The sequence below is a fragment of the Mobula hypostoma genome, chromosome 3 (assembly GCF_963921235.1).
Source record: "Mobula hypostoma chromosome 3, sMobHyp1.1, whole genome shotgun sequence".
NCBI lineage: Eukaryota > Metazoa > Chordata > Chondrichthyes > Myliobatiformes > Myliobatidae > Mobula > Mobula hypostoma.
This window is the reverse complement of record NC_086099.1, coordinates 193,210,380-193,787,095: the sequence shown is the minus strand read 5'-3', so window position 1 is coordinate 193,787,095 and position 576,716 is coordinate 193,210,380. Positions and strand designations below refer to the sequence as shown.

The following is a 576,716-nucleotide window of genomic DNA, read 5'->3' as shown; positions in this document are numbered from 1 at the left end:
TTCCTCCTTTGATACTCAGCACGCCGACTGATTAAGGCAAGTACGCCAGACACCTTCTTACCAGCCTATCTTCTTTCAAAGAGCAATGAACATGAAGCCTTCGATCCCTCTACGCACCAGTGCTTCTAAGCATCCTTCCATTAACTGTATCCTTTCATCTTACATTTACCCTCCCAAAGTGCAACACTTCTCACCAATATCTAGATTAAATTCCATCAGCTATTTCTCAGCGGGGTTGGTAGATTTGTAGCACGCCCTTCGTGTGTACTGTAGGCAAGTGGTTGAAAGTGACACATGGGAGAATAAATAACTGCCATAGGGTACCCACTTATGGTATTTTTGTTGTTCCTTTGTGCACCTTGTGATGCATCGGGCGGCATTTCTGCTGTTTCCATAGCATTGGACTGTTTTGTACGAGGTTGAGTTGCTAGCTCGACGCTCAAGTCTCAACCCAGCATAGATGGAAACCATGCAAGGAGCTGGCTGGATTCAAACTTGGGACCATTCATCTCAAAGTCTGGTGCTGATGCCACTACACCACTGGCCAGCTTACCCACGTATGTGGTCAGTATCAACCTGGCTGTGCAGAAGGGCCTACATCTCTTTAAGAATCCATGAAAAGCAAATGATCTTAGTACCGGTAATTTCGATGTTGAAATATATTACAACTGCCAAAGAACTTAAAAAAAAATAAAGGATCTAGTGCTTCTAAGTAAGAACTGGAATTTAATTGTAAACAAGGTAGGAGAGCAGGAACCCGATTGGATGAGTACTAACCAATCAGGAGGGACGGACTATGGGGCTATATATACTATTGGACTGGACATGCCCGGGCATCATCTCTGAAGAAGATGGCAGAGTTTGTCATCGAAATGTTGGTCATAATCGACACTTGTTGGTTATAATCAACATGCTGGAAGCCTGAGAAAAGTTAATGTGCCAAAGAATTTGTTCAACATATTTGAAGAAATTAGCAAATTTCAGAGAAGTTGTGTCAATTTACTTTTGAATTCTGTGGACATTAGAGCACAGTATATGAAGTTATGGTAACTGTTCCATTTGTTGGTCTAAACATTCTGAGAGAGACATCAAAAAGCACCATTTGAAGTCTTTTTCAGCCTAGAAGATTCTATTGCTTTTCGTAGAATTAATCTTTGCATTGTACATGGGCAAATTTGGAAAAAGGTCTTTAATTTTCTCAAAGGATATTAATTGAGAATGTTCCTTCTTGGTGGAGCTTTGAGATGTGTGAGGATTATTCTGAATGTGACGCTGGTGTGATAGGAGGGAGATGTTGAACCATAAGGCTGGATTATGGAAAGTCAGAGGGCAGTGGATGATGGGAGATCAGAAGCATCAGGGCAAGTGTGTGTTGATGTCCACTCTCCTGTCTCTGTTGAAGCTAAAGGTGGATGGGGTGTTGTCACGTGTGACGTTAAAGCTTAAATCTCTGAATCCACAATCCAATCCACCTCCATCCTGTCCACTTCTGGTTCTAACAGAGGTAGAGAGAGGCAGCAACAAAGTGCGTGGTAGGAGGTAGACATTAGAATGAGACAGTAGGTCTCGCACTTAATCACTATTTTAAATCTAACCATGGCCAGTTTGAGCTTTCCAGTCGTTAGGAAATCCAGAGGCTACGGTTGAGTCAGAAGTACTTGAGGTGACTCCCTTTTCCTTTCCCTGCCAGACCCAGTTTAGCTGCTTCACCCTCCTGTCTGCCAATCAGACCTCCCACCATTGCCCCAGTCTTCCCAGTCTCCCCAGTCTCTTTCCCACCAACCTCCATCCTCTGATCTTTCTGACACCTGCCTCCCTCCTCTCCTTCCCTGACCCCAGTTGATGTCAGAGGTTTCCCGACCAACAGATCAGTCTGACAACAGATGTAAAACATGCACTGAATTGCTGTCATTAAACAACAAATTTCTATCTTTTGAGTCAGTGATCATAAATCTGATACTAATTCTACTTTTAAATTTGGCAGGAACTGTGGTAACTCCCTCTACTAGATTTAGCAAACACAAGCTCCCTTCCCCCCAATCCATTTCCAATCCTTCTCCAGATTAATATGTACAGCACAGAAAGAAACCCTTTCCCTCTCTATATCTGCTGCCTATTCATTTAGTCCCACTCCCCTGCTTTTCCTCCATAGCCCTGTACACGATTCTCCAGGTTTTTTTCTGATTCTCTTTTGCATGTTAGCATCAAATATGGCCTCCCCCATCCCCCAGGTAATGCATTAAACATCAAAGCAGCCCACTGTACCAAATTCTGTTCCTTCGTGTTTCTTCTGGATTTTTTCCCAATCAACTTGCCCCTCTGCCCACCAGCAATTGTTGCTCCTGCAAAACAAAAATGCTTACTCGTGATTTTGAATATTTCTATAAAATCACTTTTTACCCTTCTCCATTCTAATAAGAATAGCCCAGGCTCTCCACAAAACCAAAGGCCCTCGCCAAGAACTCCCATTGTAGAGTTAGTCATCTCCACACCCTCTGAAGACCTCGAAATTCACTCTGAAGTACGGTATCCAGGATGGAACACGTTACTCCAGCTGAGACCCGATTACTTATAAAGGTTTCCTGTTGCTGTCTTTCTCTATCAGTAAGACCAAACATCCCATGTGCCTTTGCAACAGCGATTCAACTACCCTGTCACAGTTATAGATTGTGTACATAACTCCAATCTGTATTTCCAACTCCATTTAGTTTGAATTGCCTTTTCTCATTCTCTGCTCATTTTATATCACCTCACTCTTCTGTCAGATGTAGCTTTGTGATGAATAATTTGTGTTCCTTTCTTCACCTCTGAAGATTTCTTTAGCAGCCTCCCTTCTGTGGATGGGGCGGCGGGAGACAGTTACTGCAGAGTGACCTGCTGCTTTAGCTACTTTGGTGCTAATTAGCACTTCAGTATTCTACAAAAAAAATCTATCAAGCTCAGCATAAAAACCTGCAAAATTAAATTGATCTTTGAATCCACAGGTCAGCAGTGGTCCTGTCACTGTTTAAAAGGAAAAATTTCAGTGTCAGGCTTGACTAATGCAAAAAAGCACTGAAGATTCCAAAGGCTGAAGACTGGCATATTTAATGATGTGTAAAGTATAGAAACTGGGAACGACGAGAGGGAGGAGGTACGTGCTTCTGTACTCCGGAAGCACGTACTCTGATGGAGCTTAAAAGGATGTTGTTATTGTTCACTCCAACTTTGATGCTGATTCTTGACAAAAATCACATTTCAGGTGATTTATTTTAAGAAATACATACAAAGTATTTTTAGTTTATGAAGTAAGGGTGGTAATTTTATTTACTTTCCTTTTGCCTTGGATATTGGGATTAGAGGTGCAGGCCTTGAAACCTAATGACGCCTAGCTGGTTTTCTAGGTAACACAAAGTCCGAGGAAAAACAGCAACAAATTGTATCGACACGGTACCTTCAACATAGAAAATATTCTCACAGAAGGGCTTTCAAGCAAAGTTTCTGACCAAGATAAGTAAGGAATTATGCGTTCAGTTGACCAAAACTGAGTTGAAGACATGGTTTTTAAAAAGCAAACAATGTAAAGAAAGAAAACAGAGGTGTGGGGAGAGAATTCCAGGACTATGGCCTTGGAAGTTGAAAGTGTAGCTGTTTAATGATGGAGCAACTAAATTAGTGAAGAAGCATAGAAAACTCTTGGGATTATAAGATTGAAAGTGATTGTTGAAAATGGTTCAGGATGGAGCCGGTGGAAAGGGTTGTTTCTGCTGGTAAAGAATGGCATTAAATCATCAGAAAGATGTGACATAGGATTGGAAGATGTTGAATCCTTGAGTTAAGAAACTTCAAGGGTAAAAGGACCCTGGTGGCAGTTATACCCACAGGCCTCCAAACAGTAGCTGGGATGTGGACTACTGATTACAATGGGAAATAGAAAAGGCCTATCAAAAGGGCAATGTCATGATAGTCATGGGAGATTTTAACATGCAGGTAGATTGGGAAAATCAGGATAGTAAAGGATTTCAAGAGAGTGAATTTGTTGAATGCCTATGGCTTCATGGCCCATCTGGCTTTTTAGAGCAGATTGTCATTGAGACTACTAGGGGATCAGCTATACTTAATTGGGTGTTATGTAATGATCCAGAGGTGGTTAGGGAGCTTAAGGTAAAGGAACCCTTAGGAGACAGTGATCACAATATGATTGAAAGTTGATAGGGAGAAAGTAAAGACATAGCAGTATTTCATTGGAGTAAATGAAATTACAGTGGTATGAGAGAGGAGTTGGCCAAAGCGAATTGGAAGGAGATGCTGGCAGGGATGACAGCAGAGCAGCAATGGCATGAGTTTCTGGGCAAAATGAGGAAAGTGCAGGATAGATATGTTACAAAAACAAAGAAATAATCAAATGCCAAAATAGTACAACTATGGCTGACAATGGAAGTCAAAGCTAATGGAAAAGCAAAAGAGAGGACAAACAACAAAGCAAAACTTAGTGGAAAGACAAAGGATTGGGAAGCTTTTAAAAACCTACAGAAAGCAACTATAAGAATCATTGGGGGGAATGATGAAATATGAAAGCAAGCTAACAAACAATGTCAAAAAAAACTTATTCAAGTACATAAAAAATAAAAGAGAGTTGAGAGTGGATATAGGATCGCTAGAAAATGAGGCTGGAGAAATAATAGAAGGGGACAAGGAGATGGCAGATGAACTAAATGAGTATTTTGCATTAGTCTTCACTGTGGAAGACACTAACAGTGTGCCAAATGTTGAAGGAGGTGAAGGAAGAGAAGTGAGTGCAGTTACTATTACAAGGGAGAAGGTGCTCAAAAAACTGAAAGACTTAAAGGTACTTAAGTCACTCAGACCAGATGAACTGTACCCGAGGGTTCTGAAAGCTAGTAGTAGAGATTGTGGAAGCATTAGTAATGATCTTTCAAGAATCATTGGACTCTGGCATGGATCTGGAGGACTGGAAAATTGCAAATCTCACTCCAATCTTTAGGAAAGGAGGGAGGCAACAGAAAGGAAACTATATACCAGTTAGCCTGACCTCAGTGGTTGGGGAGATGTTGGAGTCAATTGTTAAGGATGATGTTATGGAGTACTTGGTTACATGGGACGTCAGCATAGTTTCCTTAAGGGAAAATCGTGCCTGATGAACCTGTTGGAATTTTTTGAGGAGATTACAAGTAGGATAGATAAAGGCGTTGTATTGGATGTTGTATACTTGGATTTTCAGAAGCTTTTGAGAAAGTGCCACACATGAGGCTGCTTACCAAGTTAAGAGCCCGTGGTATTACAGGAAAGTTACTAGCATGGTTAGAACATTGGCTAATTTGTAGGAGGCAGCGAGTGGGAATAAAAGGATCCTTTTCTGGTTGGCTGCCAGTAACCAGTGGGGTTCTGCAGGGGTCAGTGTTGGGACTGCTTCTTTTTATGTTGTATATCAATGATTTAGATGATGGAATGGACAGCTTTGTTGCCAAGTTTGCAGATGACACAAAAATTGGAGGAGGGGCAGGCGGTTTTGAGGAAACAGGAAGGCTGCAGAATGACTTAGACAAATTAGGAGAATGGGCAAGAAAGTGGCAAATGAAACACAATGTTGGAAAATGCATAGTCATGCACTTTAGTAGTAGAAATGAATGTATAGATGATTTTCTAAACAGGGAGAAAATCCAAAAATCTGAAATGCAAAGTGACTTGGGAGTCCTTGTGCAGAACATCCTAAAGGTTAGAGTTGGTGGTAAGGAAGGCAAATGCAATGTTAGGCATTCATTTCAAGAGGTCTGAGATATAGGAGCAGGGATGTGATGCTGAGGCTTTATAAGGTACAGGCTTCATCATCACCTTGAGTATTGTGAATAGCTTTCGACTCCATAATCTAAAAAAAGATGTGTTAGCTTTGGAGAAGGTTCAGACGAGGTTTACAAGGATGATTCCGGGAATGAAAGAGTTATCATACGAGGAACGTTTGATAGCTCTGGGTCTGTACTCACTGGAATTTAGAAGGATGAGGGAGGATCTAGTTTAACCTCTCAAATGTTAAAAGGCCTGAACAGAGTAGATGTGGAAAGGATGTTTCCCATGGTGGGGAAGTCTAGGGCAAGTGGGCACAGCCTCAGGATGGAGGGGCATCCACTTAAAACAGAGATACGGAGATTATTTCTTTAGCCAGAGGGTGGTGAATTTATGGAATTTGTTACCACAGGCAGCTGAGGAGGCCAGGTCATCAGGTGCATTTAAGGCGGAGATTGATAGGTTCTTGATTGTCCACGGCATCAAAGGTTAAGGGGAAAAGGCCGGAGAGTGGGACTGACGAGGGGAAAAATGAGGATCAGCCGTGATTGAATGGCGGAGCAGACTCGATGGGTGAATTGGCCTAATTTTGCTCCCCTGTTTTAAGGTCTTATGGAAACAAAGATGAGAAATTGAACATGATTATAGTTAACGGCAAAGCAGTATTGCTCAGCAAATGTGAATAATAGGTGAACAGGACTTGGGGTGAATTGAGATCTGGATAGAAGTGTTTTGGAAGTTGTCAGGTTTACTGACTGAGGAGTTGGAATTATCCGGTGTAGGGACAATCAAGGCAAGGAGAAGCTTTTAGCAGTAGATAGGCTTCAAGAAAGGGAGAAACAGGTAAATTTAGTGCATGTAATGTGAATCTTATTTGGAACAAATTCATCCTCAGTCTGACTCAGTCTCAGAGGAAAAGAGGAAACCAGTAACTTAATCAGAATTTCTAGTCAGAACACTCTAATAAATAACTGGCTCTAATAAATATCATGCACACCAATTACAAATTGGAAAAGCCACGCCCACATTTGGGATCAGGCTGCTCAGTGCGTAGAAACATTACTAGGTGTTAAAATTGTTAATTAAAATAATTCTATTTTCTAATACCAACATCTCTCACCCAATGTGATCATGAAAGCACAGTTGCACAGCAGTGAGCCCTACTGGCTCGCAGCTCCATGGGCATGGGATTGGTTCTGATCTCAGGTGCTGTTTCTGCACGTTCTCCCTATTCCCCTGACTGCTCCTCTTTCCACCTGTTTCCCAAAGAAGGGCTGCTAGACTCATTGTTTATGGTTAAAACTACTTAGCTTAAATAAGTTACAGAAAGGAAGGAGAAAAATTGATGGACACGTGAGAGAGGAGTTGTATGGGCGCAAGGGAGTGGGGAAGCGGACTATAAACACAAAAGATTTTGCAGATTTTGGAAATCTAGAGCAACACATACAAACTGCTGGAGGAGCTCAGCAGGTCAGGCAGCATAAACAGTCAATTTTTCGGGTCAGGACCCTTCATCAGGATTGGAAAGGAGCGGGAGAAAGCTCATCACTGAACACAACCTATGGACTCACTTTCAAGGACTTTACAACTCATTGTCTTAGTATTATTTATTTATTTGTTATTATTTGATTTTTATTTGTATTTGTACAGTTTGTCTTCTTTTGCACATTAGTTGCTTGTCAGTCCGTGTTTGTGTGTAGTTTTTTCATTGATTCTATTGCATTTCTTTGTTTTATTATGAATGCCTGTAAGAAAATGAAGCTCAGGGTAGTATATAGTGACATATATATACTGTACATCACTGTCTGGTATGGAGGGGCTACTGCACAGAACCAAAAGGAGCTGCAGAAGGTTGTAAATCTAGTCAGTTCCACCTTGGGCACTAGCCTAAAAAGTACCCAGGACATCTTTAGGGAGCTTTCTCTCAGAAAGGCAGCGTCCATTATTAAGGACCTCCAGCACCCAGGGCATGCCCTTTTCTCACTGTTATCATCAGGTAGGAGGTACAGAAGCCTGAAGGCACACACTCAGCGATTCAGGAACAGCTTCTTCCCCTCTGCCATCTGATTCCTAAAAGGACATTGAAGCTTCGGACCCTACCTCACTTTTTTTAATATACAGTATTTCTGTTTTTGCACGTTTTTTAATCTATTCAATATAAGTATATGATTTACTTGTTTATTTATTATTATTATGTTTTTTTTTTCTCTCTGCTAGATTATGTATTGCATTGAACTGCTGCTGCTAAGTTAACAAATTTCACATCACATGCCGGTGATAGTAAACCTGATTCTGAAGAAGATAACCTTTAGGAGAGGACACTGGACATAGGAGAAAGGGAAGGAGGAGAGTACCAGAGGGAGGTGATGGGCAGGTGAGGAGAGGCGAAGAGTTAAGAGGGGAGTCAAAGTGGTAAAGGAAAAAAAGAGAAGGGGGATAGGGGAGAAATTATCATGTTTGAAAAATTGCTGTTCATGCCATCAAGGTAGGAGCTACTCAGATAGAATATGAGGTGTTGTTCTTCCAACCTGAGAGTGGCCTCATCATGGCAGTAGAAGAGTCCCTGGACCAATATGTCAGAATGGGAATGGGAAGTAGAATTAAAATGGGTGTCAACAGGAAATCCTGCCTGTTGTGGCAGATGGAGCAAATGTGCTTGGCAAAGTGGTCCCCCAATCTACGTTAGGTCTCACCGATACACAGGAGGCCACACTGGGAGCACTGGATACAGTAGATGACACCAACAGACTTACAGGTGAAGTGCTGCCTCATCTGTAAAGACTGGGGCCCAGAATCATGGTGAGGTACAAGGTGAAGGGGCAGGTGTAGCACTTGTCTTACTTGCAGGGGTAAGTGTTAGGAGGGAGATCAGTGGGCAGGGACAAATGGACAAAGGAATCACAGAGGGAGCAATCCCTGCAGAAAGCGCAGAGTGAGAGGAGGGGAAGATGTCTTTAGTGGCAGGATCCCGTGAAAGTCGGCAAAAATTGAGGAAGGGGACTGATGGGATTGCTTTGCTGGGAGTTGGCATGGTATCAATGGGGTGAATGGCCTGCTTTAGTCCCACAATATATAAATAAATGAATTCAACAAGAGCACCGTAGTGCTGGCTAGCAGGAAGTATCTGTACTATTTAAGGGACTCAGCTAGAGAGAGTGGTGAGTCTGTTGTTTGAAAATGGCAGCTGTTTTACAGCTGCTTTTTTTTCTGTTTTCTGACTTTGTAAATCTAATTCAGCCCAGAGAGGAGTGGGTGATGTTGACACTGCACTGCTTTTGGCTGCCTTCCCTTCCGCCTGATGTGTCATGGTAATACATGGACTGGAGAAGTAATAGGGGAACAGGACAGCAACAGCGCTAGGAGGAAGGAGCCAGTCTCCCACCCTGCCTCCTGTCTTCTCCTGTACACAAGTTTCATGGTAGAAGAGACCCCCCCACCTGAACTTTGTCCCCAGCTTCAAACCCAAGCTCAGAGTTTAGCATGAGTTTTACTGCCTGTGGCTGTCATGTATCACGACCCTGACAGGAACCTTCTGGGGTGCAGTAGGCCACGTCAAAGGCATCTCACACCCAGTCTGACACCGAGGTTGCCTGTACCAGGAGGAAGAAAGGATCTTCCCCGTGGACAGAACTACAGCATGAATAGTTTGCCGAGTTGCCAGTCACTCTCCCTACATAGTCTTTATGCTGCCATTATTAATTATAAGCTGGAGGCCTGATGTCTGCTAGTCTAAGAGTCCAAGGCCAAGGACTGGAGGCCCAGAGGTGGCCTGTCCTGGGCTGGATGCCTGTCTGTGTTTGTGAGTGGGTGGTAGGGTGGGAAAGGGACTGGCCTTTCTGTTGTTGTTTTGTTGTTATTGTTGCTTGTGTTGTTCTGCTGAACAGTGTGGGTATGCCATGTTGGCGCTGGAACGTGTGGTGACACTTGCCCCAGCACACCTGCGTTGGTTGTTAATGCAAACCAGCTGAATCTGAATCTTACTGATCAAAGGGTTCCCTGACACAATCAGGCTAACGTTCTCCACCATCTGTATTTGCCAGGTTCCGGGCTGGCCATAAGGCACCAAGGAGAATCTGTTTCCAACTGACTCATCACTCACGACACTGGACACCGAGGCAGAGCAGGCCCATCAGAAATGTGGCTGAATAGGCAACTTGGCATGCTCGTCTGGATTGTTCTGCACGTGCTCTGTCACCTCTGAGTAAGTATCTCTATTTTTCCTTAAGATCTGTTTACTCCAGGATGGACGAACCCTCCCAACTAGTGAAAACCCCCGGTGGGGAATCACGAGGATAGGCAGAGAAGGAATTGTATTGGCCATCAGGAGCAAAGACATTAGCTTCTCATCCGGAGTAGTTCACCTGAACAATCTCTGCCACGCCCAAAACACCCACAAGCCAGAATCCCTTCCACCTGCAGCTGAACTACAACCATCAGGTTGTTTTCTCTGGCATTATTACACTATGACTATGAGTAACAATACCTGGAACCAAACGTACATTTCTCCAAGAACTTAGAGTTAAGAGGAGTTAATTATAAATTACTCTTTTATACCACAGATCTGGAAGAAAGGAACTTCTTCCTTTGGGCATGAATAACGGGCTGGATCTAAGCCAATGCCTGCACTATCTGTTCATTTGCATCTTCCTTTCCCAGATGCAGAGAGACGGCTAAGAAATCTTCCCAAAGCAGGATTACTAATGGATTTAAATCATGTAAAAAAAATTAAGATTTCAATAAGTAAAAGAAAATAATTAAAAGTTTGTTAAGCACTAACAAATAACTGAAAACACCAAAGTAAATTAGCTTACAGACTGACCTTTTACACCAGGTTGACCACCCTGTTTAAATGAAAGAGGTTTCTCCGTGTAAAGCAGCTGTTCATGAGAGATGTTCCTCAGCATGTCAGTGCCGCAACACTGAGTTCAATGGCTCATCACAGACTTTTATTTTAACTCGTAGAGCTGATGTAGAATATCTAATAGCCCAGTAACTCCCTACAGACCTGTCCACTCTTGGTCTGCCCATGTTCGAAGGATCTTTGTGCCAGAGACTAAATGATCAGTTTGAAAGCAAAACTGCCTATATATAGAGGTTTCCTAATTTCAAATGGTTTGAACATAACAGCTTGTTAGAGGCTGTCACCTCTTAACCCTGGCATTTATCCCCAGTTTGATTATTAAAAGATAAAAATTCAGAAAAATCTCTATGCTGTTTAATCTATTGGAAATTGTTTTATCACCAATTCAGTGCAAGCTCCAAGCATTGTAATGAGGTGCTAAAAGTAATTTCCATTTCAATTATGTAACCAGAAGAACTGTTGCATTTCCTATGTTATAACAGCAGCCACACTTCAAAAAGTACTTCATTGCCTGTAAGTTGCTTTGGGATGTCCCCGGGTTATGAAAGTCACTATAAAAATGCAATCTTTCTTCCAGATGGAAGATTAGAAGACATCATGTGCCACAATAGGAACCAAGTTCTTTTTCCCCTTAAAATGGCATTCTTATCAAATCTATTGCTGCCTGTTCATGATAGCTCTAGTGCACTCATACTGGGACGTGCCTAATGAAAGTCTATCACAGTTTACAGTGCCAGCCCACATTGTTGCTTTGTCAATAACAATGCTCACTTTCCCCAGTAAACCACTGAAAGTCAATGTGACTCTCTGATTCAAAAACCTGGATGCTCAGATTTTAAATTAGCTCAAAAAAGGTCTAAAGACACACATCTACCCATCTGGATTTCCTTTCCCTTGTCCTACTCTTCCCAACCCCCCACCCCCACTGATTCCATCTGCCCATCTTTTCTCCCTTATCTGGTTCCATCTGTTACCTTCCTGCCCCTGTCTCTAAATTTGCTCTACCTGGCTCTATCTACATAATTTATTTTTCCTTTTGTTTCAACCTATCATTCAACAGCCTATGATTTTACACTCCTCCACCTTCCTCTTCCACGTCTGACCACCAGTCCCACCTCACCTGGTTCCACCCATCACCCACCAGCCTCTGTTTTAGTCCTGCCTCTCTCTACACTGAGGCAGGGACTTCATCCACAACTTCGTCTATTCCTTTGCCACTTTAGTTGCTGCTTGACCTGCTGAACTCCTCCAGCAGTTTGTATTTTGCCTCCAGATACCAGCATCTGCAGTCTCTTGTTAAAGATTTAAACATGTAATTCCCAAAGAAACCTATCAGTTTAATCGGTTCCCCAACTGAGGCACACAGATCTGGAACATACCAGGTTTAAACCAAGTCCCTAAGTCAATGAGGCCTAGCCAATCATAAAGCAGTTGTAGTGGACCTTAAGGGATGACTAGTTTTACTCATGGTTTATTCTTTCATTTATACACCATCAGTATTCACTTAAACAAAGACATCCAATGCTTTTGATAAATAAACAATATAAAGGTACCAGATACAAGGGAGGTATTTATATTGGTATCGGTTTATTATTGTCTCACATACCAAGACAGTGAAAAGCTTGTCTTGCTTACTGTTGTACAGATTAAATCATTACACAGTGCTTTGAGCTAAAATAGGGTAAAAAAAACTTAAATGCCAGTGAAAAAGTGCAATGCAGGTAAACGATAAACTGCAAGATCATAATGAGGTAGATGGTGAGGCCAAGGGTCCATCCGATAACAGTGTCGTTCAGCCTGGTGGCATGTGCTTTCAGGCTTTTGTATCTTCTGCTTGATGGGAGAAGGGAGAAGAAAGATGCCCAATGGGTTAGGCCCTTGTTTATGTTGGCTGATTTACTGAGAGGCAGCAGGAAGCACAGTTAGGGGGGTGGGGGCTGGTTGCTGTGATGTGGCCACAACCCTCTGCAGTTTCATTCAGAGTAGCAGCCATCCCACGTTGTTATACATCCAGACAGAATGATTTCCGTGGTGCATTGATAAAAACTGGTGAGAGTTGACGGCGACATGTCAAACTTCTTTAACCTCCTGAGGAAGTAGAGGCGTTGTTTTTCTTGGCCAGGGATACCAACGTGGTTGGCACAGGGCAGTTGGCAGGGTGATGTTTACATCAAGGAACTGGAAGCTCTCAACCCTCTCAAGCTTGACAATGTTGATGTAGACAGCAGCTTGTGCACACCCCCCTCCCACCCCCAAACTTCTGAATTCAATGGTCAGCTCTTTTGTTTTGCTGACATTGAGGGAAAGTTTGTTGTCATGACACCATGCCACCAAGCTCTCTATCTTCGTCCTGTACTCCATAAATATCTGAACTCGGTTCCTGGCCTGACTGCCTGCTTGCTCTTGAAGTCGTATCATTTTTTCTAATTGGATTCTCCAGCAGCTGTTAGCTGGATACAATCCCATTAAGGCTCCTTTTCATTTATTTCTGCTGTTTACAAAAATGATATCTTGACTGCATTAAATTTATCATTATCAAAATAACCACAGAAGAATCTAGCCTCCCATCAATTCCATCTACTGACATTGAGAGAGATGCAGTCGTCCATTTTCTTTTGCTTTAGTGCAAATTCAAACGAAGTGATAGTACGCAAAAAGATTCATGTGAGAAACCTGTGGAATGTTTGACTCCAATAACATTCAAGTCTATTGCCAATATTAGCTTGAAGCCAGTATCATTTATATGTCTTTTAAATTTATTCTTTCTAGAATGGAAGGTGGGCTTAAGGCTTTAGTCTTGAGGTTTGGTTGAGAGAGAAAACAAATGATAATTTTATTGCTTCGTGTGCAGAAGAGAATGCTGGAGAGTAAGAAGGCAAAAGAGAATATAAATGTTGGAATCCGGAACAAAAAGCACAATGTTGGAATAACTCAGTGGCTAAACTCTGCGGTGGCTAAATGTGTGATCGGGACAAGACCCTGCATCAGGACTAAATGTGTGATCGGGACAAGACCCTGCATCAGGACTAAATGTGTAATCGGGACAAGACCCTGCATCAGGACTAAATGTGTGATCGGGACAAGACCCTGCATCAGGACTAAATGTGTGATCGGGACAAGACCCTGCATCAGGACTAAATGTGTGATCGGGACAAGACCCTGCATCAGGACTAAATGTGTGATCGGGACAAGACCCTGCATCAGGACTAAATGTGTAATCGGGACAAGACCCTGCATCAGGACTAAGGATCATAGAGCCATAAAAACAATATAGCACAGATCAGGACCCTCAGCTCAACCAGTCAATGCAAGTCACAGTTCCCACCTGGCTCGTCCCAACGTTCTACTTTTTGCTCATGTCCCTCTAAGCTCTGCTCGTCCATACTCCATGCTTATCCAAATACCGTTTCAATGATAATATCATACTTGTCTCAACCGTTGCTCTGGCAGCTCATTCCATGTGCTCATCACCCTCTGCATGAATGGCCATGTAGATAGATAAAGCAGAAAAAAAGTGTTCAGCTTGCTGGCCTTCATCAGCCAGAGCATCATGTTGCAGTTATACAGTACAAGTCATTGATGAGGCTGCTCTTTGAGTATTCTGTACAGCACTGGTCACCCTATCATATGAAAGATATTGCCAAGTTGGAGAAGGTATAGAAAAGATTTACGAGGATGCTACCTGGACTAGAGGGCCTGTGTTATATGGAGAGGTTGGTCACACTGGACCTTTATTTCTTGGAGTGCAGGAGAATGAGGGGTAACCTCACAGAGGTGCATGAAATCATGAGGTGTATCAATAAGGTAGATGGTCATAGTCTTCTCCCCAGGGTCGGGGAGTCCAAAACTTGAGGGCACACATGCAAGATAAGAGGAGAGAGAATTAAAAAAGACCTGAGAGGCAACCGGAGGTAGTGAGTACCTGGAATGAGCTGTCAGAGGAAGAGTTCAAGATGGTACAATTGCAATGTTTAAGAGGAATTTGGAGAGGTACACGGAGAGGCAGAGCTTGCATGGTCATATGCCAAATACAGGCTTCTGAGAGTAGGGAGGATTGTAGTGATCGGCATGGGCCAGATGGGCTGAAAAGCTTGTTTCCATTCTATATGACTCTAAGAAGTGGAGCAAGGACAGACACAACACTGTGAGAGTGGGTAGGAGAGTTAAATTGACATGCAACCAGAAACTCAAGATGACCATTGTGAAGAGAACACACATGCTCTGCAAAATAGTCACCTGGTGTGTACTTGGCTTCACCAGTGTTGAGAAGACCAATCTGCCCTCTCCCTTCCTTTCATGAAACCCTTTCCCCTTCAACCATTTCCTCTTCCTTTCCCCTTCAACCATTTCCTCTTCCTTTCCCCTTCAACCATTTCCTCTTCCTTTCCCCTTCAACTATTTCCTCTTCCTTTGCCCTGTACTCCTCCCGAGATGCCAGGCTCCCCCACACTTTAGCTGCTAGTTGCTTGCTCTTCCATCAAGGGAGGTTGACCCCAACACCAATTACTCACCCTCTTCAGGGCTGCTCCCTGCAACCTCCCAGAAAACTCTTGGAGGAATCTTCAGCTGTCACATTGTCTGAATGCCCTCTGGGCAGTCGGATGAGTTCCAGCATAGAATTTCCCTGCTAGTTTAGATGGTTTATGAAATTGGATCAGAGGCAGCAAAGGACAACCCTAAGGGTCTTGAGCCACTGTAGATGCTGAGTAATGATGGTTGTCAAGGGAAAATACTTTGTTACTACAGAATTAGTGAAAAAACAATCACAACCAGCATGGCCTGTTCAGTCTGTCCTTTCTGTGTTCTCTTGCAGTTTTTTACAATACAACTTCTACACATGAACGTAGAACATAGACATTAGAGGCCAGTACAGGTCCTTTGGTCCATGATCTTTTAACCTACTCTAAAATTAATCTTAGAACCTTTCTTAAACCCTTCCCTCCTACATAGCCCTCCATTTTGCTATCATCTATGTGCCTATCTAAGTTTCTGAGATGTCCCTAATGTATCTGCCTCTACTACCATGCCTGGTAGGATATTCCACACACACACCACTCCGTGGAAAAAAAAACTTACCTCGGACCTCTCCCCATGCTTTCTGCCAATCGCCTTAAAATGATGCCCCCTCATATTGACCATTTCCACTCTAGGAAAAGGTCTCTGGCTATCAGAATCAGGTGCATATGTCGTGAAATTTGTTGTTGAAATTTGCAGCAGCAATACATTCCAATACATAATTTAAAAAACTGTAAATTACAATGAGAAATATTAAGTTGAACAAGAAAATAGTGAGATTGTGCACATGGGTTCATTGCCATTCACAAATCTGATGGCTGAGGGGAAGAAGCTGTTCCTGAGATGTTGAGTGTGTCTTCAGGCTCCTGTACCTGCACCTTGATGGTAGCAATGAAACGAGGGCAGGTCCTGTGTGACGGGGGCCACTGCGCAGGATCAGAAAGAGCTGCAGAATGATGGATGTCGCCTTTCTGAAGGATCGCTTTTTGAAGCTGTTCTCAATGCTGGGGAGGCAGCTGGCTGAATTTACAACTTTCTGCAGCTTTTTCCAATCCTGTGCATTGGCCCCTCCACACCAGACAGTGATGCAACCAGTTAGAATGCTCTTCACAGTACATCTGTAGAAATTTGCGAGTCTTGGGTGACATACCAAATCTCCTTAAACTCCTAATTAAATATAGTCGCTGTCGTGCCTTTTGCAATTGTAACAATATATTGGACCCAGGCTAGATTGTCAGAGATGTTAACATCCGTGAACTTGAAACTGCTCACCTGTTCACTGCTGATCCTTTGATGAAGACTGGTGTGTATACCCTTGTCTGGTGTGTGTACCCCTCCCTGAAGTCCACAATCAATTCCTTGGACTTACTGACCTTGAGTACAAGGTTGTCTTTGTGACACCACTCAACCAGCTGGTCTAACTCATTCCTGTACGTTCCTCATCAACATCTGAAATTCTGTCAACAATAGATGTATCATCAGCAAAATAATATATGGTGATTCCGCTTGCCTAGCCACACATTGTGGGTGTAGAGAGAGTAGACCATGGGCTAAGCATACATCCTTGAGATGCGCCAGTGTTGCTAGTCAGCAAGGAGGAGGTGTTATTTCCGATTGCACTGACTGTGGTCTACCGATGAGGAAATCAAGGATCCAGTTGCAGAGGGAGGTACAGTGGCCCAAGTTTGGAGGTTGTTGATTAGAACTGAGTGTATGATAGTGTTCAATATTGAGCTGTAATCAATAAACAGCAGCCTGACATAGGTATTGATATTTTTCAGCTGAGTGGAGAGCCAGTGAGACCTATTGAAGCAATAGGCAAATTGCAGTGGTCCAGATCCAAGTTTAGGCAAGAGTTAATTCTGGCTATGACCAAACTCCCAGAGCTCTTCTTCACAGTAGATATGAGTGCCACTGGGCCACAGTAATTGAGACAGCTCACCCTGCACTTCCTGGGCACTAATATGATTGCCATCCTTTTGAAGCAGACAGGAACCTCCAACTACAGTAGTGAGAGATTTGAAGATGTTCTTGAACACTTCTACCAGTTGGTTAGTGCAGGTTTTCCATCAGGTACACCATCATGCCTTGTGAGGGTCCACTCGATCTATGCCTCTTATCATCTTGTACACCTCCATCGAGTCACCTCTCATCCTCCTTTTCTTCAAACAGAAAAGCCCCAACTCATTCAGCCTTTCTTCTTAAGACATCCCCCTCTAGTCTAGGCATCATCTTGGTAAATTTCCTCTCACCCTCTCTAAAGTATCCACATCCTTCCTATAATGAGGCGACCAGAACTACCCACAATATTCCAAGTATGGTCTAACACCTCTCAACCTCCTTCACTCCAAAGAGCAAAGCCCTGGCTTGCCCAATCTACATATTATTCCAGTACTATTAATACCAACTTAATGTATACTGCAGGAACATTTATGTATTTTTTCTTTCTGTAGACATCCCATGCACCTCCGTCATCTATAGTTAAACTAGATAGCCAGTGGAGAAAGCGGTGGATGAGTAAAGTCAGGTTTTCAAGGATGGACTTCAGGGTGGTAAAGGATCTAGGGACTATTACGACTGTCTCAGGCCACATCAGCTAACAATGAGGGAAATGTTGGGAGAGGAACGGAGACAGTAGGGTGGGGAGAGAGGGTGCACGACACCAGATTCAGAGGGGCAGGGAGCGTGGAAGGTTTGGGATTCAACGCTGCAAACTTGGGGTTCCCAAGTTGGGGTCCACTGACCCCTCGGTTAACTGCAGGGCTCCATGGCCTAAAAAAGGTTGGGAACCCCTGGTCTAGATCAATACAAGATCAAAACAGTGAATGGTGAGTGGGATAGAATAAGAGGTTCAAAATCAAAATTGAGTTTATTGTCATGTGCACAAATACATGAATGCACATGTACACAACATCATATAAACAGCACTCACAAGAAAAATATAAATTAATCATAAATTATAAAATAAACATAAATTGATGAAGGAAATAGTGCTTTCTCAGAGTATATGACAAATAACCAGGGTTATAACCGATACCTGTACCCGGCTGGAAGCCTGAGAAGAGTTTTTTCTAAACACAAATTATGTGCAATTTTTACAAGAAAACACAATTAGAACAAAACTGTTAATGGAAAGTGGTCGAAGTGTTCATAGTGTTGCTAAACTGTAGTGATTAGGGTTGCTGGTTGGTTCTAGAAACAAATGGCTGAAGGGAAGTAGCTATTCTTGAACCTGGTGGTGTGGGACTTCAGGCTACTGTAACCTTCTGCCAAATGGTAGCTGTGGAAAAGGTAGCATGGCCCAAATAGTGGTGATCCTTGATGATGAGTGTTGCCTTGCTGAGGCAGTGCCTCCTGTGGATTCTACCAATGGTAGGGAAGCATGTGCCCATGATGTATTGGGCATAGTTTATGACCATTTCTGCAGCCTTCTCCCGCCATTCTACTGCAACATCTTAAACAGCCTGCCATTTGAAAAATGTAATAAAAGCCCCGTGCTGTGCTGGAGGCATCAGATTAGGAAGTCCTGCACTATCCCTGCCTATTACCCATTATTTGTCATTCTCAATTACGAAATATAAATGAGAAGGGATTGCAATTAATCAATAATATTCTATGCTTGATCAGTTTAGAGTCAATCCCTAAAGGCCTTCAGTTTTGTATTAAATATCCCACATTAGCAGAATGTTCAATTTAAAATATGAAGTGCGTATATTAAGGCAGAGTACAGCAGTGTAATTGAATAGGAGGTTCAGCTAATTTAGCATTAGTAGTAATCCTAATATAGCTTTTCAAAATCCTAACACACGGCCAATTAGGCCATATTTGTACTGGGAAACACTTACATCTCCAATGTTGGATAACAATTTTCTGCAATTAACATTTGCACTGTTATTATTGCCAACGACAGAAAAAATGCCAGCTAATGAGTGGAAACTTTAGAATGCATTTTCAGCTGGGAATAACATAAATCGTCTTCTAATGTAAACAACACGATAACAGATCTAATAGAGCCTGGCAGCCCCAGTGGATTTTCATTGAGAGGTGATTGATGTGAAAAAGGCTGGAACTGCAGTGATCCTGCATCAGTCACAGTTCTCCACTGGCTCTGCATCTGACCCTGTTAGCACAGACTGACTCAGATCATTTGTCTGAGCGGCACAGAGGGATTTCAGAACAGCTGTGAATCACTCCATTGCACTGACTGTACTGTGTGTACTTCTTCTCAGTGGCAGACACATAGAATACACAAATTAGGGCTGCCATGCGAAGAGAAAGTGAACCTGCTGCTCTAACAACTAAATTATTTAGAATCCCTTCTGTGATTGCATATGCGGAGTGACCTTAAAACAATTCTTACAATCTAAATAAAGACAATAAAATACAGTTTAACTATTTCACATGTGATGATGTTGGAAAATTTAGTAATTATAAAGCTCTATGAATCTTACAGCTACCAGAACATCTATACAGTATGCTACTAAAAACTGAGACAAAAGGTAATTTGAGTGCCCATGCTAAGCAATTCCATACATTCCTGAATGTGCATGCTGTGAAGGTCCCCAAGAAATTAGTTTATGCAGAAAGAGGAAAGCATTCAATTTCACACAAGCATTCCTTTCACATGTACACTTAACCACCTTTAGTGTCTTTTCTTAATAAATTATAACATTCCCAAAACAAGTTTGTTAACCAAAACCAAATTGTGTTAGCAAATCCATTCTAGCACATAAGGTCTGCAGGACACCAGCATTAGGTTAGGGATTCCACGCGCCATTAATACTGGCATTTGACCAGGAACCAGCACAGCACATACTCTCATCCAGTTTTTTAATGCTGTATTCTGCTCAAACAGTATGATTGTTAAATTGTTATCAGCTTCCATATGTTGAATGAAAAAATGTAATATAATTAGGAATTTTTCTTTTCAACCAAGGTTTTAATCTTGTATTCTTGTATTTAGAAAGTACAATTTTTAAAAATTCTACACATTGTGTGTGTGTGTGTGTGATCTCTATGATTGGAGGAGCATTCGCTCCGTCCACTACAAAAAAGTGGGATTTTCCGGTGGCCACCCATTTCAATTCTCCTTCCCATTTCCATTCCAACATTCAGTCATGGCCTCCTCTACTGTCAGAATGAGGCGATACGCAGGCTGGAGGAGCAACACCTTATATTCTGTCTGGGTACCCTCCAACCTGATGGCATAAGCACTGATTTATCGAATTTCTGGAAATTGCCCCCCCCCCCACCACTAATCCCCTTTCTTATTTTCCTCTCACACCTTCTCTTCTTACCTGCACATCACCTACGTCTGGTGCTCATCCCCCTTCCCTTTCTTCCATGGTCTTCAGTCCTCTCCTATCAGATTCCCCTTCTCCAGCCCTTTAACTTCCACAAATCAGCTTTGTAGCTCTTCTCTTCACCCCCTCCCCTCTTAAGGTTTCACCTATCACTTGCCACGTTGTATTTCTTCCTCCCCTTCCCCACCACCTTATTCTGATTTCTCTGCTTCCTTTACAGACCTGATGAAGGATCTCGGCACAAAACGTCGACTGCTTACTCTTTTCCATAGCTGCTGCTGAGGTCCTCCAGAATTTTGTGTGTGGGTTGCTCTATGATTTTGGATTGACTCAATAACCAGTGGAAAAGGATAGAAATCCCGACATGAAAATTTTTTAAAAACTGAGGGAAAATCTGAGGAGAAAACACTGGAAAACTCCATTAAGGAGCTACATCATTTCACCCCCTCAGAGAAATTACTACCTTTATTCCACTCACGGCCCTCCGCCACCTTTGCTACCCAGATTAACTTGTCTCTCCTCAGTTCTGATGAAGGGTCTCAGACATGAAAAGTCATGCTACCTGACCTACTGACGTTTCCTAGCACTTTCAGTGTTTATTTTTTTTAAATCCTGAAGTAGGGATAAAAAAAATTAACAAAGTAACAGTAGTAGTGATGAAATTTTGGTTTTGAGAGACTGGAGATGAGTCCTCAGCGGACTTCCCGCGAATGTTATTTTATTCATATATTTTAGTATTTTGAGGTTGGCTGTACAGAACACAATTTCCAAATCTACCCATCAAACATTACTTAGAAACATACTGAAGTGTGAAAGAACAGTAACAGATTTCAAGGAAATGTAAATGGACTGGTGGAATAGGAAGAGGGGTGGCAAATGAAATTTAATTTTTGGAAGCCCAGTTTACATTCTGGTAGTAGAATGGAAATAGGACGTATAAACTTTTGGAACAATTCCACAGAGCGCATACACACACACACACACACACACACACACACACACACACACACAAAAAACACACACCATCGTGGGCACGTGGCCAAGTGGTTAAGGCATTGGACTAGCGATCTGAAGGTCGTGAGTTCGAGCCCCAGCTGAGGCAGCGTGTTGTGTCCTTGAGCAAGGCACTTAATCACACAGTGCTCTGCGACAACACTGGTGCCAAGCTGTGTGGGTCCTAATGCCCTTCCCTTGGACAACATTGGTGTCATGGAGAGGGGAGACTTGCAGCATGGGCAACTGCTGGTCTTCCATACAACCTTGCCCAGGCCTGCGCCCTGGAGAGTGAAGACTTTCCAGGCGCAGATCCATGGTCTCGCAAGACTAACGGATGCCTTTACTTACACACACATTACAAATGTTGGGGTAGGCTGAGAATATTTTTAAGGACCTAAAGGGATCATAAGCTTCATGAGTAATACATTGAGTACAAGAGAGGGAAGTGATAATGAATCTTCACCCCACAGCGTGGCTGGTTCTGGAGGTTTCACTAGGAAAAATATAAAATGCTTTAGAAAGGGCATGGAAGAGGTTCTCTGAAATTCTCAGGATTAGGACTGCTGTTATGTGGATAATAAGAAAAAACAGAGGATGCATTCCTTGGAAAAGAAGTTCTGAGATAAGTAAGATCATGGTGTATAGAGGGGGAAGTTCTGACTGCTGGCAGAGCTGTCTTTCTGTACTATGAAGTTCTATATTATCAAAATCCTAGAGTTTCAATTCTTTCTACCTTTATAAATTTGGAATTAGATAGAGTTTTACAAATTTTCACTTGATTATTCTTAGCTCCTCTATTAACCTGGTTACCAGACACAAATGGAATTTAAAAAAATAATAGCCCAAAAGGCAATTTGATCTCCTCCTTCCAAAATAACAACCCTACTTTATTCTAGACCCAATAACACCTCATGGCAAGCTGTTTCAGTTCTCGATCATTCTTTGCATAAAATTAAATACTCTAAGGTTCTCTGCACCCTGACAAAGAAGTTTGCTCTTTCTGTATCTATAAAACACTGAAGAAAATAAACTTTTGTAACACATTTTGTGACTTTAGAATATTCACTTTAAAGCCAGGAATTGCTCTGTTGTAATCACTGGAATACCGGAATTTCCATAGCCTATTTGCATCTCTAGACACCCTCAACAGCCATTGAATACAGCCCAGAAAAATTGTTTATGGTGTTGGTTGAGGAGAAAAATTGGCTCTGCATCTTCTTCAAAACAATGCCTCAGGATTGGTTGCAATCTTCTGAGAGGGTAACAGGCCTTCAGTTTAATGGCCCAGATTTTGCTGGCATTCCACCAAACAGTGGGATTTTTTTTTTCTCAGCATAAATGCTGTAACTCTCATGATTCCCACACAGGCATAGATGGCCCAAACTTACTGGCTCCACTCCACTGGCTATGTCCCAGCACTTACATTAGGGAATCTGGATTCAAAACTAGAGCTGGCCAAGTATTCATACATCCATTCCTTGTGTGGATTGTGGGTCTGTGAGGAAGAAAGGAAATAAAGTAGATTCCAATTTTCAAATTACTGATTCTTTGTTGGACATTTTTAGTTATTTTAAAGACTACTTAGCTGAAGTACATTTATTTTACTTTTAAATAGCTGCAAGTTCTTAAAGCAACACACACGAAATGCTGGGGCAGCTCAGCCAGTCAGGCAGCATCTATGAAGAGGAAAAAACAGTTGATGTTTCAGGCCAAGACCCTTCATCAGGACTGGAAAAAAATGGGTGAAGAAGCTAGAATAAGAAGGTGGCTGATGGAAAGAAGTACAGGCTGGCAGATGATTAGATAAGTGGTAAGTTTTAAAATATAATTTACTCAATTTTTGATCATTATAAAATGATCCTTAAACATAGGTACTTGATAGCTGGCAAAGCTGGAGGCAGGGTTTTGTTTGGAGTAAAGTCCTTGCAACATTTGTGGGTGGTGTTTGCTCCTCCGGGGTCATCGCATTGGGTCAGTGATATTTCCGTTCAAATTCCAGCCAAGGTAAGACTGATGGAACAAAGAACAAGAGCATTATGCGCAGGCAATGGTGCTGACCTGGGAAATCAGTCTCCGTGCTTCATCAGAAAGATGTGACCCAGAAAGCATGCCCTCAGTACCGCACTTGTGTATTGGCCGGCATTTCATGCTGAATTCCCGTAAGTGAACTAAAATTACACTGGCTCAGAAAAATGAGGACATTTCGGGGAATGTTGTCGGGTAAGGCAAGCATTTATTGCCTATCCCAGAATGGACTTGAACTACATGCCTTACTACCTCAGAGGGCTATTAAGAATGAAGCGTATTGCTGTAGTTTGGAGACCAGATCATAATGGTAGATGTCCTTCCCAGAAGAATGTCTGCAAATTGAGCAGATTTGTACAGCAATCATAGTTTGATAGCTGCAATTGCTGTTGCCAACTTTTTATTGCAGGTTATGTAATTAACTGAATTTAAATTTCCCTAATCCAATGATGAGATTTGAACACCTATCTCCTTAACATTATTCAGGAGATGACAAGATTACAATTATTAAGCCATGGTTAACAACAATTCTCAAAAGTTTCTGTTGAGGATGACTGTGCTTAAAGCTAAAATGCCTTGACAAATCATTGCCCTGAACTCATCTGTCTAACACGGAGATCATTACTTTTTCCTCTTCAATGTTGCCTCAAGGCCCAAAAGCCTCCTTACATCCACAATGAATAGAACTGTACTTAACTCTGGTCTATCCACAGCAGTATACAACATTAGTATGACCTTGGGAGTATTGGAAATAATTGATCTAACAATGAAACCTTTCAAGTGATTTCAAGGTGAAGATGACAGGTTAATTAGTATCCTTGCATGCTCTTTGGCAAGTTCTATTCTACCTTTGGAGTATGTAGGTGTTCCATTTCTTTTACATTAAACAAAATAGTGAGACGGGTAGATTGAGGGAGTAGGCATACCTGTCAAATATTAAATTACATCCCCAACATTTACACCATCTGTACTTATATTGGCATTTACATTGTCACTTACACAATTGCCAATGCTAACTGCTTGTTATCACCAGTTACAAAGGTAATAAATGGATGTTTCTCTGGTTGGCAGTCAGTGGTGAGTGGAGTGCCACAGGGGCTGCTGGGCCCACAACTATTCATTATTGATTTAGAAGAGGAGACCGAGTGTAGCATTTTAAAATTTGTTGATGACACTAAATTGAGTGGGGAAGCAACTGTGCTGAGAATATGGGGAGTCTGGAGTCAGACAGGGATAGATTAAATGAGTGGGTAAGTGTTTGGCAGATGGAGTACAATGTTGGTAAATATGAGGTCCTCCGCTTTGGAAGGAAAGTATTTAAATATATTTAAGTATTTAAATGGTGAAAGGTTGCAGAGGGTCTTGGCAATACTTTGTGCATGAATCACAAAAGGTTGGTTTGCAGGTGCACAGGTTATCAAGAAGGCAAGTGAAATGCTGGCCTTCATTGCTAGAGGAATTGAACTTAAGTGTAGGGGGGGGGGGTTGGTTTATGTTTCAGCTGGTGAAGCCACACCTGGATTTCTGGTCTACTTGAGAATGGGTATACTGGCCTTGGAGGCAGTGCAGAAGAAGTTTACAGACTGATTCTGGAGGTGAAGTGGTTAACTTACGAGGAGAGACCTACAGTGCCTACCACTTTGAATGGAAGAATATAACTACAGCTGTAAAGATCCCTGCTGTACCCAGTACCCTGATATCTCCGTCTCAGAGGCTGATATTGGACTGTCTTTCAGGAGGGTGAAAGGCAGAATGTCCCGATGGAGTACCTGGTAAGGCTCTGAAAACCTTACCAACCAAATGGCAGGAGTATTCAAAGACATTTTCAACCTCTCAATGCTATGGTCGAAAGTTCCCACCTGCTTCAAAAGGGCAACATTTACACCAGTGCCTAAGAAGAGTAGTGCGAGCTGCCTTGATGTCTATCATTCAGTAACACTCACATCTACAGTGATGAAATGCTTTGAGAGGTTGGTCGTGTCTAGAATCAACTCCTGCCTCAGCAAGGACCAGGGTGTGCTGTAATTTGCCTATCGCCACAGTAGGTCTATGGCAGACACAATTTCAATGGCTCTTCACACGGCCTTGGATCACCTGGACAATACACCTATGTCAGCATGTTGTTCGCTGGCTATAGCTCAGCATTCAACACTATCATTCCCATAGTCCTGATCGATAAGCTAGAGAACCCAGGCCACTGTACCTCCCTCTGCAATTGGATCCTCGACTTCCTAACTGGAAGACAACAATCTGTGCGGTGATTGGTAATAATATCTCCTCCTCACTGACGACCAACACTAGCTCACCTCAGGGATGTGTGTTTAGCCCACTGCTCTACTCTCTATACCCATAACTGTGCGGCTAGGTATAGTTCAAATGCTGTCTATAAATATGCTGATGACACAACCATTGTTGGTAGAATCTCAGATGGAGACAAGAGGGCGTACAGGAGCGAGATATACCAGCTAGATGAGTGGTGTCGCAGCAACAACCTTGCACTCAGTGTCAGCAAGACCAAAAGCTGATTGTGGACTTCATGAAAGGTAAGACGAGGGAATATGAACAAATCCTCACAGAGGGATCAGAAGTGGAGAGAGAGGGAGCAATTTCAAGTTTCTGGGTGTCAAGCTCTCTGAGGATCTAACCTGGCCCCAACATATTGATGCAGCTATAAATAAGGCAAGATTGTGGCTATACTTCATTAGGAGTTTGGAGAGATTTGGTTTGTCACCTAAAACACTTAAAAATTTCTACAGATGTACCATGGAGAGCTTTCTGACAAGTTGCATCACTGTCTGGTATAGGGGGTTGTGGGGTGAGGGAATTACAGCACAGGTTCGAAAGAAGCTACAGGAAGTTGTTAAATTAGTCATCTCCATCTTGGGTACTAGCCTCCGTAGTATCCAAGACATCTTCAAGGAGCGGTGCTTCAGAAAGGTGGTGTCCATTATTAAGGACCTCTATTACCCAGGACATGCCCTCTTCTTGTTGTTACCATCAGGAAGGAGGTACAGAAGCCTGAAGGCACAAGCTCAGAGATTCAAGTATGGCTTCTTCCCTTCTGCCATCCAATTCCTAAATGGACATTGAACCCATGAACACTATGTCACTTTTTAAAATGTATTATTTGTTTTTGCACTTTTTAATAGTCATAGTCATACTTTATTGATCCCGAGGGAAATTGGTTTTTGTTACAATTGCACCATAAATAATTAAATAGTAATATATAAATTATGCCAGGAAATTGGCTCAGGGTGTCTGACCCTCCAAGGGAGGAGCTGAAAAGTTTGATGGCCACAGGCAGGAATGACTTCCTATGACGCTCTGTGTTGCATCTCGGTGGAATGAGTCTCTGGCTGAGTGTACTCTGTGCCCAACCAGTACATTATGTAGTGGATGGGAGACATTGTCCAAGATGGCATTCGACTTGGACAGCATCCTCTTTTCAGACACCACCGTCAGAGAGGTGTTAATTTAACTATTTAGTATGCATATATACTTACTGTAATTGACATCTTTTCCTACATTATTGTGTATTGCTGCTGCTGAGTGAACAAGTTTCACGACACATGCCAGTGATATTAAATCTAATTCTGATTCTGAGATTGAGTACTTTCTGGAATTCAGAAGAATGAAAGGGGATTTTATAGAAATGTATACAATTATGAAATGGATAGATAGATAAAGGCACAAAAGTTGTTTCTACCGGCAAGTGATACTAGAACTATGGACATAGCCACAAGATTGGTTTGAATAGATTTAGGACAGAGATGAGAAGAAACGTTTTTTTCCAGAGAGTAGTGTGAATCTGTGAAATTTTCTGCCCATTAAATATATTTAAGGCACAGACAGATGTTTGCATAGAAGGGGAATTAAGGTTTATGGGGGGAAAAGCAGGTGGGTGGAACGGAATCCATGGCCAGATCTGATTTAATGGTGGAGGGCAGCCCAGATGACCTGCTCCTATTTCTGAAAGGCACTGCCTAAAGTATTAAGAGTGCTGGCTTTCTCCAGTGTTTTAGTAAGTGCTTACTCAATGTATATCAATTTAAAAGCCCAGACTTTTGACAGTTTTAATCAGCTGTTTGCACTGTTAACAATTACAGAAAGGACTGCAGCTTGAAATTTCCACTTTTCAACTCCTGCAGTTGAAGGAAAGTTAATTGAAACTGCCTGAAGTTTCCATCAGCTGTTTGCCCTGTTAACAATTAGATGCAAGTTCCACATGTTGCAGTTAATTAGTTCCCCAGCAATCAGAAAGTAGAGAGTTTGACAGCTTCAGGAATTATTTCATTGTGTGCTTCACTGTCCACTGCATATGGTAGGCACATCATATTAATGCAAACATGCATCTTTCAAAAGTTGGGCTCAATAAAACTAGGTAGGAAGCTGAACAAGAAAATGTTGTATTAGAAAAAGACACTACATAGTGCAGTGAACAACAACCCAGGAGCTGAGGCTGAAAGTAAAAGTGCCAATTGAAAAGCTGTCGTAATTTTGAGTTTTATGTAAATTGAAATACCGAGTACAAGAGTGAAATAAATAATAATGAATTCCTGCAGAAGACTGGTTCATCTGGGATTGGAGCAAGTTTCAGTTTAGATGACATAGAGTATGTACAACCTAAACACAATGAAGCTTGAAATTAAAAATCAGCCCCACAAACTCGTTGCTTGATTCAGCATGAAGTCACATGTATTAATAATTCTCCATTAAAAGATTTGGCGTAGCTTTGTCATGCTAAATATGCTTTGTAAATGGAAGTAGCTTTTATTGTTGGAAACTATGGATGTAAAGAGAGAGGTGGAAAACAGAGGATATTTCTATTGTAACAAAGAAGGTGAGAGAATATTTAGTTAAAATTCTGCAATTTGAAATAGCAAGAATAGAGAAAGACTACATGCACAGGTTGGGATGCCAATAGATGTAGGTTTTTAACTTGGTCATGGAGAATGAAGAGTTTTTGGCAGGTATTATCATAATATAGATAATTGATACAGAGAATACTTGAGCTTGTGAAAATGTTATAAATATCTAAAGTGGAATAAGATAAAAGACTAGGTAGAGATAATGGGGTAGAGAAGTATTTTGAGTTGCTCCAGAAAAGAGGCAGCATGGCACTATCAGTATCAAGAATCAGATTTAATATCATCAGCATATGTTGTGAAATTTGTTAACTTTACAGCAGCAATGCAAGGAAATACTTGATAAATAAATAGAGGGAGAAAACTGAGTTACATTAAGTATGTATATTAAGTTATATAATAATTAAGTTAAGTAAGTAGTGGAAAGTAACAGAAATAAAAAGAAGTGGTGAGGTAGTGTTCATGGGTTCAATGTCCATTTAGAAATCGGATTGGAGAGGGGAAGAAGCTGTTCCTGAATACTGAGTGTGTGCCTTCAGGCTTCTGGAAATCCTTCCCAATGGTGACAGTGTGAAGAGGGCATGTCCTGAATGGTGGGGATCCTTAATTATGGGTACTGCCTTCCTAAGACACGACTGCTTGAAATTGTCTTGGATACTATGGAGACTGGTACCCATGATAGAACTGACTAATTTTACAGGTTTCTGCAGCTTATTACAATCCTGTGCAATAGCCACCCCCTACCCCATACCAGACACTGATGCAGCCAGTCAGAATGCTCTTCACGGTACACTTGTAGAAGTCATCGAATATTTTAGTTGACAAACCAAATCTCTTCAAACTCCGAATGAAATATAGCAGCTGTTTTGCCTTCTTTATAACTGCATCAATATGTTGCATCCAGGTTAGGTCCTCAGAGATATTGACACCCAGGAAATTGAAATTTTTCTCTTCTTTTCTCTCCCTCTCCCTCTCCCCCCTCCCCCTCCCTCTCTCCCTCCCTCCTTCTGATCCCTCTATGAGGATTGGTTCGTGTTCCCTCGTCTTATCCTTCCTGAAATCCACAATCAGCTCTTTGGTCTTGCTGACGTTGAATGCAAGGTTGTTACTGTAACACCACATCACTAGCTGGTTTATCTCACTCTGTACGCCCTTTTGTCACCATCTGAAATTGTGCCAACAATTATCAGCAAGTTTATAGATGGTGTTTGAGCTATGTCTAGCCACACAGTCATGGGTGTACTGAGAGTAGAGCAGTGGGCTAAGCACACATTCCTGTGGAGCAGCAGTGTTAACTGTCGGCAAGGTGGAGATGGTATTTCCAATCTGAACAGATTGTGGTCTTCTGGTTGGAAGTCGAGGGTCTAGTTACAGAGGGAGGTACGGAGATCTAGGTTTTTAATCAGGACTGTAGGAATAACAGTGTTAAATGCTGAGCTAAAGTCAATAAATAGCATTCAGACATAGGTACTTGCATTGTCCAGGTGATCCAAGGCTGTGTGGAGAGCCATTGAGATTGCATCTGCTGTAGACCTAATGTGGCAATAGGCAAATTGCATTGGGTCCAGGTCCTTCCTGAGACAGGAGTTGATTGTAACCACGACCAGGCTCTCAAAGCATTTCATCACCGTAGATGTGAGTGCTACTGGATGATGGTCATTAAGGCAGCTCACACCCCTCTTCTTGGGCACTGGTATAATTGTTGCTCTTTTGAAGTAGGTGGGAACTTCTAACAGTAGCAGTGAGATATCGCAAATGCTTTGAATACTGCTGCCAGTTGGTTGGCACAGGTTTCAGAGCCTTACCAGGTACTCCATTGGGCCCTGCTGCTTTGTAAGGGTTCACCCTGTTGAAAGACAGTCTGATATTGGCCTCCAAGACAGAGATCATCAATTGCTGCAGGGATCCTCTTAGCTGTGGTTTTATTTTCCCTTTCAAAGCAGGCATAAAAGGCATTGAGCTCATCTGGTAGTAAAGCATTGCTACCATTCATACTACTGGGTTTTGCTTTGTAGGAAGTAATGGCCTGCAAACCCTGCCAGAATTGATGTGCATCCGATGTTGCTTTCAGCCTCCCTTGGAATTGATTTTTCACTCTTGAAATAGCCCTCTGCAAGTCATACCTAGTTTCCTTGTACAAACCTGGATCACCAGACTTAAATACCACAGATCTAGCCCCCGGCAGACTACCAACCTCCTGGTTCATCCATGGCCTTTGGTTTGGGAATGTACAGTAAGTTTTTGTAGGCACACACAGGCTTTAATGAAGTTGGTGGCAGCTGTTGCGCATTCATCCCTGAACATTGTCCAGTCAACTGATTGAAAGCAGTCCTGTAAGCACATTTGTGCCTCCCTTGTCCATATCTTCTTGGTCCTCACTACTGGTGCTGCAGTCTTCAGTCTCTGCCTATACTCAGGGAGTAGAAGTACAGCCAGGTGATCAGACTTACTAAGATGTGGGATTTGAATTTAGTGTAACAGTGGTCAAGTGTGTTATTTCCTCTGGTGCTACAGGTGATTTGTTGATACTAATTATTTAGTGACTTTATCAAGTTGGCCTGGTTAAAATCCCCAAAATAATGGGGAAGGCATTTGCTGTTTCATGTGCTGTTTCATGCCTGGTGATTACATCGTTCAGTTCATCTAGAGCCTGTGTCGCATTAGCCTGGGATGGAATGCACACCAATACCAAAAAGATCGCGAAAATCTCTTGCGGCAGGTAAAACAGCTGGCACTTGATTGCAAGGTATTCCAGGTTTGGTGAGCAATATTTGGACGCCACCTACACATTAGTACACCACAAGTTGTTCAGGAGGCATAAACCTCCATCTCTGCTTTTGTGAGACTCGATCGACCTATCTTGATGGTGTATTGTGAACCCGTTTATTTGAGTTGCTGTGTCTGGCACAGAAGGAGTTAATCAAGATTCCACAAAACAAAGAACGCACACATTCCAAATGTCCCCCTAATAAAGCACCCTAGCTCTGAGATTGTCAATTTTATTTACCAGAGATGGTATGTTTGCCAGCAAGATGGCTGGTAGTGTTTGAAAACCTCGTTTTATAAATGTACCTCAAACCAGCACGTCACCCCTCTTTCGCTGGTGGCTTCTTGAACGGGCAGTGTGCCGGGCACAGTCTGGTCTATTTCCATCAGTTTTAAGCAACGATAGGTTGTTCAATCGCCTTATAACTTCACTGACTGTACACATCATAGATGCACTTATAGTTCTCAGCTATAGGAGGCTAAAATGAGAATATTTGATGTTTTCCAATCATAAACAAGAGAAAATATGCAGATACTGGAAATCCAAGCAACACACATAAAATGCTGGAGGAACTCAGTAGGCCAGGCAACAGGCTGCATCAACGTCTGGTATGGGGGCCTACTGCACAGGATCAAAAGAAGCTATAGAAACTAGGCAGCTCCATCTTGGGTACGAGCCTCCGTAGTGTCCAAGATCATCTCATAAAGGAGACGTTCATCATTAAGGACATTTGAATAGCAGTAACAGGATCGGTCTGAGTCAGCATGGATTTACGAAGAGGAAATCATGCTTGAATAATCTTCTGGAATTTTTTGAAGATGTAACTGTGAAAATGGACAAGGGAAAGCCAGTGGATGTAATGTACCTGGACTTTCAGAAAGCCTTTGATAAAGTTAGATTAGGAGATTAGTGGGCAAAATTGGAGCACATGATATTGGGGGTAGGGTACTGACATGGATAGAAAATTGGTTGACAGACAGGAAACAAAGAGTAGGGATTAACAGGTCCCTTTCAGAATGGCAGGCAGTGACTGGTGGTGTACCGCAAGGCTCGGTGCTGGGACCACAGCTATTTACAATATACTTTAATGATTTAGATGAAGTGATTAAAAGTAACATTAGTAAATTTGCAGATGACTCAAAGCTGGGTGGCAGTGTGAAATGTGAGGAGGATGTTATGAGAATGCAGGGTGACTTGGACAGGGTGGGTGAGTGGGCAGATGCATGGCAGATGCAGTTTAATGTGGATAAATGTGAGGTTATCCACTTTGGTGGTAAGAACAGGAAGGCAGATTATTATCTAAATGGAGTCAAGTTAGGAAAAGGGGAAGTACAATGAGATCTAGGTGTTCTTGTACATCAGTCACTGAAAGCAAGCATGCAAGTACAGCAGGCAGTGAAGAAAGTTAATGGCATGCTGACCTTCATAACAAGGGGAATTGAGCATAGGAGCAAAGAGGTCCTTCTGCAGTTGTACAGGGCCCTGGTGAGACCACACTTGAAGTATTGTGTGCAGTTTTGGTCTCCAAATTTGAGGAAGGACATTCTTGCTATTGAAGGAGTGCAGCGTAGGTTCACAAAGTTAATTCCTGGGATGGCGGGACTGTCATATGTTGAAAGATTGGAGCGACTGGGATTGTATACACTGGAATTTAGAAGGATGAGAGGGGATCTGATTGAAACATGTAAGATTATTAAGGGATTGGACACGCTAGAGGCAGGAAACATGTTCCCGATGTTGGGGGAGTTCAGAACCAGAGGCCACAGTTTAAGAATAAGGGGTAGGCCATTTAGAACCGAGTCGAGGAAAAATTTTTTCACCCAGAGAGTTGTGGATCTGTGGAATGCTCTGCCTCAGAAGGCAGTGGAGGCCAGTTCTCTGGACACTTTCAAGAAAGAGTTAGATAGAGCTCTTAAAGATAATGGAGTCAAGGGATATGGGGAGAAGGCAGGAACAGGGTACTGATTGTGGATGATCAGCCATGATCACAGTGAATGGTGGTGCTGGCTCAAAGGGCCAAATGGCCTACTCCTGCACCTATTGTCTGTTGACTCCCATCACCCAGGTCATGCCCTCTTCTCATTGTTACCATCAGGAAGAAGGTACAGAAGGCTGAAGGCACACACTCAGCGATTTAGGGACAGTTTCTTCCCCTCTGCAATCTGATTCCTAAATGGACATTGAACCATTGAATACCACCTCACTTTTATTATTTTTGTACTATATTTTATTTAACTATCTAACATGCATACAGTGCCTATAAAAATATTCACCAACCCCCACCCCATAACTTTTCATGTTTTATAACATTGAATCACAGCGGATTTAATTTGGATTTTTTTTGCCACTGATCAACAAAAAAAAACTCTTTTGTGTCAAAGTGAAAACAGATCTCTACAAAGTGATCTATATTAATTACAAACAAAATTATTGATTGCATAAGTATTCACCTCCTTCAAGTCAGTATTTAGTAAATGCATCTTTGGCAGCAATTACACCCTTGAGTCTGTGTGGATAGGTCTCTACCAGCTTTGCACATCTGGACACTGTCATTTTTCCCCATTCTTCTTCACAAAACTGCTCAAGCTCTGTCAGATTGCATGCAGATTATGAGGGAGCAGCCCTTCTCAAATCCAGCCACAAACTCTCAATTGGATTGAGGTCTGAACTGGGCCACTCCAGGACATTAGTTTCATTGTTCTTAAGCCATTCCTGTGTAGCTATGGCTTTATATCTGGGTCATTGTCTTGCTGGAAAACATATCTTCTCCCAAGTTACAGTTCTCTTGCAGACTGCATTAAGTTTTCCTCTAGTATTTCTCTGTACTTTGCTACATTCATTTTACCCTCTACCTTCACAAGCCTTCCACAGCCTGCTGCAGTGAAGCATCCCCCCAGCATGATGCAGCCACCACCACGCCTCACGTGGTAGGGATGGTGTGTTTTTCATGATATGCGGTGTTTGGCTTATGCCAAACGTAGGATTTAGTCTGATGGCCAAGAAGCTCAGTTTTGGTTTCATCAGACCACAGAACCTTCTTCCAGCTGATTTCAGAGTCTCCCACATACCTCTGGCAAACTCTAACTGAGATTTCATGGAGTCTTTTTCAACAGTAGTTTTTGCTAGAATACTGGCTCACCAGCAGTTGGAGCTTCCAGATACAGGTGTATTTTTACTACAGTCAATTGAAACACATTGACTGCACACAAGGTGATCGCCATTTAACTAATCATCTGACTTCTCAAACCAATCGGCTGCACCAGTGATGATTTGGTGTGTCATATTGAAGGGGGTGAATACTTATGCAATCAATTATTTTGTGTTTTATATTTGTAATTAATTTGTAGAGATCTGTTTTCATTTTGACAAGAAAGAGTCTTTTCTGTTGATCAGTGTCAAAAAACCCAAATCAAATCCACTGTGATTCAATATTACAAAACAATAAAACATGAAAACTTCTAAGAGGGATGAATACTTTTTATAGGCACTGTATATACTTACTGTAATTGACTTACTTATTTCCTCGATTATCATGTGCTGCATTTTGCTGCTGCTGCTAAGTTAACACATTTCATGATATATGCTGGTGATATTGAACCAGATTCTGATTCTATTAAAATTGGCATTTCTCCAATTTAGAATTTCGTCCGAGGTCCAGACCTATCCTTCTCCATAATTACCTTGAAACTAATAGCATTATCATTATTAGATGCAAAGTATTCCCCTACACAAACTGCTGTCAACCTGCCCTGTCTCATTCCCTAGAAGGAGATCCAGTATCACACTCAGTCTTATTGGGACCTTTATGTAATGATTATGGAAACTTTTCTGAACACATTTGACAAACTCTATTCCACCCAGCCCTTTTACTATATGGGAGTCAAAGACAAAATATGGAAAGTTAAGACTTTATTAACTTTGCCTCCAACTTTCACCCTGCCCTCAAGTTTACCTGGTCCATTTCCGACACCTCCCTCCCCTTTCTAGATCTTTCTGTCTCTGTCTCTGGAGACAGCTTATCCACTGATGTCTACTATAAGCCTACTGACTCTCACAGCTATCTGGACTATTCCTCTTCTCACCCTGTCTCTTGCAAAAACGTCATCCCCTTCTCGCAATTCCTCCATCTCCGCCGCATCTGCTCTCAGGATGAGGCTTTTCATTCCAGGACAAGGGGAAAAAGTCTTCATTTTTTAAAGAAAGGGGCTTCCCTTCCTCCACTATCAACTCTGCTCTTAAACACATCTCCCCCATTTCACATACATCTGCTCTCACTCCATCCTCCTGCCACTCCACTAGGAATAGGGTTCCCCTGGTCCTCACCTACCACCCCACCAGCCTCCGGGTCCAACATATTATTCTCCACAACTTCCGCCACCTCCAACGGGATCCCACCACTAAGCACATCTTTCCCTCCCCACCTCTCTCTGCATTCCGCAGGGATCGCTCCCTACACAACTCCCTTGTCCATTCGTCCCCCCCATTCCTCCCCACTGATCTCCCTCCTGGCACTTATCCGTGTAAGCGGAACAAGTGCTACACATGCCCTTACACTTCCTCCCTTACCACCATTCAGGGCCCCAAACAGTCCTTCCAGGTGAGGCAACACTTCACCTGTGAGTCGATTGGGGTGATATACTGTGTCCGGTGCTCCCGATGTGGCCTTTTATATATTGGCGAGACCCGACGCAGACTGGGAGACCGCTTTGCTGAACATCTACGCTCTGTCCGCCAGAGAAAGCAGGATCTCCCAGTGGCCACACATTTTAATTCCACATCCCATTCCCATTCTGACATGTCTATCCACGGCCTCCTCTACTGTAAAGATGAAGCCACACTCAGGTTGAAGGAACAACACCTTATATTCCGTCTGGGTAGCCTCCAACCTGATGGCATGAACATCGACTTCTCTAACTTCCGCTAAGGCCCCACCTCCCCCTCGTACCCCATCTTTTTATGCACACATTCTTTCTCTCACTCTCTTTTTTCTCCCTCTGTCCCTCTGAATATACCTCTTGCCCATCCTCTGGGTCCCCCCCCCCCGTCTTTCTTCCCGGACCTCCTGTCCCATGATCCTCTCGTATCCCCTTTTGCCTATCACCTGTCCAGCTCTTGGCTCCATCCCTCCCCCTCCTGTCTTCTCCTATCATTTTGGATCTCTCCCTCCCCCTCCAACTTTCAAATCCCTTACTCACTCTTCCTTCAGTTAGTCCTGACGAAGGGTCTCGGCCTGAAACGTCGACTGCACCTCTTCCTACAGATGCTGCCTGGCCTGCTGCGTTCACCAGCAACTTTGATGTGTGTTGCTTATAGGGAAAGTTAAAATCACCTACTATTGCAACTTCATGTTTCTTGCAACAGTCCGCAGTCTCTCTACAAATTTGCTCCTCTTAATTCCTACTGATGGTTGGGTAGAGTACAAGCCCATTAGTCATCCCTTTCTTATTACTCAATTCCACCCCTACAGCCTCAGTAGAAGAGCTCTCTAGCCTGTCCTGTCTGAGCACTGCCATGACATTTCCTTGACTAGTAATTTCAATCCTTCCCGCTCTATCACATCTAAAATATTAGAGCTCCAGACACTGAGCAGCCAATCCTACCCCTGCTGTAACCAAGTCTCACTAATGGCCACTGTCGTAATATATGCTGATCCATGCCCTAGGCTTACTCGCCTCTACTACAATACTCATTGCATTGTAATATACACAACTCAGAACAATAGTCTCACCATACTCAACCTTTCAGCTCCTGATTTTGTACGTAGGCTCAACACCATCTTTCCCTACAACCACTCCACTATTTGCTATGGCACTCTGGTTCCCATCTCCCTGCAACTCCAGTTTAAACCAACTCTCCCTCACCCCACCCCACACCCCAGTGAGGCACCAGTAAACCTTCCCACACAGATTTTTGTCCCGCTCCAGTTCAGATGCAAATTGTCCCATTTTTACAGATTCCTCCTTCCCTGGAAGAGAGCCCAATGATCCAAAAAAATCTGAAGCCATCCCTCCTGCACCTTTTCCTTAGCCACATATTAAACTGTATGGTCTTCCTACTTCTTACCTCACTAGTATATGGCACGAATCACAATCCTGAGATCACAACTTTGGGGGTCCTGTCCTTTAACCTACACCCAACTCCCTCAACTCTCTTTTCAGGACCTTGTACCCATGTCATATGAACTGATGTGGATCACAACCGTTGGCTACTCACTCCTCCCACTTAAGAATGCTATACATTCGATACAAGCTGAGAAGCAGGATCACAAGATTGGGGATTATTTGGGATTACTGCCTGTGCCACGCAACAGTGAGTATAGGAACAGGGTGAGGTGGAGGATAAATGCGTGGCTGAGGGATTGGAGCATAGGGCAGGGATTCAGATTTCTGGATCATTGGGACCTCTTTTGGGGTAGGCGTGACCTTAACAAAAAGGATGGGTTGCACTTGAATCCCAGGGGGACCAATATCCTGGCGGGGAGGTTTGCTAAGGCAATTAGGGAGAATTTAAAATAGAATTGCTGGGGGGTGGGAACTGAATTAAAGAGGAAGGGGTGGTTGGCTCACAAATAGAGAAAGCTTGTAGGCAGTGTGAGAGGGAGGATAGGCAGATGATAGAGAAGGGATGCGCTCAGACTGATGGTTTGTGATGTGTCTATTTTAATGCAAGAAGTATCATAAACAAAGCAGATTAATACTTGGAGCTATGATGTTGTGGCCATTACAGAGACTTGGATGGCTCAGGGGCAGGATTGGCTACCTAGAGTTCTAGGCTTTAGATGTTTCAGAAAGGACAGGGAGGGAGGCAAAAGAGGTGATCAGAGATAGTGTCACGGCTGCAAGAAAGGAGGAAGTCATGGAGGGATTGTCTACTGAGTCTCTGTTGGTGGAAGTTAGAAACAGGAAGGGGTCAATTACTCTACTGGGTGTTTTTTATAGACCACCCAATAGTAACAGGGACATTCAGCAGCAGATAGGAAGACAGATTCTGGAATGGTGCAGTGATAACAGGGTCATCATGATGGGGGAATTTTAATTTCCCCAATATTGATCAGCATCTCCCTAGAGCAAGGGGTTTAGATGGGGTGGAGTTTGTTAGGTGTATTCAGGAAGGTTTCCTGACACAATATGTAGATAAGCCTACAAGAGGAGAGGCTGTACTTGATCTGGTATTGGAAAATGAACCTGGTCAGGTGTCAGGTCTCTCAGTGAGAGAGCATTTTGGAGATAGTGATCACAATTCTATCTCCTTTACCATAGCAATGGAGTGGGATAGGAACAGATAAGTTAGGGAAGTGTTTAATTGGAGTAAGGGGAAATATGAAGCTCTCAGGCAGGAACTTGGAAGCATAAATTAGGAACAGCTGTTCTCAGGGAACTGTACGGCAGAAATGTGGCAAATGTTCAGGGAATATTTGTGTGGCATTCTGCACAGGTATGTTCCAATCAGACAGGGAAAGGATGGTAAGGGATACAGGACGGTAAGGTACAGAAGAAAAGCTTACAAAAGGTTAAAAAAAAACTAGGTAATGATATAGATCTAGAAAATTATAAGGCTAGCAGGAAGGAGCTTAAGAATGAAATTAGGAGAGCCAGAAGGGGCCACGAGAAGGCCTTAATGCAGGATTAAGAAAAACCGCAAGGCATTCTACAAGTATGTGAAGAGCAAGAGGATAAGATGAGAGAGAATAGGACCAATCAAGAGTGACAGTGGAAAAATGTGAAGTAGCGAAGGTACTTAATGAATACTTTGCTTCAGTATTCACTACGGAAAAGGACCTTGGCGATCGTAGGGATGACTTACAGCGGACTGAATAGCTTGAGCATATAGATGTTAAGAAAGAGGATGCGCTGGAGCTTTTGGAAAGCATTAAATTGGATAAGTCACTGAGACCAGGTGAGATATACCCCAGGCTACTGTGGGAAGTATGGGAGGAGATTGCCTAGCTTCTGGCAATGATCTTTGCATCATCGACAGGGGTGGGAGAGGTTCCAGAGAATTGGAGGGTTGCAGACGTTGTTCTCTTATTCAAGAAAGGGAATAGAGATAGCCCAGGAAAATATAGACCAGTGAGTCTTACTTCAGTGGTTGGGTAGGTAAGTTGATGGAAAAGATCCTGAGAAGAGGGATTTCTGAACATTTGGAGAGGCATAATATGATTAGGAATATTCCGCATGGCTTTGCCAAAGGCAGGTCCTGCCTTACAAGCCTGATTGAAATTTTTGAGGATGTGACTAAACACATTGATGAAAGTAGAGCTGTAGATGTAGTGTATATGGATTTCAGCAAGGCATTTGATAAGGTATCCCATACAAAGCTTATTGAGAACATAGAATAGTACAGCACAGTACAGGCCCTTCGGCCCACAATGTTGTGCCGACCCTCAAACCCTGCCTCCCATATAACCCCCCACCTTAAATTCCTCCATATACCTGTCTAGTAGTCTCTTAAACTTCACTAGTGTATCTGCCTCCACCACTGACTCAGGCAGTGCATTCCACACACCAACCACTCTCTGAGTAAAAAACCTTCCTCGAATATCCTCCTTGAACTTCCCACCCCTTACTTTAAAGCCTAGTCCTCTTGCATTGAGCAGTGGTGCCCTGGGGAAGAGGCGCTGGCTATCCACTCGATATATTCCTCTTATTATCTTGTACACCTTTATCATGTCTCTGCTCATCCCCCTTCTCTCCAAAGAGTAAAGCCCCTAGCTCCCTTAATCTCTGATCATAATGCATACTCTCTAAACCAAGCAGCATCCTGGTAAATCTCCTCAGTACCCTTTCCAATGCTTCCACATCCTTCCTATAGTAAGACAACCAGAACTGGACACAGTACTCCAAGTGTTACCTAACCAGAGTTTTATAGAGCTGCATCATTACATCGCAACTCTTAAACTCTATCCCTCGACTTATGAAGGCCAACACCCCATAAGCTTTCTTAACTACCCTATCCACCTGTGAGGCAACTTTCAGGGATCTGTGGACATGTACCCCCAGATCTCTCTGCTCCTCCACACTTCCAAGTATCCTGCCATTTACTTTGTACTCTGCCTTGGAGTTTGTCCTTCCAAAGTGTACCACCTCACACTTCTCCGGGTTGAACTCCATCTGCCACTTCTCAGCCCACTTCTGCATCCTCTCAATGTCTCTCTGCAACCTTTGACAACCCTCTACACTATCTACAACACCACCAACCTTTATGTCATCTGCAAACTTGCCAACCCACCCTTCTACCCCCACATCCAGGTCGTTAATAAAAATCACGAAAAGTAGAGGTCCCAGAACAGATCCTTGTGGGACACCACTAGTCACAATCCTCCAATATGAATGTACTCCCTCCACCACCACCCTCTACCTTCTGCAGGCAAGCCAATTCTGAATCCACCTGGCCAAACTTCCCTGGATCCCATGCCTTCTGACTTTCTGAATAAGCCTACCATGTGGAACCTTGTCAAATGCCTTACTAAAATCCATATAGATCACATCCACTGCACTACCCTCATCTATATGCCTGGCCACCTCCTCAAAGAACTCTATCAGGCTTGTTAGACACGATCTGCCCTTCACAAAGCCATGCTGACTGTCCCTGATCAGACCATGATTCTCTAAATGCCCAGAGATCCTATCTCTAAGAATCTTTTCCAACAGCTTTCCCACCACAGACATAAGGCTCACTGGTCTATAATTACCCGGACTATCCCTACTACCTTTTTTGAACAAAGGGACAACATTCGCCTCCCTCCAGTCCTCCGGAACCATTCCCGTGGACAACGAGGACATAAAAGATCCTGGCCAGAGGCTCAGCAATCTCTTCACTTGCCTCATGGAGCAGCCTGGGGAATATTTCGTCAGGCCCCGGGGACTTATCCATCCTAATGTATTTTAACAACTCCAACACCTCCTCTCCCTTAATATCAACATGCTCCAGAACATCAACCTCACTCATATTGTCCTCACCATCATGTTCCCTCTCATTGGTGAATACCGAAGAGAAGTATTCATTGAGGACCTCGTTCACTTCCACAGCCTCCAGGCACATGTTCCCACCTTTATCTCTAATCGGTCCTACCTTCACTCCTGTCATCCTTTGTTTCTTCACGTAATTGAAGAATGCCTTAGGGTTTTCCTTTACCCTACTCGCCAAGGCCTTCTCATGCCCCCTTCTTGCTCTTCTCAGCCTCTTCTTAAGCTCCTTTCTTACTTCCTTATATTCCTCAATAGACCCATCTGATCCTTGCTTCCTAAACCTCATGTATGCTGCCTTTTTCCACCTCACTTGTCACCCATGGTTCCTTCACCTTACCATTCTTTATCTTCCTCACCGGGACAAATTTATCCCTAACATCCTGCAAGAGATCTCTAAACATCGACCACATGTCCATAGAACATTTCCCTGCAAAAACATCATCCCAATTCACACCCGCAAGTTCTAGCCTTATAGCCTCATAATTTGCCCTTCCCCAATTAAAAATTTTCCTGTCCTCTCTGATTCTATCCTTTTCCATGATAATGCTAAAGGCCAGGGAGCGATGGTCACTGTCCCCCAGATGCTCACCCACTGAGAGATCTGTGACCTGACCTCGTTCGTTACCTAATACTAGATCTAGTATGGCATTCCCCTAGTCGGCCTGTCAACATACTGTGACAGGAATCCATCCTGGACACACTCAACAAACTCTGCCCCATCTAAACCCTTAGAACTAATCAGGTGCCAATCAATATTAGGGAAGTTAAAGTCACCCATGATAACAACCCTGTTATTTTTGCACCTTTCCAAAATCTGCCTCCCAATCTGCTCCTCTGTATCTCTGCTGCTACCAGAGAAAGTAAGGAGGCATGAGATCTAAGGGAACCTTGCTTTGTGGATCCAGAACTGGCTTGCCCACAGAAGGCAAAGAGTGGTTGTAGACGGATCATATTCTGCATGGAGGTTGGTGACCAGTGGAGTGCCTCAGGGATCTGTTCTGGGACCCCCTCTCTTAATGATTTTTATAAATAACCTGGATGAGGAAGTGGAGGTTTGTAGTTAGTAAATTTGCTGATGACACAAACGTTGGGGGTGTTGTGGATAGTGTGGAGGGACGTTGAGGATGCAAAACTGGGCTGAGAAGTGGCAGATGGAGTTCAATCCAGATAAGTGTGAGGTGGCTCTTTTTGGTAGGTTAAATGTGATGGCAGAATATAGTATTAATGGTAAGACTCTTGGCAGTGTGGGGGATCAGAGGGATCTTGGGGTCTGAGTCCATAGGACACTCAAAGCTGCTGTGCAGGTTAACCCTGTGGTTAAGAAGGCATACGGTGCATTGGCCTTCATTAACCGTGGGGTTGGGTTCAAGATGCTGAGAGGTAATGTTACAGCTATATAGGACTCTGGTCAAACCCCACTTGGTGTACTGTGCTCAGTTCTGGTCACTTCACTACAGGAAGGATGTGCAAACCATAGAAAGGGTGCAGAGGAGATTTACAAGGATGTTGCCTGGATTGGCAGGCATGCCTTATGAGAATAGGTTGGGTGAACTTGGCCTTTTCTCCTTGGAGCGACAGAGGATCAGAGGTGACCAGATAGAGGTGTATAAGATGATGAGAGGCATTGATCGTGTGGATAGTCAGAGATGTTTCCCCAGGGCTGAAATGGCTAACACAGAGGCGGATACGATAGGGTCTTTTAAGAGACTCCTGGATAAGTACATGGAGCTTAGAAAAATAGAGGGCAATGGGTAACCAGAGGTAATTTCTAAAGTAAATAAATACATTAGGCACAGCATTGTGGGCCAAAGGGAATGCACTGTACTGTAGGTTTTTTGTTTTTATGTTTCTAAGATGTCCCTGACCCTGGCACTTGGGAGGCAATATACTATTTGGGAATCTCATTCTCACCCACAGAACCTCCTGTCTGTTGCCCTAACCAATGAATCCCCTATCAATATAGTTGCCTTCCTCTCCCCCCTTCTGTTCTAAGCCACTGTCACTCAGCACTGGAGACCTGATCGATGTAGCTTTCCTGTGCTAGGCCATTCCCTCCCACCCCCCAAGCAGTACATCTGTTATTGAGGGTAACCACCGCGGGGGTACTCTGTACTGACTGACTATCCCTTTTCCCCCTCTTGATGTTAAAAGTTCATTCCGTTTTGACTCCTTAACACAATCTGAAAGAAGCTGCAAAGTCATCAGGAACACTGGAGATCTCCCTGCCTTCCCACATCCCACAAGTAGAGCATTCTACTATCCTATTTGACATTTCCACTGCTCTAACTGTGCAATAAGAAAGAAAGAAAATTAAATGAAAATATGATCTACCTGCCTCTCCTAGCTGAAGCCTCTATGAACCAAAGCCTCAACTCCCCACTCTAACACTAGCTGCTCTCAGTGGCCACTCCACTTAAACCTAACTTTTTTTTTGGCCCTTGTCAAGTGAATAATCATGCACAATCCAATTTCTTGGGAACTGTGGTGCGCATAATTTCCCAACCTCCCCCACTCATGTCTTTTGAAATCTATCGCTACGCACAGTCCAACTTCTCATCGGGAACTGAGGTGCGCAGAATGTCTAAACAGATGGAGCACGATTCATGTTTTTGTTGAGACCTAACAACATGAGTTAGTCTAACTGTTAGAATCTGTAACGCTTTACTTGGAAAGATCACTTTTATCTTTTTTTTTTAACACTCATAAAACTCCATGTCAGTAATAAATGTCAACCATGCAGAATTTACATTTTTCCGAATGCTGCAAGCAGCTTGTAAAACACGCATTATAGACTATCAATTAATCCCAGTTGGCTGTGAAGTCATGTTGGTCAGTGGCCTGAAAGTGGTTAAAAGCCAAAATCCTAGTGGGCAGACAGAAATGAGACCTGAAATAAAATGTGCATGGATTATGTAGAAGAAAATAATAATTCTTTGGTAAAATCTTTGAGCCAGATCCTGAACTTTTGCAGAGTTTCCATTTGAGGTTACCAAAGAAGTCACTTATTGGATTTCAGACAGCTTAAGATTTTAAATAACTAAGTGATTTTACTGAATGATAGTAAAAACAGAAATTGCACTCCAAAAACAGAATAAAAAACCAAAGGAATGAGTCCCTACTTGTGAAAATATTTATCCAAAATGTTTCAAATTTTCAGTGATTTTTGCAGACAGAAAATATGTGCCATCACTTGTACAAAGCCTAAGCTAAAATGTATGTCATCCAGTTCAAGCAGGGTCCACTTTAAAAATAATCTGGCTTTTCAGTCAGATGCTTCTTGGTCTAAAAAAAGCTATCAATACAGATCACGTGCATCTCATATCTCGTCACATGGAGTTGCTTTCTTTGCATACAACTGAATGTGTTCATAAAATGTCTTTGGAGCAGCTTGTTGAGAACACTTGCTGATACCTTCCAATAATAGCACTAAGTCTGTCAATGTGATGAAAATGTTTCCCATTGTGTTAAGAAACCTAATCCTCAAATGAAACTTTTACAGACCAGGGTTCTTACAAATATTTAATTTTCAAATTAGTTATTACTGGAAAGGCCTATTATTTTCTCTAACATTTTCAGTTCCTTGAGGTACAATGACCGCAAACCATACTGGTGGAGCTTCACAAGTTTTATTTCGTGCGCATCTGATATTCACACACCAAAGTTCAAGTGGAGGATAAATTTCCAGAAGGAAGCGTGACTTACTTCCTTATCTCCCTTACTGATTCTGAGGCCAATAGATGTGTTTCTTACTGCCATTCGGCTGAGATCAGTATCAACCTAATGCTCCACATGGCTGTTATACCACAGTTCCAGGGACCTGGGCTTAATTTTAGCTTCTGCTACCATCTGGGTGGAGTTCTTCTGTAACCTTACTGGTTTCATCCCACATCCCAAAGAGATGCTGGTAGCCAACTGGCCTCTTTCTGTAGGTTAACAGCAAAAGGTGAGTTAGAGGATATGCAGACGAAGTGGTTAGGGTACAGGGAGATCAGGAATGCGAGTACACCCCAGGAACTAGTGTAGACACAATGGTCCAAATGAACTTCTCGTCTGCCATTATAAGATTTAAAAGAAAGGTTAGCTTTGTCATATGCAGATAAAAAAAACATAGTGCTAGTAGCTTTCCTCTATAATAGCACAGGTTTGTCAAAGGCCTTCTGAAAATCCAAGTAAGCTCCACCACTGAGATGACTGGATAATGATTTACCCCTGCTCACAGTTGAGTGCAGATATAAAAAACAGAGCAGCAACAGATGGCTTTGAAATGTGCTTTTATATGCTATATACCATGTAACATTAATAAGACCTCGCACCTGCATTTTAGTCAGTGATATTCATAGACTTTCTCAGAAGGGATTTAAAACTTCTCCATAGTGCAATAGGAAGGGTAACAATGCTACTTTATGAATTAAAAATAGAAACTACAAGAACTACTCAGCAGGTCAGGCAGCATTTGTAGAAAGATAAAAAGAATCAACATCTAATCCCTTCATCTTTTCACAGACACCGCCTGGCCCACTGCACATTCCTGGCATTTTTTGTTTTTGTTTCAGATTTCCAGCAGCTGCAGATTTTTTTGATATGCATATTCTACTTCACACACGTTCTTTTCGTAGATTTAGGAGTCTCCAATATCATCAAGGAATGATGTGGACATATTGGAGTGAATGAAGGAGAGATTTTATGGTGTTGCCAAGAATTGGAAAGTTTTAACTTGGCATTCTCTGGAACAAAGGATAATGAGAGAAGAAGTATCAAAAATCAGACAGGGATCATAGCTTTAAACTAATTATTGTTAGATGAACAATACACAGGATAAAGACAAACACAGGAATTGTTTACTTCTGGAAATCTCCCTTATATTAAAAGGTGAACTGCTCATCACATTTAAAAAGTGCCTGGATGTGCACTTGGAAGAGTGATGACCTCCAGCATGACATGTCAAGTGCTGGAATATGGGATTTGGCTGGCAGCTCTTTTCTGATAGGCACAAATAAAATGTATAAGGCTGCATCCTTCTGTATCTTGCTGATAGCACATAGACATCAGTTCAGTGAAGAAACTAAATAGCCTTGGACTAAAAATATTACAAAAGAAATTTTTAAAATCATATCAAATTCATGACCAACTTCCACCTAGTCTGCAATACAACCAATTTATTATTAAATTAGCTGTAAATTTGCTACATTCGGACGAAAGTTAAGTAGCTTGGCTGGCAATAGCAAAATTCTCTTAATGCAAAAACCTTAGGGACAGCAAAGACAGTGATAAATTTGAGATAAATTGAATATAATCTTTCTCCACTGAACCTTTGTCACCTGCCACTTTTCAGAAAATGAATGACCCAGATTTTTTGATCAAATGGCAATAGATTTGCTGTCATTACGCCTTAAACCTGACAGGAGCTTCTGAGTTATGGGCCTTTGGATTTAATACTGAAGTATATAAATTGCAGTCAATGATTCCCTGTTTCTCTAGTGGAACTGTTTTTGCAGCCTTCTCCACAAAGAAACTACAGTTTCAGACATTCATTAACTTAGCCTCATCCTAAAAAGGTTCTGCTTCTAAGCACAAGGTGTGTGGTGCAAATTTCAAAATCTATATCTAACTAGTTATTGCTTTGTGAACTTTCTGGCCCAAAAATCTAAACATAAATTTTGGAATTGTACATTTTTGAAATTCATATTTCAAAAATAACAGAGCTTATAAATGTATGCACTTATGAAAATATTAAATTTCAGCTTTTACCCCATTTCCAGGTGTATATTACAACCTCAATTTCACCGTGCATAAAATGATTTAAAATACAAGTTAACTTTTGGATTTTTCTTCCCTGGTTTGATGTCTGAGAATTCTTCAGTATTACCAATCAACCAGCCACTTCTGGTGGACCTCAGTCATAACCACACCACCCCTCTAGAACTACAAACAACAGAAATGTGGAATATCAGTTCAAACACAATTCCACAGCTTTCACAGGAGCTGGCAGCCAAATGACAAAGTTAAGTGATTCCTGTGCTATTGACTACATTGAAGTACTGAAAGTAATGCCTCCTACAGGAAATCCCTCACAAAACTCTGAGCAAATGTAATTTTTTCCCCCAAGTGCAAAGTAAGAGTTTGAGTTGTCAATGACCTTTCTTTCCATCAGTTCTGGTTTTAATAACCCCCACTTCTCTCCTCTACTGCTGATCTCACTGCTAATTAATATAGTATTTTGCTTCCATACTTGGTATTAGTTCACAAAATAAAGTAAGACCTTGCACTCACATGTGGGAAACAGGTCCATTTATTATGAGGAAAATAAAGCAGTTTGTAAAGGATCATTTTTGTACATTTGTACAAAAGGAAAATAAATTACAGCATTTATATTGCACAGACTGACCTTTGCTTTATGCCAGTAATATTCAGGAACTTCAAGACTGATAGCCTCATCTTGTAACACATTTTTATTCTTCTCACATAAACAGGTACAAAACTTCTAAAAATGTTGCTAGTCTGATGTGACAACCATGTGAATAACAGTGATGGTAACCAGATCCAGATGCTGAAGGAGATTCACCAACTTTTACAAAGCTATTAAATATTTTTAAATTGATTTGGATAAAACACTGTAGAATACAAGATTTAGAGCTAAGAGGGGACAAAGACGGAATAAATACTCATTAAACATAATGATAACAGCAGAAGTCAAACAGGTATCAGCAACTCAAGAAATATGTCATGAGGATGGAGATAATGAATCATTAATACAAATGGCTTCAGCTCTGCAGAAGGAGAATGAAGGAAAAATGTACACTTTAGAGAAATGAGCATAAGACATAATTAATGGAAATACCACAAAATTAGTTGGCCAGGTAAAAGAGAAACTGGAGTAATATCATTAAAATGTGGTTGGATGCCTTCCTATATATATTAAAAAAAGGCCCAACAAGAGGAGATAATGTCAGATTTGATTATGGGAACAAACAGACTCACTTTCAAGGACTCCTAACAACTTATATTCTCAGTATTATTTTTATATGCAGTTTATCTTCTTTTGCATATTGGCATTTGTCAGTCTCTCTCTGTTCATGTGTAATTTTTCATAAAATTATATTATATTTCTTTTTCCCCCCCTGTAAATGCCTGCAAGAAAATGAGTCCTGAGATAATATAAAGTAACATAGCTGTCTTTGATAATAAATTTACTTTGAAATTTGAAATAGGCTAAATCTAATTAGAATACCTTTGTACAGTGACCAGTACAGAATGGCCCGGAAATTAATTAGCACTACTAAAACAATAATCATTATTACACAACATACCAGCTGAAAGTGAGCTGCTGCCAAGTGTCAGTGTCCAAAGGCTTTAAGTGCTCCTAACTGCTCATTACACATTTCCATATTTAAGGCAAGATGGAAGGTGGTCAGGGGTTTGGATGCTGTTGGAGATTGATAATTGTCTGGAAGAAAGCGTGGATACAGGTGGAGGCTCTCAATATCAAAGTCAGGGTTGCAAGATCTAGGACTGCAAATTTAGGTCCGGGTGGGGGACGGAAGTAGTAATGACAGTATAAAAGATTAAAGGGGAGTTAGACTAGTTCCAAGTTTCCAGTGCTGGGCTGGGGCTTGCTTGAGGAAACCCTCTTAAAACAGTGCTGATTTTTCCATGCAAACTTGATTGTTTTAAGAGTGCAAAATGATGGCTGTGCCTCAGAATAACATGATCCAATTTCCTTAAGTTACACAAGGAATGTTATCCTATGTACGACTGGTGCAGAAATTGCATCAGGTTTTCAAGGGTCTATTCAAATTTCTGAACTGTTACAATAGCATTCCACTGCATAAATGATTTTTATATATACTGGGATAAAGTGTTATGTCTGAATTTCCAGGCCAATGTGCTCAGGATAATAAGTTGCAAATTACAGAAAACTGAATCAGGATGAGAAAAAAAAACTTGTGAAAATAACATTGATAAATAATAATATATAGACTAGCAATGCAAAACATTTATATTGGCATTCAAAGCCCAGAAACAACAAACAAATGAGGCTGTAATGAGACATTTACAACTCAAAGCACTGGAGAATAACAGGGTCAGAAGTGTCATTTACAAATTAAATGGACAACTAAGATTAAAAACAGATCAAAATAACAGTGGAACTGGTTAAATACATTATTTAGAAATTAGTGAAAAGTGGATAAGGAAACATGACATGAGGAGTAGATGGGATAAAATCCTGAGAAGTGATAATATAAAGATAGAGGTGTTAAATAGTTATTTTGCTTCCATATTTACAAAGGAGTTTTCGGGTGGACAAGGCATCAAAACACCTGATTATTTTAAATGTACTTGGACCACCTTTGAAGGAGAAAGCTGAGTAAACTAATCTAATTCTTTAGTTACAACTCCTGGTTTAGATTGCATTTGTACATTTGAAAATAATCTAGAGACAGAAGAGGCACTATTATAAATCTTTAGAAAATATCTACATTAAGATTTTATATCTATTTTTTAAAGGGACATACATCATCAACAGGAAGAAAATTGGGTCACTTCTGAACAAGAATTATGGAGAAAAAAGTCAAAATGAGATCATTTACAGTGGAAAAATAATTAATGATTCTAAAGAGATTCACCTCTTTCTGAAACCCAAGTTACATGCCACTTTGAAATTAAGAAACTTAAGGTGGAAGAGCAAACTGCAAGTAAACAAATCACTAAAATGCTTTATTGGTAAGGCCACAAAAGTAACCAACACTTGTTTACCTCGATTAGTTTATACAGGGTGCAATGTTCAGCTCCAGTCATCCTAATATTCAAAGGATATTTTCAGGATCTGAAAATAATTAAAAGGATCACAACAAAAAAGATAAAATTCATCAAGTAGTTATCAACAGACTAAGCCTTTTTTTCTCTCGAAGGCTGAGGAAAAAACAGGCAGAGGTATTTTTAAATGATGAAAAGTTTTGATGAAGTAGATTGAGTTTATTTTAGATTGTAAGGTCAACAACAAAGGAAAGGGGAGTTTGGAAGAAACATTTTCTCCCAAAAAGTGCTGTGACTGTTGAACTTGTGAATCCAAGTGGTACATTGGCAAATAGCATTTGATAGAGGAGTCTGAACAGAATTTATCTTATAGATTAGATGAAGTTTCAAAGGAGAATGAGCGGAGCACAAACAGCAGTATATGCAGGATTAAAGCATTTAATCTGTTTGTTACATTTTTATGTAATTTAGCATCAATCATATTCAAGACAGATTATTTCCATCTCACTCACATGCTAATTTCTTCATGTTGCTGATTTATTTTTATCAACCGAGTCTGATGGTTGGTATTTGCAACCACTGCCAATAACAAATGGAAATAGTTTTCCAAATCACCAGGATTCTGATCACTTGAGCAGTCTGAGGCTGCACATTTATCAGTGCCACTTGGCCTTTGTTGAATTCTCCTTTTCTGCACCATTGTCACCTACCAATGCCAACCCACAAACAATGAGCAACTTAATACCTCAATTTTCAATTAAACGTTGTGTAAATTGTTTGCATTTAGATATATAGTATATTCCCTAACTTTGAGCATGCATTATTGACATGGTTGAAAAAGGAGAAAAATCACATCAACTGAAAAAGACTTCCTGAATTTTAGATCATTTGAGCATCTTTAATGATAATTGATTTTCTTTTAAGTTGTATAAACAGCATTTCTTTCATGATAAATATGGCTGGGATCATCCAAGTGAAACTTACTGCATTCTATAAAATTTCAAAAATGTCCCAGTACAATGTTCTAAATATACAAATTCTAGCTTAGCCAAAAGGGTACACTTATTCCACAATGCTCTTCTGTTTATTTTGAGACTGTGGTGGTTTACTATACTTCTTAAATGTTCGACTCAACCAGTCACATAAAGATCAAGCAAAGATGCATCATCCAGACAAAAGTGCTCAACTCCTCTCGCCCACATACCTTGTGCTCCTCTAAATGTGCTTACCACATTGCTTTTACTCTGCTGCTTTTTGTTTTAAATCATTTTTGGGATGTTGTCAAAGGTGAATAGATGATGCTGCCCATCCACAAGGCTTTGCTGATAGAAGGTGACCTTCTACTTTACATTAAAATCATTCTGCTTTTCCACTGACCATCCATACATTTGATACATATCCGTTTATTGATCAAAATTAGAAAGGGTTTGGGTATTTTAACACCAATGTATAACTAATTTAATTGTATTTTTAATACAAAGGCATTTTGTTCTATCAGTGAATTTTCCATTCATTTCTTTTACCTTGTTCCTTTTGTTGTGTCTTCCTGACCCTCCTTTATCAACAACTTTATTTTTTTCAAGTGCTAACCACTCCAAGTTCAGAATGTTTTGCTTTTATTTTAGAGGAGAAAAATCTATGTTTATATCTCAAGGTTCCAAATTGTGAGAGCAAATTTAAGTATTTGGGCATATTCTTACTGGAAAGGAGACTTCAATTTTCCAACAAATGTTCTCAGTATTAAAAGCACACCAAAAAAATTAATGCACACAATTATTTATGCTGTAAATATACTAAGAAACAATTCAAACAGTGTAATTTAAAAAGCCTAAAACTACTGCGTACAAAACAACTAGAGGGAATCAAAAGACTAATGAGCCAGTTTCTTGAAAAGATGTAGGATAAAATTTATTAGCAGCAAATTAAACATCTCTATTGGGTAAAAAGCCATTTTGAGTTCCCCAAACTCTTAAGAGTGTAAAAGTTTACTGTAATCACACTTTAAAACACACCATACTATTCTCTACAATGTTTGATGGTGCTTCAAACTGATTCATTGCCATTGGCTCCATCCACCAATCCCACAAAGTATCTCAGAGTGAATCAAACTGTTTGCAGACAGACACAAGCAATTCCAAGCTTTGTAACATTACTTGTTTCGATTACGTCTTAGCTCATCTGATAAAATCCTCACATTACCCTTTAACAACCATCTTAACACATTCCTGGCTGGCTTTCATCACTCCACTAACTTGACCATTCAAAACATTGCTGGTCATGTGACATCTTGCACCAACCCATTCATCCCTACATGACAAATAGCTCGCTTAAAATAAAAATTTACCCTTGTTTTCAAATGCTTTTCTTTCTTTTAAATCCCCTCCTCGCTCAGTAATCTCATACTCTCCAACCTTCCAACAAGTTTTTGCTGTTTGCTCTTTAGAAGCCATAAATTTAACAATTCCAATATTGCCAAATGGATCTTCAGCTCTGGAATTCTTTCTCTACGTCTTTTTTTTTTCTCTTTCCTCCTCTCAGCCTTTGGCCATCAGTTTAAATTTCACCCTGTATGAAGTGTTTGAAACAGACTGCTGTGAAGCAGCTTGGTTATTTTTGGTGTATGAATGCACCAGATAAATAGTAATACAGCAGTTGTTGCAAGTTGACAAAACTTTTTTTTTAAGTGATTGGGGTGCCTTTATACTAAAGCAGAGAAGTTATGAAAAAATGCATACAAAAATACCAGTGAGCAGACCTCAGCTGGGAGAACTATGTTCAGCTATTGGAAGTGGTCTCCGGGAAAGGAAGACTTAGCTAGTGGGCAAAGGAGTTTTACTAGAATGCTATCTTGCCCCTCGGAATTCAGAAATCTGAATCTTATTCACCTTACAATAGGGTTTAAACTAAAACATTTTTAAAAGTTGCAGGAGATGATTTTGACAATATTTGTTTTGATATGGTAGATTAATGAAGAATTCTTATTGAATAGATAGAATGAAGTTGTTTCTCCCATTGTCAGCAGAATCAATAATCAAAAGGTCATACAAGTTAAGCTAATTGCCAAGAGAATCAGGTGAACTGTCCACCTTCACTCCCCCCCGCCAAAAAAAAGTGGATTATGAAAGACATGACCTAACTTCCAAAATGGAAGTAGATAAACTCTTGAAAATAAACTGGATTATAGATAAGAGCAATAGTATTACTCTTTCTAAGAGCTGGTCCAATAGTGAAAATTTGTTTAAAAGACCTGCAAATACAAAAATATTTGATATATACCAGCGGGTCAAGTAGCCTCTGTGAAAAGACAAACAAGTATCATGTTTCAAAACTGAAGAAGGGGCTAACCTGAAATGAGAATGCTCTTTCTATAGACGCTAACTGACTTGCAGATTGTTTCCAGTATATATTTTTTCTTATCTCAGCCCTATTGGATAAAATTTCTTCCTTCTATGCTAAAAGATTTTAAGAGTTTAGGAACAGCACAAGATCTCCAAAGGTATCTTCAGAAGAAAAACAAAGCCTTTCAGACACTTGGCTAATGTTTCACTATTTGAAGACTTTTAAGCATTCTTTCCATTTGGCCAATTTCAAATATCATGCTTCATATAGTGAATCTATTACTGTTTATTCTTTCAATGTTGAGATAACATTTGCTGTCTTTCAGTCTTCAGGAAGAACTGCTGTATACAATACTTCATTTACACCCTTCAGTCTTTTACAACTTTGTTTACTCTCACTGCGTTTTTTTCATTTCAAAATGCTACTTTATATTGACAGTAAATTTCCAGCCACTTCTCTGTATATCATACCAGCTCATCTTGAAATCTTCCACAGACCTACCTACTATTCCTCAACAATGAGATTTCACACCAATTGCACGAGTCTAAAACGTGCATGTATGCCAAAAATATATTTGATTCTCAGAATACACTACTAAACCTTTGCCAATTTCTTTCTACAGCAAAGATGTTGACATTTGATTATGTTTGAGCAGGCAAAAGTTATGAAATATCTCAAATATTGCTGAGTGCAGAGCAAGGCCCCAAATTCCTGGAGACTTTCAGATGCCCTATTCAGAAAAGGAAAAGAAAGAAAAAGGAAATTGATTACTTATTCTACGAGCTAGAGAAGACAAAGGCTTCCATGTATAAATCAGGCTAATAGATACGAGCAAAATAGCAATGCATTGCAGGCAAATCTAATCTAACATTCAACTGGACACTAGAACATTTACTGATCAAAATATTGTTAACAAATGGTTAGGGAATTTTGAATATCGATTCTAATGAGAACCAAGATGAATCTATTGAATATGTAATTTCTTAGTCATTTTAAACATTGCATGTACTTCAGCTTTTTTTCTACACAATTGCAAATTAGCTATTAATCTGGGAAATGCACAAAATATGATGTAAATAGTACCTCTGGAACAAAAACTAAAACACAACAGTGAAGTCACAAATTCAGACAGTTTGTTGATGCATTTTATTGTGAGATGGGTAGTCTGGTATAAAACTAGAAAATGACTATCATGTAACTAGGCAATTAAAAATAACTTCTGGCTTGTATCAGATGTAGAGGAATTCTAAAATAAATTGGCACAAAGCAAAAAATGTTATGTTGTTCCCAACACTGCGCATGACTTTGTGATTTGGCTGAGGATAGTAATAGAGTTCCACGGTTACACAGTAATCGCAAATAAAACTGCAAAAAATACCATGTTGTATATCATTATACTTGAAATTCAATAGCCCAATGTATTAAAAGTGAGGCAGGGCAAATAACTGGATTCCGAATGTAAAATTCATACATTCTCATTTGAAACTCTAGTTCTACAGTCCAAGGCAAGTAATACTGTTACATAACACTGTTAAACAAAATTTGATTGCAAGAGAACCAATTGTATTTCTGCTTTGAATTCTTATCAACCTTCCAAATCATTTTTCTTACTAAAATATATTATTGTATTAATACAAACTACAGTATTATACACTACATTGTGTAATAAATAACAATAAAGAAATATAAAAATAAGACACATAAATATAAAAGTTTTCTAAAACTAAAAGGTACATGTGTCAGTAAGTAGGGAAGTAGGGTATTAATACTGCCAGGTTCAAGGGCATACAGTACAAAATTTGCACAAACATAGGAAACTAAAATGTTATTATAATTTGAATTAAAATAATACTGAAATAAAATCAGCTAACACTGTTAATAACTTGCACCAAAGCAAAGGGCTGGTTAGAGCCACATTTCCATAATACTGATTTATAAATGGCACTTGCAGCACACAGGTCTTGCATAAGGCCAGGGGATACAAAGCTCCATACCATAATCCTCACTTACCTAAGTATCACTAGTCACTAAAACACCAACTTCTGTTCTCTCCAACAATTATACTGTTAGTTCTTACTTTGAAGACTTGGCAACAGACTGCTATACATCTAACTACAAGTCTTACCACATCCTTCTCAATTTTATTTTTCTAGTAGCTGCTTTAAGGCTAACATTATGCTTCAAATGAATTTACACTCTAAAATAAGGTCAACTAATGTCATCAATTACTACCTTCTAGTGTGATACTGATAAAGGTAGACAATAATACTTAGGAGTATGTTAGATACAAGTATAAAGGGAATTCTGTAGTGCAGAAATTTTCACATCCTTTTAAACCAATGAAATGTTGAAAGTCAGCAATGGAATAGAGAGTTGTAGTACTATAAATCTACTATTGATACTTTCATTTGTAATAGAAATTTTCATAGAAATCTCTCCCAGCTGTACAGTGTTGAAGTTAATGGGATACATGAATGGCAAAATGAAGAGCAACACAGGTAAACAGGTAATGCAGAATGACTGGTAGCAAATTCTTTTAAAACCTGTTGGTTTGCCTTTTGAATCAAGACAGTCAGTTTATGCAATTCCTTACTTGCAATTTTTTTTTGCATTTTTTATACAAACATCATTCCTAATATCTTAAACAGTTCACATGGTAAATTGTTAATTGTTGAAGTTCAGGCACACCGGGATTTCTACACAGTAGTGAAGAGAAAACATAGCAATATAGAGTGTGTTTCTGGAATTTTTTTTTAAAAACATGGTACAACACTAATTGCAGGACATTTCTTCTCCAATTTAAGTTCCTGATCAAGTATTCATTACATTTTCTCTGGTGAATTAGCTTCCAAAACTTGCAGATTATTTACTGTATTTTCCTGCTCCACATCACTCATCAGATCTGTTCTATTTGCTTCTTCAGCTTCCTCTTCTGATTCCTCTCTCATTTCCTCTCCACAATTATCTTGCATTTCATCACTTTCTTTCTCTTCCTCCTCCTTTTCACTTTCATCTTCTCTTGCAGTGCTGTCCTTGTCATCTGAGTCCACGTGGGAAGGAGAGGTCCTGATGTCTGTATACTCACTGTTGTTCAGTGAGTCAGGCCCAGTCTCCTCTTGCTCTGTTCCTTCACGTTCTTCAGCTTCGCGCTTACAGTACGAGTAGCGATGGTTCATGTGCTGTGAGTAGGAGCCTGAATGTGAGAAACGCTTGCCACATTTATCACACTGATAAGGTTTCTCTCCAGAGTGCAGTCGCATGTGTTCAATCAAATGGTGTTTGTGTTTGAAAGCTTTCTTGCAAATCCCGCATTGATGAGGTCGCTTACCTGGCCAAATGAAGATATTAGAAATAAGCAGTTTGCTTAAAAGAAAACAAATGTTGTTGCCCTCACAAGGTTTAATCCCATTAACAGTTAAAGTGCTTTGAGTATATTAATTTAGGTAATAAAAATATAATCCCACAAATCCTTCTGCATGTTTTGCCTTTGTCATTCCCATTTTACTTTCACTTGAAACAATCTTTCAAAATCAAAATCCGTATATTTAAATGCATCTTAAAATGGCAATTTTTCTCCTTTCAACCATTGTAATCTTGAACCATACTTTGAAGTTGAATATCTTGTGTTTCTTAAGTAAAGAAATAAACATATAACAATAAGCAGATGCAGCTCAGGTGGGGTTCAATAATACATCAGGGCATGCTGGTGTAGTGGCTGAGGTAATGGACAAGTATCCAAAGTATTCTTTTTGTTCTTTCTTTAATCAAGACAAGTTTAAGGGCTCCTATTGCTGCAGAAAAACATAGCTGTATAGGAATTTAGACTCAAGTAGGTTAAATAAATCTGGGATAAGAAGCTTCGACCAGCAATTAAAACCCATCTAGTTCACTATTACCCTTGTGCACCATTAGTTAACCAATACATGATGCACAACCTGAGGTCATGAGAATGCTGCCAAATCATTCTTTTGCCAAGTTCACCTGCAGAGCTCATGACTGTGTTTGTTCTTTGCAAGTTTTATTTTCCCCCACAAATTAATATAAAAACACTAACAATGTTGAATACATTCCAATAAATTCACTTCATGTGCTATTAATACAAGAATGTAAAAATTTGAGGGGTACAAACACAAAGTCATCCTAAATGTATGATCTATATAGAGACAAATTCAATAATCGCTTTGATTTATAGTAAGCAAAGATGTTCCACTAATGTCAAAAAGGCAGAGGCATTTATACACTTGTGGAACATAACTCTTACCCCTACCTGGCGCTTACATTTAACCATCACTGACAACTTTGACCACAGCACAAGCCCCAATCATTTACCAGACATTAGTCCCCTACCATTTCTAACTATCCTCCATCCCAGCTCTCAAGTAGCACTCAATGTCCATATAGCCGTCTCTGGAGATAGCAGCAAAGGATTCATGACTGATATATTCATTTGTGCTTGACTGCAGGTCTCAAGGCAGCACACCCATATGGGTGGACTTGGATTACTAGGCCAAAACCTACTTTCCTGGATTGAAATACTTATGGTACAACATGCTGCACAATATATATTCTTTCTTACCTGTGTGTTCATACTTGTGTCTTAGGAGAGAGCTACTCTTTTGAAATATTTTATCACACAGATCACAGGCATACATTCCATTTTCTGTCTTTTTTATTTTCTTACGTGGCGGCGTAGAGTCTGAATCGTTCTGATCATCAGTATTGGGCGCATTTCCAGAATTCATCTCTTGGCTTTCCTCCTTCAGGAACACAACCAGTTTTCAGACAACAATCACATGTAATACTGATTCAGTGATACCCTCCACAATTTTTAAAATGTAGTTCTGATTTCACAATGAAGAAAGAGATCATAAAAAGACCTAAAAATTCTTCTACATACAGAAAGCTGTTGTCACAATGGATCAAATCCTGCACAAGAATACACAGAAAGCTAATCTCTTCCAGTGAACAGGGAAGTTGGTATCCATTATGGGAATAACCTTGTTCCTTTAAATGAAAGGGAGGGTTCAAGCATCACTCGAGGGATGGAGAAGCTGGAGCACAGTGTCAACTCTGTACGTTAATGCAAGTGCATTCAGCTGTGGATTAGCAGTTGCACTTTGACCAGGGATCAATGGGAAAAGGGGTTGCCCAAAGGAGACAAGGGGTGTGTGAGAAACAGGAGGATAGAGATTGAGGTGGTTTTGAAGAGCAAATTTCAAAAGGGGATTTAAATGCATGAAGATCCAGTCATCATTCTGCATGGCCCCAGAGTTAGTTTCCTTTAATTTGCAAGGAAGTAGGCCTACACTTGCTTTGAAAACATCTTTTGAAAATAACTTAAAATATGTTAAACTTCACTTGGTACTATGTGTTACATAAGCATTGCATTTATATTGAGGGCTTAGAAGAAATTTGACATTGTCTGCCTGCTATGCAATGAGCAAGCTGTTGTGTATTTAATAATATTCAACTGTATATCCCAAAGAATATTTTACTAGCATTAATATTCAGGGTGAAGTCTTATACTAAACAGCAAGCATAAAAAGCAGATAGATTTGAAAAACAATAAAACTGATTAATAAAAAAAAATCAGCATACTTACTAGATGATTTCCGTTGGCTTGAGTTAATTTCTGTTGCTGTTCAGCACCATTTGAATTAGCTGTCTTATACGTGTAGGCCACCTGTGGAATGAAGCTTGCCTGTTTTATTGTAGCTATAGGTCTGAGGCATGGAACACTGTTTTGATTCGAAATGGCAACAATTGTAGGAAGTTTCGTGGTGACTGCAGGAATTGCAATATTTATAGGTTTGGCACTTGTTGAGTTTTCTTCGTTAGTATTGTCATTTTCTTTTTGTTCTTTCTTTAAACAAGACAAGTTTAAGGGCTCCTCTTGGACATAATGAACACTGCTGTGGTAAACACTGGTTATAGTGGGTCTTTCAAGCCCTTCTTTTTGCTGCCTTGGAAGAGATAGGTCAAGAGGTTCTAGCTGTAAATCCTCCTGATTGCTATCTGGCGTGTTCAGGTAGCTCTGTGAATTTCTAGAAGATGCAGAAGAAAGATTCAGTGGTGATGGGGAAGGAGTATTACTCCTTGAAGGTTCTGCTGTTGCATTAAGTGGTACATTCGTGATTTGAGATTCAGTCAGCTTATCATTGGCTTCTACATTTGCAGAGTTCCCTTGTACATCACCAGGTGATGAATCTGGATGACTGATGAACAGCTTTGGTTTGATCTCCTCATTGTTTGGCGAGGGAGAAGAGGGACAAGATGGCTGGACTGGAATCTGACTAGTCTGCATTTTCTCAAACCATTTTTTTACCTTTTCTAATGGTAGGTTTACAGCAACTGAAATCTTTGCCAATTCCTCAGATGTCGGTTGTGCATTCAACGCATAATATGCTTTCAGAAGTGACAATAGATTCTTCAATGGCTCTTGATCTGAAGAGATATTCTCTTCTGTTGATACAGAAGCTCCAGGGAGGTTTTCAGGGACCTTAATACTGCTTTCTCCTGAAAGAGCTTCAGTTTTTAATTGATAGTGCTTTAGCTCATGAAGTGCATTTAGCCCACCAGGGCATTCATTACAAAGAAGGCAAGTGTTACTAACCCCTTCTGCACTTGTCTCCGTTTTCTCAGATTTAACTGTGAGGTCTTCTGGTGGCTTTTCATTTGTACAACTGTCTGTTCGATTAGGAACTTCCTTTTTTAAATTTTGTGGCACGGCTTGGAGCTGACTTGGCTCTAAGCTATAGTTGATAATGATTTTGGTTGTTCCATCCTGATCAATCAAGGGAAGACTAATTGATGAAATGAGGGAATGACTGTTTTGTTGTACAGATCCAGAAGAGACCGTTCCTGGTTCTTTGGAAGGGAGAGTAACATGATTGTTTTCTAATACTGCAACTTTAAGAACATTCTGAATGTCACTTAAATTTATGCTAATAGGAGAGACCAGGCCTACAGTTGGCAATACAACAGCCTGAACCACACTTTGAGGAGAAGTTGTAACTTGCACTGGGGTATTGCCAGTAAATCCTCCATTTTGGAAAGAGCTTGCACAGTTGATACCAGAGGTCACGACCATAGTTTTGTATTCATAATCCACAGGCTCAGTTTTGATTTGGTTTATGGCAGGCTGTTCCTGTAAAGGTTTATTGTTTTCTAGCTTGTGACGAAGTTGTGTTCTAGCAGGGCTATTGGTTGAAGGAGAAAGGGACGGAGAAGTGCCTTGAGGTGTCTTGATTCCTGAACGTGCTCTACCATTAAGTGATATAAGCCCAATGCACTTCTTACTACTGATGTGTGAGCTGTAAGAGCCTGAGTGGGAAAATCGTTTCTTGCAGTTAGAGCATTCATATGGCTTCTCTCCTAAAGAACAGAAAGGGAGAAAGTTAACACAATTCAGATAACATTTTGTTGAAACTGAATTGTACTGGTGTAATAAATGTCTTCAAATGCCTATAAGCAATTATCTAGTCTTGAGTTCTCCAAAAATCCACAATAATGGGACGAGAAGATGTAGATTATAAATTAAATCATTCATTATGTCAGTGCTAAAAAGATTTAAGAAAGCATTTAATTTAAACACATCAGTAAAAATGTAACTCAAGATTGTATTAAAAGGACTCAGAAGATGTTGAGAGTGTGAAATGAGCTGCTAGCAGAAGTGATGGATATGGGTTTGATTTCAAAACTTAAGAGAAATTTAGAAAGGTACATAGATGGAGGGCTACGGTCTGGATGCAGTTTGTCATGGACTGAGAGGCCGAAGGGCCTGTTTCTGCACTGTGGTGTTCCAAGAATCTATGACTCAGTGCATCAACAAAGAGGGGAAAGTCCAAGAGAACAATAATTCAAAACAAAACTACATACAAGATTCCAATTTAGGAAGCAATTTAGAGCACACTTGCTTATTTTCCTATAAGAAACTTACTTATAATCCATTTACTAAAACAATAATATACATCTCCAATTATTTCTATTAGATCCTGCAGACTGGGCTATTATTGGACAACGAAAAGATGTTGGAATAATAAAAACAAAATATTGACATGGAAGGGAGAGAATAGAATGAGTGCATGGCATGAATCAGATTTGAATTCAAAAAAATAAGTAGATTATTTAATGAATATTAAGTGGAAATGTAGGTGTTCTACATTTGTTCCTGTAGTAACTCCTACTTTGAAAAAGGCACACTCAACAACTTCATGCCAAAGTAACAACTTTATCTCGAACTTAATGTCCGTTATGTATATACAGAGGCCTTTTTTACAACCCGTACAGCATGGCAGGGTACTATTTACAAAAGCACACCGGAAGTAAAAAGAACGGAAGTAAACCCCCCCACCCCCATTATCCTAATTAGTATTAACTTCTAATAGTGCTCACGTTACAACACTTCTTCCCCTTTAAAATCCAACATCCCCAAATGTAAAAAAATTAGGAAATAATAACAGTGGTGTCATTAACTTGCGTACCCCTGAAAACTTATACTAGTATCTCAGCAACAGTTTACCAACACAAAACATCTGGAAAACATGACAGATTCAACATTCAATCTAACAAAAAAAGAACTGTCCCATCGAAGATTCAGTCTGTCAAGAGGTTTACGAGTGCGCTGTGATACTACCCCCGGTGAGCCAGCAGGCACCGCTGGTGAGGGTGTTTTGGGTGGATCTGGATTTGGGGACTTAAGAGGGGTCTGTGTGAGAATGTCCATCTGCCTCAGGGGATCCCGACCCTTCTGCCAGCATCTCGCCCTCTGGCAAAGTCACTGGTGGACATGCTTCCACCGTAATCTGTCTCACAAATGGAAATTCCATGGAACTGTCTGCCTCTGAGCTGGTATCATGACACAGGCGCACATGGTCCTGATGTCTGCGGAAAACACGCCCATCAGTCAGCTTAACAACATAAGAGACAGGACCACTCTGCTTAAGAATAACCCCAGGCAGCCATTGCTGATTGTTTCTCACATAGACATTGTCATCCGGTTTTAACTGTCTCTCTCGCGCATGTTGATCATGTCCCTCCTTCTGCTTTTCCTGTTTTCTCTTCACTTTCGCCTTCATGTCCGGGTGCAGCAGGTCCAATCTTGACTTGGGCCTACACCCCATCAGCATCTCTGCTGGAGTGCGGGCAGTCGTAGTCTGTGGTGTGAGGCGGTATTTAAACAGGAAACATGAAAGCCACATGCTAAGAGAGTCCCCTGTCATCTGCTTCAGGCCTTCCTTCACTGTCTGAACAGCTGACTCAGCCAAACCACTGGAGGCTGGGTGGAAAGGGGCCGTCTGAATGTGATGAATGCCATTCTGCTGCATGAACTCATTCAACAGTTCACTGGTGAACGTCGGGCCATTATCAGTGACCAGAGTGTCAGGCAACCTGTGGACTGCAAACACTTGCCTGAGTTTGTCTATGGTTGAGGGGACTGTGATGTTGCTCATCATGTGAGCTTTGATCTATTTAGAATGCGCATCTACCATTACAAGAAACATCTGCCCCATAAAAGGGCCAGCAAAGTCCAAATGTAGCCCAGACCAGGGGTGGTCTGGCCACTCCCATGGATGCAAAGGAGCCGGTGGTGGCATATTCTGACAAGTCTGACATCGCATGCATGATTTTACCTTGTTCTCCAGATCCTGATCCATTCTTGGCCACTAAAGATAGGATCTTGCAAGGCTTTTCATTCGAGACACTCCTGGGTGTGTCTCTTGAATTTCCTCCACAATCTGTGAATGGCCAGGGGGAGGCACGATGACCCTTGCCCCCCCCAGAAAATGCAGCCATCCTGCAGACTGAGTTCTGTCTTGCGTTTGGCATGAGGCCTCAGTTCCTCTCCTTCCACGACTCTGGGCCAACCTTGTAAAAGAAAAGTCTTGACTTGGGACAGGACTGGGTCCCTCTCTGTCCACTGCCTGATCTGGGTCACCTTTACAGGTGTCTCTGACAGCCTCTCCAATGAAAACACAGTCTCTGGAGGCACATATGTAGCAACAGGTGTCTCAGGTAAAGGTAGTCGACTCAGTACATCAGCATTTGCATTATCCCCACCCACTCTGTACACTAGGCTGACAACGTAAAAGCCCAATGCTGCATCTTGGCTGAGGCTAGCGGTGGGATGCATCTAATCTCACTGAACAGGCTCATCAGTGGTTTATGGTCCATATAAATTGTAAATACGTGCCCATAAAGGTACTGATGAAAGCGTTTGACCACAAAAACAATGGCCAGACCTTCTTTGTCTAGCTGTGAATATCCCTTCTCAGCAGCTGTCAGGGTACGTGAAGCTAAACCAATAGGCTTCTCTGAACGGTCCTCCATGACATGTGAGAGAACTCCCCTGACTCCATAGGGCGAGGCATCGCATGCCAGGGTGATCTCCTTGTCTGGGTCATAGTGAACAAGCAGCTTCACTGAGTGGAGGAGTTCTTTCACTTCCTTGAAAGCTTTCTCCTGCTCTTCACCCCACTGCCACTTAGTGTCATTGCGAAGCAGCTTATACAGTGGGGTCAAAACCCTTGAGAGGTCAGGAAGAAACTTGCCATAATAATTCACCATGCCCAAAAATGATCTGAGTTCCATGATGGTCTTAGGGCTTGGGGCCTTCTTAATAGCTCTTTGTCTTCCACAAGGCAAAGCCCCTCAGCTGTGATCTTGTGTCCCAGGTAAGTCACACTTGATGCCAGGAACACACATTTTCCGCGTTTCAACCGCAGCCCTGCATCTGAAAGCCTCTTCAGCACTCGTTCTAAGTTAGCCAGATGCTCCACCTCTGTAGCCCCGTGATCAAAATATCATCAAGGTACACTGCTACGTGCGGAATCCCCTGCAGCGAAGTGTCCACTGTCCTTTGGAAAATGGCAGGGCTAGACACCCCTCCAAACACCAGGCAACTGTACTTGAAAAATCCCTTGTGCATATTAATTGTGATGTACTCCTTTAATCCTCGTCGAGCAGCAGCTGTTGGTAGGCATGGCTCATGTCCAGCTTTGAGAACAGCTTACCCCCTGACAGGGTCGCAAACAGGTCACCACCCATGGCTATAGATACTCCTCCAGCCTAGAGACCTGATTCACCGTAAGCTTATGATCCCCACATATCCTCACTGTTTTGTCTGCCTTCAATACTGGAACAATGGGAGCCGCTCACCTTGAAAACTGGACGGGCTCAATAATGCCCAGCTTCTGTAAACGTTCCAGCTCCTCAACTTTGCCTTTCATGGCATAGGGCACTGACCTGGGCTTAAAAAAAAAACGTGGCCTTAGCTATCACTGGCCTGGCTTCAGCCTTCTGACCCCCGGCTGAAATGTCCACATATAACACCCCTAAATGAGGTATGGGCTGCCCCGTATAGGTCCTAAGTTTGAGCTTTGACGGCCTATTGGGAGGCAGGTTGGACCCCCATGTCCTCCTGTAGGTCTCCTCACTAATGACCGATGCAGTAGCCCCTGAATCAATCTCAAACTTAATGTCCTTTCCCCTGATGATGACTGTGGCATAATGTGGTTCTCCTCTGTTTCCACTGTTCTAGGCACACACTCCCTCTTCATCTGCTGCTTCTAGATGCTGTGTGGCTGCCTGAGCCTGTTGGGCTTTCTCCTGCCCAGGCTTAATCTTACCCTTTGAACTTCTGCACTTTTTAGCTAAATGTCCCTTTTTGCTACAAGCATGGCAGACAGTGTCTTTGAACTTGCAATTATTTGCATAGTGCGTCCCTCCACACCGGAAACATTCCACCCACTTTGCCTGTTTACCAGTCTCCCTGTCTCCCTCCTGACTTGGTGCACTGCCACCGACTGCGACCCCCAATGTCCTTTCTGGATATCCTTGACATTATTAGCAGCCATCTCCATGCCTTGGGCAATCTCTAAGGCTTTCTTGAAAGTCAACGGTGGGGTTTCCCCTAACAGGCGGCGTTGTACGTCATTATTAATGCCGCATACCAATCTATCACGGAACATGTCTTCCAACGCTGCTCCGAACAGCTGCCGAAGCTCAGCCACAGACTGACCTGACTTCCTGAAAGGGCTGTGAAACTTACACCGTTGGACTATCACAGAAGGTTTCGGATTGTAGTGGTTCCCCATGAGCTTGACCAGTTCATCATATGGAATATCCCCCTGGTTTCCACGGTGCGGCTAAATTCCTTATTAGCTTGTAAGTCTTTGCCCCACACACACTCAGGAGAATAGAGCCGCTTCTTAGCCTCCTCAGTAATTCCATTAGCACAGAAAAAGTGTCCCAACCTTTCCTCATACTCTGGCCAGTCCTCTGTTAACTCCACAAATTCAACGACAGTCCCAAACGTAGCCATCTGACCGTGAGGCTGCTAATCGGCGCTGCTGCTCCCGTTCGAAAAACATGCCGATAGGGTCACAAAACTCAGTTTACCTCGTCACCAAAAATACGTAGTAATTTCTACTTTGAAAAAGGCACACTCGACAACTTCGTGCCAAAGAAACAACTTTATCTCGAACTTAATGTCCGTTATGTATATACAGAGGCATTTTCACAACCCGTACAGCATGGCAGGGACACTATATACAAAAGCACACCGGAAGTAAAACCCCCCATTATCCTAATTAGTATGAACTTACTTTTAATAATGCTCACGTTACAACAGTTCCAAGCAAAAAGAGTTTCAATGTAGTATAAACTGGTTTAATGTGGACTCCAAATTCAAGTGGATAAAAGAACAAATTTGTAGGCAAATTGTCAGGTGCAAAAACGAAATGAAGAGCAAATGGAGGAGTACCCCAATATGATCATGTAAAATGTCAGGTATAAATGGCACAGTATTCCAAATTTCACAGAGCCTTTTTTGCCATATGTTGCAAGCCTAACAATTTTCTTTTGGGGGAGGGGGGGTGAAATTCGGAATTTATGTAACCAGGTGACCGCTGAATATCATTTTTTATTGTTAAAGTGCACTGACATATCCACCATGGCAATGCTAAAATAGCTGCCTGTGCCTTTAAGAGAAGACAGTGAGATCATTATGCACACGTGGAGTTGCAAAATTCTAGGAAGGACAAATGCTAGTCGTATGGTGAGGAAAGATTTTAATGAGTAAGGTGTCGGCGCTGGATAGCGTGCTTGTGCAAAGTTCCTTATCAGCCTAATAGCGAGTGAGGAGGACTCATTTCAGGGTCTAGCCTATAGGTGTTTGGAAGTCAAACGTGTGCCAAACGAGTAATTCTCTTAGATAAGATTAGATGTATTCATTCATATTTTTGTTGTGAATAAAGTACAGGTCCACAATCCCTTATCCGAAATCCTTGGGGTTGCATTTCGGAATTCAGAATTTTTCGGATTTCAGACCCCCATCCTACCAATACCAAAAAACACGTATGCTCAAGTCCCTTATTTCACCTGTCTCAGTGCAGTGCGGTGGACTTTAAGACCCAGCAGCGCACCAAACCTACGCACATCCTCCCGTATACTTCAAATCATCTCTAGATTACTTATAATACCTAATACAATGTAAATGCTATGTAAATAATTGTTATACTGTATTGTTTAAGGAATAATGACAAGAAATTTTTTTTCCAACAAAAACATTCAATAAAACATAAAAATATACAGCTTCAAACGAACCGAATCAAACACATGGTAAATGACTTATTGGAATAAATGTAGAACGTCACTGTCACTATAAAACTTCAGTAACTTGTCTTTCTGTTTATTTAAATCATATACAGTGGTAGTTCCGACACTATTGTCTTCAGTAAAACAACGCACAGACACACCACGATCAAGCTTCTGCAATAACTCCACTTTCTGCATTATTGATAGAAAAGATTCCTTCTCTTTTTCTCATTGTTACCCATAGGGGTATCTGCAGCTCTTTTTGACATTTTCACAGTGAAATTAAACACAAAGTCAACAGTGAACACAAAATATCAGCGAACAGCAAATGCACATGTAACCAGTACGAGCGCTGAGCCACAACTGACCTCTGGCGGCCTCTGCTAGTGCTGCCACGTCACACCTGTCGGCGAAAAAAACTTTGGTTTTCGGAGCTTTTTGGATTTCAGAATTTCGGATAAAGGAATGTGCACCTGTACGAGGTTGGTGGAATTCTAATGTTGTTTGTATTGCTTTTTTTTAAAGAATTGCCACTACTGTATTGGTTTTGTGCATTGTTTTATTTATTTTCATGTTGCATACATAACAAGGGTGTGGATCAAAATTAAGCTGAGATTTTAACAGTAGGAACTATGTTTATTTTTAAATTAATTTTGTCATTTTTATTTTGATCTTCTCTTTCTGCATTAAATCTAATACAGATAGAGGAATTAAAGACCCAAAAAAATGTTTGTTGTCCCATGTGTGCAATTTTCCCCAGGCTACAAAATTTATATGTAGGAAATGAAGCTCGGCAGGTGGAAGAAAGTGGAGTTTCAAAGTGAGATCATTTTTGTAGCAATGACAATAGTTCAGATAGATTTAACAAAGTTACGGGGAAAAAAACACAAATGTAAACAGAAATAAAAGCACAAAACTGGAGAAAAACAAATTTTATTTCACAATGCTGACAAGCAAAGGTGGATTAGAACAGTTGCCTAGAGGCTTCAGAACAAGCCAATGGGAAGCTTACAAAAAAGGAGATTCAAGCAAGTTCAGGGCAAATACTGTACATTCCCCACACAAACAGAAAATGAAGTGGAAATCCAAAACCCCCAGAAGACAAAATACAAATAATGCAAGATAAGGGGAAAAAAAAGGTAAACTGCCATCCTCTGCCACCAAACTCATAGTTCTCTTACTCCACACCGCACGTTTCTACCTCCTACCCAAGATCCACAAACCTAACTATCCAGACAGGCCCATTGTCTCTGCCTGATTCTGCTCCATTGTATCTCACTTGGTTCAGTCCCTTCTTATGACACTTGACATGCTCTTGAGCTCAACAACTTTCAATTCCCTGATTCCAACCACATTACTTTCAACAAAAGACCCAAATAGTTCTCTTCCACTAGCACCCTCCTCTGTCTGACAGAATTGGTCCTCACCCTCACAAATTTCTCCTTTTTTTCCCCCTGAGCTCTCTCTCATTTTCTCCAAATTCAAGAACGCCCACCTGAACCTCAGCTATGCCTGCCTTTTTGTTGGCTACCTAGAGCAGTCCATGGTAATGCTCCCTAACTCTTCCTGCATTATACTGACAACTGCATTTGTGTTGCTTCACGCACCCATGCTGAGCCTGTCAATTTCATCAATTTTGCCTCCAACTTCCTCCTTGCCCTTCAGAATTACTTAGTTAATTTCAAACACTTCTCTCCCCTTTCTCAATCTCTGTCTCCATCTATCTATCAACATCTTTAATAAACCTACCGATTCCCATGGCTATCTTATCTTAACTATACCTCTTTCCACCCTGTCTCCTGTAAAAATGCAATTCCTTTTCCTCAGTTCCTTCGTTTCAACCTCAGGGTGATGCTTTCCTGTTCCCGTTTCAACTTGTCAATCCATGGCTTCCTCTTTTTCCATGAAGAGGCTCACCCTCGGTGGAGGAGCAACATCTCATATTCCATCTAGGTAGCTTCTGTTTGATGGCATGAATATCAATTTCTTCTGGTAATTCTTTCCCCTCTCCCTTCCCTCTTCCTCTTATCCCCACTCTTGTCTCTTTCTCATTTTTCTCGCCTGCCTATCGCTCTTTGGTGCCCCTCCTTCTTCTCTTTCATTCATGATCCACTCTCCTCTCCTATCAGATTTCTTCTTCTCTGAACCTTTACTTTTCCCACCCACCTGGCTTCATCTATCACCCTCTAGCTAGTCCTCCTTCTCCTCCATCCATCTTTTTATTCTGGCATCTACCCCTCTTCCTTTCCAGTCCTGATGAAGCCCCTCAGCCCAAAAAGTCGAATATTTATTCATTTCCATAGATGTTGCCTGACTTGCTGAGTTCCTCCAACATTTTGTGTGCGTTGCTCTGGATTTTCAGCATCTGCTGAACCTCGTGTTTAAAAAAAAGAAAGCTTTTGTAAAATGGAAAAACCTCAATACTCCAAGAAAACTGAGATGAGTGTAGAAAGTGAAGTTAGGAAAGTAAAAGGAAGTATATAAAAATTGTGATATCCTACAGAAAATAAATGTAAATTAATATTTTCTTGACCAGAGCGGACTAAAAATATTCCCTCTCATTTTTAAGTAATTGGTTGAAGGATTAAGGGGAGATTAGGAAAAAATATTTTCACCTCGAAGGGGGTTAGGTTGTGAAAGTGTCAATCTGATTGAATGGTGATGTAGAAACCCTTGCCACATTTAAAAAGTACTTGGATATGCACTTGAAACAGCACACCTATAGGATGCAGAGTTAATAATAACAGATAATCACTTGTATTTCTCATTTCCACTTTTTTGTGCATCAGGAAATTGTATCTAGCTTTTCAGCTTCTCCTCTCCACTAATCGTTGTCACCTTAAATTCACTTTGTGCTATCAGATGGATTCTTTTGTTCTCAATTCTCCTCCACCCTTTCTCTGCATCTAAAAACCTGTACTTTGGAACCTCAGTCAGTAATGATAGATCATTAAACTGAAACAGAGCATCTATGAATGCATATTGGAATGCATATGTTGCATGAAATGGACAGGGAGGGACTTCTGTGAAGAATAAACATGCACAGAAGAGTTACGCCAAAAAGTTTACTTCTGTACAGTCCATTCTAAACAGTTGCACACACAGGTACATTAAACTTTGACCGGAATGTGAAGAGGTACCTTTTCCACTAGTACTCTCAGCTGAAGTCGAAATTCTATCATAGAGTCTGAACCAATTGATTTTTAGCCTTTTAATCCAAAGTTATAGCCAATTGTAAAAGGAGTAAGACAGAAAAGAAAAATAATGCTGTAAGTTAGCTAAGCTTACATTAAGGGCAGAGCTGTAATCTGAGAGAAAATAGATAACAAAACAAGCAGTGGTGGATTGAGCTCTAAATGTCAATATATCAAAACTGGCAGTCTCAAAGAATGAAGGTTTAAACGCAGTAATATTTTCTTATCTATTTTCTTTCTCTCACCACAAATCCTAACAGATTCCAAAAACTTTCTAAGATCACCATTAAATAGCATGACCATAAAAGCAAAGGAAACGCCAGGCCTACTTCATTGACTATAGGTAGTGACTACACTCTCAAGAAGGATTAATGTAAATTAAAGATTTCAAATGGTTCTGGGTGGTGGTGTGGAGATACGTCTCTACCAAAGTAGGTGCAAGGCACTCCTTCCCTCCACTAGCCTGCAAGTCACCCTTGGGCAAGGTGTGGCATCTGTTTAGCACCCCCCCCCCCCGTCTCCAATCAGGGTCACATGAAGCCATGGGAGCAGGTGGTAGATGGTTGTACGAGCAACTGGTGTGTATCACAAATCCTAGTTAAGTGACCACTGCCGTCAGACAGACAATCTCTAAAGAGTATTGATAATGGCTGGGGTTACCCGTCCTATAAAGACACTGTCTAGAAGGTGGCAATGGCAAACCAATTCTATAGAAAACCTTGCCGAGGACAATCATGGTTATGGAAAGACCATGATCACCTATGTCATATGACACAGCGCATAATGAACTGACAATATGGTTATAATAAAAGAACAGACACCATCAGATCTTCAAATTTTATGATAAAGCACAGATAATGGAAAAATTAAATGTATTCTATTCAGTTACTTATGCCTTTAATAAGTGACATCCTGAATGATGCATCAGTACCATAAATATGCTCATTTGAAAAATATTCGGTATTGGAGGCTCTTATTCAAGGTTTAGAAAGTTCAACCAATTCCTAAAATTAGCATCTAACATCTTTTTAATCAATAACCAAATATTCTAAATCTATTGCAGTTATTTATAAAGTTGAATCTGGAGCTGTGCCAACAATCAAAATGAAAAAAGGCTTCTGGAATTACAAAACAATAAATTTTATAACTGAAGAATGTCTTTTGTCAGGGTAAGAGAAAAGGGGGAGAAAATGCACGCAAGAATTGTATACTCTCATGTATGCTCCTCACCCCAGCTGAACTCTAACCCACTTGATGACAAAAGAAGGTGACAATAATAGGTAAAACATCCAAATCGCAAAAACTTTAGAACACCAATCCAATCCAATCCAAGTAGACAATGCTTTTATAGATTATGTTTACCATTTGGATCATTCCAACTTTTGTGTTCTAGATAATTTACATCTGTATTTATCCTCCGTTGATTTCAGAAAGAAAATTCAATGAGGAAATAAATATTTCTGAAGGAAGTTGACTATCACCCTGTGATATAAGGGAGCACAAAAAACACAATGGAAGATGGGAAATGTGCTTGTAATTGTTGGATTAAGTACTTTCCACAACAAGACACCTCTTTTACCACCTATATACAGCAACAACACAAAAAATGAACTTACCACTGTGGATGCGTAAGTGCTCCTTTAAATGATGCTTGTACTTAAATGCTTTTCCACATTCAGTGCACTTGAATTTCCTGTTTCCACCCGTCTGTGTTACAACATGGCGCTTTAAAACAAATAAGCCTTTATTAGTGTATCTTGCATGTTCCAGAAAGATTAGATAGCCAACAGATAAACAGCAGATTTGCCAAAAATGCCTTTTACATGTTTTAGACAAGGTAAAAGTTGATCACAAAAATTAATCATCTTTCACATGCCTTAAGCTGTGAAAAACGTCCTGTAAGATTATAAAGTACTGAAATTTTTCTACTGGCAGGGCCAGCAGCTAGGAGAAGCAGCAGTAGTAACCATTTATAATGTCACAGTTCAGGCAAATGTGTGAGGTTTTCATAACCTACCAGCAACATACAGAAGGCAAACTCTAGTGACCACTTTGGAGCAGATGTCTTGAGGTGGAAGTGTTGCTGGTGAGGTCAAAGTGCAGGCTTTGGTGAGCATCTGTTCAAAAATTTAGAGCCCATGGGATCCAGGACAAGTTTTCAAACTGAACCCAAAATTGGCTTGCAAATGGTAAACAGAGAGTGGTGGTAAAGGGTTCTTTTTGTGATTGCATGCCTGTGACTAATGGGGCCTCACAAGGGTCAAGTTTTTAAGTGGATGACTTAAATATTGATTTAGAAGGCAAGATTAATTAAGTTTCTGGATGTCTCAAAGATTGGCAAAACTGATGACAACGTGGAAAGTAGTGTTATACTGCAGGGATATTAATGTTTTGGTGAAAAGGGCTGAAAAGTGAGAGACAGAGTTAATCCAGACAAATGCAAGGAAGTACATTTTGTATGAATGAGATTAGAACATCTAACATGAATGGTAGAGCCTTAGGGACTTGAGGAACAGAGAGACCTGACTAAGAAAATATGGTAAGGAAAACATTTGGGATACAGGCCTTCATTAGCTGAAGTATTAACTATAGAAGTAGTGAGGTTATGCCTCACCTTTAGAAATCCTTCGTCAGACCTCACTTGGAGAGCTGTGAAAGTTTTGATCACCAAGATATGGGAGATGATGCAGAAGGGATTGATCATGATGTTGCATTAGATAGAGCAGTTCAGTTCTGAGGAGAGATTGCAGAAGTTAGGTCTGTTCTTCCCGGAGGTTGAATGGGAACATTATTGATGTATATACTGCATTATGAGGGGTATATTGGGTAGACTGCAGGAAAATTTGTCCCATATCAGAGGCTGATGAAACTAGAAGCTATGGATGAGCACAAGGTGGAAGAGATTTGGACAGGATGCGAGGGGAACATTCTTCACCAAGTGACAAGTACCTGTAATGCATTGCCAGAGAGTGTTTGAACCTGGGTTGCTGACATCATGTCCTGCCTACGTGAGCACTTGAATAAGGTAGAAAAGGAGTATTGTCCAAATTTTGGAAGATGGGATTAAAATAAACAGTGCTCACTGGTCAACACTGATGAGTCTGGTTGAGCGATCTAATTCCACGGTGTATGGTTTAACTGAATTTTTCAGCAACACAAGTTAGAAATTCATTAGGTCTGGTGAAAGAATTGAAATGAGAAACAGTTTGGTTACTGAATCAGCTACGATTTATTTCTGCTTCACACTGAATTACTGCAAGTAAGTAAGGGAACGTGGTGACAGCTGACACTATATTGCATGACTTGCCAGCAGGATCTTAATGAGTACATCTATACTGTACATACAAATGCTAATGTGTGAATTTGAACAGATGCAACTACTTGCAGTTTTAAAATATTATTCCAAGTTTAAGTAATAATAGAGGAACTTGAAGGAAGTATGTTTTAATTATCTTGTAAAAAAAAACACCATGAATGATAAATTTTAAATCTATCAACCAGGCATGAGTTGGGGTGAAGTGAAAACAAAATTCATCTAAATTTTCACAAACAAGAGAAAATCTGCAGATTCTAGCAATCCAAGCAACACACAGAAAATGCTGGAGGAACACAGCAGGTCAGGCAGCATCTATGGAAAAGAGTACAGGTGACACTTCAGGCCGAAACCCTTCAGCAGGACTGTAGAAAAAAAAGATGAGTCAAGAGTTAAAAGGTGGGGGGGGGGGAGAGAAACACAAGGTAATAGGTGCAACCGGGAGGAGGAAGGGTGAAGTAAAGAGCTGGGAAGTTGATTGGTGAAAGAGATACAGGACTGGAGAAGGGGGGGAATCTAATAGGAGAGGACAAAAGGCCATGGAAGAAAGAAAAAGAGTGAAGAGCACCAGCTGGAGGCAATGGGCAGGCAAGGAGATAAGGTGAATCTTTTCAATGATTTCAAGTTCCCTGGCCCCAAGCATCTTATTTTCATCATGGATATCCAGTCCCTATACACCTCCATCCCCACAAAGAAGGCTTCAAAGCTCTCAGTTTCTTTCTGGACACCAGAGCCAATCAGTTCCCCTTTTATCACCACTCTCCTCTGTCTAGCGGAACTTGTCCTCACTCAATAATTTCTCCTTTGGTTCCTCCCACTTCCTTCAACCAAAAGGTGGAGCTATAGGTACTTGCATGGGTCCCAGCTATGCCTGCCTTTTGGTCAGCTACATGAAATATTCTATGTTCCAAGCCCACAATGGTGTCACTCCTCTCACTTTTCCTATTCTATATCGATGACCGCATTGGTGCTGCTTCCTGCACCCACGCGAATCTCATCAACTTTGCCTCCAGCTTCCACCCTGCCTTCAAATTTACCTGGTCCATTTCTGACACCTTCCCCTTTTCTCAATATCTCTGTCTCCATCTCTGGAGCCAGCTTATCCACTGGTCTATTATAAACCCACTGACTCTCACAGCTACCTCGACTATACCTCTTCCGACCCTGTCACTTGTAAAAATGCCATCCGTCTCCACTGCATCTGCTCTCAGGATGCGGCTTTTCATTCTAGAACAAAGGAGATGTCATCCTCCTTCAAAGAAAGGAGCTTCCCTTCCTCCATCGTCAAATCTGCCCTCAATCGCATCTCTTCCATTTTGCATGTGATGTGTCTGCCCCTACCCCATTCTCCCACCACCCCACCAGGGATAGGGTTTCTCTTGTCCTCACCTACCACCCCACCAGCCTCTGCATCCAGCACATAGTTCTCCGTTACTTCCACCATCTCCAACTGGATCCCACCACCAAGCACATCTTCCCCCCTACTTTCCAGTGATCGCTCCCTGGTCCATTCATCCCTCCCCACTGATCTTCCTCCTGGCACTTATCCTTGCAATCAGAACAAATGCTACACCTCCTCCCTCAATACCATTCAGGGCCCCAAACAGTCCTTCCAGGTGAGGCAACAGTTCACCTGTGAGTCTGTTGGGAGTCATCTATTGTATCCGGTGCTCCCGGCATGGCCTCTTGTACATTGGTGAGGTCCGAAGTAGATTGGAAGACCACTTCGCCAAGCACCTACGCTCCGTCCGCCAGAAAAAGCGGGATCTCCTAGAAGCCACCCATTTTAATTCCACTTCCCACTCTTATTCCAACATGTCCATCCATGGCCTCCTCTACTTTCGCAATGAGGCCACACTCAATTTGGAGAAGCAAAAACTTGATTCCATCTGGGTAGCCTCCATCCTGATGGCATGAACATCAATTTCTTGAACTTCCAGTAATGCCCCTCCCTTCTCTATTCCCCATCCCCTTTTCCTTCTCTCACCTTATCTCCTTGCCTGCCCATTGCTTCCCTGTGGTGCTCCTCCCCCTTTTCTAGCCCTGTATCTCTTTCCTCTACCACCTTGTGTTTCTTCCTCCCTTCCCCCCCACCTTTTAACTCTGACTCCTCATCTTTTTCTCTCCTGTCCTGCTGAAGGGTCTCAACCTAAAACGCCAACTGTACTCTTTTCCATAGATGCTACCAGGCCTGCTGAGCTCCTCGAGCATTTTGTGTGTCATCTAACCTTTGTTCCTACCCAGACTTCAAAGCCATATTCTTCTTGTCAATTCCCCCTGTACTCTTCCTTCATCTTTTACACAATTTCCTCCAGCCACGCCATTCCAGTTCACTCCTTCCCCCAATATGCATTGTTTCCATTTTTCACTTCCATCACTTGAAATCAGTACTTCAGCCTCCAGGAACAACCCATGGCAGTCTCTCCCAAAATAATTCGATCTTACTACTATCTCTCCTTCTTCAAATATCTCCTGAAAACTACATGGTGATGCTGTCATCTTAATTCATTTTAACTCATTTCTACCTCCTTTGTCAGGACTTCTCTCTTGTAAAGTAGTCAGATGCCTGATATAATATATAGTGTATAAATGGTGGTTATTTTTATCTTCTTTTCCACTGAGATCCACCATTTTCCAACTCTCCAATCTGTAGGAGCTGCTCAGCTGGCATCAGGTATAAACATCATTAAGCATTTCCGAAGGGAAACCCAGAGATCAAATTCCCCTGACCTGGTGGATTCTCTGAAGAGTTGTTCACTGATGTAATTGTCAACAAATGAACAGCTTCCACAGGATTGGTACACCCAAAAAGCACATCTCAAGAGAGGAAGAACACTACTTATTAAAATGATGGTCATCTGACACACGCCTAGTGCTTTAACTACTTTGTTCTTCTTTAAGGCAATACTGATAGAAGAAATATTTTCACAAGTACTTGTCTATATTTGCTGTTTCCTTTACCCGGTTAAGAAGATGCAAAATGTGGAGAAGTAATCTCCTCTTTGAAGGTTATACAAAGATAGTAACCAATGTTATGCAAAAATCCCTCAATGCAAATTTTTATATAACATCATAAAAAACCTGAAACACGATTAAGATTAATTGCCTTTAGGTATTGAATATTTCTATTCTGTATTCCACTGCATAGCGCTAAGTCAGTCAACAATTTGTTTTACTGCTGTATTATGAAGAAGACAATGTTTTAGTACGAAATGATTTTGTTATTACCAAAATTACACAGGAATTATTGTTCTTCAGTAACAACTTGCCGGTTAGATTTTTCCCAATAATTTCCCAATGTAGATTAGTAAGTCAAAGATAATGGCTAAACAGACAAGTTGAGGCAGTATCACTTTGGATGGACTGAAAAGGTTTAGAGAGGGTAGAAGATTGAAAACAGAACAGCGAAGCCAGCTAGGAAAAAATCTTTGAGGCCACAAGTATCAAAAATGTTGATGTGGGTTTTAAAACATTGTATGATTAAGAGAAAAATGGAGGCAAGGGTCGTGCCCATGATGGAGCTGACTGAGTGTACAACCCTCTGCAGTCTTTTGTGACCCTGTGTATTGTTCAAATTAATTGTCATTCAACTATACACATGTATGCAGCTAAACGAAACAGCATTTTTCCCAGGCCAAAGTACAAAACACATAAGTTACACATAGCACATACAGTCACGATAGCCCATCAAGTCCACAAATCAATTCCTTGGCCTTTTTGCAACACTACTCAAACAGATGATCAATGTCGCATCTAAAAATCTGCTCATTGCCATCTGAAATTTTACCAATAAGTAATATCATATCCAACTATAGATGGTACTTGAAGTGTGCTTAGCTACAGTCATGAGTGCAGAGAGTAAAACAGTGGACTAAACCTGAGGTGCACCTGTGTTCAGTCAGAAAGGAGGAAATGTTATTACCTATCTACAATGACTGTCTCCCAATAAGGAAGAGGAGGATCAAGTTGCAACAGGAGATACAGAGACACAGGTTTTGAAACTTTGTTCCTATTAGGACTGAGGGAATAATTTCTTCTTAAGAAGAAAACTTTCATACAAAAGGACATCCTGAGACCGGGATCTCTGGGGTTCTAGTCCCTCCTGCAGGTAGAAGAAACATCCCCCCTGCATCCAGCCTATCAGTTAAATTGTATTTTTTTTTCCTCTTTACCTGATCTCGTCCTGACTTGTGTGAAGCCATGTGACGATCCAGTTGTGTTCTGTAGGCAAAAGTGTAGCGACAAAGGGAACAGCTGAAGTTGTCATCATTTTTTTCATGGCGATACTTAATGTGATCTTTTAGCGACGTCAAACGCTTGTACCCTCTATCACAATATGGGCATGTGAGCAGCTGAGCAAAAGCATCAGGAGTCCCTAGAAGTTGGAAATAGTAGACATCAAAACACACAACATAAACCTATTTCTAAAAGAGAGCCTACTAATGCTAGACATTGATCCAATTACATACTTCCATACTACGAGGGGTGATTGATAAGTTCGTGGCTCAAAGTAGAAGAAGTCAATTTTAGAAAACCTAGCACATTTATTTTTCAACATCATTCCCTCCTACATGTACACACTTAGTCCAGCAGTCGTGAAGCATACGGATCTTGGACCTCCAGAAAGTGTCCACAGCAGGGGTGATTGGTAAGTTCGTGGCCTACGGTAGAAGATGAGTTATACAGCTCTCATTACATGCACATGCAGTTCAACTCTGAGTGATTATGCAGAAAGTTTGAAGTTAATAACTCCTCTCCTTCTACCTTATGCCACAAGCTTATCAATCACCCCGATGAGTTATGCCCCACGACCGCTGGACTAAGTGTGTAAATGTAGGAGGGGACTATGTTGAAAAATAAATGTACTAGGTTTTCTAAAATTGACTCCTTCTACCTTAGGCCATGAACTTATCAAACACCCCTCGTAATTAATATCGGTAAGGAAAAAATTGGCTAACCCTTTACAAGTTTCTTGCTCCAGTGGCAGCATAAATTTAAAAAATACTATAGTCACCCACATCAAACATGATTAATACCCAATCTTTCCTCACCATTTCAAGTTAAAAGAAATTGAAAGTTATGTTGTAAAGCAGCACAATGCTACTTTTACGCCTACATCTAAGGGCTGAGAATCAAAGACAGCTTTTCAGTTGTTACCTAGGGAAATGTCTCTTCTTGGCAGAGGTAGAAAAACATCATAGAATATTGTTGAAAAATATTTAAAAATTTTATAAATCTCAATAATCATTTTGCTGATACCCTTGAAATGTTTTGCATGTAGAAATCTATTTATAGTAGTTGCATTCAATCATGCAGCAACAGTATTTGTACATAAATGAATCTATTCCATTTACTCATTCCATTTAGCCAATGATGATTAGCTATTTATGTACAAGTTTCACTTTTGCTGTTAGATAACTTCCATAATTACAAATGTTTTCACACACCAATTTCCTGTAATATCGTTAATGTGGGTTTGTAGGTTAATGTGTAATGTGCAGGGCAGTTCATCCATATTGCTGAGCAAAGAATTCAAAGAGTAATTACTCAGTAGCAGAAAAATGGGGTTTTACCAGTGTAATTGTGTTGTGGTTATTGGGATGGATTTGTGCTGGGCAGAAATCTATTCTTTTTAATCTGATTGACTATCAACAGCAGTATTTGGACAAAATAATTTGTTTAAAAATTAGACAAATGAGGAAATAAGATGAAACACAAGAACCAAAGCACAAGATGACACCTTGAACAAGATACAAAGGCTTCCACGTTACCCACAGAATGCTCTATGGGGTTGCTCAATAAAAGAAGTGGAATGACAGGTACAGCTTTTGTCCTTTGCAATTCTACTGCTGTTTATTTCAGTGATAACCTAAATGTACTTAATGGCTCCTGAGTGCACATTGCTACAACGTTAATCATTTCAATCGCAAAATTAGTATTTAATTTGTACATTCATCACGAGAGGGATCGCTTTCTGAAATGTCCACTGCTTATTCCCCTCCAGATGCTGCCTGACCTGCTGAGCTCCAGTATTGTGTGTGTGTTTCTCTGGATTTCCAGCTTCTGCAGTATTTCTGGTGTTTATGCTCAAGACATGAGTTAGTTAAATCTCAAAAGGGTGACTAAAGAAGGATGGCTAAAGAGGGATAAACCTTCAATTAAGCAGCCAGCATTGGGCATTGCAATAGTAATTTAGGAAGTAAACATTCTATTTTGCTTGTTTACAAATAATTTTTAACACCAAGAGTGAAACAACATTGTCAAAATGTTCCTCCACAAAGCAACTGGAATTAAATGTTTGAGTTACTTTAATGGAAAAAAATGGAAGAACATACATAACAATTCTCACAACACGCTGGAGGAACTCAGCAGGTCGGGCAGCATCCGGGGAAAAGATCGGTCGACGTTTCGGGCCGGAACCCTTCGTCAGGACTGTAGGGGGAAGGGGCAGAGGCCCTATAAAGAAGGTGGGGGGAGGGTGGTAAGGAGAAGGCTGGTGGGTTCCAGGTGAAAAACCAGTAAGGGGAAAGATAAAGGGGTGGGGGAAGGGAGGCAGAGAGGTGATAGGCAGGAAAGGTGAAGAAGGAATAGGGGAAAACACAATGGGTAGTGGAAGGAGGCGGAACCAAGAGGGAGGTGATAGGCAGCTGGGGGAGGGGGCAGAGTGACATAGGGATAGAGGAAGAGAGGGGGAGGGAATTACTGGAAGTTGGAGAATTCTATGTTCATACCAAGGGGCTGAAGACTACCTAGCCAGTATATGAGGTGTTGCTCCTCCAACCTGAGTTTAGCCTCATCATGGCAGTAGAGGAGGCCATGTATGGACATATCTGAATGGGAGTGGGAAGCAGAGTTGAAGTGGGTGGTTTTTAAAAAAAACTGAAGTAGAAACTTAACCATTGGCTGAATATCTCTTTCTTTCAATTTGTTAAAGAAATTCACGGGTCTCAGTTGTGATGAGATGGATAAAATATTTGTTCTGAAAAGTAAGTCAAAATACATTTGGCACACAAATAGATTGATAAGGTCTTTCTTTTTAAAAAATATTGCATCAGAAAATATAATATACGAAGTCCTATATCCAAAATAATTTCAAAATACTTTAAACAAGAAAGTAATTATAGCAGGGAAAATTACACCAATATTAAGATGGTGCTTGAAAATGAACTGTAGATAATGGAAATGAAAAGCCCTTTGAAAGAAAGCAGTGAGGCACCAGCCAGAGTACTTAGAGAAACACTTCCAGTGAGCAGTGCTAAGCCTGCAATCAAAGTGAAGAGATTTGCACAGAAGGCTAGAAATCACAGCTCTAGGCAGGAAAAATTAACTGTATATTGGGTTGAAAGATTTAATTAGTTCAGTTATCATTTGTGTAACTGCTGCATCCTGGATGTCAGATTATTGAGATTAAATTTTAATTATTTTACTTTTAATTTTTGGTGTAATCTCGACTACTACATAGCAATGCAAGTTTTGTATATTTTATCCAACAGAAGATATATGTAAACCATCCATTGTACCAAACACAAAGATAAAATAAACTAAGAAATATTAAATGAAAACAAAAGATGGAAATTCTAAGTCGATCAGGCAGTACCTGTGAAAAGAGAAACAGTTAACATTTCAGGCCCAGAACCCTTCACCAAAATTCCCAGAATTTTCTATTTCAGTTTCAGGTTTCTTGCATCAGTTTTATTTTTAAATTTTCCGTAGCAAATGTTTTTTTAATAAATGGTTTTGAATAGTAAAAAAATTGCATGTTATAAGGCTGATAATTCATAAATTACCATTTTCTTCTTGTCCACTAGCTTCTGGTGTGGCTCTTCTATGTTGCTCCTCTGGGGCTTCTGGGAAAATGACAGCTGTGTCTTTTTGCTGAAGGTATTCTTGAACTTTTGGATCATGGGTCTGTTCATCTTCTGCTGTTGAATCATGAAAGCAGTTCTCTCCATCAGAATCACAGCCTTCTTCATTAGCTGTCAACAATGTTATACTAAGTCACTCAACAATACATCTCCAAAACAAAATGCATCACATACTGCACATTCTACATGTGCAATAACATTCATTTTTATATTTTAAAATAAATCATGCAAGACAGATTACTACCACTGTACAGCTTTAATTTAATCATGTTAAAATGAGACTGTTCAGAAAATTTCAGTTTCCAATCTTACTCAAGAGGTAAATATGACACAAATACTTAAATAATGCTGAGGATACGGTCCATTGTTGAGGGTGCCATTTTACAGACAGCAATTAAATGCATAATCTTGAGAAAGATCCCACAAATCATGAAGACAAATTTTGCTAGATGCTACAGGTAATCTACCAAAAGAAACAACTTGCACAATTTTGGATTAAAATAATGTTGCCACACGTGCTGCAGCACAAATCGCTAATCTAAGTGAGTTCACAAAGACTCTGCCTGCAGGAATTGAAGTACACTGCAATAATTTTAAATACCCGTCTCCTTTGATCCCACTGGGAACGTGTGGGTTCCTGACATGCCTTTAAAATCACCAACAGTTTCAGGGTCAAATGCAAAAGACTGTGTTCTGAAGAAGCTAACTGATGACAAAAACCAAGGTACTTAGCCAAATGCAAGATCTCCATAAAGTTTGCAAGAAAAGGATTACAAGACACAGTCTTCCAGTTTCAAAAGAAAATTTTAAATTTAGGAACCAAAAGCAGCAAATAAAAAAGGTACGCGAACAACAGCTTTGAACTCCAGGCCGGGTCTTTATATGCTGCTGTTGTGACTCCCGTCTCCCCTTCTCCCACCAATACTCTGCAATCCTGTCTCCTTCAGATCCCACCGTCAGCTCCTGGGTACTCAGAGGCTCCATCTTCCTCTCAACCCCAACCCTCTCCTCTCCATTGACACCCCCAGCCTCCCCCCTCCCGCCTCTGATCCCAGCTCTCAAGATTCCAGCCTTGAACTCCAGGCCGGGTCTTTATGTGCTGCTGTTGTGACTCCCGTCTCCCCTTCCCCCACCACCACTCTGCAGCCCCGTCTTCCTCAGATCCCACCGTCAACTCCTGGGCCCTCAGAGGCTTCATCTTCCTCTCACCCCAACCCTCCCCTCTCCATTGACACAGCCAGCCTCCCCCCTCCCCCCCTCTCCCCTCTGATCCCAGCTCTCATCCGTGCCGGGTCTTTACTATCCCCTCCGACCTTCAACTGTCGGAGGCAGAACGCTCTGTTCTCAGTAAGGGCCTCACGTTTGTCCCCCTTCGCCCACACCTCAGCGAGTTCCGTGTTCGCCATGATGCGGAACTTTTCTTCCGCCGTCTCCGTCTCCGAGCCTACTTCTTCGGCAAGGACTCTTCCACCCCCACCAATGACCCCTTCTCCCGTCTTCAACCCTCCTCTTCTTCATGGACACCCCGCTCTGGTCTTCTGCCTGCTCTGGATCTCTTTATTGCTAACTGCCGACAGGACATCAACCGTCTCAACTTCACCGCACCTTGTCCCCATTCCAACCTCACTCCTTCAGAACGCTCTGCTCTCCACTCCCTCCGCACTAATCCTAACCTTATTATTAAACCCACCGATAAGGGGGGTGCTGTTGTAGTCTGGCATACTGACCTCTACCTTGCCGAGGCACAGCGACAACTCGCGTATACCTCCTCTTATTTACCCTTCGATCGTGACCCCACTAAGGAGCACCAGGCCATTGTCTCCCACACCATCACCGACTTTATCCGCTCAGGGGATCTCCCATCCACTGCTACCAACCTTATAGTTCCCACACCCCGCACTTCCTGGTCCTACCTCCTACCCAAGATCCACAAACCTGCCTGTCCTGGCCGACCTATTGTCTCAGCTTGCTCCTGCCCCACCAAACTCATTTCTGCATACCTCGACACTGTTTTATCACCCCTTGTTCAATCCCTTCTGACCTATGTTCGTGACACTTCTCACGCTCTTAAACTTTTCGATGATTTTAAGTTCCCTGGCCCCCACCGCTTTATTTTCACCATGGATGTCCAGTCCTTATATACTTCCATCCCCCATCAGGAAGGTCTTAAAGCTCTACGCTTCTTTTTGGATTCCAGACCTAATCAGTTCCCCTCTACCACCACTCTGCTCCGTCTAGCGGAATTAGTCCTTACTCTTAATAATTTCTCCTTTGGCTCCTCCCACTTCCTCCAAACTAAAGGTGTAGCTATGGGCACCCGTATGGGTCCTAGCTATGCCTGCCTTTTTGTTGGGTTTGTAGAACAATCTATGTTCCGTGCCTATTCTGGTATCTGTCCCCCACTTTTCCTTCGCTACATCGATGACTGCATTGGCGCTGCTTCGTGCACGCATGCAGAACTCGTTGACTTTACTAACTTTGCCTCCAACTTTCATCCTACCCTCAAGTTTACCTGGTCCATTTCCGACACCTCCCTCCCCTTTCTAGATCTTTCTGTCTCTGTCAACAGCTTATCCACTGATGTCTACTATAAGCCTACTGACTCTCACAGCTATCTGGACTATTCCTCTTCTCACCCTGTCTCTTGCAAAAATGCCATCCCCTTCTCGCAATTCCGCCGCATCTGCTCTCAGGATGAGGCTTTTCATTCTAGGACGAGGGAGATGTCTTCCTTTTTTAAAGAAAGGGGCTTCCCTTCCTCCACTATCAACTCTGCTCGTAAACGCATCTCCCCCATTTCACATACATCTGCTCTCACTCCATCCTCCCGCCACCCCACTAGGAAGAGGGTTCCCCTGGTCCTCACCTACCACCCCACCGGCCTCCGGGTCCAACATATTCTCTGTAACTTCCGCCACCTCCAACGGGATCCCACCACTAAGCACATCTTTCCCTCCCCCCCCTGCGTTCCGCAGGGATTGCTCCCCACACAACTCCCTTGTCCATTCGTCCCCCCCATCCCTCCCCACTGATCTCCCTCCTGGCACTTATCCGTGTAAGCGGAACAAGTGCTACACATGCAGTTATAATGGGTGACTTCAGTCTACATGTAGACTGGGTGAACCAAATTGGTAAAGGTGCTGAGGAAGAGGATTTCTTGGAATGTATGCGGGATGGTTTTTTGAACCAACATGTCGAGGAACCAACTAGAGAGCAGGCTATTCTGGACTGGGTTTTGAGCAATGAGGAAGGGTTAATTAGCGATCTTGTCGTGAGAGGCTCCTTGGGTAAGAGTGACCATAATATGGTGGAATTCTTCATTAAGATGGAGAGTGACATAGTTAATTCAGAAACAAAGGTTCTGAACTTAAAGAGGGGTAACTTTGAAGGTATGAGACGTGAATTAGCTAAGATAGACTGGCAAATGACACTTAAAGGATTGACGGTGGATATGCAATGGCAAGCATTTAAAGGTTGCATGGATGAACTACAACAATTGTTCATCCCAGTTTGGCAAAAGAATAAATCAAGGAAGGTAGTACACCCGTGGCTGACAAGAGAAATTAGGGATAGTATCAATTCCAAAGAAGAAGCATACAAATTAGCCAGAGAAAGTGGCTCACCTGAGGACTGGGAGAAATTCAGAGTTCAGCAGAGGAGGACAAAGGGCTTAATTAGGAAGGGGAAAAAAGATTTTGAGAGAAAACTGGCAGGGAACATAAAAACGGACTGTAAAAGTTTTTATAGATATGTAAAAAGGAAAAGACTAGTAAAGACAAATGTAGGTCCCCTGCAGACAGAAACAGGTGAATTGATTATGGGGAGCAAGGACATGGCAAACCAATTGAATAGTTAATTTGGTTCTGTCTTCACTAAGGAGGACATAAATAATCTTCCAGAAATAGTAAGGGACAGAGGGTCCAGTGGGATGGAGGAACTGAGCGAAATACGTGTTAGTAGGGAAGTGGTGTTAGGTAAATTGAAGGGATTGAAGGCAGATAAATCCCCAGGGCCAGATGGTCTGCATCCTAGAGTGCTTAAGGAAGTAGCCCAAGAAATAGTGGATGCATTAGTGATAATTTTTCAAAACTCGTTAGATTCTGGACTAGTTCCTGAGGATTGGAGGGTGGCTAATGTAACCCCACTTTTTAAAAAAGGAGGGAGAGAGAAACCGGGGAATTATAGACCGGTTAGCCTAACGTCGGTGGTGGGGAAACTGCTGGAGTCAGTTATCAAGGATATGATAACAGCACATTTGGAAAGCGGTGAAATGATCGGACAAAGTCAGCATGGATTTCTGAAAGGAAAATCAACCTGACGAATCTCATAGAATTTTTTGAGGATGTAACTAGTAGAGTGGATAGGGGAGAACCAGTGGATGTGGTATATTTGGATTTTCAAAAGGCTTTTGACAAGGTCCCACACAGGAGATTAGTGTGCAAACTTAAAGCACACGGTATTGGGGGTAAGGTATTGGTGTGGGTGGAGAATTGGTTAGCAGACAGGAAGCAAAGAGTGGGAATAAATGGGACCTTTTCAGAATGGCAGGCGACGACTAGTGGGGTACCGCAAGGCTCAGTGCTGGGACCCCAGTTGTTTACAATATATATTAACGACTTGGATGAGGGAATTAAATGCAGCATCTCCAAGTTTGCGGATGACACGAAGCTGGGTGGCAGTGTTAGCAGTGAGGAGGATGCTGAGAGGATGCAGGGTGACTTGGATAGGTTGGGTGAGTGGGCAAATTCATGGCAGATGCAATTTAATGTGGATAAGTGTGAAGTTATCCACTTTGGTGGCAAAAATAGGAAAACAGATTATTATCTGAATGGTGGCCGATTAGGAAAAGGGGAGGTGCAACGAGACCTGGGTGTCGTTATACACCAGTCATTGAAAGTGGGCATGCAGGTACAGCAAGCGGTGAAAAAGGCGAATGGTATGCTGGCATTTATAGTGAGAGGATTCGAGTACAGGAGCAGGGACGTACTACTGCAGTTGTACAAGGCCTTGGTGAGACCACACCTGGAGTATTGTGTGCAGTTTTGGTCCCCTAATCTGAGGAAAGACATCTTTGCCATAGAGGGAGTACAAAGAAGGTTCACCAGATTGATTCCTGGGATGGCAGGACTTTCATATGAAGAAAGACTGGATGAATTGGGCTTGTACTCGTTGGAATTTAGAAGATTGAGGGGGGATCTGATTGAAACGTATAAGATCCTAAAGGGATTGGACAGGCTAGATGCAGGAAGATTGTTCCCGATGTTGGGGAAGTCCAGAACGAGGGGTCACAGTTTGAGGATAGAGGGGAAGCCTTTTAGGACTGAGATTAGGAAAAACTTCCTCACACAGAGAGTGGTGAATCTGTGGAATTCTCTGCCACAGGAAACTGTTGAGGTCAGTTCATTGGCTATATTTAAGAGGGAGTTAGATATGGCCCTTGTGGCTACGGGGGTCAGGGGGTATGGAGGGAAGGCTGGGGCGGGGTTCTGAGTTGGATGATCAGCCATGATCATAATAAATGGCGGTGCAGGTTCGAAGGGCCAAATGGCCTACTCCTGCACCTATTTTCTATGTTTCTATGCCCTTACACTTCCTCCCTTACCACCATTCAGGGCCCCAAACAGTCCTTCCAGGTGAGGCAACACTTCACCTGTGAGTCGATTGGGGTGATATACTGCGTCCGGTGCTCCCGATGTGGCCTTTTATATATTGGCGAGACCCGACGCAGACTGGGAGACCGCTTTGCTGAACATCTACGCTCTGTCCGCCAGAGAAAGCAGGATCTCCCAGTGGCCACACATTTTAATTCCACATCCCATTCCCATTCTGACATGTCTATCCACGGCCTCCTCTACTGTAAAGATGAAGCCACACTCAGGTTGGAGGAACAACACCTTATATTCCGTCTGGGTAGCCTCGAACCTGATGGCATGAACATCGACTTCTCTAACTTCCGCTAAGGCCCCACCTCCCCCTCGTACCCCATCTGTTACTTATTTTTATGAACACATTCTTTCTCTCACTCTCCTTTTTCTCCCTCTGTCCCTCTGAATATACCTCTTGCCCATCCTCTGGGACCCCCCCCCCCACTTGTCTTTCTTCCCGGACCTCCTGTCCTATGATCCTCTTGTATCCCTTTTGCCAATCACCTGTCCAGCTCTTGGCTCCATCCCTCCCCCTCCTGTCTTCTCCTATCATTTTGGATCTCCCCCTCCCCCTCCAACTTTCAAATCCCTTACTCACTCTTCCTTCAGTTAGTCCTGACGAAGGGTCTCGGCCTGAAACATCGACTGCACCTCTTCCTACAGATGCTGCCTGGCCTGCTGCGTTCACCAGCCACTTTGATGTGTGTTGGTTAAATAAAAAAGATAAATACTTTCCTCTCAACTCAGTCACATTGACAGCACAATATGCTCTGTGTTCTCATATTGGTTTCTTCAAAGCAAAGACTTGAGGTAGTAGGTTAATTGATAACCGTAAATTGACCATAGTATGAAGGTGCATGGTAGCATTTGAAAGGAGTTGAATGCAATGAGACAAAACAAAATGGGATTAGTGTAGTTGAGTATTTCTTGATTGGCGCAACTTCAATGAGCTGAATGGTCTGTTTCCATAATGGTCTATGGATTTAAAAAAATACTCTGTACTACTCCAGTCCACTATTCCATCTCCACCAAATCCCACCAGCTGCTTTTTTTTTTAAACAGCATTTTCCTAAACCACTGAAAGTTTAAAAAAAAATTCTACTCCTGTAGTCAATAATCAGCTCCTTTGTTTTGCTGACATGGAGTGTCAGCCAGATTTTCAATCTCCCTCTTATATGCTGATTTGTCACCACCTTTGATTAAGGAGATACAGTGCAGTACTTGTTTCATTTTTTAAACTTTAGTCTTTCCCTTTGGCCACCCTCTCTATGCCTCCTTCAGACAAAAGAGGTTCTGCTGAAGGAATTTGAACAGCTAGGGACCAAATTAAAATGCAGAACCAAAAAAGTAATAATCTCTGGATTGTATCCTGAGCCATGCATATATTAACAAAGGGCTAATAAAATCAGTGCTAAATGCATAGCTCAAAGATTACAGTGGAAGAAGTAGGTTTGAATTTGTATAACATTGGAAATGGTATTGGGGAAAGAGGAAGCTTCAGGCTCTGCCAAACCAAGCTGACACCAGGGCCCTGGTGAATTACATAAATGGGGCTGTGGACATGACTTTAAACTAAATAGGTTCAACAGCTTGGAAAAGTATGGATTGAGTAAAAGGGAAGAAGAGTGCAGGTGAGGTTACTGAAGTCTCCAGAGTAACAAATAAGACAAAGTTCAGAGAGGGCTAAGAACTTAACTTCAGGCAACATAGAGACAAAATTAAGAAGGTGTTACATTTGAATGCATGGTACAGAAAATAAGGTAGATGAGCTCATAATGCAGATAGAAATTGGCAGATGTGACGTTGTGGGCGTCACAGAGCCATGACTTAAATGGGAGATATAAACAGCATATAAAAAGAGTAGTGTTACAAAGGACATGGGGGCTTTTAATATGCAAGCTGATTGGGAAATTCAGTTTGGCATTGGACCCTGAGAGAAAGAATTTGCAGAATGCTATGGGATGGCTTCTTAGATCAGCTTGTAGGACAGCCCACTTAGGAAATGGCCAGTTATGGATTCGGTGTTGTGCAATGAATCAGATTTGTTTGGTGGGGGGGGCTAAGGTAAAAGAACCTTTAGGAGGCAGTAATCATAATAGAATTGATTCTTGAAAGGGAGAAGCTGAAATTGTTTGCATTAGTATCACAGCTGAGTAAAAACTATAAAGGCATGAGAGAGGTAAAGGCCAAAAATTAGTGAGAAGCTGGAAGGCAATTAAAAAAGCCTTCTTGGGAAAGATATGAAGCTAAGATAGCCAATAATATAAAAGTATTTTTTCAGATATATAAAAAGCACCAGAGAAGTAAGAGTGGACATCAGGCTGCTGGAAAATGACACTGGGGACGTAGTAATATGGGACAAAGCAATGTTGGAAAACCAGGTATTTTGCAAAATTCTCAACAGTGGAAGACTTTAGCAGCATGTCAGAAATTTGAGAGAATAAGGGGGCAGAAGTGAGTGTAGTCATCATTACTAAGGGGATGGTGCTTGGGAAGATGAAATGTATGAAGATGAAAAGTTACCTGGACCAGATGGACTGCAGCTCAGGGTTCTCAAAAATGTAGCTAAAGAGATTGTGAAGGATTGGAAAATACCAAATGTCTCTCTAATCTCTAAGAGGGGAGACAGGCAAAAAAATGGAAAACTATAGGCCAGTTAGCCTGACTTCAATGGTTGGTAAGAGATTAGAGTCCTTTACTAAGGATGAGATTCCAGGGCTTTTGGAGGTACACAACTTAATAGGCCAAAGTCAGCATGGTTTCCATAAGGGGAAATCTTGCCCAACAAGTCTGTTGGAATTCTTCAATGAAATAACAAGCAAGATAGACAAAGGTCAATCAGTGGATGTTGTTTCAGAAGACCTTTGACATGCTGCTACCCATGAAGCTGCTGAACAACGTAAGAGCCCATGATCTTACAAGAAAGATAATACCCCAGCATGAATAGAAGATTGGCTGACAGAGATGGGAATGAAGCGGGCCTTTTCTGGTTGACTGTGGATGACTCTTGATATGTTCCTTAGGGGTCAATGCTAGTTCCTTTACTTTTCACAGTATATGTTAATTATCTGGATGATGGAACTGATGTTAGGTAGATGGGAAGGTAGTATTGAGGAACCAGGGTATCTACAGAAGAACTTGGACAAGTTAAGGGAATGGGTATAGAAGGGGCAAGTGGAACACAGCACAGGAGAGTGCAATATCTTGCAATTCGTTACAAGGAATAAAGGTGTAAATTATTTTCTAAACAGGGAGAAAATTCATAAATTGGAGATACAAAGGGACTTAGGAATGCAGGATTCCCTGAAGGTTAATTTTGTCGTTTGCGTCTGTATTAACGAAGGCAAATACAATGTTAGCATTCATTTAGAGAGAATTAGAACATAAAGCTGAGGCTTTAGAAGCCATTGGTAAGACCGCACTTGGGAGTACCAGGAGAGGTTTTAGGCCCCTTATCTAAGAAAGAACGTGCTGGCACTGGAGACTGTCTAGAAGAGGTTTACAAGAATAATTCTGGAAATAAAAGGGTTAACATACGAGGAACATTTGAGGATGTTTTCAATAGTGGGAGGGACTAGGACCAGAGGTCACAGCATCAGAATAGGAAGTACATCTCTTTAGAACTGGGATGAGGAGGAATCTCTTTAACCAGAGGGTGCTGAATCTGTGTAATTTATTGCCACTGACAGCTCTGGAGGCAAATTATTGAATATATTTAAAGTGAAAGTTGACAGTCTATTGGTTAGTAAGGACGTGAAAGGTTATGGGGAGAAGGCATGAAAATGTGGTTGAGAGGGAAACTAAATATGCCACGACTGAACGGCAGAGCAGTCTCAAAAGGCTGAATGGCCCAATTCTGCTACTATGTCTTGTGGTTTTATGGTCTCACCCTTCCCTGCAACGCAAACTTAACTTAACTTCAAACTTTTCCCTCTTCTTACTAAAGCCTTCAAACTGAAACATAATGTCCATTTCTCTTCACTGAAGTTCTTTGACTATTGAGGATTTCTCAATTGTCTGCTTTTACTTCAAAATGCATGAAATAGTTATGTCTTGAGAATGGAATCCCAGAGACTTTTTGAATGCTGTTAATGGTAGGAAACTGTGTCACATGTGCAGCTGCCTGGAATGATCCTTGATCTACAGAGTTGAAGAATGCCTGAGACTTTAACCTTCACAATGACAGCAGTTCATACATATGTGCATGCCTTGAAATCTTCCTGCAGAATGTCACATATCTCAGTGAAGACAGCCTTGGTAAAGTTGAACCTGTGAAGGCATTGCTTTTCAAGTGGTTATGACAGGATTTTATCTCTGCAAATGTTATGGCGATAAGCACTTTACAATGTATACATCTGTGCCTCATCCCTTGACATCCCAGACCTTCCCATCCCAGATCTGCAACAACTGGCTTGAATATTTTTTTTAAACTCACTGTCAAAGTGACAAACAGTTCTGCACATAGAAACTGTGACTTTGGCCAGCAAAAGTGGAAAACGGTATTAACAACTAAAGGCTGATTTATACTTCTACGTCAAATCGATGCCATAGGTACGGCGTAGCCGCAAACCCTACACAAAGCCTACGCGGATCCCTGCACCATAGCCTGACGTGCACCTCTCCCAAAATGTAACTATGCGTCGCAGTAACGCAGACCGCAACAACTGTGATTGGTCCACTTGGTAGCATCGCATTTCCTCCTACGCTGCAATAGCTTCCCATTGGGCGACTGAAGGGTGGGGAAGGTACTCTGGCTGCAATGCTTTCCATAAAGCTTTACAGACCTCCGAAATTGTGGAGGACACGTTTCGCTTTTACGAAAAAAGACACTCGCTTTAAACTTGTTTACCCTGAGAAGGACTACCATGACCGTGAAGCCCTGCACAGGCAGATGTGTGTGCAAGCACGATGTGCCCGAATTGCAGAGCAACGCAGACGCACCAACGCACAAGTATAAATGCCCACAACGCACGTAGGCCACTTACGTAGGTTACGGCGTCCATTTGACGCAGAAGTATGAATCAGCCTTAATATTGCTAGTTGCTGGGAATACTTTTGGATACATTGCAAGGATTATTCCAAGACATGCAACTTAATCTGGTTTTACTTAAAGATGGCCTTTTCTTAAAACTGCAAATGTAAACCAATGAAATAGAATATTAAGTTCTTTGTATATTAATATTTTTATTATTAAAATTGGGATACTCAAAGATGGTGGTCAGATGTATTTGTATAAAAATTATTTATGGTAAGCATATTTATAGCTACATGGGGGGAGGGGTAGAAACAGCACCAGGTTTCCCTCAAATTTATCAAAGAATAATTTTAATCCAAAGGAAATGGTCTTAAAACTCTGCCCAAATGCAATGATTCATGCAAGATTTTACATTTGGGATTATGCAAGTGAATGAAATATTGAACAATTTCTCCAGTAAACTAGTGCAAATTTAACTCAAAGTTCCCCTTAAATTACGCACTGCGACAAAACAAAATCTCTATCCTATTTCATAAACCTCAACACAGATGCCTGTATGAAAAGGAAAGGATAATCAATTTTCTCACTCCATGCAGAAAGCACTCAACAGACACTTTAAATGAAATTTGAACACAAAGAGCCATTGGATGTAATGTAAGAAATTGCTTTGTTTTCTCTGGCAGAATATAGTATATCAGAGCACTTTTCCTAATCTGTCAGTTTTAATCGTTGCTTGCAAAATGGAACTGTATAATTAAAGGCTTAAGCGTAGCAAGGATATGAGGTAAGAGTAAAGAAAGGTTGTGATCTTTGAACTAAGTGGATTCCTCCGTGAATAATCCGGGCTCCACAGTCTCTTAATATACAGTGGTATGCAAAAGTTTGGACACCCCAGTCAAAGTCTCTGTTACTGTGAATAGCTAAGCAAGTAAAAGATGAACTGATTTCCAAAAGGCATAAAGGTAAAGATGACACATTTCTTTACTATTTTAAGCAAGATTACTTTTTTTTTAAATTTCCATCTCTTACAGTTTCAAAATAACAAAAAAGGAAAGGGGCCCAAAGCAAAAGTTTGGGCACTCTGCATGGTCAGTACTTTGTAACACCCCCTTTGGCAAGTATCACAGCTTGTAAGCGCTTTCTGTAGCCAGCTAAGAGTCTTTCAATTCTTGTTTGGGGGATTTTCGCCCATTCTTCCTTGCAAAAGGCTTCTAGTTCTGTGAGATTCTTGGGCCGTCTTGCATGCACTGCTCTATGGAGGTCTATCCACAGATTCCTGATGATGTTTAGGTCGGGGGGACTGTGAGGGCCATGGCAAAACCTTCAGCTTGCGCCTCTTGAGGTAGTCCATTGTGAATTTTGAGGGATGTTTAGGATCATTATCCTGTTGTAGAAGCCATCCTCTTTTCATCTTCAGCTTTTTTTTAATATAAACAGACAGTGTGATGTTTGCTTCCAGAATTTGCTGGTATTTAATTGAATTCGTTCTTCCCTCTACCAGTGAAATGTTCCCCATGCCACTGGCTGCAACACAAACCCAAAGCATTATCGATCCACCCCACTGCTTAACAGTTGGAGAGGTGTTCTTTTCATGAAATTCTGCACCCTTTTTTCTCCAAACATACCTTTCCTCATTGTGGCCAAAAAGTTCCATTTTAACTTCATCAGTCCACAGGACTTGTTTCCAAAATGCATCAGGCTTGTTTAGATATTCCTTTGCAAACTTCTGACGCGGAATTTTATGGTGAGGATGCAGGAAAGGTTTTCTCCTGATGGCTCTTCCATGAAGGTCATATTTGTGCAGGTGTCGCTGCACAGTAGAACAGTGCACCACCACTCCAGAGTCTGCTAAGTCTTCCTGAAGGTCTTTTGCAGTCAAACAGGGGTTTTGATTTGCCTTTCTAGCAATCCTACCAGCATTTCTCTTGGAAAGTTTTCTTGGTCTTCCAGACCTCAACCTGACCTCCACCATTCCTGTTAACTGCCATTTCTTAATTACATGACGAACTGAGGAAACGACACCTGAAAACACTTTGCTATCTTCTTATAACCTTCTCCTGCTTTGTGGGCATCATTTATTTTAATTTTCAGAGTGCTAGGCTGCTACTTAGAGGACCCCATGGCTGCTGATTGTTGGGACAAAGTTTGATGAGTCAGGGGATTTATAAAGCTTTGAAATTTGCATCACCTGGCCTTTCCTAACGATGACTGTGAACAAGCCATAGCCCTAACAAGCTAATTAAGGTCTGAGACCTTGGTAAAAGTTATCTCAGAGCTCAAATCTCTTGGGGTACCCAAACTTTTGCATGGTGCTCCTTTCCTTTTTTTACTCTAAAATTGTACAAAACAAAAATAATACACTAATCTTGCTTAAAATGTTGAAAAGAATGTTTCATCTTTAACTTTATGACTCTTGGAGATCAGTTCATCTTCTACTCACTTAACTATTCACAGTAATAGAAATTTTGACTGGGGTGCCCAAACTTTTGCATGCCACTGTACGATTATTTTGTGTCCTAAAGCTAATCACCATTGGAGAACTATTTTATAATCTGAAATTATTCTGCATTTATTTTCTCTTCCCACATTCAAAGTGTGAACAGTTCACTAACTTAATCCAAAAATGGATTCACAATTGCAGCAAAAAGCATGAAGTATACAAGAGTTCATTTTAATCACCCAACGCAAATCTTTTTCTTTATCCTCCATCTTTGCATATGTGGCACTGAACAGCAAGCAAGATCCTGTACAACAACATGCACATCAGATTAATTATTTAGCCCATATAAAGATTTGGTCTGTACCTGTGCAACCATCACTCAGCATCTGGGCTTCAGGCCCCAGGCTGCCTGTATTTTCTTTCCTTCCTGAAAAGCAAGAATAAAGTAATCTCAAAGTCTATTTAAATAAAACTAAGTGAATTAATTACTCAGTAAATGCCTGTCAAAATAAATAAGCAGAGCCAAGATGAAATGAATAAGCTTCCCACAACTTCTTGGGTAGTGCGCCTAGATATTACATTTATATGTTCAAATCATTTGCTTTTAATTTGATTGTGCAGCTGCAGAAGTAATACTAAATTACATCAGCTTTTAAGATCAGACACTCTTCCTTGTGATTACCAAGTCATAAAGTTACTTAACTCCATTGGCACAATGAAGCACAGAAACAATGAACCAGGTTGCATTTGTCAGCCGCCAAACTTTAAGCTTGTTTTTTACTTAAAGTGAGTCCCTAGGTGCAATGATCTTATGGTAGTTCAGCTTTCAACACTCATCAGTGAGATTTTGAGAATGTAGCTAATGTGATTGATGAGTGTAGAGCTGTGCATGTTGGATTTGGGACTGAATCGTGATATGTTCCTTAGGGGTGGAACTTCTTCATCAACTCAGAGGGTGGTAAACCTTTCAAATTCTCTACCCCAGGGGGCTGTGAAGGCCATTGCTTTGAATGAAAACAACAATTGATACATTTCTGGAATTCAAGAAGTCTAGCAATACAGGAGAAGTGGCCACCATGATGAGCTGACCTTGCTGAATGCCTAACTACCTAAATTTTCATAAGGTGTTTGGCAAGGTCCAACATGGAAGATTGATTCATGGAAGATTCAGAATTGGCTTGCCCATAAAAGATAGAGGATAGTGAATAGGCCTTAACTTAACACTACCACGGCTAAATGATGGTCTACAGGGATCCATACTGCAGCCTCTAGTGTTTGTGAAATACTAGTTTGAGATGCGCAGAGCAAATGCCTTTTTTGCCACCTTATCAGCCACTTTCAAGGAGCACTTGGACCCCAAGACCCCTTCTTGTCCAGAGCAGTTTCTTCCCATGGAATTCAGAACAGCCAGTGTACTTACAATTAGCAGATTTCTCAACATAAGTGCCTGAAAAAATGTAGAAATTTACACTTCCCATTGGACTCCAGGGACTGGCCAAAGAATTTATTTTGCCTGAATTGTGGATTCTTTTTCATTCCCTACTACACTTGCGTGCAACATGAATAGACAAGGCCATTCAATGAAAACTGTTGAGATCCAGTTTGAATAATTCAAGTTAAGACAATTTATCTCCTTAAATATTACAAAAAAATTCACAAATTTTAGTGCAGGTTTCTAATTGTTTGTTTATTCTGTTTTTGCCTTCTCTACTTCACCACCCTTACAATAAATACAGATATGACACATTAAAAACATGATGAACTAAACTTAAGTAAGCTAAGAGATGTACATAGCTATTTGTAATTTGCATTGAACTGCTGCTGCTAAGTTAACAAATTTCACATCACATGCCAGTGATAATAAACCTGATTCTGATTCCATAACGTTTGCCTATGAGGCCAATGACCCAATTTAGAAACCCACTTCCTATGAGGAAGGCCGATCTGAAACCATTTCATTCTAGTTCTTCTTTCTGCCTTTTGTGTCTGTAGGAATAAAAACATGGAAGTAAACAACGTTTTACTGTGGTGCTGGGTGCTGATTTATATTCTGCTATTATTTCGAAAAATAGTTTTCAGGATAATACATACAAAATGCTGAAGCAACTTAGTAGGTCAGGCTGCATCTATGTAAAGTACTGATGAAGGGTCTTGGCCTGAAACATCAACTTTTCCATTGACACTATCTGACCTGCAGAGTTCCTCCAGCATTTTGCATGTGTTACTATGAATTTCCAGTATCTGCAAAATCCCTTGTGTTTATGTCCTCATGATATTTATTACCTACTCATAGTTACCCTCAATGAGTGGACAAATGAGCTTACAAACTGTTCCAGCCCAAGTTAACATAAGATCATATGGTTTCTCTGCCATCCATCAAGTATTCTACAACATTTTTCCCATCGTTGGCTTCTCTTCATATCCAGAAATCAATACAAAACAATAACCTCCACAGCTCCTAGGGGTAGAGAAATTCCATCTTCTGAGTGAAGTTTTTTGCCAACTCAGTTCTAAATGGCTTGTACCTTATTCTGAATGTGGAACATCCTCCCTGCATCTAAACTGTTACAACCTTTAATGATTTTTTTTAATGTTTTAATGACATTCAACAGCAATACTGAGATGTGATTTTACAGAACAGATTGATGAACTCAGGACAGTCAGTGGACACTGTCAATGTGGAATCTAGTAATACCTTTGACAAGGTCCTTCTGGGTAGGCTTGTCCAGAAGGTTAAATCACATTGGTCCAGGTTGAAGTAGGTAACTGGATACAAAATTGACTTGCTGGTAGTGGAGGGTTGTTTAACAGATTGGAGGCTTGTGACCAGTGGTGTGACACAGGAATCAGTGCTGGGTCCCATGTTGTATGCAGATTAAATGGTTAGTAAAGTTTGCAGATAACACCAAAATTGATGTGAACAGTAAAGAGGGTATCTAAGATTACAGCAGGACCTAGATTACTGGGAAAGTGGCCCAAGGAATAACAGGTTGAATTTAATTCAAATGGTTGTTGCATTTCAGGAACTTAAACGGGAGCAGAACTTGCACAGTAAATGGTAGGGCCCTAGAGTGTGTTGTAGAACGGAGAAACTAGGGATACAAGTATATAGTTCCCTGCAAGTGGTGACATGGATAAACAGGGTAGTAAAGGTGGCCTTTGGCATGCTTACCTTCATTAGTCAAGACATTGATTACAAGAATTTGGATGTCATGATAAAACTGTAAAGGCTCTGCTGAGATCACACTCAAACTATTTTGTGCAGTGCTGGTCACCTAGCTATAAGAAGGATGTCATTAAGCCTAAAAGATTCACAAGGATGTTACCATGAATATTTTTCTCTGGAGCATAGGAGGCTGAGGTATAGAGGTATATAAGATCTTAGGGATATTAATAAGATCAATGATTACAGCTTTACTCCAAGGTTAGGGGAGTCTAAAACTAGAGGGCAAAGATTCAAAGTGAGAGGAGAGAAATTTAAAAGAAAGGTGCAATTTCCCCCCACACACAGTCATTGTTATAGAACACTACAGCACAGAAACAAGCTCTTTGGCCCATCTAGTTGAAGCCAAACCATTAACCTGCCTAGAGCCATCAACCTGCACCTGGACCATAACCCTTCATACCCCTCCAATCCACGTACCTATCAAAATATTTCTTCAATGCTGAAATTGAACCTACATCTGCCACTTCTGCTGTCAGCTTGTTCAACACTCTCACCATCCTGAGTGAAGTTTCCTCCCATGTTCCTCTTAAACATTTCTCCTTTCACTCTTAACCCATGACCTTTAGTTCTAGTCTCATCCAACCTTAGTGGAAAAAGCCTGCTTGCATTTACCCTAAGTTAACAAATCTCATGTCACATGCCAGTGATAATAAATCTGATTCTGATTCTGTATCCCTCAAAATGTACTATCAAATTTCACCTCATTCTTATTTGCTCCAGGGATTAAAGTGCTAACTTTATTTATTTATTAATAAAGGGGAAACTATCGCCTGAGTGTGGTGGGTATATGGTATGAGCTGCCAGAGAAAGAGTAGATGCAGGTGGAATAACAAAATTTAAAAGGTATTTATTTGGTCAGGAGATGGATAGGAAAGTTTTAGAGGAGTATGGGCTAAACATACGCAAATGGATCTAGATACGGTAGGAAGCTAGGCCAACATGGACAAGTTGTACCAAAGGCCAAATTTCCAAGCTGTATAACTATGACCCTCTCCCCTTGTTCTGTCTCTGGAGGCCCTGTTCGTTTTGTAAAAACAACATTTCTTGTTCTTAAGCACCTTTTTCCTTTTCTTATAGCACTTTCTGCGTGGGTTAATTCACATTTCGACATCCATCTCCATCCACTCTTTATTTGCCCTTGAAACAGCAATATCTATGAGTCTTAAGCTTTCTTAATATTGGTAAACAATTCATGTATTTGAAGGAAGTATTATGTTTATCGTTCATCACTGTCGTCCACAGCAATAACTATAGAATGATGCATGTGTGTATTACTTTGTTTAATGCTCATTGTGAGAATAATCAAAAATATTAGTATATTCAGGTGCCCGATGATTCTCTGTTGAATGAAATACATGTTTTACATAACTTTTTGCAGTTTCACAAAACCCTGTAGAAAGCTTCCGGCTCAGGTGATTTTTGAGAAGGTGTTTAACTCCCTGCCTAGCTTTGTATGCAACGCACTACGAGGGCAGTAGACCACTATTTAATCTTACCTGTAGAGTATACAGTCTATATCTTTTTAATCTCATCTCTTAGGGAAAACTCACCATCCTCAGAATCAGTCTCATAAACCTTTGCTGCAATCCCTCTAAGGGAAGTACATCTTTTGCTAGATAAGGGGACCAAAACTGCACACAATAGTCCAGGGGCCATCTCACCAAGGCCCTATAGAATCGCAATACATGTCTTTATTACAAAAAAAAACATTATGAAGGTCAACATATATTCCTTTATTGCCTGCTGAGCCTGCACATTGACCTTCAGTGACTTGTGTACAAGCACACACAAATCCCTTTGAATATCAACATTATCCAAACCTGGACGTTTATCAAATGCTCTGATTTTATTAGCATATTCTTAGTGTAATTCAGAGGCTTTCATTAGAGAACAGAACAAGTGGAAAGTTATCATAACTTTGAAACAGTTTCATGAACAATGTTTCTGATGCCACTATTTTCAAATTTATTAAATGTTCATTTTTTTCAAAATTGCAATAGTGTTTTAAATATCCAGTTTAATATAAATATATGCCTTGGAGCTACCAGTTCAATACAACCAAAGTATTTTCAACTGCATTCAAGCAAATAAAAGTATATTTTTGAATTAGGACATACAGCATACAGCAGTGGTCCCCAACCACCGGGCTGCGAGCATGTGCTACCGGGCTGCGCGGAAACGATATGAGTCAGCCGCACCTTTCCTCATTCCCTGTCACGCACTGTTGAACTTGAACACCACCCACCCACCCCAGGTCGGCTGGTCCGCAAGAATATCATCAATATTAAACTGGTCCACGGTGTGCAAAAGGTTGGGGGCCCCTGGCACATAGCTCTCACTCCAGAGCAAGTCAAAATGTGACCACTCTGAGGCCCAAGACCATGCTTCAGAACAACTTGATTTTGCTTTTCTTTGTTGTATTCACATCAGCAACCTTGATCATTTCCAATATTCAAAAGTATTTTTGAAAAGCCAAAACTAGAAGTACTTGGAATTTTTCAAGACATCGCAGTAGGAACACTTACAGTGCCAACATTGCTGAAATACAACTTAGAAATGACACATACAAAGTTTCCACAAAAGTTGTTAAAAGTAATATTATAACATATATATAAAATCCTCAGTTGTCCATCAAAATCCGATGACGACGTCCACTCCTTTGACGGTGAGATCTTTGATGACTATACAGTCCTATCCTATCCTGGACCCCACAAGCTCTACTGCAGGTGGGACATGTATATGTGGTAGTGGTAACACTCACAACACGCTGGAGGAACTCAACTGGTCGGGCAGCATCCATGGAAACTATCAGTCTACGTTTCGGGCCGGAACCCTTCATCAGGACGGAAGGAAGGAAGGGGCAGGGGCCCTATAAAAAAGGTAGGGGGAGGGTGGGAAGGAGAAGGCTGGAAGGTTCCAGGTGAAAAACCAGTAAGGGGTGGGGGAGGGCAAGCAGGGAGCTGATAGGAAGGAAAGGTGAAGAAGGAATAGGGGAAAACATAATGGGTAGTAGAAGGAGGCGGAACCATAAGGGAGGTAGTAGGCAGCTGGGGGAGAGGGCAGAGTGAAACTGGGATAGGGGAAGGGGCGGGGGGGGGGGGAAGGGAATTACCGGAAGTTGGAGAATTCAATTTTCATACAAAGGGACTGGAGACTACCTAGACGGTATGTGAGGTGTTGCTCCTCCAACCTGAGTTTAGCCTCATCATGGCAGTAGAGGAGGCCATGTATGGACATATCCGAATGGGAATGTGAAGCAGAGTTGCAAGTGGGTGGGAACCAGGAAATCCTGTCTGTTGTGGCGGACGAAGCGGAGGTGCTCAATGAAGCGGTCCCCCAATCTGCGTTGGGTATCACCGATGTAGAGGAGGCCGCACCAGGAGCACCGGATGCAAAAGATGATCCCAATGGACTCACAAGTGAAGTGTTGCCTCACCTGGAAGAACTGTTTGGGGCCCTGAATGGTAGTGGTGGCAACCATGGCTGCATTTCTCATGGCTCTCTTCTGTTGTCTTCTGGTTGTTCTTTCCATCTCCAGAATATGAACCCCGTCCCTACACAGCTGTCGCCAAGTGGTATGGTCAGCAGCAACCTCCCCCAGGTCCTCGGGTCTGATCTTGCACTTCCTTAAAGCATTCTTCATGTGATTTTTATAGCGCTTCTTCAGCCTTCCAGCTGAGCACATGCGTGCACGTCTGCGTGTGAGAGAGTGAGTGTGCGAGAGAAAGAGAGAGCGCGAGCGTGAGAGAGCGCGTGAGAGACGGAGAGCGAGCGCGCACGAGGGAGGGAGGGTGCCAGAGGGAGGGAGAGAGAGTGAGTGAGTTAGTGTGTAAGTAAGTCTAGGCCAAAACATTTCTCACCAGCACTTGAGTGAGATTCTGTGCATTTATGCATTCCAAAAATACACTGTAGTTCCTGAGTTACAACATTGCCTCTTTTGATCCCAGGCTATATTCCTTATATCAGCTTACACAAAAAGAAACAACTGATTCAGGTTTAATCAAATTGATAAATACATGGACATACACAAAATCTAGCTGAATTGTGAGTGTGATATATAAAAACTTGAAGTTAATTTGTGTTGACATTGTTGAACTTTGTCAAATTATAAGACGGCAGCTAACTTGTAGAACAAGTTCCTTTTTAAATACGACAAAAGATTGCTAAATTAAAAGCATTTTCATTATATACTTCTCGGCTAATCCCTCAATTTTTTGAGAATTTTCCCCTTAAGCCTCAACTCACGGTCACATGTTTATATTATCATTCTGCTGCAGGGTCCCTGGTGTAGCTTTGAAAAATCAGAATAACGTACAAAGCTGATGGATGTATACAGTATCAGGAATTGTTAAAAGCATATAACTGAATAGAGAGACTATACAGTATTCCAACTATAATTTATGTCAAGACTGCAGAGCATGGAAATCAAGTGGAAGTAATAATTAATTCCACTAAAAGGCCCAAGGATTCTGGTGACAACTTCAATGCCAGCTTAAAAGGCTGTCATGAGAACCCTCGTGATTACTGCTCTGGAAACCTGTGTTCACAATGCCTTGAGAATAGAGCATCATTTTCACTTGCCATCCTTGCAACAGTTTGTAGATTTTTAGTAAATGATCTTTGCATCAGCATTTGGTTTCAACCCAGGCAAGACTGCTAGATTCCAAAATACCACAAAGAACAAACCTTATTAAAAGAAAAGAACATTATTCTTCCAAAGTTTAAAAATACTCACCCTCTTCATTTCTCCACTCCGCACTCTCGTTTTCTTCATCTGTATCATCTTTTCTTGGCAATACTGAACACTTTGTTGGCAAATCATCCTCCAGTGCATTTGCATCACAATCTGCAGCATCAGTCACACTCTCATCTTCCACAATATGCAATTTATCTTCATCATCCGTGTCGGAACTTGCTTCAACAACATTATTATAATTGGTAACTGCAAAATAAATAAAACAATTGTTCAACTTTTGACTTGTCAGACATCCCAAAATGTACTAATGGTTATCCTGTGTTTAAACATTCCTGAAGAAGTGGTAGAGGCAGGCACTCAATACTGACAGTTTGTAATACTTAAGTGGACATTTGAAACCAATGCTGCATATGGGTATGGGCCAAGTACTGGCAAATGGAGTTAGCATGATCAGCAAAGAAATATTGAGCCAAAGGGCCTATTTTGATTATGTATAACTACAGTTTTAAAAACAGAAAATGCTCCCAAAGCTCAACAAGTCAGGCAACATCTGTGGAGAGAGAAACAGAGCTGAAGTCAGCTGAACACTGACTGTCAGAATTGTTGAAGCATTTCCTTGCAACAGAAAGAATAAATTGTTACTAAAATTTGAATTCAAGTTTTACTGCTGGTACTAATCGGGTTGCATTCCTAAAATATTCATTTTATTCAATAAGAGTACTATAGATATTCTGAAGTATTATAAGTGTAGGTGGCACAAATGAGAAAGATTCTAATCTGGCTGAGCTCACAAACTGACATTGTTTAATAAAAAAAATGTTGATGGACTGCTGGTTTGGAAATGGAAAAATAAGAGAACGATAAAGCATAGTTAAATCAGAAAGCAACTGCATGTAGCAAAAGCCTACAGTTCTAACAATAATTTCAGAACTACATAACTATTTTGAGACTTCACATAGAAATAGCACTTCAAATCATTATGAACAAATTGCCATGTCAAGAAACAAATGCACCAAAAGAAATGCTGATAAGAGAAACCTGAATGCGATAGAAGAGACCTTCTGATCATTGGTAAGTAGTTTGAGCTGGCTGATCTCACACTATTTGGGTTGATGGTCCTCTACCAATGTCAAGCCTGGCAAAATCTCCCAACTGGCAGTAGGTCCTCTGCTGCCTGCAAAGTTGCGATGCATGGCTGGCACGGCCATCTTAAAGAACTCAGCTGCATACTGCGGTCCCTGGTTATTGGGGGAGGACAAATTGAGAGATTGGCAGGTAATTGCAGGTGGATGCTACTGGTCATTGAAAGAGCTTCCAATTGAGAAAAAATATTACATGTATAAAGGCAACACTGTTGCCGTGCTTTAGAAAAGTATGTCCTATTGGTTACAGTGAAAGATACTTGGAATTAATAGAGTCAGAAGCTGTAATATACACTGAACTGCAGATTAAGAGTCCCATAGAGCATATGAAAAGCTGCAAATGCTTTTAGGCTCTATTAATGGAATAAATATTAAAAAGGATTAGTAAAGAGAAAAGAGCATCAACTTTACAAAAAGAATTGTAAATGAAGAAGGAAGCTCGAAAGAATGCAATTTCTAGACAAGTTAAGAGTGCCCTATTGAGCCAGAATCTTAACTTTAATGGTCAACTTAAAACATTTAGAAATAATAATAAACAGATAGAAGAGTGTGGTTCTAAAATCAAGTCTTTTAGTAACAATAAGATTCATTCCACATTTACATGTGTGTGAGGCTGAGCCAACTGAACAAGCACTCAAGGTGATTTCTGAGGACTTGCTCCCCTTTGAAATATGCACTCTGCGAGGAAACAAACCTGGGTGCATTTTACAAATTAGCGAAATCATGTAAATAATATTAAAATTAATGTTTTAAGCACTTCTCAAAGCAAATAGTAAATAATTCACCATTTGCCTCCTGATCTCCGAGCATGGATTCCCATTTCAAACTAATGGAGGTCACTAATTATTTATCAGATCTTCCTGGATCGGATCTGCCAGTATAGGATAACAAGCTAGAACTTTGCTATTGAACTCTGTCAAAGCAGAGTAACAGATCCAATAATGCAAAGTCAAGAGATTCGCTGGATTTGCAACTCCGCATCCTATTCTCACAGCAGCTCGGCACAAGTCCAAGTCCAGGACTTAAGGCGGGGCTGGGGCACAGTGGCTGACTGAATACCAGCAGATCTTTTGGAACAGGCAGTGATGTTTGTTAATATGAAATATCCTCATTGTTGGGTTTGAAGGCAAATGTTAAATCATGGGCCAGGTTAAATGTCAAATACATAATCCGGGCATCACGAGATTTTAAATGAACTTCAGCTAGACAGTGATTAATACACACAAGAGATTCTGCAGATGCTGTAAATCCAACACACACACACACACACACACACACACACACACACAAAATGCTGGATGAACTCAGCAGGTCAGGCAGCATCTATGGGGATGAATAAATAGTTAGTGTTTCAGGCCGAGACCCGTTATGGGGTCTGGAAAGGAATAGGGAAGGTCAATACATTATCTATATTTATATAGCAATTTTTTTACCGACAATACCTGCTTCAATGCTACACATTTGAAAGTGGTGGTTTATTTGAGCAAAATGCAATTAAAGAGGTCCAATTAGTCCCACTGCACCGCTATAAATTCAACTGGGCACTTCTGATTGGAAATTGAGTTTAAAATGTTGCTGGAAGGAATTAGCTCATCCAAAACATGTTGGTTAATTTCATTTACGCACAGCCAGGTTTTTGCTGCACTTAACTACTTGGACTGCAGCTGCACAAAATTGTAGAGTTTTGATAAATGATTACCAACGTGACTACTATAACCTCCGCCAATTCCTTCAGCACCCTGGGATGCATCCCATCAGGACCAGGGGACTTATCTACCTTCAGGCCCTCTAGTTTGCTCATCACTATCTCTTTAGTGACAGTGATTTTATCAGCCATGATCTTATTAAATGGCAGGGCAGGCTCGATGGACCAGATGGTCTACTCCTGCTCCTGTTCCTTATGTTCTTAAGTCCCAAACCTGGCACCAGGTACTCAACTCAGACAAGTCTCTTTAAAATTATTTACCAACTACTCTTCTTCAGCCCCTTCAAAATCAACACTGTCCTCTCCCACCACAAATCATCTAATCTTACCCCAGTGGGCTTCCCATGATCACTGAAGTAACACTTCATAAAACGATTACACTCTCACCTAACGATGAGGATGGCCTAGAGAGAGATGGTGAAAGAGCTTGAGGCCTGATGCCAAGCAAATAACCTCTTTCTCAGTGTCAACAAGACAAACAAGATGGTTTCAGGAGAACTCGCACCCCTTTTTTTTTACATCAGTGGCACAGCAGTGGAAACTGCAAGCAGTTTCAAACTCCTAGGACTGCACATCTTGCACAACCTCTCATGGTTCCAGAACATATCCTACATAATCAAGAAAGCTTATCAATGCCTCTACTTTCCAAGGAGTCAGAAAAGGACAGGACTGTGCACATCAATACTCACGACCTTTTATAGCTGTGCCCTAGAGAGCATCCTAATAGGCTGCATCACTGCATGATCATGGGAACTGCACTGCAGTAGACAGAAAGGCTCTACAATGGGTAGCCAAAACTGTCCAACCCATCACCAGAACCAACCATACCACCAAGGATATATATATCAAAAGGCGCCAGAGAAGAACTAGTAACATCATGAAGGATCCTGCTCATGGACTTCTTGCCCCACTCCCGTTAAGGAGGACGATATGTAGCATCCACCAGACCACCACACTCAAAAACAGTAAATGTTACTTCTGCACCCAGACAGAAGTTTTGTAATTCAAATACTATTGCATTATGTAAGTGTTGTTTCTTTTCATTTGACAACACAACATTTTCCCCAAGCAGTCAAGCCAACCAAACATCTCCACCCATTAACCCACCACTCCACCACTGCTTTATCATTTCCTGTCAGTCACCTTAAGTTAACACTCCTGTGCCTAGCATCATTTTATGGACATACAATCAACTCATATAAACTATCACAAATATTTATATTTACTGTGTTATTACTATTGTGTACTTTGTCTTATTGTGTGTTTTTTGTGTTGCATCAAAACTGGAGTAGCAAATAATTTGTGCTTCTTTATGCTTGAGTACTGGAAATGGGTATGACTCTAAACTGCAACTGGTGATGAGGCTCTAATTGGGGACTTTCAGAGCTTTGGGGAAAGTGGAGTTACCCCTTAAGTCATTCATTGCTCCCAGGGCTGCCCTGACCCAGAACAGTAGCATCTGCAAGGGCTCCTGCTCAGGATATGAGCGAAGGCCAACGGCAGATCCGGCAGGTTCAGTAATTGAACTTATGACGGAGAAGGCAGATGAGCTACGACCTCAAATGTCAACGGCTATAGTACAGACAGATGAACATTTGGGAAGAGAAATAGCAATTTCTTTAGTTCACCCAACAGTAGGCAATAGCAAACTACCGTTGCTACTTGCTAAGAAAACCATGGTCAAACTCACAAAATGTATCACACAACAACAGTGTCAAGAGGATCTTCAAGACAACTCTGAAGATGTTTCGCTCGGTAGGGTTGATTCTGACCAGCAGGGGATCCCCGACCGTCATCAAGCTACTGCTCATAAAATCCAAGTAACACAAAAGAAAATTATTGTAAGAACCCTATATCAATTAGACAATGTGATAAATGAAATGTAAAGACTAAAGATTAGCATCACGGGAATTAGCGAAGTTCATTGGATAGGTGCTGGAACATGTCAGATTAGAAATAAAACACTAGTTTATTCTTGTGAAACATCCCATACTAATGGAGTAGGAATTCTTATGGATGAAAACATGGCAAAAAGTGTTTTAGGACATTGGGCAATATCAGAAAGAGTGCTCCTTGTTAGATTCAGAGGACAACCATTTGATTTAGCAATTATACAGGTATATGCACCAATAACAGATGGAACAAATGAGGATATAGATAAATTCTATGAACAGCTTGAACAAGCAAAGAATGAATGCAAATCTCAAGATATTGTTATTGTCATGGGAGATCTAAATGCTAAAGTAGGACAAGGTGCTGATGGAAATACCATAGGAAAATTTGGACTAGGGGAAAGAAATGAAAGAGGTGAGAAATGGGTAGAATGATGCAAGATGAATATCAGGTCATTATGAATACCTACTTTAAAAACCATCTAAGACGCTTGTGGACCTGGAAAAGTCCAGGTGATAACATTAGAAATCAAATTGGCTTTATTACTATAAACCAAAGATTTAGAAACTCAGTGACCCAATGCAAAACATATCCAGGTGCAGAATGTAATAGTGACCATAACCCATAACCCCATAGTATGTCATGTAAAAGTAAAACTTAAAAAAACTAAAGCAAAAACCTGAACAATCCCTTGACTACTTGCAATTAATTAAAGAAGAAAACTCAAGACAAAAATTTACAATTGAAGTAAGGAATAGATTTCAAAGTCTAGCAATAGAATCTGTTGAAGATAATAGTAATCATGTAGAAATGAAATTTAACTCTCTAAAGATACCTTGGTAGAATCAGCAAAGACAGTGATTCCTAAAAAAGAAAAAAAGCACAAAGAATAAATGGATGACTAATGGAAGAAAGGAGATGGAAGAAAGGAGATGGAAGAAAGCAAATCCTACAGAATATGTCCTTAGATAAAAAAGTTAAAAGCTTATGTCAAAAATCCAAAGAAGAATGGTTAAACCAGGATTGTTAGCAAATAGAAAGAATCCCTATTACTAATCCAAAAAGGTTACATCAACAAATCAAGAATATCACTGGTAAAAAGCTCCTCTGTTCTTCAGGTGGATGTTTGAAAGCAAAGGACGGTACCATTATCATGGAAAAAGATGAGATTATGAACAGATGGACTGAGTATATTCAGGAATTGTTTGAAGACGATCGAGGCGAAAAACCAGAAATTAATAAAAACATTGAAGGTCCAAGTATTTTAAAATCTGAAGTTCATAATGCAATAAATAAGATGAAAAAAGGAAAGGCAGCAGGTCCTGATGAATTAGTAATAGAACAAATTATCGCCCTTGAAGATTATGGAATTGAAAAACTTACTGATTTAATCAATGACATTTATGAGACTGGAATAATACCAGAAGAGAAGGAAAATAATCAGTATTTATCACTCTTCCTAAGAAACCTGGAGCAATAGAATGTGAATTACATAGGACCATAAGTTTAATGAGTTGTATCACCAAGATACTTGTAAGAATTTTGATGACAAGAGCTAAAAGTAAGATACAAGCTGAAAGAGGCAAAGAACAATGTGGTTTTGTGAAAGACAAAAAGGTACAAGAAACACAATATTGATGTTAAGGATACTGTCAGAACGAGCTATTCAAGTGCAAAAAGATTTGTTTGTTTTATCGACTACAGAAAAGCATTTGATAAAGTGAAGCACAATAAGTTATTTGAAATATTACAGAAAACTCTAGATCTAGATTCGAAAGACCTCCGCCTAATCAGAAATCTGTACTGGGAACAAACTGCCGCTGTAAGAATAGATGGAGAAATGAGTCAGTTTACGAAAATCAAGAGAGGCATTAGACAAGGGTATGTTTTCTCCCTTGATTTATTTAATGAGTACAGTGAAACAATATTACAAAAAATAAGAGACATCTTGGGAATCAAAGTTGGCAGTGAAAACATCAATAATTTCAGATATGCAGATGACACTGTGTTAATTGCAAGTACGGAGGAAGAACTACAAAACAATTGATATAATTGTTGAAAAAAGTGCAAAAATGGGTCTATCTATCAATTGCAAAAAGACAGAATGTATGGTGATATCCAAAAAGAAGGAGAATCCTATCTGCAGGCTGAGAATAATCGGGGAAGACATAAAACAGGTACAGAACTTCTGCTACTTAGGAAGCTGGGTGACATCAGATGGCAGGTGCGACTTCGACATCAAGAGAAGAATAGGGATGGCAAAAGACACCTTTACGAGAATGAAGAGTATACTGACCAATACTAATCTAGGCATGACAACTCGCCTCAGAGTACTGAAATGTTACATTTATCCAGTTATGTTATATGGCTCAGAATGTTGGACAATATCTAATAACATGAGGAAACGAATTGTAGCAGCAGAGATATGGTTTTTGAGGAGGATGCAAAGAATATCATGGACGAAACAAATATCCAACGAGGATGTCATGAACAGAGCAAACACAAAAAGAGAAATAATGTATGAGATCATGAAATGGCAACGTAACTTCATTGGACATGTGATTAGCAAAGAGGAGTTAGAATTCACGATAATTATGGGAAAGATTGAAGGGAAGAAAGCAAGAGGAAGACAAAGACAAATGATGATAGAGACAGTAGCCAGAGAACTGGAAATGAATACCAATGAGTTGATCCACTTGACCCGAAACAGGAGTGTGTGGGCCACGGCAGTCAAAGCTCAAACTGGGCACGGCACCTGATGATGATGATGATGATGATGATGATGATGACAACGACTGCAAAATGACAGTAACAATCTTGAATCTTCAGTCCCCAGCCAAGTGTAAGACACAACAATCCTTAAACAATATCTCCTAATTCACTGAATACCTTTTAACCCCAATCTCTACTACCACTGCAGTTTGCCAGTCTTCCTATCCTTTCCCCAGTCCTCTTTCCTGTAGCTGCCACCAGACCAAAACCTAGAACGGCTTAATTTCTCTGTGCTCTCTTCATTGTTGAAGCAAATAAAAGAGAAAATCTTTCAAGACCAGATGCCATGAACCTTTCTGTATTCCCAATAACTGGACACTAGCAAAATTGATGCTACCTGTTGTACAACAAACACCTCAACACTCTACTGAATGCAGAGGATATCCTAAGCAAATACAATTGATAATTTTAATGGCTTAAGCTTAACACATCAAACCAAAACACAATGTTAACTGAAACTTTTCACTGAATTCAATGAAATGTGCACATTACAGGTAAGTGCATGTGTATCATTTCCTGATACTCTTCATTAATATTCACAATTTCTAAAGTTGATGTAATCCTGCACCCAGACAGCAGTTTTGTAATTTAAATATTATTGCATTATGTAAGTGTTGCTTCTTTTCGTTTGACAACACAATGTTTTCCTTCAAATGACATCAAGATATGCACTGCTAATGGATGCAGAACTAAATGTGAAAACAGGATACTGTTTTGAAAGTTTAAAATCAAAGAACCTTAAAAAAATCTATTTAAATACTAGAAGCACAGCAGTTAATTAATGCCTAATTAAGTGCTTTGCCCTTGCATGTTAAACAGAATCGTTTAAGGCTTATTTATTGACTGTAAGATTGTAGCAAGTGCTTTCTCTTGTTCATTTCTTGCAAAAGTGCATTCCCACAAATTGTTTTATCTTCAGCCTTGATGTAAAAGAATTTAAACACAATATTTTGAAGGGAAATAAAGAAAATTGTGCCATGGCTCCAGCTGAACAAAAATAACTCACCCAGACTTCTTGGATTTTGTGGTTGTCAAACCTCGCAACTACAGTATATCCAACTTCGGACTGTGAAGTTACAACAACTTCCCACATTTAGAAATGAATCTGCCTGATTGGGATATACAAATGCATCCTTTATTTTGGGGGAGATTTAGGTAATAACAGGAAGAACCCAAAGTAAAGAGAAGTTAATTTTTTTTTAATCTTATAGGTTTTACTTTGAACTTTTTTGTCAATATGTGTTTTTTTTTGAGTAGTTTTTGAATATTTGCAAAAGCTTTAAATTATTTCAGAACGTGAATAGTTCAGCCAAACTGGTGGTGCATGCCCTGGTTTTATGCAGCCTGAACTTCTGGTTGCTCCCTTGCACTTTCATGCAGTGCCATTAATTGCTTGAGGATGTCATTTTCTGACAAGATTACATACCCAACTATTTCAAATCATTCACCAACAGACAAGGAAGATCATCGCCACAGATAAACTTCCAACCTGCGATTCATACTCAAGTGAAAGTCTTCAGCTTTTTTAAAAATCAAAACTCTCCATTCACAGGACACAGATCTCGCCGACAGTGCCAACACTGACTTAATCGCTAAATGACTGAACTGAATCAGTTAAGAGTCATAGGCCAAGGTGGGAAAGGATGGGAGGGTTTCTTTCTCAGAACGGCATTACTGAGCCAGATAAGTTTTTAAATAACAAGCTAGTCACTTCATGTATTTCTTTACTGAATCTACTGTTCTTTAAATTCCAGCTTTATTTTGATGACTGCTGTAGAGAGCTTGAGTTACAAGCAGAGCCTAAATAGATAAGGTCTGTTTTCCTTGGAGCAAAGGTAGCTAGGAGATGACATGATTGAGGCATACTAAATTAAATAGGCATAGATGGGTAAATAGCCATAGTATATTTACTCAATGTAAGGGTTCCTAATACTTGAGGGCAAATCTTGAATCTTGAATCTTGAGGGCAAATTCTTCACACAGAATAGTTGGTCATGTGAGCTGCTTGAGGTGGTGGTGGTGGTGGCAAGAACATAACATTTAAGAGACATCTGGACAGATACCTAACAGAACAAGGAGGACTATGGAATTAATACAGATAAGTGTAATACGAGGTGTTGCTTCTCAAACTAGTGACCTTGTTCCATCTCGGTAGCCTCCAACCTGATGGCATGAATATCGATTTCTCTAACAGTAATTTTTCATCTCCCCTTCCTTTTTCCATTCCTCACCCTGGCTCCCCTCGTACCTATTCTCTTCTCCTCACCTGCCTATCACCTCCCCCCCAGCCCTTCCTCCTTCCCTTTCTCCAACGGTCAGATTCCTACTGCTCCAGCCCTTTAACCTTTTCCACCTATCATCTCCCAGCTTCATCCCCTCTCCTAACCCTCTTCACTTCTAGCTTCACCTTCCAGTTTGTAATCCTTCCACTTCCTTCACCCTTCTTTCCAGTCCTGATGAAGGGTCAACTGTTTTTTCATTTCCATAGATGCTGCCTGAACTGCTGAGTGCCTCCAGCATTTGTATGTATTACTTTGGATTTCCAGCATCTGCAGAATCTTGCGGTTCTCTGTTTGGCACGGTGCTATTTGAATTTATGCCTCCAGATTAACAGACCCAGAGCTCTGACTGCTGGCCCAAATAACTTATTCATTACATTACTGAAACAGTTTTTGTTTCTGTAATTGCTCTTAAACTTGCATATAAATATGCCCTCAAACAATGAAGCATCTTGTACAGAATAGAGCAATGGCGAACTCATCATTAAATTTACAGTCAGATTTTCACAGGTTCATTAACATAATATAAAGATTAAATAGCTTGACAATCATCTTTTAAAAAACACTCAGACCACACCTGGTTTTGTAATAGAGTCAAAGAACACTACATCACAGAAACAGGCCCTTCAGTTTGTCTGGTCTGTGCAGAATCATTTAATCTGCTTAATCCCATTGACACGCATCTAGACTGTAGCCCTCCATACCCCTCCCATCCATGTACCTATCTAAATTTCTCTTAAATGTTAAAGCGAACCCACATCTACCACTTGCCCTGGCAACTCATTCCACACTCTCACCAGTGAAGAAGTTTCCTCTCATGTTCCCCTTAAATATTTCAACTTTTAACCTTAACCCATGACCTTCAGTTGTAGTCTCACCCAACCTCAGTGGAAAAGCCTGCTTGCACTTACCCCATCTATAGACCTCATAATTTTGTATACCTCTATCAAATCCGCCCTCAATCTTACGCCTTCTAAGAAATAAAGCCCTAACCTAATCAACTTTTCCCTATAACTCATGCCCTCCAGTCCTGGCAACATACTAGATTTTCTCTGCACTCTTTCAATCTTATCTACAATCTTTCCTGCAGGTAGGTAACCACATTGCCTCACCAAAATCCTTAATAATTTCAACATAACATCTCAACACAGTGTTTTATGAAGGCCAATGTATCAAGGATTTCTTTATGACATTATCTAGCTGTGATACTACCTTCAAGGACTTACGGATCTGTATTCTCAGATACATCACACTCCTCATTGCCTACCACTCAACTTGGTCTGTCCTCCCAAAGTGCAACATCTCACACCTGCCATCTGCTATTTTTCAGCCTATTTTTCCCAGCAGGTCAAAATCCCAATGCAAGCTTTGATACATTTCCTCACTTTTCACTAGACTCCCATCGTGGTGTCACCCTCAAATTTGCTGATCCAGTTAACCACATATTCATCCATATTGTTGATATAGATGACAAACAACAACAGACCCAGCACCACTCCTTGCAGCGCACCACTAGACACAGGCTTCCAGTCAGAGAAGCAACCATCTACTACCATTCTCTGGCTTCTCCGACAAAGCCAATGTCTAATCCAGTTTAGTACCTCATCTTGAATACCAAGCAACTGAACCTTCATGACCAACTTCCCATGTGAGAACTTGTCAAGGGCCTTGCTAAAGTTCATGTAGGCAACATCCACTGCCTTGCCTTCATTAATTTTACTGGTAACTTCCTCAAAAAAATAGTAAGATTGGTTAGACACCAACTGCCATGCACAAAGCCATGATGACGATCCCTTTTCAGTCCCTGTCTATTCAAATATGGTCCCTTAGAATGCCTTGCAATAACTTGCCCATTTCTGATGTCAGCCTCACCAGCCTATAATTTCCAATCTTATTTTTAGAACTTTTCTGAAACACAGAACATTAGCTATCCTCGAATCCTCAACACCTCACCTGTGACCAAGGACATTTTAAATTATCTCTGATAGGGCCCCTGCAATTTCTGCACTAGCCTCCCACAGGGTCCAAGGGAACACCTTGTCAGGCTCTAAGAACTGCCAAGAGCTATTCAACTCTACACATCTTGGTAAAGACAAGAATCAATAGAAAGTGTACAGAGGAGATTTATAAAGTGGTTGTCAGGATCAGAACACTTTGGCTATAAGCAACGGTTATATTCTTCAGAACACAGAAGGCAAAGGAAAGATATAAAATGATGAGAGTCCAGTTACAAGATCACAGAATCAAACATCAGGGGATGGGGGAGGGAGAAAAAGAGAATAATGAGGAAAAGTATAATCCTATAGGATGGCAGAGGCTGAAACCCTTACCAAATTTAAAATGTACTAAACATATACTTAAAAGAGTTGTGATGTGAAGAGCCATGGACCTCGTGTGGATAGCATATTTAGGAGAGTGGTTATCTTTCAACCAGTATCGACATAGTGGATTAAAATAGCAGTCCACAGAAATTTCACTGAAAATATACTGTCAGCATAGAGAAATGAGAAAAAGAAAACTAACTCTCCACTTGTGCAAAACAGGATTATGGTTAGTAATTAAGTAAAAGAACTAATGGATCAATTCAAAATGTTATGGAAAGCAACTTAAAATACTACCACAAACTAAATATGGGGCAATGCTACTTCCCAATATTTCTAAAGGATGGGAGAAGAGAAACTTTACTAGTACAATATTGGGGAAAAAAATGTGGATTTAAAGAAGAGTTCATTTTTAAAAAAATATTGAATAAACTACCTACAACCATATTACGATCATCTAAGTTCAGCTCAATTAAACAGTTAGTGAACTGTATTACTATCCAACTAGCTTCAAGTAGACAGTATTTATTTCAACCTTGAAACTGGGAATCATAAATGGTAACAAGACAGCATTTGCTGCACTTGAGAAATTTCCTGATTAATGACTATAGGTTACACAGATGCACATACTTAGTACAATTGTACAGGACCTTTTCCCTGACTTAGAAAACAGTGACTATAATGTTTATTGGCAAGTCACCAAAATGTTTCAAAGGACTTGACAACAATCAGTCATCTTTAAAGAAATACTTCCAGTATTTTAAAGTACTGATGTCCCAAGCGTCAAATAGATTGCGAAGTTACCTCACTTCTTGTAATTTCTTTGTACTAGTACACAAAACAAATTTTACATCTATTAGCTTTTAAACAAGAATAAAGATACATTAGGGAGGGGGAGGGGGAGGAGGAGGTTAGAAGGAAATGTGAGCATGGCACTAATAGGATTGCTCCTCTGGAAGCCAGTATTTGAGGGTCAGCAACTTTAAATTCCTCAGTGGTGTTATTTCAGAGGATGTATCCTGGGCCCAGCACATAAGGAATTAGGAAGAAAGCACGGCAGCACCTCTACTTCTTTAGAAGTTTGTGAAGATTCAGCATGACATCTAAAACTTTGACAAACCTCTATGGATGTGTAATTGAGAGTATATTGACTGGCTGCATCACAGCCTGGTATGGAAACACCAATGCCCTTGAACGGAAAATTCTACAGAAAGTAGTGGATATTGCCCAGTCTATTACAGTTAACGCTCTCCCCAACACTGAACACAGCTACACGAAATATTGTCACAGCAAAGCAGCATCCAACATCAGCTACTACATAGGTCATGCTCCCTTCTCGCTGCTGTCATCAGGAAGATGGTACAGGTGCCTCACACTACCAAGTTCAGGAACAGTTATTACTCTCAACCATCAGGCTCTTGAGCCAGAGGATAAGTTCTCTCAACTTATCTTGCGCCATTACTGAACCTATGGACTCCATTTCAAGGATTCATCATTTCATGTTCTTGATATTTATTGCTTATTTGTTCATTATTATTGTTTGTATCCCTTTTTTTAAAACTTGCAGAGTCTGCTGTCTTTTGCACATGGCTGAATGCCCAAATTGATGTGGACTTTCATTGACTCTGTTAGTTATTATTCGATTGTATATTTATTATGCCTGCAAGAAAATGAATCTCAGGGACATACATGTACATTAATAAATGTACTTTACTTTACAGACCCAAGGAGCTAAATGGTTCCTTTCTATGGGTGTTTTAAGTATAGGATATGTTAGATAAATTCATTCAGGAAAAAAAAAGGAAAAACACTGGGAGTCAGTTAAGAAGGCATGGAGCGTGGCAAGAGCCAGCAGAATGTGGAAAAGTAGATTACAAAGATACAAAATGAATTAGATGTGATGGATTTTGGAAAGAGGGGGACAAGCATGTTGTTTTTCGGAGCACAGGTTTAAGTTATTCCAAAATGACAGTCAACCTCTCAATATCTTTAAATGTAATTTTCATTATTTTTGAGCTGAAATGCATCTTAAAGTGTTTATTCAGGATTAAAGAACAAATGTCTGTAACAAACTGACATAATAGATTAGATTAGATTGCAAATAACATGCTTTCCAGCTCCCCAAAAACTCAAGAATGTGTTAGATTGCTCTTCACTTTGTAGGATAGATGCAACATCACTCTAAGCAGGGGTTCCCAATCTGGGGTTCACAGCCCCCTCACTTAATGGTATTGGTCCATGGCATAAAAAAGATTCAGAACCCCTGCTCTAAAGGTTAAAGCCCATTTATAACAAGGAGCTACAATTCATTAAAAATGGATGCACAGTGCAGGATAATCCATGGTATACACAGTTTTAACTTGTCATGGTTACTTAACCTGTACTTCCTAAATCCACAGCCACAAGAGCAGGTGCAAGAGAATTCCACCAATACCAAGCTCCTCTCCAATTCTCTCCAAGCCATTCTGACCTGCACATATATTATATATTGTTGCTTTATTATCAAGTCAAAATCCGGGAAAAAGTCACCATTATCAAAACATCTTTATAAAGATTGCAATGGATAAGAAATACGTTTTGGCACATCCTTCTCCAGCCACTGGGGATGGACAGAAAAAAATTATTTTAGTAAAAAGAAAAATAATACAAATACATTGCGATCTAAGATAACCAGAGCAAGGACATGATAAAAAAGAATCAAAAAAAGAATCAATGCTCATGAGATTTCAAAAAAACCCTCAATTTAATCCACCTTGAAGCACATAATAGTGTAGGGACATGATTGAAGTAGGTGGTAAAGCAAAGTGCAGGGAGTTCATATGGAGCATAATCATTAGTATAAATTATTTTGACAGAACATGCAATTTCTAGGTATATAAACGTAGGTTTTGCATGCACATGCAAAAAGGTCTGGCTTTTTTGAGCAATAAGCTATTTCCAATAAATAAACAAATCAGAGAATGCTGGAGATATGGAATTGGTCAGGTTTGGAAAGGAGAAAAAGTTGATGTTCATAAACTTCAATTACATGCAAGTTTTGATGAAAGATCTCAAACAAAAAGGCAAATACTTTTGCTCCACATATGCTGGTAGATCTGCTGACTATCTCTAACAATGTCTATTTTATTTCAGGTTTTCAACACATGCATTTTTTTTAACGTAAAGCACTTGGAATGGTGAAGACTCTTGAGTGAATTAATGCTCCCAAACCTCATGGAAGATTTCTCTACATTTTCTTAACTAAAGAATTGACAGACTATCTGCTGCTGGAGAGCAGAATGGCAGTGGCTGTAACATTTTAGGAAGTACATAATGGCATTCAAAATGAACATGAAAACAGAAAAAATAGATAACATTTCAATTTGTTTGGAAATAACATTACCACCAAGCATATTAGTTACTTTACTGGCAAAGACAACAGGATCTAAAGATGAAAAACTACACACTGGAAAAGATCACCATTGCGTTCTGGACTTGCAGACTAGCAGTACCAAAGATGAAAAAAGATCATTACAATGATTTCTATATTATTAACAGAAAAGTCTTGAAAGAGCACAGTGCTAATTTTTTTTTAAGTGTTGGGATTGGGATTTAAAGGAAAAGGTCTTTACAATTAACACATTGATGAAGGAAGAGCAGCAGATGTAGTGTATATGGACTTCAGCAAGGCATTTGATAAGGCACTCCATGCAAAGCTTATTGAGAAAGTAAGGAGGCATGGGATGCAAGGGGACATTGCTTTGTGGATCCAGAACTGGCTTGCCCACAGAAGGCAAAGAGTGGTTGTAGATGGGTCATATTCTGCATGGAGGTCGGTCACCAGTGGTGTGCCTCAGGAATCTGTTCTGGGACCCTTACTCTTCGTGACTTTTATAAATGACCTGGATGAGGAAGTGGAGGGATGGTTTAGTAAGTTTGCTAATGACACAAAGGCTGGAGGTGCTGTGGACAGTATGGAGGGCTGTCAGAAATTACAGCGGGACATTGATAGGATGCAAAACTGGGCTGAGAAGTGGCAGATGGAGTTCAACCCAGATAAGTGTGAAGTGGTTCATTTTGGTAGGTCAAATATGATGGCAGAATATAGTATTAATGGTAAGACTCTTGGCAGTGTGGAGGATCAGAGGGATCTTGGGGTGCGAGTCCATAGGACACTCAAAGCAGCTGTACAGGTTGACTCTGTGGTTAAGAAGGCGTATGGTGTATTGGCCTTCATCAATTGTGGAATTGAATTTAGGAGCCAAGAGATAATGGTGCAGCTATATAGGACCCTGGTCAGACCCCAATTGGAGTACTGTGTTCAGTTCTGGTCGCCTCACTACAAGAAGGATGTGGAAGCCATAGAAAGGGTGCAGAGGAGATTTACAAGGATGTTGCCTGGATTGGGGAGTATGCCTTATGAGAATGGGTTGAGTGAGCATGGCCTTTTCTCATTGGAGCGACGGAGGATGAGAGGTGACCTGATAGAGGTGTATAAAATGATGAGAGGCATTGATCATGTGGATAGTCAGAGGCTTTTCCCCCAGAGTTGAAATGGTTGCCACAAGAGGACACAGGTTTAGGGAGCTGGGGAGTAGTTACAGAGGAGATGTCAGGAGTAAGTTTTTTTACTCAGAGAGGTGAGTGCATGGAATGGGCTACCGGCAATGGCGGTGGAGGTGGATACGATAGGGTCTTTTAAGAGACTTTTAGATAGGTACATGGAGCTTAGTAAAATAGAGGGCTAAAGGTAAGCCTAGTAATTTCTAAGGTAGGGACATGTTTGGCACAACTCTGTGGGCCGAAGGGCCTATATTGTGCTGCAGGTTTTCTATGTTTCTAATTAGGCAAATATTCCAGGTAATTAGAGATCAAACCAAGTTTTGTGTTATTCAGAAAAACAGCAAAAGATTCAGTGATAATATTGTGCAAGTTGAATTTATTTCAGTATGGAAGAATTTCTTTAAAAAGACAACAGAAGTTAAATTCAGGCGACTCTTGTCAAGACGGTCTAAGTTGGGCATTGTGAAACCAACCATTGAGAAATGAGAACTATTACTGAAGATTATACAACAGAGATAAAATACATTAATTGAGACGAGAGTAAATGGTAAAAACATTTACCATTTAATGGAAAAATAGAGGGTTATGGGTAAGCCTAGTAATCTCTAAGGTAGGGACATGTTTAGCACAATTTTGTGGGCCGAAGGGCCTATATAGTGCTGTAGGTTTTCTATGTTTCTATTACAATTAAAATAAAGAGATATTTATTATAACATTATTTGCAATATTTGGAGGGTAGCAAAGTCAACGAACCACAACTGATCTAAAAAACTCGTAAAAATTATGTTTCCCAGTTATAACGCACAATATTAGACTACAAGACATAGGAGCAGAATTAGGCCATTTGGCCAATTGAGTCCACTCCACCACACATTCATGGCTGATTTATTAACCTTCTCAACCTCATTCTTGTGCCTTTTACCCATAACCTTTGACACCCTTACTAATCAAGAAGCTATGAACCTCCACAGCCATCTGCAGCAATGAACGCCAGAGATTCATCACCCTCTTGCTAAATAAATTCCTCATCTCTGTTCTAAAGGGATGTCCCCCTATTCTGAGGCTGTGCTCTCTGACCTTACGCTCTCCTACTATTGGAAACATCCTCCGTACATCCATTCTATCTAGACCTTTCAGTATTCGGTAGGGTTCAGTAAGATCCTCCCTGATTTTTCTAAACACCAGCGAGTACAGGCCCAGAGCCATTAAATGCTTCCCATACATTAACCCTTCCAATCATGGGATAATTCTCTTGAACCTTCTCTGGACCTTATCCAATGACAGCACATCCTTTCTGAGACAGCGTCCAAAACTGCTCACAGTACTCAAATGTTTTCCGACCAAATGCCTTAAAAAGCCTCTTCCGAAGTAAAGACTGACAGCAAAATACTTATTCAGTTAATATCATTTCTTTGTCCCACATTACTATCTCTCCAGTTTCATTTTCCAGCAGTTGGATGTCCACTCTTGCATCTCTTTTGTTCTTTATACATCTGAGAAAACTTTTGGTACACTTTATCTACTATTGGCTAGCTTCACTTTATATTTCATCTTTTTTTCCTGTAGTGTTTTAAATGCCTTCTGTTGGTTTAAAAAAGTTACCCTAGCTTCTAGATCCCCACTTATTTTTGCAAAATTGTAGGCTCTCTTTTGCCTGGGCCAGTTGCCTCAAGCTGCTTCTTCTTTGGGATTAACTGATCCTGTATCTTACGAGTTATACTCAGAAACTCCAGCCATCGCTGCTCTACTGTCATTCCTGCTAGTGTCTTCTTCTAATGAGCCTTGGCCAGCAACTTTCTTATGCCTCTAAGAGTTCTCTTTACTCCACTGTAATACTGATACACCCGATTTCAGCTTCTGCTTCGCAAACTGCAGGGGTGAATTCTATTATATTTATGATCACTGTCTCCTAAGGGTTCCTTTACCATAAGCTCCCTAATTTTGCTGCAGCAATGACATTATTTGCACCTGCAAATGCAAAATCTCCTGTAAATGCACATATAGGTAATTTATAAATCAGAGCCACACATAAGCACATTACTTGATCAAAATGCCATCCAGACTACACAGTTATGGCCTTGGAAAAGATCAATAACACTAGTTCAGATACTGAAACAGAATCTGGTTTAGCTTTCTTTTCGTACAACCCTAAATGCGATTAAAATAGTTAGATTTCTCCATTAGCTGAAAACAAACCATAAATATCCACTAAAACTCTCCCAGGTGGTAAATCAGCAGCATCATATTCATGTTGCTAAATGTACAGTCTGATTTCTGTTTAACCTTATGAAATTCTGGATGGGCAAAAATGAAGAGTTAATAAGTATTCCTCTGTATGTGGATATATAACACCAAGTCAGTACTTCAGCATTTTATATAACTTAAATACTATTTATGTCATTTCAGTATCATTGACAAGGAATACGTCTAAAACTGATCTTTTAGTTCAAGTCCTGAAGAAGGATATCAGCACGAAACATCAACTGTTTCTTCATTTCCATAGATCCTACCTGACCTGTTGAGTTCCTCCAACATTTTGTGCATGCTGCTTTTACTTAAAAGATCCCTCTGAAATCCTTTGAAGGATAGATGCAATTTAATGCCGACAAAATATACATTTACAAAATTCAGCTGGAAAGCTCTCTCTGCAGGAGTAATGGAATTACTCAACTCAGTATTGGACTTCTATGCCTAGAACTTAGAAATATCAGTCAAAAAAGTTAAAAAGCCTGAAAATAAATAAAGTGTGCTACATCAAAGCTAATTACAATTCACCTGATCAACTTCAAAAATAACAACAAATGTCTGAGCAGATGAATGAGTAATGAAAATAGTGGAACTGCATTCCCAGGGCTGAAATCGTTTACACGAGAGGGCACAGTTTTAAGGTACTTGGAAGCAGGTACAGAGGAGATGTCAGGGGCAAGTTTGTTCGTTTTTTTTTAAAAACGCAGAGGGTGGTGAGTGCATGGAATGGGCTGCCGGCGACGGTGGTGGAGGCAGATACGAATAGGTGTTTTAAGGGACTCCTGGAGAGGTACATGGAGCTTAGAAAAATAGAGGGCTATGAGTAACCCTAGGTAATATCTAAAATAAGTACATGCTTGGCACAGCATTATGGGCCAAAGGACCTGTATTGTGCTGTAGGTTTTTTATGTTTCTATGTCAGTCCACACACAAAAGAAACAAAGGATCTTTATGCAATACATTAACGTTTAGATTTCAGACACAACTGTGAGGCAACACATTTCTAAAGTAATATTTTATGTCAGCATAAGATGTTGGTAAGCAAAAATCATAGCAAATTTTGATGAAATCATTAAGTCATCTAAGTAGTTAAGGATTTACATGAAATTCATTTAATGAATAATCCACAATGACATTTCAGTGTCAAATTCAGAAATAATGAATGTAAAAAGTAAAAACAAGCCATTGAATGTAGACACTGATCCAAGTTAAGAAACAATACAATTTCTTCCACTATCAAAGCAAATTTATGGATATGATTAGATTACACATACGTATATGATCTTGCAGTGCTGCTCAGTGCTGTCTGTATATATGCTGAAGACCAAAATACTTGAACCCACTTGCTCATAACATCATAGAAATACCATAAGACCATAAGACAAAGGAGCAGAAGTAGGCCATTCGGCCCATCGAGTCTGCTCCGCCATTTTATCATGAGCTGATCCATTTTATCCTATTTAGTCCCACTGCCCCGCCTTCTCACCATAACCTTTGATGCCCTGGCTACTCAGATACCTATCAATCTCTGCCTTAAATACACCCAATGACTTGGCCTCCACTGCTGCCCGTGGCAACAAATTCCATAGATTCACCACCCTCTGACTAAAAAAATTTCTTCACATTTCTGTTCTGAAAGGGCGCCCTTCAATCCTGAAGTCATGCCCTCTCGTACTAGACTCCCCCATCATGGGAAACAACTTTGCCACATCCACTCTGTTCATGCCTTTTAACATTCGAAATGTTTCCATGAGGTCTCCCCTCATTCTTCTAAACTCCAAGGAATACAGTCCAAGAGCGGACAAACGTTCCTCATATGTTAACGCTCTCATTCCCGGAATCATTCTAGTGAATCTTCTCTGTACCCTCTCCAACGTCAGCACATCCTTTCTTAAATAAGGAGACCAAAACTGCCCACAGTACTCCAAGTGAGGTCTCACCAGCGCCTTATAGAGCCTCAACATCACATCCCTGTTCCTATACTCTATTCCTCTAGAAATGAATGCCAACATTGCATTCGCCTTCTTCACTACTGACTCAACCTGGAGGTTAACTTTAAGGGAATCCTGTACGAGGACTCCCAAGTCCTTTCACCATATGGGCTACAACAGTTCAAGGAGGAAGCTAGCAACCATCTTATCAGGTGAGGCAAGTGGGATGGGCAATGATTGCCATTCTTACCAGACAAGATTCAAATGGAAAAACCAAAACTGATCAAAGGATCAATTTTCAATTGCAAGTATTTCAATACTATATTTTAGGCCAGTAATAATACGACAGCTAATTAAACTTTTTCATTGGAATGTTAATCTAAAGAGAAAACTATAATTAAACTTTTCAGTCAATTGTTAATTAGCAGTTTACACCCAACTTAATAGCAACCATTTCATCATGACTGAATGACATAATAAATTCTTATCATTCAAGTGAAAATTAATGTTATCACTCTGGCAGGAAGCGATCGTTACAGAGAGCTGAAAATAGGGGGGAATGAAAGATGGCTTGGTGGTAGGATCCCAATGGAGATGGTGGAAGTTACAGAGAATTATGTGCAGACACAGAAGTTGGTGGAGTGCTAGGTGAGGACAAAAGGAACCCTAACCCTGGTGGGGAGACAGGTGGATGGGATGAGGGCAGACATGCATGAATCAGAAACAAGAGTCAGAATCAGGTTTATTATCACCAGCATGTGACGTGAAATTTGTCAACTTAGCAGCAGCAGTTCAATGCAATACATAATCTAGCAGAGAGAAATAATAATAACAAATAAACAAGTAAATCAATTGCATATATTGAATAGATTTTAAAAATGTGCAAAAACAGAAATACTGTATATTAAAAAAAAAGTGAGGTAGTGTCCAAAGATTCAATGTCCATTTAGGAATTGGATGACAGAGGGGAAGAAGCTGTTTCTAAACCGCTGAGTGTATGCCTTTAGGCTTCTGTACCTCCTACTTGATGGTAAAAGTGAGAAAAGGGCACGCCCTGGGTACTGGAGGTCCTCAATAATGGACGCTGCCTTTCTGAGACACTGCTCCCTAAAGATGTCCTGGGTACATTGTAGGCGAGTACCCAAGATGGAGCTGACTAGATTTACAATCTTCTGCAGCTTCTTTTGGTCCTGTGCAGTAGCCCTCCATACCAGACAGTGATGCAGCCTGTCAGAATGCTCTCCATGGTATAACTATAGAAGTTTTTGAGTGTATTTGTTGACATGCTAAATCTCTTCAAACTCCTAATAAAATATAGCAGCTGTCTTGCCTTCTTTATAACTACATCGATATGTTGGGACCAGGTTAGATCCTCAGAGATCGCGACACTCAGGAATTTGAAGCTGCTCACTCTCTCCACTTCTGATCCCTCAGAGGATTGGTATGTGTTCCTTCGCCTTACCCTTCCTGAAGTCCATGAAATGGAAGAGCTACAGGTGAGGGCAGCTTTGAAGGTGGAGGAAGGGAAGCCCCTTTCTTTGAAGGAGAACACTTCCTTAGTTCTGGAATGAGAAGCCTCATCCTGACAGTAGAAGTGACAGAGAAAGAGGAACTGAAAGAATGGGGTGGCATTTTGAGGAATTGAGAGAAGTAGATGGCTCCCTACGCAACTCCCTTGTCCATTCATCCCTCCCCACCAATCACCTTCTTGGTACTTATCCTTGCAAGTAGAACAAGTGCAACACCTGCCCCTATACCTCCTCCCTCACTACCATTGAGGGCCCCAAATAGTCCTTCCAGGTGGGACGACACTTCACCTGTGAGTCTGTTGAGGTCACCTTCTGTATCCGGTGCTCCCAGTGTGGCCTCCTTTATAATCGGTGAGACACAATGTAGATTGAGAATTCACTTTGCTGAATACGTATGTTCCATGCACCAGAAAAAGCGGGATCTCCCAGTGGCCACACATTTTAATTCTACTTCCCATTCCGATATGTCAGTCCATGGCCTTCTCTACTGCTGTGATGAGGCCACACTCAAGTTGGAGGAGCAACACCTTATATTCCATCTAGGTAGCCTCCAACCTGAAGGCATGAATTTCGATTTCTCAAACTTCAGGTAATTCTACCCCCACCCCCACCATTCCCCATTCCCATTGCCCTCTCTCAACTTACCCCCTTACCTGTCCATCAGCTCCCTCTGGTGCTCCTCCCCCTTCCATTTTTTCCATGGCCTCTGTCCTCTTATCAGATTCTCCCTTCTCTAGCCCTTTATCTCTCTCACCAATTGACTTCCCAGCTCTTTACTTCAACTGTCCCCCTCTCCCGGTTCCATCTATCACCTACTACCTTGTACTTCTTCCTCCCCTCCCCCCCACCTTCTTACTCTGACTTCTCATCTTTTTTTCTCCAGCCCTGATGAAGGTCTCAGCCTAAAATATCGACTGTTTACTCTTTTCCATAGATACTGCCTGGCCTGCTGAGTTCCTCCAGCATTTTGTGTGTTGCTTGGATTTCCACCTTCTGCAGATTTTCTCTTGTTTAAGAAGAGGGATTTGAAAGGGTGAACAAAAGGGAGATATCCTGGGTCAACTCAGAGTGGAAAAGGGACATAGGGATTAGGTTATCTGAAATTAGAACATTTAATGTTCATACTATTGGGCTGTACGCTTCTCGGCTTTCCACTAGCTTACGTTTGGGTTGACTGTGGCATATGAAAATGCAGAGAACAGACATGGGATTAACACGCAACCGAAATCTCAAGATGGTCATTTAACTTTTTTGGGTGGACATACTGGAAAGGGAATGTTACATTTGAAGAGGTGACAAAGACAAAGAACTTTGGAACAAACTTCATTGCAAGGTCATAAATTTTTTAAAAAGCACTGCAATTCCCACAACAAAAGTGCTTTTTGAAAAAAAATTTTCATCCTATTTGCTACACTATCATTAACATAACACAGCTCTTAAATTCCACACACCTTCAACTTTCTGTCTCGACCACAGAAATTTTAATTCAAGCAATGGAGCAGGAAGAAATGTGATGAAATAGAGGCACTCTATGAACCTTGTTCTATTTAACAAGGTAAACTGATGCATTACTTACAACTGCACCTTCACAAATATACCTGCAGGAAGCTTTGTTTGGCTTTCAGAAATATGACTGAAGTCTGCTACATTTAAACATTAATTTTCCAAGCTAATTCTAAAAAAAAAATTGCCATAATAAGGATTCAGTTCTTTCACCATTTCAACATGAAATGCAAGTTAGAAACATCAAGAAACTACACTGAAGTTTCATTATATGATTCAAAGACTTTTCTTCATTCATAAAAGATTTCAAAACAAAGTTATTTCTCCAACTATCAAAATTCTAGCTAAAATTAAGTACCATTTTAATATACCTGCTCCAAATGGCTTAACATTTATCTGCGTGCAGATCTATTATGTCCAATTTTGATATCTCCGTATTTTAAAACTGAATAGTTGTAGTAGAAGCCATGGCTGAAAATCAGTATTGACAAGGAACTACTTTACAGCATCAATTCCAAAATGTATTTCCAAAGCACAGTTTAAAATCTCATTAATCTGCTATCCAGCTATTCAGAACTTCTAATGTTTCATAAAAGCAAGATGGTGCCGGTCACCAATGGCAAAATCTTGCAGACAGCTTACAAAAGTACTGAAAGCTCTTCTTCACTACAGACTAGACAACTCATCTAGTGAGGTTTTATGAGTAGAGCTGAGGAATAAGAAAGGTATGACCACATTTATGGGGCTATATTATAAACCACCCAACAGTCCAAGGGAATTAGAGGAACAAAATTTGTAGAGATCGCAGATTGTTGTGAGAAATACAAGATTGGTATAGTATACAGATACTAACTTTCCACATATTGACTGGGACTCCCATACTGTAAATGGGATAGTTTCTCAAATGTGTTCAAGGAAGTTTCCTTATCAGTACATAGAAGTCCAAACAAGAGAGTGGACAATACTTGATCTCCAATTAGGAATGAGAGAGGATAGGTGACAGAAGTTTGTGAAAGGGAACACTTTGCACCTAATGATCATAATGCCATTAGTTTCAAAGTTAATATGGAAAAAAGATAGGTCTGGTCTGCAGGTTGAGATTCTAAATTGGAGAAAGGGCAATTTTGATAGTATCAGAAAGGATCAGGCAAGTATGGACTGGGACTGGCTGTTTTCTGGCAAAGGTGGTAAGTGGGAGTCCTTCAAGTGAAATTTTTGAGAGTACAAAGCTTGCATGTACCTGACAGAATAAAAGGTAAAGATAAAAGGCAAGGCAAGGGCCCCAGCAATTATTTAAATCATCCTTAGTGACAATCGAGGTCTGGAGGATAGCTAATGTTGTTCCGCTGTTTTAAGAAAGGTTCTAAAATTAAACCAGCAAATTATAGGCTAGTGAGCCTGACGTCAGTAGTGGGAAGTTATTGGAAAGTATTTTAAGGGACTGGATATATGAGTATTTAGATAGACATGGACTGATTAAGGATAGTCAGCATGGATTTGTGCATTGTGGGTTGTGTCTAAACAATCTTAAGAGAGTTTCTTGAGGAAGTTGCCAGGGAAGTTGATGAAGGCAAGGCAGTGGATGTTGTCTATATAGACTTTAGCAAAGCATTTGACGGGGTCCTGCACGGGAGGTTGATCAAGAAGGTTCAATTGTTAAGCATTCAAGATGAGATAATGAACTGGATTAGACATTGGCTTTGTCGGAGAAGCCAGAGAGTGGTAGTAGATGTTTGCCTCTTTGACTGGAGGCCTGTGACTGACTAGTGGAGTGCCACAGAGATCGGAGTGGGATCCATTGTTGTTTGTCACCTATATCAATGACCTGGTTAACTGGATCAGAAAATCTGCAAATGACACCAAGATTGGGGATGTGGTTAACAGTGAGGAAGGCTATCAGAGCTTGCAGCGGGATCTGGACCAGATGGAGAAACAAGCTGAAAAACGGCAAATGGAATTTAGTGCAGACAAGTGTGAGGTATTGTACTTCAGTACGAGCAACCAAGGTAGGTCTTACACAGCAAACAGTAGGGCAACAAGAAGTGCGATGGAACAAAGGGATCTGAGAATACAGGTCCACAATTCATTGAAAACGGTGGCACGGGTAGATAGGGTTGTAAAGAAAGCTTTACAATGGCCTTCATAAATCAAAGCATTGAGTACAGGAGATGGGATGTTATGTTGAAGTTACATAACAGGCTGGTGAGGCCCAAGTTGGAGTATTGTGTGCAGAGTTGGTCACTTACCTACAGGAAAGATGTAAATAAGGTTGAAAGAATGCAGAGAAAATTTACAAGGATGTTGCCTGGACTGAAGGACCAAGTTATACAAAACCATGAGGGGTATAGATAGAGTAAATGCAACTGGGTTTTTCCACTGAGGTCATGGGTTTATGGTGAAAAATTTAAGAGAACATGAGGAGAAACTTCTTCATTCAGAGGGTAATGAGAGTGCGGACTGAGTTGACAGCACAACTGCTGCATGCATGTTTAATTTCAATATTTAAGAAAAGTTTGGAGAGGTACGTGGACGGCAGGGGTATTGGAAGGCTTAGGTCCAGGTGAAGGGTGATGGGACTTGGCAGTTTAAATGGTTCAGCATGGACTAAGTGGGTCAAAGGGCCTTTTTCTTTTCTATGACTCTATATACTTCTTCTGAACTAGGATAGATTGCAGCCTGTAATTTCCCATTTTAAGAATGTGTTTTTGGGCCGGTAAAACGATCTGGCACTTCTGCAATCTCCTGGGGGATTTAGCGCATAGTACAGCTATGGCTGTCGCTGGGGATGTACACTGTGTCGATACTCCATTATTCTGTGCTTGGCCCTATTATTCTGTGCTGATTAAAGTACTGAGCAAGATTAAAATTGACAAGGATGAGAACAGAAAATGAACTTGTGTTCAGCGGCTTCTGCCTGCCTTTGACTGGCTTCCCCTTTCACTTCTGCCAGCGGAAGATGCAGGAGGCTTAGATCCTGCACTGCAAGGTTTGATCGCCTGGGCGGCTCGTGGCTGTGAACTCACTTTCAGCTGTGGCTTAATATTTAATGTCAGTGCTGAATATGCTTTATTATTTGCACGATTTGATCAAAATCTGCAGCCATCGCCGCAGTACTGACTCAGTGGCTGTGGCCATGACCACCAGCTCTGGACTGGTTTTACTCACCTCAGTGGCTCATAAGAACATAAAAAAATCGGAGGAGTAGACCAACTGGCCTGTTGAGCCTGCTCCACCGTTCAATAAGATCATGGCTAATCTAACCATGGACTCATCTCCACCTACCTGCCTTTTTCCCATAACCATTAATTCCCCTACTTAGCAAAAATCTATTCAACCTTGTCTTAAATACAATTACTAAGGTAGCCTCCACTGCTTCATTGGGCAGAGAATTCCACAGATTCACCATTCTTTGGGAAAAGCAGTTCCTCCTCATCTCCATCCCAAAACTACTCCCCTGAATCTTGAGACAATGCCCCCTAGTTCTAGTCTCACCTACCAGTGGAAACAATCTCTCCTCGCAGTCTAACCCCATCATCTCTGGAATCAGCCTGGTGAACCTCCTCTGCACCGCTTTCAAAGCCAGTACATCTTTCTTCAAGCAGCCCAGACCTGCACAAAGTACTCCAAATACGGCCTCACCAATACCCTGTACAGCTGCAGCATAAGCTCCCTGCTCTTAAATCCAATCCCTCTAGCAATGAAGATCAACAATCCAATTGTCTTCATGATAGCCTGCTACACCTGGAAACCAACCTTTTCTGATTCAAGTCCTTCTGCACAGCAACACACTGCAATCTTTTACCATTTAGATAATATTCTGATCTTCCATTTTCCCTTCCAAATTGGATGACTTTGCATTTACCAACATAGTCCACCATCTGCTCATGACTGTGGACTCACTTTCGATGACTCTGCGGTTTAAGGTTTAATGATTTGTTCGCCTTTTGCTGTTCATGCAAGTTGTTCTCTTTTTTCCCACACGTCTGATGGTCTTGTTGTGTGGGGGTTTTCTATGGTATTTCTTTGCTTTGTAGTTGTCTGCAGCAAGACAAACCTCAAGTTCAATACTGTATACATACTTCGATAATAAATGTACTTTGAACTTTGAGAGACAACTTTCATGCTTCCTCTCATTTTAATTCCACATCCCATTCCCATTCTGACATGTCTATCCACGGCCTCCTCTACTGTAAAGATGAAGCCACACTCAGGTTGGAGGAACAACACCTTATATTCCATCTGGGTAGCCTCCAACCTGATGGCATGAACATCGACTTCTCTAACTTCCGCTAAGGCGCCACCTCCCCCTCGTACCCCATCTGTTACTTATTTTTATGCACACATTCTTTCTCTCACTCTCCTTTTTCTCCCTCTGTCCCTCTGAATATACCTCTTGCCCATCCTCTGGGTCCCCCCCCACCTTGTCTTTCTTCCCGGACCTCCTGTCCTATGATCCTCTCGTATCCCCTTTTGCCTATCACCTGTCCAGCTCTTGGCTCTATCCCTCCCGCTCCTGTCTTCTCCTATCATTTTGGATCTCCCCCTCCCCCTCCAACTTTCAAATCCCTTACTCACTCTTCCTTCAGTTAGTTCTGACGAAGGGTCTCGGCCTGAAACGTCAACTGCACCTCTTCCTACAGATGCTGCCTGGCCTGCTACGTTCACCAGCAACTTTGATGTGTGTTGCTTGAATTTCCAGCATCTGCAGAATTCCTGTTGTTTACCCTACAGCAAGTTGTTTTAAAAAAGCATCATGCGTGCTGGATTAAAGGTCTTTTACAGTTTTCTTTTTTTACAGGAGCCATGTACCTGTTGTCTATCTGCATTCTATTGTGTTGCACATTTATTATGGTAGCTAGTCACGTGAATGGGACATGGTAAAAGTAAAGGGAATAAGTTATGTATTCATACTTGTTTGTGCAGTTTAGAGCTGGGGATCACTGGGTGCCATATCTTTTGTTAACCACTTAATTACAATTGAAATCGCTTAACTTTACTTCGCTTAAGTTTAATTTTGTTAGTTTTAGTTTCATCACTTCAAGATTGTTTGTTTTGCTATTTGCTAAAGGATTGAATACATTTCTTCAACTTCTCTGAACATTGTTACTGGATTCAAAGGACAGATCATACAGGGTAACTCCCCATGCTTGATCTCTAGCAGTGGCATTGGTTTGTTTGAGTTGCCCACTCTGTCTGTACTTGTACAACTTATTCAACTTTTAAGATGATTTTACAGAAGTTAAACTGTTATCAGGCACTTTAAGTGATATACAGCTTTTTTTTTCTTCCTATTGGTTAGAAATCAGAACACAAATAAGTTGGTTAACAAGTTGACCACATGAAGCTCCTAGTGTGGTCATAGTTTATCATTGTGGAACAATGAACCACAGCTGGTTTGCTATATAGGAATTAAAATTCAACAGTTATGATTATAGATAAACTACAAATAGGTCCCTGAATAAAGTTAGTAGCAGATTCTGCATCCACTGTGGATTTTACAGGAACTGTTCTAATTCATTTGGTTGTTGCTTTCAGAACGACAAAAGGAACGTACGAGTGAAATGAAGTTCTACAATGCAAACTTATTTTAAATTAGTTCTCAATTCAGATGACTAACAGAACTGTAGAGCTCAAAAACAGCAAACTTAAATACAAGGAAAGGAAAGGTACGTCGCATCTGGAGTTTCTCCAGTTAGCAGATGACTTCCCTCCATACCTTTCTGACGTAGTGGGGAACTGCATACGAGGCAAGTTACAGCAGTGGTTTGCCATTGCCTTCTGCCGGGTGAGTTTCCAAAGTGATCACCAGTTCGTAACCCAGCACGGATGGAAAGCGTGCAGGGGAACCGGCTGGAACTGGATTCGAACTCGAGACCTTTTGTCCCGAAGTTGGATGCTGATGCCACTACACGCCAGCCAGATTTGTTTAAAAACAGTTCTCTTTATGTCTTTAAAAACGCAAACAACAGGAATTCTGCAGATGCTGGAAATTCAAGCAACACACATAAAAGTTGCTGGTGAACGCAGCAGGCCAGGCAGCATCCCTAGGAAGAGGTGCTGCCTGGCCTGCTGCGTTCACCAGCAACTTTTATGTGTGTTGCTCTTTATGTCTTTACCAGATTTCTTTACCAAACAAGTTTACAGGGCTTTTTTTTCCCCTGCTGTTACATCAGCCATTAGTTGTGCAAGGGAAATTCAATATCAAACAAGTGCCATATCAAGCACACTTGTACTTGACTTTCAATCAAGATGGCGCCTGTATACAACTCTCCTTTGGTCATCATCTTCTGGATCAATCATGAAACCATAAATTTCACTTCTTTTATGTCTTTTACATTTGTTTTTCATCTTCGGATGTGATTCTGGAATATGCAGTTTGGAGATCATTTGGGTGTTCCAGGACTCTGCAGTCTCCAAGAGGAATCCAGGAGGCAGAGGCAGAGTGCACGAACCTCTTGGCAGGCAAGCTGCAGGATGGGGTGCAAGCGATGTTTGACTCCATTTTGGAGATTGTTTGGGTGTTCCAGTGCTCTGCAGTCTCAGAGGATTCTGGGAGACAAGAGGGAGCATGTTTGTTATTATTTTATTAAGTTTTTAAGTTATTAAGTTTTTATTTGTTTTTTTTGTATGGGGAGGGGGGATTTGTGGGTTGTTGATCGTGATGCCTTTCTCTTCTTTCTTGGTTTCATGGCTACCCAACAGAAGGAGGATTTTAGAGTTGTATATTTTGATAATAAATGAACATCTGAACCTTTGATTTTCTTATTCTTCATCATGACAGAATTTGGATCAGGAAATTAATATATATTGGTGTGCTTCAATATGATGAGACCACTATGTATTACTTTATACTTCTTGTATCCTGACATCATATACAATTTTAATGCAATTTTGCTTTACAATACCACACTTTAAAACATATTTTCAATGCAGGTAACAATCTCATTCTGTATAAATGTGTTTATATATCACCAAAAGGAGTAAATAACTCTCCTTTCATTATGACCTGTATGTGATTAGATTGATAAAAATAACTTCTCACATTTATATAAACCAGGTGTTATTTCCAATATTTTATCATTTGATGTCCTACTAGTTAAGTGATAAATGTTTAACTGGTACAGCGGGGTAGAAAACATGCTTAAAGCTCTGCAGTCTACTGTAACCTTATAAACTGTATGCTGTATGTTTATAAATACTGCATTACTCCAAACTATAGTTTACTTAACAGCAAAATAGTTACGCTGTATTTGGAAATGAATGCTGTGTCCCAGCTGTAAGGCTTTGACGAGCCACAAATATTCTTTTTAGTCTAGCTTCATGCAGGGTGCAAACAACGGAAGAACAGTAAACCAGTTTTACTTGAGTAAAATGTAGGTGATAAAACTCTTAAAAAGTCTCCACTGAGACTTTAAAGACAGTTTAACAACTTAAACTCAACTCTAATACTTCGTTATCTCCACTGCAATCACATATGCTTACACTTCTCATTGTCCAAACTGAAGTCAACCAATGGAGCACAAATTTGATTAAACCAACCCATCTCATTGTCTGTAATGGCTCAATTACCATCTGGATAAACAGGAGTTTCTGCTGGGCAGCCAATTTCAACTTTTAGTAATGTTTTTCATATCACATATTTCTCAACACTGGGAAAACAGTTTCACACCAAAACTCACTCAAGGAAATCTGCTGATGCTGGAATTTCAACACACACAAAACGTTGGTGAACGCAGCAGGTCAGGCAGCATCTATAGGAAGGGCCGAGGCCCCTCGTCAGGACTAACTGAAAGAAGAGATAGTAAGAGTTTTGAAAGTGGGAGGGGGAGGGGGAGATCCGAAATGATAGGAGAAGACAGGAGGGGGAGGGATGGAGCTAAGAGCTGGAAAGTTGATTGGCAAAAGGGATACGAGGCTGGAGAAGGGAGAGGATCATGGGACGGGAGGCCTAGGGAGAAGAAAGGTGGGGGGGAGCCCAGAGGATGGGCAAGGAGTATAGTGAAAGGTACAGAGGAAGAAAAAAAGGAGAGAGAGAGAGGGAAAAAAAGTACTAAATAAATATCGATGGGGGTACGAAGGGAAGGTGGGGCATTAACGAAAGTTAGAGAAGTCAATGTTCATGCCATCAGGTTGAAGGCTACCCAGACGGAATATAAGGTGTTGTTCCTCCAACCTGAGTGTGGCTTCATCTTGACAGTAGAGGAGGCCGTGGACAGGCATAGCAGAATGGGAATGGAACATGGAATTAAAATGTGTGGACAGTAGAGGAGGCCGTGGACCAGCCTCCGGGTCCAACATATAATTTTCCGTAACTTCCGCCACCTCCAACTGGGTCCCACCACTAAGCACATCTTTCCCTCCCCCCCACCCCGCTTTCCGCAGGGATCGCTCCCTATGCGACTCCCTTGTCCATTCGTTTCCTCCCCCCCATCCCTTCCCACCGATCTCCCTCCTGGCACTTATCCTTGTAAGTGGAACAAGTGCTACACATGCCCTTACACTTCCTCCCTCACCACCATTCAGGGCCCCAGACAGTCCTTCCAGGTGAGGAGACACTTCACCTGTGAGTCGGCTGGGGTGTTATACTGCGTCCGGTGCTCCCGATGCGGCCTTGTATATATTGGCGAGACCCGACGCAGGCTGGGAGACCGTTTTGCTGAACACCTACACTCTGTCCACCAGAGAAAGCAGGATCTCCCAGTGGCCACACATTTTAATTCCACGTTCTATTCCCATTCTGATATGTCTATCCACGGCCTCCTCTACTGTCAAGATGAAGCCACACTCAGGTTGGAGGAACAACACCTTATATTCCGTCTGGGTAGCCTCCAACCTCATGGCATGAACGTTGATTTCTCTAACTTCCGTTAATGCCCCACCTCCCCTTCGTACCCAATCCGTTATTTATTATTAATTTTTTTCTCTCTCTCCTTTTTCTCCCTCTGTCCCTCTCACTATACTACTTGCCCATCCTCTGGGCTTCCCCCCTCCCCCTTTCTTTCTCCCTTGGCCTCCCATCCCATGATCCTCTCCCTTCTCCAGCCTCATATCCCTTTTGCCAATCAACTTTCCAGCTCTTAGCTCCATCCCTCCCCCTCCTGTCTTCTCCTATCATTTTGGATCTCTCCCTGCCCCTCTCAAATCTCTTACTATATTTCTTCTTTCAGTTAGTCCTGACGAAGGGTCTTGGCCCGAAACGTTGACTGGACCTCTTCCTATAGATGCTGCCTGGCCTGCTGCATTCACCAGCATTTTGTGTGTATCACACCAAAACTTCTGCATGCTAACCAACAGTTATAAAATACCTGCAGTATCCTTCATCATTTTATAAAAACCATCAACAATTTCTTAACCTATCTACCAAATCTGCCATATCCTTAAATTACCAATCTCTTCTACACCCAAGTCCTCTTGTCATCTCAGTGAAGGTTACTTCTTACCATAAACATTAAAGAACTTCAATGGCAAGGTTTCCAGAAGAGAAATTAATATTCAAGTTTCTCTAGTCTTACTTTCTCTGCTTTCTTGTGGTGGTCTCCAGATTTCACTACCACACAGAAGTTTGATCAGTTTTTCTGTTTTACAACCAACTGTGCAAAGAACTTAAAATCCCAAACATGCAACTGCTTTACAAAAAATTCCACAAATTAGACCATTTAACTAAAGTGGCTGATCCACTGACAAAAAGAATAAATTGCCTTGACTACTAAATTGCAATCTCAAATAAATCAAAAAGTCCTGATGTTCTCTTCTTGAAAACACCATAAGCCAAATTACGTAAAGGGCTCTTACAATAGATATTATGAATTATTTGCATGTAAACTCTTAAAATGGAACATTTCTGGGAATTCAAATGTATTATTCAAGAGATACCTTTCTGTTGCATCTTTGAAGAATTCTAAGTATAGTTATTTAAAATATTCATGGAAATAAATTGATGTGACAAAAAAGAATAGATTGAATACAATCCCCAAAAGACCAAATAAATTAAAAACACAAGCAGGACAATAGCCTAATATTAATACATGTAGGGTTTAGAAGTAATATAAATGCAAATTAATCTCAAGATATTAAAATAGTAAATATAAACATAACTATGTAGCATTACTGAGGCTAGAATCTTGGTCTACAATTTTAAGTTAGTTTACACAATTTTCAAGATGCTAAAATGTTTTATTACTTCATTTTTAAATATAAATTGTATATCTTCTTAAAATATCGGTCATGAAATGGGAAAGAAAAATATTTTAAACCATGATCTAGGTGGTCTAGCAATTTATTGGCTGAAAATAGGCAACATAACTTACTAAGCACCTGACAGCTAGCTGTGGAATTTCAAACGTCTGTATTAAGGAAAACACATTTGAAACTAATTATATTCTTCATCAGGTGCTTCCACTGCCTATTGACAAAAGCAAACTATTTTCATTATCTGATGCATATTAATAAAATTCATTTGACAGTTCATAGTGAAGGTTTCCAGTTAAAACCGGCAAGGAAAACTAAGTAGAGGGTTCACATAAAGTTCAGTTAACATATGGGAAAAGCCTTCAGAGGCAGCAGAGTACAAGTCATACATAACTTCCCCCAATGACCATTTTAATTTACTTCATGGGGAGAAAGGAAGCATTTAGGAGGTGATTGTGATGGCAACATAAAACTTGCCAATTATAAATATTAATTTAGGACGAAAAACAGTTACAAGAATGATAACATTGTGGTTAAGCCACTGGTAATCCAGGTATCTAGACTAAAGATTAGGAGACAGAAGTTGAAATCCCACCATGGCAGCTGTGGAATTTAAACTCGGTTAATCAAATAATCTGGAATTAAAGAGCTAGTATTAGTAATGGTGACCGCAAAACTACCAGACTGTTGTCAAAACCTATATGGTTCACTAATGTCTGCTGTCATTAATTACCAGTCTGTCTGTCTGTGCCTCCAGATCCACAGCAATGTTGTTGCTTCTTAAAAATGCCTTCTGACATTTCCTCATAAACCAGTTTTACCAAACATCTTCAAGAAGTACATGACAAAGCATCCAGCAAAATTCCAAGTTTAGAGACGATGAAGGCATACTCAACTTCGTTGACCTTTTCACAATATAGGGTAAATGTGATTAAATTAGATCAGCTGTTTGACAAACTAGTAAGGCTGATCCACAGACATTAACAGACTACGTATGAGCTTCACTAATCTGTACAACAGCCTATTGAATTTTGTTACATTTAGTGTAAAATGACAATTTGTCCACAGGATTCTGCTTTTCAATACCTCTGACCCATCTATCAGAATTCTTGGTAACATCCTATCCCACCAGCAAAGGGATGGAGCCAAGAGGGGCCCCAAGGGCCAAATATTGAAGGATTCATAGCATCAAAATAAAACTAGGCAAGTTAATTTAAAGTATTCTTCAGATGAAGAAAGCTATCATGTTGAACAGAAAGCTGAAGTATTGAATGGGAATATACCAAAATTAACCAGCACTTCTTTAGAGAACCACCAGCCAACTTCAATCAGTTTAGGGGATTGAAGTGCAGAAGCCACAAACAGCTGGGAGTCACATACCAGCACATCAGCCTCCTGCCCTGCCACGGCCCTCTACATGGAGACTATGAGTGGATCACAATTGCGTCATGTTGAGGATGCACTTGTGAAGTCCCTTAACTGTGCACCAATCATGGGTAGCACAACCCCATTGACTGTTGAAAAGTTAAATGTAGTAGCGTTTTTTATTAGAAAATTTTACTTAATATTCTTGTTTTTGATGAATTTTCATCATGAAAATATACTTTAATTTGTTTAAAATTTTTAACTATTTATTTCTATTTCAACAATTCTTTAAACACTTTATAAAGGCCTTTAACAGAAGCAAGCTGTCGTGAGGCCAAAAGAGCAGTATATGAGAAAGCCTCGTACTAATAGATCTGGCTATGAAAACTGTCCACGGAAAATTGAGGTTTTAAGGCAGAAAAATATTAAGTGAAGAGAGCAAGGTTTAAATGAATTTATCAAGACCATTAGTAATTCAGCATGTTTAGTCCTAAAGAACAGAGATGTTATACTGGACCTGTGAGAAAAGTAACACAAGAACAAGTTCTCCAGAGGACATCCAGAACACTACTTAGTCCTAAGTACTAAGTTTGCTGACCTACATTAGCTTGCAGTTAACAAGATATTAATTGAGAAAATTTCCATCCTGGTTTTCCAAATCATTCCACAGCTTCATTCACATTCTAATCTCTGTACCTCCTCCAGCCTGTAACCCTCCAAGTTAACTGCACTTCTCCATTTCCATCCTCATGCTCCCTCTGAAATTTAAATTGCTACCTTACAAAGACTTCGGCTGCTCTTAGCTCCAGAACTTCTTCCCTGAGATCACTCTAAAATATTTGAATTACCCTTAAAACTTCTATCCTTAGTCAAGCCTTATATCACACACCTTAACAAAATTACAATGTCCAGTATGACTTTTTGTTTGATAATGATCTTGAAATGTCTGAGAATGCTTTTGTTATATTGATCCTGGAATATTAATAGAAGTTAGTTTTCTCTACAAGACAATTATCACCTGCATATCTGTTACGGATGTAGATATGCATGAACTACAGTTGAAATGAGTCCTGCAATATAGAGTGGTCGTGTTCTTAGAAAACCATCTATGTGGTGATTTTCCATAACGCAGACCCTCTTTTTCCATTGAATACATTATAAGTGCAGATATTATCCAATGAGTTGTTTTTCTCACAAATTAACCCACTTCAATGACAAACTGTCTCATTGCAGTTATTTAACAGAGAATTCAGATGCTGTGATCTTGAGAAAAAACTACTGGAGGAACTCAATGGGTAAAGCGGCATCCATTCAGAATAAGACCCTGCATCAGTCTAGCGAAATTAAAGTCAACATGAATCAACAAGAAAATTTCCATTCTTTGGAGTCTTACCTAGATATGGGAAGCCAACAAGCTCAGATGCAGGACACTGAGCTAGAGGCTCCTCAGACCTTAGCTCCATTATCTTTTAAACAAGATATTCTACAGATGCTGGAAATCCAGAGAAACAAACATAAAATGCTGAAGAAATTCAGCAAGTCAGGCACCATCAATGGAAATTCCATAAATGCTGTGTGACCTGCTGAGCTCCTCCAGGTTTTTATGTGCTAGCCCAATACCTTTACGTTTTTGTATGTTTCTCTCAGCTACGGGGTCAGAAGAGGGAAAGTTTATTAATGACCAGTGAAACTGACAGCTCCTTAATAATAGACCATAAAACAGAGGAGCATAATTAGGCCACTCAGCCCATCAGGTCTGCTCCACAATTCCATCATGGTTGATTTATTATCCCTCTCAACCCCATTCTCCTGCCTTTCCCCATCACCTTTGATACCCAGACCCTATCAACTTCAGCTTTAAACATATTCATTGACTTGGCAAGCCATATGGCAATGAATTCCACAGATTCAACATTCACTGGCTAGAGAAATTCCTTCTCATCTCTGTTCTAAATGGACATCCCTCTATTCTGAGGCTGTGCCCTCTGGTCCTAGAATCACCCACAACAGGAAACATCCTCTCCACATATGTGCTGTCTAGGCCTTTCAATATTTCAATATTCCCCCTCCTGTCTTCTCCTATCATTTTGCATCTCCCCCTCCCCCTCCAGCTTTCAAATCCCTTACTCACTCTTCCTTCAGTTAGTCCTGACGAAGGGTCTCGGCCTGAAACGTCGACTGCGCCTCTTCCTATAGATGCTGCCTGGCCTGCTGCGTTCACCAGCAACTTTGATGTATGTTGCTTGAATTTCCAGCATCTGCAGAATTCCTGTTGTTTGCCTTTCAATATTTGACAGGTTTCAATGAGATTCCCCCCTCCTTCTGCTAAACTCAGGCGAGTACAGGCACAGTGCCATGAAACACTCCTCATACATAAACCCTTTCATTCTTGGAACCATTCTCATGAATGTCCTCTGGATCCTCTCCAATGCCAGCACCTGTTTTCTTAGATAAAGAGGCCCAAAACCACTCATAATACTCCAAACGAAGTCTGACCAATCTCTTATAAAGCCTCAGCATATCCTTGCTCTTTTATTCTAGTCCTCTCGAAATGAATGCTGACATTGCAGTTGCCTTCCTTACGACCGACTCAATCTCCGAGTTAACCATTAGGGATTCCCGCTCAAGCACTCCCAAATCCCTTCAGACCGCCGATCTTTGAATATTCTCCATTTAGAAAACAGTCTACACCTTTACTCCTTCGACCAAAGTGCATGACCATATTCGCCCTACACTATATTCCATCTGCCACTTCTTTACCCATTCTTCCAATATGTCCAAGTTCTTCTGCAGACTCCATGCTTCACCTACCTCTGTATCGCTTGCAAGCTTGGCCAAAAGGTATCAATTTCATCATCCAAATCATTGACATATAATGTAAAAAGCAGTCCCAATACTGACCCCTGTGGAATGCCTCTAATCACCAGCACCCAACCAGAATAGGCCCCCTATATTCTGACAGAACTCCAACAGATTTGTCGGGCAAGATTTTACCTTAAGAAACCATGCTAACTTTGGCCTGTGTTATCATGGGCCTCCAAGTACCATAAAACCTCATCCTTAATTATGGACTCCAACATCTTACCAACCACTTTAGTCAGGCTAACTGGCCTATATTTTTCTTTCTTCTGCCTCCCTCCCTTCTTGAAAAGCAGAGTGACATTTGCAGTTTTCCAGTCTTCTGGAACCATTTCAGAATTTAGTGATTCTTGAAAGATAATTACTAATACCTCCATAATCTCTTCAGCTACCTCTTTCAGAACCCTGGGGTGTATTTCATCTGGTCCAGGTGCCTTATCTACCTTCAGACGTCACAGCTTCCCAATCACCTTCTCCTTAGTAATTAACAACTACACACACTACTGCCTATCTGTTGACTCTCTCAAATTTCTGACATCCTGTTAGTGTCTTCCGCAGTGAAGACAGATGCACTATACTCAAGTTCATTCACTATTTTCCAGCAGTTCAATATCCACTCTCACTTCTCCTTATATATCTGGAAACATTTTTGGTTTCCACTTTTGATATTTTTGGCTAGCTTGCCTTTATATTTTATCTTTTCTCTCCTAATGATTTTTTTAAGTTGCCTTGTTTTTTTTAAAAGCTTCTCAATCCTCTAACTTCCCTCTAATTGTTGCTATATTATATGCCCTCTTTTGCTCTTACACTGTCTTTGACTTCCCTTGTCAGCCACTGTTGCCTCATTCACCCTTGAGAATACTTCAACATTAGGATGTACCTATCCTGCACCTTCTGAATTACCCCCAGAAACTGCAAGAACTGCCTTTCTGCCATCATTCCTGTTAGTGTCCCATTCCAAATAAATTTGGCCAGCTCCTCTTTCATGCCTCAAACTCCTTTTACTCCAGTGTAATACTAATATCTCTGATGTTAGCTTCTCTCTCAAACTGCAGGGTGAATTCTATCATATTATGATCACTACCTCTCAAGGGTTCCTTTACCTTAATCTTCCAAAACAAATGTGGCTCACTACACAACACCAAATCCAGAATTGCCTTCTCCCTTGCGAGGTCAACCACAAGCTGCTCATAGGCATTCTACAAATTTCCTCTCTCAGGATTCAGTACCAATCTGATTTTCCAAATCTACCCACTTTATGAAATCTCCCATGACTATTGTAAAATTGCCCTTGTTACATGCCGTTTTAATTACCTACTGGAATTTATATCCCACATCCTAGCTACTGTTCGGAGCCTGTATTTAACTTCCATCAGAGTCTTTTTACCCTTGCATTGTCTTAACTCTACCCACCCAGGAATCTACATCTTCCAATCCTATATCATCTCTTTCTAAGGATTTGATTTCATTTTTTTAACTAACAAAGCCATCCCACTTCCTCTGCTTACTGGCCTGCCTTTTAATACAAGGTGTATCCTTGGGTGATCTATGTTCTATGATCTTCTTTAAGCTGTCTCAGTGATGACCATGTCATACCTGTCAAACTCTAACTGCGCTACAAGATCCTCTACCTTATTGCAAATACTGTGTGCATTCAAATATAACACCTTCAGTCCTATATTCAGCACCCGTTTTGATTTTGCCCCCATGATACAGTTCAACTCATCCCACCTACTGCAATTTTGCCTTCATCTGCCCGCCCTTTCTCAGTCTCACTACACATGCATCTACTTGTATACCAATTGCCCCCTCCTCAGCCCTATCACTCTAGTTCCCATTCCCCTGACAACCTAGTTTAAACCCTCTCCAACAAACTTTTCCTGCAAGGATAACGAAGCAATCTACACTCACAAGCAGCAAAACCTGGATTAGCTTCAGGCTTAGAATGATACGTGTAATTAAAATCTGTCATGCAGACACAAAACAAAAATCATTTTCAACAACTGAGAGCAACAATCTCTCCAATACTATGCCTATGGTTATCCTTGGGGGTTCACCACTGACCAGAAATCCAAATCAACCACTTGAACGTTGTTGTTGCAAAAGGGGGTATTCTGTTGCAACGAATTCATTTCTTGACTCTCCAATTTTTCCCTACTGTCTTGAAGTCAGGAGTACAATGAAATACTCCCACTCGCTTAAGTACAATTCCAACACATTCAGTTTCCTTGAATAGCATTCAACTCATCAACAACCTATCATGGCAGCAAGGTACAACAGTCGTTGCACAACAAATTGGCTTAATGGCAAATAGTGTAAACACGAAAGATTCTTTTGCTATATTGGAGGATAGTAGACTATACCATTTCCCACTGTTTCATTTGACATATATACTGTGCAAAAGTCTAAGGCACATGTATATAGCTAGGGAGCCTAAGACTTTTGCAAAGTACTGTAGTAAATTTATGCAAACAACAGGAATTCTGCAGATGCTGGAAATTCAAGCAAAACAGTGAGATGGAGGAACTGAGCGAAATACATGTTAGTAGGGAAGTGGTGTTAGGTAAATTGAAGGGATTGAAGGCAGATAAATCCCCAGGGCCAGATGGTCTGCATCCCAGAGTGCTTAAGGAAGTGGCCCAAGAAATAGTGGATGCATTAGTGATAATTTTTCAAAACTCGTTAGATTCTGGACTAGTTCCTGAGGATTGGAGGGTGGCTAATGTAACCCCACTTTTTAAAAAAGGAGGGAGAGAGAAACCGGGGAATTATAGGCCGGTTAGCCTAACGTCGGTGGTGGGGAAACTGCTGGAGTCAGTTATCAAGGATGTGATAACAGCACATTTGGAAAGCGGTGAAATGATCGGACAAAGTCAGCATGGATTTGTGAAAGGAAAATCATGTCTGACGAATCTCATAGAATTTTTTGAGGATGTAACTAGTAGAGTGGATAGGGGAGAACCAGTGGATGTGGTATATTTGGATTTTCAAAAGGCTTTTGACAAGGTCCCACATAGGAGATTAGTGTGCAAACTTAAAGCACACGGTATTGGGGGTAAGGTATTGGTGTGGGTGGAGAATTGGTTAGCAGACAGGAAGCAAAGAGTGGGAATAAACGGGACCTTTTCAGAATGGCAGGCGGTGACTAGTGGGGTACCGCAAGGCTCAGTGCTGGGACCCCAGTTGTTTACAATATATATTAATGACTTGGATGAGGGAATTAAATGCAGCATCTCCAAGTTTGCGGATGACACGAAGCTGGGTGGCAGTGTTAGCAGTGAGGAGGATGCTAAGAGGATGCAGGGTGACTTGGATAGGTTGGGTGAGTGGGCAAACTCATGGCAGATGCAATTTAATGTGGATAAATGTGAAGTTATCCACTTTGGTGGCAAAAATAGGAAAACAGATTATTATCTGAATGGTGGCCGATTAGGAAAAGGGGAGGTGCAACGAGACCTGGGTGTCATTATACACCAGTCATTGAAAGTGGGCATGCAGGTACAGCAGGCGGTGAAAAAGGCGAACGGTATGCTGGCATTTATAGCGAGAGGATTCGAGTACAGGAGCAGGGAGGTACTACTGCAGTTGTACAAGGCCTTGGTGAGACCACACCTGGAGTATTGTGTGCAGTTTTGGTCCCCTAATCTGAGGAAAGACATCTTTGCCATAGAGGGAGTACAAAGAAGGTTCACCAGATTGATTCCTGGGATGGCAGGTCTTTCATATGAAGAAAGACTGGATGAACTGGGCTTGTACTCGTTGGAATTTAGAAGATTGAGGGGGGATCTGATTGAAACGTATAAGATCCTAAAGGGATTGGACAGGCTAGATGCAGGAAGATTGTTCCCGATGTTGGGGAGGTCTAGAACGAGGGGTCACAGTTTGAGGATAGAGGGGAAGCCTTTTAGGACCGAGGTTAGGAAAAACTTCTTCACACAGAGAGTGGTGAATCTGTGGAATTCTCTGCCACAGCAAACTGTTGAGGCCAGTTCATTAGCTATGTTTAAAAGGAAGTTAGATATGGCCCTTGTGGCTACAGGGGTCAGGGGGTATGGAGGGAAGGCTGGGTTCTGAGTTGGATGATCAGCCATGATCATAATAAATGGCGGTGCAGGCTCGAAGGGCCGAATGGCCTACTCCTGCACCTATTTTCTATGTTTCTATGTTTCTAAACACATCAAAGTTGCTGGATTGCATTGTACTGCTGCAGCAAAAAAAACAAATTTCATGAAATATGTGAATGATGACTAACCTGATGTTAATATGGGTCCCTACTGCGGACAGAGTGGGAAGGAGGAAGCAAGAGGAAAATCATGGCTGGGAAAAGGGGAAGAGAGAGCAGAGGGAACAGGAAGCACTAGAGAGACATTCTATAATGATTAATAAACTAATTACTTGGAATCAAATGATGTTGCCTGGTGTCTCAGGGCTGGATGTGCCAGAACCCATGCCACACCCATCACTGTCACTCCTCCTCTGCTATCTGTCCCACACCTCTCCTTTGGTGGTCCACCCTCCTCACTATTCCCAACATCCTGTGCTCCCGCCAGATTTAGAAACTCGGTCTCCACTCCACATTGACAAATGTAGTACTGTACAGAAGTCTCTGGCACCCTAGCTATACTAAGACTTTTGCCTATGCCCAAGACTTTTGCACAGTACTGTACATTAATTTTGTACATACATTGGCAAAGGAGAAGATAATTCACAACACATCAGGGTCTATGTCAACTCCCTAAGGAACAAACACAATTGGCCCAATTCCCATCCTAATCTCCCATACCTTTGTAGCTTAATCTCTCTCACACATGCTCTTCTAAATCCTTTTGCAATTGCCCTACATGAACGGATAATTGACAGGATGAGCAAGAAACTGGAGCAGAGAAAATGTGCAATCTGTACATACTGCAGCTGAGGTTAGGAGCTACCCCTTCATGCTCAATGAAACAGCAGCATTAACAACATTACCACGATGTGCCAGTTAAAATTTCCAGATGACACAGCACTGAAAGTGTGATGAACTCTGAGAACTGTCTGAAGTGGCGGATGGAATCTAAGACATAGAAGTATAGAGTGATATACTTTAGTGTAAAGAACAAAGAGACAATCTATAGTATTGTGCAAAAGTCTTAGACACCCTAGATTTTCCCCTTGGTTTCAGATGGTATGGCCTCCACAGAGCCCCGATCTCAACAGCATTGAGGCTGTCTGGGATTACCTGGAGAAACAGAAGCAAAACAGCCAAAGTCTGCAGAAGGACTGTGCAAGTTCTCCAGGAAGCTTGGAACAACCTACCAGCTGATTTCTTTATAACATCACACAACAATATACCCAAGAGAACTGATGCAGTTTTAAAAGGCAAAGGGTAGTCACACCAAATATTGATTTGATTTAGTTTTTTTTTTAAAAGTTCACTGCTCTTTATAGTAATATTTTTGATATTCAGAAACTTCTCATTTCATTATTTTTGAAAGCTTCTTCGTTTAACAGATCTATTTTTACATGTGCCCGAGACTATTGCACAGTACTGTACTTGTAAATAGAACATTAATGGAAGTCAAATTCTGATAGAACATATAAACAGTAGGGACCTTACAAATGATGACATACTGGCAAACCTTGGGGTGCAAGTCCACACTGTCTACAGGTGGTAGGATAGTGAAAGTGGCAGTTAGTATATTTATATTCATAGACTCGGGCATTAAGTATAGATTGGGTTATGTTGCATTTGTACAAAATATTGGTGAGACTGCAATTTGAACACTATGCACAGTTTGGGCTGCTATGATGCTATTACAGCTTGGAGTGTTGGAAGTTCAGAGTTCAACTCCAAAATCCTCTGTAAGGAAGTTTGTATGTTCTTCCCATGTGCGTATGGATTTCCTCCAGTTTGCTCTGGTTTCCTCCCACAATCCAAGTAGTACCTTAGTGGGTAAATTGGTCACAGTAAATTGTCATGTTATCAGGCTAGGTTAAACAGGTGGGTTGCTGGGTGGCACAGCTCATTGGGCCAGAAGGGTCAGTTCCACACTGCATCCCTAAATGACATTTCAGGAAGGATGTGCTAGCAACAGAGAAAGCCGAAGAGATTTAACAGGATATAGCCTGGAATGTCATTATAAGGACAAGCTGAATTTATTCTTACTGGAACATAGGAGACCAAGAGACCAAGAGGTGACCTTATCCCAGTTTATGAGGGGAATTTGATAGGATTGATGGTTAGAATCTTTTTCCTAGTACAGCTGCATCTAGAACAAGAGGGCACACTTTAAAGTGAGAAAGTGAAGCTTTTTCACCCAGGTGGTGGTTGATACTTGAATTGAGCTGCTTGATGAGATGGTAGAAATAGACACAATTGCAACATTTCATTGAAGAAAGTGGTGGTAGAGGCATAACCAAATACAATGTACATTTGAATAGCAGTTAGATATGAAAAACAAACAGTGATATGCCAGCAAACAGGATTAGCGTAGATCGCCATCATGGTCGGCTTTCATGAGCTATACCATTCTACAAGTTTCTAAATGGTACGTAGGAATGGGATCTTGGCTCTATACCCATATTTAACTTCTAAGGTCAGAAAGTGATTAATGCAACATATTTGGACCCTGAGAATTCATACATAGATACACAGGAACACTGGTTAGGCCACATGAGATACTATTTAATATGGCTCACAAAGAATCTGAAGAGAATACAGTAAGATTTGAGGTAATTATACTTGAGTTAAGACTTTCTGCTTCAAGATTAAGCTGGGAAAGCTTGATGCATCCTCTGGAGAGTAAATAAAGTTTTGATAGAGGTGTTCAAGTTCATGATTAGCTTAGACAACGTAAACAGTAATTCTTTTTAGTGTATGGTCAAGGACTGGGGTCACATTTAAAAATTCTGGGCAAAAGGTACAATGGGAAATGTGAAAGCTACTGACAAGAGGTAAGCGACTAATGTTTTCTGTAAACCTATCAGTGCAAAATCATTATTTTCCAGGAAAATTACAACTCCATCAAAATACGCAAGTCTTAAGCTTTATGTATCTGTGCCCACACATTTAATTTTCCAGCCAGGGGCTTCCCCAGTGGCACAGCCACTGCACGTTATTCAGTCATTCTATTCGGGTACGGCAAGGTGTGTGGGCTGTGGAAACCACAACTTTATATCATATTTTCCTCCCCTCAGCTTTTAATTATTTCAGAGCATTTTTGTTACCTGATCACTCAATGATTTGGCTACATTCAATTTGCTTTCAGAAAGAGTGCAGTAATCCTCAATCATAAAGTATTTTTGTGGACATCAGCTGGACTCATAAATACAAAAACTGATATAGTTCTCGAGTTTCTGTTCATCATAGAGCTTGTATTTCAGTTTAGATATAAAGCCCAGAAAGTTACTGAAGCATTTCCGAATAATATTCATAACCAAGCACTGAAGAATTTCTTAAGAATATTATTACGTGATTTTGATTGAGTAAATCTAAATACATCAGTGTCTGACACAAATCCAAAGACCAATAAGCCAACATGTGGCCCAGTTCCCACACATATGCCCTCATCTTCAACACCTACAGCTGTGAGCAATTTCTTCTCAGCTTCAAATTCTCACAAATTTCAGCACATCATTCACTGCTACCTTCTACCACTCCAACATGACCCCACTCAAAAATAGTCTTCCTCCTTTCTTACTTTTTTTTCCATATTTTGTAGTCCACTCTACCAAGAAAGTAATAATGATAGATTAAGTGTCTAATTTGAAAAGCTGGCAAGCCTTTTAACACTGACATTCTCTTATTCCACCATCTTTTTAGGTTTCCTCTTCCACATTCATTATAATTTACAAACACTATAATTTGTATTTGAACATTATGACATGACTGTATTTAACATCCATTAATATATGCCTCATGGCAATGGCGATCTGTGTTGCAGTGATGCTTTCACAATTAATACATTCCATCTTCTCATTCTGCCTAGAAATGCTAACCAAGGAAATTTCCTCCACTTCTTCAGCAGGATACCCTGGCAATTTTGTACACTAACCCCATAACCTTCCATTCCCTTAATATCTGAAAGACTTGGCAACAAGTCTTCACAGTCCTCTGCTGTGAATTCCAAAGATTCAGCACTCTCTGGATGTAGAAATTGCTTCATCACAGTGCTGAAGAGCTAACCTCTTATTTTGAGGAAGACATCACACACAGATAATACCACCCTTTTCAATCACAAGAATCAACCTGGTAAAATTTTGTTGTACTCCTGTCACAAAATTATCCAAAGGGAGAAACACAAATATTCCAGGTGCTATCTCATCTGGATCTTGTATATCCAGTGAATAGTCATCCCTCCTGTAACCGAATGTAGTGGAATAAAAATTGTTTGCAACAAATGCAAGACAACTTTCAGTTAACAGCCAGGAGCTTATGAAACCAACTCCTTCCAATCACTCACCATGTTCCTATCTAAAATTCTTCCAAACATTGTAAATATACGCACATCTACACTAACTCCGTAAGACAGTTCCATATACCAACAAGCCTCTGTATGAAAAACCACACTTCTCAAGTTTCCTTTAAATATTTCTCCCCTCATCGTAAATCTATGCTCTCTAGTTTTAGGCTTCACAACCCTGGGAAAGATTATGACCATTCTCCTTAATCATGTCCCTCATGATTTTGTGGAGCTCTCTAAGGTCAGCCCTCTTGTGCTCCAGGGAAAGTAGCTGTAACCTTTCCAGTCTCTCCTTACAGTTCAAGCCCTCCAGTCTTGGTAACAGCCTTGTGAATATTTTCTGTACCACTTCCAGCCCAATGACATTGTTCTGATGCCTGTGCATTTTGCACTTGCGCCCCCCCCCCACCCCCCAGCTCTGGCCACAGCTAATGCGAGAAAGACTCCAGCTAGGGTCAACCCATGTAAAGCTGCAGGACCTGATGATGTACCTTTTCAGGTGCTAAGGGACTGTGCAGCCCAGTTAACGGAGGTTCTAACAGGTATCTTCAACATTTCCTGGAACAATCCACTATCCTCTGAGGAATCAAGACGGCCAATATAATCCCAGTGCCCAAGAGGATGACAGTAACCTGTTTTAATAACTACCATCCAGGGGCAATGACCTCAACAATAATGAAGTAGTTTGAGCAACTGGTTATGGATCATATTAAATACCATCTTCCTGCTACATTGGAACCTTTTCAGTTTGCTTATCGCTCAATTTAGTCCACTGATGTTGCCATAACCTCTGCACTCCACTCTGTCCTGTTCCACCTTGAAAACGGTGCCTCATATGCCAGGATCCTGTTTATCGACTACAGCTGTGTTTAAAATGATCATCCCTCAGAAGCTGGAGGGTAAACTGTCCTCACTGTGTCTCAACATATCTCTCTGAAACTGTATCCTAGACTTCTTGACTTCAGTTTGTATTGGCAGAAACATCTCTAACTGCATCACACTGAGCACCAACACTCCCCACCAGTAGCATTATATTGTTTATTTTTAAAGTTGTGCCTTAAATGCACATTATTACTTGTTAATTTACTAGTAATAACATTACTTTGTGTTAGGTATGTGAGTTATATGTACTGTGTTATGCATCTTGGACCGGAGGAACATTGTTTTATTTGGCGATATACCTATGTACAGCTGAATGACAATAAACTGAACTTGATAGCTAGGTGACCAGAAACGCACATAATATTCCAGATGGTGATCTCACCAACGACTTGTATGATTGGAACATTCTTACACTCAGTGCCCTGAATGACGAAGGAAAGCATGCTAACCAGCACTTTCACCACCCTATCAACCTCTATTACCACTTTTGGGGAAGCATACATTTGTAACCCTTAGGTGTCTGTTCTTATAACTCTCTCCAGGGCCCTGCCACTTATTGTGCAGTGCTGTGATACTCAATATCCAACAATAATTTTGACTCAATTACCTGAAATGTATGACCCCTTATTTCAAGCAGCAATTCAAAAGTTCAAAGTAAATTTCTTTTCAAAGTACATAAGTATATGTCACCATATACAACCCTGAGATTCATTTTCTTGCAGGCATTCATTGCAAATACAAATAAACAAAAAACAATAATAATAAATAAGCAAGCAATGAATATCAAGATCATGAAATTAAGAATCCTCAAAAGTGAGTCCATAGGTTATGGGAACACTTCAGATTTGGTGTGATTCAAGTTGAATGGTTAGCCCTCTATTTCAAGAGCCTGATGGTTGAGGGGTATAACTGCTGCTGAACCTGGTGGTGTGGGTCCTGTGGTACCTGTACCTCTTTCTTGATGGCAGCAGCAAGAAGAGTGCATGGCCTGGATGGTGGGGTCCTTGATAATGGATGCTGCTTTCCTGGGACAGCGCTCCTTGTAGATATGCTGAACGGTGGGAAGGGTTTTACCCATGATGGACTGGGTCATATCCACTACTTTTAGTAGACTTTTCCTTTCAAGCGGATTGGTGCTTTCTTAACAAGCGGTGGTTAATGTACTAACCACCGCACATCTATAGAAGTTTTAAATGACATGTCGAATCTATGCAAACTTCTAAGAAAGTAGAGGTGCTGCCGTGCTTTCTTCGTAATGGCACTTAGGTGCTGGATCCATGACAGAACCTCAGAAATAACAGCACCAATGAATTTAGAGTTGCTGAGCCTCTCCACCTCTGAACCCCAATGAGGACTGGTTCATGGACCTTCACTTTCTTCCTCCTGGAGTCAATAATCAGCTCTTTGGGTAACAGAGGAACTGAAACAGATAGACATTAGGAAGGAAACGGTGATGAGTAGACTGGTGGGACTGAAGGCTAACAAATCCCCAGGTCCAGATGGTCTGCATCCTGGGGTACTAAAGGAGGTGGCTCTGAAAATTGATGCATTGGTGATCATTTTCCAATGTTCCTTAGATTCAGGATCAGTTCCTGAGGATTGGCGAATGGCTAATGTTATCCCACTTTTTAAGAAAGGAGGGAGGGAGAAAACAGAGAACTATCGCCCTGTTAGCCTAACATTAGTAGTGGGGAAGATGCTAGAGTCCATTATTAAAGATGAAATAGCTGCATATCTTGATAGCAGTGATAAGATTGGGCCGAGCCAGCATGGATTTACCAAGGGCAAATTATGCTTGACTATTCCATTGGAGTTTTTCGAGGATGTAACCAGGAAGATAGACGCGGGAGATCCAGTGGATGTGGTGTACCTTGACTTTCAGAAGGCATTCGATAAGGTACCACATAGGAGATTGGTGGGTAAAATCAGAGCTCATGGCATTGGGGGGAGGATATTGACATGGATAGAAAACTGGGTGGCAGATAGAAAGCAAAGGGTAGCAGTGAATGGGTATTTCTCGGAATGGCAGGTGGTGACTAGTAGGGTGCCACAGGGCTCGGTATTGGGACCACAGCTGTTTACGATTTACATCAATGATTTAGAGGAAGGCATTGTGAATAACATCAGCAAGTTTGCTGATGATACTAAGCTGGGTGGCAGTGTGACATGTGATGAGGATGTTAGAAGAATTCGAGGTGACTTGGATAGGCTGGGTGAGTGGGCAGAAACTTGGCAGATGGCGTTTAACGTGAATAAGTGTGAGGTTATTCACTTTGGGAGCAAGAACAGGAAGGCAGATTATTATCTGAACGGTGTGGAGTTAGGTAAGGGAGAAATACAAAGAGATCTAGGAGTACTTGTTCATCAGTCTCTGAAGGTGAATGAGCAAGTGCAGCAGGCAGTGAAGAAGGCTAATGGAATGTTGGCCTTTATTACAAAGGGAATTGAGTACAAGAGCAAGGAAATCCTTTTGCATTTGTACAGGGCCCTGGTGAGACCACACCTGGAGTATTGTGTGCAGTTTTGGTCTCCAGGGTTAAGGAAGGACATCCTGGCTGTGGAGGAGGTGCAGCGTAGGTTCGCTAAGTTAATTCCTGGGATGTCCAGACTGTCTTACGCAGAGAGGTTAGAGAGATTGGGCTTGTACACGCTGGAATTAAGGAGATTGAGGGGGTATCTGATTGAGACATATAAGATTATTAAGGGATTGGACAAGATAGAGGCAGGAAATATGTTCCAGATGCTGGGAGAGTCCAGTACCAGAGGGCATGGTTTAAGAATAAGGGGTAGGTCATTTAGGACAGAGTTGAGGAGGAACTTCTTCTCCCAGAGAGTTGTGGAGGTGTGGAACGCGCTGCCTCAGAAGGCAGTGGAGGCCAATTCTCTGGATGCTTTCAAGAAGGAGCTAGATAGGTATCTTATGGATAGGGGAATCAAGGGTTATGGGGACAAGGCAGGAACCGGGTATTGATAGTAGATGATCAGCCATGATCTCAGAATGGCGGTGCAGGCTCAAAGGGCCGAATGGTCTACTTCTGCACCTATTGTCTATTGTCTTTGGTCTTGCTGACATTGAGCGAGAGGTTGTTGTGGCACCACTCAGCCAGATTTTCAATCTCCCTCCTATATGCTTATTCATCACCATCTTTGATTCGGCAAATGACAGTAGTGCTGTCAGCAAACTTAAATATGGCATTGAGCCATGCCTAGCCTCACAGCCATAAGTATAAAGTGAATAGAGCAGGGGGCTAAGCACACAGCCTTATTGCGCATGTGCTGATGGAAATTGCAGAGGAAATGTTGTTGCCAATCCAAACTGACTGGCAAGTGAGGAAATTGAGAATCATGTTGTACAAGAAGGTACTGAGGCCTAGATCTTGGAGCTTACTGATTACTTTTGAGGGGACGACAGTATTAAATGTCAGGTTGTAGTCAATGAAGAGCATCCTTGTTGTATGCATCTTCACTGTCCAGATGTTCTAGGGTTGAGTGAACAGCCAATGAAATGACATCTGCTATGGACCTGTTCTGACGGTAGGCAAATTGGAGCAGATCCAAGTCACTCCTCAGTTAGGAGTTCATATGTTTCATCACCAACCTCTCAAAGCATCTCAGAGTAAATGAACCCGTAGTTCTTGATTTTCCTCTCCATATCCACTCTTAAGGTCCTTCATGCTCTTATGTTCAATTGTCATGATTCCTTCTTCTAAACTTCATAGATACAAGCCAAGACTGTCCACCCTTTCCTCAGAAGATAACCTGCCCATTACAGATACCATTCATATAAATCTTTTTAGAGCTGTTAACACGTTTGCTTCATTAAGTAAAGACAGCAATACTACTCAACAATCCAGATGCCGGCCTCACCAATGTTCTACATAACTGAGTATAATTTCCCTGTCTATCATTTCAATATGATGGAAATTGAATGCTAATATTGTTACTCTTCCAAATTATTTGCTGTACCTTCACTTTGCAAATCATGGATTAAGAAACACATTTAGATAAAGTATTTAATTTTTCAAGTTAAAATGGAAAACTTCACACTTTTCCACTTATAATCCATTTATCAGATCTTCATCCATTCAACTATCAATTTTAGACTCTTTATATTCTCTTCATAATTTACATTCCCATCTACCTTTGTGTCAGTCAATTTAGCAATCTTACTTCTGATGCCTTAACCCAAGTCATTTTGTAAATCAGCAAATACCAAGTTCTCAGCATCGATCCCTGTGGAACACCTCTCATTACATCTTGCCATTTCAAGAAAGAGCCACTTCGGCCCACTCTCCTTTTATCTATTTGTCTATTTCTTTCAATACGATGAGCTTCATTCCCACAATAACTTGATCTAGCACCTTATCAAATACCTTCTGGAAATCTAAGTATCACACAACCCCCTTACCTACCAATTATTTTAGTCCTTGAAAAAATTAATCAATCAAGTCTTGTTTTCCCTTCAAACAAGAATACTGATTTATGATGATTATGATTATGAAGATACGCAGTCCTCTTTTATTGTCATTTAGTAATGCATGCATTAAGAAATGATACATTATTTCCTCCGGTGTGATATTACAAAAACACAGGACAAACCAAGAGTGAAAAAACTGACAAAACCATATAATTATAACATATAGTTACAAACAGTGTAACAATACCATAACTTGATGAAGAAGTCCGTGAGCACAGTAAAGTTCAAAGTTCCTCAAATGTCCCACATCTCACGCAGACGGGAGAAGGAAGAAAAACTCTCCCTGCCATGCTGACCACAATCCGACTCTGAGTTATCCGAAAACTTCAAGCTCTGATCAGCTCTCCGACACCCGAGTACTGAGCGCCATCTCTGTCCGAACGATTCGACCTTCTTCTCGGTCACCAAAAGCAGGCAAGGCCGGGGATTTTGAGGGCTACCCTCTGAAAGATTCACGACCACACAGTAACAACAGCAGCGAACGGACCTTTCAGAAATTCCTCCAGATGTTCCTCTGTGCTTTCACCTCCGTTCTCCATCAAATCAGAATTGTCCACGGCCCCTATTTAACGGATACGATATCATTTTCACCACAGCGTGGCGCGCTGCCATCTTCTCCTCCCACCTTACACCCAATGACCCCAATAAGTTTCATTTCTAATCTGTATAGAGTACAATAGGGCACAATGATCTGTCCTTGACCCAACAATGAAATGAAATTTGGATTGAAGACAGCAACAATAATCAATAAATGATATGACAGTGTTTGAAATCCACCTCTCATGTCCTTTGGAAAATCTGCTAATATTTGATCTGTCAAAAATGCAATATCCAACTCTCAACAATATGGTTGAAATTTGACTGTCTCCAAAATTACTCAGCAAGTTAACTGATTTGCACACTTTCTTTAATATAACATGTGTTCACCACAACCTTTAATTGGTAGCCTCAACTGGTAACCTCATCGAATGAATTCAAATTTAGGAACAATTCACAATACATTTTAACAGCTCAGACGAACATTCACAGTACTTCTGTGGCATGAAGAACTATATTTATACCACTTTCCCTGTGCCTTTCAAGATGTCACAAAGTGTTCTGTTGCTGATGAAGTGCAATTGCTGTAGTTCTAAACAACATGCTGCAAACTCTCAGAGACTTGAGATAATGAATTAATTTTATATATAATTTTTTTAATATATATTGTTCATTTTGCATGATTTTTTAATCTATTCATTATACGTATATTGTATTTGATTTATTTATTTGTTTTTTTCCTTCTATATTATGTATTGCGTTGAACTGCTGCTGCTGCTAGGTTAACAAATTTCACAACACACGCTAGTGATAATAAACCTGATTCTGATTAGCTGGCCAGAGTCCACAAGACCATAAGACATAGGAGCAGAATTAGGCCATTTCACCCATCGACTCTGCTCCGCCATTCAATTTATGGTTGACTTCCCTCCCCCGCCCCACTCCCCGGCCTTTTCCCCTTAACCCTTGATGCCGTGTCTAATCAAGAACCTGGCCTCCACAGCTGCCTGTAGTAACAAATTCCACAAATTCACCATCTCTAGCTAAAGAAATTTCTCCACGTTTTAAATGGACACCCCTCTATCCGGAGGCAGTGCCCTCTTGCCCTGGACTCTCCCATCATGGGAAACATCCTTTCCACATAAGATTATATGACATTGAAGCAGAATTAGGCCATTCAGTCCATTGAGTCTGCTCCGCCATTCCACCATGGCTGATCCTGGATCCCAACCCACCCATACACCTGCTTATTAACCATATCATTTGCTGCCCTGACTGATCAGGAAACAATTAACTTCTGCCTTAAATATACGCACGGGCTTGGCCCCCACCGCTGTCTGTATGGACTGACTAGTTTTTTTTTATAAAGCTTCAGCATCATCTCTTTGCTTTTATATTCTATTCCCCTTGAAATAAATGCCAACTTTGCATTTGCCTTCTTTACCATGGACTCAACTTGTAAATTAACCTTCTGGAATCTTGCATGAGGAATCCCAAGTCCCTCTGCATTTCTGATGTTTGAACCTTCTTCCCATTTAGTTAATAGTCCGCACTCTTGTTCCTTTTACCAAAATGCATCATACATTTCCCAACACTGTATTCCATCTGCCAATTTTTTGCCCATTCTTCCCATTTGTCCAAGTCCTGCTACAATCGCATTGCTTCCTCAGTCAAGTGAGGAATAAAAAAAAATACCTTAACAAATATCTTCAAAAAAGAAACTTAAAATCCTGAGAGTTCACCTGAGAAAGTGGATGAACTGTGTGGACCCTGGTTTCCCCAAGAGCAGCACTCATTCAGTATAGCACTGTACAGAAATAAGATAAAGTAGATAAAGGAGAGATGGTGTAGAGGAGAGCTCAAGAAATTGGAGCTGTTTCACGGGTGATGGAACTATCAAGTTCCTTCTCAATAGTTACTGGACCAATATCCTCACAGAAGAATTTGTTAGTAGGAAGGATTGAAACCATTTCAGCAGAGGTTAGGTAGTATCAGATAGGGGAAAAAAAAAACAACCTGGAAATATAAAGTAGGACTCAAAATGAGAGAAATTTTCAGAAGCAGAGAAAATAGAAAGCGCTGTCAGAAAACACTACAACAGTAAGAAAAAGGGAAAAAGCAGAAAATGGACTAAATAGATAAAACTAGATTAGATGAGTGAAATGATTTTTACTCAACGGGGAGGTAAGTTCAGTGAAAATGAAAGTGAGATAGCTAAATATGGTTTATTCTGCATGCACATTAATATGGGTATAGTGGTAAATAAGGTCAATGCACTGTACGTAAAGTGTATTCTGGAAATATGAAGTAACAGTAAAGGAAATCTGGCTTATAAAGGGATAGGAGTTTGTCATTATATATTATTGGATACAAAGGGATCAGGCATGATAGGGATGGAAGGTGCAAGGTGCAAGATACAACACTGTCATTATTTAGTGTACTGCAGTGCTGAAAAGGATGTCACAGGAAGATCAAAGTCAGAATATTTTGTTAGAAATATAGGAAGTATTATACAGGACACCAAGCTGTAGAGATAGTAGATTATATATCCAGGGAAATTACAGTCAAATTTAAATAAAAGCATGGGTAGCTGTAACTGGAGACTTTAATTATCCCAATGGAAACTGGGATTTTGATTGGGTTAAGAGTGTATGAAGATTTTTTTTAAATGTGTGAGGATAATTCTTTTGAACAGTATTTTTCTGTTATCCTGAAGAAAGGAACACCACTGAATCTGGAGTTGGAAGATGAGGTGGATACGCAAGTGGAAAGTGGCCTTGGTAAATTGGAGCCAAAATTATAAAAGCAGTGCCTTTAAGGAAGAGGTGGCTCAGTTACAGTTGAGACATTCCCGTCAGGAACAAAATAAACCCAGAGCTCCCTGAAAGAAATACAGGAAGATAACACTAAAAAGGTCGAGTATGACATATATTAGGATGTAAATACCAGTAAGCACAGCTGATTAAAGAATCGGGGAAAGTGACACAGCATAAATGAATATCCAAGAGACACAAATAGTAAAATGGTCGCATATGGATACATGTGTAAATAAAGCTCAGTCAGTACAAAAATAGGAACTTGCTCATAGGTTGTGGCTCATTGTAGGAAGTGCAAATTCCTCAGCATCTGACTTCATTGGGGAAGACAGTTCTTGCAAACTAGTGGTTGAAACACTAGATGCATTAAAATTCATAGTGTGAGGGTATTAAAAATGTTGGAGCATCAAATTAGATTTTTAGCAAGAAATACGAGAAGAAATTGTTGGGCGCTAACCATAAACTTCCAGTGTTTTTTAGACTGGAGATGGTGCCACAGGACTAAAGAATATTAAGTGTTAATCCCTTGTTCAATAAAAGATCAAATCCAGCAACAGCAGGTCAGTAATTTAACCTCAAAGGTGGAAACACTTTTAGAAATCAGGAATCAGGATATATCATGTGCAAAAATGGATTAATTAATACAGTGCCTGTAAAAAAATATTCAGCCTTCAACCCTTCGTTTACATAAATTGAGTATTACAACCAGCAATTTTGATCAATTTAACTGGGAATTTTTATTTGTGAATCACAAGCTCCTTTTTTTGCAGTAGAGACCAAAAAAAAAGATAAATTGTAAAGCACGATAAACTAGAAATTTGAAAACTGAAATGTCAGCAGTTCAAAAGTATTCATCTCCCTTGTTCAGTACTTAGTTGAACAAGCTCTCACAGCTATTCTAGCTATATGTCTTTTTGGTTAAATCTCTACTAACTTTGTGCAACGTGAAGAGCACGCTTTGCCCATTCCTCCTTGCAAATTTGCTCAAGCTGTGTCAGGTTAGTTGGGGAGCAGCGGTGGTCAAAAATCTTGAGGTCTTGCCAGAGATGTTCGTTCAGGTTAAGATCAGGACTCTCACTGGGCCACTCAAGGGCACCAATTTTCTTCATTTGAAACCACCCCATGGTTGCTCTGGTAGTGTGCGTTTGGTCGCTGTGCTGCTAAAAGATAAGGTTCCTCCCCAGTTTAAGCTTTTTGGTAGAGGCTAGCAGATTTTTATCCAGGATCTCTCTGTCTTTAGCAACATTCATCTTCTCATTAATCCTGACCAGACTTCCAGTCCCTGCTGCTGAAACGCATTTCCATAGAATGATGCTACCTCCACCATAGTTTACAATACCTGACTGATGTTAGATTAGATTTAAGCCTCAAGTAAAGCTTAGTGCAAGGCCAAAATGTTCCATTTAAGTCTCATCCAACCACAAGAACTTCTTCCACATCTTTACAGTATTTTCTAAATGACACTTTGCAAAGTCTTTACAGGCAAGGATATACTTTTTTAGCCAGGGTTTCTTCCTTGCCATTTTTCCATAAATAGCTTTTTTTTGCCAGGTCTTAGTCGAGATTGTGGAGCCATGAACTTCATCTCCAGTTGTTGCCAATGATTTCTGCAGCTCACCTACAGTGACTGTTGGCGTCCCAGAATCCTCTCTTATAAGTATCATTCTTCTCTAGCAACTACGCTTAGAGGGGAGGACTGACCTAGACAGTGTGGCTGTGGTTTCATATTTTTCCACATTTCCACAATAGGCTGCCCTGAGCTCAGCCGTATAATCAATGCCTTTGAGATGGTTTTGTACCCTTCCCCAGATTTGTGCTTCTCTATTATCATCCCTCTTACTTGTCTTGAATGTTCTTTTGTCTTCATTTTGGTTTGGTCTGTTGAAAACCTACCATACTGTTGGATGTTACAGAGAGGGTGGGTATTTACTCTTTTGATTTCATTGAAAACTGTTCCAGTTTTCTACATCAACAAATTGGGCAAGTTGGTAAGGTAATATGTATATGGCTCCTGAAAAAAGTTAGTGTAGTAATTTCAAAGGGGATGAATACTTTTTTTACCACTTCATAATTTTGGTTTTAATTTTTAGTAAATTGACAGGTTTCTGAATTTTTCTTTTGATTTGAAATCATGCACAATGTTTTGTCATTTAGCTCAAAAAATCCTACTTCAATATATTATAAATTTAGAAAATGAGACATTAAGTTTGTGAAATAGTTCTGGGGCTGAATACTTTTGCAAGGCACTGTACAAATCACTGTACATGTGCTATCTTCTTGATGCTTCCACATCACCTATGAACCCTCATCTCACTTTTCTACCTCTCATCTCTTTGCTCTGGGAGTTGGCTTTTTTTGCTCCAGGTTCCAGCAATTGCAATCTCTTGTCTCTATCAATTGATTTTCTGAATGTATTAAATGGCAGAATCTTAGCAACTTTCTGGATTAGAAAATACTAGATATTTACCATTCTTTGAATGAAGAAATTCCTCCTCATTCCTACCATGACCTGTAGTTCTAGACATCTTTCTTGCATCTGCCCTGTCAAACCTACTTCCGACTTTTCTACCATTCAATCTCTCCCCAGATACAGAGAAACCATTGCAGGAGCCAGTATAATGCATACATACTGTATGTCTTCTGTAAAAAGTATTTTTCTTAGGTAATAAGATCAAAGTTGTACACAATGTGTTGTCTCACCAAGGCTCTTATAAAAATAAAAAAATATGCAATCTTGTTAATCCACTTTCATCACATCCAATATTAAACAGGAGTTGTTCATTTTACATTGCACAGTTTTAACCAACGCATCAGAAAATGTGGTTGAACAAGTTTGGGGAGAAAAAGCTAATTGTTTTGAGTATTTTTATTAAAAAATTCTTGTAATCTTGAGAAGGTTAAAGACAACTGCAATTTAAATTGGGGGTGGTAAAAAGGATATTCAAATCAATGAAACTAGCGAAATATATATGCTGTAAGTAATGAATATTTAATTAAGAAAAGTAGTTGAGGCAATGTCAATGTCTCAATAATTGCAGATAAAATTGTCTGCGATGGCCAGGATTAAAAAACTATTTGCTTATCGAATTACCAAACCTTGCATTATTCCCAAGAAGACAATGGAGTATTTTGAGCTTTCATGGTTCTTTTTATAAGTTAATAAAGGAAGAAAAATAATTTTAGAACTGTTGAAAAGAATGTTGCAGCATCACACCAACATACAGCTGCTAAACTACCATGGTCAAATTCTCAAACTGGTAAGATCAAACACTATATTGTCTTCAAAGCAATGCCACAAATAGATCGATCAACTTCTCTTAGCAATGGCAGACAGCTTCGAACTAACTTCACGAGCTTTTTCTTCCTGAAAATGGACGAAATCGGATATCAAGCAGTAGTATGCAGTCCCTCTTGGCCTTTTAAGCATATTTTATTTGTAAAAATGGGAATTTTATACTTCAGAATTAAACTGCAATCATTAGATTTTACATTTTCATTCCATAAGACCATAAGATATATGAGCAGAAGTAGGCCATTCAGCCCATCAAGGCTGCTCCATTATTCAATCATGGGCTGATCCAATTCCTCCAGTCATCCCCACTCCCCTGCCTTCTCCCCATAGCCTTTGATGCCCTGGCTAATCAAGAAACTATCTATCTCTGCCTTAAATGCACCCAATGACTTGGCCTCCACAGCCACTCGTGGGAATAAATTCTACAGATTTACCACCCTCTGACTAAAGTAATCTCTCCACATCTCTGTTCTAAATGGATGTCCTTCAATCCTGAAGTCATGCCCTCTTGTCCTAGAATCCCCTACCATGGGAAATAACTTTGCCACATCTAATCTGTTCCAGCATTTTAACATTTGGAATGTTTCTGAGATTCCCCCTCATTCTCCTGAACTCCAGGGAATACAGCCCAAGAGCTGCCAGATGTTTCCTCATACGGTAACCCTTTCATTCTTGGAATCATTCTTGTGAATCTTCTCTGAACCCTCTCCAATGTCAGTATATCCTTTCTCAAATCAGGAGCCCAACTGCACACAATACTCCAAGTGTGGTCTCACGAGTGCCTTATAGAGCCCCAACATCACATCCCTACTCTTATATTCTATACCTCTAGAAATGAATGCCAACATTGCATTTGCCTTCTTCACCACTGACTCAGTCTGGAGGTTAACCTTCACGGTATCCTGCACAAGGATTCCCAAGTCCCTTTGCATCTCTGCTTTTTGAATTCTCTCCCCATCTGAATAATAGTCTGCCCGTTTATTTCTTCCACCAAAGAGCATGACCATAAACTTTCCAACACTGTATTTCATTTGTCATTTCTTTGCCCATTCCCCTAAACTATCCAAGTCTCTCTGCAGGCTCTCTGTTTCCTCAACACACCCGCTCCTCCACCTATCTTTGTATCATTCCAATTTTGATTCCAAGCCAATATATCCATTGTACAGTATATAACAGATTTCTGGCTTTGAATAGCCAATGATAATTTTATACCACATTGACATCTGATGCACATCAGAATTATCTAAAATATTCCAGCAGTTGTTGTGGAAACTATACATACAGTATCAAGCTAGTAGTCTAAGAAACCACCATGTTTCAAGCCAACCTGATAAAAAAGAAATTTATTTCCAATTATCCCTACACTTTTCCCTACTTTACTACTTAATCTATCAAATAAGCATATTGACACCTATTTTTGTACCAAGCATCATGAATTAATTTCAATTCCAATAAGTTCTGCTTTTCTTAGGAATATATCAACAAGCAGTACAAATGCACATTTCCCCAATTTTCTTAGAAGAAATGAGGAGACAAATTACAATCATGTTGGATTATAAATATTCAAAACCCTAATTAATTTCACATTTTATCATACCCAACACTACACATAATCCGGTTATAATATAATAAAATCGTGTGCAAGAGCCAAGTATTGGAAAAAAAAGAACACTTTAAAGGATTATTCAAATTAGTCACAGATGGCTGATGCAAGCAAACACAAGATGTTTTTGTTTAAAAATTCACTGATATGATTACTTCATTCAATAAATCAAGCAAAATACAGTAAGCAGGAAGCAGATTTGTTGAGGTGGCTCATAGATGGTGTTGGATTCAAAATATTTTTAGATATTCAAAGCAGGCCCACTGCAGTATAAATATGACAAAATCTACTCATAGCTCCAAACAATTTACTTCAAAAGACTGCATGACTTTTAAAACCAAAGCATGAAGTAATCCCAATTAAACTACAAAATGCATCACATTTCTCCTCTCCCACAACACAGTAAATTTTAAAGGTTTAGTATTCTTGATAGACATATGCAGATTACTCTTCCCCAGAGGCATCCAGCATTACAGGTGCCACTTGAAGTCACCAAAGTTGTGTCTCGAACAACAGCCGAACAAAGTGCCAAAGGCCCGCCAAAGAAATATTTACTCCTCTAACAAAGCTTTTGGGGAACAGTTAAAATGATGGCATCTACACGACAAGGAAAAATATTAAAATCAATTACATAGTCAGGTGGTGTGTGGTGCAAGAAACAGTCATTGTTTCAAGTTGGTGTCCTTTCTGCAGAAGATGAAGAATGACCCAGTTATGTTTAAAAACATATCCAATGGAATCCTAAAAAGTCACCACAATTTTTATTCACACTTAAAAAGCTGACACTCACATCCTCTGACATCAAGATACAATATGGGCACTAAGAGTCACAGACAACCCAACACAATCAATAAAAGAGGAAACTCTCTAGTGACTGAAATCATACTCAGGAAGACAGTTGCGGTTGCTGCAACCAGATAAATGTAAGCCAAGAACCTGGGAAGATTCATTAAATGGAGGAGACCTTGTAAATTGAATCTCAGCTTACACTCAGTTGGTTTTGCAGGCTGAGGCTCTGAGGTTGTCCCTACCATCACACCTGCCAAACACCAATGATTAGAAACCACATAATGTAGCCACAATAATGCTGTTGCTACAAGGACAGAGACTGCAATAAAAAGTCAATGGGTGCCAAGAACTGCAATGATCACAGTCAAACCTTGCATAAATGAAGATGGTTGTAGTTGCTAGAGGTCCAATCAGCCCAGCTCCAGGACACAGCCCTGAGCAACGACGGGTATAATATCCCAGGGCCATATACCTTCAGCTACCTCAATGACATTCCATCTATTTAAAATTAGGAATGGGGGTGTTCACTGATCTATATGCAAGAAATGGAAGTGATATCAATTGACATCATGGCTGGCACAGAAACCATGGGCCAAAGGGTCTGCTCCCGTGCTGTGCTGTTCTATGTTCTAATTCCATTCATAACACATTATACAGTTCAATTCTATTCAAGACTTCTCAACAAATGAAGTAATCCATGCCTGAATGCAGACCTGAACAACGTGCAGACAATATGTAGGAAAGGGCTAATAAGTTGCAAGTAACACTTATCAAACGACCTGCTCCAACAAGATATGGCAAGGTCCAACATGAGAGACTAGCCCAAAGGGTTAGACCCCATGGTATTCAGGATGGCTCAGTTCTGAGGAGAGACTAGATAGGAGCATAGATAGAGTCAATAGTAAGAAGCTTCAATCTATAGCACAGGTGTCCAAAAACTAGAGGACATAGAATTAAAATTTTTAACAGAGGAAAAACACCTTTTTCCCCACTGAGAGTGACTAGAATCGGGAAAGCACCATCCAAGTAGCTGACGGAGACAGGTCTTTTAACAGTGTTTAAAATCTACACAAACATTTCAGTAGCTAGGGGATAGAAGGCTGTGAACCAAGAGGTGATAAATGGGATCAATGTAGATGAGTGCCTAATAGGCATGGTGGGACTAAGTGCCAAACTCTCTGCTGCATGACTACAACTGAAGAGTCTAACCATCTTCCCTTGAGATTCAGTTGCATTATCATCACTGACTACTCCACTAACAGCAGGCTGAGGAACAAAATCAACTAGAAACTTAATTGGACAAGTCACTGCACCTTGGCTAGAAAATCTGTTGATAATCCAATTGTCACAAGTTCACGGACTAACCTTCTGATTCTTCAAAGCCTCTCCTCCATCAACAGGGGATGTGCTGGGGGTAACCTCAACTGCCTGACTGAGTGCAGCTCAATTCACAAATTCAAAAAGGTCAACATCATGCAGGACAAAGCAATCTCCTTGACTGGCACCTCATTCACTGCAGTAAACATTCATTCCTTCTACACAAGCAAACCTCAAGTGCACGCCACTGCTCTTCTCCCCACACTCATGACTGTACAGCTCAAATACTACTCAACTCAGAAGTAATAACTTCTGTTATTACTAAGGTCTTGATACAAACCCATTGAAGTTACAGTCTTTATCCTCAATGCCACCATCTCCAAATACTTACATAATCTGCACAAGTCACTGTGCTCCTCTTTTCCACCTAATTCTTAGAAAAATCAATATACATTTTGGGTACACCTCAGAACATACCTTGTTAAAGGTCCTCCGTAACTACCTTCAAAAGACCAATGGCATTATATAGTCCCAACAGTTTTTCAAGGAGATTTGGAAGTGATGATTATGTTAACTCTATCGAAGGGTTTTCCTGTACTCAATTACTGGCCTAATCACGAAAGACTGAACAGTACATATATTGGATATACAGTGTTATTAATGCACTTTGTATATTTGCCACCAGTCATTATTCGTAACCATATGAACCACTAGGTGGCAGGGAAACTTCATTCAATATATTTAGTACTCACCTGGCATCTTCAATTACCCCAATTTTTTTTTTAAAAAAAGGTAACAGAACAAAATGTAGGATGTAAAAAAAATGGAATTCATGCAGGATGAGATTGTCGTAAGGTAAGCCAAAGCATTACTCCAGACCTCTCCAAGCGCCAGAAAAGTTGTAAACACACTACTTAACAAATACCCACTTTTAGCCACATTTTTAAACTGACATCCCTTCCTGGATTTTACTTTTGGAATTAGATTTGGTTTATTATTGCCTCATGTATAGAGACATGGTGAAAAGATTGTCTTGCATTCTGTTTATTCAGACCAAATCATTACAGAGTGCATTGAAGTAGAACAAGATATTAAATAACAGATTGCAGTATAAAGGGTAAAAGCTACAGAGATAGTGCAGTGTAGGTAAACAAAAAGGTGCATGATCATAAGGTAGATTGTGAGATCAAGAGTCCATCTTATCGTTCCAATGAACCATTAAATAGTCTTATAACAGGATAAGAGCAGTCCTTTGAGCCTTGTGGCATGTGCTTTCGGGCTTTATATCTTCTGATGGAAGAGGGGAGAAAAGAGAATGCCCAGAGTAGCAGAATCCATCTACATTTCATTGTAACATGATTCTAGCAGTAAGCAAACATTTTCACTTTCATATCACCTTTCAAAAACTTTCAAAATAAGCTTAAATAAAATCACTGTGCAAGATGGTAATGAGGTTGACAGCATAAGACCATAATTCATAGGAGCAGAATTAGGCCATTCAGCCCATTGAGTCTACTGTGCCATTTGATCATGACTGATCCATTTCCCTTTCAACCCCATTCCCCTGTCTTCTCCCATAACCTTTCATGCCTTGACTTATCAAAAAAATCTATCAACCTTGCCTTAAATATATCCAACGATTTGGCCTCCATAGTTACCTGCAGCAACGAAATGCACTTTTTTCTAAAGTAATTCCTGCTCATCTTCATTCTAAGTGCACATCCCTCTATTCTGAGGTTATGTCCTCTGGTTGTAGACTCCCCCACTATAAGAAACATCCTCTCCACATCCACACTATTTGGGCCTTTCAACATTTGATAGGGTTTAATGAGATTCCACCCCCCACCCCCATTCTTCTAAATTTTAGCAAGTACAGGCCCAGAGGCATCAATCACTCCTCATACGATAAGCCTTTAATTCCCAGAATCATTCTTGTGAACCTTCTCTGAACCCTCTCCAATGTCAGCACATCCCTTCTAAGATAGGAGCCCAAACCTGCTCACAATACTCCAAAAAAGACCTCGCCAGTCCCTAATAAAGCCTCAGCATTACATTCTTGTTTTTTAAATTCTAGTCCTCTTGAAATAAATGCTAAAATTGCATTTGCCTTCCTCACCACTAACTCAACCTGCAAATTAACCTTTAGGGAATCCTGCATGAGGACTCCCAAGTCCCCTTGCACCTCAGATTTTTGTATTTTCTCCCCATTTAGAAAACAGTCTTCACTTTTGTTCCCTCTACCAAAGTGCATGATAATACACTTCCTAATGCTGTATTTCATCTGCCACTCTCTTGTCCATTCTCCAAATCTGTCTAAGTCCTTCTACGACCTCCCTGCTTCCTCAACACTACCTGCCCCTCCATCCATCTTTGTATCGTCTGCAAACTTGACCACAAAGCCGTGAATACCATCATCCAAATCAAAATCTAGAAACGGGGTGGGGGGGAGGAGGAGGAGGAGGGGGAAAAGAGGCGGTGGACAGGAGATTTTTAAAAAAGGACTAAATTAGATGGTTGAAGATTATTGGCCAATGGGAAGGGAAGAAAAAACAGAAAGGCCCAGACGGTATGATATGTTAGTATTCTCCTTGGAGATGAGGTGAAAACAAAGCAGTATATGATACACTCTCTCTTCTTTCCTATTTAATTGTTCCATTTGTTCCAAAAGAAAAAGAAATGCATGTTTTTAAATCACTGAGCTTTACTTATCCACTAGATGCCCAAGGAAAGAAACCCTTCTGCTGACACACAATCTTTTTAAAAAAATCAAATTTACCAAGCAAACTATGGGAACAAAATAGACAAAGTAAAATTATTAAATCCATTCCCTATCTGTATGGTGATGCAGCAGTTTTCTTCCCCTCTCTCCATTCCCTTTTTTCCTTTCTCTCCTCCATTCACCAATTTCACACACAGGTTCCACACAACACCCGCCCCCAAACCTCCCATTGGTTCCAACTATCATCCACTTCTTTCTTCCCCTCTAATAGTTCCTATTTTCACCTCCTTTTTCTGATCAGAATCTGAATACTTGTGTTCCTGATTCTCTCTCCCCCACCCCTTTCCCCACAGCAGCTGTTTCCCATCTTTATACAGTCTCCAACCCACCTTGCTCCTTTCTTCCCCTATGATCCTCTCTTTGTCTGCCTCCATTTAGGGCAGGGAAGATGGCTCACCTCCTCTACTGGAACTACCTGCCTAATATCTCTGCGCTTCAGTCCACCAATCGCCTCATATATTTCTTCCCTCTCCCCTTCCCTTAGCAAAACTGACCATCTCCACTCTGACTTGATGCAGGGCTTTGGCCCAAAACTGACTATTTCTTCCTCCCACCAATACCGCTTGACCTGCAGAGATCCTCCAGCAAATGGCTTGTTTTACGAGGGGTGATTGATAAGTTTGTGGCCTAAGGTGGAAGGAGTCAATTTTAGAAAACCTAGCACATTTATTTTTCAACATACTCCCCTCCTACATGTACACACTTAGTCCAGCAGTCATGGAGCATACAGATCTCTTCTTCGTATAAATGGTCCACAGCAGGGGTGATCTATAAGTTCATGGCCTAAGGTAGAAGGAGTCAATTTTAGAAAACCCAGCACATTAATTTTTCCTACATTTACACACTTAGTCCAGCGGTCGTGGAGCATACGGACCCCTTCTTTGTAGAAGTCAGCGTCTTGGACCTCCAGAAGTGGTCCACAGCAGGAATGATTGACAAGTTTGTGGCCTAAAGTAGAAGGAGATGAGTTATTAACTTCAAACTTTCTGCATTATCACTCAGAGAGTTGAAATGCACATGCATGTAATGAGAGCATCTTGGACCTCCAGGTGGTCCACAGCAGGGGTGATTGATAAGTTTGTGGCCTAAGGTAGAAGGAGATGATTCATACCGCTCTCGTTACATGCACGTGCAGTTCAACTCTGAGTGAAAATGCAGAAAGTTTGAAGTTAATAACTGATCTCTGGGTAGACCACGAACTTATCAATCACCTCTGCTGTGGACCACTTTCTAGAGGTCCAAGACGCCGACTTCTACAAAGAAGGGATCTGTATGCTCCACGACCGCAGAACTAAGTGTGTAAATATAGGGAAAAAAATGTTAGGTTTTCTAAAATTGACTCCTTCTACTTTAGGCCACGAACTTATCAATCACTCCTAGTAGATTCCAGTATCTGTAGCCTCTTGACTCTCTCTAAATTCCCTCAGTGTATATTAATGGCAAAAAGGATCAGATAAGAATGATGGGCATGGATGATAATGAATAATGTGGAAATAAGTATAGGGGAAATGGGACTATCGTTCCCCAAGGGCAGGCAAGGACAATGAGATAAATGGCCTTCTTAGTGTCATATGTATGATTAAAGTGCTGCAGAATTTTGGAATTCTCCCCAACCATCCAAAATTATATTACCATTAGGATAGTTCCAGCAAGGAGCTTGGTTCTTAGTGTTTAAGATTCTTGGTGCTTTAGAGTTCAAGGCAAGCAAAAGAAATCAATGAACAAATCAGCTGATTGGCTCAGTGGGACATCTACTCACGTTAAATCCAACAAGCACCATTTGTACAAAATGATTATTTGGATCACAAATTAGTCTGGTAGATGTGGCTTTAAACTAATAAAGTTTAAACAATAGAATTTGAGGGATGGTAAATTCCAAAGCAGTAACAGAAAACTCAAAACTATAGAGCAGGACAGCAGTTTAAGTAATAATTAAGTATCTTGAGTTGGAACAGAAATTACCAAATGTAAAAGAATGGTTAAAAATATCAAATTGTACAATGCTTTTCTTAACTTCAGAACATTCTTAAAGCACTTGACAGCTAATAGAGAGTCCGAAAGCAAGGCAGCTTGTTTAAGCAAAGCAAGTTACCACAACCAGATTGACTGATTTTGAATGATGCAAGTTGAAAGTAATAGAGGTTACATTCCTAATCTACTTGAAATATATACTATGACCTGTTTTATGCTAAACCAAAAGGGCAAAGTTTTTGTTTAAACTTTCATGTGAAAGATGGAATATTTAGCAGTTTTCCATTCCCTCAACAATCTATGGAGTGCAATGTGACTCGAATTCTTCCCACTCCATGGCACAGCCAGGGCTGGCCTTAATTAACAAAGTGATATCAAGGAAAAATATTTTTTAAAAAGTATACAAAGCATGATTAAAAGAAATGAACAATTTCACAGACAAAAAATTATTTAACCAGAAAGGAAAATAATTCTTAAAATTTCAGAATAAGCAAAATATAAAATTAGAAAATAGTTGTGCATAGTTACTTTACTCCTGATAATCGAAATAACGGAGAAAGTACAAAGAAAGGATCACGAAGCAGATAGTAATCCACAACTCCTACATTTAGCAAGACTTAAATAACATGCAAAACTTAGTATGTAGCAAGTAACATTTATGTCACAATGATCATCTCCAACAACCCAATGAAAGCAATTTCGTAGTACACATGAACATACATTTGGAGCAAAAGTAGGCTATTTGACTACCTGAGCCTGTTCCATCATTTAATGTAATTGTTTATCTGTGAACATCAACTCCATATTTCAGCCTACCACAGTAACCTTCCACTCACTACTTATGAAGAATCTATCTATCAGCTTCCACCTTGGAAACATTCAAATATTCCACTGTCCTTGGAGAAATACTTCCAATAATCATGATAATGTGAAAGAGAAAAAAATTGCCTCATTTCATTCTTAAAAGAAAAACCCAATTATTTTTAAGCAATGATTGCAGCAGTTTAAAAAGTGCCTAACCACTAATATCGCAAGGGCAGCAAGCAATAAATGTTGTTTGTCCCTACAGATGCTGCCTGATCAGCTGAATATTTACAGCATGTTATGTTTTTATTATAAAAGCTGATTGTTCTGCAATTAACAACCAGATGGACCAGTTACAAGGCCTCTAGATCCACAACTACACAGTGCAAACGACCCGGATTCAATCCTCACCTCATGTTTTATCAACGTGGACCTTGCATCTTTCTCCCACATCCCAATAATGCAGGTTGTTAGGTTAATTTGGTACCACAAATTGCTCCTGCTGTGCAGGCAAGTGGTAGGATCAGAATGAATAAAAATGGATTAATGTAGGACTAGTGAAAAGCAGTGATTCCCAACAAGGGGTGGTACTAGTCCACTAGTCCCCAAGGGGATAGTTATATGTTCCAAAGGGGTGTTAGGGGAAATGAAAATCATGGGGGTTGCATTCAAGATTCTTCGGTGGGGGGGGGGGAGCGGTAAGCGACACCCTAACTTGAAGCATGAGACCTGACCAAACAAGTTAACTTGCTGCCGTCATCAAAATCCGATAGGCATTCCCAGTTTGTGATAATTTTTTATTTTAATTTAGCTCCATTAATGATGGATAAATATGTACTGCACGATCTCCATGAGTCTGAAGGCAGTGAAGCCTTGAATTCTAATCCTGCCAACAGAAGCAGAAACTACAGAAAGTGCATCAATACAATGTTACATACCTGGAGTATGGTTTTATTCCGTTCCTGTCAGATGAGCGATGCCCCATGTGTCTTACTTGTAAGACTGTACTGTCTAATGAAGCCATGAAACCATCAAGAATAAAGGAACACTTCCATAAAAGACACCCTGAAAAGACTATTTATGATGTTACTCAGTTCCAGAAGATGAAAGAAGCATTTGAAAAGCAATGCACACCTGAGTCATTTTCCAAGAAAGCTAAAAATGACCTTGATAATGGTCTCATTGCTTCTTATAACATTTCCAAAATGATAGCAAAGTGTGGAAAATCTAATACAACTGGTGAAAGATTAAAAATACCTGCTGTATCATAAGTACTCATCACCGCTCTCAAAATATATACCAGTAATCAATTCCTCTGACTAATAAACTCTGTAGCTCGTCAGATTGACCAAATGAGTAAAGACACTGAATATCAACTACGCACAGAGCTACAAAAAAAACAGAATTTGGGATATAACCAAGTCAACTGGGCAAGACAACGAGGTATTGCTAATGGTATATGTATGGTTTATCAAAAATAGAAAAGTATATGAAGAGATACTCTTTTGTAAAAAGTTAAAAACAAATATCAACAGAGAATCAGTCTGTGACGAGCTCAAAATGTATATTGAGGATTAAAATATTCCAATTAGGAACATGATTTCTTGTACAACAGATGGAGCACCATATATGACAGGTCGCCATGTTGGTTTAGTAGCATTTATGAAAAAAGAAATTCCAAGTCAGTTTGCAGCCAAAATCTCAGCTAGTGACTTTACTCAAGTATGACTCTTGGAATATCTACTATCAACAAAATTAAAACTCATCCATTAAATAGCAGAATACTTCATCAGTTATGCAAGATAATGATAAAGAGCTTGAAAGCTTGCTTCTTCACACTGAAGCACGCTGTCAAAAAGCTGCTGCTTAGAACTTTTCTTTGATCTTTTTGACACTGTGGTTGATTTTTTGCTCAAAGTCAACAAGAGCCTGGGAAACAAGATAACTTTTACATGGAGTTGTGACATACCTAGCCAATTTGTATGACAAAATGAAAATTCTAAATATGAATTTACACAGTGATAATTTCAATTTAATCAGGCAAAAAGTGCAGTGCCCACTTTTATGGGAGAAATGGAAATAGACAAGCAAAACATTGGTAGAAGAATGTTCTCACAGTTTCACTGCATGGAAAGTATGGCACTCTCTTTCACAGATGGTGATTTGCAAGATCACCAAGATGATCAAGATGGTGATTTGTAAGCAGATGACTGCTTACACCTGCAGTCACTGAAGGAGGATTTTCAGAATTGATTCAAGGTTTGAATGATCTGGAAACTCTGGACTGGGTAATTAACCCTTTCTTTGCAAACTGGAAGAACAGTCAGAGCGCCTGCAAGAAGAAATTATCGAAATTCAGAGTGATGAAGAAGCAAAAACTCTTTTCAAGAATGTTGGCTTTTGTGGTATGTGGCTACAACTGTCATAAAAGTTTCCTGGTCTTTGGAGAAGAGCCAAACTGGTCTTCATTGTATTTCCATCCTCCTACCTTGGTGAAAGAGGCTTCAGTGTAAGTGAACCACATACTCACAAAAAACAGAAACTGCTTGGACATTGCTGTGTGTGGGGACTTGAAGCTTTTGCTGTCACAACTTGAACCAAATATTTCAACTTTTGCTAAAAACCATGAAGCTCAAGGATCACATTGATATCAAGAAGAATCAAAAGCCCCTTTAAAAAAATGAAGCACTGCGATATTAAAGAGTAAAGAACTAACGGGGAAATTACCTTGCTCAGCAAGTGGATGCATCAAGGGAAAAGATGGCAGCTTAATTATGAACAAAGAGGAAATCCTGAACAAATGGACAGAATATATAAAAGAACTTTTTGAAGACCAAAGAGGAGCAAAACCAAACGTAAAGAAGAATCTTGAAGGACCTAGCATTCTAAAATCAGAAATTCGAGCAGCCGTAAATAAAACAAAACATAACAGAGCAACTGGTCCAGACAACATCATTGTTGAAATGATACTGGCCTTAGAAGATTTTGGAATTGAGAAAATAACAGAAATAGCAAATGAAATCTATGATCATGGGGAGATACCGATGATTTAAGTAAATCAGTGTTCATCACACTTCCAAAGAAAGAGGGAGCAACAGAATAATAAACCTGATGAGCCACGTGGGAAAAATTATTCTCAGAGTAATCATGATGAGAGCAAGACGCTGTATAAAACCAGAAATCAGTAAAGAACAATGCAGCTTTGTGGAAAACACTGGGACCAGAAATGCAATTTTCATGCTATGGATGATCTGTGAACGAGCCATCCAGGTACAAAAGGACATCTACCTATGTTTCATTGACTATACAAAAGCTTTTGACACTGTCAGACAGCAAGATCTTCTGGAAATGCTTCAAGATCTTGACATAGATGGGAAAGATATACGTTTCTTAAGAAACTTATACTGGGACCAGACAGCATCCATCAGAACAGAAGGAGCAGTGAGTGAGTATGTGAATATCATGAGAGGAGTCAGGCAAGGTTGTGTCTTTTCACCAGACTTATTCAACCTGTAGAGTGGAAATATCTTGAGAAGTATCAAAGACATCAAAGGATTCACAATTGGAGGCCATAAAATAAATAACATCAGATATGCTGATGACATTGTACTAATAGCTGACTCAGAAACAAAACTTCAAGAACTACTCACTATAGTGGCAGCAGAAAGTAATCACAGAGGCCTCTCAATCAACACCAAGGAGACAGAAAGCATGGTCATCTCCAGAAAAACAAACATCCCACAATGTGTGATCAAGATCGGAAATACAAACATCAAACAAGTCAACAAATTCAAATATCTTGGCAGCCTAATAACAAGTAATGGCAGGTGCGACACAGATATCAAATACAGAATAGCAATGGCGAAAGAAGCTTTCCAAAAAATGGAAGACCATATTAACAGACAAAAAGATGAGCACGTACACTAAAAGCAGAATACTGCAGTGCTACATTTATTCTATCCTAACTTATGGAAGTGAATGCTGGACCATTTCTCCAGCAATGGAAAAGAGACTAGAAGCAGCTGAATTATGGTTCTACAGGAGAATATTAAAAACATCATGGACCACACACACATCAAATAAAGAAGTTCTCAGAAGAGCCCAAGCAGTTCGATCACTCATACCAACAACAAGAGAAAGACAACTCAGATTCCTAGGACACATCATGCGGAAATATGAATTAGAAAAACTCATACTCTCTGGAAAGATTGAGGGGAGTAAACCTAGAGGAAGACCTCAGCTTATGTACATCAAAAGTATAGCCAAGTGTCTACACATCGAGGAAATGGAAGTCATCCAAAAAACGAAGGATAGATGTATATGGAAAACCATGGTCACCAAAGTCCGCATTGGATATTGCACCTAGACAGACAGACAGACAGACTGCAATATACAAATGTAAACAAAATTAGTCTGCTGCAAGTTAAAGCAATTTTCAATAAGCATGTTTTTTAAAGAATTTTTAGCCTGATGTAAACTTTTGATTTCTTTGATATATGGTCTAAAGTGTACAACAGTCAACACAACTGTTTTCTGGGAAAGCCCATACGAGAAGAGAGCAAGTCCAACCCTTAAATTATCTTTAAAAAGAATGAGACAAAGCTGCATCTTGCAAATGTTGGAGATTACTGCATGAATGAAGAAACCCCATACTTGCTGACTGGTTTTCACCAGTGATCTTCTGAGTGTGCAATGATGCTGGATTCCTTTGAGCCTTTAAGAGCATGAGACTGTGACAATTGCACCGCACTTACCCTGGAGAAAAACTGTCAATTGAACCTGCACCAGATTAAACTTACAACTCCATTCGCTGGAATAGAGAGCAAAGAAAGCTAACTTACAAGTTTTCAATTAACAGATTTTTAATTCAGTTTTCAATTTGTTTTTCATCAAATTTCTGTTTTTGATTGTGAGCAAATGGTACTAGTGTAAATTGGCACTGGCTGGCAAGGAAAAGTTGGGCTCAAGGCCCTATTTCTGTGCTGTGTTACCCCACAACTCCATAAGTTAGTTCAACCATACAATCCAAATAAAAAGGAAAATTAGTTGAATGAAACAAACAGCTGAACTGAGGCCATTGCCTTCCACCTATTCTTACTTATCCAGACAAAAGCACTTCACAATTTTAGATGTTGTCTATAAATTAATGAACATTTCTGGTAAAATGTCTCCATTAAGAATAGATCAAATTGTCCCTTGAATTTACTCCACTTTTCAACGCTGGCTTATTTGATTGTTAACCTTACTTCTTGATTACCTTAAACCTCAACACTAAGTTCAGAATAATCACTCAGCGTAGACATCTGCAAGGTGCCAGCATCCATGTACATCTCTCTGGTGTACAGAATTCCAACGATACACTACAATTACATTTCAACAATTGAGCAACTGCAATGTAGACACCATATCCATTGAACTCCTGACTGGCACTTTCCTTATGTTAGAAAGCTTTGGGAAGTCTAAAGGAAAGTCACGAGCCACAGATAACCAACTTGCTCTTGTAACCACATTAGTTTTTGATACCACTCATTTCCTAGTCAATTGGTGACAAACCAGTGATGATTGTGGGTGACAAGCAATGGCAAGGTCATTGAATAGTTAAGCTTTCTTTAATTCAGTACGGATATATTCATTATAGTTGAATGCCACTTCTCACTATTCAAAGCTTACCTCACTGTGATCTGGCCCACGCCTTTTCTTTCTGATGAATGGCCGAATTGAACCTTGTGCCATTATTAGATAACATCTGCACATCTACTTTACAATGAAGATAACTGACTAAGCATCTTAAGATGGATGGACAAGTATTATGCCCCAAGAAGCTCTGCAGTAATGTACTGAGGTGATTTCAAAAATATGTAACCATCACCTTCTCTTTGAGGCAGAGTCCAGCCAGTGGAGAGTTTTATCTTGATTTCACAGAATTGGACCTGTACAATATAGACTAGCATTTGGTCAAATACTCCATCACAGCTTCAAGACAGCCATCTACACCTATCCAATTCACTTCAGAAATACTCATTATTCACAAAGCCTCAAAAGACAGGAATTCCAAGTCACTGCATTAATAAAAAAGTTTTGATTTGCATACTGAGGAAGGATCACAGATTTTTTTTCCCAGCTGAGCTCAAACTATTTACATGATTTGAGGAAAAGGCAGCAACTGAGAAAAATATCATAGCTATTTATATGAATCATCGGTATCCAGCTTTCAATTAAAATACACATTTATTCATGTTCATTGTCCATCTTTTGCTCTCTACCAATTTCTCTATTTATGACAAAGTTCTTTAGTCACCCGTGATATTTTGAAAAGGTGGAGGGTGGGGGGGGGTGGAAGGAACAGGGGAAAATTTGCAGGGAAGCTAGATAAATACAAAGGAAAAGTGAGGAAAAAGAGGGAAAGGATAGAAAGGGACAAGAGAAATAAGAAAAAGGAGTCGTTTAATGCTACTGCCTTAATGCTCCAGGCACCCAGGTTTAATTCTGTCATTTAATTCTGTATAAAAGTTGCATAATTTCCCCAATAACCATACACCTTACAGTTATGTGCTCCAGTCTTTTCCCACATATCAAAAATATGTTGACTGACTAATTGGGTAATGTAAATTATCCCTTAGTGGAGCAAAGTGGTAAATGAATTAAGTGAGAAGTTTATGGGCACATGAGAATAAGTTATGGGGCTAAAGGAAAATAACAGGTAGGAATAGGACTAATAGGATTGCTCCATTGGGAGCAGGCACAGACTTGATGGCCTGAATAGCCATCTCCTATGTTGCAATAAGTAGCTAAGTAATTATGACTACTCATCAAGGAAATAGTTCACGCTGTTTTCCCTGAACCTATTTTAACCAGAGACTGATGTCCTATTCAGCCTATTTTAACTCAAGGTCTCCCATAATTACAAATCCAGGCAATATAAATCATTATTCAATTTCCTTTGTGGAATCTGATGGTTCATAAATATATCTGCAAAATGGCAAATGTTTCAATTATTTAAAAACAACTACGCACTTCGCACCATAAATAAAACCCTTGCCTTTTATGTTAATAATTATATCTTCAATATTCTTCCTCTTTCAATTTCTATTTAATATAGCCAGCAGCATTCATCATAACCTAACTGACATCAAGTTTCTTACTGCAGTAACATCATGGGGCTCCATGCTAATTTGTGACTCTGGTTCACTAACCATTTCCAAACAAAATTCCACATAACATCCAGTGTTTTAAACATTCAAAGTAATTTAGCACATTAAATAAAACTTGGGCATACACCTTAGCACAAAGATTTTAAATTTCAGAATCAGAATCACATTATTATCACCAGCATATGACATGAAATTTGTTAACTTAGCAGCAGTTCAATGCAATACATATAGCACAGAGAGAAAAAAATAAAAAATAAAACATAACAAGTAAATCAATTACATATATTGAATAGATTATTAAAAAATGTGCAAAAACAGAAATACTGTATATTACAAAAGTGAGATAGTGTCCAAAGCTTCAAAGTCCATTCAGGAATCAGATGGCAGAGGGGAAGAAGCTGTTCCTGAATCGCTGAGTGTGTCTATTCAGGCTTCTGTATCTCCTACCTGATGGTAACAATGAGAAAAGGGCATGCCCCGGGTGCTGGAGGTCTTTAATAATGGACACTGCCCTTCTGAGACACTGCTCCTAAAGATGTCATGGGTACTTTGGAGGCTAGTTGGGCTAACTAGATTTACAACCTTCTGTAGCTTCTTTTGGTCCTGTGCAGTAGCCCCTTCATACCAGACAGTGATGCCGCCTGTCAGAATACTCTCCACAGTACAACTATAGAAGTTTTTGAGTGTATTTGTTGACATGCCAAGTCTCTTCAAATTCCTAATAAATTATAGCCACTGTCTTGCCTTCTTTATGACTACATCAATGTACTGGGACCAGGTTAGATCCTTACTATCCTCCTCCTTGACATTTTCTGAAATAAATATCAAGGAATCTCGATGAAGGTCACAACTAGAATCCCATTAATGTGCATCTTCGGTAAGGTTTTTGACAAAATCCACATGACATGTTTGTCAAAAATGCAAAGCCAATGTGACCAAAAGGAGAACAGCAAATTGGTGACGGGAGTGTTTCAAACAAGGGGAGATTGTTTCAAGGGAATGGTCATTGAAAACTAACGTGCAGGGAATTTTTTCCTCAAAGGAACTGAATCTCTAGAGCTCTCTACCTCAGAGCTGTGATGGCAAGATCATTAGAAGCATTGAAAGTAAAAGTAGGTACAGAGAGTTGATGCCTGTGGGAATCTAGCTCAGAGGACAAGTTGAGGTACGGGCAGATCAGTAAGACCATATTGAATGACAGAGCTAGCTTCAGAGAACAGGCAGACTACACCGCTCCTATCTTTCTTCTTGTGATGAAGTGCAATATATTTGGAAGGTGCAACAAGGCAAAGAATTACACAATAAATTGGAGGATACGAAGAAGTGTGGAGGAAGAGTGGCCCTCGTAAAAACTTAAAGAAATTCTAAAGAAATAAGTATGTATAAGATGATGAGAGACATTGATTGTGTAGATAGTCAGAGGCTTTTTCCCCAGGGCTGAAATGACTAACACGAGAGGGCAGAATTTTAAGGTGCTTGGAAGTAGGTACAGAGGAGGCGTCAAGGGCAAGTTGTTTGTTTGTGTTTTTACTTTACTTAGAGAGTGGTGAGTGCGTGGAATGGGCTGCTGGCAATGGTGGTGGAGGTGGATACAATAGGGTCTTTTACAAGGCTCCTGGATAGGCACATGGAGTTTAGAAAAACAGAGGGCTAAGGGTAACCCTAAGTAATTTCTAAAATATGTACATGTTCGGCACAGCATTGTGGGCCAAAGGGCCTGTATTGTGCTGTAGGTTTTCTATGTTTCTAACTGCCAAATAAGATAGTTAAGCATTTTAATTTCCTTTATTAACAAAGCTTGAGAAAATATTACTATGGCAGTTATAATAGAACTATAAAGTAACAGCCAAAATATAGCTTTAAGTATTGTATATGCCTCTGGTAACATTACAGGAAAAATAAGACTGCATTTTAATGAAGGTGTGGCTGAGTGGAAAATTTAAAGAGACTTGTTTTCTTAGGAATCAATGAAGCTGACTAGTAACTTAATCAAGGTAGAAAAATTATGAAAGCCTATACAGTGTAAATATCAAGGATCTCCTTTGTAGAGGTAACCAAAACCTGGAGATAATTAAAGTAAATGGTACTAAGGATGGTAGCAATCTGAATTCACTATCTGAAAGGTGAAAGTAACAGAAACTCTGATGTTTAGAATAAACTTGGGTGAGCACAAAGAGCAAGAAACATCTGCAAATTGAGTGCCTACACAATCACAATGACCAAAATGGCCTCCTATTGCACTTCATGATTTTGATCACTAAGTTTTGGAGTGATGGTGATAACAATAATAAAAAGTGTTTGAGTGAATAATATAATGGTAAAAATGACAAAAAAAAAAATCCACCAGCAACACATATGTAGGGATAGGAACAGATGAGCCTGGAATTTCCAGACCCATATAGGCAAGGTGGTAATGAGTTCCATGTTTTGGCCCACATGCTAAATCTGCTGAGAGATGAAACACTGTAATCTGGTTTTCAAGGTAATGTGAAGCCCTTACAAAGTTTGAAGTGTAGTAGCATTCAGGCCTATCTCCATGATGAAGTACTTCAAACTACTGAACTGCTTTTAAGTTTCCATCATGAACCAGTACACATGAATAATTTAGAAAAAACTGAAGCATACATATAAAACAAATTGCTTTAACATAGTTAAAGCACCCAAAGGCCAACACAGGAGTGTTATCTTAAGAAAATTGACACTAAATGACACAACAGATGATGAAACTTTTGCTTTAAAGCAAAGATTTAAAGTAGCTTCTTGAGGAGGACCAAGGAGCAGAAGTTAAGAAACAAACCAGGATGGCATAGTAGCACAGTGGCTAGCACAATGCTTTACAGTACCAACTAGCCAGGTTCAATTCCCGCCACTGCCTGTAATGAGTTTGCATGTTCTCCCTGTGACTGCATTTGTTTCCTCCGGGTACTCCAGATTCCTTCCTCAGTCCAAAGACACACCAGTTGGTAGATTAATTGGTTATTGTAATAAATTGTCCCATAATTAGGCTAGGATTAAATAGGGAGGAACTGCTGGCAGGTGTGACTTGAAGTGCCAGAAGGGCCGATTCGCACTATAGCTCAGTAAATAAATAAATTCAACAATAAGCTTTGTAAAATGAGATGTTGACACCAATTTTCCTCAATCTGCAAACTTACTTTCCTTTATGTACTAACCAATTCCTTATAGACGGCTATAATCATCCTTTCAATAAATTTTAAATTAGTACTGTGCAGTGTAAGGATCTACACCTGAGGCACAGGACAGGGGAGTCTGAAACCAGGGGTAGAGGTTTACGGTGAGAGGGGCAAGATTTAAAGAGGACACGAGTCCATGAGACCATGATTGGCGAGTGCTGGGGTCAACAGCCAAAGGTCGACAAAGTCCAGAGAGCAAAGCTGAAAGTTGAAGATCAGAGAGCTCTGCGAGTCTGAAGGTAGAAGTCTGAAGCTCTGGGTTGACGTGTCCAGAGGTCAGAGGGTGTTGTCTTGCATATAGGACAAGCCAGAGATTATTTTTTTGTAAATACAGATTTCAGCCCCTCAATGTGCAACAGTGGGAAAAACCTTAAACTAAAGTACTTCCCCATGGAAGCTCTGAATTTCCAGTGCATCCCTCAGTGGTAGTCCTGGACCCTGTACTATGGCAGCTGCAATTTGGTCAAGGATAATTCATAGTATTGGTAGACCAACAGGTTTCAGCCAGATTTAGTATTCTTTTGGGTATCTGGGTATTTGATCCTCCACAATATTCCACATGGGAATTTAAACTGGAGGTGGCAGTGTTGTGTTTTTTTTTTACGAGGCTGAGTTGCGAGCTCGACATCAACCCAGCACGGATGGAGAGCATGCTCGGGAGCGGTCTGTCACTAGATCGAACTGCAGAACCTCCGTTCTCAAGCGCAGTGCTGATCTCATTGCACCACCAGCCGACCTTTTGCCAAGTTAAGAAACTTTGTGCAGCAGCTGATCTTTATCACAGTGTGTATTCCTTCAAAAAGAAGCAGGAGGAGAAGATGGTGGCGCGACACAGCGCGCACAGCTCTCCGGTGAAATGATATTGTATTTGTAAGCAGGATGCCGTGCACAATTCTGATTTGATGGAGACAGACATGAGAAGTGTAGAGGAACATCTGGAGAAAACTTCTGAAATGCCCAGTTCGCTGCCGCTGCTACTGTGCAATCGAGAATCTGTGGAGGGAAGGCCCCAAAATCCCCGGCTTTGCCTGCTGCTGGTGATCGAGGCTGGGGTCGAAGCGTTTGGCAGAGATGATGCTTGGTACTCGGTGTCGGAGGGCTGATCAGAGGCTTGAAGTTTTCAGACGACTCAGAGTCGGACTGTGGTCGGGCATGGCAGGGAGAGTTTTCTTCCTTCTCCCGTCTGCGTGAGACATGGGACTTTTGAGAGACTTTGAACTTTTTTACCGTGCTCACAGCCTCTTCATCAAGTTATGGTATTGTTGCACTGTTGTAACTATATGTTATAATTATGTGGTTTTTGTCTTGGTCTGTCCTGTGTTTCTGTGATATCACACCAGAGGAATATTGTATCATTTCTTAATGCATGCATCACTAAATGACAATAAAAGAGGACTGCGTGTCCTCATAATCTAATCTAATCTAATATAAAGAACAGTGTCCAAAGTCACACAGCTAATTGGGATGAACCAAAACTACCACTATGCCATTTTCCAGAACTTTTTTACCAAATACACATTCCTAAATTCGATGGGCAATGGACTCATTTCCAACTCACTTAATCAGTGCTGAGACTCCAACTGCGTGTTGAGGATGTGATAGGGATGTTCTTTCTCTCAGTTCACCAAGCAAAGTGTTCTTCCTTGGTTGAAAGTTTCAGTGAGCAAGCAATATGCCAAACACTGACAGTCAGCTTGGACAATCAACTAACAGAAGCCCGCAGAGACATCCCATGCCCAATTGACTGATGGCCAGATATTCTTCTGTATAAACTTTGTAAAAGGCATGGAGGGCAAGGCAGGGTGCGCATCTGCATAAGATGTGCTATGAGAACATGGTGAGAAGCAACTTTCAAAATGCAGAGGTAACAGAAAGAAACTTAGCATGTCATGAATCTTGGCATCTGTTGATGAAACATATACAAAATTGTCAATACAGCATTCTGCCCAGGCTTCTCTGGCTCTTCACACTTTATGAGTTCCCCATGACTGCCATAGAGGGCAACGAGAGGAAAACCAACAAGCACCTGCAGAGATGGTTGGGAGTTCCCCCAAGCTTCTCTGCAGTGGGCCTCTACATTCGTTCCGGCAACTGCAGCTTCCCCTGTCATCTGTTGTGGAGGAATTCAAGGTGGCAAAATATAGAGCCTTATTAAGCTTGAGAGATTCCAATGATGTCTTGGTAAAGCAAGCAGGCATTACAACCAGATCTGGGCACAAGTGGGCAACCAACACAGCTGTGGAGGAGGCAGTGTGTTCGCTGAAGCTGTGAGATATTATCAGCAACCCCTTTGTCGGGCGTCAAGGCCTCCGCTCAGTTCACTTCCAGAAGTGTGGAAACACAAGCATAAGGAACAGGCGAGACATGATACAGGCAGAAGTACGGATCCGTGAGGAAGAGAAGTGGATTTCAAAGGCAGTGGAACAAGGGTCCCAGGGTGCCTGGACAAAATGGGATCTGCCTAAGCGCAAGATCTCATGGGCAGAGTTATGGACACTGGAGCCCTTCTGTATTTCCTTCCTCTTGCGATCTGTGTATGACACCGTTCCTTCACCACTACATCTGTACACATGGGGGGGATGAGAGAGGACCTGAACTGTAAGCTCTGTGGTCAAAAGGGGTCACTGGCTCATATACTGTCCGGGTGTAAAACAGCTCTAACTCAAGGACAGTATAGGTGGCGCCATGATAAGGTGCTTCTGGCTCTTGCTAACACACTAGAGCGGGAGAGATGCAAGAAGAGGACGGCTGGCACAGATTTGAGGAAGGCCATCACCTTCATCAAAGAGGGAGCTAGGCCTTTCGTAACCAAACAACCAAAGCCCAATCTGCTGCTAAAAACCTGGGAGATGAGGATCGATGTGGGAAGGAGGTTGCAGTTCCCGGATGTGGTGCACACAACCCTACGCCCGGAAATTGTACTGTGGTCAACCGAAGACAAGAAAATAATTCTGGTTGAGCTGACCGTGCCGTGGAAGGAGAGATGGGAAGAGGCCCACGAGAGAAAGGCCTTGAAGTACCAGTCCTTAGTGCAGGAGTGTAAAGACAATTCTGGTTGAGCTGACCGTGCCGTGGAAGGAGAGATGGGAAGAGGCCCACGAGAGAAAGGCCTTGAAGTACCAGTCCTTAGTGCAGGAGTGTAAAGACAAGAGATGGCAGGCTGGTTGTTCACTGTGGAGATCGGCTGCAGAGGTTTCCCAGCCAAATCAGCATGGTGGTTGTTGTCAGATCTGGGCCTGGACGAAAGGAGCAAAAGACAAGCAACTCGTAGGATGGAGGAAGAGGCAGAAAGAGCCTCTTGTTGGATTTGGAGTAGGCGAGAGGAGGGAAGCTGGAAGCCAGGAGCAGATGGGCAGTGATTTGGCCACCACTGCCGGCCCACCAACTGCAGAGTGTCATGGTTAAGGGTCGAAACACTTGGTGAAGGTTGGGAACCACCTGATGATATCTGCTCCTGGCTGAAGGGTACGGTTACCTTATAAGGTAACTGGAGAATGCACCCTAACATGTGTATGTAACAAGTCAAATTAAATGAGGGCAATGTTGAATGCATATTTGCCTCTTTCCATGGAGATTTAAGCATTGTATCTCTTTGGAGATGATTCATTTTCAAGCTCCAGATGAAGTGGAACACAGCTCAGGTGATTGACACAGTGTAGGAGCAAGATATGAGCCACACCTGCATCACATACGACACTGTGTACCTCACATCTAATAATCAAGTTGTTCCTTGCTATTAATACAAGTTTCAGCTTCATTGAGTCCTTGGTACAAACCTGGCCCCTTTAAACCATATTCCTGGAACCGTAGGCAAATTAACCCAATAGTGAGCAAATGCAAAATTAAAATGATCAAACAGTGGCCAAAGGATATGAATTCACCAAATAGCCACCCATGCCTTCCTCTGTCCCCTCCAACAAGATTTATGTCAGGTCTTTGTTCCTGAATTCCATTTAGAGCAATGCACAAATAATCACACTTGACATGCATTATTAAAACAATGGACAAGAACAGAACATCTTTTAAAGAAACTTGAGTCAAAATGTTCTTATTATCATCCCTAACTGACCCCAATATCTACAATTAGTCAGCACTGTGCAGCTTAACTTCCTTCCCAAAACTATTCAAGTGTACTCAATGGCAAAGTACCATTGATGTTGCCATCACTAAGATGGGGAAGGAAAAGGACAAACCCCATCAATGAAATTGCTGGGAAAAAAACAAGTTGGAAACCACACCATCTGACTTAGACAGCTTTCAAATCTTATTTCTCAATATTGTCAGTAATATTGAGAAATGACATTTGAAAACTGGCTAAGTACCATAAATAAAGCTCTTAAAATTTAGAACAAAAATATGAATTACACATTGTTACCATTTAAATGGCATGATTGAAACTACAATTAATGGCAATTATTATTTTCTTTTTAAAACATCACTTAGCAATCTACAGATTGTACTGGGTTTGCCATATTCTTTTGCCTACCAAAATAAAAAATATTTAATACTGTTCTGTACAAAATTAAACTGTCCAGCATTAAACTAGCCTGTATGCATTGGATCTCTTGATCTAAGAATGATCCCTCACAGTTCATCCTACTTCCAAGTTTTGTGTTATTTACAAACATTAAAGCTGTGTCCTGTATACCAAAATCCAGGACTCAATATATCTCAAAAGCAGTGGTCCCAGAATCAATCTCACAGACAGCACAGCTTACAACAGCTCACTTCTGGTCTTAGGTTCCTGTCCCCTAGTCAAGGGAGAATGAGATTTTTACTATCAAGGCAATGCCTGAATGGGATCGACTATCACTTAATTAGCATTGGGGTGAACAGTGAATGGACCCCTGTGCAAAGGTTATAAATAAAATGTCATTCATATACCCCTTGCCTTCATCTGCCCCTCCAACACAAACACACTTTAATCTTATCAATGGTAATTCAAATACCAACTAACATTTTCTTCTCAGTGACAAGCTTCTTGATTATGTAGGTTCAAGAGTGAAAAACAAACTAGCGGGATGCTGCCAGAAGTCAATCTCACTAGTGCATGACGTGTTAATTACATTTTAAATGGACCATAAAAAAACCATAACAGAGGCACAAGGCAATAACAACTTCTACTGCAAACCTCATTCAACAAGCACTGAGCCCTTACCCAACAATACTTTAACCTACTATGTTAAGTAAAGGTAAACATTCTTCAGAAGCTGTTACAATTTGTCCTTTAACTGCTGCACATACAATACTAGGAGACATGTTGCTGTGACCAAGATGAATTTGATCAGGAAAGATTCAAAGCTTCAAAGGTTCCTTTATTATCAAAGTATACAACTCTGAAATTCTTCTTCTCCAGGTAGCCATGAAACCAAGAAAAAAAGGCAGCACAATCATCAATCCCCAAATCCCCCCATCTCCGCATAAAAATTATGAAGAAAAACTTATGAAGAATGTAATGAACCAAATAAGAATTAATCAAAATAAAAATGACTAAGAATGTAGTTTGATTACATCAGTAGTGGCCAATTTTTGTTTTAAAAAAAAGCACAGATTGACCATTTGATTTGCTTCTGTGGGCTTCCATCATGAATACAAAGTTATGAATTTCTGAAGGTCCAGCAGAGTGTTAATTTCTTTCTGATATTCCAACAAGTTAGACCGGGTGCACACACTGTATTGCCATTCAATACAACTAAGACAAATGAAACCCATAAAAATAATGCAGATTTCAGGTCATTTGCATCTCTATAGATAAATCAAAACATATATAATAGTGGCACAGCACAGAAATGGGCCTTTTAGCCCAGCATGTTCCTTGCTGATCTTTCTGTCTATCCATGCTAATACCATTAGCCCACATTAGGACTGTATCCTATGTCTTACCTATTTAAGCATCTGACTAAATGCCTTTTAAATGCAGTAACTGTATCTGCAGTAACCATTACCTCCTCTGGCAGGATGTTCCAGATATCAACCAGATAGCTCACTTTCTATCTCCTTCCTCTCATCTTAAAATGATGCCCTCATGTCTGGCTACTCCAACTGTGATACAATGATTTTGACAATCTACCTTATTTATGTCTCTCACTGCCTTACATACTCTTATGAGGTCATCTCTCGGCGTCCTTTGCTCTAGGTAACTTCCTGGTGAATGTCCTCTGCACTCTCTACAGCACCATCAGAAACTTTCTATAGCATGACAATTAGTTATATCTTTCCTACAGTGTGACACACAAATGTGAAGACATTGTGCTTCATTGGACCGTGCTGACCAAAAGCCAAAGGTGTTTCAGGGCAGGACCCTTGCATTTCAGCACCTGAGAGCATATCACAGTAGTCTGAGTATAGAGGGCCACCCAAGATTTACTCACGATTTCTGTAGCTCTTCAACATTCATCTCAGGCAAATGCTGACATGGATAACAATTCAAAGCAAACACAAGCTTTCACAACTTGTTTTTAAGGCATCTACTGTTTTCTCAGGTCATGACATTTCCCAAGCTACAACTACTATTAAGTATTTAATAGTCCAACATAGGAAGGAAAATTTATCTATCCAACTTATCCACATGGTGCAAAAATCAAAAAAGTTAAGGAACTCAGCAGGTTGAGTAGCATCTATGGGAGAAAACAAATTACCAATGTTTCAGGTTGATGCAAGATCTTCAAAGATTCACGTATTAATAAAGTATACAACTCTGAAATTTTTCTTTTCCAGACAGCCACTAAACCAAGAAAGAAAAGAATGGCAGCACAATCATCACCCCCAAATCCCTCCTCTCCACACAAACAAAACCAAAAACTGAACAGACAAGCCGCCCTCTCCGCACACACAAACAAAAACAAGAAAGATTGGGCAAAAAATGCAGAATACAAAAAAATCCATATGACTGAAAAAAAAGTCCACATAGTCCACAACTCCACATCCAAAACATAGAAAACCTGGGCAACATTCTCCCTCTCCATAGCAGAGCTATCTCACCAGCAATTTAAAAAAAAATAAGCAGTCTCCCCTCTACGTAGCACAGCGAGCTCACCAGCAATAAGATACCAATACCATCACCTACCAAAAACAAAACAGATACTGTTCAATCTGTTGATTTATGCTAGCAGTTGTTATTTTTGTTTGCTCCAATAACTATGCTAGAATATGCAGCAAAATGCAGGCGATTGTGTATTCACTTTATCCACGTTGTGTTTTTAAAATTCTGCTTGAATAATTGTCTTTTTTTGATTAAACTCTTGCTTGGAATTATCAAATGCTCTAATGTTTCTATTTTTGATAAATGAACCTCAACATCAAAATGTCTCCTTCTTCAGTAATGTGATTATAAAATCCCAAATACAACATACCTGCTGTCAAATCAATTCTCTTTCCTTTAAAATCACATCTTTAAATGACTTTTAAGGTTCATTCAATTCCTTGACAGTTGTATTCTGGAACACCAGTATAAAGCAGGTAAATCTTTTAACAACATTAAAACTATTCACATGAAATTAAACAAGCCAATTCTAGCTAAATAACTAATGTGAATTAGCATTCTATTCTCACTTTAGCAACTTGAAGCTGAAATGGAACCAAGTTCTGTCAAGGATCAGTATGCTCTTTCTTCAAGTGTTCAACAGTTCCACACTAAAACAAGTAAATGTGAGAGAGCAAATTTTTAATTCTGTTATTTTACCAAGCCAAACCAATTGCTCACTTGCTTTTTTTTCCGAAAAGCTGTACAATGACGCAGTATTCAAATCAAACCTTCAAACTTCCTCCTCAAATCACTATACTTAGCTATTAGTGAGCACCTGTTTCCATTGTAAAAGTCCCTTGTATTGATCTACACGAATGATAGCTACTGTAATAACTTTGTTGTTAACAAAAAATAATTGCACTTTAGTGTTAACAGTCTGAAGAAAATTTAAAAACTTCAGTAACGACTCTGTTCCGTTTTGCAGCTAATCACTGAACTTGCCACACACTGAAGAGAAAGCACATTGATGAAGTGACCGCCCTGGACTGTACCTAGTGTAAGACTGCCTCACAAATCAATGTTCTAGTTTTTGGGAAGGGATGTGGGAAAAGTTCAAAGTATATGTAGCCTTGATCAGGAATCTACACACCCTTACTTACACATTCTCAGTATGACCTCTTGTCAGGCACTACCACATTTCCTCCCCACCCTTCCTTACAGAAGTTAACATGTATACTCAAAGTTTCAGAGTTCTGTTAAGGGCGCCATGACCTGCATTTTAAAATCATGCATAATTATAATGATAATAATTATTGTACTGTACACAGTTGAGACCAGCAAGACATTTATAGAGGCAATTTTTACCAAGGAAATCAAAAGATTAAATCTATTTAAATTATAGCATATTTGAGAAAATTCAGGTTCCAATTTTAGCTTTATACCAGGTAAATTTTTTAAATTAGAACATAATAGCAATACAGTAACATGCAGCTGGTCTTGTGAAGTAAGGGCACTGTGGTATTAACTATAAGGAGATGTCAGACAAGCTTAGAATGCTTTTCTAGAGTACTAGAAGCCATGGGGGGGGGCGTCATACAAGTATATAAAATAACAAAATGTATACATAGGGTAGAAAGGTTCTTTATTCCCCTCCCCACAAGGGTGGAAATGTCAAATATTAGAAGGCATAAGCTTTAAACTAAGAGGGAAAAGTTTAAAGGAAGTTTGCAAGGCAAACTATTTTGCAGAGAGTGGTAGGTGCCTGTAATGTGCTGACAAAGGAGTAGCAAGAGCAGATGCCTTTAGACAGATACATGAATAAGCAGGGAATAGAAGGCAGATGGGATTAGTTTAGATGACATTGTGGTCAGCACAGACACTACGGGCTGATGGATTTGTTCCTGTGCTGTGTTCCATATGAGCTCTTTTACTCCGTACCATCAAGTGCTCTAACATTTATCGCTATGCCTTTCACTCTCCCAAATTTAACTCTCCAATTTCTTTTCATCCACATTTTCTGCATGTCTTTCTGAAAAGGCAGTCAACCTAAGAATTTACTCTTACTTGAAGGATGCAATCTCAAAGTTCACAATTAATTACCAAAACAACTATATGCCACCATCTACCCCAAGATTCTTTTTTTTTGTTAAAACAAAGTTCACAGTAGAACAAAGAAATACAATCAATGAAAAACTGCATAAACTGACAAACAACTGGCAAAAGAAAGCATCCGTGCAAAAACAATACAATAAATGGATAAAACTGCGGACACAAGTTGCAGAGTGCTTGAGAGTAAGCTGTGGTGCAACCAGTCAGGATACTCTCCACTGTGCATCAATAGAAGTTTGTCAAAGTTTTGGATGACATGCCACATCTGCGTAAACTAAGAACATAGCAGCACAGTCGTGTCCTCTATATAATGACACTTAAATGCTGGCCCCAGCAGGGATCCTCTGGTATGATAATGCCAAGATATTTAAAGTGACCAACCCTCTCCACCTCCAATCCTTTAATAAGGACCGGCTCATAACCTCCAGCTTCCTCCTTCTGTAGTCAATAATCAGTGCTTTGGTTTTGTTTACGTTGAGTGAGAGGTTGTTGTTGTGGCACCATTGAGCCAGATTTTCAATCTCCCACCTATAAGCTGATTCCTCACCATTTTGATTCTGCCAACGTTAGTAGTGTTGACAGCAAACTTAAAAACAGCATTGGAGCTGTGCTGGGCCTTGCAGTCATAAGAATAAAGCAAGAAGAGCAAGGGGCTAAGCACACAGCCTTGTGGCTCACTTGTGCCGATGGTGATTGTGGAGGAGATGTCGTTGCCAATCCATACTAACTTGGATCTACAAGTGAGGAAATAGAAGATCCAGTTGCATAAGTGGGGTATCAAGGCTTAGCGATTGGAGTTTATTTGTTAGTTTTGAGGGCATGATAGTTTTGAATGCTAAGCCGTAAACAATGAAGAGCATCCTGATATATGCATCTTCACTATCCAGATGTTCCAGAGCTGATTGAAGAGACAGCGAAATGGTATCTGCTGTTTACCTTTTGTGATGCAGGCAGATTGCAGCAGATCCAAGTCACTCCTCAGGCAGGAGTTGATATGCCACATGACCAACTTCTCTAAGAACTTCATCACAGTGGACGCAAGCGCTACCAGATAATGATCATTGAGGCAGACTACCACATTCCTGGGCACTGGCATAATTGGAGCCTGCATGAAGTAGATATGTATTTCAATCTGCCGAACAGAGAAGCTGAAGATGTCAGTAAACACTCCAGCCAGTTGATTAGGACAGGTCTTCAATACTTGGCCAGGTACACTATCTGGGCCAGATGCTTTCTGTGCTTTCATACACGTGCAGGCTGCTCTCACTTTGGCCTCAGAGTGAAATCACAGGATCACTGAGGGCTGTGGGTGTTCACGATGGTGTTTCCATATTTTGCCGGTCAAAACAAGAATAAAAGGCATTGAGCTTATCTGGGAGTGAAACCTTGTTGCTGCATACGTTGTTGCTTTGTAGGAGGTGATAGCATTTAAGCACAGCCACATGCTTTGAGCATCCTTTTGTGATTCAAATTTGATCCAGAATTACAACTTCACGTGAGATGGCTTTCTCGGAATTAAAATAGGACCCTTGTATTTTCCTGAGTCGCCAGTCCTGACTGCCGCTGATCCAGCCCGCAGCAGACTGCGGATCTTCTGGCTGGGGAAGACTGAGAATGATGTTGTGAAGACACACACATCCATAGTGTCATTACAAAGTTTACAATCTGACTAGCTGAATAATGCTAGTGCTTTGGTTTAATAGTACAATAACAGACAATAAATTTTAACGTGCCTCTTCAACTGTGTACCTTAATCCAAGAACGATACAAATCCACGAGTGTTTTGTTTTTCGCACACAATAAATTAGATTTTTGATGATTATATCAACATTTCACAGTAAATCCCCATTCCTTACCACAGCTAAGGGGGAAAAGAGTTCCTATGTAGTGAGTACCGGCAGTTGGGAAAGAGTATAAAAAGCAGGACCTCTAGGATGCTATTCTGAATTCCTCCTGATGCTTCATGCTAGTCATGGCAGGAACAGAAAGACAGAACAGATGAATGAGTTACTGAGCAGCTGGTTCAGGTGGCATGGTTTTTAGTTTCTGAAACCTCTGCTGCGGCTGGGATGACATGTACAAAAGGGATGGGTTGCACCTTAACTGGAGGAGAACCAATATCCAGGCTGGGAGGTTTGCCAGTGCTATTCAGGAAGATTTAAACTAGTTTAGCAGGGCAATGGGAACCACAGCATCTGGTCAGAAAATGCTAGGATTAAGAGGAAGGTAGATATCATGACCAGTAAGAACAGGCAGGAACAAGGTATTAGACACAATATTTTAATGCCAGGAGTATCGTGGGTATGAGTGATAAACTTAAGCATGGATCAGTACATGGAACTCTGATGTTGTGGCCAAACCAGATACTTGGTTGCGAAAGGAACAGGAATGGACGTTTGTTTGATATTCCAGAACTCTGATGTTTTAGAGAAGACAGGGATAAAGGGATGGGGTAGCCACTTGTAGGGCTCATTGTAGGAAGCAACTTCAACTTCTCTAGACCAGAACTTCCTTAATGCAAGGAAGTTAACAATCTGTGAGGTGCATCCTGGAGGGTTTTCTAAATCAGTATGTAGGTAGTTCAACAAGAGGAGGGGCCATACTAGACTCCTGTTGGGTAACAAGCCTGGCCAGGTGAGTGACCTTACAACTGGAGAACAGTGATCAGAAGTTTAAAAATAGTTATAGAAAATGACAAGTATAGAGCTTGCAATAGGGTATTAAACTGGAGCAGAGCAAATTATGAGAGTATTAGACAAGAACTAGTTCAATCACAAACAATAGAAAATCTGCAGATGCTGGAAATCCACGCAACATACACACAAAATGCTGGAGGAACTCAGCAGGCCAGGCAGCATCTATGGAACAGTATAATCGACATTTTGGGCTGAGACCCTTCATCAGGATTGGAGAAAAAAAAAGATGAGGAGTCAGAGTAAGAAGGTGAGGGGAGCGGAAGAAGAAACACAAAGTGATAAGTTAAATGGGGAAGAGGGAGGGATGAAGTAAAGAGCTAGGAAGATGATAGGTGAAAGAGATACAGGGCTGGAGAAGGGGAAATCTGACAGGAGAGGACAGAAAGCCACAGAAGAAAGAAAAGGGGAGGAGCATCAGAAGGAGCTGATGAGCAGGTAAGGTGAGAGAGGGAAATGGGAATTGGGAATGGTGAAGGGGAGGCAGGAAGCATTGCCGTAAGTTTGAGAAATCAATGTTCATGCCATCAGATTGGAGGCTACACAGACAGAATACAAGGTGTTGCTCCTCCAACCTGAGTGTGGCCTTACCCTGGCAACAGAGGAGGCCATTGACTGGAATGTCGGAATGGGAAGTGGAATTAAAAAGGGTGGTCACTGGGAGATCCCACATTTTCTGGCGGACCAAGTGTAGAAACAATTAACTGGGAACAGCTGATTTTGGGGAAGCCCACATCTGACAGGTGGGGGGGTGTTTAAAAACAAACTGCACAGAATGCAGGACACGTACATTTTAGTTTTAAAAAAGACAAATATGGCAATGTAAGGGAACCTTCAATATTGGTCAAGGGAGGTGGTGTATTTAGTCAATAAGAAAAAGGAAGCATTTGTAACGTTTAGAAAAGTAAAATAATTTTTAAAAACCCAAGAAGGGAAGTAAGAAAGCCAGGAGGGGCCATGAAATGTACTTGGCAAGTAGGATTAAAAAGAATCTCAGTGCATGTTATACATACATATATACATACATACATACATAAACAGCAAGAGGACAACAAGGGAGCAGGTAGAACCCTCAAGGATAAAGGTGGGAATGTGTGCTTGGAAACACAGTATGAGAATAAAGTCGTAAATGAGTACTTTGCATCAATGCTTAACATGGAGAAGGACGGAAGACAGGAAGATCAAAGTGAAACATATTAATATGCTAGGGCATTTTGAGATGGAATTTCAAATACACATCCTAAAAAGGCTATTATCTTAACCATGGTGACCTCCACTTTGCTGACAGTATTTGTTCCTCTGGATCATAGGGTTGACAGTTTCAGTCCCTAATCCAGCATAATACTTACAGCAGGAACCATGGTCAGAGACAAGTTGCAGCTCTGATTACCTGTACCTGTTCTGTTGATCCTCAGTATAGTAAGAGGAAATCCGTACTAATAAAGATCATTGATAAACTATTCTGGATACTTCACTAACATTCATATAAGCAACGCCACAAGACATTAGAGATCTTATGAAAAAACTATCAACGTGAAATACTATGCAGCAAAATCAACTAACTGATACTTAAATCATAACATCAGGAAATAAATTATTTCTATAACATTAGAAAAATAAATTATTGCTTCTGGACTAACAACATCAATTCAAATAGACTCAATTCTAACTGTTAGACAGAATGAAAGCGGCTTGGTTTGATTCATCTTGTGTAAACACGCTGAGTACATAATGCCAGTATTTTCATTTCATAAGTCCACTGTGCCCTCTTGCTTGTATAAACAAGATGTCCACATACAAAGTAACTTCCTCTTCCCCTCACAAAATCTCCCCTCATTTACACAGAGAGAACTTTTGTGTCTGCTGAATTCAACCTTTTAACATTTATAAATCACATTATTCCAAAAGCAAAATGTACAGCACATGAACACCACTAAATTGAATGAAGAATTTTGATAAGCTTCTGTAAGGAAGAAAGCCTGAAAGATCGATACCATTAATAAATTTGGATAATTATTCTTGTCATAAAGAAAACCATAACAACTCATATTTTCAAGAGGAAATTCACCTGATCTTTGTGAGAAGTGGGCAGAGAAACAAGGTGGCTATTAATATGTTAATAATCTGCCAAATAGTTAATGGTTTCACAATAAAAGCAGGGTAGACTCCTCCCATGTTTACTACAGCTCCATACCATGCAGACCAGCAAAATAATAATGATGTCAACATTTCTGCATCTCCCAAAATCCTCAAAGTTACAGCAGTCTACAATAAACATGTATGGAAGACATAGTTGATCAAGTTTGGATCAGACCCTCATTTTATTTTCAAGGACAGGTGCTGATTCTGTCATAAAATAATCAAATGTCCTACCACATCACTTACAGCAATATTCTCTCTCGAATGTTATCTGATTAATTATAAATTCAATTGAAGACAACGAGATCATTTGATAAATCAAGACAACTAAAGGAGCATTTAGAATTTATATCTCTGGGCTAATTTTTCACCCTCAAGAGCACTGAAGGCCCAATAGCTAAACACACTGATAATCAGAGATTAAATACTTTCAGATGAAGGGCCCTTCACTTTCTCCTTTGTTGTAAAAGGTCCTTATAAAAATATATTCAGGCCATCTCTACCTGGAGGACTTAAGACTTCTGCTCACCCCAGAAGTTACAAGAACATTTCAGGTGGGAAATGGTAACAATGTCACATTGTTCAATAGGGGGTGCTCCAGGGCTGAAGTTCAGATACATTGTTGATGAACAGTGAGCGTAATTCAGTGCACTTGGGGAGGAAAAAAATCCATGTCTTCTGTGTTTCAATAACTAAAGTGATCATTACAGATATCTAATTATGCCATGATATCATCCAGAAGAGTAAAATAAATCTTTCAGAAAATGCCACTTGTATTCGTCACAGTATACAATCATGCTCATCTATTCAAGTTTAATGTGCTTAATTCAAAAGTTACAAATACAAATGTAAATCTTACACCACCTTCCAAAAAAAACTAAGTTTTAAAATGGCAAGATCTGTATTTAAGAGGCTATTATTACTTTTGTTTGGCTTACTCAGATTTTCCAGATTGACATATAATGTGGTAACCAAATCTTTAGCACATGGAAAGAAACAACTCTTAGTTAATTTAAATTCCTGGATAAAAGTAGGGAACTTTTATACCAGATACACATGACATACGTTTGAGGGGATAACAGCCACTCAATCCAGAAGTTTGCACGTGCATCCAGTATAACCCGTCTTTCCATCAACCTATGTCAGCTTGTATCCCTTCTTATCCTTCACATATCACCTTTCTACTACCCTTTGAGGAACAACTTCTTAATATTCTTAACTGAGAAGAAAGTTCACCTTATCTCCGTCTTAAAGGGATGATATCTTACTTTTACGTAATGATGGTTCTAAATTCTCCCACAGGAGAAAACATCTTAACCACCCTGTCCAGATTTTATGTTATGTTTCAAAGAAGCACCCTCCCTCTCTTCTAAATTCCAGTTATTACAACCCTTCCCTACCCAACTTCTTCCTCCATTGGACTTTTGACCATTCCAGTTCCGATGAAGGGTCTCAGCCCAAAACATCAGCAGTTTATTCCTTTCCATTGATGCTGCCTGAGCTGCTGAGTTCCTCCAGCATTTTGTATGTGTTACTATGAATTTCCAGCATCTGCAGGATCTTGTGTTTGTGCCCATTCCTGTTATCACATTAACAAACCTCTTTTCAACTGATGCCAATGCATTAGCATCCATACGTAAACAAGAAACAGTACATCAGAAGTGGCTTACCACTGCCTTATATAAATTGTGTAGCCTCAGTACCATCTATGCCTCACCTAATCCATGGCACTGTGGCTCCCTTTAACATCAGAAAGCCTTATTTTCCAAGCAACACACACACACAAAAAAATTACTTGCACTTTCACCACTATGACCTTTCTCTTGAAGTAAACCACATACTTTCAATAGGTTAAATGATCCATGCTATTCAAAAAGGAAGAACTAAAAACTAATCCAAGAAGTCAGAACCTTACTATACTTCCAATCAATTCCTCTCAAAATAAATGACAACATTGCTGCCATTCCTAATCACATGCTATATCTTGAAAAGTCTCACCTGAAAGTTTGCCAACATTAAAGAGGAAGACATCTCATTTTGCATTCTCCTATCCAAACAAACTGGATTCCCAAACTCAGCAATAAAACTATCGATGTTTAAAAGTACTTTATGAATATTGTGTTTGCAATGTGACCATACAAAACTGTACTAGTTATTTAAAATGGTTGCAATATGAAAATTTAATTAAACAATGGCAATTGTCATTTGGAGCAAGTTGTTGAATTATCCAAGAAGTTTAGGGTACAGAAAATCTCTATGAAGGGAAAAGCAGTCAACTTCAGAAGTGAACAAATTTCCTTGGGGCAGTACTACAAGCAAACTATCCTACAAAATACTCACATATAAATCCACTTTTACATCACTGAAGTCATGGAAGCAGAGAAATAACAACAACAGGTAGAGAAATAATTAGCATTCTTACCCTTGGCCATTAGGCTCTATAATGAGTCAACCTATAGCCGGGGAAGTAATGAGCCCTTGCTGTTAGAGGTAACTTTTTTTTATTCTTTCTTACCTTTCTTCTAATATTTGTATATTTGTGTATCTGTGTACTTGTGATGCGACTGTGATGTTGTAATTTCCTTTGGGATCAATAAAGTATCTACATATCTGTCTATCTACCTACATCTTTCAGTCTCTGGCACCATTTTCATGTTGTAAGGTGCTATTGCATTAGCTTAACAATGATATTCAAATTGTCCAATATAAATCATTAGTCTGCAGAAATGTTTAGAATAAACAGTTCTTTCAAAATCTCAAAATATTAACAATATTTTAAAAGCCCGACATCAAGGGAACATTGCTAAAAATCTGTCTGAAAAAAACATTTCTACCAAGTTATCAAAGTATTTACTGATAATACAGATAAAGTTTCAGTAAACTAGATTAGACAGTATTGTTCATCTTATTCTTTCAGCAAATAGGAAAGTATATTTTAATGTTAATTTTTGCCAAATTAAGTGGTTACTTAAATTCTGAAAAATATTTCATAAACCCATTCCTACAGATAAAAAAATAATTTCATTAAGTTCTGGAGCAAGGTTTCCACCAGAAATGTTGAAAACTCCTTCTGCCCTCCCCCACCACCAACACAAATGCTGCTCGACCTGCCGACTTCCTTCAGCACACTGTTTGTTGACAAATTCTTGCTGACTACAGGTATGATCTAAAATTAACCCCAAGTTCAAAGTAAATTTATTACCAAAGTACAGACATGTCACTATACACATTGCTGAGATTCAGTTTCTTGTGGGTAATCGCAGTACATACAAGAAACACAATAGCTTCAATAAAAGACTGCACCCAACAAGACAGACAACATCCAATATGCAAAAAAACTGTTCACATACAGAGAGAGGAAAAGAAATAATAATAAACAATACAAAGAACATGAAACAACTGTCGTTGAAAATGAGTCCATTGACTGCAGGAATAGGTCAGTGATAGAGCAAGTGAAGTTGAGTGAAATTATCCCCTCTGGTTCAAGAGTGTGATGGTTGAGGGGTAATAACTGTTCCTGAACCTAGTGGTACATATCCTGATGCTCCTGTACCTTCTTCCTGATGGCAGCAGCGAGAAGAGAGAATGACCTGGATGGTGGGGGTTCTTGAATGACGGATGCTGCTTTCCTGCAACACCACTCCGTGCAGATGTGCTCAATGGTGGGGAGAGCTTTACCCGTGATGGACTGGACTGTATCCACTACTTTTTGTAGGCTTTTCCATACAAGGGCATTAGTGTTTCCATACCAGGTTGTGATGCCAGTAATCAATATATTCTCTACCACACATCTATTACAGTTTGTGAAAGTTTTAGATGAGATGCTGAATCTTTGTCAACTCCTAAGAAAGTTACACACATAAAAGCTGCTGGTAAATGCAGCAGGCCAGGCAGCATCTCCAGGAAGAGGTACAGTCAACGTTTCAGGCCGAGACGTCGACTGTACCTCTTCCTGGAGATGCTGCCTGGCCTGCTGCGTTCACCAGCAACTTTTATGTGTGTTGCTTGAAATTCCAGCATCTGCAGATTTCCTCGTGCTTGCGTTCCTAAGAAAGTTGCCATGTTTTTTTTGTAACGGTATTTTCATGCTGGATCCAGGATAGATCCTCTGAAATTATAACACAGAGGATTGCTGATCATTTCCATCTCTGATTCCCTCATGGACCTCTGGTTTCCTCCTCTTGAAGTTGATTATCATCTTGTTGGTCTTGCTAACGTTGAGTGAGAGGTTTTGTTATGGTACCACTCAGCCAAGTATCATAGACTAATCAAATCCTTTTGACACATGGTTTGAAATCTACAAATAGAATTATACAGCTTCTCCCTAAATAATAAAGCAGCACATTTTTAGATAGGAGACCAAGAGATTGAAGACATTCTGAAGTAAATATACAAGGACATAGTGGGCCAGACAGCATCTGTGGAGAGGAATCTTTGATACTTTGAGACAAGCCATGCATCAGGACTGAATGCGAGTCAAGGCAAGGTAAATGTGTAGCAGATGGTCAGTATAAAACGTGAGGCAGGTGCTATCAGATGACAGATGAAATCAGGTAAGGAGAGGCAATGGACAGATGGAGAACAGAAGTACTGTTGGAAGATAGTAAGTGGAGACAAAACATAGATTCTGAAATCTTAGGAAGAAGATATGTGGAACCAAATAAGAGAGGGGGAAGAGGGGAAAGAATCTAGTAACAGGTGAGTTGTGGTCATTGGGGGGAGTAGGGTGGGGGGTGGTGTTGAGCAAAACTAGGTGGATGAGAAGTCCAAAGAATAACAATAAAAGAGGAAAAGGAAGCAAGGCAGTATGAAAGAAAGAAGCATGATCTTACATCCAATTAATTAATATTATTTTATTTTAAATTCTTGCTAGCTGATTCTTCATATAACCAATATGAAAATAAACAGTTTGCTAAGATCCAGGAAAGAAAGAGAAAAAAATCTCAGAACTGCTGTAGCGAAAGTAGACAGACATACTGTACTTGTGGTGAAACATGTAGCAAATTCAATTTTAAGTTTTAATGAATAACTTCAAAAATAATCAAACCAAATTGAAGTGACAAACTTTTTATTTGAATTATTTTGTCTTGCATATTCCAAGTCAGTAGGACATTCCTGAGCCAGGCAAATATAATTGGAAAAGTTTGATGTGCGTGAGCTGTGGTGCAATGTCTCCCTCACTAATGTCAAAATTCACAAATATTTTAGTAATCAAGTTGCTTTACAAAACAAAGGAAGTTTAAAACAGAAAAATAAATGACAAAGACAGGCTGGGATATTGTGAAGAGGACATACAGAAGACACAAGGGGATACAAACTCAAAATGAAAAACTGCAGACGCTAGAAATCTGAAATAAAAACAGAAAAATGCTGGAAACACTCAACAAATGAAGCATATCAGTGGATGGAAGAACAGTTAACATTTTGCTTTAAGTAAATGTTCAAACAATGAATACAGATAGGTTTAGTACATGGCTGAAGATCTGGTAAAAGCATAAAGAAGGAAAATGTGAAATTGTCCACTTGAACAGGCATTTCCAGGAAAATAAAAAATACAATATTATTTATGAAAATCATACGTAAGCGCAGCCCTCTGGTGAAAAATGATACCATATCTGTTAAATAGGGGCCATGGACAATTCTGATTTGATGGAGAATGGACATGAAAGCACAGAGGAACATCTGGAGAAATTTCTGAAACACCCGTTCGCTGCTGTCATTACTGTGTGGTCAGGAATCTTTCGGAGGGTAGGCCTCAAAATCCCCGGCCTTGCCTGCTTTTGGCGACCGAGAAGGAGGTCAAATCGTTCGGACAGAGATGGCGCTCAGTACTCGGTGTCAGAGAGCTGATCAGAGCTTGAAGTTTTCGGATGACTCAGAGTCGGATTGTGGTCAGCATGGCAGGGAGAGTTTTTCTTCCTTCTCCCATCTGCGTGAGATGTGAGACATTTGAGAAACTTTGAACTTTACTGTGCTCATGGACTTCATCAAGTTATGGTATTGTGCACTGTTGTAACTATATGTTATAATTGTGGTTTTGTCAGATTTTTCCAGTCTTGGTCTGTCCTGTGTTTTGTGATATCGCACCGGAGGAAATAATGTATCATTTCTTAATGCATGCATTACTAAATGACAATAAAAGAGGACTACGTATAATCTAAAAAGCAAAAACTGACAAACAGCCAATGTGCAAAACAAGACAACATGTGCAAATAAAAAAAATACTAAGAACAAGAGCTACAGAGTCTTTGAAAGTGAGAATGCAAGTTGTGAAATCAGTCATAGCAGTAGTGAATAAGTTATCCACACTGGTTCAGGAGCCTGATGGTCGTTGGATAATGACTCTACCTGAACCTGGTGATATGGGAGCTAATGCTCCAGTACTTTCTGCTCGATGATGGTGGTAGCAAGAAGAGAACATGGCCTGGATGGTAGGAGTCGTACCTAGATGGTGGATCCTGCTTTTCTGCAGCAACACTTCATGTAAATGTGCTCAATGGTGGGGAGGGTTTTGCCTATAATGGCCTGGGCTGTGTCAACCACTTTCAGTAGACTTTGCTGTTCAATTTCGTTCTTTGATCAACTAAAGGTCATGCTGGTACATTTAAGGCTGCTGGTGAACTTCATCACTGATATTGGCCTGCCCCACAAGATGGCTCCCAGGACATGGAAGAAGTCCATATTTTCAATGCACCTTATCAGAAGGTAGTGTACTTTTCTAGAATTTCTATCTACAGTTAAAAATATCATTGCTTAGCTATCACATCATATCAGGACTTCTGGAGTACTGTGTGCAACTGTGATGATAGATACAAATATGTTAGAAGCAGTTCAGAGGTGGTTTACTAGACTAATACCCATAATGTGCAGGTCACCTAATTTAGAATGGTTGGACAAGCTAGGCTTGAATCTGCTTAAGTTTGGAAGAGTGAGCAACAATTTGAATAAAGTAATATTGTGGGGGTCTTGACAGAAAGAACATTTTCTCTTTGAGAATAATAAGTTGCATCAAAGACAAGACAAAATGTTTTCTGAGAACTTTGAAAACCCTCTTCCTCCAAGTGTAGTGGAAGCAGAGTCATTGATCATTTTTCACAAAGTCATAGGATGAAAATTATTTTATAAACAAAGAGGTAATAAATTACCAGAGGTAGATAGTAATGCAGTTAGTTACCATCAGATTGGTTAAGACATTATTAAATGGCAAAGCAAGGTTTAAGGGCAGAGTGTCCTGCTTCAAATTCATTTCTTTGTATATTTTTGTGTTCATGTGACTTGTCAAGTGATCATTCTGAAAGGAAAATTCATTCAGAATGCAATTCTCATTGGCTGTCCAACTCTGTATGTCTTCAAGGTGCCGATCTTAATGGCACGTTGCCATCTACAATATTTGGCAAGGAATTCCAGGATTATCAAAAAGCAACCATGAAGGGATATGCAATGTGCTTCTAAGTCAGATTGCCACATCATGATGTGTTCCGTTCTAATTACAGTTTCCTTCCATGTGATGGGTGTAGTAGGTTTGGAAGGTGCTACACAAACAGCCTTGTTAAGTTGCCACAGGCAGTACATCTAGTAGATAAAGCACACCTGGTGAGCAAAATGGCCAACTTCCATGTTAACTGTGCTGTTAGTGAACAGATAAGGTTCCAATCAAGTGCTATGCTTGAATGAAAGCTTTTGCAAATGCACCCCTCACAGCAAGTAGAAAAAAGTTCCATCAAAATCATGATTTGAGCTGTATGGTGTTGATATGCTTTGGAACATCAAAACACAAGCTACTCACCACAAAATAACGCAAACACGAAGAAACCTGCAGATGCTGGAATTTCAAGCAACACACATAAAAACTGCTGGTGAACGCAGCAGGCCAAGCAGCATCTATAGGAAGAGGTACAGTCGACTATACCTCTTCCTATAGATGCTGCCTGGCCTGCTGCGTTCACCAGCAATTTTTATGTGTGTCACCACAAAATAATCAGCTTCCGATTTTCTCTGAGTGTGGTCATGTTTACACTACTCTTCCCTCCTCCCCCCCCCCGTTCTAATCAATAGCAACCCCATTACATTTACTAAGGGGGGGTGGAATCTATATAATAATACAACAGCACTTCCAATGGAAAGTAGTTAGAACTCATGTAGTGTCAATATTATAATTTACTTACTAGATAAGACGTGCACATTGTTCAGATCCAGTTGTTTGCATGCAAATTGCCTTGTCTTAGTTATTCTAAAATGGAGCTAAGCACTGTGCAAACTGGAATCAGCACTCTACTGATCTAGTTCCTGTCCAACTCTCTCAGTTGTATTCTTTTCAATAACTAACTTTGAGCTTGGCGATAGGAAAGTCAATGGCAAAGCAAAGGAAGGTGGTAGGCCAAGGAGGCTGCACTGAAGAAATACTGAATGATGTTGCAGGGTCGTGTTGATTAGTTTGTAAGGTATGACTCCAACAATGGAGTGTTTTCTTCCCAATTCTCACATTTCAGTTTCTCCTATGCTATTATATGAAATTCTTAACGCTGCTGTCCTTTTTTTCTTCTGCAGAAAAGGCACCTGTTGACAAGAGATCCAAGGGTAGAACACTATTTTTATACACTACCATTTCTAACACCAATTAATTCAGAAATACTTCAAATTGCATTTTAATCATTAAGAACTCAAGTTATTTTTGTTGGCACATTCTGAGCCAAAATGGAATTCCCTGCGATAAAGTTCTTCATCTCACCAAAATGGAAATAAACAGTCATGACCTTGGACTCCATAGCCCCAGTCAGAGCAAAGCAGGCAGTGAACCAAAGGCTTCAATAGCTCCATAAGTAACCCCCAATGGTGTTAGATGGATGCAGACCCGGCCTAAATCTGATACATATTAGATAGTAACAATCAGCATGTAAACAAAGATACACATCTACATCTTTAATGGTCCAGATTACAGTTCAGCTCGCTCAAATTCATTCCATTCAATTTACATTAACATGGAAGGCAATACAAGTACGCAAACAATTCTGAATAAAGAACATAGCAGCTACAAAAAAGACCCCAATTACAATTACATCCCAAAAATTCCCGCACAGTATTAATTAACTTAACATACCAAAATCCTAATTTGAAAAGTCACTTTCTGTCTCAATTCTCAGTTTCCCATATAATATTATACACAGCATTCAATTATTTCAAGACACAAATTTAAATTACTGCATGACTTAAACAAGGGCTAAGCAGTTAGTATTGGTTTGAAAATTTGAAAATGTTGCATAGATGACCTCAGAAACAAAGACATAGTTCCAAGTCCATTGAAGTGCCATGAAATTCAAGATCTTCTTAATACACATAATGTTGCAATTCTACCCAAATTCAAAATTGTTCCATCTTGATTATCAACTGTAACATATTACATTTGCAAGATATAAAACACTTAAGTAGCAAATATGTTCCTCATACAGCAGCTATGACTGCAACATTAAACTTTGATTTTTCAACAAACATTGTGCATTAATTTGAAAAATTTTCCCACAAGCTTCTTATAAAAAGAATGCCTCACCACATAGAAATCAGTGAATAGGCACTTTCTGTTAATGCAGTAACTGTACGAGGTAGAGTGAACAACCTCTAAAGGTACTATGCCTCTCTCCTTGGGTTTTTCTACATGTAACACAATGGCTGGAAAAGAAACTCAACAAATTCACACCAACCAATCTTTAAACCATGCCAGAGCAAATTTAAGGTTTAGTCAAAAAAAGGCTGGCTATTATAACAAGAACAAGTGCCAACTTAAAAATTCAGGGACTTCATAGTTCCCAAAACAATTAAAAAGAATCAGTGAAATAGTTATTAATTTACAAGATAGTCAACAATTTTAATATATAGTATGCGAAAGAAATGAAACTGTAGGGCGACAAATATTGTAAACATTTGTAACTCATGTGCAGGTTAAAAAGTACAAATATAATGTGTAAAGACATTCAGTCATATTTGTCTGATCTTCAAAATGTGGATACTGTATTTTCCAAATTAATTTTCCCCTACCCTAATTTATACACAATGCAGCTGCGGACATAACATTTGGATCAGTTGGTCAGTTATCTTACACGCGTAGGGTGAAAGAACAAGAGTACTCTGAAAGCCAAACACCAAACTACACAGTGAATACACAGTAGTCAAGGACCCTTCCCCCACCCCGCACAACAGAAAACAAACACAAGGATAATGCTCAGGATGACCCAGTGCTTTGTTCCTTCCTCCAGGCACATTTAGTGAAAAAGGTCTAAGCACACATCTGATCTAACAAGCATTTAGATCAGTGAAAGTGAAATCATACCAAGACATTCAGAGTCTCTGTGTCAAAGTTCAAATAACAGTATTTGGATGCTTGCTTCCTGCTGAGTTTGGGAAAAAATCCTGAATGACTTACTTTGGAAAAGTATCAGAGTTTATAAATGTACATGTAGAACTCTTGCCATTGCAAAATAACTCCTTTGGACTTCAACAGTTAAATCCATCCCTTTTGATTATTAACATGAATATGGTTAACTAGCTCAGTAACCAAATATAAAAGTATGCCAACATATTGAGCCATCTATGAAAATATTTCCACCTCTATCAAATACCAATTAAGTACCTAGTCACTGTAGACCATAATGAAACAAGATCATTGGGAACAATCCACACTTTTATGCTGTGGTAATTTCCAATTTGCATCTAACTAAATCATGCTGACATAAAGCTTTGGAAATGAATGCTGCATTTCAATCCTCAGGGTTACGAGCTCAAAAATACAAACAAAATTTAGAACTGGGGCTTATTTATGCTTACAACATTTAGACTGAAGTTAACTTGGGCAGAGCAAAACAAGACTTTCAAATACACAAAAGCTTGATGATCCAGGACCCATCTGCCTTACATTCACTTTTAAATTATCAATCTGTAACAACATGGCATAGTCCAGTCCTTGTGTTCCCAAATGTTAAGTGCCTATACCATTGTCACATTTCTTCACTACAGTGTGAACCCATATTTTTCTTTCCCCCCCCACAGGATTTAGAAACAAGAACTTTATTTTGCCAATTTTCTCAGCACCTGTTGTGAAGTGCAGAGGTTTACTTCTACAAGTCAATATACTGTATATTTCATCAATATGATTATATGGATAAATCCATGACCAAACGGTCAATTTCCATTTCAAAAGAAAGAAAACTACACATAAGAAGAGATGAAGCTAAATGAAACTGAATGGTGTGAAGCTGTGGAGTATAAACTGATATTTAGATAAATCCTGTATTAAAAATTAAACAGAAGATCAAAGAAATCAATGTATATAAAATGAGCAATTAACAAAATTTGATGTCTCCAACCTGCAAGAAATAGGCATTTTAAATCACTTTAACCTGGACATTTTTATATACAAAAGCTACCCTAGTGGGCAGACAGAGCATACACAGACTTGGAAAAAATTAAAGATTTATTACTGCTCCAATAGGATTAGAGATACAGAGCTCTCGTTTAACACAATGTGCAATCTGCTAGCATATTTTATTTTCCCCATGGACGGCAGCAAACATGTAATAACACTAAATACTGTATTCAAAAAAACAATATCTTCAATTTTCCCATCGCATTTGTTACCTGTGCACACGTCCTGCACAATAACCACCACCCAACACAAACATGCTAATTCTTCCCCCTCCTCCACTAGCTCCTCTGCAGGAGCTTCCAGGCGTCAATCTAATCAGATATTAACGACCACTACACCCCTCCCCGGAACACATATATAGAGACCGAACGACACACCGAGACGAAATGCATACGAGGGCGTGCATGTCGAGATTTTTAAAAATACAAAAAAAAACTATCTCAAAGGATTCCTATTTCTATGATTCTATGTGCAGTTCCAAAATTAAATCTAAAAAAGCTGGGACTGAAAAAAAATGCAAAGTACCTTTAACAGATTATGCCCGTGCAAAACACAAAGGAAAATAACCTTACTGCAACCATGGTAAATAAATCTCTCCCTGGAGATTGAAGCAGACAGAGGGGGCTGAAACTAACACCATTTCTACCTGCACAAGTTGCCATTTGCTGCAGCCTGTCAGCTCGACTCGACACGACAATCAGGAATCGGTTTCTCCTGCTGAACGGAAGTACTTTTTTTCTATTTTTTTAAATCCCGCTTCACTATCACATTTCTATTTCGTTTAGAGTTGAAAACAATAAATAAATCTGCAGGTTCCAGGTTTTCTTGGCATTTTTAAACATCGTCGCAGTCCCATTTTTCAGGTAAACATGTTTACATCGGTCTCCCTCCCTTCTCCAGCTAGCTCGCAGCGGCAGGCGCACATGTCACAATTTCGTCAGCAGGAAAAGCCCATCAACTTAGCATCAACCATTATGGGAAAATATTTTTAATCCAAAATAGATTAAATTCTTAAAACAAATGTATACATCACAGAAGATCAAAATACTGTTTTAAAACTTAATGTTTTTAAATTGATAATTACATAGGGAAAATATACAATAGTCATTAAAATGCGGGAGGGGTAATGCTGAGCACACCGTTGATTCGTATTTCCTGATGGAAAAAGAAATCTCAACCTTTCTAAACTAAACATACACATAAAAATCATCGCAACTCTCGAACTGAAATATAACCGATACCCTGAAGAAGGCACTATTCCATACGGTCACCATTAAGAAACACATACTCACAATAAACTTTAAATAAACAAACGAAGAAGAAAAAATGCAACTCCTTTCAAGCTGTAATGTAAATGTACTCCTTATATAGCTGTTTAGCCGAGGATCCCCGAGTCAGTAAAGCGGCCAGAGGCCCCGTAATTCTCTCAAACCGTTACCACCCATTTAGGCACCAAACAGGTACACGACGAAAAGGCACATATTAAACTAAATCTTTCTTTTACAAAACGCAGGGAGATAGACTATTAAAAAACTTCGAAAACTGTTTATGTTTACACCGGATCTACGGAGAGAGCAAAAAAAGCCTTGTGCAAACAAAGTCTTGCTTCCTCTTTAAACAATTTTAACTCCGACTGCGTCAGGTAATAAGTTTCTTTTCCCCTCCGATATAGTTCAGCAAAGAGGAAAATTGTGAAAACGTATATAATAATGCGTCTTATTCAGCTGGCCAGAAACACTTCGTGGGTGAAGAGGCAGCGAAAGTGCTAGAGTTTATATATATATAGCTCTATCAGCGCTGCCTTACATTGATCGCCCCGGGCTCGGTGGAGGGAGGAGGCTTGTCTGAGCAGATAAAGAGCTGAGAGACAGGGAGTGAGAGAGAGCGGTTGCAGCGTCGTATAACGGTCCAGGGCCAGTGAACCGCTAGGCGCCGGGCCGGGCCGAGCCCGAGCAGGTAACCAACCCACTTCGACACAATCGCTCGCCCTCACAACTTTAACGGCACTTTCCTCTTCCCCACTCAGCAAATAATAAGAAAAGCCCCAAGCAGGGAACTGATTCCCTCATCTCTCTCACGAGTTCCCGATTAAATCGGTCACTCTCCTTCTCCCCCCCCCCCCGGCAACAGCCGAGTTTCTCCCGAGTTAAGTTTTTCTTTTGTTTCTCCTCTGTTCTCCTGTCCCTCTCGCCGTCCACTCCTAGTCCTGGAGAGGGCCGGCCGGCTCTAGGGGTTCGCCTGAAGTCGCCACCCCCCGTCCCCCATCGGCTGCAAAGCTCACCGTTTTTCCTCCTCGGGTTTGCCTGCTTTCTGCGCTTACACCTGGGGCCATCCGCCATGATCCGCTCGCTCTCTCGTTTCATTGATAAGCGCTGTCAAATTCCAGGACGCGTGCAACCACCCCCAGCCTTCTTTGCGACACTTTTATAAATTTTTTGCGACACACCTACCTTTCCGCCGGCCCTCCTCGCTCGCCAGCGCGCTCACTCCGCGGGCCGGCTGGCTCTGCCAGCACGCGGCGCTTCCTATGGGAACGGGAGGTTGCCCTGGAGATCGCTCCTTCTCTCACCGCCCCCCCCCCACCCAACTCGCACTACCCATAAGACCCCCCCCCACTCGCTCCTGCAACATTTGCATTTGCGGCTCAATTTGAATGTGCCGCGGGAAATTTAAAACTGAGAAAAGTGAGTGCCCATGGTTTGAAAGCGATTGTGTGGCACCAGCGTCACCAACGTGTATCGTTCCAAAGGGAAAATAGATATGCAAGGATAAATGGCAATTTATTTGTGCGTATATTTCAAGAACAGTATATGGATTTTTATGTGTATGCCCCTTGATATAAATAACAGATTAGTTTGAATATGATAAATATCGTGCATTCACGTTTGAAAATTCGTATGAGACCTTTGTGCTATTTATGAAACATAAAGTGGAATACGTGCGTGTCGAAATAGAAACTTCTTTACAAATAAAAAGCCAAAGAAATATAAAAGTGACTACTATAAATTAGAAGTTGATTTGCATCAAAAGGAATGAAATGACATTTTTTATTAAGTTACTTGAACAAGAGAGAGGAGAGCCAATTATTTGGAATACTGGTTGTATATTATTTTAATGATGTATACACAAGGAATGTTTTCTAAGCATGAAATGAACAACATGGGTGCAAAGGCTGACAATAAATGAAAATGTGGGAGAGATTTAGAGGAACAGATATGCAAAGGAGTTATAGAAATTTGGGAAGATAATTATAGGACTCCATGTAATAGCTATGTATAAACTGAGATAGTAACAACGCTAAAGGCATAGAAAGTAAAGATCTTTTAAAATTGATTGGTTTCTGGGGAATGAGTTAATTCAAGGAAACCAAATTTCAACAAGGGAATTTTTAGGAGATAGCGATTATAACATCATAAGATTTAGGTTTGCTTTCGAAAAGGAAATGGTCTGCTCTCCACAGTGTGTATAAAAAAAACACACAATTAGATGAAGGCCAGTTTCAATAGGATGACATGGGACTTAGTCCTGGTAAATTGGAACTAGACGTTGATGGGTGTAGGGTACTTAATATTTAAGTAATATTGTAAATTAATGGTTTGATTAAGTACTCCTTGTTTACTTACATAATTCATTATGGGTTATGTGTAAGAACTACACGAATGGCTTATGCCATTACATCATCTCCTCATATGTGGGTGGCTCACTAAAAGAAAAATGAAGTAGAAAAGAAATCCCAGCTCCTGTGCTTTTCTTTCGATTAGTTCCAGGAGTTACAAAACACAACAATGGGCAAACATAAAGTATTCCTTCAAGGAAGAAATGTCTCAGATACAGTTGCGATACATTTCCATGAGGAAGGTTCCCAAAGGAAGACCAAATAAATACACAGCTTCCGGGATAATGATAGAATGCAGATGAAGATCACGCAAAGACAAACTGTTGCATATGACAAGTGTCAGGTTGTAAATACCAGTGAGAACTGGTTAGCTCCAAAAGAAACAGAAGGAAAGTGAAATATAAAACAATACAAGAAAAGGAACCATATGAGAAAGAATTAGCTGCCGACATACTTTATACTTATACTTTATTGTCGCCAAACGTTTGATACTAGAATGTACAACCATCACAGCGATATTAAATGTTAATGCAGAAATGTTCTATTGACCTATAAGTACTGAAAGAGTAATGAATGAATGAGTTAAGCTTGTTAAGAACAAAAGTGTAAATTTGCGCAAGGATGGAGAAAAAATAAATGAGTAATTTGTGTCTATCTTCACCAGAAAAGGAGGTACATCTGAAGTAATAATAAATGAGAAGATAGTTGAGACTCTGTATCTATTAAAAATTGCTAACATAGAGGTATAAGGAAAATTGGCTGAAGTTAAAGTTATTAAGTTACCAGGACCGGATGGAATGCATCCTAGGAAGCTGATGAAATGAAGCTTTCAGTGCTCCTTGGATATTGGGATTGTGCCAAAGGGCAACAGGAGCAAATGTTGTCCCCTTGTTCAAAAAAAGGATGCAAACAAAAGTTCTGCAACCAGAGACCAGTCAGTAGTAGGAAAGCTGTCAAAAATGTTGATCCAGGATAGGATTAATAGTTACCTGGGGGGTAATTTTCTCATTATTACCATCAAGGAGGAGATACAGGAGCCTGAAGATGCATACTCAACTTTTTAGGAACTGTGTGTTCCGCTCCGCCATCAGATTTCTGAATGGTCTATGAACTTGAACAGTATCTCACTTTTTCTTTTGCCCTTTTTATTTATCCTTTACTGTAACTTAGTTATTTTTCTACATCTTCCACTGTACTGCTACCACAAAACAACACATTTCATGACATTTATAAGAGATAATAAAACTAATTCTGATTCTAAGTAGATTAAATAAGGGGTGCCAACATAAATTTGTTCAGGACAACTAGTGTTCAGCCAGTATGATAGAACATTTGATGGAGCAGCATGTAATTTTTGTTTGAGTTGATATGGCATAAATAAGCTTCCAGAAGACTTTTGAGAAGGTGCCATATAAAAGCCGTATTATAAAAGTTAAGGCACATTATATAAAGTGGATATCAGTAGAAGTATGTGAAGTTGGCTTAGTAGCAGAAAACAAAGTGTCATAGTTAAAGTTTGTTTGACTGAAGGAAGGTGAGTAGTGGCATTCCCCTTGGATTGGTGTTAGTGCCATTGCTTTTTAGGATTTTAGGGATGCAAGCCACAACTTCTAAATTTATACCACAAAGAAGAGAAAATCTGCAGATGCTGGAATATCCGAGCAATGCACACAAAATGCTGGAGGAACTCAGCAAGCCAGGCAGCATATATGGAAAAAGGTACAGTTGACATTTCGGGCTGAGACCCATTACAGGATGAAAGTTTATAAACAGGCTGGTGGAACAGGCAGACCTGTGTCAGAAGAAGTTTAATGCAAAGAAATGTCCATTTTGATGCAAAGAAAGAGATGTAATAGAATAGAAAAGATTTTTCTAAAAGGGGTGCAGGAGTATAAGGGTCATGCACAAATCATGGAAGGTAGCAGGGCAGATGAACAAAGTGTTAATAAATCAGATTTAATTCCAAACATCATGAATAGACCATTTGGCATGGTGTAAAAAAACATAGATGAAAAATACTGTGTTCAGATTTGTTTTTCACAATACAGAGGGATGTGAAAGCATTACAAAGGGTTCAGAAAAGACTTACTGAATGAGATGCTGAGACACAAGGTTAGATTAAAGGAACTTGAGGCTGAGGGCAGATTTGATGGAACTATATAAAAAGGTTATTTATTTATTAGGATACCACCTGGAATTGGCCCTTCCGGCCTTCCGAGTGGTGCTGCCCAGCAATTCCCAGTTTAACCTTAGCATAACACAGGTCAGTTTATACTGACCAATTAAGCAACCTCTGGACTGAGGGAGGAAACTGGAGCATGCAGAAGAAACCCATGCTCTCACGGGGAGAACGTACAAACTCCTTAAAGACAGCAGTGGTAATTGGTACTGTAAAGTGTTGTGCTATCTACTACGCTACCGTGTCGCCCAATGATAGGCCTGTACAATGTGGTCAGTGGAGGTGTTCCTTCTGGTGAAAGGTTTGACGACTGGAGATCGCAGGTACAAAGTGAAAAGTAGGAGAACTAACAGTGATGTGAGGAAAGATGTTTGCAGCATCTGGAATGCATTGCCTACAGATGTAGTGGAGGGTTCAGTGGGATAAATCCATGGGGAAGAAAACTTCACATGGCTGGAGTGGAACTAAAGAACTGCTCTGATAGAAATCCAACTTGAACATGATGGGCTGAACAGGCCCCTTCTGTGTTCTAATCACTCTACAGTTTACGCTAATTTCACAATCGTAGGCAAAGTAATTTCCCTTTTTTAAGAACTTGTTTGTTCTTAAGATTACTTCTGGTTGGGGTCCTGTTGTCCACATACCCAAGAGAGGAGTATGAAACCAGTAGCAACACTGGAAATTCAAATTTCTGAAAACATATTTTGGCTGAAGAGCATTTACTATTCAGGTGCAAAGTGTATGACACTTTAAACATATATTTTACTAATCACATCCAACAATTAAACATAATATCTAAGATTTTTACAAATCTGTAATCTCTGTTCACACGTTTTGGCGGTAACTGGGGGGGAATAACTGGTTACCTCCAAAACGCGTAGATTTTATGCCAATGCATCAAATGACAACGGGAATATAAATTACTGCAAAATAAAAATAGGAGACTGTTTTATTCGTCAGAACATGGATTGCCAGGCATTTAAAAAACCTACTTGCTGCGAGTTCACACTTCCTTGAAAACAGATTAATGATCTGGAAGGAAAACCATACATTTACCCGGTGTGTTTCCGATTTTCAGGGGGCAGTCCATTTTAGTGTTAAATGAACAGGAATTACCCGTGTTATCAATTATGAGCATCTGACCATATTTTTCTTTACGTAACGGTCTGTGACATTGATGTACGAAACCTTATTCTGCATCTCTCAGTCGTGTAGGACGCGGTTGCAAACTAAGCAAGAAGGTTTAAATCTGTTTAAATACATACAGCCTTTCCAAGAGAGACTGTCTCGTTTGTGATGTAATAATCTGCTTGTTTTGTTCATTCTTTAATGACGGTATCCACGACATTCGTCAGTCCTTTTGATTACCTGATTTTATTTTTAAAAACTATTTCACAACTGTGCCCTTGAGAACTTTGGGACTGGAATGGTTTTCTCTCGCGTAAATAGTTTTGTTCGGTAGCCCTCTCTCTCTGATTGATTACACAGTTTAAAAACGTTCGCATTCATTATTTAAGTTCTTTGCATTCCCCTCCGTGAATACAAACGTCTGGAACTAACTGCAGATCCTAAAACTATCGGCTGAGTTTGCGTGCCTTTCTGTAGCTACGAGGTTTGATTTGCTCCTTGTTCTTTGGTGCGAACAGAACGGTGTAAAGGCAAAGGGATAAGATCGTACCCCATCCTCTTTCGCAAATCAACATTCAATCCAAACTGAACTCTGTGTGGCTGCGCGTTACTTGGCAGGTGTTTTCTCATTGGAAGAGCTGGGTGCCAAGAACTGGGCGCTGCAGTGGGGTTCGTTCACAGCCAGCCCAGACCGCTGCGGAAGCACCTCCACCGCCCTGGATTGCTATACAGTAATCCAACCAAGTTTTTTTCCCTCTATCTAGCATCGGCTGTTAGGCAGCGACAAGTAATGAGCTGAGAACCCCCTACTGGCTCGCTTTGTACGGTTGCTCTGGTGGTGGAGAAATCTTGGTTTCAATGTCAAATCCCCTGGAAATGATTGGGCCGGCAGGTCAGATCCCATTACACGGCGCAAGGGCAGCGCACTCCGCTAAAATGGCCGATTACACTTAGTCATCTCCTGGCCGAATTCAAAGCGTGTTTTTAAAATTATCTTATGATGTTCCCGAAAGCCGTCCATATGCTTCACAACCATTAAGTTACTTTTGAAGTTCAATTAGCACCGTTGTGTAGACAACTGTGACAGCTAGGTGTTACAATGAACAAATGAGATAAATCGCACTTTTGGTGGAGTTGCACATTCCTCTCCGTTGCAACCGCTTTGTAAGCCCCGCAATACACTTTCAGCAGCCTCCGTGGATTTAGAAAGGCTCTGCCTTCGAGACGCCCACGGGGGCGTCTGCAGGTGGTGACTGGTGCATTTTAACACTTCCATCATTTTTCTCGCTGAAAAGCAACTGCAGCTCGGCGCGGTTCCCCACTCTGTAAGAAGGGAGAGAGGCAAAAGAGAAAATTATAGGCCAGTTAGTCTGACTTTATGGTTGGCAAGAGGTTAGGATTAAGGATCAACTTCATTCGCCATATACAGTGCATTTATATATATATAGTATTAGGAATTGTAGTGTGCTGATGCTCCATAAAACAATTATTAAGAATAAAGAATTATTACAATAATGTTAGAAATACATATATAGAATCCATTATTAAGAGTGAACTTTTGGGGACTCCGAGGCACATGATAAAATAGTCCAAAGTCAACATGGTTTCCTTCAGCAGCAATCTTGCCGAATTCCACCATGGACAGTCAGTCCCAAGGCCAGCCGTGAAAGGAGGGTTAGGCATGGGGTTAGCAACCACATCCTGTCAAAACCAAGAGCTACAGAAACACCAACAGAAACTCCAAAGAACTCATCCCTGGGAGAGGAAGGCTAACCCTGGGGACAACTTGAAAGATTGACCCAGGACAGAGGAAGCTGGCAAACTGCAATGGCAGCGGCGGTGGAGTTCAGCAGGAGAAATAATCACGGGGACAAGGAGATGGCTGATGAACTAAATGAGTATTTTGCGTCAGTCTTCACTGTGGAAGACACAAGCAGTATGCCTGATGTTGTAATGTGTGAAGGAAGAGAAGTGGGTGCAGTTACTGTCACAAGAAAGAAGGTGCTCAAAAAGCTGAAAGACATAAAGGTACATAAGTCACCCAGACCAGAGGAACTGCACCCTACGGTTCTGAAAGAGATCTTTCAAAATTCATGGGACTCTGGCATGATCCCAGAGGGCTGGAAAATTGCAAATGTTACTCCACTCTTTAAAAAAAGGAGGAAGGCAGCAGAAAGGAAATTCTAGACCATTTAGCCTGACCTCAATGGTTGGGAAGATGTTGGAGTCAATTGTTAAGGACGAGGTGATGGCGTACTTGATGATACAGGACAAGATAGTACAAAGTCAGCATGATTTCCTTCAGGGAAAATCCTGACAAACCTGTTGGAATTCTTTGAGGAGATTACAAGTAGGATAGGTAAAGGGGATACAGTGGATGTTGTATTTTTGGACTTTCAGAAAGCCTTTGACCAGGTGCTTACCAAGTTAAGAGCCCATGGTATTGCAGGAAAGTTACTAACATGGTTAGAGCATTGGCTGATTGGTAGGAGGCAGTGAGTGGGAAGAAAAGGGATCCTTTTCTGGTTGGCTGCCAGTGACTAGTGGTGTTCGGCAGGGGTCGGTGTTGGGACCACTTCTTTTTATGGTGTATATAAATGATGGAATAGATGGCTCTATTGCCAAGATTGCAGATGATATGAAGATTGGTGGAAGGGCAGGTAGTGTTGAAGAAACAGGTAGGATGCAGAAGGACTTAGACAGAATAGGAGAATGGGCAAGAAAGTGGCAAATGAAATACGATGTTGGAAAATGCATGGTCTTGCACTTTGGTAGTAGAAATAAAAGTGCAGACTATTTTCTAAACTGGGAGAAAATCCAGGAATCTGAGATGCAGATGGACCTGGGAGTCCTTGGGCAGAACACCCTGAAGGTTAATTTGCAGGTTGAGTCGGCCTCACCTTGAGTATTGTGAACAGTTTTGGGCCCCTCATCTTAGAAAAGATGTGCTGGCATTGGAGAGGGTCCAGAGGAGGTTCACAAGGATGATTGCAGGAGTGAAAGGGTTATCACACGAGGAACAGTTGATAGCTCTGGGTCTGTACTTGCTGGAATTCAGAAGGATGAGGGGGGGATCTCATTGAAACCTTTCAAATGTTGAAAAGCCTAGACAGAGTAGATGTGCAAAGGATGTTTCCCATGGTGGGAAAGTTTAGGAAAAGAGGGCACAGCCTCAGGATAGAGGGGCGCCCTTTCAAAACAGAGGTGTGGAGAAATTTCCTTTAGCCAAAGGGTGGTGAATTTGTGGAATTTGTCACCACATGCAGCTGTGGAGGCCAGGTCGTTGGGTGTATTTAAGGCGGAGATTGATATGTTCTTGATTGGACATGGCATCAAAGGTTATGGGGAGAAGGCCGGGAACTAGGGTTGAAGAAGAGAGGGAAAAAAAAGGATCAGCCATGATTGAATGGCGGAGCTGAATCAATGGGCGCCTATGTCTGATGGTCTTATGATGGAGAAATAATTCCTGGCAAATTCTTTGAGGAAGTAACAGGCAGGATTGACAAAGGTGAGTCAGCGGATGTTGGTTATTTGGATTTTCAGAATGCTTTTGAAAAGGTGCTGCACGTGAAGTCGCTAAACAAGGTAAAAATCTATGGTATTACAGGAAAGATACTAACATGACAAGAGATTAGCTGACTAGTAGAAGGCAAAGAGTGGGAATGAAGGGGACCTTTTCTGATTGGCTGCCAGTAACTAGTGGAATTTGACAGAGGTCTGTGTTGGGTCCACTACTTTTCGCATTATATACCAATGATCTCAATGACCGAATTGTTGGCTTTGTGGCCAGATTTGCGGATGATACAAAGATAGGCCAAGGGACAGGCAGTGTTTAGGAAGCAGAAAGTTTGCAGAAGGACTTGAACAGATTTGGAGAATGGGCGAAGAAGTAGTAGATGAAATATTGTGTAGGGAAGTGTATGGTCATGCAATTTGATAGAAGGAATAAAGACCTAGACTATTTTCCAATGAAAAAATTAATGTATGAGGAGCATTTAATGGCTCTGGGGCTGTATTCACTAGAGTTTAGAAAAATGAGTGGGGTATCTCATTGAAACCTACTGAGTATTGAAAGGTCAGGTAAGGTGGATGTGCAGGGTATGTTTCCAATAATGGGAGAGTCTTGGACCAGAGGCACAGCCTCAGAATAGAAGGACGTCCCTTTAGAACAGAAATGAGGAAGAATTTCTTTAGCCAGAGGGTAGTGAATTTGTAATGTCCATTGCCACAGACAGCCGCAGAGGCCAAGTTATAAAGCACAGGTAGATAGGTTCTTGATTCGTAAGGGTGTCAAAGGTTATAGGGAGGAGGTAGGAGAATGGGGTTGAGAGGGAAAATAAATCAGCCACAATTGAATCGCGGAGTGGATTCAATGGGCCATATGGCCTAATTCTGCTCCCATGTCTTATGGTCTCACAACGTCACTGCAATTTCCAGAGTACTGCCTGTTGCTTTCTTCCATTGTCTCTGGACAGCCAGGTAACCCTGGAAACCCAGGAGGAATCGCCCACTGACCTATTTGCTACAGCAAGCTTTCTCCCTCCCTAATGTTGTGCAGTGCATCTGTGCAGCTTTCTATCCTCGGACCCTGTTTATATTTCAGATCATCAGAATTGTGCTTTTCTTTTCAGCTTCCACAGTCACTCCAAAATTAGATTCCGAGGTAAAATGGGGATAAATGCAACCTAGCATCCCAATTCCTATACTCAGTGTCCAGACAAATGAAGGCTAGCATGCTAAATGCCTTCTTCACTGCCCTGTCTACCTGTAACACCACTTTAAGGTACTTGTACTCCTGGGTCCCTCTTTTACACACGCAACACTTTCCAGAATTTCTGCCGTATCAGAATTTTAGAGTTAAAAAGATGACATGAGTATCTGTAGGTTACAGGACTTAACCCAGGAGGGATTTGGGTTGCAGCAGAAAAGATTGAGTTAAGCGTTGGTTCAGTGTTATAACATTGCTTGACTCAATCTTTGCATGCCATTGTAGAGTAAGCACAAAATGGTGGCATTTCTGGGGACAGTCAAATTTGGGGGGAGGGGTTGGGAATTGTTCCACAGGCCCTCCCTATATCCATGTATAATAGCTAGTGCCACTTTCTGCTTTTTTTAAAAAGAGTTTGTCATATGGTGAACAGCGTGCTCACTGTGCCTCTAGGTGAACAGAATCCACATCATCGTTCAGGAAGTGGTCCACAGATTCATATGGCAGGGAAACAACCAGGGAGTGGTTCATAAATTCATATAGCAGGGAAACTTCAGCCCGACGTTTTCATACTGATCAAGATAGACTTCCTGAGCAAGTTGCCTATGCTAGAGGTTGGCCCATACCCCTCTGAATCTTTCCTATCCATGAACATGTTCAGATGTCTTTTAAATGCTGTAATTGTACACCCGACTATCACTTCCTCTGGCAGATCACTCCATATATACATCACTGTGTGGAAAAACATGCCTGTTAGGGCACCTTTAAATCTCCTCTCAGCTTAAACCTATGCTCTCCAATTTTGGTCTCCTCTATCCTGGGAAAAAGGCTGTGACAAATGCTCCTCATGTTTTATTTTAAACCTCTATACGGTCACACCTTAGCCTGTACGCTCCAGTAAAATCAGTACCAGCCTATCCAGTGTACCTTATAACTCAAGCCATCCAGTCTCAGAAACATCATTTTGAATCTGTTTTGCACCCTCTGTAGATTAATGGCATGATTCTCATTAGACGGTGACAATAACTGTAGTCTCACCAATGTTCAAAACAGCTGCAACATGATGTCCCAACTCTTATACTCAGTGATCTGTCTGATGAAGACAGGTGTGTAATATGCCCCCTTCACTGCCCTGTCTACCTGTGTCACACATTTTCAGGAACTATGTACTTGTACCCCTGGTTCCACAAAACTCCAAGGGCTGTGTTGTTTACTGTGTATGTTCTGGCTTGAATTAATGACCGAAAATGCATCACTTTGCACCTCTTTGAGTTAAATTTCATTTGATCCACTTTACCAGTTGATGTAGACCCTGGTGCTATCATTTCAGAGGATCTGTCCTAGGCCCAGCACATACATGTCATTACAAAGAAAGTACAGCAACACCTCTACCTTCTTAGAAGTTCTTGGAGATTCGGCACGTCATCTAAAACTTTGACAAACTTTTATAGATGTGTGGTGGGGAGTATACTGACTGAATGTATTGTATGTATATTGACTATACAGCCTGGTATGGAAACACCAATGCCCTTGAATGGAAAAGCCTACAGAAGTAGTGGATACAGCCCAGTCCATCACTGGTAAAGCCCTCCCCACCATTGAGCACATCTACATGGAGTCACAGGAAAGCAGCAGCCATCATCAAGGACCCCCTCCATCCAGGCCATGCTCTCTTCGAGCTGCTGCCACCAGGAAGAAGGTACAGGAGCCTCAGGATCATACCACCCGGTTTAGGAACAGTAATTACCCCTCAGACATCAGGCTCTTGAAGCAGAGGGGATAACTTCACTCTTCTTTACCAGACATCCCACCCTGCAAAAACTCATTTCAGGGAGGTAGCACCATCAATTTGTGGGAGACTCCCGGAACTTCCAGGAGAGGTGGGATGTCTGCAATAGAGTAGCTCTTTAGCAGCTAGCCAACTAGTTTAAATAACATTAGCTATGCTAATGAATGAATGACACCTGTTAAACTCACCTCAACATGTCTTTTACAGTTTTAACCCACCATGGGCAATAGAAAAGTCACTGTTGCAAACAGTGCAGTGAGCATCACTGTCATTATTTTTCACCCCTATTAGGCAGGGGTACACTTTAGTGTAGTCTGGGGTGACGTACGTTTTATATTTTCTTTTTTTGCAACACTCTGCCACTCTGACTTTTTTTGGAACTCTCTCGCGCGCTCGCTCTCTCGCACTTGTTCTCGCTCTCTCTCACGCGCGCGTGCACTCTCTCTCTCGTGGTTGCTCTCACTCGCGCTCGTTCTCTCGCGCTTGCTTTCTTGCTCTTGCACTCGCTCTCAAAAAAATCAATTTCCGGGACATTGTATATAATTTGCGGGCATCAGGGAGCCACTATTAATATGTGGGAGACTCCTGGAACTTCTGGGAGAGATGGGATGTCTGCTTTACTTACCCCAACACTGAACTGTTCCTGCAACCAATGGATTCACTTTGAAGGACTCCTCATTGCATGTTTTCAATATTTATTGCTTATTTATTATTTTTGTCTTTCTATATTTACACAGTTTGTAGTCTTTCACACATTGTTTGCTTTTCTATCTTTCAATGACTCTTCCGTGTTTCTTTGTAATTACTGTGAATGCCCACAAGAAAATAGATATCAGGGTTGTGTCTGGTGATATATTTGTACTTTGATCATAAACTTACTTTGAACTTTGAATCATTGAACTTTGTTGTAATCTTAGACAACTGTCTTCACTTTCCACCATACAACCAATTTTAGTATCATCTGCAAATTTATTAGTCATGGCACCTACATTCTCATCCAGATTGTAAATATATATGACAGACAGGGGACCCAGCTCTGATCTCTGCAACACATAGTTAGTTACCAGCCTGCAATGTGAAAAACAACTCTGCACTTACCACCCTTCCCCAAACCAATTTTATATCATAGAAACATAGAAAATAGGTGCAGGAGTAGGCCATTCGGCCCTTCGAGCCTGCACCGCCATTTATTATGATCATGGCTGATCATCCAACTCAGAACCCCACCCCAGCCTTCCCTCCATACCCCCTGACCCCCGTAGCCACAAGGGCCATATCTAACTCCCTCTTAAATATAGCCAATGAACTGGCCTCAACTATCCAATTGGGTAGCTTACTGTTGATCCCATGTGATCTGACTTTCTGGACCAGCCTGCCTCAAAACATTCACTGAAATCCACATAGTCAACATCTACTCTCCTCCCCTCATCAGTCCTCTTTGTCACCTCTTAAAAAATGTCAATCAAATCTGTGAAATACGAGTTCCTGCACACAAAGCCATTCTGAATATCCCAGATAAGTCACTGTCTTTTAAATGCAGAATGATGATGTGCCTTATGATCCCTTCAAGTAACTTATCCACCACTAATATTAAGTTCTGCAGCCTGTAGTTTTCTGACTTGACCTTGCACCTTTTAAGTAAAGACACAACATCAGCCATCATCCAGTGTTCTGATACCTCGCTTGTGCTAAAGATAATGCAAATATTTCTGCCACAACCATTTAATTTCTTCTCACAATGTCCTGGGATACACTTGATCCAGCCCCAGAGAATTTGCAAACTCCATGCGCCATAAGGTCGCCAACACCTTCCCGTTTGCAGTGCTAACATGTTTCAGGGCATCACTGTTCTCTGAATTCCCTAGTATTCACAACCTTCTCTACAGTAAATACATGTGAGAAGTAGTCATTTAATTTATTTCCAATCTCTTGTGTCTCCACGCAGAGATGATCACATTGATCCTTAAAGGGATCTAGTCTCTCCCTAGCTACAATTTTGCTCTTAATATATTTATACAATCTCTTCAGATTCTCCATACCCTTATCAGCCAAGGATATCTCATGTCTCCTTTTGCCCTTCTGATTTCCTTCTTGTGGGGGAGGGAGGAGAAGATGGCGGCGTGACGCAGCGTGCGCGGCTGTTCTGAATGATATCGTATGTGTTAACTAGGGGCCGTGCACAATCCTGATTTGATGGTGACAGCTATGAGAAGCACAGAGTAACACCTGGAGAAACTTCTGAGATGCCCACTTCGCTGCCGTTGCGACTGTGCGATCAAGAATCTCCGGAGGGGAAGGCCCCAAATCCTTGGCTTTGCCTATCGCCTGTTGCCGGGACGGGGGTCAAAGCGCTCGGCAGAGATGGTGCTCAGTGCTCGGTGTCGGAGAGCTGGTCCGAGGCTCAGAGTTTTCGGATGGACTCGGAGTCGGACTGTGGTCGGATGCTTCCAGGATGCTGCATCGGCAAGTTTGCGGCGCTGGAGGTTCACCGTCTGCGTGAGATGATGGGACTTTCGAGAGACTTCGAGACTTTTTACCGTGCCATGGTCTGTTCTTTATCAAATTATGGTATTGCTTTGCACTGTTGTAACTATATGTTATAATTTTGTGGTTTTTGTCAGTTTTTCAATCGGTTTGTCGTGTTTATGTGATATCATTCTGGAGAAACATTGTATCATTTCTCAATGCATGCATTACTAAATGACAATAAAAGAGGACTGCGTGTCCTCATAATCTAATCTAATCTAATCCAAAGTGTAGTCTTACATCCCTTGTACTCCTCAAGGGATTCACTTCATTGCAGCTGTCTGACATTTGCTCCCTTTTCCTGACCAATATCCTTGGTGACCCAGGGTTCCCTGATCCTGCTGGCCTTGCCCTTCACTCTGACAAGTTGATCCTAAGCTCTCCTAATGTCACTTTGGCAACTGGGAGAGAATGGTTGAGGAGGAGTTCAGTGGTAGACTGCACAGGGACGACTTTTCTTGAGCTGTGATATTTTTGATTTAATTTTATTTAGCGGTACAGTGTGGAACAGGCCCTTCCAGCCCAATGAGCCGTGCAGTCCAGCGAACCACCTACTAACACCAGCCTAATCACTGGATGACTTACCATGACAATTACCCTACTAACTGGTACGTCTTTGGACTGTGGGAGGAAACCAGAGCACCAAGAGGAATCTCACTTGGTCTACAGGGAGAACGTGCAAACTCCTTACAGACGGCGCTGGAATTGAACTCCAAACCCCAGAACGCCCCAAGCTGTAATTGTTTCATGCTAACCACTACGCTGCCATGGTGCCCTGAAGATATGGCCTTCTCGACTTCACATTGTCAGGAGTGGAATCAGGGAGGGTCAGGATTAGGTACCAGTGAGAAAGAAGGTTCAGGGTGCTCACATCAAGGACAGTTAAACATTAGCAAAAAACATAGAATTATATGTGTAGTGTTCTCGTGCAGTGTGTTGAAACTCTGACTAAACACCAAGTTAAACCGGAGTCAATGAAGACAGAGTCGTAGTGAGGTTAACCATTTACTGTTCACTCTTCCACATTAACATCGTATGGTGAAAACTGTTGATAAAAAAAATACAAACATATACAGCATCTGTTTCATTCTGGAGACCACACGCGCTCTCTTCTTTTAGCGAGTGTCTCCAGGGCCGCCCCGAGTAGCGGGCGAGGGGTTGCGTCAAACCGCCATCAGGCTCGAGCCGACCCCGCGTTTGAAATTGAAAAGCTGGCACGCGCGCCACCCCAACCGCCGCTGCCTTAACAGAAACCGCGTTAATATTTTTACTTCAAATACAATCTTATGAATTTACAGCGTCGCTTCTATAATGATTCTTTGTGGGTATACACAGAGCTCTTCACGATCATGTTGCACGCATGGCACCCACCTTTACACCTTCTCCGAACCAAGACGTGGCGAAACCAGAGGTGACGTCATCACATGCCGTGTTATACTATAGACAATGAATTTACCTTTGTTAGACTGTAACATAGTTATCAACCTTTAACTTTAACTAGAAAATAGTTACAAACAAATCACTTAAAACGTAGACCCAACAAAGTCAAATAAATGTCTTAAGGGGAACACAATAAGCAACACACACAAAATGCTGGAGGAACGCAGCAGGCGTACTGAGTTCCTCCAGCATTTTGTGTGTGTGTGTTGTTTGTCCTTCCAGCATCTGGAGATTTTCTCATTTTGGTATAGAATCATATAACATGGATACAGGCCATTTAACTCACCTGTCCAAAGGGAATCTGTCAATTGTTTATCCCATCTTCCAGCTCTTGGCCCATAGCCTCTACAACAAGATGATCGATGTGCATGCCCAGATATACCATAAATGCTACAAGTGACTCTGACCACTCTCTTGAGCAGTGTATTTCAGTTACTCACTACTCTCTGAATGGATAAAGTCCCCCTGAGAAACCCTCTAATTCTCTTACCTTAAATCCATGTCCTCAAGTTTTGTTTTTTAAACGCAAACAACAGGAATTCTGCAGATGCTGGAAATTCAAGCAACATACATCAAAGTTGCTGGTGAACGCAGCAGGCCAAGCAGCATCTATAGGAAGAGGTGCAGTCGACGTTTCAGGCCGAGACCCTTCGTCCGTCCTGACGAAGGGTCTCGGCCTGAAACGTCGACTGCACCTCTTCCTATAGATGCTGCTTGGCCTGCTGCGTACACCAGCAACTTTGATGTATGTTCCTCAAGTTTTGTTCCAGTTTTATTAAGGGGACAAGTGTCCTGCATTCTACCCTACATATATCCCTCATAATTTTAAATATATACTCTACATATACCTCTCCTAAACTGCTCTGCTCCGAAGAAAACAGATCTAATTTCTCTAGAAATTATGACTCCATCTCAGGAAACATCGTGTTGAATCTCTTCAACATTATTACCTTTTCGTGTGGTGAAGAACTACACACAGTACTCCAGCTGAAGTCTGACCAATGTTCACAAAAATGGAACGTAACCTTCCTGACTTGTAGACCAGCCTCTCATATGCCTCCTTACCCTTGTTATCTGCCTGAACTGTCATCTTCAACGACACTTGGACTTGTGCTCCAATGTCACTCTGCCCCTCAGTACTCACTGGAGCAGGGATGGTGAATCTTTTCGAGCACATCTGCCCAAATTGGCGATAATCTTTTAAAAATTTCTCCCACATGTTATGCTAATTTTGATCAGAGATGATCATGAATTAGTAACAATAATTTTGGACTTTTTAAGGAAAAATGTTGCTTATTTTCATGTTAGATTATGAGGACACTCAGTCCTCGTGTATTGTCATTTAGAAATGCAGGCATTAAAAAATGACACAATGTTCCTCCGGTATGATATCACAGAAACACAAGACAGACCAAGACTAAAACTGACAAAAACCACATAATTATAACGTATAGTTATAACAGTGCAAAGCAATACCGTAATTTGATAAGAGTAGACCCTGGGCAAGGAAAAAAAAGTCTCAAAGTCCCGATAGTCCCAACATCTCACACAGATGGTAGAAGGAACAAACTCTCCCAGCCATGGGCTTCCAGCGCCGCAAACTTGCCGATGCAGCATCCTGGAAGCACCCAACCACAGTCCAACTCGGAGTCCATCCGAAAACTTCGAGCCTCCGACCAGCCCCCCGACACCGAGCACCATCTCTTCCGAGCGCTTCGACCCCGGCCCCGAAGCAACAGGCAAAGCATATATTCTTTGTTTTACTATCAATAAAAGAATAATACAGATTGAAATAAATAAAACCTTTTAGAAAACCTATTAAAAATAATATTAATCTGTTAAAAAGACAATTGAAAAATAAATATTCATGAAGGTGCCTGTAGTATTTACCGTTAGTATCACTGAATATCTAGGTGTTTACTCACAAACAACAGAAGAAAAAAATAAAAGCAAAGCAAGCCAATGCCAACTGGCCCAGTCGTTTACTATCCAAGTACTGATGTGTACACCAGGTCTGCAAGGATTTCAAACGTATCCAGCTCCGTCACATGTTATTGCAACCATCCAGATGGCTCCAAGCTGGTGTGAGACATTGCCTATTAAAACATAACATCTCAGCTTATAAGAAATCATTTGGCAGTAAAGGTAATCATTATGTACCTAGTTATTATGGGCGGAGCTTAAAGCATTGAGGGGCAACACTGCGTGCCATGTGCCAAAGTTTTTTCGCATGCCATCTTGGGTACGTGTGCCATAGATTGGCCGTCCCTGCACTAGGGCTTGCCTTTCATCATCTATGCTCAAGCCTCAGTAGTACTCCCAAAATGCCTCATCTCTCATTTGTCAGGATTAAACTCCATTTGCCATTTTCAGCCCATTTCACCAACACAGCGATATCACTCTTGGCCTGACTACCTTCCACATTATTAACAACTCTACCAATCTTCATGTCATCAGTGAACTTGCTGATCATACATCCACATTCAATTAATTCACATAGATTAAAACAGCAAGGATTATAGCACAGATCTCTGTGGAAAACCACTAGCCCAGCCTCCACCACCACTGATGTAGGGGTATGACTTGAAGTATCAGCAAATCCTTTCCTCCCACAGACGCCCCATGAGTCACAGAATTCCTCCAGCAAATTATTTGTTCTGGATTCCAACATTTGCAGTCTCTGCTGTCTCCTCTACCATAACTCCCTGTCTGCTACAGCCAAACCACTTTTGGATCCAATTTACCAACTGGCCCAGGACTCCATGACCCCTGACCTTTAGGACTGGTCTCCATGCAGCACCTTATCAAAGGCCTTGCTGAAGTTCACATAAACCATATCCACTGCACTGCTCTCATCACTCCACCTCACAAATGTTTTCAAAAAACATTAAACTGAAGTGGTAAAGCAAGATATGGCCTTGACAAAGTCAAGCAGGCATTCTCTGCCTTTCCAAGTGATCATAAATCTTATCCCTACATGTCCCTTCCAGTGAGTATTGACTGGCTCTCTATCAAAACAGTGATTAGGAGTTAAAGCAATCTTTTAGAGGCTGAAAGTAGATTATTGTCTCCCAGAGGGTTTGGTTTCTGGAGCACATCCACTCACTGAATATGCCAATTATTTTGATGTAGCCAACAGAAATTAATGGTTAAATTTGCGGAAGCTATCAATTAGGACACATTGTTAATGTTTTAGAAGATCCCAAAAAGCTGCAGGACATTGCTAAAACAGGAGAATGGGCATTGACATTCAGTGTCAAGAGGGCTTGTATCTTTGTTTTTAAATAGATAACAGCACCAATTATACAATGAACAGAATGTATTATTTGAAAGTCATTAAATCATAACTGATAAAATACTGCAATAAACTAGTTCAGCAAGAGCTAACTCACATAATTATATACTATCATCACTGTCACCTAACTTACCTAGAGCAGTCAAGGGAAATTTTTTACAGCTAAAAATGACAGAATTAGTATTTAAATGCAATGTAATAACTGTTATTACATTATCCTGCAATGTAACACGGTGCAAAAATAAAACAGCATACACTAGAACCCAGTTCACCCTACACCAGTAACAAATCTAACAGACTGTTCATGTTTATGTCTTCAGCTAAGGTTTGTTCAGTTTGTTTTGCAGGAAGGCAGTTTCTGCTGAAAGCGGTGTTTGCCACTGAGGGTGGAGACCCAAGGTGACAGACGATGATAACATGTGTAACACTGGGGCTGCTTATTGCAGAATTTCTGTTCAGAGAATTGCCAATCCATTTTCATCATGTGAAACATATCCATAATTTAAATTAAAATCAAACACGGCTGTAAAAGTAGCTCAAATGTTTATTTGTTACTGAGTCTAAGCTTCAGCTACGATAAGTGGGCTATCAACATGTAAGCAGCATGTAGAAAGTTAGAGCTGACATCTGACAGTAGAGCCAAAAGTTTTTTCAGCATTCACTGGTAAGACCTTATTGCTAAGACTGAGAGGATGGCACCTGCATCTAACATACACAAAGCTGAGATAATACTTTTATTTTAGTGCACTTTCTTACTGGTATGATGTATTGTCTTACTGTTACTGAATAATCACTTAATCATTTATGAATATGCCATTATTTGTCACTCTAATAAATATACCCCTGAATACGATCTTTGCAATGCTTTGAAGTATTTGACTTAATCCAATTGCATACATTGGGAATTGCAGCATAGGCCAAAAAACTGTCAATAATCCTTAACTGCTGGTGGCCAAGTGTTCAGTTTAAAAAACTAATGGACGTCTAGTTTATTTATATCAGCATTTGGGAAAATTGGCCTCCTTTAATTAAGTTCATAGACCTGCATAGCAATTAATATATTGTTTTGAACGTAGTTACTGATGCTGCACTTTTAAAATGCCCTTGTAGGTAGCCCCCATTCTCTGGCTATCAGTGTAGGCCCTGAACTCTGGCTATTCTTGTAGCTCTGGACTCAGATATGCTTGCGTGGCCTGACAGGTGTGGGAGGTCATGAATGGTCCTCTGACCCTCTGCATAGGCCAACCTATCAGGTATAGCTTTTCACTGTAAGGTCCACAAATCATCTTGCATGTCCCCTTCTCTTCGACTGTTCTTGCAGGCCCTGGATCCTGTGACTAACCTTTTGGCCCTGTTGGATCTCTGCCCACTTGTTGTTGTAATTCACAGGAATGCTGGCCTTCCTTGAAGTCCTCAGGCCCTCTGACCAACCTTTTACACGTTGGACTTTTGGGCCATCATCCCACATTCTGTATTTTTAGGCTCCAGAATTTCCTTGCAATCCCCATTTTCTTTCACCATGTTCACAAACCTCGGATTCTCTGGCCATATTTGAAGGCCACACATTCTCTTATCATGCTCGCTGGCCCTGCTTTTTCTAGCCAAGCTCATCATTGAAGTTCAGGGCCTGGGCCTTTGTACCTCTCTCTGCAACTGGATACTTGACTCTGTCCTCATCGGTAGACTTCAGTCAGTGAGGATTAGTAACATCATCTCCTTGCTGATTATCATTACAAGTGCACCTGAAGGCTATGTGTTTATCCCCCGTCTGCTCTCTACAAACACATGAAAGAGTTATCTAAACACAGCTCCAGTGCCTTTTTCAAATTCGGTGATGACACTGCAATAGTTGAAGGAATCACAGGTGCCGATGAGTCACCTTACCAGAGTGAATTAGGACACCAGGTTGAGTGATGCTGTAACAATAACCTCTTGTCCAGTGCCATCAAAACTAAAGAGCTGGTTTTTGACTTCAGGAAAGGGAAGGAAGGTGAATATTTGCCAGTCTGTAATGGTGGATCATCAGTGGAGAGATTCAGTAGCTTTAAATTCCTGTCTGTTAACATATCGGATGACCTGCATTGGGCCTATGCAATCATTAGGAAAGTGCGCCAGTGTCTTTACCTTCTTAGGAGGTTAACGAGGCTCAGCTTGTCACCGAACATCCTAACAAACTTCTGAGAGGATGCACTGTTGAGAGGATACAAATTAGTTGCTTCATGTTCTGGTCCCACCAGTTCAGAGGAACATAAGAAGCTGGAGAGAGTTGTGGATGCTACTCAATACATCATAGGCACATCCCTCTCAACCATTGGTAGTATTGACAGAAGATACTGATTCATAAAGGTGGCACCTATCATCAAAGGTCTCCACCATCCAGGCCATGCCACCTTTTCACAGGTGCCATCGGGCAGGAGATACAAAAGCCTGAGAGATTGCAGCATCAGGTTCAGGAACAGCTATGTCCCCTTTGGTTCTTGAACCAACAGTAAAACCCTAATCACTGGCATTTTGCAACAGTATGACCACTTCGATTAATTTGCACAAAGCTTGACACATTGTGCATGACTTATATTTATGTTTTTCGTGTGAATGCTATCTATTTGGTACTATGTGCCTGTGATGCTGCTGCAAATGCGTTATTAATTACATCTCTGCATACTTTAACTTTGTAAGTCCTAGATTGTCTGATCTGAAAATCGTTGCAGGCCCCAATTATTCTGACCATCCTTGAGATGGATGACCAATAGAAAAAAGGGAAAGGAAATGGAGAGACACGTCCAAGCTGATTGGTGGATTGCGGAGGAATAAAAGGTGGCTGTCAGATGACATCAGTTCTTGGAGGGAAATAGTAGTGAATGATAGAGGGAGGGAGAGAGAGAGGGGAGGGAGGGAGAGGGGGGAGAGGGGAGGGAGGGAGAGAGGGGAGAGGGGAGGGAGGGAGAGAGGGGAGAGAGGGGAGAGGGGAGGGAGAGGAGAGGGGAGGGAGAGGGGAGGGGGGAGAGGGGAGGGAGGGAGAGGGGGGAGAGGGGAGGGAGGGAGGGGGGGAGAGGGGAGGGAGGGAGGGGCGGAGAGGGGAGGGAGGGAGAGGGGGGAGAGGGGAGGGAGGGAGAGGGGGGAGAGGGGAGGGAGGGAGAGGAGGGAGAGGGGGGAGAGGGGAGGGAGGGAGAGGGGGGAGAGGGGAGGGAGGGAGAGGGGGGAGAGGGGAGGGAGGGAGAGGGGGGAGAGGGGAGGGAGGGAGAGGGGGGAGAGGGGAGGGAGGGAGAGGAGGGAGGGAGAGGGGGAGAGGAGGGAGGGAGAGGGGGAGAGGAGGGAGGGAGAGGGGGAGAGGAGGGAGGGAGAGGGGGAGAGGGGAGGGAGGGAGAGGGGGAGAGGGGAGGGAGGGAGAGGGGGAGGGGAGGGAGGGAGAGGGGGAGAGGGGAGGGAGGGAGAGGGGGAGAGGGGAGGGAGGGAGAGGGGAGAGGGGAGGGGGGAGAGGGGAGGGGGGAGAGGGGAGGGAGGGAGAGGGGGAGAGGAGAGGGAGGGAGAGAGGGGGAGAGGGGAGGGAGGGAGAGAGGGGGAGAGGGGAGGGAGGGAGAGAGGGGAGAGGGAGAGAGGGAGGGGGAGAGGGGAGGGAGGGAGAGAGGGGGAGAGGGGAGGGAGGGAGAGAGGGGGAGAGGGGAGGGAGGGAGAGAGGGGGAGAGGGGAGGGAGGGAGAGAGGGGAAGAGGGGAGGGAGGGAGAGAGGGGAAGAGGGGAGGGAGGGAGAGAGGGGAAGAGGGGAGGGAGGGAGAGAGGGGAAGAGGGGAGGGAGGGAGAGAGGGGGAGAGGGGAGAGGGGAGGGAGAGGGGAGGGAGAGGGGAGGGAGAGGGGAGGGAGAGGGGAGGGAGAGGGGAGGGAGAGGGGAGGGAGGGAGAGAGGGGGAGAGGGGGGGAGAGGGGGAGAGGGGGAGGGAGGGGAGAGAGGGGAGGGAGGGAGGGGGAGAGGGGAGGGAGGGAGGGGGAGAGGGGAGGGGGGAGGGAGAGGGGAGAGAGGGGGAGAGGGGAGGGAGGGAGAGAGGAGGGGGGGAGGGAGAGAGGGGAGGGGGAGGGAGAGAGGGGAGGGGGAGGGAGAGAGGGGAGGGAGAGAGGGAGAGAGGGGAGGGAGGGAGAGAGGGGAGGGAGGGAGGAAGGGAGAGAGGGGAGGGAGGGAGGAAGGGAGAGGGGGAGGGAGGGAGAGAGGGGAGGGAGGGAGAGAGGGGAGGAAGGGAGAGAGGGGAGGGAGGGGAGGAAGGGAGAGAGGGGAGGAAGGGAGAGAGGGGAGGAAGGGAGAGAGGGGAGGGAGGGGAGGAAGGGAGAGAGGGGAGGGAGGGGAGGAAGGGAGAGAGGGGAGGGAGGGAGGAAGAGAGAGAGGGGAGGGAGGAAGAGAGAGAGGGGAGGGAGGGAGGAAGAGAGAGAGGGGAGGGAGGGAGGGGAGGGAGAGAAAACAAAGTGGGGGAAGGGGAATGTGAAAACGCTGTTGGAGACAGCTGCTGGAGGGAGATGAGCAGGAACACAAAGAACTATCAGTGCAGTAATATTATGAGTGAAGGAAGTGATAAGGGGAACCAGTAAGGGAGAAATGAATGGCAGCTGACCAGAACTAGATGGGGAGGGGTGTGGGGCTACGAGTGAACTATGGGTGTGGTGGGCAGATATAGGAGGGGGATGACAAAGGTAGTTGATGGGGAGCTGAGCGGAGTTAGAAGGAAAAGCAATGAAAATGGGAGGTTTGAAGGAAGTTTGGAAAGAGAAAAATGGATAAGACGCTAAAGACTTATTTTAATGAAAAAGACATAAGGTCACCAGAGGATGGAGCATTAATCTTCAGAGACAGATTAGCACGCTTTGACAACAGGCTGCAGAACTTCAACCATTTCAGAATAGTCTGGGAAGAATTGTCCTCCAAACCAAGTATCTGTAGGTAATTGTGCCAAAGCAAAGACTGGATGGCTAGTTTTATGTAACTTGAAGTTCTTGGATGTTAACATGTCAGTTAATCTGTCCTGGGCCCAACAAATTGATGCAGCCATGAAGAAGGCATGCTAGCAGCTCTACTTCATTAGGAGTTTGAGGAGATTTGATAAGTAAGCAAAGAGTTTTATGCAAATTTCTGCAGATACATAGCGGAGAGCATTCTGAAGGGTTGCAATACAGCCTGGTGTGGAGACTCCGATGCAGAGGATCACAAAAGGATGCAGAGGTTTGTAGACTTAGTGAGTTCCAATAATGCAAAAACTCATTTCAGGGAGGTAGCACCATCCATTTGTGGGAGACTGCCGGGAGAAGTGGGATGTCTGCAATAGAGTAGCTCCTTAGCAGCCAGCCAGCTAGTTTAAATAACGTTAGCTATGCCAATGAACGAATGACACCTGTTAAACTCACCTCAACATGTCTTTTACATTTTAACCCACCATGGGCAATAGAAAAGTCACTGTTGCAAACAGTGCAGCGAGCAACACTGTCATTATTTTGACCCCTATTAGGCAGGGGTACACTTTAGTGTAGTCTGGGGTGACGTACGTTTTATTTTTTTTTGGAACACTCTTCAATGGCACGCTCTCGCTCGTGCTCTCTCGCGCTCTCTCTCTTTCATGGTCGCTCGCGCACTCTTGCTTGCTTTCTCTCTCACTCGCTTTCTCTCTCGCTCTCTCTCGCACACTCTTGCTTTTCTCTCGCTCGCTCTCAAAAAAATTGATTTCCGTGATATTGTATATAATTTGCGGGCATCAGGGAGCCACTATTAATATGTGGGAGACTCCCGGAAGTTCCGGGAGATGTGGGATATCTGTCCATCACAGGCATAACACTCCCCACCATTGAGGACATCTTCAAGAGGCTGTACCTCAAGAAGGTGGCATCCAATATGAAGGACCCTCACCATCCAGGAGATGCCCTCTTCTCATTACAACCATTGGGAAAGAAGTACAGGAGCCTGAAGATCCACACTCAACATCTTTGGAATAGCTTCTTCTCCCCGCTGTCAGATTTTTAAATGGTCTGTGAACCCACAAACACTTGTTGGTCTCTTTTTAATGCACTGTTTATTTTGTAACTTATAGCCATTCCTGCTGCTGCAAAACATCAAATTTCATGTCATATATGACTGTGTTATTCTGATTCTTGTGCTCCTTCACTTTCACAATAATGTCAAAGACTTACTGGCGCCCGCACAGTCTCCTATACTGCTTCCTCTTCTACTGAATTGCTACATCCAGCATTCATTTTCACTACTGATGAAGCTGTTGAAGAAATAACTGCTGCGCATTTTGTGGATGGCACACAGCACAGGCGCTGTACGCCAGTGGTGGAAGGAACGAGGTTTCATGTGGTGAACGGGGTACCGTTCAAATGGGCTGCTTTGTACTGGAAGGTGCTGAATTCCTTGAGGGTTGTTGGTGCCACACCTGCCTGGGCGAGTGGAAGGACCATCACATCCCTGGTTTGTACCCTGCAGTTGGTGGAAAAAGATGCTGGCTGTGCACTCTATCTATGCTACTCATAATCTTATAATCAGGTTACTTCTCATCCTCCTTTGCTCCAAGGAAAAAACACACAGCTCACTCAATGTTCCCTCATAAAACATGTTCTCTAATCCAGGCGGTCTCCTGGTAACTCTCCTCTGTACTCTCTCCAAAACTTCCAACCCATAATGAGATGGCCAGACCTGAACACAACACTCCAAGTCAACGCACACAAAATGCTGAAGGGACTCAGCAGGCCAGGCAGCATCTATGCAAAAGAGTCAACAGTCGATGTTTCAGGCCAAGACCCTTCTTCAGGACTGGAATGGAAGGAGAGAAATCAGAGTGAGAAAGTGGGACGAGGGGAGGAAGAAGTACAAGGTCGCAGGTGATAGGCGAAACCAGGAAAGGGAGGGGGAGTAAAGATCTGGGCAGTTGGTTGATGAAAGGAATAAAGAGCTGGAGAAGGGGAAACCTGATAGAGGAGTCCAGAAGACCATGGAAGAAAGGGAAGGGGGAGGAGCACTAGAGGCAGGTGATGGGCAGGTAAGGAGAGGGAAATGGGAATAGTGAAGAGGGTGACATTACCAGAAATTTGGTTTGTTAACTAAAACAGTTGAAAACTTCTCCAAATTTACCATGGAGAGCATTCTGACTAGCTGCATCACTGTCTGGTATGGTGGTGCAGGGTGTGCTACTGCACAAGACTGAAGTGAGTTCCAGAAACTTGTAAAATTAGTCATCTCCTTCATGGGTACTAACCTCTGTAGTATCCAAGTCATCTTCAAGCAGCGGTGCCTTAGTGATTCATGAACAGCTTCTTCCCCTCTGCCATTCGATTTCTAAATAGACATTGAACCCATGAACACTACCTCCTCACTACTTTTTTAATTTCTGTTTTTTGCTCGACTTATTTTTAACTTAACTATTTACAGACACAAACCATGTATTTTATTGAATTACTGCCGCAAAGTTAAGAAATTTCACAACATATGCTGGTGATATTAAACCTGATTATGAGTTCCAGAAATCGATGTTCATGCCATCAGGCTAGAGGCTACCCAGACGGAATATCAGGTGTTGCTCCTCCAACGAGTGAGGCCTCATTGCAAAAGTAGAGGAGGCCATACTGGGAGCACCAGATACAGTAGATGACCCCAAAAGACTTGCAAGTGAAGTGTTGCCTCACTGGAAGGACAGTTTGGTAGTGAGGGGGCAGGTGTGGCATTTGCTCCACTTGCAAGGATAAGTACCAGAAGGAGATCAGTGGGATGTACGAGTGGACAAAGGAGTGGTGTAGGGTCAGACCCCCGTGGGGGGGGGGAGGGAAAGGTGTGCTTGGTGGCGGGAGGATGGGGTGAGGGCAGATGTGTGTGAAATGGAAGAGATGCGGGGAAGTGCAGCATTGATGGTGAAAGAAGGCAGGCCCCTTTCTTTGAAGGAGGAGGACACCTTCGTTGTTCTGGAATGAAAAGCCTCATCCCGAGAGCAGATGTGGTGGAGATGGAGGAACTGAGAGAAGGTGGTGGCATTTTTGCAAGTGACAGAGTGGGAAGAATACTCCAAGTGTTTTATACAGATGCAACATTCTCTTGCAGCTCTACAATTCATTCCCCCATCTAATGAAAACCAACACACCATATACCTTCTTAATCTCTCAATCAACTTGCGCAGCGTTGACTTGGAGTGTTGTGTTCAGGTCTGGCCATCTCATTATGGGTTGGAAGTTTTGGAGAGAGTACAGAGGAGAGTTACCAGGAGACCGCCTGGATTAGAGATCTATCTGTTCTTCCACACTGCTAAGAATCCTGACATTAATCTTCTACTCTGCCTTTAAGTTCAATCGTCTAAAGTGTAACACTTCACACTTTTTGTATTGAACTCCATCTGCCAGTTCTCCACCCAGCTCTGCATCCTGTTTCTACCCCATTATAACCTACAGCAACCTTCTACACTACCCACAACACCAACCTTCATGTCATCTGCAGACTTACTAACCTGCCCGTCGACTTCCTCATCTAAGCCATTTATAAAAAACACAAAGAGTAGTGATCCCAGAGCAGATCTCTGTGTACATCACTAGTCACCTACCTCCAGGTAGAATACTTTGCATCCACTACCACCATCAGCCTTCTGGGGCAAGCCAATTTCAAATCCGTACACAAGAACATAAGTGGGAGCAGGAGTAGGCCATCTGGCCCATCGAGCCTGCTCCGCCATTCAATAAGATCATGGCTGATCTGGCCATGGACTCATCTCCACCTACCTGCCTTTTCCCCATAATGCTTAATTCCCCTACTATGCAAAAATCTATCCAACCTTGTCTTAAATGTATTTGCTGAGGCAGCCTCCACTGTTTCATTGGGCAGAGAATTCCACAGATTCACCACTCTCTGGGAAAAGCAGTTCCTCTCATCTCCATTCTAAATTTACTCCCTCGAATCTTGAGGCTATGTCTCCTAGTTTTAGCCTCACCTACCAGTGGAAACAAATTTCCTGCCTCTATCTTATCTATCCCTTTCATAGTTTTATATATTTTTACAAGATCTCTTCTTATCCTTCTGAATTCCAGCCAGTACAGTCCAAGGCAACTCAATCTCTCCTCCATCTGCTAGACCCTTGCCCACTCACTTAACCTATCTCTACCTTCTGCGCAATTTGCTTTTCCACTCAATTTAGTTTCATCAGCAAACTTAGATATACTACACTCAGTCCCCTCTTCTTGATCATTAATGTATATCGTGGACAGTTGCGGGCCCAGCACCGACCCCTGTGGCACATTGCTCACCACTGATTGCCAACCAGAGTAACGCCTGTGTATACCAACCCTCTGCTTTCTAACAATTAACTATCCTCTATCCATGCAAATACATCTCACCTAACTCTATGCATCCTTATTTTATGCATAAGACTTTTATGAGGCACCTTATTGAACATCTTCTGGAATCCAAGTAAATAATGTCCATCTGTTCCCCTCTATCCATTGCACTCGTTATATCCTCAAAGAACTCCAGTTTGTCAAACAGGACCTGCCCTTGCTAAATCCATGCAGAGTCTACCAGATGGATCCATTTCCTTCCGGATGCCTCGCTATTTTTTTTAATGATAGCTTCAAGCATTTTTCCAACTACAGATGTTAAAGTAAATGGCCTATAGTTACCTGCCTTTTGCCTACATCCTTTTTTGAACAGTGGCATGACATTCGCCGTCTTCCAATCCACCGGGATCTGCCCAGAGTCCAGATAACTTTGGTAAATTATCACCAAAGCCTCTACTATAACTTCTGCCATTCCTTTCAGTAACCAGGGATGCATTCCATTAGAACCAGAGGACTTATCTATCTTCAAGCCCACAAGTTTGCTCAGCACTACCTCTTTCACAATAGCTATTGCTTCGAGGTCTTCACCTCCCATTGCGTCCATACATCTCTGGCATGTTGGATGTGTCCTCCACTGTGAAGACTGACACAAGGTAGTCATTCAAAGCCTCTGCCACTTCCCCATTACCCAATATCAATTCCCCCTTCTTGTCCTCCAAGGGAGCTATATTCATATTAGCCACCCTTTTCCACTTTATATAATTATAAAAACTTTTGCTATCCATTTTTATATTTTGTGCTAGTTTATTTTCATAATCTATCTTCCCTTTCTTTATTGCTCACTTGGTGGTTCTTTATTGCTTTTTAAAATTTTCCCAGTCTTCCAGTTTCCCACTACTCTTGGCAACTTTGTACACACGAGCTTTTGGTTTCATGCAACACACATCAAAGCTGCTGGTGAATGCAGCAGGCCAGGCAGCATCTCTAGGAAGAGGTACAGTCGACGTTTCAGGCCGAGACCCTTTGTCACACTCTGCTCTCCATTCCAAACAGTTGGCTTTTAGTTTCACGCCTTCTTTTATTTCCTTAGTTATCCAAGGCTGGCTCTCCTCACCGTTACTGTCCTTGCTTTTAACTGGAATATACTTTTGTTGAGCACCGTGAAAAATCCCTTTGAAAGTCTTCCACTGTTCCTCAACCATCCCACCATATAGCCTGTGTTCCCAGTCTATACTAGCCAAATCCCCCCTCATCCCATTGTAGTGTCCATTGTTTAGGCATAATACACTAGTTTTAAATCAAACTATTGCACCCTCCATTTATATGAGAAACTCAATCATACTGTGGTCACTCTTTCCAAAAAGATCCCTAACTACAAGATCACTAATTTTACCTGTCTCATTGCACAGGACTAGATCCTGTTGCACGGGGCGACTGAGGAGAACCCAAGTACAGGACACCGGTACGTCAACTGAGTTGGGGATGCTGGCATAGACGTGACTGTGCAACAGCAAACCGGAGGAATCTTGACAAGGAGACAGGATCTACAGGGACTATCTTGAAACTAGAGCAGAACCTGGAACTAATCCTAGAACTAATGGGTCTAAGCAGACAAGAGAACAGATTATCACACAAGAATAGACCAACAAACTGGCAACCTGTGACAGTGACGCCATTGTACTTATTTCACAGTCTCTGATGCAAACCAGGTGTACTGTAATTAAGTAAACTAGCAGCAATTGGAAATCTAATGGCCGAATTTAGGGCATAATCAGGGAGAAAGGAGCGTTGAAGGGGAACAACCAAACAGAACCATGACAGATCCAACATAGCACATTCCCTTGTAGGTTCAGTAACATGCTGTTCAAAAAAGCCATCATGGATGCATTCTGTGAAGTCCTCCCCAAGACAGACTGAACCAATTTGATTCACCCAATCTATGTGCAAGTTAAAGTGCCCCATGATAACTGCTGTTCCATTCTTACATGCCCCAGATATTTCTTTATTGCCTGTGCCACTGTAATGTTGTTATTTGGTGGCCAATAGACAACTCCCATCAGTGATTTTTTTCCCTTTACCATTCCCAATCTCTACCCAGATGGATTCAACATTCTGCTCCTTATTGTCTCTCACTATCGCCCTGCTCCCATCTTTAATTAAGAGTGATACCCCATCTCCCTTACCTTCCTGCTTATCCTCCTGTATTACCTGATATCCTTGAATACTTAATTCCCAATCCTGTTCACCCTGAAACCACATCTTTGTAATGGCACTAAATCATACCCGTTTCCATAATTTACTGAATACTTCAAGTGTTGCATCTCAGAGCATGGAAAAAATGGAATACTCAATTTTTTGTTCTCTTCAATTTCAAACAATCTTGGCTGTTATGAACCTATACAGCATGGCAAAAACAACATGTTTGGCCTATCAACTGTACCTTTCAGATCTCTTCACTTCGAAGCTCACTTGAGTCCTCTGATTCATTTACTCTAGCCTCTTATGAATCTTCCTCTCATTCCACCCATTTTCTTTGGAATTCTCTTTGCATACCCTGTGGTTTCCTTCCCCCTTTCTTGCCCATTGAAGGATTTCTTGAGACACATCAATCATTGCCCCTAACCTTTGTGGAGTAGCTTAGAGCCAGCACTTTGTTTCTGTCAAAAATGCTCTACAAAATTTTACTGATTACTTTCTGTCTGCACTTCTGTTCTCTTCAGATTGTTTTCTCATCTTTCTGTTTCTACTCTTCTGGCCAAAGTCAGGGATGGAACATGTCCAACTGTAGTTATTGCCTGGCCAGACCTCTCTCGGTCTACTGTCCAACACCACAGAAAACACACAGCCGTTCCAACGACTGGATTTCAGGTGATGAAAATGGTGCCCCCGGTAGGTGTGTGGATACCCAGTAGGACTGAGCAAGACTTGGTTTAATGGCAGAGGGGCTTTCTGTGAGCCCGTGGCTCTGGGGAGGAAATGAGCAACTTGTTCATTCTGCCCAAAAAAGAACTCAACTCAACTTGGGATGGACAAAGTTTGTTACAGTATCTAAGAGGCCTTGGAACTGAGGTATCCATTCACCTTTGTAAGATAGGCTTCTTGTTAACGAAACAAAGATGTCCACATCTGCACTGACTGCCATTCAGATTCTACTCACCCTGTGTAAGGTAAGCACTAAGTGCCATTGAAAATGTTATTTGGAACACCAGGAGTCTTATTAATGACATAGCCTAACAGAACCGGAGTAAGGAGATTTTTGGTGATGGTTAACAGCAATCCTTTTTTATATTACAATTCAGCCCCAATACCGTCATTTATGCATCATAAAACCATACGACTATAAGACAAAAGAGCAGAATTAGGCCATTCAGCCTATCAAGTCTGCTCTGCCACTCCATCATGGCTGACTGATTTATTACGCCTCTTAACTCCATTCTCCTGCCTCCCACCCCCAATAAATTTTGATGAACTTAATAATCAAGAACCTGTTAACCTCCAATTTAAATTACTTGGTCTCTTCAGCTGTGTGGCACTGAATTCCACAGATTTACCACTCTCCGGCTAAAGAAATTCCTCCTCATCTCTGTACGAAGGGGACGGCCTTGAGTTCCGAGTCTGTGCCTTCTGGTCCTAGACTCCACTACTATTGGAAGCATCCTCTCCATGTCCACTCTATCTAGGCCTTTCTATACTTGAAAGCTTTCAATGATATTCCCCCCTCATTCTTCTAAACTCCAGCGAGCACAGACCCAGAGCCCTCAAACACTCTTCATATGTTAACCCTTTCACGCCTGGGGGAAAAAAATTGAAAAGCAAAAGATTGCAAATGCTGGAAATTTGAAATAAAACAAAACCATTGCCCCCTGCAGGAGTGACGTGCAGCATCTGCAGAGAAGGGAAGAGAGAAAATGTCTCAAGTTGATGAACTATCATCAGAATGACCAATTTTCAACCTAAAGAGTTAACTCTGTTTTCACAGGTGCTGCCTGACCTGCTGAAACTTTCCAAGAAGGGAATGGAACAAGAAATAAGAGAGGATGCCAGAGAGGAAAACAACATCCAAAAAAGGTGTCTGATTCCTCAATACATCTGTAATAACAATGGAAGTCCCCAGGGGACATTGCTAAACAGTGCAGCCAGAGGGGTTTGTTTTTAAGCCAGTAGTCAGTCGAGTAAGTATGTGAAAGCTGGAATCATGGAGGTGGCCAGGAATGCCGGCAGTGCCTTGCAGTTACAGAGGAGGCCTAAAGTAACGATACCTCATTTGTTCTGTGCTTTCTGTTAGCATAAAAGTGACAGCAGCTCCAAACTTTCAAACATTGTACCCATTCCAGAGAGAGACAAGGGCGATAACAAATTTCAGCCAGGCATCGGGGCCTGCAATTTCATAGCCCACACGACTCTGAGAAGCAGATAGTGTCGTCACGTTAAACATAATCACATCAGCACCACCCTCAAACCCAACCATTAAAAATGTGTTTTCTCAGACTCACACTTAATTATCATAACAAAGCAATACTGAAAGGTAACACAAAGAAGCACTATTTGAAGTGCCCCTATATCTTAATTTGCATGTGAACCTATCTATTGTTTTTGCTATGTAATCCTTACACTTTTCCCACCATGCCTTCTTCTGTAACCAGAGTGTGAAGGAAATTGGCTGGAACAGGTCAGGCAATGAGATTAGGACTGCTGTTCGCGTGGAAGATAAATGCAAACAGTCAGCGATTGGGCCAAGCAATGTGTTTCCAAGTCATATGTTCCGTGCAAGTAGGTTATTTGTGATGGTCTTTTTGTTATATTTTTTCTTCTTCTCATGACATCAGCAGCACCAAAGGCAGTAGGTAGCAAAATTCTTGCTTTGCACAGGAAGCCACAGGTCAGAAATCCATTACTAATTTCAGCCTTCTGACCAGAATTTTTGAAACCATGTCCCTTTGTATGATTGTTTTCACGTTGACAGACTTGGCAGCTGTTGTGAAGCCTCCTTGTCCCGTGATTTATTTACCTTACTTGCAGACAATGGATGTCGAATTTATCACAATGGTTTAAACTCTTGAAGCAGTTTAACCATTGAAGGAAGGGCCAGACATGTAAAATCCAGGCTGAAGGTCATTCTTGACAGCAGATAAGAGTACTTTAGTTTAGGTAACACAATCAAGAAAATCACCATTGATAAACAGTCAAAAGTTCTTCTGAAGCTCAAAGAGTGAACTACTGTTAGCAGTACTACAGAGTGTTTTAAAACCTGACATTCCTCCTTGTAGCTCTAAGAGTGGCACTAATCAGGAGATCTGGTTTGCCACATTGCTTCATGCACAATCTCTCTTTCTAAACAAGCAGGGAGCAAGAAATCTGGGCACCTTCAAATTCCAAAGGAAAACACAACAACCAAGTGCCTCACAACACCTCTTTCACATGATTACGACCCTTCCCCCAGCCCAATCCCACAATCAGCAGAGGGGCTACCAATGCCATAGTAACAAGTAACCTGGGAGATTCGAATGACATGTGATCAAAAGTTCGCAGGTACAAAATTAACAATGGATGACACATGACTGACACCCCACAAAATATCTGCTGAGTAATGTTATAATCAGTTTCGAGATATAGGATAAGATGTAAAATTAATATGTCTAAAACTTAATGGAAGGCACTTCGACTAAGACACAACCACCATATAATTGTGAGGTTCTTGCTGAAGTGCAAAAAAAGCTCACCCTACTGGTATATTACTGGTCAGATTTTCCCATTATAGCTAGTCTTAATTCACATCCTGGCATGCAGGTACTGTACATATTCTTATGAAGATATGAATTTGGAACAGGAATATGCCAGTGAGCCCCTTAATCCTGCTTCTCCATTCAATAAAATCATGGCTGACCTGATTATAAGCCCCATCTCTGAACTCTTGCCTTGCCAGATAACCTTTCTTATTGCTTATATATCAGTTTCCATCTCCCTTTAAGGAAGAGTTCCAAACGCTCAGGAAAAAAGATTGCTTCAGTTTATTTCAAAAGATCAATCCCATATTTTAAAATTGTGACCCCTCATTTACTCCACATCCACCATACCAAGATCCTTCAGGATCTCATCAACACACGAGGTTCTGCAAATGCTGGAAATCCAGAGTAACATGCAAAATGCTGGAGGAACTCAGCAGGTCAGGCAGCATCTATGGAAAGGAATAAGAAGTTGATATTTCGGGCTGAGATCCTTCATAGGGATGTCAATGTTTAATGCTGAAACTATTCTTCAGGTCTCGATGAAGAGTCTCAGCCCAAAACATCAACCGTTTATTCCTTTTCATAGATGCTGCCTGACCTACTGAGTCGCTCGAGCATTTTGTATGTGTTACTCCTTCAGGTTCTACTATGTTTCATTTGAAGTAAAGTATTAACTGAATTAAAGCCATTCGTAGCATTTAATAATTCTGCAGTGAGGGAATCGAAATGTGGGGAACTAAGCGAGTGTCGGACTCTTACTTTCATTGAGCGGGGCAGTGAATAAATGGTGAAATGTGATTGTTCTGGATGGGTAATTAACAACAGTTGAATCTGTTGCGTTCCACTTTTGATGGTGTCTAGCTGCATATTTTAAAATATTTGAAGCATTCTGAGTATTACTGCTTCCCTAACTAATGTTTTAGTGACTGAGCTGCAGCATTTTAATGTTTTGGGAATATTGTGTTGAAATCCTTTTAAAAATGGTTTTGAAAGGACAATCATGTTTCAGCATCGTCTTTCATGGTGTTAGTGGCGTTTTAATTTTATGTCCTGTTACATAATTAAAACCTGCCATTTGATTATCACAGTAGTCAATAAACAGGGTACATTGTGTCACACACGTATCTGCCAGTGTCAGTTTTGTACCTGTGGATTTTTGATACGTGACATTAAAATCAGAGACACAAAACAACATCTCCCAGGTTACTTGTTTCTATGGCATTGGTAGCCTCAGTGCTCATTGTTGAGATGGGTGGGGGAAGGGGATATAATGAAGTGGAAAAAGTCTTGTGAAGCATTGGGCTGTTGGATTTGTTAAGGAACTTGACGGGATTCATTAATTAAATGAGAAACCAGATTATTAAATACAGCATTTCCACTGATGCTTCTGTGGGTGTTTCATACCTAAAAGTCAATATTGTGTTCTGTAGAATAATGACATTTGGAGTTTTATCCCTTAAAACACTTGCGCAGTTCTGAAAAAGAAAGTTACTTTCATAGAAAAGTAGCAGTAAATCAACCAAAGAATTGGCATTTGTTCGAGCTGGTTAGTGATTTCCAAATGTCAGGCATATCCATGCCACTGCATTTCATCTTAGGAAACTTAAAACAGTAACAATTCAATAGCTTTGAAACATATTTAAAAAGAACTATGTCAGCTTACATAGTTCTTCAATTGAATGAATATGAAACAGTATCTGGTAAAAGATGGCTATTGATTTAATGGAGCTGCCTACTTTCATGGATGGTAGGGTACTAAAATTCTACTGTGAAACCAACAATCGACTGTAGTACCTAAATATTTACAATACGTGGACCTCTGATATTCCCCAGAAGTCCGTGGCTGATTCAGTTCTGATAATCTTACAATGATTATGTCACCAGTTTAGTCTCTTACTAAGGATGTTATAACATACCGCTGAACAGAGCATCCTGCTTGTTGACTTCAGTCATAACATCAGCGAGCGGAAAAAAAACTTCTCACATGACCAAACTGATTTAGTTAAAGTAATGGAACCATATTATACAAATGTAATAACATCTTTTATTGATTTTGATGTAATCTCTTACTGTTACCTATTTAACATTCTATTTCTCTGCCAATTATTTGTTGCAAATGTCTCACCTTGATAATCTCGTTAATTGCAGGAACCACCAGGCAGCTGCAAATCCATTGCAACTTCAGCCAGCACTTGTCCCCTGGATGAACCTGACAGTGGAAACTATTACAGTCCCATTCAAAATAGGGGGAAAGAGGTGAGCCAATAAATAGTAAAGCAATCGTTTCACCACAAGAAAGGCTTCTTCCCTCGTCTTTTTCATTCCTGATGAAGGGTCGCAGCCCAAAATGTTGACTGTTTATTCTCCTCCATAGCTGCTGCCTGACCCACTGAGTTCTCCAGCATTTTGTGTGTTCCTCAGAAGTGGTACAGACAGCACTCTGTTCAGTCATTGCCATGCAAGCAAAGGGCAGGGATATCAGACAACAGCAATATTGAACTGGGAAAGAAAATGAGGCAATGGATGCACGCACGTTTGATTGCTCTATAACACTGAGGATATGTGAGCATGCTACCTAATGGTAGCCAATTAAATTCCTAAGTACGTCCTCAGCTCGGTGTGGAGAAAAGAGAAATGCGAAAGACACAAGAGATGAACTCGCAATGGTATTCAGCCAGAAGCAGATGATGAACATTACCACTCTCTGACATCCACACCATTACAGCCTTTAGCCAATTTGTTGTATAAATCCTATAAAACAGCTGACATACAGCACCAATACAGTTCTGGCAGTGGGACAACAATATTTTAATAGGGAGGAATTGAGAAAAGGGAATGGTATTTTTATAGAAATCTGATGGTGGAGGGGAAGAAGCTGTTCTTAAAACATTGAGTGTGGGGTCTTCAGGCCCCTGTACCTCCTTCCTGTTAATAGTAATGGGAAGAGGGCATATCTTGGATGATGAGATACTCAATGATGGATGCTGCCTTCCTGAAAGTGCCCAACCACAAACTGTTCCAGCTGCTACCATCCGGGAAACATGGCGGCAGGGGGAGTGATGAAGTAAAGGCTGGGAATTTGATTGGTCTCCCTTCAGGTTTCATCTATTACCCTGTGGTTCCCTCTTCCCCCCCTCCCCCACCTATGTCAGGATGCTGTTCATCGACTATAGCTCAGTCCTGATTGAGAAGTTGCAGAACCTGGGCCTCTGTACCTCCCTCTGCAATTGGATCCTCAATAACATCTCCTCCTCATTGATGATCACCACTGGCGCACCTCAGAGATGTGTGCTTAGCCCACTGCTCTACTCTCTATATACACATGACTGTGTGGCTAGGCATAGCTCAAATAGCATCTATGAATTTGCTGACGATACAACTATTGATGTTAGAATCTCAGGTGGTGACGAGAGGGCGTACAGGAGTGAGATATGCCAACTAGTAGAATCGTGCCACAGCAACAACCTGGCACTCAACGTCAGTAAGATGAAAGAGCTGATTGTGGACTTCAGGAAGGGTAAGACGAAGGAACACATACCAATCCTCATAGAGGGATCAGAAGTGGAGAGAGTGAGCAGCTTCAAGTTCCTAGGTATCAAGATCTTTGAGGATCTAATGAGCATCTAACCTGGTCCCAACATATCGATGTAGTTATAAAGAAGGCAAGACAGCAGCTATACTTCATTAGGAGTTTGAAGAGATTTGGCATGTCAACAAATACATTCAAAAACTTCCACAGATGTATTCTGGAGAGCATTCTGACAGGCTGCATCACTGTCTGGTATGGGGGGTCGGGGTGGGGGGGGCTACTGCACAGGACTGAAAGAAGCTGCAGAGAGTTGTAAATCTAGTCAGTTCCGTCTTGGGTACTAGCCTACAAAGTACCCAGGACATCTTCAGGGAACGGTGTCTCAGAAAGGGAACATCAATAACTAAGGACCTCCAGCACTCAGGGCATGCCCTTTTCTCACTGTTACCATCAGGTAGGAGATACAGAAGCCTGAAGGCACACACTCAGTGATTCAGGAACAGCTTCTTCCCCTCAGCAATCCAATTCCTAAATGGACATTGAACCCTTGAACACTACCTCATCTTTTTAATATACAAACCCCATTTCCAGAAAAGTTGGGATATTTTCCAAAATGCAATAAAAACAAAAATCTGTGATATGTTAATTCACGTGAACCTTTATTTAACTGACAAAAGTACAAAGAAAAGATTTTCAATAGTTTTACTGACCAACTTAATTGTATTTTGTAAACATACACAAATTTAGAATTTGATGGCTGCAACACACTCAACAAAAGTTGGGACAGAGTTAAAATAGGATTGCAAAGTGCACAGAATATTCAAGTAACACCGGTTTGGAAGACTCCACATTAAGCAGGCTAATTGGTGGCAGGTGAGGTATCATGACTGGGTATAAAAGTAGCGTCCATCAAAGGCTCAGTCTTTGCAAGCAAGGATGGGTCGTGGCTCACCCCTTTGTGCCAAAATTTGTGAGAGAATTGTTAAGTCAGTTCAAAAGGAACATTTCTTAACGCAAGATTGCAGAGAATTTAGGTCTTTCAACATCTACAGTACATAATATTGTGAAAAGATTCAGAGAATTCAGAGACATCTCAGCGCGTAAAGGGCAAGGTTGGAAACCACTGTTGAATGCGCGTGATCTTCGAGCCCTCAGGTGGCACTGCCTAAGAAACCGTCATGCTACTGTGACAATTATAGCCACCTGGGCTCGGGAGTACTTTGGAAAACCATTGTCACTCAACACAGTCCATCGCTGCATCCAGAAATGCAACTTGAAACTATTACGCAAGGAGGAAGCCATACATCAACTCTGTGCAGAAACGCCGGCGAGTTCTCTGGGCGCGAGCTCATCTCAGATGGACCGAAAGACTGTGGAACCGTGTGCTGTGGTCAGATGAGTCCACATTTCAGCTAGTTTTCGGAAAAAACGGGCGTTGAGTTCTCCGTGCCAAAGATGAAAACGACCATCCAGATTGTTATCAGCGAAAGGTGCAAAAGCCAGCATCTGTGATGGTATGGGGGTGCATCAGTGCCCACGGCATGGGTGAGTTGCATGTATGTGAAGGTACCATTGACTCTGAGGTGTATATTAGGATTTTAGAGAGACATATGTTGCCATCAAGGCGACGTCTCTTCACGGGACGTCCATGCTTATTTCAGCAGGACAATGCCAGACCACATTCTGCACGGGCTACAACAGCATGGCTTTGTAGACACAGAGTGCGTGTGCTTGACTGGCCTGCTGCCAGTCCAGATCTATCTCCTATTGAAAATGTATGGCGCATCATGAAGAGGAGAATCAGACAACGGAGACCACGGACTGTTGAGCAGCTGAAGTCTTATATCAAGCAAGAATGGACAAAATTTCCAATTGCAAACCTACTACAGTTAGTATCCTCAGTTCCAAAACGATTAAAAAGTGTTATTAAAAGGAAAGGTAATGTGACACAATGGTAAACATGCCTCTGTCCCAACTTTTGTTGAGTGTGTTGCAGCCAACAAATTCTAAATTTGTGTGTGTTTACAAAATACAATTAAGTTGGTCCGTAAAACTATTGAAAATCTTTTCTTTGTACTTTTGTCAGTTAAATAAAGGTTCATGTGAATTAAGATATCACAGATTTTTGTTTTTATTGCATTTTGGAAAATATCCCAACTTTTCTGGAAATGGGGTTTGTATATTATTTCTTTTTTTTGTATGTATTTTAATCTATTCGATATACGTATACTGTAATTGATTTACTTGTTTATTTATTATTATTTTTTCCCTCTTCTAGATTATGTATTGCATTGAACTGCTGCTGCTAAGTTAACAAGTGCGGCACGTGGCCCAGTGGTTAAGGCATCCGTCTAGTGATCTGAAGGTCGCTAGTTCAATCCTCAGCTGAGGCAGCGTGTTGTGTCCTTGAGCAAGGCACTTAACCACATTGCTCTGTGACAACATCGGTGCCAAGCTGTATCGGCCCTAGTGCCCTTCCCTTGGACAATATCGGTGGCGTGGAGAGGGGAGACTTGCAGCATGGGCAGCTGCTGGTCTTCCATACAACCTCGCCCAGGCCTGTGGCCTGCAAACCTTCCAAGACGCAAATCCATAGTCTCACGAGACTAACAAATGCCAAAAAAAAGTTAACAAATTTCGCGTCACATGCCGGTGATAATAAACCTGATTCTGATTAGAGAATTGTGTATTTAACTGCATGTTGCATATGTTATTTAACTGTATATTGCATAAAGTATGTTGCATTTTATATCAACTTATACATCTATAGAATATTTTTTTATTAACTGTTAACATTATTGTGTTAATATTATCTTATGTGCTCTATGTACTGTGTTTTGCACCTTGGTCCAGAGGAATATTGCTTCATTTAGTTGTATACATGTGTACAATTGAATGACAGTAGACTTGAACTTGAACTAGAGCTCTCTTAGAATTTCTGGCATGTTACTGGCATCTTCCAGTGTGAAAACTGATGTAACATACTTATTTAGCTCCTCCCACGCTTCCCTGTTCTCCATTACTACTTCTCTAACATCAATTTTAAGCAATCCAATGTGCACTCTTGCCTCTCTCTAATCCAAAAGTATTTAAAAAGATCTTGGAATCTTCTTCTATATTATTGGCTAGTTTACTCTCACACTTCATCTTCTCTCCATTAAACTGTGGTTTAGCTGTCATCTGCTGGCTTTTAAAGGTTTCCCAGTCGTCTGGCTTCCCACTAATCCGTGCCTTCTGTATGCCTTGTCTTTCTACCTTATGCTGTCCCCGCCTTCCCTTGTCAGTAATGGCTGCCACATCCTCCCCTTCATGTGCTTCTTCCTCTTGGGGTGAATTTCTGCTCTGTCTTCCAATTTACTCTCAGAAACTGCTTTCATTGCTGCCCAATCATCTCTGGTTAATTCCTTCATGCATTTGTAATTACCTTTACTCAACTGTAATACTATTACTCAAAATTTCACCTTCTCTTGCTCAAACTACAGGGTGAATTCTATCATATTATGGTCATGGTCTCCTTTACCTTAAGTTCCCTGATCAAATTTGCCTCAATACTTAACACCAAATCCAGAATGGCTTGTTCCCTGTTCTACACCACTGCCCTGGGAAAGAGACTCTGACTACCAATCTCATCTCTACCTCTCATAATCTTACAAACCTTTACAAGGTCTCCCTTCAGTCTCTTGCATTGCAGTGGAAATAAGCCTAGCCTATCAGTCTCTCCTTATCACCACAGTCCTCCATTCCAGGCAACATCCTGATGAATCTTTTCTGTACTCTCTCCATTGCTATCACATCCTTCCTGCAGTGCAGTGACCAGAACTGTACACAATATTCCAAGTGTGGTTTTCCTATCGTTCTGCAACAGGATGTTCTAGCTCTTATAGTCAGTGAAGGTGAGTATGTTAAATGCCTTCACTACCTTATCCATCCGCATCACCACTTTCAGTGAGCTATGAACTTGCACACCATTATCTTCTGTACCTCAAAGTTCCTAAGGTCCATGCCAGTTAGTCTACATGTCGTACTCAAATTTGCCTTCCCAAAGTGCATTACCTCACAAATACTTGGATTAAATTCCATCTACATCCAGCTCTATTGAAATTTCCTGCAACTTCTCCAGTTTTTACATCTTATGTACACTTACATTCTCATTCAAGCCATCTAAATATTTTCAGACAACATAGTTCCCAGCTCCAATTTGCCTACCAGCACAACATGTCCACAGCAGATGGTATTTCATTGGCTCTCACTCGACCCTGGAACATCTGGACAGTGAAGATGCATACAACAGGATGCTCTTCATTGACTACAGCTTTGCATTCAACGCTATAATCCCCTCAAAACTAATCAATGAACTCCAAGACCTAGGCCTCAATACCTCCTTGTGCAGCTGGATCCTTTGATTTCCTCACTTGCAGACCCCAGTCAGTTTGGGTTGGCAATCACAAGGCTGTGTGCTTAGCCCCCTGCTCTACTTGCTTTATACTTAAGGCTGGGAGGCTAATTACAGCTCCAATGCATATTTAAGTTTGCTGACAACACCACTGTTGTTGGCTGAATCAAAGGTGGTAATGAACTGGCACACTCAAGATTATTTAATGTCATTTCCAGCACACACATGTAAAGGAAAATGAAATAATTGTTACTCGGGAATCAATGCAGCCCAAAAACACACAGTAAGTATAAAAACGATAAATATAGGATGGCTTATATACATAGATTGATTGTAGGTGATATTGGGCACAGGAGTGTCTGTACATAAGGTGACTGACAGGAAATAATAAAGTAGTGGCGGTAGGGAATTGTGAGGGGTTGTGGAGGGGTGGGTCAGTGGGTGAAAATGTTGATTAGCCTTACTGTTGGGGAAAGTAACTGTTTTTAAGACTGGTGGTCCTGGCATGGATATTCCATAGTCTCCTTCCTGATGGGATTGGGACCAACAGTCCATGAGCAGGGTGGGTGGGATTCTTCATGATGTTACCGGCCATTTTCCAGCAACTTCCTGTATATATATATGCCCTTGATGGTGGGTAGGCTGGTGCTAGTGATGTGTTGGGCAGTTTTGACTACCCGTTGTAGAGCATTCCTGTTCACTGCAGTGCAGTCTCCGTGCCATGCAGTGTTGCAGCTCGTTAGGATGCTCTCTACTGCACATCTGTAGAATGAGGTGAGTACGTAGGCAGGTTTTAGGAGGGAGATTGAAAATCTACAATGGTCCCACGATAACAATCTCTCACTAAATGTCAGGAAAACCAAAGAATTGATTATTGACTATGGGTGGAAGAAACCAGAAGTACATGGGCCACTCCTCAACAGGGGTTCAGAGATGGAGAGGGTCAGCAGCTTTAAGTTGTTCAGAGTTCTGATTTTAGAGGATCTGTCCTATGTCCGGCATGTAAGTGCCATTGCAAAGGAGGAACGGCAGCACCGTAACTTTCTTGGAAGTTTGCAAAGTTTCAGCATGTTATCTCAATCTTTGACAAATTTCTAAAGACGTATGGTGGAGTATACTGACTGGTTGCATCACAATTTAGTACGATCACACCAATGCCCTTGAATGGTAAAACCTACAAAAAGTAGTGAATATCCAGGACATCACAGGTAAGGCTCTCCCCACTTTTCAGAATCAGATTTAATATCACTGGCATATTTTGTGAAATATTGTTAACTTTGTAGCAGCAGTACATGATTATAAAGAATAAAATAGTGAATTATAGTATGAATATATATAAAACAGTTAAATAAGTAGAACAAGAAAAATGGAAATGAATAAGTAGTGAGTTAGTGTTCATGGTTCAATGTCCCTTCAGAAATCAGAGAGCAGAGGGGAAGAAGTTGTTCCTGGATCATTGAGTGTGTGCCTTTAGACTTCCGTACCCACTTCCTGCTGGTAGCAAAGAGAAGAAAGCATGTCCTGGGTAATGGGGGTCCTTGATGATGAATGCCGCCTTTTTGAGGCACTGCTCCTTGAAGATATCCTGGATACTACAAAGGCTAGTACCCATGATGGAGCTGACAAATTTTACTGATTTCTGCAGCTTATTTTGATCCTCTGCAGTAACCCCCCCCCCCACCCCCATACCAGACGGTGCTACAGCCAGTTAGAATGCTCTCCAGTATATCGGTAGAAATCTGTGAGTGTTTTTGATGACATACCAAATCTCCTCAAACTTGTCAATCAGGCCATTGAGCACATCTACACGGAATGCAGTTCTGGAAGGCAGCATTCATCACCAAGGACCCCAGCATCCAGGCCAAGCTGTCTTCTTGCTGCTGCATCAGGAAGGAGGTACAGGAACCTCAAATCCCACACCATCAGGTTCAGGAGCAGTTATTACCCTATCTATCAGGTTCTTAAACCAGAGAGATAACTTCACTTGCGCCAACACCGAATTGATTCCACAACCTATGAACTCACTTTTAAGGACTCTACAACTCACATTCTCAATATTTATTGCTTATTTATTTAATATTATTATTTTGGTTTTTTTTTGTACTTGCACGATTTGTTGTCTTTTGCACACTGGTTGTCCGTCTTTGTTGTGTGTGGTTTTCCATTCATTCTACAGTGTTTCTTTGTATATACAGTGAATATGTTCTTTATATATATTGTTTCTATATATTCTTTGTATATACAGCTGACAGCGATGCAGGTGGATGCTTCCCTGGTATCATGGATTCTTGATTACCTGACTGGCAGACCACAGTATGTGTGCTTGCAACATTGTGTGTCCGACAGAGCGATCAGCAGCACTGGGGCTCCACAGGGGACTGTCTTGTCTCCCGTTCTCTTCACCATTTACACCTCGGACTTCAACTACTGCACCGAGTCTTGTCATCTTCAGAAGTTTTCAGATGACTCTGCCATAGTTGGATGCATCAGCAAAGGAGATGAGGCTGAGTACAGGGCTACGGTAGGAAACTTTGTCACATGGTGTGAGCAGAATTATCTGCAGCTTAATGTGAAAAAGGCTAAGGAGCTGGTGGTAGACCTGAGGAGAGCTAAGGTACCAGTGACCCCTGTTTCCATCCAGGGGGTCAGTGTGGACATGGTGGAGGATTACAAATACCTGGGGATACGAATTGACAATAAACTGGACTGGTCAAAGAACACTGAGGCTGTCTACAAGAAGGGTCAGAGCCGTCTCTATTTCCTGAGGAGACTGAGGTCCTTTAACATCTGCCGGCCAATGCTGAGGATGTTCTATGAGTCTGTGGTGGCCAGTGCTGTCATGTTTGCTGTTGTGTGCTGGGGCAGCGGGCTGAGGGTAGCAGACACCAACAGAATCAACAAACTCATTCATAAGGCCAGTGATATTGTGGGGATGGAACTGGACTCTCTGATGATGTCTGAAAAGAGGATGCTGTCCAAGTTGCATGCCATCTTGGACAACGTCTCCCATCCACAACATAATTTACTGGGTGGGCACAGGAGTACATTCGGCCAGAGACTCATTCCACCGAGATACAACACTGAGCGTCATAGGAAGTCATTCCTGCCTGTGGCCATCAAACTTTACAACTCCTCCCTTGGAGGGTCAGACACCCTGAGCCAATAGGCTGGTCCTGGACTTATTTCCTGGCATAATTTACATATTACTATTTAACTATTTATGTATTTATTATTTATGGTGCAACTGTAACAAAAACCAATTTCCCCCGGGATCAATAAAGTATGACTATGAATACAGTACACACAAGAAAATGAGTCTTACAATGCTATATGGTGACATATGTGGACTTCACTAATAAATTTACTTTGAACTTAAACACAAATCCCTGTAGTCTATTGTTTTATTATTAGTTTATTGTTGTCACATGTACTGACATAAATGATAAAGCTTTGGTTTTTATGTTATCCACAAAGATCATGATATGCACAAGTACATCAAGGTCATTAAAGGAAAATCAAAAATAGAATAAAGTATTACATTTACGGAGACAAACAAGGTGCAAGGGCCACGATGAGGTAGACTGGGAGATCAAGAGTCCATCTTAAAACATATAAAGGGTCAGATCAGGAGTCTAATAACAGTGGGATACAAGCTGTCCTTGACTCTGGCCGCATGTGCCTTCAAGCATTTGTATCTTCTGCCTGATGAAACAGCCACGATTATTTAAATGCCAGACATACAGTCAGAGAAGTCTCCTCGAATGTAGATATCCAAATGGATGAAGATCGGGCCATAGGACTTTTGGTGAGTTGTAATCGGTTTATTATTGTCATAAGTGCAGAGATTAAGTGGAAAATTTAGCTTTGCATTCCGATAATTTCAAAAAATAATCACTTTGTAGTACAGTGGGAAAAGCAACAACAAAATGCAGAATAGGGTGTTAGTTATAGTTACAGAGGAAGTGTAATTTAAAGTGGAGCTTGAGAGTGTCAAAGGTTACAGGGAGAAGGCAGGAGAATGGGATTGAGAGGGGTAATGAATTAGCCATGATGGAATGGTGGAGCAAATTTGAATGGCTGAATTCTGCTCCTTTGCCTTATAGTTTAATAAGGTGCAAATTCTGTGCTGAGGTAGACTGTGAGATCAAGAGTTCATCTTTACTGTAGAGGTCCATTCAATAATTTTAGAACAGTGGGATAGAAGCTGTCCTTGAGTCTGTTGGTGCATGTTTTCAGGCATTTGTATCTCTGTTTATGGAAGGTGGGGGAAGAGAGAATGTCTGGGGTGAGTGGGCTCCATGATCATGTTAGCTACTTACCTGAGGCAGCAGGGAGTGTGGGCAGAGTCCTGCGGGGGAGACTGCTTTTCATGATGTTTTAATAACTCTCTGCAATTTTTTGTAGTCTTGGGCAGAGCAGTTGCCATGACATGTTGTTTCAAGGAAGAGTCCCTTTAAACAGTAGAACATAGATTACAATTTTTTGCACTTCAAGTCAATATACAACAGCATAATTTACAGTCAAAATGCTCTGGATGGCTTTTCATTAGCCACTGATGTGAGTGTAATATAGTAAACTTGAAGGCTCTAAAAATATGCATTCAAAGGTTCAGAAGTTCAATGGTTTATCTGCTCCTTCCATAGCTCTGCTCACATTACCAGATATTCTGATAAAGAGGCATTATGGCCTGATAAAGGGTCTCAGCCTGAAACATCGACTCTTTATTCCTTTTCATAGATGTTGCCTGACCGCTGAGTTCCTCCAGTATTTTGTGTGTGGTACACTGCCAGTGTTATTTCTACCAAAAAATGCCGTGTCTGAAACTGGGACTGCAGGCTGCATCTGAGTTATTTCCAGAGTCTGGCATCGTACTTATGCAGGTTAGGTGCGACCAGCATTGTTCGTAATGGCCAACTACTTCCCCTCTGCAGTTCCGTCCACTCCAGCCTGGAACCTGGAGAAGGAAAATGAGCTTGAAACACTTCTGAGCAATGAACACTGGGAAAACTAAATCATTCGAAAGCAAAGAACTGCAGCTGCTGGAAATCTGAAATAGGAAAACTTTGGAAATGCTCAGGGGCCAGGTAACAGCCATGGAGAAAGAAACTGGGGTAATGCTTTCATCATCCAGTCTGCTGAGTATTTCAAATATGATGGCTTAATTTGCTAGATTTTCATTTGGATGCTTAACGCTTCTGCTGATTTACAAAGGTGGCCTCTGTTAATTGGATTGATGTCATTGTTAATTGGATTGTCAGATATGTGCAGAGGGAAACAATATCCATTGACAATATTCAGCAGGTATCTCCAAGCAAACCCATTAATTGGATGTCACCAGAAAGTGGGTGAAATGATTTACCGATAATATTTAATTCACTGCACTTGTAACTATGAGGTATGCTTCCATACAATATGAATCCTACCTGCTAATAAAATTGATAATATGAAGCATTAAATGTCAAACAGTTCCACAATTCAAAGATTTGAAGATAGGGAGAGTGGTTTGGTATGCTGAACATCCCACTGTAAAAGACCTTCGAGCCATTTTCAAATGTCCCCGATGAGATTATCAAAAACATTTAAAACAGTTTAAATGTGTTTAGATAATTTTAAAATGTTGTAAAGTAATAAAAATTTTAAAAATCATAAGAGCACTTAAGATCAAGTTTAAGGAATAGATAAGAATTCTGAAATTTAAGACTAGTCAAACAAAGAAAATAACAAACTGTTATCTGTTTAATCAAGGTTGATGATTATCTGTTTAATCAAGTTTGATGCTCTACTTGCTTTACACCCATGACTGTCTGACTAAGTACAGCTCCAGCACCATACACAAATTCGCTGATGACACCACTGTTGTGGGCTGTATCAAAGGCGGTGATGAATCAGCATACAGGAGAGAGATTGAAAATTTGGCTGGGCGGTGTCATAACCACAACCTCTCACTCAATGTCAGCAAGACCAAGGAATTGATTGTAGACCAGGAGAAGGAAACCAAAGGTCCATGAGTCAGTCCTCAGAGGAGCAGAGGTGGAGAGGGTCAGTAACTTTAAATTCTGGGTGTCACCATCTCAGAGGACCTGCCTGGATCCATCATATAAATGTCATTGCAAAGAAAGCACAACAACATCTCTACTTCCTCAGGCATCTGCGAGGTTTGGTATGTCATCAGAAAGTTTGACAAACTTCTATTGATGTTTGGTGGGAAGTGTGATGGCTGGTTGTATTACAGTCTGGTATTGGAACACCAATGCCTTTGAATGGAAAATCCTGCAAAAGGTAGTGGGTTCGGTCCAGTACATCACAGGTAAAGCCCTCCCAGCTATTGAGCACATCTACATGAAATGCTGTCATAGGGAAGAAGCATCCGTCATCAAAGATCCTCACCACCCAGGCCATGCTCCTTTCTCACCGCTGCCATCAGGTAGAAGGTACAAGTGCCTCAGGACTCGCACCACTGGGTTCAAGACCAGTTACTATCCCTCAACCATCAGACTCTTGAACAAAAGAGAATAACTATACTCTCTTGCCCATCCATTGAGATGCGCCCACAACCAACGATCCTACTTTAAGGAATCTTGTTATTTCATGGTCTCGTTGTTTATTGCTATTTATTTATATCTGCATTTGCACAGTTTGTTGTCTTCTATGCTCTACTTGCTCTTTCATTGATCCTGTTTATGGTTACTGTTCTATAGAATTTGCTGAGTATGCCCGCAGGAATATGAATCTCAGGGTTGTATGTGGTGACATGTATGTACTCTGATAATAAATTTTACTTTGAGCCCATTCAGATGAATAGAGTTGCAATAAATAGAAGAGTTACGGCCAGCATAAAGCTGAAGGGTTGGATATGAAGTCCATTGGCCTTTTAGCTCAGCACATCTAAACTGTATTTCTATCTTTCAGGAGAAAGAATCCATGGTCATGGGAAAAAAATGAACCCTCTGCACAGACAGCACCTGATGTAGGATCATACCTGGCTCTTGGAGCTATGAGACAGAAAGACTTCTTGCTGTGTTACCATGCCAATAGCTGCAATAATAATTTAATGGCCCAGCAATCAGAACTGCTCAGTCTTCTGGATGCAATTCTCCTAATGAAAGTGATTATGATAAATATTAATCACAAGTCCAAACCTTTGACTTGTTTCATTCTCTGTCATCAGCCATTTTTGCAATAGTAGAAACACAAGAAACTGCAGATGCTGGAGGAACTCTGAAGATCAAGCAGCATCTGTGGAGAGAAAATATTGTGGACGTTGGGTCAAAAATGGCATTAGGATTTTTACCATAACTTTGACTTTGTTACAATATTACCATCCTCAGATATCTTTCATTGCCTTTTATTTAAAATACTAACCTCTTCATTGCTTTGACGCAATGTAAACCATTTTACACCTCGAATTTCACCTTCACAATATTTTCACTTTTCCTAGATATATTCAAATTCCTTTGATTTGCATTATGCTGTTCTAGGTATTAGCTTTTTTCATCTAAGTATCTATCGGCTACGTTTCTGATTCCTAGTTCCAAATGATTTATGAAAACATTTAAAGAAAAGCAGTTCCAAAACAAATCTCTCAGTTATCCTTCGGAAACATTCCTCTGGTTCATCTGACTGCAATGCCTCAGGGTTCCATCAGTTAATCAATTGCACATCCATTGTAAAATATTTCTATTAATACCTGCTTTCACTATTTTCATAACCAGCCTTTCCAAAGCAGCTGTATCTAACTTCCCCATTTCAAATGCCTTTGTCACATATGCAATAAAGTTAGTAATTTTAAATTGGCTAGTCTTCTCTGTTATGAATAATTCGTCAGTGTATAGTTACAGATTTAAAAATTCATTTTTCAACTCTTCCATCAAATTGAACATTTGCATTCCAAATTTGATTTGGAGTTTGTGAGGAGTCTGATTTATCAATCTATTATTTCTGATTTTTTAATGAGATACAGGGATCAGAACTGATGTTATCAGACTTAGTTGCAATTTTTAACTACATCTCCACTGAGCCAAGCCTTAATCTTTCCATACATTCATTATGCATCTCAGCTGACCCAGATGAAGAGCCAATCTTTGAGGCCAAAAAAGCACATTATTGTACCAAAGCCAAGCCTTGTACATCACCTAAAATATACAGATTAAAACTTACTCAATCCAATGCAGCAAAAGGATTTCTCAAACAAAAATCAGAAAATCAAATTATTCAATGTATCCGGGTAAGACAACATCGGTGGGCAGAACAGACATACTGGGGTTTGGGGTTTTCAACAACCATCAGAAAGGTTGAAAAGATTCTGTGGAAACCTGTACTTGAATAACATCTCACCATTCTTTCCACACATGTTCCCTGACCTACTGAGTATCTACGGCATTATGCTCTAGTTCAAAAGTGTTTGAAAGTTTAGAGTAACACACGCAAAATGCTGGAGGAATTTAACAGCTCATTTGTCAGCTGTTCATCCAATCCATAGGTGCTGCCTGACCCATTGAGTGCCTGTACTGTTTCGTGTGTATTACTCCGAAATTCCAGCATCTACAGAATCTCTTGTGTTTACATTTGAAAGTTCGTCATGTTTCTGAAAATGAATCAGGATCATGTTCACATGAAGTTCTTGCTAGCACCTACCTGTGAGGGTTTTACAGCATAAAATTCAATCAAAAAAAACCTGGAGACAGGCAACAATTTTCTAAAAATTCACAATGTGTTTATTGTCATTCAGTACGCTTCTTGATTAACAAAAAAAATGTGGGGTTACTTTTTGGAACAAGACACAACGATGTGCAGCTTGCTTGCAGAAAACCCTCATTAGATAACCAATCACAACTGATTAGCAACATCTCCACAAGCAGCCAGATAAACAACATTAAGTGTTTCTGTCATGTATGCGGACTCGACCATTAACATTCATTAAATCATCTGTGTAGAGGTGAGGCGATTCAATTACACATTTGAGAAGATATTAAAACATGTAGCAATGTGTATTTTAAGTATTCACTCGAGTGGTTTTATTCTAGTTAGGAGGTTCACAAAATTAGAAACAAAAAAAGTATATTTTATAAATGCAAACACGAGGAAATCTGCAGATGCTGGAAATTCAAGCAATACACACAAAAAATGCTGGTGAACACAGCAGGCCAGGCAGCATCTTTAGGAAGAGGTACAGTCCACGTTTCGGGCCGAGACCTTTCGTCAAGACTAACTGAAAGAAGAGATATAACCATATAACAATTACAGCACGGAAACAGACCATCTGGGCCCTTCTAGTCCATGCCGAATGCTTACTCTCACCTAGTACCATCTACCTGCACTCAGCCCATAACCCTCCATTCCCTTCCTGTCCATATACCTATCCAATTTTTTTTTAAATGACAAAATCGAACCTGCCTCTACCACTTCTACTGGAAGTATAGTAAGAGATTTGAAAGTGGAAGGGGGAGGAATGGAGCTAAGAGCTGGAAAGTTGATTGGCAAAAGGGATACGAGGCTGGAGAAGGGAGAGGATCATGGGACGGGAGGTCTAGGGAGAAAGAAAGGGGGAGGGGGAAGCCCAGAGGATGGGCAAGGAGTTATAGTGAGAGGGACAGAGGGAGAAAAAAAGAGAAAAAAAATAATAAATAAATAAATAAATAACAGATGGGGCACGAAGGAGAGGTGGGGCATTAACGGAAGTTAGAGAAGTCAACGTTCATGCCATCAGGTTGGAGGCTACCCAGACACAATATAAGGTGTTGTTCCTCCAACCTGAGTGTGGCTTCATCTTGACAGTAGAGGAGGCCGTGGATAGCCATATCAGAATGGGAATGAGACATGGAATTAAAATGTGTGGCCACTGGGAGATCCTGCTTTCTCTGGCGGATAGAGCGTAAGTGTTCAGCGAAACGGTCTCCCAGCCTGCGTCGGGTCTGGCCAATATATAGAAGGCTGCATCAGGAACACCGGATGCAGTATATCGCACCAGCCGACTCACAGGTGAATTGTTGCCTCACCTAGAAGGACTGTCTGGGGCCCTGAATGCTGGTGTAAGGACATGTATAGCACTTGTTTTATAGGCTGGCACCAAATCTCCATCAAAACTGGGACCTTCGCTTAAAGCAACACACATCAAAGTTGCTGGTGAACGCAGCAGGCCAAGCAGCATCTGTAGGAAGAGGTGCAGTCGACGTTTCAGGCCGAGACCCTTTGTCAGGACGTCAGGACGAAGGGTCTCGGCCTGAAACGTCGACTGCACCTCTTCCTACAGATGCTGCTTGGCCTGCTGCGTTCACCAGCAACTTTGATGTGTGTTGCTTGAATTTCCAGCATCTGCAGAATTCCTGTTGTTTGCCTTCTCTTAAAGGGACCTTTGCAACAACAATTTACATGTGTGAATCACCTTGAGCACAGACAAAAAACATGAGGCTCTGAGAGAAGGTAACAAACTTCACAATGAGACATATTAAGATATACAAGGAAAGATGTCCAAATTTTCGGTCAAATTGGCAAGTTTTATAGAGTATTTTAAAGGTGGAAAATGAGGTATACAACAGACTTATTGTAGGAATTCCAAAGATTGGTCTGGAAGTTGAGATGGTGAGTTAGCTAGTTCACTTGGTGGAAGGAGTCAGAGGGTGATAGTGGAGGGCTGTTCTTCAACCTGTGTCACATCGTGTGCAAAAGGGATTGGTGCCGGGTCCTCTGCTATTATTATTTTATCATGGATTTATTGATTATGCCCAAAGGAAAATGAATCTCAGGGTTGAATATGGTAACATATATGTACTTTGATAATAAGATTATTTTGAAATTTTGAACCTTGCTGTTTGTCATATACAAGAGCCATTCTGATGAGAATGTCGGTGGAATGATTAACAAGTTTGCAGATGACACTAAAAATGGTGGTGTGGTGGACTGTGAAGGTGGTAATTTAAGGTTACTACAGGATCTAGATTGAATGGGGAAGGGGCAAAGAAATGGCAGATGGAATTTACCGAAGTGTGAAACTCGGGCAGAACAAACACAGAAAGTAACAGGACCCTGGGCAATATGATAAGGTAAGGAGTCTGAAGAATATCAGTATATTTTTCCTGAAAGTGGTAACACAGGTAGACAAAATAGTGAAGAAGATGTATGGTATGCTTGCCAAAAATCAGACAGAGCAATAAAGAGGATATCATGTTGGAGCTGCAGTGGATTTTAGTGAGAGTTCACATGGAATATCACGCCCAGTCTGTTTGCCATACTATAGGAAGGATGTGATTACCTGGAGAGGTGACGGAAAGATTCACAAGAATGTTGCTGGTACTGGTGGATTTGAGTTATGAGCGAGACTAGATAGACTGGGACAGTTTTCCCTGGAGCAAAGGTGGCTGAGGCTTACCTTATGAAGGTTTGTAAAATCACAAGAGACAAATGATAAAGTAAATAGTCTTTCTCCCAACATAGGCATGTTCAAAATGAGAGGGCATAGGTTTAAGGTGAGAGGGGAACATTTTAAAAGGAACCCCAGGACAACTTTTTCCACACGGAAGTTGGGTACGTAGAAGGAGCTGCCAGAGGAAGCTGAAGACGTGGGCTTAGTTACAATGTTTAAAAGACATTTGGATAGGTACATAAAGAGGAAATATTTTGAGGATATGGGCCAAAGTCAGGCAAATCTGAGATAGACATTTACATTGGCATGGATGAGGGGGTCAAAGGGCTGTTCCTGTGCTGTAAAACTCTGACTCACGGAGCCAAGCAGCAGAAGCAGTGGCCATCAGTAACGGGACAATTAAAATTGGGGATTCTCGTTAGCATAGTGCTTGACTGACACAGACATCTTCGTAGGTTATAGACCTGGAGGAGATCACAGATACAGAGAACACTTACGTCATGATGCTGTTCATTGACTATAGCTCAGCATTTAATACCATCATTCCCACAATCCTGATTGAGAAGTTGCAGATCCTGGGCCTCTGTAATTGGATCCTCGACTTCCTAACCGGAAGACCACAATCTGTGCGCATTGGTGATAACACATCCTCCTCGCTGACGACCAACACTGGGGCACCTCAGGGATGTGTGCTTAGCCCACTGCTCTACTCTCTGTATACACATGACTGTGTGGCTAGGCATAGCTCAAATACCATCTACAAATTTGCTGACGATACAACCATTGTTGGTTGAATCTCAGGTGGTGACGAGAGAGCATACAGGAGTGAGATATGCCAACTAGTGAAGTGGTGCCATGGCAACAACATGGCACTCAACGCCAGTAAGACGAAAGAGGTGATTGTGGACTTCAGGAAGGGTAAGATGAAGGAACACATACCAATCCTCAGAGGGTTCAGAAGTGGAAAGAGTGAGTAGCTTCAAGTTTCTGGGTGTCAAGATATCTGAGGATCTAACTTGGTCCCAAAATATTGATGTAGTCATAAAGAAGGCAAGACAGCGGCTATACTTTATTAGGAGTTTGAAGCCATTTGACATGTCAACAAATATGCTCAAAAACTTCTATAGATGTACCGTGGAGAGCATTCTGACAGGCTGCATCACTGGTTGGTATGGAGGGGCTACTGCACAGGACCGAAAGAAGCTGCAGAGGGTTGTAAATCTAGTCAGCTCCATCTTGGGTACTAGCCTACAAAGTACCCAGGACATCTTTAGGAAGCAGTGTCTCAGAAAGACAATGTCCATTATTAAAGACCTCCAGCACCCAGGGCATGCCCTTTTCTCACTGTTACCATCAGGTAGGAGATACAGAAGCCTGAAGCCACACACTCAGCGACTCAGGAACAGCTTCTTTCCCTCTGCCATCCGATTCCTAAATGGAATTTGAAGCTTTGGACACCACCTCAATTTTTTCGTATACAGTATTTCTGTTTTTGCACATTTTTAATAATCTATTCAATATACATAATTGATTTATTTATTATGTTTTATTTCATTTGTTATTATTTTTTTCTCTCTGCTAGATTATGTATTGCATGGAACTGCTGCTGCTAAGTTAACTAATTTCACTTCACATGCCGGTGATAGTAAACCTGATTCTGATTCTGAGAACAATGAGACCACGAAGACACTTGAAAAAAAATTGGCCTAATGAGCACTAATGTAACTCACAAATAGGACTTAGTTCAAGTCAGAACATTAACAGCAAAGTGTGGCGTTATCTCACATTTAGGGAGGATGGAATATGGAGGTCAGCCAGGACTACACTGAAGGTAAGATGGTAAGGCTAAGGCTTTCCGCAACAGAGGCAAAAGCAGAGATAATGTCTGGTGGATGGTATTAAACTCTTCTAGTGACAGCACAGGAAGGGGATCAGAAGTTCATCTTGTCAAACTTAAACAAGATAGAAAATCTTAAAAAATTGCAGATGGTGGAAATCTAAGATAAAATAAAACAGAAAATGCTGGAGGTTATAGGGTAATCATGTTTGTGATAGAACAAGGACAATGGATATAGTTTCCTACTACAATGGAATCCAGCAAATTGGGACACATCAGGACCTGAAATACAAAACAAATTAAAATATTACCAATATACTACAGTACTATAAAATTGTATTGATTCCTAATAGCTATCAATGGAGGAATTTATCCAGTGTACACTGCGTGCTCCTTTGAATGACTTTAAATGAGCAAAAATCAGTACCCTGCAGATAATGGAGCACCTTCATCACAGTTCAAAGTTCAAAGTACATTTATTATCAAAGAATGTATACATTATGTAACCTTGAGATTCATCTTTTAACAGGCAGCCACAAAACAAAGTCCAAAAAGAACACATTTAAAAAAACTGTCAAGCACTCAATATGCACAGAAACAAAGCAAATCATGTAAACAATAAATGCAAGCAAGTAGAATTCTGAATTGAAGCCCACAAAGAGAGTCTGTCCATAGACCTTTAGTTCAGCACAGAGCGGAGCAGTGAGCTGAACCGGCCCATCTCTTGCCTCAGGGCCCGACACCCTGACCTTTTCAATCTGGCCCAGCACCTAAATCATTGTCCAAACATTAGGTTTTGATACACCCTGGGGCATGGACCCCACCACTTCGAATTTGACCTTTACCTGACCTTTCCAATTTGGCATGGCGCTTAAATCGGTCAAATCTCCAGTCTTCCTCTCTGTTGAGGCTGTCTCGCTTTGCGTAGGTTCTGCCATATTGCGTTGCCTTCAAGTCCAAAGGGAAGCTAAAGACTTGCGATGATCATTTACCAGACAAAGAATCATTAGCAAAGTACTTAGTTGTTTTCCTTGTTTCATCGGCCACAGCCAGAAGTTGCTGAGATTCACCAGCGCCATCTTGAACCAGAAGAATACAATGCATTAGATGATTGCATCCTCCAAATCTTCATTTTCATTGTAACATTTAAAATAATTGTTGATGCCTTCAAGTTCTTTGTAGCTCTTGTTGTGGTAGTTAATGGGGTTATTCCTATATCACACTGTTAGCCACTCTCACATGGGAGGAATTCACATATTGTACAAGCAGTGTTATTATTAAAAGTTCAGTTGAATAGCCTGCACGTTGGCTTCTGGGTGTCTCTCTGTGCTTTCCCTCAATATTGAACACAATATGGAGTCAGAAGTGGTTCATTGTCAATCCATTCTGGCTACAGACCAAGTGAGATCCCCAGCAAGCAAGAATTTACAGTAAGACTGTTCTTACTCACGTATACCTATGGAAAATATCTGAAGTCTTGTCAATCTAGTTGCTAACTGTATGTGCGTGAGCTGAGACCTGGCTGGATTGCTAGGCAACACTTTCAAGCTACACCCAAAAGTGGATAAATTGTAATTATCTGTGGACCACTAGTCTCAGGGAGTACACAGAGACACAGGCACAGCAGAGAAGTCAGTCAAACTCTCAGGGAGAGAAAAGATGAATTTTGTAGTCCAAATAAATAAAATAAGAAATAAAGAAAGAAATTGGAAAATGGGACAAAAACCTGCAATACCTACATCTACTTACCTAATAAACCCCTCGAAGACATTTGACTTCTCTAAACCATGGGATCTGGAAGACGGCTCAGACACTTTGAGAGATTCAGGGTTGAAAGCAATTTCACTCAGGCTTCAGAAGACCATCAAGTAAGCACACTGATACACTGCACAGGAGCCAAAGCAAATGACTAGGACTGACAGATGCTCAGAAAAAGTAGTACAAACAGAGCAGGACAAATTCAAAGAGTATTTCACAGGAAAATGAATTATGATATGGGCATGTGGCCAAATGGTTAAGGCACTGGACTAGCGACCTGAAGGTCGTGAGTTCGAGCCCCAGCCGAGGTAACGTGTTGTGTCCTTGAGCAAGGCACTTAATCACACATTGCTCTGCGACAACACTGGTGCCAAGCTGTATGGGTCCTAATGCCCTTCCCTTGGACAACATCGGTGTCGTGGAGAGGGGAGACTTGCAGCATGGGCAACTGCCAGTCTTCCATACAACCTTGCCCAGGCCTGTGCCCTGGACAGTGAAGACATTCCAGGCACAGATCCATGGTCTCGCAAGACTAACAGATGCCTTTACTTTAGAGAGTAAAATTCAGATCCAGAAAACAGGAGCCAGATGAAAGTGTGAATGACTTCATCACAGCATTGTATGCCCTGTCAGACAACTGTGTATATGGAAATCTGAGAGATGAGCTCATTAGAGAATGGAATTGTGTCAGGCTACTCAACACCAAATTGTCAGAGAAACTTCAGTCGCAGGCAAATCTCACACTAGAGAAAGCTATAACTATGGTCAGACAGAGTGAGAATGTTCATCAGCAACAGGCAGAACTCAGGTATGAAAACGACGCTGAGGTAAAGCCAGAAGCTGTACTAAAGAAGGGTACAAACAAGGTGCAGTCAGAAAGCAGAAAGACTACAGAAAGAGGTGACAGTAGCACTCAGCTCAAACAAAACAGACTAGCAAAACAAAGCACAGGTAAAATGTCCAAGTCAAAGAGCTCTGTCCAGCAAAAGAAGTGAAATGCCACCAGTGCAATAGAGTTGGCCATTATAAAAGCCAGTGTCACTCAAAAACAGCTCTTCAGGAGGTCAAAGAACCATGAGACAAAGAGGCAGCTTTCCTTGGGACTCTAGATTCAAACAGACAAGGCTAGTTTGCTATGGTTCAGTTGCAAAATGAGGCAGTGGCATTCAAAATGGACACTGGGGCAGATGTACATTCACAAAGCTGGCAAAGAAGACTGGCATTATGCTAAACCCAAAAAAAAGTAAGTGCTCATGGGGCCAGGGCAACATGAACTCAGTGTGAAAGGAATGTTTACTATTTCCATCTGTAAAACGAGAAACAGCCAAACGAGGATGTCTACGTTGTTCAGAATCTCTTCTCACTATAGCTGGGGTGGCATTTTCAGAAGTTTTCGGATGACTCTGCCATAGTTGGATGCATCAGCAAGGGAGATGAGGCTGAGTACAGGGCTACGGTAGGAAACTTTGCCACATGGTGTGAGCAGAATTATCTGCAGCTTAATGTGAAAAAGCCTAAGGAGCTGCTGGTAGACCTGAGGAGAGCTAAGGCACTGGTGACCCCTGTTTCCATCCAGGGGGTCAGTGTGGACATGGTGGAGGATTACAAGTACCTGGGGATACGAATTGACAATAAACTGGACTGGTCAAAGAACACTGAGGCTGTCTACAAGAAGGGTCAGAGCCGTCTCTATTTCCTGAGGTCCTTTAACATCTGCCGGATGGTGCTGAAGATGTTCTACAAGTCTGTGGTGGCCAGTGCTATCATGTTTGCTGTTGTGTGCTGGGGCAGCAGGCTGAGGGTAGCAGACACCAACAGAATCAACAAACTCATTCGTAAGGCCGGTGATGTTGTGGGGATGGAACTGGACTCTCTCACGCTGGTGTCTGAAAAGAGGATGCTGTCTAAGTTGCATGTCATCTTGGACAATGTCTCCCATCCACTACATAATGTGCTGGATGGGCACAGGAGTACATTCGGCCAGAGACTCATTCCTCCGAGATGCAGCACAGAGCGTCATAGGAAGTCATTCCTGCCTGTGGCCATCAAACTTTACAACTCCTCCCTTGGAGGGTCAGACACCCTGAGCCAATAGGCTGGTCCTGGACTTATTTCATAATTTACTGGCATAATTTACATATTACTATTTAACTAGTTATGGTTCTATTACTATTTATTATTTATGGTGCAACTGTAACAAAAACCAATTTCCCCTGGGATCAATAAAGTATGACTATGACTACTATACCATTGAGAAGCTGAACCTGGTTGTAAAGCTGGATTTTCTAAACAACGTTCAGTGACAGGAGAACTACCCAGAGTTGTTCGCAGGCCTGGAGGTACTGAAAGAAGTGTACTGAGGCCAGGAGTAACACCCTACTCTCTGACCACAGCAAAGTGTAGACCAGTCCTATTGCTGAACAAAGTCAAAGCTGAACCTAAGGGAATGGAGGTGCTTGACATCATAACTAGAGTAAATGGACCTACTGACTGGTGAGCGGGCATTGTTCCTTTTAGCAAGCCAGATGACACAGCGAAGATCTATGTTGATCTAACAAAACTGCATAATGCAGTGAGGTGAGTGAAGTTTATTCTGCCCTATGTTGAGCACACATTGAGTATGCTGGGTGGAGCAAAGCTCTTGACCAAACTGAGTTTTGTTTGAGTTGCGCTTTTGTACTGCTGGACATTGCTTGTACTGGCTGGTTACTTGATTTTATTTATTGTTTATTTATTTTATTTGTTGTTTTATAGCATTGAGTGCGAGAGTTGCAAACTCATTTTCGCTGTATTGGTGTATGACAAATTGTACTATGCAATGACAATAAAGATATTTCATTTCAGATGCAAACTCAGAGTTCCGGCAGAACCATTTAGCTCGAGTCACAGAATCTCACAACCTTTATCACACCATAGGAAGGAGTAGTCTGCCACATGGACGATATACTCATATTCGGAGGCTCAAGTGAGGAACATGATAAAAGAGTGGAAATTGCCTTGGAGAAAATGAAACAGGCTGGAATCACCCTGAACAAAAAGAAATGCAAACTTGCAAAGTTGAAGGTGAAATTCTTAGGCCACCAGATGTCTTCAGAAGGAGTGCAGCCAGATTCAGATGAACTGACAAGAGTTCGGAATGTGGAACAACATACAAACGTATCAGAGATCCATAATTTCCTTGGCATGGTAAACCAGCTGGGAAAATTCAATCCAGATTTTGCAGAGAGAAGAAAGCCACTACGTGACCTCCTCTCTCAGAGAAATGTTTGGACCTGGGATGCAGCACTGGAGAAGTCATTCTCATCACTTAAAGCAGAGCTTCTCTCTCCATCAACATTGACGTTCTTTGATCTGAACAAAGCAACCAATGTGTCAGCAGGTGCCTCTACCTTTGGCCTGGGGAGAGTGCTCATGCAACACTGCAATGGTGGATGGAAACCGATGCCATATGCATCGAGCACCGACTCCAACTGAACAGCGTTATGCCCAAATCGAAAAGGAGACACTGGCTCTTGTGTGGGTTTGTGAACACTTCAGCTGCTACTTGATAGGCACTAAATTCCTACTTGAAACAGACCACAAGCCACTTGTCAGTCTCCTCAGCTTGAAACACTTGGATGACTTACCTCCACATCTACAAAGATTCAGAATGAGGATTAGGTGATATTGTTATGACATCAACTATGTCCCTGGAAAATCTTTCACAACACCAGACACTCTGTTGAGGATGCCATGCAGAAGTGAGCAGATGGAAGCTAACTCTGCCCTCATGGAAGATACCAACATCTACTTAGCTCACCTGTATCACAGAGAAAACTGGACAAAATCTATACTGAGTTGAAAAATGACCTAATCTGCAGCAAGTTCATGCAATACTGTGAGCATGGATGGCCAATTGTTCCAAAAGGAGCTCACAACTCAGACCTTACTGGCAGGAAGCAGACCCACTCACTATTCTTGTTTGTTTGCTGCTAAAGAGCTCCAGACTCATCATTTCTGATTCTATGCATGCCAAAATCATCAGTGGAATCCACCAAGGACATCAAGACATTAAAAAAATGTTGCCCAAGATCAAGGCAATCCATGTGGTGGCCAGGTTTGAGCACACAGCTGGGAGATTACATAAAGCAATGTGAAGAATGCAGAGAACTATACAAAAGTCATGCTGAATCTCTGTCACACAGAATTCCCATGGCAAATTGAAGGCACAGACATTTTTGAGCTGAAAAGAGACAAATCTCCTCACATGGAATATTGAGTTGTTCAAGATGTCCTCTGCATCCTCAGCAGCAGTTACACAGCACCTGAAAGCTGTATTCACTTGCCATGGAATACCAGAGACACTTGTATCAGACAACAGTCCAGAATTCAGCTGCTCAGAATTCAAAGCCTTTGCTAAGGACTACGAGTTCAAAACCAGACAAGCAGTCCACAGTACCCACAGGCAAATGGAGAAGTGGAAAGAGCAGTACAAACTGTTAAGAGTCTCCTACTGAAGGCAAAAGATCCCTACAAAATGCTGCTAGCTTATCATTCCTTACCTCTTGTGAATGGCTACAGTCCATCAGAGTTGTCAATGGGCTGGAGACTGAGAATGTCATAAAGGGGGGGCACTGGTGGCAGACCCAAATTCAAGACACAGACATTGAAGTACTGGGAACAGGACTTGACTAGAGAGCTGAGACAAGAACACAGACTTGGGCTAGGGCATTGGCTAGGCAAGCAGGACCAGGACAAGGAACTGGGAGCTAGGAGCCTGGGCTTGGACTGGACAAGGACCCGGAACCTGAGTCTTGACTCAGGCTCAGACCCCAGAACTAGGCAAGGGTATGACATGGCTACAGGACTGGACATGGCTTGGGTACTTCATGGCAAGGACATGAAAAGGCTTGGGTTCAGACTCCAAGCCAGAGACTGGACAAGGACCCAAAACCTGGGTCTTGACTCAGGCTCAGACTCTGGAGCTAGGCAAACACATGACGTGGTCTTGGCAGACAAGACTAGGTGAGGCTACAGGTCAGAATGAGAACACAAAGCCTCAACTTAGTCAAGAGAGACAGGAACACAGAGCTGGGACCCCTCCTTGGAAACAGGACATAGGGTCAGGACTCATACACAGAACACTGAGAGATCTCCACTCAAGGTAGCAGCAAATTGCCAGACCTACCCAGCAAAGGCAAGGGCACAAAGACAGTTCCTAACACTAGGTAGCAGCAAACAGCCAGACCTACCTAGTGAAGGCATGGACACAGAGACAGTTCAAAACAACAATAGACAGTTCCTTACCTTGCTCTGGTGGTTGAACTTGACAGCAGTACAAGCAAGGGTTACAGGCAAGACAAGGCTTCAGGAGGAAGAGGCTGAGAAGGGATTCAGACAGAAGGTTTTAACAGGAACAATCCAGCAGCCAAGCCCTGCTCTCTGAAGGTATTTATGTGTCTGCCCGAATGAGAATCATGTGCCTTAATTAGAGCACCCCACAGAACAATGGAAAACCAGAAAACCTGGAATAAGGAGTAATGGACCGGACCGTGAACTGGAATCCGGACTTCACGGACCGGACCATGACAGAGAACAAGCCTGATCATTCTTCCTTCCCTTCTCCCACCTCACATACCGGACTTAGACAAAGTGAGAAATTTTGAGACAACACAGCGTGAGAAAATGAAGAGCAAGTATGATCTCAGACCCCGAGCAAGATCTTTGTCGTCACTCAGGAGTGGTGAAGCTTTTGGGTTCCCAGACCAATTCACCAAAGGAACAATAGTCCAGCAGCATGCACCAAGATCATTTGTGATCAGAACATCACAAGGTGGACTCAGGCGGAACAGATGTGTGCTCGTGCACCTTCAAAGTCCATGAACGGTAGAGGATGAAATAGAGTGACTTGATCCTTATGACAAGGACTACTTATCCGAGGCGGATACACCTGCCCGAGAATCTCTGCTCCAACACTTCCAGGAACCTATACCAGATATGGGTGTTTATCTGCCCCACCACAGAGATATACTTCATAGCTTAATAGCTTAGGGCAAGTGACTAAAGAGGCAGAATAATCCTCTCACTTTGCCAGAGTGTTCAGGGAGTCTACCTTGACTTCCATTAGTGTTTTTTAAAAAGAGTTCTAATGTTGGAAACATTTCACAAATGAGACTGTTCTTTAAAAAAAAGAAATTGGTAGAAAGAAGGGGGAAACAGAGAGAGAGAGAGAGAGAGTGTTAAAAACAAGAACATTTATAATGTTGGCAATTCTTTTTTGTAAGGAGCATAAGTTAAGTGCCATGGGTAAAGTGAACTGAATTGCTCCATTTCAGTGACTGCAATTTTAATGCAATCTTCCAAATCCTCATTTTAATTGTAACATTCAAGATGATTATCGACACCTTCAAGTTCTTCATAGTTCCTAATTGCAGAAGTAGTGAAATTGTTTCATTTTCACTCCCGACTTTTTCTGGCATCTCCAAGCCTGAATGAGCAACTGTAACGCGCAAAATAGTTCTGAATTGTCTTACTGTTTATTACTCACCAACTATCAGTGCTTTTTGCTAACAGCCTTCTGTCCCAATTAAGTGGCGCAGTGTCCCAAATAAACTAACGAAATCTGGGCTATTTTCTCTATTAGTTTTAATTCTTTAAGAGTTGTCCCAATTAACTCGTGGTCCAATTAACCAGATGCAACAGAAGTAGCAATGATGGAGATGGATAAGAATACGTAGATGCTGGAAATATTCAACAAATGAGGAAAAGACAACAGAGTTAGCATTCCAGATTGATAAAGCAAACTCTGTTTCTCCCTTTGCTTCTTTTGAAAGGTCAATGTCATGGGCACAAACTCTGTTGCTCTTTTTTTTAACGTTCTTTTTTTAAGCTTTCTTCTAGTTTCTGCATCACCTTGCTTTGTCATAAGAGAAGACATCAGAGGAAATTCAGGTTTTTGATGGTCAGGTTTCTCACTGATATCATCACCACACTGTATTGAGATCATTACTTCTGCCAATAATTTTGGGAAAGTGATCTGTCAACCATGGAATATACAAAACCCAACTTAATCTGACATTCGCAATTTCTAAACTTCACATACCACACACCATAAAGGTTGTGATAGCGCCTGGAAAATGTTGCTTGCATTAGCATTAAGGACAAATAATCTCAATCAGCCAGCTCTCTCTATGAGCACAATGTAGTAATTAGATTTTAACCTTGGTTTTTCCTGCTTGTTTGAATGTTGCCCAGCTGAAGTAATCATGTCTCCTCCGCAGGAATCCTAGTCAGCTGCCAACCAGTTGTTGGAGCCATCAATTTTAGTTAGTTGACTGTTGCTCTCAATTTAAATGTAGTAAGCTTCTTGCATGATTTGTGAAAGTATAAACTGGTTGTTGATTTTGGTACCTCTAGTGCCCCTGATATGCAATTTTTTGATACGCAGGTTTTGGATTGTCAGCTTCCATACAGTCACTTGTGTGGGATCACTATGGTGGATCTCTCTACCTTCAAATAATCGGTCTATCCTGGACTACCTTGTCCTCAGTGACCCGCCCCATTTCACATGCCTCTGCCGTATTTGCATTTATGTGGTCATGACACAATTCTGTATAGGTGTGGTGTAGCCAATAGTCAAAAAATTATTACAAACAATTGAATGATATGCAAGAAGGTCATAAGCCTTATTAGTAATTTTTGATCCTAATAATACTGAAACATACTGTAAATGATTCAGTAGCTGCTAATCCAATACAGTTTTCTTCAATTTATTTCTCGGAATGCGTTTTAAAGAGAGAGGTCACATTTTCAGTGGAGTGCATTTATTGTGTAGGTGCTAGAAAACTTTCGTGGTTAATCATTACTATGGAGGGAAGTGCTACCTTAAATTTGGTGTGCTTCTGTTACCTTAAGAAATAGCAAGATCATATTTTGTACCTTGCTTGCAGTTCTGTTGAGGACCAACTGCCACAACAATGGCGTTTATTCATTTCTGAGATACAAAGCATTCCAGTCCACCTTTTCATCACAAATCATGCTATTCACATTATTTAATGCAAGCTCATCATCAACTATATATACTGTAACTATTGAGCAAACCTTTCATGTAGCTTTAACACAGATTTCAAATTACCAGAGTGCAATATCGATAAAGACAAGAATGGTGGCCCTTATACATAGTGTGTTTGTAGTGGCTGAACCCAGTTTCAGCACACCTTTAGCAGGCTGTCCTGGACCATACACTGCTAGTTGAAGTTCTGTATCTGAGTGAATGAGTGAAAGTGATACTTGGCATGAAAGACCAGAGCAGAAGAATGCACAGTAAATTACAAGCAAGGAATAATTAACAGCCCATACCTATTTGCTTGCAGGATGATAGAGTTACCTGATTGAAAGCAACTGAACAATAATGAGTGTCTGCTGTTTGAAAAGGCCTCAACACTGAAGTGTAATCGTCCCTGCAATTAACCATAATAACATTGTAGAAGATGAGTTGCAAAGAAACTTTACTTTATTTCTAACAATTGGCTGATGATGAGTCCATAAACATGTTAATAGGCCTCAGTTAGAGTACTGTGTGCAGTATAGTGTGCTGATCCATATAAAATTCATGAAGAAAGTTAGATGCACTCCTGTAGCACCTTTTGTAACTCTAGGATGTCCTGAGGTGTGTCCCAACACATTTCAATTTATTGTTGGAGACTTCAAGCAAGCTTGTTTGCAGAAAATCCTGCCCAATTGTCACCAGCATGTAACCTGTAGCATCCGAGGTCCCAATATACTAGTCCATTGCTAGCCTAACATAAGGAATGCCTACCGTCCCTTACTCAGACTGCATTTTGGTAAATTGGATCACTTTGCCATCCTTCTCCTACCTGCACATGGGCAGAGCCTAAATCAATGCTCCAGAGATTAGGACAACCAGGAGGTGGTCACAGAAGACAGAGGAGCGATTAGGGGACCGATTTAAGTCAGTGGACTTGGCTGTGTTCAAGCACTCGTCTAGAGATCTGAATGAATACACCATAGCTGTGGGGACCCTGTTTTGGAACTGAAACAACAGATCACACCTACAACAGTGTGGCATTTCCTTTACGATATTTGTACTCAAATCTCTAGAGTGGATCACAAATCCACAACTTTCTCACTAAACTGAGAATTAAGAAATACAATTTTCAAAGAAAATTTTAAAAATATTGAGTAATCTTTCAAATACTTTCGGAAGCACATGATACTTTATACTGATAGAAATGATAGATTGAGATGTTTCTGAAGTGGTGAAGCATGAGTTGCCATTGATGCATAATTAAATGCAGGACCAAGATGAGCACTTAAGAAGCCAATCAGAGCAGAATGACTATACAGATGTGGATAGTCATCTCCAAAGCTGGCATTTATTACACGTTTGTTCATAATTGGATAAAGGTTAAGAATTATGAGAACTATTTCCTTGCAAGGAAGATAAATGATGCAATATTCTGATTGCATGCAGAGCAGTTTTATTTTCATCGATATAAATACATAAGTAGTTCTGAGAACTCGTAACTCATTTAATTCAAACACCTCCTTTGCGTAATTTTGCACAATTCCATCCTGATTGCAGTGCAACAAGGTTTTGATAGTCACAATCAGGTAAAACTTTTAATCATCAGTTCTCACTAATTAGAATGGGAAGTACCAATGGTTGAAAAGTCTTTTGCTATTTCTTATTGGTCTTCCAAACTTGGTGTTGCAGCAATTAACACAATGACAAAAATACATTGTGGGTTACAGACTTGCGCAGTACAGATTCGGGTTTTACATCCCAGCTTATTCATGTTCAAAGTTCAAAGTAAATTTATTATGTAAGTACCTCCATGCCACAATGTACTACCGTGAGATTTGTTTCCTTGCAGGCATTTACAGGAAAATAAATAAATACAAACAAATTCATAAAAAACTATAAATAACAAAGACTGACAAACGCCTGATGTACAGAAGAAGAGTAAGTTAATAATACCGAGTTGCAGAGTCTTTGAAAGTGAGCCTATAGGTTGTGCAGTCAGTTCAATATTGAGGTGAGTGAAGTGGAAAAGGACTTCTCAGCGCGTATGACAAACTCTTCTCAGGCTTCCAGCCGGATAAAGGTATCGATGATAACTGACGTTTCCATGACAAGCTCCACCATCTTCATTGTCATCGAAATACCTGAAACCCGGCTGGAGGCCCGAGAAGAGTTCACCTGTGGGTGATATTATCCTCACTGGTTCAGGAACCTGCTGGTTGAAGACATAAGGCTCCTGTACCTTCTACCCAATGGCAGTAGTGAGTAGATACTATGACCTGGATGACTGGACTTCTTGATGATTGATGCTGCTTTCTTATGGCAGCACTCCTTGTCAATGTGCTCAGTGATGGGGAGGAACTAGCCTGTGATAGACTGGGCTGTGTCTACCACTTTTTGTAGACTTTTACATTCCTGGGCATTGGTATTTCTATACCAGGCTGTGATACTTTCCACTGTGCATCTATAGAAGTTTGTCAAAGTTTTAGTGTAATGCATTCTTAGTGATGAAATTGAAGTGTTAACCCGAGGACAGATACTCTGAATATGGCAATGCCAGGGAATTAAAAATTACTGACCATCTCCACCTCCGATACCTTAATGAGGACTGGTTCATGGATCTCTGGCTTCTTCCTCCTATAGACAATAATCAGCTGTTTTGTTTTGAGTGAGAGGTTGTTATGGCACCACTCAACCAGATTTTCAATCTCCTGCCTATATGCCAATTTGTTAACACCTTTGATTCTACCAAGAACAGTGGTGTCATCAGCAAACTTAAGTGTGGCATTGGAGATGTACTTCACCAAAAATCATATGTACAGTATAAACTGAGCAGAGAAGGCGGTTAAACATTCAGCGTTGTGATGCACCTTGTGATGGAGATTGTGGAGAAGAAGTTGTTGCCAGGGTCAGAAAGAGAGGAAATCAAGGATCTAGTTGTACAAGAAGTTATCGAGGCTCAGATTTAGATTTGTGATTAGTTTCAAGGGGATGATAGTGCTGAACACTGAGCTGCATTCAACACTGTCGCAGCAGTACCATTGAACTAAAGGGGAATTGCCATAAGATCACAGGACATGGGGCAGAATACGGCTATTCGGCCCATCAAGTCTTCTCCACAGAGTTTAACTGCAGGAGTATTTACTCCTTGAAAAATAATTTGGATCGCTGAACTGTACACCTTTATATGCTCCATTTCTTTCCAGATTCCTGCCTTTCAGATTTAGAGATTAGACTTAATGTGTGTTTTGTGGTGGCCTTGCAGTGTGAGGAGACGAATTTTGATGTAGCGGGAAGCTAACTAAACATTGGGTGTATTCACTCTACACATAAAATTCTTACTTACACTGCTGACAGTTTCAAAAAGTGCGGTAAGTCTGCGTGAGGTGAAAGAATACGTTAAAAATATGCTGCTGGTTTTGTTCTTGCCTTTTTTTTGGAAGTAGTTCAATTTTCTTTCAATTTACAGCAAAGAATATCTTGCAAGGACAGAAACCAACCACAAAAAGATAAGGTTGAAAAATGAGGAGGTTATGGCTCTTTGACATATGCCCAAGGAAAAATACAACCATCCACTACCTCAAGCAAAATGCTATAAATGTTTGGTAAGTTTATGCCTGCTCTCAGCAGTAATTCCTGAGCATTCAATTGCACAGCACATTGTCATAGCTACTGTATAATAAAATAATGTATGGGATGACATTGTCATCGCATTTCCCAACAATTGCATAAAAGGAATGCACAATTTGAGCAACTTGTTGAAGTTCTCAAACTATGGGTAGTTATTGATAGCATCCTTGTGTGCATTATTAAAGTTTATTTGTTTGGCAATGAGCTGATATCTTTGAGGGATTCTTGATGACTTTCACTATATTTCTCTATGTAGATAATCACAGGTAGGCTATTCCTCTCGTATGCCATGACAGAATGCAACTAGAAAAACTGTAATCAATCTCATAGATCGATGGGAACAGTATTCTGTTCATGGGTGGGTATACTTTCTGGAGCATTCTGACTGCTTGCAATGGAAGGCACAGGCAAGGTTGCCTGGAAAAGTTTATTCTTCTGCCACTAAAAAGCCCTGATATGCATCAGATAGAAAACCAAAATCTAACAACTGTATAAGTATACATTATCCAATGGCTTCTCTTCCTGTGCTGATGAGTTAATTTCTGGGATAACTCAGGTCTTTGGTCTTTGACCCTCAGATACATTTTTGGGAAGTAGTTAAGAGCATTACATTTTACTCCAGAAATGTTTTAATTTTAGTAACTCAAAGCCATTGTGATCGGTGACTCATGAACAGCATGTGGCCTCATGCTTTCCCCTGTCGATAACTAGGTAAGTCCCAAAGGTTCAAACTGAGAACGTTCAGCACAATATTTTAGTTTACAGGCTTCGTTGCTTCTGTTATTCCTTGTGTGTGGAAGGTGCGGTATAGTAGTTCATATATCAGTGACTAAGCTTTTAATGGAAACTTTTATTAACAACTAAAAGAGGAAGTGAAAAGAGGGTATGACATACTATAGAGGTGTATAATCAAAGCTTCATAACCACTTTTCCCTCTAAGCTGTGTGGGTGCATGGCCACGCAATGACTGAAATGCTCTCACATACATAGCCTATGTGGTGTGGCCAGGCAGCTGGAACTTTACATAATGTCCCGCGCAGGTTTTCAGGCTGTGCAAAAATTTCCTGCTCAGAGCAGCTGTCAACAAAAATTAGAGGGAATGTTGTTCATAACAAATACTACAATGTGACTACTCTGGGGTATATGGGAGAAATTGGATGATGGCCAATTTTTAAAGCTACAGGTTTTGGAGGGGAATTGGGCAGTATTTGGAGGAGGAGTTAGAAAATATGCGCCAGAGGCTTTTGTAGACCCAGGTAACTTTTTCCTGTTCGTCCATGCAACAGCCTTTTTTTTCTTTTCACATGTCTCTCTTTTCTTTTCATGGTGGCTGGGGTTCTGTCAGAGTCTGTGATCTGCAGCTGCAACTCAAGCTACGGTTCTCTGCAAGTGGCGGGTTTTCACACCGGCCGTGCGGCCCAATGTTTTGATATCTCCAGGAGTGGCCTGGAAGACGTCCGTCTTCAGGGTGCAGCCCCATAGACGACCCAGTTGCTTGCTGATGTCGCCAAATGAAGCGTTGCAGCAGACCGAAACATTGGGACAGCAGGCGGTGTGTGCTGCTGTCGGAAGGCCCCTGTAAGCGAGCAGTCCCTCTTTCCTGATCCCTCTCTTTTGATGGTGAGGGAGAGCCTGTCAGTCCTGAGGTTGGGGGGGGGGGAGCTCGGAACAATGACACAGAAGTTTGTAACATCGGAAGAACGAGCTGCTGGTCTCCTGCTCTCGTTGTTGCAGGAGCGAATTCTCTTTCCCTCACTGGTGAGGGAGAGCTTGTCTGAGATACTGAAGTGCTGGGTTATGGACTATAGTTTTTGATGGACTCTAGTTCAGCGTCTCTTTGGGGGCTTTGCTATTGCTGGCATGGTTTGGGAAAGTGGGGGGTGATTGGTGCTTTCACTGGTGTAATTGGGGAACCGAGAGGGAAGGATCTTCTGCTCCTGCTTGTGTGTGGGTGAGGGAGGGGCTTTGCGGGTTCTGATATTTACTATAATTCATTCTTTGGGTTTTCTTGTTTCATGGATGCCTGTGAAGAGTAAGAATTTCAGGTTGCATACTGTAGACTTTGATATTAAGTTGAACCATTTGATTTGAATGCATGAGATAGTGAGCCAATGATAGGGGGAGGAGAGTGGGGTCAGTCATGGGGAAGGTTTTCAGTAGCAGAAAGGTTAATGCAGAAGTGGGGATCGGTACCGAGAAATTCTTCTGTGATGTCTGCCTTTTACTGTAACAATCATTCTGTACTGGAATGCAATTGCTCTATTTTTCCACTGAATCAAAGTTGGACTGGACAACCCCATTAGAAAGCATGCTTGCACAAGTGAGTGGCTTGGCATACAGGATGGTCACGGAGCCCAATAGGATCATGTTGTTCCAGGTATGACCTATCATTGATCAATCACCAAAGAAGCAAACTGTCAGAACTCTGCATTCTGAGCAGCAGGGTGATTTAGAGGCTTCTCATGCATTTTACATCATTTTTTTGCAGTCCGTTACAAAACTACCCCTTCCTTCCTTGCTTTTTGGCTCTTTTCTAAGCTCTAGATAGCCCATCAGATGGAAGTCCATGGGAGAATCCCACCCGGCTGCTCCAAGCGCCAGTTTGCTCTCTGCATGAATCCCGAGTGCTCTCCATTATTCACTACGCATGGTTTTTCAGTCAGCTGCTTCTTGCTGCACAAACTGGGCATCAGGGAAGACAAGCCTATGCTTGAGGCCCTCAACAAGTGAAGGAAGAGGAGTAACATCACACACAGTAGGAAACAGCTGATTATCATGACAAGTGGTGATGGGTAGCCCTCTCTGAAGCTCCAATTAATGACAATCTAATCACTTGCAGATTTTCCTAAGGACCTTGCTCCACAGGATTTCCCCCCTCCCCACTCATGGAGCTTTTCTATTACAGAACAAAGAGTAAACACACATCCTGTCACAACTGTGGACACTGCTGTAGACTCTGAGCGCTCTCGCAGGCAGGAAACTGAAAGAAGACGGCAATCACACACACGAGAATGCGCATGTTCCAGCCAATTAGCATTTTTTTGTAATTGTATTGAACTCTCTTCCTTTTTCTTCAGTCTTTTCAAGTTTTTTGGCACATTGGCCTTCATAAATCAATGTATTGAGTACAAGAAATGGGATGTTATGTTGAAGTTGTATATAACATTGGTAAGGCATAATTTGGAGTATTGTGTGCAGTTTTGGTTACAACCTAGAGAAAAGATGTAAACAAGGTTGAATGAGAGGCCTTGATGAGAATGGCTTGGATCCAAATGCTGGAGTATCAGAGGCTCGGATTGAGAAAGGAGATAAAATCACAAGGTGGGTTGCAATTCAGCATCAAACCTCAGTTCAGGTGCTCCATAAATGCTCAATGCTTGGTGCCCAAAACATGATTGCCAGTTAGCAGGACTGTTCTGAAACTTCAAAGGGGCCGCACCAGTTATCCATACTCCGGGGGAGTTAGAGCGTCTAAACCTCAGAAGCTGGCATGGGGATGGGTGTGTGTTGTAACAGAAGGATGTTGCCAGGTCTGGAGAACCTGAGTTATAAGGAAAGATTGAATAAGTTAGGACTGTATTCTTTAGAACATAGAAGATTGAGAGGTGATTTGATAGAGGTGTACAAAATTAGGAGGGGTATAGAAAGGGTAAATGCAAACAGGCTTTTTCCACTGAGGCTAGGTGGGACTACAACCAGAGGCCATGACTTACAGTGAAAGGTGAGCAGTTTAAGGGGAACATGAGGCAAAACTTCTTCACTCAGAGAATCATGAGCATGTGGAATGAGCTGCTAGCACAAGCAGTGCATGTGAGCTCGATTTCAACGTTTAAGAGAAGTTTGGATAGGTACATGGAGGGCAAGTTGATTGGAGCAGGCAGTTTTGCATTGACTAGATAGGCCAAAGGGCCTGTTTCTGTGCTGTATTTCTCTTTGACTCTATGACTCAAATCTTGATTGAAGCACAGCATAACAACGCTCCCTGTTTACCTTAGGTCACATTCCTTGAAAGAAGATTAGTGATTTAGTTAGATGCTGTTAATTTAGTTTTTGGTTAAAATGCTTTCGAGCTGCAGTGATAGCTTTAGATTTTAGAGCTTTTTAGTTAACGGCCCCGTTGGCCTAGCCTTTATTATTTTCCTTTGTCCTGTACAGTTCTCGCCAAAACTCAGTGAAACATTCATTCTGTTTCTGTGTCACTTCCTCTGCACTTGGGCCATCACTGGACACTTGTCAGTAAAACTTGACCATCAATGGACAGAGAACAGGTGACGTTGGCTCAGAACTCCGTTGGTTAGGTGGGGAAGAAGTTAAAGTCAGTGGAGACTGGGCTGGCAGTGTGACAACTACTCTCAGAGTGGCAAGCCCAGTCCAAGCTGGAAGAACAGGTGTCAGCACTTGCATCAATGGTTCAGCAGAATCAGGTGGCAGCCATTACTGCTCTCACTGCCGCTATTCTGCAGCTCTCTACCAGCCCAGTCCCATTTCCAACACCAGCATCTCCCCCTCCGGTCTCAGTAGCCTCAGCCACTGATGCCCTGATTCCCTTGGCTGCTTCTGGACCTGAACCGAGCATTCCTCCACTCGGGAGATACTCTGGTGACCCTGATATCTGCAGAATCATCATTACCCAGTATGAACTGTCTTTCCAAGCCCAGCCAGGTCAGTTCAGTGATGATGCATGTAAACTGGCTTACACAATGAATCTCTTAGGGCCCCCACTCAGCCTGGTCAACTCCGTACAAGAACAAGGCAACCCAGTCTTTCCAACTTTGAACTTCCAGTCCGGGGTCAGCAGGCTGCCCACCTGTGCCAAGGGAGTCAGTGAGAGACTATGCAGTAAGGTTTTGCACTCTCACATTTGAGACAGGTGGAATGAAAGATCTCTCATCACTGCTTTCCTGCAAGGGTTGAGCACAGCGGTCTGGCATGAGATCACAGTGTGTGATGAAAAGGACAGCCTGGATAACTGATAAATCTGGCCGTTCTAATAGACAAGCAGGTCGGAGAAGACAGAGAATGCCCCGAGCCTCCTACTCATCAGATCGCCCTGACTTCACACCTGTCTTATAGCTCAGTACGCAGTCCATGGAGGAGTGGTGGGTGATGGGTGGCCTGCATCTACCTGGAGGAACTATGTCAGTGCAGACGAACAAGTTGTTACCGCTATTGTGGCTCCCCAGGTCACTTCTAGGCATTGTGTCTCAAAGAACATGGTAAAAGAGGAGACTCATCAGTAAGAAGGGGAATTCTGATAGGCTAATTCTCCCTACAAGCATCTTTCCCTAACTGAGTAACTCCCTGTTGTAGGGATCCCAGAGTCATGAGATTCAGGCATTTATTGACACCACGGCAGCCAGGAACCTCATGGATATCTCTCCAGCTCAAAGATGAAGAGAATACTTTTGAGAGAGAACATTGATATCAAAGCTCTGGATAGTTGGCCTCTGGGCACTGGCAAGATCCACTCTTCCACAGCACCCCTCCAACTTGTGCCAGAGGGCAACCAGAGGGAACAGTTTCCTTTGATCTTGTTGATTCACCTAAACTGCTGCTGGTGCTGGGCCTTCCCTGGCTCTCTTGACACAACCCATAGATTGATTGGTTCCTGAAGGTACTCCAAGATTGGGGACTGGTATGCCAATCTACTTGTCTATGTCCAACTCAAGCCCCTGTCAGTGTATCTCCTTCTGGGCTAATTGCTAGTGTGAACCTGTCTGTTGTTCCAGTTGAATATGCTGATGTTCTTGAGGTCTTCAGAAGGAAGAGGGCCACCTCTCTGCCTCCATATCGGCCATACAACTGCACCATTGACCTCTTATCCTCGTCCTCCTTGGGACTGGCTTTTTTCCCTCTCTCATCTGGAAACTATAGCCATAGAAGAATACATCAAGGAGGCATTGGCCATAGGACTTATCCATCCACCTAACTTCACCAGTAGGGGCGGGCTCCTTTTTGTGAGCAAGAAGAATGGCATGCTGTACCCCTACATTTATTATTGGTCCCTCAACAGCATCTTGGTGAAGAACTGCTACGCTCCTCCCTGGCTATGCATTTGAACATCTCCAGGAAGCAACCATATTCTCTAAGACAGATCTGAGCAATACATACAATGTGGTTTGCATCCAAGAAGGGGACAAGTGGAAGACAGTATTCAACACTCCCACTGGCCACTATGAGTACCTTGTGATGCCATTTGGTCTGGCCAATGTCCCTGCTGTTTTTCAGGCACTGGTCAATGATGTGCTCTGGGACATGCTACAAGCACACAGGGAAATGGGCCACGGCTTCACTGCTTTGCTTCTGGAAACAAAATGCCCACCAAGCTGATTGACTTTGCCAACAAGTGTGGCCTCTCAAGTCAAGGGAGAAAGTCTTGCTGGCTTCTAGAGATCTCCCATTGAGAGTAGAGAGCCGCAAGTTGGCCCCATGATGTGTGGGAGGCTATAGGCTGCACCTACCATCACTCATGAAGATTCAACCAGTGTTCCATGTTTCCCAACTCAAATCAGTGTCCCCCCCCTCGCTTGGTGGATGGGTCCCTGTGCAGTGCATTGTGGCATCTCAGATTTCAACAAGATTCATGAGCACCAGGTCAGTATTTTGCTCTCTTTTTACACTACTTATTTATCTAATTTTTAAAAATATATAATATTTCTAACTTTAACTTATATTTTTTATGTATCACACGGTGCTGCTGTCACAAAACAAAAACATTCACAACTTATGTCAGTGATAATAAACCTGATTCTGATTCTTTCTGTCTCAGAAGGATGGAAATCTGCTCTTAGCTGAAGTAGACTTGCGACTGGATCAGCCTGAGACATTGAATTCCACCATTTGTACTTGATAGAAAGACAAACCTTGTTCATCTGTCTTCTTCAATAAGGATTCTCCTTAGGACCTCACCTCAAAGAAATTTTCCAATGCGAATGTAAGGGGCATGCACCAGAGGGATTTAGAGATTCCTCTGAAGTGCCAGCATCCCAGCATCATGGAATTATGCTGTCCCAAAGCCTGTGAAAATAAGCAACTGCTCCTCCGGCCTGGTTAGACTCTAAGCACAGGAGAGATCTTCTCCTGTTTGTTGGAATTGTTCATTTTCTTGTAAGTTTTAAACTGTGAGACAATTGGGAAACGTTATCTCAATGTGCAACCATGACTTGATTGTCTTACATAATTCCTCTGTGCCTGAATGTGTGAATTGCCATATGAGGGGACTGACTGTAACAACTGAAGGCAATGATGTGAAGCTACAGCTTTCACTCTGGTATTTTTAGTGAAGGTATCTCTTTCAGTATTAATCGGTTATGTGGCTGCTTTCTGTCAATTCCATTGTGTCCCTGGTTAGCTTCTTGGCTGTAGAGGTACAAAGGACCTTCCTTTGCCATCTCCTTGGGAAAAATAAGGATGTTATTGTTTGGACCACATTCCCAGCCCCTCCCTCTGACACTTTCTGCGAAAATAGCACACGGACATTATACTAACAGCAGTGCTGTGATTTGGTGGGAATGGCCTTCCAGGACAGATGTAGGTAGAGAAATAGCAACTATACCAAATTCACTGTTAAATATAGAAATGCATGCTATTTACCTTTTATGGTAGCACTGGCCCCTGAGAATGCACCTGTACTCTCACACAAGAATCTAGATCTACAGCTGTGATCTTGTTATATCATAATGCATCAGGAGGGGTGGGTGGTGCACTACCGGATTATGCACAAATTGTGTTTTGCCCCTGCTGGACCTGCTTTACACTTATGACTGTGTGGCTAAGCACAACTCCAATGCCATATTCAAGTTTGCTGATGGTACTACTATTATGGGCTGAATCAAAGGTGATGATGAATCAGCATATAGGAGGGAGATTGAAAATCTGACTGAGTGGAGCCATAACAACAACCTTTTTAGATTAGATTCAACTGTATTGTTATTGTCCCGAGTACAGATACAAAGCCAATGAAATGCAGTTCGCACCTAACCAGAAATGCAAAGAATAGTGTTATTTACAAAAAAACTGCGAATAAAAAGTAAGTGCTACAGTCCAATATGGGTGCAATACTGCTTAGCGCTGTGATGTGAGGTGCAGCAGGGTCACAGCCTCAGGGAAGAAGCTCTTCCTGTGCCTGCTGGTGCGGGAGCAGAGGCTCCTGTAGCGCCTACCGGATGGGAGGAGAGTAAAAAGTCCATGGTTAGGGTGAGATGCATCCTTGATAATGCTTTTCGCCCTGCCCAGGCAGCGTTTATGGTAGATGTTCTCAATGGTGGGCAAATGGGTGCCGATAATCCGCTGGGCAGTTTTCACCACACGCTGGAGTGCTTTGCGGTCCGATACGGGACAATTGCCATACCACACGAGATGCAGTTGGTGAGTATGCTCTCAATGGTACAGCGGTAAAAGTCCGTCAGTATCCTGGGACAGAGGTGAGCTTTCTTGATGCTCCGCAGGAAATAAAGGCGCTGTTGCACCTTTTTGATCAGGATGGAGGAGTTCACTCAATGCCAGCAAGACCAAGGAGATGTATATTGACTTCAGGGGAGGTCCAGGAGCCAGTCATCATTGGAGGATCAGAGGTGGAGAGGGTCAGCAACTTTAAATTCCTCGGTGTTATTATTCCAGAGGATCTGTCCTGGGCCCAGCACATAAGTGCAATTATGAAGAAAGCACAGCAACATCTTTTTTTCCTTAGGAGTTTGCAAACATCTGGTATGGCATCTAAAACTTTGACAAACTTCTATAGATGTATGGTGGAGTGTATTTTGATTGGTTGCATCACAGCCTGGTATGGAAACACCAATGCCTTTGAACAGAAAAGCCTACAAAAAGTAGTGGATATGGCCCAGTCCATCTCAGGTACAGTCCTCCCCATCATTGAACACATCTACATGAAGCTCTGTCACAGGAAAACAGCGTTCATTATAAAGGACCCCAACCATCCAGGACATGCTCTCTCCTCACTGCTCCCATCAGGAAAAAGATACAGAAGCCTCAGCACTCACACCACCATGTTCATGAACAATTACTAATCCTCAACCAGCAGGTTCTTACACCAAAGGGGATAACTTCACCCAACTTCATTTGCCCCAGCATTGAGATGTTCCCACAACCAATGGACTCACTTTCAAGGACTCTTCACTTCATGTTCTTGATACTTATCTATCTATCTATTTATTTATTTATTTATTTATTATTCCTTTCTTTTTGTATTTGCACAGTTTGTTGTCTTCTGCATTCTGGTTGAACACCCAAGTTCAAAGATTGGATTCAAAGTACATTTATCATCAAAGTATGTACGCAGTATACAACCCTGAGATTCAGCTTCCTGCAGACAGGCACAAAACAAAGAAAACCATGGAATCCATTCAAGCCCCCAAAGTGCAAAAATAAACAAATTGCACAAACAGCAAAAAAAGAGTGATAAACACAGAATATAAAACATCAAACCACAAAGTCAACAAAATTCAGTTTCAGCTCAGCTCAGTTCAATGTGGCATTGTGATGTTTCTTAACTGGAGGCCGCACAGCCAGTCTGTCCCGGTCAAAATCACACAAAATAGCAACAAAAAAAGGAGCAACCAGAACCAGAAACACATCATAACATGAACTCAGAGTCCAGTCCACAAATTGCATTGATTACGTTTTGCCCAAGACCGAAGGCTCCAGCACCATCGTCAGGCAGCAACAAGTGAGACGGTGAGAGAGACCAATCAAAAGCAGGCACCTTCCACTGGGAGTAGTGAGCAAGATCAAGAAAGGGACTGAATACACATAGGCACCTTCTTCTGGCATCAGCCAGTGAGATCAAGAGAGTGAGAGACTGGTCATTCATAGGCAGACAGCGCTGAACACCTCACCACTCTCGTCCTCGTTGATTTCAATCTTCCTCACCACTTTAATTGGTGAGATAAGCAAGAAATGGAGTTGATCAGGGTCTCGTGCCCCCGTCTCCAGGCTTTTTGACCTCCAGTCTGCACACTTTGCTCAAAACCTCACCGAAACCTCGCATGAAACCTTAGCAAAGCACCAAATACATTCAATAGGTCCAAAAACACACCATCAAACTGTAGATTACAGGCTCCAATAGTAGCTAAATCATATTTGTAAGAAGAAGAAGAAGTAAAGAAAGTAGAAGTAATTTTGTGAACTATTTGAAGGATGTCGCCTTTGGTCACATTGTTCACTGGCACCATCTTCTCCAGAGAGTTGGGCAGTCTTTCATTGATCCTGTTATGGTTATTATTCTATAGATTTATTGAGTATTCCCTCAAGAAATGGAATCTCAGGATCATATATGGTAACATATATGTACTTTGTTAAAAAATTTACTTTGCACTTACTTTGAACTTTGATTGGTGAGCCAGTGAGAAGTCAGTTAGCTGAAGACAATAGGTGAGAATGGGATGCATTTGGTGGTAAGTGAACAGAATTTCTAAAAGGTGAAGAGACTATGGCTCTGGTCGTCCCAATATCTACACTGGGGGTATCGGACAACTAGATTGACCACATAGACACAGAGGACGGTGAAAGCTTTAGAAGTAGGTTAGTGTTAGCCCAAAAAATATGAAGTTATATTCTTGTTTGATGTTGTTGAGTAATATAATGGGGGTATGGAAAACTGAAACACAGGAGATTCTGTAGATGTTGAGAATCCAGAGCAACAAAGGAAATGCTGGAGGAACTCAGAAGGTCAGGCAGCATCTATGAAGGGGAATAAACAGCTGATGTTTTGGGGTAGGCACCTGCCCATCACCTTCCTCTAGTACCCCTCCTCCTACCCTTTCTCCCATTCTCCACTCTTGTGTCTAATCAAGTTCCTATTTCTTCAGCCTTTTACCTTTTCCACCTATCATCTCCCAGCTTCTCATTTCATCCCCCCTTCCCTATCCAGTCACCTTCCCCTCCCCTTACTTGGTTTCACCTATCACCTACCAGCTTGTACTCATTCTCCTTCCTCCACCTTCTTATATTGGCTTCTTCCCCCTTCCTTTCCAGTCCTGCTAAAGGGTCTTGGCCCAAAATGTCAACTGTTTATCCCCTTCATGGAAAACAGAATGGGGTTTAAGGATAAATTCTTGGAGGAATCTGGAGATACGGATGTGGAAATAGGGAAAAGCCATTGCATTCATATAGATATGTAAGAATGCAACCAGTTGAGGGCAGTCCCCCTCAGCAGGAAAACAAAAGGGAATTGGCTCTTTCAGAAATGTTGTAACTTTTGGCAGAAGGAGTGAGGTACATTGCTTTGTGGATCCAGAACTGGCTTGCCCACAGAAGGCAAAGAGTGGTTGTAGACAGGTCATATATTGCATGGAGGTTGGTGACCGGTGGTGTGCCTCAGGGATCTGTTCTGGGACCCCTTCTCTTTGTGATTTTTATAAATGACCTGGATAAGGAAGTGGAGAGATGGGTTAGAAATTTGCTGATGACACAAATGTTGGGGATGTTGCGGATAGTGTGGAGGGCTGTCAGAGGTTATAGTGGGACATCGATAGGATGCAAAACTGGGCTGAGAAGTGGCAACACACATAAAAGTTGCTGGTGAATGCAGCAGGCCAGGCAGCATCTCTAGGAGGAGGTGCAGTCAACGTTTCAGGCCAAGACCCTTCGTCAGTGGCAGATGGAGTTCAACACAGATAAGTGTGAGGTGGTTCATTTTGGTAGGTCAAATATGATGGCAGATTATAGCATTAATGGTAAGACTCTTGGCAGTGTGGAGGATCAGATGGATCTTGGAGTCCAAGTCCACAGGACACTCAAAGTTGTTGCGCAGGTTGACTCTGTGGTTAAGAAGGCATACGGTGTCTTGGCCTTCATCAACCATGGAATTGAATTTAAGAGCCAAGAGGCAATGATACAGCTATATAGGACCCTGGTCAAACCCCACTTGGAATACTGTGCTCAGTTCTGGTCGCCTCACTACAGGAAGGATGTGGAAACCATAGAAAGGGTGCAAAGGAGATTTCCAAGGATGTTGCCTGGATTGGGGAACATGCCTTATGAGAATAGGTTGAGTGCACTCAGCCTTCTTTCCTTGGAGCGATGGAGGATGAGAGGTGACCTGATAGAGGTGTATAAGATGATGAGAGGCATTGATCATGTGGATAGTCAGAGGTTTTTTTCCCAGGGCTGAAATGGCTAGCATGAGAGGGCACAGTTTTGAGGTGCTTGGAAGTACGTAGGTACAGAGGAGATGTCAGGGGTAAGTTTTTTATGCACAGTGTGGTGAGTGCATGGAATGGGCTGCCGTCGATGGTGGTGGAGGCAGACGTGATAGGGGCTTTAAGAGACTCCTGGATAGGTACATGGAGTTTAGAAAAATAGAGGGCTATGGGTAACCCTAGGTAATTTCTAAAGTAAGAACATGCTCGGCACAGCATTGTGGGCCCAAGGGCCTGTATTATGCTGTAGGTTTTCTGTGTTATTCTGTGTTCTATGTTTTACATTTTCATTCTTGGTAGATCAGGAGCTGTCCGCATTATGCTAAATATTACAATTGCAGTGGTGTCAGTTCCATCACAGCTGTTCACTTAGGTGTCGATTACATTATGAACTTACTCTCAGACAGATGTATTTGTCTAACCTGCTATTGCGTGAAGAAATTGTGTCCAATTATTTAACATATATAAAAAATATAACTGTGACAAATGTACAGCTGAGAGAGAGCAGAGTCTGAAGCAGATGTTTTCAGATCAATGTACAGTACAGCCCCTATATCACGGAGAGGTTGTGTTCCTGGAAAATCATCCATATTGCGATTTTCTTTAATACAATTCCCTGACAAAATCTGTGCTTATTCATATATTTTTCTTGCTTAAATTCTGTAGGAGCTAATCTTTATCCTGCTTCTCAAAATTTTTGGTCATGATTTGTGAATTCCATATAATATTTCTGTCACTTGAGCTGCCATAAGGCAGTGGTACACTTTACATTGCACTACATTCTCAGTTTAGGGATAAAACATTTGAGTACCATATCTGTAGCTGCAACTGATCATTGGTACTTGACTGTAGCTCTGAAGTTATCTTGAGTGGCACATTTTCAGTCTGTAATCAAATGGTCAGAGAACTAAATCTTGGTGATAATATTGCAGAAGGTTACAATAGTCTTTTTTAAAAAAGAGGCTTAATTCTGGATGAAAGTTTGCAATAAATTAATCTTACAATTAAGGTTGCACTCTAAGACTAAAATGAGCCATACATTCACCCCACTCTCACTGAGAAACTGAGCTGAGGGGCTTACATCAGAATTCAGTTAAGCTGGTGCAGTATCAATTCCAGCTTGCAGCAATACCAGGGTCTCTGATCTGTGCTGTGAACAAGAATATTTCCATAGAATGCCACCTGTTTTAACCAAAGTATGATTGCATCTTGCATCTATGTGTTCTAAAAAAACTAAATGTGGTAAATTTTGGAACAGCACTGCACTCAGAACAGATTTCTTTGAATATCAGAAAGTGATTATTTTCTTAGCACAATACAATTGGAAATATATTCATTCAGCAGGCTGGATTTCCCACCTGTAAGTTTTAACAATAAATGTTTTAAAAATTATTAGGAATATATGTTTTGGATCTGTTTGTGTGTATTTTATGCAACATGTGAGGTATTAGAAAACAACTGATACAGATAATTACCAAGTCTCTACTGAATGCATGACAGACATCTTACTCAAATTACAGAAACAGGGTGCAGGTTTTAACATGAAATCCTTAAGCACTATGGAGCTCCTTTAGTTTGTTGGCATCGTACCACCAAAAAGTGATACCAATTGGGCACAGCTAAGGGAGGAGACCATGGAAGAAGATGAATTTTAGGGCCCCATTTGTCAAATTTAGATACGCCAAGCCAGGGGGAAAAAAAAACACCAAACTGCTGCTAAAATCTGAATATTCACTTTGACTCAATTTGCATTGCTATTCCATCTGAGTTACCTCAGCTGGAAATCTGTAACTATTCAGTAATTCAGTGGAGCATATTGTGGACAACTTAGCAACAGCTCCATAACAGAAAAGTAAATAATGCCAGAATCGCAGAGTCCAAGAGAGGGGATGCGTTTACTTTTGCATGTCAGGACTTAGTGATGTAATTTCCTATTCTGGCACTCCATTATGGAAACACTAGTGCAAGTAAAGCGAAGGTAATACCCATGAGAACGCTTCAGTTCCAGCCTGGACTTTGCCAAACTGGCTTCAAAGCAGCCCACATCACTCATCAAAATACTTGTAAGAGCCATCACAAGGCTGCAGTGGGAAACCTAAGCCTCCAAGCAAATATTTTTGAGAAATATACTTGTGATAAATGTAGAAAATCTGCAGTGAATTCAAAACTTTTTCGGGTGATATACAGAAGTGTGAGAAGTGGACAGAAGTGTAGTGTGGCAGCTAGTACTCTTCCTAAACAGCCCTAGGGCCTGATGCTCGATGATGACCCCGAGTGCTGTGTGAAGTTTGTATGTGCACCCCGTGGTTGGCTGGGACTCTGGTTTCCACCCAGATCTCAAAGCCACACTGTTAGGTTAATTAGCTACTGTGAATTATCTCTGAAAGGTGGTAATTGGCGAAAGAGTCAAAGGGAAGTTGGTGGAGTTGTGAAAGAGAATAAATCGCTGGATTACAGGAATATAAGAATTGAGGAAACTTAATAGATGTGAATGATCTGCTGGAGCTAGTACAGTCTTGATGGGCTGAGTAGCCTTTTTCTGTGTTGTAGCTAGTAAGAAAGCAGTTTTTCAACTTGGCAAAACCAGTCAATTTTTTTTTGTGCGATGCGTGGAAAGTGTTGTCTGGTAATTTTACACGAAATTTCAGTTCCTGCACTATAATATTTTAGTTTCTCCAGTATATTCTGGGACAGAGAAAGGGAAAAAAAGATAGCATAAAGACAGGGGAGGCCTGGCAAGTGTATCAAAAATGTAGTGTAACACTTTAAAATGAAATTAGAAAGGTAAAAGGGGGTCACAAAATATCACTGACCAAAAGAATAAAGCTAACTACAGGGTCTAGGCTCTTTTCCATAGATGCTACCTGGCTTGCTGAGTTTGTCCAGCATTTTGTGTGTGTTGCTTGGATTTCCAGCATCTGCAGATTTCCTTTTGTTTGTGAAGGTAACTACAGTGATACTTTATAAGTATATGAAGGACAAAATCATAACCTTAAAGGTTCTGTTTGTCGAACTAGAAAATAAGTTCAAGATCTTAAATTAATACTTTTCATCTGTACTCACAGAGGAACCAGACTTTTTGGTTGGAAAACAGAGTGAAGGGTTAGATGAAATTCTAGTTCAGGGTTCCAGAAATAAAAGGAACGTATTTAAAGGCGGATAAATCCTCAGGGCCGGATGCCGCTATAGGAGGCAAGGGAAAATATTTCTGAGGCTATGCTAAGATTATTAAATTTTTGTTTGTTAGCAGATGACTGGAAGTCGACATTGTGGTCCCACTTTTCAATAAGGTGAGCAAGGAAAAGCCTTCACTGATCTTTAAGCCTAATATCAGTAGCATTGGACAAAAATCTGAAGGGTAGGATTAATGATTGCTTGGAAAGGATTAGATACCTTTTCCAAGGACAGCTCTTGTTTGACCAATTTGAAATATTTGAGGAAGTAACAACATCTATTGATGAGGGCAGTGCAGTGGATGTAGTTTACATGGACTTTGACAAATGGGAAATTGGTCCAGAAAGTTATGGCCACGGATCCAGGGCAAGCTGGTGAATTGGATCCAAAACTGGCTTGGCAAAAAAAGAGGTAGGATGATGTTGGAGGCTTTTTTTTATGATTGGCTGTCTGTGATGAGTGGTGTTCCACAAGGATTGATGCTGTGATCCTTGCTATTTGAAACATATGTGAAAGATTTGGATGCAGGCGTAAGAGGCGTTATCAGTATGACACAAAGATTAATGGAGTTGTTGACATGTGGAGGGTAGATTTAAGCTACAGGGTGTTTGTGAAATGGGCTGAGGAATGGCAGTTGGGAATTTAATTGTGATAAATGTGAGGAGATGCATTTTGGGATTATAAATCAGGACAGGACAGACACCATGGGTGGTACAATCCTAAGGAGTAATGAGGAACAGAGGAAATTGATGTGAAAATCCAAAGATCCTTCCAAGTAGCACTGAAAGGAGATACAGTGGTTAACTGGACGTATGGATACTGGTCTCATTATGGGAAAGTGTGTTAGTGGTAGAGGGGGTGCAGCAGAGATTCACCAAAATGTTATCTGGGGTGAAATGTTTCATTTATGAGGAAAGACTTGAGAGGCTTGGTCTGTTCTTCCTGAAGCAAAGCAGGTGGAGCGGGGGATGGAGATATTTAAACTTATGAAGGGTATAGATAAGATAGCTGCAGAAACCTTTCCCCCCCCCCCTTAACAGCATTGAATAAAACTATAGGACAAACATTTAGAGTAAGGATAAACAATTAGAAGGAATATGAGAGGGACCATTTTCACCAGAGAGTGTTGAGCACCAGGAAGTCAGAGAGAGAGTGTGTTGGAAGCACAATCACTGGGCAAGCACTTAAATGGCCCTGACATGGCCAAGTACTGGAGGATGGGATTTTTATGGATGAGGTGCATCGAATGGCCTCTTTCCAAGCTCAATGAATTGTAAGAATTGGAAGAAAATAGTTGTGAATGTCTGGCTATTACAGTTTAGGGGTTCAGTTAGTCTCTAAATATCAGTAATTTTCCTGGTCAGATCACCAAAGCTTGGCTGAAAAGACTGGCTTTAAGTACAAACTTACAGGAGATACAGAACAGAGAGTTTCAGATCTGATGATGCTGAGTTCAGAAAGATGTGTTTTGCTTCAAGCGAACTGTTGTAACTTCAATGATTTAAGCTTGAGGATAATCAACTACAACCAACTGATAAAGAAAACCTGAACCACCTCTATTCTACTGGAGAATTGACAATTAAGTAAATAGTGCAATCAATAAAAATATCTTAATATGTTTGCAGTCTTTGCCATTGCTGGTCACACACCAGCTTTCTCCAGCGACATAAACACAAGAGATTCTGCAGCTGCCAGAAGTCTTGAACAACACACACAAAGTGCTGGAGGAACACATCAGGGCAGTCAGCATCTATGGACGGAAATCAACAGTCCATGTTTCAGGCCGAGAACTTTCATCAGGACTGGAACGCGAGTGGGAAGAAGTTAAAGTAAGAAAATGGGGGGAGGATAAGTACAAGCCAGCAAGTGATAAGTGAGAGCAGCTGAGGGGGGGAGATGGGTGGTTGGGGAAGAGGCAATGAAGTAAGAAGCTGGAAGATGATAGATGGAAGTGATGAAGAAGGAATATGATAGGACCATGAAAGAAAGGCAGTGAGGAAGAACACTGAGAGAAGGTGATCAGTAGCTGAGAAGACAATGGATAAGAAGGGGAATCAGAATGGAGAATAGAATAGGAGAGAAGTTGGGGGGGGGGAATTACTGGAGGTTTGCAAAATCGATGTTCATGCTATCAGATTGCAGGGTACCCAGACAGAATATGAGGTGATGATCCTCCAACCTCATGAACTCCTTACTTCCAGATACTCAACACTCCTTGGATGAAAACGGTCTCCTCTCCGGTTGCCTCTAAATCTCTTACCGTTTACCTTTAATGTTTGTTCCATAATCTTATTCACCTCTGATAAGCAGAAAGGATTCCTATAGCCGATCTAATCTATACCCCTCAAAAATTTAAAGACCTCCTTCTCCTCTATTTGTGTGTGTTTCTACAATGACTTTGCCTTGCCGATGTTGAGTGGGACTTGTCTTACCTGATTCTGTTCTTACTTACCAGGCTTAGCAAGGGAATCAGCATCAGGTTTATTAGCACTGACTTATACGTCATGAAATTTATTATATTATGGCAGCAGTAAAGTACAAAGACATAAAAATTACCATAAATTACCAAATAAATAATGCAAAAAAGGAATATTAAAGTAGTAGTTATGAGTTCTGAACAATTCATAGATCTGATGACAGAGGGGAAGAAGCTGTTCCTAAATTGTTGAACGTGTGTCTTAAGTTCAAAGTTCAAAATAAATTTATTATCAAAGTACATATACAGTATGTCACCACACACAACACTGAGATTCATTTTCTTGCAAGCATACCTAATAAACCATAATAGAATAATAAACATAATAGAATCAATGAAAGACCTAACCAACTTGCACAGGCTCCTGTACCTCTTCTCTGAAGGTAGTAGTGAGAAAAATGGCACATCCCGGATGGAGAGAGTCCTTAGCGATTCCTCTTGAAGGAGGCCTTGATAGTCGGGAGGGTTGTGTCTATGATGGAGTGGGCAGAGACTACTTTGCTGCCACTTGTCGTTCTATGCATTGGAGCTTCTATACTGGGCAGCAATGCAACCATTCAGAATACTCTCCAACGTATACCGTGCCATCTGAGATTTCATCCACAAACAGTCATGTCAACGTCAATTGCAAATGAAGTGCTTTGAGCAGCTGGTAATGGCACAGATCAAAAACTCCATTCCTGCCACATTAGACACTCACCAATATGCTGACCAACAGAACCACTCCACGATAGATGCCATAGCATCTGTCACGCACCTGGCCCTGATGTATCTAGAAAACAAAGACACTTGTACATTCGAATGCTTTTTCTGGATTTCAGTTCAGCATTCAACACTATTGTCCCACAGACCGTGATGAACAAACACCTACTCCTTGGTCTAAATACACCACTCTACAACCAGCTGTTGGACTTTCTAACCAACAGACCTCAGATAATCAGGATGCACAACTGCTCCTCTCTCTCCATCATCCTCAACACAGGTGCCCCTAAGGCTGTGTGCTGAGCCCATTGCTGTACACTCCGCTCACCCACGACTTCATCGTCATACACCCGAGTAATCACATTGCTAAGTTTGCCGATGGCATTACAATGGTGGGGCTCATCACCAACAACAATGAGATGGCCTACAAAGAGGACGTGGAAGAGCTTGAGGCCTAGTGTCAGGCAAATGGCCTCTTTTCAATGTCAATAAGAAAAAGGACATGGTTACTGACTCGGGAGAACTCACACCGCTCAACCTCTCTTTAAAAATTGGTAGTACAGCGGTTGAAACTGTGAGTAGTTTCAAATTCCTGGGAGTGCACATCTTGCACAATCTCTGATGGTCCCAGAACATATCCTACACAATCAAGAATGGTTAGCCTACTAGAGGCAGATTTATAGCTGTGCCATATTCTATCCATTTCTTGATGATTGACTTAACTGTACTCTAAAGGATATTCAGTGAATTGAAAATTTTCTTGTATCCATCTCGTGACTTGTGCATTTTGATAACCTTTTTGTGGAGTTGCTTGGAGTGTTGTTTTGTCTTCATGGTACAGTTTTTGCCGGGATACTATCTCACCAGCAGTTGGTCTTTCCAGATACAAGAGTATTTTTACTGCAATCAATTGAAACACCTTGACTGCACACAGGTCTCGAAAAACAGATCTCTATTTAACTAATTACGTGACTTCTAAAACCAATTGGCAGCACCAGTGATGATTTGGAGTGTCATATTAAAGGGGGATGAATACTCATGCAGTCAATTATTTTGTGTTTTATATTTGTAATTAATTTTGAGCACTTTGTAGAGATCTGTTTCCACTTTGACATGAAAGAATCTTTTTTCTGTTGATCAGTGTCAAAAAAGCTAAATTAAATTCACTGTGATTCAATGTTGTAGAACAATAAAACATGAAAACTTCCGGGGGGGGGGGATGTTTTTTATAGGCACTGTATAATCAATCTAAATACATAAGCTATCTTATTATTTATATTTATGGTGCTTTTTTCTTAATGTAATTTTATATGCTGCATTGGATCCAGAGTAACAATTATTTTGTTCTCCTTTACACTTGTGTACCGGAAATGACATTAAGCAATCTTTGATCTTGAATAGACGGTGCTTGAGCTGTGCACAGTCAGAAGTGTAGAGAGAGCAGAGCAGAGGACCTCTAAGCATCCTTGAGTCCCATATATTGATTGTCAGCATAGAGGAGATGTTATTTGCCAAGTCATATTGACTGTGGTAATTTCCACACCATTTCATCTGGCATTCTCCTATAGGTCTTTAAAAGGCACCTTTCTCTTTCTAATCTACATGTTGTCCCCCAGTAAAACTACCTGAAAGCATTGTATACTGAAAACATCCAGCTCCACCTAACCATTACTACTCTCCACCCTTCCATTGACCTGTTTGACAGGTTGCTTGTTCAGTGTTCCGTGTTGGAAGAGCAGAGATTTCTCAACAAAAAGCTGGCTAATCAGAGTTCCAATGCCATATTTAAATTTGCTGACAATCCCACTGTTGTGGGCAGCATCAAAAGTGGAGACGAATCAGCACGTAGGAGGGAGATTGAAAACCTGGCTGAGAGGTGGCATAACAACAACCTTTTACTCAATGTCAGCAAGACCAAGGGGGTGATTATTAACTTCAGGAGGAGGAAACCAGAGGTCCATGAGCCAGTCTTTGTCAGAGAATCAGAGATGGGGAGGGTCAGCAACCTTAAATTTCTCGGTGTTATTATTTTGGAGGATCTGTCCTGGGCCCAGCACAGCGGCTCCTCTACTTCCTTCAGAGTTTGCAAAGATTTGGCACGACATCTAAAACTTTGACAAACTTCTATAGTTGTGTAGTGGAGAGTATATTGACTGCCTGCATCACAACCTGGTATGGAAACACCAATGCTCTTGAATGGAAAATCCTACAAATATAGTGTTCATCACAGTTAAAGCCCTCCCCAACATTGAGCACATCGACATGAAAGGTGTCGCAGGAAAGCAGCATCTATCATTAGAGATGCCAACCATCCAGAACATACTCTCTTCCCACTGCTACCATCAGGAAGAAGGTACAGGAACCTCAGGACTCACACTACTAGGTTCCGGAACAGTGACTGCCCCTCAACCAAATGGGATAATTTCTCTCAGCTTCACTTCCCCAACATTGAAATATTCCCCCAACCTATGGACTCACTTTCAAGGACTCTTCATCTCATGTTCTCATTATTTATTGCTTATTTATTTATTGTTGTGTTTGACATTTTGTTGTCTCTTACACACTGGTTGACCAAAAAGTTGGTTATGTTTTTCATTGATTCTATTAGGGTTATTATTCTATGGTGACATATATGCATTTTGATAAAAACATTTCTTTGAACTTTAAAAGATTTATTCTGCTTCCTTTGACCTCTGCCACAAACTCCATTCCCTAATCTCTGACCAGCCCTCTCCATTGATATTGTCCAAGGCTGACCTGTACAGTTCTCAATCAGATTATAGAATTACCAGACACAGAATACCGTGGACATTGGCAATTTAAAGATAGCAATACTGGAAATAATAATGGTGGAACTCATTGGCAAAGGGTGAAACAGAGACAATATTTTAGTTGTTGACTTTTCACCATATGAATTGACAGAAGAGTTGTTATTCCAGTTTTTCTGATATATTTTAAGTTTAGATTTCTGGCAGCCACAGTAACTGATTTTACATGAATGTTTCATTCAATGGCAACTCTCATGAAGGAATAACCACCTTGAAGATCATTAAGCATCTCAGGACACTCAGAGCATGCTGTCTTCACACTGTTCCCATCAAAAAGGAGGTACAGAAGCCTGAAGGCACACACTCAGCGATTCAGGAACTGCTTCTTCCCCTCCGCCATCTGATTTCTAAATGGACATTGAAACCACGAACACTACCTCACTCTTATTTCCCTGATTTTGCACTACTTATTTGAACAACTATTTGATAGACATATATATACTTAATGTAACACACACAAAATGCTGGTGGAATGCAGCAGGCCAGGCAGCATCTATAGGAAGAAGTACAACTGACGTTTCAGGTTGAGACTCTTTGTCAGGATTAACAGAAAAAAGAGATAGTAAGAGATTTGAAAGTGGGAGGAGGAGGGGGAGACCCGAAATGATAGAAGAAAACAGGAGGGGGAGGCCTTGGAAGAAAGAAAGGGGGAGGGGAGCACCAGAGGACGATGGAGAACAAGCAAGGAGTTATTGTGAGAGAGAAAGAGAGGGAAAAAAAATTAAAAATTAGGTATGGGGTAAGGATGTCGACCATTCCCATTCTGATATGTCAATCCATGGCCTCCTCTACTGTCAACTATTCCCATTCCGATATGTCAATCCATTGCCTCCTCTACTGTCGAAGGAGCTCCCAGTGGCCACACATTTTAATTCCACGTCACATTCCCATTCCAATATGTCGATCCATGGCCTCCTCTACCGTCGAGATGAAACCACACCTAGGTTGGAGGAACAACACCTTATATTCCATCTGGGTAGCCTCCAACCTGATCGCATGAACATTGAGTTCTCTAACTTCCATTAATACCCCTCCTCACCTTCTTACCCCATCCCTAATTTTTATTTTTCTTCCTTTTCCCTCTCACTATAAACTCTTTGCCCATCCTCTGGGCTCCCCTCCCCCTTTCTTTCTTCCGAGGTCTTCCGTCCTATGATACTCTCCCTTCTCCAGCCTTGTATCCCTTTTGCCAATCAACTTCCCAGCTCTTAGCTTTATCCCTCCCCCTCCAGTCTTCTCCTGTCTCCCCCTACCCCTCCCACTTTCAAATCTCTTACTATCTCTTTTTTTCCGCTCGTCCTGACGAAAGGTCTCGACCCGTAATGTCGACTGTACTTCTTCCTATAGATGCTGCCTGGCCTGCTGCGTTCCACCAGCATTTTGTGTGTGTTGCTTGAATTTCCAGCATCTTCAGATTTTCTCGTGTTTGTACACTTAATGTAACTCAGTTTTTTTTCTCTATATTTATTTACCATGTATTTCATTGTACTGCTGCCGTAAAGTTAAGAAATTTCACAACATATGCTGGTGATTTTAAATCAGATTCTGCTCTTCTTTCTGTCCATAATGTGCCTCTCCTCCCCTTGTTCACCTTCACTACTTTATATTTCTTTCTCATGAATGATCATACAATCTGCCACGAACAACTGATGGCTGCATCTCCTTCTACAGAAACTCTCTCTCCTTCTGGCTTTGTCAATTTTGATTCCCATTTAGATTCCGCCTTTTATATTCTGGATCTGTGATTATCTGCTAATGGCATCCAAGGCAGGTGGCAATATGGGCTATGAGGAAGATACAGAGATGCTGAACGAACAATTTAGGGAAATATGTGACACAAGGAGTATAATGTAAACAAACATAAGGTTATTCAGTTTAGAAGAAAATTAGGAAGGCTGGGTATCTTATAGATGGAAGCATATCAAAAAGGGTTGATGTTCCGAGCGATCTGAATGCTCCTTGGCATGAATTATTTCAAATTAAAATGCAGGTTCATTAGGCAAATGCTATGGTGGCCTTAACTATCAAGAAGACTTGAGTACAAGAATGGAGAAGTCTTGTACCAGTTATAAAGAGCCCTGGTAAGACTGCATCTACAATGTTGAGTACAAGGCTATCTTTCCTTCCTTAGTCTCTTTATCTAAGGAACGATACTCTTGCAATAGAGAGTGCACTGATGACTCAGCAGATTGGTTCCAGAGGCTACAGGTATGTTTTAAGAGATTAAACAGAATTAGAGAATACTCTCCTGAGTTTGGAATAATGAGTGATCACCTCACTAAAATGTATTAAATTCATAAGGGACTGAACAGGATAGATATAAGGATGAAGTTTCTTGATGACTGGGCTGTCTTGAACCTGGAGTTATAATCTCATAATATGGGGTTGGTCATTTAGGACTGAGATTGAAATTTCAACACACCAAGGGTGATGAAGCTTTGAACTCATCTGCTCAAATTGGCCGACGAGGCTCAGTTGCTGAGTTGATTCAAGAGAGTTTTAGAGGTTGAGAGAATCAGCTTCAGGGAAGTGATGGTGAGGTAATAGATCAACCAACATCTTATTGAACAGCAAAATGGGCAAGTATAGCCACTAACAAGGGAAAATCTGCAGATGCTGGAAATCCAAGCAACATACACACAAAATACTGGAGGAACTCAGCAGGCCTGGAAGCATCTATGGAAAAAAGTGCAGTCAACATTTCAGGCTGAGACCCTTCGGCAGGACTGGACAGAAAAGATGAGGAGCATATTTAAAAGGTCGGGGGAGGGGAGAGAGAAGCACAGGGAGGGGGAAGGATGAAGTAAATAGCTGGGAAGCTGATTGGTGAAAGAGATACAAGGCTGGAGAAGGGGGAGTGTGATAGCTGAGGACAGAAGGCCATGGAAGAAAGAAAAGGGGAGAAGGAGCATCAGAGGGAGGCTATGAGCAGGCAAGGAGATAAGGTGAGAGAGGGAAAAGGGGATGGGGAGGGCAGGTGCCATTACCGGAAGTTCAAGAAATCGATGTTCAAGTATAGCCACTCGTTTCTGTTTCTTACGTCTTTATCTCTCACCACCCACCATCAAACCCTAATTTGGTTTATTGTCACATGAACCATTGGAAAAGCTTATCATTATGTGGCAACCCCATAGCTTTGCCATGCATCTATACATCACGGTAGAAAAAGGAAAAAGAATGCAAAATATAGTGTTGCAATGCAGAATTTTTATTTCTCACTCTTCAGTTTCTTTTAGGTTAAACCCCAAAGACACTTGCCACTGTATGTTTCTGGTGAGATGGAGCTGGCTGAGGGCTTCGAATTTCTAGATGTAAACATCAGCAATAACTTGTCCTGATTCAACCATGCAGAAGCTATGGCCAAGAAAGCACACTAGCACCTCTACCTCCTCAGAGGTCTTAGGAAATATAACATGTCCTCATTGACCCTCACTAATTTTATAGATGCACCAGTGAAAGCATCCTATCCAGATGCATCACAGCATGGTACAGCAATTGCTCTGTATGAGACCTGAAGAAATTACAGAGTTGTGGATACAACTCAATTCACCACGAAAGCCAGCCTCCCCTCCATGGACTCCTGTCTACACTTAACAGTGCCTGAGAAAATCAGACAACATAATCAAAGACCTGTCCTATCTTGGACATTCTCTATTCTTCCCCTTCCATTGGAAAACATGTACCACCAGGCTCAAGGACAACTTCTATCTCATTGTTATGAGACTCTTGAATGGACCTCTTCTATGTTAAAATGAACTCCTAACCTTATAATCTATTCCACCAAGGCCCTGCAATTTATTGTTTACCTACACTACACTTTCTCTGTAACTACGGCAATAAGTCTATATTCTGCATTCATTTACACAAGAGATTCTGGGTAAATGCTGGAGATCCGGAGCAACACACACAAAATGCTGGAGGAAATCAGCAGGTCAGGCAGAATCTATAGAAATGAATAAACAGTTGATGCTTCTGGCCAAGACTCTTCCTCAGGGCTGGAAAGGAAAGGGGAAGATGCCAGAATAAAAAGATGGAGGGAGGAAGAGAAGTAAGACAAGCCAGAAGGTGCTTGGTGAGCCAAGTGTGTGGGAAAGATAAAGGGCTGGTGAAGAAGGAATTTGATAGAAGAGCAAGGTGGACCACAGGAGAAATTCTGCATCCAGCTATTGCAGTTATTCAGTACTTATATTTCGAAATGCAAAACATCATGCAAAACAAAGCTTTTCACTGTATCATGGTGTATGTGACAAAGCAAAGCTAAAAACTTCAACTTTTAATTTTCACTTTAAACTCTTCTGAACTCAATATTGTGTTTAACAATTTGAAATTTAACCAGAGATCTAATTTTATTGCAAACACGAGGAAATCTGCAGATGCTGGAAATTCAAGCAACACACATAAAAAATTCTGGTGAACACAGCAGGCCAGGCAGCATCTATAGGAAGAGGTACAGTTGACGTTTTGGGCCAAGACCCTTCGTCAGGACTAACTGAAAGAAGAGATAGTAAGAGATTTGAGAGTGGGAGGGGGAGGGGGAGATCCAAAATGATAGGAGAAGACAGGAGGGGGAGGGATGGAGCCAAGACCTGGACAGGTGATTGGCAAAAGGGATACGAGGCTGGAGAAGGGAGAGGATCATGGGACAGGAGGCCTCAGGAGAAAGAAAGGGGGAGGGGAGCCCAGAGGATAGGCAAGGAGTTATAGTGAGAGGGACAGAGGGAGAAAAAAAAGGAGAGATAAATAAATAAATAAATAGGGGGTGGGGCATTAACGGAAGTTAGAGAAGTCAATGTTCATGCCAACGTATGAACGTATCAGAATGAAATGTCGAATGAATCAGAATGAGGCCGTCTATCCACCGTCTCCTCTACTGTCAAGATGAAGCTACACTCAGGTTGGAGGAACTACACCTTATATTCCGTCTGGGTAGCCTCCAACCTGATGGCATGAACATTGACTTCTCTAACTTCCGTTAATGCCCCACCCCCCCGTCCCTCTCACTATACTCCTTGCCCATCCTCTGGTCTCCCCTCCCCTTTTCTTTCTCCGGAGGCCTCCCGTCCCATGATCCTCTCCCTTCTCCAGCCTCATATCCCTTTTGCTGATCAGCTTTCCAGCTCTTAGCTCCATCCCTCCCCCTCCTGTCTTCTCCTATCATTTTGAATCTCCCCCTCCCCCTTTCAAATCTTTTACTATCTCTTCTTTCAGTTAGTCCTGACGAAGGGTCTCGGCCCAAAACATCAACTGTACCTCTTCCTATAGATGCTGCCTGGCCTGCTGCGTTCACCAGCATTTTTTATGTGTGTTGCTCTAATTTTATGGTATCATTTACAGGTAATGTTTCTCCATTTAACATTTTCATCTTATCCTTATCCATCTTGTTTCCCTACCACCCATTGTTTGGCATGTACTATTATGACCTTTGTCATAATCTATTCTGCCTTCCACCCTGAAATATCTACCGATTTATTTTATGCTGTTGCCAACACAAGCTATCAGGTTGAGGTATAGCTACAGCAAAATTCCTCTCTTGAAGTAACTCCGGAGACCTTCCATCCTCAGCCGCTAAACTCATAATTCCCACACCTCGTACCACTCGGTTTTACCTCCTCCCCAAGATCCACAAGCCTGACTGTCCCGGTAGACCCATAGTTTCTGCCTGCTCCTGTCCCACAGAACTTGTATCTGCCCACCTGGACTCCATTTTGTCACCCATAGTTCAGTCCCTCCCCACCTACATCTGGGATACATCCCATACCCTCCACCTCTTCAATAACTTCCAGTTCCCCGGTCCCAATCTGCTTTATTTTCACTATGGATGTCCAATCCTTATACACCTCCATTCCCCATCAAGAAGGCCTCAAAGCCCTCCGCTACTTTCTGGACAATAGACCTCACCAGTTCCCCACCACCACTACCCTCCTCCGGTTGGCAGAACTGGTTCTCACACTTAATAACTTCTCTTTTGGCTCTTCCCACTTTCTTCAGACCAAGGGTGTAGCTATGGGCACTCACATGGGCCCCAGCTATGCCTGCCTCTTCATTGGTTATGTGGAACAGTCTGTGCTCCAAACCTATTCTGGTACTGCTCCCCAACTTTTCCTTCGCTACATTGATGACTACATTGGTGCTGCTTCCTGCACCCATGCTGAGCTTGTCAATTTCCTCAACTTTACTTCAAACTTCCACCCAGTCCTCAAATTCACTTGGTCTATCTCGGACACTTCTCTTCCCTTTCTTGATCTCTCGGTCTCCATCTCCAGAGGCAGACTGTCCACTGACAACTTCTATAAGCCCACTGACTCTCATAACTACCTCGACTATACCTCTTCCCACCCCGCCACATGCAAAAATGCCATTCCCTATTCCCAGTTCCTCCATTTCCGCCGCATCTGCTCCCAGGATGAGGCTTTCCGTTCCAGGCCATCTCAAATGTCCTCTTTCTTTAAGGATCGTGGTTTCCCTTCTGCCATCATCAATGATGCCCTCACCCGCATCTCCTCCATTTCCCGCACTTCGGCCCTCACCCCATCCTCCTGCCACCACAACAGGGACAGAGTTCCCCTTGTCCTCACCTACCACCCCAACAGCCTCCGGATCCAGCACATTATCCTCCGCAACTTCTGCCACCTTCAACAGGACCCCACCACTAAGCACATCTTTCCCTCTCCACCCCTCTCTGCTTTCCACAGGGATCAGTCCCTCCACGACTCCCTGATCCACACGTCCCTCCCCACGGATCTCCCACCCGAAACTTATCCCTAAAAGCATAAGTGCTACACCTGTCCCTACACCTCCTCTCTTGCCACCATTCAGGGCCCCAAGCAGTCCTCCCAGGTGAGGCAACACTTCACTTGTGAGTCTATTGGGGTCATCTTTTGCATCCGGTGCTCCCTCCTCTACCTCGGTGAAACCTGAAGCAGGTTGGGGGGCCACTTCGTCGAGCACCTCTGCTAAGTCTGCCACAACAGACAGGGTCTCCAGGTTGCCACCCACTTCAACTCTGCTTCACATTCCCATTCGGATGTGTGCATACATAGCCTCCTCTACTGCCATGATGAGGCTAAACTCAGGTTGGAGGAGCAACACCTCATGTACCGTCTAGGTAGTCTCCAGCCACTTGGTATGAACATAGAATTCACCAACTTCCGGTAATTCCCTCCCCCTCCCTTCCCCAATCCCTATTTAACTCTGCCCCCTCCCCCAGCTGCCTATCACCTCCCTCATGGTTCCGCCTCCTTCTACGACCCATTGTGTTTTCCCCTATTCCTTCTTCACCTTTCCTGCCTATCACCTCCCTGCTTTCCCTCCCCCACCCCTTTATCTTTCCCCTTACTGGTTTTTCACCTGGAACCTACCAGCCTTCTCCTTCCCACCCTCCCCCCACCTTCTTTATAGGGCCTCTGCCCTTTCCCTCTTTAGTCCTGACGAAGGGTTCCGGCCCGAAACGTTGACTGATCGTTCCCATGGATGCTGCCCGACCTGCTGAGTTCCTCCAGCGTGTTGCTTTGACCCCAGCATCTGCAGAGTATTTTGTGTTTATCTCACAACTGAAATGCAATATCTGGATACAACAGTATATCATAACCATACCATGAACTCTTACACACCCTAAAAACAAATGGAGTCAGAGAGAGATACAGTACAGAAACAGGACCTTCTGTCAATGCCAACCATCAACGGCCTATTTAAACTAATCCTAGTTTTTATTCTCCCCTTATTCTCATCACCTGCATGGTAGAGGGAATTTACAGTGGCTATCACCCAGCATATATCTTTTTTGTCCTCTCCTTAACCCAATTTTCCCACAGTGTTCTACTGCAAGATCTTGACTTTCTTCCAGTTCTATCTCCCTATACATGCACTCTGTCGATATACTCTGCTTGACACTGGGTATATTCTACATTTTCTGTTTTCAATAATAGCTTTGTTGCAGACTTGGCACTTGACAAGAACCTGACCACGCCAACATGACCTCCATTCTCATCTCGAAATTCATGAAATACAAATTCAAGAAAGCCACAGTGTCACTTTTGCATTTCCCTTTAATCTTATCATCAAAGTTGAGACAAGGTAGTGGGATAAACGAGTTAAATGTTTGGGATTGCATTTTTGAGATCAATTAAAAACGTTATTTACCTAAACTTAAACAACAGGAATTCTGCAGATGCTGGGAATTCAAGCAACACACATCAAAGTTGCTGGTGAACGCAGCAGGCCAGGCAGCATCTCTAGGAAGAGGTGCAGTCGACGTTTCAGGCCGAGACCCTTCGTCAGGACTAACTGAAGGAAGAACGAGTAAGGGATTTGAAAGTTGGAGGGGGAGGGGGAGATCCAAAATGATAGAAGAAGACAGGAGGGGGAGGGATGGAGCCAAGAGCTGGACAAGTGATAGGTAAAATGGATACCAGAGGATCATGGGACAAGAGGTCCGGGAAGAAAGACGGGGGGGGGGGAACGCAGAGGATGGGTAAGGGGTATATTCACCTAAACTTACAACCTTTTGACATTGGTGCTAAATTTTCTCTAGTTTCATATTAAAATTTGCTGTGTGGTAGTGAATGTATATAGAGGAATAGTGTTTTGTTAATCTCAATCGAAAAAGGTTGATGCGTAGGTCACATTTTAATGCAATAATCCCCCTCCCCGACAGAAAAAAAACATTAACTTTATATCATTTATTTCTCAGGACTGTTTAAAGCTGCCAATAGTATTTGGGTTAATTGTTGCAAAATTCATCACATGACCTTCTTGTAACTGCCCTTTTTAATGCTCATTTTGAATAGTTTTTATCCTGATAAATCGATTCCCCTACGATTGTTTTCTCTTGAGATGTTCGCACCAACAACCAGGAGATTTGAGCTATTTTGGGGCATGCAGGGCCAAGACAGTCCTGAAGTCTTGTCAGTTCAGGCTGGTAAGAATTAGACATGACATTGAAAATCCAAGCAGCCACGCTTAATTGTGAAAACTTCCATAAGCATGGCATTGTAAACTTTCCCAGGCGTTTGACAGGCATGGCTGGGTTCCTCTGAGTTTCAGCTTGTTGCTGGACGGGGTTGAAAAGGGCCAGGGTCCACCGCGGGTGGAGGACTGGAGCAAGGTTTGGCGGGGTAGGGGCACGGGTACGGGTACGGACCCGGACCCGGACCAGAGGGGGAGGAGCAGACACCGGGACCGGGACCTGCGCAGGCGGCAGTGGCGGGAGCAGGGATCGGTGCCGCCGCCGCCGCCGCTTCCCGCTGGAGTTGATGGACGAAAGGAAAGAAGATGGCGGCGCCCACGTAGAGCGGATCATGGCGGACGCCTCAAGGTGCAAGCACAGAAAGCAGGCGAATCCGAGGAGAAAGCACGGTGAGTCAGGCCGTATTTTAACCTCTATCATTGGTAGGTGGCGGGTCAAACCCCACGGGTGCTTGACCTGGTTCGGGATTTCTCATAAGTGATGAACTGTAGCGAAAAACGATTTGAGTGCAGCAGCAAGTTTGCAAGCTGCTCGGCCTGCTTTACCTGGCCTATACGCCCATTCGCTTTAGCGGTCTTCGCTCTGGCCTTCTATATCAGCACCTGCTGACTGATGTTTTTTTTAAGCTGCAGGATGACGATCGTTAACCATGACTCGTCTGTTTGTGAATAAAGACATGGGCGGTGTGGGAATCTGGTGTCGCCCGCTGCAGGCGGGCAGTGGTTGTCACTGGGACGGGTGAGCTGCCTGGACGGACAGCGGGTTACTCGGAGCCTCCAACTCCCACGGGTCGGTTCCACTGCTGAGCTGGGCCGGTGTGGGCGACGGTGGGGTGTGACGTGCGAGCACCTGCAGCGAGCAACATCCTGAACCCTGGTGCGATTTTAAAGATTCAACTAATGCAATTTTTTTGCAGCTCTCAAACGGGGTAGGGCCGGCGGGGGTTGTCCTCTCTTTCTCTTTCCTCCGTCCCGTTCAAGCACTGTTTTGAATTATTATCCAGGTTTACATACTTGCTACACTCAATGCGATGGGATAAGTGAATGAATGACACATGCAAATCATCCACTCTCATGTTTTTAATTCCCGAGTAAAACCAACACAGATGTGTCTGCTGCTAAGTATTAGGGCCTCAAAAATAAACGACTCTAATGTATATCAGCCATAAGAATAAGTAGCGCTGTACTTCATTCTGATGCCTTGAATAACTAAACCTTTGAGTGTGTCGTGTCTATTAAATACCTTTTGACTACATCCTGAAGTTTTCGTCAACTAGCCTAAGAATCAGAATCACGTTTATTTGTCACTGACTTGGATGACGTGAAAATTGTTGTTTTGCGGTAATTAAATTTTGCTTGCATTTTAGAGAATATAATTGACAGCAAATAACAATATAATATTTCATAAATTTTTAGATTATGAAGACACGTCCTCTTTTATTGTCATTTAGTAATGCATGCATTAAGAAATGATACATTATTTCCTCTTAATTAAACTACAGTCAGTTTCTTTGGTGTAAATAGTTGAATTTAGTTTTTGTTCATTTTGTTCAGTGATTTATAGTTTCATAATGTCATATAGGAGTAACTCGGAGTTGTTTTGCATTGTTTTAGTGTGATATCTCACATATTGTTGAGTGCTTATAAGATAGTGATTATACTTTACACTTGGGAACAAAATATTATGCACCTCATTTGTCCCTCTGAGATTATCTTTGTATTTGCATTAGGTATTGATTTACTGGTATACCAGATGAGCTATTGCCTTTCTTAAAGATGTTATTAATTTATGTATTGTATTAATAATAATTGGAGTTTATATTAAGCTTGTACAAAATAACTAGCGTGAGTGTTGTCAGTAGATGTAGAGAATTGTGCTTGCTGATTTGCACATTCTTGACATCAGTTGATTTTAAACAGCAATTACTTTTGGACCATTTCAGTTCAGCTATCATGTCGAATAGAGCAATTTTCCAATTGATGAACTCAACTACAACAAAGTTCAGAATTCTAGTACATTCTTTATGCTGCACCTGTTACTGTTGACTTTAGTGTTGACACTAATTTTATTAATAGAATCTTCAGAGTGTTATAGTAAATTGACTGGCTTCATTGGCTTAAATTTAAACTTTTATAATGAGATTTGGTTAACATAATAGACTGGCAACTGGCTTAATCTTTGTGGTTTGGGTTTAAACTCAGGTTGATGAAATAAAAATCCTCTGGCTGTAAGAGTCCAATATGAAATTAGTGCAAATTCTCACTGTACATTTGCTGAGAATTTATTATCTTTTTAGGAACAGGATAGCTTATATAGGAGAAAAACAGGGAAAATGTTACACTAGTGTTTTGGGGATTTTCTTGTCAAATTGAGGCTGAGGTCTGTGGTTAGCTTAGTTTTCCTTTGCTACTTCCTGTGCCACTCCTGACTTCTTGATGCTGTCTGTGGGTGTACAACATGAAACAAATTCCATTCTGTTAGTTTTGTCTGTCATGTTGGACACTGAAATCAAAGCTGAAATTAAGAAAACACTTGCATCATATACCTTATCTTGTACCTAAGAGAAAAAAAGGTTTTGAAACATTAAACTGAGTGCAGCTAACAGCCTATAGAAATGTATTTCATTGTTTTTGGAAATCAGCTAAGGCTATAAAAAAATGAATACCTAGCGCAGTATACTGCTGTGCTAATTAGCAGTACTAAAGAAGTACAGTTTGTTTTGCCAATGACGCCCACGTACTGAGAATGATTTTTTAAAAAATGGATGATCATATGTGTGTTTGTGCAGCAGTTTGCCGCAAGGGAAATTCCTAAACTCGTCTAGGTTATTGAAGTGAATTGATGAGTAGAGGCTAGACGTCTCCCTGGAGGGAAAGAAATTTCTGGGCCAGTTACCATGGGATGTTATTACATACCACCTAATGGGGAAAAGTGTACATCATGAAAAGACCTGGAAGTGAGGAGAATTCGATATCTGATTTAAGAGGTAATTACAAACCACAGATACATTTATTTATTTGGAATTTTGTTTTAAATATAGGTAAACAATCTAAACTGCACAACAAGAACTGTTTTCATAATTTAATCTGTTTTAGAATTTTACTTTTTAAAAAAATCTGTTTTGATATATTTACTAGAAAGGAAACTTAATTCCTGCAAATTTTTGTGTGGATTTGTGTGTATCAGTTCACAGGAATACCAGTGATATTAATGCATTGTCTGTTGTTATGTTAATAGATGATTGCAGTGACAAGTGAGCTAAATCTGCAGCTCTAAGAGCAGTATTTCTGATGTGTGCTTTTGATCAATTTTGACAAGTGGTGCTGCAGTTCATATTGTTGAAATCATTTACAGTAGCAGAAGAAAACTTTTCATCAAAAATCTAAACATATCTATCTTTCCGAAGTGCCCCATTGCATCAATATGCTTGCTAGCGTCACATTTTACATCCACCTGATGAGTTAATTGCATCTGTGGAATGATATGTTCGTGACGCTTCGGATGGTTTTGAGTTGTGATGTAAGATTACTGACATTTCCATCATCGGTTTGATCTTCTTTCTTTCCTTTATTTCCCCATATGTATTGGTTTTGTAGCTAATATTTCCTAAAAAAAAACAATTGGAAAAGCTCTGCGTGTAGCATGGACTTATTTTGTTTGCAGATGCCAGAAACAAGAGTTGGCAGACAAATCCCAAATGATTGGCAAGATTTGCAGAAAATATTTTGGTAACTCAATTTAATTGGTTCAAGCAACACTGGAACACAAGAAATTTACTTAACTCCTTGTGCATGCTCCATTCTTGGGGAAATCATGTTTTATATCTCTTAATGTTGAAGGCTCAAAGTTCAAAGTAAATTTATTATTAAAGTAGAGATATGTCACCATTTAAGTATAACTCAGGTTCATTTTATTGCAGGCAATTGCAGTAAATGCAAGAAGCACAATAGAATGAATGAAAGACTGCACCCAGCAGTGCAGAGAAACAGCTAATGTACAAAAAAAACCCAACAAACTGTGCAAATTACAAAGAAAGAGAAAATAATAATAATAGTAATAAATAATGAATATCAAGAACATAAGATGAAGAGTCCTGAGGTTGTGGGAACAGTTCAGTGATGGGGCGAGATAAGTTGAGAACTTATCCTCTCTGGTTCAAGAGCCTGATGGTGGAGGAGTAATAACTGTTCCTGTGATGTGAATCCTGAGGCTCCTGTACCTTCCTGATGGCAGCAGCGAGAAGAGAGCATGACCTGGATGGTGGGGTCCTTAACGATGCATGCTGCTTTCCTGTGACAGTGCTGTGTGTAGATGTGCTGAATGGCTTTACCCATGATGGACTGGGCTGTATTCACTACTCTTTGTAGGCGTTTCCATATCAGGCTGTGAAGCCAGCAGTCAATATATTATCCACCACACAATGTTAACGTTTTAGATGACGTGCCAAATCTTTGTAAACTTCTAAGGAAGTAGAGGCTCTGCACTGCATTCTTTGTAATGGCACTTGGTGAGCTGAACCCAGGACGCCCTGAAATAATAACAGTGAGGAATTTAAAGTTGTTGACCCTCACCACCTCTGATTTCCCCTGATGAGGGTGGCTTGTGGACCTCTGGTTTCCTCTTCCTGAAGTCAATAATTATCTCCTTGGTCTTGCTGACATTGAGTGAGAAGTGGCTGATGTGACAATACTCAACCAGTATTTTAGTCTCCCTTCTATATGCTGATTTGTCACCACCTTTGATTCAACCTATGACAGCGAATAAGTCAGCAATTGAAGCTGTGCTTATCTTTACAGTCATTCATGTAAAGTGAGTAGGGCAGGGGGCCAAGCACACAGCCTTGTGGTACACTCGTGTTGATGGACATTGTGGAGGAGCCAGAATTTCTGTTTGTCCAAAAATTCCAAATTTTTATCACTGTCTTGGATGTAGAAATATATATTTTAAACTATTTTCTTAAAAATCTGACTTGAATATTTGGAGTCCCAGACTTTAAGTCAGTGCAATTAATTTCCATCTTTATAAGTTTCTTTTAACATCCGAAAACTTTGATCAAGCCTGATCTATTTTGTGTAGTCCAATGATAGTCAATACTTTTGTTCAATCCCTGAGGATTTCCAGGATTTTCTAGCTTTTAAAGGAAGCTGTGAAATGTATGAGAGCAAAAATGAGGGAGACAGACAAAGAAGGAAAAAGTCATAGTGTATCAATAATAATGGATGTCAGAGCATGTGAGGACTGTAGATCATTTAAATTTTTCTTTCTAAAAAGTCTCTTCTCCCGAATGAGTAACTACAACTACGTTGACTCAGGCCTAGGGGGCTGATGTCGGGCACATTCATTATTATGAATGAGTAAACTGGTGAGTAACGATCTTTCAGGGTTTCTTTTACAGTTTAATAGGTCAGGCTTTCATAATTTTAGACCACTATCGTAGAATATATGGAGAGAACGGAAGACAATGGGTGACGTTAAGGATTTCAACAAAACGGCGGCAGATTAGCAGCTGTTGGAGTGGAGTGGGGTTTGGGGCCAGAGGGATTGTGTGTAGGGAAACTAATCTTGATAAATGTACAAAGTTGACTTCGTTTAACGAAGTGGGGGTTGGGTGGGGGAGGTAGCCTGATCATCTCTCATTGAATTATGATGTTAAATTGTGAGCTGATGGAAGTCTTCAAAGTAATGAATAGGTAGATGAATTGGTAGAATGTGGTACCAATTTTAAGAAAGAGCCAAGTAAATTAAGAAAACTTTCTTTTTGTAGCTTTGCTTTAAATTATCTATGTTCCAAATAGTTGTTTTCATGTGTGGCTCATAATTACCTCTTAAAATCAGATTGTGAATCTCTGAATGCTCATTATCAAGCTGAATTCAGAAGAAACGTTAAAACGACAATTGTGAGATTAGTAAAATTAGTTGAATCTAGCAGATATTTTTGAAGTGCATAGTATATGGATAGGATGAATGTCAGTCTTTTTCCTTGCGAAAGGAATCAAAAACCAGAGGGCATAGATTTAAGGTGAAAGAGGAAAGATTTAAAAGGGACATAAAGGGCAATTTCTTCAAGTTGAGGGTGGTGCTTTTATGGTAGCAAGCTGCCAGAGGAAGTGGTTAAGGCAGGTTCAGTAACAAAATTTAAAAGACATTTGGACAGGAACAGAGGTAGGAAAGGTTTAAAGGATATGAGCAAACGCAGGCACCTTGGTCTGCATGGATTAGTTGGGCCTGTTTGCATGCTTTATTACTCTCTATGCTTTTTATGGGAGCATTAACTTAAAAGAAGCAAATAGGTTGAATGGCCTGTTTCTGTATTGTTTAACATTTTGTTTGAATTTCGGTATCAGGTTTTAAAACATTATTTAATTGCTAATTGGAGAGAAACAGACTTTCGTTCATGTCCCATATAAAAAGTATTGAAGATATAAAAATGGCAAAGATAATATCCAAATTGTTGGTGAGACCCCACTTGGAGTGATCTATGCTGTTCAGTTTGCTAGGCAACAGGAAAGATGTGATTAAGCTAGAGAGGGTTTGCAGAAACATTCATACTGTTGTTGCGTGGATTGGAGGGCTCGACTTAGAAAGAGAGTGTGGATGGATTGAGGCTGTTTCCCCTGAGGAAAGGAGGCTGAGAGGTGACTATATTGAATTTTATCTTATAAAATTAAGATAATTGCGATAAATGTGTAATGTTCATTTTCAACATTGGGGTGTCTCAAACCAGAGTGATAGGTTTAATATGAGAAGGAGAAGGGGATCTGGGGGATTAATTTTACATATAAAATAGTTGCTACCTGGAAAGAGCTGCCAGAAAAGACGATGGAGGCAGGAATAGTTAAGAGACATTTGAATCAGCAAAGCAAAGGGATATAGAATTAATGCAGGCAAGTGGGATTGGTAAAGATAAACATGATGGTCAACTTGGATGCCACGGGTTAAAGAAGCTGCTTCTATGCCATCTGTTTTAGAGCACCTTGGAGCTCTATCTCCAATGAGATGTGGTACATTTGTTTTCCCTTACAGTTTAGTTGTTTTAACCTGTGTATTGTCTATTTGGAACTCATCAGTGCAAGACAGGAAGAGAACTTAATCCTAAAGATCAGTATTTCTGTCTCTTCAGAGATGCTTGTGGTGGTGAAAAATTGCTATTTGATTTCAACTCTCCCAGGTGGGGCATTCTTGCTTTTGCATATAAATACAGTAACTATAGCTGCTGTATAATATCAGACTGAAATTTGAATTGCTGCAGATGTAGAAAGAATGTATACAAGTCTCAGTTTCCCATCCGAGAGAACAGCTATTTTGAAACTTCTACCTACAAAACATGTGCACTTAAATCAGCTATAGGTAAAATACCGCAGCATGTTTAATTATATTAACTGTCATTTCTTTTGAAAATGAATATAATCTTAAAACCACAACGGTGGGGGAAATTACTCAGGATATTCAAATTGCAGGTGGTGAAGCAAAGGAATACATAGAGGTTTTCAACAGTAAACTTACAATGCTTAAGACAGGGATTCCCAACCTTTTTTATGCCATGGACCCAGGTGGGGAACCCCTGATTTAAAACAAGACAGGATGTTCTTACAATTTCCTTCAGCCCAAAGGCTGTGCTATTTGCCAGCTGGATAAGTGAGTGGTGGAGTGCAGAAAGAGAAAAATTTATATGCTGGAAATCCTAGAATAAGCTACTTCAAGTTGTTACGAAAATACTAATCTGACGTAGGAATTTTATCTGGGTATTGTAGCAGATGATGACTGCTACTGTATAATGCTAACTAAATTAGTGTTGTGTTCACAGTGCATGTAAGTTATGAAGAACATTCCACAGTTATAAATAAGGGCTTGCATGCCTCTGTTGGTGGCAATGTTTATAATTTTTTTTCAGTGGATGCTGACTTTCAGTTCCATTCCAGTACCGTTATCTTGGCTGGTATCCAAAAGGCCACATTGCTGGAGGTGTCAGACTTGGATGTGGTTACAGATGGAAATTATGGATGCTGCAGCTCTTTGTTTTTTTAAAAAAAAATACTATCAGTATCTTGGTCAACATGCTTCTGTCAGTTGGTGTTACTAAGTTTACTCGTCTGGGTATTCTTCCTCAGCCTAATATTTTGTAATCTATTTCAGATAATGATAAGCACTAAAAAAGGGTGGAAAATGTTACCATTGTTTAGGTGAAAAGGATTGTTTTGCATCATTTTAGATTAATTTGCTATAAAGATTGGAAATGCATTAGACATTGTTCTTAACAAAAATAAACCAGTTTTATACTAGTTACAGAAATGCACACCTGTCTTTTTTGAAATTTGTCCCATGAAGGTGCCAGAAATGGATTATTTTTATTCCTCCCAGCATACACAAGAAAAAGCAAACACGAGGAAATCTGCAGATGCTGAAATGTCAAGCAACACACATAAAAGTTGCTGGTGAACGCAGCAGGCCAGGCAGCATCTCTAGGAAGAGGAAACGTCGTCTGTACCTCTTCCTAGAGATGCTGCCTGGCCTGCTGCGTTCACCAGCAACTTTTTTTGTGTGTTACACAAGAAAAAGACATGTTTTACCCAGGATGTTACCTACCTAATATTGTGGTTTAGGAGGGATGTACTTAAAAATGAACAGGGTGTCAATACTATCAATGCTGTCTCAGCAAGATTCTCAAATTCACTTGTAGAGCAAATGAATCAAATGTTAATGTCCTCTCCTCGCAACCATATTTCTGAAAAATATACTCTACTCCAAGCTCTGTAATCACCAGAATAAAAGATTTAAGAGTCTGTTCAAGTTTTTTTTTGAAGCAGTTCAAACCAACTTTTGGAACCTCTCACTCATGATAGCTCAAAGTGGAGAAAAAGCATTTGAGGACCTCTGTGCCATGCACGGGGAGCTGACAGAGGTGGCTGAAGGGTTGCATCTCTACAGCCCACTCATTCTGTTAGCTGCTTCCTGCCTTGTACGTGGAAGAGCTCTTTGTTCCCCTGTTGCTTTCTTAGCCACCCTAGAATGTATAAAATCAGACTGATAGCAAATTGTCCTCTGTCCCGAGGGACTGTCTAAGAAGAAAACCAAGTAGATATAACTGAGAAACAAACTAGATGAAAATTGGCAGATGCTGGAAATCAAAGTAATACACACAAAGAGCGAACTCAGTGGGCTAGGCAGCATCTATGGAAAAATGTAAGTAGTCAGCATTTCGGGCCAAGGACCTTCATTAGACCTAACTGACAATGGGCCCTGTATTGTTGATGAGTTCACTAAAATTGATGATAGGCAGTCTGTATATTTTAAATCAAAAATTTAGATTAATTATCTAAACTGCATGTCATTAAAATTGTCATTCTGTAATTTAACGACCTCTCTAAATACTACAACCAGAAATATACCATGATAGTAATTCCATTCAATAATTGAACTTCTTAAGAATGTTTCAAGATCGTAAAATTACCTTGTGGCATTTATTTGGATCATCCAATTTATTACAGTACATCAATAGTTTTCAAACTTTTGTGCAAATACAATTCAAAATTTTTGGAATGATTGGGATTGGCTATATCAATGATTTTGTTCTTGTAAAATTTGTCACAAAAATAAAAGTGAAACAGATTGTGATCTAAGTGTTTGAGAAATATTTTCCTGTTAATGTTATGAAAAAATATCATAGAATAATAGATAACATCACAGAGTTAAGAGGCCATTTGGTTCGTCGTATGTGTTCTGAGTAAGAATGAGCCCTCATCCTAGCATCTAGCTCCTGATCTGTAGCCTTGAGGCTAGTGGTTCCTCAAGTACACAAGTAGTTGTGTATGAAGTAGCTTGAGATTTTCTGGATCTACCACCCATCATGAAGTAAGCTCCTGACTCCAAACACCTCTGGGTGAAAAATTATTTCCTCATTTCCCTTGCAATCTTGCCTATTTGAAATCTATATCCCCTAACTTTAAACCCCTCTGCTGGGAGAATACCATTTATTGAAGTCAAAGTATAAATTTTGTAGAATTTATTGTCAAATGCACAAGTGCATTTCAGTACAGGTGCAGTGGAAAAACTCCTTTGCAGCAGCGAAACGGGCATAGAGCATCAGATAATGTTTTCACGGGGAAAACATTAATTATACACAATCTTTACATGAAGGAACACAAATAAAACAAAAAAAAAGCCAAGGTCGATTGTATTGCAAAGTGGTCAAAGTGTTGCTGTACAGAGGTCATGAAGAGGTTCATGTAGGTTGGCCACCTTTGATGATAATACCTCACATAGCTATCTAGGGACCACATAATTTTATGCCTTCTAATTATGTCTCCCTTTAGCTGCCTCTGTTGCAAAAAAAATGTACCATTCCTGCTTATTCAATTGTATCATCAACATTTTCTAGTTGTAGCAAATTTTTGGTAAAAATTATTCTGCCAAAGAGAAGTTGTATTTGTAACTGTGTTCATGCATAGGTTCTGAGTGTATGATTTTGGCCTTAACCAAACAAAAGAAAATAATCTTGAAACCAATTTATTGTCACTCCTTGTGACTTTAAACAACTCAGAGCACTGGATAGAATAACGGCTTCAGGGTATGTCAATATGCACTCTTATGAAGATTAGATTATAAATTTTAGGTTTTTAGAAGGAATTGATTAAAATATTCATAAGATCACAGTTCTATCAAGGAGAGAGAAAATAGAATGTGTTTGTTTATGCAGCTAATGGTTTAAGTGTAGAACCTCTCTGAACAAAGGTAAATTTTAGCTTAATTAGTATCGTTAATCTTGATTTTTGCTAGTCAGACGCATGTCAGTGCAGTTATTAATATTAGAAGTAGATTGAGATAAGTTGTATTCCATCCTGTCTGAACTTTCACTCCGGTATCAGAAGTTGTACATTCTTTTGTAACACCAGGTTATGTTTACGTGTGGGCAAGTAATACTGATATTGGTTAAAATGTAATAATTCCATGATGAATTGTAGAATAACCAGGAATTCATCAGACCATGCTGTATTTTTAGCACAGGCATTCTTTACCTGGTCATTAGTACATTTGGCTTTTCCTATGCATTCCTTTCCTTAGCTGGCATCAGTGTAGAGACACGAGACTCTAGGTATGGGAATCAGGAGCAACACAAAAAGGACTGGCCTGACCTGCTGAGTTCCACCATCATTTTATTTCTTTCTTTAATGATTTGCTGTTTTTGCAAGCCAGTTTAATTTTTCAAACTGTTAATGTATTTTACATCCTCCCTGTGCATATTGTTACTTTCTCTTATTTCAGTATTTGGAAATCTCAATAGGGATGACAAAAATTTCTCTTTGTGACCCTTACCTCTGTTTGGGATTTACACATGAACCTATAAGAGGCCCTGGAGAGGGATGGGCTCTGCCAGGTTTCAGATGCCGAGGACACACTGTACGATGAGCATAGTAAAAGCTTGTGATGGCACCCGGACGACTCCAGCAGGAGTTAAGGACGGACACACACGCACACACACACCTGTAATGGGAACTGGAGCAGTCTTGAAATGCCTACTCCACCTTTTAATAATATTGTGTCCAAATTGATTGTACGTTCAACTCAGTATTCTTATCCACCCTTTACACCCATCATCCTGTTGCTTATCAGCTTTCTAACTGCCTCCACTTTAAAAATATTTAAATATTTTGCTTCACTGTGCTCATGATTGTCAGAGGGAAAAAAATTCATCGTCTTAAATTCTCTGTCTGAAGTGGGCATAAAGCTAGTTTTAATTCTTTCCAGGAAAGGTAACAGCCTTCCATAGCTATCATTGTGTCAGTCAAGTCACCTAAACTCCGGAAGATACAAATCAACACACAAAATGCTGGAGATACTCAGCAGGTCAGGCAGCATCAATGGAAATGAATAAATAGTCGATGTTTTGGACCGAGACCTTCCTTTTGGACTGGAAAGGAAAGGGGAAGATGCCAGAATACTGACCTGCTGAGTTCCTGCAGCATTTTGTGTGTGTTGCTCTGGATTTCTGGCATCTGCAGAATCTCTTGTGTTTGTGATTTCCAGCAGATACAAGCCTAGTTCTTGGTAGCTTTTTGTCATAAGACAACCTGTCCATTCAAAGGTTCAGTCTAGTCAAATCTTTTCTGGAACTGCTTTCAAGGTATTTTGTTCTTTCTGCAATCAGTAAATTATTAATGTGAACAAGATGTCTTACCAATGCCATATAAAACTGGAGTATAATATTTCTATTTTAATATCCAATTTCCTTAGCAATAAATAATAACTACATTAACTTTTCAAATTACATAGTGTGCCAGCGTAATAATCTTCCAAATCATACACTTGACACTTTGATCCTGTAATCAGATACAGTATATGGAATCTCATTATTTAGATTTTTTAAATTATTTTGTTCTTGTAAAACGGAAAACTTGCTATTTTCTCATTTTACTCCATTTGGTCACTCACTTAACCTATCTATAAACCCTTTTATATCCTCTTTACACATTACTTTCCTACTTATCTGTGTCATTAGAAAAGAATAATAAACTTTTGGTCCCTTCATCGATATCAATATATAAATTATGACATAGAGAACCTTCAGGGACAATCCCTTTGGCACATCGACCAGAAAAAGACTTGCTTTTGACTACCTTGTTTCCTGTTAGCAAGTCAGTCTTCTGTCCATAACTGTTGTAAAATTATCATGAGGTTCAACTACTGATAGAGAAAATTGGAACATTTATTGTTATTGAAGTTGTTGAAAGAAATGGAATAGAGTACATCTTGCTGTGTGACACACTCTACCCCTTTAGTCAATGACTTCAAGACTATCCTTTCACAGTTTCCTTGCTTTTTAGTTATTCAAGAGATGTAGACTTCACAGGCTGAGTCAGTATGTAATTGCCCATGAGGAAGTGGTAGTAAGCTGTCTCCTTGAATCACAATGTTCGGTAAGGTCTTGCCTCCTTGAATGTTGTTGTTGCAGCTCAGCTCATCTAGGCAATTGGAGAGTATTCCATCAATTGTGTTGAATGGGGTACACTTGTTTGGCTCATTTGTTTTGTAAACAAGAAAAGGATTATCAATCCAGTTATCTTTAATTTATTTTATGTATGTAATCTCTCAAGAAATTAAAAAAGAATCTCGTGTTATAATTTCATTTATTCTTAGAGGATGATGAGGTTGTCACAAATGTTTTGTCATTTGGAGAGTAAGTGCTAAGGAAGAAGATGGTATCGAAGGGTCTTGGCCTGAAACGTTGACTGTACTCTTTTTTTTTGTAGATGCTGCCTGGCCTGCTGAGTTCCTCCAGCATTTTGTGTGTTGCTTGGATTTCCAGCATCTGCAGATTTTCTCTTGTTTGTGATTGGATGACCTCAGTCTGTTGTCTTTGAGCTGACCATACATATTTGCAAATTTTGTGAAAGTTGTCTTGCTGTCCTTGTTTAGAGAATTTATCTATATCTTATCTCTGATGTAACAGCCCTCGGTTTTGATTGTTGTGAAGAAATGGAATTTGAAGTCAAGAGTGTTGTGATTTATATTAGACCAGTATCTTGCCTGTCACTGATAGTTCTGTAATCACAAACAACATGCAGTTGGCTTATCCTGATAAGCTTGATCAAAGTTCAAAGTAAATGTATTATTATTATCAAAGTACATATATACCGCCCTGAGATTCATTTTCTTGCGGGCATACTCAATAAATCCATAATTGAATAATAACCATAATAATCAATGAAAGACTGCACCATCTTGTGTGCTCAACCACTGTGCAAAAGATGACAAACTGTGCAAGTACAAATAAATAGATAGATAAATGAGCAATGGGTATTGAGAACATGAGATGGAGAGTCCCTGAAAGAGAGTACATAGGTTGTGGGAACATTTCAATGGTGGGGCAAGTAAAGCTGAGTGAGTTATCACCCTTTGGTTCAAGAACCTGATGGTTGAGGGGTAGTAACTGATTTTGAATTGGGTGGTTCACATACATCAGTTTGGTATGAGGTGTTAACAATCCATTCTTGTTTACTATTTTACCATTTGAGTATTTCTTCCTTTTTGGAATACACATGTCCTGCACCTTCCTCATTTTTCCCAGAAATGCACGCCATTGCTGCTCTGCTGACATCCCTGCCAGCAACTCCTTCCAATTTACTTTGGCCAACTCCTCTCTCATACCACTGTAATTTCCCTTACTCCACTGAAATACTGCTACATCAGACTTAACTTTCTCCCTATCAGATTTTGAGTTGAACGAAATCATATTGTGATCACTGGTTCCTAAGGGTTTGTTTACCTTAAGCCATTGCCTCCGGTTCATTACATAACATCCAATCCAGTATAGCTGATCCCCTAGTAGGCTCAACAACAAACTGCTCTAAAAAGCCATCTGTTAGGCATTCAACAAACTCACTCTCTTGAGCTCCGTTACCAACCTGATTTTCCCAATCGACCTGCAAGTTAAATCTCCCATGACTCCCATAACAATGCCCTCTTGAATCACCTTTTGGATTTCCTGTGTAACCTGTGGTCCACCTACTAGCCACTGTTGGGAGGTCTATATATAACTGCCTTCATTCAATTAAGGTCACTAATGAAGAATTGTACTTTTCCTTAGGAGTCCCCTTTTTCAAAAAATTGGCTCTATTTGCAGGAATATTGTTACGTTTCTTCCCCTCCCCCTTCTATTTGCTGAATCACTTTGATATCAAAATTCTGCCTTTATCTTCTGCATGGTTGTGTTTAAAGCACCTTTATTACCTGATTGGGGGTTTGGAATACTTGTTGACCTTTTATTCATTTTGAAATTCAGGTTCCATCTCGTGCAGAATTGGAGATGAGCAGTATTTGTTTTTATCTTTATTTCTATTTTTCTCCTTCTGATATCCTGGCTAATTTCTTAAGACTTGTTCATCTTGGAAACAGATGTTTTGGCCCAATTGCTCAATGCTGAACTAGATGCTCATCTAAACTAGATTTATTTGACTGCAATTGGTCCATATTCCTTTAACCTTTCCAATCCATGTACCTGTCCAAATGCCTTTTAAGTGTTATTAATGTACCTGTCTCAACCACTTCTGGCAGCTCAATCCATATATGATCACTTTCTAGGTGAAAAATTTGCCCCTCAAATTCCTATTAAATCTCTCCTCCTTTCACCTTAAACCTATGTCCTCTCATTCATGATTCTCCAACACCAGGGAGAAAGGTTGTGCATATTCATCGGCTCTATGCCACTCATGATTTTATACACCCCTATAAAATCACCCTTACTTAATTCTCGTACACACCAGTGAATAATGTCCTAGCCTGCTCAATCTCCCTCTATAACTCAGTTCCTCAGATTCTGGCAACGTCCTCATTAATGTTTTCTACACTCTTTCCACCTTAATAGTATCTTTCCTGTTGGGTGACCAAAATAAAATGCAATATTCCAAATGCAGCATCACCAATGTCTAATACTACTGCATCATGACATCTCAGCTTCAATACTCAATGCCCTTGCTGAAGGCCAAAAGCCTTTGCCAGCCTCTCTACCTGTGACGTCACTTTCAGGGAAACATGTATTTGTGCTTCTAGGTCCTTCTGTTCTACAACACTCCTTATAGCCCTACTGTTAATTGGGAAAGGCCTACCCTGATTTGTCTTCCCAAAATGCAAAACCTCACCCTCGGCTGAATTAAATTCTATTTATTGTTCCATGGTGAATCTGCTTAGCTGATCAAGATCATGCTGTTGTACCACAAATTTTAATCTGCAATTTTACTTACCTTGTAAATTCTCATTTAATTTGTTGATATATTTGACAAATAACAATGGAGTCAGCACTGACCTTTGAGGGACACCACTAGTCTTGGGGCTCCAGTCTGAGAAACAACTTCTGCCATCTCTGCTTTTTGCTATTAAACTAATAGTGTAAGCAATTAGCAAGCTCTCCCTGGATCCCTTGTAATCTAACTTTCCATTGTAGCGTACTATACAAAACTTTATCAAAGGCCTTATTGGACTATATCTATGCTATGCTTTCATCGACCATGTTACTTTTAAAAAAAAAGACTCAGTCAAATTTGTGAGACATGACCTCCTATGCACAAAGCTGTGGTGACTGTTAATTTTACTATGTCCAAAACGTCTTGGGGAATGCTAGGACATCAGTATCAACTCGCAAGTTCCAAAGCCTTTATGTCAGAATCAGAATTATGTTTATTGTCACTGACTTATGTCATGAAATTTGTTGTTTTGTAACATAATTACAGAAGTAAATAGTGCAAAAGATGGATGACAAAGTAGTGTTACTGGGTTCTTGGAAATCTGATGGAGGAGGGGAAGAATCTGTTCCTAAGTTGTTGATTGTGTGACTTCCCTAATGTGAAGAGGACAAGTCCTGGATAGCGACGGTCTTTAATTATGGATGCCATTTTCTTGAGGCAACACCTCTTGCAGAATTGTCATCGATGGTAGAGTGGTTTTTGCTCTTGTTGAAACTGGCTGAGTCTATGCAGCCTCTTGCAGTCCTGTGTGTTGCAGTTCCCATTACCAGGCTCTAATGAAACCAGGCAGAATGCTTTCCATCATTGTGTACCTGTAGTAATTTGCAGGATATACCAAATCTCCTTGCACTCCCCCTGAAGTAGAGCCATTGAATACATCAGTTTGTTGGGCCCACGATGTCTTTCTCTACAATAAAACAGAGGAGATGTATTCAGAGGTCCTTTCTCATCTTCTGGGGCTTCACACGTAGATGTTCACTTTGAACACTGAGGGGCCCTTTGCTTTCTTGAGTTATTCTTTTTGTCTTGTGTACTAAAAAATATAATTTGTATTCTGCTTAATTTTGTCTGCTAAAACTTACTCATGCCATTTTTTTGCCATTCTGCTTTCCTTGTTGAGAATACTTCTGCATCTCCAGGGATTCAGTTGATCCCAGGTGGCTGTACGTGACTTGTACCTCCTTTTTCCTGACTAGAGTCTCAATCCCACATCTGTTTGCCCACAATCAATCTCCAATCGACTTTTAAACATTCTTATCTAATGTTGTCAAAATGCTTCTTGCCCCAATTTAGATCCATAATTTGTAGATCAGATCTGTCCCTTTCCATAGCTAATTTAATGTTAATAGAACTATGATCGTAGATTCCAAAGTGCTCCCCACTTTCACCCCAGTCACTTTTCCTGGATTATTTCCCAACAGCAGGTTAAGCTTTGCCATCTCCCTAGATAGTCCCTCTACATATTGCCTGAGGAAACTTCCCTCAACACACTTAACTTTCACCCTATCTAAGCCCTTTGCACTATGGCAGACCCAGTCTATATTAAGAAGATTAAAATCCTCTACAATGATAGCCTTATTATTGCAGATTTTTGCAGTATCCTTGACTATTTGTCTCTAATTCTTATTGACTATTAGGTCCACCACCCAGGTCATGCTCTCTCCTCACTGCTGCCATCAGGAAGGTGGTACAGGAGCTTTTGGACTTGCACTTCCAGGTTTAGTAACAGTTATTACCCCTCAAACATTTGGTTCTTGAACCAGAATTATTCCCACAACCTGTAGTCTCACTTTCAAGGACTCTTCATCTCATATTTTTGATATTTATTGCTTATTTATTATTAGTATCTCTTTTTTCCTCTTTGCAGTTTTTTGTCTTTTGCACACGGGTTGTCTGCCCTGTTGGTGCAGTCTTTCATTGATTCTATTATAGTTATTGGATTTATTGAGTATGCCTGCAAGAAAATGGTGACATATACATACCTTGATAATAAATTTACTTTGAACTTTGAAATCCCACCAAGGTTACCGTTCCATTGTTATTACTCAGCTCCATCCATAAAGCCTCACTCAGTCAACACTCACAACATGCTGGAGGAACTCAGCAGGCCAGGCACCATCTATGGAAAAGAATAAACAGTCAATGTTTCGGGCAGTGACCCTTCATCCGGACCCACTCAATGATTACCTCACTAACCTCCTGCTGTCAGAAAAGCAGCTCCTCCTCCTCTTTCTTCCCCACCTATAGCACCTATATCCTGGAACATTTACCTGCTAGTGCTGTCCCATCATTAGCCATGATTCTATAATAGCTGAAATATCCCAGTCCCACACAGCTATCCATGCCCAGAATTCATCTGCTTTTCCATGAAAATAAATGCAATTTAATTCAACAGTCCTTACTTGCTTTCTGCCATGCTGCTGCCTGCCTAGTCTCCTGAAGTTACTGATGTTAAATTCTGTCTCAGCTTCCAGAACATCTGCCTCACTGCTGCTTTGGATGCCATCTCCATGGCAATCTAGTTTAAGCTCTCTCTAAAAGCCCTAGCAAATCTGCCTGAAAGGATATTGACCCTTAATTAGTTCAAGAGCAACCAATCCCTTTTGTACCAACTTCCAGCCAAGTTTGCCATATAGCAACAAACTTGTGTAGCACCCTGGTAAGCCTCAGGCTCGCTCATCTCGCTTTCGTCTAGGGGGAGCAGTCCTCAGCCCCGCCAAACTGGGTAATCAAGTTTGTGTGGATACTGTGTGATGTACCCCACCCCGCCAAATAACAGACAGCGCACCATATGCGATTAAATGATTACACTTTATAGATCTTACTGGAACTATGTAATTAATAGAGATAAAATAATAAAAGGAAAATAAAAGGCGCCAAAATTATCAAAGTTCAACCTCTTCGTGCACAACAGTTGGAGCTCAGTTAATGGAGTCCTCTTTCCACCATTTGATCCCCACTGACCTCCTCGCCTCACTGCCTGGGACCAACCACGGTGGTCGACCAGAGCGCGTCCAGCACGTCCAGTCCTCTTCGGTTCTCCTCCTCCCCAAAACCCTGGACCTCGGACTCCCGCTCGGGGTCCGTTCCATCGCCCAGCTTACAGCATCGCGTTTCCTCTCTCTGTCTCCATCCGCCTTCTGCCCCAAAGTTCGCGAAAAACAATAGCTTACAGACACACAAGAAAGAATAACATCTATCCCAATTGGTTAGCAAATGAATACAATTCTCTTTATAACCCAAACAAGCAGCCAGAAAGAAATGCTTTCTCAGCAGTTAACATAACAAAGAAACCATTTTATTCTAACATTACAGTAACATAAAAGATGAAACCTCTTACACTTGTTGTGCAGGAGTCATTGTACAATCAATCTATGTATATAGGCTTATCATCATTATCATCATCATCATCATCATGTGCTGCGTCGTATGATGTGGGTGATCACGGTCTTCCTTCTTTATCCATGACCATGATTGTTTTCGGCAAATTTTTCTACAGAAGTGGTTTGCCATTGCCTTCTTTGAGGCAGTGCCTTTACCAGACGGATGACCCCAGCCATTATCAGTACTCTGGAGAGATTGTCTGCCTGGTGTCAGGGACCGCTTAACCAGGACTTGTGATATGCACCAGCTGCTCATACGACCATCCACCACCTGTTCCCATGGCTTTATGTGACCTGATCAGGGGGCTGAGCAGCTGCTCCAGCCTGCCCAAGGGTGACCTGCAGGCTAGTGGAGGGAAGGGGCACCTGACACCTCCTTTGGTCGAGATGTATCATCACCCTGCTACCCTATGTATACACGCTATCTTCTGTATTTATATTTATTGTGTAACTCTATTATTACTGTGTTTGTGTGTTTTTTTTTGTGCTGCATCAGATCTGGAGTACCAATTATTTTGTTTTCTGTTGTACTTGTGTACTGGAAATGATGTTAAACAATATTGTATCTTATATATTTTCCAACATGGTGATTTCAGCTGTGGCGGGGGATATGGATTACTTCTGAACTTGGTGCCAGTTTCTGTACCTAAATTTGGACCATTTGATGCTATGTTGGTCAAAATTAGAGGAGAACGTGCTTCTCTTTGACTTCTGAACTTTCTCCAGGATCAGCATAAAAATCATCATTATATTAATACTATTGGGGTGCTTGTGGATCAACTATTTTCTCAAACTGTTGACAAAAATGCTAATAACATTCTTCAACAAATTGGCAGTTTAACATGAAACAGATATGATTAAGGTATGTGGCGTTAGACTAATTAACCTAAAACATGTTCACTTTCTTCTGTGGTTGTTAGCTTCCTAAGTTGCAATTTTGCAATAAGTGACTTTCATGAATGAGCAAACACAGGTGTTTATGATTGTAAACTGCCAATTTAAAATAATTCCTAATATTCTGTGAGTGAACATAATGGAAATACATTCCCTGCCTTTGAAAGATGAAGGAAATATTTCATTTGTTTCATATTTGAAAATACATTTAAAACAAATTACATCCAAAATGTATGGATGCAATATGAAATTTTCTAATATTAAGGTAGAATTTGTTCATTGCAAATTTCAATAAACAGTTTCAGTATGCTGGAAGAAAATTTGCAAAGGACTTTGTGTACCCCTGTTGTTTTAATTCTGAAAGTTAGCTAAAATGATTTGAATGCAAAAAAATGGTTGAATTTAAAATCATAGATATTTGATGTGAAGTAGTCTTAAAATACTGTTACTAAATCTAAAAAATCCAAGTGGTTTCATAGTTTATTAAAATATCAGATTTAATTTTTAAAAAACTGGTAACATTTAGAAGTCTGTCCAACGTGTTGAGAGATGAAAGGAGATGCAGCAAATTTAGTGACTTTGTGGTGTGGGAGGGAGGGTAAGATTTCCTGTGCAAGCTACCCAGGCACTTAGCAGTTGAAGACTGGAGAGTTCTCCTTGGCATGCTTGCTCATCTCAACCTGTGCTGGCTGGTACTTATCCACGGCAGCAGTTCTGATCTTGACCTAGATTTTTGGATCAGGGCAATTTTGGTCAGGTCAGTCGTTAGTTGTAGAATTTAATTTCTTGAAGACACTTCCTGCATTGAAGATTTGCACTTTTAATGTTATTTTTTTTGACATCGCATTTAACATGCCATAGAGCTCAACAGACAGTTAAAAAATTGCTTGTATATTTAACTGATATTTTCCACATAATTGTTTATTAGTACCTAAACAGTATTAGTATTAACTTATAATATCCAGCTTTGCAAGCTTGATTAAATTGGAAGCAATAGTCTACACTAAAAAGGACTCCAAAAAATTATACCAATGGTAATGAACTTGCAGAGTAGTGAATAATTTTTGACAAATAATTTCAGTGGGAAATTATTTCATTGAGTGGGAGAATAACACTACATCCCTGTGTGAATCCCCACAGCATCCTGCGATCTGTTTTGGAGGCCGATGTCAGAAAATCTTTCAAAAGGGTGAACCCTCACAAGGGATCAGCCTGCGATGACGTATCTGAGTGATTACTGAAGATCTGTGCCAACCAATTGGCTGGAGTGTTGTGGGATATCTTCAAACTCACTGCTACTGTTTGAGGTTTCCCTTGCTTCAAAAGGGCAGCGATATACCATTACCCAATAAAAGCAGGATGAGCTGCCTCAGTGACAATTGCCTTGTAGTACTCACCTCTATTGTGATTGGTTATGGCTGAATTAACTCCTGCCTGAGCAAGGACCTGGATCTGCTACGGTGTGCCTACCACTACAAATGTCCACAGCAAAGTCTTCATATCAGCTTGTCAGAATGCTCTCCATCATATGTTTACAGAAGTTTGCAAGAGTCTTTGCTGACATCAGTCCTTGGTTTACAGTAGATGTAATCTCACTGGCTCTCCAATGTGCTTCAAAGCATGTAGACGACAATCAATGTGGATTGGAAATAACATCTCCTTGCTGCCAGCATAGGTGCATGTCAAGGATGCGTACTTAGCTCATTGCTCTACTTTCTCTACACCGGTGACTCTGTGGTTAAGCATAGCTCAAACGCAACATACAAGTTCACCAATGACACCACTGCGGTTGATAGAATATCAAGTGGCAATGAAGAGGTATACAGAAATGAGATAGATTAGCCTGTTTACTGACGTCACATTCAACACCACCAAGGCCAAGGAATTTTGTTTGTGGACTTGTAGAAGGAGAAGTTGGGAAAATACACACCAATCTCCATTGAGGGCCAGTGGTATAAAGGGTAAACAGCTTCATTTTCTTGGGTGTCTGCATCTCAGAGGATCTACCTTAGGCCCAACATACTTTTTAAATCATAAAGAAAGCATACCAGCAGCTTGATTTCACTAGAGTTTGAAGAGATTTGGTATGTCACTAAGGACTCTTGTAAGCTATTGTAAATGTATGGTGGAGAGTATTCTGACAACTTGCATTGCAGCATAATATGGAAACTCCAACACACGTGATCGCAAAAGACTGCAGGGGGTTGTAGACTCCAGTCAGCTCGATCACAAGCATGCCACTCCCCACCGTCAAGGACATTTTCAAGGGGCAGTGCTTCAAGAAGGTGGCATCGAGCACTAAGGACACTCAGCATTGCAGACACCCCCTTTTATTACTACCATCAGCAAAGAAGGTTTGGAGCATGAAGGTCCACACTCAGTGATCTAAGAATGGCTTTTTTCTTTTTTTTAGGTAATCAAGTCAACACGCCAATATGTACAATGAAGAACTAAATTACCAAATAACTGATTATTTACAAATACTGCACAGAGTCTTGTCACCTTCAGAAGTTTTCGGATGACTCTGCCATAGTTGGATACATCAGCAAGGGAGATGAGGCTGAGTACAGGGCTACGGTAGGAAACTTTGTCACATGGTGTGAGTAGAATTATCTGCAGCTTAATGTGGAAAAAGACTAAGGAGCTGGTGGTAGACCTGAGGAGAGCTAAGGTACCGGTGACCCCTGTTTCCATCCAGGGGGTCAGTGTGAACATGGTGGAGGATTACAAATACCTGGGGATACGAATCGACAATAAACTGGACTGGTCAAAGAACACCGAGGCTGTCTACAAGAAGGGTCAGAGCTGTCTCTATTTCCTGAGGAGACTAAGGTCCTTTAACATCTGCCGGACAATGCTGAGGATGTTCTATGAGTCTGTGGTGGCCAGTGCTATCATATTTGCTGTTGTGTGCTGGGGCAGCAGGCTGAGGGTAGCAGACACCAACAAAATAAACAAACTCATTCGTAAGGCCAGTGATGTTGTGAGGATGGAACTGGACTCTCTCACGGTGGTGTCTGAAAAGAGGATGCTGTCTAAGTTGCATGCCATCTTGGTCAATGTCTCCCATCCACTGCAAAATGTACTGGGTGGGCACAGGAGTACATTCAGCCAGAGACTCATTCCACCGAGATGCAGCACAGAGCGTCATAGGAAGTCATTCCTGCCTGTGACCATCAAACTTTACAACTCCTCCCTTGGAGGGTCAGACACCCTGAGCCAATAGGCTGGTCCTGGACTTATTTCATAATTTCCTGGCATAATTTACATATTACTATTTAACTATTTATGGTTCTATTACTATTTATTATTTATGGACAACTGTAACGAAACCAATTTCCCCTGGGATCAATAAAGTATGACTATGACTATTAACAAAGCTAAACAATATATCAATAATAGTAAAAAAAAAGTGTTAAGAATTTTTTTTTGGGAGAAAAAGATGGAAAAATAAGAACCCCCACGAACTGAAACAAAAAAAAACCCTACTAACAGAAAAAAACCCATTGGGAGCACAACCCTGGAGCTATACGCCATACAAGCTTCCATAAAAGAAAAACATCAATCTGCCAACTCAAATCCATTTAATCAAAAATCAGAAGGAAACCATTTTAATTAACTCAAATCAGATGATAGTAGCGGGCAAATGAACCCCACCTTTTCTCAAAGTCAAATCGAGGATCAAAAGTTTGACTTCTGATTTTCTCCAAGCTAAGACATAGCATCACCTGAGAGAACTATTGTATCAAAGTGGGAGCAGAGGCATCTTTCCATTTCCATAAAATAGCCCTTCTGGCCAGTAATGTAACAAATGCAATTACATGTTGGTCTGATATAGAAATACCATGAGTATATTGAGGGATTATACTGAACAAAACTGTCAATTTATTAGGTTGTTAATTAATTTTTAAAACTTTAGAAATTGTATAGAGAAAATAGATTTCCAAAAATGTTTCAATACAGAACACGACCAAAACATATGTGTTAATGTAGCTGTCTCAGTTTTACATCTATCACACTGACTATCAACATTAGGAAACATTTTAGACAGTCTCTCCTTTGTCAAGGATGTCCGTTAAGTCCCTTGTAATTTAATTTGGTGTTGGAACCCTTGGCCATTGCACTTCGTGAAGCTAAAGATAGCCACGGAATTTTCATAAATGGGACTATTCATAAGATCTCCCTTTAGGCTGGCTTTTTCTCTCTCTCTGATTTATCTATGGTTCATGAATACTTATTTGCAATATTGTAATTCATTGTAATTTATTACTTGCAGTGTAATGCTACCACGAAATAGGTCATATGTCAGTGATAATAAACCTGATTCTGATTCATAAGTGTGTGGTGTTTATTTTGAAAAATATCTAAATGGGGTAAAAGAGCAAAGTCATCTAGGTTGCTTAAATAACTGAAAGCAGCAATGCATCTTAATCGTAAAAATAAAAATGTGTAAGCAGTTTATTTTTGAAAGAAGGGTAAAGCTAAGGTAAAAAATGTTATACTAAACTCTAAACAGACTTTGACCGCATTCAGCACTACAAAGACAATTTGATTAGCTTGAGAATGTATCTGTTAGGATAAATAGCCTTGTAAAGGAAAGGTTGAGTGGTGCCCTAACAATTTTTTTTTGGTTATGAAAGGATAGATACACATGGCATTTCCATTTGTGGAGAAGAACAAAGCTAGAGGCTGTCAACGTGAGATAAAAAATAATTTGGATAAAGCTTCTTCACTGGGAATGTGAAAATTACAGCTACAGCATTGCACTTGTGACAAATAATTTGATTTAATCTAAAGCAATATTAAAGTATATGGGATAAGAAAGCAAAGGGTCATGTTGATACATTAAATATAGTGCAAGAAAGCTAAATGGATTGATCGAGGTGAGTGACGAGCTACTGTGCTTAATATTCTATATAATGTAATGCTATGGTTTTATACTTGCTTTTAAAAAAAATGCTCCTGAAACAGCACCAAATCTTTCAAGTTCTCAATAAATATGAGGTGAAAAACAAAATTAGAGATGTACAGTATATTAGTTCTGTGGATCAGTGGTGCTCAAATGAGATCAACTTGCTTATTCTAATTTCAGCACCACTGTACTCCAACATGCAGGATACACATTTTGCATGTTTGTACAAGCCACCTGCATTTGTGTTTTTGACAAGGTAACACTAAGTTTGCTTCTCATCGTTATTTTTAAAAGTGGTAGACAATTGACTGCCAAGTGAATTCTGTCACCTTGTTCTTCAGTGTTGAAATTCCTTTGTTCCTGTGAAATGGCAAGTCAGTTTAACTAAAGATATTTTGTGCTGTCTTTCTGGCCTTGGTGACTTTTGGCTGTGGAATCACCTTCCTATTTCATTTGTTTGTAGCTGCTTTTGTTGTATATTAATTGTTGCATCATAATTAAAGTGTGGATGTTAGTTTGATAGGAATCTCTTTTCTGCGGTGTTATCGTACTGGTTGTTCGTCTCACACTTGCATTGCATTTCCCTTGAATTCCATTTTCTTATTGGAGTGGAGGACAATCTTTTGTTTGTACTGTTCCAGAACCTTGGAGAGAATGCATCTGATTGTCAGGAACAATGTAACAACTTCCTAAAAAAAATATATCCTTAGACATTTAGGATTATCCTTCGTGAGGTTTGAGATGCATCTTATAATGAGCTAACTAGTTCTGTTCACATGCCATCTGTGCGAGTGCACGGAGGGGGCTGAAAGCTGGGCCGATGTGAGTATTGTGGAGCCATTTACTTTACACTTACAGGAAAAAGTCAGTCATGCAAGTTATTTAACTGAATTTACTCCAGCATAGGTAAATGATATGGAGTGTTTACTTAGATGGACTGTAAGACCTTGACACTGATGGATTAGGCTGCTTATTTAGTTTCCTTATAAAGTGTTTTGTTGCTCAAAAGCAGATTTTTCTAATCCTTTGGCCTACAGATCTTCAGATTAAGAAAAGATGATCACTACTTTCCTTTCAAAGAAAGCCATGCCTACTGTATTTAATAAGTTTGGTCGTGGACCAGGGAGACTTGGATTTAGCTGGGTATAATATTGATTCTGGTTTCTTTTCAAAACCAAGTGATCAGGTTTTATTTGAAAGGAGTCTTTGCATTCTGTGCAACTCGTACAAAATGCTGGAGGAATCAGATTGAGGACTAAAGAATGGTGTCGTCCTGAAACATCAACTATTTATTAATTTCCATAGATACTGCCTGATCTGCTGGATTCCCAGCATTTTGGGTGTGTTGCTCTGGATTTCCAGCATCTGCAGAATCTCTTGTGTATTGCACGCAGTACACAGTTTTACAAGTACCATTATTTTTGCTGTAAAGTACACAATTTTTTTTCTGTTGGTCTATAGTCAGACAGACTTGAAAGCGATTTTTAAAAAAATTCATTGAGATTTACTATTTCTTCTGAAAGAAGACTTCTTTGGTATGATTTTTTAAAAATGCTGTTGTTGGCTGCCTTGTATATGTGAACCTGGAAATATCAGCAGAATGAAAACTTTAGAATTCATTGAAATGTCTGGCAACAAAAGAGAAGCTTTATCTTTTTCAAACGTTTCTGTTTTCTGAGAGAAAACTTGATTTAACTAAGTGGAAATTTTAGGCATTCTTAATCGCCTGTAGCAGATATTCTGATAACCTGAATCTAGTATATGAAAGGTCGCTTACCCATGTTTTTAAAAACTCATTGGTTGTTGCCAGATAATAGGAGAGCAGCAATTTTTGAAGTTTGTCTTTTTTTAACTATGTAATTAGATTAAATGATAAGTGAGTCATGCAGAACATGTAGCACCTGCTTGTGGAGAACCCTGCACAAGAAGCTGATGTGATATGGTGCTGGGGCACCTGTTAAAATGGGTGGTGGTTTCCACCCACCTTTTAGTTCCATTTCCCCGCAGGTTTGAAGCTTGTCAGTGCATCCAGATTGTTGTAATTTCTATTGTACTTTTTGCTGCAGATGATTCATCTATAACATGTGCAATCAGTAACATTTGACAATTGACACAGGGCAGATCCTACTTCTTTTGCACATGAATGTAAATTTATTGCCTAGGTGGACAACAGAAAGACAAAGGAAAGCAGAGTTAGAGTAATGGTGTCTACATACCTATTCTGTTATTTAGATTTTTGAAAATTAAATACATAATGAATAAGAGGCCCCAACACTGATCCCTTGGACACCTCACTACACACATGACTCCTGTTGAGAACCAAACTTCAACCATCACCCCCTGCTTTCTCTTCTGTATCCACCTCAATAGATACCAAGTCCCGTGTGACCTAACTTCCAATATCAACCTGCCATGCGAGACTTTGTCAAAGCCTTACTGAAGTCTGTTGTTGGTAAGGAAGCCAAATTCAATGTTAACATTCATTTTGAGAGGACTAGAATATAAAAGCAGGGATGTAATGCTGAGGCTTTATAAGGCATTGGTCAGACTGCACTTGGAGTATTATGAGTAGTTTTGGGTTCCTTATCTACAATAAAATGTGCTGGCATTCAAGAGGATCCAGAGGAAGATCACAAGAAGGATCTCAGGAATGAAAAGTTTAATGTACTAGGAGCATTTGATGGCTCTAGGCCTGTACTCACTTGGACTTTGTAAGAATAAGGGATGATTGAAGCCTGTTGAATATTGAAATAGTGGATGTGGAGAGGATGTTTCCTATTTTGGAGGAGTCCAGTACCAGAGGGCACAGCGTCAGAATAGAAGGTCTTCCTTTATAACTTAAGATGAGGAGGAATTTCTTTAGTCAGAGAGTGATGAATCTGTGGAATTCATTGCCATAGACGGCAGTAGAGTCATAGAAACATAGAAAATAGGTGCAGGAGTAGGCCATTCGGCCCTTCGAGCCTGCACCACCATTTATTATGATCATGGCTGATCATCCAACTCGGAACCCCGCCCCAGCCTTCCCTCTATACCCCCTGACCCCCGTAGCCACAAGGGCCATATCTAACTCCCTCTTAAATATAGCCAATGAACTGGCCTCAACAGCTTCCTGTGGCAGAGAATTCCACAGATTCACCACTCTCTGTGTGAAGAAGTTTTTCCTAATCTCAGTCCTAAAAGGCTTCCCCTCTATCCTCAAACTGTGACCCCTCGTTCTGGACTTCCCCAACATCGGGAACAATCTTCCTGCATCTAGCCTGTCCAATCCCTTTAGGATCTTATACGTTTCAATCAGATCCCCCCTCAATCTGCTAAATTCCAACGAGTACAAGCCCAATTCATCCAGTCTTTCTTCATATGAAAGTTCTGCCATCCCAGGAATCAATCTGGTGAACCTTCTTTGTACTCCCTCTATGGCAAAGATGTCTTTCCTCAGATTAGGGGACCAAAACTGCACACAATACTCCAGGTGTGGTCTCACCAAGGCCTTGTACAACTGCAGTAGTACCTCCCTGCTCCTGTACTTGAATCCTCTCGCTATAAATGCCAGCATACCATTCGCCTTTTTCACCGCCTGCTGTATCTGCATGCCCACTTTCAATGACTGGTGTATGATGACACCCAGGTCTCGTTGCACCTCCCCTTTTCCTAATCGGCCACCATTCAGATAATAATCTGTTTTCCTATTTTTGCCACCAAAGTGGATAACTTCACATTTATCCACATTAAATTGCATCTGCCATGAATTTGCCCACTCACCCAACCTATCCAAGTCACCCTGCATCCTCTTAGCATCCTCCTCACTGCTAACACTGCCACCCAGCTTCATGTCATCCGCAAACTTGGAGATGCTGCATTTAATTCCCTCATCCAAGTCATTAATATATATTGTAAACAACTGGGGTCCCAGCACTGAGCCTTGCGGTACCCCACTAGTCACCGCCTGCCATTCTGAAAAGGTCCCGTTTATTCCCACTCTTTGCTTCCTGTCTGCTAACCAATTCTCCACCCACACCAATACCTTACCCCCAATACCGTGTGCTTTAAGTTTGCACACTAATCTCCTGTGTGGGACCTTGTCAAAAGCCTTTTGAAAATCCAAATATACCACATCCACTGGTTCTCCCCTATCCACTCTACTAGTTACATCCTCAAAAAATTCTATGAGATTGGTCAGACATGACGAGTCCAAGTTATTGGGTCTATTTAAAGTGGAGTTTGATAGGTTCTTGATTAGTAAAGGCATCAAAGATTATGGGGAGAAGGCAGGAGAATGGGGTTGAGAGGGATGATAAATCAGCCATTTTGGAATGGCAGAATAGACTCGATGGACTGAATGGCCTAATTTTGCTCCTTTGACTTCTGGTGTAAAGTCCGCATATAGAAGATACCATCCACTATGCTACTTTCATCTATTCTCCCTTGGTTACCTCTTCACAAAAAACTTCAAAATACTTATCATGCATGATTTGCCATGCAGAAAACCATGCTGACTATTTCTGATCAGGCTATGACTATCCAGGTGATGATGGATCTTGTTTTTCAGAATTACTTGCTTGAATATTTAATGATTTGGCTACCACTCCTTCTGTAGTAAATAACTCATTCTCTGGGTGCAGAAATTTCTCAAGGTTTGCTTCTAAAATTATAAACCCCATTTTAGGAGGCAGTTATTCTTGGTTCTAGACTTTCCAGTCACTGGGAAGATCCTCCTCGCATCGAGTCTGTGCAGTCCTGTTTAAAATTTTGTGTTTCATAAAGTTTCTTCTCATTCTCCTAAACTCAAGTGAATATAGGCCTACCTGGTCCTATCTCTCCTTGTACTTGAGTCCTGTCATTCCACAAATCGGTGCACTTTCTTCAAGGCAAGAACATATTTTCTCAAATATGGAGATCAAAACTGTATACAGAATTCTGGATAGGATCTCACCAAATCCCTTCACAGCTGTAGCAAAGAATTCAAATTTTCTTGCAGTGAAGGCCAGCATATCATTTGCCTGTTATGCTTGCTTTAATTGATTTGTTATACAAGGACATAGATCTTCTTGTTCCCTTCCTCTTCTTAATTCATTACAATTCAGATAGTCTGTCTTTTTTAGTGTAGTCCTCACAGCACAAACTTCCCTCTCCTCCCTCCACCCCTCCCCCAGGTCAATGTTGTCTGCAAATTTGTATACATGACATTCTGTTACTTTATTCAAAGCTTGTTAAAGAGTTAGAGTTAAAAACATGCTATTTGGCCCAATTCCTCTTTGCTGACCAAGTTGGCTACTTGAACTACTCTTATTTGCCTGTGTTTGGTTTACACTCAGTGACCACTTTATTATGTAATTCTTTTGCCTATTAAACTGGTCTGCTGTTGCTGTAGCCCATCCATTTCATGGTTTAATGTGATGTGTGTTCAGAGAGATTCTTCTGAGGTACTGTTGCCTTCCTGTCAGCTAGTCTGGCCATTCTCCTCTTACCTCTCTCATTGACAGGGCATTTTTACCCACAGAACTGGATTTTTTTTTTGTTTTTCACACCATTCTCTGTAAAGTTGGCAACAACCTCTCCTCCACCATCTCCATCAGCACAGGTGCACCACAAGGCTGTGTGCTTAGCCCCCTGCTCTGCTCACTTTACACTTATGTGTGGCTAAGCACAGCTCAATGCCATATTCAAGTCTTCTGATGACACCACTGTCGTAGGCTGAACCAAATGTGAAAAAGCATATAGGAGGGAGATTGAAAATTTGAGTGGTGTCATCACAAAAACCTCTCACTCAATGTCAGCAAGACCCAAGAAACTGTTTGTAGACTTAAGGAGGATGAAACCAGAGATCCATGAGCCAGTCCTCATTGGAGGATCAGAAGTGGAGAGAGTTTGCTGCTTTAAGTTCCTAGGTGTTATTTCAGAGGACCTGTCCTGGGCCCAACACGTAAGTGTAATTAGGAAGAAAACACGGCAGTGCCTTTTCTTCCTTAGAAGTTTGTAGATATTTGGCACGACGTGCTAAACTTTGACAAATTTCTATAGATGTGTAATGGAGAGTATATTGACTGGCTGTATCTCAGCCAATGCCCTTGAACGGAAAGTTCTATAAGTAGTGAATACGGCTTAGTCCTATCACGGGTAAAGCCCTCCCAATCATTGAGCACATCTAGATGAAACGCTATCATAGGAAAGCAGCATCCATTATTAAGGCCCCCCACCACTCAGGTCATGTTCTCTTCTCGTTGTTGCCATCAGGAAGAAAGTGCATGAGCCTTGGGACTCACACCACTAGGTTCAGGAACAGTTTCTACCCTTCAACCATCAGGCCCTTGAACCAAGGGAACTTCACTCAAACAACAGGAATTCTGCAGATGCTGGAAATTCAAGCACCACACATCAAAGTTGCTGGTGAACGCAGCAGGCCAGGCAGCATCTCTAGGAAGAGGTACAGTCGACGTTTCAGGCCGAGACCCTTCATCCTGACAAAGGGTCTCGGCCTGAAACGAACTTCACTCAACTTCACTTGCCCCTTCATTGAAATATTCCCATAACTAATAGACTTGCTTTCAAGGACTCTTCATCTCATGTTCTTGATATTTATTGCTTATCTATTTATATGATTGATTCTTCCTTATGCATTTGCACAGTTTGTTATCTTCGGCGCTCTGGTTGAAAGCCCCAGTTTGGCAGTTGTTCACTGATTTTGTTATAGTTACTATTCTATTGATACATTGAGTATGCCCAAAAGAAGATGAATTTCAGGGGTATATGGTGACATATATTTACTTTGATAATAAAATTTACTTTAAACTCTAAAGACTGTTGTGCATGAAAATCTCAGGACCTCAGCCGTTCCTGATATACTTGAACCAGCTATCATTCTATAGACAAAGTTACTTAGATCACTTTTCTTTCTTATTCTGGTGTTTGATCTGAACGTCAACTGACCATGTCTTCATGCTTTTATGCATTGAGTTGCTGCCTAATGATTGATTAATTATTTACATTAATGAGCAGGTGTACACGTGTACTTAAATAAAGTGTATATCCCTTAAATCTTTACTATCCATGTAACTATAGAAATGCCTTTTAAATATAGTATTGTAATTATATCTGCCTCTGTCACTTCTTTCTGTGTATTGTGAATAGCTAAAGCCCAGGCACTATTCCTGACTGTTTGCCACTTGCTAGTGCTTGATATCTAGATGATCCTACATTCTGTTTTTTTTTCCCTTCTCTGTCATTTAATTCTCAATCCATTGCCAGTATGTTGCCTCCTATCCCAAGTGCTTTTGCCTTGCCCTTTTTTTCCTTATAATGAAGCTTAACAAAAGTTTTTTGAAAGCTTGGATGTACTACATCCACTGGTTTGTTCTTATCCATTCTGCTAGCTATAGCCCTAACAAATCCACTGGAGATTTTGTTTTAAGTATGATTTTCCTTTCACAATCTCGTGCGGACTTGGTTCTATTTTGCTAATGCTTTCTAATTGTTATCATAAAGTGTTCAACCAGTACAAGATGCAGGGCAAGGTACAGTGAAGAGATTTGCCCTGTGCCACCTCAGCTGATTTTTATTTATCCAAGGTAGTTTTGCATACGACATGGTTTCTATCATGAAGATGTACTGTAGGACTTGATGCATCAGGCTGCAATTTATTTCCCATTTAGACATTTTTAGAGTGTGTTACTGTTGCCTTTCAGTTTACACTAAAATCCGTAAGTATGCAGCACTCCTTTGTAACTGACAGCTTTTAGCATTTTCTACTTGTATGCATTACTTTTTTTCTCCTGGTCCAAAATGTCGCAGCTTTGTGATTTCCTGGTCTATTATCAGGCAAGATGCCGGAGACTTTTGATACAAAAATGGATCATTTATTTCCTCTCTTGATACTTGTTTTAACATGAAAAGTTATGGCTTTATTGCTAAAGGGACAAATTCTGCATTGTAGCAATGGTTGTATTCCTATCTGCAGTCAATATGTAGGTGTGGTCTATCTTGCATTCATTTCCCATGTTGCTCATATCCTATATGGTGGAAGTTCCAGACAGATTTACAGCTGCCTGCAAGAAGTTATTACTGGCAACATGTGTTGTACGTTCTTGGGTCACTGTTTCTCCCTGGGAGGTGGAAGGCTGTGATGGTGTTGGAGGTGAAGAGGAGGCGGAACAAAATGTGTTTTACTGGCCCAATCCTAATTTCTAACTACTGTTTTTACAAATCTTTCCACTTTGACGAAGAAAAACTAGAAAAAGAAATTGAAGGAATGGGAAAAGTTGGCTGAATAGATAACCTTGAGCACAATTTTGATTGACCACCTTTTCTTTTACCCCTGTTTGTTTCCTCCTCAGTACTTTCACTTAGCTTGGCTGTTACTGGTTTGTTGGCTGTGCCTGTATAAGAAAAATGTTCATGCATGTCAGATGTAAATTCTTCCAGTCAGCTGTGCAGACACAGATTTAATTCCTATGTGTCTGTGGAAGAAACTGGACTGGTTGCACTAGTTCCAATTCCCATTTAGAGTTTGCAGGTGTGGAAGATTAATTTGGACTTCAGCAGTGGGAAGTCTCTGCCCAAAGCTGACTAAATCCCCCTTGTAAAACAAAAACTCTGTTAAAATGGAAAAGAAAAATTGAACAGCTAATTGAAAATGCACAATTTCAGCTTTGCTCACACATTTTTCGTGAGAGGAAATATTCGACTTTGATAGTTTCTTTAAGCAGAAATGCAAAATGTAATTGGAAGATGTGTGTCTTCCTTTTCTCTTTCAGATTTAATTAAAAAAATGTAACTTGTTCTTGCTGTATTTTCTTCACTTTTGCCTGGGTTTTTAAAGATGACTATCATTTAATATTTTAGCTATTGTCAGTAGCTAGCCTGCTATATCTGTACTAGTCATACAAAACTCTTACTAGTGTAAAAACCCTTCACTAATACCAATGTTTCTTAATTATTTCATTCTTGATTTTTTCCTATTAATTTTTGCTATCAAACAACCATATTTGCAAAAAATTGATATTTTTGGTCTTTGGTATACAGACCCAGAAACCACGAGAATTATTTGGCTCATCTTTAGGTCCTTTTAACCTGTGTTGCTTATGTTTGTGTTGAAGTACTTTGAGTCATTGCTATCAAGGTATACCATTCCTCATAGTAGTAGAAGAAGAAGAAGAAGAAGAAGAAAGCCCTCAACTCCGAATGGAGTCATCGGGGTGCTATCATGACGGTGTTTTTTTTAGCAGGCTTTCTTATTTTTATGAGGCCGAGTTGCTAGCTCGACACTCAACCCAACACGGATGGAAAGCGTGCAAGGGAGCCGGGTGGATTCGAACTCGGGAGCCTTTGCTCCAAAGTCCAGCGCTGATGCCACTACGCCACCAGGCGCCTCACCTTTCCTCATAAAGGGTGGAATATGTGGAAGCAAATGTGGCCTATTTGCATTGCAAAAAGTGATATCAAAGCCCTTGGCTCCAGACCTAGAAACTGGGGATACATGAATCTTATTGGGGAATTCAGATGCAGTTCCCTCTTCGCTTCATCTTGGAGAGCCAGATGAGAGCTCCAGATAAATGCAAAAATCTGTTTATTTTTTGGTACTTAAAAATACTCTTTTGTCTCTTGTTATCAAAATATTTTGCAGTCTAATCCATCTTATTTGTATTTTCTTTATTATTTGATGAAATTTAATTATCTGATAATTGAGCAGTTGTGTTAAGAGTACAGGAACTGACTGTTTCTAAATTGCATTAGAATTAACAGAATTAAAAAAAAAAAGATCTAAAGGATATCAGGAGCTGTGCTGGCAAGATCACTGTTTTATTGTTGATATTTTAAGGTGGTGGCAAACCTCCATCTTAAATCATTGCAGATTGTTGAATGGTAAGTTCCATTAGACTCAGCAAAACTGAAGGAATGACACTCTATTTCCAAATTTGGCTAACGTGGTGAGATGGGAGGTGAGCCATATGCCACAAGATACACTGACCTTATCTTGACCCTAGAGGCCACATCTTCAAGATAAGTTTCTGATCATTGGTAACCTGCAGGATATTCGGTTGTTCAAAATAATGGTGTATATTTTTAACAATTGTTGATGAAAGAATAGGTTAATGAGAGAAAAATTTACGTTGTGTCAATAATGAACCTAGGTATCAGAAAGTTTGAACACATTGAAAGAATATGTAATAAGAGCAGAAACTGTTGGAAATTCTCATGTTAGGCAGCATTTGTGGTGAGAGGAAGCAGAATAATCATTTCATATGTTGAGTTACAATGAGATCAGAGCCTAAGTTCAATTCAGCAAAACACAATTGTAAATTTGTCAATAAGTCTTCATGCACAGTATTGAACATCTAGATGGGACATCTGGATGTGACAATCAAGGCAGCTATACTGGAATAATTAAAACAGTGTTAGGATTGGCTGTGCTCTATGTTGTCCTGAATTCATGGGCTAAGAACTTGTTTTGTGGTAACATTAATGGTGAAGGCTGTGATTATTTAATAAACACAATTCACATTTTTCATAAATGACATGATTTTCAAGCAGGAAAATGTAAAAATGCATGAAGCATAGAAGTTCTTTAGAAAAACACAATTGACCAGCTATTTGGTAACCACTGTGAGTTAGGTTATTAATCACCTGATCTTGGAAATCTTGCCAGAGAACAGCCAATTTTGGTATAAACAGGAAGTGTGTGTTTAGGTGGGAGTTGGCAGGAATGTTCTGTGAGAGACTAGAGACCTTTGGAGAGGAAATGGGAAAAACTGCATAAATACCTGAGTCAGTAATGATTTCATAGTACGCATAACACACGCAACCAGATTCTGGAAATTCTTTAACATACAGCAATGTGACTGATCTTTCTACCTTTTCTGCATATCAGTAATTGACTGATTCCTAAAAAAAACTTTAATTTCTGTTTTCCAATCAATTCTTATTTATAATGAAATAACATTATAAAACTTTTCATAGCAGTTTGAAAACTAGTTTATTGTCAAGTTACATCTTCACAGCTGAGACAGACAATCGTGTAAGTCATTGACAGGTTAACACATTGCTTAATTTTAGTTTTCCAGTGAAATAACAACAATATAATGAATATGGAATGGAGAGATTTGCTTTAAATCTTTATGCTGTCATTTGTACTTGAGTACATGATGAGAAATTTATTTATGTCTGATATGACAGTTGGGTAAATAAAATTGACAACAAAACTCAGTATGTTTGGCTGAACATGTTGAGTTAGCAGCCATTGATGAGCTGTCATGAATTTTTGAAATCATATTTGACAAAGGGAGAGAAGGTAATTATTTTGAAATATTAGGCTATTGTTGCAAAGATGCATATATCATGGATTTTATCGTAAAACCATTTCAATAAATTTTGAGTTAATGTATCACTCGTGATTCATTTTCTTGAGGGCATTCACAGTAAATACAGAGAAAAATGAAAAACTGCAAACAACGTGTGAAAGACAGCAACAAATTGCAAAGACATAAAAAGATGGAAAAAGAAACCAAAATAATAATAAATATATCGAAAAGTTGAGTTGTAGAGTCCTTGAAAGTGGGTACATTGTGTGTGGAATCAGTTCAGTGTTGGGGTGAGTGAAGTTATCCCCTCTGGTTCAAGAGTGTGATGGTTGAGGGGTAGTAACTGTTCCTGAACCTGGTGGTGTGGGTCCTGGCGCTCCTGTACCTCCTTCCTGGTGGCAGCAGTGAGAAGGGACCATGACCTGGATGGTGGGGTTCCTTGATGATAGATCCCTTTTTCCTGCGACAGCACACCTTGTAGAGGTGCTCAGTAGTGGGGAGGACTTTACCCACTACAAGGTATCCACTACTTTTTATAGCCTTTTTCATTCAAGGGCTTTGGTGTTTCCATACCAGGTCGTGATACAACTCTCCACCACACATCTGTAGAAGTTTGCCCAGTTTTTAGATAGCGTGCCAAATCTTTGGAAACTCTTTGTAATGGCAGTTACGTGCTGGACCCAGAACAGATCCTCTGAAATGATAGTGCTATGGAATTTAAAGTTATGGACCCTCTTCTTCCTTTAATTCCTGTGAGGACTGGTTCATGGACCTCCAGTTTTCTCCTCCTGTCGTCAACTATCAGCACTTTGGTTTTACTTGCTGACAGTGAGTAATAGGTTATTGTTGTAGCACCATTCAGCCAGGTTTTCTAGTACTTGACAGATCTTGAAGATTGACTATGAAAACAGATCACTTTGAGAACTTTAGTGTGCTTTGGAGTATGATAATTGTGCTTAATATTGATGCCCCACTGAGAACATAACATTTTCATTGGTTTAGTAGTCTATAATGGAATCTTGGGTTTAAGAAAAACAAAAATCTAAAATTTTGTAAATTGCAATTTGAATGACACTACTATTTTAGCACTAATATTATGTATGCTACTGATTGAAAGCTACATTTATATTCATTTTTTTTAAATTAAGGGCTGATTTGTGTGGTATAGGTAAGAGTTAAATAAATCGTAGAATGATATGAAGCCCCCGGTTTCCTTGGTTACGTAAGTGTAGGGAAAACAACCACCAAACTAGTGAGGTTGAGGCGTGCCTGATCCCACCCCAAATCCTGGTTTGTGTGGATACTGTGTCGTTTGCTACCCTGTTACAAATTGAGGCCATGAAATAACACAGTACACTGCATACGATTAAAGGAATTATATTTATGAATCTTAACTGAAGGGTTAGTAAAGAATAACAAAAAGAAAGGGGCCTATTCTAATTAAACAGTCAAATATGCACAAGCTGGAGCTCATCTTGAGCATCTCTATTACTCGCGCGCTGGGCCCTCGGTCAACGTGAAAGCTCCCACCACCTTCTGAATGTAACTCGCAATCCGTCTTGAACAAACTGGTCTCCCACTGGATTGTACGCTATGACTGGCTCTCCCCAGCATCTTCTCTCTTCATCTCCTCTCGAACAAAAGTCCCAAGCCCAACCTTAGTGTCCCTCACCAGAGAAGCCTCCCCTTCAATTCGACCATCCTAACTGGATGGCACACTTTTCTCCTCATCTCTTATCTTCAACAATAACCCAAACGTAAGCTGAAAACAAGCAACTCACAGAACAGCATAACAATAAAAAAATATGACTAGGGCATTACAGATATATAAATATGTTCATACAAACACATTTCACCACGATGATCTTGATACAAATAGACTCGCCCAAGCCAGTTTGGAAATGAAGTTCATTTAGTTTCACTATGTTGAAAGTCTTAAGATTTACAACAAAGAGTAATACAAAAAATATTAACAGCAGTTGCATATTGCTCAATTAAAAGTTAATGTCTACATAGTAAATGATAAGGGAGCACTGGAAAAACATGCAAAAATCTAGATCCTTGCCTCTTATAGCATTGAAGATTTATTGTTGCAACTAAACTCAATAGCCACTGTGTTAGGTACCTTCTTCAGAGATGCCTTCCTGCACACCACTGTTGTAATGCATTATTATTTAAGTTATGCTCACTTTTCTGTCAGCTTGAACCATTCAGACTATTCTCTGATCTGGTTCTGTGCCTGGATGCTTTTTAGGTTTTCGCACCATTCTCTGTCATCTCTTGAGACGGTGTGCGTGAAAATCCAAGGAGATCAACAGTTTCTGAGATACTCAGACGACTCTGTCTGGCACCAACAAACATTCCATGGTTAAAGACAATTGGATCACATTTCTTCCCTATTCTGATGTTTGGTCTGAATAACAGCTGAACCTCTTGACCATGCCTACATGCTTTTGTGCATTGAGTTATAGCTGCATGATTGGCTGATTGGATATTTGCATTAATGAGCATGTGTGCTTAATAAAGGGCCACTAACCTTGATCTGAATTTTTCCATGGGTAATTTTTTCCCCCAACCAGTCAGAGGAGTTTTAGTGATTGATTAGTTTCACTTTCAATGTGTTTGTCTTGCCTTGTGTCTTATTGGCCATGTAGCTGACAAGTATATTGGTTGGGGACAATAGCTAACTTTAGTCTCAGGACAGCAGGAGAGCTAGATTTTCCTGCACACCACACATATTATTATTTGAGTTACTGTCTCCTTCTTGTCAGCTTGAACCAGTCAGGCTATTCTCCGCTGATCTGGTTTTTGAGCACAGGACTGCCCTGTCTGGATGTTTTTTTTTGTTTTTGCATCATTTTTTTATCATCTCTTGAGGCTGTTGTAAGAGTGTTGAGAAATGTTGGGACAGGACAGGATAGGAAGGTCAAGGTAGAGGAGCAGGTGTGATTTCATGTGGGCCCATGGTTTTTCTGATGTATTTATAATAATTAATGAAGTTCCTGAAACTTGTGTGCCATCACTGCTGCATTCCATGTCTATTTCTGTGCTCTGTCTGCAGTTCCGTTTCCATATGAGCACATTCCACATCCCTATTTATAGAATATTAGCCCTCACTAATCTTTACCCTACGACACTTTGAAGTCCACTTGAGGTCTGACTGAAGGTTGATAAAGATGAACCCTGACCTCCTTGCTTCAGTATTCATTGCCTTAATTATTGAAAGCTTGTATCCTGTATGCCTTCCTAACTGTCATCTACCTGTGTTGGTTTTAAGCATCTTTGGAGTTGTACTCCAAAGTTCCTTTGTTCCTCAGTAATCTCCAAGATCCTACCATTCAAATGGTGGATGAGACAATGACATACCATTCATGTGCATGTCCTAGTCTCATTTACCAATTTTTTACAGCTTTTTTCACCATTTTACAGACCATTTCACCAACAAATTGATATCTCCTGCATTCTAAGACTGCCTTCCATACGTTCATTAATTCTGCTTATCTTTGTGTCATCTGTCAACTTGCTTATATTGTTTCTCGCATTCAAATCCATATCATTCACAACAAAGGTTCCAGTATTGATTCTTGTGGGATACTACTAGTCACATCAATCCAATTGCAAAAGCAACCTGACTCTCAATACAGGTGCCCCTCAGGGCTGTGTACTAAGTCCCCTCCTTTACTCCCTGTATATCCATGACTATATCACCACCTGCAGCTCCAATCTGCTAATTAAATTTGTCGACGACACTACGTTGATTGGCCTTATCTCAAACAAGTCATCTCTCTGACACAGTGGTGTTGAGAAAACAACCTCTCCCTCAATGTTGCACTTACCAGAGGAATGGAGAGGGGATAACCCCTATTGACATCAAGGGATCTGGGGTTGAGAGGGTGAACAGCTTTAACTTTCTTGGCATCCGTATCACTGAGGACCTTGTGGTCTGTACACACCAGTTGGTATGGTGGTGAAAAAGGCACAACCGTGCCTCTTTCACCTCAGACGGTTGAGGAAGTTTGGTATGGGATCCCAAATCCTAAGAACTTTCTACAGGGGCACAATTGAGAGCATCTTGACTGGCTGCATCATTGCCTGGAATGGGAACTGTACCTCCCTTAATCGCAGGACTCTGCAGAGAGTGGTGCGGACATCCCGGCACATCTGTAGTTGTGAGCTTCTCGTGATTCAGGACATTTACAAGGACAGGTGTGTAAAAAGGGCCTGTAGGATCATTGAGGACCTAAGTCATCCCATCCACAATCTATTCCAGCTGCTACCATCCGGGAAGCGGTCCCACAGCATAAAAGCCAGGACCAACAGGCTCCAGGACAGCTTCTTCCACCAGGCCATCAGTCTGATGAACTCAGGCTGGCTTGAGTATACTCTATATTACACTGACTGTTCTATTTATTAACCTGTTCTTTAACAGATTTGACATTGTGGCCCCTGCCCATCCCCCACATGAGCCATCTGTTGTCGGCCCCCAACCAACACATATTCCACTCTCCCTTCCTACCCCTCCTCACAGTCCCCCACCCTGCTCTCATGACTATACCCCTTCCCCAAACGAAACCACCACAGTGGGCTTCACAGCTGAACAGGTGAGAAGACAGCTGAAACATCTCAACCCAAGCAAGGCTGCAGGACCGGATGGTGTCAGTACCAGGGTGCTCAAATCCTGTGCCCCTCAGCTATGTGGAGTACTTCGCCATGTATTCAACCTGAGCCTCCGGAGGGTTCCTGTACTGTGGAAGACGTCCTGCCTTGTCCCTGTGCCGAATACGCCGCGCCCCAGCGGCCTCAATGACTACAGACCGCTGGCATTGACCTCCCACATCATGAAGACCCTGGAGAGACTTGTTCTGGAGCTGCTCTGGCCTATGGTCAGGCCACACTTAGATCCCCTCCAGTTCGCCTACCAGCCCCAACTAGGAGTTGAGGATGCCATCGTCTACCTGCTGAACCGTGTCTACACCCACCTGGACAAGCCAGCGAGCACTGTGACGGTCATGTTTTCTGACTTCTCCAGTGCGTTCAACACCATCCGCCCTGCTCTGATGGGGGAGAAGCTGACAGCGATGCAGGTGGATGCTTCCCTGGTGTCATGGATTCTTGATTACCTGACTGGCAGACCACAGTACGTCTGCTTGCAACACTGTGCGTCCGACAGAGTGATCAGCAGCACTGGGGCTCCACAGGGGACTGTCTTGTCTCCCTTTCTCTTCACCATTTACACCTCAGACTTCAACTACTGCACAGAATCTTGTCATCTTCAGAAGTTTTTGGATGACTCTGCCATAGTTGGATTCATCAGCAAGGGAGATGAGGCTGAGTACAGGGCAACTGTAGGAAACTTTGTCACATGGTGTGAGCAGAATTATCTGCAGCTTAATGTGAAAAAGACTAAGGAGCTGGTGGTAGACCTGAGGAGAGCTAAGGTACCAGTGACCCCTGTTTCCCTCCAGGGGGTCAGTGTGGACATGGTGGAGGATTACAAATACCTGGGGTGAATTGACAATAAACTGGACTGGTCAAAGAACACTGAGGCTGTCTACAAGAAGGGTCAGAACCGTCTCTATTTCCTGAGGAGACTGAGGTCCTTTAACATCTGCCGGATGATGCTGAGGATGTTCTATGAGTCTGTGGTGGCCAGTGCTATCATGTTTGCTGTTGTGTGCTGGGGCAGCAGGCTGAGGGTAGCAGACGCCAACAGAATCAACAAACTCATTCGTAAGGCCAGTGATGTTGTGAGGATGGGACTGGACTCTCTCACGGTGGTGTCTGAAAAGAGGATGCTGTCTAAGTTGCATGCCATCTTGGACAATGTCTCCTATCCACTACATAATGTACTGGTTGGGCACAGGAGTACATTCAGCCAGAGTCTCATTCCTCCGAGATGCAGCACAGAGCGTCATAGGAAGTCATTCCTGCCTGTGGCCATCAAACTTTACAACTCCTCCCTTGGAGGGTCAGACACCCTGAGCCAATAGGCTGGTCCTGGACTTATTTCCTGGCATAATTTACATATTACTATTTAACTATTTATGGTTCTATTACTATTTATTATTTATGGTGCAATTGTAATGAAAATCAATTTCCCCTGGGATCAATAAAGTATGACTATGACTATTTATTATAATTTACTATGATTGCACATAGCACATTTAGATGGAGACGTAACATAAATATTTTTACTCTTCATGTATGTGAAGTATGTAAGAAATAAAGTCAATTCAATTCAGTACTGCCTGCCTCCTATTGCCAAACAAATTTTGGATCCAGTTTGCCAATTTACCTGGACCCTCATGGGCCCTCAACTTTCAAACCAGACTCTCATGTAGGATTTTTCAGTCTTTACTAAAGTACATCTAAGTCATGTCTGCAGCACTGTCCTCATCAATACATTTTGTAAACTTTTCACAGAATTCATTCAAAATGGATATGCCTTTGACAAAGCCACCTGGGCATCTCTGATTAATCCCTGCATTTCTAAGTTCTTATTAACCTGCTCGAATGTTTTCCCATTTCTTTCCCACCATGTGAGATGCACAGTTCTATAGTTACCAAACTTGCAAAGGGAAACTTGGCTACCTTACAGACAGCTAGCACCTCACTTCTGTTCATCAAAGATTTGAAACATCTCAGCAGAGCCTCAGCAAACTCTTCCCTTACCTCATGTAGCAACCTGGGATAAATCTCATAGAGAGTCATAGAGCAGTACATTACAGAAACAGGTCCTTCTGCCTGTCTAGTCCATGCCAAGCTATTAATCTATTTAGTCCCATTGACCTGTATCTGAGCTGTAGCCCTCCATACCCTTCCTAACTAAGTACTCATCCAAACTTCCTTAAATATTGAATCGAGCCTGTATCCACCACTTCCATCGTCCACGTGTTCCACACTTTTACCTCCCTTTGGGTGAAGTTTCCCTCATGTTGCCCTTAAAAATTTCACCTTTCACCTTTCACCTTTAACCCGTGATTCTAGTCCTGTCGTGTGCCGGGGATTTATCCAACTTTTAAGTCTGCCGTGGCAATAAGAGTTTCTTCTTTATTTATGGAGAACTGCGAGATTTTTGCCTGTCCTCTTCACTGAATTCTTTAACTAAGATGCTTCCTTTCTGAATATTGATGAAAAGGATTTACCTAGGATGTCATCTGGTTCCATGCAGAGATTGCCCATGTAGTCTCTAATGGGCTCTGCTCTCTCCCTGATTATTTATTTGCCCTTGGTATACTTACTTTAAAAAAAAAGGTCTTTGGATTTACTTTTATCGATATTCCTCCCACCCTCTCTCTTCCCCCCGCCCCGCCCCAAAGACCACTGATGGCTTCCTAACTTACTGCCTAAGCCGCTCCCTGCACCTTGACTGGCCTCCCTGGCATTATTTCCCTATACTTGTCATATGCTTCCTTTTAATCTCCTTATCCAACTCTCAATATTCCTCGAAATCCAGGTTTACTATACTTGTTACCCCGGCTTTTACTTTAGAGGAGCATGTTGGGTTCTTAACTCTTTTTAAATGCTTCCCATTGTTCAGATGTTGATTTGCCAGTGAATGGGTTTGTTGGTCCAGGTTTTTCCTTCTGTTAGTGGAATTGGTACCCCTGCACCTCCACCAATTGAACGGAGATGTTTGTTATAAGTTCGTCCCTATTCTTTTCATAACCTCTTTCAAATGTACAGTCATGGTCACTAAATCCAAACTGCAGCCCCACTGACGCTCCCTTCACATGACTAGGTCTATTTCCCAAGGTCCAGTAATGCACCTTCCCTTATTGATTTACTAACAGTCTACATTTTTTTTAAAAAAAAGCTGTCCTGGGAATATATCAAAAATTCCTCTTGTTCTGACCTCTAAGATGCACACGATTAATATTTGGGGAATTGAAATCCTGCAGTATGATGACCATATTTTATTGCATTTTTCTGATGTGCCTACATATGTTTCTCTAACTTCATGTGACTGTTGGAAGTTCTGTAATCTACCCACCCGTCCTGCACACGTTTCGCAAAGTATTAACAGAATTTTTGTTTCTCATCTGTATCCATCTAAGCCTTAATTGAGGAGCGTCCTCTGTATCCTCCCTCAATACTAACATGATGTAGTTTTTGACCAAGAGTGTAATATCACCTCCCCATTCACTACACTGCTCAATTACGCTTGAAAATTCTGTATGCTCTGAGTTGCCAGTCCTACGTGCCCTTCAACTATTGTTCTATTTCAGGAACCAGTATGATAAAGTATCCTCAAAGATAACCACATTTTACAAGAAAAAAATACTGTTAGACTTTTCCAGTTGTGTTTGTTACCTTGCTCTGGCTTCATTTGCCCACAGCAGTATTCAGATGAAAGTCATCAATGCACTCTAACTTACTCAATCTTCTTTTTGAAAAAACCATGTTGCATCTGTATTCAAAGAAAGATTTTGTCTGGAATATCTGTAGAAAAGTCCCACCTCTAGGTCTGCTGCAGCATAAACCTGTACCGTTGCCAAGCTGACCCGCTAGTTAAGACTTTAATCTCTGCAAAGGCTTGATTTTTCCTTTGATCATTATGTTGCAGTGGAACCTTATACTCTTCAAAGGTTTATGAAACATTAAATATTCCCATTATAATATGATAAATTAGATTAAAACTAAAGAAAAGCTATGGCAATTCAATTTTTTAGTGTTCCAGTGTGTTTGTATTTTAGAGATTTCTTTTAATTATGTTTTTTTCTGCTAAATTTTGATATTAGCTTCAATGTTGTTTACTTGTAAACTTGAACAAGTTGCAGTCCCAATATTAAAAAAACTATACATCTACTTCCTTTAAGTTGGCCTTTAACAACTCCTATGGTCAATCCTTTAAGTATATTAATGTTTGTTCTGTTTTACTTATTTCCATTTGAAAGTGCCTTTGCCTACATGGTTACTTTGGAAGGTAGTGACTTAGAGAGCAGCATATGTACTGTACATATGAGTTGCCACATTTGAATATGTCATCAGTCACTGCAGCTCATTGTGTTTCTTATTAAATATTCTGAAAGGTACTGGAAGATTAAATTGATACTAATACTTGGTCTGAAATTGTTCACACGGTCCCCACCTGTTCATTGGTAGAGCAACAACCTGGAAAAGATTGAAAATAAAGCTATGGAAAGTCAAAACTCTCTTAATCTGGCAGCGGGCTTGTGAAGGTGATGCTTGCAGTTTATTGGTGTTACTACATTAATTACTGTTGCTACTTGATAAGTCGTAAACCCATTTAAAAGCTTTCATTGATACTTGAAGGATTAGCAAATATTGATATGGGACTTCACCAGGCGAAAACTGGGAAATTATATTGGTGAATAAGAAGATTTTGTAGTCATGTGGTGGTAGATACAGGAATCTGGAGCAATAAGTGAGTTCTAGCAGGATCACAGTGAGTCAGGCAGGATCTGTAGAGGGAGGTGGGTAGTTGACATCTTGGACTGAGACTTTTAAAAGAGTAGATAGTCAGTATGAAGATATGAGGGAGAGGAATGGAGTAAGAGCTGGCAGATGATAGGTGGATTCAGTTGAGGGGTGATTGACAGATGGAAGATAATCATGGTGGGGGTATTGCTGCCTGTTGTTACTGATCGTGGGCTGTTGGTCAAGGAAGTCGAGGATCAGTTACTAAGGTAGTGTTGGGTCCCAGATCTTGGAGTTTGTAGATGAGTTTGTTTGTAATTATTGTATTGCAGGTTGAGTCAATAAACAGTTGTCTAACATGGGTCTCTTTACTGCCCAGTTAGTTGCTCCAGAGATGAGTGTGGAGCGAGAGAGAGATGGCAACTTGGTTTTGGTGCCTGTTGTAGCACATAAGCCCTGCCACAACTGATGACTGGTCTGGGACTTGATTTTGAGCTGGTGTTTCCTTTTGGTATTACTGATGGCTTTACAAAGGTCATATTTTGATTTCTCGTAAAGGTTAGGGTCACCTGATTTGAATGCCATAGTCCTAGACTGCAGTAAGGAGTAAATCTCCCAGTTCATCCATAGTTTGGGAGTTCGGGAACACTTGAATTGTACTCTTTAGGACACAGTCCTCAGCATTCTTGCTGATGGGAATTATGAAGGGGATAGATATATTGCTATAAATGGATTAAATTTTAAAATACAGAAGATTTGAGGCAGTATTTGAGCCTTTCAACCTGTTCCACCATTCGAATATGACGATGGCTGATCCTCTGTTTCAGGCTTCTCCCTGTGTCCCTTGTCTCAAGAACCTTCTCCTTCTCAAATCAGTGACTTGGCCCACAGAAAGCAGAGAATCCCACAAAGCTTTAACGTATAGAAATAGCTCTTCTGATTTAAAAAGTTCAATGTTTAAAATAACCTGTCTTTGATGTTTTTGTTATGTTTTGTTAAACATTGTTTGGTACTGGTTTTGACTTGTAGCCTGAGGCTATGACCCCAGAGTCAAGATTGCCACCACACTTTAGCCATGAGAAATGACCTCCATTTGTTCAGACTGTTGGACTCTGATAGAATCTTGTACTTTCAAGGAGACCTCTTTTCATTCTTCTTAACCTTATTGAGTGCAGATTCTGTCAACATTAACATAACCATCATCTCAAGAATCAATCCCATGAATCTTTGTCCTACTTCCTTTGTAGCAAGAGCACTCTTTCTTGGAGTCTGCCCATCATTTGGTTCAACTGTTACCTACATGTCATATCTCATCTCTCACTCTCTCCCACCCTCATATTTGCTAATCCTGTACTGGCTCTCTGCCCTCTCGGTCCTGATGCAGGGTCTTGGACCCGAAATGTTGACCATCCCTTTGCCTCCACAGGGACTGCTTCTCCAGCAGGTTGGATTTTTGTCTTTGCTAAACACAAAGTCTGTAGATGCTAGAAATGCTAAGCAACACAACACAAGATTCTGGGGAACCTCAGCAGGTCAGGCAGCATCCATCGAAATGAACAAACCTGTAGGGCCGAAGACCCTTCTTCAGGACTGGAAAGGGAGGGGGATGATGCCAGAATAAAAAGGTGGGGGGAGGAAAAGGTGGATAACTAGAAGGTGATAGGTGAAGCCAGCTGGGTAGGAAAGGTAAAGGGCTGGTCTGATGGGACCTGATGGGAGAGGAGAGAGGACTATATGAGAAAGGGAAGGACACGTACGAGGGGGAGGTGATAGACAGCTGCGAAGAGGTGGGAGGTCAGAGTGGGGAATAGAAGAGTGGAGGGGGAAGGAATTTTTTTTTAACCGGAAGGAGGAACTGATATTTGTGCCATCAGGTTAGAGGCTACCCAGGTGGAATAGAAGGTGTTGTTCATCCTTACTGGCCTCATCATGGCACAAGAGCAGTCCATGGACTGGCATGTGAGAATGGGAAGTGGAATTAAAATGTCGGGCCACCAGGAAATTCCTCCTTTGGCAGATGGAGTGGAGGTGTTTGCCAAAGCAGTCCCCTAATTTACAACCAGTCTCACCAATGTAGAGGAGCCAGCATCAGGGGCACTGGATACAATAGGTGACCCCAGCAGATTTGCAGGTGAGGTGCTGCCTCACCTGGAAGGACTGGGGCCTTGAATGGAGATAAGGGCTGCTTGTAGGCCTTTTTTAAATTTAAAGAATAGGTTTGGTAAAGGAAAGCTTTGCTGAGATAACAAATCAGCCATCATCTTATTGAATAGCAATACAGGCACAGGTTCTTTTCCATTTGCTTATATCTTGTGCCTCTCAAACTGTTTACAATATGGTGCATTGTGAAGTTATCCTGTTAATTTGAATCAAGAAGAAATAATAGTAGCATAACTAATCTCAAAATCTTGCTCTCCATTGAGGGAAACATTCTGCCACACATGCTCCTGCCCAATTTTCTTCTTGCAAGCTGTGTCATGGGCTTTATCTCTTGAGCTTTCTACGTGCAATTGGCCTGAGAATTTCCCCTCAAAACATTGGGCATTTAAATTTAGCATCTGTGTGTTGAGCAGTTACAGTTGAAGTCAGAAGTTTACATACACCTTAGCCAAATACATTTAAACTCAGTTTTTCACAATTCCTGACATTTGATCCTAGAAAACATTCCCTGTCTTAGGTCGGTTAAGATCACTACTTTATTTTAAGAATGTGAAATGTCAGAATAATAGTAGAGAGAATGATTTATTTCAGCTTTTATTTCTTTCATCACTTTCCCAGTGGGTCAGAAGTTTACATACACTTTGTTAGTATTTGGTAGCATTGCCTTTAAATTGCTTAACTTGGGTCAAACGTTTTGGGTAGCCTTCCACAAGTTTCTCACAGTAAGTTGCTGGAATTTTGTTCCATTCCTCCAGACAGGACTGGTGTAACCGAGTCAGGTTTGTACGCCTCCTTGCTCGCACATGCTTTTTCGGTTCTGCCAACAAATTTTCTATTGGATTGAGGACAGAAAATGATGTCAAGTCTGGTTCATCTTTGGGAGCAATTTCCAAATGCCTGAAGGTACCACGTTCATCTGTACAAACAATAGTACGCAAGTATAAATGCCATGGGACCACGCAGCCGTCATATTGCTCAGGAAAGAGACGCATTCTGTCTCCTAGAGGTGAACGTATTTTGGCGCGAAAAGTGCTAATCAATCCTAGAACAACAGCAAAGGACCTTGTGAAGATGCTGGAGGAAACAGGTAGAAAAGTATCTATGTCCACAGTAAAACAAGTCCTATATCAACATAACTTGAAAAGCTGCTCAGCAAGGAAGAAGCCACTGCTCTAAAACCGCCATGAAAAATGTCAGACTACAGTTTGCAAGTGCACATGGGGACAAAGATCTTACTTTTTGGAGAAATGTCCTCTAGTCTGATGAAACAAAAATTGAATTGTTTGGCCATAATGACCATCATTATGTTTGAAGGAAAAAGGGTGAGGCTTGCAAGCCGAAGAACACCATCCCATCCGTGAAGCATGGGGTTGGCAGCATCATGTTGTGGGGGTGCTTTGCTGCAGGAGGGACTGGCGCACTTCACAAAATAGATGGCATCATGAGGAAGGAAAATTATGTGGATATATTGAAGCAACACCTCAAGATATCAGCCAGGAAGTCAAAGCTCGTTCGCAAATGGGTCTTCCAAATGGACAATGACCCCAAGCATACCTCTAAATTTGCAGCAAAATTGCTTAAGGACAACAAAGTCAAGGTATTGGAGTGGCCATCACAAAGCCCTGACCTCAATCTGATAGAAAATTTGTGGGCAGAACTGAAAAAGCATGTGTGAGCAAGGAGGCGTACAAACCTGACTCAGTTGCACCAGTTCTGTCTGGAGGAATGGAACAAAATTCCAGCAACTTACTGTGAGAAACTTGTGGAAGGCTACCCAAAACGTTTGACCCAAGTTAAGCAATTTAAAGGCAATGCTACCAAATACTAACAAAGTGTATGTAAACTTCTGACCCACTGGGAAAGTGATGAAAGAAATAAAAGCTCAAATAAATCATTCTCTCTACTATTATTCTGACATTTAGAAGCCTGAGAGGGGATCTTATTGAAACATCTAAGATTATTAAGGGATTGGACACGCTGGAGGCAGAAAGCATGTTCCCGCTGATTGGTGAGTCTAGAACCAGAGGCCACAGTTTAAGAATAAGGGGTAGGCCATTTAGAACAGAGTTGAGGAAAAGCTTTTTCACCCAGAGAGTGGTGGATATATGGAATGCACTGCCCCAGAAGGCTGTGGAGGCCAAGTCTCTGGATGCTTTCAAAAAAGAGATGGATAGAGCTCTTAAAGATAGTGGAATCAAAGGTTATGGGGAGAAGGCAGGAACGGGGTACTGATTGTGGATGATCAGCCATGATCACAGTGAATGTCGGTGCTGGCTCGAAGGGTCAAATGGCCTACTCCTGCACCTATTGTCTATTGTCTATTTCACATTCTTAAAATAAGGTAGTGATCCTCACTGACCTAAAATGGGGAATGTTTTCTCAGCTTAAGTGTCAGGAATTGTGAAAAACTGAGTTTAAATGTATTTGGCTAAGGTGTATGTAAACTGACTTCAACTGTATGTGCATGAATCCCTGTTCAATTATTGTGCTGTATTTTAAAGCCCTGCTCATTGCTGATCAATCAAATTGGTATTTAGACTGTCTAGATTCTCAGGAAAACTTGTCAATTGAATGACTAAACTTGTGGTTTAACGTAGAAGTATTTGGCTTCTACTCTTGAAGGAAAAAAATAATCATTATTCACCTTGGAACATTTAAGAAAGTAGCCAACGAAAAGAGCAGCATTTTGGTGGTCAGGAAGTTGAGTGATCAGCTTGTTTGATCAGTATCCTGGAATGGGGATTAGTCAATACTGAAAAGTTGGTTTTAAGCTTGTTTCATATCTCAGTGTAATTTCTGACTGTGTTGGTCACATTGGATTTTTTTTTTTGCACTTCTGACTTGTCTGAGAAGACCATATGATAGGAAGGAAGGAGCTTGCATTTAAGAAACACCACTCCTTTTCTTGGGTTGTCTCTAAGTGCTTCATATTTTTGTGAAATATTTCTAGGTTAATGCCATTTTCAAACATAAGAACTTACTACAACATGAAATCTCTCTCTGACGATTTAAAGGGCCAGCAAAATGCACAAGGAAAGAAAACAATAGCCACTACTTTTTAAAACATCTGAAAGTTCCACATATCATTGATATAAATTTGAACTGAAAACACAGTAGTATAGATGCCATATAACTTACTCAGTCTATAATAACATGTAACACCAAATCTATTGTAAATGATGATTGAGTGGTAAATGTTGGCATTCACCTTAAGATCTCTTTAAACTCTTCAGAATAGTTTCAGATCTTGTGGTCCATTTTCTCCCTCAGTTGCATATAAAGGTTCCCTGGCCTTCAGTTTTCACAAGAATGATTCATAGGATCTATTGGCTGAGTTTGCAGTTATCATCCTCCAGAATGGAACTGACTGACAAACTGTATGAGGGGATAGCTGAGATTCAGCCATGGTGGTGAGTCTGCAGTTCACGGTAGGCTTGACCCTGGTAAGGATGCAGATGTTCCTCTCTGAATGATGAGTATACTGCCAAACCACTTTCAGCCCAGATTACCTGCTTATGTCTCTGGAATGAGTCTTGAATTCTGGAATTTCTGGTTCAAAGATTAATATTGTACCTTCAGACCAGGGCAGTTTATTAAGAGTATTTTGGAGATGAGTTTCATTATTTGTAGCAAAGAAAATTATTTATCCATTCCAACTGGATTTTGAGGTAATCACAAAAAAGGAAATTATTATCAGTATCTTGTGCTTCTAAGTTTGAGGGGAAATGACCAGGCTATCTTTGTGAAGCCTTTAATGTTGGAAACTCGTAGACGAGGTATCCATGAGGAATTCATTGTCAGGATGTATATGATTTTGGGCACATAGTGAGTCAATGCCAGATTGAAAAGGTTCTCACCACATTGCATTAGATAGCAGGATAGAATAGGTATATGATTTTTTTTAAAACAAGACATTTCTGCCTTGGCTTGATGATTCATGCTTAAGGTACCTTTGAGTTATTTTCTTTAGAATTTTAGTTGGAACTTTAGTTGACTGTAACCAAATTCCATTTTCATTATGTGGAATTGGATTATGTTGAATTGAATTTCAGGATTGTTTTATGTGATTCTATAAAAATCATTAATTGATAACTTCAATATTTTAGAATGTTTTGTCATTTACTATCAGGTCTGAAATAATTTTATTGGCTTATGCAATTACATGCAGAGCAAACAACTGAGACAACATTTAGTTTTAAATATTTTACTCAATGTTTTTATTCTTATCGCCATATTGTCACAATGAATTCTTGCTATTTCTGTATGCTGTCTGGAAAAAATGATCTAACATACCATCTCTTATTTGGGGAGGGGGAGATATTGTTATACAAGTGATAGATGTGAAATTGGCCTTGGACTTTGAGAAATTGTCTGGTATTTCTGATGGTCCATTATCAAGCAGCAGGACATTGCATTTATTGTTCCGTTCTGCCAGTTAGAAAGGCTTAAGCAATGGCTGAGCTGAAAATTGACAGAACTTGATGTACAAGAGAAAATCTGCAGATGCTGGAAATCCAAGCAACACACACAAAATGCTGGAGGAACTCCGCAGGCCAGGCAGCATCTATAAAAAAGATTGTAGTCGACGTTTCGGGCAAAGGTGCTTCGTCAGGACCGGAAAAATAGATGGGGGGGGGGTCTGAGTTAGAAGGTGGGGGGTGGGGAGGAAGAAACACAAGGTGATAGGTGAAACCAGGAGGACTGAAAGAGATACAGAGATGGAGAAGGGAGGATCTGATAGGAGAAGACAGAAGGCCATGGAAGAAGGAAAAGGGGGAAGAGCACCAGAGGGAGAGAGGTGATAGGCTGGTAAGGAGATGAGATGAGTGGGGAGTGGGAAGTGGGAGTGGTGGGGTGGGGTGGTATAACTGGACGTTCAAGGAATCGATGTTCATGCAATCAGGCTGGAAGCTACCCAGATGGAATACACAGAAACTGAGTGTGGCCTCATCACGACAGTGGAAGAAGCCATGGACTGACATATCGGAATGAGAAGTGGAATTAAAATGGGTGGCCACTGGGAGATCCTGTTTTTTCTGGCGGACAGAGCGTAGGTGCTTGGCGAAGTGGCCTCCTAATCTGCATCGGGTCTCACTGAGATTTAGGAGGCCACACTGGGAGCACCGGATACAGTATGTGATGTCAACAAGCGCACAGGTGAAGTGTCACCTCCTCTGGAATGACCCTTTGGGGCCCTGAATGGTAGTGAGGGAGGAGGTGTAGGGGCGGATGTGGCACTTTTTCCGCTTGTAAGGATAAGTGCCAGAAGGGAGATCAGTGGGGAGGGATGAATGGACAAGGGAGTCGTGTAAGGAGCGATTCCTGCAAAAAGTGGGGGGGGGCAAGATGTGCCTAGTGATGGGATCCTGCTGGAGATGGTAGAAGTTGTGGAGAATTATGAACTGGAAGTGGAGGCTGGTAGGGTGTAGGTGAGGACAAGAGGAACCCTATTCCTGATGTTGTGGGAGGATGGGGTGAAGGCAGACATGCGCGAAATGGAAGAGATGCAGTTGAGGGCAGCGTTGATGGTGGAGGAAGGAAAGCCTCTTTCTTTGAAGAAGGAGGATATCTCCATAGTTCTGGATTATAAAGCGTCATCCTGAGAGCAGATGCAGCAGAGACGGAGGAATTGAGAGAAGGGGATGGCATTTTTACAAGTAACAGGGTGGGAAGAGGTATAGTGCAAGTAACGAGAGTCAGTGGGTTTATAATAGACATCAGGAGATAAGAACTTGACGTACATTTTTATTAAGCAAAATACAATGTTCTCTGTGGGCTTCCAAAGTGCAGTGAGAAGCATCTATTGCACAGTAGGCCTTTTTGTGATAAGAAAAAGAAACTTATTTAAATTGACCAATGTTGTAGCTTAACACGAGAAGTAAAATACCTATAAGGATTTTAGTTTTAAGTGGATACATAGCACAAATACATATGATTCACAAGCTTTACTATTAGATGTTTATTGCTGATCTGTTTAAAATACTTTACTAAACATTTTGTATGTTTCAGCATCAGGTATGCAAAGCTTCAGTTTATACAGCACCTTTCACTGGAGACTGATGTGGCATTTCATAGGCAGGAGACTTAGTGCTATTTTCTGTACTAAATGCATTGGTGCTGGCAGTTTGCTTTTGCAAATTCCAGAATACATTAACCACCCCCCCAACCGTCCCTTTGTATCCAAGATTCTTGCAAGATATTGGTTTGACCTTGGCACATGTGTGAAATTTACTTCCAAAATAACAGTTTATCACTTTAGAGAATTTGAAGGAACATTGAAGGGTTTAAAGGTGTTCCTGTCAGTCTAAAGTGATTTGTCTTTTCCTGTGAAACTCTAACTGGATAATAGCATACAGCTGGTTAGTTGAAATCAGGAAACTGCTGGATATTCATCACTTCTGTAACATTGTGTAAAATCGCTTGATTTGGTTGATACTATGCAGATAAGTTCTGTTAACTGACGAACCTAAAGGTAGCATGATTAGACTCGGCCTACATGTTCTTTTTCTCTGCATTCCTCTTTTTCTTTATAAAGTAGCTATTTCCTCAAACACACAACTGCTTTTGGTCCAGATTTCCTTTGAAGTTTTGTGTCCACAGGAAACCATGTGACTTTCTATAAAGTTAATACCATAACAAGCGATGTAATGTTAATAAATGAACAAGCAAGGTACCGATACTATTGTTTCATTTCAATTTGGGTCCTGTAGGTATTTTCAAAAAGAATTTTGTATTTTCAAAAATAATTTTTTGTAAGAATTCTCTATCTACTGTAGATAATTCTGCATTATAAAGGGGGATAATTTTATTGACTTCAATTCTGGTAAGAGTGTTGGACAATCCTAATGTGGATTTTGGTCTGTAAGGAATATTGACTGAATTGTAAACAAGAAAATCTGCAGATGCTGGAAATCTGAGCAACACAGGCAGGCCAGGCAGCATCTGTGGGGGAAAAAAAGTATGCTTTTTTTCCATAAATGCCTGCTGAGTTCCTGCAGCATTTTGTGCCTGTCGCTCGACTGAATTATGACAGATAAATCTGGTGTGGACAGAATGATCATTACAGAATAGGTAGATGTCAACAGGTGGGTGTATATTTATTCAGTGTTTCCCATTTTAGAGGTATTGTGCAGGCAGTGCCAAAAAGTGCCCATTTTTTGAAGCTTTGCTCGTCCATTTAATTGAAGTCAAAAATTGCCATTTCATTTTGTATGTTGCAAGTCATTGGCTATATGCTGCCTCTTATGACAACCTACCGCAAGCCTTTCCACCCACCCTCGCCATTCTTCATGAGATTGGATTTTTTTTTGTAAGTTTTACTTTTACGTTATTTTCTCTATTTTTGTACTGAAGAAAAATTGCACATTATTAAAAAAGCACTTTCTTCCCTAATGCTACAGAAATGGCTATTTATAGCAACTCTAATGTAATTTTCTGCATTTGAATGTTCCCAATGACAGCAGATTTAAAAGCTTATTGTAATACATCTATAAATATTACACATTTATGGTAAGGTACCAACTATAATATGGAGAAAGTATTTTAATAAATGTTCTATTGTATTTAGAAATTATTCACACAGTGATTTCATCACATTTCACTACTCTTTAAATGTGAGTGATATCAAGTAATTATATTGATATAGCACCTTCTATAACTTCATAGTGTTTTGAGCAACACGTAATGAATTGAGTGTGTCTAAATCTGGTCTTTGTTCACATATAGAACATGACCTAGCATAATTATGGTTCAACCAGTCCAGCAGCACTGCGGCTCCAATTGACTTTGGTGTCATTGTGTGTGGTATAGGGGTAATCAGCTAAGTTTCTGCTCCGGTAATCTGTGTTGAAAAGTTATAAGTACAGGAGGATTTGTTGAGGGCATGTTTGGACTTGGCCCTGATGCCCCCATAATAGATCGATCTGTTGGGACTTTGTGTTTAGGCACAGTCGTAAAATGTGGCCCCTTGAGTCTGGTGCCACACGAATTACAGGATATGAGATACGACCCCAGCATCTGTAGAGTATTTTGTGTTTAGGATATGAGATAACTTGGCAGGAGAGAATAGAAAAAGAATGCATGCATGTTTATTTTATACATCTGATTTTTCTTTCTTTTTGGCTTCTCTAAATTGGCTGTTGATTATTGAAAAATTGCTGTAGATCTACCAAACTTATCTTTGCAATGGAATTCACTATTCAAAGGCCACTGGAATCAAGAACTCAGGCCAAGGCTCCTTGAAATACATGTGTGTGTCATGAATTCCATGGACCCAGAATAGTAGGTTAAGCACATTTTGCAGAGCTGTACTTAAAATGCAATTCTATGCATCTTGTTGGCAGCATAATAGATACCTAAAAAGAATATTTTAAGTGGGAAGAAACTAAGATGCATTAAAACAAATGGTGATTGTAGTTTTGGCATTTGTGCTAAATTACAAAACTCTTTTCCCATAATATTTCTGTGCTCTGCAAGTCAGTATATTTGAGGTGTGACAGAAAGCATTACTGATTGCCAGGATTGCAAGATGTCCAAGTTCTAATTGAAATGCCCACGTTTGAAGGACAATTTTCATTTCAATTTATTTCTGTCTAAAATCTGAGGTATATTGTATATTTGGCTGAAGCAGCAGCGATCAAAGTACACCTTTTCAAGCATTTGAAAATAAAATTCTGCTTATTTTTAGGTTTTTAAGAATCTAGGATGAGCACAGATTGCAATCAATAACCATACGTAACCAGTTTCAAAGTCTGGCAGCAAAGAAACGTTAGTTATGTTTTTGTTCTGAAGGAGTTACATTTATATTTCCTGTGCTATTCCCTCTGCTCACTCTCTCTCTTGTTATTATTGTCTTGGTGTTGAATGTTCCCAGGCTCCTTTAGCCTCCTTGGCTTGCAAGTTCTAGCCAAGAATGTCCCAGGTGACTGTGTGGGCAGGACATTTTTGTGGAGGATAAATGTAAACCCTCTTCCTGTGTAGGAGAGATTCTGTTGCTTAACTTTCAGCTCTTTGAACCATCTCCTGAGAAACTAGGCCCAGGTGGTAACTTATGTTATTGCAAAGGTAGCGGCAGTCTTTTGGGTTGCTGCCAGAACACAACTTTCTGAATTTAATTTGGCAGTTTCCAAGTCCAAACTTTGTGCTTGTGATATATAAAATAGTAATTATTCAGCTCATTATCATGTGTTTTCAAGTTCTGAAATAGAAATGAGATTGAACTGAATTTTTACACGAACTGGCATGAGAGGGACCTTTTTTAGTGAATTAAACAACCTTTCTACAGATTTTAAGAGTATTGCCATAGAAACACAAAGCAAGACAAGATGTATTTCAGATACTCAGTGACTTCAATTATAGTGTGCTGCCAAATTGCAACACTTCAAGACAAAATAGTGAAGCTTTCTCCACCCTCCAAAACAATGGATCTGGCAACTGAAATTAGACTCTGTCGCATGATTGCTTATTGCTGTATTTTGCAATCTATTCTACAGTATTTTTGTTCTGTTGTGTCAAGGTGCAGTTGCTGATTTGGTGAAGCTTGACTTGAGGTTAAAGTTGGAGACATTGAGGGTCCTTGGTTGACTGGGTCTTCTTGATAAACATTGTGTAGTCTTTTATGTTCTTACTACATCCTTTTTTTAAAAAAATTCTGTTTGGAAACAATTATGCAATGCACTGGACAAATTATTTTTGTAAAAAGCAATTTTTGCTTTTTTTTCCCTTCCTTTGCTTAATAAGCTGTGGCAGTAATAGTTAAAGATTTCCAAAACAAAACATTGGCATCTGAGAGAACCCGTGACATTTCCTGCATCATGCAGCTTTCAACTTGGTATGAGTTAACTCTTTCAGTAACCTTTCTGATTTTACCTCCAATATAAACAAAATTAATAGGAAAAAAGTGGGCACAAAAATAAAATGAGAAAAGTAGCATAGCATCTTTATAAGTATGTACCCAAATTAAGAATAATGAAGGTGAAGTTAAATGTGATCCTTGGTGATACGGCCATAGAACACATGGGGTAGTAGTTGATGGGACTGTAGGTCCATGATTAGTGGTATTCCATAAGGAGTCCTACTGGGGCCTCTGCTGTTTGTGATGTATGAAAATGTAGACGGGTAAGTGTGTAAGTTCGCAGATGTACTCAGGACCACCCAGGAGGCTGGAAACCTTACAGATGAAACTTTGACTGAGGTGGTCACACCCAGAGTGCAGGCTTCAGGTAGAAGATGGGTGACTACCAGGAGAAGTAAGGGGAGTAAGCAGTTGGTGCAGAGTTCCCTTGTGGACATTCCCCTGAGCAACAGGTACATCTCTTTAAATATTGCTGGCGGGTGTTTGACCCGTAGGGCACAACAGCAGCAGCCAGACCAGTGGCACTGTAGCTGGTTCTGAGGTTTAGTAGGGAAGGGAGAGCGGTGATGATAAGAAACTTGATAGTAGGGGATGGACAGGAGATTTTGTGGCCGCAAAAGAGTCACCAGGGTGATGTGTTGACCCACAGGTGTTCGGGTCAAGGATGGCTCAGAATATTCTCAAAGGGGAAGGTGAGCCGCCAGAGGTCATGATGCGCACTGGTATGATGACAGGATGGGTAGAAACGGGGAAGAGGTTGTGTGTAGTGAGTATAGGGAGTTGGGAAAGATGCTGAAGAGCAGGATCTTCAAGGTAATATCTCTGGATTGCTTGCGGTGCCACATGCTAGTCAGGGCAGGAATAGGATGATATTACAGATGGATGAGTGGCTGAGGAACTGGTGCAGGGGACAGGGTTTCAGGTTCTTCGATCATTGGAATTTCTTCTGTGGCAGGGTTAACCTGTACAAGAGGGTCGGGTTGCACCAAAACTGGAGGGGGACCAAATGATGGCCAGGAGGTTCATGAGTGCTACTTGGGAAGGTTTAATCTAGTTTGGCAGGAGGATAGGAATCGGAACACCAGATCAGAAAGTGGAGGGATGAAGAGGAAAGTAGACATCAGGGTCAGTAAAAACAGAGAGGAGCAGAGTAATAGATATGGGATAGACTGGTTGAAGTGTGTGTATTTTACTGCTAGGAGAATTATGGGTAAAGGTGACAAACTTGTAGCATGGATCAGTACACGGAACCATGATGTTGTGGTCATTACAGAGGCTTGGTTGAGAGAAGGATAGGAATGGGTGATTAATGTCCCAAGGTTTTGATAGTTTAGAAAAAAATTCAAAGTAAATTTATTATCAAAGTACACACATGTCACCAAACACACCTGAGATTCATTTTCTTGTGGGCATACACAGTAAATCCAAAAAACGCAATAGGCTCAAAGAAAGACTGCACCCAACAGGATGGACAACAACCAATGTGCAAAAGACAACAAAGTAGGCAAATGCAAAACAGTAAGTAAATAAGTAAGTAAGTAAGTAAATAAATAAATGAGCAATACATGTTGAGAACGAGTTGTAGAGTCCTTGAAAGTGAGTCCATAGGTTGTGGGAACAGTTCAATAATGGGTTGTGTGAAGTTGAGTGACATTATCCCCTCTGGTTCAAGAACCTGATAGTTGAGGAATAATAACTGTTCCTGGACCCGGTTAGCCTGACGTCGGTGGTGGGAAAGATGCTGGAGTCAATTATAAAAGATGAAATTACGACACATCTGGATAGTAGAGGATTGGTCCGAGTCAGCATAGATTTACGAAGGGGAAATTGTGCTTGACTAATCTTCTGGAATTTTTTGAGGATGTAACTATGAAAATGGACAAGGGAGAGCCAGTGGATGTAATGTACCTGGACTTTCAGAAAGCCTTTGATAAAGTCCCACATAGGAGATTAGTGGGCAAAATGAGGGCACATGGTATTGGGGGCAGAGTACTGACATGGATTGAAAATTGGCTAGCTGACAGAAAACAAAGAGTAGCGATTAACGGGTCCCTTTCGGAATGGCAGGTGGTGACCAGTGGGGTACTGCAGGGTTCAGTGCTGGGACCGCAGCTGTTTACAATATAAATGATTTAGATGAGGGAATTAAAAGTAACATTAGCAAATTTGCCGATGACACAAAGCTGGGAGGCAGTGTGAAATGTGAGGAGGATGTTATAAGAATGCAGGGTGACTTGGACAGGCTGGGTGAGTGGGCAGATGCATGGCAGATGCAGTTTAATGTGGATAAATGTGAGGTTATCCACTTTGGTGGTAAGAACGGGAAGGCAGATTATTATCTAAATCAGGGGTCCCCAACCTTTTTTGCACTGTGGCCGGTTTCATATTGTCAATATTGTTGCAGACCGGCCAACCGGGGGTCGGGGGGTAAGGGTTGTCAACGGACAGGAGTAGCAGTCAAATACACTGGGTTTCCCCGAGGAAAGGCTACAATGACCATGAAGCCTTGCGCGGGCACCAGTGCGCATGCGTGTACCATTTTTTTCTTCAAATCGTTTTTGGCGATTTCTGTTCGGGGAGGATGTTAATTACGACTGGAATATAGATGATAATTAGCTAATACACTCAATTTCGTTTCTAAAAGGGTTTATCTAACAAATTTAATATTAATGACAGAGCGCATATTTTCCTCGCATGAATATAGTGATAAGTCAATTATCAGGGGAGGACAGGGGAGCTTGAAGTAAATGTTGAACGAACTTCCAGTAGAAGTGGTAGAGGCAGGTTCGATATTATAATTTAAAGAAAAATTGGATAGGTATATGGACAGGAAAGGAATGGAGGGTTATGGGCTGAGTGCAGGTCAGTGGGACTAGGTGAGAGTAGCGTTTGGCACAGACTAGAAGGGCAGAGATGGCCTGTTTCCGTGCTGTAATTGTTATATCATTATATAAGTCAATAGCATCATAACATTTTAAGTATCGTTTGGATATTAAACACATGGCACATATTTTCTCTGTATGAACATATAAAATCATTGCAACGCACCAATATCGCTGAATCAGTGGGAGCCCTGGGCTTGTTTTCCTGCAACAAGACGGTCCTATCGAATGGTGACGAGAGACAGCGATACTCGAAGGGGGATCCTAATGTCCAGTCTATTCCACAATTTAGTTTTCGTTGCATTCATTGCAGAGATACATTGGAAATGGAAGCAACATTTTCAGTGCTTTCGTGGCTATCTCAGGATATTTAGCCTTGACTTTGATCCAGAGTGCCAGCAGAGATGCTATGTCAAACATACTTTTCAGCCCGCCGTCATTTGCAAGCTCGAGGAGTTGATCTTCTTCCTGCGCTGAAATGGATGACATGCAGGTAATGACCTCGCATGCGTAATGGCTCAACAGTGGGCGTAACAGGGAATGAGGAAAGGTGCAGCTGACTCATATCGCTTCCTCGCGGCCCGGTAGCACATGCTCTGCGGCCTGGTACCGGTCCGCAGCCCAGTGGTTGGGGACCGCTGATCTAAATGGAGTCAAGTTAGGAAAAGGGGAAGCACAACGAGGTCTAGGTGTTCTTGTACATCGGTCACTGAAAGCAAGCATGCAAGTACAGCAGGCAGTGAAAAAAGCTAATAGCATGCTGGCCTTTATAACAAGGGGAATTGAGTATAAGAGCAAAGAGGTCCTTCTGCAGCTGTACAGGGCCCTGGTGAGACCACACCTGGAGTACTGTGTGCAGTTTTGGTCTCCAAATTTGAGGAAGGACATTCTTGCTATTGAGGGAGTGCAGCGTAGGTTCACAAGGTTAATTCCCGGGATGGCGGGACTGTCATATGTCGAAAGATTGGAGCGACTGGACTTGTATACTCTGGAACTTAGAAGGCTGAGAGGGGATCTTATTGGAACATATAAGATTATTAAGGGATTGGACATGCTGCAGGCAGGAAGCATGTTCCCGCTGATGGGTGAGTCCAGAACCAGAGGCCACAGTTTAAGAATTAGGCGTAGGCCATTTAGAACGGAGTTGAGGAAAAACTTTTTCACCCAGAGAGTGGTGGATATATGGAATGCTCTGCCCCAGAAGGCTGTGGAGGCCAAGTCTCTGGATGCTTTGAAGAAAGAGATGGATAGAGCTCTTAAAGATAGTGGAATCAAAGGTTATGGGGATAAAGCAGGAAGTGGATACGGATAGTGGATGATCAGCCATGATCACAGTGAATGGCAGTGCTGGCTCGAAGGGCCGAATGGCCTACTCCTGCACCTATTGTCTATTGAGTCCAGATGTTCCTGTGCCACCTTCCTGATGCGAGCAGGGAAATGACAGCATGGCTTGGATGGTAGGGGTCCTTGATGATGGATGCGGCTTTCCTGCGACAGCACTCCATGTAGTTATGCTCAATGGTGGGGAGGGCTTTACCATGATGGACTGGGCTGTATCCACTACATTTTGTAGGATTTTCTGTTCAAGGGCATTAGTGTTTCCATACCAGGCCCTGATAGAGTTGTACAAGTAATCAGGGACATTGCCATAACTGCACTCAGAGAAGACGTAATGGAGTCTATATGGGTGGAACTCAAAAATAGGATGCAATCATTCTGTGATTGTACTAGAGACCACTCCAATAGCCACCTGGACATTGAAGAACAGATATTTAGGCCGATAAGGAAAGTGGAAAAACAATAGATTTGTTGTCATGGAGAACTTCAACTTCTCAAATATAAACTGGAATCTTAGTGCAAGAGTTTTAGATGGTACAGAATTTGTTAGCTCATCCAGGAATGTTTCTTAAATCAGTATCGAGATAGTACCTCCTCTTGTTGGACTATACTGTACCTGGTGTTGAATAATGAGCCTGGCCTTTCAGTGGATGAGCAGTCAGAAAATTGTGACCAGAACGTGTTAAGTTTGAACAGTGCTATAGTTGATAATTATGGACCTTGTGGGGAGTATTAAATTGGAGTACAGCAAGTTATGAGAGCATTAGGCAGCAACTATGGAGAGTTAATTGGGAACAGCTGTTTTTGGGCAAGGCTACTTCTGACATGTGAAGGGTGTTTACAGATTAACAGCACAACAGAGTACAGGACAGATATGTTCCCATCAGAAGGAAGGACAAGGATGGTAAGGTAAGAGATCGTTGGATGTAGAGAAAGTTGATGAATTTCGTCAAGGGAAAGGTGTGTAAACCTTTGGAAGCCAGAATCAGACAAAACCCTTGAGGATTATGAAGAAGCCAGAAAAGACCTCAGGAAGGGAATTAAGAAAGCCAGAAAGAGTCATGAATTGTCCTTGGCAAGTAGAATTAAAGAGAGTCCCAAGGCTTTCTATACCAACATCAAGGGCAAGAGGATTTCTCGGGAGAATGTAGAACTGCTCAAGGATAAACATGTGGTAGGATAAGGAGGATGTTTGTGAAGCCCTACAAGATGATACAAAGTTTGTGTAGAAGACGGGCAAAGAATACAGCAGAATATAGATCAGTTACAGATATGGGCAAAGAAATGACAGATTGAGTTTAACCTGGCTAAATATGAACTGATGCACCTTGGTAGATCAAATGTGAAGAGACAGTAGACCGTTAAGGGGAAGACCCTTAACAATGTTGCTGAGCAGTGTGATCTTTGGATCCAAATTCATAGCTCCCTGAAAGTGGCTCCACAAAGTTGGAAAAATTTCAAGTAAATTTATTATCAGAGTACATGCACATCACTATATACAAGCCTGACATTCATTTCTTGTGGACATACTTAATACCTCCATTATAGAATAATAACCATAATAGAATCCATGAAGGACTGCGCCAACTTGGGCGTTCAACCAGTGTGCAAAAGACAGCAAGCTGAACATGAGACAAAGAGTCCTTGAAAATGAGTGCATTGGTTGAGGGAACATTTCAATGATTGGGCAAGTGAAGTTGAGTGAAGTTATTCCCTTTGGTTCAAGAGTCTGATGGTTAAGGGGCAGTAACTGTTCTTGAACATGGAGGTGTGGGTCCTGAGGCTCCTGTACCACCTTCCTGATGACTGCAGCGAGAAGAGAGCATGATCTGGTTGGTGGGGGTCACTGACGACAGATGCTGGTTTGACTGATGTGACAACGCTTTGATGCTGCGACAACGCTTTGTGTAGATGTGCTTCATCGTAGAGAGGGCTACACTACTTTTAGCAGGATTTTCTGTTCAAGGGCATTGGTGCTTCCATACCAGGCTGTACGCAGCCATCAGTGTACACTCCATTACACATTTTATAGAAGCTTGTTCAAGTTTTAGATGTCATGCTGAATCTTCACAAACTCCTGAGGAAGTAGAGGTGCTGGCGTGCTTTCTTCATAATTGCACTTGCATGCTGGGCCCAGGACAGGTCCTCTGAAATAATAAAACTGAGAAATTTAAAGTTGTTGACCCTTCTACCTCTGATAAAATGGACGATCTTGAAATTCAGCTACTGATTAGCAAGTATGACATTGTGGCCATCTCTGAAACTTGGCTAAAGGATGGCTGCCATTGGGAGCTGAACGTCCAAGGATATATGGTGTATCGGAAAGATAGGTGAGTAGGCAGATGAGGTGGTGTGGCACTGTGTATCAGAAATAATATTAAATCATTAGAAAGGGATGACATAGGATTGGAAGGTGAAGGGTGTCTATGGGTTGAATTAAGAAATGGCAAGGTTAAGAGGACCCTAATGACAATTGTATACAGGCCTTCAAACAGCAGCTGGGATGTGGATTACAAATTTCAGCAGGAGATAGAAAAAGTGTGTCAGAAGGGCTATGTCATGACAATTGATGGGGATTTAACATGTAAGTGGATTGGGAAAACCAGGTCAGTACTGGATCTCGAGAGAGAATTTGTAGAATGTCTAGGGATGGCTTTTTAGAACAGCTTGTTGTTGAGCCCACTAGGTGATCAGCTATGCTGGATTGGGTGTTGTGCAATGATCCGGAGCTTAAGGTTAAGGTTAAGGAACCCTTAGGGAACAGTGATCAGAATACGATCAAGTTCACTTAGAAATTTAAGAAGGAGAAACTAAGTTCCGATGTGGCGGTATTTCAGTGGAATAAAGGAAATTACAATGCCATGCGAGGGGAACTAGCCATGGTTGACTGGAAAGAGACACTAGCAAGAAGGAGAGCAGAGCAGCAAGGCTGGAGTTTCTGTGAAAGATGAGGGAAGGGCAGGATAGATATATTCCAAATGAGAAGAAATTTTCGAATGGAAGAAGGACACTACTGTGGCTAACAAGTGAAGTCAGAGCCAAAGTAAAAGCAAAAAAGAGGGCATACAAGGAAGCCAAAGCTAGTGGGAAGATAGAGGATTGGGGGGCTTATAAAACTTGCAGAAGGAAATTAAGAAGGTCATTCAGAAGGAAAAGATGAATTCTGAAAGGAAACTGGTAACTAATATCAAAGGAGGTACTTGAAGTTTTTTTTACATATATAAAGGGTAAAAGAGAGTTGAGGGTAGATATAGGTCCAATAGAAAATGTCGCTGGAGATATTGTAATGAGAGATGCCGAGATGGCAGAGGAACTGAGTGCGTAGTTTGCATCAGTCTTCACAGTGGAAGATAGCTACAGTATACCGGACATTCAAGAGTGTCAGGGAAGTGAAGTATGGGCAGTGAAAATTACGGCTGAGAAGGAGCTCAGGAAACTTAATGGTCGGAGGGTGGATAAACCTCCTGGACCTGATGGAATGCACCCTCGGTTTCTGAAGGAAGTAGCTGGAGAGATTACAGGCATTAACAATGATCTTTCAAGAATCGATAGATTCTGGCATTGTTCCGGATGACTGGAAAATTGCAAATGTTACTTCGCTATTTAAGAAGGGTGGGAGGCAGCAGAAAGGAAACTATAGACCTGTTAGCCTGACATCAGTTGTTGGGAAGTTGTTGGATTTGATTGTTAGGGATGAGATTACAGAGTACCTGGAGGCACATGACAAGATAGGCCAAAGCCAGCATGGTTTCCTGAAAGGAAAATGCTGCTTGACTAACCTACTGCAATTTTTTGAGGACATTACAAACAAGGTAGACAAAGGAGATGTAGTAGATGTAGTGTACTTGGATTTTCAGAAGGCCTTTGACAAGGTGCCGCATATGAGGCTGTTTAGCAAGATAAAAATCCATGGAATTACAGGGAAATTTCTAGCGTGGGTGGCTGGTCAGCAGAAAACAGAGAGTGGGAATAAGGGGATCCTGTTCTGGCTGGCTGCTGGTTACCAGTGGAGTTCCACAGGGGTCGGTGTTGGGACCACTGCTTTTTACGATGTATGTCAATGATTTGGACTATGGGATTAATGGATTTGTGGCTAAATTTCCTGATGATACAAAGGTAGGTGGAGGAGCGGGTAGTGTTGAGGAAACGGAGAGCCCGCAGAGAGACTTAGCTAGTTTAGAGGAATGGGCAAAGTGGCAAAGGAAATACAATGTTGGAAAGTGTATGGTCATGCTCTTTGGTGGAAGAAATAAACGGGCAGTCTATTATTTAGATGGGGAGAGCATTCAAAATGCAGAGATGCAAAGGGCCTTGGGAGTCCTTGTGCAGGATACCCTCAGGGTTATCCTCCAGGTTGGGTCGGTGGTGAAGAAGGCGAATGCAATGTTGGGATTCATTTCTAAGGGTATAGAATATAAGAGTAGGGATGTGATGTTGGGGCTCTATAAGGCACTCGTGAGACTACATTTGGAGTATTGTGTGCAGTTGGGCTCCTGATTTGAGAAAGGATATACTGACATTGGGGAGGGTTCAGAGAAGATTCATGAGAATGATTCCAGGAAATGAAAGGGTTACCATATGAGGAACATCTGGCAGCTCTTGGGTTGTATTCCCTGGAGTTCAGGAGAATGAGGGGGGATCTCGTAGAAACATTCAGAATGTTAAAATGCCTGAACAGATTAGATATGGCAAAGTTATTTCCCATGGTAGAGGAGTCTAGGACAAGAGGGCACGACTTCAGGATTGAAGGAAGTCTATTTAGAACAGAGATGCAGAGAAATTACTTTAGTCAGAGGGTGGTAAATCTGTGGAATTTGTTGCCACGAGCAGCTGTGGAGGCCAAGTTATTGGGTGCACTTAAGGCAGAGATAGGTTCTTAATTAGCCAGGACATGGTGAGAAGGCGGGGAGTGGGGATGACTGGAAGAATTGGATCAACCCATGATTGAATGGTAGAGCAGACTCGGTAGGCCGATTGGCCTACTTCTGCTCCTATATCTTATGGTCCTATGATTAGACCGACTCATGGATTTGTGGTTTCATTCTCCTGAAGTCAATGATCAGCTCCTTGGTCTTGCTGACATTGAGCAAGTGGTTTTTGCTGTCACACCACTCAAGCAGATTTTCAATCTCCCTCCTATATGCTGATTTGTCACCAGTTTTGATTCGGCCTACGACAGTGGTGTCAGCAGCAAACTTGAATATGGTATTGGAGCTATGCTTAGCCATGGAGTTATATGTGTAAACCGGGTAGAGCAGATGGCTAAGCACACAGCCTTGTGGTACACCTGTGCTGATGGAGATTGTGGAGGAGATGTTTTTGCCAGTCCAAACTGACAGGTTGATAACGTGGTTAAGAAGGCATATGGCATACTTGCCTTTATTAGTTGTGGCACTGAGTTCAAAAGTCATTATTTTGAAGCCTTACAAAGCACTAATTAGGCCACATCTGAAGTATTGCATACAGTTCTAGTCACTCTATTATACGACAGATGTCTAGGGTTTAGAGAGGGTGCAGAAGAGATTTACCAGATGCTGCCTGGATTAGGGGCATGTGCTATAACGAGAGATTGGACAAACTTGGGTTGTGTTTTCTGGAGCAATGGAAGCAGAGGAGAGATCTGATGGAGGTTTGTTAATAAGTTAATAAGAGGTATAGATGGAGTGGACTAGCAATATCTTTTTTCCCAGGTTTGAAATGTCTGATACCAGAGGGCATGTTTTTTTAAAAACACTGTTGCAGGTGTTATTGCAGGTGTAAGATGTTGTTGACATCATGAGAGCGCAATTCTTTCAAAGCTGGGGTTGTGGGGTAGCTCATGAAAATGCCCCTAATGATGTGATAAAGGTCTTCGTTAAAAATCAATGAGGTGGTCATTTCTCGCTTTCCATTTGGATAACGGAATGAGCTCAGATTTATGTAGTGTATTTAACAGTGTGAATTGTTCCAAGGACTTTAAAAAAATCATGAAATACATGAGAAAATGATTTGGAGAAACTTGAAGATGTATTGTAAAGTACCAAGAGGTTAAAGAATTGGGACAGACAAGGTAAATATTTATAAAGTAAACCCTTGACAACCAAGACTTCCTGAAGCACCTTTAAGCAAATCCAGTTTTAATGCAAACACAAGGAAATCTGAAGATGCTGGAATTTCAAGCAACACACATGAAAGTTGCTGGTGAATGCAGCAGGCCAGGCAGCATCTATAGGAAGAGGTACAGTCGACGTTTCGGGCTGAGACCCTTCGTCAGGACTAACTGAAACATGGCAGCAGTTTTCTGCACAACAAACTGCAATTGGCTACATTACAATAGGGTCATTAGGATTCCAATTGAGAGGACAGACATAATTTTGGTTCAGCATCTTAATTGAAAAATGACACTGCAGCATTTCCGTAGTTTTAGATCAGAATGGTATCTCAGCTGAGATGTGAAATCTCTGGAGTGGGATTTGAATTTGCAGATTGATTTGAATCAGACTTGGGTAATCCAGTCATTTATGGCAGTGTGCCCATAAAGCAAAGATACTTGTTGGTTGGGAGTAACCTGAAATTAACTCTGCTCTCTTGGGCTCAGACATAATAGCTGGTGTGATGGAGGTGACGTATATTAATGATCAACGTACATCAAAGTTGCTGGTGAACGCAGCAGGCCAAGCAGCATCTATAGGAAGAGGCGCAGTCGACGTTTCAGGCCGAGACCCTTCGTCAGGACTAACTGAAGGAAGAGTGAGTAAGGGATTTGAAAGCTGGAGGGGGAGGGGGAGATGCAAAATGATAGGAGAAGACAGGAGGGGGAGGGATAGAGCCGAGAGCTGGACAGGTGATAGGCAAAAGGGGATACAAGAGGATCATGGGACAGGAGGTCCGGGAAGAAAGACGGGGGGGGGGGTGACCCAGAGGATGGGCAAGAGGTATATTCAGAGGGACAGAGGGAGAAAAAGGAGAGTGAGAGAAAGAATGTGTGCATAAAAATGAGTAACAGATGGGGTACGAGGGGGAGGTGGGGCCTTAGCGGAAGTTAGAGAAGTCGATGTTCATGCCATCAGCTTGGAGGCTACCCAGACGGAATATAAGGTGTTGTTCCTCCAACCTGAGTGTGGCTTCATCTTTACAGTAGAGGAGGCCGTGGATAGACATGTCAGAATGGGAATGGGATGTGGAATTAAAATGTGTGGCCACTGGGAGATCCTGCTTTCTCTGGCGGACAGAGCGTAGATGTTCAGCAAAGCGGTCTCTCAGTCTGCGTCGGGTCTCACCAATATATAAAAGGCCACATCGGGAGCACCGGACGCAGTATATCACCCCAGTCGACTCACAGGTGAAGTGATGCCTCACCTGGAAGGACTGTTTGGGGCCCTGAATGGTGGTAAGGGAGGAAGTGTAAGGGCACGTGTAGCACTTGTTCCGCTTACACGGATAAGTGCCAGGAGGGAGATCAGTGGGGAGGGATGGGGGGGGACGAATGGACAAGAGAGTTGTGTAGGGAGCGATCCCTGCGGAATGCAGGGGGGGGGGAGGGAAAGATGTGCTTAGTGGTGGGATCCCGTTGGAGGTGGCGGAAGTTATGGAAAATAATATGTTGGACCCGGAGGCTGGTGGGGTGGTAGGTGAGGACCAGGGGAACCCTATTCCTAGTGGGGTGGTGGGAGGATGGAGTGAGAGCAGATGTACGTGAAATGGGGGAGATGCGTTTAAGAGCAGAGTTGATAGTGGAGGAAGGGAAGCCCCTTTCTTTAAAAAATGAAGACATCTCCCTCGTCCTAGAATGAAAAGCCTCATCCTGAGAGCAGATGCGGCGGAGACGGAGGAATTGCGAGAAGGGGATGACGTTTTTGCAAGAGACAGGGTGAGAAGAGGAATAGTCCAGATAGCTGTGAGAGTCAGTAGGCTTATAGTAGACATCAGTGGATAAGCTGTCTCCAGAGACAGAGACAGAAAGATCTAGAAAGGGGAGGGAGGTGTCGGAAATGGACCAGGTAAACTTGAGGGCAGGGTGAAAGTTGGAGGCAAAGTTAATAAAGTCAACGAGTTCTGCATGCGTGCAGGAAGCAGCGCCAATGCAGTCGTCGATGTAGCGAAGGAAAAGTGGGGGACAGATACCAGAATAGGCACGGAACATAGATTGTTCCACAAACCCAACAAAAAGGCAGGCATAGCTAGGACCCATATGGGTGCCCATAGCTACACCTTTAGTTTGGAGGAAATGGGAGGAGCAAAAGGAGAAATTATTAAGAGTAAGGACTAATTCCGCTAGACGGAGCAGAGTGGTGGTAGAGGGGAACTGATTAGGTCTGGAATCCAAAAAGAAGCGTAGAGCTTTGAGACCTTCCTGATGGGGGATGGAAGTATATAAGGACTGGACATCCATGGTGAAAATAAAGCGGTGGGGGCCAGGGAACTTAAAATCATCGAAAAGTTTAAGAGCGTGAGAAGTGTCACGAACATAGGTCGGAAGGGATTGAACAAGGGGTGATAAAGCAGTGTCAAGGTATGCAGAAACGAGTTCGGTGGGGCAGGAGCAAGCTGAGACAATAGGTCGGCCAGGACAGGCAGGTTTGTGGATCTTGGGTAGGAGGTAGAAACGGGAAGTGCGGGGTGTGGGAACTATAAGGTTGGTAGCAGTGGATGGGCTAAAGGTGTAGCTATGGGCACCCGTATGGGTCCTAGCTATGCCTGCCTTTTTGTTGGGTTTGTGGAACAATCTATGTTCCGTGCCTATTCTGGTATCTGTCCCCCACTTTTCCTTCGCTACATCGACGACTGCATTGGCGCTGCTTCCTGCACGCATGCAGAACTCGTTGACTTTATTAACTTTGCCTCCAACTTTCACCCTGCCCTCAAGTTTACCTGGTCCATTTCCGACACCTCCCTCCCCTTTCTAGATCTTTCTGTCTCTGTCTCTGGAGACAGCTTATCCACTGATGTCTACTATAAGCCTACTGACTCTCACAGCTATCTGGACTATTCCTCTTCTCACCCTGTCTCTTGCAAAAACGCCATCCCCTTCTCGCAATTCCTCCGTCTCCGCCGCATCTGCTCTCAGGATGAGGCTTTTCATTCTAGGACGAGGGAGATGTCTTCATTTTTTAAAGAAAGGGGCTTCCCTTCCTCCACTATCAACTCTGCTCTTAAACGCATCTCCCCCATTTCACGTACATCTGCTCTCACTCCATCCTCCCACCACCCCACTAGGAATAGGGTTCCCCTGGTCCTCACCTACCACCCCACCAGCCTCCGGGTCCAACATATTATTCTCCGTAACTTCTGCCACCTCCAACGGGATCCCACCACTAAGCACATCTTTCCCTCCCCCCCCCCCCGCATTCCGCAGGGATCGCTCCCTACACAACTCCCTTGTCCATTCGTCCCCCCCATCCCTCCCCACTGATCTCCCTCCTGGCACTTATCCGTGTAAGCGGAACAAGTGCTACACGTGCCCTTACACTTCCTCCCTTACCACCATTCAGGGCCCCAAACAGTCCTTCCAGGTGAGGCATCACTTCACCTGTGAGTCGACTGGGGTGATATACTGCGTCCGGTGCTCCCGATGTGGCCTTTTATATATTGGTGAGACCCGACGCAGACTGGGAGACCGCTTTGCTGAACATCTACGCTCTGTCCGCCAGAGAAAGCAGGATCTCCCAGTGGCCACACATTTTAATTCCACATCCCATTCCCATTCTGACATGTCTATCCACGGCCTCCTCTACTGTAAAGATGAAGCCACACTCAGGTTGGAGGAACAACACCTTGTATTCCGTCTGGGTAGCCTCCAACCTGATGGCATGAACATTGACTTCTCTAACTTCCGCTAAGGCCCCACCTCCCCCTCGTACCCCATCTGTTACTCATTTTTATGCACACATTCTTTCTCTCACTCTCCTTTTTCTCCCTCTGTCCCTCTGAATATACCTCTTGCCCATCCTCTGGGTCACCCCCCCCCGTCTTTCTTCCCGGACCTCCTGTCCCATGATCCTCTCGTATCCCCTTTTGCCTATCACCTGTCCAGCTCTCGGCTCTATCCCTCCCCCTCCTGTCTTCTCCTATCATTTTGCATCTCCCCCTCCCCCTCCAGCTTTCAAATCCCATACTCACTCTTCCTTCAGTTAGTCCTGACGAAGGGTCTCGGCCTGAAACGTCGACTGCACCTCTTCCTATAGATGCTGCCTGGCCTGCTGCGTTCACCAGCAACTTTGATGTATGTTGCTTGAATTTCCAGCATCTGCAGAATTCCTGTTGTTTGCGTATATTAATGATGTTGTCTTGAGCGTTTGTCAAGTATCAATATGTTAAGGAGCACAGACCCTTGACTGTAGCTGTAAACTGGGCAGGGAATTTGTATATGTTTGGGTCTGGAATTTGTTCGTGAGAAGCATGATGGCATTTGGAAGCATGAGCTAAAATTAGTTCAGATTCTCTAGGTAATCAGTGATCCGTGACAAAATGAAGCCTGTATTTCAGCAAATCATATCACGCTATTTGTAACTAAATCACAGGTGCAGAAAGTATTTGCCTGTACTTTAAATATCTAATTAGTCTGTTTCCCGCCCCCCCCAATCTCTTTTGGCTCCATGCATAGATTACATTCTGATCTTCCAGAGGACCAGTTTTATCTCTTGTAAACTTTTTGCTCTTAACATATCTGTAGAATCCGTTAGGATTCTCCTTCACCTCGTCTGCTCGAGCAAACTTGTGCCTTATTTTAGCCCTCCTGATTTCTTTATTTAGACCATGAGACATAGGAGCAGTATTAGGCTATTTGGCCCATCAAGTCTGCTCCATTATTCAATCATGGCTGATCCTTTTTCCCCCTCCTCTGCCCCACTCCCCAGCCTTCTCACCATAACCTTTGAAGCCTTGTCCAATCAACCTCTGCCTTAAATACATCCAACAGCCTGGCCTCCACAGCTGCCTGTAATAACAAATTCCACAAATTCAGCACCTTCTGGCTAAAGAAATTTTTCTGCACCTCTGTTTTAAATGGACTCCCCTCTATCCTGAGGTTGTGCCCACTTGTCCTAGACTCTTCTGCTATGGGAAGCATCCTTTCCACATCTATTCTGTTTATGCCTTTCAACATTCAAAAGGTTTCAATGAGATTCCCCCCCCCCCCACTTATCCTTCTAAATTCCAGTGAGTGCAGATCCAGAGCCATCAAATATTCCTCGTATGATAACCTTTTCATTCCTGGAATCATCCTTGTGAACCTCCTCTGAACCATCTCCAATACCAGCACATCTTTTCTTAGATGAGGAGCTCAAAACTGTTCACAATACCTCAAGGTGAGACCTCTCCAGTGCAGGTGTTCTCTTGCACTTCTTGCATTCTCTGTCATATCTAAAACAACAGAACCCTGTTGTCGAACTGCCAGTCCTGCTCCTTCTGCAACCAAGTCAAACTAACGCTACAATATAATAATTCCAGGTGTTGATCCATGGCCTGACCTCAACTGCCTTTCCTATGATACTACATGCATTGAAATAGATGCAGCTCAGGACACAACCTCTCCACTATCTGTTCTGGCACTCAGTTGGATGCCCAGTTTTAAGTTGTTAGATCTGTTCACTTCTTTTCCATTGATAAAGCTAACAGTTTTGAATAGATGCTATTGATCTTCCTGAGAACTGTTAGATCTGCATTTGTAAAGGCACATGGGGATTATCACACTTCTGACTCTGATCTTGTAGAGAATAGAAAGTCCTTGTGGATGTGAGGAGGAGGTGAATGACTCAATGCAATGTACTTGGTAGGTGAATAAGGATACTTGTCTTGAACTGTGCTACTTTTTGCACAGTCTAGACCAGAAATTTCAACATTTCATTTCTCCACCCCCACCCCGCCTCAATTGCTGCTCCACCCGCTGAGTGTTCCTCCAGCAGCTTACTTTTGCTCCAGATTCTGCCATCTACGGTCTTTTGTGTCTCCATGGTAGTTATACGATTGGTTTTATTGCATTCTGGTAACTGGTGCACCCAAAATGTTCATGATGTGTTGTCGGTAATGTAATGCCATTGAATGTCAGGTGTAAGTAATCAGTTTCCATCATATTGGAGATGGGAGGAATTATGCCACTGTTGTGGGTATCAGGTTTATTGAACTGTATGTGCCTTTGGTATCTGCTTAGCAAACCATCAGTTGTATCAACATAGAGTTGAATAAACCAGATGGAATAATTAGTTAAGGCTGCCGATGGAATCCACTGTATTTGGATGGTTGGGGTTTGTTCAGGGATAGTTTTTTAAGGAGTTTGCCAAGAAAGTTAATGAAGGTAGGGTGGTGGACATTGTCTACAAGGTCTTTTCTACTACATTCTGCCCTGGATAAAAAGTTCCACCCAAAGGACTTGGATGGATAAGGGGTTCTTAAGGGTAGTTTTTTGAGAAGCTTACCAGGAAGTTGATGAAGGAAAGGTGGTGAATACAGTCTAAGTGGACTTCAACAAGGCCTTTAATAACAAAGTCCCACATGGGAGGCTTAAAGTTCAAAGTAAAATCATTATCAAACTACATACATGTCACCATATCCAACCCTGAGATTCATTTTCTTGCAGGTATTCACAGTAAATACAAAAAAAAAGTAGAATCAATAAAATACCTCACCCAACAGTAGTAATGAGATGGTCCTGTGGTTAAGTTGCTTATCGTTTAGGATGAAGTTGTCAATTGGATTCAATGTTGGCTTAGTGGGAGAAGCCAGAGCATGATGGTAGATGGTCGTCTCACCGACTGGAGCCTGTGACTGTTGGTGTCCCAGAGGGACCTGTTCCAGGTCCATTGTAGTTTGCCATCTATATTAGTGATCTAAATGATAATGTGTTAAACTGAATCAGCAGATTTGCAGATGACACCAAGATTGGGGGTGTAGTGGACAGCGACAAAGGCTATCAAAGCTTGCTGTGTGATCTTGACTGGGAAAATAGGCTAAAAACTGGGAGATGGAGTATAATGTAGACAAGTGTAAGGTGTTGCACTTTGGAAGGACACTCCAAGGCAAAATTTACACATTGAAATGGCAGGGCACTGAGGAGTGTGACAGAACAGAGGGATCTGTGAATATGGAGCCATAATTTCTTGATAGTGGCATCACAGGTTGATAAAGAGAGCTTTTGGCACATTGGCATTCATAAATTGGCATTGAATACAGGAGTAGGGATATTATGTTGAAGTTGTAAATGACATTGGTGAGTGTGCGTATGGAGTATTGTGTGCAGTTCTGGTCACCTACCTACAGCAAAGATATCACCAGGCGTGAACGAGTGCAGAGAACATTTACGAGGATGTTGCTGGGACTAGAGGATTTGAGTTATAAGGAAAGGTTGAATAGGTTACAATTATGTTCCCTAAAGTATAGGAGAGTTAGGGGAGATCTTGTAGAGGTATACGTACAATATTATGAGGGATATAGATAAGGTGAATATATGCAAGTTGGGTGAGACTGGAACTAGAGGTCTTAGATTTAGGGTGGAAAGTGAAATATTTAAGGGAAATTTGAGAGAAAATTGCTTCACTCAAAGGGTGATGAGTGTGGAACAAACTGCCTGCAGAAGTTGTATATGTGGTTTGAATTGGAATATTTTGTGGAAGTTTGGATGGGTACCTGGGTGTGAAGCATTTGGAAGGCTATGGTCCAGTTACGGGTAGATGGTAGACCACATCAGCACAGACTAGATGGGTTGAAAGGCCTCCTTCTGTGCCACAGTATTCTATGACTCTATAAAATTCAAAAATGGGCTGATGGAAGAAGTCTGAACTAAAACTGAAAAGCTGAGCTGGAAAAATAGGTGGGGCTGTTCTGAAAGCCAGCAAGGGTTTGATTGGCTAAATGGCCTCCTCTGTTATAAGCAACACACACACACAAAATGCTGGAGGAACCTAATGGGCCTGGCAGCTTCCATGGATAAAAATATTAATGATTTTCCGAGCCAAAACCCTTCGATATCCTCTATTATGATATCCTGTATCATAAGGATATTTAAGTTTTTTTTAAAAAAGTAATTACCTGGAAAGTCAGACAGCATCAATGGCAGTTGGAAAAGCGGCCAGCATTTTGGGTCAATAATCCTTTATCTGAATGAGAAAAGTGAGAAAGCAAGTCTGTTTTAAGCTGAAGACACTCATTAAACCAGATACATGTGTGGGGAGAGAAAATCCAAGTTAACATTACAAGGCAATGCCCTAAAATTAGAGCTGGCTAGTTCTGACATAGCTAGGAAAGGATATTTCAAAATAGAGTCCCAAAGGCAATACTATACCTTGAGTGCTGATGAGGTACTTCTCTTTGGGCTTTGCTGGTACAGTAGAGAGAGGTCAGAATGAGAGTGGGACACGGATTATAGTGACAAGCAACTGGATGTTCAAGGACAAGTATGGACTGAAGATGTTTTGCAAGTCAGCCACCAAAACTCCATATCTCCAGTATAGAGGGGGCCACGTCAGAAAGACTGAATGGAGTACAGTGACTCTTCCAGTTTCATATCTGACCATCTCTTATTTTCACATCTGACCCGCAGCCTCCCCAATTTTGTGGAGCCTGCAGAAAAAAATCTTAGTGTATGTTTATGTGCAGTGGGCACAGACTTCCCTCTGGAAGACGACATTAAGACAGCTGTTTAGGTATGAAAGTATTTCTAAGTCACAATATTCAACAGAATTGTAAATGCATGGTACATGTAACAATGCTACCTGATTTTTGATTTTGCGAATGATATACAAATTTTAGAAAGAAAATCTTTACCAGTTGTGGACTGTAATGCTCTGGTTAAGATTTCTATTGCTAATGCTATGGGGTATTTCATGTCGTAGCTTTCTGTAAAAGCAGTGTCCTGCTGGTAGAATGTTTTGGTTTCAGCTGGTGTTCAACTTAGGAATGCCGTGTCAGCCATCAGGATGGTGGAATTGGGAGAAGGTGCTAGAGAGAGCTGGGCAGAGAGAGATTTGTGATGGACACAGGTGAGGTTCGTGGTCTTTTTGTTAGGAGTTGCAGAGAAGATCGGGAGAGACGATCATAGGATTCGATCCAACGGGATGATGTCATTGCAAGTAATACTTAGCAAGACGAAGAGGTCCAAGATGGGAAGCTTTACTGGTGGTTGCTGATGAGAAGTCAGTGTCATGAATAACATTCATACCCAACTTTTGGACAATACAAACTCCAACGTTATGTGCACATTTACAAATGAGAAAATCTGGAAATCTAAGCAACACCACAAAATGCTGGAGGTACTCAGCAGGCCAGGCAGCATCTATGGAAAAGTGTAAACGGTTGACGTTATAGGCTGAGACTCTTCATCAGGACTCATTTGTGCACTCTAAATGTGCACATTTAGACTGGTTTCTCTTATTATAGCTGTTATTAGTAAATAAACTTTCTTTATAATTGTATGCGGTACACGATCTGTTGCTTCTTCCCAACTGATAATTGTTTGCGTGCAGTATTTACACAGCATTCCCTCAAATCGTGGTTATGTTAATCGGAACATCCCAACTGTCCTGTTTGATTGAACCCCAAATCATACTGAACCTAGATGTATATTGTTTACGAAAGGTGGTCTTTCCACCACTGAGTCACGTGGCTGTTAGCAGAGCTGGCTAATGAACCAAGTTTGTATCTTGGTGAGGGGGCTACAGGACCAAACGCAATCAAATGTACAAGATGTAGAAATCCCATTTTTATTGACAATTGATAAATCATTTTAGATCACAGTTGGGTTACCAGGGTAGATATGCAAGAGAAGCTACAAGTATTTTATAGTCGAAAGTAGAGGCAATGAATGGAGATAGGCTCAGTAAAACATGCTGCGTCTACTATATTTGCAAGAGTAATAGTTGTAAATGACTGCCAAATGAGATTGCACCCCACTTGTAATTAAAACACCGCATAATAGTTTGGGAGTTAAGGTTTTCTGGTTATATATTCCACATTGAGAAACAGTAATCTGTTTGCTTCATTAAGAGGAGAATGGTGCAGCATTTTGACATTAGAGAACTACTGTATTTAACAAATCAGCAGTTTGACTAAAATCCCCAACACTTCAAATCCTTTTGTTGGTAATAACAGTGTTCAAAGATAAAATGGTTTCCTCATTTGTAATCCCAGTACGTAAGGAAAAGTAATAATACACGTATAAAAGCTGGATCAGCATAAGGATGTACTTTTGTGATTTTGTGTCAGACAGCTTTTGGGGTTGGTCGGCATGAATGGAGTTGACTGATTAAGTTGGGGATAAATGGTGGCTCCCTCAGCATCTTGACCTGGAGAACAGAAAAGCAAGTGACCCCATGGAATCAATATCTACAGTTGAAGTCAGAAGTTTACCTACACCTTAACCAAATGCATTTAAACTCAGTTTTGCACAATTCCTAACATTTAATCCTAGAAAATATTCCCTCTCTTAGTTCAGTTAGGATCACTATTTTAAGAATGTGAAATGTCAGAATAATAGTAGAGAGAATGACTTATTTCAGCTTTTATTTCTTTCATCGCTTTCCCAGTGGGTCAGAAGTTTACATACACTTTGTTAGTATTTGGTAGCATTGCCTTTAAATTGTTTAACTTGGGTCAAATATTTTGGGTAGCCTTCCACAAGCTTCTCACAGTAAGTTGCTGAAATTTTGTTCCATTCCTCCAGACAGAACTGGTGTAACCGAGTCAGGTTTGTACGCCTCCTTGCTCACACATGCTTTTTCAGTTCCACTGGTGCGAAGTACAAGAACATGTCCATTGGGTGCAGGGTTTGCAGTCCACTGACATTCATTGTAGTTACTCATTTTACTCTCTTGGATGAGGATTTGGAAGGCATGCCCTCTGTCTGCTTGGCCAAACACGGTGTCTGTATAGATTTTGAGAATAAGGCAAATTCCATGATTGAAGGGACTCTTGAAGTTTTTTTTGGCAAATTAGGCATTTATGAATATTATTGTTGCCATATTATGCAATGAAGGAAGTTGCAGGATTTGCATGATGGGATGAATACAAGAAAAATTTGCTAAGCTGGAGGATGTAGAATTATGTATTCAGACTGAAGAGTGAATAAAATACAGTCTGAGCTTTTTTCACTGAAAAAGTTGTGAACCTTTTGAAGTTCTGTATCTTGGATGTTTAGTCATTAAGCATATTAAAGACAGACCAAAAATCTTTGGAGAATAATGGAATCAAAAGTCATGACTGCACAGGAAAGTGAGGTAGATGACTGAACCTTTGGGATGGCAAAGCACACTTGAGAGACTTTTTTGTGGATCTTGGGTCCTAGCTTGATTCCTTCTGATCTTCTGCTTGTATCTTGAGTAACAAGCTTACATGGGTAGTAAATCCAACAGTAATGAAATACTTCAAGTTCTAACTAGGTTGCAGGATAAAAGTTTTTAAAAAATGCATCTAAGCCTTAGCCAATATAGATAAAATAATATAAAGTAGCATTTTAATTATGAAACTTATTTATAAAAAAAATCACTCTGCATGATGGCTTCTTGGGAAGGGAAAACTATGTTCTAAAATATTAAATCAGACTATTATACCATGTCTATGGAGCTGGTGTGCTGTAGTTGATCATTCCAATCTACAGATGTGCAGTTTGGGATTGTGTGGACTGACAGCAGGCTGGAAAATGGCTGTGAGAGAGAGAGAGAGGAAAATGGCTGTGAGAGAGAGAGAGAGGTCTGAAACCTTGGGAGCTGCTGAACTAGAATCATGAGTGTTGAAGTGAGAGCAGCCATTACAGGAAAGGCATATTGTTGCTGATCATTGAAATTAATCTCTCCCTACGGTTGTGCAGCCAAGGTAGGAGAAAGGCAGCAGCTTCCATCACACCCAGGAATCAGTAATAAGAGGGTTTGTCGAATCTAGATGTTCTGACAACACATAATTTCCCTGTTACCGAGTTTAATGATTACATCAAAATTGGTGGAGTTGTGGATAGCTAGGAAAATTGTCAAAGGGTGCATCAGGATTCAAATCAGTTGGAAATTTGGGCAGAAAAATGGGAGAATTCAATCTGGACAATTATGAGGTGTTGAATTTTGGAAGGTAAAATTTTGTGCAAGTACACAGTGAACAGCAGAGCTCCTGGGGGCATTCATGTACAAGAAGGATTTTGAGGTGCAGATTATAGTTCCCTGAAATTTGTAACGCAAGTGGTTAGTGTGGTAAAGAAGGCATATGGATGGCATGCTTCCCTTCATCAGTCATGGCATTGAGTATAAAAATCAAGAAGTCATGTTGCAGCTGTATAAAACATTGGGCAGGCCACATTTGAATCAGTTTGGTCACCACACCACAGGAAGGACGTGGAGGTTTTTCAAAAGGGTGCAAAGGAGGTTCAACAGAATATCACCTGGATTGGTCTGTATTGGCTAAATTACAAATTTGGAATGTGAATAAACTGGAGTGTCAGATGCGACCTGATGATGTAGAATAAATTAGGAGAGGCACAGATGGGGTAGGTAGTCACAATCATTTACCCAGTATGGAAACGTCAAATACTAGAGTGCATCAGCTTAAGATGAGATGAGGAAAGTTTAAAGGCGATGTGTGATGCAACAGTTTTTAACACTGAGTGGTGGGTACCTGGATTGCACTGCCAGAGGAAGTGGTAGAAGCAATGTTTAAAAAAAAATTTAGACACTCCAATGAACATGCAAGGAAAAGAAGGATTCTGATATTCCGGCAGATTAGTTTAGGTTGGCATTGTGGTTGAAGCAGCCATGGTGGCCAAAGGGCCAGATCCTATGCTGTACTATGTTCCGTGTCTTTGCTAGAGGATTATAATTTTGAGCATGGCAGACTGCATTTTTCAAAGCTGCATTCTTGCTCTACGAATAGAGATGATACTCCTGTTCACAGTGGGCTTTCTAACCATTATATAATATGTTGAGGCAGCAGGGGACTTGTTCTTTTCAGATCTCTGCTGTAAGAAGGATAAGATTTTCAGCTATTTTTCTCTTAAATTAAGAAGACTTAGAAGAATTCATCAAAGGAAAGAACTGTAACAGCTTCTAAGGTTTCTACTTCCAAAGGGAGAGGTGATGTGTAATTCTCTCTGATTATCCTTATCACAATATCTCTATGATTGTTGGGATGGCACAATAACATTGCGGTTGGATAGCCCCAGTGATCACCAATTGGGGTTTAATGCTTGCCACTGCCTGTAAAGACTTTGTCATTCTTTCCATAACCATGTAGGATTCCTCTGGATGCTCAGGTTTCCTCCCACATTCCAAAAGGCAGAGAGGTTAGGGCTAGAAAGTTGTGGCAGGGAACACAGCAACACTTTTAGGCTGCCCTCAACACACCTTCAGACGGTGTTGGTTGTTGTTGCAAAACAGTGTATTTCACTAGATGTTTCGATGTACACGTGACAAATAAAGCTAATCTATTTTTACTAAGAGTGCAGATATCTGCTCAAAGAAATGGAAAGTGCTGAAAATATGCAGTATCTGCATTGCAAATATGTGTGGTCTTTTATTCTCATTTAGTATGTTAATTGTGTGATTATCTATTATTTCCCTTGTCTGCTGATTACAATATTGTGCCTTTGAAGATATTTTGTGGGCAATTTTAAGGTTAACAATAATATTGAGGTCTGAACTGTATAACTGTCTAAGGAGACAAAAACTTGTGTGTCTTTCATTTGGTTATTTGATTGAGGACACCTAAGTTTACATAGGTGCAAAACTCCTGTTGTAGGAACAAAATTGGCAAAAATACATCCACAGGAATTTTCTTTTAATTATTAACTGTGATTGGGGAAAGTCTGTTTTATATACAATTAGAAACTGTCATAACATTGCATTATTAGTGTGCTTACTTTTGCTAATTGAGGTTTTTAGAGCAATTAAAAGATAATCTGGTTTTCCACATTGTGTTCTGCACCCCATAATGTGCTGTGTACATTGAACCAGTAGTAGTGTGACCAACAAACTAACATCTGTTACTGTGTTTTCCAGCTTTTTGTGAGGGGAGATTTGAAACTAACATTTCAAATTCAGTTTAAGAACAGTTTGCCTTGCCTACAGAACGATATGGTGCAAATACCTTTCTGTTAGCCAAGCTCTGCTAAAGCTTGAACATCGACATCCATCCAAAAATATGAAAAACGTGTCTAGTTATTTCCCCACAAGGAGGAATATCCATCTACCAATTATCACCCCATTAGTGTACTCTTGACCATCAGTAAAGAACCGGAAGATGTTGCCTATTCAACCTGCTTATTGATTCTCAGTTTGGATTTTGCTATTATTGCTTAGTTTTGTCTGTCATTTACAACCTTAATCCAAATATGGAAAAGAGAATTGAATTCTAGAAATATGAGACTGACGGCTGTTCCACACAGAGATAGCATTTGACTGAATGTGGTGTCATATAAAACTGATGTCACTGAAATCAAGAAAAATCGTACATGCATCAGGAAGTGGAAATTCCAGTAAGGGCTAGTTTAATCATTTCCATTTGATATTTCACAGAACAATCATCCCCAAAATACCTATTTGTTTTTTGACAGGTTGGTACCGATAAGTTGTTGCAGCCAATAGTGACTTTTTTAGGCTAGGTTTAAATTCTCCATTTGCCTTGGTGGGATTTATAGATTCTTATCCTTAATCCTGACCTCTGAATTCCTAATCCTGAAATTTAAACCCATATTATCAAATATGGAGGTTGCGTAATTTTTTTTATTTAATGGCTTCTTTTATTGATGATCTCTGGTTTTGATTTTCCCAGAAACCAAATTCTACTGTCTACTATCAGAGTATTCATATTTTAAGAACTCTCTTTGCACACCCTTCAGCTTTCTGTTTCCAGGAGACAAGAGAAACTGCTTTGTTTATTCACTCCTCCTGAGGAGCAGGAGAGTTGGAGAAAATCTAAGCAAGAATATTTTTAGCAAGGGGGTTCTTGAGATCTGGATGGGTCACACCATTTTAAAAACACTTGAGCCTTTGAATCACCAAGAAAATACTGACCAACAAACGCACATTAATGAGCTTTTTTCATCTATAGTAAAGCTCAAAGTTCTGGATAGAAAGATCTGTAGTAAGTGTATCCCCAGTTGATTAAAGGTGAAATGATTGCAGCTGCAACGATTGCTAAAGATGCTAAATATGAACTGTGCCACATAAATGAGAGTTATTTGCTGAGCAAAAGGCATAAAACAACCATGATGAATTACATCAATTGCAACTTCATGTCTATTTCTGACCATTCATGCAAAAAGAATTCATGAACACTTGTAAAGATTAATGGAGCTGCTGTAGATGTGGTCGACAAATGGATAGCTTGCATGGTTTGTTTCATTTTGATCAACTATTAAAGGCCTGTTACATCTACACAATAGAGATTGAATGAGGATAGTGGTTTCATCCAGGTCCGCAATGGACCTGCAACGCACCTGTTTGAACACTGGTTGTTGATGGCTATCAGGATATCGGAGTGAGCAGTGGTATTCTTCCAATATAAATGGAAGACAAATTCTTTACATTCTGTAGGTCTACTTGCTTGGTTGGGGAATGAGTCAGTAGATTTTGTCCATTTGTATGCAATTCCAAGAATTCTTAAGTGATTTGACTTGGACACGTACTCCAAGTTAATTCTTCTTCATATAGGTTATTTTCATAGTCCGTTTAGGCATTGCTCGATTTTAGTGGCTTGAATGAGGCTAAGCATTTTGCCTGATGAAGGGTCTCAGCATGAAACACCAACTCTTTATTCCTTTCCATAAATGCTGTCTGACCTGCTAAATTCCTCCAGCATTGTGTGTGTGTGTTGCTCTGGATTTTTTTAGAATCTCTTATATTTTAGCATTCTGCCTGCCTAAATTTAATGATACCTTTTGCATCATTGTTTGGCAATCCAAGTATTATTTCTGAGGGTTTTGCATCATCTTCGGTAGTTTATTGTGATCAAGAACAATTTTCACTCTGGTTTTTGGGTTGAAAAGTGAGTGAAAAGTATTAAATAGGATCTACAGCCTGGGCCATAGATGGAAGAGTATTAAGAAGTGATGTGCTCGTTCTATCAATTATTTTGGGCCAATTAAGTTCACAGTGAAGAGATTCCCTTTGCCTTCCTGGATCAACCTGCACTATTTTAGTTGGTCAGGGGTGAGAGCAAAACCGCAAGTCAGTCAGGATATTAACATTTCTTCAAGGAGACTGTGAGATCATCTTTGTGATATTTTCTCTGGAAAGGAAGGGGAAAGAAACCAGTATAGGAAGGTGAGGAGAATGGAAGGAGCACAAGCTGGCAGATGATAGGTGAAAAAAAGGTGAGGGAGAAGGTGGGTGGGTTTAGGGAGGATGAAGTGAGAAGCTGGGAAGAGATTGGTGAATGAGGTAAAGGCCTGAGGAAGGAATTTGATAGGAGAGTGGACCAGAGGAGAAGAGAAAGGAAGAGGGTCACCAGAGGGAGGTGATGGGCAAGGTGAGGAGAAGAGAATGGGTAAGGGGGAGCCAGACTAGAGAATGGAAAGAGAGAGCAGGAGAAGGGGGAGAAATTACCAATGGCGAATTTGTGATATTTGTTGCCACATGCTGTGGAGGCCAGGTCGTTGGGTGCATTTAAGGCAGAGATTGATAGGTTCTTGATTGTAGCATCAAAGGTTACGGGGAGAAGGCCGGGAACTGGGGTTGAGGAAGAAATAGAAAAAAAGAATCAGCCATGATTGAATGGCGGAGCAGACTCAATGGGCCAGATGGCTTAATTCTCCTCCTATATCTTATGGTCTTATGGTTTAAATTGATGTTCATACCATTCAGTTGGAGGTAACCCAGATGGAATATGAGGTGTTGCTCCTCCAATCCGTGAGTGGTGTAATTGTGGCGGTAGAGGAGGCCATGGACTGACATGTTGTCATGGGAATGGGAAGTAGAATTAAAATGGGTGGCCACTGGGAAATCCCACCTCTTGTGGCAGATGAAGCAAAGTGCTTGAAGCAGCAACATTGGGTTTCACTGATGTGATGGAGTTCAGAACAGGATGCTACTTTGAAATGAGGTGACCTGCCTTTGGTTGACAAGGTCAAAGACTTTGGAGAAAGTGAAAAATGGCTATGTGCAGTGGTCAATGGTGCAACTACTAAACTGCTGGAAGAACTCAGCGAGTCAAGCATCATGTGGAGATAAAGGGATGGCCAGTGTTTTGGGTTGTGATCCTACATTAGGACTGAAAGTGTAGAGTCAGGGAGGGTTGAGACAAGTGGTAGGTGATGAGTGGAACCAGATAAGGGACAGAGGGTGAGCAGTTAGAACCAGGTGGGGGAGTATAATGATAACTGGGTTGGAGGAGAGATGAAGACAATGAAGGGAGAGAGACCCAGGTGGACTGTTGGGAGTGGCAAAGGAGCACTCGGGGAGTGTGTTTGTAATATTGGGCTGTAGGTTACTACCGGTTGCATATTGTTTCCAACTCCTATTCCCCTATTGACCTATCTGTCCTTGGCTCTCTCCATTGTCACAGTGAAGCCAAATGCAAAGTTGGAGAATAGCTCTCATATCCCACTTGGGTAGCCTGGAGCCCAATTACTTTTTATTTCCAGTTTCAGATAACTCTCTCCTTGTGTTTCTTTTCCATTCTTGCCAATCCACTTCGGGTCTTTCACCCTTCATTCGCTTTTTCTGTTCCCCTCCACCTGCACCCTGCTACCAGATTCATTACCTTTCCACAGCTCTTTCTGTCATTTCCCCTCCCCACCTCCAAATCTGGTTTAATTTACCACTTTCTGGCCTCTCTCTCATCCCTCCATCTCGCTTCTGTAAACTGCCTCTCTTTCCTCCACACTCATAAAACACTGAGCTTCCCTTTGGCTCTACATCTCTCTCAAACATCTCTCTTGATCCACAAAACACCTTTCCATCATTTTTGTCTCAGAGTCCACCACCTTATCACATTTTGTTTTCTCAACTGCTTGCAGCTTTCAATTTCATTTCTTTTCAGCTGATGGAAAGCTTGCAGTTGTATCTGTTTCTCACTCCACAGAGACCGCCTGACATTAGTTTCAGCAGTTTTTGCTTTCATATCAAATATAATCGCCTAAAGATTTAGCTGTATAAAAATTTGCGTTACTGATTAAACTAATGAATTTTTATAAGCAGTTCATTTTCTAAGATAGCACCAATATTGTAAATTTGAACTACCTGGAACTGGAAAAGACGTACTCAGCCAGCAACTCTTTAAATCTTTATCTTTGACGTGAACCCACATTTCTGAGGCAAATCATCATTTTCAAGCTCCCTGCTGCACTCAGTTCTGCAACTTAAAATGTTTCAAAAGAGCCGCAACTCAGTTAAAAACGTTAATGTTAGTAACTTTGCTTCTTTGTGCATCAATTAGTTTCTGCTTCAGCTGCAAGGATGAGTGCGTGGGAAATAGTAGGATCAGACCATGTACTGTTTTGCAGGTTGCTTTTGGAAGGTTGTGGCTATTGTATGCGTTGTTTCGGCCTATTTCAAGTTCGCTCTGCATTTCACAATGCTGAAACCCAAAAATGGATATTTATATATTTCCACTTCTAAACACCTGCCTCTCCGGTCTGTCTGTCTGTCTCTTGTGCATTAGTTGCACTTATTATACAGTGTATGTATAGACTTGCTAAGTTCCCAATAAGCTAAATTATGTGCTGCATTCACCAATCTGCACAGATTATGGTCTTCCAGTTAGGAAGTCAAGGATCCAATTGCAGAGGGAGGTACAGAGGCCCAGGTTCTGCAATTTCTCAATCAGGATTGTGGGAATGATGGTATTAAATGCTGAGCTATAGTCGATGAACAGCATCCTGGCATAGGTGTTTGTGTTGTCGAGGTGGTCTAAAGCCGTGTGGAGAGCCATTGAGATTGCATTCCTCTTTTTTTAAATAGAAGAGTGTCCTTTAACTTTAATTTATTATCAAAGAACATATATGTCACCCTGAGATTAATTTTCATGTGGACATTCACTGTAAAGACATAAAAATACAATAGAATCAAATGAAAAACAATACACAACAAAATCTAGCAAACAACCAATGTGGAAAAAAAACAACAAACTGAGCAGAAACAAAAAAAAGAGAAAAACAAAATCACAATTATAGTAAATGAGCAATTAAATATCAACAATATGAGTTGTACAGTCCTTGAAAGTGAGTCGATAGGTTGTTGAATCAGTTTAGTGTTGGGGTGAGTGAAGTTCAGTGAAGTTATCCCATCTATTTCAAGAGCCTGTTAGTTGAGGGGAAATAACTGTACCTGAACCTGGTGCTGTGGGACCCTTGTACCTCGTTCCCAATGGCAGCAGTGAGAAGAGAAATGACCTAGATGTTGGGATCCTTGATGTTGGATGCTGCTTTCCTGTGACACTGTTCCTTTTAGATGTGCTCACTGGTGGAGAGGGCTTTACCCGTGATAGACTTGAGCTGGTTCCACTACTTTTTGTAGGCTTTTCAGCTCTTTGGTTTTGCTGACATCGAGTGAGAGGTTGTTGTTGTGGCACCATCGAGCCAGATTTTCAATCTCCCTCCTATATGCTAATTCATCACCACCTTTGATTCGGCCAATGACAGTGTGTCTATAGCAAACTTAAGTATGACATTGGAGGTATGCTTAGCCTCACAGTCATAAGTATAGAGAGTAGAGCAGGGGGCTAAACCCATAGCCTTGTGGTACACCTGTGCTGATGGTGATTGTGGAGAAGATGTTGCCAATCTGAACTGATTGTGGTCTGCAGGTGATGAAATGGAGGATCCAGTTGCGCAAGGTGGTATTGAGGCCTAGGTCTTGAAGCTTATTCATTAGTTTTGAGGGGATGATGGTATTGAATGTTGAGCTGTAGCTGATAAACGAGCATCCTGATGTATGCATCTTTGCTGTCCAGATGTTCCAGGGTTGAGTGAAAGCCGATGAAATGGCATCTGCTGTTGACCTGTTGTGAAGGCAGCCATATTGGAGTGGATCTAAGTTCCTCCTCAGGCAGGAGTTGATGTGTTTCTTCAGCAACCTCTCAAAGCACTTCATCACTGTGGATGTAGGTGCTATGGATGAGAGCAATGGTGCATTTTGTGCTAACTAATTGAAAATTCTTCAGTAGTATTAGGCTGATTGATGAATTTCCCACCATTGTCTTCCTGTTCACATCGCAAAATATTTTCAGTGCCTCTGGAAACTAAATCCTTCTGGGTGAAGACCTAGCTCATAAAGAATCAGAGTAAGGAGTTTGATAAATTTTGCACAAGTGATCAAACTAATATTTCAGTACTAAATTTATAGCTGTTTCTTGGTATTTAAACTTTAGCACTATAAATAAAATAGCTTGCATCTTGTGCAATATCATGTTCAGCCAGCAGTATGACTTAAGCTTTAGGTGGTAAGACTGTATAACTAAGTGCTTTTTCCCTTAACATGCATGAATTCACTTAGTTAATTTTCTGTAGTTTGATATCCACTTGTATGTGAGAGCACTGTTACTTGGGGAAGTATCAGGGTAATATAGTAGGAAGTGACTAACATTTCTATTTGTATAGCTGCTTTAGATGCTTTCGGCATTGTAACAGGGATATAATAGGGATGTTGATTTTTGTTTTAGCTTTTAAGGTTTTTCCATAGTTACTGTATCACAGAACACACACATGGAAGTGATGTTAACATTGTTATTTGAAGCCTATTTTTCCCCCTTTCAAGTAACTGTTCCATTCTTTTTTGAAAGCTACACTTTTAACATCCACCATCTATTTCAGGTTGTGCTTTGCAGATCACATGGATTATGATTTCTAATAAAATTCTCCTTTTTGAAATTAAGTTTATCCTGCAGTTATTGACAAACCTACTAGTGAAACATTTTCCCCTCATTTTCTTTTCCAGTACTCCAATATCATTGTGGATGCAGGATTAATACCCCCGTCTCTCTAGTCTCTCCATGTTGCTTAAGTCTATCTCCTGAAGTTCCGTCTTGGTGATAGTCTTCTGTGGAGCCTTGATGTCCTTCATAAAGCACAATGTCTGGATTGGGTTTATCCAGTGTTTAATAAAGCTTTATTATGCATTTGTATTTTTAGTGCCAAGGGTCACTAGTGCTTTTATGACAGCTTTGTCACTTGTCCTGCTACCTTTGAATATTTATGCACATGAATCTCTGCACTTACTATTAAAATTGTAGCCTTTGGTTTATACTTCTTATCAATTTTGAAGTGCACATGTTGGTTGGAAGTAATTTTAAAAATTTCAGTGTGATCAGCAGAGCCCTGCTCTGCTGGGGGAGAAGCTGACAGCGATGCAGGTGGATGCTTTCCTGGTGTCATGGATTCTTGATTACCTGACTGGCAGATCACAGTACGTGTGCTTGCAACACTGTGTGTCCAACAGAGTGATCAGCAGCACTGGGGCTCCACAGGGGACTGTCTTGTCTCCCTTTCTCTTCACCATTTACACCTTGGACTTCAACTACTGCACAGAGTCTTGTCATCTTCAGAAGTTTTCTGATGACTCTGCCATAGTTGGATGCATCAGAAAGGGAGATGAGGTTGAGTACAGGGCTACGGTAGGAAACTTTGTCACATGGTGTGAGCAGAATTATCTGCAGCCTAATGTGAAAAAGACTAAAGAACTGGTGGTAGACCTGAGGTCTAAGGCACTGGTGACCCCTGTTTCCATCCAGGGGGTCAGTGTGGACGTGGTGGAAGATTACAAATACCTGGGGATACGAATTGACAATAAACTGGACTGGTCAAAGAACACGGAGGCTGTCTACAAGAAGGGTCAGAGCCGTCTCTATTTCCTGAGGAGGCTGAGGTCCTTTAACATCTGCCGGACGATGCTGAGGATGCTCTATGAGTCTGTGGTGGCCAGTGCTGTCATGTTTGCTGTTGTGTGCTGGGGCAGCAGGCTGAGGGTAGCAGACACCAACAGAATCAACAAACTCATTCGTAAGGCCAGTGATGTGGGGATGGAACTGGACTCTCTGACGGTGGTGTCTGAAAAGAGGATGCTGTCCAAGTTGCATGCGATCTTGGACAATGCCCAACCAGTACATTATGTAGTGGATGGGAGACACAGCAGTACATTCAGCCAGAGACTCATTCCACCGAGATGCAACACTGAGCGTCATAGGAAGTCATTCCTGCCTGTGGCCATCAAACTTTACAACTCCTCCGTTGGAGGGTCAGACACCCTGAGCCAATAGGCTGGTCCTGGACTTATTTCATAATTTACTGGCATAATTTACATATTACTATTTAACTATTTATGGTTTTGTTACTATTTAATTATTTATGGTGCAACTGTAACGAAAACCAATTTCCCTCGGGACCAATAAAGTATGACTGACTATTTGACGGATTGTCCAGAGATTGGCAATGTCTTGACCTGAGTGAGAACCAATCGCTGTACTCACTTAAAGAAGGAAAGTAATTTTTTGAGACGTGGTAATGATGAGATTTGTTGCGCTTGCAAGTGTCTCAACTTGGGAGGCCAACAAAAGGGCTATTGCAATTGTGAAATCTCACTCTTGCATTCTGGAAATTGTTCTGGGAGATTTTCAAGGTTTTTATTTTGTTTTGGCAGCCTATTTTTGTGTCCCTTGCAATCCAAACTCCAGTTTGTTTTGGATAGGAGTAGTTTTTGAGATTTGTGCATTTTTGGTGCTCTTGATGTTGAAGTGGCAATTCACTTGGGATTTTCAAGGGTATTGTTGGAGGTATAGTAAAAGGAACAGCCACATCATGTGAATTACCACAGCCTGATGTTGGACTGAGATAACAGGTTTCCTTCCTTTCTCACATGAAGAGGGAATGATTGAGCACTATTCATAGGCCAAACTTCAGCTGAGTATCATTTGTCACCTGTGTCTTTATCATAGCCTCTGATTTCACAATCTTTACAACCTTTTGCAGTCCTTAAATTCTGCAAGACATTAATGTTCCTTAATTCTTCTTCATAGCATTTAGATTTTGGTTTTATATCACCGAATATATGTTGTGAAATTTGTTGTCTTTGCGGTAGTAGTACAATGCAATACATAATAGGGAAAATGGAGAAAAAATGTGAATCAGTGTGGCAGAGGGGGAGAAGCTGTTCCTGAATCATTGAGTGTGTACCTTCAAGCTTATGTACCCTCTTCCTAACTTAAGTTTACAAGTCTCTGCAGCTTATTTTGATTCTGTGCAGTAGCACAGGATACCATTCCAGACTGTGATGCAGCCAGAATCAGAATGCTCTCCTCGTTCATCTGTAGAAATTTGTGAATGTCTTTGGTGGCAAACCAGACCTCTGTAAGCTCCTAATGAAATATAGCCATGTTGCAGTTACAAAGAAGGAACATCGATATGTTGGGCTCAGGACAGATCCTCAGAGACTTGAAATTGCTTATCCTTTCCACTTCTGATCTTTCTGTGAAGACTAGTGTGTGTTCCCTCGTCTTATCCTTTCTGAAGACCACAATCAGTTCTTTGGTTGTACTGATGTTGAGTGCAAGGTTAGTGCTGTGACACCATTCAACTAGCTGATTCATCTTGCTCCTATATGCCCTCTTGTCATCATCTGAAATTCTGCCAACAATAGTTGTGTCGTCAGCTAACGTACAGATGTCATTTGAGCTGTGCTGAGTTACACAGGCATGGGTGTAGAGGGAGTAGAGCAGTGGGTTAAGCACACATCCCTGAGGTGTGCCAGTGTTGATTATCAGAAAGCTGGAGATGCTATTTCCGATCCACACTGATTGTGGTCTTCTGGTGAGGAAGTCGAAGATCCAGTTTCTGAGGGAGGTAAAGAGGCCCAGGTTTTGGAGCTCTTCGATCAAACTGCAGGAATGATTGTGTCAAATGTTGAGCTGCAGTCAATAAACAGCATCCTGACATTGGTATTAGTATTGGCCAGGTGATCCAAGGCCACATGAAGAGCCAGTGAGATTGCATCTGCTGTAGACCTATTGCGGCTATAGGCAAATTGCAGTGGGTCCAGGTCCTTGCTGAGACTGGAGTGATTCTAGCCATGACCAACCTTTCGAAGCACTTCATCACTGTAGATGTGAGTGCTACTGGACGATAGTCATTAAGGCAGCTCACTCTGCTCTTCTGTTCGGTACTGGTATGATTGTTGTCCTTCTGAAGCAGGTGGGAACTTCCAGCTGTAGCAATGAGAGGTTGAAAATGTATACTTTCATCTTGATGGTATTTCCAGCTTTGCCTTTAGCTGTCAAATTAAAGAGTCATGAGTTATCGATTCTACAGCAGGGTGACCCAAAGGGCCATTTTCATTTTCTGTGTCTGTGCTCAGCATTGTGTCAATTTAAACGAATCACATGCCTGTGTTAAATCCATGTCCCTCTATCTCTTATTCATTCAGTTACCTGGTCATTGCTTGTTAAGTGTGATTATCTCCACCTCCACTGGCTACTTATTCCAGAAAACAGCTGTCCTTTCATTGAAAATTTACCATTTGGATCCCTTTGAAACTTCTCCAATTCCACTCAAGTTTATGCCATCTAGATTTAAACACCCAACTGTAAGGAACAATCTCTAGATGTCTATCGTATCCATGCCTCTCGTAATTCTATATACTTCTCTCTGATCACCGTTCAGGCACCCGTGGTTCATGGTAAACAGCCTCACCAATCATTCCTTGTAACTGAAGTTTTCCAGTCAGGCAACATCCTTGTCAATCTGAACATCCTCTCTATAAAATAAAAAGTATCTTTATTGGGCCGCGAGGAAATGATATGAGTCAGCTGCACCTTTCCTCATTCCCTGTCACGCACTGTTGAACTTGAACATAGGATTGCCAACTGTCCGGCATTTGCTGGGACATCCCGTATATTGGGCTAAATTGGTTTGTACGGTATTTCCCCCGCTAAGGTAGAGCGTTCCTATGAAACCTTTTGTACTGAAATGGCGTAAAGCGAAGAAGTAGTTACCATTAATTTATATGGGGAAAAAATTTTGAGTGTTCCCAGATCCAAAAAATAACCTACCAAATCATACCAAATACACAAAACCTAAAATAACACTAACATATTGTAAAAGAAGGAATGATATGATAAAAGCAGCCTATATGAAGTAGAAATAATATATGTACAGTGTAGTCGGGAAGATTAAGCCAAAACCGATTTGTGGGAAAAAATCGGCACGTACGCGTATGCGCACATCACATATGCACACGTGACGCATGCGCACACAGGTGCCCACACAAGGCTTCCTGGTCATGGCAGTCTTTCTCGGGGTAAAGCCAAGTGTCCCGTATTTGACTGCTACTTTTGTCCCTTATTTGGGAGTGAGAAAGTTGGCAACCCCAACTGTAAAAGACATGTTGAAGTGAGTTTAACCCTACTGGAGCACCCCCCCCCCCCAACCTCCGGTCGGCCGGTCCACAAGAATATTGTCAATATTAAACTGGTTCGCGGTGCAAAAAAAGTTGGGGACCCCTGGCCTAGCAAACAAAATAGCCGAACCAGCATTTTGTGCAGCTGTAACACTTTCAGTCAGTGCCTCCTCAACCTGATGAAGACAAGCATGCCTTGTGCCTTCTTCATGACTGTGCCTGTGTTCCTACTTTCAAAGACCTATGTACTTGTACCCCTAGATCCTTCTGTTCTATAACATTTTGCCACTGAGTGGTTAAACTTCCCAAAATGCATCACCTCGCACTTGGTCTGAGTTAAGTTCCATCTACCATTCTTTTGCTCACTTTCTGTTTAGCAATATTTGGTTATAATCTTAAGCGATGTTCCTCACTCTCCACTATTCCACCAATTTTGGTGTCATCTGCAAACATATACTAATCGTGCCATCTACATTCTCATCTAGAATCATTAATATCCTGTATATGACAGGCAACAGAGAATCGAGGACCGATCTAGTCATAGTCATTGTCATAGTCATACTTTATTGATCCCGAGGGAAATTGTTTTTTGTTACAGTTTCATCATAAATAATTGAATAGTAATATGTAAACTATGCCAGGAAATAAGTCCAGGACCAGCCTATTGGCTCAGGGTGTCTGACCCTCCAAGGGAGGAGTTGTAAAGTTTGATGGCCACAGGCAGGAATGACTTCCTATGATGCTCAGTGTTGCTTCTTGGTGGAATGAGTCTCTGGCTGAATGTACTCCTGTGCCCAACCAGTCCACTATGTCAGGGGTCCCCAACCTTTTTTGCACTGCAGACCGGTTTAATATTGACAATATTCTTGCGGACCGGCCGACGCGGGGCGGGGGGGGGGGAGCGTTGCCAATGGACAAGAGTAGCAGTCAAATATGTTGTGTTTACCCAGAGAAAGACTACATTAACCATGAAGCCTTGCATGGGCACCAGTGCGCATGTGTGCACGTTCTGATTTTTTTCCCCACAAATCCTTTTTGGCGATTCTGTCGGGGGGCGGGGGGCGCTGTTAATCACGACCGGAATATAGGTGATCAGTGGCTAATACACTCAGTTTCGTTTCTAAAAGGGTTTATCTAACGAATTTAATATTAAACACACAGCACATATTTTCCTCGCATGAATATAGTGATAAGTCAATTATCAGGGGAGGACAGGGGAGCTTGAAGTAAGTATTGAACGAACTTCCAGTAGAAGTGGTAGAGGCAGGTTCGATATTATCATTTAAAGAAAAATTGGATAGGTGTATGGATAGGGAAGGAATGGAGGGTTATGGGCTGAGTGCAGGTCAGTCGGACTAGGTGAGAGTAGCGTTCGGTACAGACTAGAAGGGCAGAAATTGCCTGTTTCCGTGCTGTAATTGTTATATGGTTATATAAGTCAATAGCATCATAACATTTTAAGTAACGTTTGGATATTAAACACACAGCGCATATTTTCCCCGTATGAACATATAAAATCATTGCAACACACCAATATCGCTGAATCAGTGGGAGCCCTGGGCTTGTTTCCCTGCAACATCGAGGGGTGATGGGAGACAGCGATAATGAAGGAGTTTCCTTATGTCCAGTCTATTCCACAATTTAGTTTTCATTGCATTCATTGCAGAGATATGATGTTGGAAATGGAAGCAACGTTTTCAGTTCTTTCGTGGCTATCACAAGATATTTAGCCTTGACTTTGATCCAGAATGCCGGTAGAGATGTTATGTCAAACATACTTTTCAGCCCGCCATCATTTGTAAGCTCAAGGAGTTGATCTTTTTCCTGCACTGACATGGATGACGTGTGGGTAATGACCTCACGTGCGTTCAAGCTGAACAGTGGGTGTGACAGGGAATAAGGAAACGTGCAGCTGACTCCTATCGCCAAATCATATCATTTTCTCCGGCCCGGTAGCAATGCTTTGCGGCCCGGCGGTTGGGGACCGCTGCACTATGTAGTGGATGGGAGACATTGTCCAAGATGGCATGCAACTTGGACAGCATCCTCTTTTCAGACACCAGCGTCAGAGAGTCCAGTTCCATCCCCACAACATCACTGGCCTTACGAATGAGTTTGTTTATTCTGTTGGTGTCTGCTATCCTCAGCCTGCTGCCCCAGCACACAACAGCAAACGTGATAGCACTGGCCACCACAGACTCGTAGAACATCCTCAGCATCGTCCGACAGAAGTTAAAGGACCTCAGTCTCCTCAGGAAATAGAGACGGCTCTGACCCTTCTTGTAGTCAGCCTCACTGTTCTTTGACCAGTCCAGTTTATTGTCAATTCGTATCCCCAGGTACTTGTAATCCTCCACCATGTCCACACTGACCCCCCGGATGGAAACGGGTCACCGGTGCCTTAGCCTTCCTCAGGTCTACCACCAGTTCTTTAGTCTTTTTCACATTAGGCTGCAGATAATTCTGCTCACACCATGTGACAAAGTTTCCTACCGTAGCCCTGTACTCAGCCTCATCTCCCTTGCTGATGCATCCAACTATGGCAGAGTCATCAGAAAACTTCTGAAGATGACAAGATTCTGTGCAGTAGTTGAAGTCCGAGGTGTAAATGGTGAAGAGAAAGGGAGACAAGACAGTCCCCTGTGGAGCCCCAGTGTTACTGATCACTCTGTCGGACACGCAGTGTTGTAAGCACACGTACTGTGGTCTGCCAGTCAGGTAATCAAGAATCCATGACACCAGGGAAGCATCCTCCTGCATCGCTGTCAGCTTCTCCCCCAGCAGAGCAAGGTGGATGGTGTTGAACGCACTGGAGAAGTCAAAAAACATGACCCTCACAGTGCTCGCTGGCTTGTCCAGGTGGGCGTAGACACGGTTCAGCAGGTAGACGATGGCATCCTCAACTCCTAGTCGGGGCTGGTAGGTGAACTGGAGGGGATCTAAGTGTGGCTTAACCATAGGCCGGAGTGGCTCCAGAACAAGTCTCTCCAGGGTCTTCACGATGTGGGAGGTCAGTGTCACCGGTCTGTAGTCATTGAGGCCGCTGGGGCGCAGCGTCTTCGGCACAGGGACGAGGCAGGGCGTCTTCCACAGCACAGGTACTCTCTGGAGACTCAGGCTCAGGTTGAAGACATGTCGAAGTACTCCACATAGCTGAGAGGCACAGGCTTTGAGCACCCTGGTACTGACACCATCCGGGCCTGCAGCCTTGCTTGGGTTTCAGCTGTCTTCTCACCTGTTCAGCTGTGAAGCCCACCGTGGTGGTTTTGTGTGGGGAAGAGGTATAGTCATGAGAGCAGGGTGGGGGACTGTGAGGAGGAGTAGGAGGGGAGAGTGGAATATGTGTTGGTTGGGGGCCGACAACAGATGAATCATGTGGGGGATGGGCAGGGGCCACAATGTCAAATCTGTTAAAGAACAGGTTAAGTTCTTTGGCCTTGTCCACTGCCTTCAGCTCCTCTGTTGCTAGTTTGCCGGAACCCAGTGATGGTCCTCATCCCACTCCAGACCTCTCTCATGTTGTTCTGCTGGAGTTTCCACTCAAGCTTCCTCCTATACCTGTCTTTAGCCTCCCTGATCCTGGCTTTCAGGTCCCTCTGTGTTGCTCCTCCCTATTTCTGTCTCTAAACGCCCTCTTTTTAGCATTCAGGATGTCCTTAATGTCCTTTGTTACCCATGGCTTGTTATTTGAATAACAAAGGACAGTCTTGTCGGAACATTGCAGTCCACACAGAAGTTGACGTAATCAGTGATGCACTCTGTGAGCCCATCAATATCCTTTCCATGTGGCTCACAGAGTGCCTGCCAGTCTGTCACCTCAAAACAACCCTGGAGCGCCTCATAAGCCTCCTCTGACCATTTCCTCACTGTCCTCGAGGTTGCAGGTTTACTCTTCACCAGAGGCACGTAGCAGGGTTTTAGATGCACCAGGTTGTGGTCTGACCTTCCCAATGGGGGGAGGGGAGAGGAGCTGTATGCATCCTTAACTTTAGCATACATCAAATCCAGAGTCCTCTCCCCTCTGGTTGAACAGCTCCCATGCTGCGTGAAGTTGGGCAGTGTTCTGGCCATGGTAACATGGTTGAAGTCACCCGAGATGGTAATGAGGGCACTCGGGTGCTGGGTTTGTAATCTGGCTATGTAATCTGGCAGTACACTGCTGTTCATGAGCTTCTAATTTAAACAATACCCTCTACCACCATGCCAATGTTGTATCCAGTTCACTAGCAAACTCTGCTGTAACCTGGTTAAAGTCCAAGCAGTCAATGTCTCCCACGCTGCTTTCATCAATGCTGTTGATCACCTCTTCATAAAAGTCTCTCATTCATGGTTTCCCATGTGCAAAGCTATGCTGCCCATCACCAATCATCCTGTTTCTGTAGAAATATAAATAAATCTCAGCTGTCAGAATCCCTTCCAGTCACTTTCCCCACCATTGACGCAAGGCACACCAGACTTTAGTTCCCTGCTGTTCTTCTTAAATAAAGACACAGTGTTAGCTATATTCCAGTCTTCAGTAGCCACATATAAAGCAACAGAAGTTTCTGGGCTTCATACCCCAGTGAGTTGGGGACATGCAAAGTCGGCTGCGACAGACTTGATGGATGAGAGCTACAGTGAGATCCACAGTCAGGAAGGCAGTTCTGCAATGCTCCACAGACAGTGAAGAGCATGACAAGGCACAGAAAATATCATGGTTGTTGCGTAAATGAAGTCACCAGAGAGAAGGACTGATAGATTTGAAGCAGCCTCTTTATTCGACAAAACAAGATAAGCAGGCATCATAAGGAGACCCTTTTCGGTGGAAGAAGGTCTGTTTGGCCCAGCCCTACACAACATTTTATGTGCTAAAGATCAAAGAAAACTTCAGGACAATTCAAACAAATGCAAATTATAGTTACTGGCATGGTTAGAGCATTGTCTGATTGGTAAGGGTCAGCAAGTGGGAATAAGAGGATCTTTTTCTGGTTGGCTGCCAGTGACTAGTGGTGTTCCACAGGGGTCAGTGTTGGGACTGCTTTTTTTGCTGTGTATCAGTGATTTGGATGATGGAATAGATGGCTTTGTCGCCATGTTTGCAGATGATTGAATTGACTTTATTTCTTACATCCTTCACGTACATGAGGAGTAAAAATCTTTATGTTACATCTCTGTCTAAATGTGCAATGTGCAATCATAGTAATTTATTTATTATAAATTATTTTTGAACAGTAAATGTAACATCGAAATAGTCTCAGATCAGCGTGCGATTATCAGTCTGATGGACTGATGGAAGAAGTTGTCCTGGAGCCTGTTGGTCCTGGCTTTTATGCTACGCTACTGTTTCCCGGATGGTAGCAGCTGGAACAATTTGTGGTTAGGGTGAATCGGGTCCCCAATGATCCTTCGGGCCCTTTTTTCACAGCTGTCCTTGTAAATGTCCTGAATCATGGGAAGTTCACAACTACACGTGCTGGGCTGTCCGCACCACTCTCTGCTGAGCCCTGTGATTGAGGGAGGTACAGTTCCCATACCAGGCAGTGATGCAGCCAGTCAGGATGCTCTCAATTGTGCCCCTGCAGAAAGGATTTTGGGGGCCCATGCCAAACTTCCTCAACTGCCAGAGGTGAAAGAGGTGCTTTTGTGCCTTTTTCACCACACAGCTGGTGTGTACAGACCATGTGAAGGAGGTCCTCGGTGATCTGGATGCCGAGGAACTTAAAGCTGTACCCGCTCAATCCCAGATCCATTGATATCAATATGGGTTAACCAGTCTCCATTCCTCCTGTAATCCACAACCAGCTCTTTTGCTTTTGCGACATTGAGGGAGATGTTGTTTCCTTGACACCACTGTGTCAGAGAGATGACTTCTTCCCTGTAGGCCACTTCGTTATTGTTTGAGATTAGGCCAATCAATGTAATGTCGTCGGCAAATTTTATTAGCAAATTAGAGCTGTGGGTGGCGATACAGTCATGTGTATACAGGGAGCAAAGGAGGGGACGGTACACAGCCCTGAGGAGCTCCTGTGTTGAGAGTCAGAGGGTGGAATACGAAGATTGGTGGAGGGACAGGTAGAATTGAGGAAACAGGTAGGCTGCAGAAGGACTTGGACAAATAAAGAGAATGGGTAAGAAAGTGATATAAGAAATACAATGCTGGAAAATGCATGGTCATGCACTTTATTAGTAGAAATAAATGTGCAGACTGTTTTCTAAGTGGGGAGAAAATCCAGGAATCTGAGATGCCAAGGGACTTGGGAGTCCTTGCGCAGAACACCCTGAAGGTTAACTGACAGGTAGAGCTGGTGGTGAGGAAGGCAAATGCCATCTTAGCATTCATTTCAAGAGGTCTAGAATATAAGAGCAGGGATGTGATGCTGAGGCTTTATAAGGCACCTTGAGTATTGTGAACAGTTTTGGGCTCCTCATGTAAGAAAAGAAGTGGTGGCATTGGAGAAGGTTCAGAGGAGGTTCACAAGGATGATTCATGATTCTGGATGAAAGGGTTATCATACGAGGAATGCTTGATAGCTTTGGGTCTGTACTTGCCTGAAATTTAAAACGATAGGAGGGCTCTCATTGTCTAGGCCTTTAAACATCCAGAAGGTTTCAGATTAGATGTGGAAAGGATGTTTCCCATGGTGGGGTGTCTAGGACAAGAGGGCACAGCCTCAGGATAGAGGGGCGTCCATTTAAGACCGAGATGTGGAGAACTTTCTTTCGCCAGAGGGTGGTGAATTTGTGGAATTTGTTACCGCAGGCAGTTGTGGAGGCCAGATCATTGGGTGTATTTAAGGCAGAGCTTGATAGGTTCTTGACTGGACACGGCATCAAAGGTTACGGGGAGAAGGCCAGGGAGAGGGGCTGAGGAGGAGAGAAAAGGATCAGCCATGATACAGTGGTGGAGCAGACTCATTGAGTCAGATGGCCTAATTCTGCTCCTATGTCTTGTGGTCTGTGGTCTTGTGTTTACAATGTTTCCTTTGAAATACACACCCCTTTCATACCTCCCTCCTGTGCACTCATACTACAGACATCCAAGTACAACACAAATAACAAATTTACATCAGTGTTGTCTACCCATTGTTCAGAGTTGCACTTTTGATTTAATCTTCAATGCATATTCAGATCTGAAGGTTGCTCACTGAAGTCAATATTCGCTTTATGCCCTAACAATGGTCATCCACAGCAACCAAGGCAGACCCCACTTTGTGAGGTTTGTGCGTATCACTGGACCCGGACCTGGACTTCTGAGGTTGAGAGAGTGGAGCTGCCCAATGCATTGTCTTTTCCATTTTCAAAGCTCTTTCACACAGGTCTCCTGTCACTATCAGACATGACAGACAATTATCTTTAAAGTTGCAGACTTTTTGCCGGGACCCCAAGAACCTCCTCCCTTGCTTTCTATAACTTCTTGGGAAGTTATAAGGCACTGTTAGGCACCTAGTTAGGCTCCATGATGTATCCACCTTTTATATATTTTAGGACCTTCAACACACTCTGCTTTTCAGCATAGCATATCACCGTTCCCTCCTAAACTCAGCAGCTTCCATGCCCTCTAAGGTAAACATGAGCACTCACACAAACGAACTAAAGCTGCTTAAAACCAATGGAAACAACACTGATTGTGGTCGGAAGTGCCCATGGAGAACACCTCGGAGGAAGCACGAGTGGAGATCAGGGTTTCAAGTGCATTTAAGGAAACGGGGTTTTAACCTCCCTATACCGACTATCTTGCCGGCGAACGTGCAGTTTCTGGTAAATAAATTCGATGATCCCAGAGTCAGGGTGCTGAATCAGAGGGACATTAGGTCTGCATGTGTCCGTTGTTTCACGGAATCCTGGTTAACCCCTTCCATACCGGATGCAGCGATCCAGATTGACGGGTTTACTATACACTGTCAGGATAGATCTATAGAGTCTCTCAAAAGCAGAAGTGGAGGAGTATGCCTCATGATCTTGGTGCACAAATATATCAGTGCTGTCCCAATTCTGCTCACTAGACCTGGAACATCTAGCAGTAAAGTGCCTTCCTTTTTACCTACCATGGGAGTTCTGTGGGGTCATTTTGGTAGCAGTTTACATTCCATCTCAGGCCAATGTCAACCGGGCTTTAGATGATCTGAGTAATGGAATCAACATGCATGAAACAGCGCACCCTAATGCCTTCACCATCTTTTTGGGAGATTTTAACCAGGCCAGTCTGAAAAAATCACTAAGCCACTACCATAACAGATCACTTGCAATATCAGAGGAAACAACACAGTGGACCATTGCTACACCACCATCAAGAATGCTTACCGTGCTATTCCACGCCCTCACTTTGGGAAGTCTGATCACCTGGCTGTTCTTCTACTCCCTGAGTATAGGCAGAGACTGAAGACTCAGCACCAGTAGTGAGGACCAAGAAAGTTTGGACAAGGGAAGCACAGGAGTGCCTACAAGATTGCTTTGAATCAGTGGCCTGGACTGTATTCAGGGATTCATGCTTGAACCTGGATGAGTATGCTGCAGTTGTTACCGACTTCATTAAAACCTGTGTGGATGAGTGTGTGCCCACAAAGAATTAACTCTACATTCCCAAACCAAAAGCCGTGGATGAACTAGGAGGTACGTCGTCTGCTGAGGGCTGGATCTGTGGCATTCAAGTCTGGCAACCCAGGCCTGTACCAGAAAACCGGGTATGATTTGTGGAGAGCTATTTCAAGGGCGAAGAGACAATTTCAAACAAGGTTAGAGGTGACATCGGATGCACGGCAACTCTGGCAGGGTCTGCAACACATTTCTTTCTACAAAGCGAAACCCAATAGCATGAATGGCAGTGATGCTTCACTACCAGATGAACTCAACACTTTCTATGCCCGCTTCGAAAGGGAGAACACAACTACAGCTGTGAAGATTCCTGCTGCACCTGATGACCCCGTGATTTCTGCCTCAGAGGCTGATGTTAGACTGTCTTCAAAGAGAATGAACACTCACAAGGCAGAAAGTCCCATTGGAGTACCTGCTAAGACTCTGAAAACCTGTGCCAACCAACTAGCGGGAGTATCCAAGGACATTTTCAACCTCTCATTGCTATGAGCAGATGTTCCCACTTGCTTCAAAAAGGCAACAATTATACCAGTGCCTAAGAAGAATAATGTAGGTTGCCTTAATGACTATAACAAGGTAGCACTCACATCGACAGTGATGAAATGCTTTGAGGGGTTGGTCATGGCTAGACTGAACTCCTGCCTCAGCAAGGACCTGGACCCATTGCAATTTGCCTATCACCACAATAGGTCAACGGCAAATGCAATCTCAATGGCTCTCCACACGGCCTTACACCACCTAGACAACACAAGCACCTATGCTAGGATGCTGTTCATCGACTATAGCTCAGCATTTAATACCATCATTCCCACAATCCTGATTGAGAAGTTGCAGAACCTGGGCCTCTGTACCTCCCTCTGCAATTGGATCCTCGACTTCCTAACTGGAAGACCACAATCTGTGCCAATTGGTGATAACATATCCTCTTCGCTGACGATCAACACTGGTGCACCTCAGGGGTGTGTGCTTAGCCCTCTGCTCTATTCCCTGTATACCCATGACTGTGTGGCTAGGCATAGCTCAAATACCATCTATAAATCTGCTGATGATACAACCATTGTTGGTAGAATTTCAGGTGGTGACAAGAGGGCATACAGGAGTGAGATATGCCAACTAGTTGGGTGGTGCAGCAGCAACATCCTGGCACTCAACGTCAGTAAAATGAAAGTGCTGATTGTGGACTTCAGGAAAGGTAAGATGAAGGAACACATACTGTTATGTAATGGGCAACAATGAAATATCAATCAACATACATCAAAGTTGCTGGTGAACGCAGCAGGCCAAGCAGCATCTATAGGAAGAGGTGCAGTCGACGTTTCAGGCCGAGACCCTTCCTCAGGACTAACTGAAGGAAGAGTGAGTAAGGGATTTGAAAGCTGGAGGGGGAGGGGGAGATGCAAAATGATAGGAGAAGACAGGAGGGGGAGGGATAGAGCTGAGAGCTGGACAGGTGATAGGCAAAAGGGGATACGAGAGGATCATGGGACAGGAGGTCCGGGAAGAAAGACAAGGGGGGGGGTGACCCAGAGGATGGGCAAGAGGTATATTCAGAGGGACAGAGGGAGAAAAAGGAGAGTGAGAGAGAGAATGTGTGCATAAAAATGAGTAACAGATGGGGTACGAGGGGGAGGTAGGGCCTTAGCGGAAGTTAGAGAAGTCGATGTTCATGCCATCAGGTTGGAGGCTACCCAGACAGAATATAAGGTGTTGTTCCTCCAACCTGAGTGTGGCTTCATCTTTACAGTAGAGGAGGCCGTGGATAGACATGTCAGAATGGGAATGGCACATGGAATTAAAATGTGTGGCCACTGGGAGATCCTGCTTTCTCTGGCGGACAGAGCGTAGATGTTCAGCAAAGCGGTCTCCCAGTCTGCGTTGGGTCTCACCAATATATAAAAGGCCACATCGGGAGCACCAGACGCAGTATATCACCCCAGTCGACTCACAGGTGGAGTGATGCCTCACCTGGAAGGACTGTTTGGGGCCCTGAATGGTGGTAAGGGAGGAAGTGTAAGGGCATGTGTAGCACTTGTTCCGCTTACACGGATAAGTGCCAGGAGGGAGATCAGTGGGGAGGGATGGGGGGGACGAATGGACAAGGGAGTTGTGTAGGGAGCGATCCCTGCGGAATGCAGAGAGAGGTGGGGAGGGAAAGATGTGCTTAGTGGTGGGATCCCGTCGGAGGTGGCGGAAGTTACGGAGAATAATATGTTGGACCCGGAGGCTGGTGGGGTGGTAGGTGAGGACCAGGGGAACCCTATTCCTAGTGGGGTGGTGGGAGGATGGAGTGAGAGCAGATGTACGTGAAATGGGGGAGATGCGTTTTCTACGCTCTGTCTGCCAGAGAAAGCAGGGGAGACCGCTTTGCTGAACATCTACTCTCTGTCCGCCAGAGAAAGCAGGATCTCCCAGTGGCCACACATTTTAATTCCATGTCCCATTCCCATTCTGACATGTCTATCCACGGCCTCCTTTACTGTAAAGATGAAGCCACACTCAGGTTGGAGGAACAACACCTTATATTCCGTCTGGGTAGCCTCCAACCTGATGGCATGAACATCGACTTCTTTAACTTCCGCTAAGGCCCCACCTCCCCCTCGTACCCCATCTGTTACTCATTTTTATGCACACATTCTTTCTCTCACTCTCCTTTTTCTCCCTCTGTCCCTCTGAATATACCTCTTGCCCATCCTCTGGGTCACCCCCCCCCCTTGTCTTTCTTCCCGGACCTCCTGTCCCATGATCCTCTCGTATCCCCTTTTGCCTATCACCTGTCCAGCTCTCGGCTCTATCCCTCCCCCTCCTGTCTTCTCCTATCATTTTGCATCTCCCCCTCCCCCTCCAGCTTTCAAATCCCTTACTCACTCTCCCTTCAGTTAGTCCTGACGAAGGGTCTCGGCCTGAAACGTCGACTGCACCTCTTCCTATAGATGCTGCTTGGCCTGCTGCGTTCACCAGCAACTTTGATGTATGTTGCTTGAATTTCCAGCATCTGCAGAATTCCTGTTGTTTGCGTTTAAATATCAATCGAGTCAGGTTATATAAAAACAACCAAGCATTTATTAAACATGGATAAACAATAAAAAAAAACAAACGAAAACCTTAACTGGAAGTTAACCGCCATGTGGCCGTTCAACAAACCATCACTTGATACTGGTTCTTAAAGTGATAATTGCAAAAACAGTTCTTAAAGCAGTAAAGTCAAATACACTTCTTAAAATGGTAAATTTGAAAGTCCAACAGATTTATACATTCATTTGGGAGCAACTTCTCTGGAGAAGGATTTCTTCATAGATGTGACTTCCCTGCTGGTTCTGTCCAAAGGATTCACGAGGAAGGAAATAAACGGCTTAAAACAACTGACCTTAATTTCTAGAGCGCAACTTGCATGAACTTGCTCTTTTGGCAAGAGTTATCTGCGATGCAGGTCACTACTTCACCGAAGACTCAATAAGGTCAATCCTTTATTAAACTGCCGAACATTCCCGACTTCTCTTAATCCTTCATATCCTGTACTTCGATGAAGTCTTCACTCTCCAATACTACTGAAAAGGTACATCAACAAATCTAGCAGATATTGCCAGTCCAGCACTATTGTACCTTGCAACAGAACGTAACACTCTGTTTTAAAAATGAAACTGCGTCATAAAACAAATATGCAACGGACCGAAGACAATGACGAACGTTCTAGCTGGGGGAAAAAAACTGCGTCACCAGAGGTTTTCCCTTTTATACCTGTGGTGAACATTTCATCACGTGACCTCACACTGGTGGGAAAATTCCATCAGGTGACCTCCAAAAGACCATTACATCATTCTCACAAGAAAGTCACAAGATCTCCTTGAGGTATGTAACAATACCAATCCTCATAGAGGGATCAGAAGTTCAGAGAGTGAGCAGCTTCAAGTTCCTGGTCAAGATCTCTGAGGATCTAACCTGGTCCCAACATACTGATGTAGTTATAAAGAAGGCAAGACAGTGGCTATACTTCATTAGGAATCTGTAGAGATATGGCATGTCAACAAATACACTCAAAAGCTTCTGTAGTTGTACTGTGGACAGGGTGCATCACTGTTTGGTATGGAGGGGCTACTGCACAGGACCAAAAGAAGGTGCAGAAGGTTGTAAATCTAGTCAGCCCCATCTTGGGTACTAGCCTACAAAGTATCCAGGACATCTTTAGGAAGCGGTGTTTCAGAAAGGCAGCGTCTATTATTAAGGACCTCCAGCACCCAGGGCATGTCCTATCCTCACTGTTACCATCAGGTAGGAGGTACAGAAGCCTGAAGACGCACTCTCAGCGATTCAGGAACAGCTCCTTCCCTTCTGCCATCCGATTCCTAAATGGACATTGAGTCTTTGGACACTACACACTACCTCACTTTTTTTAATAAACAGTATTTCTGTTGTTGCACATTTAAAAAAAAATCTATTCTTTAAAAATAGGTGATTTACTTGTTTATTTATTATTTTTATTTTTTTTCTCTCTGCTAGATTATGTATTGCATTGAACTGCTGCTGCTAATTTAACAAATTTCACGTCACATGCCAGTGATGATAAACCTGATCCTGATTCTGATTTTGACATTTCCTGTGGCTGTACATATAGATTGACATGTTGATTCTTAAGGGAATCTGTTTGCTCCTAGCCACTCATATACTTGTTTATATATGTATATAGTCTTTTGGGATTCTCTTGTACCTTATCTGATGGAGCTCTTTTCAGCCCTCCTAATTTTCTCTAAGTGCACTCCTGCATCCCCTAAACTGTTGAAGGAACTCTGTTGATCCCACTTGCCTTTACCTGACATATGCCTCCTTTCTTAATGGAAGTGATATGTTTCATTGAATACGTTAACTCTCAGCAGTGGCCAGAGGTTCCTATTTAATGCAGAGCACATTAGAAATGCCCATGTAGTTTCTGCTGTTCACAGTATACTGATTTAGTTAGCTAAAAGTTGGAAGGAGTTGCATATATTCTGCAGTGACATCTGTTTCCACAAAGTAATAGCTCCTGGCACCTTTAAGTTAGCACAGTGTTAATGTGGATGTGCTGATCCAGTGTCTTGGGAAGGAGCATTGACATTTTAACCTGATTGCAGTGCAGACCTCATGGTGAGTCAGGTATATTTTCAAAAGTAATACAAAAATACTTTGTTGTAGATATTAAATAAATATATCACTGTGAGCAAAATAGTAGCAGTGTTAATATTTTACTGGAGAACACTAAAAAAAATTGTGGATAATTGAGTAATTAGTGAAGCATTTGCTTGTAATAACACTTGAAACACAACTTTGTTAAACCATAAGAATTTAAATTTCAAACCATGTGGTGATTTAACAATTGTAATAATAGCAAGATGAGCCAGGTAAAAGAAAACAAAAATTCTGAGCACTTTATAGTTTAGGCATATTTTGCACAGCGTATGGGAGTATTTTGGATCGGGTTTTGCAACAAAGGGTATCCCGGACCTCCACAGACAAATCATACACTTCTTTCTCTACGTGACTTGCAGTACGTAGCAAAGAAAAGGCCTCATTATTCAATATGGTGCTGAGGATCAAGAAAATGGGGAATAATGATAAAACAAACACATGAAATGCTGGAAACATTCAATGGTCACGCAGAACTCCATCAGTTTGGGGAACAAGTATCCTGCGACTCGTGAAGTGCAAGATCTGTGTAACTGGAAGTGAAGGATGCTACTTGTCTCCTCGGTGCCAAGAAGACTGTTCCTTGAGGGGTCAGTAGGGTTTATAAGCATCAGCTAAATGTCTTTTGTCAATCCTTTTAAGTAAGCCATCTGGTGGAAATTCTCTGGTTTTAGTGCAATAGTGTTCACTTGCCAGTCAACATCTGGCTATTGGTTAATGAAAGATTGCAGAGCCATCCTTCTTTGAAATCATGGATCGCTGCCATTTTGCTTCCAGTTGTCTCTACACTGAAGCAGATGCTAAGACTCTCACTTATTTCCTTCCCTATTTTCCCAGTGTTTACAGAACTTGTACTGCTCAGACTTGGTGTCAGCCCACTCAAAATGTTCCATCATGGCACCAACTGTGTTAAAGTTGACTTTGACAAATATGGGTGGGTATGGTTTGGTGTTAAAGATTAAAGCTTCTATTCTAGCAGAGTCACTGTAATATTTACTCTCTCCTTGTCAGTACCCTTTTGAGTTGTAGGGAGGAAGGAGATTGCATAGAGATAGATTGTCACATGACAGCACTTCCCCAAGGTCTCCTTGTGGCAACACACATAGAAGTTGCTGGTGAACGCAGCAGGCCAGGCAGCATCTCTAGGAAGAGGTGCAGTCGACGTTTCAGGCCGAGACCCTTCGTCAGGACTAACTGAAGGAATGTTTCAGGTACCCCTTTAAATAGTTAAGCATTGTGAGTGTATCTGCTTCCCCTATCTTCTCTGGCTGTGTATACCAGATTCTAACCACCCTTTGCGTGGGAAAACCTTTCCTCATATGTACTCTAAATCTCCTATCCCCTTACATTGAACCTAATCCTTTGGTCATTAACACTTGTGTTCTGGGAGAAGTTTCTTACTATCCACCCAACCTATGCACTTCATCTGTGTCTTCCCTGTTTTTACTGCTGCCGCAGAAATAAATTTAATCTGTGCAGTCTCTTCCCATAGCTGAAGTGCTGCACAAAAGGATCCGGGATATCCATAAATTATACAAGAAACCATGAGCTTTATAGTTAGCTTCCCCTTTCAGCTATGAGTGGAAGCCGTGGCCCATCAAGCATCCAAATGAATGTTCACGTTTAAGAATCACTACCTTCATCTATGGGTGGCACCTACGCTACAGACAAACCAGAAGGTCTCTACATTCCTGCATCTCCAAACTTGGCTCACTGTGATGACCCTGCAACAATCTTCATCTTTTGTTAACCAAAGGAAAAGGTCTCTCCCTTCAGAATAGTGCACTGATGGACTTTACAGGGGTGGGAATGGGGAGAAAACAGGGAATGTTATATGTTTATTAATATGAGAAATGTCTTTTCAAATATCATTACCTCTTGTTTAGGATGCTGGCCACCAAAAAGGCAGCCTTGTGTCGCAATTGACTTTTACAACTGACTTGACTTCTGGTTCTCTGCTGAACAAGGTATAAACTGTTCACCACCCACAATCTAATAGCATTGAAGGAAGGTTTTTATAAATGGAGAATTTATTATAGTACCCTGTGATATAAGAAGTATAATTCAAAGGTGTTGGGCAGTTGTGAATAATATTCAACAATCTGTGAACCTGCTAGTTGGACACCACCTAAGTCTCTTGGGCTCAGGTTCACGTTCCAAGTTCAAGTTTATTGCCATTCAAACACACACATGTATGCCACCAATTGAAACAACGTTCCTCCGGATCAAGTTGCACAGCACTGTACATATATATAACTCATACGCACAACATACGAAGTAACATTACCAATAATAAATCAACAAATAATAAACAGCATTTGCGACCCATGTTTAAAAAGTAAATAGTGTCATGCTACTGGTGCTTCATGCATGATGAGACCATGGTGGTGGTAGGGAGTTCAGAAAAACCTGTTTCCCATCCTAATGGTTCTTGTCCTAATGCTATGGGACCTCTTGCCTGATGGTAGGGGTTCAGAGATTGTTGGAGAGATGGGAGGGATCATAGATATTGCTAAGTGCCCTACGTATGCAGGACTCCTGATAAATATCTCTGATGGTTGGAAGAGAGACTCCGATGATCCTCTCAGTAGTCCTCAAAATCCTTTGTGGGATCTTGCAGTCAGGTGTTTTGTAATTCCCGTACCAGACGGTGATGTCCTGTTCAGGACATTCTTAATATTGCTCTAGTAAATATTTGTTAGAATGGGGTGCGGAGCCTCATTCACCTCAATCTCCTCGGGAAGTGGAGACACTTCTGTGCTTTTGAGTTCTTCATGCAATTCTCTATGTAGGCAGTCACAAATTGGCATGTTTGATTATTGGAGTTTCACTGTGTAGGGTGCGCTTACTTTGCCTGCCCTGTCATTTAACTTCTAATGACACTGCACATCTTATGAAACTGTGGCAGCATTTCTGTGGAAAGAATATGTGCAAGATGTTGAAGATTTTTAAAATGCAATGATAAAAACAATATAACTGAAAATGTTTCTTAAAATATAAGGTGCTTTCTAATGTCCAGTCTTTCTCTATGAAAATCAGAAACTGCAAACAAAAGTGGAAAATATTGGAAACTCTCAGCTGGATAGCAAGTGTTTGCAAAAAGAAATGTTGCTAACATTTGCGCAAGGGAAATTTGGGGTGTAAGTTCATAGCTCCCTAAAAATGTCAACACGGGTGGAAAAGGGTAGCGAGAATTAACAGGGTATAGAGTATAAAGGTAGCGAGGTCATTCAGCAGTTATATAAGACATTGATTAGGTCACTCTTGGAATGCTATAAGGAGTTCCGGTCACCACACTGTAGAAAGGATGTGGTAGTGTAAGAAAGAGTACAGAAGATGTTCACTAGGATGTTGCTTGGATTGGAGGCCTTCAGATACAAACAAAAGACCAGATACAGTGGGATTGTTCTCACTGGAGTACAGGAGGGTGAAGGGTGATCATGTTGTGGCTTATAAATATTATGAGGGGCATAGATAGAGTAGGTAGTCATAGTCTTTTTTTTCCCAAGGAGAAGGCCTATGCTTAAGGTGAGGGGCGAAATATTTAACGGATAAACACAAGATATTCTGCAGAGCTGGAAGTCTTGGGCAATGCACAAAAAATGCTGGTGGAACTCAGCAAGTCAGGGATCTGTGGAGGGGAATAAACAGTTGGTGTTTTGGGCCTGAACCCTTCAACAGGACTGGAAAGGAAGGGAGCAAAGCCAGAATGAGGAGGAGGGTGTGGGAGGGGAAGGAGTACAAGCTGGCAGGTGGTAGGCCTCGTTATGAGAGTGGAGAAGACCATGGACAAACATTCAGAATGGAATGTTGAATTGAAAAGCATGATCATTGGGAGATGACCGACAAATTGGTCCCCCAATCTGCTTTGGGTTTCACTGATATAGAGGAGGCTGGATCAGGAGCACCGGGTACAATAGATGACACCGACAGACTTGCAGATGAAGCATCACCTCACCTGGAAGGACTGTTCGGGTCCTGACTGGTAGAGTTCCTCCAGCATTTTGTGTGTGTTGCTAAATATCTGAAGATATGTGGGGCAGGATTTTCCACACAGAGTGCTTGGTATGCCAAGGAGGGATAGAGGCATGTACAATCACATTTAAACAGCATCAGAGCAGGTATATGGATAGGAAAAGAGTGAAGGGACATGGGCCAATTGTAGGAAAAAGGAATTTGCGTAGATAGGCAACTTGATTGTCATGGACCAGTAGTTTGTGTTGTATGATTCTGATTGAGCTGTAGAGATCCTTCATCTGTTTCTCTTTCCATAGATGCTGACTGACTTGTGTATTTTTGTTCCATTTTTTAATGTTCTGTGCTTTTGTGTAACAGCAGCAGTTTTCCTCCTTTTAAAGAACACTAATGTGTTGGTTAGTTTATTTCAACAGTTAAGCCAGCTTCTTCACCATTGTTATATAGTTTACCTCAAATATATTTTAAAATTAAATTCTGAAAACTGCCTTAGAGGTATCTGTTGTTTATCTTCTTTGGATCATTAACCTGGGTTTCTGAATTGGTTGTGCTATGGTATAGTCCTTGCTCTATTGGAGGGGGCTTTAATTAGTTGTTATTGGGCCATCCTGGCATGTTGGTTGTAGTTGGACAATGTCTTTTCTGCAGAGAAGAGTAAGGAGTTTGGGGAAAAAAAGTTTAGTGGAAGAGGAATGGAATATAGTTTTGGGGATCTAAGCTAATGAAAAAAGTATGAAGCTATGGTGAGTCTGAAAACAAGACTGATATCTTCTGATAATCACTGTTAGGAGAGCTACCAAGGAAAGAGAAGATGGGGATGTCTACAGCAGCATGTTAGAATTCTAGAAGGCTGTTCAACTCATTTTGCAATCATTGATTTCCTTGGACCTAAAGCTTAGGAATTGGACTGCAATGTTTTAAATTAATTAAGCCTTGCACAGCATAAATGTAAGGAGACTGGAACAATGCCACTGTGTGGTAAGCACGCAGAATGTTTATGCAGTGAGGCTGGACAATTGCCAGCACCACAAGGCATATTTATCCATTTCAGGCAAGCATGAGGGGCAAGATTTAACTGATGTTATTTATTCCAGCAAGTTTGCAATTTGTGCTAGTTTTTCCAATCTTAGCTAGGTAATCTGTCATCTTTAATGGTAGTGAACAATATGCAGTAATCTATTGATGGAGATGTTACTAACAAAGTGTGATTAGTAAGAAAGTACAGCTATGCAGGATGTGTGCAAGGGTTTTTTTTATATTTAACGGTGCAAATTCCCTCAGTGTTAAGCATGGCAAAATGAAAGATGACTATTAATTGAAGTGGCTTGTGACAAGTTTGGACCAGGAGGTGCAAACATTTGGTTTGAAATCAAACTTACTTTATATTTCTATTATTTCCATGTGCCAATATGATTAATCTTTGTGGTAGTAGTTGTACTTCAGCATTCCACTTGGATAGCAAGGTGACACCTATAGGTTTTCTTAAATCTTCACATAATAATTTGTTAATTTACAAATATACAAGAAGCCTGACAGGAAAAGACAGTCTCTGTTGGTCACTCTACAACAATGTACCAGGTCTCCTAATGTTTCCTGTTCCTGGCACATGTGTAATCTCCTCTGAAAAGTATACAAACCCCTCAGCCAGTTTGGGAAGGGCAAAAAAATTAAATAGTTTCTAATGGAAACAAAATGACAGGAAGTGTGTGCAAATATCGGATTTATAATATGAATGGAGATTATAAACACTAAACAAATTTGTTTCTGTATTCACTTGATAGGATGGTAGAGAGAAGGGGTTTTGTTCCGTTTGTGGAATTAATGATTTTTAAGGGACTCCGTAACTTTGAGATGCACCTTTGCTCCAGAAAAGCAATTGGATTTGAAAAGAAATTTGGTACAAATCCTAGGGTGTGACAGCTTTAATGCCATCACCATGGTATTGTACGGAAATGTAATGGGTGACATGTCACATGTTGTTCATAGTAGAAACTGTTTTACATAATTCACAAACACCGTCATTGAGTTCTGTTCACTTTGTGATATAATGACGTTACTGTTAGGCGACTGCTTTTGGTTTGTTCATAATGGAAGTAAAGGGCTGCAGCTTTTGTTAAACGACTCTCACATGTTTTATTCTCAAAATCCTACAGTATGATTGGGATATGGCAGCATGCATGAAAAGGCTGAGTTATGGCTTCATTGGTAGGCTGATTTGTGGCCTGGTGTTATAGGAGCGATATCTGCTTCCTTCGACTACTTACTTATGTCCTTAGAAAATAACCAGTAATGCATGTTGTAATCACTGTTTAAGATTGTCACACTGTGACCCCTGGATCTGGAAGCAAAGAGAGGAAATGCGGGGTTGTTTGAGTGACTGGAACGGGTCCTCACCTTACTGACCAATGGAGCAAACTTGTAATTTGGGATTGATAAACGTGCAGATTATAGCTGAACACAGGGAGGTGGTTCATCAACTTTGTCCTTGACTGGACAACTGCTTTAAAATGGAAAATGTTCCTACTTGGCAAATAATCAACTTTTAAATATTTCATCAAGATTGAGATGATGTCTTCAGATCTTGGAAAGAACCAGGGTAAAGCTTCACAGCAAGTAGATTTTGAAAAATGTTTTTCATTAGAACACAGAATAAACCAGCTGAGTAAATATCAGATTCTATTACTTTCTATATGGTCCCTTCTCTGGTTCTCTGGAAGTGTAAGTAAGCATGTGGCTATTTTACTAGTATTTGCATTTGCTTTTAATTAGTGAAACAGCATTGTTGTGACCAGCACGTCAAACAGTTCGCACCTCTTTGTCTCTCTGGTTTATCTGGTCAACAACACACTTTCGAAACTATTTTACAGAAATGATAGGGGCGGGTGGAGTGGGAGAGAGAATTTTGAGAACTACTGAAAGTTTTTGTTAATATTCTTTGTATTTCTTTACAACATAAAATAATGCCATTCATCTTAAGTCTGTGCTGGCATCCCACCAATCTTATTACCCTAGTTGTTTCCCCATAGGTGTAAGCTACTGTTGCCTGTTAACCTACCAGCCAGGTTATTATGCAAAAAAACACTCATTGCATCACGGTGGCTTTCTGTTCAACTGCACGAAAGGAATTAGCTCCACAAAAACGCCTCCGCTATGCAAACACCAGTCAACAAATGTAAGCATTAGGTTAAATTTTATATCCCTGCCGTTATTTATGGATGACTTTTTTTCAGATATTAAGGCAAATTGCAATTTTGTATTTGACCTTAAGTGACTAAAAATATGTTCCTAGTAAATTCGATATCAAATTTAAACACTTAAATTGAAGATATATTAAGCACTTTGCTACTGAAAGGAAAAATATTGTTCTGGAATTCAAAAATAAACAAATGCAAGGACTGCAAGTTATTAATACTGGTTTGTGTTCTTGCTATTATTTCAGCATTTCTTTTCTTGCATGTAACCACATACACTCTGGTTTTACCCATAATTCATTTTGCTTTAATGAAGCACTTGGACTTCTAACTTGGGCTATTTTTTTACATATTATTTTAAGAAACTAAAATGCAGGTACTGATTGAGCTAAAGACAAAGATTTTCCCATCAAGCTACTAAAAATACACATTACACATTCAGTTGTCTGAATGAAATGATCTATATCATTATGTTCGAGACCTCATTGAAATGATTCCATTAGCCGATCAAGATCAGAAACATCTGCAAAGTTTTTAAAAAATAATGTTTTCACCCATTTAGCATGCTTTGCCTTTATCGGTTAATTAATCAGGAATGCTGTTGCTATACCTCATTTAATTTTATAGCCATTTGGCTTAATTTTTCATACATTATCAGTATGATAGCCACATGACAGGAAGTATGTCCAGACATACCTTTTGTTAATGGCATGATTTGCTTTCAGTGATATGCCTGGTAGAAGCTTTCTTATTTTTGGAAATAGCTCTTATATTTTCCCAGACATTATTATGTCAAGTACTTGAAGCTGGGAAAGAAATATTGAAAGCAATTAAAAAATGAAGTAAAATGTGTTGGCATATTGCAATCAGTTTTATCCTGTCAAAATATTTTTACTGCGAGATTAATAGTTGAGCCAACGCATATTTTTTGTTCACCTGCCAATTTCTACTTTAAAAAAACAATTGTTTTTACCTGAAACATTGCAACTACAGATGTGTACTGATACTCTCATTTATTTTGAAACAGAATTCATAATTCAAACATGTCTCAAATATTTCCTTTTCTGTGATTATTTGTAATTTTAATTTTGAGTCATTTGCTTAAAGGAAGGAACAATAGAGAACAAGAAGAGAAAAAAAGCTCACGAACCTTGCTTATTTTTTTAAATCCTTGAGTGAGAAACTGTCGAACGCATTATCATGCCTAACTTTTCAGGGAGAAATGACAAGGTAGTGTGATAGCCATGTTTGGTCAGATTGCATCAAATTTTCTCAATGATATTTGTCTGTATTGGAGCCCTTGCTAATCAGTTGTCAAGATTCCAATCGATGAAAGTTACTGAGGCCTTAATGGCCAGTTAAAAATGTAGGCGATTTTCCATGTCCTCTTAGCAGAGCCCAAGCCCAAATTTAACCTTCTGATTGCTTGTAAACATTTTGTTTAATTGTATGGTTGTAGGATTTCATGAATAATCTTTTTTTAAAAAAAGTTTTGCAAGTTTAATGATTATTGCTTGCACATTTATTAGTTACGGTTTGGTATTGTGTTAATCAAGTAGATTTCTAAATTTCCTATTGGTTAAATGATTGTTGCTAGTCAATCCATGAAAATCACTGAGGAAAACTTGTGGAACCCAGTGAATTAATGTGGTGAGTTTCCATACTGAAAAATCTCCATAACTATTACCAGAGGGCTCTTTTTGAACGAAGGACTTGGCAGAACAAGGAATTCTACTAACCACCTAAATAGCAGGCGGTAGCTCTATGACATCTCCCATAAATTAATGCCTTTTCAATTTATTACTTTTTTCATGGATCAAATAATTGACATTTCTTTTATAGTATCCTCCCCTCCATTTGTCATGTCAAAAATGTCCCTTATGCTCTGCTTCTTCCTCCCCCCCCCCCGACTTCAATTCTTTAAATCTGCTTGCTTTTGTATTAAATCTACTTGTCCATTTACTTTAAAATAAATCAGCACCTAATGTACCTACACTGGATGTCATCTTGAGTGGTGGTGGAGACAGAAACAGATGAACTGCAAAGTGAGATTTTGAATAAAGCTCCAGAGTTACCAAAAAACACACAGACAGCCAATGCAACACTTATTTGTGTAGTGCATCTTACTTGGAATTAATAGGCATCCGTTAGTCTCGTGAGACCATGGATTTGCGCCTTGGAAGGTTTCCAGGACGCAGGCCTGGGCAGGGTTGTATGGAAGACCGGCAGTTGCCCATGCTGCAAGTCTGCCCTCTCCACGCCACCGATGTTGTCCAAGGGAAGGGCACGAGGGCCGATACAGCTTGGCACCAGTGTCATCACAGAGCAATGTGTGGTTAAGTGCCTTGCTCAAGGACACAACACAATGCCTCAGCTGAGGCTCGAATTAGCGACCGTCAGATCACTAGACCAATGCCTTAACCACTTGGCCACTTAACTACTTGGAATAATGCCACAGGTAATTGTGGAGATGACTTTGATATTTCTTGAGTGTTCTGAGGTGCCTCCTGTAGGTTGTCCGTGACTCAGAAGCATGCAGAAGAATGGGGACGACTGGTGCTTGGCCGATCATGAATTGAATTGACTTTATTTCTTACATCCTTCACATACACGAGGAGTAAAAATCTTTAAGTTACGTCTCCGTCTAAACGTGCAATGTGCAATCATAGTAATTTATAATAAATAGAACAGTCAATGTAATATAGAGTACACTCAAATCAGTATGAGTTCATCAGTCTGATGGCCTTGTGGAAGAAGCTGCCTCAGAGCCTGTTGGTCCTGACTTTTATGCTGCGGTACTGCTTCCTGGATGGTAGCAGCTGGAATAGACTGTGGTTGGGGTGACTTGGGTCTCCAGTGATCCTACGGGCCCTTTTTACACACCTGTTCTTGTAAAAGACCTGAATCATGGGAAGTTCACAACTACGAATGCGCTGGGCTGTCCGCACCACTCTCTGCAGAGTCCTGTGATTAAGGGAGGCACAGTTCCCATATCAGGCAGTGATGCAGCCAGTCGGGATGCTCTCAATTGTGCCCCTGTAGAAAGTTCTTAGAATTTGGGGTCCCATACCAAACTTGCTCAACCAACTGAGGTGAAAGAGGCGCTGTTGTGCCTTTTTCACCACACAGCTGGTGTACAGACCATGTGAGGTCCTCGATGATGTGGATGCCGAGAAACTTGAAGCTGTTTACCCTCTTAACCCCAGGTCCATTGATGTCAATAGGGGTTAGGCAGTCTCCATTTCTCTTGTAATCCACAACCAGCTCCTTTGTTTTTGCGACATTGAGGGAGAGCTTGTTTTCTTGACACCACTGTGTCAGAGAGATGACTTCTTTCTTGTAGGCCACCTCCTTATTGTTTGAGATGAGGCCAATCAATGTAGTTTCATCGGCAAATTTAATTAGCAGTTTGGAGCTGTGGGTGGCAATACAGTCATGGATATACAGGGAGCTTGGTTCTAGCTTGAGGTCCTGGGTAGATAAAGAACCTGTTAGTGCTGTGGAGGCATTTGAATGTCATCAACAACGGAGACCTTAACTGAGATATTTCAAGGGATCTTGAAAATTAATCAGTGCCCCTTGGACAACCTGAGATCTAAAATAGAATTAGTGAAAAAGACACAGCACTCCTGAACATGAGCATCATGTGTTAGAGGCAAAAATGGGCAGGTTGACTTGTAACTGAAAGTCAAATTTTGGCATAAAACATGACAAGGTACAGTGGTGAGAAAAAAAGGAATATCCATTTTCATTCTCCAAAGTCCATCCCTCCAGGTTACTCTCACACAATGCTGGTGGTACTTAGCAGGTCAGGTGGCATCTGTGGAGGGAAATAAACAGTCTCTGGTTTGGGCTGGACTGGAAAGGAAGGGAGAAGAAGTCAGGATAAGAAGGTGGGGTAGGAAGGGGAAGGTGTACAATCTTGCAGGTGATAGGTGAAACCAGGTGGTTGAGAACTTGGGTGGGTGGGGGGGGGAGTGAAGTAAAAAGCTGGGAGGGGATAGGTGGAAAAAGCAAAAGGCTGAAGATGAGGGAATGTAATAGGAGAGGTAGGGAACCAGAGAGAGATGATGGCAGGTCATGAGGGTAAGGAGAGGAGAAGAGATTGGGTGGAAGGGTAACCAGAATGGCGAATGGAAAAAGTGAAAAGGGTGGGGGTAGAAGAGAGCCAGGTTCGAGAAATTAATGTTCATGCCATCATGTTGGCAGCTACCAGGACAGAGTACGAGGTATTGCTTTTACAACCCGAGTTTAACCCTTATTTGGAAAATTGATGAGACCATGGATAGACGTGTCAGTATGGGAATGTGAAGTCCTATTGAAGTGGGTAGCCACTGGGAGATTCTCCCTTTTGTGGTTGGGGGAACAAAGGTGTTTGACAAAGTGGTTCCCTAAACTGCGTTTGATTTCACCAATGTAGAGGATGTCAGACTAGGGTAAAAATAGATGACCCCGAGACACTCGCAAGTGAAATGTAGCCTCAACTGAAAGGACTGTTTGGGGCCCTGAATACCAGTTGTAGCTCATGTCCCACGCAGGGATCAGTGACAGGGTCAGATCGTGGTGAGGAACAAGTGGACAAGAGAGTCACATAGAGAGTGATCCCTACGGAAAGCTGGGGAGGGGCAAAGAGAGGGAGAGGGAAAGGTACACTTAGAGGTTGGATCCCATAGGATATGGCAGAAGTGGCAGAAAATGATGTACTGGATATGGAAGTTCATAGGTAGGTAAGGATAAGGGGAATCCTATTTCTGTTACAATGGTTTGGGAATGGGGTGAGGGCAGATGTGCAGAAAATGGAGGCAATGTGGATGAGAGCAGTAATGATGGTGGTGGGAGAGAAACCCTTTTTAGTTTTTAAAGAAAACAGAAGTCTTAATTGTTGTAGAAAAGCAGCTTCAAGCTGAGAATAGTTGCAGCAGAGATGGAGGAGCTGAGAGAAGGGATAGCATTTTTACAAGTGACAGGCTGGGAAGAGATACGGTCAAGGTAACTGAGGGTTAGTGGGTTTATAAAAGATATCTGCAGATATTCTGTCACCGGTGATGGAGACACAGATATCGAGAAAGGGAGTGAGGTGTTAGTGATGAACCAAGTGAATTTGAGGACAAGGTGGAAGATGGAGGCAAACTTGATAAAATTGACAAGCTTACCGTGGATGCTGGAAGCAGCACCAATGCAGTCATCAATGTAACTCATGAAGAGTAGGCTTGGAAAATGGACGGCTCCATGTAGCCAATTACAATTCAGGGCCCATGCGAGTGCCCGTAGCAACACCTTTGGTTTGAAACAAGTGTGAGGAACTTGTTGAAGGTAACCAGTTCTGCTGGACATGTTGGAGCAAAATGGAACGCTCCACTCCTTTCTGGTCTGTTGCCCAGACAGAAGTGCAGAGCCTTGAGGCCTTTCTGATGGGGATGGAAATGTCCAAATCATAGTTATTTACCAGTAACTCATAGTTCTCTCCAGTCTGATGGAGTAAATGTTGACTGGTCTGACCTTTTTCTTACCTACTCCCTCCTCTCCTTAAAACCATAAGATGTAGAAGCTGAAGTAGGCCATTTGGCCCATTGAGTCCACTCCGCCATTCAATCATGGGCTGATCCAATTCTTCCAGTCATCCCCACTCCCCTGCCTTCTCCCCATACCCTTTGATGCCCTGGCTAATCAAAAACCTATCTATCTCTGCCTTAAATGCACCCAATGACTTGGCCTCCACAGCCACGCAACAAATTCCACAGATTTACCACCCTCTGACTAAAGTAATTTCTCCGCATCTCTGTTCTAAATGGATGTTCTTCAATACTGAAGTGGTGCCCTCTTGTTCTAGACTGCCCTACCATGAGAAACAACTTTGCCATATTTAATCTGTTCAGGCATTTTAATATTTGGAATGCTTCTATGAGATCCCCCCCCGCCCCCCCCCCCCCATTCTCCTGAACTCCAAGGAATACAGCCCAAGAGCTGCCAGACGTTCCTCATATGGTAGCACTTTCGTTCCTGGAATCATTCTCGTGAATCTTCTCAGAACCCTCCCCAATGTCAGTATATCCTTTCTAAAGTCGGGAGTCCAAAACTACATACAATACTCCAAGTGTGGTCTCACAAGTGCCTTACAGAACCTCAACATCACATCCCTGCTCTCATATTCTATACCTCCAGAAATGAATGCCAACATTGCATTCACCTTCTTCACCACCGACTCAACCTTTAGGGTATCCTACACAAGGACTCCTGAGTCCCTTTGCATCTCTGCATTTTGAATTATCTCCCCAACTAAATAATCCACCCGTTTATTTCAGACATTGTAAAAAGCAGCAGTCTCAACACCGACCCCTGTGGAACTCTACTGGTAACTGGCAGCCAGCCAGAATAGGATCCCTTTATTCCCATTCTCTGTTTTCTGCCAATCAGCCAATGCTCCATCCATGCTAGTAACCCCCCTATAATTCCATGGGCTCTTATCTTGCTAAACAGCGTCATATGCAGCACCTTGTCAAAGGCCTTCTGAAAATGCAAGTACCCCACATCTACTGCATCTCCTTTGTCTACCCTGCTTGTAATTTCCTCAAAAAATTGCAGCAGGTTAGGCAGGCAGGATCTTCCTTTCAGGAAACCATGTTGGCTTTGTCATGTGCCTCCAGGTACTTGGTAATCTCATCCCTAACAATCGAATCCAACAACTTCCCAACCACTGATATCAGGCTAACAGATCTATAGTTTCCTTCCTGCTGCCTCCCACCCTTCTTAAATAGCGGAGTAACATTTGCAATTTTCCAGTTATCCAGTACAATGCCAGAATCTATCGATTCTTGAAAGATCATTGTTAATGCCTCTGCAATCTCTCCAGCTACTTCTTTCAGAACCCGAGGGTGCATTCCATCAGGTCCAGGAGATTTATCCACCCACAGACCATTAGGCTGAACACCTTCTCAGTCGTAATTTTCATGGCACATACTTCCTTTCCTGACACTCTTGAATGTCCGGTACATTGCAGATGTCTTCCACTGTGAAGACTAATGCAAAATATGCATTCAGTTCCTCTGCCGTCTCTGTGTCTCTCGTTACAATATCTCCTGTGCCATTTTCTATTGGTCCTAAATCTACCCTCAACTCTCTTTTACCCTTTATATACTTAAAAAAACTTCAGGTACCTTCTTTGATATTAGTTACCAGCTTCCTTTCAGAATTCATCTTTTCCTTCCGAATGACCTTCTTAGTTTCCTTCTGCAAGTTTTTAAAAGCTCCCCAATCCTCTATCTTCCCACTAGCTTTGGCTTCCTTGTATGTCCTCTCTTTTGCTTTTACTTTGGCACTGACTTCACTTGTGTCCTTCTTCCATTTGAAAGTTTCTTCTTATTTGGAATATATCCGTCTTGCTCATCCCTCATTTTTCGCAGAAACTCCAGCCATAGCTGCTCTGCTGTCCTTCCTGCTAGTGTTCCTTTCCACTCCTTGGCCAGTTCCCCTCTCGAGCCATTGTAATTTCTTATATTCCACTGAAATACCGACACAATTTAGTTTCTCCTTCATCATTCAGGTTACCTTCTCCTCTCTTGCCCTCATGGCATGCCTGTCAACTTCCACTAGTTCCCCAGCTCCTTCCCCTTTATTCCATGGTTCACTGTCTTCTCCTATTGGATTTGTTCTTCTTCAGCCCTTTACTGCTCTCACCTATCACCTCTCAGCTTCTCATATCATCCCATCTTCCATCTCACCTATCACCTGCCAGCTTCTACTCTGCCCTCTTCCTTTCCTGTTCTGCTAAGGGGTCTTGGCCAAAAATGTTGACTGCTCATTCCCAACCATTGATGCTGCCTAATCTGTTTCAGTATTTTGTATGTATTGCTGAAGATTTTCAGCATCTGCAGAATCTCTTGTGTCTATAGTTGGTAACTGGGTGACTGCAGTTGGTAGCCCAGTACAAATCTCTGCAGAAAACCAATTTTTTCTCCTCCTAGTGATCAAAAAATTCTCCTCAAGCTCATAATTTGCTCCTGATCTTCATTGTGTGACAACTCCAAGTGAATTGTAGAAAGCAACACGAAGTAGAACACATAGATTGATCTAGACAAGCAAAAATTATGTGAATTTGCTGATGATTTTATTTTGGACAAAACTATTGAGGAAGCAGTTCACCAGAAAGAGCGTAAAAAAATGAAAGCGTGAGTATGCTGTGTGGCCTCAAGCTTGATAGACAATTCTTCGAGATTGCAGACATTTTTTTTACCGTTCCCATGGTCTGCCCTTTATCAAATTATGGTATTGCTTTGCACTACTATAACTATATGTTATAATTATGTGGTCTTGTCAGTGTTAGTCTTTGGTTTGTCTTTTTTTTGTGATATCACTCTGGAGCAACGTTGTATCATTTCTCAATGCATGCATGCATTTCTAAATGACAGTAAACGAGGACTGAGTGTCCTCATAATCTAATCTAATCTAATCTAATCCCTACTTCAACATTACCTGTTCCTCCGCCTACCTTTGTATTGTCTGCAAACTTCTGACTTGTTTTTTCTGTCTCCCGTTGTAATTTGTATCTCACATCCTGGCTGTGTTGGGAGCCCCGTACATAACTCCCATCAGGCCCTTTTACCCATGCGATTTCTGAACTCTACCCACAAGGATTTTACATCTTTTGATCCCGTGCCACCTCTTTTTAAGGATTTAATATCATTTTTATGAACAGTACTACTCTACCTGCCTACCTGCCTATCCTTGGGTGTTAAGCTCCCAAATATTATCCTCTTTCAGCCACAACTCTGTGATGACCACATAATACTTGCCAATCTCTAACTGCGCTACAAAATCATCTACCTTATTCAGTATACTGCATGCATTCAAATATAACATCTTCAGTCCTGTTTACATCACCCTTTTAATTTTCACTTTTGCCCCCACGTTACACTTCAATTCATCCCACTGACTGCAGTTTTTCTGTATCACCTGCCTGTCCTTGCTCGGTTTCACAACACACTGCATCTACTTGTATACCAAGGTACAGTAAGTCCAGGTGCCACTGTAACATAATGGTTAGCACAGCACTGTTACAGCTCGAGACATTGGAGTTTGGAATTCAATTCAGATGTCATCTGTAAGGAGTCAGCTCACTCTCCCCATGGAATGTGTGGGTTTTCTCCGGGTCCTTCAGTTTCCTCCCACAGTCCAAAGCTGTACTGGTCAGTAAGTTTATTGCTCACTGCAGATTGTCCTATGATTAATCTAGGGTTGCATGAGGGGTTTCTGGGCGGTGCAGCTCGAAGTGCCTGTACCACGCTGTATCTCCAAAAAAATACCAACTACATCATCTTCAGCCTTATCACTCCCATTCTGATCTACCTCCCAAATTGGTTTAAACCCTCAGGATCAGGCACAACCCTTTCTTTTTGTACAGACCATCTCTTCCCCAGAAGAGATCCCAATGATCCAGAAATCTGAAGCCCTCCCCCTGTACCAGTTGCTACCCTTACTGGCACTTGGCATAGGCATCAATCTTGAGATTACTACCTGGAGGTCCTGCTTTTCAGCTTTTTGCCCAGTTCCCTGTATTGTCTCTTCAGGACCTGCTCAGTTTTCCTACGTATTTCATTGGTACCAATATGTACCAGGACTTCCAGCTGCTCACTCCCCCTACCCTGCTTTAGAATGCTGAGGACCCGATCTAGACATCACTGACCCTCGCACCTGGGAAGCAACATATCATCCTGGTGCTTCTTTAAAGTCCACAGAATTTAATGCAGGAAAAGACGGTGTCCAAATCTAACACTAAATCAATGGATTAGGCTAGAGCTAAAACTAAAGACTGTAACTGTATGTGACTGTAGATAGCATTCAAAAGAACATCGACTGAGTGCACAAATAGAAACAAACATCTTATAGGTATTACAGTGACAAGAGTAGAGGATAATGTGGAACAAGTTGTGAATATTGATGGGTTGTTGACATTTAAGAAGAACAGGAAGCAAGCAAATGGTAATGTCTGGCTGTATTAATTAATGATGGTCTCTGCATAGAATAAAGAGTGGATAGAGAAGCATTTAGTTTTGAAATGGAAAAAATATAGAGAAGAATTCACTCGTGGAAACTGTTTCCCAACAGTAGCCACGGCGTAGTTGGAAAGAAGCTTAATAGGAAGGTATGGCAACAATGATAAAACATTTTAAGATATGTTAGGCTGTAAAAAACATATGTCAAGAAAATCTTGTTCTCTAAGATGATTTTGGATGCTGTAATTTATTAGAATGGCACAGCATAAAGAGTCGGCTATACGAGATCTGTTCTTGTCAATGATAAGTATTAATTAATGACTTCATTCTGAAGGTATCCCATGGTAGAACTGATCATGATGTGGGTAAAATTTGATGAAGGAAGGAGTGAGTCTAAGACTAGTATTATAAGCAAACTTTGAGGACAGCAGATTGACAGCAGTATGAAAAATATTTAACAAATAAATAAAAATTATATGGAAGGAAACCCCAGAATATGACATAAAACTAGACAAAACTGTAAAGAACATGAATTTGATAGATATTTAATAAAGAAATAAATTGAAAAATGCATAGTTTGGAAATAGTGATGGTAGATGATTCATAAAGATATTTTGTATTGTTATGGATGATGCAGGTAGGATTCCAGAAATATTTGTAGATCAGAAATTGGAATGAATGGAAGAATTCAGGAAAATTATAATAGTTGATGCTGTGTCACTGAACAGATTGCTGGAGCTCTGTGTTAACCTGGTTGTAGTTCTATTCCCAGCAGACAGGCTGAGGACTGTAGTACCAATGGTGAGGACTACTGGTCAAGGGAGGTGGTTAAGCGCTTATTGGACTGCTTTGAATTGGTGCACAGGACAACATTCAGGGATTTTTCTTTGAATCAGGACTTTTGTGAATGAGAACATCCCAGATGTACCCATTGATGAACCAGTCTGCTGAGGGCTAAATCTGTAGCATTCAAAACCGGTGATCCACAACTGTACAAGAGGTCCAGGAATGATCTATAGAGCCTATTTTAAGAGCTAAGAAACAATTCTGATTGAGGTTAGAGATGGAATTGGATGCAAGTCAGCCCTGGTGGAGTTTGCAGACCATTACTTCCTACAAGTTGAAACTAACATCGTGAATGGTTGTGATGCTTCAGTCCCAAATGAGCTCGACACCATTTATGCATGCTTTGAAAGGAAGAATAAGACTACACCTGTATGAATTCCTGCAGCATCTGGTGACCCTATGATCTCTATATTGGAGGCTGACATCGGAACATCTTTCAATAAGGTGAACCTGCACAAAGAGATGGGTCCTGATGGTGTACCTGGCAGGGCAGTGAAAACCTGTGTCATCTAACTGGCGGGACTGTTCAAGGACATCTTCAGTCTCTTACTGCTGGAGTTGGAGATTTCTATTTGCTTCAAAAGGGCATCAGTCACACCAATGTGCAAGAAGAACAGGGTGTGCTGCCTTTATGACTATCCACAATAGCACTGATGAATACTGTGATGAAGTGCTTTGGAAGGTTGGTTATAGCCAGAATCAACTCCTGCTTGGGCAAGCAGCTGGGCCAACTGCAGTTTGTCTACAGTTGTAATAGGTCTACAGTACATTGCAATGCACAATACTAAAAGCTATAGATTATAACAAGTATATATATATTAAAAAAAGTAAGTCGTGCAAAAAGAGGAAAAAGGGAAAAAATACTGAGGTAATGTTTATGGCTTCATTGTCTTTTCAACATTATGAAGTGGAGAGAAAGAAGCTGTTCCTAAAACATTGACTGTGTCTCTTTAGGCTCTTATACCTCCCCTTTAATGGTAGCAATGAGAAGGGGGCATGTCCTGAGCAATGATGGATGTCACCTTTGTGAGGCATTGCCTTTCGAAGATGTTCTCCACGCTGGGGAGGTTAATGCCCATGGGGGAGCTGACTGAGTTTACAACTTTCTGCACCTTTTTTCGATCCTGTGCAGTGGACCCTCCTTACCAGACAGTGATGTGACCGGTTAGAATGCTCTCCATGACCTTTCTGTAGAAACTTCCGAATGTCTTTGGTGATGTACCAATTCTGTTCAAACTTCTAATGAAATATAGCTCAGCACCACTAGCAGGTTCAGGAACAGTTATTAACCCTCAACCATCAGGCTCTTGAAATGAGGGGATGGATAAACTCACTCAGCTTCACTTGCCCCATCACTGAGCTGTTCCCACAAGCTATGGGCTCACTGTTAGGGACTCTCCGTCTCATGTTCTTGATACTTATTGCTAAAGTATTTATTATCATTAGTTTTTTTGTAGTTGTACAGTTTGTTTTATGCAGTTTTTGTAGTGTGTTTCTTTATACTTATTGTGAATGCCAGCAAGAAAATGAATCTCAGGGTTGTATATGGTGACATGTATGTACTCAGATAATAAATTTACTTTGAACTTTAATTGGTGGTGGATTTCTTACGCTGAAGGTCCTGTTATCATGCTGAGAGCATGACTCTAAACTGATTGCTGATAGCATGAACTTCTCAAACTTCCGCTAATGCCCCACCTCCCCCTCGTACCCCATCTGTTATTTATTTATTTATACACACATATTCTTTTTCTCTCTCATTTTTCTCCCTCTGTCCCTCTCACTATACCCTTTGCCCATCCTCTGGGTTCCCTGCTCCCCCTTTCTTTCTCTCTAGGCCTCCTGTCCCATGATCCTCTCGTATCCCTTTTGCCAATCAACTGTCCAGCTCTTGGCTCCATCCTTCCCCCTCCTGTCTTCTCCTATCATTTCGGATCTCCCCCTCCCCCTCCCACTTTCAAATCTCTTAATAGCTTTTCTTTCAGTTAGTCCTGATGAAGGGTCTCAGCTCGAAACGTCGACTGTACCTCTTCCTGGAGATGCTACCTGGCTTGCTGCGTTCACCAGCAACTTTTATGTGTGTTGCTGAAATAGGTGGGTTATTTTACGAGGAAAGATTTAATTGGTTTCGCTCAAGTTTAGGAGAGTGAGAGGGCACTTGATTGAAACAAATTTAATCATGAACAACCTTGCCAGGCTGCATGGGGATGTTTCTTGTGGGAGAATTTAGAACCAGGGAATCAGATATTGTAAGTGATTTTAATAATTACATAAATCAATAATGTACTGTGATATTGTGTAGGTTCAAATCCAGTTATTGTTTCAGGTGAGACATTTACTGCAACTGAAATACTGAAACAAATGTGCAGTTATTTCCTGCAAATAACTAATTTTTTGAGTTATGCTGCCTTTCCATCTGATGCTGTGGTGTCCAGTTACATTGTAAGAATCCTTTGTGATTCTGACAGCAAAAATTGTTTAGAATTGCTGCTGAAGTGAATACCAGTATCTGTAATGGCTTTTTGTGGGGGTGGTTGAGTAGGAGACTTGTATGAGTAAAAGTGGATTTTGGCAGTGTGAACATAAACTCCAGTAAACATTAGTTCACAGACCAGCTTTCTGGTTGGGTTGCAAGCAGCTGTTGCCTGAAATGGTGAAATGCATAGAATGATAAGGGATACCTGGTTCAGCAGTTTAGCCCTTCATGAAGTATTAGTTTAACATCTATTGTTGCCAAGATGGGAGAATCAGTAATCAATGAAGGTATTTGTATTCATTTAAGAAAGGTGAATATTATGAAACCTAGTCTGTTTGGTTTTATGAAAGGTAAATCCATGTTTAATAAATGTGCTTGAATCCTTTATGACTGTGACAAGAAAGTTGATGGAAGGGACCCTCTGGATGCCAAATGCTTTTGGGAGTTAAGTACAGTACAAAGTGCAACAAAAGAGGCTGTTGCTTAAATTAAGAGCCCATGGCACGAGAGGAGGAGTGTTAGCATGAAAACCTGGCTGTCATGTAGAAAAAGTTGGAAAAGAACATAAAGCAGTACCGCACAAGAACAGTCCTTTGCCCTGTCATGTCTTGCTGTCTAAACTCACCCTTCTGACTACATCCATCTAATGCCTGCTCAGATATCAGTTTAAATGCCTTGTCTACTTCCGCTTCCTTCCCAGGAAGCACGTTTCACGGACACCACTCTCTGTGATTTTCAAAGAGTACTTTACTGCGGATAACTGGATCATCAAATTTGCAGATGTCACCAAGATTGGGGATGTAGTGGACAGTGAGGAAGGCTATCATGGCTTGCAGAAAAATGGCAGGTGGAATTTAATGCAGACAAGTGTGAGGTTTTGCACTTCGGTAGGTCTTACACAGTGAACGAAAGGGCACTGTGTTAGAACAAAGGGATCTGGGAATACAGGTCCATAATTTGTTGAAAGTGGTGTCACAGGTAGACAGGGTCATAAAGAAAGCTTTGCACATTGGCCTACATAAATCAAAGTATTGAGTACAGGAAATGGGTGTTATGTTGAAGTTGTATAAGACGTTGGTGAGGCCTAATTGAGTCTCGTGTGCAGTTTTGGTCACCTACCTACAGGGAAGATGTAAACAAGGTTGAACGAGGGCAGAGAACATTTACAAGGATGTTGTCGAGACTGGAGGACCTGAGTTATAAGGAAAGATTGAATAGGTTTGGACTGTATTCCTTAAAACGTAGAAGATTGAGAGGAGGTTTAACAGAGGTATGCAAAATTATGAGGGGTATAGATAGGTTAAATGCAAGCAGGCTTTTTCCACTGAAGTCGGGTTGGACTACAGCCACAGGTCATGGGCTAAGGGTAAAAGATGAGATGTTTATGGGAATATGAAGGTTATGACGGTGCAGAATGAGCTGCCAGCACAAATGTTGTATGCAAGCTTGATTTCAAGTGTAAGAGAAGTTTGGATAGGTACATGGATGGTAGGGGTATGGAGGGCTACGGTCCTGGTGCAGACCGATGGGAATAGGCAGTTTAAATGGTTTTGGCATTGATTATGATGGGCCGAAGGGCCTGCTTCTGTGCTTGTACTTCTCTATGCCTCTACAAACCTTAAAAAAAACACTTAAAATTGTGAGGCAGTTTCTGGCCCATATTAAAACCATGCTGATTATCCCTAATACATTGATGCTTTTCCAAATGTGAGAAGTGCTGTCTCTAAAAGTCTTCTCCAATAATTTTACTATAAGTGATGTAAAGCTCACTGGCCTATAATATCCTGGATTATCATTGTTGGTTTTCTTAAAGCAAGAGCATTGGCAATTCTGCAGTCTTCTGATATCTTGCCTATGGCTAAAGAGGATACAAAGATCTCTGTCAATGCTCCAGAAATCTCTTCCCTTGCCTCCATCAGCATCATTGCATACATTTCATCAGTCCCTGGGCATTTGCCCATCTTGGTGTTTTTCAAGACATCCAATCGCTCTTAGTTAAATCTGATGTGCCTAGAATATCAATATACCCCTACTGATCTCGGCATCATCCTTGTCCTCCTTGGTGAATGGCAATGCAAAATACTCATTAAGGATATTGCACTCTTCCTCTGACTCCACACATAAATCATCTCTTCTGCCTTGAGGAAACTTGCCCTTTCCTAAGCTGCTCTCTTGCTTTTAATGTACAGACAAAATGCCTTTCAATTATTTTGAAGGACATTTTGTGGCCTCTTATCCCTTTAAATTCCTTGTTTAAGTTCTTTCCTGCTTCAAGAACCTTGCCTAATTTCAGCTTCCTGATTCTTACATGCAGTATTTTTAAAAATTTTTGATGAAACTTCCCATGTCATTCAAGGTCCCAAATTTTGTCTTGTATCTTTCATCCTCACAGCAAATGCTATCCTAACCAGCTGGCCTTTAAAGGATTTCAACGTGATAGTTATGAATTTACCTCAAACAGCTGCTTCCCATCTTCTTTCTTTACTTTTTGCTGAATACTGTTGTAAAATTGGTTCCCCCAAATTTAGCACTTACACTGGAGAGCTAGTCTTTATCTTAAAACTTGAGTTCCCAGATCCCTGTTCTCAAAATGTTCTCCCACTGAAAATCAGATTACCTGGCCAGATCCCAGTGAAGGATTTGGAATGGCCTCTTTTCTATTTAGATACCTACATACTGCTACAAGAAATCATCCTGGATGAACCAATTAATTTCTGACCTATCTGGACCCCTGGCACAATTAAACTCCCAAAAGCTCAAGTAATTGAGGACTGTGGGGAGATGACTTAAAAGTGAAGGTAAGGCTGGAAGCAAATCAGCCATAATTGTATCGAATAACAGAGCATGCTTGATGGGCTGAGAGGTCTCTTCTTCATCCTGCTTTATTTTCCATTCATGCACTTCTAGTGCTTTTTCACATAGAGTGCAAACTGTCTACTTCTGTTGAATGGCATTGAGGACAACCAATAAAGTTCCTCTTTTCATTTACTGATGAGCAAGGCACATTGAATCCAAACTGAATTGGTGTCCTATAACATGGCTCATCTACCCTGAATGGATGCCAAAAGATGCATGGATTGAAACTGCCAGCAAACACAGTTTTTACTGCCAGCAGGATACCCTGGCAAAACAAAACAGAATCCCTTTCCCTGACAGTGCTGGTCAGTGCTGGTTCTGAAATGAATGGGAATTATTGTACGCTAGATGGTAAAGATAAGAAAGTAGGCTTGGCTATTCTGATTTATATTTCTTTAAAGAATAATTATAAATAAAGTTGTGCTTCACTGTGATTTTTAATTGTTTTGTTCAACTGTGAAAACTTGAATGCACGGCAATTCTTCACCTCTCAGAACCTACCAAGCCATCCTATAGTTGAGATTGGAGTATCACTGAATGTCCTTGTTTGTGAAAAAATAATGAAACAAAATTATTTATTTGCACTTGATCATTCAGTTCTTTATGCAATACCACCAGAAACCTGCTTGATAACTGCTATTACGATTTATACAGGTGGCCTATATTAAGGTTTTGCATGGATGAGTTTCCTGAGTTCTTACAACAGTACGTGTGATGGTCAAGAACTGCATCTGTAGTAGTCACTATTATTCAACACATTAATATATTCGTCATATGGTCATACAACATGGACTCAGGACTTTTGGCCTGACATGTCAATGCTAATCAAGATGTCCATCTGACCTAATCCAATTTCTTCACATTTGACCCATATCCTCACTTTTCCTATTCACATTCCTGTCTAAATGTCTTTTAAATGTTGTTATTGTACCTGATTGAGCCACTTCCTGTGGCAGCACATTCCATGTGTGTACCACTGTTGTGGAGAAAGTTGTCTGTCGGTTCCTTTTGAATCAATCGGCCCATCTAGTCTGTGCTGAACTGTTATTCTGCCTCGTCCCATCAACCTACACCCGGACCATAATTTTATGCCCCTGCCATCCTTGTGCTAGTCCAGACTTCAATCAAACCTGCATCCACCAATTCTGCTGGCTATTCATTCCATACTCTCACCACCCTCTGACTGAAAATGTTCTCCTTAAATATTTCACCTTTTATCCTTAACCTATAACTTCTAGTCTCAACCAACCTCAGTGGGTAAAGCCTGCTTGCATTTACCTTATCGATATCCCTGACAAGTATGTACATACAGTATACCTCTATCAAATCTCTCCTCAATTTCCTCTGTTCCAGGGAAAATAAGTCCTAGCCTATTCAACCTTTCCCTATAATTTTTGCTCTCATTTTGAATACAGTCAATACCCTCAATACAGTCCTCGGCTCTGGTGCGTTCTGTGTGTAATATATGTGTTCTTTCTCTCTCTGTTTGCTCTACAATAGGTACTCCAGTTTCTTCCCACATTCCAAAGACGCATGAGTTGGTAGGTTAATTGGCCCCAGTAAGTTGACCCAACTGTTTGCCGAGTGATAATACCTAGGGGAAGTTAGGGTACTACTACGTCGACTCAGGCCTACGGGGCCGGCGTCAGGCACGATGACGGACTCTCCACTTCTCCCTCTCCCTCATCAGTGTGTTCAGTTCATCTACATTAGCCGTGCCGCTGTCTTCTTGGAGCGTGTTGACCATAGTCTTGGGAGGGCGCCCAGGCTTCATCCTCCCATGCTTGGGCTCCCATATGATGACTAGGCTGGCAGGTAGTTCGGGGTGGCATAGACAGAGCCCTGCTAGTTGCAGTCTTCTCGCCTCGATTCTAGTGGTGAGCATCGGTAGGTCGTCATAGAGCTCGATGTTCGTCATGTGCTGTTGCCAACTCACGTCAAGAGCCATCCAGAGCATTCGTGTATAGCAACCATCTAGAGACTTTCGCATAGTCTTGGTGACTGTCCACGTCTCGCATCCGTACATGAGAATGGACTCTATGACTGCTATGAAGATCCTCTTTTTAAGCCCTGTGGTCAGGTTTGACTTCCAGATTTCCTTCATGTCATTCATAGCCCTCCACCCCTGCGCCTTACGTATCTTTATGTCTTTCTCTGAACTCATCATTCTTGACCTAAGGTACTTGAAGTCAAAGACTTTCTTAATGGTATCATTCTTTATGGTCTGGAGAGTACCTTCGTTGCAGTTAAACGCCGTGTACTCTGTCCTTTTAGTGTTTAGGTGAAGTCCAACTTTATTGCACTCAATTTCCACTTTTGTCAGTTGCTGCTATGCTTCCTCCATCTGGTCAGAGAGCAGGATTAATTCATCTGCAAAATCGAGATCTGTGAGTGTAACTGGTCTGACCCTTTTGGTTTGTCCTGGTTTTATGGTAAAACCAAGCATGTCATGATCTTTGGTAGCTTGACGTAGAGCGTAATCAAGGACGATTATAAAGAAGTAGGGTGCCAGAGTGTCTCCTTGCAGCACACCAGCTAGGAGCTCGAACACTGCTGTTTCTCCGTCTGGTGATACAACTTCCGTCATGGTTTTGGTATAGCTGGACTCTATTGCTCTCAGTAGATGGTCTGGCACTCCGTAAGCTTTCAGGATCTTCAGCTTTTTACCTCGGTGAATGGAGTCAAAAGCTTTGCGAAAATCGATGGAAGTAAGCACAGCTGGTAGGTTGTTCTTCTTGACTTCCTCGATGATTCTACGGACAGCAAGTATTTGCATTACTGTTGTGTGCTTCTGCCAACCATTCTGATTGAATCTTAGCTTAGGGTCAATGGCAGTGCAAATCCTGTTCAAGATCATCCGATTGTATAACTTTGCTAAGATGCAGGTCAAGCTGATACCGTGGTAGTTATGTCTTTGTGAGGGATCCAGACCTGGGGACTGGGATAATGTTTGAGAATGACCACTGTTCTGGTTTGTCGCCTTTCATCAGTGTCGTATTACATATGTCCAGCAAGATGTCGTCCAGGTCGCAGTTCTTCAGGACATCTGGTGGTATCCCATCTGGTCCAGCGCTTCTGCCCTGTTTGAGTGCATATTTGGTTGCCTTCAGTTCCTCAATGGTGAATGGGCCGTCATGGTTGTCGACTTGTGTTAGTATCGTGGGTAGGTCCTCTTCTTCCATGATCACTGGAGGCTTCCCAGCAGGTTCTTAAACCATGTCTGGACACTGTTTAGAGTTAGAGATAGATACTTTATTGATCCCAAAGGAAATTACAGTGTCACAGTAGCAATGCAAGTGCACAGATATAAATATTAGAAGAGAAGTAAAAAAAGAATAAAGAAATAAGTTACCTCAAACAGTCTAACAAGAGGGGGTAATTTTCTCCGGCTGTAGATTGACTCATTATAGAGCCTAATGGCCGAGGGTAAGGATGACCTTGTATAGCACTCTTTGGGGCAGTGCAGTTGTCTTAGTCTGTTACTAGGAGTGCACCTCTTTTCAGCTAAGGTTTCATGGAGAGGGTGAAAAACATTGTCCAGAATTGGCAGGATTTTCTGTAGGGTTCTTTGTTCTAACACCAGCCTCCTGTGTGTCCAGGTTGACTCTTATAACAGAGCCAGCCTTTCTGATCAGTTTATTGAGCCTGTTGGCATCACCTGTGTTGATGCCATTGCCCCAGCATACCACTGCATAGAAGATTGTACTGGTGACCACAGATGAGTAGAACATGTGAAGGAGAGGCCTGCATACTCCAAACAACCTCGGTCTCCTCAGGAAGTAGTGATAACTAGCCCTTCTTGTACACAGCATCTGTGTTGGTGCTCCACTCAAGTCTGTCATTCAGGTGCATCCCCAGATATTTGTAGGTCGTCAGCACATCCTCGTCTTCACCATCAACAGTAACAGGAAGCAATGCAGGCTATGTGGGGAGAATAAAAAAAAGGGATTCATGTAATATGGGTGCTGATGGTTGGCATGGTCTCGAGGCATGAAAGACCTGTTTCCATGTGCATATGTCTGTGATTCATATTCCTCCCCTTGCCTAAGACTCAATATTGGAGTACAATTTAACATGGTTTATTATATGTTTATCAGGAGCTCATTGCCTGGACAATTCCCTCCATAGTTATTTTTTAAGTTGCTATCTTGAACTTTATTCCGATGGACCTTCCTTTTCTGCGTAGATCCCTTATCATAGTAAAATGGACATTTGTAATCCCAAGAAGTGAAGATGATAAGAAAGTTATTTTCTTTTTAAACCACACTGCAAATGCCTTTTGGGATACTGTATTTCAAATTATCTTGGAGCTATTGAAGTGTGTCAGAAGTATTTATGAGAAATGGCAGCCTAATTGTACACAATCTGTATTTACAAGCAGCTCTGTGGTAATGATCAGGTATCTGTTTTGGTAATATTGAATGAGTAAATTAGCTATGACATTGGGTTTTATCGGAGATAGGTGATTGCAATATTATAGTGTTAAATAGGAGGATAAATTCATGGAAAGTGTACAAGTTTTCCAGATGGAGCCTTGGTTTGTTCAGTCTCATCTGAAAGATGTCGCCTTTAGTCATATAGCACTTCGGTCTTCCACTGAAATGTGTATCAAGATTTCAGTGCACGTGACAAATTCACAACCTGATTGAGTTCAAATGTGCCCAATTGAGTTGCATCTGATGCCTATGACACGCTGCTTTAGTCCCTATCTGCAAGGGTAGATAATCATTGAATAAGATTAACATTTAGCACATTATTAACTGGCAAATTATTTGCTTGGGACATATGAAATGTAAATTTGTGGCCAACTTTGTGGGCCGAAGGGCCTGTATTGTGCTGTAGCTTTTCTGTGTTTCTTTGTAAATCATATTTTGTTTGGAGAGCTTTCAAACTCATTGTGGTCTTTTCTAGGGAAAGTGGGATGAGCAGATCGGATTGCATTTCAGCAGGTCAGGGAAATATCCTTGCAGAGGACAGGGAAGGGGCTGTGGGGGATTGGTGTGGTTTCAAAGTTCAAAGTAAATGTATTATTAAAGAATACAGCCCTGAGATTCATTTTGTTGCTGGCATACTGAATAAATCCCAATAACCATAAAAGAATCAATGAAAGACTGCACCAAGAGGATGGACAACCACTGTGCAAAAGACAACAAACTGTGCAAATTCTAAAAGAAAGGGATGGGAGGGAGGGAAATAAATAAATAATCAATCAATATTGAGAACATGAGATGAAGAATCCTTGAAAGTGAGTCCATAGGTTGTGGAAACAGTTCAGTAATGGGCAAGGGAAGTTGAGAGAAGTTATCTCCTCAGGTTTAAGAGCCTGATGGTTAATGTGTAAAAACTGCTCCTTTGTCTGGTGGTGAGAGTCTTGAGTTTATCACCCACCTTCTTCCTAGTGGTAGCAGCAAGAAGGGAGCATGACCTGGAAGTTGGGGTTCCTGATGATGGGCACTCCTTTCCTGTGAAAACGTTCTTGCTCTGTGCTCAATGGTGGGAGGGCTTTAGACGTCTTGGATAGCGCTGCATCTGCTACTTTTTGTAGGATTTTCCATTTAAGAGCATTGGTGTTTCCCTATTCAGCTGTGATGCAGCCAGTCAATATACTCTCCACCACGCATCTGTAGAAATTTGTCAAATTTTAGATGTCACGCAGAATCTTTGCAAACCTCTAAGGAAGTAGAGGTGCTGCCATGCTTTCTTCATATTTGCACTTCCTGCTGGGCCCAGGTTTGATTTTGCATTTGGGGAATAGACAGGACAAATTAAATTATCAAAGGTAAGGGGTAGGCAAAATTTTGGCATGTATACAAGGTAGTTTTCCAGATCAATATGTTGAGAATCCAATTTGGGAAAATGCTGTTTTTGGCCTTAATTAGTGAAAAGAGTAAAAGTTGATTGATACAGTTGTAATAGGGCCATAATATAAAATTTTACATAGAGTTTGAATCAGAATTAGTTTTGAATTAAACTGCCATCTTGCATCTAAACAAACGGAAGGGAGAGTTGGCTATTGCTGATGGGGAAAATGCATTGAAAGGTAAAATATTTAAAATTTATTTAAAATAAAGCACAATTGCAGAAAAGGTGCTTTCCTTCAGGTACAAAATCCAATAATGATAGACAGGGTAAATTAAGTTACACTCAACACTTCCAGAGGATATGAACTGGTTTTGATCACCAAAAATTGCTCGTACCATTTATTCCCTACTGATGCTAAGACGTTGCTTTATGGGTAGAGCTTACAGAGCTGAATGAGACTTCCATTAGCTAGGAAATTTGTCCTGAATTCCCTGAAGGGATTAAGTCATGTGGGCACAGGCAAAGGTACTAATCCTGGATTTGATAGAGGGACATTTAAAACTGTAATGGAATAACTGAATGGCAAAGGGTTGTATATTTCATCACTTTGGATAAAGATTTCACAATATAAAGGATCAAATTTGTTTAGTAGAGGAACCAATTGTTTAAAAATCTTCTCAAGCAATATTAGGGGCTTTAAAGACCTTGGCTTTTGGTTAGATGTAGTGGTAGGTTTTGACTATTGAAGTTAGATATACAACAGTTAAGTGTCTACGGCAGTATTAATGTAAGGAGCAAGCTTATAAAGTTGATAGAAATAGCAGTAGAACTGAGGTCTGGAAACAGTTCAAAACTTGGCAAAGGTGGACCAATAAATTGAATAAAACAAGATGAGAGCAAACTGGCAACAAAAAAATATATATAGGGAAGTAAAAAGCAAAAGACTAGTGAGAGATTGGAGAGATCATAATGGAGAATAAGGGAAATGGCAGAGGAACCAAATAATGACCTTGTACCAATCTTCACAGAAGAAGACAGAAAACTTGCCTGAAATACTAAAGAACACACACTAGCAAGAAGGAGTAACTGAAGGAAATAAGAATTAATTAAAAAAAAGTTAGTTATCAAGAGGAAATCTGCAGATGCTGGATATCCAAAGCACGACACATAAAATGCTGGAGGAACTCAGCTGGCCAGGAAGCACCTATGGAAAAGAGTTCAGTCGACATGGTCCTGCTGAAGGGTCTCAGCCCGATACGTTGACTGTACTCTTTTCCATAGATGTTGCCTGGCATGCTGAGTTCCTGATAGCAATCACACTAAGCTCATCATTCTCTGAGGGAGAGGGGGATTACTGCATATTAATAGAAACATAGAAAACCTACAGCACAATACAGGCTGTTCGGCCCACAAAGCTGTGCCGAACATGTCCCCCCTACCTTAGGACTATCTAGGCTTTACCCATAGACCTCTGTTTTTCTAAGCTCCGTGTAGCCATCCAGGAATCTCTTAAAAGACCCTATCATTTCCGCCTCCACCACTGCCGCTGGCAGCCCATTTCACGCACTCACCACTCTCTGCGTAAAAATAAATAAATAAATTGCCTCTGACGTTTCCTCTGTACCTACTTCCAAGCACTTTAAAACTATGCCCTCTCGTGCTAGCCATTTCAGCCCTGGGGAAAAGCTTCTGGCTATCCACACGATCAGTGCTTCTCATTATCTTGTACACCTCTATCAGGTCACCTCTCATCCTCCGTCACTCCAAGGAGAAAAGGCCGAATTCACTCAACCTATTCTCATAAGGCATGCTCCCCAATCCAGGCAATATCCTTGTAAATCTCCTCTGCACCCTTTCTATGGTTTCCACGTCCTTCCTGTAGTGAGGCAACCAGAATTGAGCACAGTACTCCAAGTGGGGTCTGACCAGGGTCATATATAGCTGGAACATTACCTCTCGGCTCTTGAACTCAGTCCCATGATTGATAAAGGCCAATGCACCATATGCCTTCTTAACCACAGAGTCAACCTGCGTAGCAGCTTTGAGTGCCCTGTGGACTCTGATCCTCCAAACTGCCAAGAGTCTTACCATTAATGCTATATTAGTAGGGAAAATGCTGGGATCTGCAGTAAGGATGTATTAACAGGGTCATAATAGGCAAATAATAGATTGGAACAAAGTCATCATGGATCTATAAAAGAGCAATTATGTTTTACTTTATCTACTGGAGTTCATTGCAGATATGACTGGTAGCATGGTTGGGGGGGGGCGGAGGGGGGCATAGTAGATGTAGTATATTTGGAACTTTCAGAAGGCCTCACACAGATGGTTGGACAGCAAAGCCAGAGCATATGGAAGGAGGAAAAAAAGCTTCAGATGCTCTAAATTTAAAATAAAAAAAAACAGAAATTGCTGGAAAATCGCACTGGATGAGGCAGCACCTATGAAAAGAGAACAGGTCCTATATTGAAGCAACACACACAAAACGCTGAAGGAACTCAGCAGGCCAAGCAGCATATATGGAAAATTGTGTACATACATCTGCTGATGCTTCTGGACACATCTTCAGTGATGTTCCTGGAATCATCGTGTGTTTCAGGTCTTTCAACATCATACAACCTCCTCCAGGTGACCCAATTGGGGCTGATCAGACCCCAGCATGTGTCCAGATGGCTAGCTACTTATGATTCCATGGCTCCCCTCTTTTGAGCCACAGCCACCTTGAGGCCCTCTCTGCCACATCGGTGGTACTGTGGATGGCTCTCCTCTTCCTCTCTCCCTCGATGTCGAAATTGTTGTAAACAGTCGAAGTTTCAGGCCTGCTGAGCTCCTCCAGCATTTTGTGTGTGTTGCATGGATTATCAACATCAGCAGACTTTCACCTTTTTCCATAAATGCTGCTTAACCTGTTGTTTTTTTCCAGCATTTCTATTGTTTATTTTAGACCATACAGAATTGGGGGTTATATACTGACATGTATTTAAAATAGGTTATTGGACAGAAAGCAAGTGGGAATAAATGAATCTCTCTCTGATCAGAGGGTGGGGACTGGTTGGGTACTACTTGCAATAGTTTTTTTCCCAGTGCCTTGCTGTAGCTTTTCATAATCATTATCAACAATTTAGCTGAAGGGACCAATTGTCATCTTTCCAAATTTACTGGCAGTAGAACAAAATAGGTGGGATAGTGTGTAAACAAGTTTCAGGGAACATAGATGAGGTAAGTGAGTAAGCGCTTGGCATGGCAGATGGAATAGAACTTGAAAAATAATGCATAAAATAGCAAAGCAGTTTTTTTTAATGAAGAAAATTGGGTAATGTTGATGTTCAAAGGGATTTGGGTGAAGGTCACTAAAACTCAACATGCAGGTGCAGCAAGTGATTAGGAAGGCAAATGCTATGTGCCCTTTATTATAAGAGGATAAGGAATGAAGATGCCTTTCTGCACTAGTATACAACCTTAGGTGAGACTACACCTCAAGAATTGTGTACCTAAGAAAAAATGTACTTGCCACAATTCATAATATTGATTCCAGGAACAGTGAGTTTGTCATACCAGGCAAAAGTAAGTAAAGTAGGTCTGTATTTTCTAGTGTTCAGAAGAATCAAAGATTTCATTGACAGAAATAGAGTTCTTATAGGGTTCATTAGGGTGGATTTGGGGAGGAGTCCCCTAGCCGAAGAGGTTTGATGTAGGGCCCACAGTGTCAGAATACAGGGTAGGCTCTTTCTTTATACAAAATAAAACAGTTCTTTTGAAATTTTATCTCCCAGCATATTGTAAAGGCTCAGTCATTTAATTCATTCGAAACAGATCCATAGATGTTTAGAAATTTATGGAACCCAGGTAACCCAGGAAAATGAGGTAGAAGGAATCTTGAAGTAGGAGAACAGCCATTAAAATGGGAACAGGGGTAGGCCATCAACGGCTGAGATGAACCTACTGGCCTACCCCTGTCCCCATTTAATGTACAGTACTCACTTTACAGCTTAGTTTTTTTGTGTCTGCCCCTGTTAATTTTTACAGTCACTCTGTTTACTTTGACAGTAATTCAAAGTTTGCTTTTGAGTAGGAGGAACAATGTGGATTCCCATCTCTTGCTTTAACACAACATATGTAGAAACTTTTCTGAGATTCCCCCCATATTGTTAACATCGAAACGTAGGTAAAATAGGGTATGTTTAAAAGTGTGGTATCAGTTAAGGTGGGTGTCATGACATAATGGATGCCTCATTGAGAACGTGGGTGGCTGTTGAGAAACTCTGTGCTGGAAAATGCCTCTGCTTGTGTGCTGATCAACACGTGCAACAATTTTAGTGTGCAGTTTGTCAGGTTAGCATGTTCTGATTACGTACAATAGGGATCTTTCTACTCTAATCCTTTCTCTTTGCTATGTTAACACTTAACTCTGAGTTCAACGTGTCTTAATTGCTTAATTGTTGAATGAATCAGCATATGGCTCAGTCATTGGTATACTAAGATGGTGGCACGTATAAGGCCGTGGTCTCTTGCCGGCGGGGGGGGGGGGAACAAAAGATAATTTTTCTTTCTTTCTTTGTGTGTTTTTATACATAGTAAGACTATTCTTGATTCCAATAACTACATGTACAGCAGGTGCACCGCATCAGTGAGTTGCTCATTATTTGGAGTATCCAGATGGGGTGTCATAAGTGCTGGCTGGTGGTTCAGAGGAGGAGTGATAGAGTCTGGTTGGGCCGTCATGCCGAGAGATTCGAGTTGGAGAGTTGGGCAGTTGGCCTGGTAGGTTCAAGTTGGGCTGCCGAGCTGGGGTGCAGGAGAAGCCGGATTGGGTTTGACCTGAGTGCAGACCGTGCTGCTGCCCACTACTCAGAGCCACTGGAGTTGGTCCCTTCAAGTTGGCGCGAAGGTGGCATGCAGTGAAAATGTGAGTGACTGTCTTGGACGTTTCTTTTGCAATCATGAGACCCTGTTGGACATTGATTGCCACAGGCCTGCTTCCCTCGTCTGGTGGCAAGACAGGTGACGAAGCAGCAGTGTCATTTCATTGTGGCAAAGACTAGGCCTCAAGCCTCGGGCTTGTGTTGTAGCCTGGCGTCTGGGCTCGGTTGGGGGTGGCCGCTGCTGTTGATGCTGTCCCAAGTGGTGGGTCAGTGGAGTTACAGGCTGGATGGCGGGGAACTATCAATTTGCGGGACTTATCGCTCAGGGCCTTGGACTGAAAATGTGTATTCTTACGTGGCTATGTTCATTTTTTTCCCTTTCTGGTTATTTTGAATGCATATGTATGTTTTTGCACCTTGACTCCAGGGAAAAGCTGTCTCCTTCGGCTGTATCCATGTATGGTTTGAATAGCAATTAAACTTGATTTGATAAGCCCTTGTTATCTGAGGATCTGTCATAAATTGCTGGGAGTATGAGCCAGGAGTACAACAAGATAGGGACTACTGAGAGTTAGGTATGCAAGTAGATTTGCAGCAAGAGCCAGGGCCCATATTGTAGTCCAGATGTGTGGCCAGACATGGGTTGGGAGTGTGGGCCTGAAACATATAGGCTGTAAGTCACTAGGTTTCCTTTTAAACTCTAGATTTACTGGAGAATTTATTATAGTCTGTACAGGCCTTCCCTGGATAATGAATGTGTTCTGTTTTTACAGACGTTTACAGTTGATTTTGTCCCGAAGAAAGTAACCATGTCTGCATGGAATGGCGTCAAAAACACACAGAACTGATAAGAAAGGACATAAGACTGACACGAGAAGGAGAAATCTAGTTTTGTATTTTGTAGGAGTGAACATATGTTGATAAGTGGATCTTTAAATTTCATAATGTTACAGGAGCTTGTCCAAAAATAGGGAGTTCATAACCAGGGGACAGACTGAACAAAAACAAAGTAATCATGCATCGGGGTAGTAGAGTAATATTTCAGTACTCTGGCAAAGCTGCTCATCTTGCCACTAAAATCCTAAGGCTGCTGAGTTTTACTTTGACTTTGAGCCTTCACTTGAGTTTTACTTCACATCTTGTGGGTAGTCAGAGGCTTTTTCCCAGAGCTGAAATGGCTGCCACAGGAGGACACAGGTTTAAGGTGCTGGGGAGTAGGTACAGAGGAGATGTCAGGGTTAAGTTTTTTATGCAGGGAGTGGTGAGTGCATGGAATGGGCTGCTGGCCACGGTGGTGGAGGCGGATACGATAGGGTCTTTTAAGAGATTTTTGGATAGGTACGTGGCGCTTCGAAAAATAGAGGACAATAGGTAAGCCTAGTAATTTCTAAGGTAGAGACATGTTCGGCACAACTTTGTGGGCCGAAGGGCCTGTACTGTGCTGTAGGTTTTCTGTGTTTCTATGTTTTTCTGTGTTGATTGCAGTGTATGTGTTCAAATCTGCTGTGTATGCAGGCAGGCAAATGAGGCCCTGGCAGAAGTAATCTAGTTTATCAGGCAGTGTATCTTCCTTTTTCTGTAATTGCTGTTTACAGATAGCCACTGACCTGTGACCAGGTCACTTTCTTTGCTTGTGCTTTCTGAATGTGAACCAAGACAGATGAACAACGCACAAAATGCTGTAGGAACTCAGCAGTCAGATAAACTTTCTTTTATTTGTGGAATGGTAGGGCATTGAAGAATGTCAGTAGAACAGAGGGATCTAGGAATAATGGTGCATAGTTCCCCGAAGGTGGAATCTCATGTGGATAGGGTGGTGAAGAAAACTTTATAAATCAGAGCATTGAGTATAGGAGTTGGGATGTAATGTTGAAATTGTACAAGGCATTGGTAAGGCAAAATTTGGAGTATTGTGTACAGTTCTGATCACCGAATTATAGGAAAGATGTCAACAAAATTGAGAGAGTACAGAGAAGATTTACTAGAATGTTACCTGAGTTTCATCTCCTAAGTTACAGAGAAAGGTTGAACAGGTTGGGTCTTTATTCTTTGGAGCATAGAAGGTTGAGGGAGGACTTGATAGAGGTATTTAAAATTATGAGGGGTATAGATAGAGTTGACGTGGATAGGCTTTTTCCGTTGCGGGTGGGAGAGATTCTAACAAGAAGACATGAGTTGAGAGTTAAAGGGCAAAAGTTTAGGGATAACATGAGGGGGAACTTCTTTACTCAGAGAGTGGTAGCTGTGTGGAACGAGCTTCCGGCAGAAGTGGTTGAGGCAGGTTCAATGTTGTCATTTGAAGTTAAATTGGATAGCTATATGGACAGGGAAGGAATGGAGGGTTATGGGCTGAGTGCAGGTCGGTGGGACTAGCTGAGAGTAAGAGTTCGGCATGGACTAGAAGGACCAAGATGGCCTGTTTCCATGCTGTAATTGTTATATGATTATATGGAAATTTGGATGGGGGAGACATTGGCTGAGTTGTGTTCTTGTTATATTGAGAATGTAGCCATACTGATTGAAAGTTTCAAAAAATTCAGTGTATTCTCGAGTGTGGTTTGTGTTGTAGATGTTGTCTCTTTTTGACGTTACAGATGAGTAGGTTGGTTCTTTAAAAAAATAAGAAAGTACTCCCTCTTTATATAGCTCTGTATTTTAGTGTACTTCCTGTATCAGTTTGTTACAAGACCCACACAACCAGTTTTTAAATGTCTTTCTTACTTTCACTATCAAGTTAGTGAAAACTTTGCTCTAATTAATTGTTTTCCAAAGTGGGCACCCAGGGGTTGGTAGGAGTTTCTAAGGGGGCAATAAAGATAAAGGGGTCATGAAGGGGTGCACTTGGTAGCAAGGGGAGCAACTGAGGGATTACAGGCTTAATTTAAGAAAGGAATTATTTATTATATGCATTTGATCGACAGTGCTTCCATAATTGATTACAGTAATCATGTAATCACTTCAACTCTTGCTAACCCACCATTCTCTTAAGATTTTGCTTGAAGCACATTCTAGTTGTTGAAAAGCAATGTGACACTTCTATATATGGAACACCATGAGAAATCTGGTTTAAAGAAATTGTGTTGTTTCTGCCTGCACACTATTGCTATTCACTACCGTAGTACAGTGTTTGCTAGCACGATTCCCATATTCTAATCACACAGTGCCAATTCCTGTGAATTAGGGTATTGCATTCAATGGAGTAAAGTTCAGAACCTGCCCTATCGAATAGTCTTGACCACCCTTCTCGAGCCCAAGGCAAACAGAGATGCTGCTGCCCCACTTTATCTACCTTCAGGCAGAAAGTCAGGTTTTGCCTGCGCTATGATGATGTCATTAATTTCCCCTTTATTGATTGCAGCGCTTGAGGTTGGACTTAAACAATAGGTGATTGACTGTGCTTATTAATCCATAATGAAAATGACAGAAGCAAACCAAATGAAAAAGAAGTGTGGACAGTATCTGAAATACGGATTTATACCAGCACCAAGCAATCAACAGCAGCCAATGTGTCCGTTGTATGAAGAAGTTGTTTTCAAATGAGACAATGAAACCATCCAGGCTCTTTGAACATTTGAAGAGAATACACTCTGAAAAAGCAAACAAAAACTTGGCTTATTTTCAGTTACTTTGTGAAAACATTCAGAAATGCCAACATCTCACAACAAAACAGTGATGGTTTGTGCACTTTATACAACATTTAATTGCTCATTGTTAAATCTGGAAGACCCATACGATTGGAGAGCAACTGATTCTGCCAACACTAAGGGAGATTCTGAGTATAGTTTTGCATAAGTCACTGGACCAAATAATTGGAGAGATTCTGCTCAGTGACAACTCTGAAAATATGGAAGACACATTGTGGAACATATCTAGGACAACAGAATTTGTCTTGCAGTTGGATGAGCCTATTTTGCCAGGCAACAACTCTTTGCTTCTTGGTTACGTTTGCTTAATAAAAGGTGAAAGCATGGTTCAAGAGTTGTTATTTCGGGGAGTCAGTTTTTCGGGTGTTGAGCAATTTTTCAAAAAGAAAGACATCCCACTCACCAACTTTCTTGCTTGGGTAACGGATGGGGCACCATTAATAACAAAACGCCACTGTGGGGTTATCACTTTCTAGAAGAAAGCTGAATCCCAACTTATTTACCGTTCATTGTGTAATTCACAGACAAATTCTTGTTGCAAAAAACCCAAATGATTGGCTGCACAAATCATTAAATACTGTTATCACAGCAGTAATTAAAATCAACTCCCATGCTCTCAATTCTTGATTATTTAGAGAACTTTATACACTGTATTGAGAATGATGAACAGTTTGTATGCTTGCTGTTGAACACGGAAGTCAGATGGCTCCTAGAAGGAAACTGTCTGAAACATTTTATGTGCTTTTTTGAAACTGATAAAGTCTTTTGAAGACTCAAATGCTTCATTCAGTAATCAACTCAAGAATATTAGGCATGACATTGCTTATTTGTCAGAATTATCTACAAAGTTTAATGAAATCAATCTTCAACCACCAAGAATGCTTTCTGTGCCTCCAGTGACTTAACTTTGGCAACGTCCGAGGCAACACAGCTGCCCTGCTGTCGGACTTGCCAATGCAAGAGTGAATCGGACTTGCAATATTCTACGTTATCAATGTCCAACAGGGTCGGTCTTGCAATCACAAGAAGAATGAAAAAGGCAATCATTTCCACTGTTTGCTGGATCACACACCACCTTGGTGGTTAAAGCAGACTGCGAATCTGTGCACAGCAAATCAAGCTCCATTGCTATCCAGCAACTTGCTAGTGGCATAAACCTGCCATACTTGACGTTCTTAATGTCTAGTAGTGTCTCGTGATTTATTTTTTTAAAAAGAAGACAACATGAAAGATAAACAATTGCATCTTTGTTTTGACCCAGGGAAGTCACTGTGTCCAAGTGGACTGCCCTCTTACTGGAAGATTCATCTCACTGGCTCTTCTTTTAACTTTGGAATACCTAGAAAACAGCAGGACATACATCAGAAACACAACCGATTGGCAGATACTGGAAATCCACAGCAACACACACAAAATGCTGAAGGAAGTCAGGTCAGGCAGAATCTATGGAAAGAAATAAAGAGTCGATATTTTAGCTCTTGTCTATCAATTAGAGCATATAGTTTATCATCTCCTCACTATTAATCACCATGCTTCTCAACCTGGACCTCTGTACCTTTTTCTGGGACTGGATTCTCAACCTCCTCATTGGGAAACCATGGTCAGTATGGATCAGTGATAACATCTCCTTACTGGCAATCAACACAGGTGTATCTCAAGGATGCTTAGACCAGTGTTCCACTCTCTCTGCACCCTTGACTGTGTGGCTAAGCAAAGCTCAAATGGCATTTATAAATTTGCAGTTGACAGCCCAGTTGTTGCTAAAGTCTTAGATGGTGACGAGAAGGTGTAGAGCAGTGAGGTAGATCGTCTGGTTGATGATTGTTGCAACAGGAACCTCACACTCAACGTCAGCAAGACCGAGATTTGATTGTGGACTTCAGGAAAGGGAAGTCGGAAGAGCATGCACCGAGAGTCAGCAGTGAAAAGTGTGAGCAGCTTAAGTTCACGTTTATCAACATCTCCAACACTATGCGGTCATGAAGAAGACACAAAGTGGCTCTACTTTGTTCAGAGTTTGAGGAGATTTGGTATGTCACCAAAAACTCTTGCAAGTTTGTTTAGATGTGTGGCGTTGAGCATTCTGACTGGTTGCACTTCAGTTTGGTGTGGATGTACAGGATAGCAAGAAGTTCCAGAAGATTGTAGACTCAGTCAGCTTCATCACAGTCACAACCCACCCGCCATCGAGGACATCTTCAAATGGTGGTGCCTCAACAAAATGGCATCAATCATTAAGGTCCCTCGCTGTTCTCGTTCCCACTGTCAGGGAGCAGGTACACCAACCTGAACCCCCGCACTCAAAGATTCAAGAACAGCTTCTGCCCCTCTCATGAGATTTTTGAATGTCCTATGAGCGCATGATTATACCTCATTATTAATCTTTAATGCACAATTTATTTTGCTGTTTGTAGTAATTTTAATAAAATCTTTCAATGTAAAGTAACAAACTTTGCTACTGCAAAGTAACAAACTTCACATCATATAAGACAGTAACATTAAGCATTATTCTGTGGCGCGTAGCCAAGTGGTTAAGGCATGGGTCTAGTGATCTGAAGGTCGCTAGTTCGAGCCTCAGCTGAGGCAGTGTGTCGTGTCCTTGAGCAAGACACTTAACCACACATTGCTCTGTGACGACACCGGTGCCAAGCTGTATCGGCCCTAGTGCCCTTCCCTTGGACAACATCGGTGGCGTGGAGAGGGGAGACTTGCAGCATGGGCAACTGCTGGTCTTCCATACAACCTGGCCCAGGAAACCCTGGAAACCTTCCAAGGCGCAAATCCATGGTCTCACGAGACTAACGGATGCCTATTCTGATTCTGAAGTTGCAATTATTTGGCTTTATTACTGACTTCAGTTCTGAGTGGAGTTTATGAGCTGAAGAGGGACATCTCATAGCATGAAAGTGTAAGGTGATGATGGGAAAGCTAACAGGACATCAAATGCATCTGACAAAGGGGCTCAGAACTGAGGCTTTGATTTTGTTTCTGTGGATACTACCTGACCTCCTGAGTGTTTACAGCATTTCTTGTTTTATTTCATATTTCCAGAACATAATGTTTTAATTATCAAGTATTCCTTTGTTAGCAGCAAACCCCAGAGTTTATCCTTATCATATGAAACGTAAATGACTGAGAAATTGTGAAAGAGGAGAAATTACATTGGTGAATTAGAATTAAATCATATGAAAAGAGAAGCACATATCTGTAAATAAGACATCAAGAGACCAAAAGTATAAAAAATATATTGCAAGCATTCTTAAACCACAGTGTTTCCTATGAGGGAATGATACTGAACATCATCATCATCATCATCAGATGCTGTGCCCAGTTTGAGCTTTGACTGCCATGGCCCACACACTCCTCTTTCAGGTCAAGTGGATCAATTCATTGGTATTCATTTCCAGTTTTCTGGCTGCTGTCTCCATCATTATTTGTCTTTGTCTTCCTCTTGTTTTCTTCCCTTCAATCTTTCCCATAATTACCGTGCATTCTAACCCCCTTTCCTAATCACATGTCCAATGAAGTTACGTTGCATTTTCATGACCTCATACAATATTTCTCTTTTTGTGTTTGCTCTGTTCATGACATCCTTGTTAGATATTTGTTTTGTCCATGATATTCTTTGCATCCTCCTCAAAAACAACATCTCTGCTGCTTCAATTCATTTCCTCGTATTACTAGATATTGTCCAACATTCTGAGCCATATAACTGGATAAATGTAACATTTCAGTACTCTGAGGTGGGTTGTCAGGCCTAGTTTAGTGTTGGTCAGTATAGTTTTCGTTCTCGTAAAGGTGCCTTTTGCCATCCCTATTCTTCTTTTGATGTCCATGTTGCACCTGCCATCTGATGTCACCCAGTTCCTAAAGGTTTCTCCTTCTTTTTGGATATCACCATACATTCTGTCTTTTTGCAATTGATAGATAGACCCATTTTTGCACTTTCTTCAACAACTATATCAATAAAGTTTTGTAGTTCTTCCTCCGTACTTGCAAGGGTGTGTTTTCTCCCCTGATTTGTTTAATGTGTACAGTGAAACAATATTACAAAAAATAAGAGATATCTTGGGAGTCAAAGTTGGTGGTGAAAACATCAATAATTTCAGATATTGAACATAGCACATTTAATAAATTGTTGTTTACAAGTGTTTTTAATGTATTTAGTTTTTTTTTGTGACGCTGTTTGGTACTGTTCAGTTTGTAATGCACAGTACAAAACTTGATTGAATTTCATATAAAATTTTAGTTAATTTTTACTTTAAGAGCTTTCAGCTGCACTCTACATATTTTTGAAAGTGAAATCTACTATGTGGTTTTCACTGTATCAAAAAATTCCATTTGATGATGTTCAAAGAAATCAAAAATACACACATTTCAAAATTTTGTCCTCCAGAAATGATGGTCATTGGAAAGGCTGGAATTTATTTTTGTTTAGTGTTTTTTAGCAAAGTAATGAGTCCTGTTCTACTAGCTTGAATGACTGTGGTCTGAGAGATGAAAGAACTTTCACAATGCTGTTAGATCATCTTTAAATCTGTGATGATGCAAAAATGGTGAAAGATGTCTTTTTGGCTTATCGTGTATACTGAACATGAAGGTCAGTACTTGGTTTATGGACATCTCTGCCAGCCTTCAAGCACTCAATGGAGTACTTAATGTTGTAAAGATCCCTTGCCGTACTGCCCCTCGGAAGGTGTGTTCCAAATTTCAGCATCACTCTGGGTGAAAAAATTCTTCCTTAAATCCCCAAACAATCTCCTACCCTTTACCTTAAACTGTGATAATTATTCACTTTACAGGGCCCAAGAGGCAGCATGACTTTTTCAAAGGGTCAGAATTGTTTCTAACAAAGTTAAGTTTCTAACCAATATTCCTTGTTCATCTTAATGTTGTAAACAAGTGAACAAGGAGGTCATGTAGGCCCGTGTTTAATCAACTTAAGTCAAAGGGGTTATAATAATTGGTCTGCATTGAACCAGGCAACACTGGTCAGTTATTTGTCCATTGTGACTGAGTTCAAGGAAATTTGCAGACCTGGAATTTAAGGTGGGGGCTTATATGGGAGACAGGGTTTGAGGGTCGGCACAACATTGTGGGCCGAAGGGCCTGTACTGTGCTGTACTATTCTATGTTCTGTTTGATTTTGTTACTTACAAGAGAAAATCTGCAGATGCTGGAAATCTGAGCAACACGCACAAAATGCTGGAGGAATTCAGCAGGTCAGGCAGCATCTACGGAAAAGAGTATAGTTGACATTTCGGGCAGAGACCTGATGAAGTGCATTGGCCTGAAACGTCAACTATACTCTCTTCCATAGATGCTGGCCTGCTGAGTTGCTCCAGCAATTTATGTGCGTTGATTTTGTCACTTAGCACATTAAAAATGGTTACAGGTATGGTTTTAAAAACGCGAACACGAGGAAATCTGCAGATGCTGAAAATTCAAGCAACCCACATAAAAGTTGCTGGTGAACGCAGCAGGCCAGGCAGCATCTTCCTGACGAAGGGTCTCGGCCCGAAACGTCGACTGTATTTCTTCCTGGAGATGCTGCCTGGCCTACTGCATTCACCAGCAACTTTTATGTGTATTGCAGGTATGGTTGATAGTTGGGAAATTTCTGTACTCGGAGAGTCACCCCTCAGCATTAATATTGGGTGTCTCGGATCTCTTTCCCCGAAGCTTTTGGACCATCTGTGTGAATTACTTTGTCTCATCAAGGGTATTTGAAGAACATCACATGCAAATAATGTCAACTAGTAGCAAAATGGTATAGATGTTAGAAAGCAATTGGGATTGTTAGGAATGGCAAGGAGAATGACAAAGACGGTGAGACAGAAAGCAGAACTAGAATTCATTCCTCTTCCTTCAGTTTGTGTGACAGACTATTATATTCTTTAAGTTTGTAAGAATTGTACTTGTGTTTGGAAATTCTTTGTAATTTATAAATCTTTTGTTATTCTGAAATCTTTTATAAATCAGGAATCCTCTGAGTTTTAAATGTGTTTTAAGATCCATTTGTCTAAATTTAAATGTGTATCATTAAAAATTAAACAAACTCTGTGTAAACTACTTAGTTAGCTGAAAATATCTTTTCCATGGTAGGGAAGGGGGACCCACCACTCAGAGTGAGTACTGGCATCTAGACTCCGCTGCAGACACTAGGTGTGGAAATTAGCTGGTCCTTGAACAGTAGGTTGATGTATTATAAACTCCCTATGGTGAGGGTACCCATAATACGTATATTGGACAGGGAAAATCTCCTTTTGAGTTTAGGATTTTGTGGACAATGAACCCAATACTATCATAGAGCCTAAACATAGGATAGGTGTCTAACTGATCGTAAGGAGAAAAATAGCAATTTTGACCCTTTTAGGATAGAAAAGTAGACTGTCAACGTCTCTGAAGGTCTCTCCTAGGTCCAGCATATTGATGCAATTATAAAGAATGCACAAAAGTGGCTATATTTCATTAGGTTTCTGGGGAGACTTGCTATTTCACCACAGACTCTCGCAAATTTCTACAGATGTACTGTGGAGAGCATTCTAGCTGGTTGCATCACAGTCTGGTATGGAGGGGCCACTGCACAGAATTGGAAAAAGCTGTAGAAAGTCTCTAACTCAGCCAACGTCATTATGGGCACTAGACTCCTCAGCATTAAGGATATCTTCAAAAGGTGATGCCTCAAAAAAGTAGCATCTGTCATTGAGGACCCCCGTCACGCCGGATATGCTGTCTTCTCATTGCTACCACCAAGGAGGAGGCATGGGAGCCTGAAGACGCACACTCAGTGTCTTAGGAACTGTTTCTTCCCCTCTACTGTCAGATTCCTGAATGGATAATGAACCCATAAACACTACCTCACTATTTTTTCTTACTCTCTTTTTGCACCACTTAATTAATTTTTAATATTTTTGTAATTTATAGCTGTTTATTCTGGTTTATAGTTTTCATTACTATGTATTGCAGTGTACTGCTGCTGCAAAACAATAAATTTCATGACATATGCCAATGATATTAAACTAGATTCTTCTGATTCATCATCTTGGGTGTCTCAGTTTCCTCCACAGTCTTCTGGGTTTGAAGGGAGTTGAACAATACTATGAACCCACTAATCTTGCATTTTGTGTCTTTCAAGTGCATTAAAAATGAGTGAGTGTCAGTTGCTCCTAATCAATAAGAACTTATGCAACACTTAAAATTTCTCAATTTGTGACTGATTTTCTTACCCACATGCAGTAATCCGTGCTGGGTGCACTGTATTGTCTCACAAAAGTAATCATGATTCTATCAGAAAACAAAGGTCAGGTTATTTGGAGAACCTCCCCTCCGTACTGTCTCAGTCAGATATTTGATGCAAGTTTTAATAGTTTTGTGGAAACAATCCATACTAGACAAAAGCTTGGAGATTCCCAAGACTCAGAAGACTGCAGATGCATAGGAACAAATTGTTGACAATTCCTCTCCCCCTACAGATGCTGCTCGAGCCACGGAGTTCTGTCAGCAGGTTGTTGCTTGGATTTTCTAAATTATGTGAGTCATTGTGACATTCTTAGTCATGGACAGGTCGGTCTTGCTACTAAACCAAATGACTGGCAAGTTACTGAACAAGGTAGAGTGTTGATTCTGTATGTGTGCACACATTTTCCCTGTGTTTAATACTAATTAGGTGTCCGTCCAGAGTGAGGAATTATATCTAAAGTGTTCCAGTTACTCTAGGTGCATAGATACTTTATTGATCCAAAAGGAAATTAGTGTCACAGTAGTATCACAAGTACACAGATATACACATATTAGAAGAGAAGTAAAAAAAGAATAAACAAACAAGTTACCTCTAACAGCCTAACAGAAGGGGTTCATCACTTCCCCAGCTGTGGGTTGACTCACTATAGAGCCTAATGGCCGAGGGTAAGATTGACCTCACAAAGCGCTCTTTGGAGCAAGACAGTTGTCTTAATCTATTACTAAAGTGCTTCTCTGTTCAGCCAAGGTAGCATGCAGAGGGTGAGAAACATTGTCCAGAATTGCCAGGATTTTCCATAGGGTCCTTTGTTCTACCACAGCCTCCAGTGTGTCCTGTTTGACTCCTGTAACAGAACCAGCCTTTCTAATCAGTTTATTGAGCCTGTTGGCATTGCCTGTGTTGATGCCATTGCTCCAGCACACCACTGCAAAGAAGATTGTACTGGCAACAACAGACTGGTAGAATATTTGAAGGAGAGGCATGCATACTCCAGAGGACCTCAATCTCCTCAGGAAGTAGAGGTGGTTCTTGTACACAGCATCTGTGTTGGTGCTGCACTCAAGTCTGCCATGCTGGTGCACCCCAAGTTACTTGAGGGACCTCACCATATCCACATTCTCACCATCAATAACAGGGAGCATTGCAAGCTTAGTCTTGCTAAAGTCCATCACCATCTCCTTTGTCTCACTGATGTTGAGCTGCATATGATTCAGCCTGCACCATTTGACAAAGTCCTCCACCAGGGCCCAGTATTCATCCTCCCTTCCTCCCTTTATACACCCAACTATTGCAGAGCCATCAGAGAATTTCTGCAGATGAGATGACTCAGTGTTGTATCTAAAGTCTGAGGTAAACAGGAAGGGAGCCAATACAGTCCCATGGGGCCCCAGTGCTGCTTATAGCCATGTCTAATGCACAGCTCTGAAGCTGCACAAACTGTGGTCTGTCAGTCAGGTAGTTCATTATCCAGGGTACAATGGAAGTGCCATCCTGCATTGAACAAACTTTTTCCCCAGCAATGAGAGCTGTATGGTATTGAAGGCACTTGATAAATCAAAAACCATGATCCTCACAGTGCTGCCCTGCTTATCCAAATGGGAGTCGGCTCTGTTCAGCAGGTAAATGACAGCATCATTGACTCCAACGTGCTCCTGGTAGGCAAACAGCAGGGGATCGAGGGCTGATCTGACCAGGGGTCGGAGGTGAGCCAGGACCTGCCTCTTCAGGGTCTTCATGATGTGTGAGGTCAGGGCCACTGGATGGTTGTCACTCAAGACTTCCAGTTGGCCCTTCTCGGGTACTGGGACCATTTATGATATTTTCCACACAGTCAGGACCCTTTCCAGGCTGAGACTCAAATTGAAAATGCACTGGAGGACTCCACACAGCTGTTCAGCTCACTCCTTCAGGACCTTGGGATTCACACCATCCGGCCCCAGTGCTTTGCCAGGTCAAAGTTTCCCCAAAGCCCTTCTCACCTGCTCAGTAGTGAAGGTGACTGGGGAATTGGTGGAAGGTGGGAGCCGGTGGGGGATGAAGATTGAGACAGTAGTTGTTAGTATGTGGAGATGTGTGGATGGTAGGTGCAGGGCAAGGAGGGGATGTAGTCAATGGCAGCATTGTTACTCTTAATACTGGGAATTGTCAACTTCATTTTGCAGTCCTGAGGGAAGTCTCGGAGTCAATTTTATTTTTCTTTACCTCTTATCACATGCTGCTATTAAAAGAGCAAAGGAAACAGCATTCAAAGGTTACTGAGTAAACCTTATGTGGTAACACAGTCAGGGTATTTTGATATTTCATTATTACTCAATGTATCCGCAATCTTTGGTTTCTCACAACCTTTCTAACACAGTCAGGTTTAAAATCTTATCACAGTGCAGCTTCACTTGGGAGCTTTTGACGATTATATTTGTACTGATGGATCTCCAGACTGTCATTGCTTATTGATGAGCAGTTGATTATTAGAAGCTTTTTGCATCACAATCCTGAAATGGCAGGTCATTGAACCTATAGCACAGAAATGGGCCCTTTGGCTCAACCAGTCTATGTTGACAAAGGGATGCCAATCCCATTTGCCTGCATTAGAGCCATATCCCTCTTCACCAAACCTATCTGAATGCGTTTTAACTTGTATTATACACTCCTCTACCATTTCCTTTGGCAGATTGTTCCATTGATTCACCATCCTAGGCTTCATAACAGGTTGTAGACTTTAAAGTATTTTGTGTAACTCTTTGTAAGTATTACATTCAGTAAGTTTAAAATTGAATAATAGTGATGAAAAGAAATCTGGTGCTGTACAAAGTTTGACATTTTTCAGAGGTATTCTTGAATCTGTTAGCTCAAGTTATCAGGACCCTGGTAATGGGATTTCAAAGTTCCAATTAAATCTACAGCACTGTGCAAATGGCTTTTTTATATATATATCTATCTCTCTATATATACACCATCGCCAGTAGCCCACTTCACGCACTCACCACTCTCTGCGTACAAAAAAAACCAACAACTTACCCCTCACCTCTCCTCTGTACCTACTTCCAAGCACCTTAAAACTGTGCCCTCTCGTGCTAGCCATTTCAACTCTGGGGAAAAAGCCTCTGACTATCCACACGATCAATGCCTCTCATCATCTTATACACCTCTGCCAGGTCACCTCTTATCCTCCGTTGCTCCAAGGAAAAAATGCCAAGTTCACTCAACCTATTCTCAAAAGGCATGCTCCCCAATCCAGGCAACAACCTTGTAAATCTCCTCTATTCCCTTTCTATGGCTTCCACATCCTTCCTGTAGTGAGACGACCAGAACTGAGCACAGTATTCCATGTGGGGTCTGACCAGGATCCTATATAGCTGCAACATTACCTCTCGGCTCTTAACCTCAATTCCATGATTGACGAAGGCCAATGCACCGTATGCCTTCTTAACCACAGAGACAACCTGTGGAGCAGCTCTGCGTGTCCTATGGACTCAGACTTCAAGATCCCTCTGATCCTCCACACTGCCAAGAGTCTTACCATTAATACTATATTCTGCCATCATATTTGACCTACCAAAATGAACCACCTCACACTTATAGAGTGCCTAAGACTTTTGCACAGTACAGTATGTATTGCACTATACTGCTACTGCAAAAAAAAAACATTTTCATGATATGGACATGACGGTAAACTTGAGTCTGATATGGGCCCCAATAGTGGATTGAGAGTTAGAAGGGGGCAGGAAGAGCAAATTGTAGGAAAAAGGGGAATGGAGAGGTGGGGAGTGGGTAGCACCAGTGAGACATTTGGTAATGATCAATAAAACAATTGTTTGGAATCAAATGACTTTGTGTCAGGGCTGGGTGTATCTGCACCTGTACCAAACCCCACCCTGGCTCTCCTTCTCTACCATCTGTCCCACAACCTTCCCGGGGCGTATTCCCAATGTTTTTTCACTCCTGGCAGATATACAAACTTGCTCTCCATTCCACATTGATAATTACAGTACTATACAAAAATCTTAAGCACCCTAGCTTATATACTGTATTATCAAAGTATATAATACGTCACCATACACAGCCCTAAGATTCATTTTCTTGTGCACATTCACAGTAACTGTAAAGAAACACAGTAGAATCAGTGAAAAAAATGTACCTAAGACAGGCAACAAGTAACCAATGTGAAAATGAGAGCAAACTATGCAAATACAAACAGGAAAAAAACAAAATAGAGCTTTGACCAGTGGCCAATCTGGACACTGGATGTTTGGAGAGGAGGGGACTTCAATCAGGTCCACTGCCTGAGGATAAAAGGCATGAGTGGGTCATGGCAGTGTAATAGAGGTTTGACCAGCAGCCAGTCAGTGTTTCGGATTGATGAGTAAGAGCAAGTTAAAGGAAGGCAGGGACAAGCACTGCAGCCATCACTGCAGTGGCCGTTGTCTGAGTGGTGATCTTACGGCTTTAGCTCTTCAAAGGTTCAGCAAAGAGAAGTTTCACTCAGAGAAAGCAAAGGAAAGAAAACTTTTTTTTTCATTCTCTTCTTTATATCTGCTAGCTAGGACAGTAGGTATGACAGACAGGATAGTGAAATGCTCCTCCTGTGGGATGTGTAAGGCAGGGAGACCTCCGGTATCCATGACCACTACAACTGTGAGAAGTGCACCCTATGCTTTCGCCATCGTTTTGAGAGATTTTTAACAGGTCAGTCTGCAAAAAAATCACTTAGCAACTACCATCAACAGATCGCTTGCACTATCAGAAGAAATGTCACACTGGACCATTGCTACACCACCATCAAGAATGCCTATCGTGCTATTCCATGCCTTCGCTTCGGGAAGTCTGATATCCTGGCTGTACTCTACTCCTTGAGTATAGGCAGAGACTGGAGACTGAAGACTGCAGCACCAGTAGTGAGGACCAACAAGGGAAACATAGAAGCGCCTATAGGACTGCTTTGAATTGTTGGACTGGACTGTATTCAGGGATTCATCTTTGAACCTGGATGAGTATGCTGCAGTTGTTACCGACTTCATTAAAACCTATGTAGATGAGAGTGTGCCTACAAAGACCTACTGTACATTCCCAAACCAAAAGCCGTGGATGAACCAGGAAGTAAGTCATCTGCTCAAGGCCTGATCTGTAGCATTCAAGTCTGGCAACCCAGAAAGCCAGGTATGATTTGCGGAGGGCTATTTCAAGGGCAAAGAGACAATTTCAAATGAGTTTGGAGGCAACATTGGATGCATGGCAACTCTGGCAGGGTTTGTAAGACATTACTTTCTACAGAGCGAAACCCAATAGCATGAATGGCAGCAATGCTTCATTACCAGATGAACTCAATGCCTTCTAAGCCTGCTCTGAAAGGGAGAATATAACTACAGCTGTGAAGATTCCTGCTGCACCTGATAACCCTGTGATCTCTGTCTCAGAGGCCGATTTTAGGCTGCCTTTAAAGAGAGTGAACCCTTGCAAGGCGGAAGGTCCCGGTGGAGTATCTGGTAAGGCTCTGAGAACCTGTGCCAATCAACTAGGGGGAATATTCAAGGGCATTTTCAACCTCCCATTGCTACAGGTGGAAGTTTCCACTTGCTTCAAGAAGGCAACAATTATACCAGTGCCTAAGAAGAATAATGTGGGCTGCCTTAATGACTATTGCGTAGTAGCAATCACATTGACAGTGATGAAATGCTTTGAGAGGTTGGTCATGACTAGACTGAACTCCTGCCTCAGCAAGGACCTGGACCCATTGCAATTTGCATATCACCGCAATAGTTCAATGGCAGACGCAATCTCAGTGGCTCTCCACACGGCTTTAGACCACTTGGACAACACAAACACTTATGTCAGGATGCTGTTCATCGACTATAGCTCAGAATTTAATACCATCATTCCCACAACCCTGATTGAGAAGTTGCAGAACCTGGGCCTCTGTACCTCCCTCTGCAATTGGATCCTCGACTCGCTAACCGGAAGACCACAATCTGTGCGGATTGGTGATGACATATCCTCCTCACTGACGATCAGCACTAGTGTGTGTGCTTAGCCCACTGCTCTACTCTCTATATACCCATGACTGTGTGGCTAGGCATAGCTCAAATACCATCTATAAATTTGCTGATGATACAACCATTGGTAGAATCTCAGGTGGTGATGAGAGGGCCTACAGGAGTGAGATATGTCAGCTAGTGGAGTGGTGCTGCAGCCAAAACCTGGCACTCAACGTCAGTAAGACGAAAGAGCTGACTGTGGACTTCAGGAAGGGTAAGAAGAAGGAACACATACCAATCCTCACAGAGGGATTAGAAGTGGAGAGAGTGAGCAGCTTCAAGTTCCTGAGTGTTGAGATCTGTGAGGATTTAACCTGGTCCCAACATATCGATGTAGTTATAAAGAAGGCAAGACAGCAGCTATACTTTATTAGGAGTTTGAAGAGATTTGACATGTCAACAAATACACTCAAAACTTCTATAGATGTACCATGGAGAGCATTCTGACAGGCTGCATCACTGTCTGGTATGGAGGGGCTACTGCACAGGACCGAAAGAAGCTGCAGAGGGTTGTAAATCTAGTCAGCTCCAACTTGGGCGCCAGCCTGCAAAGTACCCAGGACATCTTCAGGGAGTGGTGTTTCAGAAAGGCACCATTGATTTTTTTGAGGACCTCCAGCACCCAGGGCATGCCCTTTTCTCACTGTTACCATCAGGTAGGAGGTACAGAAGCCTGAAGGCACACACTCAGCAATTCAGGAACAGCTTCTTCCCCTCTGCCCTCCGATTTCTAAATGGACATTGAACCCTTGGACACTCCCTCACTTTTGTTAATATACAGTATTTCTGTTTTTTGCATGTTTTTTAACGTATTCAATATTCACATACTGTAATTGATTTACTTATTATTATTTCTTTTCTGTTCCATATTATGTATTGCATTGAACTGCTGCTGCTAAATTAACAAATTTCACGTCACATGCTGGTGATAATAAACCTAATTCTGATTCTGAGCAGCAGTTTCAAACAAACTGCGTTAAGGAGTCAGAGCTGGAACTGGATGAACTCTGGATCATTCGGGAGGCTGAAGGGGTGATAGATAGGAGATGTAGAAAGGTAATTACACCCAAAATGCAGGACCCAGGAAACTAGATAACAGTCAGAAAGGGAAAGGGGTGAAGAAGCTGGTACGGAGTACCACTGTGACCATCCCCCTTAACAATAGGTGTATCTCTTTGAATACTGACTGCGGGGGTTGGGGGTGTGGGGGTGATGATTTAACAGAGGAAAGTCACAGTGGTTGGGTCTCTGGCACTGAGTCTGCCTCTGTGACTCAGACGGGAAGGGAGAAGAAGAGGCACAATGTGGTGGTAGGGGATTTGTTAGTTAGGAGAAGGAACAGGAGGTTCTGTTGGTGAGATTGAGATTCCCGGATAGCACGTTGCCTCCTGGATGCCAGGCCCAGGGTCCAGGATATCACAGATTATGTTCTTGGCATTCTTAGGTGGGAGGGTGAACAGTTAGGAGTCATGGTCCATGTAGGTGCAAATGATATGGGTAGAATGAGTGATGAGGTTCTGCATAGGGAGTTTAGGGAGCTGGGTGCTAAGTTAGAGGGCAGGTCCTGCAGAGTTGTGATCTCAGGATTGATACCTGTGTCACATGCTGGTGAGGCTAGAATTAGGAAGATTATACGGTTTAATACGTGGCAAAGGAGTTGGTGTAGGAGGGAGGACATAAGAATTTGGATCATTGGTCTCTCTCCAGGGACGGTGCAACCTGTACAGAAGGGATGGTTTGCAACTGAACTGGAGGGAGAGAAATATCCTGGTGGGAGGGTTTGTTTATGCTGTACGGCGGGGTTTAGACTAGAGTTGCAGGGGGATAGAACCAGAGTGCCAGAACAGTTAGCGGAGAGTTATGGAGGCAGATGTTGGTAAGACCTCAGAGAAAGTTAGGAATCAAAAGTTTGTGCATGGTTTGACAAAATCAAAAATGGTGAATACACGACTGAAGGTGTTGTATCTGAATGTGTGTAGTATACGGAATAAGGTAGAAGAATTTGCAGCACAGTTGCAGATTGGCAGGTATGATGTTGCAGGTATCACAGAATCATGGCTGAAAGATGATAGCTGGGAGCTTAATGTCCATGGATACGCAATTTATCAAAAGGAAAGGCAGGAAGGCAGGGGGGTGGTGTTGCTCTGTTCATAAAAAAAATAAAACTAAATCGTTAGAAAGGGGTGACATAAGGTCAGAAGGTGTTGAATAATTCTGGATAGAGCTAAGGAACTGCAGGGGTAAAAAAAACCCTGATGGTAATTGTATATAGACTCCCAAACAGTAGTAAGGATGTGGCCAACAAATTCCAATGGGAGATGGAAAATGCATGCCAACAGGGCAATGTTACAATAGTCATGGAAGACTTCAATATGCAGGTAGATTGGGAAAATCGGGTTGGTGCTGGATTCCAGGAAGGGGAATTTCGAGACTTCCTCAGAGATGGCTTTTTAGAGCAGCTCGTGGTTGAGCCCACTAGAGGATCAGCTATTCTGGATTGAGTGTTGTGTAATGAATGAGAATTGATTAGAGAGCTTAAGGTAAAAGAAACTTGAGGGACAAGTGATTGAATACACCCTGAAATTTGAGAAGGAGAAGCTAAAGTTAGATGTATCAGTATTACAGTGGAGTAAAGGGAATTACAGAGGCATGAGAGAGGAGCTGGCCGGAATTGATTGGAAAAGAACACTGGTAGGGATAACAGTAGAGCAACAATGGCCGGAATTTCTGGAAGCAATTCAGAAGGCACAGAATATATACGTCCCAGAGGGGAAGAAGTATTCCAAAGGCAAGATGACACAACCATTGCTAACAAGAGAAGTCAAAGACAACATAAAAGCCAGAGAAGGCTTATAATAGAACCAAAATTAGTGGGTAGCTAGAATCAGAATCAGGATTATTATCACTGGCATGTGTTGTTAAATTTGTTAACTTAGCAACAGCAGTTCAATGCATAACATAATATAGAAGAGAAAAAACAAAATATAATAATAATAATAAATAAGTAGCTCAATTACCGTATGCATATATTAAATGGATTAAAAATTGTGCAAAAAACCCAGAAATAATATATATTAAAAAAGTGAGGTCGTGTCCAAGGGTTCAATGTCCAATGTCAATGTCAATTTAGGAATCGGATGGCAGAGGGGAAGAAGCTGTTCCTGAATTGCTGAGTGTCTGCCTTCAAGCTTCTGTACCTCCTACCTGATGGTAACACTGAGAAAAGGGCATGCCCTGGGTGCTGGAGGTCCTTAATATTGGACGCTTCCTTTCTGAGACACCGCTCCTTGAAAAATGCTCTCCATGGTACATCTATGGAAGTTTTTGAGTGTATTTGTTGACATACCAAATCTCTTCAAACTCCTAATGAAGTATAGCCACTGTCTTGCCTTCTTTATAACTGCATCGATATGTTGGGACCAGATTAAATCTTCAGAGATCTTGACACCCAGGAACTTGAAGCTGCTCACTCTCTCCACTTCTGATTCCTCTATGAGGATTGGGAAGATTTCAAAACCCAACAAAAGGCAACTGTAAAACTCATTAAGTAGGTAAAAATGAAATATGAAAGTAAGCTAGTCAGTTATATTGAAGAGGATTTCAAAAGTTTCTTCAGGTACAGAAAGTGTAATAGAGAGAAGAGAGTTGATATTAGATGTCTGGAAAACGATGCTGGAGAGGTAGAATGGGGCACAATGAAATAGAAGATGAACCGAATAACTATTTTGCGTCAGACTTCACCATGAAGGACACTAGCAGTATGGTGGACGTTCCAAGTCTGACCTCCGTGGTTGGGAAGATGTTGGAGTTGATTATTAAGGATGAAGTCTCCAGGTACTTGGAAGCACATGATAAAATAGTCTGTCGGTGACTAATGGTGTTCCACAGGGGTCTGTCTTGGGGCTGATTCTTTTTACATTATATGTCAGTGATCTGGATGATGGAATTGATGGCTTTATTGCAAAGTTTGGAGATGATAAGAAGATAGGTCGAAGGACAGGTAGTTTTGAGGAATTAGAGAGACTACAGAAGAAAGACCTAGACAGTTAGGAGAATAGTCAAAGAAGCAGCAGATGGAATACAGTGTTGGGAAGTGCATGGTTATGCACTTTGGTAGAAGAAATGAAAGATTGATTATTTCCTAAATGGAGAGAAAATACAAGAAACTGTTGTGCAAAGGGACCTGGGAATGCTTGTGCAGGTTAATTTGCAGGTTGAGTCTGTGGTGAGGAAGGCAAATGCAATGTTAGCATTCATTTCAAGAGGACTAGAATATAAAAGCAAGGATGTAATGTTGAAACTGATGAGGCCTCACTTGGAAGTATTGTGAACAGATTTGGGCCTCTTATCTTAGAAAGGATATGCTGAAACTGGAGAGTATTCAAAGGAGGTTCACAAAAATGATTCCAGGATTGAATGGCTTATCATATGAAGAGAGTCTGTTGCCTCTTGGGCCTGGAGTTTAGCAGAATGAGGGATGACCTCATTGAAACATTGAACGGTGAAAGACCTTGATAGAGTGGATGTAGAGGAGATATTTTCTATGGTGTGAAAGTCTAAGACGAGAGGATACAGCCGCAGAATAGAGGGGTGTCTTTTTGGAACAGAGATGAGGTGGAATTTCTTTAGCCAGAGAGTGGTGAGTCTGTGGAATTCTTTGCCACAGGCAGCTGTGGAGGCCAAATCTTTATGTATGTTTAAGGGAGAGGTTGATAGATCCTTGATTGGTCAGGGCATGAAGGGATATGAGGAGAAGGCAGGAGATTGGGGCTGAGAGGAAAATTGGATCAGCCATGATGAAATGGTGGAGCAGACTTGGCGGGCCAGATGGCCTAATCCTGCTCCTGTATCTTACAGTCAAGAGAATAAATAAGCAGTAAATGTTGAGAACTCTTGAATGTGAGTCCATGGGTTGTGAGAACAATTCAGTGTTGAGGTGAGTGAAGTTGTTTGATGTTATCCCCTTTTGTTGAACAGTCTGATGGTTGAAGGTAATAACTTTTCCTGAACCTGATGTGGGTCCTAAGGCTCTTATACCACCTTCTTGATGGCAGCAGTGAGAAGAGAGCATGGCCTGGATGGTGGGTGTCCTTCATGATGGATGCCGATGGCTGCTGTTTTTTCGCAAAGCTCTTTGTAGATGTGGTTAATGGTGGGGTGAACATTACACACGGTGGACTGGGCTGCATCCACCACTTTTTGCTGTACCTAATAAAGTTGCCACTGTGAGTATGTTCATGGTCGTCTTTTGCTGTAGCCCATCCACTACACAATTCAATGTGTTGTGTGTCTGGAGATGCTCATCTGTACATCACTATTGCAACGCATAGTTATTTGAGTTTACTGTCTCCTTTCTGTCAGATTGAAGTAGTCTAGCCATTCTCCTCTGTCCTCTCTCATTAACAAGGCAATTTCACGAACTGAAGTGCCACTCACTGGATATTTTTGCCTTTTTTTTTGTACCATTCTCTGTAAACTCTAGAGATTGTGTGCGTGAAATTCCCAGGAGATCAGCGTTTTCTGAAATACTCAAACCACACTGTCTGGCACCAGATTCACTTGGATCACATTTCTTTCCCTTACTGATGTGTGGTCTGAGCAACAACTGAACTTGTTGACCATGTTTGTATCTTTTTATGCATTGAGTTGCTGCCAAATGATTGGCTGATTTGCACTAGCAAGCAGGTGTACAGGTGTACCTAGTAAAATAGTCACAGAGTGTGTCTGTAGCAAGCATGACTTGCTAATAGCTGGTAATTTGTTGCTTGCTCAGGTGTTCTTCAAAAATCTCATTTTGAAGGAATTGTTTAAGGAATAAATTTGTAAACCCAGAATTATGTTAATCTACTTAGCACACCCACTATAACAGGTGTGCTGGAAGCCAAACCACCAAGGAATATATTGCCTCTTTAAACACAAGCTGCGTTTAAGGTTTATTTACATAATTAACTTCCAATGTATGGTATAAACAGGATATATTTTGAGGACCCATAAGGCATGGCCTTTATCCTACTGTGAATCTGAGCAGGTAACTGAATCTCTAAACCCTGTGAATACTGCAATGATGTTTAATATTTCTGTTTGTTTTAATTATAAGAGCAAGTGTGAGGTGATGTAGTTGAAAACAACCTCAGAACAAAATGTGTTTAGAAACATTGTTCAAATACTCCTAGTTATCTATATGAAGAATTGTTTCATAATACCCTGTAATCAAACGTAATCCCTTGTCACTTTGTCAGACTCTTCATCTGTAGGTAACCTGATGTTTGTGTGAATTTTCCAGTCAGTTTTCGACATACATTACAGCCCATGTCTTTGATCTCACACATGTGGTCATTATTCACTTGAGTCCTTACATTAACTGATATATTTGTTTTGCTCTCCATATTTGCTTTTTGAACATTTAAGTGTTTCCAGCATTTCCTGTTTTTTCGATTTCTAGCATTCACAGTTTAACTTCCAATCCAAATTAATTCCCCCTTTCTTTGTTTGAGTTGTCAGTTGTTTTCAGCTAGGGCTGTCTTAGTGAGGTGAACTAATTGCATTGATCAGGGATAGAACTTGGTGTCTTGTTGATCTATAAAGTTCTGCTACCCACTGCTTTAAATTATCTTGAGTCATGAGTCTTAGATATAGACATGTGGGAACATGTTCTTGTATTAGCAGTAGATGTAGTTTCCTTGAAATCATCTTTTGTTAGGTAGGAAGTAGATTGGAAGAATAACTGACGTCAATTATTAACATTTTATTCATATTTATGAACTGAAAAAATGTATCGGCGTGATTTCCTCTTGAAGGAGGGTAACAAATGGGCAAGAAGGAACTCCTTTGGAAGAGGAATATAATTTGCAAGGTGCAACTGGTGACATAAATAACAAGCCAGGAACATGTTCAGTGAGTGATCTATGTTGACCAGACATTCTGTAAGGAGAGGTTGTGAGGAACTTGCTTCAATACTGCAGTTATTAATGTTAAGTTCCATTTAGAAACAAATCATGTTGAACATCACTACTTTAAGATGCCCTAAATGAAGTTTTTATAACATGGCTGTTAGGTATCAGGTAGAAATTGTTGCAGAATGCACAACAGCAGGAAAAGTGATGTACCAAATTGGTCTGATATGCTCTTGGACTCCTACCATGTAGTCAGCTTGGCAAAGTGTGTGGAATGCTGAGTATTGATGGCTGAAGTCACCCCTGTTGCAGAGTTCATGTTTCTTGTATGTTTAGATTAGAATTTGAGTGAAACACTACCTGAGGAGACTTTCATTTCTCCAAACCAAGTTATGTTGCACTATCGTGTCTGATCTAATCTTAAATGAACTAGATAGCACACCTGGGTCAAAAATGTCAAAGTTGCTGGTGAACGCAGCAGGCCAGCCAACATCTGTAGGAAGAGGTACAGTCGACGTTTCGGGCCGAGACCCTTCGTCAGGGCTAACGTTAGTCCTCGGCCCGAAACGTCAACTGTACCTCTTCCTATAGATACTCCCTGGCCTGCTGCGTTCACCAGCAACTTTGATGTGTGTTGCTTGAACTTCCAGCATCTGCAGAATTCCTCATGTTTGCATGGGTCAAAAATGTTTTGTGTTTCTCCAAATTTCTGTCAGTAGAATTGGTCCTAATCTAGCAATTTCTTTTCATTTTCTCAGCAATAGTTTAGTTAGATATCATTTTAATGTTGCAGATCTAATCGTCAGCTTATGTCCAGGATTTGAAGTTCAGTTATGGCCTCTGGTGTTGCCTGATGTGTGTTTAGGAAAGTGGTGAAATTCAGCCATGGGTCACTGGCTTTACAGTGGAATTCATTGCCTAATTTTCAAGTATGGAATTGTATATGAAAATTTATTTGATTTTCTGTTGGCAAAGGAGATGGCTATTCTTTGTCATCATTTTATCATCGCAGGTTGTCCATCACCAGCTGATTGTTGCTCAGTTATGCCATTTCAGCACTGCGCCTGACGGCAGATTTGTGCTGATCAGTGGCGTTGGCACCATTTTTTGTTATCTCTGTAATATGATAAGATGTAAGAGTACCACATCCAGAGGAACTTCAGTTGGACATAGAAGAATCTTACTCTTCGAGAAAATGTGTCGACTCAGTTTTGGCTGAGGTTGTAGCAATTACTCATCACTGTTTTCTAATGGTATCTAAATTCTTGAATTGTATTCACAGCCAAGGAACAAATATTGATGAATGAAGATCCAAATGGCTGTTTTAAAGAAATTAATGAAGAGTCTGCAAAGAAAGAAATGGTGTTTCAGGTAAGTAATGGAAGTAAATTTGGTTTATTTAAATATAGTTTCCTCTCGTTTCTCCTATGGTTTTACTAATAAATATTAAAATTACCAGTGAGCCAGGACACAAAAAAAAGCCTAATAAAACTTGTAATAAAATTGAAGCAAGTTGCACTGCCAATTTTATTTATTTTTTCTGTATGTGATTGTCAATGAAGGACTATAATTATCTACACCTTTTGTTCTTTGGGTTGACTGAGCAGTTGATAGATGTGCCCCTTATGATTCACAAGATTTTGGAAACAAAGTCCTCTGTAGGACATGAGCACTGGACAAAAATTTTTTTGAAAGTGTTGCTTCCTCAGAATCTTTTTTTGGTTATGCTAGACCACATGATGCTGAACACAAATATAATTTCAGACTGCATGTATCATGTGGTACCTTGAAGAAACAAGACATTATCTTTTATTGAATATAATGTGTTTAATTGCATTATGGTACTGGTGCTTTGCAATAGTTCAACAAACCTAAAAATGTTTTGTAGAAGATTTTCATTTGTGCTGAGTATCTGATGCTTCTCACTCCAGTATTAATGGATTTCAGTTGCCCATATATCCATTTCTCTATGACTGCAATGTCCTGGTGCAACCTTTCGCAATGCTTGTCACTGAAAGCACCAAGGTTTGCAGGGAAGAAGTCCAGATGGGAATGCAAAAAATGAATTTTGAGTGACATGTTGCAGTTCATGGTTTTGTCTGCTTGAAGCATGTTGTCAAGCTGCACATAGTTTAGTGCTCTGTAGTTGCCAAGAAAATTTTCAGCAACATCCTTAAATGACTTCCAGGCGATTTTCTCCAGACCCACTAGAAGTTCTTCGAATTGCCTTTCATTGATGACTGGTTTGATTTATGGACCCACAAAAATGAATTCCTTGATGTTGACACCAGATATTCTGATTTGAATTGAAATAACAAATATAGGCGATTTTAAAAAATGGTGCTGATAGGTAAATTTCATGGTGATTTTCATGATCAGTTTCCCAAAATCTCTAAGATACACCCAACAGTATTAAAGAAGGAAAATCTTTTGTTGTCCGGTGTAATCTAAACTGGCCATTGCAGTACTATGGGGTGTTGCATTGTTAGAGCGACATTCATTGCTTTCCAAAATCACATTTCAATATCCTTTCCACCACCACCACCTCCTGCTCCTTCTCCTTCTCTTCATTTTTGCGCTATGTCTACCTTTTTATCCCATTCTGTTACCTGGTTGTTATGGTGCTGGATCTCCAAATTAATAAATAGATGGATGGATAGATTGTTAAATTGCTTTCCCTTTTTTTTTGAAGTGGTCAGGTAATACTGAATTAAACACGATAATAAGAATAGGTGTCCATTCAAGAACTTGCCCCTGCCCCTGCTTCCTTTTTGATGTGTCTGTATTATTTCTTCTGAACAGAAATCATAAATTTGGGAAAAATATTTAATTCCAAAAATTTCTGTCTTGATACAGGATGTAAAGCCAATGCTTCATGTTGAAGATATTGCAAGAGAATCTGATCAAAGAGGAATTCTTCAAAATGATATCAAGTCAGTATTAGTTTTAAACATTGAACTCTGTAAACATTAAGAGCAAGACAGTCAAAAATTAAATTTAGAGCAGATTTGCTTAATTCTTTACTTTCAATGCTAATGTTGCTGTTGCTTTTTTTTCTGTAAAGACGTTAGCAATTTATATGGTGCTCCAGTCTACGTCGTGTGCGTTGCTTATCTAAAGAAGGCTGTAGTGAGCATTTGAGCACAGTAACTGGCAACTAAGCTTGACCTCGTCCTTGGATAGTATCAGAAGTACAGTTTCAGTTGTTGTTTGACAGCACTTAGTGGCAAGCATACCAAATTGATTTTTCCCTTCTCTTCTAATGTTGACCTTGCTCTTGTATGAATTAGCGAGTGAGAGAGCAGGGCCGTTTCTGGGAGGGGGCCATTTGAAAAGTTCAAGTCTCATTGGGAGTGAGTTTCATTTGCGCCAATAAAAAGAAGCAAACCTTAAGCAGAGTAGTCATTATGGGAGCAGCCATTATTCGAGTGGGCCTGTGTTAGTGGTCAGGCTTTGGCTCAACAGGCTTAGGTAAGAACACTGAGACTCAAGGTAAGTATCTAGTAAGTGCATTTTTTGCTCTTTCTTTGTCTATTAGTACATATCTAGTGCAATAAGAATTGGTCCAGAATTAGTGATATAAGAACATAAAATATAGGAGCAGAATTAGGCCATTTGGCTCATCAAGTCTGCTCCACCATTTCATTATGGTGAACCATTTTTCCCCTCAGCCCCAACCTGCCTTCCCCCTGTATCAATCAAGAATCTATCAACCTCTGCCTTAAATATACGTAAAGAATTGGACTCTACAGCTGATTCCATAGATTCACCACTCTCTGGCTAAAGAAATTCTTCCTAGTCTCCGTTCTAAAAGGACACCCGTCTATTCTGAGGCTGTGTCCTCTGTCTTAAACACTCCCACAATAGGAAACAGCCTTTCCACATCTACTAAATCAAAGCTTTTCACCATTCAATAGGTTTCAATTAGGTCACCCCTCGTTCTTCTAAATTCCAGTGAATACAAGCCCAGAGGCATCAAATGCTCTTCATGTGACAAGTGATTTAGTTCTGGAATCACTTGTGAACCTCCTTTGAACCCTTTCCAGTTTCAGCACATCCTTTCTAAGATAAGGCGCCCAAAACTGCACACAATACTCCAAGTGAGGCTTCAGCAGTGCTTTACAAAGTCTCAACAGTACATTCTTGTTTTTATATTCTCATCCTCTTGAAATGAATGCTAACATCGCACTTGGCTTCCTCACCATGGACCCAACTTGCAAATTAACCTTTGGGGAATCCTGTGCAAGGACTCCCAAATCTCTTTGCACCTCAAACTTTTGTTTTATCTCTCCACTTAGAAAACAGTCAACCTTTTTTTTCCACAGAAGTGCATGAACATACACTTCTCGACAATGTATTCCATCAGCCACTTCTTTGCCCATTCTCCTAATCTGTGTAATTCTTTCTGTAGCCTATTTCCTCAAAACTACTTGCCTCTCTACCTATCTTCATACTGTCTGCAAACTTTGCAACAAAGCCATCAATTGCATCATCCAAATCATTGACGTACAATGTAAAAAGAATCAGTCGCACCACAGAACCCCTGTGGAAAACCACTGGTCACCAGCAGCCAACCGAAAAGGCTCCCTTTATTCCCACTCTTTGCCTCCTGCCAGTCAGTCACTGTTTTATCCATGCTAGAATATTTCCTGTAATATCGTGGACTTGCAACTTGCTAAGCAGCCTCATTTGTGGCACCTTGTTAAAGGTCTTATGAAAATCTAAGTACACGATATCAATAAATTTTCCTTTGTTTACCCTGCTTGTTGTTTCTTCAAAGAACTCCAACAGATTTGTCAGGCAAGATTTTCCCTTGAGGAAACCATGCTGACTACAGCCTATTTTATCATGTGTCTCCAAGTACCCTGAGACCTTGTCCTTGATAATCGACTCCAACATCTTCCCAAGCACTGAGGTCAGACTAATGGGCCTATAATTCCCTTTCTTCTGCCTTTCTCCCTTCTTGAAGAGTCAAGTGACATTTGCAATCTCCTAGTCTTCCGGAACCATTCTAGAATCTAATGATTCTTGAAAAATCATTACTAATGCCCCCTAATCTCTACAGCCACTTCTTTCAGAACCCTGGGGTGTGCACCATCTGGTCCAGGTGACTTATCTACCTTCAGACCTTTCAGTTTCCTAAATGCCTTCTCTGTAGTAATGGTAACTTCACACACTTCATGACCCCTGACACCCAGAGCTTCCACCATACTGCGTGTCGTCCACTGTAAAGAGTGATACAAAATACTTACTTAGTTCATCCACCTTTGACTTGTCCCTCATTACTACCTCTACAGCATCGTTTTCCAACGGTTTGATATCCACTCTTGCCTCTCTTGTACACTTGATGCATCTGAAGAAACTTTTGGTACCCTCCTTAATCTAATTGGCTAACTTACTGAAGTGACTTTTTAAGTTGCTATTTGTTGGTATTTAAAAGCTTCCCAATCCCATCCCCTAATTTCTTACTAATTTTTGCTCAATTATATGTCCTCTGTGTTGGTCTAGTATACATCCAGTGGATCTGACCTTACACATCATGAAGACCTTAAGAGTGCCTGGTCCTGGCTCACCTCCAACCCCTGGTCAGATAAGCACTTAATCTCCTGCATTTTGTCTACCAGGAGCACATTGGAGTCGACGATGCTGTCATCTACCCGCTGAACCGAGCCAACTCCCATTTGGATAAGCAGGGCAGCACTGTGAGGATCATGGTTTTTGATTTATCAAGTGCCTTCAATACCATGCAGCTCTTATTGCTGGGGGAAAACTTTGTTCAATGCAGATTGGCACTTCCATTGTATCCTGGACAATGGACTACCTGACTGACAGACCACAGTTTGTGCAGCTTCAGAGCTGTGCGTCAGACATGGCTATAGGCGGCACTGGGGCCCCATGGGACTGTATTGGCTCCCTTCCTGTTTACCTCAGACTTTAGATACAACACTGAGTCATCTCATCTGCAGAAATTCTCTGATGGCTCTGCAATAGTTGGGTGTATAAAGGGAGGAAGGGAGGATGAATACTGGGCCCTGGTGGAGGACTTTGTCAAATGGTGCAGGCTGAATCATATGCAGCTCAACATCAGTAAGACAAAGGAGATGGTGATGGACTTTAGGAAGACTAAGCCTGCTCTGCTCCCTGTTACTATTGATGGTGAGGACGTGGATGTAGTGAGGTCCTACTAGTACCTCGGGTTGCACCTGGATGACACACCTGAATGGAGCACCAACACTGTTGCTGTGTACAAGAACGCCCAGAGTCGTCTGTACTTCCAGAGGAGACTGGGGTCCTTTGGAGTATGCGTGCCTCTCTTTCACATGTTCTACCAGTCTGTTGTCACCAGTACGATCTTGCTGGGGCAATGGCATCAAAACAGATAATGCCAACAGGCTCAATAAATTGATTAGAAAGACTGGCTCTGTTATAGGAGTCAAACTGGACACACTGGAGGCTGTGGTAGAACAAAGGATCCTACAGAAAATCCTAGCAATTCTGGACAATGTGTCTTACCCTCTGCATGCCACTTTGGCTGAACAGAGGAGCACTTTTAGTAACAGACTAAGACAACTGTGCTGGTCCAAAGAGCGCTATACGAGGTCATTCTTACCCTCAGCCATTAGGCCCTATAATGAGTCAATCTATAGCTGGGGAAGTGATGACCTCCTCCTTTTAAACTGTTAGTAACTTATTTTTTATTCTTTCTTACTTCTCTTCTAGTATTTGTATATCTGTGCACTTGATTACAGTGACACTTTAATTTCCTTTGGGAACAATAAAATATCTATCCATTTCTTTTTGGCTTTTATGTTGCTTTAACTTTTGTTAGCCATGGTTGTATCATCTTGCCTTTAGAATATTTCTTCTTTGGGATGTATACATCCTGTGCCTCTGCATCCAGCACATAATTCTCCATAACTACTGCAATCTCCAATGGGATCTCACCACCAAGCATATCATTCTCTCTCTCCCACTTCTCACTTTCCCTACGGATCGCTCCCAATGCAACTCACTTTTCCATTCATCCTTCCCTATCGATCTCCCTCCTGGTACTTATCTTTGCATGCGGAGCCTGCCCCTCCTCCCTTACTACCATTCAGGGCCTAAAAAGTCCATCCAGGTGAGTTGACACTTCACCTCTGAGTCTGTTGGGGTCATCTGTACCTAGTGCTCCCTGTGCAGCCTCCTGTATATCACTGAGACCTGATGTAGATCGGGAGACTGCGTTGCCGAGTACCTACCACCCCCCCCCACCCCGTCTGCCAGAAGAAGCGGGATGTCCCAGTGCCTGCCCACTTCAGTTCTGCTTCCCGTTCCCACTTGACATGTCAGTCCATGTCCTCCTGTACTGCCACAGTGAGGCCACACTCAGATTGGAGGAGCAACACTTTGTATTCCATCTGGGTAGCCTCCAACCCCATGGCATGAACGTCAATTTTTCAAACTTCCGGTAATTGCCTCCTCCCCTCCCCTCTTCATCATTCCCATTCTCATTGCCCTCTCTCACCCTAACTACCTGTCCATCACCTCCCTCTGGTGCTCCTCTCCCTTCCATTTCTTCCACAATCTTCTACCCTCACCTATCGGATTTCCCCTTCTCTGGCCCTTTATCTCTTTCACCTATTAGCTTCCCAGTTCTTTTCTTCACCACTCCCCCTCTCCCAGTTTCACCGATTACTTGCAACCTTGCACTTGTTTCTCCTGTCCCTATACCTTTTTGCTCTTCTTATCTTTTTTTCTCCAGTCCTGATGAAGGGCTTCGTGCCAAAACATCGACTGTTTATTCTTTTCCATAGATGCTGCCTGGCCTACTGAGTTCCTCCAGCATTTTGTGTGTGTTGCTTGGATTTCCAGCATCTGCACATTTTCTCTTCTTGGTGTTCCACAGGGGTTGTTGTTGGGACCGTTTCTTATCACGTTAATGTCAGTGATTTGAGTGAGAGAATTGATGGCTTTGTGGCCAAGTTTGCGGATGATACAAAGGTGGGTGGAGAGGTAGGCAATGTTGAGGAAGCAGGGAGTCTGCGAAAGGACATAGGTTGGGAGAATGGACAAAAAAAAGTGGCAGAAAGCTGAATATTCTATAGGGAAGTGTATGTCGTACACGTTTGTTGAAGAAATAAAGGTGTAGACTATTTCCTAAACAGGGAGAAAATTCAAGAACAGAGGTGCGATGGAGCCTTGGAAGTCCTCGTGCAGGGTTCCCTAAATGTTAATGAAAGGAAGGCAAATGCAATGTTAGCATTCATTTTGAGAGGACTAGAATATAAAAGAAGGATGTGATGCTGAGGCTTTATAAAGGATTGGTCAAACTACACTTGGGAGTATTGTGAGCAGCCTTAGGCCCCTTATCTGAGAAAGGATATGCCAGCATTGGAGAGAGTACTGAGGAGGTTTACGAGTATGATTCTGGGAATGAAAGGGTTAAAATATGAGGAACTTTTGATGGCTCTGGGCTTGTACTCATTGGGGTTTAGAAGAATGAGGAAGAAATCTCATTAAAACCTGTTGAATATTGGAAGTCCTTGATAGAGTGGATGTGGAGAGGATGTTTCCTTTAGTTGGGGAGTCCAGGACCAGAGACCACAGCCTCAGAATAGAGGGCATTCGTTTAGAACGGTGATGATGAGAAATTTCTTAACCAGCGGGTAGTAAATTTGTGGAATTTATTGCCAGAGGTGGCTGTGGAGACCAAGTCATTGGGTTTATTTAAAGTGGAGCTTTGTAGGCTGTTGATTATTAAGTGTGTCAAAGATTATGAGGAGAAGTCTGCAGGATGGGGATAGAGGGGTAATAAATCAGCCATGATGGAATGGTGAAGCAGACTTAATAGGCCAAATGGACTAATTCTGTTCCTATGTCTTATGGTCTTATGTATACTAACTCATAACTAAGTTTTGGCTGTATCTTTATCTTGGACATCTTGTGGAATTTCTAAAGTCGTAGACAATGCTTGAGAAAAGAGAAAACAAAGATGGAAACATTTCTGAAATACAGAGTGAATTGCACATTCTTGACATCTGCATTCCAGATAGAGGGAATGTTTACAGTAATAATTACAGGGACAAACTGAGCTTTGAGAAAGCACTTTAAAAGTTGGTATATGGAAAGTTTGTCTAGTACCTTCGACTCTATTTGTTTATTGTAGAAAATTTAGCGGTAATTTGACTGATTTGATTAACATGACACAGTTTAATCTATTTTTTACCAGTAACTATTTTGACTTGTTAATTATTTTTTAATTAATGTATACTCTTCATTTCAATAACTTTGATATAGATGTTCATAAGGGAATATGTGTTTAGTCATTATAAACCAGCTCTGAGACAGTTGAATGCTCATGTGTCTGGATTGTTATTCATAATCTCTTTCCCTGCAGGAGATTGTGATTTCCTGTAATATGACATCATTTCAGGTTCACTGACAATACCGATGTAGGTTGTACATAAATAGAAACATTCTTATGAGCATTACAATTATCACAGTGAGTCACCCCAGTCAAATTTCCTCATTTTGTTTGTTCAAATAAAAGGATCTTTAGCCAATAAAAGTCTTTTTTAGCTTTTCATTTTATTGTTCGCCTAAAACACTCATGTCTAACAATAATTTATTCTTGCTAGTATGTGTTGCAGATGAATTAATGTGAATTCAAGTCTGTAACCATTTCGTACACTGTTGTCTATCCAGAGCAGACTGGATAATCTGTTATCGTCCAACAGATTATAGTTTTCTACAGGTAATTGTGACATTTGTAAAACTGTACCAGAGAGATTATTGCCTTTCTGACGGCCTCTGTCAGAAATAATTTCCAGATTTCAAGCTGGTGCCTATCTTCCGACTTCTCGAACTTGAGGAGTCCTGTCAGGAGTTAACCAATCGTATTGATTGAGATCACAGATGATTGCAAGATCTCCAACCCTGTCAGTCCAAAGGAAAAGGAAGAATTTTGGCCAGCAACAAATGCTGAATTTCTGCCTTGTTTACTCAAATCCAGATTATTAAATGTATGACTAAATAAAAACAGTGGGCTTAATAGTAATGCGGAGAACACTACTGTATATTTTCACTATTCCCCAGTGTGACTTTATACTAACTTAAAGTTGCTGGGTTTATCCCTCTCCCTTTCTGTAAATGTAAATGCAGTCTTCTGGCACCACCCATCCTTTCAGTCTGGTGATGCAAAAGAAAAAAAAGGTTATATTGGGGTTTTTCTTTTTTTAAAATTTGTGACCTTTTGTTAAACTCTGAATCTTTTTCGAGTACATTTCCTGTAATTCATTACTAGACCATGGTCTGTTCTAAAAGCTATGAAAAAATTACATCACTTTAACAGCAACATACCCCAGGAGTAATTTTCTTCAATAAGTCTATTGACAATCAGGATTTGTAATGATGGAATTTAAAAACAAAATTAGGATTTGCATGTTCCTGCCAATTTCATATTTGTCCTTGATTAGGTGGTGGAAGTAACTAACTCGGTGTGCTAAGGTGATTCAGTATTAAAACGGGGCAATTGTTGTGACCATTCCAAGTCAGGATCATGTACGACTTGGAGGGTCAAAATGCAGATTGTAGTGTTGCCACTCACTTCTTGCCCTTGTCCTCTTTGGTGATGAAGACTGCAGATTTGAGATATGCAGTTGCAGTTGCCCAAATAAGCATGTGAAGTGTACTCTGTAGATGGTACGTATGAAGTCACCTTGCTCTGGTAGACTGAGTGAACGTTAAGGGTAGGACACTCATCCAGGTAGATGGAGAGTACTCCATCACACTACTGATTAGTGCCTTGTAGATGGTGGAAAGGCTTTGTGATGCCAGGATTTGCCTGCGACAGGAAAGCCAGCCACTGTATTTCTCAGTCTTGGTCAGTTTAGTTTCTGGTTAGTGATGACACCCACTTTTGATGCATTCACAGTGATGATAATGCCATTCAATGTCAAGGGTAGATAGTTGGAACAATATGTGGGAGATGGACATTGCCAAGCATATTTTTGCCATTTATGAGTCCATGCCTGAATTTTGTCTAGTTCTAATTATATACAAATATGTTTTGTTTATTTGCTGAGGAGTTTTGAATGAAATTGAAGAGTGCAATTTTCAGGCAACATTTCCACTTCTGATCTAGTGAAATTTGGAGGGTTATTAATTAAGCAGTCGTAGATAGCTGGGACATTGAAGTCCATTATATTCTTTGCCTTTGCTTTATTCATTACTTCTGCCAAGTGTTGTTCAGCATAAAGAAACACAGATTAAGATAGTATGTGATAACCTGGAGTCAACATTTAAATCTCCATTTGGCATTTGGAAATTATGACCTGTCAACGAAAGTCAGCACAAATTAGTGGCATAAATATCAAGTCTGAACAACTTGAGTTGTTTGACTAAGTTAACTGACAATGGTGCTGTTAACATTGTATACTTGTAGCCTGTTTTGCAGGTAGTTCATAGTCATAGTCATACTTTATTGATCCCGGGGGAAATTGGTTTTTGTTACAGTTGCACCATAAATAATAAATAGTAATACAACCATAAATAGTTAAATAGTAGTATGTAAATTATGCCAGTAAATTATGAAATAAGTCCAGGACCAGCCTATTGGCTCAGGATGTCTGACCCTTCAAGGGAGGAGTTGTAAAGTTTGATGGTCACAGGCAGGAATGACTTCCGATGACGCTCTGTGCTGCATCTCGGTGGAATGAGTCTCTGGCTGAATGTACTCCTGTGCCCACTCAGTACATTATGTAGTGGATGGGAAACATCGACCAAGATGGCATGCAACTTAGACAGCATCCTCTTTTCAGACACCACCGTGAGAGAGTCCAGTTCCATCCCCACAACATCACTGGCCTTACGGATGAGTTTGTTGATTCTGTTGGTGTCTGCTACCCACAGCCTGCTGCCCCAGCACACAACAGCAAACATGATAGCGCTGGCCACCACAGACTCGTAGAACATCCTCAGCATCGTCCGGCAGATGTTACAGGACCTCAGTCTCCTCATGAAATAGAGACGGCTCTGACCCTTCTTGTAGACAGCTTCAGTGTTCTTTGACCAGTCCAGTTTATTGTCAATTCATATCCCCAGGTATTTGTAATCCTCCACCATGTCCACACTGACCCCCTGGATAGAAACAAGGGTCACTGGTAAATTTCAAAGTAAAAAGGTTTTCAAAGTAAATTTTATTATTTATTATCAAAGTACATAAATGTCACCATATAGAACCCTAAGATTCATTTTCTTGTTTGCAAACTCAGTGAATCTATGGAATAGTAACTAAAACAGGATCAGTAAAAGATCAACCAGAGTGCAGAAGACAACAAACTGCGTAAATTGAAATATAAATAAATAGCAATAAATAAAATAGTATGAGATAATGACATAAAGGGTCCTTAAAAGTGAGATCAGTGGTTGTGGGAATATTTCAATGATTGGTAAAGTGACTGATGGTTAAGGGGTAATAACTGTTTTTGAACCTGAGGTTCTTGTACTATTTACCTGACGGCGGCAGTGGGAAGAGAGCATCATCTGGGTGGTGGGGATATCTGATGATGGATGCTGCTTTCCTCCGACAGCGTTTCATGTAGATGTGCTCAATGGTTGGGAGGGCTTTACCCATGGTGTGCTGGTCTGAATCCACTACCTTTTGTAGGAACACACATAAAAATTGCTGCTGAACACAGCAGGCCAGGCAGCATCTATAGGAAGCGGTACAGTCGACATTTTGGGCTGAGACCCTTCGTCAGGACTAACGGAAAGAAGAGATAGTAAGAGATTTGAAAGTGGGAGGGGGACCCGACTCAGGCTGGGAGACCGTTTCGCTGAACACCTACGCTCTGTCCGCCAGAAAACGCAGAATCTCCCAGTGGCCATACATTTTAATTCCACGTCCCATTCCCATTCTGATATGTCTGTCCACGGCCTCCTCTACTGTCAAGATGAAGCCACACTCAGGTTGGAGGAACAACACCTTATATTCCGTCTGGGTAGCCTCCTGGCATGAACATTATTGATTTTTCTAACTTCTGTTAATGCCCCACCTCCCCTTCGTACCCCATCTGTTATTTATTTGTCTTTTATTATTATTAATTCTTTTTCTCTTTCTCCTTTTTCTCCCTCTGTCCCTCTCACTATACTCCTTGCCCATCCTCTGGGCTTCCCCCCTCCCCCTTTCTTTCTCCCTAGGCCTCCTGTCTGTCTCATGATCCTCTTGTATCCCTTTTGCCAATCACCTGTCCAGCCCTTGGCTCCATCCTTTCCCCTCCTGTCTTCTCCTATCATTTCGGATCTCCCCCTCCCCTTCCCACTTTCAAATCTCTTACTATCTCTTCTTTCAGTTAGTCCTGACGAAGGGTCTCAGCCCGAAACGTCGACTGTACCTCTTCATATAGATGCTGCCTGGCCTGCTGCGTTCACCAGCAGTTTTTATGTGTGTTGCTTGAAATTCCAGCATCTGCAGATTTCCTCGTGTTGACCTTTTGTAGGAATTTCCATTCAAAGCCATTCGTGTTTCCATACTAGTTTATGATGTGGCCAGTAAATACACTCCACTACACATCTATAGAAGTTTGTCAAAGTTCTTTCTAGATATCATGCCAAATCTTCACAGACTCCTAATGAAGTAGAGGTGCTGCCGTGCTTTCTTCGCAATTGCATTTACTTGCTCAGTCCAGGACAGGTCCTCTGAAATAGTAACACCCAGGAATTTAAAGTTGCGAACCCTCAGCACTTCTAATCCTTCTATGAGGACTAGCTCATGGATCTCTGGTTTCCCTCTCCTGAAGTCTACAATCAGTTCCTTGGTCTTGCTGATACAGAGTGAGAGGTTGTTGTTATGACACCACTCTGCCAGATTTTCAGTCTCCCTCCTGTATGCTGATTCAGCCCACAACAGTGAATATGGTATTGGAGCTGTGCTTAGCCACACAATCATTGGCGTAAGGTGAGTAGATCAGGGGGCTAAGCATATAGCCTTGTGGTGCACCTGTGCTGATGGACATCACGGAAGAGATGTTGTAGAACTCACTGAATCTACAAGTGAGGAAATCCAGGATCCAATTGCCACAAGTCTTGTTTTCACAGACTGCAGAAGTTAAACCCCACCTGGTCAACTAAATGTTTTTCTTGTGTAGTCTGGTAACTTCTGTGCTGTTCATGTTATCTTTTATCATATCTGGAATATGATAACATTTGTATCAAATCAGTGTAGGTGTTTGAGGTTGATGGGAGACTGACTAGATTTTATTCCTTGGTTGGATTCCTGCATTGATAACCTTCTTTGTTTTTGTTTTGTATATCGTTTTTTCTTGTTTGGTTGAGTCTCCATTCCCTGAAAGTCTGCATGGACATTATTTGGGTTACTGCACTATTCCTTGTACATATTACTGAAACAGCAAGAGAGGGGCGAGGGAAATAAATCCTTGTAAATTGCAGCATGCGCATTGAATGTTAATTACATCAGTGTCCCAACTGTAGATGGGCAATGACTTTAGTCTCCCTTATATACTCAGCAATTCACCATTCACTCAGCTTTTCACTTTAATTCAACTCATCTAAAAAAAGATGCCGATCTGACCCTTTTGTAAAAAGTTGCAAATTAAATCAGTTCATTCACACTCTGAAAACTGTTACCTTGGCATAGCAGCTGCTTTTTTCTGTTTACATTTCTCATTTGTGATTCAGAATTCTACTCAGTAAACTGATAACTCAAAGTAGCTAAATCTTTTCTCCTGTATGTGCTACTTGTTTACACAGGATGCATTTTTGTGACAGTTGTATTGTGCATGTGTCTGAAGTCTGGGACTGCCAAACCAAATGAGAAAATTCAGAAATAGGAGATGTGGGAGCTTTGTAACAACTGTTGCAGAAAGCCTCAATGACATTATGCCTGTGTTTGGCATAACTGTCTGGATTGACTTGCATGCTGTGCATATGTAAGCAGTTAATCTGAATTCTGTTCACTTCCATGTAAACATTTGCCTATTGAAATAACCTTGTAAATAGTCGTGAGATTGCTGGGTTTTTTTCAATTTCTTGGAGCATATTAATTTAGAAAGTTCATTCTCTGTTTACACAGAGCTAAAAATAAATGGTTTCTGTTTTATAAAGATGCACCGCCAGATGAAAAAATCAGAAGATTTATATTAAAAATGGTAGGAACATGAGACTTAGTTTTACGTCTGGGTGAGAACCTGTATGAACTTGACTTCCAATGGGGCCCTGCCAGTTATAATCCCTGGGCCTCCTCAGACCTGACTGTTCAGATCAGACTCAGTCTGAGCAAGATAAGAATTAAGTGGAAGTTGATGGGCCTTGAATAGTGGATGGCAGAGAGCCCTGTTCAGTCCCGAAGAAAAAAAAATAGATCATTCCACTTGGGAAGTGTTGGTTCAGTTTTTGATGTGTATTCCACAGCCCCCAGTTACAACAGGCTTCCTTTCTTGAGTGCCATTTGTGACCTGGACCGTTTGTAAGTCAGAAGTAAACAAAAGCAGTGTGTGGAAGGGGATCACTGAAACAGCTGTGACGGGAGAGCGAGCAGGTGCGGCAAGAGCGGCTGCCAGTCGGCCAAAGATTCAGTGAGCAAGTCTGCTTAGCGTTTCCAGCACCAATTGTTGCAGCTTTTTGGGGGAGGGTAGCAGTTGGTTGGGGAAAGAAAGCACTTGACAATGCCCAATTCACACTATTGTGGGCCCAAAGGGTGTGCTCCTGTGCTGCACTGTTCTGTGTTCACACCTGTCCTAAATTGCTTGCAGCTGGGAAATCCATCCCCATCTTATTCCCCATTCTCTCAAGAACTGTAATTTGGGTAGGACCTGTATATGACAGAGGGAGGAGGGAAATCCAGGCATGCATAGTCCAATTGTTTTCTTGTGGGGCAAGTCTCACCAAAAATGATAAAATGTAATTTAAAACTTGATGTGGTCTTTAGGTTTAAGAAAGCAAAAGTTAAGTTTCAGCTATATAGAGGCCTGATCAGACCCCATCCAACACACTGCTTAGAGGGGCAATTTAACTGAGATGCCTCAAAATTCTGCTTAAAATATAGATAGATAGAGAGCAATTTTATCCTTTGGAAATCTGAAACATAGCATGCAGTCTAAAATTCCAGCCCATATAAGACCATAAGACATAGGAACAGAATTAAGCAATTTGGCCTATCCAGTCTGCTCTGCCATTCCATTACAGCTGATTGATTATCCTTCAACCCTTTTCTCTTACCTTCTCCCCGTAACCTTTGATGCTGTTATTAATCAAGAACCTATAAACATGCACTTTAAATATACGCAGTGACTTGGCCTCCACAGCTGATTGTGGCAATGAATTTCGCAGATTCACCACTCTGGCTAAAGAAATTCCTCCTCATCTCCATTCTAAATGGATATCCCTCTATTCTGAGGCTGTGTCCTCTGGTTCTCCGGCCCTACATTCCCCTACTATAGGAAATATCCTTTCCACATCCATATTTTCTAGGCCTTTATATATTCGATAGGTTTCATTGATATCCCCCCCCTTCATTCTTCTAAACTCGAGCGAGTATAGGCACAGAGCCATCAAACGCTACTCATACATTAACAGCTTCATTCCTGGAATCATCCTCATGAACCTTCTCTGGACCCTTTCCAATACCAACAAATCTTTCTTAGATAAGGGGCCCAAAAACTGCTCACAGTGCTCCAGATGAAGTCTCATCAGTGCCTTATAAAGCCCCAGTATTGCACCTTTATTCTTATACTCTTGTCCTGAAATGAATGCTAACATTTCATTTGCCTTCCTTACCACCAGCTCAGCCTGCTGCAAGTTGACCTTTAGGGAATCCTGCACAAGGAATCCCAAACAACAGGAATTCTGCAGATGCTGGAAATCCAAGCAACACACATAAAAGTTGCTAGTGAACGCAGCAGGCCAGGCAGCATCTCTAGGAAGAGGTGTAGTCGACGTTTCAGGCCGAGACCCTTCGTCAGGGTCTTCATCTTCCTAGAGATGCTGCCTGGCCTGCTGCATTCACCAACAACTTTTATGTGTGTTGCAAGGAATCCCAAGTCCCTTTGCGCTTTTGATTTTTGATTTTTCTCTAAACCTTTCTTATCCATAAATCTTTCGAGGTGTCTTTAAAACATTTTGTAATACCACTAGTCACTGGCCTCTAATCAGGGAAAAAAAAACACCTCAACCCTCTGATTTCCAAGTCAGAATAGTCCACCAAACTGTCATTTTCATCGGGCTAAATGCATACTCACTGCTTTAGCCTTTGAGTGCAGAATGTAATGCAGCAAGATTATGATATTTTTAAAAAGGGAATGTTCTGGTTTGTCAGTGTAGAAAGGTACAGAAATATACAGACAAATAAATGAGTTATGGTTTTGTAGCTGTAATAAAAAGGCATGTGTGTTTTTAGCCAACCTTGCATGAAAATTTAAGCTGAGATTTGATTTTTTTTTTTGATTACCTTTTAAGTAATTGCCTGTTCGGCAACCTTGCATTTTCACTCTGCTCTTTCTTGCGAGTCAATATGATTGACATTTTAAAATTTATTGCCAAATAAAGTTTACACCTTTGCAAGAGGGTTCTTTGAAGCCATGCCTGACTTCAGAAACAAAATCAAAATCAAGTTTATTCTCACCGGCATGTGACGTGAAATTTGTTTACTTAACAGCAGCAGTTCAATGCAATACGTAATCTAGCAGAGAAAAAAAATAATAACAAATAAAAATTTAAAAATAAGCAGGTAAATCAATTACATATATTGAATAGATTTTTTAAAAATGCAAAAACAGAAATTCTGAATTTTTTTTAAAAAAGTGAGGTGGTGTCCAAAGATTCAATGTCCATTTAGGAATCGGATGACAGAGGGGAAGAAGCTGTTCCTGAATCGCCGAGTGTGTGTCTTCAGGCTTCTGTACCTCCTACCTGATGGTAACAGTGAGAAAAGGGCATGCCCTGGGTACTGGAGGTCATTAATAATGGATGCTGCCTTTCTGAGACACCACTCCCTGAAGATGTCCTGGTTACTTTGTAGGCTAGTACACAAGATGGGGCTGACCAGATTTACAATCTTCTGCAGCTTCTTTCGGTCCTGTGCAGTAGCCCGCCCCCCCCCCCATACCAGACAGTGATGCACCCTGTCAGAATGCTCTCTACGGTACAACTACAGAAGTTTCTGAGTGTATTTGTTGACATACCAAATCTCTTCAAACTCCTAATGAAGTATAGCTGCTGCCTAGCCTTCTTTATAACTACATCGATATGTTGGAACCAGGTTAGATCCTCAGAGATCTTGATACCCAGGAACTTGAAGCTACTCACTCTCTCCACTTCTGATCCCTCTATGAGGATTGGTATGTGTTCCTTCGTCTTACCCTTCCTGAAGTCCACAATCAGCTCTTTCATCTTACTGACATTGAGTGCCAGGTTGTTACTGCGGCACCACTCCACTAGTTGGCATATCTGACTCCTGCACGCCCTCTCATCACCACCTGAGATTCTACTAACAATGGTTGTATCGACAGCAAATTTACAGGAAGTAATGTCTTACAAACCCTGCCAGAGTTGCCGTGCATCCAATGTCGCCTTCAACCTCATTTGAAATTGTCTCTTCGCCCTTGAAATAGCCCTTCGCAAATCATACCTGGTTTTCTGGTGCAGGCCTGTGTTGCCAGACTTGAATGCCACAGATCTAGCCTTCAGCAGACGACGCACCTCCTGGTTCATCCACGGCTTTTGGTTTGGGAATGTACAGCAAGTCTTTGTGGGCACACTCTCATCCACACAGGTTTTAATGAAGTTGGTAACAACTGCAGCATACTCATCCAGGTTTGAAATTGAATCCCTGAATACAGTCCAGTCTACCGATTGGAATGGAGTACAGAATTTGGGTTTTCGATTAGTTTTTCTTGCATGACTAATTGCATGCCATTTACAGTTGAGTCTGATCAATGATCAAACATCACCTCAATAGCTAGAGACGAAATGCGTACAGACTGAGTTGGAAGATACAAAGCATTCACTCAATTCTTTTTCGGTCCAACCCATAATTTAAAATAGTGGAAGGGAAACGTAAAGAGTAATAAACCTATTCCATTTGATAAACTGGTTATTAATGATATTAGGCAGTTAAAGGGACGAAGTCACATCTATCCTCAGTGATGCCAGAATGCCACATGTGATTGCTTAGCAAATATCTTCTGCCTGAAGAATGAAGCAATGATCCATCTTGGTTTCCTGAAGCCTTATCCATCACAGAAGTCAACCTTCAGCCAAGACAATTCATTGCATATAATTTTAAAAAAACAGGTTGGATATTGCAAAGGCTGAGGACCCAGTTGTGGGTGTGGACAATGGGATTCCGCAACTAATTACAGTAATGTAGAACAGTACTGCATAGGAACAGGCCCACCATGTTTTGCTAAACAAATTAGTAATCAAATATCCAGCTAAACTAATCCCTTCTGCCTACAAAATGTACATATCTTTCCATTTCCTGCATATCCAAGTATCTAAGAGCCTCTTGAACAGCTCTATCGTATTTGCCTCCACTCCATCCCTTGTAGCATATTCTAGATACCCACCACACTCAGTGCATATAAAAAAAATTGTAATTACCCCACACATCTCCTTTGAGCCTACCCCATCTCCCCTTAAATGCATTGCCTCTGGTATTCGACATTCCAACTTGGGAAAAAGATGCTGGCTGTCAATTCTATCTGTGCCTCTCATAATCTTTTAAACTTCTGTCAGGTCTCCCCTCATCCTCAGCTGTTCCAGAGAAAGCAACCCAAGTTTGTCCAGCCTCTCCTTATAGCATATGCCCTCCACTCTAATTCAGGCAGCAACCTGGTATATTTCCTGTTCACCCTCTCCAAAGCCTTGATATCACCTCATGTAATGAGATGACCAGAATGAATACAATGGCCCCAGATGCAGCCTAACTAGAGTTTTATAAAGCTGCAGCATAACTTCCTGACTGCTGAACACAGTTCCTCGACTAATAAAGGCAAATATGTTATCTGTCTTCCTTACTGCCCTATCAACCTACAGAGCCAGTTTCAGGGAGCTAAAGGACTTGGACCCCAAAATCCCCCTGCTAGAATCATCTCTTGCTTAAGCAAGGACCTGGACCCGTTGTAATTTGCCTATTACTGCAATAGATCATCAGTGGATGCGATCTCATTGGCTCTGCATGCAGCCTTGGATCACCTGGACAATACTAAATCTTCCGGGCTGCTCATCATTGACTACAGCTCAGCATTTAACACAATAATTCCTACAGTACTGATCAAAAAGCTCTAAAACCAGGGCCTCTGCAACTGGATCCTCGACTTCCTTACTGGAAGACCGTTGTCTGTGGGGATCAGACATAACATCTCCACTTTGCTAGTAATCAACACTGGCGTGCCTCAGACATGTGTACATAGTCCACTGCTCTACTCTGTCTCTTCCTTCATGACTGTGTGGTTAGGCACAGCTCAAATGCCATCTATAAATGGCTGAAGACACAGCTGTTGTTGGCAGAATTTCAGATGGTGATGAGGTGTACAAGAGTCGCAGCAACAACCTTGCATTCAGCATCAGTAAGACCAAAGAATTAATAGTAGACCAGAAAGAGTAAGACAAGGGTACCCCTACACCAGTTCTCATCAAGGGAACAGTATTGGAAGCGGTGAGCAATTTCAAATTCCTGGGTGTCAACATCTCCGAGGGTCTATCCTTGGCCCAGCAAATCGATGCAGTTACAAAGATGCCAAGGGTATTTCGTTAGTTTGAAGAGATTTGGTATATCACCAAAGACATTCATAAATTTTACAGATATACCGTGGAGAGCATTCTAACTGGCTACATCACTGTCTGGTATTGGGGGGTGGGGGGTGGGAGTTTCTGCTCAGGATCAAAATAAGCTTCAGAAAGTTGTGAACTCAGTCAGCTCCATCATGGGCACTAGCCTCCCGAGCATCCAGGACATTTTCAAGGAGCAATGCCTTGAAAAGGCAGCATCCATCATTAAGGACCCCTGTTACCCAGGACATGCCTTCTCATTGCTTCCATTAGAGAGGAGGTACCAGGGCCTGAAGGCACACTAAACAATTCAGCAATAGCTTCTTCTCCTCTGCCGTCAGATTTCTAAATGGACTTTGAACCCATGAACACGACTTTTTTCCCTCTTTTTGCGCTATTTATTTAATATATAAGGCACTTTACCACACATTGCTCTGCGATGACACCAGTGCCAAGCTGTATCCGCCCTAATGCCCTTCCCTTGGACAACATTGGTGCTGCGGAGAGGAGAGACTTGCAGCATGGGCAACTGCCTGTCTTCCATACAACCTTACCCAGGCCTGCACCCTGGAAACCTTCCAAGGTGCAAATCCATGGTCTCATGACTCTAATGGATGCCTATAAAATACACACACATATATATAATATTTACTGTAATCCTACTTGCCAAGGACTTTTCATAGCCTCTCCTGGTTTTTCTAATTCTCTTTGAGTTCTTTTTACACTTCTTAGTGCTTTTTGGGACACTCTTTGATTTTAGCTTTATATGCACTTACGTTTTTTTCTTAACTGAATTCACCACTCTCTCAATATGCAAGGTTCCCTTTCCTTGCTGTCCTTGTCCATGCTGCTTAATACATATCCTTCTCCTGAAATATACCTATCCTGAACCCTGTGTAGTTGGTTTTAAACACTCTCTACAAGTCAGATGTGGACTTATCCAAAAGCAGCTGTTCCCAATTAATCTTCCTCGTTCCTGTCTAATACATAATTTGCTCAACTCCAATTTACTGTGCTCCCCCAAGGTCCACACATTACCATTTTTTTATAACTGTCTTAAAACTCACTGAGTTGTGCTCACTGTTCCTAACTTGTCCCACTGAGAGGTAAGTTACCTGGCTAGGCTGATTACCCAACACCAAGTCCAGTACAGTTCCCCCTCTTGTTGGACTATCTACATATTTATGTAAGAAACACTCCTGATTGCACCTAACCAATTCTGCCTATCTAAACCTCTTGCACCCAGGAGCCCCACTCTATATTAGGAAAGTTCAAATCACTCACTACAACAACCCTGTTGTATTTACATCTTTCCCTAATCAGCCTGCATATCTGTTCCCCAATGTCCCAATGGCTGGGAACATAGAAAACCTACAGCAAAATACAGGTCCTTCGGCCTACAAAGCTGTGCTGAACATGTCCTTACCTTAGAAATTACCCATAACCCCCTATTTTTCTGAGCTCCATGTACCTATCCAGGAGTCTCTTAAAGGACCCTACCATATCCGCCTCCACCACCGTCGCTGGCAGCCCATTCCACGCACTCACCACTCCCTGCATTAAAAAAACTTACCGCTGACATCTCCTCTGTACCTACTTCCAAGCACCTTAAAACTGTGTCCTCTCATGCTAGCTATTTCAGCCCTGCGAAAAAGCCTCTGACTATCCACAAGTTTAATGCCTCTCATCACCTTATACACCTCTATCAGGTCACCTCTCATCCTCCGACTCTCCAAGGAAAAAAGGCCGAGTTCACTCAGCCTATTCTCATAAGGCATGCTCCCCAATCCAGGCAACATCCTTCTAAATCTTCTCTGCACCCTTTCTATGGTTTCCACATCCTTCCATTGTGAGGGGAAGAGAACTGAGCACAGTAGTCCAAGACTCCAAGGGTCTCACCAGGGTCCTATATAGCTGCAACATTACCTCTCAGCTCCTAAACTCAATCCCATGATTGAAGAAGGCCAATGCACCTTATGCCTCCTTAACCACAGAGTCAACCTGCGTAGCAGCTTTGAGTGTCCTATGGACTTGGACCCCGAGATCCCTCTGATCCTCCACACTGCCAAGAGTCTTACCATTAATACTATATTCTGCCATCATATTTGACCTACCAAAATGAACCACCTCACACTTATGTGGGTTGAACTCCATCTGCCACTTCTCAGCCCAGTTTTGCATCCTATCAACGTTCTGTTGTAACCTCTGACACTATCCACAACACCCCCAACCTTTGTGTCATCAGCAAGTTTACTAACCCATCCCTCCACTTCCTCGTCTAGATCATTTATAAAAATCATCTAGAGTTGGAGTCCCAGAACAGATCCCTGAGGCACAGCACTGGTTACCGGCCTCCATGCAGAATATGACCCATCTACAACCGCCCTTTGCCTTCTGTGGGCAAACCAGTTCTGGATCCACAAGCAATGGATCCCATGCCTCCTTACTTTCTCAATAAGCCTTACATGGGGTACCTTGTCAAATGCCTTGCTGAAATCCATATACACTACATCTACTGCTCTACCTTCATCAATGTGTTTAGTCACATCCTCAAAAAATTCAGTCAGGCTCATAAGGCACGACCTGCCTTTCACAAAGCCATGTTGACTATTCCTAATCGTATTATGCCTCTCCAAATGTTCATAAATCCTGCATCTCAGGATCTTCTCCATCAACTTACCAAGCACTGAAGTAAGACTCACTGGTCTATAATTCCTGGGCTACTGGGGCAGTCTGTAGTATATCCCATCAGAGTGATTGCACTTTTATTTCTTTTGAGTTCTACCCACATAGATTCAGTGGATGAGTTTTCCATTGTGTCCCCACTGAGTGCAGTTATTATTTTGTCCTGATTAATGGCACAACTCCCTCCCCGCCATCTCTATATTTTCTAAAACATCTAAATCCTGGAATATTAAAGATCTATTCTTGATTCTTTCTCAACCAAGTCTATGTTATGGTCATAACAGCATGGAACTATGATGTTCATCAGTCTTACCCATAATGCTCCTTGCATTAAGATGCAGGTTCTTCAACCCATCTGTCCCATTCTGTCCATTACCTGTTCTTTCTGGTCATGACATCCACCACCTGCTTAATTCTTATCTTAGCTTTCTTAATTTTTTATTCTTAACATTCTGACCTGCTGATCTAGCTATGTTTCCCCTTCAAACTAGTTCAAAAAACTCTTGAGTAACATTAGCAAACCTCTCTCAGAGGATCTTGGTCCACCTCCGGTTAAGAATCAACCCATCCCTCTTGTGCAGGAAGATAGAGGATTGGGAAGCTTTAAAAACTTGCAGAAGGAAACTAAGAACGTCATTAAAAGGGAAAAAATGAATTATGAATGGAAGCTGGTGACTAATACCAAAGAAGATTCTGAAAGCTTTTTTAGGTGTATAAAGGGTAAATATACGACCAATAGAAAATGATGCTGGAGATATCGTAATGAGAGAGGCTGAGATGGCAGAGGAACTGGATGCATATTTTGCATCAGTCTTCACAGTGGAAGACACCTGCAATATACCAGACATTCAAGAGTGTCAGGGAAGTGAAATATATGCAGTGAAAATTACGATTGAGAAGGTGTTCAGGATGGTCTGAGGGTGGATAAATCTCCTGGACCTGATGGAATGCACCCTCGGGTTCTGAAGGAAGTAGCTGGAGAGATTGCGGAGGCATTAACAATGATCTTTCAAGAATTGATAGATTCTGGCATTGAACCATATGACAGGAAAATTGCAAATGTTACTCTGCTATTTAAGAAGGGTGGGAGGCAGCAGAAAGGAAACTATAGACCTGTTAGCCTGACATCAGTGGTTGAGAAGTTGTTAGAATCGATTGTTAGGGATGAGATTATGGCATACCTGGAGGCACATGACAAGATGGCCAAAGCCAGCATGGTTTCCTGAAAGGAAGATCCTGCCTGACTAACCTACTACAATTTTTTTGAGGAAATTACAAGCAGGGTAGACAAAGGAGATATAGTAGATGTGGTATACTTGGATTTTCAGAAGGCCTTTGACAAGGTGCCGCACATGAGGTTGCTTAGCAAGATAAGAGCCCACGGAATTACAGGGGAGTTATTGGTATGGGTGGAGCATTGGCTGTTCGGCAGAAAACAGAGAGTGGGAATAAAGGGATCCTATTCTGGCTGGCTGCCAGTTACCAGTGGAGTTCCACAGGGGTTGGTGTTGAGACAGCTGCTTTTTACAATGTATGTCAATGATTTGAACTATGGGATTAATGGATTTGTGGCTAAATTTGCCAATGGTACAAAGATAGGTGGAGGAGTGGGTCATGTTGAGGAAACAGACTTTGATAGTTGAGGGGAATGGGCAAAGAAGTGGCAAATGAAATACAATGTTGGAAAGTGTATGGTCATGCACTTTGGTGGAAGAAATAAACGGACAGACTATTATATAGATGGGGATAGAATTCAAAATTCAGAGATGCAAAGTGCCTTGAGAGTCCTTGTGCAGGATACTCTAAAGGTGAACATCCAGATTGAGTCGGTGGTGAAGAAGGCGAATGCAATGTTGGCATTCATTTCTAGAGGTATGGAATATAAGAGCAAGGATGTGTTATTGAGGCTCTATAAGGCATTCGTGAGTCCACACTTGGAGTATTGTGTGAAGTTTTGGGCTCCTTATTTTAGAAAGGATATACTGATATTGGAGAGGGTTCAGAGAAGATTCACGAGAATGATTCCAGGAATGAAAGGGTTACCGTATGAGGAACGTCTGGCAGCTCTTGAGCTGTATTCCCTGGAGTGCAAGAGAATGAGGGGGGGATCTCATAGAAACATTCAGAATGTTAAAAGGCCTGAACAGATTAGATATGGCAAAGTTATTTCCCATGGTAGAGGAGTCTAGGACAAGAGGGCGTCTTCAGGATTGAAGGACGTCCATTTAGAACAGAGATGCGGAGAAATTTCTTTAGTCAGAGGGTTGTAAATCTGTGGAATTTGTTGCTACGAACGGCTGTGGCGGCCAAGTTATTGGGTGCTTTTAAGGCAGAGATAGATAGGTTCTTGATTAGCCAGGACATCCAAGGGTATGGGGAGAAGACAGAGGAGCGGGGATGACTGGAAGAATTGGATCAGCCCATGATTGAATGGTGGAGCAGACTCGATGGGCCGAATGGCCTGCTTCTCCTATATCTTATGGTCTTATAGGCTACCTCAGACCTGGTAAGACATTCTGCAGCATGTGCAGCACCTTTGGAAAGGACTTTTGAAGGTCCAGTTAAGTAACATCCACTTTGTCTAACCTGCTTGTTACCCCCTCTGAGAAAATTAATTTGTCAGGCAAGATTTTGCCTTAATGAAATGATTCTGACTTTGTCCAGTTTTATGATGTACTTCCAAATACCCCAAAATCTCATTCTTAATAATGACTCTAAAGTTTTACCGAACAATGAGGTCAGTCTAACCAGCCTGTAAGTTTCATCTTTTTAAGATGCTTTTTAAAAGAATGTTACAGTTAACCATCACTGAAATCCTTGAAGAAAACATGTGAAATAGTGTACATGGCTACAGTTGTTTCCATGGAAGTGGGACCTTTGAGGACTTCTTTGATTATAGCAATAAGTTCGCACAGCCCAGGAATAGGTCTGTTGCCCAGTAGGTCCTTGCTGACCATCAATGACATATTTGCAGAAATTTGACATTAATCACTTTTTTTTTGTCTCCACATTTTCTTCATCATCACTCCCTCAGATTCTGTACTAATCGACAAGCCAGAGGCGATTTAGAGTGACCAAGTTTAACCTACAAACTCGCATGATTTTGGGGTGAGAAAGGTAACTAGAGAAGCTGGAAGAAACCCATGTGGTCAGAGGGAGGACTTGCAAATTCCACATAGAACCCACGAACACAATTGAACCTGGGCTTCTGGCACTGAGGCAGCAGCTTTGCTGTACTACAGAGGCATCATATAGTAAACTCTTGTCAAAGATATGAGCATGTGGAGTCAAGGGTCAGTCACAGAACAGATAGAAAAATACCTAGAAAACTGAAGAAAGGGAAGGAAATAAGCGATTTTATTTCTTCATTTCCAGAAATTGTTAGTACCTTTTTGATTTGTTACATAAATAAAGGAAATGTAGCTATTGAAGCAAATTGGGATGGGGGAGACAGCCAGTGTTGCAAAAAAAAAACTGCACCAAAATAGAGCAAAATACGAACAGGTTTATTTTTCAGGTGGATCAATAATAAATTAAATTCAGGTGAATTATTTCAGTAGGAAGAATAAATGAGGAGGTTATTTAATCCTTAGACTATAAGAAGGTATGGGTAAAAGAACAGGAAGTTGGGTAATGTAGATCTAAAAACTGTTTCAAGTACCTCATGTAAATTATTTTGGTTGTTAAAGGGACACGGGCTCCTAGGTTGTAAATGATCTGACTTGTGAAAAATTTCCATGTTTTAAAGTATTTTTGAAGCTAATAATTATAGTAAAATGTTTCATAGTATTCATTAATGACTGGGTCCAGTATACCATTAGTTTAATTAGGGATAATTTTAGGGTCATTACTGAATGAATTGAAAGAATTATAGAAAGTGTATATAAAGTGAGGTGATTTGGTTAACAATAGAAAACTAGCATTTCTCACTAGAGAAATTGTCTAATGGACAGTTTTCAGGTACTGTCAGATCACCAGCAGGTTGTAAGTGTGGGCTCCCTTACCTCCACCCTCTGACTCTCAACACAGGAGCCCTCAGGGCTGCATACTGAGTCCCCTCCTTTATTAGTCCTGACAAAGGGTCTCGGCCTGAAACGTCGACCGTACCTCTTCCTAGAGATGCTGCCTGGGCCTGCTGCGTTCACCAGCAACTTTGATGTGTGTTGCTTGAATTTCCAGCATCTGCAGAATTCCTCGTGTTTGCCCCTCCTTTATTCCCTGTATACCCATGACTGTATCGCCACCCACAGCTCCAATCTGCTAATTAAATTTGCCAATGACACTACATTGATTGGCCTTATCTCAAACAATAAGGAGGTGGTCTACAGGGAAGAAGTAATCTCTCTGACACAGTTGTGTCAAGAAAACAACCTCTCCCTCAATGTCACAAAAGCAAAGGAGTTGGTTGTGGATTACAGGAGGAATGGAGACGGGCTAACCTCTCTTGACATCAATGGCTCTAGGGTTGAGAGGGTAAACAGCTTCAAGTTTCTCAGCATCCACAACACTGAGGACCTTACCTGGTCTGTGCATACCAGCTGTGTGGTGAAAAAGTCACAACAGCACCTCTTTCACCTCAGACGGTTGAGGAAGTTTGGTGTGGGCCCCCAAATCCCAAGAACTTTCTACAGGGGTACAATTGAGAGCATCCTGACTGGCTGCAACACTGCCTGGTATGGGAACTGTACCTCCCTTAATCGCAGGTCTCTGCAGAGTGGTGCGGACAGCCCAGTGCATCTGTCATTGTGAACTTACCATGATTCAGGACGTTTACAAGGACAGGTGTGTAAAAAGGGCCCGTAGGATCATTGGGGACCCAAGCCATCGCAACCACAATCTATTCCAGCTACTACCATCTGGGAAACAGTACCGCAGCGTAAAAGCCAGGACTGACAGACTCTGGGACAGTTTCTTCCACCAGGCCATCAGACTGATGAAATCATGCTGATTTGAGTGTACTCTATATTACATTGACAGTTCTATTTATTATAAATTGTTATAAATTACTATGATTGCACATGGCACATTTAGATGGAGATGTGACGTAAAGATTTTTACTCCTCATGTATATGAAGGATGTCAGAAATAAAGTCAATTCAATTCAAATTCAAAACCCTTACATAATCTGGAAACTACTTGAACTGTAAGTCTAGTCTGTTTATTGATACATGATTTAATGGCTAACAGGGTTAAAATTTCTTTATGCTGCTCCATGGTTAGAGGAGAAATTTCTAGAGCAATTTGTTAAGAAACCTGATAGCAACTCCTAAAGTTTGTGTGAATTGGTTTATCTGCTCACCTTTAAGTTTAATGCACTGTAAAGTCAATCCAGCAAATATTAGTAATAGAATTAGGAGTAGAGCCTCCTTTGAGACTGTGTGCCAGTTGTACTGACAGGGACAAACATACATAGAATCCATAGAGCGGTATAGTGCAGGAGCAGGCCCTTCGGCCTGTCATGTTTGTGCCAACCATCATGCCAATCTGACTACATTCCATCTGCATAAACATGGGCAGGATCAGATAAGGTTTTTTTTATCACTGATGTATGTCATGAAATTTGTTTTCTGGCAGTATTGTCGTGTAAGACATAATTTAAAAATTACCATAAGTTATAATAAGAATAAATGGTGCAGAAGAGGAATAGTGAGGTAGTGAGTATGAGTTCAGAAATCTGATGGCGGAGGGGAAGAAGCTGTTCCTGAAACTTTGAATGTGTACCCTCCTCCCGAGTAGTAGTAATGAGAAGAAAGGCATGTCCTGTGTGGTGAGGGTCTTTGATGATGGAAGCTGCCTGCTTGAAAGGTTAAAGAAAAAAGAAAATGATTACTTTTTATTTGTCACACATGCATTGGAACATTGCAACATACAATGAAGTGCATCATTTGCCAGAGTTTTTGGTGATATGTCAAATCTCCTCAGATACCGACTGAAGTATAACCCTCTTCTTCATCACTTTTTACCCCATCTGTTCCTAAGCCTATTAAATGTCTGCTAAATGTCGCTATCACATCTGTTCCTATCATCACTCTGGAAGTTTGTTCCAGGCACCTACCACTCTTTTTATTTATAAACTTGCCGTACAAAGTTCCTTTAAACTCCCCATCCCCGCCTCAAACCTGTGTCCTCCTGTATTTGAGTTTTCTATCTTGGTAGAAAGCTGTTGACTTTGATCCTTGTTATTGCACCAGTACCCTGCAGTGTTTGAAATAACAGGAGCTAGTGGCGAAGCAATAGCAAACTGAAGAAGCCCCAGTGATAAGATCATTGGAAAGATGGAAGTGGGGATTACTACTTTTTTTTTCAGGTATTTCTCCACACTTTTCTACTTGTCTTTTCAATCAATTCTATTGCTTGTCTTCATCGCAGCAGATGTGAAACTGCTGTAGATCAGTGGCTTAGCTGGATTACATTGGTCTTCTGCACCGACAGTGCACTGAAAACATCAGAGTGGAGGAAAGAAGGATGCTAAATAGTGGAGGGTTGAAGCTGAAATGATGCCTCTCTAACACTGCTGAAGTTTCAGTCAAAGTGCAGATGAATGCTTGAAAGCTTCAAAGCAGTTCAGTTAATGGATGGGATGGAGCCAAGGTTGTAAGCGGAGGAACTGCAGAAAGGAGGGGGGACTGGACTGTGAGAAGGTAGAGAGAGGACTGCTAATTTTCTGTAAAAATTTAAGATTTAGAGTAAATCACCTACATTTAAAAGCCCAACTTCTTCAGTCTCCGGTAACACAGTGGTATTCGACATTGATTATGTTTGCAGTTGCCTGTAGATTCTTTTTGTAGGTTTCAGAGTAGTAGTTTACTTCAGTGGGAATCGGAGTTAGCACAGTACCCTCTGTGGGGAACCTGTGGTCTTTGTGAAGAGAGAAAGAGCATCATGGCTCTTAAAGCAGTCAGGGTCAAGAATCCTCTCTGAGATGGTTGAAATTGCAGCTGTGAGTTAGATCTAAGTACACTGTAAAATGGTGTACAATAGTCAAAATAATGGTAAAGAAAATAGATAAAGAGAGAAGTAAAGGAAAATTGTGAAGTTATTTTATTTTTAAAATCTATAATAATTACATTTTGAAGAAATGTGAATCTGTACTTTTTAAGTACTATTGTTAGTGCCAGGTGTTTTGGTACTAAATTAGACATCACACTGTAAAGTATGTACTTGTTCTAGAGTACATTTGTGCCAACTTTTGGTACTGTGTTTATTGGTCTACAAAAGTTCATGACTCTCCTTGTCTTTTGATTATGGAGGCGGCTGTTCAAGATGTGCTTGCAGTGTAGCCCTTGTAAAAGCAAGCTAGACACCTGTGAATTTTAGCTGACTTCCGATTTTTACCTACCAAGTTCTGAACTCAAGTCAGAACTGCAAGAGAAACAACACATCTGGCATTTGACTGAGCAGGAAAACCAACTGTGCATTTCCCCACCCTGTCAACTTAAAGGATTATTAAATTAACAGTGTAAGCATTCAAAAGGAAGTGTAATTTGGAGTGTTAGTTCAGTCACAGGAGGAGAAATGAAGGGAGAAAATTGTAAAGTTAAGAATGTTTGGATTCACTGAAGCATACAAGAGGATGGTGCTGAAGATCAACATCAACAAGACAAAGTTTGTTATTTACCTGCTCCCTGCACCAAACGGTCTCTCAGCACTAGAACTTTACGTCGAGACACTGGAAGCATGGATTACTTCTGATTCCTTTGGCACCATTCAGTCAAGGCAGTTGATGATGAAATTAAACTTCACCTTGTAAATTTGCTAGCACTGCCTTTTGGAAAAAAGATATTTGAAAATCAAAACACAAACAAGGGAAAATCTGCAGATGCTGAAAATCTGAGCAACACACACAAAATGCTTGAACATCAAAATGCTGGGCTTGGCACAAAATTCATTGTTTAGTCACAGATAGCAGTAATCTGTGTTTCTGAGATCTGGATTCCCAAGAGCAAGCACCATAAGGCATTGGAAAAACACTACCAATAGTGTCTCCAAAAACTCCTCCATATTCACAGGATGGCGAAGGGAATTAATGGCTGTATCCTCTTTGGTAGGCCAAATCACTTACACGTGTGGCCATCAGATTCCCAAAATCGACACCCTGGGAAGGGTCTTAAACTGTTTTATTGATTGAAATGTAGGAGGTATGATTGGTAAATTCACAGATGATGTTGAAATCAGGAGGGCTGTTATTGGTGTGAAGGGTAGCCATGTTCTTCAGGAAGATATAGATCGGTAGCAAAGGCAGATGGAATTTAATGCTGATTAGTGCAAGGTAATGCACTTTGAAAGAATCAATAGTATAGCTTACAAGCAGTGAATGTTAGAGCTGGAGGGAGTGTTGTGGAACAGAGAGACCTCTGTGCACAGATAAAAGGATCCCTGTAATTAGCAGCACATGTAGAACAAGTGGTAAACAAGGGATAATAGACACTCAGATTCAGATTTATCACATGTACATCAAAACATACAGTGGAGTTTGTTGTTTGTGTTAATAACCAAGGATGTGCTGGGGGCAGCTCGCAAGTGTTGCTTGACTTTCTGGTGTCAACACAGCATGCCAAAATGTTCATCCGAACAATACAGAACAGAAGAAGCAACAACACAACAGCAAAACACGCTCCGTTCCTCCCACCATTTCAGTCAGAGGAGAAATTGCATAGATTGGGATTATTTTCTGTGGAGATAGATTAATTCCAAGGGTGTTGATGAATGGTAGAATCTGGGGGTAAATTGATGGTAATAACCTTCCAGTCATGCTGTCTTCTTGCTGCTGCCATCAGGAAGATGGTACTGGAGCCTTGGAACCCAAAACACCAGATTCAGGAATAACTCAACCATCAGACTCTTGAACCAGAGGGGTAAAGTCACTAACTTCACTCGCTCCATCACCGAACTGTTCCCACAATGTGGCATCACTGTCAAGTACTCTACAACTATTTTTCTTGATAATTATATCTTATTTAATTATTATTATTGCTGATTTTCCCCCACATTTTGTATTTGCACATTCCATCATATTGGGGGGAGGGGGCACGATCTTTCCTGAAGAAGATTTCTGAAGGAGGATCTTAGCCCAAAATACCGACTGTCTATTCATTTCCATAGGTGCTGCCTGACCTGCTGAGTTCCTCCAGCTTTTTGTGTGTGTTGCTGTTATTGATTCTTTTGTGTTGCTTATATTTCCTGTGAATGCCCGCAAGAAAATGAATCTCGGGTTTTATATGGTAACATGTATGTACTTTGATAATGGACTCACTTTGTGCTTTTGTTTGATTAAATTGTGTTATGAGAATAACAGTAAGTGTTTGACAGAGGGTGTGGGATTTGACGGAAGGACTGGTGAGGAGAAGGAGGTTCCTTACTGTGGTCTAATAACCCTGCCACAATGGAGCAGTAGAGATTGAGGAGGTGTGCCCAATTAAGGAGAGCATGGTTGCAGCAGATTACAGAGCTACTCAAACTAGACGGTGTATGTTTAAGGTATGGAGTAGGAGGTTCAGAGCGGTTCTGATGAAGAACCTTTTTTCACAAGGTGGGGAGTGTGCATTTGGAACCTACTTGACACAATATGATGGGCTGAAGGGCCTGTTCGGCACTGTACCATTCTATGTTCAATACGTCAGTAATTCTGTCCAGGTCGCTCTTTCAGGCACTTCCTGACCCACCTGTGGATGAGTCTGTGATTTGCATAGTGGCTGCTTTTGCCGATCTCCAGGCTCATATGGAAACTTGGCTCCTCACCGGCCTCACCAGCACCCATGGGACTTAGCAGCAAGAATGCCACCTTTCATAAACAATATATGTTTGGGGGCGATATGATTTGGGGTTCAGTCAAACAGGAACGTTGTGATGTTCCGATTAAGACCATTAGAAATAGGAACAGAATTAGGCCATTTGGCCCATCGAGTCTGCTCTGCCATTCAATTATGGTTGATTTTATTTTCCCTTATTCAGCCCTAATCACCAGTCTTCTCCCCATAATTTTTGATGGCATGTCCAATCAAGAACCTACCACACTCTTATCAAGATGAAAGAAACCTCAATTTGAGTGAATGCAGTGTAAGTACTGCCCATGCACAATTGTCGGTCGGTAGGAAGTAACACATCGTACACTGCATAAAGTTCTAAAGAAAGTAGATCAACAAATTTTTGCTTTATTGAACAGTTAGTAGCAAAAAGAGAAGGAAAAAAATACAGGGCCCATTTTGGTTAAAAATGTGCACATAAAGTTAGAGCTCATACTGGAGTCATCTTTAACTCTTGCACTGGATCCCTGAATCTACGTGAAAGCACAAACCACATTCCGAATGTCACTTGAAATCCATTGAAGTAAATTGAATTGAATTGACTTTATTTCTCACATCCTGCAGTTACATGAGGAGTAAAAATCTTTACATTACGTCTCCACCTGAATATGCAAAGTGCAATTTATAGTAATTTGTAATAAATAGTGTGTACAACAGCACAGTCAATACGACATAGAAATACAATTGTTTCAGTATGAATTAGTCAGTCTAATAGCCTGGTGGAAGATGCTGTCCTGGAGCCTGTTGGTCCTGGCTTTAATACTGCTGTACCATTTCCTGGATGGTAGCATCTGAAACAGTTTGGGGTGACGCGGGTCCCCAATGATCCTTCGGGCCCTTTTTATGCACCTATCGTTCTAACTGCCCTGAATAGTGGGAAGTTCACATCTACAGATGTGCTGGGCTGTCCGCACCACTCTGCAGAGTCCTGCGATTGAGGGAAGTACAGTTCCCATACCAGGCAGTGATGCAGCCAGTCAGGATGCTCTCAATTGTGCCCCTGTAAAAAGGGGATTTGGGGAGTCATGCTAAGCAACTTAAACCATCTGAGGTGAAAGAGGCACTGTTGTGCGTTTTTCACCATACAGCCGGTGTGTACAGATCATATGAGGTCCTCAGTAATGTGTATTCCGAGGAACTTAAAGCTGCTCACCCTCACAATCCCAGATCCATTGATGTCAATAGGAGTGAGCCTGTCTCCATTTCTCCTGTAGCCCACAACCAGCTCTTTTGTTTTTGCAACATTGAGGGAGAGGTTGCTTTCTTGACATGACTGTGTCAGGGTGATGACTTCTTCTCTGTCGGCTGCCTCGTTAATATTTGAGATAAGGCCAATCAATGTAGTATCATCTGCAAAATTAATTAGCAGATTGGAGCTGTGGGTAGCCACACAGTCATGGGTATACAGAGAGTAAAGGAGAGGGCTTGGGACACAGCCCTGAGGGGTTCCTGTGTTTAGGGGCAGAGGTGAAGAAGCCCACTCTCATCACCTGCCAGCGATCTGACAGGAAGTTCAGGATCCAGCTGCACAAGGCAGGGTGAAGGCTGAGGTCTCTGTGTTTCTTGTCAAGCCTGGAGGGAATTATGGTGTTGAATGCTGAACTGTAGTCTAAGGACAGGGTTCTTAGATGAGCATCCCTCTTCTCCAGGTGTGTAGAGCTGTGACTATTGTGTCATCTGTCCATCGGTTGAGTTGGTAGGCGAATTGTAGGGGGTCCAGTTTGGGTGGTAGCAAGCTGCAGATGTAGTCCTTGACCAGCCTCTCAAAGCATTTGCTTATTATTGAGGTGAGTGCGACAGGATGCCAGGTATTCAGACATGTTACCTTGGTCTTTTTAGGTACAGGGAACAAATAGGGGTATTGGTCCTTCTATCTTGGAGTCACTTATCTGCACAAAGCACTTTGCAACGGGGACACACCTTCCCATGGCATTCTCAGCCATCATCCTTCCTGTCCTCCCACCAAAAAGACCATCAACCCCACTCGCGTACCTCACAAATCTCCCTCCGCCCCGCTTTCCCCAGAACCTTCTCCCAATTCCACCATCCTGATTGGCCGACACAACATTCCTAAATTGAACATCATAGCCCCTTCTTTTTCCTGAAACCCAAACATGCTATCAGCAGGACACACCACTTCTAAAGAAAGCAACTAAATGAAATGCCCTACAGCGTTACCAGTAAAAAATCTTAACCAGGGCATTATGCCAATATAAAGCTTGCAAAAGTGAAATGGAAGTAAGTTATCTTCTGTCCTGATGGATGGCTTAAGAATTAAAAGAAATGGAGGCTGGAATCTTCTGATCTTGTTGGTTGTTCAATTACAAACCAAGAGCTGGAAAGAGCATATTTTTTGTGAACTAATCCCTTTTTAATAAATCATCACAATTTTCACAAATATTAAGCTTTCACAATTTCTGAAACAGGTGCACTGACTGCAATGCAAATCAGCAGAAATTAAATCAAGTAAACTCCTGGTTTAGAAAGTATATTGTTATGCCATTCTTATGTGTTAAACTAATGTTAGTATCATTATCCTGAACATAAATGCCAGATGTTTTTGTGAGCATTTCTGTTTTGATGACAAGGTTACAGCTGCTGCTATAGGAAGTTCCCACCCATAGACCAGAAATGGTGAACAATGCCCTGAGGATTTCAGACTAACCTTGACTGAATCCTGATTGTGATCAACGGTGACATGTTCTAAATCTATTTCATTTTGCTAATAGACGGGCAAAAATATCCTGGATGTAGGTGATAAAATAATGATAAAATGAGATCTTGTGAATGCAATTTTATTTGCAGTTTGTTGTACAAATAGAGCAAAACCAGGTTATATTTCACATTATAGTTCAGAATATTTCATTTTCAATATCAGAGAAATAGTAAGTTTAAGGATACTGTGTTACATCAGTTTCACCCCCCCCCCCCCCCGCCAAAGACCCTCCTGTATGTCGAGTACAAGCAGGAGAATGTTTCGGAATATTTGCTTTATTTCAAGGTATCAGGTTCACTTGTTTTTCTTTCTTCAAAGACAATGAGTCAACAGTGACATTATTGGAAATGAGTATTGGACATTGTGGTATTATTAGAATGAGTTAGAAATATAAGTTTTGTTACCTCAAAAATCAGGCTGTTACTCTCAGTTTATCAATAAACAACTTCATTTAACTTTGATGTTAGCTAAGGCATTGATTACATGAAATTTTGCAACCAATGTTAAATATAATTTTTGGTTTAGATTTTTTTATACACTTAAAATTAATTTTGTGAGTGATTTCTAAGATAATGTATCATAAGTTGAAGAAGTGACTTGTATGTCATCACAAATATTGTAAGCAGCATTTTTGTAACTGATAAAGCTGGATGAGAAATTCTAGTAATAATAAAAGGAATTGAGATATGTAAGGAAAAATGTGTAAATATGTATAAATGTTTTTACGACCTCATCCTCTCAAGGTGCTTCACTGGAGTACTTGTTACATTCATTATACATTTGGACGTGCAACAGGCAATTTAACAAGAGCAAAGTTTTAACTAAAAAGAAATCTGATATTGATTGAGGAATAGGACACTGAGGATAAACTGTTGAATGCATGAAGGGATCATTTGTCTATTGTGCATTTGTTTAATATCTCCTGAGCATGAGGTGCTCTGGACAGTGCAACACTTACTGTATTGATATGCTGGAGTCTTGGTATAAACCTTCGCCATTGGAAAGCCAGAAAAGAAATGCTGTTCATACATAAAAGAGCTAAAAGAAAAACATTTAAATGAAAAGCAAAAGGTAACGAATAAAGTGGGAGATAAAATAGATTGAAAATAGACTAGTGCAAGATGTGGGAAAAAAATTGTTTCTTTGCTCCAGTACATAAAAGAAGTCAAGGGAAGAAAGTACAGTGGATTCTGATTAGGCTTTTGGTTAAATGGGGCAGCCGCTTATTTGGCAGAACTCTTAAAAGAACAAACACTAATCGAGAAAGTGGACGGGGTTCTCTTCGTTTATTTAAGATGCTGTGCCACTTGGTGCAGGAAACTGTTGCTGAACAGTTTCTAACTAGCGCCAGTCACTGGTGTGGCCACTCAACAATACACGTGCTCCGAGCTAACAGTTTTTAAACAGTGTCAGTTGCATGCGTTTGTCTTCAAAAAGCAGTGATTTTTGTCACTGATAGTTGGTGAGAAATAAGCAGTAAGACAACTCAGAGTGTTTTTCCTCTCTGCCGTTTCAAGCACTCAGGCTTGCAGATGCCAGTAATGGCCGAGTGTGAAAATGAAATGATTTCACTACTTCATCAAGTTAGGAACTACGAACAGTTTGAAGGTATCAACAATCACCTTGAATGTTACAATTATAGTGAAGATTTTGGAGGATGCAAAAGGCTGTCCATTCTCAGCACTAGGTGTGTGAGGTGATTTTGTTCATATACAGTCAGAAGAATGCGACACAGATGAATTCCTCTGTCAATAAATATTAGAAACTAATACATAGTTTTATAGTACTGTAGTAGTATTAGTGGTGTTCTAATTTGTTACGTATTTATGGTTTAACTATTGTTTGTCCTTTTTGTATGTTTTTAACTATCTCCATGAGACCTTGGCTAATTCGGGCGGTGGCTTAATTGGGCTAATGTGTCTCAATTCACCGGAATTCACTGTACTTACTTTGAGTCCAATCCTCCCCATGCAGTGCCTGTTCAAAAGTTGTTACTTCATAATGAGAATCTAAACTTTGCAGATGCTGAAAATTTGAAACAAAATGAGAAAATACTGAAAACACTCAATAGTTATGTAGCATTGTTTGGCAGAGAAACAAAGTTAATGTTTTATGTTCTTTATGAGGCTCATGTCCTTTTCTGTGGATGTTTGACTCACTTGCATGCACTTTAAAACAGTTTTTACATCTCATGTTTAGTTGCAGAATTTTTGCCCATCAGGTGGCTGATTTTACTGCTTGATACAAAAAATGTAACCTTCTTCCTGTGGCAGGATGCTCAATGTACAGAACTGATTAAGAACTGCTATCGCTTTTTATGGCTGAAGCTACAACATGTAAATAAAACCTGTTTTTATAATGTAGTTATTATGTGTTAAATAAACCCCCAAAAAGTTTTATTCTATCTAAAGTTTTGAAACTATGCTCCAGATCTTCCTTTCTTCCAGGATAGCTTGTCCACTACATATTCCTGAAAAGGTAATTGATTCCCTGAAGTAAACAGTGAAGGACAAGGTATTTCTTCTAACTATTAAAAGCAGTGCATTCAGTCTGTTTCCATGGTTAATTATTCTCACTTGCATCCTTTTCCTCATTATCTCAACAGTATGGTAAATAATTCTGACAGTCATCAGAAGAAAATAGTTTCACCTTTACACCATCGAAATTATGACTCTCAGTTTTAGTTACCTATTTTATTAGTTCTATAGCTTGCATGCAGTAATTTGGAGATTAATATGTTAAAAGTTGAAAGTAAATTTACTATCAAAGTACATGTATGCTACCAGATTTTATTTTCTTGTGGGCATTCACAGTAAATACAAATAAACATAATGAATCAATGAAAGGCCATACATAACAAAGACAAACAGCCAAGGTGCAAAACACAACAAACTGTGCAAATACAAAAAAAAAGAAAAAATGTAATAATAAATATGCAAAAAATATTGTGAACAAACTGTCCTTGAAAGTGAGTCCATAGGTTGTCGAAATATTTTGGTGTCCTCGTGTAAGTAATGTTTTCCTATTGCAGATACAGGTCAGTACCAGAATGCAGTAATGTTATGTGCATATTGGATAAAGTGAAATGCATATTCTCCATGTGGCTCACTATTTTTGGGAATGTCTCATACCATGAGAATAGAGGAGTGCAAGACAAAAATTGATATTTGTAAATGAAGTCCTTCGAGTAGTTGCCTGTATTTTCTCTGTTGTAAATGGAATTTAAAATCTCATACAAAAACATGTCTACAAATATCAATAGCATTAAATATTTATTTGAAACTCTCAGAGCCAGACTTTGGACACGTATGGAGGCTTAAATTATCAATGTTATGCTCAATCAACACCATTAAACTGGTAGCAAATGCTGAATTACCACATATACGCTCAGTGTCAACAAGTAACCACTCATTAATTCACTTTTCTATAGCTGGCAGAGTCTCTTTCACAACAGTCAATGCAAATTGATGACTGGTTGTCAACAAGTCTTGCAATGAAATACCACGAAAATATTTCAGGGTACAAATAGGAAATGAATGTGTAACTGAACAGATCAAAATCAAGTTTAATATCACTGCCATATGTTGTGAAATTTGTTGTTTTGTGTACTTTACAATTTATAATAAAAACTATAAATTACAATAAAGAGTTTATAAATAAAAAAAAATTTAAGTAATGCAAAAGGAGAGGAAAAAGATACTGTGGTAGTGTTCACGAGTTCATTGCCCATTTAGAAATCTGATGGTGGTGGTAAGTAAGTTGTTCCTGAAACGTTGTGTGTGTAGCTTCAGGCTCCTGTACCACCTCATCGATGGTAGCAATGAGAAGAGGATATTTCCTGGTTGATAGGATTCCTTAATGAGGAATGCCACCTTTTGGAGGTGTCCTGGATGCTGGGGAGGCTCCAAGTAGAGCTGGCAGAGTTTACAACTTTCTGCAGCTTTTTCTGATCCTGTGCAGTGGCCCCTCCATACCAGATATTGTTGCAACCAGTTAGAATGCTCCCCATGTTACATCTGTAGAAATTTGCGGTGTCTTTGGTGATATACCAATTTTCTTCAAACTTCTAATGAAATAGCTACTGTATTTGTAATTCCCTGTAATTGCATTAGTATGCTAGACCTTGCATAAATCCTCAAATGTTGACACCCAGGAACTTGAAACTTCTCACCCTTTCCACTTCTGATCCCTCAAAAAGGACTTCCCCTTCCTGAAGTCTGCAATCAATTCCTTGGTCTTACTAACGCTGAATGCAAGATTGTAGCTGATCTATCTTGTTCCTGTACATCTCCTCATCACCATCTGAAATTCTGCCAGCCAACAGAAGTTGTGTTGAATTGGTGCAGTGGGCATGGTTTCAGTCCTTTAGGCTATTAGATGTCTTCTGGGACAGAGTTGACCTGTATAAGCAAGAAGGTTTCCCCTTAACTGGAGGAGAAGCAATATTCTGTTCGATAGATTTGCTAGTACTACTAGGGAGGATGTAAACTAGATTGATGATGGTGGGATCCGAATTAGAGGTGAGGCAGATGTGAGGCTGCAAATTGAGACTGAATTCAATGACAGCAAGTTCATTAGCATGGCACGGAGCAAGGAAAGACTGTTGGATTATTGCTATTGGTTTACCATGTAGTGAAATACAATGTTGGAAAATGCATGCTCATGCACTTTGGTAGCAGAAATAAATGTGCAGACTATTTTCTAAACGGGGGGAAAATAAAAAAAATCTGAGATGCAAAGGAACTTGGGAGTCCTTATGCAGAATACCCTGAAGGTTAACTCACAGGTTGAGTCGGTGGTGAGGAAGGCAAATACCATGTTAGCATTCATTTCAAGAGGTCCAGAATAGAAGAGCAGGGATACGATGCTGAGGCTTTATGGTGAGGCCTCACCTTGAGTATTGTGAACGGATTTGGGCTTCTCATCTCAGAAAAGATGTGCTGGCATTAGAGAAGGTTCAGAGGAGGTTCACAGAGATGTTTCCGGGAATGAAAAAGTTATACGAGGAATGTTTGACGGCTCTGGGTCTGTACTCACTGGAATTTTAAAGGATATGGGGGGATCCCATTGAGACTTTTCGAATGTTGAAAGGCCAAGACGGAGTAGATGTGGAAAGGATGTTTCCCATGTTGGAGGAGTTTAGGACAAGAGGGCGCAGCCTCGGGATAGAGGGGTGTCCATTTAAAATAGAGTTGTGGAGAAATTTCTTTAGTCAGAGGGTGGTGAATTTGTGGAACTTATTACCACAGGCAGCTGTGGAGGCCAGGTTGATGGGTGCATTTAAGGCAGAATTTGATGGTTCTTTATGAGACATGGCATCAAAGGTTACAGGGAGAAGGCCAGGGAGTGGGACTGAGGGGAGGAAAAAAAGGATCAGCTATAATTGAATGGCGGAGCAGATAAATAGGCCAAATAGCCTAATTCTGCTCCTATGTCTTATGGTCTTGTGGTTTGCTATTGTCACAGGTACCGATATACAGTGAATAGTTTGTCTTGCGTACTCTTCATAGAGATCAAATCATTACACAGTGCTCTGAAGTGTAACAAGGTAAGACAATAACAATGCAGAATACAGTGTAGTGTAACAGCTACGGAGAAAGTGCAGTGCAACTAAGCAATGAAGTGCAAGAGCATAAAATAATAATAAGGGAATTTAGCTGGGAACTAAATGTTCCAGGGTACAGTGTTACAGATTGCATAGAAGTGGAAGAAAGGGAGGGGGTGGGAATGGTGTGCATGTTGGGAGTGACATTTCTGATTAAGGAGAACACCATGGCAATAGTTTAAACTGAAATTACAAAGCGATTGTTCAATGAGGCTTGGTGGGTGGAGCTCAGGTGGTCATCTTGTTGGGATTACACTGCAGGCTCCCTTGTATTCAACAAGAATTAGAGGAATGCAGTAAGACTGCAGAAAGTTGCAAGAATAACATGATTTTCAGAGTAAGGTGCTTTTTAACTATGAAAATCTAGACCAGGACTGCCAAAGTACTAAAGGCTTAGAAAGGGTGGAATTTGTTGAACGCGTTCAGGAAAGTTAGGGAGTTTGGCCCATGACTAGTGCTGTCAGTGCCATTTTTGTGTCATTGTCTTGGATGATTATGTACAAGCTGTGCTTAATAAGTTTGCATTTGATACTAAAGTAGATGATGTTTTGACAGTGAATGTGATCATCAAGATCTACAGAGGGATCTTGATCATTTGAGTAAGTGGACTGAGGAGTGGCAAATAAATTTTAATGTAAGTGCAAGGTGTTACATTTTGAGAAGATAAATGAGGGCAGGACTTTCGCAGAGAACTGTAGTGCTCTGGGCAGAGTTGTAGAACAGGGGGACCTTGAAGTACAAATACATGGCTCGCTGAAAGTTGCAGTGCAGAGAGACCGCGTGATGAAGAATGATTTTGGCTTGTTGACCTTCATCAGTCAGAGCACTGAGTATAGAAACTGGGCCATTCTGTTGCACTTGTACAAGACGTTGGTGAGGCCACATATGGAATATTGTTTTCAGTTTTGGTCACCCTCCTATAGGAAAGATGCTATTTAGCTGGAAAGAATGCAGAGGAAATTTATGAGGATTTTGCCAGGACTCAAGGGAATAAGTTATGGAGAGAGGTTGAGCAGATTGGGACTTAGTGCATTGAAGTACTGAGGATGATGAGTGATCTTACAGAGGTGTGTGGAATCATGAGGACATAAATAGGGTGATTGTGCAGTCTTTTCCCCAACTCCTCAGTGTTGGGGAACCAGGAACTAGAGGGATAGACTGAGATTAGAGAGATTTAATAAGAACCTGAGAGGTGAATTTTTTCCCACTTAGAAGAATGGTCAGTTTATGGAATGAGCTGCCAGAGGAAGTGGTTGAGGCAGGTACATTAACAACATTTAAAGACTTGGATAAGTCCATAGGTCTTATAGGGATATGGGTCTGGCAGACTTGGTCAATTTTGGTCAGCTTGGGCAAGTTGGGCTAATGGGCTGGCCCATTTCTGTCCTGTATTTCTCTATTGGCTATTGTGGGTGTTTGAATATAGTTTATCAAGCCTGAATTACTTCATAACAAATACTTGGCCCTATTGAAGCAGATTTCTATGTGTAGATTGTAATTGCCCTCTTGTAAGTATCACAAAACATACTGAATTCTAAAATATTTTTATACATTAAATATATTTAAGATATTTCACCTTCCACCAGACACCGAATGTTAAAAAGATTCAGTACAGTGCTCAAAATGCCTCCTGTGAAAAATCTTTAACCTGGTTACCTGTCGGACAGCATGTCACATTAAAAAAAATGCCAAACGCCTACCGATATAAGAAAAGGAAAGATTTGTTTTTCAGTCACACGAAGATCATTAGCATGACGCTATTACAGCTCAGAGCGTTGGAGTTCGGAGTTCAATTCTGACATTATTTGTAAGGTGTCTGTATATCCTCCCCGTGGAATTTCTCCGGATGCTCTGGTTTCCTCCCACAGTCCAAAGATGTACTGATTATTAGATTAATTGGTCATTATAAATTGTCCTGTGATTAGGCTAGGGTTAAATCGGGGGTTTGGTGTTTGCTGTGCGGCACAGCTGGAAGGCCCTATTCCGTGCTGTATCTCAATAAATAAATAATGTTCTTCAGTATTAGTAAAGATTCTTTGCCTTATTGCAAAGTATATGCCTCAATGTTTTCCCCCCCCTCCAGTGATTAAACTTATACAGCGGTTGTAGCTTGGACTTCACTACATGCAGGGCAAATCCAATTTGTCTGAGCTGAAGTACAATTACAGTATGAATGAATTATCTTTCAGATGTGATGTTAAATGATAGCCTTATCCACTTTCTCTGGTGGGTGTAGAAGATCATACAGCACTCTTTCAAAGAAATATCGGGAGTGTTTTCCTTAGTGTTCCAACCCTTGTTTATCCTTCAATCATGTTTTAAAAATTGATTATTTGATCAATACAGCTTTTCAGTTTGGAGCATTTCCCACATCAGAACAGGGCTGTGGTTTGCATTTATTTGCGGATTCTATTGGCCACTTAGAGAGGTTAATTAATTGTTCGTATGTATTAGATTCCTGGTTTAAAATAGTTTCAACATCTCATTACCAGTGTCATAATGTTGTACTGAAAGAACTTGGAGCCTGTTTGGTAAATGAGCTGATCTTGCAATGCCTTCCACACTCCAGCACCATGTTGCTTCTTTTTCCTTTCTTTTAATGTGAATGCATTTGATTATAAACTAGGGCCAACAATCTGACCTCCTCTGTAGTGCTGATGATTAATGTGCTCTGCAACTGTACAGATCAACAAGAGCTCAGGCAAAATTCCTGGCTTGCTCGATTAGTGATCTCTTGCCATAGAAACAGCAGACATTTGATTACAACTTAGTTTCTGTTTCAAAGCTAAAATGATAATGTTTCTAATTGTTACCAGAAATCCATACGGGAACTAATGAAGGGGAAGGATGGAACTAAAGGAATTACTAGAGCTGCCATGGACCCAATGGGCTGAATTAGTTATGAACTGTTATGACCATTATAGGGACAATATTTTTGTCATTGTGATGAGAAGAGCAGAACTGTGAAGAATTTCCTCAAAGTTACCAGATCAACAGTGTCATATAAATAAGGCAATGCTGGCTTTATTAGAATCGCCTTTTTTGTGTGAAGTATCTAAAACTCAGGAATAGACTAGACACCCTAAGCAATTCATAAATGTATTATTTCTTCATAAGTCATCTTTCCTTTACCTATCCTTCTGTTTCTTCTTATCTCAGGTGCCCATTAAGTTTCTTCTTAAGCATTTCGATGCTATATTACTCAATTGTTAGATACCATAAGAATTAGGCCACTCGGCTCATCAAGTCTGCTCTGACATTCCATCATGGCTGATTTATTGTCCCCCTCAATCCTATTCTCTTGCCTTCTCCCTGTGATCATTAACACCCTGATTAACTAAAAACCTATCAAACTTCACTGTAAAAATACTCAATAACTTGGTCTGCACAGCCATCAGTGGCAATGATTTCTACAGATTCACTACAGTCTGGCTAAAGAAATTCCTTCTCATTCCTGATCTAAGTGGACGTCTCTCTATTGTGAGGCTGTGTACTAGACTCATCCACTATGTCATTATGGGTAACATCCTCTCCACATCCACGCGATCTAGGCTTTTCAATATTCGATAGGTTTCAAAGAGATTCCCCCCCGCCCCCCAAAGTTGTAAACTCCAGCAAGTACAGGCCCTGAGCCATCAAACATTCCTCCTACATTAACGCTTTCATTCCCAGAATCATTCTCATGAATCTCTCTGGACATTGTCCAACACCAGTACCTCCTTTCTTAAATAAGGGGCCCAAAACCGCTTACAATGAAGTGTGGTCTGACTTATGCCTTATAAAACTTTAGCATCATATCCTTACTCTTATATTCTAGTCCTCTCAAAATGAATGCTAACATTGCATTTGCCTTTCTTACTGCCAACTGAAAATTCAAGTTAACATTTAGGGAATCTGGCACAAGGACTCCCAAGTACCTTTGCACCTGTAAATTTTCTTCCTGTTTAGAAAATAGTCTACACACCTTTATTCCTTTTACCAAATGGCATGACCATACACTTCTCGACACTATATTCCATCTGCCACTTCTTTGCCCATTGACTCAATCTGCCCAAGTCCTTCTGCAGACCCCCTGCTTCCTCAATACTACATACCCTCCAGCTATCTTTGTGTCATCTGCAAACTTCGACACAAAACCACCAAGTCCGTCATCTAGATCATTGACATGTAACATGAAAAGAAGCAGTCCCTGTACCGACCCCTGCGGAACTCTGCTAGTCACCCTTTATTCCCACTGTTTGCCTCCTGCTAGTCAGTCAATCATCTATCCATGCTAGTGTCTTTCCTGTAATACCATGGGGTCGTAGCTTGTTAAGTAGCCTCATGTGTGGCACCTTGTCAAAGGCCTTCTGAAAAGCCAAGTAAACAATATTCACTGTGTCTCCTTTATCTATCCTGCCTGTTATTTCCTCAAATAATTCCAACAGATTTGTCAGGCAAGATTTTTCCTTCAAGAAACCATGCTGACTTTGGCCTATTTTATCATGTGCTTCCAAGTATCCCGAAATTCTTCCTTAATAATGGCCTCCAACATCTTCCCAACCACTGAAGTTGAGCGAACTATAATTTCCTTTCTTCTGCCCCCTCCCTTCTTAAAGAGTGGAGTGACATTTGCAGTTTTCCAGTCCTCTGGAACCAATCCAGAATCCAGTGATACTTGAAAGATTGCAACTAATGCCTTCATAATCTCTTCAGCTACATTTTTCAGAACCCTGCTGTATAGTCCATCTGGTCCAGATGACTTATCCACCTTCAGACCTTTCAGCTTCCCAAGCACCTTTTCCTTAGTAATTGTAACTGCACTTATTTCTGCCCCCTGACACTCTCGAATTTCTGGCATACTGCTAATTTCTTCCACAGTGAGGACTGATGCAAAATATGCATTTCTTTGTCCCTGTTACTACCTCTACAGTGTCACTTTCTAGTGGTCCAATATCCACTCTGACTTCTCTTTATTTGTCGAAAAAAAAACTTTTGGTATACTCTTGTATATTATTGGCTAGCTTACCTTCATCGTTCATCTTTCATCTTTTCTCTCCTTATGGTTTCTTTAGTTCCCTTCTGTTTTTAAATGCTTTCCAATCCTCGAACTTCCCCACTTTTTTCTGTTCTATGCCTTCGCTTTTGCTTTTATGCAGTCTTTGACTTCTCTTGACAGCGATGGTTGCCTCATTGTCCCTTCTTCTTTGGGCTGTATCTATCCTGCACTTTTCGAATTGCCCCCAGAAACTCCAGACATTGCTGTCTGCTGTCATCCCTGCTAGTGTCCCCTTCCAATCAACTTTGTCCAGCTCCTCTCTCATGCCTCCGTATTTCCCTTTACTCCACTGCGGTAAGCAGTGGAAACTGCAACCTGTTTTAAACTCCTGGGAGTGCACATCACACAAAATCTCTCATAGTCCCAGAACACATCCTACACAGTCAAAATAATTCACCAAGCTTCAACATTCTCGTGTCATTCTACAGATGCACTGTAGAGAGCATCCTAACAAACTGCATCACTGCTTGGTTGGAAAACTATAGCGTGTAGTCAAAACTGCCCAACGCATCCCTGGAACCAGCCTACCTGCCATCAAAGACAGTGTACAGAATAGTGCTGGAAAAGGATATCAGGAAGGATCCCATTAACCCTGTTCATGCACTGTTTGTCCCACTCCCATCAGGAAGGAGGCTACATAGCATCCACGCCAGGGCCACCGGACTCAAAAATCCTTACTTTCCCCAAGCAGTGACACTAATCAGCACCTCCACCCACTAACCCATCATTATTTCCTGTCACTACATCATTATTTCCTGTCACTCATCTGACGTACAGCCCATCTTCACTCTATGGACATACAGTCATCTGTGAATATAAGCTATCTTATGTTGTGTTTTTAAAAAATTATTATTGTGTTTGTTTTTTGTGTTGCATCAGATCTAGGATAACAATTATTTTGTTCTCCATACACTTGTGTACAGGAAATGACAAACAATCCTGAAGTCTTGAACTAATATGATACATCTGACTTTATCTTCTCCCTCTCAAATTGCAGGGTGAATTCTATCACACTATGATCACTGCCTCCTAAGGGTTCCTTTATCTTAAGTTCTCTAATCAAATCTGGTTCATTATACTGGACCCAGTCCAGAATTGGCTTTCCCCTACTGGGCTTAACCACAAGCTGCTCTAAAAAGCCATTTCATGGGCAATCTACAAATTCCCTCTCTTGGGATCCAGTGCGAACCTGATTTTCCCAATCTACCTGAACTTTGAAACCCCCATGACTATTGTAACATTGCCCTTAATTCATGCTTTTTCTATTTCCCATTGAAATTTATAACCCGTGGTGGGGTGGCACATGTATGGCTGGATGTATTTAATTCCCATCTGGGTATTTTTATCTTTGCAGAGTAAAACCCGTTTTTTGATGTAATAAGTTCTAACCATCTTCTGGGGAAAGGTCTTTGACTAAATTGGATCTTGGCTTTCTTTTCCAACTTTTAAAATAACTTTTTAAGCATCTATCTTGTTTGCAGAACCCATAGTTCTGTTCTTGTCTGCAAATGAAAACACCCTTTATAGCTTCACCTTATTTAACCCTTTCATTATTTAAAGGCTTCTATCTAATGGATATCTTTTCTATTCGGTCTTTGCACTGAGGTATTACATTTTACTTATTGTATTATTCTAATAATCTTTTAAGGTCCTCTTTTTTTTTTACTTCATATTCATGATTTGGAGTTCAAATGTTCATAGTTTTCCTGCATGACTCAAGCAAGGATTGATGTATACATGTTTAATTAAATTGCTCTTACTACTTGAGTAGTTCAGTGAATTGTGAGGGTACAGTTAAGATGATTGCTTCTTTACTAAAATAACAATTGGCATTTATAGAATATGGTATTTTCTTTCAGACTGGGAATTTTAGGCAGGCACAGAATATGATCACAAAAGCTAGAAGTATCTTGTTCTATATGCAAATTTTTAATGCAAAATTAGAGGGCAGTGCAGGGTATTCAACAGATATAAGGAGGCTTCACACATGAAAGGTAATGTGGAAGAACAGGTTAAAAATACAGAGTATGTCTTAATCAGAGTTTCAGAGTTGTTGGATATTTCGTGGGCCTGGGTATCCTGGTGCACCAAGCACAAGCAGATGACATGCGGATACAGCAAGCAATTAAGAAAGCAAATGGTCTGTTGAACTATATTGCCAGAAGACTTTAGCACAAGAGTTGAGATATCCAGCTCCAATTATATCGGACCCTAGTAAGACAGCGTTTTGGAATATTGTGTAAAGGTCTCACAACACGCTGGAGGAACTCAGCAGATTGGGCAGCATCCGTGGAAACGATCAGTCAACGTTTCGGGCCGGAACCCTTCGTCAGGACTGACCAAAACGTTGACTGATCGTTTCCACAGATGCTGTCCGACCTGCTGAGTTGCTCCAGTGTGTTGTGAGTGTTGCTTTGACCCCAGCATCTGCAGAGTATTTTGTGGAAAAGTCTCTTCTCCCCATATAAGGAACAATAGGTGGGAAGGTCGGCTTGTCATGAGAAGTGATTAAGAAGACTGAGTTTACAGAATGAAAAATGATCTTATTGAGTTTCAGAAAAGTTGAGAGGGTAGGGAAAAAAAATGTGGATAGATGTCTAGAACCTTGGTCCACAGCCTCTCAAAAAGGGGTAGGTCTTTCAGGGCAGTGAGATGAAAAGGGCGGTGAAATTTGTAATTAATCACAAAGGCTTTGGAGACTCAGTATATTGTAGACTGGTATAGGTGGATTTTTAGATATCAACAGAGTTGAGGGATATTGGGGTTACTGCAATATTTCTTATGTGACCTTTTATGTTTGTATTAAACGAGCTTTCTAGTTATGGTAAAACACCAGTGTTACTTGCCAAACCTAATTTGACATCAAGCTTCAAACATATATCAGGACATTTGACCAAATGCTTGGTCAAAGTTAATGTTTTTAAGAAGTATCTCAAAAGCAGAACAATTTGGGGAGAAATTTGTAGTGGATATATGTAAAGCAGTGATGGAACACATAACTTCTGGAGATGAACAAGATGCCAGAATTTGATGAGTGCAGTTCTAAAGGTCTAGGGGTGGAAGAGACTGTAAAATGTGGAGCAATATATAATAATTTTCCTCTCAGAAAACAACAAATTGTTCTTTCATGATGAAAAGATTTGTGTTCCATTTTATCTTCTAAACTGAATTTAATTCTCAAACTAAGCTTTCAATTTGCATTTCCTTGGATTATTAGATCGAACTCTTCGGTTACTTGGCCAGTTGTTGAACTATGCCATAGTTCCTCATTAGGTTGAATAAGTGGGTAAACATGGTGCTTTTTGTTAAAACCTTACTATGAAGTAGGCTAAAATCTGTTGTTTGAAATTAATTTTCTTTAAATTAATGTTTTGCCCTCATTCAGCAATTCATTCTATTTAACTTAAATGAAGTGTATTTCACACGTGGACAACAATGTACAACAGTGTTGTGTAAGTGACTGAAAATAAGTTTCTATCATTGATTAATGTACAACTACAATGTTGGAATAAGACTTAACTAACTAGTGGTGGTAAACTCATTGTAATTAATGAGTGCATACATAACTTAATAATTCATTCTCTCTTCCCAATGACACCTTTTATAACTTGTGTTTGAACAACTCCTATTTATTCTTTTGGGGCTGTGGTCCTCTTTTATGATTGGGATGAGAAATAAATGTTCTGCCATGTGAGCTATGCCATATTGCTTTTGAATTATACGATGGGGACCAATTAAAAAATAATTGCTTGACTGAAAGAAAGAGACGCAAAATACCAGTGATACATGTTTCTAAATATATTATGTTTTTGTTCTTCCTATAAATCCTTTTGCAATTTCCAACATCTTCCAACCCTCATTTGTTACAGGAATGAAGCAGGCAGTGTAGACAACAGCAAAAAATCAACCTGTGGGCAGATGCAAGATTTTATCTATGATTCATCAAAGTACCCTGGTAAAGTATTATCTGACAATAGATAGACTAATTAATAGAAATAAGATGAAGTATGTATTTTTCACTTACAAAAGTGATTGTAGTTTAATTTCTGTGAGTTAATTATGGACCTGTTTCTGTGTTGTATTGTTCTATGACTCTATTACTCTAATTACTTGCTTCTCGCTTTGCCTTTTGGTTGTTGAAACTATATTCTCTATCCAGTCCTGTATAATGGTCTATTTTTATCTTTTGGCAGTTGTATTATGATTAGAAGTTATGGCAAAGTTTGCCAGTCTTTTGCTTGCACAATAGCTACAAGAACTGGTATAAAGTTTTATAAGAATGAAAATGTCATGAGAAGCTGGAGCAACCAAATTACAAGATTCTTTCAGAGACTGCAAACAATGTTGCCTGTCATTTTGTTAAATGCTAATGTATGGAGCTGTGTATCACATTCAGATTTGTTCATCAGTGGGTGGTGATGCTTACAATTAGCCATTGTTAATCTTTCTGACCAAAGCCTGAAGTCTGCAAACCAGGAAGAAATGGCTTTAAACTGTGTTGAGTTTATGCTGAGTTCAAATTTGAGTGAAGCACTCAATGTTGTTGCAATACTTAATTTTATATGTCAGATTTATATTTGAAGTACTCTGCTTCCTTTTAATTATGCATTTATCTCACTGCTCAGGTCAAAATTCCTTCCAGTATTACATGCAAACATCTAAATACATGAATTTGATGACCAAATGCTTGATAATTTTGGATGTAAATCCAGGTTGACTCATTGCTTGCAAATCCAAACACATCAATAATGTTGACTTTCATAATGTAACCACAATGAAGCCGCCAGATGTCCTACTGTTGGATCTTTGCTTGTGTGTTTTCTTTTTTGTTATTCTTTGAGAATGCTTTCAACTACTCAGCATCGCTTAGTATTCTGCATCCCTTTGCTTTTTTTTCTGGAACTCTTTTGTGCATTTTTTCTGGTCTCTTTCATTAGATTTTTATTTTCTCTGTATCTGTCTATTTTTCTCCATCCTACCAGCAGACCTCTGAAACACTATGAATATATTTTTAGACCTAGGACATACCCTACAGTGATTCAACATGATGTTATATTAATATTTGGCGTGAGGTGAATGTTCATTGTGAAAAAGTGTTTCATGCCCATTATGATTACTGTCTTTAGTGACATATATAGGACATTCAATATTACAGCACAGTACAGGCCCTCCGGCCCACAATGTTATGGCAACCTTTTAACCTACTGCAAGATCAATCTAATGCTTCCCTCCTGCATAGCCTTCAATTTCTCTTTCACTCATGTATCTACTAGTCTCTTAAATGTTTTCAATGTATCTGCCTACACCATCACCTCTGGCAGTGTGTTCCACACACCCACAACATTCTGTTTTAGAAAAATCTCTGGCATCTCCCCTATACTTTCCTCCAATCGCCTTAAAATTATGCTCTCTTGTATTAGCCATTTCCGCCCCGGGGAAAAGGCATTGGCTGTCCATTCTACTTATGTCCCTCAACAACCTGTGTACCTCCTATCAAGTTGCCTTCTCATCCTCCTTCACTCCAAAGAGAAAAGCTTTAGTTCACAGGTGGGTAGAATTCATCATTCAGATCTCTGATAGCAGGGTTGCACTATCAATGCCTACTCCACTTATGGCTTTCACTGAGCCCCATGGCTGTGATAGTGATCTCAACAAATGAAGAAATATTTTGGGGGGCCTTGAAATGCAACACAGAATCTCGCAGGAAATAAATAAATAGCTGACATTTCAGCCAAGACCCTTCATCAGGACCAATGAATGGTCTCAGCCCGAAATGTCGACTGTTTATTCATTCCCTTAGATGCTGCCTGACCTGCTGAGTTCTTCCAGCATTTTGGATGCATTATTCTGCATTTCCAGCATTTGGACAAATTTCTTGTGTTACTGATGCTCTAACCTATTACATTCTTGTGAAAGGGCATCATAATATTCATCCAGATTATACATTTCTGTTTTCCTGATTTCCAGTATTTTTCCTATACATTTTGTTAGCTTATGTAATTTGTGGTGTACAGAATAATAGCTGCTGATTAAAAATCCATCTTGGATCCAGTTCCAAATGCCCGTGTAATTGAGGTTCTTGAGAGCAATGCTTGCCCCTCCTTTATATCATTACCATAATGTGCAGGTGCACCTCTTTGCTTATGCAAAATGATAGTAAACAGTCCTGGATAATTCACCATGGGAATGAGCACTTTTTTTATTGTATACATCTGTTACAATAATGTCACTATGGTCAGTGACAAGAAAGCAAGACTAAAACATCTGCCCAAGAGACCACCAACAGATGTTAACATTGCAGATGGTTTGCATGATAGTCATTCAATGAGAAAGGGAGAGTAGTTTGTCAGCACTGTGCTATTAATCGCTGACAAAACTAAGTAATGGTTATCTTCTGTTATCTTTAATAAGTAGGTAATTGATAAAGAGGGATGTTTAATAGCTATAAAATGTGATTGGAACAATGGACATTTCCTGCTGTGTTTAGGGAATTTGACCAGAATAATTTACCTCTTCGTTATGAATGGAGTCTGGTGTAACACGGCTGACTTGAAGGGATTAAGATAAGACTTTCACCTTGCTAATTTTATTATCTTCCATGATATATTTTTGTGTTGATGTGCACCAGCAAGCATCATGAGCAAATTCATATATAACTGGACTTTTAATATTTATTAGCCTTCATCATTGTTTAAAAAGTACAACATATAATGAAGCAACATATAAATATATTTTAACTTGGCTTTGAAACACTGCTGACATTTTATAAATAGCTGATGGAATATCAACATTATTTACAATTAAAACTTGTTAAGAATTTTGGTAAAAAGGAGGAAATTTTAGTTCAAAGGATAATGGTGCATTTTCCAATCAAATATTTACTGAAGTACATTGTTGATCTAATTCTGAAAAATATGCAGTTATTTAATGTGCTTCAGATCTAAGATGATTACGGAGTCATGGGAGGAATCAATATCACATGGAGTTAGCGTTTTTCTAAGTGCTACTTTGTGTTGGGTTACACTTGCTATGTACCTGCGAGTCAGATTTGTATCGTCTTATCTACATTAATGCATTCTTGATGAAAATTTTCCCAGTTTGATTTCTGCTTTACCTTTCATGTGTTTGTGTTGGAAGAAGGAGAATTTTTCCTTGGGAATGGGGTTGGGGATCAGAGCTGTATCTTGTTTTAGCTGGCCTTGATAATTTTGGGCCCCACACATTTCAAATGAATTTGCATTATTGGGAACAGAGCAACTGGCCTGGTATTCAGAGATGTGAATCAGAGGAGACATTAATATTGGTCAAGATATCCTTGGCCACTCTCCAAAAGGTATAACTTTAGGTGAGTGCTTAAATGTTTACTCTGACTGTGTCCACTAGAGTGTTCACCTGGCAAAGATGGTAGAATGTAGGATGGTAAAGAATTGTTTCCAGATTTTTTTGTTGTTTGCCTGGTTTGTTTTTTTGTGAATGATGATCTCATTTTCACACTCCAGACTTTCTTAGTTTGGGCCCCACATTTATGAACTTGGGGTAGACATTGGCCATGTGGTTCGTGGAGTAATTGTATAATTTTTAAATATCTGACCAAAGCAGGATATGGGTCAAAATGGGAAAAGGGTCTAGCTTACATGGGTATCTTGGTTTGCATGGATGAGTTGGACTGAATGGCCTATTTCCATGCTCTCTGGCTGTGTGGCTCTAATCCTCCTGAATGGATTGGAATTTTTTTATTTGTCATCTTTGTCAAAGGAGAATTGTTATCTTTGTTGGTAAAGGCTAGTCAACCTTATTATTCCCTGTTTCTCTTGTACTTTAACTCTTTGAATGGATATCTAAGGACTGTGTGGCACCAGAATGGAGCGAGGACCGACAAAGTTAACTAGATACTCAATTATTGTATTACTTATGGATTAAAGCTTCTGTATAATTAGAGGGTGTGCTTCTAAGAAATACGTGATGGGAATGCAAGAGATAGGGAGGATAGAGAGAGACCTCAATACTTAGCTTCAGATTCTGTGGCTTGGCTGTTTTCTTAATCATAATATCTGCAATCTGACTTGTAGAAATGCCATCTAAAGTATCGATATTCAGGAAGATTTAATATTTTCTTTTCAATTATCTATCTTGGGTTCCTCAGCACTTCTACAAATGCCTGAACTGTGATGGTCACGTCACTTCAGGTTATCTCCTAAAGAGATTGATTCTGAAATTGTGGCATATTACCAGTAAATAATAACATAAGAACCAGAAGCAACAGGTGTCTATCTGTCTTTTGTGCTGATCCTTTACTCTGCACTACTTTTCTGCACTAATCCCTTATTACTTCAAACTGTCAATATCCAAAAATCTATTGATCTGTACCATGAATATACTGAATCTCCACAGCTCTCTGTGAGTAGAAATTTCAAAGATTTACTGCCCTCTGAGTGAGGAATCATTGTCTCATTCTCTGTCCTGAATGGCCAAACCCTTACTTTGTGATGGTGACTCCTGGTTCTAAACAGACCAACCAGGAGAAGCAGAATCTTGTTAAGATGCATCTATCTTGTTAAGCCCTGCAAGAGTTTTGAGTGTTTTGTTGATATTACCTCTCACCCTTCTGAGTGAGTACGTGGTTAGTTTACTTATTATTCCTCTATGAACAAACACCCTACGTCTCTTAGACCAACTTGATATGCCGTTGGTGTGTGCTGTATCATGAGTATATCCTATTTTGGGACTAGACCACCAGACCTGCATACGGTATTCCAAATTGCACTGAGGTGTGATATAGTTGTAGCAAGACATTTTTAATCATGTACTCAAATCTTAAATCAGTGTTCCCCAAAGACTCCTTAACCACCAGATTGTCAATTCACCTTCTTTCTTTGCACAGTATTAAATCTAAAATAGCCAGTTCCTTTGTTGGTTGTACAAAATATTGATTGAGAAGACCATCTCCTGGATACTCTATAAATTTATCTTTACATTACTACTACTCATTTGACTTTCCCTGTATGTACAGAGAGTAAAATCTCAATGTGACATTTATCTCTATTTTCCTGAGCTGTTGTTGTATTGCCTGTATTAGCTTTTCTGTTTGGGATCCTGCATGCAATTCCCAACAGTGTTTTCTATACCTTATTTGTTAGCTCCACTCAAATTGTATGCACTTTATCTGTAATGTTAACACTTTATTCTCCACTCTGTTGTTGTTTTACTACCTCAATGTACCACGATAATGAAATATCTGTATGAACAGTATGCAAGACATCTTTTGCACTATACCTTGGTACATGTGACACTAATTAACCAATTTACCTAAAGTTCAATGTTCAAAGTAAATTTATTATCAAACATGTGTCGCTGTATGCAACCCTGAGATTTATGTTCTTGCGGGCATACTTGAGCAATAAGCATAATACAGTCAATGAAAGACCATTTGTCTTTTGTTCATTAAATATGAAAAGGCAACATAAATAAATAAATAAACAAACAAACAAACAAACAAGCAAGCAATAAATATCAAAAACACAAAATGAAGAGTCTTTGAAAGTGAGTCTTGGGTTGTGAGAACATTTCAATGATACGGCAAGTGAAGTTATTTCCTTTGGTTCAACAGCCTAATAGTTGAGGGGTAACAACCATTCCTGAAGTTGGGTGGTGAGGGTATTGAGGCTCCTGCATCATCTTCCTGATGATGACAACAACGAAAAGAGAGCTTGTCTTGGGTCCCTTGCTTTCGTGCAAAAACAACATGTAGATGTGCTCAATGGTGGGGATGGCTCCATCCATGGTGAACCGGGCTGCACTCTCCACTTCCTGTAGGATCCTCCTTTCAAGGGTGTTGGTGCTTCCATACCAGGAGCCAGAAGATAAACTCTCCAGTGCACATCTATAAAGTTTATCAAGGTTTTAGATGTCATGCCATGTCTTCGCAAAATCCTAAGGGAAGTAGAAGTGCTTCCGTGCCTTCTTTGCAATTACATGTTGAACCCAGGGCAGGACCTGAGAAATAATAACACTGAGGAATTTAAAGTTGCTGACCTTCTCCACCTCTGATCCTCCGATGAAGACTGGCTCCTGGACCTCAGGGTTCCTCTGCTGAAGTCTTGCCAACACCAAGCAGAAGGCTGTTGCCATGGCACCACTTAGCCAGACCCTCAATCTCCCTCCTATATGCTGATTTGTCACCACATCTGACTTGGCCTCCAACAGTGGCTTCATCAGCAAGCTTGTGTATGGCATTGGAGCATACTTAACCACACAGTTATAAGTGTAAAGTGAGTAGAACAGGCAGCTAACTGCACAGCCTTGTGGTGCGCCTGTGCTGATGGAGATTGTGAAGGAGATGTTGTTGCTAATCCAAACTGACTGGAATCTGCAAGTGAAGATCCAATTGCACAAGGAGGCATTGAGGCCAAGGTCTTGAAGCTTATTGATTAGCTTTGAAGGGATGATGGTATTAAATACTGAGCTGTAGTCGATAAAGTGCATCCTCATGTATGCATCTTTGCTGTCGGGATATTCCAGGGTGAGTGAAGATCAGAATCAGGTTTATTATCACCGGCATGTGTTGTGAAATTTGTTAACTTAGCAGCAGCAGTCCAATATGATACATAATATAGAAAGAAAAAAGAAGTAGATTAATTACAGTAAGTGTGTGTGTGTATAAAAGTGAGGTAGTGTTCATGGATTCATTGTCCATATGGCAGAGGGGAAGAAGCTGTTCCTGAATCGCTGAGTGTGTGTTTTAAGGCTTCTGTACCTTCTTGATGGCGACAATGAACAGGGGGCATGATCAGCCATAATGAAATGGCAGAGCAGACTCAATGGGCCAAATGACCTAATTCTGCTCTGTATCTTATGGTCTTATGCCTTGGGTGATGGGGGTCCTTAATAATGGACACACCCATTCTGAGGTACTGCTTCTTGAAGGTGGCATGATACTATGGAGGCTAGTAGCCAAGTGGAGCTGACTAATTTTACAACTTTCTGTAGCTTCTTTTGGTCCTGTGCAGTAGCCCTCCCCCCCCCCCCCAGCCCATTCCAGACACCCCATTCTTTTTTGTTTAGATTTATACTTATCTGTGGTAAGTTATAAGGGAGGGATGAGAAAAAAGTAAGTCAACAGATAAGTACTGCAGTTGCTGCATATCTGAACTATAATTTGGAAATGTCGGAGATAATCAACAGATCAAGCAGCTTCAGTGGAGATGGAAACAGAGTTAGCATTTCATCAAAACAGTATTTAAAGTATTTTCTGGTTTTCCCTCAGGAGGCATACCCTGGTAAGTTTGCCATACTGGCTGAAGGATTCAGAAAACTATGAGGTTAATGAAACAATGAATGGTGGTCACAGTGATATTGATAAATTATTTGCATAACAGAGTGTGATTTATTGTAAATCATTGGCTTTAATTATAAGTAATCAGGATTACAAAATGGTGATGCAATAAATACACAGGAATCCTTTATTTATATATAAATAAAGATGTAGATGACCAGGCTGGCATTTGTTGACTATCTCTCATATATCCAAACTAGGCTAGCTTACTTGGCCATTTCAGAAAACAGTTAAGGGATGGCCATACTGTTGTAGATAGGTGCCACATACCAGCCAAACTGGATAAATGATGGTAGGTTATATTCATTTTACATATTAAACCATATGATTTAACAACAATAAATAAATAATATACATCAGAAAATTTCCATGAATGCAGAGTAAAAGAATAACTGAGAATTGCTGAAGTCAATTTGACAATTTTAACCATCACACAAGCAACATTACACTAGAAGTAATTGTATGGCTTTCTCTCCTGGGTGCACAACATCATTTTGTTATAACTTGCATAATCAATATGAGAGGCATGAAGGAAAATATCTTTCTCTGTATACAGGACTAGAAGGAGAGGAAGGGGGTGTCAAAAATCAACAGAATCTGGCATAACAATTTACTGTCAAATAATGAGTGAAGCTATGCAAAAACTAGATAGCCACTAGGGTCTGAAAATCAGCTAGATCTTTAGAGATGCTTGAGGGTGGCATAGTAGTTAGCACAACCCATTACTGTACAGGTGACCCAGGTTCAATTCCCGCCGCTGCCTGTAAGGAGGTTGTACGTTCCCCTTCTGACCATGTGGGTTTCCTCCAGGTGCTTCTGTTTCCTCCCACAGTCCCAGAGATGTACCGGTTGGTAGGTGAATTGGGCATTGTAAATTGTCCTGTGATTAGGCTATGATTAAATCAGGGGATTGCTGGGCGGTGTGTTTCGAAGGGCCTATTCCACGCTGTATCTCAATAAATAGATTTTTAAAAATCTTTTGGCTAAACAACAATATTGTGGGGAAAACCTGGAAGCTGCTATTCTTGCTTCAGGAATTAGTGATGTATAAAGGTTAAGTAAAATATGTTACAACATTCCTCTAGTTTTGTAGTTCAGAAGATCAGAACTTTTGTCCTTCTTTTGGAACCTGGGCTTCAAGTAGCTCCACTTGGAGTAGACATAATAGAGCAGCATGGAAGTGTAGTAATTAGTGTAACACTATTACAGTGCCATTGACATGGGTTCAATTCTACCGTGTCTGTAAGGAGTTTATACGTTCCCCATGACTGTGTGGATTTCCTCCCACATCCCAAGATGTACAAATTAGTAGTTCAATAGGTATAATTTTGGATGGTGTGGGCTCCTTGGGCCAGAACAGCCTGTTACTTCGCGGAATCTCTAAATAAAATAATACCAGTAGTTGCTGAGACAAACTTAGTGGAGAAAGGTGCAGGTGTGGGAATTTTTGCTGTAATGTGCGGTCCCCTCACTTTTTTGATTTTTTTAATTATACTTTCATTGGTTTGGGAAAGGACAAGAATTAAAGTTAAATGAACCTGTGAATCAATTCAGTGCCTTCAAGATTGTTTAATGTCATTATAGTAGTTATAGGCATAGTCATACTTTACTGATCCCAGGGGAAATTGGTTTTTGTTACAGTTGCACCATAAATAATAAATAGTAATAGAACCATAAATAGTTAAATAGTAATATGTAAATTATGCCAGGAAATTATGAAATAAGTCCAGGACCAGCCTATCAGCACAGGGTGTCTGACCCTCCAAGGGAGGAGTTGTAAAGTTTGATGGCCACAGGCAGGCATGACTTCCTATGATGCTCTGTGCTACATCTCGGTGGAATGAGTCTCTGGCTGAATGTACTCCTGTGCCCACCCAGTACATTACGTAGTGGATGGGAGACATTGACCAAGATGGCATGCAACTTAGACAGCATCCTCTTTTCAGACACCACCGTGAGAGAGTCCAGTTCCATCCCCACAACATCACTGGCCTTACGAATAAGTTTGTTGATTCTTTTGGTGTCTGCTACCCTCAGCCCGCTGCCCCAGCACACAACAGCAAACATGATAGCACTGGCCACCACAGACTCGTAGAACATCCTCAGCATCGTCCGGCAGATGTTAAAGGACCTCAGTCTCCTCGGGAAGTAGAGACGGCTCTGACCCTTCTTGTAGACAGCCTCAGTGTTCTTTGACCAGTCCAGTTTATTGTCAATTTGTATCCCCAGGTATTTGTAATCCTCCACCATGTCCACACTGACCTCCTGGATGGAAACAGGGGTCACCGGTACCTTAGCTCTCCTCAGGTCTACCACCAGCTCCTTAGTCTTTTTCACATTAAGCTGCAGATAATTCTGCTCACACCATGTGACAAAGTTTCCTACAGTAGCTCTGTACTCAACCTCATCTCCCATGCTGATGCATCCAACTATGGCAGAGTCATCCGAAAACTTCTGAAGATGACAAGACTCTGTGCAGTAGTTGAAGCAGTACACACAAAAAATACAATAAGATAAACAACACCATAATAAAAATGCAATAAAAATAATATGCATAAGATAACATATACATACATTGATTAAATGTCCATAAGGTAATGCTAGGCACAAAAGTGATTGTACATAAGGTGACTCTGACAGGAAATGATAAAGTAGCAGTGGTGGGGTTTGTGGTGTGTTGGGTTAGTGGGTAGAGGTGTTGATCAGCCTTACTGCTTGGGGAAAGTAAGTGTTTTTGACTCTTGTGGTCCTGGCATTGATGCTGCATAGCTTTCTCCCCAATGGGAGTGGGACAAACTCCCACGAGCAGCATGGGAGGGATTCTTCATGTCTTGGCCTTTGTCCAGCACCTTTCTGTATGTTTGTTTTTGATGTTGGGTAGGTTGGTGCCGGTAATGCATTAGGCGGTTCTGACTACCTTTGTTAGAGCGTTCCTGTCCGCCTCAATGCAGTTTTTGTGCCGTGCAGTGATGTGGCATATTACTGTGCGTCAAGAGAAGAACGTGAATACAGATGTGCAGCATCCAGTGCTCTTCAGCCTTCTCGGGAAGTAGACATTGGTGAACTTTCTTGATTGTGTAGGACGTGTTCTGAGACTGTGAGAAATTGTATGGGATGTTCACTCCCAGGATTTTGAAACTGCTTGCAGTTTCCATTGCTGTGCCACCGATATAAAGAGGGATGAGAGTGGTTGACAGTGAGGAAGAGGTTATTTGCCTGGCATCAGGCCTCGAGCTCTTCCACCTCCTCTCTGTAGGCGATCTCAATCATTTTATCATTTAACAACTGCTGTTGGGTTATTTCCTTTGCTTTCTGTTCAGTGGCAAATGCTTTTCATGAATGACCACCTTCTTATTTTACTTATCCATACCTGTATCCAAAAGCACAAATAAAAGTGAGGTTTATGGACCACTGTAACTTGAAGTGCGATGAAAATGCAGCCCACAGGACGGACTCCTCTGCAACTGATCGTCCAAAGGTGCTAACTACATAGGAAACAAGCCATTCCAAATTCCTTTCATTAGTTTTCTTTATTCTCCATGCTCAGCAACCCCCCCTTTTCCACTTCAGTTTTTCTTCTCACTGAGTGTGACAGATCAAATATGAATTCTTTACAATTTCTTGTTTTGCTGTTATAACTTAAAATAAAATTAACAATTAAAATGTGTGCTGTCATGACCCCCTGCATTCTTCTAGAATATTCCTTGATAACTTATTTTCTTCCTTCTTCTTTGCCTTAATTTTTTAAACCATGTTCAAAATGCAGTGATTTTTGTCACTGATTGTTCGTGCAAAATAAACAGCAAGACAATTCAGAACTGTTTTGCTCACAGCGGTTTCAAGTATTCAGACTTGGAGATGCCAGAGGTGGCTGGGAGTGAAAATGAAACTGTTTCACTATTTTAACAAGTCAGGAACTACAAAGAAAATGAAGGTATCGACAATCATCTTGAATGTTACAATTAAAATTTAACAACACATGCCGGTGATAATAAACCTGATTCTGATTCTGAAAATGAAGATTTGGAGGATGCAGTCATTGAAAGGATTGTATGAAGGCAGTCCATGATCAATTGAAAGGACGTAGCAGCTTACACTCAATGAATTCTTTTATTGATAACTATTAGGAGCGAATACACAGTTTTATAGTACTGTAGTAGTAATGTTCCAATTTGTTCTGTACTGGTTGAGCACCCCTTATTTGAAGTGCTTGGGGATTTTGGATTTTGGAATATTAGCATCTATATAATGAGATACCTTAGGAATGGACTCAAGTCGAAACACAAAATCCATTTACGTTACATATACAGCTTATACATATATCCTGAAGATTTTATATAATATTTGAATAATTTTTTTGCATGAGTCAATAATGTGCATGTTGAACCATCAGAAACGTAAACTATCACTACTTCAACCGTCTAGGTGGTCTGTCGGTGGCTGTTTGGCATCGCCATCATTGCTGACTCTAAATTTAAGTGCTACTGTTAAGCAGTCTGTCTTGTACTTGTTCATCACACATATGAACTGATGCAGCCATTCAGTGTGTTAGATTTTCATCAGTGACAATCTTTGCAAGCTCATCAGAAAATTTCTCTGCTGCTTCGTGATCAGCAGACGCTTTATCAACACAAATTTAAAAAAATTTAACACCCTGCCTTATCTTAAATTTCAGCAACCAAGCTGTTGAATATTCACAGTTACCTTCAATTTTCAATTCATCATGATAGATCTTTACTTGTTTCATGATCAGCATATTGTTAACTGGCATATGTTCACTTTGACGTTGATGTCTCCACTCTTTCAATACACATCGAGATCTTCATTATATGCTTCATGGAGTTTTTTTATTTTTCATCAACTTCTGTTCATTACATATGTGAAATCAGTTCTAAGAACTGTCTGTGATGCACAGAGACCCACACATCATCTGGAAACCTTCCCAGCACGTTGTGGAATTTTCCACTTGTGATGTCATGTCAGCGCTCAAAAAAATTTCGGATATCGGAGGTTTTCAGATTTTGGAATTTTGGATGAGGGGTGTTACACCTGTATATAATTTAAATACATAATTTGTTACTCAGTTAAATGGTGGTTTGTCTTTTTTTTATACCATTTTAACTATGTCCATCAAAGTTCGGCTAATTGGGGAAGCTATTTAATTGGGCGAAAATGTACTGGTCCCGATGTGACCCAGTTAATCGGATTCCACGATACTTTGTTTACTATTTCATAAATGAAGTTTAAGTTTATTGTCATCAAGCTGTACATATAGATACAATAGACATTGCACTTGACATTATTTTAAGTATTCATATATTTTTAGTTGCTAAAAGTTCTTGTGCTTTTGCCTTCTGAGGAGATTATATTACCATTGAGCTAAGTAAAGATGGCTGGTCTATAGTTCTGTAGGCCTATTTGAGATCTTTTCTTAAATTCAAGCAGGACAAGTTCTTTGACTCTTACTTGCTTTTTGTTTACTAGTTGAAAGTGAACAAATGTTGAAAGGATTAGGGATTGCTGTTGGGACAAGCTGATGAGATGGAAAATTGCCTTCTTCAAAATTGCCTGTTGAAAAAATCCAAATATTTTTTCAATAGAGATAACTTTTATTGTAGTGTCCTCGTGCAGTGTGTTGAAACTCTTAACTAAACACCAAGTTAAACCGGAGCCAATGAAGACAGAGTCGTAGTAAGGTTAGCAACACACATAAAAGTTGCTGGTGAATGCAGCAGGCCAGGCAGCACCTCTAGCAAGAGGTGCAGTCGACGTTTCAGGCCGAGACCCTTCGTCAGGACGGGTCTCAAAGCTCTACACTTCTTTCTGCGACTCCAGTCGTAGTAAGGTTAACCACTTACTATTCACTCTTCCACATTAACCTCGTATGGTGAAAACGTTTGATAAAAAAAACAAACATATACAGTGTCTGTTTCATTCTTGAGAACACGGGCGCTCTTTTCTTTTAGAGTCTACAGCTGCCCAGAGTAGGGAGGGGGTCGTGTCAAGCCGCCGCCAGGCTTGAGCCGACCCCGCGTTTGAAATTGAAAAGCCGCCACGCGCACCGCTCCAACCGCTGCTTCCTTAACAGAATCCGTGTTAATATTTTTACTTCAACATGTCTACTGTCATATGGACTTACAGCGTTGCTTCTATAATGTTTCTTTGTGGGTAGAAACGGAGCTTTTCACGTTTATGCTGCACGCCTGGGACCCCACCTTTTCTCTTTCTCCAAACCAGAAGTTACCCACAAGACGCGGCGAAACTGGAGGTGACGTCATCACGTGCTGCGATATACCATAGACAATGAATTTTATCTTTAACTTCAACTAGAAAGTAGTTACAAACAAATTATTTAAAGCGGAAACCCAACAAAGCTGGACAAATGCTTCAATGGCAACACATTTATCATAATCTAAATGCCTCAATTCTCATTTTCTTTTCTACTTTTTCACATCATTTGTTTTGAGCAACCTGATGTAACACATCCCATTTCTAACAGCTTACCTCCTTGTGGGGACACAGAAGCTAGATATGATTCAAACCAATTGGTCAAAAATGTTTGTAGTGAGGATACAAGTTTTAGGAAGGATTTTCCTGCCTTGAGCAAATGTTGATTTGAAAGCACCTGGGTGATTTTTACGAAAAATGTTGGGGAGTGAGATTTGTATGGATGGGAGAATGCAAGTAAGATCAGTAAGTATCTGTCAGAATTGTCGGCTGGGTTCTTGGTCCATTGCTTAATGTGAAGCCATGAGCATGAATCTTTATATTAATGTCTATTTTTTATTTTGGTGGTTCAGATAAAGAATGTTGAACTAAGGAAGAAGATGCTTTTCCAAGTTTCTTGACCAACTGTTTCCTCAACTAAAATGGGTTATGCTGGTTTTGTTAACTTTTAGATGTGCTGGGGAAGGAGCTGCAGCAACCAGAGCAGGGCTACAAGTTACTAGTACCAGCCATCAGTGTGTAGCTCCCAGCAGTCATGTTGAGGCTGCTATTCAACTGCTGATGTTTGAAGATCTTTGCATGTAGAATAAGTGCTGCCTTTAATCCCTAGTACTTTTGTTTATCATTTTATATATAAAATAAAAAAAATAAATTTTGTCTTTAATTTTCAAAAATAAATTAAGGAACCTTTCTTCCTTGAAGAGATGTTGAGTGTGAATTAAGTACCTTTTCCGTGCATCTGACAATTGCATTCCCAGGAGCGTTTGAATAATTTGACCGTCAGCTCCATAGATTCTTTGGTTTGATGATTGCTCTTGTGATGTTGCTGTGATTATTTCATAATGGCTAAATTTGACTTGTGCATCAGGTTAATTTCTAATTTTTAATCACAGGAACATGAATGCTTGAGAATAAAGCTTAAAAAATATGCATTTCTCTTGCATTGCATTACTCCTTCCATGCAGTAATCTTTCTATCATTACGTGAAGAAGCTTAAAGGAATGACCAGTATTAGTCTCGTAAATCAAAATAGCTCATTGTGACATTCATCTTTCCACAGATGCACAAGGATCTTCATCGGGTATGGCTGGGCAGAAGAGGACTTTGCAGGCCAAGGGTCATTTCAGAACCATTGCTCCAAAAGTTAGTCTCTCACCAGTAATGGCACCTGCTTCTTCTATTCTCCCTCCATCTGCTACCATCAGTGGAATTTCTTCTGGATCCAACACCTCATCCGATATTCAGTCCAATAAATGTCCACCAAAGCCCATTATCATGCCTGCTCGGAGCTATGCGCTGATGCCCATTGTGGGTAAAGAAGGAACATACTCACTGGTTGCGTTGTCACAAGTTGCTGCAGCTCCCTCACAAGCTTCTTTAAAAGTTGACAAGACAACTGTAACCTGCACCGGTCAGCCACAAGTTTCTAAAGGATGCGGGTCTTCGGTAGTATTTGGAAAGACAGCACCTCAGGCTGCCGCTACTGAGAAGTTACCAATACCACGGTATCAGTCCCTCTGGACCAAACCAGCCACAAAGCAATGCCGAGCCTCAAAACTAGCAGTGGTAAAGCCCAGTAATCTTCATTGTCTATCAAAAGTGACATCAGTACAGGTGCAACCAACTCCAGTACCTGGGCATTCACAAATTAATCCAAGTGTTGAAGCACTTAAAACAGGATTGTTGACTGAGAGTGAGAAAACAGCTATTGCAGCAGCTGATAGTACAGTTTCTGCCATATTACCCCGAGATGCTGATGTTGGACACTCATCCACCTCCAAAGCTGACAATCTGAAAAGCAGTGAAATCAACCAAACAGTATCCCTTACTGTTTCAACCAGCATGAACAGATCCATGCTGAACACTGCGATATTTAAAGATTCTTTTAAATCAAAGCCAGATTTGTTGAAAGCAGCATGTAGCCTTTCATCTTGGTCTGTTGTCCAATCAGACCAACAATCCCCTGTTATCTCAAAGCAAAATCAATCTGTTGGTTCTTTGCCAATGATGCAGTTTGGAAATTCTGTTCAGTTTATTGCACCTTCTCCTGCTCCAAAAGGCAAAGTTCCCATTTTACCCTACTCACAAGTAAAACGCACCATCTTTCTTAATCCCAAACAAAATCAAGCTCCTGTGGCACCATCTCCTCAATTCATGTCTAGAGTTCACTCAGCAAATGCAGGAAATGATCAGTCTACTAATGTGCCTAAAAATATTTGTGTGGTTTCTGATTTTCACGGGGTGGGGCCTCAGAAACCACGTAGTCAGCTGACATTTATACCGGCAGAAAGAGTTAGTCCACATACTTCAAAAAAGGTGATTATAAATAGATTAAAGAGGCCAAGCAGCAATATACTCAAGCACAGATTAGCAAGGAAAAGAAAAGTCACAGACAATGTGGCCGTATGTAAAACAAAAAGGTTTCAGACCTGTGATCTGAGCAAAGTGCAGGAAGATAAGGAGAAGACAAAATGTGTTTCTTTTCAGGAATGTGGCACTTACAAAGTTAAAGAAGAAAATATAAAAACAATGACAAATAAAAACTCAGACAAAACAGCAGCTGTGTTGAAAAAGTTTTGTAACATCATGCCAAAACCTGTGGCTGCTATGCAAGCTGTAGCCCCGCTGGCATTCTCAGGAGGAATTGTTGCAGTGCAGAACCATGACAGTTTAAAATCAGGGGCAGCACCAAGCAGTACAACAATAAGTAAGATTGGTAATTTTGTGCAAGCCGCCAACACGTCTATCTACTGCAGAAATCTACCTGAGCACTTGAATGAACAAGCATATAAATGCAATGTTTGTAATCGAACATTTCAGTTTAAACATCATCTTCAAGATCATTTGAATATTCACTCCAAAACCAGGCCTTATTGCTGTAGAATTTGCCACAAGGCCTACAGTCACTCAGGCAGCCTGAGCACTCATATGAAACGATGTCACGGTGAAGTACGACGGAAAAAGCTCATGTGCTGCGAGTTTTGTGCAAAGCTTTTTGGAAATATTGGAGTTTATTTTTTTCACCTGAAGGAGATCCACAAGGTCTTAATCAGTGATGAGCCTTCCAACAATTTGTTTATGCAAAATAAGAACCACCGAAGTGGAAAGTCAGAGCAGATGGAAACCATGTGTTGTTTGCCTCCATCAGACAGGTAATGTAGAAGTCGACTGATGGTAAAGTGTGTTTCTGTGACAGTATTGCAATCATAGGACATAGAACACTACAGCACAGAAACAGGCCTTTTGGCACATCTAGTTAGTGCAGAACCATTAATCTGACTAGTCCCAACGACAGGCAACTGGACCATAGCCCTCAATACTCCTCCCATCCATGTAGCAATCCAAATTTCTCTTGAGTATTGAAATCGACCCCACATCTACCTTTTGCACTGGCCGCTCGTTCCACACGGTCACTACCCTGAAAAATATAGCGAGAGTTTAAGGTCTTGCGTCTCAGTAAGATCTAGAAAAACTCGTCTATACATTTATTTTTAGTAGGCTTGACTACTATAATGGCGTTTTCATAGGTCTCTGTAAAAAACAATTAATCCTCAGACATCTGCAGCTCATTCAGAACACTGCTGCTAGAGTCCTCACTAAGATCAAGAAAGTAGAGCACATCACTTCAGTTCTCAGATCACTACACTGGCTTCCTGTCCATCAGAGAATTGAATTTAAAATATTACTACTGGTTTATAAGGCACTGAATGATCTGGGGCCAAAATATATCTCTGAGCTCTTGCTGCATTATGAACCTTCCGAGCTCTCAGGTTGTCTGGGGTGGATCTGCTTACAGTCCACAGGGCCAAAACTAAACAAGGTGAAGCAGCTTTTAGTTATTATGCTCCACATATCTGGAATAACCTATCAGATGATCTGAAGCCTGCCCAACTTTAAGCTCCTTTAAATTGAGGTTTAAAATTTTTCTTTTCACTGCAGCTTTTAATTAGAATCTCCAGCACTGTAACTTTAATTTCTTTATTTTTATGTGCAGTCTTATTCTCTTTATATTGTCTGAAATTTGATGTTTGATTTTTATATCTTGTTTTATGGAAAACACTTTGAACTGCCTTGTGTTTGAAAGGTGCTATACAAATAAACTTGCCTTGCCTTCCCCTCAGAGTGAAGGAAGTTACCTCTCATGATCTCTTTAAACATTTCACCTTTCACCGTAGCCCATGACCCTCTGGTGGCAGTCTAAGGAAACTTTCATAGAACACAGAAATCTACAGCACGTTACAGGCTCTTCGGTCCACAATGTTGTACCAACCATGTAACCTACTCTAGAGACTGCCTCAAATTACCCTACTGCATAGCCCTCTATTTTTCTACGCTCCATGTACCTATCTAAGAGTCTCTTAAAAGACCCTATTATATCCGCTTCCACCACTGTCACCAGCAGTGCATTCCACACACCCACCACTCTCTTTGTGCAAAACTTACCCCTGACATCCCCTCTGTACCTACTTCCAAGCATCTTAAAACTTTGCCCCCTTGTGTTAGCTATTTCAGCCCTGGGGGAAAAAAGCCTCTGACTATCCACACGATCAATGCCCCTCATCATCTTAAACTCCTTGATCAGGTCGCCCCTCATCCTCCGTCACTCCAAGGAGAAAAGACCAGGTTCACTCAACCTATTCTCATAAGGCAGCTCTCCAATCCAGGCAACATCCCTGTAAATCTCCTTTGCACTCCTTCTATAGTATCCACATCCTTCCTGTAATGAGGTCACCAGAACTGAACACAGTACTCCATGTGGGGTCTGACCAAGGTCTTGTATAGCTGTAAGACCTTGAACTCAATCCCACACATCTCCTGAACACATTTGGCAAACCCTTTCTCATCCATCCCTTTTGCAATACAGTAGTCCCAGTCAATATGTGGAACTGTGAAGTGCAAAATCTTATTCAATTAAATGATTCCGGAGAGGGCCACAGGTGATTTCTATTCTTTACTGAGGTGCACTGTTTTTAAGATAAAAAAATACATTCTACCAAAGATCACTAGAGTAGTTCACTGTTGCAGAACTATTTAATGTTGAGCTTCATTCAACAATGATTATGTAGAATCGTTTAAATGTCGATATGACTGAGTAAGGTTTGTATACCACAGTTCCAGAGGGGAGATCAGATTGTGTTGAGGCAAAGTGAGTTTAATAGAAGCAAGCATTTTGTGTGCCATAGTTTCTGAGGAGGCATCAGATTGTGTACAGGGAGAGAGCGTTTAAAAGAAGTGAGTGGAGGCAGTCGGCACTTTTTGCTTGTCACAGTCCCCAAGGAGGCATTGGGATGTGTGGGTTATCCAGGGAAGGGAAGCATCTCTATTGAGGGGGCCTGTCATGTCCATTCTGGGGCAGCTCACTCACCTCTGGTCTTCACCAGACACTTGGCTCTCAGTTGTGGCTCCAAGTGGCTGTTTGCATGCAATAGTAGCCACACTCTGGTACACCGCTTTGACAGGTGTGACTAACAAGGTGAGGGTTGCTAGCGGCTTCATACCCCAGTGAGATAGGGATATACCTGACCTAACATGCAAAGTCAGTTTTGGTGGACCGGGCGGATGTGGTCTACAGTGCAATCCAACAGCCAGGAAGGCAGTACTGCAACGCTCCGTGGAGAGCCAAGGGCATGACAAAGCACAGAAGTCATCCACTGCAACGAACATAGACCCCAGTTTGTGAGGCTGGTTCGTACCACACGACCTGGATGACTTCTGAGGTTGAGAGAGTGAAACTGCCCCAGTGCAACAGTTTTTCCACTTTAAAAACTCACCCGCACAGGGTTCCTGTCATCATCAGACACGAGGGACAACCACCATGCAGAAACAGATTAATCACACTAAAAACAATTCAAAACTATTTCCACTGCCTCAGTCTCTCCCCACAGTCCTTTCTTTTTCATTACGTTAAACACTTACCCAATTTTCCCAGACATTGTACAAGGCATTCATTAAATCAAGCATCACAATGTAGAAAATGCAAAAAGAAATGTCCCCTCACCATCTTAGAGACAATGTTATGACATAAGGGCGTATTGTCAAGTTTTTCACCAGTCCAACATGGCTGATTTATTATCCCTCTCAACTCTTCTCTTGCTTTCTCCCCATAACCTTTGATACCTTTACTAATCAAAAACTTTTAAATATTCCCAAAGACTTGGCCTCTACAATTTTCTGTGGCAAAGAATTCCACAGAATCTCTACCTCTGATGAAAGAAATTCCTCCTCATGTCTGTTCTAAGGGGTTGTCCCTCTATAATGAGGTTGTGCCATCTGGTCCTAGACTCCCCCACTACTGGAAATATCATCTCTATATCCACTTTAGCTAGACCTTTCAGTATTCGATAGGTTTCAGTGTGATCTCCACCTCTTTCCCCCTTAATCTGAGCTCCAGCAAGTGTAGGCCCAAAGCCATCAAAAGATTCCTGGAAGGTACATTGTTTCCCAGTTGGCAGGGTCTGGGACATAGTCATTGAGAAGTATAGCACAGAAACAGTCCCTTTGGCCTATCTAGTCAATGCCAAAACCAATTAAACTGCCTACTCCCATCAACTTGCACCGGGACCATAGCCCTCCTTATCCCTACTATCCATGTACCTATCCAAACTTCTCTTAAAAGTTAAAATTGAGCTCACATGCACCACTTGTGCAGGCAGTTCATTCCATACTCTCACGACCCGCTGAGTGAAGAAGCTTCTGCTCATGTTCCCCTTAAACTTCTCACCTTTCACCCTTAACCCATGACCTCTGGTTGTAGTCCCACCCAACCTCTGTAGAAAAAGCTTGCTTGTATTTACCCTATCTATACCCCTCATAATTTTATACCTCTTTCAAATCTCCTCTCAATCTTCTACGTTTTAAGGAATACAGTCATAACCTATTTAATCTTATAACTTAGGTTCCCCTACCCGAAAACATCCTCGTAAATTTTTCTCTGTACTCTTTTCAATCTTGTTTATATCCTTCCTGTGGGTAGGTGACCAAATCTGCACACAATACTCTAAATTAGGCCTCACCAACGTCTTACACAACTTCAACATAATATCCCATCTCCAGTACTCAATACATTGACTTATGAAGAACAATGTGCCAGAAGCTTTCTTTACTGCCCTATCTCCCTGTGACTCCACTTACAATGAATTAATCTCCTGTGTTCTCAGATCCCTTTGTTCTACCACACTGCTCAGTGGCCTGCCACTCACTGTGTAAGATCTACTCTGGTTGGTCCCACTGAAGAACAAAACCTCACACTTGTCTGCATTAAATTCCATCTACCATTTTTCCAGCTGATGCAGATCCCTCTGCAAGCCATGATAGCCTTTCTTACTGTCCACTACACCCCCAATCTTGGTGTCATCTGCAAATTTGCTGATCCAGTTAACCACTTTATCTTCCAGATCTTTGATATAGATGACAAACAACAAAGGACCCAGCACTGTGGCTCACCACTGGTCATAGGCCTCCAGTCAATCTTTTACCAACACTCTCTGGCTTCTCCCACAAAGCAGTTTAAATTGGTTTTGTACAGACTGGATGGGCTAAAGGGCCTGTTTCTGTGCTGAAGTTTTCTATGACTCTGTCTCTGAATTGTGCTGGTTGAGTTTTTCTTTGAGCTTCAGAGATTGTACTGTACTGCTATAAAAATTCTGTCTGGTAATTTTAGCAGAACTTAAAAAAAAAGCTATAATGTATAATTTTTGTTACTGCAGTTTTGAGGCGTGTTTTCTGAAAAGTGTGAACTAGAAGTGTTTTGGTGCATTAACAGGAATAACATCCAGTACTCTGGAAAATTTGCCAGTCTGGCAAGTTTGGATTGAAAGTCTATACTGGCCTTGTGTGTTATGAGCTGCAATTCCACATATGTATGGATTCTGTTACATATTGTAAAAATTATGACTTCTGAATTTTGAATGATAGGTGCTGTGGCAGATGACTACTCCAAATGGTGTGGCATTGAATCACATAGATGTAAAGAGTCATAGGTTGAAATTCTAATGAATTGCCTAGTTTTGACTCAAGCAGCGGTGAAAGTTATTCACTGGAAAGTGCACACGTGGGTGTTAAATGCATACTTTTATTCACCAAAAAGACCCTGCTTAAATTAGCTTATCCTCCCGTATCTCTTCAGCATAGATAATATCACTGATAAAAATGAGTTGCAGGTTTTGAAAATTGGGATGTTATTGTTTGTCCAGTAAGGTAATTAATGTAATGTCTTAGTGTTGAAACAGGATGTGGGTTTGAGATGCAGGTTGCCTGCAGTAGAAGTTCTTAAGCTCACCCAAGCTATTTCTGAAGTCTCAGCGGAGACAGAATATTTCCCAACTGAGCTGGAAAGAAAATTTGAAGGTGAATCATCTTGATCACTGGGTGTGCTCTTTGATCTCATAAATAGAAAATTTGAGAAATACTGACTTTTAACTTTATTTTATCCGTTTAAGAAAATGATGTCACAATTGATTATCTGATTACTTACTGCTCTTTAGACTTATTTCATTTCTGAGTATATTGGGCACTGGACAGAAAAGGGGTTGTCATATGAAGAGATGAATGCTGAAAGCCCACAAGGGGGGGAAAAAGCAGTCTTTTAAGTGTGATTTTTAACACACTTAATTTGAGGAGGTTACCAGGAAAGTTGATGAAAGACAAGCAGTGGCTCTTTTCTACATGGACTTCAGCAAGGCGTTTGACAAACTCCTGCATATGAGGCTGGTCAAGAAATTTTAGTCACTTGGCTTTCAGGATGACGTTGTAAATTGGATTTGATAATTGTCTGTATTAACAATCTGGATGATAATATATTAAACTGTTTCAGCAAATTTGTGGATGATAGCAAGTTTGGGGGTGTAGTAGACAGTGATGAAGGTTATCAAAGCTTGCAGCACGATCTTGACCAGCTGGAAAAAAGGGTTGAAAAATGTTAGATGAAATTTAATACAGGCAAATGTAAGGTGTTGCACTTTGAGGTCAAAGCTGGGTAGGATTTGCACAGTGAACAGTAGGGCACTGAGGAGTGTAGTAGAGCAGAGTGATCTGGAAGTATAGATCTGTAGTTCCTTGAAAGTGGCTTCACAGTCGGTAAAGCATCTTTTAACATTTTAGCCTTCATATATCAAACAATTGAGTTCAGGAATTGGGATTTTTGTTGATGTTGTATAAGATGTTGGTGGGACCAAATCTGGATATTGCATCTAGTTCTACTCGTCTACCTACAGGAAAGATATCAATAAGATTGAAAGAGGACAGAGAAAATTTACAAGGATATTGCTGGGACTTAGAACATAGAACATAGAATAGTACAGCACAGTACAGGCCCTTCGGCCCACAATGTTGTGCCGACCCTCAAATCCTGCCTCCCATATAAGCCCCCACCTTAGATTCCTCCATATACCTGTCTAGTAGTCTCTTAAACTTCGCTAGCGTATCTGCCTCCACCACTGACTCAGGCAGTGCATTCCACGCATCAACCACTCTCTGAGTAAAAAACCTTCCTCTGATACCCCCTTGAACTTCCCACCCCTTACCCTAAGGCCATGTCCTCTTGTATTGAGCAGTGGTGCCCTGGGGAAGAGGCGCTGGCTATCCACTCTATCTATTCCTCTTATTATCTTGTACACCTCTATCATGTCTCCTCTCATCCTCCTCCTCTCCAAAGAGTAAAACCCTAGCTCCCTTAATCTCTGATCATAATGCATACTTTCTAAACCGGGCAGCATCCTGGTAAATCTTCTCTGTACCCTTTCCAATGCTTCCACATCCTTCCTATAGTGAGGTGACCAGAACTGGACACAGAACTCCAAGTGTGGCCTAACCAGAGTTTTATAGTTTTATAGTTTCACGACTTGCCGATGTGACTTGTAGAGAAAGGTTTAATAGGATAGGACTTTATTCTTCACTCAGTGGTGCGAGTGTGGAATGAGCTGCCAGAGGAAGTGATGGATGCAGGTTCAATATCAACATTTAAGAGATGTTTAGATATGTACATGGGTGGGGAGGGTATGGTGGGCTATGGTCCAGATGCAGTTCGATGGGACCAGGCAGAATAACAATTCAGTGTGGACTAGATGGGCTTGAGGGCCTGTTTCTGTGCTGTGATTCTCTGACTTTATATGACTAGTTCAAGCCCAGAGAATCTGCAACCTGCCAGTCCTTTCCCTACTTTTAGAATCTGGAGAATTAGTAGCTGAAGAAGACATTTGCCAGCAGAGGCAGTGAGATAAGATGAGACACCAAGCCAACAGAGTAAGCAAATGGATAAAAGAAACAACTCTGTTCATGTAAGATTCATCATAAAGGGATCTTGAAAATAAAAGTATATCTTTGAATAAAATGTGTGAACGGATGGTGCTATTTGATTGGTAAGTTGAGCCGGGCCCTTTATATGAATGTCCTTTGTTTAAAATTGGCTTCAAATAGTTGTTCATTTGTGGTTACTAAATGTGTGAACAGAATATAACCACTAAAATCCAACTCTGACCTTTTGGTACCATTTCAAAGAACATGTTTGGTCTTAAGTAAGACACTCATGCTTCAAATTCAGGAGTGTAGTTTTAATGACAATCATATAGGTTATCCTTATGAAACTTTTTGATGTGGCAGCTTCTACACAAAAAACTCAGGTTATCACTAACTGCATGTTTTGCAAGTTTCCCTGCTTTGTATTTGCCGTTACTGGGGGTCCCACATTGGGTCATAAAAGGAGAAAACCCTTGAGTGTAAGTTTACTGGTTTTGCCAACAATACCCTAAATCTTGTGTAAATTCAACTTCAAATTCAAGTTTATTGTTAGTCAAATGTATACATGTATACAGCTAAACGAAACAATGTTCATCTGGGAGCAAGGTGCAAAACACAGTACAAGTATCCCATACGGCATCTAAAATAATATTATCATATAGTTAAATATACAACTATATAATGCTACGATCTCTGTCATAAGTAATGTGTACTGGGTGGTAGCAGGGTGTTCAGATGTCTCATAGCATGGGGGGCTGGGAGAAGCTGTTACCCGTCCTCTCAGTCCTTGTCTTCGACTGTAATAGCTTGACAGAAGGAAGTCTAAAAGAGATTATGGGATGGCTGTCCTTGAAAATGCTGAGGGCGCTGCTATATGTCCTGGACAGGGAGGTGGGGGAGACAGACCCTGATCATTCTCTCAACAGTCCTCACAATCTGTCTAATGTGTTTATTTTTGATGGGTAAGATGTTGATTGCTGACAGCTATTCCGTCTTAGGAGAATCACAACCAAGTCTGGTGTCATTTTTACTTGACTGAATGTTTTCTAGATATATTCACTGGGTAATGATATTTATTGGCCCTATAATTGACTGTTCCTTACATCTTCATGGGAGCAAATGTCTGCTTTAAACACCCTCAATTTCAGTTGACAAAAACTGGTAACGTAATTTACTTTCTGGAGAAAGTAAATGGAAAGAAAACCATATTTATTTTTTACCATGCACTTACATCCTAAATTATAAAACTTTTCCATTGACTGAACATATTATGTCCTAAATGTTCATCTGACCAGTTAAAACAAGTAGGATTTTTAGCCTTATTTGTACTCCTAATGTTAGTTTCATCCAAGAATTCATTTTGATTTGTAGTTCTTCAAAGAGAGGCACCTAAAGTCTGCCTGCTTCATTAAGAAGTATCTGCAGCAGTTCAAGAAAGCATCTTACCACCACCTTCTTAACCAGGAATGGGCATTTAAATTCTGACTCAGCCAGTGAAGCCCAGTGATTATATTAAAGAAAGATATTAGGAGCATCAGTGCCAAACTAAACCTCGCATTTTTATAATTTGAAGGAAATACCTTGTGACTTGAGGTGAATAATGTATTCTGTTAATATGAGGAGAATTGTAAAGTTTTGGCAAACTTTTTCTGCTTGTCAGCATAATATAGTCACACTAATGACTAGATCCATCTATGCTTTTTTAACTCCAGTTGCTTGCTATTGGAGATCATCCATGACAGAATGGTACGTATTCAATTGTACCTCCATTTCATGTATTTCAGCATTGTCGAGAAACTGATCAATGAAGAAAGAAGAAGTGTGAAGTATTTTTATTTTGTCAGTGATTAAAACGGCATTGTTTGGCCCAAAGAGGTTTAGGCATGTGTAATCTTGGCTCTGCAGAGAGTTGAAAAATGTATTCATTTTAAGTCAAGGAAACATGGTCTCCTCTACTACCATGTTGAGGTCACTTTCAGGTCAGAGGAGCTACACCTCGTTCAGTCTGGGTAGCCTCCAATCTGACAGCATGAACATCGATTTCTGCCCTCCCCCTCTCTTCTCTCTTTTTCCATTCTCCTCTATGGCTACCCCCTTGCCCCTTCTCCTCTCACCTGCCTGTCACCTGCCTCCGGTGCCCCACCTCCTTCCCTTTCTTCCATGATCCACTCGCCTATCTGATTCCTCCTCCTTCTGCCCTTTACATCTTCCACCTATCACCTCCCAGCTTCGCACTTCCTAGCCCCCTCTCACACGTTCTCACCCACCCACCTTACTTTACCTATCACTTGCCAGCTTGTACTGCTTCACCTCCCCCCATCTTCATATTCTGGCTTCTTCACTCCTTCCTTTCCAGTCCTGATGAAGGGATTTGCCCCGAAGCATCGACTCTTTATTTCTCTCCATAGCTGCTGCCTGACCTGCTGAGTTCCTCCAGCATTTGATGTGTGTTGCTCTGCATTTCCAGCATCTGCAGAATCTCTTGTGTTTAAAATAGGAGTATTTGGGGTATTTGCACCTTTAGCCTACTCTACCAGTTGGATTGATCAATAATGAGTCATTATCTATATTAACCCTGTTTTCCCCATTCTTTCCCCTCATACCAATAATGTTTATGGGATTTAAAAATATATCTATTTTGTTGACAGCTCTGAGGTAGTAAATTACCCAGGTTCACTGCCCTTTGATCAAAGATATTTCTTCTCTTAGTGCTAAATCTCTTGTTTTATAATCTTAAGATTGCAAGTCCTTTCCTTTCAAAAGAAAGTCTTTTCAAAATAAAGCCATCTCACAACACAAGCATCAAAAAATTAACAGATCTTACAGCAACAATAATATAAGCTTGTTATGTGGCAGATTTTTCAGATGTGGAATTAGTTTTTTTTAAAATTTTGCTCACATTAGACTTTGGCATTGGTTTTGTATGGCTGCCAAGTGGAAGCTCTTAACTCTAGTTGCATGACACCACTTTCTAAACTTCTTGTATGTAGTTCAACATTTTGTGTGCTCAGGTGACAAAAGCAGCATCCATAATCTGTAAGTCTAAATGGGGTTTATTTAAAAATCCCAGTTTGGGATCTCTCCAAGATCAAACTCTACCAAAACATGAACAAAACAGGCCTCGTGAACAGAAACATGCATGCCACAGCTGGGGAGATGTGGTCACTGTGAATTTTGAGAAGAAGAAGCTAAAGTCAGATGTAATTACAGAGGCATGAGAGATGAGTTGGCCAGAATTGATTGGAAAAGAACACTGGCAGGGATGACGTCAGAGCAGCTATCGCTGGAATTTCTGGAAGCAATTTGGAAGGCACAGGATATACATCCCAAAGAGGAAGAAGTATTCTAAAGGAAAGATGACACAACCATGGCTATCAAAAGAAGTCAAAGCCAACATAAAAGACAAAGAGGGGGCACATAATAAAGCAAAAAATTAGTGAAAAGTTAGAGAATTGGGAAGCATTCAAGTACCAACAGAAGGTAACTAAAAAAATCATTAAGAAAGTAAAGATGGAATATGAAAGTAAGCTAACCAAGGGTGATATTAAACCAAAAGTTTCTTCAGAAAGTATAGAAGAAAGGCAAGTGTAGATGTCAGACCACCGGAAAACAATGCTGAAGAGATAATAATGAGGGACAAAGAAATGGCGGACGAACTGGATAAGTATTTTGCATCAGTGTTCACGGTAGAAGATATTAGTAGTATTAGATTATGAGAACACTCAGTCCTCTTTTATTGTCATTTAGAAATGCATACATGCATTAAGAAATGAAACAATGTTCCTCCAGAGTGATATCACAGAAAACAGGACAAACCAAAGACTAACACTGACAGAACCACATAATTATAACATATAGTTACAGCAGTGCAAAACAGTACCATAATTTGATAAAGAACAGACCATGGGCACGGTAAAAAAAAGTCTCAAGTCCCGATCAACTCCTGAGTCCCCGATAGCAGGCGGCAAAAGGGAGAAACTCCCTGCCATAAACCTCCAAGGCACCGACAACTGTCGATGCCTTGGAAGCAGCCGACCACAGCCAACACCGAATCTGTCCATCCGAAAACTTCGAGCCTCCAACCAGCCCCTCCGATACAGCCTCCCGAGCACCATCCTCTGCCGAGCACCTTTGACCTAGCCCCGGCCACCGAAACAAGTAAAGCCGAGGATTCGGGGCCTTCTGTTCTGGAGATTCCAGTAGCAGCGGCAGCAAAGCGGGCATTTCAGAAGTTTCTCCAGATGTTCCTCCGTACTCTCACGCCTGTCTCCATCAAATCAGAATTGTACACGGTCCTTTACTTGACAGATTACAGATATCATTCACCGGAGAGGCAGCACGTGCTGCGTCGTGTCGCCATCTTCTCCTCCTCCTGGTGTATGGTGGAAGTTCCAGGTGTGGGTCATAAAGTGTGTGAAATTAACATTGCTAGGGAGAAGTTTCTTGGGAAACTGAAAGTACTGAAGGTAGATAAGTCACCTGGACCAGATGGTGTACACCCCAGGATTCTGAAAGAGGATGCTGAAGAGATTGTGGAGGCATTTGTAATGATAATTCAAGAATCATCAGATTTTGAGATGCTTCTGGAAGACTGGAAAATTACAAATGTCACTCCACTCGTCAAGAAGGGAGTGATGCAGAAGAAAGGAAATTATAGGCCAGTTAGTCTGACCTCAGTGGTTGGGAAGATGTAGAAGGTGATTGTTAAGGATGTGGTTTTGGAGTACTTGGAGGCACATGATAAAATAGGCAATAGTCAGCAAGGTTTCCTCAAGGGAAAATCTTGTCTGACAAATCTGTTGGAATTCTTTAAAGGAATAACAAGCAGAAAATCCCAAATATTTGAAAACTATTGCTTTCAGAAATCTCACCTTACTCTTGCTTTAATTTGTGTGGTATTAAGAGTTACTATTTAGAAATCTTCTGGCTGTTATAATTGTTGTCTTATAATAATATGGTTTCCTCAATATTGAATTAAAGCCTTAGTTGAAAGCGTTGTCTTTTAGTATGAAGCTGAAAGGGATTACAAATGCTCCAACCTTGAACATAAAACAGAATGCTGGAACAACTCAGCAGGTGAAGCAGCTTGCAGTCGTGATTTGAAACAGTGATCTACTCTTTTTGCCTCTATAGATGCTGCTTGATCCACTGATTTCTTCCAGTATCCTGTTTATTGTCCTTACTGGTTGCAGGTTGAAAAAAATTAGTAACTCCACCAACAATTGTAGAGTGAATTGGAGTAGGTAGGATAATACTTTGAGCATTATGATATTGATTTGTACGTACATTTACCATGTAATTCTAGACCCACAATCCACCATGTAACAATGAAATAAGTGTTTCCAAATGGCAGAGAGATAAATTCAAGATATTGTACTTAATGGTTTCTTGCAAAAGGAAAGAAGCCAGTAAAGAAGGTGGGGAACAGAGAGGAGGACAAGCTAGAAGGTGATACGTGAAGCTAGGTAGGTGGGGAATGAAGTCAGAATCTAGGAGGTGATGTGGAAAAGGCAAAGGGCTGGAGAAGTATTCTGATAGGAGAGGAGAGTGGATGGATCATGAGAGAAAGGTAAGTTGGGGGGGGGGAGAGACCTGGGGGAGGTAATGAGCAAATGAGGAGAAGAGGTGAGAGGTCAGAGCAGGGAAATGAAGAAGAGGGAAGGGGGGAGAGGAAAAGATTACCAAAAGTTGGAGAAATTAATGTTCACGCCGTCAGGTTGGAGGTTACCTAGACGGAATATGAGGTATTCCTGAGAGCGGCCTCATCGTGGCAGAAGAGGAGGCCATGGACTGAGATGCTGGAACAGAAACAGGGATAGCAATTGAGATGTTTGGCCACCGGGAAATTCCGCTTTTTGTGGATGGAGCTGAGTTGCTTGACAAAAGTGTTCCCCCAATTCATGTCGGGACTCACCAATGTAGATGAGGTGACACCGGGTGCACTGGACACAATAGACGACCCCAGCAGATTTGCATGTGAAGTGTTGCCTCACCTGGAAGGACTGTTTGGAGCCCTGAATAGTGTTGAGTTAGGAGGAGAATGGGCAGGCATGCAGCATTTATGCTGCTTGCAGAGATAAGTGCCAGGAGGGACATTTGTGGGGAAGGATGGACAAGGGAATCACAGAGGAAGCGATCCCTTTGGAATGCAGAGACATCTCCGATCCTGCTATCTCCTCCCTCCAGTTCCAATGGCCCTGGGTGCCTCCAGACCGCATATCCCACCATCGCCAACTTTGATTCCAAAGGCCCAAGATGCGTTCAGATTGCTCCTGCTCCAGCTTCAACTCCAGCCGCAGCAACCTCCAGGTTGAGACCTTTTTTACTGCTGCTGGGTCACTGGTCTCCCCTCCCCCTCACCACCACCACTGCACTGGAACTCTGGGACTCTCAGGCTCCCCATCACCTCTTGAGTCCTCTGAGGCTCCATCTCCCCCCCCCACCCTAATTTCCCTGAACACCCAACCCTCCCTTCTCCTCTAATGCCCTCAATTCTCATCCCTCCCTGATCCCAGTTCTTAATCCCTGCCATGTCTTCACCATTCCCTCTGACCTTTTCCCTGAGGTGGAATGTTCCATTTTTAGCAAGGGCCTTAACTTTTCGCCCACACCTCAGGGAGTCCTGTGCCCACCACAACAACAAGCTCTTCTTGCTTCTGACATCCCTGTTTCTAACCCCACTTTTGTTGGCAGAATTCCCCACTCTGCACTGATGACCCCTTCTCCCACGTCCAACCCTTCTCCTCTTCTTGGACACCCCACTCTAGGACTCTGCTTACCCTATGTCTTTTCATCTTTAATTGCCAACGAAACATTATCTGGCTCGACTTCAGCACTCCTCTCTCCTTTTCGAACCTTGCCCCCTCTGAAAGCACTGCCCTCCACATTCTCCACGTCAATCCCAATCTTTCCATCAAACCCACAGACAAAGGGGGTGCTGTTGTAGTGTGGCGGACTGAAGTCTGTCTTGCTGAGGCCAGGCGGAAAATCTCAACACCGCCTCTTACTTACCCCTTGAAGAGGACCCCACTCAGGACCATCAGAAAATTGTCCCCGATACCATCACCAACCTCACCAACTCTGGAGATCTCCCATCCATGGCCATCAAACACGGTTCCCTTACCCTGCACTGCTTGTTTCTACCTCCTACCCAAGATACACAACCTAACTGTCCAGATAAGCCCACTGTTTCTGCCTGCTCCTGCTCCTGCTCAACTGAACTTGTGTCCTCACACCTTGGCTCCATCTTATCTTCCTTAGTTCAGTCCCTTCCCACCTATATCCATGACACTTAACATGCTCTCGATCTCTTCAATAGCTTTCAATTCCCTGACCCTGACTGACTCATTTTCACCATGGAAAAATCCCTATACACTTCTATCCCCCATCAAGAAGGCCTTAAGACTTTCCTATCTTTCTTAACAAAAGACGTGACCAATTCCCCTCCATCACCACCCTCCTCTATTTGGTGGAACAGGTCCTCGCCCTCAACAATTTCTCTTTTGGCTCTCCTCCCGCTTTCTCCAAACTCAAGGTGTAGCCATGGGCACCTGCGTTAACCTCAGCTATGCCTTTCTTTTCATTGGCTATATGGAACAGGCCATTTTCCAAGCATTCCCAGGTAAGGTTCCCCAGCTCTTCCTGCACTATATTGATGATTGGATTGGTGCTTCATGCACCCATGCTGAGCTTGTAAATTTCATCAACTTGTCTCCTACTTCCTCCCTGCCTTTACATTCACTTTGTTCTCCCCTTTCCCCTTTCCCCTTTCTCAATCTCTCTGTCTCCATCACTGGAGACAAACTGTCTTTTATAAGCCTACCGCTTCCTGTAACAGTCTCCAATTTAAAAAAAATGCTTGTTCCCTTTTCTCATTTCCTTAATCTCCCAGGATGAGGCTTTCTTTTCCAGGACATCAGAGATGATAGTCATAGTCATACTTTATTGATCCGGGGGGGGGGGGCGGGAGGGGATTGGTTTTCATTATAGTTGCACCATAAATAATTAAATAGTAATAAAACCATAAATAGTTAAATAGTAATATGTAAATTATGCCAGGAAATAAATCCAGGACCACCCTATTGGCTCAGGGTGTCTGACCCTCCAAGGGAGGAGTTGTAAAGTTTGATGGCCACAGGCAGGAATGACTTCCTATGACGCTCTGTGTTGCATCTCGGTGGAATGAGTCTCTAGCTGAATGTACTCCTGTGCCCAACCAGTCCATTATGTAGTGGTGTTATGATTATGTAATGACGTTATTCTTCCAAGAATAGGCATTCCCTCCCTCCGCCATTGATGCTGCCCTCACTCGCATCCCCTCCATTTCCCAGACATCTGTACTCACTCCACCTTCCCGCTGACTTAACAGGGATAGGATTCCTGTTGTCCTCACCTACCACCCTATGGTCCTCCACACCCAGCACAGCATTCTCCACAACTTCTGCCATCCTCTATGGGACCCTACCGCCAAATACATATTTACCTCCCCTCCACTCTCCAACTTCTTCAGGGATCGCTGTCTCCATGGTTCCCTTATCCATTTGTTCCTCCCTCTTAATCTCCTTCCTGGCCTTTGGCAGAAGTACTAGACCTGCCTGTTCTCTTCCTCCTCCTTCACCTTCATTCAGGGCCTCAAATGGTTCTTCCAGGTGAGGCAATACTTCACGTCCGAATGTATTGCGGTAATCTACTGTATCTGGTGCTCCCGGTGTGGCCTCCTCTACTTTGGTAAGACCCTACGTAGATTGGGGGACGGTTTTGTCGAGCACCTTGGCTCCGTCCGTAAGAAGTGAAATTTCCTGCTGGTCCCATTTCAATTCCTATCCCCATTCCCAATCCAACATGTCACTCCACGGCTCCTCTTTTGCCACAATGAGGCCACTACCAGGTTAGAAGTGTAACACCTCATATTCTGTCTAGATGCACCCCCCCCCCCCCCATCCTGATGATATAAACATCAGTTTCTCCAACATGGCAATTTTTCCCTCTTCTCCTTCCATCTTCTTCATTTCCCCAATCTGGCCTCTTACCCTTTCTCTTCACCTGCATATCACCTTACCTGGTTACGTTCATCCTTTGCTTTCTCCCATGATCCACTCTCCTCTCCTATTGGAGTCCTTCTCCATTTATTACCTTCCAGTGTCATACTTCATCCACCTCCTCCACTCACCTGCCTTCACCTAACACCTAGCTTGTGCTCCCCTCACCCCACCCCCCCCAACCTTGTTAATCTGGCTTCTTCCCCCTTCCTTTCCAGTCCTGAAGAAGAATCTCAGCCTGAAACAGCGACTGCTTATTTATTTCCATAGATGCTGCCTTTCCTGCTGATTTCCTCCAGCATTTTGTGTGCATTGCTAAAGAATCAATAAAAAATGTTGCAGTCATTCATTAGAACTGGAAAAATAACCACATGGTAATGAAAACCAAAAAAAAATGAGAAGATGCGAGAAAAGTTGCTCACTACTCTAACAAGAAAATAGCAGATAGTGATATGGAAAAGATTTCATTATGACTGAGCGAAGGAATATAATAACATTTAAAGAGGTGAAGAATACACAAATAACTCAGATGGTGGTTGGACTATTATCTGCATGGAAACAGGAGAGGCTGATAAATGACACACAATCCATTGGTATGAGTAGATGAATAATAAGATTAAAATTTTCTCCATTAGCACAACAGTTCATTTTTAATTAATGATAGATTTAACAGTTAGCCAACATTCCTGTTGGGAATGTGGATGAGGATTCAAGATCTGAAAATAACGGAAGTATGTGGAAGTATGTGAGCGTCTAGGGTAAAGAAATAACTTAAAATTTTAATTGCAGTTGTACATTACAACTGCAAAAATAAGTGGTTTAGCAAGGAAAAACAAAATTAAAGAGAAGACGTGGGTGAAATTACTTGCAACTTAAAGAAAAAAACAGGAGACGGTGAGATGGCAGAGATATTTCAATATGACTGTAGGAAGAAACATAATAAAAGTTAATGTCTTGAGAGAGAAAGATTACGTGAATAGCTGATGGTGGGTGGACTATTCTGAATGGAAACAGGAGAGGCTGGTAAAATACTACAAATTCCATTAGTGTGAAGAAATGAAAAATAGGATGGTAATTTCCCCTACAAGCCCAAGGATCCATTTCAAGTGAAGTTAGATGTTAGTCGATTTGCTGAAAAGGCAGTTTAGGATTCACAAGCAAGTATAACCTTGGCTGAAGGGTTGATAACAGGAGATATAGTGTTCACTCTGCACTCTATATTACGGCAATTTTACCTCATATATTAATTTCATTGCCAGTATTTATGATTGAATCTAAACATGCAAACTATAAAGTTGCAACATTCAGCTAGTGGCCACAGAGGTCTGAAAATTGAGGATTGGCTGCTTAGAACTGAGGTGAAAAATGCCTTGACTCACAGTGCTGGTATTCTCGACCCTGCAGGACTGAATGTTCAATTATAAATTCAAAGCAGCAGTTGATAGATATTTGAATTTCAAGCGTAAGTGGAGTTATGTTTGAGGATCAGCCATGATCGCCCTAAATGGAGCTTGCAAAAGCAGCTGTATTCAGTGCTGCACCATGTCTATAGGGAGGGTAAGGGTGGTGTGGTGGCTGGAAACTTGAAATATTACAGTAACAAATGCATTAAAAAAGTGGAAGCGAGAAGTTGTAATGGCTGCAATTTAACTATTAGATTTTCACTTTCAGTCTACCATTATCCAAAATCAAAATCAAAGAACAGCACATGGTAGAAATTTGAAATAAAAGCAAAATGTTGGAAGAACTCAGAAGGCCAGAGCTGATGAAAGGCCTCTGACCTGAAACATACAATCTGTTTTTCTAACTACCTGACCTGCCAGACATTTCCAGCATTTTCTGTTGTAATTCTATGCTTAAACTTCTTTCAGGTTCTTGTTGAGAATCTTGATTTCTAAGCTACATTAAGGTCTCAAGGTTTCCTCTATTAGTGAACCAGTAGCTTAGTATGACCAAATTCTCTGCTGCCTCTTCGGTGACTGTCCTGCTTGGTGGCGCAATAATATCAGCGCCGGACTCTGGAGCGAAGGTTCCCAAGTTCGAATCCAAGTCGGGTTGAGCGTCAAGCTAGCAACATGGCCTCGGAAAAACAAGAATAGCTTTCTACGGAAACACCGTCATGACGGTGCCCCGATAACTCCACTGCTGAGTTAAGGGCTATTCTTCTTTGGTGACTACAGTAGTGTTGATCATTATTTTCAACTGACAGTCATATAATCTTGGCTACTAACTCTCCATCCGTATCTCATTCTAGCGTTGCTTCTGCCTTCTCCACTCCTGATACATCCTAACACACTGCCTCTGAAATCCTGTTTGGGCTGGTTTGGTAAGTGAACAGGGTCCCATTCTTTGGCCTTAGTATTGTAAATCCTTTAGCCTCTAAAATCCATCCCAATCTCTCCTCTAGTTGTGACTCATATTTTGTGAAGTAACTTTATACCCACTGCACAAACAGTACAAATATTGTTGACCCATGCAGTTATGTAATTCTTGAAATCCTTCTTTTTTTCCCCCTCCATGATTTGTTTGGATGGATTAGGAGTCTCTTCTTCATTTTTTTATATTTGGTCTCTAAATATTATGTCTGTGGTATCATCTGGGCTGAATGCTGCTTTCTCCTCAGTGTCATCACTGAAACTAAATGACATTTGGTCACCAATTCTTCAGTGAATCCAAATTTCCCATTGTTTGTGTCTTTTAATAAGGATGAACTAGGTTTTTGCCAGCTTGTATTAATCCCGTTAGTCACACTAGATGCTCACTTTGCAGAAGACTGTTAAGGGCATTGCCCAGTTATACTGAAGAATCAATCTGCTGAAACATTCCACAGACTCATCCAGTTCTGAGTGAAATCTTCTCCAGAGGTATTTCCTAGCCAAGCTCTTGTTTAATCTGACTGAGTGTCATTTCTTATTCATGCATCCATCTGCAGTTAACACAGACTGGTAGCAGCTTGGATAGTCGTCGATAATTTTAGAAGATTGTCAAAGGATACAGCAGGGTATAGACCAGTTGCAAATGTGGACAGTGGCATGGCAGTTGGAGCTTAATCTGGGTTTTTGCACATTGGGAGATCGAATGTAAAGTCTACAATGGGAAATTTAAATAAAGAAATAAGATTAGCTTTGTTTGTCACATGTACATTGAAGCATCGAGACATTTAGCAAAATGCATCATTTGCGTCAATGACCAACACAATCCAAGGGGAAGCCCACAAGTGTTGCCATGCTTCCAACACCATGTAGCATGCGCGTGTGCAGGATCCTTAACTGGTTGATGTGCAGAGGGATTTTGGGGATCCAAGTTCCCAGAAAGTGGCTGCACAAGTTAGTAAGATAGTAAAGAAAGCATATGGTATGTTTGCCTTTATTAGTCGAGGCATTGGGTTCAGCTATCAGGAGGTTATGTTGCAGCCTTGTAAAACTCTGGTCAGGGCGCCTCTGGAGAATTGCATCAATTCTGGTTGCCCCATTCTAGGAAAGATGTGGAGGCAATGGTGATTTTTACCAGATTGCTGCTGGATTTAGAGGACATGTGCTGTTAGAAGTGGTTATGCAAACAAGGAAACAAGGGTTGTTTTCTCTGGAATAATGGAAACTGAGGGGAGACCTGATAACACTTATAAAATTATGAGAGGCATAGATAGAGTAAACAGCCAGTCTATTTTCCCAAGGTTGAAAAGTCTAGCATTTAAGGTGAGTGGTGGGTGGTGGATGGTTGGGGGGTGGGAGGGAAGTTCAATGGAGATGTGTAGGACAGATTTTTTTCACACACAGTGGAGGCAGATACAATAGAGGTATTTAAGAGGCACTTAGATAGGCATGTGAAGATGCAGAGAATTGAGGGATATGGACCATGTGCAGGCGGTTGGGATTAGCTGTCATTAGACAATAGTTGCAGAAGTAGACCATTCGGCCCTTCGAGCCTGCACCGCCATTCTGAGATCATGGCTGATCATCTACTATCAATACCCGGTTCCTGCCTTGTCCCCATAACCCTTGATTCCCCTATCCATAAGATACCTATCTAGCTCCTTCTTGAAAGTATCCAGAGAATTGGCCTCCACTGCCTTCTGAGGCAGCACGTTCCACACCTCCACAACTCTCTGGGAGAAGAAGTTCCTCCTCAACTCTGTCCTAAATGATACCCCTTATTCTTAAACCATGCCCTCCGGTACTGGACTCTCCCAGCATCTGGAACATATTTCCTGCCTCTATCTTGTCCAATCCCTTAATAATCTTATATGACTCAATCAGATCCCCCCTCAATCTCCTTAATTCCAGCGTATACAAGCCCAGTCTCTCTAACCTCTCTGTGTAAGACAGTCCGGACATCCCAGGAATTAACCTAGTGAACCTACGCTGCACCTCCTCCACAGCCAGGATGTCCTTCCTTAACCCTGGAGACCAAAACTGCACACAATACTCCAGGTGTGGTCTCACCAGGGCCCTATACAAATGCAAAAGGATTTCCTTGCTCTTGTACTCAATTCCCTTTGTAATAAAGGCCAACATTCCATTAGCCTTCTTCACCACCTGCTGCACTTGCTCATTCACCTTCAGAGAATGATGAACAAGTACTCCCAGATCTCTTTGTATTTCTCCCTTACCTAACTCCACACCGTTCAGATAACAATCTGCCTTCCTGTTCTTGCTCCCAAAGTGAATAATCTCACACTTATTCACATTAAACGCCATCTGCAAAGTTTCTGCCCACTCACCCAGCCTATCCAAGTCACCTTGAATTCTTCTAACATCCTCATCACATGTCACACTGCCACCCAGCTTAGTATCATCAGCAAACTTGCTGATGTTATTCACAATGCCTTCCTCTAAATTATTGACGTAAATTGTAAACAGCTGTGGTCCCAATACCAAGCCCTGTGGCACCCCAGTAGTCATCACCTGCCATTCTGAGAAACACCCATTCACTGCTACCCTTTGCTTTCTATCTGCCAACCAGTTTTCTATCCATGTCAATATCCTTCCCCCCCAGTGCATGAGCTCTGATTTTACCCATCAATCTCCTATGTGGTACCTTAACAAATGCCTTCTGAAAGTCAAGATACACCACATCCACTGGATCTCCCACATCTATCTTCCTGGTTACATCCTCGAAAAACTCCAATAGATTAGTCAAGCATAATTTGCCCTTGGTAAATCCATGCTGGCTCAGCCCAATCCTATCACTGCTATCAAGATATGCCGCTATTTCATCTTTAATAATGGACTCTAGCATCTTCCCCACTACTGATGTTAGGCTAACAGGGCGATAGTTCTCTGTTTTCTCCCTCTCTCCTTTCTTAAAAAGTGGGATAACATTAGCCATTCGCCAATCCTCAGGAACTGATCCTGAATCTAAGGAACATTGGAAAATGATCACCAATGCATCCGCAATTTCCAGAGCCACCTCCTTTAGTACCCTTCAGCTTGATTAATTCAGCACGATATTATACTGTTCTGTGTTCTATTTGAGGGAAATTCTTCAACTAAATACCTCTGCTATCTATTATGTTTATCCTAAATTATTTACTCCAGCTTCCAATGCAGAAGCTCCTCAAAAGAAGTGCCTTTGAATTACTGTTAAAATACTTCTCTCACCCTAATTCCTCTCTTTCATGTGAAGTACTGTAAAGATGAATTGCTTTATGAACGCAATTTAGTCCTGATAGTGAACAGTTAATTCCTCTTCAGAATGTTTGAATTTCTCAACGGTAAAATTGTCTTGAAGGTTGCTTTTCTGATGGATTAGCTTTTCCACTGTTGATTATTTAATCTAAGTGCTGCATTGTTCAATGTTTCTTGGTTGCTGCAGGTTTTTGAAAAGGATTATCAAACCTGTGATTTGGGCGTTGGAGAGTGTAACTCGTGGTTTTATTAGGTAACGAATAGTTGGACACCATATTAGGAAATGTGTCGCATTACTCACCGTGCATGTGCTGTGGAAATAAAACGTCAGATCAGCTTTTCTTCACCTTTAATGATTGTGCTATTAATATGTACTCTCGGGCTTTTATTCTGTGACCCTGTGATGTTTCTGGGCGGAAAGCAGTGTAGAACCAGGAGGTTTACTGGCGAACGAAACTCGTTTACAGCTGAGTTGAGCTGGCAGCTGGAGAAAGAAAGGAGAAAACCCATTCAATAGTAAACCATTTTAAACTACTTGCTCAAATACTAGTCTAGAATAATTGCATTAGGTACAATGTCCTAACATTTTCTTCCAGTTCAAATTTTTTATGCAAGTCAATATAAGGACACTTGTTGGATTTGAGATCATGAAGTAATCCAGACACTTGCAGGCCTTTGTTTTTCTTGGTAGAGTTTCTCTGGAGGAGGACATGGATACTGTGCTTGCTGAGACTGAACAACACATGTTGGCATGTTTCCTTCAGCTTGCTAGCGAATTTAGTAGAACTCCTCCCCTTCCAAGCAAACTGACAACCACCCATCCTATAGCCAAATGTGCAAGCTTCCTATTTAGAGGCTGAATTCAAGCGAATAAGCTTGTAGAGAAGTAAGTTAATATCATAAAGAGCCCACTGAATCGACGACGATTGCAGCAGGGCTTCATTTTGTTTTCCAACCTGTTATCACATATTGAATGACACACTGCCTTTTCCTGTACTTCTGCATAGTTCAAATTTATTAAGATGCTATAGATATTTCTTCATGTAAGAAATGTATGTTTCATCACTTTTGCATGTTGAATTGTACTATTCGTGAGGCCACACATGTTCAGTTTTTGTCCCATTATATAATTCTGATTATACTTGCTGGAGGCTGTCCACAGTCAATTCCCTAGACTAACTCTTCGGATGAAATGATTATCTAAGAAGTTGAATCTGTTAGATCCATAGAACCATAGAAACTACAGCACAGAAACAGGCTTTTTGGCCCTTCTTGGCTGTGCCGAACCATTTTCTGCCTAGTCCCACTGACCTGCACACGGACCATATCCCTCCATACACCTCCCATCCATGTATCTGTCCAATTTATTCTTAAGTGTTAAAAAAGAACCCGCATTTACCACCTCGTCTGGCAGCTCATTCCATACTCCCACCACTCTCTGTGTGAAGAAGCACCCCCTAATGTTCCCTTTAAACTTTTCCCCCCTCGCTCTTAACCCATGTCCTCTGGTTTTTTTCTCCCCTTGCCTCAGTGGAAAAAACCTGCTTGCATTCGCTCTATCAATACTCATCATAATTTTATATACCTCTATCAAATCTCCCCTCATTCTTCTACGCTCCAGGGAATAAAGTCCTAACCTATTCAACCTTTCTCTGTAACGGAGTTTCTCAAGTCCCGGCAACATCCTTGTAAACCTTCTCTGCACTCTTTCAACCTTATTTATATCCTTCCTGTAATTTGGTGACCAAAACTGAACACAATACTCCAGATTCGGCCTCACCAATGCCTTATACAACCTCATCATAACATTCCAGCTCTTATACTCAATACTTTGATTAATAAAGGCCAATGTACCAAAAGCTCTCTTTACGACCCTATCTACCTGTGACGCCACTTTTAGGGAATTTTGTGTCTGTATTCCCAGATCCCTCTGTTCCACTGCACTCCTCAGTGCCTTACCATTAACCCTGTATGTTCTACCTTGGTTTGTCCTTCCAACATGCAATACCTCACACTTGTCTGTATTAAACTCCATCTGCCATTTTTCAGCCCATTTTTCCAGCTGGTCCAAGTCCCCCTGCAGGCTCTGAAGACCTGCCTCACTGTCCCCCTACTACCCCTCCAATCTTTGTATCATCAGCAAATTTGCTGATCCAGTTTACCACATTATCATCCAGATCATTGATATAGATGACAAATAACAATGGACCCAGCACTGATCCCTGTGGCACACCACTAGTCACAGGCCTCCACTCAAGAGAAGTAATTCTCTACTACCACTCTTTGGCTTCTTCAATTGAGCCAATGTCTAATCCAATTTACCACCTCTCCATGTATACCTAGTGACTGAATTTTCCTAACTAACCTCCCATGCGGACCTTGTCAAAGGCCTTACTGAAGTCCATGTAGACAATATCCACTGCCTTCCCTTCATCCACTTTCCTGGTAACCTCCTCGAAAAACTCCAATAGATTGGTCAAACATGACCTACCACGCACAAAGCCATGTTGACTCTCCCTAATAAGTCCCTGTCTATCCAAATGCTTGTAGATTCTGTCTCTTAGTACTCCCTCCAATAACTTACCTACTACCGACGTTAAATTTACCGGCCTATAATTTCCCAGATTACTTTCCAATCCTTTTTTAAACAACGGAACAACATGAGCCACTCTCCAATCCTCTGGCACCTCACCTGTAGACAGCGACATTTTAAGTATTTCTGCCAGGGCCCCTGCAATTTCAACACTAGTCTGCTTCAAGGTTTGAGGGAACACCCTGTCAGGTCCCGGGGATTTATCCACTTTAATTTTCCTCAAGACAGCAAGGACCTCCTCCTTTTCGATCTGTACAGTTTCCATGATCTCACTACTTGTTTCCCTTAATTCCATAGACTTCATGCCAGTTTCCTTAGTAAATACGGACGCAAAAAACCTATTTAAGATCCCCCCCATTTCATTTGGTTCCGCACGTAGCCGACCACTCTGATTTTCAAGAGGACCAATTTTATCCCTTACAATCCTTTTGCTCTTAATATACCTGTAAAAGCTCTTTGGATTATCCTTCATTTTGACTGCCAAGGCAACCTCATGTCTTTTAGCCCTCCTGATTTCTTTCTTGAGTATTTTCTTGCACTTCTTATACTTCTCAAGCACCTTATTTACTCCCTGCTTCCTATACATGTCATACAACTCCCTCTTCTTCTTTATCAGAGTTGCAATATCCCTTGAGAACCAAGGTTCCTTATTCCTATTCACTTTGCCTTTAATCCTGACAGGAACATAGAAATTCTGCACTCTCAAAATTTCTCCTTTGAAGGCTTCCCACCTACCGATCACATCCTTGCCAGAGAACAACCTGTCCCAATCCACGCTTTTTAAATCCTTTCTCATTTCTTCAAATTTGGCCTTCTTCCAGTTAAGAACCTCAACCCTAGGACCAGATCTATCCTTGTCCATGATCAAGTTGAAACTAATGGTGTTATGATCACTGGAACCAAAGAGCTCCCCTACACAGACTTCCGTCCCTTGTCCTAACTCATTTCCTAACAGGAGATCCAATACTGCATCCCCTCTAGTTGGTCCCTCTATATATTGATTTAGAAAACTTTCCTGAACTCATTTTACAAACTCTAAACCATCTAGACCCCTAACAGTATGGGAGACCCAATCAATATATGGAAAATTAAAATCCCCTACCACCACAACTTTATGTTTCCTGCAGTTGCCTGCTATCTCTCTGCAGATTTGCTCTTCCAATTCTCGTTGACTATTGGGTGGTCTGTAATACAATCCCACTAATGTGGCCATACCTTTCCTGTTTCTCAGCTCCACCCATAAGGACTCAGTAGACAAGCCCTCTAATCTGTCCTGCCTGAGCACTGCTGTAATATTTTCCCCAACAAGCAATGCTACTCCCCCACCTTTCATTCCTCTGCCTCGATCACATCTGAAACATCGGAACCCTGGAATATTAAGCTGCCAGTCCTGCCCCTCCTGTAGCCAAGTTTCACTAATTGCTATAACGTCATAATTCCACGTGTCAATCCACGCCCTCAACTCATCCGCCTTCCCCGCAATACTCCTAGTGTTGAAATATATACACCTCAGAAGATTTTTACCACCACTCACAACCTTTCTATTAGCGGATTTGCTTGAACGTTTAACGTCATTTATTTTCACCCCAGCCACACTGTCAGCTCTGGCACTCTGGTTCCCATCCCCCTGCAAATCTAGTTTAAAGCCTCCGCAATAGCATTAACAAACCTCTCTGAAAGGATATTAGTCCCCCTGTAGTTCAAGTGTAACCGGTCTCTCTTGTACATGTCCCACCTGCCCCAGAAGAGGTCCCAATTATCCTGAAATCTGAAACCCTGCCCCCTACACCAGTTCCTCAGCCACTTGTTCATCCTCCAGAGCATCCTATTCTTACCCTCACTGGCACCTAGCACAGGTAGCAATCCTGAGATTACCACCCTTGAGGTCCTGCTTTTCAACTTCCTACCAACCTCTCTATACTCACTCTCCAGGACCTCCTCACTCTTCCTTGCTATGTCATTGGTACCGATGTGCACCACAACATCTGGCTGATCACCCTCCCACTTCAGAATGTCATGCAATTGATCAGAGACATCCTTGACCCTGGCACCCGGGAGGCAACAAACTATCCTGGATTCTCTGTCACGACTACAGAACCTCCTATCTGCACCTCTAACTATCGAGTCCCCTATCACTACCGCTGTCCTCTTTTTCCCCTCTCCCTTCTGCACTGCAGAGCCAGACTCAGTGCCAGAGATCCGGCTACTGCAGCTTGTCCCAGGTAAGTCATCCCCCCCAACAGTATCCAGTGCGGTATACTTGTTGTTGAGGAGAATGGCCGCAGGGGAATCCTGCTCTGCCTGCCCTTTCCTTTTCCTTCGCCTGACAGTGACCCAATTTCCTGTCCTCTGCTCCTTTGGCGTAACTACCTCCCTGTAGCTACTATCTATAATCTCCTCATTCTCCCGAATGAGCCGCAGGTCATCCAGCTCCTGCTCCAGTTCCCTAACGCGATTTGTTAGGAGCTGCAGCTGGTTGCACGTCTTGCAGGTGTCGTTGTCAGGGACACCGGAGGGCTCCCTGACTTCCCACATCCTGCGAGAGGAGCATTCCAACATCCTGCCTGACATTCTCTCTACGCTAGACAATCTGAATAAAAAACTTACCAGAACCTACCCTGGCCTCTGCCTGTTCTCGCCGAAGCCTGTTGAGCCAAAGCTGTCCCACTCTGACTCAGTCCACTCCGACGATGGCCGCTGTATATGGTGGTCTGCTTTTTAAACCTTGGCGCGCTACATCACGCGCCTGCGCAGTGCAGACCCTTCTCCCCCAGCAGTGTTTAAGAAAAAAAGAATGACTTTTTCTACCCGAATTCTTCCACTCTCTTGTTCAGCTGCTTGCTTCGACTGAAACAAGAACCGTTGAAATTTTCTCTTTTAAACCTTGGCGCGCTACGTCACGCGCCTGCGCAGTGAAGACCCTTCTCCCCCAGCAGTGTTTAAGAAAAAAAGAATGACTTTTTCTACCCGAATTCTTCCACTCTCTTCTTCAGCTGCTTGCTTCGACTCATCACTGATGATTGTTAATCAGAAAATATAGTGGGATCTTGATCCGCAAGATAAGTGGGCTGAGAATTTTTAATTGGCTTTCAGTTTATCCAAGTTGGGTTTTGGGAAGTCAAATCAGGGTAGGATTTGTACAGTGAATGATCAGGCCCTGGGGTATTTTCTGGGACTTGGTTCCCTGAAAGTAGCATCACAGATGACAGGATGGTGAAGAAGTGTTTAGCACATTGATTTTCCATCAGCCAGAGCATTCAATATTAAGTTCAAACATTACATTGCAGTTATACAAGATACTGGTGAGACTGCACTTGGAGTATTTGTACATTTTTGGTAGCCCTATTACAGGAACAACATCATTAACCTAGAAATAATAGAGATACGAGGGAAAATCTTGTTAGCCAGAAGCTGGTGAATCTATGGAATTCATTGCCACTGACAGCTGTAGAGGCCAAGATGTTTGGTATATTTAAAATAGAGGTTGATAAATTCTTGATTAGCAAGAGCTTCCAAGGTTTTGGGCCGAAGGTAGGAGAATGAGGTTGAGAGGAATAATAAATCAGGGATGGTTGAATAGTAGAGTAGACTCGATGGGCCAAATGGCCCAATTCTGTTCCTGTGTCTTATTCCTCAGATTTATGAGGTGGCTGCCAGGACTCGAGGAACTAAGTTATAGGGTAGGTTAGGAATTTATTTTTGGGATGTAGGAGGTTGAGGGATATTCTTATGGCCTCAGTGGTATAGAGAAGATGAATGCAGCATGGTCTTTTTCCTGAGGAACTAAAAAACTGGAGGGCATAGCTTTAAATTGAGAGGTGAAAGGGGGTAACTTCTTAACACAGATGGTGGTGCATTTATGGAATGAGCTACAAGAAGTGGATGAAGTAGTTACAATTATAACATTGAACATGGGAACAATTATAAGTTTCCTGGTAAGAGAGGTTTAGAGTGATATAAGCCAAATATGGGCAAGTGGTACTAGCTTCAGATTAGCGCCATGGATGATTCTCTTCGACCATGATTCTGTTGCCTAGTAGGGCAAGCTTGAGGTGCCGAGAGGCCTATTCCTGCTCCTATTTTCTTGTGTTCTTGTGAAAATTTATTTTAAATGTTACCATCCTAGATACAAAGTTAATCAATTTTCTCAGACTTCATTCATCTTTCACAATATATTGGTAACCTTTGAAGTAAGGGCAGAAGGATTATTAGCAGATGGTATTTGCTTCCCAGGTGGGAAGTCTTTTTGATTATCAGCACTAAATACATGTGCATTGTTACTGTTTGTATTCCAGGTCACACAGTGTTGTCCCATTTATTTCACTGTGGCCATATGAGAAAAAATGATTACAATTGGTGTCAGATAGTGCTACTGTATTAAGCACCAGTGACTGGAGACCAAGGCTGGATGGATTATACTTATCAGTCCACCTGTAAAACTCATCATAGAACTTGGCCCAAAGTGTCAACTCTTTATTTCCCTCCACAGATGCTGCCTGACTTGTTGAGTTCCTTCAGCAGTTGTGTGTGTGTGTGTGTTTATGTTAAAAACTGTAATTTCTGGCACTGTGCTTCCCAAGATGCAGGAACAAATTGTTAATTTCCCAAGGTTGATTTGTTAAATATTTTAGCTTTGCTCTAATTTTGTCTTTTCAGAAAGCAAGCTGAAGGTGAGCAATCAGGAGCTGAAGTAGCTGTCCCAGGTGCCCTGCAGATAAAATGTGCCCGCTGCCAGATTGTTACCCCCACTTTCATTGATATGAAACTTCACCTGCTGTGTGTTCATGAGGAAGAGCTGCAGCTGAGGGTGGAAGAAGGATCAGTGAAAGAGAAAAGCAGATGCATCAGTGGGTTTCCTATTTACTCTAGTGCAGAAACAGAACAAGAGCTTTTCAAGCATGCAGCAAACTATTGGAAGCAATTTGGCGAGAAGAAGAACGTGGTAAAGTGTGGTATTTGTGAAGAAGCGTTCCACTCTTGCTTTAAGTTGAAGAAGCATATGGTCTTGCATTATAAAGAACAGCTCCAGTTAGATGCTGCGGACTCGAGCACAGTTCCTGAGGTTAAAAAACTACAATTTTTTACAAATGTTGGATTTAATTGTATCTTATGCAAACAGAAATATGGGAGCAAGTCTGAAATTTTCAGGCACTGGCAAAGTTATCATAAGTGCCAAGATCCTACTGTTCTATGGACCATGTTTAATTCCTTAATTGATCATTGCAGAATTGATGAGGAACAGACTGAGATTTCATCAGAGCACAGTGCTGTCAGCACTGAACCTTTTTGCAGACACATTACAGATGCTACGTCCTTTTGTGATCTCCATGAGGAGAGAAGGATTGTAGACCAGTGTAAGGTACACTTGAGCAATTGCATTGGCGGAACAGAGAAGTCTCTTGATTCTTCCCAGTTAACATGTCCGTTTTGTTCGAAGACCTTTTTCTGCACAACTTGCAGAAGCAGCAGCAGTGAAGAGGTTGTTTTTCATCAAGGTGACGTTGAACATCAATGCCCAAAGTGCCTTCTGAAGTCCCCATTAACTGTTAAGGGTCTTGAACCTCAAGTGTTCTGTACCTCATCTAAACATTGTGGTTGAAATTCAAGTGCTGCTGGAATGACAGAACCTCTAAGGTGAGTTTGTAACCTTCATGAACCATGATACATGATATATTAATCACAAATGTTAGTGCGGAGTATATACTATGCTTGCGTATCCAGGTATCATGATGGAGAAACGTGATCAGACTGTGCAAAGGTTTTCAAAGAATTAAACTGTCCTGGGATCCTATAAAATGTAGTACAGGAAATAGTACAAACTTAAAAAGAAAAAGAGAATGATTTGGAAAGAATTAGGTCAACAAGTTATGCAAAGTGTTTAATTGTTTTATAGATACGAATGGAGCTTCTTGGGTGGTGACAATCATAAATTGTTTGGAACTCAACTTATAAAAGCAGCAGAACATATGGTTTACTTGGTTAACATAATTGAATATCTTAATCAAGATTTAAAGTATAAATCTTATATCCTGACTTTAAAATGTACACATTCATGTAAAATGAAAGAGTGTGGTACTTCCTTTTGTTATTGGAGGCAGCAAGAAGGCCCTCACTGTTGTCTCCTCCTAGTGGTCATGAAAGCAAAAATCATGTTTTATTTCTCAGTTCTAAATGGTCAGTCAACACTACATTCGTAGTGTCCTTGTTGGAACTGTGCCCCAAAAGTCCAGAAAATGAAGAAGTATTTATCCTATCAGTTTCACTGATATATTTCATTGAATGCAGTATTTTTCTTCCTCCTTCAGTCCTCCCCCTCCCTTCCCGCTCCTTGCAAGGAGGTATAATATGAAGTGGGCAGTTGCAGCTTTTGGAGTTTAAGCCCAAATGTGACTGCAACCAATCATTTTGCTCTAGGAATATCACAACTGGATTTGTTTCTATCCTTGCTTGATGTTGATATGTGTACTTTGTGTATAGTTTCTACAAAATCTTTGTATGAATAAATTGGAAGATTGAAGTATGCATTCAAATTCAAGTAAGAGTTCCGGAAGACTTAGTAACAAGTAAGAAAAACAAACTATTGAAGTGACACACAACCAACTTTCATAAGTAATAAATTTTATATGGAGTTGAAAGCAAAGCAAATTCACTCAACCTTGTTTAGTTCATGCACAGGTTAAAATAGAACATAGAACAGTATGGCACAGTGCAGGTCTATCAGCCTTGATGTTGTGCTGACCTTTTAACCTATTCTAAGAGCAATGCTTCCTTCTGCATAGACCTCCATGTTTCTTTCATCCATGTGCCTATCCAAGAATTTCATAAATGTCCCTAATGTATCTGCTTGCATCACTGCCCCTAGCAGCACATTCTATATACCCTCTGCTATCTGTGTCAAAACCCGACCTCTGACATCCCATTATACTTTCCTTCTGTCACCTTAACATTATGCCTCTGGTGTTTGCTGTTTCTTCCCTGGGAAGAATGGCACTAGCTGACCACTCCATCAATATTTTTTATCATCTTGTACAGTTCTATTGAGTCTCCTTTCGTCCTCCTTCGCTCCAAAGAAAAAAGCCCTAACTCGGTCAACCTATCCTGGTATGATATGCTCTCTAATATAGGCAGCATCCTGGTAAATCTCCTCTGCACACTCTCTAAAGCTTCCATATCCTTCCTATAATGACATGACCAGAACTGAACACAATGCTCCAAGTCTGATCTAACCAGGATTTTATAGAGCTGCAGCATTACCTCACTGTTCTTGAACTCAGTCCCCCAACTAATGAAGAAAGACACCCTATAAACTTGCATGGCAAATTTGAGGGTTCTGTGGATGTGGACTCCAAGACCCCTCTGTTCCTCCACACTGCTTAAAAAAAAACAAAAATATTTTCAATTACCCTGTATGGGACAAATTATTATTTTAGTGTGGGATCAATTGTATTTTTTGGCAAAGTGCTCTGGAATTTTTCTGTAACAGATTAAATCTTAAGAACAAGTCAGTTTCCAGCTTGCTAGTGGGAGATTTAGGTATGACAGCAGGAGATCTGATGGAAAGAATTGTTGAAATGGGGAAATGAATTTGTTTTACTTGGTAAGATTTGTTTGGTTAGTCAACAGCAAACTCTGTTTACAATTTATTTTTTTAAACTTTTGGTCCTCTCCAGTGAGTGCCCCTTCTATATTTCCATGTTTTGTCCTACGAATACTTCTGAAGGTTTAATAATAAGCTATTCTTCCTTTCACAAGATTCATCCAGATCTTGCACCATCATGACTGCAACTTGCATTTACAGTATTTCTGGTAAGGTGGGAAAGGTCCCAAGGTTCTTCACCAAGAAGGAACGAGTAAGAAATCTGACAGAATGGTTGCTTGAAGCTAGTTTGTAAGGGTGATGGGATTTGGGGAGTAAAATGTAACAAGGAAATGGTTAGATTAGGGAGGAATTTTCAAAGATTGGACATAACCACCACTTGCATCACTAGGTGAAAGGAAAGAGGTTGTGGATGTATAAAAATGCTGTAAGAGTTTTTATGACAGGAGTTTACAGAGATGGAGAAAGAAACGATTACAGAAGGATTTAAAGCAAAAGCTTAAAATAATTTTTAAAAAACCAGTACATATAATGGTTCAGCAGGATTAGATAGCTTACGGATAGTGAGATGATCAAGTATATGGAATATGGAAGCCTGAAAAGCTATGAACGTGAGGATTACCTTGAATAGAGATTTCTATAACCCAAGAAGTGAAGTAGTGTGCAGTTTGACACTGTTTTGGAGGTGGAATTTGGCAGTCTTTATGTTAGAGAGAATATTAACCTGTATTCAGACTAGAAAGGAAACACATTACCAGGGAACAATTTGTTTCAACCTATGATGATGGTTGGCATCTTATAGAATTGACGTGAGCGTGATGGGATATTTTGCAGGGAAAAAAGACCATCTGTAGTGATATTTGGTCTATAACTAGGATGGGTATAGGTTCTCTAAAACTGGACTTTGGGGAAAATAGTGTGACACACTTTCGTAGTAGAGTAATGAAGCTCATTACCAGCACATTCTTTCTTGGATAAGGGGATCAAAACTCTTCCTTACTACCGACTCAACCTGCAAATTAACCTTTAGGGAATCTAGCACGAAGACTCCCAAGTTCCTTTGCACCTCCGACTTCTGAATTTACTCTCTATTTAGAAAAGTCTACATCTTTATTCTTTCTCCAAACTTCATGTCTATAGACTTCCCTTTGCTGTATTCTATTTGCTGCTTCTTTGCCCATTCTCCTAATCTACCCAAGTCTGTCTGCAGACTCCCTGCTTTCACAATACTCTCCTGCCCCTCCACCTACCTATCTTTGTATCATTTGCAAACCTGGCCACAAAGCCATCAATTCTGTCGTCCAGATCATTATTGTGTAATGTGAAAAGTGGCGAACCACCACTAGTCACTGTCAGCAAACCAGAAAACGTCTGTACTTCCACTCTTTGCCTTCTGCCAGTGAGATAATCTGTCCATGTTGGTATCTTTCCTTTAAAATCATGAGTTTTCATCTTGTTTAGCACCCTCACCTGCAGCCCCTTGTCAAAAGCCTTATGAAAATCCAAATAAACAACATCCGCTGACTCTTCTTCATCTATCCTGCCTGTTATCTCCTCAAAGAATTCTAGCAGATTTGTTATGCAAGATTTCCTCCAAAGAAATCAGTGCTGGTGTCTTCCACAGTGAAGATTGATGTACAATACTTATTTGTCTGCCATTGTCTCCCATTACTATCTCTCTCGTGTCAGATGTCCACTCTTGCCTCTCTTTTACTCTCTATATATCTGAAAAACAACTTTTGGCACCCTCTTTTGTATTATTGTATAGAGTCTTAGAGCAATGCAGCGTGGATATCATTGAGGTGGGTGCAATTACTACAGTTCAGAGGCATTTGGATAGGTGCATGGATGGGAGGTGCTTGGAGGCTTATGGGCTAAATGCGGGCAACTGGGACTCACAGGGAGAATGCTGTGGTCAGTATCGGTCAGTTGGGCTGAAAGGCCTGATTCCATGCAGGAGTCACTCTGTGACTCCAGAAGTCACTTACAGGGCAGCAAAGAACCAGTTGATCAACCCTAATGCTGTGTGTTAAAACTCTCTACTTCCTCTGCTGCAATGGGTGGGCAGTATCTACATACAGAGAACACTGCAGGAGTCTGGCTAGGTTACATTGATTTTGGAAGAGCTCCAGTACCATTTGCAGCCTTTTGCTTTCAAAGCATCAAATATCAAAGACATCTCCTCGATTCTGTATCTCTTTTTTTGTTTCAGTACACTTTTTTTGTTGCTGGCTTGGAGGAAATGACACCACAGCTGCTCTCTGATCCTTGAACTTAGCAGTGGATTAGTCATTTAAAGTCCTGTTTTGTTGTTTGAGTGGAGATTCCATAGAATGTAAAATTTGAAATTTAAGAAAATGTACGGAAAATCCTTGCGATAGACAGTGTGAACAAGTGGGAGATGGAATTTGTCAGGCATGCAGAGGGAACAACGTGGTTGTGTGGCAGCAGAATAATGAGGAGGAAAGGGAACAGGAAGAGGCCAAATCAGCTGCACAAAAAATGGTACAGCATTTATTAGTGTAGCACTGAGGAGAGGCAAGGAAAGTTGATAATGGAAAATAAATCAAAACCCAATAGCTTGAAGAATTGAAACTAAAAATCCTACTTTAACTAATTTAATATATCTGACTTGTAGAGCTGAAGAGAATCCACAGGAATTGCCTGCATACACAAATTAAAACAGGTAACTCTATTGAATTGTCAAATAACCTGGAATATGTAACATTTGGCACAGTGGTGTAATACATTTTTTGTGATAGAACAAATCCTTCAAGGTGTCAAATTTTCTTGCACATTATTATTTCACATAGCCTCTGTAAGTGCTCTACTAACACTTTCATTGATGGAAAGTTTAGATATTATACCACCTGTTCATTAATCCTTTCTCATCCCGCTTCAGTTCACATTTTTGTATTTGTGGTGTGTTCCTTGCATAAACTGAATAAATCCCTGCTTGAAGCAATTGTTCTGAGTGTATCCTCAGTCTCTCATGAAGATTGAATTCTCCCTTTAAACAGGATGTTGAGATGGAACAGAGTCAGAAGTGCTATTCAAACCTGAATTTTAAGTAACACTTCAGTTTGTGAGCACTGACCCTCACAAAAATATACCCGGAGGAGAGAAGATAATGGGTTTTTCATGGAAGGACCACGGAGTGGAAGACTTGGAATAACTTTATATTGGCTTGTAGCTGAACAGTTTATCTGGAGCCATTGGTAGAATTTTCTTAGATTTACTTTATGGAAAAATACTTAAGAGATTCTGAGAAATGAGTGATAACTTTCATTTGTGTACATGTACGTAGTTTGGCGCCTGTAATTAGTTACACATTACCCAAGGAAAAACAGTTATAACCTGTGTGATGTTAAATGTTTTGTGTCAGTATTGTAGAATACAAATAAATCTAAAGGCTGTTGTGTGTAATCAAAGGAAATGTTTTAGGCTCAAACCAGGTTGGCTTATAAATGGAACCAGACATAAATAGATAATAAAACCAAGATGGTGTTAACTACTGAGTTTTTTTAAAGAAATGTTAACCTTGAAGTGTATATTTTCCTAAATATTATTATTTTAAAGTTGCTGTAAAATTGGAAACGTCAAAGAGAAGATAATAGGGAAGTAAAGCCCGCCCTGTTTGTGTTAATGTAAAGTTTACTTTAATGTTTGGTTTCTAAAGCTCAATCTTTTAGTTTTGAAAATGCAGTTGTCACAAGAATGGCTTATGTACCAAGATTCATATAATAGAGCTTAAATGTTGTAAATATAATGATCCCATGTTTCTTTATTAGGTTAGATTTTTAATAACATCTTATTGCAGAGAGCTTTCATTCCCTAATGCAGCCATTTCTTCTGCTTCCTCACTTTCCATATCAGCTGAATTCACTGAGACACACACAGCTTGGGAAATGAGGTCAAGCAGTAGGTGGGCTGGAACACATTGCATTCGGTTTAGACCCACCACATGCAAACCAGAGATTCAGGAGACGTAGCATTTTTATGCAGTATTATAAGATGGGTTATAGGAGGTTATCATCATGAGTTCTTTTTGCAACCAGCAACGCTTAAAAAAAAGAAAGCATGGTTTCTTACGTAAGCTCTCATTATCTGTTTTTCATCCTTAGCTAAACCAATGTATCTCAGTCCACCTGATTACTTCTTTATCTTGTTAACTTCATATTATCACAATAAAACTTAATTTGTATCTAGGTAAAATCTACAATGATTTTGTTTCATAATATGAAAACTGATACACATTTACTCAATCTTGTTAATGCATATTAGGAGAAATGCAATTACATTGTCTTTTGATTAAACTTCTTATGTAAACTAGATTACTTTTGTAATAAATATTTTGAGTTGAGCAAGTGTGTTGGTACTGTGAATTTGTTCAAATTTTTCTCTGCCTAAGGGGTTCAAAGTTGACTTTTTTGAAGAAATAAATATTTTTTGATGAAATTACAGAATTGGGATGTGCTAATTCACAGACTGTAATAATCGAATGTTACTGACCTTGCATTTCCTCTATGCCATGGAAATTACTTGTATGTTGAGTGTGCATGTTTATTGCAATGGATGTAACTTAAAAATAAGTTGAATGTCATACAGTCAACTCATTAAGAAGGTAATGTTTCAGAAGAACGAACTTATACATGAACAAAAACAACAGGAATTCTGCAGATGCTGGAAATTCAAGCAACACACATCAAAGTTGCTGGTGAACGCAGCAGGCCAAGCAGCATCTGTAGGAAGAGGTACAGTCGACTGCACCTCTTCCTACAGATGCTGCTTGGCCTGCTGCGTTCACCAGCAACTTTGATGTGTGTTGCTTATACATGAACAAGTAACTTTTTTGTTATAACTTTATGTGAACAAATTTCTTAGATGACGGCTTTTTAAATTCCTGTTTGAACTCTTTAAGTTTGGCTTCTGCTCAATTCACAATACCAAAATAGCCCTAGCAAAGATTCACAGATGACATCCTGTATGAGGTGTCCATGGCAAGTTAATCCATTTGAACTTCTGGTAAAATAGTTTTTGGCATCTTCCTTGTATGTTGGTCATATCCTTAGAATTCTTTTGGAATGTTTCCACTACAGCTATCTCATAAAACCATTTCCTTAAATGTCTTACCTTCACAAGTCCATCTAGGATCTGTTGTTGCCTTTCTGATGTTCTGTATTTGTATTCTAATTCTCTTGGTAATAGTTTCATGTGTCTGCTGTGGGCATCTCCACATTCACTCTCTCAACTGTTTGTTTTCAAAGGGATGAGGTTGTTAACCTCCTGCCCAACTCTCCTCCTTTCACAGCTGGGCTTGGCACCGTCTATGGCGGAGACGTGATCCTCTGAGAAGAATATTTTCACCTCATTTCCACCTTAAAATAATGACTCCTAATTCTAGTCGTTCCTAAAGGAGTGAATACGTTATTCACATCCACCCTATCAAGATGTTTTTATTTCACTCAAGATGCCACTAACCCTCATGTCTATGATTATCCTCTGGATTTTCTCTGCTACTTCCTGTCTTTCTTTTGCCCAGCAAGCCAAATCTTCTTCTTGTTACCCTTTTGCCCGAGGCCTTCTCTTCTCTCCTCCAACTCGCTCTGTGTCCTCTGTGAGTTTATCATATCAATAAGACTTATCTGTGCTGTATCTCAATAAAATAAAATAAAAGTGGTGACTGTCCAGTTTTCCTTTTCAGTCTCCATGTCATTGACATCTCGCTGTTCTCTTTGCTATTTTTACAACAAAAAAAAATCCACTCTTGAACCTTCCATTATCTATTTCCCAGGTCTTCTACACGTTGTCACTTTTACAGTTACCAAATCAGATTTGGGATCTTGACACTTAACTGAATCACAAATGACTCTGCCAACCCTTCTGTGGCAGTCTACGACACTATTCTTATCTAAAACTCGGTATTGAATGCTCTGATGTTCAATCATTTCTTGAACATCTACAGCAATTACTTCTCTTCCTACTTCCTACCATTATTTGGTCATTTGCTTTTGTGACTTTGAAATGCTGTGCTTCCCTGCGACAATTTAATCCATTACAAAGCATTTTGATACCTTTAGAGTGATAAGGAATGTATTACATAAATGCTTTTTTTAAATCTCTTGGTGAAGTTGTTGCATGAAAATGAGTTGTAGAAATCTAGAATTTAAAACAACTGCTCACACTATTGATACAGATGCACATGTTTCTTAACATTTTTTTGAAACATTAGATTGCAGTTTCTGGGCATCAGACCAAATATGTATCGAAGGTACTACTGCACGTGATGAGTTTCTAGGAAGGCAGATTTCCCACT

At 41.2% G+C, this 576,716-nt stretch overlaps 2 protein-coding genes across 10 annotated transcripts; one reads left to right on the top strand and one right to left on the bottom strand.

The window, feature by feature from the left end:
* Nucleotides 1–47,359: 47,359 nt before the first annotated feature.
* On the bottom strand, nucleotides 47,360–208,336 carry zeb1b (zinc finger E-box binding homeobox 1b). 4 transcript variants are annotated; one of them, XM_063044337.1, is made up of 9 exons: nucleotides 208,222–208,336; nucleotides 102,164–102,370; nucleotides 94,567–94,629; nucleotides 81,065–81,253; nucleotides 77,450–77,652; nucleotides 71,581–71,689; nucleotides 58,777–60,548; nucleotides 57,751–57,931; nucleotides 47,360–56,502 (listed from the first exon to the last, which is right to left on the bottom strand). In XM_063044337.1, the coding sequence occupies exons 3-9, from the start codon at nucleotides 94,586–94,588 to the stop codon at nucleotides 55,997–55,999; spliced, it is 2,982 nt and encodes a 993-aa protein (XP_062900407.1). In that variant the 5' UTR covers nucleotides 94,589–94,629; nucleotides 102,164–102,370; nucleotides 208,222–208,336; the 3' UTR covers nucleotides 47,360–55,996. The 4 variants fall into 4 exon arrangements, with proteins under 4 accessions (XP_062900407.1, XP_062900404.1, XP_062900405.1 ...); XM_063044334.1 differs by lacking the exon at nucleotides 208,222–208,336 and adding an exon at nucleotides 208,053–208,171; XM_063044335.1 differs by lacking the exon at nucleotides 208,222–208,336 and adding an exon at nucleotides 208,053–208,134 and having other exon boundaries at nucleotides 81,065–81,199.
* A 97,023-nt stretch (nucleotides 208,337–305,359) lies between these two features.
* Nucleotides 305,360–575,074, top strand: znf438 (zinc finger protein 438). 6 transcript variants are annotated; one of them, XR_010017441.1, is made up of 8 exons: nucleotides 305,360–306,676; nucleotides 472,200–472,288; nucleotides 473,774–473,850; nucleotides 521,403–521,488; nucleotides 536,373–538,464; nucleotides 567,460–568,437; nucleotides 573,039–573,086; nucleotides 573,421–575,074. XR_010017441.1 is itself a non-coding variant. In XM_063044329.1 (8 exons), exons 2-7 carry the CDS (start codon nucleotides 309,228–309,230, stop codon nucleotides 568,400–568,402), a joined length of 3,333 nt encoding a protein of 1,110 aa, XP_062900399.1. In that variant the 5' UTR covers nucleotides 305,360–307,163; nucleotides 309,076–309,227; the 3' UTR covers nucleotides 568,403–568,437; nucleotides 573,421–575,073. The 6 variants fall into 6 exon arrangements, 5 of the variants coding, with proteins under 5 accessions (XP_062900399.1, XP_062900398.1, XP_062900402.1 ...); XM_063044329.1 differs by lacking the exon at nucleotides 573,039–573,086 and adding an exon at nucleotides 309,076–309,273 and having other exon boundaries at nucleotides 305,360–307,163; nucleotides 573,421–575,073; XM_063044331.1 differs by lacking the exon at nucleotides 573,039–573,086 and adding an exon at nucleotides 309,076–309,273 and having other exon boundaries at nucleotides 306,581–306,676; nucleotides 573,421–575,073.
* The last annotated feature ends 1,642 nt before the right edge of the window (nucleotides 575,075–576,716 follow it).

Coding starts and splice junctions, on each gene's coding strand:
- znf438 (XM_063044328.1), top strand. CDS start 306,574: ATGGACGAAAGGAAAGAAGATGGCGGCGCCCACGTAGAGCGGATCATG. Junction 521,489..536,372: donor TGATTCATCAAAGTACCCTG/GTAAAGTATTAT, acceptor ATCTTTCCACAG/ATGCACAAGGATCTTCATCG. Junction 538,465..567,459: donor TGTTTGCCTCCATCAGACAG/GTAATGTAGAAG, acceptor TTGTCTTTTCAG/AAAGCAAGCTGAAGGTGAGC.
- zeb1b (XM_063044334.1), bottom strand. CDS start 208,134: ATGAAACGAGAGAGCGAGCGGATCATGGCGGATGGCCCCAGGTGTAAG. Junction 102,371..208,052: donor AAACCCGAGGAGGAAAAACG/GTGAGCTTTGCA, acceptor TTTATTTTGCAG/TTACCAATTATAATAATGTT. Junction 71,690..77,449: donor ACAAGTCAGGACGAGATCAG/GTAAAGAGGAAA, acceptor TTTGTTTTAAAG/CGCCATGTTGTAACACAGAC.